The sequence below is a fragment of the Cydia strobilella genome, chromosome 12 (assembly GCF_947568885.1).
Source record: "Cydia strobilella chromosome 12, ilCydStro3.1, whole genome shotgun sequence".
Classification (NCBI taxonomy): domain Eukaryota; kingdom Metazoa; phylum Arthropoda; class Insecta; order Lepidoptera; family Tortricidae; genus Cydia; species Cydia strobilella.
In genome coordinates this window covers 13717668-14270295 of record NC_086052.1, presented here as the reverse complement: position 1 = coordinate 14270295, position 552628 = coordinate 13717668, and the positions used below count along the sequence as shown (strand labels likewise).

Sequence of the window (552628 nt, the reverse complement as noted above, 5' to 3'; positions counted from 1 at the left end):
TTTCTACGCGGAATAAGAAACAAACAACAAAATAAGTATTGTTTAAAGTAACATGCCATACCAAAGAGCCTATACCTACAATTTAAATGTTTGCGGCTTGCGTCCGTTCTACATCTTTTGTGCCGTGCGCTACGTAGTGTTATATACATCTTCTTTGTGTGCGCTGTTTACGCCACGTTGAGCAGCCTATTCGGAAAAAAACTGGGAAAGTATTATACTTATATTTTTCCGGGCTCAAACAGACCCACGTATTACTTTCAAATTTATTTTTAAATTTCAAAACCGACTATGAGTAAGTAAGTAGTTTGTCAAAGGACTGTCTCATTTCAAACATAAACAGAGAGAATCATACTATCTTTGTCTTACACTAGTACTAGCACCCAAAAGAAAAGGATGAGTATAGTTTTTTTTTAATTCTTATTTACTAACAATTTGGTTGAGGTTTGATCAACTATATTATATTTTTTGGCACTGACCAATAGGGGGTATTACTGCAATGTTCTGCCACCAGAGTGCAGCAGTAGCCCGTTTAGTAAACCATAGAGTACCTAACTTATACATACTGTACTATGGATGGTATAGAAAGGATGCCAATCTCTTATGGCAGAATTGTTGCAAAAGTGACCGCTTTCAGCTTTAAATAATAGTTCCTAATCTCTCCGGTGGCGCTAGTTAGGCTCTGGGACCATATAATGATATAAGGCAACAAATAACCCGACCAAATTACGTAGGTTGTTTTTGGTAGTATTTCGGTGTATGGTGGCGCCGCCTAATTACTGTTTTTTGATGGACACTTTTCATACATAGAGATTTGGCTCCTTTATATAGTCTCCATGTACTGTACCTTGAACAGCTGTTTTTTGACAGGTTTTCAGAGATAATAAAATAATTATGACATTGTTGCTGTGCACCGGTACCAAGGCGGTTTGTTTGCAGAGAACCTACCGGGAAACGCGAATCCGAAATTTCGCTATCTGCCTCTTTATCGCTCGAATATGCAAGTGATAGAGATGTTAGATAACGATATTTCGAATTTCTTGTTTTGTGATAGACCCTCAGATTGGGGTAGTGGCGCCCCCTGCGCAGAGTTTCGCGTTGGTTTCGCGTAATATTCCCTATTTTGCCTATACCTACGATAAAATAATTATGGTTTTCGAACGGAATCGTCAACTGTCAGCAAGCTGTCAATGTCAAAACATCCAAAATCCAAAGTCAAGCGTTTACAAAGCTTAGCATATTATAGTTCCTCAGCTTTTTCGATAAAATATGATTTTTTGTGGAGAGAATACGTGATTTCTAACTATAAAAATAGCTACAATAATAATATATTTGTGTTCTGATTTTACAACAAGAAAAATCTCATATCGATTGTTTATTTATTGTTCAGGGGTTTAAACGTTTGTATATATGCGCTGCGTTATGTTTTGACGGAAGCGCTCCTCGTACATGCGCTATTGGCATTGTAGCATGATTGATTTTTATCCCGATTTCACTCTGAAGTTCCCAGCTGTTTAGCTGCAATATCTGCATTGCGCCTGCCTGAACTGAATGCACTTGTAAAAGAGTTTTCCGGGAACCAGGTCCCTGGATTTCAGTCATTATGTCGACCGCCGTAGACGAAAGGTGTGTATTGTTTGAGAAATCGTCTTATTGAATTCTGTGTTCGAAAACATTGATTTTACGCGTTTTTCGTTGTGATTTCAGGGTTACAGATGAAGTCGAGGCTTTGGAAGCTATTTTAATGGATGATGTGGTAATTAAGAGGGTGGATGACGTGCCACATACGATTGAAACAGTTGTGCATCCGTCAACAGGAGATGACACCGACCAACAGTATGTTTGTGTGACCCTGGAGGTCAAACTGACTCCAGATTACCCCGACAGCAGCCCCGACGTGACGCTGCGCAACCCTCGAGGCCTAGATGATGTTCTGCTGAATACAATTAATTCACAAATCAAAGAAAAGTTGGATGATTGCCTGGGGCAGCCTGTTGTCTTTGAGCTTATTGAGGTAAAAATTGTTTTCTGAAAATATCTTAATTAATATGGTATGTTCATGTTAACTCTTGCCCATGTTCCAAAAGTTATCACAGTTCTACAGCAGTAGACTAATTTTGTAAGAAATGTTGCTTGGCGAATTTTTATATTTATCTGTCTCTCTAATAACCTTTGACTCTATATTTATGGGTGTTAGCTGTGTTGACAGAAACTCTGATTTACTTCAGTACCTGTAGCAACTTTATAATAATTAATTATATTACACCTGTGTGTTCAATGTAGCAATGAGGTTTAAGTAGTTAAATGCTGGAAGGCCTTAGTACCTAAAATTGTTTTATAAAAATATTCACATAGGTATTAAATTTTTATAAATTCTAGAATTTGATTTATAGGTATTTATAATGTTTTGGTTTCTAATTCTGATTTTTCTTTTATATATTTTATCTTTGACAACCTTTCTTATCAATACAGACTTGTTAATGTTCCATTTCGTCAATCCCTCGTTTTTGCTACAATAAGTTCTAGGTATATCCATCACAATCAATGTACTCATGTAATTTCTCGATAATGTAATATTTTCAATGAATATGTTGCAAATGCACATCTATATTTTTAATTTGCAACAAATTCCAGCTAATCCGTGAGAACTTAACGGAGAGCAACCTTCCAAGTGGTCAGTGCGTGATCTGCCTGTACGACTTCATCGAAGGGGATGTGTTCATCAAGACCCAGTGCTACCACTACTTCCACAGCCACTGCCTGGCCAGCCACCTCATCGCTGGCCGGAAATATTACCAGGAGGAGCTGGAAAAGCTGCCCAATTGGCAGCAGATGCAGACTCCACCTTATCAGGTATCTTGCCTTATTCCTTTATAGAGATTTAGCAAATATCAATTGTGTAACAAATCCTTTAGTTAAATGATGTTCATTTCTTTAAAATTAAGACTATTTGATATTTAAGTATGAGTCACACTTATAAAATGTATGTACTACATATACCTACATATACCAGCTCTATAAGATTTTGTAAATAAATTTAGGTAGTTTACTAAATAATGTTGTCATCTATTTGCATATTTTACCACCAAAGTCAATAAGGTTTTATCTATTCCACTTCACTAAATGCAGTAATAGTAGAATATCATATAAAATTCATACAAAGGTTAACTTTTGCCTTCAAGAAATCTCTTCTAGTCAAACTTTGAGCAGTATTGACTATAGATTTTGAGATATTATTATTATGTTTTAAAATGTTCCATTCCATATGATAAACTCAGTTTAATAAATGTTTTCCTTTCCAAAATAACATTACCAAAATGTTTACAGCAAACTTGCCCAGTCTGTCGCTGTGCAGTGTCTTGTGATGTGGAGACGCTGAAGAAAGCCCCGGCACCAGTGGAATCTATCACTGCCCCACCATTCTGCCTCACTGCTGAATTAAAGGTACATTCATTATAACTGTATGTTTAATTATCACAGGTTTTTGTATTAATAACTTCATTCTTGTGACAGGCTCTGCAATTAAAGATGGCGGCGTTGCTGGCCGCGCAGACCGCCAAGGGAGGCGTCGTGGGCGACGGCCCGGGCGGCCCGCCGCCGCTCACCATCACCAGCCCCACTAACAGCGACAATGTACGTCCCTTCTAATTATTATAAATGTCAAAATTTGTATGATTGCTTGTTTGGGCACTCTAAATCAAGGATTTACCCAGCCCGCGAGCCTGCTAAACCGGCCCGTGAAAAGAGCCAAAGAAAACCAAGATCCTAGCTATGTTCCTTAGGTCAAAAATACTAGCGATCCCTGCTTTAAATCATGCAAAGCTGACCAGATTTCAATTAATGATGTTTGGTGATTAATGATGTTAAACATTCTTCTTTCAGGAGGCCAGCAACGGTTCAGCGAGCGCCGCTCCAGACGTGAAGCCCGCGTCGCCCGGCGCACAGAACGGCCACGGCAACGCCTCGCACTCCGAGCCGACCTGTCGCCCGCCATACAGGTAACTACGATCTGCGGTTACTGCATCTAAAGATTCATGGAATAATCTGCGTAATCGTATAAATAGCTAGATGGAGTCAGACGGCACCATGTGTTTTGTGGACTGCATAATGTATGGAGCCGTACAGTGCTATATACATTAAATGTTAATTTCGAAGCACGAATTTCTCTTAGAATTTACATATCTAATACAATAAGTGCATTTTTACAAATATTAGCGAAGAACAAAATTCTCACCGGCTTGTCTAATATTAAGAAATTAAGCATCTTATCCTTGGTGTCGAAGAAACAAATAGTAGTTAAAATAATCTCTATAATATATAAACATTTCATCGTGTTGGTTTTAAACACAATTGAACCATAAGAAAAGAAATACGAAATAGCGGCTATTCTTTCCTGTTTTATCTCCGGTTTTTTGTCAGCCAAGCGATATATGTGTAGTTTAACTTATACAAATCACTCACGCGTGGCCACGGGCACAAAACGAGCCAAAATTATTATGACTTTCAATCATTATTTCCTAAAAAAAATCAAGTTTCCGAATGTGTTTGTATGTACCGATGGTATATACCGATGCGTTGTTGCAGGGGCTTCAACCGTCGCGGCAAGCCGGGCCGACGCGGGCGCGGGCGCGGCGCGCGGTGACCTCCGCCGCCCCGCCCCCCGCGCCGCCGCGCCCCCCGCGCCATCCGCGCCTAGCTACACCGCCCCGCAGCCCGACCCCACCGAGGCAAAATGCACTTTATCTGTTGTCCGGTAAGATTCACTTTCCTTTGCGAGTGTGACCTATCGAGCGTAAATAGTTCGTGTTCTGTGAGCACTGTCTGGGCGCCCGGTCTGCTGATGAGCGAATCGAAATATGATTTCTGTAAATGGTACCTTATTACCTCCGCCGTTAGTTATAATTTCCTTTGCGCAACTAACATAAACATATCGAACGATGCATCAAATAATAGTACTCATCTTAAAGACCACATAAATGTTTTCGTGTGGTCACAAATTAATTACAATTGTAACTGTATCATTGAAGAGTTCGGACGGTTTGGCTGTGATATAAACGCTTCCCGGGGTAGTGTTTGTGTGATTTTCGACTTTATTTTTAAAACATTAATGTTTAATTTGCATCAAGTTCGGTATAGTCAGCAGAATAAAGCCGATATCGAGTTTGCGGTCAAAAGTTTAGTATGCTCATTCAATAGAACGAGTGAACCACAGATTCATGTCAATTTTAACCTTGTTTCCAACGAATTACGGTTGTATTTTGATAGCACAGTAAGCAAATCGCATAGTGTTCGTCGATTATGTAGAATTATTTTTTACATAACCATAAACCAAAATTATCAGTACATAAAAAACACAACTGTAAACATATTGTCAAAAAGCTTAGTCATTAGTCAGTAAAATTAAACATACACGGGTTTTAAATGTAGTGTTTGCGGGTGTTTTGGTAAATGAACGCAAGAGTGAGACTGAAATGTACATAATTTGGACGGAGAGCGTAGACTCGAGTCACCTCTTAGGTGCTACATTTGCCAAATTGAGTGTTACATTCGTATTGCAATTAAAAATATCAGTGCCATTTGTTGCCAATACAGGGTCCCATTTTCCTCACACCGATTTTAAAAGTCGGCCCACGTACCTATCGAGACTGATTTATTATTGTTACCCACGTATATGTGTAAATGTTTTTATTGTTATACGTTTAGTGTTAACTCTCTGCTATTATCGTATTTGTACCAATATCCCTTCCGAGCAAAGCGTTGTGAGTATCATGAATTCATGATTTTAGGCATAGATATTTGACATATAGTTAACGCTATCTCTACTGAGCTCGTTCACTTACCTGTACTAACAATGGCATTCTGTTAAACAAAAGCCATTATTTCTTTTGTGTGAGCGCGTGGCCTTTGTGCCTGAGCATGTGGCCATTGTGTGTGAACCTCAGGCACAAAGGCCACGCGCTCGCACAAAAGAAATAATGGCTTTTGTTTAACAGAATGCCATTGTTAGTACAGGTAAGTGAACGAGCTCAGTAGAGATAGCGTCAGCTATACCTACTACGAGTCCAGTTGGGTAGCCTGGGGTTTAGCCAAGATGACACGGTAATTTTTTGCAATTAGTTGACATTTGACAACGATTCGGAATTTACCCAATTTACCCAAATACACCTTACTCAATGCCCACCTTTCCATGTCTCAAGGTCGGGGTCCTGAGGAAAACAGCCTTTCAGGGTCTCCCTACATATGAGGACGCGGAATCGGCAAAAGCCAATGGAAAAAACCTTTATGTCTGCGCAATAATAGCGAGAGACGTCGGCAGGCGCCGGCCGATGCGAGCCGAGCCGAATGAGGACTTTTTCGCTCTTATTGCGCAGACATAAAGGTTTTTTACGTCGTAGATATACAGGGTGATTCAGAAGACGTAAGCAAGATCAACACTGCGCATTTCGTAAATTACAAGCAACTGTTTCGTATCAGTATTAGTGAGATTAACGTTAATTTTTTAGTCGCGTTGAAAAAAAAAGTTGTTAGGTTATAAAATCAGAAAAACTGTGGTATATGTTTCAACTAAATACGACGGTGATCGATCAATCAACAGTTACTCGTGCAGGATTAGTCCTGCTCATGTCTCATGAATCACCCTGTATGTAGGGAGACCCTAACTGTTTGAACGCCACGCCTATCGTGTGCGGCGCGTCATTGTGAACCTTGTCGCAATGCAGTAAGGTTGATATTGGGCTGTAGCCGAGCGCGTCAATTGACGTCTTTAGCGGTCAAAGGTTTAAAGCACATAAAAAAAATCCTTCAAACATATTCGTTTAATGTAGAAATCAACTTAAGTATGAAGAAAACGCACATTTTTTTTATTTCAACTTTTTTCTGTAAGAAGCTTCTATTCATCCCGTTCTTTAGCAATACGAAGTAAGGTTCAATTTGACAAATGAAATGATTAAACGTTCAATTTAAGTGATGGAAATTAAGGATGCATTTATCGACGCAATAAATACATGATTACATGACAGACGCCTGTACAGATACATAGAAAGAGACATGCCATTATCGCGTCAATTACCTCGTATGAAGATACACCCGGTGGAATTATCTGATGTTAAATGATCAATCAATAATCAAGTATCTAAGTGATAATCGAAATCATTTGCTTTTCTATTTATAACGTACCTGCTTAATGCATTGTCATAGGTCGAGTTTTTTAATGTTTTTTTAAAGGCAACTTTTTATGACATGACTATATTACGAACTGTTAAGAGCTTGTCCACAATAGGGTATTTGACTGTATTTAAAATAAATTATTTCACACCATGCATGAAATAAATCACCAGATAATTATTAGAAAAACAAAGACAGTTATTTTTAAACCCAAATTATATCAGTATAATTTGGGTTTAAAAATAACTGCATAAATCGTATAGAAATATAAAAATATAAAAAGTAGGTGAGTTGACCGTGACGTCATTGTGTAATCCATACTATAATATTATAATCTAGCTTTTGCCCGCGACTTCGTCTGCGTGGAATTCGTAATTTGGGTACCTTAATTCTTAAACAAATCTGCTTTTTAATACATCCTTTTTTCACCCCCAAATTGGTCTACACTATACATTTCCACCCCATTTTTTACACCCTTAAGGGATGATTTCGGGGATAAAATTATTCTATATCCTTTCCCACAGCTCAAACTATCCCCATACCAAGTTTCATCTAAATCGGTTCAGCGGTTATTGATTCCCCATACAAATTTCCACCCCCCTTTTCACGCCCTTGAGGGGTGAGTTCTGGGATAAAAAGTATCCTATGTCCTTCCCCGGGACTCAAACTATCTGTATACCAAATTTCAACTTAATCGGTTTAGCGGTTTAAGCGTGAAGAGGTAACACACAGACCGACAGACAGACTTTCGCATTTATAATATTAGTATGGATGCGAAAGTCTGTCTGTCTGTCTTTCTGTGTGTTCCCTCTTCACGCTTAAACCGCTGAATCGATTTAGATGAAATTTGGCATAGAGATAGGTTGAGTCCCTGAGAAGGACAAAGGATAGTTTTTATCCCGAAAATCATCCCTTAAGAAAGTAAAAAGCGGGGTGGAATTGAGATAATTAATGAAGTGCCTGCTAATTTGTGTGCATAATATGCTCAAATTGAATGATTGCTATGAGAATTTTCCCAGGCGCTATACTTACTTTAGCTGCTGTTACTAAGTCCACGCAGACGAAGTCGCGGGCAAAAGCTAGTGTTTCATATAATTTCCATATTAGCAAATCGTTTTGAATGTTCTTAAAAAGAAACTGAGTTGACTAGTAGGAGAATACCCTATTGTAACTTTTGCGTCACTTTCAAGAATGTTTAATTTTGTTTTACATGACATTAGTTCAACAAGAAAACATGAATCGTCATACCTAATGCGTATCATGTTTAGGCTTCTCTAGATGGGTGAATAAAAAAAATACATACCTACGTGTAGTTAAGGGAATCTGTGATTAGTCTCGACTCTTGAGTTCATTGATTCTATGGTTTTACGAAAATTAACGATGTGAATTGTATTGTACTTAATTCATACCTACATATTAATGCTTGTAACTTAAATAGAAACTGCTTAATTGTCGTAACACCATGAAATCAATTAACTTAACACTTTACATATTAATACTAAACACAGGTCCTTAAGTATTATTTTTTTTTGCATTTCATCCAGATGTCATTCTAAATGTCAAACTGTCTTATAAACGAAACGGACACACAACGTAAACTACTCACGTAAATATAAGCATAAGTACCTCAAACCGACAAAACCTTGTGGAGTCATACCTGACTCCACAACTCTGCACAGACATTGCAGTGACGGAGTGTGCCGGTGCCTGTGGTCATAGTCGTGCGCCCATGAGGAACAGAACATACGCAAAAACAACCTACGTAATTTGGTCGGGTTCATTGTTGCTCACCAAGCTTTGGTGGGGAACAACAAAACGTCTACCGTTTTGACGCGTCACAGGACTTTTTGGTAGTAGGCAAAAATGACAAGTGAGACTAACGAGGACAATTACTTTATAAGCTACTCCCATTAATAATTCTATAAGACCATCCCGATTGGTCATATCCCCCCTCCGTTCTTGTCTTCTCCATAATTATACTTCCTTCAAGCAGAAACATGACGTTCCTCACTTTGTCACTACACAGTCGGTGCAGAGTTAGTTTAGCCGAACTTAAAACCTTATAGCTTAAGCATATTTTAAGTTTTCGGTGGGGCGGCACAACGTAGTTATAATTTCTCGATGTACTCGTAGCGTAAGGCACGTTTCTGTGACGCATCCTAGTCAGGACCTAGGTCTAGGTAGTAATGTAACATTCGTGTCAAAGTTTGGCCAACTTATTGCAAAAGAATTAGTCTGGAAACATTATAAAATGTATTTAAAAATATACATCAGATTTTTCAACTTGAGTAAAAAACTTGCACAATTTAAAGCTGTAAAAGAGTATGTAAAGGTTCACTTTTCTTTTCTTGTTCTTCAATTGATTGGAAGAAATGAGAGCATTTTTAATGTCACGCTGGCGTAATGTTATCAATGTGTGAAAAGTGGGCAAATCCATTCTAATAGCAACTTTATTACCTACGGGTCCTAATTTGAACATTTGAAAATATAGGTACCTAAACTACACTAAGTACTTTGTACTAAATACCTGTTTACCTAAACTTACATTTAGTTAAATGTTGTCTTTATCTACTATTTTACAGTTTATTAAATTAACAGAAATCTGCGACAAGTTGACCAAATACGTAAGTTTTATAGCTAGAGAATTAAGATTTTATAGCTAGCTATAATTTTGCGTTATATAAGTTTTCAGTCAAGCTTTGTTCTTAGCTTTTCTTTTTAGAAATCGTCACTTCTTTTAGTCTACCATAAACTTAGTTTTGTTATAATTTTTTTTGAATTAATAAAATAAATAAAATAAAATGTTCTCTTGGAGTGGTTAATACAGGCGAGTAATCATATATATTTATTACGTAATTTTAAATATGTAAGTAGGTATATAACGGAACAAAGTAGGGAAATTCTGATGTGTGTTAATTATATTTAGTGTATGAAGAGTGTAGGAGGGTATATTTGTTTAATAAATTGATTGAAAATCATTTAAAAATATTTATATTTGCAGTTTTATGAAAACCTGAATCGTATGAAAGTAATGTATTTATTAATTCTATTATACGATTAGGATCCATTTAAAATATTTTTGTATATAAATTATACGTTATTGACGTATAATTTATACACGTATTTACTGAAAAGTGTACTTCAGTAAACGAGCAGCTAAAGCTTAATTTTAGTTAATGTAAAATATACTCGTATATGAAACGGGCTCACACGAGGGGACGCCCACGATCGCGCAAAGTGGAGAAAGGCTAGTAGGAAAGCGGACCCTGGCAAGGGCCGGGATAAGGCTAAGTAGAAGAAGGAGACTCGTATATGAAACCAGTCGCTCCGATATTCTGTATGTACTGAATCGGTTGCGAGAGTTTTCGTTTTCGAGAGTAAGTAGAGTATGTATACAAACGTAATTTAATATCGAGAAAAGAGCTTGTAGACGGTCTTCTCCACATTGACCTTACAACTGTTTCGGGTTGCAATAAATCACAGGTTTATATTTTGTAGCTGCTTGTTTGTAAACATTAGGGTTTTAGATACCTAGTAACAATATGTTAGGTATCTTCTACACAACTTGCTTGAAATGAAATGAAAAAGTTAAGATATTTTATTAAGGTTGTGATATGTTTGCTCTAGCACATACTCAATAGTATAAGTTCAAGACGGGTAAGTATGGCTGCCTTCACATTAGGGCTTATTTATACATTGATTAGTGAATATTTCGAGTTCATACATTTGCCACTTAACGCAAGTATTAGCAAGCTAGCAATTAGCAAATGTACAGACTCGCAATAAACACTAATCAATGTTTTACCAAGCCTAATCTGAAGGCCAGCCACACTTATCCGTATGCCATACTTATCCGTATTGACCCTACCTTGCTCTGTAATTTGCTTAAGGTGTAGTGTAAAACATAAAACAAAAGTTTTGAATATCGGTTTAATAACGACTGAACAATCAAGACAACAAATACATAAGAAGCTCGTTTTTAAAACGTATAAGAAGAACTTTATTTTAATCTTATGATTTGAAAGCAATAAATTAAGTGACACTGATGTCACAGTTGAGTAAACACGTGTCATTTGTTCGGGTATAAGTTGCCATTTTATACCAGCTGATATTTTAGACGTTTATATGTAGATAAGTGCTTTATATAAGTAGTTATAGATTATTGCATTATGCATTCCTTGCCATGAATTTTTCTACAATTTTTAGTGTCACTTGTCACAAGAACGGGAAATGAAATAACTATTAATTTTAATGAGAATAGTACTAATTTTAATTTTCATTGATATATTTTTATCAAAAATATAACCGACCGTAGCCACCGTAATCACCATTTCAGATTTCAGATAATTTATTAATAAATGTTTGCAGCCAAATATAAATTTTAGGAAAACTTTCCTAATGTTGGAAAAAATATATACATTGAACGGAATTAAAATGGCTAACGTAGAACAAAGAACTTTCTTGTAGAAAATAATAAAAACATCAGTAGGTAAGGCGAAGATTATTATTTGCAATAAACCGAATTATTTTATTAGGTAAGTATGTTTTATGTAAAATTTGTGGTAGGTTTATTAAATTATTATCTAACTTCCAACATATGTTAGTGTACAGTCGCCATCAGTTGTATCGGAGCGGCCAAGTTGAAAATATCTAAACGTCTTGATATGGAGCCTGTTCAGATATTTATGAACACCTTGGCCGCTCCGATATATCTGATGGTGACTGTAGTAAAGGCAATTATTTTATATTATCTTTTTGAGGAGAACAGGAAAGATTTAAGAGTTGGTATTTATTTATATCTTTATTTATCACCATTTGTTATTGACTTATCTCAACTATAGCTTTATACTAGATTAATCAAATTAATGTAATTAATGGTAAACAATATTTGACTCTATGTATATAAACGATACATATATATCTGCCATTTTCATACAAATAGAGCAACTAAATGCACAAAATCTGTTTACAAATCACTTAATACCATTGCTACTTATCTAAAAGAAGTTTCATGTAAATTCGAAGCGCTGACATATAATGCCAGTAATAGTATATGATTATTACGTATATTATTCCGGGTTTAAATATATAGAGTTAAAATATTAAAATATATCACGATAATTGTAATGATCGTTGTTGCGAGTTGCGTCTACCCTCGGTACACTTTGGTACCAAATATGCATTTTACCTTATTCCAATATTGCGAGGTAAAAAGTGTACGGATACATATTTATTAATGTGTCTTGTTGTCGCATGTTGTTGGGTGCGGTGCGCCTACCGACTCGTACCTCTAACTATTGGCTCTGAAGAGCCTTCATAAATTTATTCATGTGTCCATGCAATTTTGCAGCTCGCTGTACATAGGTACACATAACTATTTGTATTTGTCAGTGTCATTTCTATAAACACACAACAAGTTGTGTCAAGAAACATTTGTATGTTTAGTAATGCAGAGATAACTAACCCCTGTATAGAAATTTGTTCGTAGAAGGGGCAATTATCTCTGCAACTGACTATACGTAGTAGAGATTTACTTTTAAAATTCGCGTCCTTTTGGGCATGGGCACCTACGCGCTACGCTCACATCAAAAATAATCTTTCGGACGGAATGCACACAAATATATAACAACAGTTCATACAACAATTGTGTGTGTTACGTCAATAAGGTTTAAAAAATTAGACTTAGTTACAAGTATGTACCTAAGTATAATTTGTAAATTATAGGAGCCAGTAGTTCAGACCTAGAATAATGACATTTTGTAACAATTTATCTTATCTTAGATAGATATTAATAAATAAACTCCTACCAAAGACTTTGGCGTTTCAATGTGAACTTACCAAATAGACCCAGATACATATCTACCATCGCCTACACGGTTTACTTATAAGTCAAAATCTTCGAAGGTTGTCAACTGATACAGAGATAGAGGAAGCTAAACTGAAGTGAGTCATTAATACAATAATAATAAATAAAACAATTTCGCTTTCATTTTTTCTGATCGACGGTACTTATAGCACTAATATACCTAGTGGCTTAGATAAGATTTATGGGATTTATAGGCAATATAAAGTATGATCAATAAGGCAAATTCAACTTCGAACTATCACTATTAACAAAGATAGATATAACTCCGTAATAGATGGATACAGTCTAAGGAAAAACCGTAACCACAGTAAATTCACTGCCATCTATCGACACACTTTAAAACTAAAAATGAAGATTTATAAAAATACGATAAAATGTATTTAAATATGTATAATTTTTTTTTATTTGCATTAATTATTTTTATGATTTTCACGCATGTTCTTTCACTGATATGCGTTAAAATTGTTAAATAAATAATAAATAAAAATCATTTAATTCGGACGATAGTACAATCCATATTTTGTTAGTTACAATTATACTTAAATTACTATGTTAGTACCTAAACTAAGATGTTGGGAGGTCCAGTGCCTAATAAGTGCACTGTCCCATCTCCCTGCCACGACGGTCAGGAGACTGTGGCGGCTGTCGCGCACCCTTCGGAGCGTCGCGGCGCAGCGCTTGCGCAGCGTCGCGTGGAAACCATCCACATGCGCGTCGGCGAACATGCCCGACGCGCTGCAGAATCGCGGCAGACGCAACAGTACCCTGAACGCGTCGTTGTACTGTACACGCATGGCATTCATAGGACGCTGCGTGTACCTCGTCCAGAGGCTGCAGGCGTACAGCGAAGTACAGTACGCTCGAAAAAGTGTTATTTTAACTTGCGCTGTACACCCGCTGAACCTACGGGCGATCATATTAGCCCTAATAGCTAATGCCCTACGTTCGCGTTCAATGTCCGCGTCGTCACGCAAATCGTCGGTGATCAAGTGCCCAAGATATTTGAATGAATATACCCTCCTCAGCTGCTCGCCATTCAAACGAATGGGTGGGACGTATGATGGGCACCTGCTCCCCGCCTTGAAAACCATGTACTCACTTTTCGCGACATTATATCGTAAGTTATGTTTTTGGGCATAAGACTCGCACTTCTCAATTAGTATTCTTATACCGCCGACCGATGGGCTCAGCAGTACCATGTCATCGGCATAACTTATGTTATTAAAGCACACCCTATCTACATGACAACCGACATGAGTACTGCTGAGCTCACCGATCAGGGCATCCATATACAGATTGAACAGCTTGGGGGAGGTCAACCCCCCCTGCCTTACCCCGCACTCGAGTCCGTACTCGTCGGACATCACGTCACCCCAACGCACACTATTCCTCTGGCCAGAGTACCAACACCTAAATATGCGTGTGAGTTCTCGAGGAAATTGCACTTCGTCAAGTTTTTTCCAAAGTAAATTGTAATTAACGAGATCGAAGGCTTTACTAAGGTCTAAAAAACACGCATATATAGGTGTTTTCCTACACGTATAGTACTCAACAGCCTGCTTCAAACAAATAATAGCACTTTCGGTAGATAAGCCGGCACGGAAGCCGAACTGCGCGTCGTGCAATTTTAAGTACCTATCTAATTGTACGTTGAGCAGGCCGTCGAGCACCCTCGCTGCAATAGTTGCCAGAGAAATAGGCCTATAGTTGGCACTGTCTGAAATGTCACCCGTCTTATTTTTGACAATAGGTATTACAATTGTTTTTGTCATAAGTGGCGGTAGGTAAGAGTGACATATACATAGGTTGTAAAACATCGCTAGTACTCGAGGCAGGTGGGGACCGGCACACTGCAAGTGCTCGATGCTCAAGTGGTCGTGACCGGGTGATTTACCCTTTTTCATACCTTTTATTATTTTATTTACGTCGCTAGCACTGAACCTGGTCTGCGACTCCCCGTCCACTCCGCCAGCATCGAGCACCTGCTGCGGCTCGGCCTCGCCGACGGCGGTGGAAGAGCACTTCACATTGAACTGTTCCATAAACACGTTAGCAACACACTTAGGATCCGAGATACCGTTAACACTCACAGACAGACCAGGCCTAGATTCCATTCTTTTCGTGCATTTCCAAAAGTTTCTAAAATCGTTATTTTTATGGTGAGTGGCAAGCAAATCCATTTTTATCTGTTCTTGATGCTTCTGAAACCACCTTAGTCTCGATTTAAATACTTTTCGACTGTGACACATAGCATCAAAAACAGACCCCACCCTGGGCTTGCCATACCAGACCCACTCCTGGAATCTAGCCCTCGCCTCTCTGTGCGCATCGCTGATATGCTTATTCCATCCTATTACCTTCTTTTTAACCCTGCCTTGTCCGCTCGTGACGGCCTTACTGTATGAAGAAGCTTCACATAGCGAGGATGTTATTTTGAGGTACAGATTGTCAAGTATCCTGCAATGCTCAAGGTTGTCCCTACAGTATCCGTCACAGCAGTCGGAAAGCTCAGAAAAAAGCTCAGTTAAATAACAAACGAAACCGTCAACGCCATCTATACGACAGTAGGCCAAAGCTAGTAGCGCCCTCTGAATGAGAATCAAATTTTCTTGATTTTCGAGGCACGTTTTTTCCTTAGACTGTATCCATCTATTACGGAGTTATATCTATCTTTGCTATTAACCATAATATTGATTTAAAGCAGAATCTGGTAAGTGGTGAAAGATCTCGACTATTATATTTTTGAATATCTCCCACCAGGCGACGCCGCGGGTACAACTAGCTAGTCTGAGATAAAAAAGTAGGAGAATGAGTCCAACCTAGTCCTTTGAAGAGACCAGTAAGTTCAAATTTGTTTTACGAAGGTTAGTTGGGATGGGATGAGTGCTATGGGACATTTCCTACCATACTGGGAAAAGTGCAGTCACGGTTAAAAGTCACACTTGCAACCGTCCAATAGGTGCAGTTACCCCATGGGCGGACACAGCTTAAACTTAGATAGTGCTACAAATAAGCAGAAGTTCCAGCGCCATGCGAAATATAATGAAACCGAGATCTCACTTAAATTTTAAAACTGACGCCATTTAGAACTTTTACGAACAAGTTTTTTATTACATTTCTTAATTTTTACCCGATACTGTAAGATCCATTCTTTATTGCGGTTATTTCATGTTAAAAACAATATAACTGGCAATTTGTTTTACAACGTATGAAACGACCATCTCAGCATTAAACGTCAACAGTAAGTACAGGAATTGTTCTTGAACCAACCATATAAGCGCAATTCACATGCAAATTGCTTCAACTCTTCTATCGGGAGAACAAGGCCAAACTTTTATTCCTATCGTTTAAACCGGCAGTATAAAATTGAGCTCTGGTTACAGAGAATTATTATACATGGAAGGTTACATTTAGACTGGTTTGTGAGTAGTTCGGTAAGCAGTAGGAAGCACAAGGTTGAAGGAGCCATATTTGGTGTAGATTTGCTAAATCACAGCCGTTCTGAATCATGGTTTGTTCCGGTTGTTTATTTTGTATTACTTCCGTATCTTTAATCAGCTTAATTTTCTATAATATTTTTTCAAATATGTCAAGTTGAACATTGTTAATATTTAAGAACGCCGATATAATTTATTTCTGACAGTTTGAGCAGGTTGCTATCGGATTTAAACTTGCTAGAAATACCTTTATTATTTCCAACTTTTAGCAGTTTTTAACTATTGTTTATGCTTAAAAAGGAAACCAAAATCATCGCGAAAACATTTTAAGGAACTAGGAGAACTGTGGGTGGATTCATTTGTAAATTAAGCGCTTCTGCACGTATCTCAGAAGCCGGTTTAGCTCGGGTAGATAACTGATTGTATCATCAAGCTGGCCATTTCTCCCGTTATGGAGGCATTGTGTTTACGCGTATGACCGGTTCTGAATCGGGTCAAGGCACGGCACACTCCCTGGCCCTTTATTAAGTACCGAATGCAAGCGTTCGACTCTTACTCCAGTTCAAGAGTGACCTCCAGATTAAAAATAAATGTTCTTTTAATAAGATCACTAATATTCTACTTTGCTCAAGGTATGAAACCGTCGGTCTCCAGAGGGAATAAGTCCTGGCGACGTGCGTAGCCTCTCTTGAACCTGTGTATAAATAAACCTGCTCAAATACAAGATATGGAAAATTGGATAATCTTTTCAGCTATGTCTGATCAAGGCCATGAAGACGTATGTGTCACTCGTCTCACTGATGAGATGAAACTATAGCAGCTAGACTAGCAGGGCCTCGTACGGGCATGGAATATATATAGACGACGCAAGTGAATTCCATTCCTTAAAGGGGCCCACTGACTATCAGTCCGCCGGACGATATAGGCCTGTCAGTTGTTCGGAACTGTCAAATTTTTGTTCTAACTGACAGCCGATATACCGTCCGGGGGACTGATAATCAGTGGGCCCCTTTACGAATAGCAGCAGTTTTCTCAAACCGTTAGCAGCGCGACATTACTGGCTTACTGCATTGCTGCCCGGATCGATGTTGCTGCCCGGTTTTTAACATTTGCAGCAGTAATGCAATGCTCGTGTAGTCTGAATCCCAACGGTACCTTAACCCTAGTGAAGGGATTAATTGACAAGTACATGAATGTCGTTCTCTACGGGATTTGACTAAATTATGCGTTTAGTTGCAAAGGCTATCGAGCTATCGCATCTGCCCATTGTTTCCGATATAGAAACCTACCTATATGAAAAGCTTTTTCAGATTATCCGACACGTTATCAGATGCGACATTGACAATTCGACATATCGTACACCCCGTTTTCGATAATATTTAACCGACTTAAAAAAAGGAGGAAGGATTACCCGTATATGTTTTTGTAAGTTGAACCGATTTGAAAAACTATGATTATATACCTACCTAGACTATTTTTTTATTTGAAAAAGTATGTACCTATAGTTCCAATTTTGTTCAATTTTTTCCGGATTCATGAGAAATTGAGGGAGCTCCTCAAATCTTATAGGCATACATAAGTATAGCGATTTTTGAATTTTCGTCGTGTAAACCAAGCATTTGATAGCGTGCATTTATAAAATGCCCCCCTAGTATCGGCTCCAATATCGTTATCGTATCGCAAAGTGTGAATGGACTCTTTAGCTGCGCCGGCCGCTGCTGACTCAGCCCGGCCGATATGGTGAAAACGTTCGACGCACTTAGGATGAGTAATGTGGAATACAATGTATCGATACCATGCAGATGCTGTTTGTAATATTAAGCAGTAATTTTGTCTATCAGAAAACCAAACAATCATAATTACAACTTGGATACCTACCATATTAAGTATATGTGGCCATTGTGAAATATGTATTAGCATGTTGTTTTTTTTTTTATTAAGCCAAAGTTAGGATATTTTGTTGGTTAATTTCATGCGAGCGCTGGGCTTCGAAGCAACATTTATAGACCTGTACCGCTGGCTATATTTTGACCCCTAGGTTATAAAAATATTAAAGTCAATTCTGTTTTCGCTTATGAATACTTTGTTAAGATGTAAATCTTACATTTTGTTTTGTGTCATATATATAATTTGCTTTTCTAGTAATTTGTTATTTTGTGGTAATTATTTTTTATTTTGAATTATTTTGGAGAAAAAAATATTCGAGAGAAAACATGTAACTGTTTTGCATTTAGGATAGTGTTTTTAGTGTGAAAACATAGTTTGTGTCAATTACGTCCACTGCAATCTGATACTATGTCATAATATTCTAAATGACACAAAAAAAAATTAGAGTTAAAAAAAATTACTTAGGTCGAATTTAATCGTTTAAATAGGTCCATTAAATGATTTTGTGTCTTATTAAGGCATAGCTTCATAAGATATTTGATGATTTTGTTGTAACAGGCTGTCACCGTTACAAAAGAATATTAAAGATATTAGAGTTTACATCTTATTAATTTGAAATGCGGGATAAATAAGATGTATGAATTTGTGTCACTTGCATCCACTGCATAAACAAATATTACAAAAATATTATTTGCGTTCAAACGAAGCTAGCGGGCGGTCTGAATGGGCAACGGAGGCCGTGCAGGGTGGGGCCGCGGCGTGACCTTGCCGTACGCAACGCAAGTTTACTTCGCCTGTGCGCCAAATTAACGCAACTTATTCAAAGAAGTTACGCAAACAACACAACAACAAGCAACAAGCAAGCAAAGAATGCGTCGAATTATCTTTTACCTATTTAAAACTCATAGATATTGTACAATGTCACCATTATGCAAAAGAACTGTAAGTACATGTTTGATTTGCGAGCGAGCTGGCAACATTGCGCAGGGAAATCTTAAAAATATCGCGTTTACGTGAACGCCACATACATTTGTGACAGTGATAGGGAAAAGGTACCACTAAAGTAAAATTTGGTTATTAATACCCTGACTTTCTTTCATTCTTTGATAAAAAAAATTGCTATTTATGCAACAAGTGCGGAAATCATCTTTACGCACGTGTATCATACAATGTTTTACTATGCATTGTGCGAGTAAATAAAAAAACATATCATGGCAAATAAGTTTAATTATTAAAAGGAGTGTTTTAAATCGACACGAGTTGCGAATTACCTATTCGCACGTGTATCGTACGTTTTACAGTACATATGGAGGGCCATATGTTGTAAGTTTAAAGGGTTAAACTTTCGACATATGCACGGTAAGTGCTCTTTTCCGCACTAGTGCGAGAAAGTAGCACCATATGTACTGTAAAAAAAAATTGAAAACAAAAAGCACTAGTGCGGAAAAGCAGTACTTTCCGCACGATATGGCTCCGTAGGAAACGCACTTTTCGAGCACATGCATTGTAAAAAAATATATAGGACTGTATCTCCTAAACCATGCGTCGTAGCGCAAAAATAATAAAATTTTCGTTCCCCTTTATGTAACCCAAAAGTAATACATGAAAAATACAATGAAAAAAAAGAAACAAAATCTTTATAGGGCTGTATCTCCTAAACCGTGCGTCGTAGCGCAAAAATAAACGTTTCGGTCCCGTTTATGTAACCATTAATTTATATTTAAAAAAAACGCAATAAAAAAAAACTAAAAAAAAACTTTACAGGGCTGTATCTCCTAAACCGTCGTAGCGCAAAAATAATCAAATTTTCGTTCCCCTTTATGGAACCCCAAACTAATACGCAAAATTTAAAAAAAAAATCATTATAGGGCTGTATTTCTTAAACCATGCGTCGTAGCGCAAAAATAATTTTAAAAAAACCCCTTTAAGAAACCCGTAATTAATACTTAAAAAAAAAACAAAAAAAACCAGGAAAAAACTTTATAGAGCTGTATCTCCTAAACCGTGCGTGGTACCGCAAAAACAATAAAATTTTCGTTCCCCTTTATGCAACCCATAATTTATATTTAAAAAAACGCAAAATTTAAAAAAAAAATCTATAGCGTGTATCTCCTAAACCATGCGTCGTAGCGCAAAAATAATAAAATTTTCGTTCCCCTTTATGAAGCCCCAAAATAATATACAAAAACACAAGAAAAAGAAAGAAAAAAATAATAACAAAAAACTTTGTAGGGCTGTATCTCCTAAACCGTGCATCGTAGCGCAAAAATAATCAATATCCGTTCCCCTTTAAGAAGCCCCTAATTAAGATTTAAAAACGCAAAAAAGAAAAAGAGAAAAAAATCATTTTAGGGCTGTATCTCCTAAACCGTGCGTCGTAGCGCAAAAATAATAAAATTTTCGTTCCCTATTATGAAACCCCAAAGTAATAACAAAAAACGCAATGACAAAAAAAAGAAAAAAAAACAACAAAAAAAACTTTAGGGATGTATCTCCTAAACCGTGCATGGTAGCGAAAAATAATCAAATTTTCATTCCCCTTAAGAAGCCCTTAATTAAGCTTTAAAAACGTAAAAAAGAAAAAGAAAAAAATCTATATAGGGCTGTATCTCCTAAACCGTGCGTCGTAGCGCAAAAATAATCAACTTTTCGGTCCCCTTTATGTAACCATTAATTTATACAAAAAAAACGCAAAAAAAAGAGTTTTTTTTATAGGGCTTGATCTCCTAAACCATGCGTCGTAGCGCAAAAATAATTAAATTTTCGTTCCCCTTTATTCAACCCTTAATTTATATTTAATAAAAAAACGCTTTCACTAAACTGCTGTAACTCGGAAACTTAGAATCCACAAAGGGGACTTTACTAAATTATGACACATATTAAAGCCTGACCAGTAATATATGATCATTGTCAAGAGGGCGCTGTTCATTCTCACGTATAGGGTGACAGTTCAGTATAGTATGAAAAAATATTGTATTTAATGAACATCATCATCAATGTAATTAATGTTGCTTGCCACGCTTAAACATAACAAAAATCACAATAAATTGCGTCTTAAAATAAACTTAAAAAGTCTACTAAAAATCGAAACAAAAGTAATTTTTAAGTCGCTGATGTGACATTCTCAATCAAAAGGTAGGTACCACTTTGTCGTTTACCATAAAGACGAAATTTGATTATATCTTTATACAAATAACCTGTCAGAGAAAGTGGTACCTTTTGATTAGGAACGTCACAAATGTTGGTCAGTATGAGGAGTGCAGCCTACAGTTTATTTTTAATTATATTTATAGACAATGTAATTATGCCTCCAAATGAAATAAATACACTGTATCGCAAAACTAAGTGGCGAGACAGCTCATAATGCTATCTCTTGGTTGGTCTTAACAAGGGTAAAGGAGATAGTATTAAGATCTCAGTCGCCAGCTGATATTGCGGCAACATAACAAAAATCACAATAAATTGCGTCTTAAAATAAACTTAAAAAGTCTACTAAAAATCGAAACAAAAGTAATTTTTAAGTCGCTGATGTGACATTCTCAATCAAAAGGTAGGTACCACTTTGTCGTTTACCATAAAGACGAAATTTGATTATATCTTTATACAAATAACCTGTCAGAGAAAGTGGTACCTTTTGATTAGGAACGTCACAAATGTTGGTCAGTATGAGGAGTGCAGCCTACAGTTTATTTTTAATTATATTTATAGACAATGTAATTATGCCTCCAAATGAAATAAATACACTGTATCGCAAAACTAAGTGGCGAGACAGCTCATAATGCTATCTCTTGGTTGGTCTTAACAAGGGTAAAGGAGATAGTATTAAGATCTCAGTCGCCAGCTGATATTGCGGCAAGTATAATAAGCACCCCACCCGCGTAGGTACCCTTCCCCGCGCACGCCCTTCTTGCTCAATTGAGTTTTATTTTGCCAGATAGTAAAAAAACCGTGGATCAAAATGACCCAAATTATGAATGATGTCTCAATGTGGTATTATAATATTGTAGACGTAAACTTAATGATATGAATTTTTTTTTGTGGCAGATACAGGGTGTTAATTAGAAAAAAATTTTTTTTAAATAAAAGCGGTGGATGAATTTGACACAGATTTGTTTGAATAACATATAACAATGTTCTGTAAAGTACAACACTTCACTTACCGACTCTAATATTTTTTTAGGCGTTTTAGGATCAATATTAGGTATTTATTAAATGCCATTATAGCCGTGGATGAAAATGACACAAAATGCGTGTGTACGTCGGAAGCCACTTTGCCTTTACAGGGAAACAAAGAATTTCGTCTCTAATATTTTTTTTACAGAATGCTGATTGAAAAAAGAAATACCTAAATTTCTACCTAAGCAAATACCTAGGATGACACAAAATATTATTTTTAGGTTTAGTATATGGTCTGGAAACTATATATAAAAAATAAGCAACATTAATATTCTTATAACCTCAGAAGTTATTGGTACAGGTCTATTTAAGGACGTACCGGGTTAAACGCGAAACTGAGAGATTCGATTAATTTTACGATAATGATAACAGAAGAACCATAAGACTCTTATCATGTTAAGCAAATGGCGCGTCAGACTTGCTACACAGAATAAGTAATAGTACTATACCACTACCGTACAGAATAGAAACTTCCTACAAAACCGAAGTTTGACCACAAGTTTGACAGCGATTCAGGGACGAATCATGATGTCCGTTTCTTATGTCCTACTATCCCTTTCGTCTATTTAGGGTTGTCAAAATTCAGGTCATTATCTTATCTGTGGTCGTACACACAAAGGGACGTCAAGTTTTGCCAACCCTAATAATTGCTCGGAGCAATGCTGAGCCGAACAGAGCTGAGAATGTCCAAAAGAAGGAGTTTTGCCCCCTACTTGTTAGCGTTTATGCCATAAAAATGATAAATTAGAGATTAATCATAGGTGTCATGTTTATCATCGTGTAAACCAATTGTTTATTGGCATTGCTATACAATACATTAACAAGATAAAGAAATAACGATAAATATCTCTATTCATCGTTACGTAAAGAATAGTACACGACGAGCAACTCAAGTCTTAAATGACAATTACGTTTATGGATAGTTAGTGCAACAAAAAATGCCCACATCCTGGCTTAAAGTGGTCCAAATTACGGCGATTGGGAGTATCTACTTCAATTGGTAGAGCCAGATTATTCCGTTTAATATACAAACACGGACGAGATGAAGAGATCAATTAAGATAGGGAGTTAAGGAATAAGGCGAAATACGAATAGCCATTTTGTGAAGGACATGTGAGCTGTCATCACATATAAGTGTCTAAGTATTTGTACATGTTCTGTAGGTATTTCTTTATATTCGTATTAATTGTGGAGTGTGTGTATTAACCGTTGGTCCTTAAATAAATTAAATAAATAAATATTTTTTAGGAATTTACTGCATTACCGATCTATTGTCTATGTTTAATCGATTAGGTGCTTTTTTAACTTATGTTGTATGTATGTATGTTATTTTGTTAGTGTGGGTCAAATCTTGGAAGCTAAGTTTGACCCACTTAGTGATTTCCGATTGAGCTGAAATTTTGGATACATATGTGAATCGGATAACACTAATGCAATATTATGATGATATGGAGCTATCATAAAACAACGTAAACTAAATTGTGTTTGGGGGTTGTTAGAATTATCTCGATGACTATTAGTTGCCTGTGGATAGAAAAGTACAATCAGCGATAAAAGCTTGTAGGTACCAATAATGAAATGTTTGCCAAAAACTTATTATTTCCTACTGCAGAAAAAGCAGACCAATTTTTCTCTGGCTTGCCTAACTCACGACTCTCATAAAGTCATAAGTTTCTTTAAACTTACCACCACACCACTGGCTACTCAGATCAGTTTGACAATAATCTGTTCGTTTAGCAAAGTTTGCTCTTTAACTGTACTGTCGATTGTCCACGGGCAAGCTTACAAAGTATGCCGGATCCTCTAGGGATATACAAGCCACAACTCATATCGGTCAGTCAAGCAAGTTACTACGACCATTTCCTTTCTCTTATCGCCAGTACAGTACAGTAACTGTGACATGCCAGTTTGCCAGTATGCCAGTTCAGTACGCACTACGGACGCGCGAGTGACGCACGCATTCTACACATTAGAATTCACGAATACACTCCCGTCTATTGTTTTTCGACGATTGAATTCAAGAAATTTACGATCGTCTTTTGTCTCTGAATAAATTTGAATTGTCGGTTCTATTGTAATGTGCGTGTGATTTGAGGAAATGTCGGCGCTATTGAAGAACGTTACGAACTGCATTTGGCACGCGTTCGATTCGTTGCAGAATAAGGATTTGGTGCATAAGTCGAAGCTAAAGGTGAGCTGTTTGTTTATGTTAAAGTTATGTTTACATGCATATGCATGTTTCTGATTTTGCTTGCTATTATTATTATGCTTACTATTACATATCTACGAAAGTAGAGAAATCAGATAAGATTGTGTTGAATTTGGTTTCAGTGTGATAATATTTTCTTGTTTTGTTGTATTCATGCAAAATGTTTTTGTTTAGTTTTTTCAACCATAGATACTGAGATAAAAAAAACTAACTTTCGTTTAAAATAATCAAGCGTGAATTTAGAGTTTATATAGGTAAGTTGTACCTTCATTAGTAATTCCAAAATTAAATAGGTATTTACCTAAAATAGCCGCGCTCTTGACTAGTCACTATTTAATAGAAACACATCAAAAGTACGATAGTTGAAAAACACTTGGGGAAGGAAACAGATAATCAAATTGTTAGCCGGTTTTTCTATGACTCAATCTATCACGCACTAACTTTGTGTTCTCAAATATAGTTTTAAGCTCAAGCAAGCTCGGTTCTCCATACAAACGTAGTTACGCTCTCATTTTAAAACGACTAGCTAGATTGCTCTGAAACTTTGTACTTACAATAGAATAAGTATATCTATGCCTGTAATTAGTTTAAGATACCATAGTTTAAAAATTACAGCCAATTTAAGTTTTTCATACAAAACTTGTTTTTGCTCTATTTCGTTTGTTTTATAAGCTAGAGCTATATCAACTAATTACAGGCATAGATATACCTCATGGTATTGTATGTGCAAAGTTTAATTACAATCCAACACGTAGTTTTAAAATGAGAACGAAACTCTGTTTGTATGGGAAGGTGAAATTCGGCCGAGCTTGCCGGGGACTTGTTAACACCCTGAGAACACTTTATAGAAAGAAAAAAACACACAACACTCAGTACTGACAAACAAAACACAAACACCGATATACTCATGTAATATGACTATGTTATGTTCAAAGTTATGATCCGAAAACTACGCACACCACTTCGAAGAAAATCTCACAATGGAGTTATTTACGTATTAACTGTATTAAAGCGTCTACAGACCTTGCAACAATATTAGACAATTACTGGCTAATTAGGGACAACGAGTTCAAACGATCGATCAAATACCGCAATGTGCCTGTACTCACATGCGATTTGGTGATGTTTGGAGAGGTCATTATCACTGTAAGTAGTCAATTGTATCAGTAGGTAGCCAGGCCAATCAACGACGGGATGACTATGAGCCGACGATGCATGGTGATCAAATCGCTGTAATACCGAGTTCTGTATAATTACTTAAAAACACAACACAACAAACACAATAAAGACAATACAATACAATACACAAGACATAAGACTTAAAATGCAATATAATATAGGTAAGTAGTTGTTAGGTAGACCTAAACAGTAAGTAGATTTCCTAGGAGGATGAATTGTTAAAAATGGTCTGCACACTAATCTATTGTTCCTGAAACAGAACTCTACGTCTGGAAATTTTGAACATTCCGTCCACGAAGCGTTGCTACTACTGCTGAATATGAGGATCTGCTGAATTCGGACCGAAATTCCCTAAAAATTATAAGTATGAATTTTTTCAAATAATTTTTAGGCCTCAGACCCTAATCGATAAACAAAAGCCAAACCTTTTCTTAAAATTTAACAAATCACAGCGAAATTTCAAAGCGTCAAGCCACTCACAGCTCTATGCAAAATATACACAAAAGTCACGCAAACAACAAACATTCTTCCCTTAACGAGGTCAATTGGGGTGTAAAGGTGAGTCTGGTAGACATAGTGTGGTGACGTCATATTGTCACTCCAGTCAGACTGAGGGAAAGGTTGTCTTTTAGGTCGCTTCATGTTCTATTTACTTAGTGTTATGAGACTTATGAGTCGGCATCTACCTACAATAAAAAAATAGTTTTTCTGTTTAGTTAATCCATGCTACTAGTATATGTACATATAGTTACACTTACCTTACAAGGTTATAGATTCCAGAAAATTTTAACAATGTTACATGTTTCGTACGTAAAATTGATCTTTGTGTGCTTCATAACGTGTACGATAACTTTGCACTGACTTGGCAGTAACAATGCATACAAATACATATCCCATAGGAGTGCCATACTTTACGTAAGTATTACTTGGCAGGAAATCTTGGTGTGGGTCGACTCTGTCTAATTTCGGACCTAATTCAATTTGTAGACATTTTGAGTCTTTTTTTATATTAAAATGTAGGTAATAATAACATACCTACGAACTGGGCTGCCTGATTTTGAACGGACAACTTATTATCCATATTTGGACACCAAAGTCCATGTTCACACTTTAAAAGGCATTTTCCGGTAATTTAAAATGTTATTAACTTTACAATCTTACGTAGTACGCTGCGTAAGCGAAGCGAACTACTCGCGAACGCGAAGCGAAGCGGTGCGGCGGGCCTGCGGCGTTCGCGTTCACAACATATGGCCGACGTAGGACTTGTATAGATATCAAAGGATTGATTCACCCCGCGCCGCATCGCTTTTCGTTCGTCTACGTAATACGTTGCGTTATTGAAATTGTACATAAACTGGCAGTTAAATACGAATAATTAGTCCAATTTCCATATCGACCGAGAAATGTACATAAAAGTGCTAATTGACCAAAATTACCTTTATTATCACTGTACAGTCTGTACGCAGTACTTTCACTAGAAGTATTCGCCATAAGCACACAAAAAGCTCAGTAGAGCTTTTAAAGCCCGTGTGAGCATAAAAGTACCGTTGCGCTCTTACAAAGGTGTTACACTACTTACAGAGTTCCTATGCACAGTGCATTTTAGTAAAAGCTCTCTCTCTTTGAAATGCACTCGTAGCAGCGAGATTTTGTATGAAGGTAGGTAGGTGGATATGAAATGTATCGATTAAAGGATCAACTAGGAAAATGGAAGACGAAATATTTTTGGAGACGGTATTCTGCTATTAGGAATGTTTAGGTAATTTACTACCTTTATTATAGCATAACTAAATAGTAGATGAGTACAATAATACGGACTGCAATCAATCAAGGACTAACAAAGATATTTATGTTATTAATTACAGCTTTACACACACACACACACACACACGCACGCACGCACGCACGCACGCACGAACGCACGCACGCACGCACGCACGCACGCACGCACGCACGCACGCACACACACACACACACACATAGAAATCACTAACTAATGAAGAAAACTGATCCGTAGCAGTCGCTTTCATAAAAACCGGCCAAGTGCGAGTCGGACTCGCCCACGGAGGGTTCCGTACAAATTTAACTTTTTTTAACAAATGACAAATATTAAAACAAGACGAGATGGCTTTTAAGATAAAACCAGTTAAGGAAAAACTGTTAACATATTAACTTTACACTTGTTTAAAATGTCACTTCATCAATTTAACTTTTTTTAACAAATGATAAATATTAAAACAAGACGAGATGGCTTTTAAGATAAAACCAGTTAAGGAAAAACTGTTAACATATTAACTTTACACTTGTTTAAAATGTCACTTCATCTAATGTAGGAAAATAGTCGCGCAGTAGGTAGCAATTGGTAAACTACAATATTTGCTGATCTGAATTTATAGACGTTTGTCAACGGTGTCAACATTATCTACAGTACCGGCCAATAATATATCACCTCCATGTTTTTACAGTATAACTTTTTTATATTTGAGAGTGACTTCCACCTCACTGCTTTAGATAGTCTAGTAGTGTAGTAGTATTATTTTGAACGGGCGATGAGAAAAATTGGTCTCGTTTGGTTTTTCCATAGTGGGTTTTTTTTTAAATGTATTGTGTAACTTCATTTTTTTAACAGTTTTTTTAAGTAATATGCTGAGTATCCTATAGGGTATTTGACTGTATTTAAAATAAATTATTTTACACCATGCATGAAATAAAGCACCAGAAGATTAATAGAGAAACGTAGACAGCAGTTATTTTTACACAATTTCTATTTTTAAACCCGTATGAAACTATAAAGAGTAGGTAATTTGATTGTGACGTCACATGCTAGTGTTTCATATAAATTCCATAGTAGCAAAATCGTTTTGACAGTTCGAAAAAAGAAAGTGATTTGACTGGTAGTCAAATACCCTATTGTAATTCACAGTATTTCATTGTAGTATTATTCATCATATATTTGTATAAAATTACAAGTAAAATATGCAATCTACAAACTAACCTATATTGTTTACTCTATACAAGCTCATTACAAAAACACTCAAACGTGATATATTATTGGCCGGTATACTGTATTTACTTATCTAATATAATCTTTGCTTACATACTTTACCTAGTTTTATTTGTTTTAGATATAGGCATAAATATCTTATTCTTATTTGTTTAAAATAAGATTAGAAAGTGTAGGTCGATGTAGCAGGTATCTGTAATAATGATTGACTGGGTTAATATATAAAAAGTACTGTAGGGCTAAGATGGTCGGCTCTTTATCATTTGTCACCATGCCTGTCACGTCCTAACAAATATGTAAGTGCGAAAGTGACGTATGGCATGGCAGGTGATAAAAATGAGACCATGATATCGCTGCTGGGGCCCATTTCTCAAACGGTATTTTTTTTTTTTTTTTTTTTTATTATAAACTGATCGGCGATTGGCCCTAGTCACACCTGATGGAAAGTGAAGACAGGGCCTAAGATGGAGCTCACCGGTTCAGTAACAGCCTATTCACTCTTGTTTTAAAGAGACCGAGGTCATATTGATCAGGGAATACAGATGGCGGGAGCGCATTCCATTCCTTAGCCGTCCGTAATTTTATTAGACTAACATTGTTAGTGTTGCCATATCAACCCATACAATTTGACGGTCCGTGGGCTAATAATATTAGTCTAATACCGTTCTAGAAATGGGCCCCTGTAGGTATGCTGTTATAGCATATGTAAAAAAAGCGTGTAGAGCGTCAATTTGCAAATTATATCACCGCAACGTAGGTATACAACTCCTGATGTAGTTTTGGCTCAAATTATTTGCTTGTAACATTTGATTTGATTTCCCGTGTTTTACTAAGACAAAGAAAACTACAACCTATACCATGTATATAAGTATTGTACGTACAATATCGCTGTCTTTCGCTGTCAATATAATTGTTAGCGCATAAGGAATTAATTATCAACATATTCATATGAAATCACGTCCGCTAATAAGGCTTGCTCGCTAAAAGTCAGGGTATAAATTACAATGGAAATGTCGCAAGGCGGTGTCGCTCGCGCCGTTGCCGTGTACGGCGGCGGTACCACCCGACACTCGCAGCTCGGTCATAAAACTGCGGCGCGCAAAGAAGGTTCAGCACGAAGGTGCTTGCAGGCGGCGTGTAGGTATAATTTTGTACCTAAATCTGGCTTTTGTGAAGGAGTGAATTTTCTGTACGGTAGTACTATTAGTTATTCTGTGGTACCATATTCCCGTATGACGCCAACCCCGTAGGGTTGTCTACTACTTCCATTTAGGACCCATCACACAGATGATGTATTTCTGTTGCCGCTATAACAACAAATACTAAAAAAAAAAAAATAATATTTAGGCCCCCCTAAATGATAAATATTTAGGGGGGCTCCCATACAACAAACGTGATTTTTTATGCCGCTTTTATAGATAATGGTACGGAACCCTTTGTACGCGAGTCCGACTCGCACTTGGCCGGTTTTTACCCCTTGGGTACGGAACCCTAAAAACTGATTGGAAAAAATCATCTAGTTTTCGTGTCCTCGTATTATCTTAATTCGTACGTTTTTACTTACGCTAAATATTTTTTCAATTATAAAACGGTTGCACTATGATTATATACCTACTTAAATAGTATAAATATCCGACCATGTAAGGGCATGTTGGAAACAGCACAGAACAAATAATGCGCATTTAAAGTAGTGTTTGCATATATATGATAAATGTTAATTTAACTCGAACCGGATGTCTTGGCGCCTATGCCGCAAATTAGTATGCCTTAGATTCCTAAAATACTGTAGGTACACTACACGTACTTGGTTAATAAAGTCATGCTTCAAACAAAGGATAGAGGAAGTCGCTATTAAATTGAAACGTAAGGGAACGTAAATTCACGAAATAGTATATTGTTAACCAAGGCATGAAAGGCACCCATTTCTGTCGAGGTAGTTTGACGCTCGAACGCAGTAAGGCGCCAATAGTCCGAGAACAAAATGGTGCTTTACACCCGAGTAACACTACCTACTTTTCATTTCGAATACGAGGAAAGTAAAATACATGTGCATTAAAAAAAATACGGCTAAAATAATTTTCTCTGCAGGCGCTGCTTATAAAATATAAGACAAATAACCTACTTCGGATTTACTAGAGACCGTCTGTGCTAATACTGCACCGAGCAGGGATAAAGTATGGCAGTGTCACTCATAACGTCATATTTTCATAGAAAATTGACGTTTAGGTATGGTGGCAGTTCCACGCTATGTCGCATACCAAGGGGCCGATTTTTGAATTTCGTAATGTATTTCGTTCAATAATATCCCCACTACCAGGCGTTTAATTTAGATTCTACTAATAGAATTGAAAACGAGTGGTCAATAGTTACCACTAGATTCCCAATTTCTATTGCTCGTATTTCAAAATTTAGCATTTCGTCGTTTTCCACCGATTATCGAGAGACGATATCGAGCGATCGAAATTCAAAAATCGCGCCCCTGGTCGGTGCAAAGTTACCTTAGACAGACTAGGTACCTTACAACATTAATTACTAGATTATTATACGTAATAGTGACTGTTAGTTTATTGCGTGCTTACCTATTAGATGGATAATATTACTGGTAAAACAGTAGGATATTAATATCTACCACAATCAATAATATGTTAAGTACAATCGCTTATTATACCAACGGACGCGCCGGACGTGTAATATTACCCACGATATAACCTAACATCGGCATAGTTTTTGCTGAGCTACCGACAGGTATAACCTATTAGGTTTAATAAACAGGTATGACCCAACCCATTGCCAAAAAAATGGAAGGACCGACCTCAGTCTATTAGTATTCTGTGCTCAAGGCTGACAAATGTCATCAAGGTTTTTTTTATTTAATTTAATCTAGATAAAAGATACTGTACTATTGTGTGCCCTTACAAAGTGTCATGAACTGGCTATCTAAAATGTAACACCTTATTATGTACATGACAATGCAATATTGAATAAATGACTAAATATAAATCAGATCTTGTAACCTCATTGAGTTTGGGCTGATTAGAATCGTCTCTATGCCTGAATGTCTTGATAGGTATTTAAAAAAAGTTAAAGATAAAATATTGTACCATAAACAAAGTTTTAATCAGAACGTGTAAGTGATTTTATCTAAATATTGTTCCGAACCGAGCGAGTCTCTACATTATTGCGCCAATAGCCTTGAAAATGGTTCTTCAACGTTATTTACGTAAAAGCCTAGTCAGGTCGGTCTACAATGTATCCAGCATACCTACACATAGAGCACGAAAGTACTAAACATACTCGGTGGCTGACCATAAATGCACAACACAAATATTTAGAAATATGGTTACCTACCTACAATTACTGTTGAACACATGTATGAGAGTGGTGCATAAGTAGAAGGTTTATACGGTTTCTAATTTCGTTGGAGGTCATAGATGACCTAAGTTTAAATGGGTACTTGATATATGTGTCTATAATATAATGCTAACCACACCTACAACAATAAAGAGTCGAGTTGTAGAGATAAAGCTTACTATAAGTATCACAAGTAATTTTCATAATAGTATCGAGTTAGTGTGGGCGATAGGTCATTCCTCGCTGATTCACCGTCTGACTGTTTTGTTTTGGTACCTACACATATTATAGTATAATATTCTACCTTATTCTGTGTTGATAGAGTTATTATTCTATTAACGGGCTAACCGAGAAGTGTTAAGACTAAACGTAGGCGAAATAATTGATTACTATAGACACAATGTTTACCGATAATTTACCAAGGCTATCCTAGGTAATTATATATTATATATCGTAACTAATCGTACCGTCACAGTCTATAAAACAACAGTACTACGAGTAACCCAGTCTATAAGTACTATACTGTTGCACTGTTATTTAAAATAATGGTCTAGGCACATAGTTATTAGGTACTCGTTATATTTTATTTTGCATGTAGGTACAGCGAGCTTCAAAGTTACATCGACAATACAATTGGACACGGTATGAATATACCCACCTAATTCTATACTTTTGCAGCTAGGTGTAAAGTCAGCTGTCTGCGACGTTCGACTTATTGATATCTGCTACTAATCTCTTATTTCTAGTACTAGTTTTTCTTGTAAGGCTATAGAGAAAAATGGACATTTTTAATGTTTATAAGGGCTCTCATTAATTTTAGATACCAAATTTATAAACTGAAGGCTTTTAAAACTGATAAACTTACAAGTACCTACTGTTATATAATATGTATTAAGGAAATACTTCTAACAGATCTCTACATCTGCCTGAGTTAAATATGTGCATGTTAACATGTTATGCCTGTTGAATCAATTTGGCACTAGAGCTAAATTGGCTCGTTTGCTATTACTATTTATTATCAATTGATCGTTCTATTTGAAACTTAAAATAGCTGGCTATTACTGCCGCTTTTTTATTTAAAAAGCTCTTTGGAAAGGCCTCATAAACGAAAAGGGCGCGATGGAAACATTCGGCGGAAACGAGGTCATTTATTGCTCAGTTGGTAAGAGAGGCTAAATTTTCCTTAAAATTGAATCACACAAGTTTACTTACATCCACCCAAGTCAGCACTGTGGATCTAAAGGGACGTGGATGTCTCCTGGGGTGTCTCAAAAGGTTTAAATAAAAAAAGTGACTGAGATAGCAAAAGCACATAGTTTGTTCAAAACATTCCCATGACAACACAAGACGATATTCATATTTACGATCACATGTAACCATTGTAGGCAAGTCTTTTTATGTTTTTAACCGCGCCTTATTAACCTAACACTCATTATTAAAGCACGTTACCTTCCTACGACTCTGTCGCCATGATGGATCACGTACGAGTATAGCGTCGACTTACTCACTTAGTTGCTCATTACTCTAAGATAAAGTAATATAATACGAGGTGGTTTGGGGGTCGAGGTAAAGGCACTGCTACACTGATAGCGAAGCCATTGCTAGACATAGCGTAAACACCCCAAGAATCGACATGTTAAGACCCAATATTCGACACCTTGCTGTCAACTTTATTACTATGACATTATGATTGAAAATGTTGATTATTGGAGCTGTGTCGGGTACTGGAGCCTCTACGTTAGGTACTTGATATACCTAAGCTCAAAGAAATGTTGTCTTTTAATTTACTCGTTGGTCTTATGTATCAAACAGCTACAGATAAACCTGAACCTTGAAATTGTCAGGAATCATCTTAGGATCCTTGGATTCGTGTTAGAAAGGGTCCTTTTAAATTAATTAATTAATTAGGATGTAAATTAAATAGGCAACCCTATAGTGATTTGAGTTTTTCTTTCGGAAAACAACTTTTGATGAAGTGGAACTGCTGATAAACCCCCTTATTCATAAAACTTTACAGGCCTAAATTGCCTACATTAATACAAACAATCACCAAACGATTAAGTAATAGCTCATCGAGGCTTGCAGCGCATTTATGAATAACCGTAACGCCATAATATAGTAATTTATTTTAATACAAAGACGCACTTAAGTACTACTATTTTTTGAAGTCGGTGTTATTTTTGTCAAAAGCTTTTTTTATGTATAAAGTGTACGACAAGCTTAACCCTTTGAAAGTCAACACTGCCAGTGCGTGCCTCCGACTCATTACCTACCTCCGATAATCGGCACTTCGGAGAAGCCCCTCCAAATATTACTCAACTCGAGAACTAAAGTGGTTTTTATAAGGATGTTTTAGCCCTTACACCGGCAAGTTAACCCATAGGCATAGGATATAGCCTACGAGAAATTACTACCGTACCGTATAGTACCGTTACCGTAGAGAAACACTACAGTTTACTCTACGGTTAAATTAATCATAATTTTATGCTAGAGACTTGAGAACTGATGGGTTTGGATGTCGAAATTTGTGTGTACTTAAATAGAATTGTAGTTCAATCTGGCATGATTTTATCAACAAGACTAAAATTGTTTTTGTTTGGTAAACTTTCGGTCTGAAAACACAAAATAATTAATATCGAACGAACCATTATTATGAGCGTTTTACGTTTTGTTATCTGTCAAAAGCTACTTAATCCATCCAAGTTCAAATTACTTTCCCCACTAGTGGATAAAATGCGTTTTTTCCGCTTGTTTTAAGGGATAAAAGACGGCTTTCCGAGCTAGTGAGGGGAAAAGAAAATTGTTCTATTAACTAACAACTTGCTCGCGTTAGGTGCTCACTGCGAACATCGGCACACTTCTCGACTTATACGGGGTGGAGAAAGGACTCGATCACTTCAAGTCGTCTGCGGAGCTAACCTTCGACGAGTTCAAACACTATCTACAGCATGAGGTGTTCAGCAGCTTGCCCAAGACCACCACGCTTCAGGTCGTCAGGGAATACGAGACGAAGATTAGTGAGGTGGGTTGGTTTAGTGTCTGAATGAATATCTTTGCACTTGCACAACGAAGCTCCCTAAAATATATGACATACTCCCATGATTTTACAAATAAGATAGTGTCATATACATATAGCTATTGCGCGTTGCGTTTAGAGGTGACGAATTAGGTAGGTATATTATTTTAAATCTCATTGATATCAATGTGAAAATCACTGTACGAAACTGTTACGTTGGATCATGTGATTAAAACGCTTCATTTTTGAATCTTGATCTATTGTGAAAATATAAGGCGATATATTCATCATAACCCAGATACTTATACCTACATACTACCTATCAATGTCGAATGGAAAATTGATACAAAAAAGTCCTTTTTATTAACTGGAGTTTTTTTTGGGCAATCTGTTCCTGGTGTGCTGGCTGGTGTGCCGCAAGCACCACCTGAGCCGCGATAAGTTTTTTTGGGCAATCTGTTCCAGGTGTGCTGGCTGGTGTGCCGCAAGCACCACCTGAGCCGCGATAAGCCGGTGTTCGACGATGAATCTATCTTCAAGCTGTTCCGCATCTTCTGCCTGCTGGCCGACTTAGTGCAGGACGCTGATGCAGCTGACCGTTATGTGGTAAGGACTACTTTTTATGTATTAGCAGCAACTGTCATGCATATTGTAAAGTTTTAAACGCAAAATCGTCTTATATTTGCGTCGCTGGAAATGCTACAGCAGATCAGTATATCTATTTACCTACTATACATATGGAGTAAATAGACATCAATAGGTACTACTATCAATATTACTAACAGGCTCGACGCAATTTGTAATTTAAGAGCGAGTTCCATTCACAAATCTAGCATGATAAAGAAGTAATGATACCAGGGACCGATGCCGCGCCGACCCCTTTTAAAGGACGAATTAAGAAGATTTATTACTAACAAGTATTAGACTTGTATAACAATTTATTCCCGCAAGAGAAGTAAGAGAAAGCTTCAATATCTTTTGTTGTCGATGCATATCCCACCCAGTTTGCCCTAGAAAACTTAAAGGTTATCCTCATTAAGTTAATCATAACATAAATTACAATCAATACCAACCTATCATTAAAAGCGCACATAATTTTAATGCTAAAAAGGTTGCCCATGTTTGTGTGGACCTCCCGGGACTCGTGACGTCATGCATATCAAATGTCCACACGTTAATCAGACTTGCTTATGAAAGTCCATATGGACACCATATGCGGCTTGAGAAATGTCGTTGACATTTACACCAATCAACGAGATAATAAATATAATTATCTTTATAACTGATATTGTAGTTAATTAACTTATTGCAGTAATAATTTGGTAATAATAGTAGGTATGTATTTTTAACAACAGTTCTTTTATGTAGATGCGAAAATAAATAGTACCTAACCTTAGTTTCAGATACGGGTTAGAGGGGCTTTGTTACTAAGTATTAGCAGATAGGTTTCCTATTTTAGCTGTCACTCATTGGGTGCAGTAGAAAATTACGTATTTTTTTTATTACCACGACAGTAATTCTCTCTAAAGTCAAATCTTTCAGATTAGGTAAAATGAATTAATAAGAGTTAAAATAGAAGGATGACTAAACACTTCTATGATTATCCGTGCGTCGTCTCGCATAGCTCCTATATGAACATTTATGGAGTTAACGTACGGTTATCAGAATTATAACAGTCGGGACTGTTAGTATAGTTTTCTCGATATAGGTAAGATCTACCAAAATAATGCTAAAATTTTTGTAGTTTTGTTTGCAACATTCCGGTTGTCCTGACCTTAGAGCATTTTGTTTCTATAGTTCAAGTTCACTCTTTACTGACACTTCCTAAGGTACGACAACGCACTTTTCCATTAGGTATGGTATTAGGCATTAGGTATTCCTGATCATACACCACCTCCCAAAACCTTCTGTACGGATATGATAGTCGGACTTTTCTACATCCCAGGGTGCATGATAATTTCAGTCTCTGTCTCTTTCAATCGCGCAGAACCTATTAAAATTTTACAACCTGTCTCATGCTTTTATATACTTCTTCAGGTAGTTCTCCAACCATCAGAAGCCGGCATCGTTGCCGAACAGCTCGTCCACTGCCTCGGCCTCCGATGGGATGCTGCCGACTGGGAGGCGCTGGGGGTCTCCATCGGGCATTTCAAGTGGTCCGCCTTCCTAGCAGTCCTGGAGGCCAAGTACTGCTGCGAGCAGCTGCACGCGGCCGCTCTGGTCGAGGCCGTGGATGAAATATATGATGTGTTTATTGAAGATATTATCAAGAAGGTACGAGTATTAAAACTCTTGTAAATAGGCATATTCTGTGGCTTAACGTCACATAGCTTGGCTTGACGTTGCCATTAGACAGTTTTTTTTTCTTTTTTTTTGTGTAGAATTTAAGAAGCTTAAATTTTTCCCTAGACCACAATATCGTAGAGTGCGTATATTCAGAGTAAAAGGAAAAATTCTCCAGGCTGATACACATTTTCCAAGACGGCGGCGATTCCTCGAGATATTAAATGCTGTGTATTTGACAAAGGGACTTTTTATTAACACACATACACATACCAAACTAGTTTGATTGTACTATTAAAACGGATTATCGGATTACGTTTAGACACCTAGAATTTACTAATTCCATCCACTAATAGTATCTTATTAAACCACTTATTGATTCCTCTTCGTAATTTTTCAGGGCTACCTCTTCAAGCGCGGGTACCTGCTGCCAACCATGCGCGAATACTGGTGCGTGTTACAACCCTGCGCACTCACGTACTACAAGAGCTCGGCGCAAAAGGAACAATGTGGTAAGTATCCTTTAACTTAGCAGGCAGCAATGTCATCGGGTTGATTCCATATGTTGCAACCATAATGAAGGGAGATGTACGAGTATATGTTTAATAAATTAATGAAGCCTTCAGATGCCGCTCCGTTGAAGAATTTAAGAGTGATAGCTACACTACACCCAAACACATAACAATCACAAGCAATTGTGATGAAGAATATTTATCATCTGCCCCGTTTGGAAAGTTCCCTTTCATATGTCAGCCTAGTCGCGTCGACCGAAAATCGCTTTTACCACTCTACGGATATTAACTTTCATATGGTGACCCACAGGTCGCATCGCTATCGACGAGTATTGTTCAGTAGAGGCGGCAGCGGGCGAGGGCAAGATTCAACGCTTCCAGCTGGTCACACCCGAACGCACGTTCGAATTTGGCACTCAGGACCATAAGTGAGTAACTCCTAAAACCTCTACGATAATACAGCCTCATCCAATAGTTATGATAACATTGGTGATTCCGATTGATTTCCTGAGCCTTAAGCCCTACACGGCTGACAATCAAGCTTCGACGGTCCACGGTCACCCTGACATTGGTCGGGGCGCGATACAATTTTATTTTCGACAATTTTACTACTCGGTCGGAAACCAAAGGTCACAGTAGTCGGAAGCTAAAATAAACCCAGTGTCCTAGCCACAACACTGTCCCGTGACTACCCTCAAAAATGGAGGGCGAAAAGACCGCTTTTCAATTTTTTCATCTTCATAATTTGCAAACGCAAGTAATTTGTAAGCGCTCAAAGTTTAGTACCGATAGGTACATATATTAATATTGCTATCAATCACTTCAGGAGTCGTCTCCAATGGGTATCAGCGCTAAAGCAGGCGGCGGCAGTGTCGGGCGGGGCGGAGGGGTACCAGCGGCGGGCGCGCGCGGGGCGGCGCGGGGCGGGCGCGCGGAGAGAGCGCGAGGCGCGCGAGGCTCGGGCGCGGCTGCAGCATGAGGTGCGCGCGCGGCTCGCGGCTGAAGCTCAGGCGCAGGTAACAACCGTGGGTAACTCGGTTACATTAGGCCAGTCCAGACGGGAACTATTTTTCACAGGTGGTGCAGACGCAAATGCCAATTTGGCTCGCCGATTTCGATCGCCGATTATGACCGATATAATCGATTAAATGGAGGTGCGGACGCAAGAATACCAATTTGTGATGCTAGTATTGACGCCAATTTTTTTTTTATGAAATCGGACGATTTGATCAACCCGTCTGAATTGGCCTATAGGTAACGACGGAGACGGGCGGAAGGAGGCGCGGAGCGTTAATGTTGTGAACTTATTATGCAGTGAACCTACGTTGAAGTGTGCAGTTAATAAAAATAGTCGTGAAATTCGTTTAATCATTCTTTAGTGAACACCCGGCAATCCATCGTAGTTATTTGTAAAGTCCAACTATCACTTTACTAAAAGCAACTTCCGAACAAAGTCGTGATTTACGAACACACTTTTGACGTCATCATCATAGATTTGATAGAAGACATTAAAAAAAAACGAAGGACTGTAATAGGTCTTGCTATAAATAGGTGCCTATTTGTTCATGGCATGTACTGTCAACATTTGTTTGCAGGAGTTAGCAGAATTAGCACAACAGGACAACAAGAAATTGGAAGAGTTGAAATTAACGCAAACAGAACTCGAACGGCTTCTTCAGGAAGAGACCCAGGCGAAAAGAGATGAAGAAATCGTACGAGCTCTTCAAGCTAGGTAAACAGAGTAATATAAAAAGTACTAAAACAGGTCTAGTGATTTGTTCACTCTGGCCGGGTAAACAGAAGGTTAAAGAATTCAGTTCAATCTTTTTCTGATGTTCTCAATCTGTTTTATATCAAAAATTATAATTGAACTTTCCAGAGTTTTAGCTGAAGAGTGGGAGAGAAGAGAAGAACTAGAAAGACTCCAAGAAGAGCAGAATAGAATGCTGGAAGAAGAACGCCTAAAACGCAAGCAATTTGAAATACTGCAGGCAGAAAAAGAAGCGCAATACAGAGGTTAGATAAATAATGTACCACATGATGTCTCATCCATAAAAATACTTACTTTAGCTTGAGATTAACAACACTCCACAACCACAAAGTGTGTGTGTTTTATAGATTAAATTAGAGGCAAAGGGCTCCCTTCGGTCCTGTTAGTTGTTTTTTTTTCTCACCATTTAATTCTTCCCGACATCACTGTTTCGATCCATCTTATTTTTTTAATTCCGGTAGCCATGCATAGTTTTTAGTGTCCCGTGGATCCCTCGCGGTATACATTTTGGCCCACAATTCCGTTTCCAATTTACAGACATGCCCAATCTCACTTTAGCTTAGAAGCCTACATACTATAATGATTAATATTTCATATATATATAGAAGCAGAAAAACGTCTAAAAGAGCTGGAGGAGGAGAAACGAAGACTCGACCAGGAGCTGAAAGCGGCTCAGCAGAAGATATCCAAGACTGATCACACTGCAAAAGCTCTTCATGTTCAACTCAGAGTAAGAACTTATTTTAGCCTTTACCAGCGAGTTCAAGTGAGATGGAGTGAGCACCATACAATGTAGCTGGCAATTAACCAAGGCTATTAGTATGAAATTTTCCAATACACTACTTGGCATCATTTCAGTTTATTCCGTACATGTGCCTTACATCTACAGGCCCTTTTTTTACTAAACTGTAATCGACAATCTAACTAAAGACCAGGCAAACTAATGGTTATGATTCTTTTATAACTTTGTATCAATAGCCAATAAAGTTGAGAACATACGGCGCCTAAAAGGAAATGGAAAAGATGTGAGGAAGAACATGTCCAAACTAGATGCAAAAGTTGCTCATGAAGCATTCCACGAATTTGTTCCTAACAAACTTTTTTCGTTCAAAAGTTTACCGTGTAAGCCGAAAAGGCCGATGTCTAAATGTTCAAAATCATAACGACGTAAACTCACGTCATTTACACAGAGTATTGCTTGTGCCTAAATGCTTTTATCTTTGTAATGTAGAGAACGGCTTAGCACTACAAAATTGATGGCTAACTTTACACATTGTTGTGTCCCTTTACCCCAAAGAAAATTTCCGTTGATGATGAGGATGACGAAGTGATATATGATCTCTTTTGGTTACAGGACTTGAAACCAGCAGTATTACGAAGTTGTGATAGATCTCGTCGAGCCGTATCGTTCATGCCCACCACCAAGAGCTCATCCGACACTCTTATCGACGTCAGGGCTATACACTGCAAGATCTTCGACGATGAGGACAATTTATGATCTGATTAAACAGTGGTTAGAGTATTATTATAATATTTAAAGTAAGAAATGTAACAATTATGCATTTTACTTCGCTAAAACTAAGTTTTGTTTCTCTTATTTTGAGAAGGTACCTATTGTATGTGTATGGAAAATATAGGCAACTTGTAATCTGAGCTTTATAATATCTACACAGTAGCAAAACTTTGATTTTTAGATACTTATAGATTAAATTCGATATATTTATTTCTAATTGGAAACTATGTGTTATTTTTACTTAAAAATAGCACAAATTCTCAATAAGATCGTCAAATGTATTATAAAATAATAAGCAACAAACAATAAATAAGATAATCATAAAATAAAATCAATAAGAATGTCAACAAAAAGATAAAAAAATTTAAAAAATAAAGATAACATTAAAAATTTAAATGTCCTAAAATTGACTTAGGTAGTTAAAGTACCTACCTATATAAGTCAGCCAATTATTTGGTTAAATAAATTTAAATGTTTTTATTTATATTGCATTTATTATTTTAATAACCATAATATAAGAAATAACCTATAAGCGTATATTAATCATGTAAATTACAGTCTAAACAGTAATATATAAGTTGATCATTATACTGATACATAATCAAAAATTAAAAAGTAATTTTAAATCACGCTCAAAATTAAACTAACAACAATCATCGAAAAACCAAGTCAGTTTAAAATCTACCTACCTTCTCACTGTGTATCGTTCCTTTACCATTACCTTAATGATACTGTGTACCTAATTGGTATAACTACATACCATACCACAAAACCACAAACCAAGGTTATACTTACCAAAGCTTCTATAAATATAATAATACGTTGCAAGTCTAGACCCAAAATAGAAAGTTATTGTTCCGCTTGCCCCTCTGCAGGAGCTTCTCCCCCTTCTTTCCCTTTATTAGCTTTGGCTTCTAATTTGGCAGCTTTGGCTGCTGCCTTTGCTTCAGCCTTCTCTTTTTGCGCCTGTTTTTTCGCAGCTGCAGCTGCTTTCTTAGCTTCAAGTTCTGCTTTTCTTTCAGCTGCTTCTCTCTCTGCTTCCATTTTTCTCTTTAACTTCAACAACTGGAATTCAAACGTATTGACGTTAAAATTATACGCAATCATTTTCATCAATTTGTTGCATTTTTTTAGGTTTTAAAATTTCATTTAAAATGTCCCTTGTTCCTGTACATTTTCAAGTTTTATAAAATATACGAAACCAACCAAGCAACGAAGTTACCAAACAGGATCTTCCTGACGTGTCCTGAATTTCTGACATACGGACGGAAATTCTTAAATTGTGGAAAGAAGAATATTACCTTCTTCTTCTCTGCTCGGTTCTTCAGAGTATCCCGCCATGCGGTCTGTATGACCCTCGCGGCGTGCTCGATGATGAACTTGTTCAGCTTCTCGGTCATCTCCTGGTGGTATTCGGCTTCTCTCTCCGCCATCAGTGGCTCGAACTCTTTGTTTTGCTCTTCTAATTTAATCTGCGGAGATAATGGCATTGTTCGCTGCAAAGGGTCTATAGAGAACATCGTAAATCGAAATTTTGCTGCCTCACTATCGTTGTTGCATATTCGAGTGTTAGAGGGACAGATAATGAGATTTCAATTTTCGATGTTCGCGGCTATGGAAATAAGCCTTAATATAAACTGATTACGGATTGATTGTTTGAATTTCCCATGTTGGTGCTTTTCAGAAAAAGGTGGCCAGCCAGGCTAGAGTTCTAGTTCTTCGTATTACCTAGCCAAATTCATAAAACCATATCAGAAAATACATATTAAGGAGCTATTCATTCCTTTGAATCAATAATAGTTTCATTCCATTCCCGACTGTTAGCAGCGACCGAAATTCCGCCATACTACAAATTTAAAATCCTAATGGTAGAAAAAGGCTCAATTTGAAATTTCCGAAAAAATAAAGCGACCGCACGGCGATACTTTGGATGCATACTCCAGGTTGGACCGTGTGCCTTAATTAACCTATTCGACGCCGTGTCAAACACAAAAGCTGTCACTCGGACGCCACGTCACCGAAGTGTCAAAACTGAAATTGAACTTTATGCACATGCTCTGTGCTATGTTGCTCTGTGGTCTGTGAAGGATTAATCGGCCTTTGGCGTTGGACCTGCGGTGCCGATATATCGGTCATTGGCGTCCAAAAGGTTAAAATTGTTCAATTTCGAATGCTCAAAATTTTATTTATTTATTTATTTTAAGCTTTATTGCACAAGAACAAGTACAAAAGGCGGACTTAATGCCTTGAGGCATTCTCTACCAGTCAACCACTGGGCCAAACAGAAATTAGTTAAGGTGGGTGCAGTGAGATGCGAAAAAAATTTTTTCTAAATATAAATTCTAATACTAACGCCAATATACAAACTAGTAATATTTATATACTATAATACCTTTATAAACTACATTAAAAAAACAATATAAATACATATACAAATTTATTATATAATATACATAAATATATTTTTGCATGTGCGGGGTAGGGGGGAGGGGGGGTCCCACTAGACAGTATCTAGCAGGTGCTTGTAGAGCATTCGTTTGAAAGTCAGCTTGTTTGGGGCTTGTCCAATTTTTATATTATAGTAAAGTATTTTAGTCATCAGAAATGGCAATTCAACCCCTCATAGCCCTATATACTAAAAGTTAACAAGAGGCATAGTCAATTACCGTTAGGCTTTCGATCTGTTCGACCTCGTCTTCATGCATCTTGTTCAGCTCATCCAGCTCTTCTTGCTTAGCAGACATCTCCGCGTCGTATTTCTGCAGCCAAGACTGCAGCTGAGTTTCGCATTTCCTTCTGAAATTGTTAAAGCAGATAAAGATAGTTTATTATTCAAGTAGGCATATTACAATGCGCTTATGAACGTCAAACAAAGCTACGCCGGCTCTAACCCTACACCTCTGCCCCGAGAAGATTTTAATAAGCAGAAATAGTAAGAAATTTTTACTGTATCAGGAGTTCACTTTATCTAACTTCACTTCGCACTATATAACTTTCTGCTTTCTCAGAGCTAAGAAACCAGGAAATCGTTGTGGGTAAAAAGTTTCATACATTACATAAAGAAAGCCGTTATCTAAATCTACTGAAGGCATTTAAAGCACTGCCGTTTTTTTCTGTAGCTGAAATCTGAGAGCGCCGTAAACCATATGACAATTTAACTTCTTTAGGTCGTCCATTCTAAGCAGCAGCAGCAAAAATACTCCAAGAAATTATAGAAACAATGATAACAATCCGATTTCATAGTTTTATTTAATGATAAGAAGTCAGAAAACTATTATACCTCCTCACACCAAGAACAGTCATGGTTAGGATTAGGTTCTTTGGTGCCGGTACAACCCATTTTTTATTGGAACTTCTTAATATTACAACAGAAGTGAAGTGTATTCAGGTTTACAGAATTTCGAGAACCTAAGTCTGAAATACCTACTGAGTACTGACTTTATGAAGTTATCCCCCTCTATACCCCTCTCGCGTCAAAATGATGCCAATGTTGGTCTCTAATGACAGCTCCTCCAAGTGTTTTTTGGTTGGCTTAATAAAAAAAATATTTAAAAATATATATGTACCTATTTTACTGTATTTTTATTACATAAATTAATGTGGCAAACTATCAAAAACTGTCTACAAACATTTTAGGTACGTGACATACATAAATTACATTAACATATGCAAATAAACTGTCATAGTATAGGGATCATTCGATGCGCGAAGTTGAGTAATTTCGGAATTACCCGCAGAACTTCCGGAATACACCCTGTGTAGGTCTGATGTGAAGTTCTTACCTACGATCTCGCAGTTGCTTTTCAGCCATAAGACTGTGGTGGAGCAAGGCCTGATAAGCATCTTGGCTCTCGACCTCTTCCTCCTTCAGCATCTGGTACTTGACCACATGAGCTCGAGTGGACAGCACCATTTGGCGTTCAGAATCAAGACTGCAAGGGTTTTTAGGACTTTTATGCTAAGTATAATATCATTTTAAGGTCCGTAGTACTAGTTACTTCAATGTTAGGATGATGTATCGGCCCTAAGTCAGTCTCTTGGCTGCAAGGTTTGAATCAAGATATAAGTAAGGGTTAAAGAATTTTAATACCACGTTGGTGACAAACAAGCATATGGTTCGCCTTATGGAAAGCAGTCACCGCAGCTTATGGACGCCTGCGACCCCAGAAGTGTCATATGCGCGTTGTCTACTATTTAGACCTTTACACTTCTTTCCCTCCCCGAGGAAAGCACTTAGCTACTTTAAAAAATAACCTAACGGTGTCTCCAATTCTACCTGTTGATTTTAATCGGTAAAAGACTTGTAAGGTTTAAGAAAAAATCGTGCTACGAATTTGATACCATTGGCAGGGGGGCCTATCGCGAAAACCGAAATTTGCAAATTGCGGGGATCTTTCTCTTTTACTCCAATGAACGCGTAATTAGAGTGACAGAGAAAGATGCCCGCTTCGATTTTCGCGGCCCTGATGTAATGTGAACTTCGGAGTCCGTACATTCTGTGTTAACTCTAGTTAAAACTTTACGTTTGAAAGTACAGTTAACATACTACAAAACAAGAGGCCTATTCAGATTCAAAAACTTGTTACGGTTTTGATCTTATTTTGATTCGACCTTGAAAATCGCTCACGATGATCGGTGCACGCGATATGAAGCGAAAATCGTGTATGAGATGCGCGAACAATCACCAAATCAATCGCCACGGTCGAAACCAGTACAAAACTATAACCAATTCTTATATGTCGGCGGCGGATCGTAAAATACCGCCGATTGTAAAATCAGGCCGATCGTGAAGTTCTTGTGTAATGTTTTGACGGTATCGATAGTCACATTAAACCAATAGATAGGTAGGATAGGTCCGTTAGGATGCTTCAGACGCCCGAAGGGCAAACTGTCCAGAAATAGGAGCCCCGCGTAGCGTCCGTCGACTCAGGGAACGAGACGATTTTGACGATACAGGATATGCGTAGGAATTTCTTGATCTGCCGCCGACATATATGTATACGAGTATGTACAATCGAGGACATTCCCGGTGAATCACCTTAAGGGCAAAAATCGTTTAAACGTCTCGAAGACGGTCAGGCGATATCATAAAAGTGATGACCAATAGCATGGCACTTAAAAATGTGGGTGTCGAAAAAGTTTATTGCCGTCCATTGTTTTTGTGACGGCCGGCATTTGCAACTAAGATAAGAAATCCAAAATGCATCCTAATTGGTTATCTTTATGGGCGAAGCAGCCTAAACAACAACAACTAACACACTGTGTCCTTTATTACCTATTGTTTGTCTCATTTATTACCTGTTTTTTACCCTTTTAAAGAATCCTAAATGCATCGTAATTGGTTACTCTATGGGAGGCGGAGTTTAGCTCGCTCGTAAGGATCGAAGTAATTTTTTTCTGAAGTGGTTCACCGGTAATGTCCCCGATTGTACCACACCCAGGGCACAATTTTTCTTTAGACTTTTTGACTTTGAGCTATTTATGTTAAAGTTTAGCGTACATTTGCTTTTTCCTCTTGATAATCGCCTTATGGTCGCTAAGGGCGAGGTCTTGCTTCAGCTGCGCTATCAATTCCGTTTTTTGTCGCATTATCTGCTCGTGATCCACCTTCTCCTCGTCAAGGCATTTTTGGTCTTCTACATTGACATTAAAACACTTTTTATTGATAAAAACCGAAGTAAAATCAACTAGGTATACATGTAATATTATTAGGTGAGAAACTTGGCTAAAGTAAAGCCCTACTTGCCTGCTATTGCAAATACATTACATTAATAATGACACTTATCCTTGTTAAATATTCATAAGTGGACAAGAAGCCAAATTCATAAATATTTCAACTTTCAAACATGGAACGTATTTCCGTACACCTACCATACAGGAGTGTTAACAAAGATTTCTACCTATACCTATTGTGCAATATAATAACCGCTATTTATTTATCCCTGTCTCCTATCGTACGGGAACGAAACAAGGTGTCATAATCAACTAACCTCCAATCTTCTCCAGACACTCGTTGTTACTTTTCTCAAGCTTCCTCGTGTTTATTATCGCAGAGATCTCCTCTGCAGCCGTAGTTTTCATCTGCACCACCATCAGGTCCCGGAACTCCTCTAACTTTTGCAGATATTTAAATCCAACGGAGGGGCATTTGACCTAGATCATTGTAGTCTAGTAAGGGGTCACCCATTAATTACATCACACTCAGACCCCCCCCCCCCCCACCTCTCCACCAAAAAGATAGGTCGTTAATTGGGACCGTGCACGACGACAGCGCCACGTGGTTGTAACTATAGACGTATTTTGTCAAAACTATTAAGCGAGAAGTAAGTAAATCGTAATAATTTCAGTGAAAACTACTGAACGGATTTTTATGCGGTTTTCACCTATGAATAGAGTGATTCTTGAGGAAGGTTAACGTATAATTTGTTAAGGTTTTGTGTAGTGGTTGAAATATGACGATATTTGCTAATGAAGTCACAAAAAATCACGCTGGCTAAGAGCTTTAATCGAAAAAGCTGCCCAATCCGTTTGAGATATACCTAACAACACAATGTAGGTATGGTGAAAAAATTTCTCTTTCATTTGTCTACAAAAAAGCCCGCGATGGTGTATGTATATCTTTTAGGATAACTTACTATACCCATCCTTGTCTTCTGCAAAAATATGCTAATTTCATCATAATATGTGATATTTGCAAAGCTATTTACCCGGATACAATATGAATAATTATAAAATAAAATACGTTAGTTATATTAAGCATTTCATACAGATTAAGTGCAATGGTCCTTTACACCATACAATTATAATTAATGTCTCAGGAGTAATCGTAAATTAAAGTTCCATTTCGAGCCATATAACTTGTATGAAATGTTAGACGCTAACATCCGTTAGGTAGTTGCCAATTTTTACCACCACGCTGCGATCGCTTTACTTACCCCCACCATGCACTTCGCACGGTGCCAATCTTTACTTTTGATATCGTTGCCCGGCATTCGAAGTTACCTTAATGCACCTTACCAATGCAATGCATATTTTAGTACCGGAGTTACGGAGTCATCTTTGCGTAAAAAAATTGTCTGTTCAAAATTTTTTTTATACAACAAAAACAACAATACTTAAAAATATACTTACATTTATATTATTTATATCTTCGTAATATGACACATGCATCGGCTCTTTGCTATTTCTGGTTAAAAAGTCTTTCCTCAACTGCGAAATTGGAACGCGGATAAATTAAATTGCCAACAATAAAAATTGACTGGGGCTCTATTGATTCCCATAAAGTTTTAAGTAATAATGTATTGTTTGTACCCATTTTCGTTAGTCATAATTTGTTTGGTTCAGACACGCGTAACTTTTCAGGATTGCCATAAAACAAACCTAACCACCTATCTATAGGATAACCTTACGAAAATCCTGAAAGTTAACGGTTTCAGCTTTAGGACTAATGATAATATGACAAGCAATACATTATGACTTAAAACTTTATGTCAAGCAAAGGGACCCCAAATTAGCTATTTTAAGCTTTGTAATGGCCAATCGAAATGTTTATTGCAGGTGCTCTTCAGTATTGTGCTTTCGATAAAGAAGTATATGTATAATATTACCTATTGCCAAATATGGTGTATTCTCACAAAGCAAAACGAAATAAAAAAAACCGGCCAAGTGCGAGTCGGACTCGCGTTCCAAGGGTTCCGTACATTTAAACAATGTATTTTTTATGTGAAACGTGAGTGAAATGTTTTAAAAAAAACCCGTAGGGGTCGGATCAAAAACTAAGTAATTAAGTCCGACTCACGCTTGACTGCAATTTCTAATAGGTTTTCCTGTAATTTATAATAATTATTTAATTATTTAATTTATTTATTTAGGTAACGATCTATTTTGTGTATTTTTTTCAAAATTTTAGACCCAGTAGTTTCGGAGATAAAGGGGGGGGAATGGTAATTTTCATCCTATTTTCTTGAATAACTTCTAAATTGTTTATCCTAAAATTATAAAAAAAAATGTTTGAGATTCTCACAATGAGCTCTTTCATTTGATATATAACACGATTAGTTTGAAAAACTTTATTTTTAAATTTTCTCATTTACCCCCCAAAAGTGGCCCCTAAGTCTAAAATTCATTAGTTTACGTACATGTCCGTCTTTGGGTCACAAACTTTCATATGTATACCAAATTTCAACTTAATTGGTCCAGTAGTTTCGGAGAAAATAGGCTATGACAGACGGACAGACAGACAGACAGACGCACCAGTGATCCTATAAGGGTTCCGTTTTTTTCCTTTTGAGGTACGGAATCCAAGTTCGAATTAAAAAAAATATTACTGAAAAATACCAAGTAAATACTTGGTATTTTGTTCTGAAAACTTTAATTCGAGATATTACCACATCACTTTACTCTCTAATAATGGGCTAGGAATAGGCAGGTTAATGTACGAAATTCTTCAAACATAGCGTCTTTATACTTTAGTAGGATTACTTTTTACCTGTTCCGTGATCCTTTCAACGTGCGGTTTTAGCACTGGGTAACTGCATAGAGTGTACATCATGAAACATAAGTCAGGATTGACACGGTGTTTCAATGATAAATCTCCCTGAAATTATATAAAAAAGCATTTAATTCCTAACGGAAAACCTATGGGCTCATAAGTCATTTTTACGAGTTTTTGTTTCTTCACCCGTTTTTTCGTTATTTGTGCTAAGGCCAAATATTTTAAGCCAAATTCATGTTAGGTACACAGTTTCCAGTAAAACGAGAATCGACCGGCTTTCGCTTCCTCAATTTTTCATACCCCAAGTAGCAGTGACGTCAGCGACGTCATAATGACGTAACAATGACGTCATTATTACGCCATAAAGACGCCGCTGACGTCATAGTGACGTATAAATGCTACCTGGGACATTTGATAGAGCAGAACTCGTCGATTATTAGCTCAGATTTCCATTGAGATAACAAGGTCAAAAAAAAACTGTTTAATGTAAGGTAATGTTTTATAACACTTTATTTATTAAGTTTGCAATCCTGATTCATTTAGTAGAAAATTACCTGGATAAAGATCTAGATCGTCATAATTGCTTGAAAATTGCTGCTATCTTCAAAAGTAGATAGACTGCGGAAACAGAAGAGTCGTGAAATGTATTGGGCCCAATACATTTCACGATTTTTCTCTTTCCAAACAGACTAGCAAATTAGACTGGATTTGACACTGCGCGTTGCAATTATTTGTTATTTATTATAGTAGTTTAACCTCTTTGCCGCCACGTCAATGAAGTAATAAAGTATTATCAACGCCCAGCCACAAATTGCACGTAAAAAACCCGTATAACATATCAAGTCGTGGCATGTGGGGCACGAAATGTACTGACTTTATATCAAATCAATGGCGGCGAAAATGTTAAAAAAGTATCATAAAGAGGGTACACCTATGATATAGTATTTTAACTGATCCTAACCGCCAGGATATCTTCCGCGGCTGCCATATTCATTAAACTCTCAGAATACAGCGGCTTCTCGTACTGATAAAGTGCAGAAGTAACGACGTCCAAGTGTTTCTTCGTCAAAATTTTGCGCAGGATATTGTCATTCATCAAGGTGTTAATACAAATGGCCAACTCCGTCTGGTACACCAACTTGTCCAAGGACTTTGTAATACGGTCCGTTTGGATGTTGCATTCCATGTCTATCGGAGAAGACCCTGGAAACGAAAGTAACTGCTTAGTGAGAGGTTACACACAGGTACAACCAGCTACAAAACTGCATGGAAACTTTAAAAATAAATTCCTTTATAAACTTTGCAGCTCGCTATACAAGTAAATACTTGACATATAATCATGAATGTTTGCGGGAAAGGTAAATAGGCAGAAATGATGCAAAATTTCTACTGTCTCCGGTACATTTTTATAATATTCTTCAAAATCACGTGTTTAAGGCGGTTCCCTGAGCCAGAAGGCGAAAAATCTCCTTATATGATCATGTTTTTCTAAGAGGCGTTGATATTCGTAGACGTGGAAAAAATATATGTAGTTCTTGACTATATTATCTTTAACAACATAGCTTCCGATACACGAATTATGACACTTCACTCGATACAATTAATTCCCAAAGTAACCTCTAACTCGGACTTTTAATCCAACGTTCGAACCGGACCTTTCCTTAGGAGGATCTCACCTTATACTTGAATGCCGATAAAGCTAATTTTACTCCCCTATAATCATGTTACCTTGGACAAGTATAAAGAAAGATACCGTAAGAACTGTTTAAAGTACCTACACCTTTACCAGGATGTTGCTCAGTCCAGCTTCAACATTAGATTTAAACGCTATACTTAATACAGAGCTCGAAAATTGCAATTATATTTTGAACGCACGCTATACCTACTAAAGCCAGCAGTCTCGTAAGTCAAATTTCGTCAGTTTTATGTAAATTATTAATTAAATTTAGTAATATTAAAGGTAACCTACCATCGTCTCTCTCAGGTTCATCTTTGGTCCCCGCGTGGTCAGAAGCATTACTGCTGCCAGTTTTAGTGGAGCTGTCGGATGTATACTCCGACAGGGATGAAGCAGATGGTTCGGCCATTTTAGTTGATAAAAAGCTTCTTTTTAATAATAAAGTGGATTTCAATTAATGTTTAATAGTCATAAAATTCTCGAAAGCAGAACATAAACGTCAATGAAAAAATTAAAGGGATTAATTGTGAAAGATGACAAGTCTGTCAATATGACATGATATTATATTACACTTACACTCGTATCAAACCTCACATCAAGTAATTAATGAGTTCCCACCTAAAGTATTTTTAGCAAATATCACTACCCTAGAATACAATACTCACTAGGATCACTACCAAATCACTACTTTCAACTTTCAAGCCATCACCTCAACTTCAACACCATTAGTCCGCCGGTCATCCAGCGTTCGCCCACAGATTTACATTAATAGTAAGCGCCATTGTATCAGTGCGTTCGCCATATACAAAATATCACTCACACGTTAACATCATGGCTCCAAAAGCACTATTATTAAGCACATTCTATAAAATATAAACACAATATTACCATAAGCGTGCACTAAAAATCCTCATCTGAGTTACAAAAACGCATGGTATTTTCGCAACTAAGTGGAAAATTACAATGCTCTTTTGGGACAAATTGGGATTTCGTATTTATTCCGCTTAGCTAACCCCTCTTCTAATTTAACAAATTTTATAAAAATCTGACAAAAATATAGATAACAAATAAAAAAATCCCATTCAAATGTGAAATATCTGCCACAACTTTATTGGTATGCTTTACCCTTGTATGATGTATTTTTCCTTTGTACAATAAATAAACAAAAGTTTCATAAATGAATAAAAATCGTATATTATTTATATCATATTATATGTATTTTTTAAGACATATTAAACAACATAAAGTTATGCAAGAGACAAAAAGAAGTAAGTATACTCTATCATTATGTAAATATGAAATATAAACAACAATAAACATAAAATGAATAAAAAATAGCAAACCTCAAAAAATACTACAAATATTTGTTCATACAAAAATAACATAAAAAAGGTCTATAGGGCCAGACCAAGATAACTCTGCAACGATTTTACACCTTACTTGCACATACAGTGCGTTAATTTATACGTAATAATTTCATAGAAATTTGACGTTTAAAATAACACTTGCACAGTCTGTCGTATTAAAATCGCTGTAGAGTTATCTTGGTTTGACTCTAGAACCCAGTTAATAATCTTCATAATATTATGTGATCAAACCCAACACGAGAAATAAAATAATCGAAACTAGGCCACCTCTATCGTTCTGGCTGAATTTATTTTTGTCCTTCTCAATCTTCCTGTCCTTCTTTATCTTTGTTAGTTTTAGCTTCTAGTTTGGCAGCTTTAGCTGCTGCTTTAGCTTCAGCCTTCTCTTTTGCTCTTTGCTTCTTCTCTAGCAGCGCTTGCTTCTTGGCTTCTATTTCTGCTTTCCTAGCCGCCGCTTCTTTCTCCGCTTCCATTTTTCTCCTTAACTTTGTCAACTGAAATTTAATTAAAAAGATAGCGTTACAGGTTGGTTTGTGTCATGTCGTTAGATAGGTCTTTCATAGCCTTATGGATATCTTAAATACTGTTTTTTGATAAAATTAATACCTATTAATTTTCCTACTAAAGCAAATAATTTATTATGAATTCAATATATTTTCGCCGCACTTTTGTTTTTTGACAGGCAGTCTTGTACATTCTAGGCCTGTAATATTTTCGGAAATAATCTCTCCAAAAGCGATTCAGGGTCACGAAGGCAGAAAGTAGAAACAGCATTACCTGTTTCTTTTCATCACGGTTTTTTAACGTCGTACGCCAAGCATACTGAATAACCCTCGCGGCGTGCTCGACGATGAAGTTGTCCAACTTGGCGGTCATCTCTTGATGGTATTCACCATCTTTCTCCTCCATTAGCGGGAAGAATTCCTCGTTCTGTTTCTCTAACTTGAGCTGTGACGAAAATATATATTTTTTTATCTGTGCAAACTAAAAAACTCACCATGCGAAATTGTAATTTAGCAAAAATTTTAAACACCAATTGTTGCTGTTTGTTTCAAAGGTTTTATCTACATAATGTGGTATAAGAAGAATCTCTACTAATATATTAAATGCGAAAGTAACTGTCCGTTACCTCTTCACGCTTAAAGGCGCTAAACCGATTTCGATGAAATTTGGTATGGAATATTTTTTATCATTAATATCACCATTGTTTATCACAAAGTCGTGGGTAGAAGCTAGTTACTAATACATGCTGCACAATTGACAATACTTATCCACAAACGCAAAGGAGCCTCGTCTGCCAACAAACCACTGTGTGGTTTGGCAGAAGAAAATATGTATTTAGTTGTAAGTAAGATCTTTGAATAAACGTTTATTTATTTTTATTTATTTTATTTTTTTTACTTAAAAATGATGACTTCTGTCTCATACGGCCAAGTTAATAAATTTGCAGCAGGTTTATGTTTATTTCGGTGTTTGGTACTTGTAATTCTCAATTATGAACTGAATTCTTAAGGTATAGATAACTAAACATCCATTAGCCGCTCATATGTCAAAACTTGCAAAGATAAATTCAATTTTGATTTGTCAAAATAGAATGGAAATAACTTTTTATAGGCCCCTGAGCCACTAGAGGATACACCGCAAGGACGAGAACCTAAGTTATACAGAAATGTGAAGTGACAAGAACTACCTTCAATTCCTTGCATTTCTCAACCTCGTCGTCGCACTGCTGAGTGATCTCGTCCAGCTCTTCCTGCTTAGCCGACATTTCTAAGTCGTATTTCTGCACCCACGACTGCAACTGCGTTTCCACTTTCCTTCTGAAATTCATTAAACACCTATATAGGCCTGAGTGGACGCTCGAGTTAGGTTAGCACTGCAGTGCAGCAGGGTGGGGCGTGCGGCGTGCATGTTAAACAAAAGCAAACGTATAGGAGCGGCCTTAGTGCACGCTGCTCAAATCACTTGTGAGCCCGACGCCACGCTGCACGCCCCGCCAAACACTCGAAATGAGGTATCTATTACCCTTTTTGAGGTAGCACACGAGGCGATCTTTTGCAGCAGATGAGGGCAAGTCACGAACTGCTTTTCCAGCAGTAGACGTACAGTTTTATATCTAAATAATGTCATTTAGCTATCATTGCGTACCTACACTTGTACCTACTTACATGTAAGTACTCACTATACATGTATAGACGCGAACGAGACGCACGGGCCAATGAAAACAAAATGACATCATTGTGATGTCAAAATGTAAGTTTGAATTGTTCTCCTGTTGTCTGATACGGTGATGATTTAATACCTGCGATCTCGTTGTTGTTTTTCAGCCGTCATATTGTTACCGAGTGATCTGCCGTAAAGCTCCTGGCTCTCGACCTCTTCCTCTTTGAGCATTTGGTACTTGACCTTGTGGGCTCGCGTAGCCAGTACCATTTGACGTTCAGAATCCAGGCTGAAAAAGTTGAAAATTTGGAAGCTTAGGATCCACCCCCTACTAGCATCTTCCCAGCGTCGGCGTCTACTTAAAGGACGACTCACGTTAGACCGGGCCGTGACCGGGCCGGAGCTTCCGGCGCTTCGTTTTCTATATAAAGCATCACGCGTGATCACCTGTCATGTCATAGAAAAGTAAGCGCCGGAAGCTCCGGCCCGGACACGTCCCGGTCTAATGTGAGTCATCCTTAACTCTATGGCTGCTGCTGGACGCAACGTTGGCGCGACTGCGCAGCGACACCATTTTCCATAGCACTGACTAGACGCCGACGCTTAAAAGGCGCTAGTATTGGGTGGCAATAAATCCATTTTTATAATAATAATATCCAAAATATTATAAAATCAAATACTGGCTATTGAAAATATACTTTGTGTTCCGTTTTGCAGGTAGTAGGTACCTACTCTAAAAGTAGGATCCCAACCAGCAATTGATTTTTATATATAAATGACTAAGTATTTTCTGTGAGAAGACTCGTAAAGTGTTATAGGAGGTAGTGTAATGTAATATAAAACCTTGTGAACGTACGTAAAGGATCTAGATTCTTATTAGATTAGATTATGCAGCTATTGCAGTCCGAGTGAACACTAATAACTCGTTCTTCTTCTTCCTCGCGTTATCCCGGCATTTTACCACGGCTCCTGGGAGCCTGGGTCCGCTTGACAACTAATCCTAAGAATCGACGTAGGCACTAGTTTTTACGAAAGCGACTGCCATCTGACCTTTCAACCCAGAGAGGCCTTGTTAGGATCAGTCCGGTTTCCTCACGATGTTTTCCTTCACCGAAAAGCGACTGGTAAATATCAAATGATATTTCGTACATAAGTTCCGAAAAACTCATTGGTACGAGCCGGGGTTACTAATAACTCGTTAATATTGCTTAAACAACCGATGTGGACCTAGTGTGGAATTATATAATGCAGCTTTGTGCTACTTGGGTCTGTAGCCATCGAAACAAGAAGAAAATATTTTTTTTATGCTCAGAAAAATGGGGTGTTAATGTATGAAGCGGGTTGAATGAAAGTGATACGTTAGAGTTTTACTTTCTGTAATATAGGTAAATAATTATACTTAAAGAAACGCATGACATCGCGGATAGGTTCAGATTCATTCTTGTAATACATGAACAATCCTAATGCTAACGGAAAACGGCGAGAAACGCCGTTGATTATCGCGATAGTCCCAGTGTGGCCGTATGTCGAATTAACGAGTTTCCCGGCGTTTCCCGTTAGTGTGGCCCCGGCATAACGGTTATTTCCTTGTGCTCCTGTAAATACAAGTAACCCGAGGGATATACTGGGGACGTTACACTTTCCAAGTATTTTTTTTAATATTTTCAGTACTTGCAAATGCAGATTCGGTTCATAATGAATTTATCGTCTTATTTCCATTCTGTTATTTAACTCTCGATTCCATAAATAACGGTAACTTAATTATTCAGTGAAAGAAACCTCAAGAAATACTACAAGTTTCTGCTTAGTCATGTTTGTAAAATACACATGTGCTTTAATTTCCTCGTTAGTTTTAACTTGTTGTTTAAGTTGGTAAAAACTACTCTATACTACTACTAGTACAAGGTACTAAGTATTCAACCCAATATAATTGATGAAATTACGGAACCGGAATATTATAGTTTTTACAGACTATGTATAGTTATGTATTTATTTGTTCTATACGAAATCCTACATTAAATCGTACGAAAATATATTGTGTCTTACATCTGTTTTTTCCTCACAATGGAAGATTTTTGCTGGTTGGCTTGTAGCTCTTGTTTTAGCACAGTTATTACTTCCATTTTATGTCGGATTTGCTTTTCGAGCTCAAGTTTTTCTTCCTGAAGGCACTTATTGTCCTCTAAATTAACAATAATTATAATATAAAATTACATACGGAGACGTAGAAGTTCAAACATAAAATTATAAGTAGGTACAAATATTATACATATAGTAAAAGTTGTTCAGTTTGACTTACATAGTCAACCCTCAGAGTATGGTCAGATATAATAAAATCACTCTGGATACCTCGACTATTAAGGGGCCCACTGACTATCAGTCCGCCGGACAATATCGGCCTGTCAGTTAGAACAAAAATTTGACAGTTCCGAACAACTGACAGGCTGATATCGTCCGGCAGACTGATAGTCAGTGGGCTCCTTTATATTCTTTGATACCTTCCGTAAGGACGAGAAACGAGGTTACACAGAAATTTGAAGCACTGCCTTCAATTCTTTAACGTCATCGTCATACAAATAAAGTTGAGATTCGCTGATTTGGAACCCCAGAGCTGTATGTAAAGTATAAATACCAGTAGACAGAAGAACTAGTACTTATTACCTATTGATTTTTACCACTAAATACCTCTTCGGATAGTCCGGATTAGCAAGTACTTACGTACTGTATGTAATTTCATGATTCCATGATTACAACCATCTTTTAACTAGTTTAAACCATCCCTCTCAAAGTTAGGATTCCATAGAATTATTTACCTGCGATTTTCTTAAGACACTCGTGGTTGCTTTTTTCAAGCTTCCTGGTGCATATCATCGCTGAGATCTCTTCTGCCGCCGTAGTTTTCATTCTCTGCACCATCAGCTCGCGGAACTCCTCCAACTTTAGCAGATGATTCAAACCGGGCGAGGATTTTAAACTCTAGAAAATGAAACCGCTTTATGGATTTCAACAAATGATTTACTTCAACTGACCTATAAAGCTGCTTTCAATTGGCAGCTGTCCAAAGTCAACCAAAGCGAGTACCAATTGACAATCTTCTGGCGCTAAATTGTGCTAAAACTGGCTTTTCACAATATAGGTAAAACAATATTTACCCTGTTTTAGCTAACTAGGTAATTAATAAGTTTGTAAAGATTATTTTATTTTCTTTATTGGGGAAAAAAAGAGAAACAGGCCAATAACAATACACAGATAAGATTATAAAATTTAATGATAAAATAAGCATGCATCCTAACACAATTCCCACTAGGAGTTAGACATTAATTTTAGGACAGCATTGTAATCGGAACTTAAACAGATATCCTTACTTATACTAAAACTAGATGAACAAGATGCCTACCACCACCCTGCCTGCTACTAGGTATTATTTACAAGAATAGTACTACTAGGTATATTAGGAATTTACCTACTTATAGAAGGTAATTTGTACAAACAATATTAATATATAAAAAAGTAGCATACATGCTACTTTTTTGTATATTGTTTTGTGTATGCAATTAGGTACCTGGTTTGTGCTGCATAAAGTATCTCTTTTCATCTGAAAATTACGAATCAATTTTATCAATTCACGTCCAGGAGCCCGATTTAGATTAAACGACTCGTTACGTTTTTAACTGGTTTTGATACGACCTTAACGATCGACTGACGATTGGCGTGCATCTCACGCACGTTATTCACTTCATATCGCATGCACCAATCAGCGTGAGTGATCTTCAAGGTCGCACAAAAAAAAATATTAAAATTTTGAAAACAATTTAATTGATGATTTCAAAATTTGATATCATCATCATCATCATCATGTCAGCCGATAGACGTCCACTGCTGGACATAGCCCTCCCCAAGGCTCGCCACTCCGATCCAATCAAAATTTGATATAATTCTATAAAATTTATAAATAATCCACACAAGTGCAATGATTGTTAAAATTCACAAGTACGTGTTTAAAACGCACGGAGCAGCCGAACGCATTAAGTAAAATAAACGGAGACTAACGTTTTCTACAAGTCTTTCCACGTGAGGCTTCAACGCTGGATAGCTGCACAGAGTACACATCAAGTAACTTAAGTCAGGATTCACACGGTTCGTCAATGACATGTCTCCCTGAAATTACATTTCATCGTTAGAAATAAACCACTTTCACTTAAAAGCATCATCATCAAGTCTTTGATAGCTTTGCCCGTCCTTTATTGGTTTGTGTAGCTACTTTGTATTCCATTTTAATTTTATTTACACGGCTATTGCAACGAATTACGAGTATCTACCATATTGGTGTATCTATGGTGACCAAAGAAGTCACGGAGTTTACCAAAGGGGTATTTCTATCTGCATTAAATTTACTAGAACAAGGCCGCGCCCAGCTAGAAGAAAGTTAGGTGGCAAGGATGCTATGCTCTTTGGCAAACTCATTTTAAATTTAACCTACCTTGTTTTAATAAGTTTTTTCTGTTTTGTACATTTATTTTGCTAATTGTAATAGAAGATAATATAAAAATGTGGAGTTTAAGTTTAACTCGTGCTTACCGCTTCTATATCTCCAATAGCAATCATATTCATACAACTGTTAGACGAAAAAGGATCGTCGTACTGCAAAATAATGAACTCAACGTCGTCTAAATCTCTAGACGTCAAAATATCGGCCAAAATTTTGTCGCGCATCAAGGCAGGAATGCAGAGCGCTAGTTTTGTCTGGTACACCAACTTGTCCAGACACTTTGTGATGCGCTCTGTTTGGATGTTGCATTCCATGTCCATCGGGGACGAATCTAAAAAGAAACAAGCATTTGATAGAAAATTACGAAAATTATTATACTAAACATGAACCAAAGGCCCTGTCCTGGCTGGGCAGTAAGTACTCTGTGTGACATTAAGATTTATTATTAGTTCATTTATTCCGCCGGCCATTTTCTGGTATCTGCAAGATAGGGAAAGGAGAGTCAGACCATCAAGGACAGGAAAACACCATAAACCTTTCTTTGTCCCTCTCAACAGAATATGTGTTTAAAAATAGAAAATTTAAAGATGTATTTAACCCTTGCAGACACCTACTCGATTAGTAAGGAACTAGGGATTCGCCGCGCTCGCGCACCTGTGTTACAATCAGAAGTAAATACATGTCCGGACAAGACAGGAAAGGGTCTAATTACTGTAGATACTTTGGTGAATGTTGCTAAACGGTATTATATCAACCAAAGAACCTCCCGAGGCGAGCTCATTGCTCTTTTGAGCCATTACCAAATTTAATTGTTAGCTGATCAGCTGGGTATATGACCATTAATGCAGGCACCTACCTCCAACTTTCTCATGTTCTACTTGCGCGGTAGATCGCGAAGCATTGCTGCTGCTGATGCTGCTTGTTCCAGTATTCTCAGATGGACTTTCGGATAAAGAGCAGGATTGCAATGATTCACTCATTATGAGGTACGTTCAAGAAGATTTTCAAAAGGATATAATTAAAGAAAATTCGTATAAAAAATAAATATATATATATAAATATAAAACAACAAAAATAAAATAAAAACTTCAAAAGCAAAATAAAAATGTCAGTGTCAGTGTAGTAAAACTAAAGAATGACAAGATTTGTCAATTTATGGCAATTAAAAAATACATCACACACAGAGGCAGTGGTACTCTTGACATAATTATTTATTCAAGAAAGTCGGCAAATTTATTTTATGTTTGTCTTGAATACAACCGAGAAAAGCACTAAGATATCCCTCTCGTATACCTACATAGAAATATGAACAATTATGAAACTGAAAAGAACACATAAATCATCACTTTTTTACAGCCGTTTGTTTAGTTTTTGGATGAGCAACGCTTTTTAGCTGCTTCTTTGTTTTAAGCTTATTATCGTTTGTTTGAGGCTTTTTTATTTTAGGGTTCTTTTCATTACTTTGCGATTCGTTTATTTCAGGACGGTCAACAGTTTTAACGCGTTTGTTTAATTTCTTGGGCGTATTCTTTTTTCGCAACTTTTCAGCTTCTTCTTTTTCCATTCTCTTTTGTTGTTTTTGTAATTTCCAAAGCTGTAAATATCACTTCTATTAAGTAAACAGACACACAATGTGTTTAATTAGCGTTCCTATAACCATTTTCGATCTTCCCTATTAGACCGTTTTCGTGCCATGATATGCATGGCAACCAAAGTTACCCGATTTGAGTATGTTTTTCTAACTTGCTTGACAGATATGGAAAACGCACAGGATTTATTATGAACTTTGAGTTCACATTTTCAAAACAAGCATTTAAAAAAAATGTAGTTAACAGGAAACTTCACTTATTTATAACTACTTGTATTGTAATGTCTACTTGTATTTTTGTACTCTAATATAGTTTGCTTAGAACTTTTATGAACCACCAATAAATAAATATAAACCGCCAAAGGAAAAAGAAAACAAGTTATAAAAAAATATCGTTTATTACATTCTTTGAGATTACGCTTTCTTCTTTCCCTTTTTACCTTTTCCTTTCTGCAGCATGTAACAAATTAATTAATGTAATATAAAGAAAGCGTTAGGTACAACCAGCAACATAAGTGTTTAAGCGGGTGGGGTGTTCAAAGTAATATCCACAAGCTTGTGTTCAATTAATAACAAAGATTTTTTTCAGATTACTTTCGACACTTAGCCCACTCAACAAGACGTACGTACACCTTACATACATACTACTACTTCACTGGCTCAGTGACCCAAAAAGGATCTTGGCCTCTGACACAAGAGAGCGCCACACCCCTATATATACTTACATTTATATATAATTTTAACCATTAATGTTTATTTCAGATCTCTCTTACTTTAATGATAAATTAACACATTGAGTGCCAGGAACCCGCACGGCGGGAGCTCTGTTCATAGTCGCTTTCCTCTACAAAGCGGGAAAACACTAGAATCAGCTACGCGTGTATCGCTACGAAAAGGTTGGTAGTGAATGCGTAAAAGAAAGACATTCTCACAGATATTTACTGCATATTACATTACCTTCTTTCTTTCAGTTCTGTTAAGAAGGATTTTGCGCCAAGCGGACTGAATGACCCGCGCAGCATGTTCTAGAAGGAACTTCTCCATTTTCTCCTTCATCTCTCTGTGGTACTCTTCTTCTCTCTCCGCCATCAGAGGAATGTACTCTACATTTTGGATTTTTAGTTTCTCCTGAACAAGAGAAAATGATTAGGTAATTATTATAAAAACATAAAACCCGACTGCATAATAAAAAATAAATTGAAAATTGAAAACGACTTTTTAGTGTTAGTTACACATATTTTTAAAATGGTATTTTCACTAGCTTTCATTTGATATCCTAGTGTTAGTTACACATATTTTAGAAATGCTATGGTACCGTAAAATGGGGTGAGTAGGGTTCGCTGAGAGAGTTGGGTAATGAATGGGGAGAGAAGGGATGAAAGGGGGTGAGATGGGATTTTAAGGCTACTGCTACAAAAATAATGTATTCCAATTTAAAATGGAGCTATTGTGATACTCATAATAAAAAAAAATCGATTCAATAATCTTCCGAAATCACCATTGTATGAAATCCCATCTCACCCCAATTACAAGGGACTACGGGGTGAGGTGGAATTTCCTGTTTATCGTCAAAGTTATTAAATGGAACTACCCAAAATAAAATAAAAACTAAAATACAAACGTCCGGAACACTTATTATATACACCATTCAGTTTGCATATGTAAAAATAAAATGTTATCGAGGTTTGAATGTCAGTTTTGCGCCTACTCACCCCATTTTACGGTACGGAAAAATAACTAAATAAATAACCGTAACTATATTCTGTTACCGATTGGAGCAAAATAAACACAAAAACCGGACAAGTGCAAGTCGGACTCGCCCACCGAGGGTTCCGTACTTTTTAGTATTTGTTGTTGTAGCGGCCTGTTTAATGAAGACTACGCTGTCTAGGTAGGTACACTCATACACTGTTACTACCTACTAATTATTGGTTACCTCTAGCTCCCGACACCCACGCACTTCATCATCGTACTTCTGCTGAAAATCGTCGAGTTCAACCTGCTTGTCCGTCATCTCCAGGTCGTACTTCTTGATCCAGGAGATCAATTGTGTCTCCACTTTCAACCTTGAGATTTATAAACATTCACTTACGTATTGGGCGTTGAATAGGATAATAATTCTGTTTAGAACAGAATGTTATTCAAAATTTCATTAATATCTATTCTAATATGACTTATGTTGAATTTTGAGTTTTAGTCAGAGTTCCGAATACAAAGCTTGCGTACACTTAAGTGTAAAATCACATTAAAGGGTTAAAGAGAGTGTGCGTGTTTGTTTTGTTGTGGTTAGACCCTAAATAATATATAGCCTCGTGCAACAAAGTAGTTTTGTTATTTAGTTAAATTTTTAAACAAATGAAATTCAACCCAACTAACAACACAACTACCTATAGATAGATTCAAACTTCGTAAGAAATAAATTTGGATAGTGAGCGGTAGAAAGGGTCTGAGGCTGGCCGCGGACTAGACGCGCTCGCCGAATATTTGATTTTATGATGCATCAACCAACCTGCGAGCTCTCAGTTTCTTCTCTTCTTGCACATGGGTTGCCAGCAAGGTTTTGTAGACGCGCGTCGTCTCTGCTTGCTCGTCTTGCAAGATGTTTTTCTTCACGGCGTGCACGCGACTCTCAAGCACCATTTGACGTTCGGAATCCAAACTGAAAAAAGTTATATGAACTAATAAAACCAGTGAAAACTGGATGAAATCCAAACACAAGGCACAAGCCAAGAGTGGCATCAATGTGGAAACATCTATACTTAATGAAAGAGACAAAAGCAAAAATGTTTAACAGAAATGGGTACATTTAGAAAAGTATAAGTAACTATCCTCTACTGCTTGGCTACTTATTTATATATAGGTCATACATTTTCTTTTTGATATCCTTTGAAGCTTCAGCCTGTATCTCCTCAAGCTCGTCTTGTAGCGACTTAATCTTCTGTCTTTTCTCTTCCATCGCCGCCTCAAACGCTTCTTTTTCAGCCTCCAATGCTTCAGATTTTTCTGCAAACGGTCGGAGTTAAGGTATTTTAAGGACACTGTTCAAGCAATTGCATTTTACTTTTTATTTCTCATGTTCTGAGTGGGTCATTGTTGTTCTACAAGTGCAGAAAGTGATACATTTCTGCACTAGAGCATTTTACATTTCAAGTACCTTTTTTATAATTTTTTGACGATAAGCAATTAAAATTTGGTTTCTAATGGATTTGTTGGACAGATTCCATTTCCGATATTTAACTCCCCATTCCATAAATAACGATACTTTTACCTAAATTGTTAATTGAAAGTAACCCTAAGAAGTACTATATATGTAAGTTAATAGGTAGACCTGTTTTTTAATATTTCATAAATATTACCTTTAATGTTCGCTATTAGTTTCGCATTCTGCGCCTCAAGTTTCTTAGTTTTAAACTTGGCTGCAAGCTCTTCGGCCGCTGTTGTGGACAGCTGCCTCACCATCAATTCTCGGAACTGCTCCAACGTCTCCAAGTAGTCCAGGGATGGCGGCATTACACCATCCTGTCGTGATGTTACATGTGTAAAATTAGAACAATAGAAGCACTTGGGCTTTCACATAGGCCTAGTAGAAGGTTAAAGGCCCAAGAAGAGAGCTGGCTAGACGATGCGAGAGATGACATGATTGTGTGACAATGATCTCGCAAAATAATATGCCGAAGAACGTGCAAAGTAGGGGACAAAATATCGATCATAAGTAGAACATTTATTTTTAAATAAATAATAGTTATTTGTTATACAAGGGTGCAAAGTTGTATTTTACCCGCGAGTGTGGAATTGAAACACGAGCAAGCGAAAGGATTCTATAGTTGAACCACGAGCGAAGCGAGTGGTTCTAAAATAGAATCCTGAGCGTAGCAAGTGTTTCAACACACGAGAAGTAAAATACATTTGCACCCGTGTGTAACACAAAACTTTTCACCTCACTATAGCGAGGAAAGTGCAACATCCACAGGCGTTAGATCATCTTCATCACTGAAATCACTCATTTTTTTACGTGAGAAGTTTTTAAGTAAAAATTTTGTTGACAATGTTGACATTTCTGACGTATGAAATGTCAATGACATGGAGACTGTATAAAGGAGCCAAATCTCCATGTATGAAAAGTGTCCATCAAAAAACAGTAATTAGGCGGCGCCACCATACACCGAAATACTACCAAAAACAACCTACGTAATTTGGTCGGGTTATTTGTTGCCTTATATGCATGGAGACTGTATATCTTATATGGTTCATGTTATACTCATGTCCCAGAGCCTAACTAGCGCCACCGGAGAGATTAGGAACTATTATTTAAAGCTTAACGCGGTCACTTTTACAACAATTCTGCCATAAGAGATTGCGATCCTTTCTATACCATCCATAGTCAATGATGCGTTTTGAAATTGCATTTACTCAACTTGTGCGTTCAGAATTATATTTAACATCATTATTAAAAAACAAACGTTTCTTATGGAACTTTAAGGTTTATGACATAAAATCATTAAATAAAGCTAAATTTGGTATTTCTTATTAGATTCTCCAACCATTTGTTTAATGATAACTAATATCAAACGAATCATTATTATGAGCGTTTTACGTTTTGTTATCTGTCAAGCTACTTAAACACGCTCCATCCAAGGTCAAATTACTTTCCCCACTAGTGGATAAAATGCGTTTTTCCCCGCTTGTTTTAAAGGATAAAAGACAACTTTCCGAGCTAGTGAGGGGAAAATAAATAAATATTAGGGGACATCTTACACAGATCAACCTAGCCCTAACAATTTCTTGTTGGACTATAACTAGGCGACGATATACATACTTATATAGATAAATACATACTTGTATACATAGAAAACACCCATGACTCAGAAACAAATATTTATGTTAATCACACAAATAAATGCCCTTACCGGGATTCGACCCCAGGACCATCGGCTTCACAGGCAGGGTACTACCCACTAGGCCAGACCGGTCGTCAAATAAATAAAAAATGTGTATATTTGCACATATACTTACAGCATTCATTTTAATCATTTGAAAAATATCGCACATTTTAAAAGTAGGTATTGCTTTTGCGTGTGTTGTGTTCGTGTCTTTAGGTATTTAAAAGAATGTCAACAAACCACACCTAGGTATTTTATTGGGTAAAAAATATCTTCAGGTCAATTAATTTAACTCGATGTGCCAAAACTTACAGAATTTTTACTACGATTATATCTATCTTTGCTACGATATATTACTTACTCAACGTAACAACGAAGCTGCTATCGTGCTATTTTGTTCATAAGAATAAATCGAAATGATTTGATTAATCAATAGTAATTTAGTTTTGTAATATTTGCTATAACTTCGCCCTAGTAAAGAACCTAAAACGAGATCGAAAAGCCATTTGAGGGTAGATGAAAACATTACACGATTAAATGAAATAGGTTAAAACCAGAACGATGAAGGAACTGATCCGGGCAGTTTTCTATTTGGTTGGTTAACAGGTTTTCAAGTACCCAAAAAGCTAAAAACACATTATTTACATTTATTTAACTACCTAAAGATACAGACCATAATAGAGGAAACTCTGATAGTAGAGTGCGTATAGATGGCGTTAGTAGTAAGGAATGGCATTAAAAGAAATAATCCACCATAGTTACCTGACAATCAAGTTTCATCTGAAACAAAACAAATTATTAATATTTATTAGCATAAAAAGTTGGAATCGATAAAAAATATTTAAATATAGTCATATCGCTAAATTCGCTAAGTACCTTTTCTACCATTTCTTCAACTTTAGGTTTCAGTGCAGGGTAGCTGAACATAATGTACATAAGGTGACCTAATTCAGGATTTAACCGGTTTTTCAGTGTACTTGCTCCCTGAAAAAAATGATTTATTTATAAAAAGTAAAAAACAGACATAAGTGTCTGTTTTTATAATGATTTATTTATAAAGAGTAAAAAAACAGACACTTATTAGTTAGTGCCTACGGACTAGTCATCATGAGTCAATTTGATGGAAAAATTATCAATGGAGGATTTTATAGTATCCCAAAGTGCAAAAGCACAAAACTACGTCGACATGGTTATGTCAAAATCATAAATTAACCTTTTCGACGCCACGTCAGCGTCACTGAAGTGTCAAAACTGAAATTGAACTTTATGCACATGCACGTAGGTCTATGTTGCTCTGTGGTCTGTGACCGATTAATCCGTCTATCCACTCTATCCGTCATAGGCGTCCAAAAGGTTAAGTATAATTGTAACTTCCGGGAACATAATTTTTGTACCTATTGTGTGTACGATCCACCTATAAAACTTACACTTTTGATGTCCTCCAAAGCCTCCATATTCAAGAAGCTATTAGAAAATAGCGGCTTATCGTACTGCTCAAATATGAAGACCAGGTCGTCCATGTTCTGGCTGGAGAGGATGGAGCTGAGGGTGTGGAACTCCTTCACCAGGTTCGGGAGGCAGATGGCCAGTTTGGTCTTGTACACGCACTCGTCTAAGATCTTCGTGATGCGCTCGGTTTGGATCAGAGCTTCTAAGTCCACGGGGGAAAGAGCTGGAATATAGTCACATAATAGGAATGTTATCTGCATTTAATAGTACATTACGATACAAGTGCGAAAAGTAGGAAATTCGCAACGAGTGGCGATAAATTAAAAAACGACCGAAGGGTGTTTTAAATCGACACGAGTTGCGAATAACCTATTCGCACGTGGATCATACAACGTTTTACAGTACATATGGCTCTTTAAATTTTCGACATATGTACGTAAAGTGCTAATAACCTCACTAGGGCGGTTTTGGCTGACTAAACCCCTTCAATTTGACCAATAACCATATTTGTTTATTATTGATTTATAGTTAAGTATTATTGGTTATATATGAGCGAAGTGCGCGACGGGGATAATACATATCTACAACTCCTACAAGCGACGACAACGCTCGCAGGGGGCTTAGCCAAGATGACAAAATGATTGATAATCGTAACTTAGATAATGTATGGAAATCGTCACGTGACTTTTCGTAGTTAACATGTTTTCTTTTCGTTTGTCAGTGTACGATTGTGATTTTGGCTAGGCCCCCAGGCCAAGTGCAAGGGCAAGAGCAGGGTAGGGCAGAGCGAGTGACTAAAAATACGTGAGTGAAACCGCTAAGTTAGCTAAGCCCCCAGGGCAGTTATGCATATAATGAATAGGTGTAGGTACATATAACTTACACTCTTCCATAGTCGGATCGAAGTCATCCCTGGCGCTGGGGTAGCCGTCGCTAAATGCAGACCCGCTGGAGAGTGAAGTCAGCGATGTGGGGGTGGCGGTGGAGGTGGACTGACCTGACTGAATCTCCATCTACAGACACATTGCAAGAAAAGCCAGGGATCGATTAATAAGGCCGCTTTTCCCACTGACGTCCAGTTTTTTAAGGGATCCAGTTTTCTGTAGTATGCGTGCAGTATCCCGCAAACAGAATGCTCGTGTGAACGTTACTATATGTGGTATTTTTTATAAAAAGGAACCTTATTGTCGATGGCGCTTACGCCATTGTTAACGATGCTCCGATATAAAAACAATGCCGCGCGACGCTGTGCGGCGTTAGCGCCATTGACAATAAGGTCCCTTTTATTAGAAAATGCCCCATATTAGCACGTATACTACAAAAACGGAATCCTGCAGAAAACCGTATCCCGTAAATAACTGGACGTCAGTGGGAAAGAGCTCAAACATGAATAAACTTTAAAAAATAAAGAACAGATTTCACGAAACAGTTGACTGTGATATATGGACATGGCCAGACAGACATACGAACATTACCAAACTACAAGGGATCTGTGTGCCATTTTGGAAAATAAATGCCACTTTGGTAAAATGTAAGTACGTGGACTTTAGCCAGTCTTCTCCGAGACCACGAGGACAACGCCGTCCTCGAAACGTCGGAGGTAAATTTTAAACTTATTTTACGCGATTAAGTCCCGTCGTTGTAAACAATAAAGACCAAATAGAACATTAGTACCTATACTTATGTATAAGTACTTAATTACGACTTTAAGGATGACTCACGTTAGACCGGGCCGTGACCGGGCCGGAGCTTCCGGCGCTGACTTTTCTATGACATGACAGGTGATCACGTGATGCTTTCTATAGAAAACGAAGTGCCGGAAGCTCCGGCTCGGTCACGGCCCGGTCTAACGTGAGTCATCCTTTAAGTTATGGACCAAAGTTATGTTATGGGCGACCTACCTATAGTTTTACGGTATGCAGTTTAATTTACATTTATTTAAATTAATATAATCTTCAAAGTATCACAAAGCCTATTTAAGTTAGTTAATACTAAGTGACATAAGTAGCGTAATTATCTATTTAAGGTACAGAGATTTTATTACCTTCTTAATTAAATATCAGTTACGCTCGTTCAAAATCTTCCAGTCTCCTAAAATCCCCACTAAAGTTACCTAATCGGTAAACTATAGCCAATTCATAAAAAACACTTGTCACTGATAATGATAAGGTATTTTAATAAAGATTTTGGATTCTGTGTTAATCAATAAGTTGATGTCGCGTCCTTAGCAACCGATAACAGATGATCGTAATTTGCGTTCATAACAACGGATAGTGCGTTGTTATAGAAATAAGTAAATAACAATGTAGTGCATAGGTTAATTGTTGGTTGCCAGTAATCTATTACAGTACTAAGTAGTACATTGGACATATTGAGTCAGTTATACTATACAGTGTGTCTATCTGAATAATCCTAATACTACTTTGTTTAACTAAGTGGGTAAGATATTCTTGGCATAACTATCGAAACTCCTAAATTTATTAGTAGATAATGTAGGCAGTACCTATTTCTTAGTAGAAATGTGAATTAATTAAAGATTTCTACGAATTGAGAACTTCTTCCTTATTTGAAGTCGGTTAAAAATATCTCATTGTAATAAGTTTCCATCTCGATTGTATTCGTTCTTTTTCCATATATACTTATAGCAATGAAATATAACAAATAAATCATACGAACTACGCGTTGATAATCGTGGGTGCGGTTTCCTGCATAATGATTAAAATACATAATATACTTTTTTAGGGTTCCGTACCCAAGACTGTCACTGTCACTACCACTGTCCGTCTGTATCTCATGAACCGTGATAGCTAGACAGTTGAAATTTTCACAGATGATGTATTTCTGTTGTCGCTATAACACAAAATACTAAAAAGTACGGAACCCTCGGTGGGCGAGTCTGACTCGCTCTTGTCCGGTTTTTTCACACTTTATGATCGTACACAATGGTTCTAATTTGCAGTAAGGGCACGAGTTCTAATAAATCAAAATGCCGAAGAAAGGGAAGGTGAACAAGCTCGCGCGCATGTCCGACGAAGAACGTGCACGCTATCTACAGCATCGCGCCGATATAGAAGAGGAGGCGCGTAGACGCAAGCGTGATCTTATCGCACTCTTCATTAAGGTAAGAAAGGATTAGGATGCATGTCTGACGAAGAACGCGCGAGCGCGCTATCTGCAGCATCACGCCAATATAAAAGAGGAGGCGCGTAGAAGCAAAGCCGCGAACTTTTTCTCTGATATTTTTTGACATGGAAAAAGATGTAAACCACGTACCAAAGGAAAAAATTACGAATTACTTAAAACTCTAAAGGGTAGCTGCCGAACATTTGACCAAACACAGTGTCTAAATGCGATGCTGCAAATAGCGGGCTCGCGCGTTCTACATTTTCAGGTCGCGATTTATATTACTATGATCAGTATTAAGTATAATTATGGAATAATTAATAGACATTCTAAATTTTCAGAACAAACTCGACAAGGAGCAAGCATTCAGTCGTACGAACACCGCGAAATTGAATCAGGCATGGCGGTACATTCTCCGTCGCGTAAAATGCAAGCAAATGGCTCTAGAGATACAGGTAAGCTAGAGTGGCATTTTATCTACAATACTATTCTACCAGCTAGGTGAAGATGAAATATAAATAAAATAGGTAGAATTTGCGAAAATCCCGAATGGCTTTTATTGTATTGCGGAATGTATCAAAAAATCTCGCCCTAAAAACTTAGCCGGCAGATAGGAATAACTTCACTTGTGATTTTAATATCGTGTATTTATCATGATTTTAATTGGTTGTCAATAACTTAGTGAGAATGTTAGGTTATAATTTAATTTCCTCCTTAAAGCAACCAACAGTAGAAAAATATGTAACATTATTCTCTAAAAAAGGTAACCTCCTACCAACATTTAGTTGTAGGTAGACGACCCTAAGAAGTTGACACTGTTGACAGTTGATTGTTCGATATAGAGGGTGGATGGAAAAAGGACAGACATCCGACTTAAAAAGAGTTCAGTCGTGTCAGGGGTTCGAATCCTAACGGTCGATTGTAAAAAAATAACACTTTACTGATCATAATATAACAGTGCATCATTAAACATCGTTTTATTCGTGTTATTCCTTTATACATTCCAATAAAAAGTGTGGCAGCGTATCAAATATCAGTGAAGGGACTGTTATAAAAAATCTTTGAACTCTTTGATACATCAGGATTCGCGTGCACATCACAATCCAGGTAGAGAAGCTCCTTTATACAAATTATCACTTTAAAATGGATTTTAGGGCGCCATGAGCAGTTTCAACTTCATGGTGGAGCGCAAGGATCGGCTGCTGGCGTCGCTGTCGAGGGCAGTAGAAGACTCGGACGAGCAGCATCGCCGCGCTTTTCAGGCCCACACCGAGACCCTCAGCTACTTCCTAAGTAAGCTCCGAACCATACTCTTAATTATAGCCACTAATACTCAGAAAGTGACGTACTCCGCCCGAACCAAATTATCGGCGGCTGTTTTGTATTTTCATTAGTTACGTCAACATATTACCTATTATGATGTCACGTCAACCGATTGTGATTCATATATACCTATATTAAATAAAATTTGCCTTTTATGATTCTGATAGATTCGTAATTAAGGACATAGGGGCGATGATACATAGATATTTGCGTTAAATCCACAAAATATTTCCAAGGTTAAACTTTAAGGAAAGGATAAAAATAATTGGAGAATTTCCTCTAGTTCGTTAATAATAACTTTTAACTACAGACATAGGCTCGCAACGTCTCGACAAGCTGCAAACAGAATATGAGCACCAGAAGAACAGTCTTCTGGACAGTTGGGACAAAGAGGAAGGAGACAAAATTGACAGCCAAGAGCAGGCGGAGACCAAACTGATTCTTATTACGTATATCCAGGACAGGGACTTCCAGGCCGATAAGAAAGAGAAGGAACTGAAAAGCGCGACTGCTAAAAATGATGCACGACTAGAAGTGAGTAAGGGAAACTTAAATATCGGTGTTGAACCTACCTTAACATGTGGCATAAGTACTTTGCTCCATAATTATTTTATTGAAGTAGGTTGTAGTAGTTGATATATCCCCCATGAGCAGATAATTTTTAGGGTTCCGTAGCCAAATGGCAAAAAACGGAACCCTTATGGATTCGTCATGTCTGTCTGTCTGTCCGTCCGTATGTCATGCCACGTTGAAACTTGGTAAGTAGATGTATTCTGTGAACCGCATTAAGATTTTCACACAAAAATCTATACATATAATAAAGCGGAAGAGGGTCGAAAGTCTGTACATGGAAGATATTCGAAAAAAAATAGGCTGGGGATACTTAGAATCGATAACAGAACATATTCCAACAGTTTTTAGAATCTTTGTCTGTTTATCTGTTTGTCTGTTTATCTGTTTGTCTGTTTATCTGTTTATCTGTTTGTCTGTTTATTTGACCGCGCTACAAATGAAAACGGCTGAACGGATTTTGATGCAAACTTTACTAATCTGTCGAAAAAATCCACGGCCAGGTTATAGGCTATAAAAATTTGAGAAATTTTACCCCTAAGGGGGTTAAAAAGGGGATGAAAGTTTGTATGAAGTTCAAGATTTATTTTGAGCTAGCAATTTGAAACTTCGTAAGAATTAAGATATATTATTGAAATACAAGAAAACTAATTTCAGCGTTTTTGAAAATTCATCCCCTAAGGAGGTGAAATAGAGGTTGAAAATTTGTATGGAGTTCAATTTTTTTTTTGGGTGCGTTACTTGAAACTTTGTATAATGGGCATATTATTATAATACAGGAAAAGTGATTTTAGCGTTTTCAAGAATTCGTCCCCTAACAGGGTTAAAAGGGGGTTGTAAGTTTGAATCCATTACAAATGCTTTGAAACTTCTTAGAAAGGTATGATAGACGATTACAAAAAAACTAATTTTGACGTTTTTGGAAATTTAACCCCTCAGGGGGTTAAAAAGGGGATGAAAGTTTGTCTTGGGGTGCAAATTTTATTTTAAGCCAGGAACTTAAAACTTCTCAAAACGTCAATTATATTAAAAAGCACGAAAATTTTATTCAGCGTTTTTAAAAATTCATCCCCCATGGTGGTGAAAAAGGGGTTAAAAACTTTATCTTGATAACTATATCATTTTAGCTACTAGGCCAAGTTAGGTATCGTTTTTGTATAAATCGGGTATGCCGAATTCGTTTATGATATCAAAATGACACCATTCCCGAGTGAAAACACAAAAAATATTAAAAAAAAAAATTAATTTCTCTTTACGCTTATACCGCTAAACCGATTTAGATAAAATTTGGTATAGAGATAGTTTGAGTCCCGTGGAAGAACATAGGGTAGTTTTTATCCAAAATAATTGGAGACTGCGTTTGCATGGAGAAGCGGCCGTGCCCTTTCCTCTTAATAATGGTCACGAAGGTGGGTACTTTAAAAAAAAACATTTTTCAGTAAATGTCAAACGATTTGGGACTTATACGCGTTACCATGCCTTCCCGAAAAAAATCGAATCTTTCGCGAAAGTCTCGCAATGCATTGCGGCCACAAGGGGCACGGTCTCATGAGTCTGAGAAAAGCCACGGTGAGAGACTCAGTGGCGCTCTAGCCAGGCAGGTCGCTTCGCTTTCGGCTGAAACGGCAAGCCAGCGCGAGTCTCGATTGTGATCCCAAATACATCGTACGCAATACATATTAAGGCGCAGATCCTGACGGAGTGTGGCGCCGGAGAAGCCGTGTTCATCCTGCGTATCCCCCTCATTCCGAGCAACTTCCCGTTCCGCTTCAAGCGCCTACAGGTGGGTAAGCCTCTGCTTCGCTATGACCATCAACAAGTAGTAGGGGCAGACGCTACGCAGTTGCATTTCCCACTCCGAAAACAAAAAAAGGGGCGTCATGCTTAGACTGATTTGACTGGAGGACCGATTTGGATGACATGATTTTGATGGGAACACCCAAATATTCCGAAATACGTTTTTCCGATTTTTATAACCACGACTTTCATAATCCCGATTATTTATAAGTCCGAAATATCAAAATTACGATTTTTAAAAACACGATGGAATAAAATCACGAATGTGCTATTTCCGAAAACTTTAAATCCGATTGTCACTTGACAGAAAGCTTATAGTTCCGATTTTACACTTTTCCGAAAATATTTTTTTTCCGAATTCCTAAATTCCGAAAAATCATTGTCCGATCGGAAATAAAATAATTCGGTATTCAGAAATTCGGTTTATTACAAGATCGGAAAAATTAAGTCCGTGATATTCAAATGAAGACTCACGTTTTAGTAATTATTACGGGTGCCTGTCGTGCCGCGTCATGTTAAATTCGGCATAAAATATTTTTGGCATAAAAATTCGGCATAAATAAATTAGACAGAACTGCGAACCCGAACTGTTGCTAGAAGTGGGTAAGTGGGTTAGGTTAGGTTAGAACTGCGACCCCCAAGAAAACGAACTGTTGCCAGAAGTGGGTTTGGTTAGGTTAGAACTGCGACCCCCAAGAAAACGAACTGTTGCCAAAAAAGTGGAAATTTAAAAATTGGGATATTTAAAATAGGAATCACGTTAATTCGGAATAAGGGCAATTCCGAATTCGTGATTTTGAAAATCGTAAATGTTAAATTCGGTGTTTGCCACCATCGGAATTGTTATAGTCGGAATTATGTAGTTCGGAATTTACAAAATTCGGCTTTTTGGGTTTTCGGAAATATACATCTTCGTGATTTTCATCATTCGTAATTATGACAGTCGGAATTTTGATGGGTCGAGCATTTAAAAATCGGAATGATACAATTCGACATTCTAAAATTCGGAATAAAATCTTTCGGAAATATGTAGTGTACCCGATTTGGATAGGTACAGTCAAGGACGTAAAAATACAAAAAAGGTACTGTATCGGTCGATATACACCTACTACTCTATGCCGTTTAAATCACGTCAAATATTTGAATAAGGGCAAAAAAAAAACATTTTGGAGTGTAATTTTATTTAGTGGTAGCAAAGAGGATATAATATTATAGAGCGGTACTGTCATAGTAAATTTTGTAACCACAGTAAATTCACTGCCATCTATCGACACACTTTAAAACTAAACATGAAGATTTATAAAAATACGATAAAATGTATTTAAATATGGATAAATGATTTTTTTATTTGCATTAATTATTTTTATTATTTTGACCCATGTTCTTTCACTGATATGCGTTAAAATTGTTAAATAATAACTAACGAAACCGTTAACGCCCTCTATATCGACACACTTTAAAACTAAACATGAAGATTTATAAAAATACGATAAAATGTATTTAAATATGGATAAATGATTTTTTTATTTGCAATAATTATTTTTATTATTTTGACCCATGTTCTTTCACTGATATGCGTTAAAATTGTTAAATAATAACTAACGAAACCGTTAACGCCCTCTATACGAGAGTAGGCAAAAGGTAGTAGCGACATCTGATCGAGAATTAAATTTTCGTGATTTTCGAGGCACGTTTTTTCCTTAGACTGTATCCATCTATTACGGAGTTATATCTATCTTTGGTGGTAGGTACCTAATTGTAAAATATTTTATCTGGACTACAGTCCTCTAGCGTATCCATCTGTCAACTTTACTTTAAGTTCCGTCTCCAGGGGACAGGGAGATAAATTAGGGGTGAATTAGCCGCTTACTGACACAGACCGAATTCCACGCAGGCGAAGCCGCGGGCACAGCTAGTAGAAAAATAAAACAATAAATTTTGGGGGTTCCCCATACTTAGAACTGAAACTCAAAAAAAATTTTTATCATCAAACTTATACGTGTGGGGTATCTATGGATAGGTCTTCAAAAATGATATTGAGGTTTCTAATATCACTTTTTTCTAACTGAATAGTTTGCGCGAGAGACACTTCCAAAGTGGTAAAATGTGTCCCCCCCGCCCTGTAACTTTTAAAATAAGAGAATGATAAAACTAAAAAAAATATATGATGTACATTACCATGCAAACTTCCACCGAAAATTAGTTTGAACGAGATCTAAGTAGTTTTTTTTAATACGTCATAAATCGTAAACCGCAATTTACCTTTCATTCGATCAACTCAAATACATATAAAAGTGGGGCTCCCATACAACAGACGTAATTTTTTTGCTTTTTTTGCGTAATGGTATGGAACCCTTAGCGCGCGAGTCCGACTCGCAAGTGGCCGGTTTTTTAATTTTTTAAATGCCGGGATAACGCGAGAAAGATGATGATGAGGTATGTTGATATATACTTATGCCGATTTAAATTAGACATTCACTACTATCATATTGTAACACTTAAATGAAGTACATATATAATAATAAATTAATAATACATAGAGGCAGGACGTTAGCCGCGTAAGCTGAAGACGCAGGTTCGATTCCCGCCTCGACCACCGGTGGACTTGGTCACTTTTTCTTTAGTGTATGATATTTATTTCAGTTTATAAGTTATACTTAATAAAGTTTTTATTAATTGCCGATAGGAAAACAGTAAATTATTATTTAGCCTAAAAATATTTATATTAGGTATATTTCTAATTCTATAAAATATGTATTTACCGCGACATAATAATCAATGACGCATATGTGAACTGAAATAAATATCATATACGATGGAAAAAATGACCAAAGCCTCCAGTGTCGAGCTGGAAACGAACCAGCGTACCCCGTTTACCGGACAGGTGCCTGAACCGCTCGGCTATCCGGCCACGGTGGCATGGGTCGAAATTTCCAAGTATATGACAATTCCCGAAGGCTTGTGGCGCCCCCTGCAGCTCTGGACACTGGAGGCTTTGGTCATTTTTTTCCATCGTATATGATATTTATTTCAGTTTATAGTTTAAATAGTAGTGTGTCTACTTGAAAAACCACAAATTAAAATATTTTCATAGAAAATAATTTAATTTGTTCTTAGAGGACGCATATGTGGTTTATATAACTGATTAAAATAATTTTATAAAGCGTAAATGGATAAACAGACAACAACTTAATAAGGAATTACTAAAAATAACGTCCAATTCCATTAATTAAATAAATATATTTTAATTCGTAATAAGTAGATATAAATAATTAATAAAATTATTATAATTGAATATCATAACTAAGTAATAAATAAGTATTATTCCAGTGTATTCTCTGTAACTTTTTAACCGACTTCAAAAAAGGAGGTCACAAAACGGAGGTCACGACCCTCAATATTGAGGAATACGACGCAAGGAAGAGGAGGATAAGTAAATAGTGATAGGGTTAATTTGTACAAAAATTAGGTAAGTAACGTCAAAAAAACAAGCTTTGCAATGATTACACTGTGTATTAAACCCATAATAAAATTGACAAGGATCAAAATCACATTCAAAAGAATAAAATATTAGTAGGTATGACACACAAAAACGGTTAACATTATACAGCATGTGTTCAGTACTTTATTTTAAAGTCATCTTTCCAATCATCGCAGTTCGCTCGGCCCTTCTCCGATAAACACATCATTAGGTTCTTTGAAAATTCACACTTGTCGTCTGTGTTTTCTAAAAAGAAAGAAAAAATGCTTTCAAAATCAGCTAGAAAATAATTATAATTACAATGTAATAAGGTACATTTTTAATAAATAATTCGGACTAATATAGATCCAGGATTGTAGAAAATGTACTTAAATAAAAAAGAGAAATCTGAAAATAACATTGTTTTAATTTCTAATATAATTTGATTCACATAGGACTATTGAGAAATGTAAAAAAACTCCGTACCATTATAAAGTATCTGGAAGCACTCATCTATAGATTCTTGTAGGAAATCTTTTAAATCTTCATTCTTCACGTTTTTTGTAATCGCATGTGTCACGAGGTATCTATCAGGCATGCCGTTGTCACCAGTCTGAAATAAATATAGTCGTTATTATTAGGACCATTTTTTTATTTGTTGTGTTTTTCGTTAGATTATTAAAAAAAAATGGATAGAGTTCCCTATTCTGTAGGTACAACATAAGCACAATTACACCGTATGTCCCATTGATCCTCCTCTAGGTGACAAATTCGTAACTCTACGAAAAATTACATACATTTTTTGTCCCAAATTGGGAGTTCGTAGGTATTTATTCCGCTCAAAATGAGCAGGGTCTTCTAAATTAAATTATATCAAAATCTGACATCTGACAAAAAGTTTTAATATTATAAAATCTCATACTGAGGAAATCCCATAGCGGTAAATATGAAATTTGAATTTCCTTATGCATTCAAGTATACCTATGCGAAAAGGAATGTTTAATGGATAATGTAAAAGCTAATGTCGGATCGACATTTGTGTCGGCATCCTCGATTTTGTTTTTTGGCGAGCTTTAGGACCAAATCTCGGAACCAGTCGTTATCATGGCTCGTGAGTTTCACAGCCCTTTCCAATGAATCCCGGCTCGTCGCGATAGCAGGCAATAGGTACTGGGCACGGTATTGGTTTAACGTAAAAATAAGCATAAACATACCTGCATACCTACTCCAAACCTTATCTTGGCGAAACCAGTATTCAAAACAAAATTTGAATCTACTTAAAACAACAAAATCAAAATGATAAGCAAAAATAACAATATTTAACCATTTCTAATTCCTCGAGGAAGCAATGCAGCACGCATCCTTTCGTGTCACTATCCCTGCTGGAGTTGTTCTCGCTGGAGTTCCTCTCATCGTTGCCATCTCCGGCCCGCGAGGAGTTGGGGTTGTACTGGCTCCGGTACCCAGTGTTCTTGCTAGGACGCTCGCGCCGGTATCTCTGGGAAATCTGCGTGGCACGGTACGGATTAAAACGGTCCTAAAACACGAAGAATACATATATTTCATAGGTACATACTTATAGAGATTCACGTTATTTACTTTGATTCGTTCTTAAATACGTACATTTCCATATTCTTGACTGTGGAAATCTTCCCTGCCGTTGATCATATCATCTCGCCTATACCTGTCGTCACGCCCCATCCATTCGTCTCTACCATTTCTATCATTTTGACCATCCATCCTATCACCTCGTCCACCCATCCTATCATTCCTTCCGTCACTCTGATAGTGCCTACCGCTACTTCTCTCATCGCTATCCATTCTGTCCCTATTTCCCATGCGATCTCTGCTTCCCATTCTATCGGTTCTACCCCTGTCGTAACTTCCATCATCGTCTCTATCATGATCATGTCTGTCAACTCGACTACCCGTTCTGTCTTCTCTACTCGAATGGTCGTCTCTCATGTCCCAGTGGTTTTGATTTTTCTTCCTCGACTCTCTCCAGTCCTGGTTAGAATGTCTGCTGTCACTGGAGTTTCTTCCCTCATTTCTTCTTAAGCAGTTCATATATATCCTTTTCAGTTCATCTTCTTTGGGACCTCCATCCGATCGGCAGTTGAGGGCCTGTTTGTACAACAAGAAGTACCTATCAATAAGCAATATGTTACTAACGATACTTATCTTGTATTAGATGATAATAAGGATCATTACGAAATGTTTTTAAAATAAAGTTGGAACTACTCACAAAACAATGCACGATCAAAACACAAAATATGACAAAGCAACATTTTAAAAGCCGCATCTTCACGCGACTGCACCATCCACAATGGTGGCGGTGGTCACGCACCATCCTATTATAACGAGCTCCACGCATCACTAAGTCTCTGCACAACGGGTTACAAACAGCACCCAAATAACTTAATTATCTAATGGACTATGCGGGATATGGACGTAAAGAGTTACGGAATAACTTTCATACAGGAATTTTATATACCTACTTAACAATGTAAGTTTCTATGGTAAATAGGTATATGTACGTAGGAGTTTTATGAACAATAACTGTACAGATGTTTAATCTATTTGAAGAATTATAATACGGTGGTAGATACTTTTGCCGTGTATTTGTTTTCATGCTCTGAAAGAGGGTCATTGTTGTTCTAAAAGGTGTGCAGAAAATGATACGTGTCTGCACTAGAGCATTTTACGTTCGACGTATGTTTTTTTTTTTTTATTGAGTTTAAATGGATTTGTTATACAATTTCCATTCTGATATTTGACTCTCCATTCCATAAATAGTTAACTGAAGGTACCCTTAAAAAAGACTACCTATAAAAAATTATACTTGGTCATGTTTAAAAAAAAACACGCATTTTACTTTCCTCGTATTCGAAATGAAAAGTAGAGTGTTTAACTCGGGTGAAAGGCATCATTTCAGCCTCGGACTCAGAAATGAGTGCCTTTCATCCCTTGGTTAACAATCTACTATTACTTGGTACTTTTGATGCTGACTTTACTTACCTAATTTCTAACGTTAAGAACTCATTATGGTTAGCTTAAATATTTCTTAAATTTAGGCCCTAAGCCCGGCTGATTGATTGGACAAGGTATATATTTTTCACCTCAGCAGCACGAACAAGCCTACTTTCGTCACTCCAGGGAGTGAAACAATGTAGCTTTTTAATTTAGTGAAGGCCATGAACTTCATACTTTTATAACATTTTTTTTATGGTACGGTAAGGTGAGTTCGGCAAAGTTACGGACATCGGGTAAGATCGTATGATTCAAATTTCCGCCTATTGTGGGGTATTTTTTTAATGCTGGTAAGATGATGCGATGCGCCATTTTGTTCCGCACCCCTCTTCAGTCCGCACTTGTTGCTCTGACAGACTAGACGCGTGTTTTGTGCCGTTAAGTAGAAAAGTTCAAAAAATTTGATTTCATTTTCCATCCGGATATACCCTCCGCTAGTTTTTTTGGAATAACTGGTAAGTTTAAGCGTTATTTGTTTCTTTTACAGATTGCATGTTATTTTTATTAAATTTGTGACAAATCTGTATATTTGGAATTCTGATACGATGCCTGTAGGCCAAGATCCGGTCTTACCCGAAGTGGTAAAAGATCGGATGCAAATCATCCGATCTTAAATTCTCAGGAATGCTCAAACTTTATACGTGTCACCACGATGCTTGATTAAATTTCTCTAACAGACATATATAGTGGTGTTTTTTTTTTACATAACCGCAAATTACAATCTAAGTGTCTAATATTGCACACTTAAGTAGGTAACTGATCTCTTTATGAATAAATAATTATAAATATTTTTATTTACCTGCTGTAATTATGAAGAGGTAGGTTTATTTGTTTGTTGATTATTATTATTATTTTAATAATGTTAAAGAAATATAATGGTTTCTTGAAATATTATTGTTGTGTTGATTAATCAATTCTTACTTGGTTTAAAATGTGTGCTTATCAAAGCGAATTGGCCTGTTTGTAAGATCGAGAGATGTTTTCTCACACGAAATCATACTCGTAGTTATGTGAGATGGCGTTGGAAAGTTTATTAAGTACCTATAGACTGATATGACTGCAATTGATTAAGTTTTGGTCGTATTAATTCCTCCACTTTCATATTATTTTATCCTTATTATTATTTTATTTTCCAAATATGCAAGTTTACAGTTCTAAACCAAAGCACTTACATACTACAATAAATCATATTATTAAATTACATTATATTACATTATATTAATTTACATGTCAAACTATAATTTAAATCATTTCTTAAACTACCAATTGTACTCAGTCATATGATTAAATTACATTATAAATAATTCAAATTGCACATTAAACCTTATTCCTAAAATTATCAAGTATATATAAATCACTCATCTTATAAATCAATCATATTAAAATTACACATGTATAAATCAAATCAAATTAAAATTAATTTTAATTGCCCACCTATATTGCGTTACAATTGCCAAGACACAGCCCAACACGTCTCACGAAAACACCTATACTATCGTGGAATATATCTGTATCAGCAACCTGCGCGTACAATTTGTTCAGCAGCAAAAGTGCTCTCCGCGTGGGAGCATTACCACCCCGTCGAGTGCGCGCAACGCTCCTCGCAAACGGGTGCGGGCGTCGCCGCGGTTCCACTGCTGCGCCACCTCCGCGCCTCAGAACGGGGACGTGCAATCCTATCTGCCCTAGCACACTCGGATTGTCAACTCTATTATTTAGAAGCTGATAGTAGTGCACTATGAGCAACAACTTCCTTCTCAATTCCAGAGTGTCCAATCCGACCATAGCCGTAACAAATAGTGACGGATACATATAGGGGTAGTACCCATATTTACGCCTGTATATAAACCTAGCAAATTTGCGCTGTATTTTCTCTATACTTAGGATATATTTTGCTTCGTGGGGATCCCAAACTATAGCGCCAAATTCCAGTCTGCTGCGAACGTATGCATTGTAAAGCCTTATGGCAACATTCGGATTAGGAAACTGGTATGCCATCCTCATGATAAATCCGAGTGTTTTGCTCGACTTCAAACATGTGGTAGTGATATGTTGCCGGAAGTTAAGTTCCCTATCAAGCGTTAGTCCAAGGTCACGAATTTCTGTGACGCGCTCCAACGGGATACCATGCAGAGTGTACGGTGCATTTATCGGCTTGCGGATTCGGTTAAAGGTGATAGTTTTACATTTGGAGACATTAAAATGTAATTTATTAACTTCACTCCATTTAGCCACCGCATCTATATCCCGCTGCAGCGCCTCACAGTCGCTTATTTCGCCGACACCCAGGAAGAGTTTGAGGTCGTCTGCAAACAATAAACACTTGGCAGTGGTTACAACTTCCGGCAAGTCATTTATCATGATTATGAATTGCATCGGACCTAGGGTGCTTCCTTGGCTCACTCCAGATCGGGTGAAATACGCCTTCGACTCGCATCCAGCAACCTTGACCACCTGACACCGATCCCTTAAGTAATTTGCGAAGAATTTAAGAAGCTTTGGCGAGAAACCTAATGAAGCACACTTCTGCAAGAGGATGTCGTTATCAACAAGGTCAAACGCCTTCTTAAAATCAAAATATTCGGCGTCAACCTGGTGGCCCGCATCCATTTCTGCGGAGACATAGTCGACAAAAACTGTCTGGTTGGTGGAAGTCGAGCGTCCCCTACGGAACCCGTGCTGGCCGTCAGCAAGCTGGGTGGAAATCTGATGGCTAATTTGACAGTCTATCATCGATTCAAAAAGCTTGCCAAAGACAGACAGGACTGCTATGGGTCTATACGTTTCTACTTCCGTATTACTTGAACCACTCTTAGGTACAGGAGTGACTCTAGATTTCTTCCATACGCCAGGATAGACTGCACATTTCAACGCTAGGTTGTAAATATGCAAGAGCGGATCCTCTAAAGCGGATATGCAGTCCTTTGCGAGATATGGAGGAATGCCATCAAGACCTGTTGCACTGCGCGGCTTAAGTCGCTTAACAGCCTTTCGCAATCCTACGGCGTCCACAATATCTACAGTGACTCGTGCCGCCTGAGACTCTGCATTACTCACCACCTGCATTGCTTCCGCCTCGTCGAGTTGCGGCTCGTCATTATGGAATACCGAGCTAAAGTAGTCAGCAAAAGCATTTGCGGCTCTTTGTCCCGACACCCTCTCACCCTTATAGGTAAATTCGGTCGTCTGATTCCTATTCTTTCGCTTGCTCTTTACATAATTCCAGAACCTCGATGGATCTTCTGTAATGTCCTTCTCAAGGTTTCGGAGGTATTGCTGGTGGGCATTGTCGATGAGGAATTTAACACGGCTTCTATAGTAGCGGTACAGTTCTCGATTGAAATCCATCCCAATTTCTTTAAATTTTCGAAAATGAAAATGTTTGTTTTGTATATTGTGGATTATTTCCGGCGTGTACCATGATGGGTATACATAGCGCTTAGGGGCCGACTTCTTCTTCAGTGGTACACAGTTACTAATACATTCGTTTAGCTTTGCGTAAAACAATTCAGTAGCTGCATCCACACATTGTGTACTGAGAACCTCACTCCAGTCTATATTTGCTATGCTCGAATATAGTGCCCTAAAATCAGCCTTACGAAAATTCCATGGTGGATTCTCGATAGCACTTACTGGTAGGGGAGGGGATGGCAGTTGTTCGTACTTGCCACGACGCAGTGCTAATGTTGCCTCGAGTGGCGGATGATATGCGTCTGGGGGCACCAGGGCATCCACTTCTCCCGTCACACTCACATTTTGCGGTCCAAGCCCGGTCAGTACCAGGTCTAAGACTCCGCCATGATCATTAGCTATGTTATTATGCTGATACAAATTCCCAAATTCTAAAAAGGACTGAAACTGTGTCTTGACAGCTGCACTGCAAGAGTTTAAATTAAAGTCACCTACAATTAGTATATCTAAATCAGAATATTTACACATTATATTTTCCAGACAATTTAAAACCTGCAAATATTGGTCATCTTTATAATTAGACGGCAAATATATATATTTCCTATTTTATCACCCTCTTTCAACCTACCACGCTTAAGGTGTCAATGAACCTACGTGGTTCATTGACCCACATGGGTTCATTGACCCCACACCTAAAAGTTTGACAACCATAATTTCTTGAAAATTGAGCGCATGGTGTAAGATCGGACGGAAAAAATGCAAAAAAAAAAGAAATGGGTCGGATATGATAGCCCGAATTACTGCTAGGCCAATTCTTCTATATATGAATCGGTGAGTAAAACCGGTTATTTTGCAATGGTAAACTTTATGGTACCGGCAATAGGGCCGAACTTATAGGCCCGTCCGTTCTTACACCACCAGGTAAAAAAAGAATGCTGTCATATTATTTTGTTTCCTATATTTAAACACTCATTACACGCTCACTATGACGTTTAGAAAGATAATAAAATTCAATTATATAGAGCATTTCATTATTATCAATTCTGTACTTAAATCTTGTCCGTACCCTATCCAAAAGCTGAGAAAAAAAATAAAAAACAACATCATCTGAATCCACCTAAAATCGTCCGAAACTTAGCCGAACTCACCTTACCGTATCGTACATATTATAATACTTTTTTCCCCTCACTAGCTCGGAAAGTTGTCGTTTATCCTTCAATACAAGCGGGGAAAAACGCGTTTTATCCACTAGTGGGGAAAGTAATTTGACCTTGGATGGAGCGTGTTTAAGTAGCTTGACAGATAACAAAACGTAAAACGCTCATGATAATGGTTCGTTCGATATTAATTATCATTAAATAAATGGTTTGAGAATCTAATAAAAAAATACCAAATTTAGCTTTATTTAATGATCTTAAGTCATAAACCTTAAAATTCCATAAGAAACGTTTGTTTTTTTTATAATGATGTTAAATATAATTCTGAACGCACAAGTTGAGTCGATGCAATTTCAAAACGCATCGTTGACATTTCATACATCAGAAATGTCAACATTGTCAACAATTTTTTTTACTTATAACCTTTTCTCACCGACTCGCGTAAAAATACACAACTTCCACAGTTTTTTGTTATAATATCGTAAAGAAATGAGTGATTCCAGTGATGAAGATGATCTAACGCCTGTGGATGTTGCACTTTCCTCGCTATAGTGAGGTGAAAAGTTTTGTGTTACACACGGGCGCAAATGTATTTTACTTCTCGTGTGTTGAATCACTCGCTACGCTCAGGATTCTATTTTAGAACCACTCGCTTCGCTCGTGGTTCACCTATAGAATCCTTTCGCTTGCTCGTATTTCAATTCTACACTCGCGGGTAAAATACAACTTTGCACCCTTGTATAACAAATAACTATTTTCTGTTTATTCTGTGTAATTCGAAATACATTTTAACCTTTAATATGTTCTCACTACTGAGGTGAAAAATTATGTGTGCAACACTAGAGCAAAGTTATTTTACATCTCGTGTTTTTGAGTCCCTCGCTACGCTCAAGATTCTACCTTAGAATCTTTCGCTTTCTCGGGACTCAAAATAAACACTCGCAAGAAAAACCAACTTTCCTCTCTTGTTGCACAAATAACTATTGCACCTCAGCAGCTCGAACAAGCCTACTTTCGTCACTCCCTGGAGTGAAGAAAGTGCGACTTTCCTCACTCCAGGGAGTGAAACAAAGTAGTTTTTTAATTTAGTGAAGGCTATGAACTGCCACTTCATACTTTTATTACAATTTTTTTTTTCGTTTCTCTGTATTATTCTGTGTAATTCGAAATACATTTCTACCTTTAATATGTTCTCACTACTGAGGTGAAAAATTAAGTGTGCAACACGAGAGCAAAGTTATCTACATCTCGTGTTCTTGAGCCCCTCGCTACGCTCCAGATTCTTCGCTTTCTCGGGACTCAAAATAAACACTCGCAAGAAAAACCAACTTTCCTCTCTTGTTGCACAAATAACTAAAGATGGACGCACGAAACGAATAACCTCATTGGACGCCGCAGTGGGCTATATTATACGCCCATTTTAATTTTTAACAAGCAGAATAACGTCTGTGAACGATGCAATTAAGCTTAGAAGTATGGACGGCTTAGAACTAAAAGTGGAAAAATTACTGTCTTGGGTGGGACATGAACTTACGGCCTCTGGATCGATCTGGACAGCGCTGGAGTATCTATCCAGAGGCCGTGAGTTCAAGTCCCTTTCTATAATCATTCATTTGTAGAGGTCTGGAGGAAAAAGACATGCTGCGGCTGCGCCAACCCCAAGTGATGGGAAAACGGCAAGCGAATGAATAAACTTCCTTCTCTAGTCTCAGAGAACGAGAATCCTCCTTAAATCGGACTTTTGTTTATGAACAATCTGTGCACCATTTGATATCGCTAGCATGTCACGCACAATGGCCATGTCACCGAACATCTGTCACGGCTGTCACGCTGTCAGATGTCATCGTCAGAGCGGAAGCGTGCGGGCTAATCACCGGATGCTGGTCATGACCAATCGAAAATTGCAAATGAATCGCCATCATATGCTTGACGTGCTGTGGCGCCATGGTTTGAAAAATTATGTAAAATATTATAGGTAGGTATAGTCAGCAATGTCAGCATCAATGGTAGCGGATGTAACAATGCGCCAAAAGTATCTGCCACCCTCTAATACTTCTCCAAATAGAGATATATATGTATCTACAGGTTCGCGCTCAAAGTATCTGTAACAGTAATTGTTTTTCGTATAGAGACATACTTATCTCTTTTTTGTTAAGTTATGAGAGAACTACTAGGTACTTTTAAAGTTGACTGCATGTATGTACATACCTAGGTATAATTGACTGAACATTTGACCGTACCTAGCCATTGTCCACGTAATACTTGTCAACTATTTAATGCTAAGATGGTAGGCACGTCGCTATTAAAAAAATACAATACAGCACCTACCAATACGTGAATTGGGTACTAATCATAATCATTTATTTGTCGCAAAACTCGCAAACCATGGTATTACAGATGTTATTATTTAAAATTAAATAAGTACAGTCATGGACTGGTAGGGTAAAAGGTGTCGCGGGATAGGTATTTCAAAAAGAGTAGGCGTTTTAAAATACCACGTTTTGGTAACCCTTTTCCAGGCATAGTGGGCACGATTTATCGACCATCACATGCGCGCCAATAGAATTGCGATTTGAATTAGATTACACTTTCGGGAATTGTAACTTGTCTTCAAATGAACCATCAAAGCTGGAGTGAATATCTCCAGAATTGTTTAATTAATCGCTCCGAATGTACAAGAAAATTTTCCTCCCGAGAAGATTAAATTATCTTGAACCACTTGAGTTAGCTGTGGCCTGTGAGTTAGCAACATAAAGCCATACAAATATTGCTTTGCCGCCCGAAATAATTAAATAAATAATAAATAAAAGTAATTTATCCTTACACACCATAGTAAAATGTATGATTATTATTATTATTAAATAAATATTATAGGACATTTTTAAACAAATTGACTAAGCCCCACGATAAGCTCAAGAAGGCTTTGTGTTGTGGGTACTCAGACAACGATATATATAATATGTAAATACTTAAATACATAGAAAACAACCATAACTCATGGTTATATATGTAGGTATAATAATTATATAGTAAGTAGGTACTAATTTCTATAAGGTTTTTTTATCAAACACGATCGTATTTCTCCGCATTTATAATATTTATTTCACGCTGTATGTATGTTTCTAGCACGAAGAAGAGATGAGAAGCCTCTGCCGACCAAAGAAGCTGCAAATAGAGATGTACTGGAACAAACTCCGAGACGTGTACAACTCTTATTTGGAGAGGTTCAACCCAATCATGAGCCACTACAATATCCTGAGAGAGAAGGATGACTTCTACCAGCAGGATATCGCTAAGAATGAGATACAAATACAACTATCATCGGTAAGAGATGGTCGGTTTAGAACATAACTGAAGGTTAAGTAATTAGCATTGTTCATACCTACTAAAAATGCTACGTTGCAAAAGACAAAAGTTCACTCTATGTACATATATATATATATGTACATAGTTTGTCAAAGGACTGTCTCATTTCAAAAAAAGACAGGGAGAATCATACTATCTTTGTCTTACACTAGTACTAGCACCCAAAAGAAAAGGATGAGTAGGTATACTTTTGTTTTATTCTTATTTACTGACAATTTGGTTTGACCAACTATATATAATAGTTTGTCAAAGGACTGTCTCATTTCAAACATAGACAGAGAGAATCATATTATCTTTGTCTTACACTAGTACTAGCACTCAAAAAAAAAGGTATGAGTCTATTGATACCACGGATTTAGATTATGATTGATACCCATATATATAGCATAGTTGTAAACATATAATTATCCTCGTTATTGGGATTCTCTACCTAATACGAGTAGTTACCTAAAAGCGTTAAGTACCAATTTACCATCCAATATATAGTCAGCAACAAAGAATTTGTGACTAATAAAGATGTGTCGAGATATTAGAGGCTTGTGTAGTACATGTACTAAAATCAAAGACACGATTCCCTCCACTGTACTAGACCGAACTATTCCCTAATGATTCTGCTCTTAGTACGTTTTAGTACACTACACGCGAACGAAACAGAATGGGAGCGAGGACCGAGGAGTGACAATGACAGCAAAGCGATCCGACTCATCCGACCGAACTAAAACTAAACGTCGACTCTCTCTGTATACTAACTACTGTACTAAAAGACCGAACTAGTAGTTGCTAGATTGTTCTAGTTGGGAGCGATCTTTTCAGTGAACGAGCATGCACAACTCTACGTGATACCTATATTTGTCGACTGGCTGTCACAAACTATATAGGTACCTAACATGATTTCAGGAACTGATCTTAACTTTGCAAAAGGAATGGGAAAAGTCTACAAACACTATGGCCGCGAAGCTAAAAAAAATGTTAGCGCACAAAGAGGACTTAGCGAGAAAGTACTGGCAGATGAAGAGAGACGCAAAGATAGAACGGAGCAGGACGGAAGAATACCTGGCAACGATGGTGGATGCCAGTCAAGACGCCACAAAAGTGCGAGTTCTTAACCTACTTTATTTATTTCCGCATAGGCACATGCCAAGGTTCCATCAAGAGAGGGACAAGATGGTTTAGTTGTATCTGTTAAATTTTGGCTGCTACATTTTTTCATATGTATGTATATCTGGCTCTAAAGGCATTTCTCGTGAAATTTTGTGAGCAGATTCGATAATTATCGATAATTTCAACTTTCTTGATTATACTTTTTCGGTGGCAAACAAGCATACGACCCGCCTGGTGGTAAGCAGTCACCGTATCCTTTATGGATTGCAACTCCGAGGTAGATATATATTACATGCGCGTTGCGACCCTAACACTCCGCACCCTCGTTGAACTCTGGCATTTACTTACAAGGTAGAAGTTACCTAATATTATAGGTACTTATTTACTCTTTGAGTCAGACCCAAGTCCAATTACTTTCAAACTGTTTTATGTTTAACCTAATAACAATAAACTTTTTTCATTTTCCATAACCTTCTGGGCTTAGTTACTGACATTAATTACAGCGCCTCGAAGATGTAAAAGAGAAGTTGGATAAAATAACGCAAATGGCAGAGATATGCCGCAAGTACGAGGTCGAGGGAGACAACGATGTGATGCAGAGCGAGGGAGGCGGGGAGATGCTGGAGTTTGAGAACTTGGACGGCGCTATGATCGTAAGTTACTAATCTTTAGCCTCTAAAATATTAACGCAGATGGCAGAAATATGCCGCAAGTACGAGCCTACGAGGTCGAAGGAGACAACGGTGTGATGCAGAGCGAGGGAGGAGGGGAGATGCTGGAGTTTGAGAACTTGGACGGCGCTATGATTGTAAGTTACTAATCTTTTGCCTCTAAAATATTAACGCAGATGACAGAAATATGCCGCAAGTACGAGGTCGAAGGAGACAACGATGTGATGCAGAGCGAGGGAGGAGGATCAAATGTCTATATGTGACCCATTTTCTCAAAGCCACAAAAGCAAAAGCAAGCAATTTGTGCAAAAGTCACAAATGATGGTCAAAGTCTGGCATCGCCACTTTACTGAGCAAACGGTCTATCACAAATGGCAACACATCGTGACGTCACTGTGTCACTTTGCTTAGAAGCCGTCCCGATGTATGGAAAACAAGGAAATTGCGATTTTGTCGGTGAAATGTTGCGTTAATGTATATGTGGTATTTTCTATAAAAATGGACCTTATTGTCGATGGCGCTTACGCCAATATTAACGATGCTCCGATAAAAATACAATGCCGCGAGACGCTGTGCGGCGTAAGCGCCATCGACAATAGAAAATACCTCATATTGTTGCTATACAATATTTTTTTAAATATAATGTAAGAAATCGAATGGTATCGTTATTTAGTTAACTTTGTAAACTTCGGGCCTAAAAATATTTTACAACTAAAACAATATCAATTTCACTATGCTTCGTATATCGTCAAGAATGTCCGTGTGCGTGAAAACATGTATGAAATTGCTTATCTTGTTTTAGAACGAATACAAGGAATACAGCAAGATGGATAAATTGATACTAAAAATGAACAAAGTGAAAGTACAGACCCTTTGTCTACGAGCCGAGAAAAACAAACTGGCCAACGAGAACGTGCAGCTCAAGCATTACATAAAGAGGTTCCTAACGGAGCTGGCCCTTAAGGGAACAAAGGCTAGGCCGCTTAGTGTATCACTGCCGTCGAAGACGCAGAAGCTTGCTGGGAAAGCCTTGTAAGTATCATAAGTACTCGTAGTTTAACCAAGTGGCTTATCTCACGAAAGTTGGTTGACCATTATTGGGTTCAAATCGCAAGATCGCGCCGAATACCGAGTTGAGATTTTTGGCATGGCTATCGTGGTCATCGCTTTTAGTTCCCAACTAGCACTACGAAACAGGCTAATATCAACTCTCTCTCTCTCTCTCTCTCTTCCTAGCTATAGATTCCACATCCTGGCAGGACCCTTTTCTTTTCTTTTTTAGGTGCCTCTAATCCTCGACATGGTCTTCGGATACCGTGCATCAGCCTTGTTATTTTGCACTACGTAAATACTTACCTACTATTTGTCTTTCAATTTTGTTTTGAGCTGGCTTCTCGATGCGGTAGCCCATCGGCCAGCGGGGGTGGAAAGTAGCAGACCCAATTTCAGGTGGTCTGGTTTTGCGTGACCATACCATCGCCTACTCTTTCATAATAGAATATACCTGTTCTTATGTCGTCGTACTCGTCGTATTGTATCTCTTTTTGTATTAGTGTGTGTAAACTATGTGTAATTTATTTTTCACCTCAGCAGCTCGAACAAGCCTACTTTCGTCACTCCCTGGAGTGAGGAAAGTGCGACTTTCCTCACTCCAGGGAGTGAAACGATGTAGCTTTTTAATTTAGTGAAGGCCTTGTACTTTTTAACATTTTTTTTATGGTATGGTACGGTACGGTACGGTCCGGTCCGGTACGGTACGGTACGGTCCGGTCCGGTCCGATCCGGTCCGGTCCCGTATCGTACATATTATAATACTTTTTTTTTCTGTTTATTCTGTGTAATTCGAAATACATTTTAACCTTTAATATGTTCTCACTACTGAGGTGAAAAATTATGTGTGCAACACGAGAGCAAAGTTATTTTACATCTCGTGTTTTTGAGTCTTTCGCTTTCTCGGGTTTCAAAATAAACACTCGCAAGAAAAACCAACTTTCCTCTCTTGTTGCACAAATAACTATTTCGCCATATTTTATGTCTCTTTCCTTTAGTTGCTTTCTTTTTGTCTGTTACCTTCCGTGATTCGCAGTTGATGGTCTCATCGGAAGATCAGCGCTGGAAGTCGCCAGCAGCATGCTGAGATGGGGCCATTTCGTGACACTTTATTTTCACTATATGTTCTATTAATGTATGTCTATTGTCTGTGTTTACGAATAAAAACTATTCTATTCTATTCTATTCTATTCTATCTACATCCATATCGAAAATACGACAGTATATGATACTAATTATGCCCAATATTGCAGAAACCGTCCAGTAACATGCGTAGAAGGAGCCCTCTCGAACGTGGTCCTTCACGAGAAACGGATGAAGTTAGAGGCCCGGAAACAGAAGGAGTGCGCCATGCGGTCGTACCCCCGCGTCCAGTGCTGGATAGACAATGCTTATTAACGTTATTAACCACACCAGACCGGCTAGCATGAGTTGCGGTCTCGCGCGCGTCTCCCTTATATAAACCTTTATATTAAGTTAATTAATATCAAAGCTGCAATCAGTATATTACATTTAAAGGAGTTTATTTATGTAGTTAAGGTACCTCAATTATTATGCTTATTAAATTAAATAATCATTTATTTCGGAATTTAAATTTTCATATTGAATTAGTAGCTTATTACTAAAATATTTAACCTATTAGTAATACTATTAATTCTCCTACTTATATTAAATCGTTTTTTCCTGCTAGATTAGAATTTCAATACAATTACTACTTGTATCTGTGAGAAATTGCGAGGTAACTGCAATACAATGGCCTAAGTGTTAATGTCACACAAACCCAGCCACCGCCATACAATCGAGTATATTGACATCAACTTCTCTATAGCTTCTACTAAGAGGTTACTATTCAGATTTGCACCGAACTGTATAATGTGTGTGAGTAGGTATATTTGTGTTGTGTCCACCCTAGCATCAAAACTACCAAGCTGATTTTGGTGGCTGAGGTGTCTATTGATTAGTTTGTATTTATGTTGCTTAATATTTTATAAGGCAGAGGGAATATACCTACATGATTTTGAACTTTTTTTCAAAGTGATAGGGTTCAATATTTTGCATAATTTCTGACACCCTTATGCCTTATAAACCAGGGACCGGACAACCCTTTCCGCGATAAAACCCTTTCAATGGGCGACACTTAAACACGGCTAACACATTGAAAGACTTTCCCTTTTGAACTGCAAGCCCATTCATACCCTTACCTTTGGCTAACCCTTACCGAAAAGCTAACCAAAAATAAGGCTAGCTCTTAATAAGGGTTACCCTTATCTTTAAGCGCTTTTTATAAAGGTTTCCCTTTGCGTGAAAGAGACAGGATTAGTATAAATCTATGGTAGTGTATGTCTTCCTTTACGTCTTCCTTTAGGAAGACATATACATAGACCACAACCTCATTGCCTATGTAGAACAATACACATATCTTGGACAAGTGATATCACCTCAAAACTTGACACAACAAGAAGTAGACACTAGAATCGGGAACTCATGGAAAAGATATTGGTCTTTAAAGGAAATAGTGAAGAACAACCAAATACCAACAAACATTAAGTCCAAAGTATTTAACACTTGTATCCTTCCCTGCCTTACATATGGATGTCAAACTTGGGCCCTAACTGTCAAGGAGAGGAAAGCTCTCCAAGTCTGCCAAAATAGTATGGAAAGAAGCATGTTGAATATAAAACTTAGAGATAGAATAAAACTGGAGGACATTAGAAAGAGAACAAAAATAATCGACGTAAACCACACTATGAAAAAACTAAAATGGAAGTGGACCGGCCACATGCTCCGAGACAAAAGAGAAAAATGGTCAAAAGACATCACAACATGGTACCCAAGAGACGGAAAAAGGGATGATGGAAGACAAAAAATGAGATGGGAAGACGAGTTCAGGCAGGTGGCTGGAGCCTTCTGGAGAAGACAGGCTCTGGACAGGGACTCGTGGAGGAATATGGGAGAGGCCTATGCCAAGGGCAACCAGACAAGACGTCTGCGGAGAAAGGCTAGCAGTAAGTAAGTAAGCAGTAAGCAGTATGGTAGTGTATGAAAAGGAAAGAAAATACGTGCCTAGTCAAAGAACGCCGCCGTCGTCGCCGTCGACGATCGCTCGGATTTGAAGTAATGTGTGCTTTATGAACAAGGTAGACGACTTAAATTAGCACGATTATATGCTAAAAGGGAAGCCCTTTATAAGGCTAACCCTTATAAGCAATATGCAAGGTGTTGGTGAGTGGATGATAAGGGTTTTGTAAGGGTATTTGGGCTACCGATTACTCAAATGTGGTAGCTTTATATAAGGGTTTTTAAAAGCAAAACAAAGGGTTTCGTCTTGCAAAGGGTATGGTGAGTTAAGCCTTATGCAATACCCTTATAAAACCCCAATAATGGATAGCGGGCCGGTCCCTGTTATAAACAGCTTATAAATGGTTAAAACTGTAGCCACATGTTTTGCTTGTTTATTATGCATTAATTATTCAACTTGAAACTGACAATGCAGTCTGAGATGATTTTAAAGTAGGTAATACTTGTAATATAATATGATCTTAGACCCAAAAATTTAACATCCAGATTAAACATTAGACATTTCAGCTTACAAAAGATTAACCCTTCTATATTTAGGATGTGGGGGCAAGCAGGGTGATGTTTCACTTCCTTCAGCCTCATTTTAGAACTTTATAATTGTGGTGAATCAAACACAGTGGCATAGCTAAGCGTGAGCCAAGGGGGGCCTCGCGCAAGGCCCCTTCAGGCACAGTGAAAGAAAAGGGGCCCGCAGATGCGATTTTGCCCACGGCTAGATTAGTTCACGCTACGCCACTGATCAAACATCAGTGATGTAGCGTGAGCTAAACTAGCTGTGAGCGAAGTCGCATCAGTGAGGCCATGTTCTTTCAATGTGTATTCCCATAGGCAAGGGGATGCTTTACACACACCTAGCTATGCCACTGTCATACATCTACATTTGGCAAGCCAGAGCTTATACAGCCAGTGGCAGATTTACAATACAAACATTGAATAAGATAAAAAAACATCGTATTTTACCCCTGGTGGCAACCAAATCACCAATTACTGCTAATTATGGTGTAATAACATTAAAGGGAATGGTTTTAACAGTTCCAAAAATACGAAATGTTTTATATGATTTTTATTCTTGAAACGTATAGTATAACAAACTTACATGATAAAATATCCAATAAAGCCACGATCATTCCATTGGCATTACACCATTTAACCCATTTGATCCTTCATCCCCAAGGTTCCAGGGATCATCCAGGGCTGCTAACAATCTCGCCAAGCCTTTGTGTCCTTCAACATCAACATTTTTGGTCATTTCTTGATTAAAAGGCACATATTCATCGCATAGTATGCTCTTCCCTTGAGACACGCCAAATATCTCATACCAGCCTTCCAAAGGCTCGTCTAAGGGCTTCCTCAGCTTGATAAGTACTTCTTGGTCATCGACGGTCTTGATGTAGAAGCCCTCGCTCGCTGATACTCTAGTAATTTTGCCCCAAATCGCCACTTTCGCGCCATTTCTTTGTGTGAGATTGCCGGCAGTCACGTATGGAACAAACTCGTCGTTGTCTGGGTACTGGTTATCTTCGAAATCGTCGTGATCGCCCATTTTCTTTTCAGTGTTAATATAAGACAGGAGACAGTGTTTTAGGATAATAATTTGAGATAAAGTGCAAAATTATCACACAAAAGTTGGTTACTTATTTTTTAGTTATTACTTTGACAGAAGAACAGAGTAGTCCAAGAGCTGTCTCTGTGGGAACGTTCAGAAATAATAAATCTAAATATTATACGCTCAGAATAATGACTTTAGTCATTATTCTGAGATTATACGTACGGCGATCAAAAAATATATATATTTCGAGTACGTATTATTCAAAAATTAAATTTAAATTCGTCATAACCATGCTACCTTATAATAAATTATAACCGTCAGAAACTAAAAACTTAAGTAAATTTGGAGTACGCAATGCTACGTGATTGTTCCTAAACGTAAAGGGCCCTCCCGGCTTCGCGCCGTGATTCGCGCATGAGTGTGGAGAGCCCTTAATACTACAAACAGCAGTACCACCACAGAATAACTAATAGTACTACCGTGTACCACAGATTATATAATAGTACAGAAACAGAATTAGAAAATATACTAGATCTATGAACAGAATAAACGTTTAATTTTAAATCTAATAAGATAAATATAAAAGCAAGAGTAATCTTGACATATAATTGGTCAAGCAAATCTTGTCAGTAGAAAAAGGCGCGAAATTCATATTTTCTATGAGACGATATCCCTTCCCGCCTACATTTTTTAAATTTGCCGCCTTTTTCTACTGACAAGATTTGCTTGACCAAGTATAACCGCGAGTTTTATAGATCTGCGAAATAGACTACACTCGCGTTCGCGGCTTCAAGCCAGATTATGATTCAAGCCGGATTCAAACACTTCGCGCCGCGATTCGCGCACGAGTATAGAGCGGATTTATACTTTTACTGACAGCTACAAAGAAAATAAAAAGTTCAAATCTGGAGTTCATGATTGTGATATTCTTTTTTTTTTCAGTCTTCCATTCTTCATGTTAACTAAATGTGGTTGTGTAGTGTAATTAATTTATTTATGACTATACCAGAAAGAAACTAAAATAAAAATGTGCAATCAATAAGCAAATAATTTGTCGCATTTCGGTACCTTTTTAAAATTATACGTATAAATTAATTATTTCTTTATATTTACACGTTTACAGACAGTTTTACACCTTTATTATAGTTTACAGTGCTTAATACCTACCTAGATATGATAAAATGTGTGCCGGTGGTTCGCAACCTTTCTTCTTATAAAGATAAGTAATTTCATTTCATTTCATTTAGGTTATATATGAGTTATACCCTTATACCATGGTTATACTCATACATAACCTAAGGATGGTAAAGTTTGTCAAAGGACTGTCTCATTTCAAACAAACAAGTACCAGCACCCAAAAGAAAAGGATGAGTGTAGTTTTTTTGTTCTTATTTACTACCAATTTGGTTTGCTCAACTATAGGTACATTACACCTATCCAATTTCTTTGTCCAATGCATAAACATAGTATTATACAAGTAGTTATAGACGCGCCACCTAGCGACCGGGGGTAAGAGAAAGATAGACCTGTACCAATAACTTCTGAGGTTATAAGAATATTAATGTTGCTTATTTTTTATATATAGTTTCCAGACCATATACTAAACCTAAAAATAATATTTTGTGTCATCCTAGGTATTTGCTTAGGTAGAAATTTAGGTATTTCTTTTTTCAATCAGCATTCTGTAAAAAAAATATTCGAGACGAAATTCTTTGTTTCCCTGTAAAGGCAAAGTGGCTTCCGACGTACACACGCATTTTGTGTCATTTTCATCCACGGCTATAATGGCATTTAATAAATACCTAATATTGATCCTAAAACGCCTAAAAAAATATTAGAGTCGATAAGTGAAGTGTTGTACTTTACAGAACATTGTTATATGTTATTCAAACAAATCTGTGTCAAATTCATCCACCGCTTTTATTTAAAAAAAATTTTTTTCTAATTAACACCCTGTATCTGCCACAAAAAAAAATTCATATTATTAAGTTTACGTCTACAATATTATAATACCACATTGAGACATCATTCATAATTTGGGTCATTTTGATCCACGGTTTTTTTACTATCTGGCAAAATAAAACTCAATTGAGCAAGAAGGGCGTGCGCGGGGAAGGGTACCTACGCGGGTGGGGTGCTCATTATACTTGCCGCAATATCAGCTGGCGACTGAGATCTTAATACTATCTCCTTTACCCTTGTTAAGACCAACCAAGAGTGAAAGAGATGGCATTATGAGCTGTCTCGCCACTTAGTTTTGCGATACAGTGTATTTATTTCATTCGGAGGCATAATTACATTGTCTTATCAATCTTACCGTAGTAGGTATATAAATATAATTAAAAATAAACTGTAGGCTGCACTCCTCATACTGACCAACATTTGTGACGTTCCTAATCAAAAGGTACCAATTTCTCTGACAGGTTATTTGTATAAAGATATAATCAAATTTCGTCTTTATGGTAAACGACAAAGTGGTACCTACCTTTTGATTGAGAATGTCAAATCAGCGACTTAAAAAATACTTTTGTTTCGATTTTTAGTAGACTTTTTAAGTTTATTTTAAGACGCAATTTATTGCGATTTTTGTTATGTTTAAGCGTGGCAAGCAACATTAATTACAATGATGATGATGTTCATTAAATACAATATTTTTTCATACTATACTGAACTGTCACCCTATACATGAGAATGAACAGCGCCCTCTTGACAATGATCATATATTACTGGTCAGGCTTTAATATGTGTCATAATTTAGTAGTCCCCTTTGTGGATTCTAAGTTTCCGAGTTACAGCAGTTTAGTGAAAGCGTTTTTTTTTTAATATAAATTAAGGGTTGAATAAAGAGGAAAGAAAATTTGATTATTTTTGCGCTACGACGTACGGTTTAGTAGATACAGCCCTATAAAGTTTTTTTTATTGTTTTTTTTCTTTTTTACATTGTGTTTTTTGTATATTACTTTGGGGTTTTATAAAGGGGAACGAAAATTTAATTATTTTTGCCCTACGACGCATGGTTTAGGAGATCAAGCCCTATAAAAAAAAAACTCTTTTTTTTTTGCGTTTTTTTGTGTATAAATTAATGGTTATATAAAGGGGACCGAAAAGTTGATTATTTTTGCGCTACGACGCACGGTTTAGGAGATACAGCCCTATATAGATTTTTTTCTTTTTCTTTTTTAGGTTTTTAAATCTTAATTAAGGGCTTCTTAAGGGGAACGAAAATTTGATTATTTTTGCGCTACGATGCACGGTTTAGGAGATACAGCCCTATAAAGTTTTTTTGTTATTATTTTTTTCTTTTTTTTTTCTTGTGTTTTTGTATATTATTTTGGGGCTCCATAAAGGGGAAAGAAAATTTTATTATTTTTGCGCTACGACGCATGGTTTAGGAGATACAGCCCTATAAAGATTTTTTTTTTAAATTTTGCGTTTTTTTAAATATAAATTATGGGTTGCATAAAGGGGAACGAAAATTTTATTGTTTTTGCGGTACCACGCACGGTTTAGGAGATACAGCTCTATAAAGTTTTTTTTCCTGTTTTTTTTTGTTTTTTTTTAAGTATTATTATATATTATATAATTACGGGTTTCTTAAAGGGTTTTTTTTTATTATTATTGCGCTACGATGCACGGTTTAGGAGATGCAACCCTATAAAGATTATTTTTGTTGTTTTTTTTTTCATTGTGTTTTTTGTATATTATTTTGGGGTTCCGTAAAGGGGAACGAAAATTTTGTTATTTTTGCGCTACCACGCACGGTTTAGGAGATATAGCTCTATAAAGATTTTTTCCTGTTTTTTTTTTTGTTTTTTTTTTAAAGTATTAATTAAGGGTTTCTTAAAGGGGAACGAAAAATTGATTATTTTTGCGCTACGATGCACGATTTAGGAGATGCAGCCCTATAAAGTTTTTTTTTTGTTTTTTTTTTTTTTTATTGTGTTTTTTGTATATTACTTTGGGGTTCCGTAAAGGGGAACGAAAATTTTATTATTTTTGCGCTACGACGCACGGTTTAGGAGATACAGCCCTAAAATGATTTTTTCCCTCTTATTCTTTTTTGCGTTTTTCAATCTTAATTAGGGGTTTCTTAAAGGGGTTTTTTTAATTATTTTTGCGCTACGACGCATGGTTTAAGAGATACAGCCCTATAATGTTTTTTTTTTAAATTTTGCGTTTTTTTTTAAATATAAATTATGGGTTGCATAAAGGGGAACAAAAATTTTATTATTTTTGCGCTACGACGCATGGTTTAGGAGATACAGCCCTATAAGGATTTTGTTTTTAAATTTTGCGTTTTTTTTTAAATATAAATTATGGGTTGCATAAAGGGGAACAAAAATTTTATTATTTTTGCGCTACGACGCATGGTTTAGGAGATACAGCCCTATAAAGATTTTGTTTTTAAATTTTGCGTTTTTTTTTAAATATAAATTATGGGTTGCATAAAGGAGAACGAAAATTTTATTGTTTTTGCGGTACCACGCACGGTTTAGGAGATACAGCTCTATAAAGTTTTTTTTCCTGGTTTTTTTTGTTTTTTTTTTAAGTATTAATTACGGGTTTTTTAAAGGGTTTTTTTTTATTATTTTTGCGCTACCACGCACGGTTTAGGAGATATAGCTGTATAAAGATTTTTTCCTGTTTTTTTTTTGTTTTTTTTTTAAGTATTAATTAAGGGTTTCTTAAAGGGGAACGAAAAATTGATTATTTTTGCGCTTCGATGCACGATTTAGGAGATGCAGCCCTATAAATATTTTTTTTTTTCATTGTGTTTTTTGTATATTACTTTGGGGTTCCGTAAAGGGGAACGAAAATTTTATTATTTTTGCGCTACGACGCACGGTTTAGGAGATACAGCCCTAAAATGATGTTTTCCCTCTTTTTCTTTTTTGCGTTTTTCAATCTTAATTAGGGGTTTCTTAAAGGGGTTTTTTTTAATTTTTTTTGCGCTACGATGCACGGTGTAGGAGATACAGCCCTATAAAGTTTTTTTATTTTTTTTCTTTTTTTTCATTGTGTTTTTAGTATATTACTTTGGGGCTTCATAAAGGGGAACGAAATTTTTATTATTTTTGCGCTACGACGCATGGTTTAAGAGATACAGCCCTATAATGATTTTTTTTGCGTTTTTTTTTAAATATAAATTATGGGTTGCATAAAGGGGAACGAAACTTGTATTATTTTTGCGCCACCACGCACGGTTTAGGAGATATTATATCTATATATATAGCTATAATAGCTCTATAAAGTTTTTTCCTGGTTTTTTTTAAAGTTTCAATTAAGGGTTTCTTAAGGGGAACGAAAATTTGATTATTTTTGTGCTACGATGCACGGTTTAGGAGATGCAGCCCTATAAAGATTTTTTTGTTGTTTTTTTTTTCATTGTGTTTTTTGTATATTACTTTGGGGTTCCGTATAGGGGAACGAAAGTTTTGTTATTTTTGCGCTACCACGCACGGTTTAGGAGATATAGCTCTATAAAGATTTTTTCCTGTTTTTTTTTTTTTTTAGTATTAATTAAGGGTTTCTTAAAGGGGAACGAAAAATTGATTATTTTTGCGCTACGATGCACGATTTAGATGTAGCCCTATAAAGATTTTTTTTTGTTTTTTTTTCATTGTGTTTTTTGTATATTAGTTTGGGGTTCCATAAAGGGGAACGAAAATTTGATTATTTTTGCGCTACGATGGTTTAGGAGATACTAGACCTGTACCAATAACTTCTGAGGTTATAAGAATATTAATGTTGCTTATTTTTTATATATAGTTTCCAGACCATATACTAAACCTAAAAATAATATTTTGTGTCATCCTAGGTATTTGCTTAGGTAGAAATTTAGGTATTTCTTTTTTCAATCAGCATTCTGTAAAAAAAATATTAGAGACGAAATTCTTTGTTTCCCTGTAAAGGCAAAGTGGCTTCCGACGTACACACGCATTTTGTGTCATTTTCATCCACGGCTATAATGGCATTTAATAAATACCTAATATTGATCATAAAACGCCTAAAAAAATATTAGAGTCGGTAAGTGAAGTGTTGTACTTTACAGAACATTGTTATATGTTATTCAAACAAATCTGTGTCAAATTCATCCACCGCTTTTATTTAAAAAAATTTTTTTTCTAATTAACACCCTGTATCTGCCACAAAAAAAAATTCATATTATTAAGTTTACGTCTACAATATTATAATACCACATTGAGACATCATTCATAATTTGGGTCATTTTGATCCACGGTTTTTTTACTATCTGGCAAAATAAAACTCAATTGAGCAAGAAGGGCATGCGCGGGGAAGGGTACCTACGCGGGTGGGGTGCTTATTATACTTGCCGCAATATCAGCTGGCGACTGAGATCTTAATACTATCTATCTCCTTTACCCTTGTTAAGACCAACCAAGAGATGGCATTATGAGCTGTCTCGCCACTTAGTTTTGCGATACAGTGTATTTATTTCATTCGGAGGCATAATTACATTGTCTTATCAATCTTACCGTAGTAGGTATATAAATATAATTAAAAATAAACTGTAGGCTGCACTCCTCATACTGACCAACATTTGTGACGTTCCTAATCAAAAGGTACCACTTTCTCTGACAGGTTATTTGTATAAAGATATAATCAAATTTCGTCTTTATGGTAAACGACAAAGTGGTACCTTTTGATTGAGAATGTCACATCAGCGACTTAAAAATTACTTTTGTTTCAATTTTTAGTAGATTTTTAAGTTTATTTTAAGACGCAATTTATTGTGGTTTTTGTTATGTTTAAGCGTGGCAAGCAACATTAATTACATTGATGATGATGTTCATTAAATACAATATTTTTCATACTATACTGAACTGTCACCCTATACATGAGAATGAACAGCGCCCTCTTGACAATGATCATATATTACTGGTCAGGCTTTAATATGTGTCATAATTTAGTAAAGTCCCCTTTGTGGATTCTAAGTTTCCGAGTTACAGCAGTTTAGTGAAAGCGTTTTTTTTTAAATATAAATTAAGGGTTGAATAAAGAGGAAAGAAAATTTGATTATTTTTGCGCTACGACGCACGGTTTAGGAGATACAGCCCTATAAAGTTTTTTTATTTTTTTTTTCCTTTTTCCTTTTTTACATTGTGTTTTTTGTATATTACTTTAGGGTTTCATAAAGGGGAACGAAAATTTAATTATTTTTGCGCTACGACGCACGGTTTAGGAGATACAGCCCTATATAGATTTTTTTCTTTTTCTTTTTTACGTTTTTAAATCTTAATTAAGGGCTTCTTAAGGGGAACGAAAATTTGATTATTTTTCGCTACCATGCACGGTTTAGGAGATACATCCCTAAAGTTTTTTTTGTTGTTTTTTTTTCATTTTTTTTGTCATTGCGTTTTTTGTTATTACTTTGGGGTTTCATAAAAGGGAACGAAAATTTTATTATTTTTGCGCTACGACGCACGGTTTAGGAGATACAGCCCTAAAATGATTTTTTTCTCTTTTTCTTTTTTGCGTTTTTAAATCTTAATTAGGGGCTTCTTAAAGGGGAACGGATATTGATTATTTTTGCGCTACGATGCACGGTTTAGGAGATACAGCCCTATAAAGTTTTTTGTTATTATTTTTTTCTTTCTTTTTCTTGTGTTTTTGTATATTATTTTGGGGCTTCATAAAGGGGAACGAAAATTTTATTATTTTTGCGCTACGACGCATGGTTTAGGACAGGGGTCGGCAACCTTTTAGCAGCCAAGGGCCACATAGCAGTTAACGAAATTGACGCGGGCCGCACTTTGCTAATATCTATGACTTTATCAGGTATTGTCGTTTGTCAAAATTACATACAAAATAGCCAGGGAGGCTCGCGGGCCGCAAGTGAGAGGTTCGCGGGCCACATGCGGCCCGCGGGCCGCCTGTTGCCGACCCCTGGTTTAGGAGATACAGCCCTATAGTTTTTTTTTTAATTTTGCGTTTTTTTAAATATAAATTATGGGTTGCATAAAGGGGAACGAAAATTTTATTGTTTTTGTGGTACGGTACCACGCACGGTTTAGGAGATACAGCTCTATAAAGTTTTTTTTCCTGGTTTTTTTTTGTTTTTTTTTTAAGTATTAATTACGGGTTTCTTAAAGGGGTTTTTTAAATTATTTTTGCGCTACGACGCATGGTTTAGGAGATACAGCCCTATAAATATTTTTTATTGTTTTTTTTTTCTTTTTTACATTGTGTTTTTTGTATATTACTTTGGGGTTTCATAAAGGAGAACGAAAATTTTATTATTTTTGCGCTACGACGCATGGTTTAGGAGATACAGCCCTATAAAGATTTTTTTTTTAAATTTTGCGTTTTTTTAAATATAAATTATGGGTTGCATAAAGGGGAACGTAAATTTTATTGTTTTTGCGGTACCACGCACGGTTTAGGAGATACAGCTCTATAAAGTTTTTTTTCCTGTTTTTTTTTTTAAGTATTAATTACGGGTTTCTTAAAGGGGTTTTTTAAATTATTTTTGCGCTACGACGCATGGTTTAAGAGATACAGCCCTATAATGTTTTTTTTTTAAATTTTGCGTTTTTTTTTAATATAAATGATGGGTTGCATAAAGGGGAACGAAAATTTTATTGTTTTTGCGCCACCACGCACGGTTTAGGAGATATTATATCTATATATATAGCTATAATAGCTCTATAAAGTTTTTTTTCCTGGTTTTTTTTTTAAGTTTTAATTAAGGGTTTCTTAAAGGGGAACGAAAATTTGATTATTTTTGTGCTACGATGCACGGTTTAGGAGATGCAGCCCTATAAAGATTTTTTTTGTTGTTTTTTTTTCATTGTGTTTTTTGTATATTAGTTTGGGGTTCCACAAAGGGGAACGAAAATTTGATTATTTTTGCGCTACGACGGTTTAGGAGATACAGCCCTATAAAGTTTTTTTTGTTTTTTTTTTCATTGTGTTTTTTGTATATTACTTTGGGGTTCCGTAAAGGGGGACGAAAATTTTATTATTTTTGCGCTACGACGCACGGTTTAGGAGATACAGCCCTAAAATGATTTTTTTTCCTCTTTTTCTTTTTTGCGTTTTTCAATCTTAATTAGGGGTTTCTTAAAGGGGTTTTTTAATTATTTTTGCGCTACGATGCACGGTGTAGGAGATACAGCCCTATAAAGTTTTTTTGTTATTTTTTCTTTTTTTTCATTGTGTTTTTAGTATATTACTTTGGGGCTTCATAAAGGGGAACGAAATTTTTATTATTTTTGCGCTACGACGCATGGTTTAAGAGATACAGCCCTATAATGATTTTTTTTTAAATTGCGTTTTTTTTTTTAAATATAAATTATGGGTTGCATAAAGAGGAACGAAACTTTTATTATTTTTGCGCCACCACGCACGGTTTAGGAGATATTATATCTATATATATAGCTATAATAGCTCTATAAAGTTTTTTTCCTGGTTTTTTTAAAGTTTTAATTAAGGGTTTCTTAAGGGGAACGAAAATTTGATTATTTTTGTGCTACGATGCACGGTTTAGGAGATGCAGCCCTATAAAGATTTTTTTGTTGTTTTTTTTTTCATTGTGTTTTTTGTATATTACTTTGGGGTTCCGTATAGGGGAACGAAAATTTTGTTATTTTTGCGCTACCACGCACGGTTTAGGAGATATAGCTCTATAAAGATTTTTTCCTGTTTTTTTTTGTTTTTTTTTTTTAAGTATTAATTAAGGGTTTCTTAAAGGGGAACGAAAAATTGATTATTTTTGCGCTACGATGCACGATTTAGGAGATGCAGCCCTATAAAGATTTTTTTTTGTCTTTTTTTTTTCATGGTGTTTTTTGTATATTAGTTTGGGGTTCCATAAAGGGGAACTAAAATTTGATTATTTTTGCGCTACGACGGTTTAGGAGATACAGCCCTATAAAGTTTTTTTTGTTTTTTTTTATTGCGTTTTTTTTTTAAATATAAATTAATGGTTACATAAACGGGACCGAAACGTTTATTTTTGCGCTACGACAACGGTTTAGGAGATACAGCCCTATAAAGATTTTTTCCTCTTTTTTTTCTTTTTTGCGTTTTTAAATCTTAATTAGGGGCTTCTTAAAGGGGAGCGAAAATTTGAATATTTTTGCGCTACGATACACGATATAGGAGATACAGCTAATACAGCCCTATAAAGATTTTGTTTCTTTTTTTTCATTGTATTTTTCATGTATTACTTTTGGGTTACATAAAGGGGAACGAAAATTTTATTATTTTTGCGCTACGACGCATGGTTTAGGAGATACAGTCCTATATATTTTTTTACAATGCATGTGCTCGAAAAGTGCGTTTCCTACGGAGCCATATCGTGCGGAAAGTACTGCTTTTCCGCACTAGTGCTTTTTGTTTTCAATTTTTTTTTACAGAACATATGGTGCTACTTTCTCGCACTAGTGCGGAAAAGAGCACTTACCGTGCATATGTCGAAAGTTTAAAGGGCCATATGTACTGTAAAACGTACGATACACGTGCGAATAGGTAATTCGCAACTCGTGTCGATTTAAAACACTCCTTTTAATAATTAAACTTATTTGCCATGATATGTTTTTTTATTTACTCGCACAATGCATAGTAAAACATTGTATGATACACGTGCGTAAAGATGATTTCCGCACTTGTTGCATAAATAGCAATTTTTTTTATCAAAGAATGAAAGAAAGTCACGGTATTAATAACCAAATTTTACTTTAGTGGTACCTTTTCCCTATCACTGTCACAAATGTATGTGGCGTTCACGTAAACGCGATATTTTTAAGATTTCCCTGCGCAATGTTGCCAGCTCGCTCGCAAATCAAACATGTACTTACAGTTCTTTTGCATAATGGTGACATTGTACAATATCTATGAGTTTTAAATAGGTAAAAGATAATTCGACGCATTCTTTGCTTGCTTGTTGCTTGTTGTTGTGTTGTTTGCGTAACTTCTTTGAATAAGTTGCGTTAATTTGGCGCACAGGCGAAGTAAACATGCGTTGCGTACGGCAAGGTCACGCCGCGGCCCCACCCTGCACGGCCTCCGTTGCCCATTCAGACCGCCCGCTAGCTTCGTTTGAACGCAAATAATATTTTTGTAATATTTGTTTATGCAGTGGATGCAAGTGACACAAATTTATACATCTTATTTATCCCGCATTTCAAATTAATAAGATGTAAACTCTAATATCTTTAATATTCTTTTGTAACGGTGACAGCCTGTTACAACAAAATCATCAAATATCTCATGAAGCTATGCCTTAATAAGACACAAAATCATTTAATGGACCTATTTAAACGATTAAATTCGACCTAAGTATTTTTTTTTAACTCTAATTTTTTTTTGTGTCATTTAGACATAGTATCAGATTGCAGTGGACGTAATTGACACAAACTATGTTTTCACACTAAAAACACTATCCTAAATGCAACACAGTTACATGTTTTCTCTCGAATATTTTTTTCTCCAAAATAATTCAAAATAAAAAATAATTACCACAAAATAACAAATTACTAGAAAAGCAAATTATATATATGACACAAAACAAAATTTTACATCTTAACAAAGTATTCATAAGCGAAAACAGAATTGACTTTAATATTTTTATAACCTAGGGGTCAAAATATAGCCAGCGGTACAGGTCTATGAGGAAAAATTACAAAGTGCAAAAATACCCACATACTAAAATAATGAAACAATCATAGACTACAAACTTTAAGGCTGGTTGTACATGCAAAATCGGTTCATAAGGCTAGTTATACACTATAATTATTTTTCAAGTAAAGATATATATATATACGCGATAAAAACTATGCCGGCTCCAACCCTACACCACGGACCCGAGAAGATTTAATTCCCTCCTAAATTGTAGGAGGGTATCCCAATATGGGACCGGCAACAAACTCGGCGGGACACATCTTTTCAAAACATCAGAATGTCCAGCATCATCCAACACTAAGGTCTCACAGTCTATGTCTCGCTTGCTCCTTTATCAGGTGGACTACAGGATCCCAAGCTGGTGGTAGAGAAAAGCCATCTTCCCTATTAAAGTTTGGATATTTCTTAATCTCAATGGCCTCGCGCAGCATTCTGGGTATGTAACGCTTCTCCTTGGCAAGAACCAGAGGCTTATCAAACTTGATTGAGTGATTGGCTTTATCCATGACATGCTCACAGACAGCAGACCTAGGTCGACGGTGCTTGACATCAGCTATGTGTTCCTTCACCCGAGTGGAAATGCTCCGTTTCGTCTGCCCGACATATGATAGGCCACACTCACAGTCCAGCCTGTACACTCCTATATATATATATCTTTACTTGAAAAATAATTATAGTGTATAACTAGCCTTATGAACCGATTTTGCATGTACAACCAGCCTTAAAGTTTGTAGTCTATGATTGTTTCATTATTTTAGTATGTGGGTATTTTTGCACTTTGTAATTTTTCCTCAGTCACCCGTTGACCACGAACGCTGTAAAGAGTTCGAAACGTCGGGATGTATTATAAATTCAATATACGCGATATAATCCGTTTTCATAGTTTTATTTCATGAGTAACTATCGCGGTAACCGAAGACAATATTATATATTAATTATTTTGATTTTCGCTAGAATTGTAAGTACCTATCTGTTAGCATTTTGTGCCCTATCAGGGTGTCATGTACCAACTACCTGTAACTAACATCTTTTGTAATGCACATGACATGTAATGTTGAATAAATATAAATAAATAAATTTCGGTATTTCGCCATCGCCGCCTACCTATAATGCCACCCGGTCGGTGATAAGGACAAAGCATGGCACTATTTTCTCTTTCCTCTTATAGGAATCGCAATAAGACTATCTTTCTCTATCAAGCTCTTGGTCCAATGTGTATTGCGTGAATTGCGTCCATATACAGAATGATCAATCTAAATGGGTCAGTATGGAGAAGTCAGAAACTGAGAGATAGCCATTAGATAGCTAAATCTGTTCTTTAGGAACCATGGCGTCGAATTTAGATTTATTAATAATGACTTAATGACATTCACACATTTTTTTTAACTCTCATACATAACCGGGAATCGAACCTGGTCAATATTCTTTATGTAATCGCGAGTAGTATTTGTTTGATCCTGAAATTTGAATAAAAAATTTAAAATATTGAATGCCATTATCATCTTCCTCGCGTTGTCGGGAAACTAGGCCTTATAGGAATTAGTCCGGTTTCCTCACGATGTTTTCCTTCACCGAAAAGCGACTGGTAAATATCAAAGATATTTCGTACACAAAAAAAAACGGTTTTTTTTCACAGCTTCAAGGGACTGATGTAGACCTGAGTACATATAATATAGTTTTAATTTCAACGCGATACCTCCATGCACGTTCTCGTGATAAAAGGTCTTGACAGACAGACAGACGGACGGACGCACGGACAACAAAGTGATCTTATAAGGTTTCCGTTTTTTCCTTTTGAGTACGGAACCCTAAAAATGCATCAAAACCAATGCTCCCTATTTTGTTACTTAATACTTACTCCTAATAATGGAAAGACAAAAGTGCATCAGAGAAATAGAGAAACAATATATAGAACTGATAGAATATTTTAGCAGCATTCACTGTAGGTAGTCTGCATAATATGGCCTTAAAATGATGTTCAAGCGTAAGCGTACTTATCAAGTATTTTCAAAAGGGTGCTTGCTGACTTGCATAGAATAGGCCGCACAATCACTGTACACACACAGGTCGAAAAACCTGAGGGCGCAAAAAAAACAAATAATCCTCTAAGAAGCCAGTTTATTGTTCAATTTCAAGTCGCCATGGTCGCTATAGTATTTTTTCTCTTGATCGTCAACATCACTTGCATCCGTTTCAGAGTCTAGGATTTTTCTTCTGCTGGTTCTATTTCTGCTGTTTGAGCGCGTACTATCAGTATTGGTGGAGTCAACCGGCTGCCATTTTCGTATTAAGTCATGTTCAATGCCGAACCTGCAATTTTAAATACTCAATTTAAATGCAAAGCTGCTATTTTTGGTAATCAGAACATAGCGTAGTCTTGATTTAGCCGCGTTTTAACCGTGGTCCCACTGCTTTGAACCACAGTGGGTCCACGGGTTTTTTTTTACCCGTTGTCCCACCGTTCCCAGTTCCCACTGTGGGTCAAAGCAGTGGGACCACGGTTAAAACGCGGATTTAGCTTTAGCCTATGTTTTATTATAATTATCTACTACAATTAAAATTTACAAATGATTTTGGTAAGAATAAGTTTTTGGCAAAAATTTCATTTTTGGTACAAGCTTTTATCGCTGCTTGTACTTTTTTTCCACAGGCAACTAATACTCATCGAGACAATTTAAAAAACCCCAAACACAATTAGGTTGCGTTGTTTTATCACAGAGTTCCTATGACCACCTCCTGTCTTCATCATCAAATCAGCTCGATGGTACCATAATATTACATTGTCACCCGACTTACATGCGTATGTAAATTTTCAGCTTCATCGGAAACCGGGAAGATGGGTAAATTAATTACGTTACATAGTTACATACAGGTCGACCTAATTAAAAGCTTGTTAAAAAATACCTTTTACTGAGTTGGATGATAATACTCCTCTTGCAAATGAATATTATAAAGATGAACAGTCCAGTGAGCGCGTTAAAGATGTCTGGAGCGTACCACCACACGGAGTCCTTTTCGATGAAGGCACTTACTACTTCCAGAATCCAGTTGAGGCCCATAACGAGTGATAGTTTAAGGTAGATGCCAAATCTATGGAATATAAACCATTTTTTTTATTTCACATCTTGTGCAGTTGATATACTGTATAACAATCGATACATACCTATGCCATTTTAAAATTCCTAGTAATAACAATTAAATGCGAAAGTAACTCTCTCTACATCTGTTAAGTACCTACCTCTTCACGCTTAAACCGCTGAACCGATTTAAATGAAATTTGATCTCCATATCAAATTTCATCTAAATCGGTTCATAGGTTTAATCGTGAAGAGGTAACACACAGACAGACAGACAGACTTTCGCGTTTATAATATTAGTAAGGATTAACTATAATAATGATGCCCCTACGTTTGACTATTTTAGGTTTTTTTAACACGAAAAACAAACTCCATACAATTTGTAAAAGCTCCTAACTCTTATATTAATAGTCTTCTAACGAAGGGGCAAAGCGCCGGTGGTTATCAAATTCCGTTAAAATTATTTTCCAAAATATTAATATCCAGAGAGAAAATGGGGACAACGTTAAGTATGGACAAGCGGTTATGTTACGTCGTCCCCTTTCCTCTTAAATACTGAAGAGGTTGCTGAAGAGGCGATTCACATTTTTCAAATATTAGTAAGCGTGAGGCCCACAGGAATCCTATTACTGGCTAACGTCTCCCGAGCGTCGTCGTCTACTACCTATCAACTCTGGCTGCTGCTTGTCGCAACGTTGGCGAAACTGCGCAGACGCCATTTTCCATAGATGCCGATTGCCGACCCTCAATAGACGCTAGTGTGGGGGTGTACAACGTACCTGGTCTCATCCTTCTTGTGTCTCCTGCTGTTGCCAGTGTTGTGCTGAGTCACGCCATGCTTGATGCGCCATATGTTGTACGCGGTCATCAGGAACAACATAATGTTGACGCAGGTCGTGATTGAAATCGGACAGTACAAGTACAACAGAAGTTCTTGCCCTGCAAACACGTTAGAATTTTATTTTTAAATTATACATAACAAAGAAACGCTAGTATATTCACATTCAGATACATTTCATGAACATAAGTTTAATTTAGACGACTGGTCTGGCCTAGCGGGTAGCTGGGTAGTGACCCTGCCTGTGAAGCCGATGGTCCTGGGTTCGAATCCCGGTAAGGGCATATTTGTGTGATGAGCACCATGAATCTAGTATAACTTGATCGGGCATGAGGGGTGGGGGAAATGACCGAACGGGATAGTCTATTATTAAACATATAAAGATGGAGTTCGCATAATTTAACTATGTATTTGGCTTGACACTGACTTCAAGCAAACAGTGCAGTGCAGTTGGTAATGCATACAGGATAATGTTTTATTTTATCCTTGTGCGTTTTTATTAAAGTTGTTTATAGTATTGTTAATTTGTCGATTATTGATGCGAGTAATAGAATCCATATTGAACATTCCAATTGCAGTGCCATAGGGGTCCAATTATAAATCTGTTCAGTTAAAATCTCCGCTCAAATAAAATAAAAATAAAAAGCAATACAAAATTTAAGAACAAGATACAATTTGTGCTCGTTGACACTTATTATTATCCGTAATCCGCTCCTTTCTATTGTTACGACTAACCCATTTACCTATTTCTATAATGACCTATTCATTAAAATTAGTAAACCTTTGTTAAATTGGTCCCTTCAAAGTGACAGATAAGAACAAACGATTATACAGGGCTTGTTGGAATTGACAAGCGTTTAGGAATAACACCATAACATGAAGTATTCATTTAATTGTACCTTCGATTAAACACTTTTGGTTCATATAGTTGGGTTTAACGAAATTCGGCAGATGAGTTAAGTCTTGGTTCTCGACAATGATCATAAAGAAGATGAGCAGCAGCGGCGCGCCCCAGCCGTACAGGCTGTACCATCCGAACTTCACCAGGATGCCGCGCCGGTGGATCTGACGCATCTTACGGAAACCCCTGTAACATAAACATATCTGCTTAAATAACATTTAAATCTCAAGACAAAATTAGTCGGCGGCATTGTAGGACAAATTAACGTAAACTGCAAAAATTTACAACTTGGATTTACATTATATAAAAATCATAAAAGCCGATTAGTTTTCTCTAATTTCAACGTAAGCACGTTTTTACTGTAAATAAATACAGTAAATATCTTATGAAGTGTTGGTGAAGATGTGACTGCAGCGATAGCTTTTTGTTTTACAAGGGGGCAAAGCTGTTGTGTAACCGCGTGTGTGTTGTGTTGTGTGTCGTGCTAATTTTGATACCCGAGCAAGCGAAACAGTCCAAAATTGAACCACGAGCGTAGCGAGTGTAGCGAAAAGTGGAATCGTTTCATTCAAAGCACGCGGGTTAAACAATTGTTGCCCCCGAGTGAAACAAATTTTTTTCATCACATCAACCCGAAGAAAACATTAACTCTAAGATATCAAACAAAATCAAACCAACTTTGGGAACAAATCAAATTATTTTATTAAATATTTTGAATTGACAAATCAAACCAAATCAAATCAAAATGAACGTCATTAAATATTTATCATTCAAAATCATCATTTAAAAGTCAATCAATTCTACCAGCCAACATAAGGGAATAACTAAAAATTTGCATCTGATTACTTTGCCCCACATGTAGGTAAAGTGCAACTTTCTCATCGGTTTTTGAACAATCAAGAGAGCCTTTATACTAGCTGGTATGGTGAAAATAATTTTATTAGTGATTGACGACATAAACATTGATTACTTACTTATATCATATCCGTCTGTACAATGGGGAATGCTTCGAAGAACTTTTTGAATTGGTGCCACCGTCTCAATTTTATCACCGCACCTCCCGCCAAAGGAGCAAGGCTCATCCTCACTTCTTAGATACGTGGCACACCAAGAATAAGCGGGCATCCCGTTCGTTTCTTCCCAGAACGTGCAGAATGTGCAATAACTTGCCTCCTGACGTATTTCCTTTGCGCTACGACATGGGGTTCATCAAGAAGCGGGTATTTAGGGTTCTCAAGGGTTGGCAACGCTTAAGTAGCTCCTGTGATGTTGCTTATGTCCATGTGTGATGTTGCGACGATGACCGCTTCCCATCAGGCGACTCGTCTACTCGTTTGCTATCACATAAAAAAAAGCTTACCTCACTTACCTCATTGACCACCAGATGTCGAAGGACATGACATTCATCCAAGTAAAACTCGCCACCACGGTATAATGCACTAGAAGGCCTAAAACAGATAAGTACATGTTTTAACGTGATGAAGACCTACAATCAAGTTATTAATCATTGTGCTGTTCTTTTGACTGCTTTTCCGACTCAGAATCATAAGGACTATGAGTCAGTTTTGTGACAATTACCTAATACAAACTGTACCTATGTGAAAAGAAAATGCGTCACAAAATATGTAGCATAATTTTTTTAAAGCTTTTTTCGTACTCGTGTAAATAAATAAATAAATAACTAATAATTTATTTTTAAACTGACGCATTTTTTACTTTTGATTACTGATTTGGGTAGATTAATAGCGTTAAAAGAAAAGTAATTTCTTGTTTCTTTTTTATTATCTTTAATTCAATAAAAAAACCGGTGGATTTTATGTGCCCACTGCCCGTTACCAGCAAAGGTGCTACGTGGTACATACATGGCCACTGCCTTGTTATCCATACATAGTTTTAAGGGTAAGTCACGTGCACGTCCCATTTAAGAGCTTATTACACTATCCTAATTTAGTGACTAACAAGAGGGACGCCGCTATACGTGAGAAACGATAGGATGTATCTCTTATCGCGTCTCACGTATAGCGGCGTCCCTCTAGTCACTATTTAGCAAAGTGTAATAAGCCCTTTACACTTGCGTCACAAAATGTACTAACTTATTCCAGCACTTGCTTGGCTCGCGCGGATGTCTTAGCCCGTAACTGGGCCCGTAAGATTAACCGTTGAATAAATATTCAATTTAAAAACCAAAGAAAAATATATTACTTTTATACTATAAGGGTTAATTCATAGTAATAAATCTTACCCTTAAATGTCATGTAAACTTCCTGCAGGGCAGTGGCCATTTAGAAACCACTTATTGAACGTGCCCCAAACGGGCAGAGGGTTCATACGAACCACAAACTTTTCGAGCGAATATTTACAATAACTAAGGTAAATTATAGTAAGTCATAATCCCAAACCCATCTATTATATCTAGTAATCTACCAAAATAATACAACACAAAATGCTTTTTTTGGCGTAGCGAAATTTTATAGCGGGAGAAACGTACAAAAATTGCCATTTGTGGTCGAAATTGACACCTTCCTCCCATTTTTTTACGTTAAAAAAAAAACATTTGTTAAGTGGTACCTATTGATACACTACCTGGTTAGGGTGAATTGCTCTGGATTGGCAATATAGGTTAGATCGCCAAAGCATAATTAAATAACCAACCAATTTACGTAATGTTTGCCTTATTAATCATACCTATCCATACGCACGTAGCCTTTGGTATCAACTGGTAATTCATAAGAAAAATCTGCAAGGCCCTGGTCAAGAACGTTGCGATGAGAGAAGACACGTAAGTCATCATCATCAAGCCCGCCAGGTTGCGCAGCTCCGGCAGCACCACGTAGACCGCCAGCACCAGCAGCAGAAACACGCATGAGACGAGCATGGCTGCATCATAGTCAATATTAGGGAAATGCTGCAGATTAGTGATGGAAGGATTGCATGATGATAGTATAGGTAGAGACCAAAACTAAAAAAAAATTGTAGCATAATATTGTTTTCGGTTACCGCAATAGTTCCTCGTGAAATAAAACTATGGCAACGGATCATATCGTACTTGCATATGAATTTAAAATTGAATGGTGTGGACATTAGAGTAAAATAGTGTTATTTAAAAATAGTGGTAGTGTATAACTAGCCTTATGAACCTACTTTGCAAATTTATAGGGTTTGATTCATTATTTTTTGTATTTAGGTAGTTTTGCATATTGTAATTTTGATAGAGGTAAATATAATATATTTTTTCCTCAGTCACCCATTGACTACGAAAGCTGTAAAAGAGTTGGAAACGTAGGGATGTATTATAATATTTATAATTCATTATACGCGATATAATGAATTATATTCGGTCGGAGTGGCGAGCCTTGGGGGAGGCCTATGTCCAGTAGTGGACGTCTATCGGCTGACATGATGATGATGATGATGATGATACGCGATATAATCCATATCCATAGATTTATTTTTTGTAGCAAACAAAATATCGTGCCTTAAGGAGCCAAGGCGTAGAATCTGTTACAAACACACTGCACATTCATCAAACGACATACAGAGCTTTTCCGATCTCGAGCCCTATAGTGTCTGGTAGATAACTAATGAAATCTTAAAACTAGAGTCCCTAGAACATTTATTCAACGGGCTCCATGCGGGTCGCATGTGTTGTGTTAATACTTAACAATACGATGTTAACAGTAGGTACTCATCCAACTTACCACTGGCAGTTAATGTACTTTTGTCAAATGTTTTTTCTTCTTTCCCATCTGACCGCATTCTGATTACCAACTCAGGCTTCGAGATTTTGCCATCGGCATCTAAGCCGATCTGGTGCTCGATGCAAAAATCACCCGGTGAAAAGTCGACGTACCATTGGGTCAAATAATTTAGACGTCGTATAACTGCACCACCGCTCTACAAAACAAAACATGACACTTTCAGATATGATTTCAAGAAAATATGGTGAACAAACTTCGGTGCAACACAATTTTTTTTTTCGCCACGCCAGCTCGAGGAATAAAATATTACTAATCTAATCCAAGTTATTGATTCAATACTTACAATGTTATTCGGAATGGTCACTTAAACTTACATCCTACTAGATAACCTCAGGAAACCACTCAAAATCAAATTCTTTTGTGCCTACCCCTAGAGGATAAAATGCAATTTTGCGCACTGATTTCTTAAAGTAAAAAAAGTGTATTTTCAAGTGGATGCGGTAAAATCGTTATTTGTTTTACAAGGGAGCAAGTTGTTGCATAACCCCTCGTGCCCGATTGATACCCGATTATAAGAAATAATATACCAAAATTTTGAGTGGATCTTGAATATTGCGAGGGTTTCAAGGCATGAACACAAACAATTTCACAACATCAACGCGAGAAAAGCATTACCAGTACCAAAGATAGATATAACTCCGTAATAGATGGATACATTGGATACAGAGTCTAAGAAAAAAACGTGCCTCTAAAATCACGAAAATTTGATTCTCGATCAGATGGCGCCACTACCTTTGGCCTACTCTCGTATAGAGGGCGTTGACGGTTTCATTTGTTATTTAACAATTTTAACGCATATCCGTGAAAGAACATGAATCAAAATCATATAAAAATAATGCAAATAAAAAAAATCATTTATCCATATTTAAATATATTTTATCGTATTTTTATAAATCTTCACTTTCAGTTTTAAAGTGTGTCGATAGATGGCAGTGAATTTACTGTGGTTACAAAATTTACTATGACAGTACCGCTCTATCCTATTGTATCCTCTTTGCCAGTACACACAAACATTACAAATCAAATCCAAATTATTGCTATTCAATATATTAGAAGAGATCGCTTACAGCGATAAGATCGCCTGTTGCTACCGTTATTTACCTTTATTTAGTTTATACAGGCATTGTCATGTGTAGTCCTATTTTGAACCTGAACCTGATTACTAGCGTGCCGCATATGTTTTTATTATTATTTATCATTTATTGCAGACAACATTGGTCCATATACATAATAAGCATAACACAATAAGACAACAGTTACAATTATAATAACAATTAAAATAAAATTATGTTAAAATTAATAATAAATAAATCTTGACATTTCTGGGAACTCTTTCCGGTCTGGGTCCCCACGATACGCAGGCTGTGCTTAGTGTGGGGATCACTGTAACTTTTATATGTGTACAAATTGACTTTTTGGCAAATAAATAGATTTTGTATTTTTGTATGACACACACAGATAACAGATGTTATTGAATTTTTCTTCTTGTGGTGCAATAAAGTGTATTTATTTATTTATATTATTATTGTATTATTCATTAATTTACAAGTCCACCCTACCAGCCTACATGAGCAAACGACTCAATATTCACATTAAATTACTTTGCGACTCTTGTGGATAAAATGTTACTTAACTAACCACTTTTCAAGAAACTGGTATGGTAAATAATAGTTATTTACGATACCTGTGCGGAAAAGAGGAAATTCGAAACGAGTGGTGATAAATTAAAACACGACCGCAGGGAGTGTTTTAAATCGACACGAGTTGCGAATTACCTATCCGCACGTGTATCGTACAACGTTTTACAGTACATATGGCCATTTAAATTTTCGACATATGCACGAAAAGTGCTCTTTTACGCACTAGTGCGAGAAAGTAGCACCATATGTACTGTAAAATATATTTTCGCATTCTTTATTTAAAAAAAATGCTTTAGTTTGAATTAATATAAAATACTCGTACCTAAGTAATAAAAGTACTTATGTATTACAAAAGTAAAAAATAAGAACCGAAAAACACTTGATTCTAACACTTCAAAATAAAATATTAAAATTCACTTACTCACCCCGAAAATATAAACTTTATGGGTTGGTTTCGGAAACGCTTCTTCTATATCTATAGAACATACGTAATTGACAAGGAAACCATCGTTGTAGATTATTGTAAAATTGTCCAGTTTTAATGTAGACTCACGTATGTATTTTTTGACATCATTTTCATAAAATACAACATCAGAATAGTCATTTAGCTGAGTAAAGTTGTATAAACTTGTTACATTTGCGCCGTCTAAGCACGAATATGATTCAGTGGATTCATCATATGCTAAAATTTGATTTACCGGACAGCATTTGGCTATGCACGGTAATTTATCATTGCATGACTCAGTAATATTAATTTCTTTATTAATATCATTTGCATATTTATAGTCCGAAGCACAAAGATTATCATCTCCTCGTACAATGTATAAAACTGTGCACAAATACGCAACGGCTGCTAACATCGCAGAATTAATCCGGTCTGATGAGTATTGATCCTCTCTAATTACTTGTACGAGTTGAACTGACACATTTATCATAAAGCAAATAAGTTTTCCTTCCCCGTTAATACAATTTAATATAAATAGGAATTATAAATACCACCTTAACAAAACGCACAACTTGAATACGGAAAAATCATGGATTCTCGGATATACAGGAAATCCTGAATTGTAACGTATGTAATGATATATAAAATAAGAATTTACATCATCATCATAATTATTTATTTATTTAAACTTTATTGCAAAATATAAAAAATAAATAATGTACAAATGGCGGTTTTATTAACCAACTTCAAAAAAGAAGACAGTTGAAATAAAACTATGAAAACGGATTATATCGCGTATATTGAATTTATAATACATCCCGACGTTTCGAACTCTTTACAGCGTTCGTGGTCAACGGGTGACCCATGAGTAACTATCGCGGTAACCGAAGACAATATAAAGAAGACAGTTGTCAATCTAGTGATCCTGGGTTGCAATTTGCAATTAATAATTATAATAATTAAATAGTCTGGCAGCTGTCACAAAGACAGACCAGCAAAAAATATCAGTTGAAAAAAAAGAATGCCAAAAGTACGAGAAAAGTCCCGACGTTGTCTTATATATAAAAGGCGGGTCCTGTAATATCATTAGGAATAAACATTTCGCACAAATTATCTGACAAGAATTTTGTCTGTAATAGACTCATTCAGCTCGTGTCGGGAGGTCTATGCTATAACAAATTTAAAATGTCAATAGTTATAATTAAGTTGCACAAATTACCACCACGATGCGAACGCGAGTCTTGTATGCTAAGAGAATAAAACGTGTCAGATTAATTAAAGATTTATATCTGCTCTGCTTTGTATTTAATATCATTGTATTACGGCGTCTAGTGCTCCATGTCGCTGCTGTCAGTTTGATTGCTGGCGTGCGCGTAGGCGGCGCGCGAGTCGTGCGTACGCGCGCGCACGTACTCTACAAACTTGTTGTTGATCGAGAGCCTTTATGGAAACAAAAACTGTAATTAGCCAAAATAAAAATGGGTTAATTAAAATCAGTAGGAACAATCGTTACCACAGCTGTAATATGAATGTGAATAAATTAGAAATACAATTCCCACCAAAAACATTGTCATGTAAAATGATGCCATGTCGAAACCATAAGGCTCGCACTGTCAACAATTATCAGATTTCTTGTAGAGCCAAGCTTTTAACTCTACAAGCCCTAACTTCACAAACTCTACACCTTATAGTCAAAATATGTGGCTAGGCCGCTGTATAAGTCTGTCTACACATGAAATTGGTCCTTCGAACCGGATTCTTCTGACCAATTTTATGTGTGAGACAATATTAAATGAAGGGGCCCTGGTCCTGACCGTGTCTCCACATGAAAACAACTCACTGCAACTCTTAATAAATTTATATTATCTCCACAAAAACTAATACATATTTTCCATCTTGACAACTCAAATCCCTTCTCCTGTTTTATTCACATGTTTCTACCATAGACAAAAGTATAACAAAAAAACCTAAAGAGTTTTAATAACTTGTGTTCGGTTATGAACAGCCGTTTCGCTACCGTCACATGTACGTATAAGGTGACAAATTGATACCCAATTCATTATTTTTTATTATACAATAGTTCTTGTAGTAACGAGACGGCCAAGCCACATAATTTGACTAAGGTGTAGAGTTTGTGAAGTTAGGGCTTGTAGAGTTAGAAGCTTGGCTCTACAAGAGATCTGATAACCTTTTGACAGTGCGAGCCTTATGTTTCGTCTTGGCAACATTTTACATGAAAATATTTTTGGTGGGATTTCACTTCTTTTTGTAAGTTGCTTATGACAATCTTCCATCCCCTAATTTAAAGGGTTGGGGGTAATTTACTATTAAAAATCCTGAAATACGTATCTGGTGGCATCTCTGGTGGCGTCTCTAGTGACAATCTGCTTTTTACTGATTCCCCATACAAACTTCAACCCCCTTTTCCCCCTATCCCTCTTTTCCACCCCCTTACGGGGTGATTTTAGGGTTGAAAACGATTCTATATCATTCCCCATAACAAAAACTATCTAGATACCAAATTTCAACTAATACAGTCCACCGGTTATTAATTTCCCATACAAAATTTCACTACTAATGAAATCATATCCCGAGAATTTAGTTCATCTGGTATAATCCAAACCCAAGTTATGAGGGTTCAAAAAAACGACGAAGCGCGTCGGGAAAAGCACTCCCTTGCGCTCCGCTTTGCTCGTCTCGGCGGGGGCACTACCGGGGCCCCAGATTTACTGGTGTGACGGATATAGTCAGAGGCACTTGTAGCGGTGCCTTACTTTCGTAAAACACAGTAAAAGAAAATTCTTCTTTGACGACCTGTCTGGCCTAGTGGGTAGTGACTTTCTGCCTGCGAAGCCGATGGTCCTGGGTTCGAATTCCGGTAAGGGCATTTATTTGTGTGATGAGCACGGATATTTGTTCCTGAGTCATGAGTGTTTTCTAATATGTATATAAGTATGTATTTATCTAGTTACGTATGTATATCGTCGCCAGTACTCATAGTACAAGCTTTGCTTAGTTTGGGGCTAGGTCGATCTGTGTAAGATTGTCCTCAAATATTTATTTATTTATTCTTGCTTTCTAGAGGTCGAGACTCCTGTGTTTAAACATAATTCATCAACATTCTAATTCGACATTTTTTCAGAGCCTGATGGGCGGAATATGCATTAGATTTAGTTGTTGCGCTTATATAATTCAGTATGTAAGCGCATCATCATAATCATTGCTAAATTTCATGCGAAATTCAAAATTTGCATTAAATTAATTTGAACTTAAATCTAATCACTGATAAAGAATAACAGGAGAGCGCGTGTGGTGAAAAAATGTTTACCTGTCGCATAACCGAAGAAAGATTTTCTTTTTGCAAGCGAATAACAAGAAAATGAATAGTCCGATGAGAGCGTTATAGAGGTCCGAGATGAGCCACACCGTGGACTCGGTGTGAACCAGGTTGCCGATCACTTCCAGGATCCACGACACGCCCATCAGAAGTGACAGCCTCAAGTACACCCAAAACCTGAAAAATTAGTAGATTGTGTCACAAGGGAGCAAAATTACATATTTACGGCGAGGGCGTACATTGAATCTATAACGAAGCGAAGGATTCTATTTTAGAATCCTGAGCTTAGTGAGGAATTTAAGTGTTAACGCCCAAGGTAGTAATAATTTTGCTACCATGTGACACATACTATTTTACACATCACCTATAAGGAAATTGTTATGTTCCAAAATATCATTTAACCTAAAAAAATTGTATGCAAAAAAGAAAAAAAAAACATGTCCTAGAACAGAAAAGTGCCACTTTGATCTCTCGTAGCAGGGAAGAAAAGTGCCACTTTGATCCCTCCTAGCGGGGAAGAAAAAGCCCTTTTTCGAATAGGTGATGTGAAAAATTTACTTTTCTTCAAAATCCTAAAATCCTAAATGGACTACCTACTGTGGTAGCCACGTTCACCCTACTACCCTGTAGTTTTGCTAATTCGAGTTGTTAGCTTACGTAATAGGCGAGTATTTAAATAGAATCCTGAGGGTAACAAGGGACTGAAAATCGCGAGACATAAATACACATTACTGAGATGTGTAGCACATTTTTCTCCTTTGTTATTTATGTATAATGTACAAAGACTATCTAAGTACATACACTATCTAAACACTCACTCATCACTCTGCCTAGAGTAATAAAAACGAATCATTTTCTGTTAGGTTAACACGTTCGCGGACGCTCAGTCACACCAGTTGGACACCTAAATTTTGTATGGAGATTTTGGGACTGTTATAGCATTCCCGTCACTACAGACCTATCAATTAGGTTGCTATATGACGCGTTATTCTATGCAAGTCGAATGCTATGCAATCCGCGTCAATATGAAGTATATTTTTTATATGCTATGTGACAACAAATGCTATACAATTCGGATGCATAAGCATGTCTGTCACATGACGTAGTCAAGATGTAATTCTATGTGACACCGCATTTATTTCAGATCTTTAGAATCCATAGATTTACTTTTAATTACTTACAAGTAAAAAATGCTCAGTTCATCATTATTTACTTTTTCCACTAATTTTGCAGGTGACAAAATTGATGAATTTATATCTTCTCTGCAGGGGTCGCTGGTTCTTTTGATTTGCCTACGGTTTGATTTACATTACATTCAATTAAGAACACTCAAAAACCTAAACCGAAATGTTGTGGAACTGAATAAGTGTACAGAAAAGAAATCCAATTATTACAATTAACACTTACGGCCACTTGCACCATTTACTAACCCAAGGTTAACCGGTTATACCTGGAGTTACCATGGTTACCAGTACAGTTTGACACTGGGTTAGTGGGATGGTGCAAGTGGCGCTTACAAGCAAAAATCTGGGAGCACCGCGAAGCTCGGTAGGAAACCGCTAAAAAAAAACATAGGTGTTGCTTTTCCACGGAGGTTTATAATTTTTTTGGCAGTTTTTTGAATAATGAAGCATCCCGATCTAATAAAGTGATTTACATATAAACCTGTATTCGTTATTCTGGTTGTTCGCACTATCCTTGTATTTGTCGATGCCTCGTTTGATTTCCCAGATGTTGTAAGCGGACATCACAAACAGGATTAGGTTGACGCAGATCAGAACGAAAATTGGTATGCTGACGTACAGCAAGTGAGTATCCCCTGAAAAACATTTTACATTCAATATGTAGTAAAGTAACCCGTTTGATTATATTGCTGTCCTGTCCGCCCATGATGCCGGCGGTCAATGACACCAAAGACCTATGTAATGTATGTAACTCTGTATAAGATGAATAGTCTAAGAAAAAAACGTGCCTCGGAGAACAAGAAAAATTTATTCTCGGCTAGGTGGCGGTGACGGTTTCGTTTGTTATTTAACAATTTTAACACATATTAGTGAAAGAACATGGGTCAAAATCATATAAAAATAATAAATACAAACAAATAAATCATTTATCCATATATATATTCACTTTTTGGTATTTTGATACATATTCATTTTTTGTTTTAATCGTGTGTCCATAGATGGCTGTAAATTTACTGTGACTACAAAATTTACTGGGACGGTAATCCTCTATCCTATATATTCTCCTTGATGACACTATGCAAGCGTACACAAATATCCGATAATCCGATAATCCGCATGCGATAGAGATAGGAGTAGGCGGGTCAGTGTACGAAAATCTTCGCGTTAAGCGTCTTTTCTTTACTAGTAAGTAGTACGGCTCTCAGTCTAAGTAAATGTTGGCCCCAGGCAGTACAAAACATGGCACTTATATAATTAATAATATAAGAAATAAATAAGTTTTTGGCAAAAACTTCATTTTTGGTACAAGCTTTTATCGCTGCCTGTAGTGCCTGTACTTTTCTTACCACAGGCAACTAATACTCCTCAAGACCATTTTAAAAACCCCAAACACAATTGCAACAACAGGTTGCGTTGTTTCATCACAGAGTTCTTAAGGCCACCTCCTGTCTCCATCATCAGATCAGCTGGATGGTACCATAATATTGCATTGTCACCCGAAAAATCATGTACCTACGCAATGTATGCAAATTTTCAGCTCAATCGGAAATCAGTAAGATGGGTCTTTAGCTTCCAAGATTTAACCCATATATACTAACTAACTAAGGGCCACTTGCACCATTTACTAACTCGGGGTTAACCGGTTAAACTTGGAGTTACCATGGTTACCAGTACAATTTGTCACTGGGTTAATGGTTTAATCGGTTAACCCCGGGTTAGTGGGATGGTGCAAGTGGCGCTAACACACCAACGTACATAACTAACAGGGCAAGTTAAATAAAAGTTTGTAAGAATAATTACGATCAAAGTAGCACATGCTGAACAGGTGCGGTTGCACGAAGTTAGGCATGTGGCTGAGGTCGAGTTGGTCAACAATGATGACGAAAAGCGTGGCCAGCACGGGCAGGCCCCATGCGTACGCGCAGTACCAACGGAACTTGTACATAATGCCGCGACGATGTGTCTTTGATTTACGGACACGTCTGAAAACAAGTACTAATTTAAGTTTACCACCAATAATATATGTAGTTGTTGTTGTAATTTGAGTGTACATACCGAAAAAAGGCAAAATATAGCGAAGATAACTAAATATATATGTACCTATTTATTTAGTTCGCAATATTTTAGATACGGAAATCTTGGTAAAAAATACAAGTCACGTAATACAATTAATAATACACTGTATAAAATAGATACTGTTAATTAATATTAAACATTTTCAAATTTATTTTATTAGATACCTATACAAACAAATATGGCATACCTAAAGGTCCACCAGATGTCAAAAGACATAACATTCATCCAGCAGAAAGTCGATATCGTCATATAATGGAATATTATTGCTGAAACAAAAAAAAAAAGAAAAACATTAACCCTGGTAGATCGAGCCTCTCGACACCCAATTGTTGTTCCTAACCTACCTAGCTACCTATGAAGCTTTAAGTACTTATTCAGATGCAAAATTATACAACAACGAATTAGGCATGGCATTTTGAATAAGCACAAGATTAAGCTTTTCAACGAAAAAACTTTCTTCGTAAAAAACATACTTAATGCAACACAGCCATTCGTCAGCAACACTTCGCTCTCGTTTCCGAAAACGTGTATGATTCTGATGAAGAAGAAGGCGAAGTATGTCGCCATGCAGGCCATCAGTATCAAACCGGCAAGGTTGCGCAGATCCGGCAGCAGCGCGTACACCGCCAGCACCAGCAGCAGGAACACGCAAGACACCAGCAGTCCTGGAACATGACAGAGTTCATTGATACGAGTATCACAAATGCTTTCATGACTGATTTGACACGGTGGTGGTATGCCACAGAACGTTACAGTAGGTTATTCCTTACGTGTAAGTAATACCTTATAATAGAATACGAATCAGAGGCCCAGCCGCGAAAAACTTAAATCGTTATTTACCACTTCTCTTTCTCTCACTCGAATATGCAAGAGCGAGTTGATGACATCAATAGTTATTTGTGCAACAAGAGAGGAAAGTTGATTTTTCTTGCGAGCGATACTATAATTGAAAATTCTAAGTTAGAATCTTGAGCGTAGCGAGGGACTCAAAAACACGAGATGTAAAATAACTTTGCTCTCATGTTGCACACATATTTTTTCACCAAAATGTATTTCGAATTACACAGAATAATACAGAAAAAAAAAATTGTAATAAAAAGATGAAGTGGCAGTTCATGGCCTTCACTAAATAAATAAAAAACCGGCCAAGTGCGAGTCGGACTCGCGCACGAAGGGTTCCGCACCATTACGGATAAAAACAGCAAAAAAGTCACGTTTGTTGTATGGGAGCCCCATTTAAATATTTATATTATTCTGTTTTTACCCGACTGCCAAAGGAGGAGGGTAATGTTTTTCGAGTGTATGTATGTATGTATGTCTGTTTCTTTGTGGCCTCCTGTAGCCTAAACGGCTTGATGGATTTTGATGTATGAGGTATCGTTAGATTCGTCTTGATCACGGGAGTGTCATAGGAATTATAGGATACATTTTATTCCGAAAATCCTACGGGATACAGAGATAATATTTTCTTTACTTTCACTTTGAAAGAATTTGATGTATGAGGTATCATTAGATTCGTCTTGATCACGGGAGTAGCATAGGATTTTACCCCGAAATTCCTACAGGAACATGTTAATTCTTCGTAAACGCAAGCAAGCCACGCGTCAGCAAATAACTTGTTCTGCAACTCCCGCGCACCTCTCGCGTAGCGGTCTGGTAGCGGGCAAAGAAGGGCGTGGCTTGCCTTGTGGCGCGCGGTGCGGTACGGAGGGGGATATTCTCGAGTCTACAACCCGAACGCGGGCACGCGCGCATGATGAGGGCACACGTCGGTGACGGTCGACTTTTCTAAGTGATTTTTTTCGATACTTCCTCGTCCGAAGCGAAAATTATAAAGTAATAACTTGTTCTTTTTTTCAACTAAAAAGTTATAAATAAATAAAAATTATTATAAAAAAAACAAAAAATCCGACTGCACACTAAAAAGAGGAAAACAAGCCCCACAAGAAATATTGTTAAATCAAATGCTAAAACCAAGCTATGGAATACCGTTTAAACAATATAAAATGCACTATGAAATGTGCATGTAATCGATAGTTAAATAAATAAAAACTTATTCTAAATACTAACTAAATATAATTTATAATGTTGATGGTAAGTATCGCAGGCGGAGACCAACTTGACCGCCACCAACGAAAATACCTACCTTGACTATAAGTAACCCTGTGTTGGTCCCCGCTAAGCTTAATTCCTGTTTGTGGTACCTAACTAAAAGTTACTAATTTATTAAATGGCAATACCGTAAGCACTGGTTAGCGCTCGCCGGTTCGTAGGCGGTGGTTCAGAAGGCCGTGCGAGACAGACCAACAGAGTGGGCGTCGTGGATTCGAGCTTGCCCTCGTCCATAGTCACCTCGTTCTCGATACAAAACTCGCCTGGCTCGAACATGGACCATTGATGCCAGTAGTTCCGACGCCGCATAGTCCATTTGCCATTCTGAAAAACAACTTCAAATCAACAAGGACAAATTTCAAAAACCCCCTACAATTTCAGTTTATAATTCAAAATCCTAATCAGATTTTAGTTAATTCATTCGGAAGTTTCGGGACTATGGTAATGGGACTGTCTCAGCAGGCCAGCACGTACGCGGCATTACCTACAGTGCGATAACAACACAGACATCTTATCTATGTTTTGAATAATCGTTATCGAGTAACGAGTACCTACTTATAGGTAGACTGTAGACTTCGACTGCCGAATGTCAAATTTTATAAATCGATTGAGTGGTTTATAAGCGTAAACAGACAGACACATTTACTTTCGCATTTATAATATTAAAATAATTAATATGTATATAAAATATATGTACTCATCTTAGGCAATATATAGAATAACTAGGCAGTGTAAAATAAAGGCATTCGTATTAAAAAACCGGACAAGTGCGAGTCGGACTAGCCCATACAGGGTTTCGTACTTTTTAGTATTTGTTGTTATATCGGCAACAGAAATACATCATATGTGAAAATTTCAACTATCGAGCTATCACGGTTCATCCGGTCAGCCTGGTGGCAGACAGACGGACAGCGGAGTCTTAGTAATAGGGTCCCGTTTTTACCCTTACAGTACGGAACCCTACAATCGATACATACGAACGGTATGATTTTATTTTAAATTAGTGGGAAAAATATCACTCATCTTACCTCTAAAAGATAGGTATCACTGATGCTATTAGACGAAAAACATTGATCACCATTAGTGAAATTAGCGACATAAATGAGATTAAAGTCACGTACACGCTTATACGTTTTCATTATTTTACTTTGGATATCTTTATTATAAACACTGGTATCAGAGTAATCATCAGGGTTTCGAACACCATCTCCAGCTAATTTATGAATATCGACACATTCACGGATTTCGTTATCGTCTTCATCATAGGAAACGCGCATGATTTGTTTCTGAGGACAACATTTTAATAAACAATCACTAGATTTGCAGGTCTGACTTGAAGTCGCGATACTTTCTTGTGGACACCATAGGCCTAAGGCTAACCATAGGAGCAAAGGTTTGCCGGCCATGGTGGATAAGCCTGGCACACGCGCGGTCAACACTCACACTTAAATATTATTAATGACACTTATAAATCAGGAACTAGTGCAAAGGAGGTAAATGATTAAGGGGGTGTTACCGTTTAACCGGGTCAACTAATGAACCCTTATAGTTTTTCCATGTCCGTCCTCGGCTTAGCTCACTGACCGTTAATGCTAGAAAGATAATAAAATTTAAGTGAAATTAAAGCTTAGTAAAAACATGGTTACCACACCAGCTCAACTGATGAGAAATTTGCTTTATCTACAAGAGAAGCAAAGTAATTTAATGCAAAATTTAAATTATTTTCTCATGTTCGCTAGTAGAATTGACTTTTATGTGATAATTTTGAATGATAAATATTTAATTGGATTCGATTTGTAATGTTTTAAAGATAGTTTTTCCTCGCGTAGGTGTGCTGAAATTTTTTGTATTTCACTCGGTAGCAACTTGAAACCCTCGCTACGCTCAAAATTCCACCGCTCTTTCGAACCGCTTCGCTTCCTCGGGGATCAAGCACGAGGGGTGGGTTAAACAACAACGTTGCTCCCGTTAATATTAATGTGATCGGTTAACACAATATGGATTTTGAATTCTGAATTTAACAATTTTTATTTTATTTATTTATTTAATCCGTTTCTTAGTAAAAAGACGCAAACGTGCTGCAACAGTAAAGGAAAAAAAACTGGAGTCGGACTCGCCCACCAAGGGTTCCGTACAAATGTAACTTATTTCTTATTTTATTTACCTATATATATATTTATTTAGTTTTTGAATTTTTTTCCCTGTAGGTACTTGTAGTCTAATAAGACGATATTATACTCGCCAAATTCTAGGTCAACGGGATACTTACGCTATAAATTTTGATTCCCTTGAGTGTCGAAACGAAATATATGTTTTTTGCGGCATAAACGGCCGTATCTTTTTTTACGTTTATTACTTAGAAGTTTTTTTTCACAGCTTCAAGGGACCGCAGACCTGAGTATATGTTTTAAATTTCAACTGGGTACCTTCACGCGTTCCCGAGATAAAGGGTCTTGACAGACAGACGTCCGTCTGTCTGACGGACAACAAAGTGATATAGCATAAGGGTTCCGTTTTTTTTCCTTTTGAGGTACGGAATCCTAAAAAGAAAGAGGAAGGTAAGGGAAGGAAGGAGGCTAATCTCATTTATTGCTCACTAGCTTTTGTCCGCGACTTCGTCTGCGTGGACTTAGTAACAGCAGCTAAAGTAAATATAGCGCCTGGAAAAATTCTCATAGCAATTATTCAATTTGAGCATATTATGCACACAAATTAGCAGGCACTTCATTAATTATCTCAATTCCACCCCGCTTTTTACTTTTTTAAGGGATGATTTTCGGTATAAAAACTATCCTATGTCCTTCTCAGGGACTCAACTTACCTCTGCCTCTATCCTCATGCCAAATTTCATCTAAATCGATTAAGCGGTTTAAGCGTGAAGAGGGAACACACAGACAGACAGACTTTCGCATTTATAATATTAGTATGGATTTACAATTGTATACTGTGGTGTTCAGGAATAAGTAGGCAGATGCTCTGGCAACACTATTAGTCAGTGACGGACGGCCCGGACGGGCATGGCGGCCGGCTGTGTTTACGGGGGCACTGTATGGAGCATAGACCTAGCATTACATAGATCAGCGATACGCGTGCGCCCGTGAGGGACAAAACATACGCAATGCAATAAACCATACTAAATTTACTCTGGGGAATAAAGAAAAAGTGAGACTGACAAGGACAAACAATAACAGCGCTTTCTCTGCTACTCCTACTGAAAGATACATCAGACTATCCCGTGCGGTCATTTCCCCCCACCCCTCATGACCGATCCAGTTATACTAGATTCATGGTATGGAGATAAATAAATTGTTTTATTTACTTACAAACAATATAATTATCCCAAGAGTAATTAGATTGATGATGAAAGTATAAACATCACATATACCTAAAAACGGGTATACGGGTTATACCTAAAAATATATGTATTTCTTTTCTATCAATACGAGTAAGAGTGAGACGCTTTCGGCAGTAACCACACACAATGGCATGCTGAAACATTCAGCAGTTTTTATTTTTACTGGTGTATAAAATCTGTCTTACCCTTAATAGGCATCGTCATTAACGCCAAGTCACAGTATGATTAATAATTATTATTGTAGCTACTTATTAAATTCAAGTAAACGATGTATTAACACTTTCTTGTGTAAAATTACTCATGTAGTAAAGATAAGATAAAGATAGTTTATTATTCAAGTGGGCATAATATAACAATGCGCTTATGAATGTCACATAAAGCTACACCGGCTCTGACCATACACCTCTGCCTAGAGATTTAAATCCCCCCTCAATTGGAGGAGGGTATCCCAATATGGGACCGGCAACATGCATTACGAGTAAATAAGAAAAAATACAATTTTAATTAATATAGAATTCATGAAATTACATACAGTAGGTAATTTTCTTTATAGAAATTTGATTTAAAAATATATATGTAAGTAACATCAAATCATACTTTACGTAACTCTTTCAGAAAACATCAAATTCTTACAAAAGGAAAATACCCTTGAATGAGACTAGTTCTAACATAGAGGACAAAGGATCGTCATGTGTAGTTGGATAAATAAAAAACATTCATTACGAAATTATTCAATTTATTATCCTTATTAGAAAAACGTCTACAAGTCAACATCATTCGTCCACATCACATTTCAACCGGTATTAGAAACTATTATGGTATATTTAGGACCAAATACTTGTTAAATGATACAATAATGTGTGTTTTTTTTTTCAGATAAATTCACTATTAGCTGTTTATTATACCACAAATACCGACATGTTCTTTTGTTGCATCCTAGGAGTAGTTAATATGGGGTATTTGCAGTTCAACTGCACAAATATTTTTCAATTCGTTACATACACTAAAAACAAGTTACCCCTACCCTACGTACAGTCGTCATCCAGATATCTGGCCTTTGCCGCTCAGATATATATCTGAGCGGCTAAGGCGCTCACAAATATCTGAACACGCCTCTATGAGGGCTAACGCGTATGAATTCGCCGCTAGGGGCGCTAGTGTAGATGGTGGTCTTTTCCATAGTTCGAAATGTCAAATGTCACTTGTCACTTCAATGAGTGACAGCTGTTCTTTAGTCTTTTGGACCACCATCAACAGAGGCGCCAACTGGTGAGCAAAAAAACGATAGCCCTCATTGTCAAGGCGTTAAGAGTTCGTATTGATATTTTTGAGTACCTCGGCTGCGCAGATATATCTGATGGCGACTGTACCAACGTCTACACCGTTAACTGACTTCGCGAAGTCGTCAATTCAAGTTTGCTCAACATTTTAATAAGTCATCAGCATCAATTTACTATTGTTGCCAACAGATAATACGGATGAGTTACAATCCTCCTAAGACCCAGGGTCATTTTATGAGTATAGAATTTGTAACCTTCATAAATTCCATTATAGTTCAAAATTCGATTTGATTCTGTCCTTTTAAAAGGAACTCGAGACTTGGGAGGATATATTTGGACACTGGTTATTGTGTTTGAAGCCGACTGTAACATGTATTGAGATGACTTGAATACAAATTCTTAACCTGTTGGACGCCAATGACCGATACGCACCGTACAGCTTTTGTATTTGACACGGCGTTGAAAAGGTTAAAAGCATCTCAAACGTTGATGCGGCTCGGTCAATTACAATAGACAGAAACATATCACTGTCTAGTTTTTTAAAACCTTTTCCTCGCCATTGACTTGATATAAAGTCAGTACATTTCGCCACGACTTGATATGTTGTACGGGTTGTTTACGTGCAATATGTGGCTTGGCGCTGTTGGCACATATTACTTCATTGGTAGGTAGTTGTAGTGTGGGGGGGGGGGGTGTAAGTTAGGCGTAGTGGTCCTCGCGGTCGGCGGCGAGCACGGGCGCGGCTTGGTCCTCCATGGCGGCGAAGTTCATGAAGTGCGCCGGCCGGTGCACCTCGTGGTAGAACTCGCGAGGGTTGCCCAGCTGCACGCCGTACTTCATGTTGGGCTCGTGTCGCACGCCTGCCGGGAAACGTTCATCGTTATACCAACTATTATGTTTTTTTTTTTAAGATGTCCAATTTGTTGGAAGAGCTTTTAAGTAACATTCGGACACCTTAGAAAACATTAAATTGCACGCGTAAAGGGTGAACGGGGACCCAACGTGTGGATATTAAGTATAAAATACCCTGAAAAGAATTACAGAATGAGATTGCGACTGAAAAATAACAAAAGCGATCGAGTGTAACTGATTTCCTAAGCTTTGTTTTTATAATAAAATAAATGTTATCTAGAAACAATTCATGGGGTAAATAGCTAATACAATAAACAATTCATAGCTTATCAATTTGAGCGGTTTTCCGTCTTTTTACGTGTTTAGCAGCATAAGGGATATGATGTAAGAAATAATAAAGCAGTGTATTTATCCTGTTGTTATTGATTTTAAATTTAATAATAAAATAATAACCTAGAAGAATATCAATTGGTGAACTTCGTTGCCCGACTAATAAGTAGAAAAAGTTATATTACCTACTGTAGCTTTTTCTATTGGCAAAAATTAATAATTACAGTTTTCTAAAACAAATTCAGTTACATCCAAAGATTTCAAAAGTAAATATATGTAGGAAATTATATGCCGTTCATATAATTCCGAGCGAACATGCGCACAAACGGGATTAGTGCATCGACGAACTGGCCCACTTCGTAGTGCCCATAAGGGCCCGTCTTCGCGAAGCAATAGAATATATCGTCGCTGGAAAGCAATAATGCACTACAATTTTATTGCAATTAACCGTAATCCAGCTCCAGTTGCTTTCCAGCGACGATATAAGTCATCGGTTACAATCTTGGTGTATATGATTTTCCTCACTGTTCCATTTGGATGAAACACTGTCTTTTGACGCGCACTCACCCATGAAGTTGTAGTTCCAGCTGCCCTGCGAAGGCACCATGAAGTAGCCGAGGAAGCGGTCGGAGAGCAGCATCTGCACGCGCTCGTAGTGGCTGGGCAGGTAGCCCTTGGGGTTGTTGCCGCGGTCCGTGTTGCGCGCGCCCCACTCGTAGCCCGACGGCGTCAGCTTGTACGCCGTGAGCGAGCACGAGCCGGGCGTGAACGAGCACGTTATGATGATGGTCTTCTCGCCGTCCCAGGAAGGGTTTTCTGACATTACTTTGGCGTGTGTCGTGATGTCCTATGAAATAAACGGCCGTTTTAATTTCGAAATCATTGACGTTTCACATGGCGCACGTGAAGTTTTAGACAACTAATTGTATTGCTGCTCAGGGTTTTGTAAATGTATTGCTGCTCGTTTTTGTTGAATAATAATATTATCCCCTTGGGCTGTAGGTGACCGTTCCGGGCTGTCAGATTTAAAGTTGACATTCCAACAGCCAACTATTAAATCTTCTAACTAGGTAATCTCAGCCTGCGTGATTAGTATAATATCATTCTTTATAGCACGAAACCTACATGGTCAGTTACAAACCTTTACAATACTTATTTCGACTACAAAATTTTACCGCATCTATGATTTAGAATCACAATTCACATGCTTACATTTGTGGAGTAATTGCAAATCCAAAAAAACAAATCATATCAAAGTGATGTGTGCGAAAGATTCCAAATTATTATTTATTTATTAAATAATTGAAATATTATTAATCGCGGGACTTTACAAGTCGGAAACTTTATTATGAAATCATTTAAGGATAATGTGGTATTTAAAAGAACTGGGACCGGGTAATGCATTGGGAAATTAATCACCGCAAGCTACTAATAATTAAAATATGTTTACCTCGCGGGGTATTTACAATATTTTACAGGGTTTTGATAATGCATTCCTGGCAAAAGAATGAGTCAGATGTACTTCACTTATAAGTCATACGAAATTAAAACCATTAACTTGACACCTAAGCACAAAGTTCAAATTCCACCACTCAATAAGCCTCAAATTATGATGCTGAACCATTTCCAAAGAATGATACAGAAAACTTCTGTTTAAATACATTGTGGATTGCGTCTCACTCTCTCATTAAGCAAAATGTGAGACGCAAATACACATCGGAACAAGATATTGGACAGAAGTCTTTGGCGGTGCGGGTTTGGTGTCCGTCGGCGTCGGCGCGTCGGCGCGTCGGCATATCGGCTTGGTGTGCGGGTAGACGGGGTACAGAGTGTACAGAGTGTACAGAGTGTACAGAGTGGAGGCTGAAGTTACCTGCGGCGAGAGCTGCGGCAGCTCGTTGGGCTGCGTGTGCATCCAGCCCAGCGGCTGCAGGTGCGCCAGCTGCGGGTGCTTCGGCAGCTGCCGAGGGAGGTGCACCTGCGGGCATACACGCATACACTATACTATACTGGAACTAAGAGCAACTCATCGAAAAACTTACTGTTTCTAAGTAAAACTAATTTTATAAATAGATGTAATAAAGTTTTTTTATGCATCTTGATCTGCCCCTTGCCCCTGCCCTTGAACGCCCCGCAAAAGATGCTGTTTGCGAAATAGGCGCTAACTCCTCGTGTGCATTACTTCGTCCGGTACACACGCTTATAGATGATTTGTAGAATTCAACTCATCAGTACAGGTATTTTATTAAAAAAATTGAATTAAAAAAAATAGAAAATAATCGTTTGTGTCATAGATCTTACCTGCTGATGTGTGCCCCATTGTGGAGGCAGCACAGCGCAGTGCACCTCACGGACCATGGGGTTGTCGGGGGGTGACGTCCCGTATAGATAGCACGCGATCTGAGGAAATTTATAGTGTTTACCAAAATCCATTAGCTTATTTATTTAAAATTATTACATAATGACGAAAATCAAGCCCTTATTGTGTTCTAAACACTAACAAATTGTAGGAGTTTCTTTTTTTATCGCTACTTATAAAACTTCGCATACCTGTGTTAGTGAAAATCTTCTACCCATATATCCATCTAAATACACTACAAATAATAAGTGTCGCAGATATGGGCAACCTAAATTTAACTGAATTTTAACTACAACATGCTCGCGAGACTACATACCCGAGAAAATATTTAAATAAATGAGAAAATCACCTGTGCTCTCAAATCAGAGATAGTCACGAATTTCTTGAGCAAATTCTTAGGAAGGATGTATGTGTATCCACTCTCCTTGATGTCATCGGAGCTAACGTAAATGTGATTCGTGCGGAGATGCAGGTTCGTTGCAGAGATGGCTCGTACACGCCATTCTGTCTTTGAGCTGAAACGAAATAGAAGTTCAACACATGTGCACGGAATAAGTGATATTTCGTCGAGGTGTTTTATAATACGTAGGGCGTAAAGCGACGCATCAATCGTTGTAGATCACTACAGGCGGCAGATATTCAGTAGGTCTATACCAAAAACAAAGACCTTGAGCAAGGTTTAGCGTGGTAGCTATACGTTTTCCTGACTCGACGACAAATATACTGCAATTGAGGCCGTACTATGGACGCAATGAAAGAATAATAAGCCCATCTTTTTCTATAGAGCGATGTAAAATGCAAGGCTCGGAACCGGTTTTTTCTTAATACAAAAAATACCGGTACACTTACGTTCTTTTTCGTTCTTTGGTTTATTATTTAATTTTAATGGGTCAATCTAATAATACGAAGTTGTTACCTAAATACATGATTCAGTCCTACGTAAAGAGCATAAAATAATTACAAATATTGGGCTAATTTCGGGTTTTTCAAAAAAACCGGTTCCGAGCCCTGCTGCTGAAAATGTGCCGTTTGCATGATGGTGTCGTTATCCCGTCGATAACCGCCGAGAGTCTGCCGTGAATACTTACTAAATTTACTGATGATGGTGGTCAACCTTACTAAAAAAAGTTTTCCTCCGTAATTCGGCGTCCAGCAGTAGGTATAGTAGATCTAATAATAAGTGAACTTTTCAGCTTGGACTGGTGGAATGAAAAAACTGTTAAGCTCAACTATTGCTCTCAGCTAACTTAAAGTATCGTAAAGGGAGCCTTTAGTAAGTGTATAGTACAAGGCACACAGCACACACCTGAAGGTCTGCGACTCGTAGTTGCTGGTGGTGGAGGTGATGATCTCGTCGCCGTGCTTGTTGACGGTGCGCGTGGTGGTGGCGGTGAGCTGGCTCTGCTCCTTGCTCTGCTTCTCGATCTCGGCGATCTGCTGGCGCTGCGCGGACGGCGCGGAGATCTCCATGCCGAGGATGATGTCGCGGATCTCGGACTGTGTCAGCGAGGCCACGTTTACACTGGAAATAAACGTTGGTTACGTGTGGATATAACATTTGTTCTCTATCTATATCTCGTTTCTTAAGCATCCAGATACAGGTAGAAGTGTGCACTTGCGTCGCATTCGTTAGATCTTCAGGGTACCTTTGTTATTATTCTGTTGTAAGGATTCAACGAAAAGTCAAAACGAAATACAAAAATTTAAGATAAAGTAAGAAAACTGCAAACTGCGGGCTTAGCATGGTCGCATTTTTATCGCCTGTCACGTTCTAACAAGTATGTAACTGCGAAAGTGACAGGCATAGTGACAGGCGATAAAAATGCAACCATGCTGCCACCGCTGGTGTCAGTGTCGTGTTACAGTGTGACGATAATTTTTTGTCCTTGTTTAACAATAATTGAATTTCATCTAGTAGATATTCGTATTTTGAGTGAAGAGCATTTCCCAGCTTCCACCTTTGTGCACTGCGTGTTCACGTGCAGCGCACGATGGATCAGGATCTGACGGCTGAATATTGCCTTTTATTGCGTGTATAAGCTTTGTGCTCACTTGTTCTTCTTGCCGTAGTCGGCCAGGATGAGGTCCTTGAGCTGCACCTCGACCTTGATCCAGTCGTCGTCGGCGAGCGTGGGCCAGATGTGGTGCGGCTCCGTGAGCGTGCTCTTGTCCGGCTTCAGCAGCACCTTGGTGCGCTCCGTGTTCACGTGCAGCGCGCGCAGGATCAGGATCAAACGGCTGAACGCCTGTACGAATTACAACATATTATAGACACGCAATTTTTAATGGGCCGCTCCGCAATGTCTTAGCGCTGACAGAAAATTTGCCAGCGCGAGCTTGTAAAGTCTTAGACCCGTTTCCCCACGAAACTATATCATGTAAACTCAGGAAAACTATTAGCTTACCATACATATTCGTATTATATTTGTACAATTTGATCAGATTGAATTGTGTTGTGTAATTTGGAAAGGATTATGAATTGAAAGTCACGCAAGACTGTTATATTTATGACGCTATTTAATACATTTATGTTCGAACCTCAAATAGTTTTGGGGCTTTTCAGCCCAAGTCAATTAAATACATTTAAAATTGCAGATTTTTACAAAATAATCCATAATATATAACTATTGGAAATAGTTACAGTGTTTGTTTGAATTGCTGGGCGGTATTTACTATTTAACTACAGTCACGAAGGCGTTCGACTCTTCATCATATTTATACCTAAACTCATGTACGCATTTTAAATAAACTGATTCAAATTTGTGATAATCTTATTTTGTTATTTATTGTGGTTTTATAATAACTGTTTCCTTATTTTCCACCATATCCAATTTCATTTTAAAATGTTAACTTTATTTGAGTTAAAATGTAGGTTTTTTATGTCTAACTTATTCAATGCGTAATATAATTAATAAAAAAAGTTAATGTAATAACCGTGTAGGAGGAGATGGTCTTGAGCCAGTCGTCGTACAGGTTGAAGAGCACCATCTGGGGCTCCGTGGCCTTGAGGATGAGGTCCCCGAACTTCTCCACCTTGAGGCACGCCTGGAACGGCAGCTGCAGCTCCGAGCCCTTGATCACGATGTTGGGGAAGTCCAGCAAGTGGACCTGACCAAAGAGAATCTCGATAAATAAGCGAAATAACAGTTAACTTTATGAAATATTGTCTGCCCCTAATGCAGATGACAACAGCGGTGGCAGCATGGTTCCATTTTTATCGCCTGCCACTATATATGGCTGTCACTTTCGCACTTACATACTTGTTAGAACCTGACAGGCATAGTGACTGGTGATAAAAATGCGACCGTGCTACGGCCGCAGGAAATAATTATACAGTTTTTACTATATCTTTGTTTTTTACATAACTAGCTTAAGCTTATAATATCAACATACTACATATATAGGAATTGGTTAATAATAAATTACTGCCTTCTCAGGCGACTATAATACTATATCAAATAAATATAGCATGTGCGAGTAACAAACCTCAAGAGGATCCAACATTCCTTTCCTGGTGACAATGATCTGTTTGGGCTGCTCCTCCACTGGCAGCGAACGAATCAGAGCCGCTACTTCTTCGGCGGTTTTCCATTTCGCGAGCTATATGGACATAAACAATAGTGAATACACGGACGGTATAGTATAGTTAGCAAAATAAAGAGGTGTTCCCATGACATTAAAATTCACGGAGCGTTACTTGCCGTGCCCACAGCGCCAAGGACAACTATAGGTGTTATGGCGGACGCTGTCAAAGTAAGCTTTCTCACACTTTCAAGTAAGGTTTACATTTGCTACCTTGCGCCCGGGAGCTTGGCGTTTGAGTGATGTTTGTGTTTATGAGATAAAGCGTTTGTTAAATATTGGAACGGGGAGCACAGACAAACGCAAGGCAGCCATTTATGAACTAATATATTTCCGAGAATGACGGTGGACGCAGCCACCGTTTGCATGCACTTACAACTACCCTTTTAAATGCATAACATCTCTCCCTTATAAGATCAGAACACACATTCAAAATAAACATTAAAAGAAAACCTTATAATTTCATTTAAAGTTCCAAAGGTTAAAAGCTTTCGTGGTCATGTCGCCGAGGACGAGAACGTAGGCAGGATGGCCGAGTGCAAAATATGAGGAAACCCTAGTAGTTTGAGTGTTACCTGTCCGAGACGTTTCTGTCCGGCCCACACGCTGGTGTGGATGATCTTGAGGAACAGCTGCCCGGTGCGGGGATTAAAGATGAAGATGGCGCCGTTGATGGGCTTCGTGGTCAAGTTGCCCTCGAACGTCTTGTGGATCGTCACGCGGTACACGTTGGTGTCGTCCACGAACCTATATATTAGTAATCTTCTTGTTAGAAATCGAATCTGCGATATTCATGTATGTTACTCTACAGGCTTCAGGTAATATGTTAAATCCATATTGTACATATGTATTTTTAAGCCTCACATGAATGCTCCTTTATCAAATAACGTTATCCCTATCATAGTTTAACAGCACTGCAGTATCACCGAAACTTTACTGTCATTAGACTGAGTGCCGTGTTCTCATAGAATTATCCCAAACTGAAACTCATCAAATCGCAAACACAAGTGCCATATTAAGGCGCATGTATGTTCGTGAGTTGTGGAATGCTCTTAGAATTTTGAAGAAAATCATCAGCAAAAATGTGCCACGACCTAAAGAGAACTTCACTATGGCCTGTATTACTTATTTTTTAGTTAGTTACCAAATGATCTGGTTGGAGAAGAGCTCGCCGTAGTTCTGGCTGGAGAGGTAGGGCTCGGTGGGCTCGGAGGAGTAGAGCTGCAGCGCCTTGCGGATGCGCTCGCGGAGCACGTACAGCGCGGGGTTGGCCTTCATGATCTTGGCCATGGCCTGCTGGATCAGCGGCTTGCAGCCAGGGAACCAGTTGCCGTAAGCGCTGGGGAATTTGGTGCAGGTTAGTAAAGCGGATCAATCAAGAGATTTATTGGACAGCCTAAAAATAAAATTTAGTCTTATTGGTGTGGCTAACGGGCTTCGACTAGAGAATAAGAATAATGTAATAAGAATTCACGTGAGCGAAGCAGCCTGCTCTGTGCAAACTCAAAATAGTCCACAAAAGTTCCGTCAGTTTACACACCGCAAACTTGCAAAATTATCTTGTAAACGGAGCGTCACCTGTGCAAGTTGTAGGCCAGGTCGATGGCGATGAGCAGGCCGGTGGGCGAGGGGTAGATGGACATGTTGTCGGTGGTGTAGTCCAGGAACTTGGCGCGCGCATAGCGCTCGATGTCGTGCGAGTCGTAGTCGCCCCAGCGCAGCTGGATGTCCAGCCAGTACTTCTGCGTGGTCGTGTTGTCCATGGTGTCTCTGAGGGATAATTAGAATCAATAAGGATCATTTTGGAGGAAAAAATAAGATCAACTCAAGGTGAACTTCCCAAGGCTGAGTAATCAATAGATATCTGCACAAAAATGCTTGTCATCCTGGCCTCTCTACATTAAACTTTCTCAGACATCGTTCGAGTATTTCATATCGAAAATAAATACGCAAAGCGCTCTGGCTCTCTTCACAGTACATCACTTGCTTCACGTGAGTACTCGTAAAGAATGCGGCACGCAACGCAACCACGTAGAGAGCCGGAGAAGAGTGCATACGCTTCTGATATGGCCTAGCCTTTAGTCCGTATGTACCGAGAGGGAAATTAACCCTAAACTTACTTGGTATCAGCGAGAAGCGATGGCCGGGACACGTTCCACTTGTAGGCGGAGAACAGCAGAATGTCGGCGCACGATGAGTTCATCTTATAAGATTTACGAGGATGGATGGTTTCCTTTTGGACAGTCTCAATTTCCAGCGCGTCGAGCTCTTGATCGAATACCTAATGAAAAGAAAGCATTGTTTTACATTTCTAAATAATCTTATTGTAGTTATGAGGCCTAAAATATCATATACGAAACAATAAGATAATAAATCAAATCCAGATGGTAATACAACGGTGGTATGTAGGACTTACTTGACACAAGTCCATGACGATCGACTCGTGGACTTTCTGCCACAAGTGAGCTCTGAAGATCTGGATCAGCGAAATCTTGAGCGTCGGAATCTTGCCGTGCATGAAAATACCGGTCAAATCCAGTTGCACCTGTCACCCAAAATACTTCGTTAAAACTGTATATAATTAATTACATGGAAAAAAAGTTTGTGATGTTCTCTGATCAGATAGCGTATTGTCAGACGGGCAGAGCGACGGTACGAGCGATCAGCGCGTCCGCCGTCTCGGACCGCCCCCAGAGCACAGGGACTCTCTGGTTTCAGGACCCCTACGCGATTCATCATATAAAAATCTCAACTTTCAAGATTACAGTAACTTAAACCTTGGGTAGAAGACACGAAGGTTGATATTGGGTTGTATCCGCTCGCGTCACTCGATGTCTTTAGGTTTAATATCAAAGTGAGTATTTATATTTAAGTTTAACTGGAAGCATTTTCTGTTTCTAATAAGTAAATAAGTCAAGTAGCTGAGACGAGTTACGACTTGGATAGACTGTTAGATTTACATTTTGGTCCTTATTCTGCAAGAAAACAAGAAGATTTGAGGAGAATAGTGTGGGATTGCCGCCGGGACAGTAACCTGCAGCTCCAACTTCAGGGAACTGAACTGAATGAACGCGACACGTGATCCACAGCCCGCCTGCTTCCGGCCGGGCGTCCTTACGAGGCAAGTTTGTAATATTATTTCGGAAACAACTGCAGATAAATATGTATTGTATACAGACGGGTTTCCGCAATTCGACGACTAGCGCCTATTTTTATATTTTGCGTAACGACATACAGATATGTTAAACACTATGTTTACCTGGAAACCGACGTAGACGTTAGCTCGGTTGATGGTGGGGGACCACCAGAGCGTGAAGCGACGGTTGGGGATCTGGTTCAAACCGGAACGCTGGGCATTCGTCAGCTTCTTGTACTTCATCGACTCTTCGAACCCTGATGCCTTCTCCCTGTGTAGAAGCAACTTGAGTTATAATATAAAACATAAGTTTTGGGAGGATACTCTTTAGTGTCGGTTGCCAAGCCGACATTCAAACATAATTTTGCGGGTTAGAACCCCAGCTCGTACCAAGTACCAATAAGTTGTTCGGTATTATGTACAAAACAAGTGTTGTTTGGAAACATCATGAGGAAACCAGACTATTCCCAATGAGGCCGTTTTCTTCGGGGTTGGAAGATCAGATTGCCGTCACTTACTCAAAAACTAGTGCCTATGCCATTCTTGAGATTAGGTTGGTAATTTAAAGTTAAATCTTCATATAGTGCACTTTTCCATCTGCTGCCAATACGTTCGCCCATTTATCGCGTGTGCGCGTGACAAAAGCAAAACGCACGTAGGTCATAAGCGAAAATATCTATAATAATTCCTGTCTACAGCAGGTACCAGTCCCGTTCGTCTGCCATTACTGTTTTCACGGAATATCCAAAACAAAAGACGGGTAGTGCTAATATGGTTTCGATAAGTAAACATGTCTCACCAGAAGAGACCCTCCCACGTGGGAAAGTATGTGCCCTTGAAGAGCGTGTGCTCGAGGATGCCCTCGACGCCGCCGAGCGCCTGGATCATGTCGGTGCGGTAGTTGTTCAGGTTCCACAGCTTGCCGTCGTGGCGCTGGTGCGTCCACCAGAAGGGATTCTGTTTCAGGACCTGTACAAAACAACTTACTTATTGTTTGCCAAATGCTAATGCTTTAAGCATCTGAAGACAACAGCCGTTTTGCTCCGGCAAGCATGTAACACATTTCATACAATCTGGCCTGCGAAAAAGAAAGTTTCGATGTGGCCCTCGGGTCAAAAAGTTTGGACTTTGGACACTGCTGCAATACAACATGATAACAAGGCCCTACTTCTTCTTTTTTAGTCAACAATTTTTAAGTAACATCTTATATAAAATCTATTATAAACATCAAAAATACATTGTTATAATTTATATGGGCCCTTTGAAGCTGTTCTCACCTGGTACTGTTTGAATTCAGTTCGGATTCTCCAGCCCTTATCATAGGCGAGCGTGTGGCGATCTTTCTGGAAGAGTGTGTTGATACGAGGAATACCTCTGTCCCACGAATCTTCCAAGTCTTCTAGCGTCAGTCGTCTACGGAAAGTAATTTAAAAGTTATATATAATATAAATATCGCAAAACATTGTATGTACATAACATATTCGCTACGTGCATGACTATGGCGCCGCCTCTTGTGGCCGTGGGATATATTGCTCATTTGACCGTAGGAAGGTGCCAAATAGTATGAAGATATCATATGAAAGTGAATATTTTCACCACGTCGTGCGCTGGCGTCGCTTGTATTTCCCCCACCACCAACGTCGCACATAGCCAACAGAATTCTAAGCTTAGGGAACTGAACGCGCGACTATTTTTTACACTAATACAGTACATTATCGCGATCGGGAATCGAAGCTGGTGGGTGAGTTATACGTTACAGAGAGAGCACTTATATTATTATAATGATTGACGTAACTAACCGGTTTTGAGCGTTGGCCTCCTGCCGCTTGAGCGCGTACTCGGCCCACACGCGCTGCGAGTCCACGAACTCGGCCTCCCACGGCTGGATGTAGCGGTACAAGTTAGGGATCAGTTGATTATTATATTGACGTAACTAACCGGTTTTGAGCGTTGGCCTCCTGCCGCTTGAGCGCGTACTCGGCCCACACGCGCTGCGAGTCCACGAACTCGGCCTCCCACGGCTGGATGTAGCGGTACAAGTTAGGGATCAGTTGATTATTATATTGACGTAACTAACCGGTTTTGAGCGTTGGCCTCCTGCCGCTTGAACGCGTACTCGGCCCACACGCGCTGCGAGTCCACGAACTCGGCCTCCCACGGCTGGATGTAGCGGTACAAGTTAGGGATCAGTTGATTATTATATTGACGTAACTAACCGGTTTTGAGCGTTGGCCTCCTGCCGCTTGAGCGCGTACTCGGCCCACACGCGCTGCGAGTCCACGAACTCGGCCTCCCACGGCTGGATGTAGCGGTACAAGTTAGGGATCAGTTGATTATTATATTGACGTAACTAACCGGTTTTGAGCGTTGGCCTCCTGCCGCTTGAGCGCGTACTCGGCCCACACGCGCTGCGAGTCCACGAACTCGGCCTCCCACGGCTGGATGTAGCGGTACAAGTTAGGGATCAGTTGATTATTATATTGACGTAACTAACCGGTTTTGAGCGTTGGCCTCCTGCCGCTTGAGCGCGTACTCGGCCCACACGCGCTGCGAGTCCACGAACTCGGCCTCCCACGGCTGGATGTAGCGGTACAAGTTAGGGATCAGTTGATTATTATATTGACGTAACTAACCGGTTTTGAGCGTTGGCCTCCTGCCGCTTGAGCGCGTACTCGGCCCACACGCGCTGCGAGTCCACGAACTCGGCCTCCCACGGCTGGATGTAGCGGTACAAGTTAGGGATCAGTTGATTATTATATTGACGTAACTAACCGGTTTTGAGCGTTGGCCTCCTGCCGCTTGAGCGCGTACTCGGCCCACACGCGCTGCGAGTCCACGAACTCGGCCTCCCACGGCTGGATGTAGCGGTACAAGTTAGGGATCAGTTGATTATTATATTGACGTAACTAACCGGTTTTGAGCGTTGGCCTCCTGCCGCTTGAGCGCGTACTCGGCCCACACGCGCTGCGAGTCCACGAACTCGGCCTCCCACGGCTGGATGTAGCGGTACAAGTTAGGGATCAGTTGATTATTATATTGACGTAACTAACCGGTTTTGAGCGTTGGCCTCCTGCCGCTTGAACGCGTACTCGGCCCACACGCGCTGCGAGTCCACGAACTCGGCCTCCCACGGCTGGATGTAGCGGTACAAGTTAGGGATCAGTTGATTATTATATTGACGTAACTAACCGGTTTTGAGCGTTGGCCTCCTGCCGCTTGAGCGCGTACTCGGCCCACACGCGCTGCGAGTCCACGAGCTCGGCCTCCCACGGCTGGATGTAGCGGTACAAGTTAGGGATCTGTTGATTATTATATTGACGTAACTAACCGGTTTTGAGCGTTGGCCTCCTGCCGCTTGAGCGCGTACTCGGCCCACACGCGCTGCGAGTCCACGAACTCGGCCTCCCACGGCTGGATGTAGCGGTACAAGTTAGGGATCAGTTGATTATTATATTGACGTAACTAACCGGTTTTGAGCGTTGGCCTCCTGCCGCTTGAGCGCGTACTCGGCCCACACGCGCTGCGAGTCCACGAACTCGGCCTCCCACGGCTGGATGTAGCGGTACAAGTTAGGGATCAGTTGATTATTATATTGACGTAACTAACCGGTTTTGAGCGTTGGCCTCCTGCCGCTTGAGCGCGTACTCGGCCCACACGCGCTGCGAGTCCACGAACTCGGCCTCCCACGGCTGGATGTAGCGGTACAAGTTAGGGATCAGTTGATTATTATATTGACGTAACTAACCGGTTTTGAGCGTTGGCCTCCTGCCGCTTGAGCGCGTACTCGGCCCACACGCGCTGCGAGTCCACGAACTCGGCCTCCCACGGCTGGATGTAGCGGTACAAGTTAGGGATCAGTTGATTATTATATTGACGTAACTAACCGGTTTTGAGCGTTGGCCTCCTGCCGCTTGAGCGCGTACTCGGCCCACACGCGCTGCGAGTCCACGAACTCGGCCTCCCACGGCTGGATGTAGCGGTACAAGTTAGGGATCAGTTGATTATTATATTGACGTAACTAACCGGTTTTGAGCGTTGGCCTCCTGCCGCTTGAGCGCGTACTCGGCCCACACGCGCTGCGAGTCCACGAACTCGGCCTCCCACGGCTGGATGTAGCGGTACAAGTTAGGGATCAGTTGATTATTATATTGACGTAACTAACCGGTTTTGAGCGTTGGCCTCCTGCCGCTTGAACGCGTACTCGGCCCACACGCGCTGCGAGTCCACGAACTCGGCCTCCCACGGCTGGATGTAGCGGTACAAGTTAGGGATCAGTTGATTATTATATTGACGTAACTAACCGGTTTTGAGCGTTGGCCTCCTGCCGCTTGAGCGCGTACTCGGCCCACACGCGCTGCGAGTCCACGAGCTCGGCCTCCCACGGCTGGATGTAGCGGTACAAGTTAGGGATCTGTTGATTATTATATTGACGTAACTAACCGGTTTTGAGCGTTGGCCTCCTGCCGCTTGAGCGCGTACTCGGCCCACACGCGCTGCGAGTCCACGAACTCGGCCTCCCACGGCTGGATGTAGCGGTACAAGTTAGGGATCAGTTGATTATTATATTGACGTAACTAACCGGTTTTGAGCGTTGGCCTCCTGCCGCTTGAACGCGTACTCGGCCCACACGCGCTGCGAGTCCACGAACTCGGCCTCCCACGGCTGGATGTAGCGGTACAAGTTAGGGATCAGTTGATTATTATATTGACGTAACTAACCGGTTTTGAGCGTTGGCCTCCTGCCGCTTAAGCGCGTACTCGGCCCACACGCGCTGCGAGTCCACGAACTCGGCCTCCCACGGCTGGATGTAGCGGTACAAGTTAGGGATCAGTTGATTATTATATTGACGTAACTAACCGGTTTTGAGCGTTGGCCTCCTGCCGCTTGAGCGCGTACTCGGCCCACACGCGCTGCGAGTCCACGAACTCGGCCTCCCACGGCTGGATGTAGCGGTACAAGTTAGGGATCAGTTGATCCTCGTCGTGGGACATGCCTGAGCGGAAGTGGGTGATGCCCACGTCAGTTTGCTTTGACCAACGAAGGTCGGACTGTGAACAAAATTAACATTGGAATAGATTGTTTTGCTTTTTAGGGTTCCGTACCCAAAGGATAAAAACGGGACCCTATTACTAAGACTCCGCTGTCCGTCTGTCTGTCTGTCACCAGGCTGTATTTTATGAACCGTGATAGCAGATAGACAGTTGAAACTTTGACAGATGATGTATTTCTGTTGCCGCTATAACAACAAATATTAAAAAGTACGGAACGCGAGTTTGCGGTGCGCGAGTCCGACTCGCACTTGGATGGGTTTTCTATTTAACATGACCCAATCTACTAGGGAGCAGTTAAGTCTTGTGTTCCAGTTTGTGTAGTCCCAAACTTTAATTTGGGACCCCTCTCTCTGAAATGTTCAAAATGCAATAACATCAAAATTTCTAGTAGTTGCCAAGTTGAAACGTTCGCAGTTGATTATTTCGCATACATTCACAAGATAACAAGAAAAGACATGTATTGTGTGCATGGATAATACAAAAATCAAGCCCAAGACATAAACCAGCTACGACGCGCACAAGGTATCACACTTTGTCGGTTGTATAAGGCAGAACTCCATAGAAAAAAAATATTGCAAGTGTCTATACTATAGGGAGCGTGCATAAACTGTAGGGGGCAGCACAGGAGACGTCAGATCTTTGGCGTAAGTGTGTAGTTTATGCTTCCAAAGTAGCCCACAAGATGGCAGCACTTGCTTTGGCGTGAAGTGTCAATGTACATGTGATGTACATGTTTATGGTTCCGATTCAGGCCACAAGATGGCAGACCCTCCAACGCGCACGGTCCCTATACGGATAACCGAAATGGGGCACCTTATTTTGAGTGAAAACGTCCCATGTTTAAATACAGATGGAAACAATAGGTAGGAGTTACGACTTTTGAATACAACCTGCATTTTAATGTGTAAAAATACTAAAAATCTCACCTGTGGAATCAAAACGTGTCCCATAGACAACATGCCGAGCCCGCCCAGCTCCTTGGGCGTGTAGAACACGACGGGCGGGAAGCGCGAGGGCATTTTGGAGTTGAGCCCGATCTTGATGCGCGTCTGAATCTTGTTCTCGCATTTCACCAGCAGGTCCAGGAGCTCCTGCGTGTTGACCACGGCTTCGCGGAAGTACGTCATCAGACCTGAGAACAAATTACATTATCACACTAAAATTATTGAATTTGGTTTTTACGCGTATTATAAATGATATAATCTCATGGAACCCACATACCTTGATATTTTAGTTTTCTTTATTTATTTATTTGAAATAGTATCATTTGACGTTTTACCAATCGCTTTTCGATGAAGGAAGGTAAGGAAACCGGACTCTACTATCAGATGGCAGTCGATTTCGTAAAACTAGTGCCCATGCCAAATCTACGGATTAGGTTGCCGAACGGACCTCAAGCTCCCCAAGTGAGCCGTGGTGAAAATGTCAGGACATCGCTAGTTTTAAATTTAAAGAGTGGCTGATGAGCCCAGACTGCCAAGCACTCGGTATGCAAAAAACCCTTACCAATAAGAGCCGTGTTCCATTTATTGACAATCTTCGTGAAAGTAGTGGAGCCAGAGGCCATGAGGATCTGACGGACTCTGTTATGGAACCGCGCTAGCGACTCATCATCGACGCGAAGGTAGCACTGCGCTGTACGTTCCTTCGTAACCTCATTCTGAAGATTCCACACGCCGTCGCGATGCGATAGCTCTTCGTTTTGACTACGGCACTGCGAACGAAATAAGACTTCATTAGTAAAGGAGTAGAAGCTATGCTGGGGTGTGATTTTAATGGTAAGATCAGATAGCGTATTGTCAGACGGGCAGAGCGACGGTACGAGCGATCAGCGCGTCCGCCGTCTCGGACCGCCCCCAGAGCACAGGGACTCTCTGGTTTCAGGACCCCTACGCGATTCATCATATGAAAATGTGCTTTATTTAGTACACAATCAGGTTTTATTTATCACTTAGTATACATTTTAACTTACTTTAGGCAGTATCCTGCACTCAAATCCAGCCATGTTGAACAGCAAATTGGGGTTGTCCTTTGAGTAAACTGAGACAAAGCTGTTCTCCCATTGGATGGTGGTCACTGAGCGGGGCAGGCGATTCTTTATGTCCCAGAACACTGCTCTGCCACTGTTGACAATAAATGAGGATTAGAGAGAAGGAAATGTATCCTAAGATCAAAATAATAAACGTTACCGTTAAATACTTTGACAACCTTGATAAAAGAGTGAAAGTTTAATACATGTTTAAAAATCCTGAATATTGGTTGACGTTTCCTCACTTCAGTTTTATTTTTAGATGTCCCATAAAAACATTCGTACCATCGACCGATATCATCGTAGGACGAAATCAAGCCTGAGGTATTGGTCTCCGGTTAACGCCGTACGCTGCAGCAACATTCGTGTAGAACGTTACGCTGTGCTGTGAACATTCCATAAAGTTGGACGCCACATGTAGCAACCGGTTGACAAGTCCTAAGTTAAAATACAAAAAAAAAAACTAAATATAACAAAAAAACCGGCCAAGTGCGAGTCGGACTCGCGCACGAAGGGTTCCGTACCATTACGGAAAAAAACAGCAAAAAAATCACGTTTGTTGTATGGAAGCCCCATTTAAATATTTATATTATTCTGTTTTTAGTATTTGTTGTTATAGCGGCAACAGATAGCGGCAAATAAAATAAAATAAAATAAACAGAAATACACCATCTGTGAAAATTTCAACTGTCTAGCTATCACGGTTCATGAGACAGCCTGGTGACAGACGGACAGCGGAGTCTTAGTAATAGTCTTAGTTGGGTACGGAACCCTAAAAATGAGTTACAGGTTGACGTCGTGTTTCATGAGCCGCATGCGCGCGTCGCGCGGCCAGCACTTCTTGTTGTTGTAGCCGACAATGTTCTCGTTGTTCGGGTCAGGGTGCTCGGTCAGATATCTCTGGATCAGGTCGCGAGCTTCTTCTGCTGTGAACCTGTACGAAACAATCATTTAATTAATAACATCACGCCAGTTTCTCAAAGGAAAGGCATAGATGTACTATTTTAATTTGTAGATGTTTCTAACTGACATAATAACAATATTAACAAAATCAGTTAGAATATAAGACCAGATTCATTTGATATCGTGGTGGGAGTCTACGTGAAATTTTCCTTATTCGACTATAATCAATTCTACGACTCGTAATTATCTTTATACTTAGAAATTTGTAATTTAATTCAAAAGAAGTATAATTGACATTTTAACATATCAGATTTATCAAACGTTTATTTATGAATAACGCAATAAGGTCTTACAAAGAACAGCCTCTGAACTATACACATTTGAACAAACCTGAAGTAAATGTGGATCCTGTCGACATATCGGCAGTAAAGCCTGATCGGGTGCGCCGTCTCCGTCTGTCGGTCCTGGAACGACAGGAAGTCGTTCGGCAGCTGCGGCGGGCCGGCCATCTCACTTGAACGCTGCAGACCCAGCACCAGCAAGTCGAGTACCAGCCCGTAATACTGCACGATGAACGACGCGAACTGCAGCCCTCGGATTATACCGTAGGAATTCGTGTGGTTCATATCCTGAGAAAGAAAAGCTAGTTAATATACGAAAATGTAGATATAAGTGTTTTGTTGTTGATAGTATGGTCAGATAGCGTATTGTCAGACGGGCAGAGCGACGGTACGGGCGATCAGCGCGTCCGCCGTCTCGGACCGCCCCCAGAGCACAGGGACTCTCTGGTTTCAGGACCCCTACGCGATTCATCATATAAAAATATACTATTTGTAAAAGAAAACGAGTAAGTTTCGTTTGAGGATTTGCTAATAAAATAGAGGTAAAAAACATACTGCAATGAATGTCTCAAAAATTACGTTCCTTACTTGCAGACGAACATATAATACCTACGCGCAAAACTTAATTGGATACAACATGTTAATTGGCTTGATTGGTACTTAGTCACTTTTGTCCATAGAAATATGAATATAAGGAGAAGTGGTATGACAGCTGGGCGCGTGTCTCTATTTTCTGATCAAAATTATCAGAAAGCAAGAACGCATTGTCATTTGATGACAGCCGTTGCGGTGTAAACACGAAAGCAAAATGCCGGTTTGCGCTGTAATTACGTGCTAAAATCGCAGTACCACTGTAAATTTAAATAATTATGGAGTTACTTATCACAGGTAAGACTAATAACAATCTATTTGTGTAATAAAAACGGCAAAAAACTATAAAATACGTTGTCCATTGCCGGACATTCGAAAGTCATCCATTGCTTGTTGTATGTACTTTCTTCATTGATGTTTTCAAAGCTAACACGCAATGGACAATGAACATGTGAATTATGACATTAGTCTCAATATTGAAGTAGTATGTCAAAATATTAGCAGTGAAGTAAGCGCTAGAGCCTCTGAATAATGACTAAAGCATAGAAGTAGGGCAAAAATGCTTCGCAAATATGTATACCCGTACTTTACTTCCTTACGAATTAGATAATGTGTCGAAAAGAGATGCATATATGCTTGTTATTTCTCATTTACGTACGGTGTCATAAGTTTGATAATTTGTTAGGGATGTAACTGAGTCGACTTTTTATATCGATAAATTTTGCATAAGTTTATGTGCCGTGTAAAAGAATAATCACGAAATTGGCAAATTGATAATAGTCTGGCTAATGAAAGTTGAACCTGAAAAAACGCGGCAATTTCAAGAAATCTGTAGCAGGCGGCTCGTTGAATACAAGGATTGCATAACTTTTATACTTTTTATAATTTTCATATTCTAAAAATCATTAAAAAGTATAAAAATTATGCAATCCTTGGAATCAAAGAGCCGCCTGATATGAGGATTAATGCATGTACCTAATATAGCTTTTATCTCATCTGCAGTCTACCACTCAGAACCGTCTAACTATACCTCTCGTTTTTTTATCATTAGAAAGAAGGCGAGCGATCTTAACGTGTCGTTTTATCGAAAAACACTTTAAAAATAAGTCACAACAAATATAATATACGATAATTTACATACTTTTGCTTTCATAAGTAAAATATTGCTATATTTATAAAAAAACTTGTCAATAAAAAGACACATGGAAATGGTTTACCGTTTTTTCTAATGCTAAAAGACTAAGTATAGTTTCTAGTCATGTACAGTCAGCTGCAGAGAAAAGGCACCCCCCCCCCCCCCCCTGCATACAAAGTTCTGTAAATTAGTATGGACGTGGGGTACCTTTTCTCTGCAGCTGACTGTACCAAATAGGAAATGAAAAAAAAACATTCGTGTAATATATTTTTTTTATTTAATAATAGGGAATATTACGCGAAACTCGGCGTAGGTGGCGCCACTATCACAATCTGAGGGTCTATCGCGAAACAAGAAAATCGAACTTTCGTTATCTAACATCTCTGTCACTCTTGCGTATTCGAGCGATAAAGAGGCAGCTAGATAACGAAATTTCGGATTCGAGTTTTCCGGTAGGTCCCCTGAAAACTTGTCAAAAACCTGTTATAGGTACAGTATAAATAAGTTACTCTACGGTGCACTAAAAAAGCTAGTGCTGCACTCTGGTGGCAGAACATTGCAGTAATATCCCCTATTCCTCGTCCTTTGGAAATCTAAAATAAAAAGTTGAGTTTTGTGACCAACAATATTAATAAAAGGAACATTCATCAATGATCATTAATGTCTTTTTTATTAGGGTTCCGTACCCAAAGGGTAAAAACGGGACCCTATTACTAATACTTCGCTGTCCGTCTGTCTGTCACCAGGCTGTATCTTATGAACCGTGATAGCTAGACAGTTGAAATTTTCACAGATGATGTATTTCTGCTGCCGCTATAACAACAAATACTAAAAAGTACGGTCCCCTTGGTGCGCGCGTCCGACCCGCACTTGACCGGTTTTTAGTATTAAACTATAGTCTGGCAAACACAATCTGTCAGTAAGTAAGAACAAAGAAAACTATAGGTACAGTCGAAGGCAAAAATATCGATCCAGACAAATGGCTTAAAAATATGTGAACACGATTTTATTGTCTGAGCGTACACATATTTTTGAGACTTTGGGAATGTATATATATTTATGCCCTTGACTGTACTCATCAATTAAAATGAGACAGTCCTGGGCCAAACTATAAGAAAGCTGTAAATGTCGATAGGTTATTGATCTGAGGTCGATACATCACTATGCCAAAAATATAACCTTTCATACTTAGCAGAAAAGTTCGAAAATTTATGCAAAAATCTATATAGACTTGAATGCAAGTAATTAAACAATATATCGATTTCTATGTTTAGGGTCAGGTCCTATAAATTAATTTCTTCAAAATTGAACAAAACTCACCGATTAAAGGTTATCGGTTCGTGCGTATTTTCTTTTCTTCCTGTATGCGATTTACAGCCCTCGATCACACAAGACATTATCACAAAGGGAACTTCAAACCATTACAAATAAAAACTCAACACGTTTTCCAACAATCTTTAAGGAATAGCAAAAATATAATTAAAATAAACCAAGATGACCGCTGAAACATCCCGAAATATTTCAACTAAAATAATACGACTATGTCAAGTTGTTACAGTTGACACTTACCTGTGAAATAACGAACTTATATTTTATTTGGCTGGATTATATTATAGAACCACATAGGACCATTTGACATTTCCCTCAGTACATCTTATGACAATACTGAAAAAAACGAAAGAACTTGCCGATTGTTGTCTCACTCACTCATAGAAAAAAAAAAATAACGTGTTGTGAATACGATATCTTTTACCAAGCTTTTATTTTTGCCCGGCTTCTTTGCTTTAGTCATTATTCTGAGGCTAGAGCTGGGACTCAGTCGATGTTCTTAATCGTATCGTATCGATATTTCAATGTACATAGTTGCATATTTAGGTAATGAGTATGCATACGAATCAAGCCGTATCAGTAATTGTTTTCAAATCAATTGACATATTATTTCTACATATATATCTGTTGTATCTGTAAAAACACGCATAAAGTTTCATGCTTTCTGTTGAATGAGGCCAAGGTTGGGCAAAAATTAGTTTGATTGAACCTGAGATTTAAAATAGAAACGTTGTTCTTAATACGTTATTCAATACAAATTCATCATGAGCTTGCCAGTGGCGTAAAATACCCAAAAAAATCTGAGTGACTGGGAAACCTGAGGGCGTACCGCGAACTCCGAAGTTTGCAAATTGCGGACTCATTCTCTTTTACTCCAATTAGGGCGTAATTAGAGTGACAGTACTGGCGCCATCTGTAAAAGTCTACGACCAGCCAACTCGATTGCCTATTTCGCTTACTTAACATACGGTCTTTTAAAGATTGGTGCGGTGGCTTAGTAAATTAAAGAATCTTGTTGGCACAGAACCCTAAAAACGTCTGAATATATCGTAAGGTACACAGTATAGATTATTTTAAACTATGTAAGGAGCGTACCTACGTTGAAAAATAATCCAATATAATTCATTCGTTCATAGTAATCATGAATCTAGTATAACTGGATCGGTCATGAGGGGTGGGGGAAAATGACCGAACGGGATAGTCTTATGTATCTTTCAGTAGGAGTAGCAGAGAAAGCGCTGTTATTGTTTGTCCTTGTCATAGTTTCACTTTTCCACCGCTGCCACAACCGAGGTTGTGGCAAACAAATAAGTACGTGACATGTCATGTTTGTTCGTTGCTTGTTTAATTATCGTTGTTTTGTATGAAATTGTGCTTTCTCTTATGAAATATAGTGATGGTTAGCGTTTTGAATGCTTGAACTTTGATAAAATACTGGTGAATTGTTCTGTAATCGTAATAAATAGCCGCTCTGAGCAAAAATATGAGATCATAACCTTTCACACGTAAGTACGGTATTTTACACCTTCCTCTTAACGCAATATGTGAGAATAACATCGTAAAATTACGTTACACTCAAAGCAATGTAGAATCAAACGATTTCAATAAAAATATCACAATTATTTACGCAAATTAACAAAACATTATTTGTAAAATTATCCGCCCAAATTACGTAGGTAGGTAGGAGTCTGAGGTCAGCCATTTTTAAACTTCTTCTTAATTTAGCTGCATAACAATCATGTTAGGGATACCAGATGAAAATATCATAATTTTATGGGTAATTTTGACCTCGAAGTTTTTTCGTACTTCTAATTCCAAAAAACAAATGTTGTGAAGATTAAATGTGGTGTACATTAATTGGTGTGATTGCGATTTGTGATTTCTTTAAATTAGAACCCATAATACATTTTATTTTACGTTTTATTTACTAAACATGTTTAGTTTTGTACCACCTGCGAGGAGGTATTTCATTGTTTATACGCCTAAAAAGGTCGGCCCATTGACATTTTATTTAACAATTTTTTAATACCGTCAAACAAGCTAACTTTTCCTCCAGGGTAATCGCCCCAACGTGATATCAAATATTGGGGTAATTTTTACCAATATGGTATCCCCACGTTTATGACGTCATCTATGTCTATCCCTTACGGGCGCACGCGTATAGCTGGTCTATGTAATGCTAGGTCTATGATAGTAATTTATCGATATAGCATTATTTGTTCTTGCCCATCTCTATTGAGTGAATGAATGGACGAATGAGTAGTTTGAATGCCTGTCTAAATGCCGTCGAAAGCAAAATGCCACATGTGTTAAGAATATCGTATGATGATATGACTTTTTAACTTAAGAAGGTACAAACACACTCTCAGAAGATTAGGATGACATTTTTATTGTGTAATTACAATCAATCTAGCGCGTGTGTGTACCAACCAGAGCGCAAGATCGCACGTTTAAGTACACTGTCTATGTGTGAGTAGGCCTTATGCGTACAATATTGTAAATGTAGTTGAAATGCACACGTTTAGCTGCGGCGACATCGGTCCCGATACTAACTGACGATGACAGCGGATCTATAGATATCTATGCTTTTGTCATTGTCGATATAGCCGTGGTATAATTAACTAACATAAATCCAATTACAATTTTACCTATATTTACTCCTACTCCTGCCAATGAGTACCGCTTACCTTGTAGTTAATGACCACGTTGTTCTTAGCAGTCATGTAGTCAGCGATGTTGTGGTCCACGATAAGACGGAGCAGACGATTGAGCAGCGTCAAGTCGATCTTCTCGTACAGTTTCTCGAAGCGGGACTCTAGGAGCACGTTGCATTCACCTTCGCCCACTTCCCACACGTCTTGGAGGTTGTTGATGCCTAAAATGCAAGGTTGTGTCAGAATTTCGATATTTTTCATCCAAATAGCATAAACAGATACATAAGTCAACTTTTGCAAGCTAATGAACACAAGACACGCAAAGTACAGTAATTACAAAAAAATATACATGGATATTTAGCATGTCCTCAGGACATTGTCCTGCCTTATTAACTGACTTCTGGCTGCCTGAAGTATATAATGTTGATGATAATGATGATATAAACAGTTTCATCCCTTGAAGTGGCAGGAACCGCCTCGCGGACAATTAACGTTATTTAAATTTCGAATTTGATTAATTAAAATAAAATCGCGATTCCTTCAACTCAAAAATGACGTATGCCACTTGAAAGGTTTGAACTATTTAAAGAAAAAAATAAACGATCATTTTTTATTTTATCATTTTGTGGCACATATTTTCCAAAAGCATAAGGCGTCTTCTTATCTTGATGCTGTTGATAGTGCAACCAACCAAAGTGAGGTTTGTAACAAGGGGATGGTACAACCATGATCTCCTTTGCCACAACACACACTTTGGGCAATCGCTTATATCTTCGTTCTTCGTGCTTCTGTCTCTTCTGCTGATAGAAATAGAGTGTAATAAATAGCTATGTGTTAAGAATATATTACACGTTTTCTTTTACCCTTTGATTGCCAAGCGTCCTACACAGTTTTTGTGCCCCAGACCTGCGACTGTTCATACAATGTATAAAATTTTAGAAACACCTACTCCATGAGACGTCTTTGGCGCTCAAAGGTTTAATAGATGTTTAGGTAAATTTATTTCACTAATAACAACAATACAATATAAGTAATCTAAACAATACTAAAAATGGACAAAGATCTTGCAATGAGAGAGGTAACAAAACTGCAAAGAAGTAAGGAAAATGTCAGAGCCATTATTAAGCTTCATGTCTAAACACGACTTTTTGTATGTATTGCACTATTCGCACTTGAACTCTCTTCACAGTGAGATACACCAAGCATTATGCAATAATGATCAAACGAATAAATAACTGCAGTAATACAGGTTGACTTAAACGTCAATTGAATGACTGACCCTGGCACCACTTGTAGACGAGCAGCGGCGAGGGCTCGGTGTCGGCGGGCTTGACCCAGGGCGGCAGCAGGCGCCGCTTGTCCGCCTCGTACCACAGGTACTGGTCCAGGTACGCGTCCGTGATCTTCTCCAGGGGCTCCACGTCGTACACCGGCACCAGGTGGGAGTACAGGTCCATGAACTCGATGCCCACCTGTAGAATGTTAATAGATTAATATTGTTGACATATGAAGATTCATTTCCCGATAGCATCCTAAACAGGAACTGCAGCAAACAAAAATTGTAGTTACTGGTTATTACAAAGTAAGTGTCATCATTAAAGTGAGTGGCATCTTACCTTCTAACCTAACCGAAAGGCTCAACTGGGTTTGGGATTTGTCCAGTTTCCTAAAGACGATGTTTTAAGGTTCGCTTAAGTCCCGTAATATTAATGTGTTACAGAACACAAACCTGTTAGAGACTGTGCGGAAAGAGTAGTAAAATGTATGGGATCCAATACATTCTACGACTCTTCTCTTTCCGCACAGACTCTTTAACGTACAAGAATGAATATCGTCACGTTTATTTACATAAAAGATATATACAGTGGTACTACTAAACTAAATCAATAACTAGCTTAAATCTAAAATAGGCCCTGGAGGCATTGTACCAAGGATGCTGGCGGTATTTCCTCGCTGTATCGCAATGCTGATACGTTGTGCGAGGAAGCCGCCAGCACTTCGGTGACCAGTTACATCAACCAGACTCTTCGCGATTTCTGCAAACAACTTGTGCACGCTGGGACCCCATGGACCTAGAGTATCAACTCCAAATGGGACAATATGGTACTTTCTACAGAGGCTCTTATATTAACACAAAGTTATGGATAAATTTCAATAGTTGTGCAACTACACTACAATGTCGAGATCAAATCCAGCTAAAAGAAACACATCTATGCTATTAAACGACACTAAAAAGTAAAACATACCTCTCTGAAAGTCCTCTGCGTCAACAAATGACGCTTGATTCTTGATAGCGCCTCGTGAGGATTATCGTACGCCTGCTCAATGAGCCCCAGTTCCTCTCTCTGGCTCTGATTGAGCCTGGACTTCACACTGTAGGCCTCCTTAAGTCGCTCAAGGGCGAGGATAAGCAGCTTCGTGTCGTGCTTGTATGACAGTGGAGGGAACGGAATGGGCGCGAAGCGACGGGACTCCAGCCAGTGGACTGTGGTTGTGTAGATCGCTACGGCTTCTTCGGGAGAGATGTACGGACCGTCCTGGGAGAAAATTTTTTTTTATTGCTGGTTAACTTAGATATTTAACCAGAAATGGCTGTTGCGCAGCGAATAAACTCGCATCGCTAAAAACTGAGTATTTTACAAGGCAGCTTAGTGCTAAAGACATGTATTTCGTTTCAACTTTCATCTGACATTTTTCTAGAAAACAATCACCGCGCTCGTACACCAATCGGCCTTTATCCTACTACACAGAGTAAGTAATAATTTACCTTGAGATAGTTGTGTTGTCTCTCCTGCTCAGCCTTGAGGTACAACCTGGTGAGTCGTCCTAGGTTCTTCTTGCACACTGTCTTGTCGACGGTGGCGCCGCGGCGGATACGCTCGCGATTATAGTGGGCCGTGTTCGTCCACCAGTCGGCCTTCATTTTCACGTAGCGGAGTATCATGTTCTCGATCGGCGTTGGCAGTCCCGGGACCTATAGAAGACATTATCTAAATTGTGATAATAATAATGATATTTTTTTAGGAAATGGAATGAATTTACTTAGCGTTGCAACGGATGAAACGCCAGTAGCCGAGTTGCATTTTTGCCAATAAATACATACAAAAGCTATCACTATGAGTATGACTGAGCTCATGTGCTATGATTCCGCTTTCAGTTACAATAAAACCACCGTTACATGCCGGATGTGCATTATTGTCAAGCAATGTGTATCATGAGAATCATGAATATTCTCAATTTGTAAATTTTTACATCACTTCTTGATGTCTCTATGTGCACTTTTTGAAGAGCCAATATGTATCATGAGGACAAGAGACTGACAGATAATTAAAATATCAACTAACCTTCCAAGGAATATTGGCTTTCCAGCACCTCCAAGCTTCAGACAGATGCTGCAAGATAGTCCTGGCCTTGTTCTGTTTGATGCCCTCAGGCATCATATCGACGATGTCGTGCATCACGGACGCTCGCAGCTCGAGGTCGAAGTGAGACTCGACGCGCTGCTTCGTCACAGTCTTTGCAACTCCTGCATCATTTGATTAGGTTAGTCAAATTAGGAAGTAAGGCTTGAAAAGATTTAGAAAAAAATACAAATTATAGGATTGTATACTAATACATTATCATTTCAGACAAGAGATGCCAACCACTAGGCAAAACCGCTAGGCCCGCTGGTAACTTGTTATACCAGCTGCTGTCAGCAAATGGGACTATTTTTGTTAAGAAGAACCATTTGTGTTACAAACATTTTATGAAACAGATCTGAGGAAGCGCGGTATTACGAAAATCTGGTCTTAATTGAGGTATCATTGGGTAAGGATAGCGTAAATTGGACAGTGAGTAACGCAAGACCGGTTTGTTACGAAAATCAACATCGTCAACGATTGTCGTTGTTCGTCAATGATTTTGACCAGAAATGGTACATTTAAACTTTGTCTACCTTTGGAGTGTCGTCCTTCGAACTGCCTGGACAGCAAGTTTCCGAGCCAGCGCTCCAGCAGCGGCGTGATTCCTCTCATGAAGAACAGCCACACGCGCCAGCCAGGCGCCCAGATGCCGCAGCCGGGGCCCTTCGATACCGGACCCTATATTTAAACAGAAAATATATTTAAGAAAACAGATGGGTTAAATTTGCTAACATTTGTTACACTTTGTGGTACCACTCTACCACTTAAGCTATTTAATGATATAGCTGTTGCTGTAAAATTAAATTTTTATAAGATGTTTTCTTTGCCCGATTCGGACGTCTAACTACACATGTATAGGTTAATTCATAAGTGGCGCGAGATTTGTACTGAACTAAACTTTCAAAATTCTCATGACTCAACACTTGATTTTAAACACTGGTTATGGCCAAGAATATTTGTGTATTGGGCAATGGTACTGTGGTACACATAAAGAAACTCCTTAAAACAAAGAAGTTGAAATTTTTAACAGCACATACCGTGTTGAATCTGTAGTAGATGAGATGCTTCAGATCCTTGCACATCCTGATCTGCCTCATGAGCTTGTACTTGTATCTGTACATGCCGGTGAGCTGGCCGACGTGTGCGAAGATGTACTGCAGACCATCGGACAGTTGGAACGAGTCCACATTGTTCAGGCGGTACTGGACGTGGGAGTCCACAATGAGCTTCGTGAGACGTAGGATTTCGCGGCACAAATGGAATGCTGTGGAGTTTTTGCTAAATAAGACAGGGTATGGCTAAGATGCTGACTTCTGATGCATAATGTGCTTCGTGGCGTTTGAACCCTTTAGCCTTGTTCAGACATGTATAATTTAAAACCACATTACGATATTTACGATAGTTCAATGTGTTGTAAATTTTGTGAGAAAAAGAGTTACGTTTTATCGTCACTTCAAAATTGGTTCGTTAAAAGTGTTTCACGTCAATCGTGCAAATGCTCGGTGAGTTTTATGATGGAAATCTGGATCGTTGAATTGATCTAATAATAAAAGGTATAAGGATAAAAAAACGTATCAAACGGTTTTCAAAATTAGGTTCTCTGTATGGCAGAAAAAGAAATAAAAACTTTTTGTACGGCAATTACAAACTGTAACAAGCACGACTAAATTTTGCAGTTGTATAAATAAGAGATGATATATCCAGCAATATTTGATCAAAAATATTGTAACATTCTAAGAACCTTTCTAACACATGAGACTTCTGAGGTTGAAGAACTTACCATTGCCGAAACGCGACTTCTTTCTTTCTTTGGTGGTCAGCGTTTTCACAGGCTTCAAGTTGAAGTTGTAGTCCAAATGCAAGTAGTTGAGGTTCTTGCGATGGATGAGCAGGTTGAGCATGTTGTAGCCTTGGCGGCACACCTGGAGTCCAGCTTCAACCCAGTCCAAGGTTGTTGTTTGGAAGAATTTCGTTGATTTGAAGGAACGAAACAGATACCTAAAAGAAAATATCGTTTTCTAAATCTTCTTTTCTAAATAAATGCAGACACATTGGTAAAACAGTACTTGAGGCTTTGAATGATGATTACAGTTAGTAAGTAGATCCAAATCATTTATATTTCAAACAAAGTTATCCTTTCATATGTCATAGCATTTCCCGGAATCTTACCACACTTAGGGTTATTTAGCTTGGAATAGGTGTCACTCCAAGATGATAGTAGTTAAATATTTAATTTCAGAGTAGATAAGTACTAAATTGAGTAATTGTAATTACAATAGGGAATATTACGCGAAACTCTGCGTAGGCCACTACCACAATCTGAGGGTCTATCGCGAAACAAGAAAATTTCTTTATCTAACATCTCTGTCACTCTTGCATATTCGAGCGATAAAGAGGCAGATAGCGAATTTTCGGATTCGCGTTTCCCGGTAGGTCCTCTGTAAGCAAACCGCCTTGATGCATTAATGTCATATTTTATTATCTCTGAAAACTTGTCAAAAACCTGTTAAAGGTACAGTATGTATAAGTTACTCTATGGTTTACTATAAAGGCTAGTCCTGCACTCTGGTGGCAGAACATTGCAGTAATATCTCCTATTACATTCAAAGAAGCTATACCTACTTAACTATAACAATAGTGTCCTTACCTCTTTTTCTGTGGCTTTGGTGGCCTGTGCTTCAATGAATTCAGCACATAGTACTTCAGAAGTTTCTGGTATGATACCCTGACCTTCACAGGCTGGCCTGGTGGGCAATGTTCCTTGTACCATGTCTTTACTATTGGTACGTCGATGGCGCGACGTGTGCGTCCTGGGAAGAAAGTTAATTAAAATAGTACATAACATCAGATTGAAATAAATAAATAAATAATTTTTGTCTTTATGCTTGCTATAATTTTAGTATAACTGGATCCGTCAGGGCCATGTTAATGAGTAATGAAGGCTTCAAATACAGCTTATATTTTTTTAATCGTTAGATTTGTGGAACAAAAGCTGTGCTGAATACTTGATTTTGCAAATTGGTGCTTCATATCAATATAAGCAGTTTTTGAACTTTCTAAAATAAATAATCCTTACCTGATCTCATGTTGAATGGCCTAGGAGCCCACAGCAGAGCTATGCCATTTGCAGTATTATCAGTGTACAGAGCTGTCTCCTGCAAGAATGGAGTTACTTCCTCAGGCAACACAAACTCCTCTTCCTCTGGAACAGGGTCCAAAGACTTCACCGAGTGCCGATGGGAAATTGGGTTGATCAGAGGATCAAAGTAGAAGGCTGGCAGGTCGGGATCCTCTGTTTTAATGTATATCACATTGGGTGTGTGGTACCTAAAAATTTTGAGGATGTCAATGTCTGAAAGTGGATGTGAAGTGCATTAATTTGACTTCTTTCATTTATTTATTCAAGGAAATGAAAGTTGAGACTCAAAATATATTTTTTTTATTAAAGATGCTGCCACACTTTTCTTTAAAATAAACTATGTAGATAAAATTGAATAACATACAATTTGGAAATAAATAAAATATTATAAATATCAACTTTCATTAGTCAACAATAGTTGTTACTTACCATGAAAGCTGAACAAAATGTGGCAGATTGTTGTATAGATAAGGGAAAGCAATCCTGTACTCAGTCCTAATTGGTTGTCTAATAATGATTTTATTGATATCATTGAACTCATTCCAATCTTCATCTCCGGCAGAATTGTCTTTCACCAAAGGCTCAAATTTAGGACCTCCAGGAATAGCCATGTTCAAGGCTTTAGCTGTGAAGAAGCTCTTTGAATCGAACAGGTAGAAGTAATTGTCATCTACCAAGTCTGTTAACAACTGGTTTGCCAATCTGTAGAGTGTGGCCATCTGTGGTAGTGTCAGGTTCCACCGTCTGTATGTAGACCCATTTACATGCCTAGTTCCTAGAAGTGGCTTGTGGTCATAAAACCAGGATGCAACAGCTCCGTCTTCTTCAGCGTCAAGCTCAATTTGAATGGGCTCTAAGGGTTCCACATCCAATATATTATCAGCATAATCTAGAGGAGGTTCCTCATCATCAAAAGGTGGGAACCTCATTCTCTTGAAGTGCCTACGGTCACGCTTTTCTCTACGCATCATGATCCACATTGTGCCCCATTGAGCAATGTATACAGGCTCAATAACCCATGGGATTTCATTCACGAAGGTGATTGCACCTGTGATGTGGTACAAGACTTTTACGTCTCTGATTTGTTCCCAAGGCATTGGCATGTTTTCTAGCAGCTTCATAACTGCATGAGGCATGTATTTGAGGGCTCCTAGATATACACGCTTGTCATGACGGTATTTGCGACTAGTCATGTCACCATGGTCCCTGATGATTTTCCTAATGTGCTCAGGTGGCATGTCTTCTTTCTGAGCATCCACAAAGCCGAATTTGCGCTTTTCGGCAAAACGCTTTGACTGTAGTTGAAGCCATTTTTGTGCTGCAATATGACATCAATAATGTAAAATAAATAAAAGCGATTGAATTAGTTAATTTAAAAACCACCAATTAACATGAATATTGTATGGAGTATGGAGGTTGTATCCAAAACAATAGATTCAAATCCTTAAACAGAATGTTTGCAATTACAGCATTTTCCATGGCATCTAGTTTGGAAAATTATATCCATTGCCTTTAAATAATGTCACCCCAAAGGAAATAGTCTTGGCAAATTACTTAATGGCAAAACCTTGTGAACGGGGACAGTTTCATGCTAAAACAAAGCAGGACACAGTATATTATAATTAGTTGTGTATACAGACACAGATTAAATAATAGTACTACCGTATACAGTATAAGTATATGTAAATTAAATTTAAACAGCATACATACTTATTTCTAAAATAACCTAAAAAATTAAAATAATAGCTGACAAAAATTACGATGAGCTTAACGCCAGAAATGACACAACCGCAAATGGCGTAAATGTATTAGGAGGGTTGGACCTAAATAGGGAACCAGCCAAGCCATTGATTGCTCGATACAAGTGTACTTGCCTTTTTCTTTTATTTTCTCTTCTGGAATATGGTGCGGCTTCGGAGGCTGAGATGGTGGCACCGGTGGCGCAGCAGCAGCGGCCGCAGCGTGCGCCTGCAGGGCGGCTTGCTGCGCAGCTGCCAGCTGCTGCTGGGCCATCATGGTGGCCCATGGGTTGGGCCCCAGCAGATAAGGCGGCAGCGACATGGCTGACCGCCTTCTAAAACAAAAAACAATCCACTCACATGGCGCACAAAATGCTACGCGTCGCTATAAACAAGCGTGACAAAAAACTCATAAATCACTTGCGTAACTATACAAGAAATAACTTACACTTTATTTCACTTATACAACAATCCAACTACAATGTTCGTGAAGCATATTTCACGATCAAAAAACAAAATAAAACAACGCCGCAAACGGATAATTACTCGGCGGTTGCGGCCATTTGCATTTTGCAAAATATATTTTTTTAATTTAATAGTGTTGCCATGTTAAACCGATCCCGATCGATTCCGTAACAAGTGCGTCCACACCATCCACACCAAGCCCACACTTCCTCGCATGCGGCGCATATAAATAAACTGGTTTGTCAAAGGACTGTCTCATTTCAAACATAGACAGAGAGAATCATACTATCTTTGTCTTACACTAGTACTAGCACCTAAAAGAAAAGGATGACTATTTTTTTTTTGTTCTTATTTAATGACAACTTAGTTTGACCAACTATACTTGCATCATTCTAGGGATCCTTGATAAAGTTCACCTTTAGCTAGACTGCTAGACACTTTCTGATAAATTACTCCTACATTTTTCTTGGGATAATTTTAAGTAGCCAAGAGTCCCAGATTCATGCATTTTTTGATTATTTGACGAATCCCACCACGCTAGATGAGGCTGTAACACAGTGAAATTCCTAAATTCCGCTTTTAAGAATCTTCTGGGGCATACACACCATATAATTGTACAAATTCCGGATCGGTCGAGCGACAAATCCGACTTCTTATCGCGAGTGATTGTGACGTATTCTGGTCTTCTATTGTAAAGCCTGACCAGAAATCATGCGCCATGTTGCGGAATTTCATTGGAACCATATTGGAACTAATTTCTTACACTGGCAATAAATTTAATGATAGGTTGTCACTGTGCATAGACCTAGCATTACATAGATGCGGCCTACCGCGTGCGCCCGTAAGGGATAGACATAGATGACGTCATAAACGTGGGGATACCATATTGGTAAAAATTACCCCAATATTTGATATCACGTTGGGGCGATTACCCTGCCGGGCTATGATGCTTTGTCACCATTTCATTTATCATTGTATAAGTGAAAAGACGGCATATCTGATAAGTGATTTAATTCGGTATAAAGTCGCGAGGATAACGTATAAGTGACAAATGATAGCGATGAGGTTTTGAAAAATCAATTTTAAGCTCGATGACTTAAGGTGTATTTTAAAGAATAGATTGTTAAATCACATTCTACCACTTATCCATGTACAAATGACATAGACAGTTATAAATTATCCATGGTTTGAGCTTTTGAAAAATCAATTCTAAACAAGTTTACTTAAAGTGTATTTTAATGAATATTTGGCTAAATGACATCCTATCACTTATCTATGTACATGTGATATTGATAGTTAAAAATTATCCATGGTGTAAGCTTTTGAAAAATAAACTCTAATTGAGTTTATTTAAGGCGTTTATTAAAGTAAAACTTTTATACCGTCGCCTCAAATTTAACCGTCTTTAGCATGTCGCATTACAGCAGTAGTACAATTCTACTTTAATCATATAATATATATATGTAAAAAGGTTCTTTTAAAATGGAAATATGCAATGTAAGAATTTTGTGCTACGGTTTGAAATTGTGTTACGATTACGACCCTATCGAATTCATTGTTTACCGATGTCCCCGAAGGCGCCTGTAAAAAACTAGGCCTACCCATTGGAGTGCCGGCTTTCGCCTGTCGTAAGGCCCCTTTTGTTTCGACGCCCTGTCTGAGGCCTAGCGCTCCGGCTCCGACCAAGTCCCCGCTGCCGCCGCTAGTCGCGACGGTGCACCGTGCACCACACATCGAGAGAGTATCGACTCTGCAGTATCGTGCCAGACGTTAATTGTGAATTGTTTAGTTATACATAATTATATACTGTGGTTTGTGTTTGTTATTTGATATAAGTTTCTCATTTACTATGTTACTATTTTATGGTGTTAGATGCAATGAGTTCTCTGTCTGAGTCGTCGTGCCCCTTACTGTCTTGACTCGTCGCGAGTGTTCACATCCCGAGGTCTTAAGTCGCATATTACTCGTAAACACAAAGATGTTCCCCACCTTATGCCTCCGCAACCCGCCGGCGAGGCCTCTATTCGCTTTAATATCACACCACCAGCTCCAGCTTCACAAACACATAGCTGTAGCCTAGACCAACTTGTTTCATTAAGGGTCAGTGCGAGTTTTCCCCACATTCCAAATGGGGCGAGGAGTATCGCCGCTAGTAACTGATGTAGTATCATTGATAATTGCATTACAATTAATGGATTGAACGAATGGTTCGCCCTCCTATCTTTTTCCTACAGAGCCCTACGAACGCCTGTATCAGAAGAAGCAGGATTTCTTACCGCCATGCCATTTTAAATGCGTCTATCTTTCTCAAACATGCATGAATTAGGTATTTTATTTAGTAACTAGCTTTTCCATGTGACTCTGATCCTATTAGCAGATGCTTTTAGGGGTAAAAGCTATCCTATATGTTCATCTTATGAATGATACTTTTTGTTCCGCCATGTAAACAGTAATCTTCATTTAAGAGTCCCGGGCAAGCTCGGCCGAATTTCACCTTCCCATACAAGCGGAGTTTCGTTCTCATTTTAAAACTACGTGTTGGATTTTAATGAAACCTTGCATATACGATAACATGAGGTATATCTAGGTCTGTAATTAGTTTATATAGCTCTCGTAAACGTAAACGAAATAGAGCAAAAACAAGTTTTCTATAAAAAACTTATATTCGCTGTATTTTTTTACTATGGTATCTGAAGCTACATAAACTAATTAAAGCCGGGCTAGCACATGTTTGGCGCGAGAGTATCTCGTCACGACATAAAATACCCGACCCCCTTTAATTCATACAGAAAGACGGGTAGTCTATCTCGCGGCGAGATACTGTCGCGTCAATCATTAGGTAAGGGAAATTAGCTAAAATTACGGCATAATTAATGGAAGACTTTTTTAAATTGGAATATGTACGTTATGGACCGAAGTTATTTTTCATCAACCCTGCCCATCCCTCCCTCCTCTGCGTCACCCCCCCACCGGGCCCGGGCCCGTAACCCGGTTTTTCTCAATTTTTAAGGAAACCGTTCAAGATACAGAAAAAGTGTGTAGGAACGAAGTGATCCTTAATAAATTTGCTATTAATCTCTTATACACACCACAGTGCTATCACTTATAGTTTTTGTGCAATCTGTCACCAAAGATGCAAATTTTTTAGCATTTAACGTTTTTTTCTTTTTTAAGATAACTTTTCTCAAAAAATACTCACGATACCGCCCAATTTTGTTTTATTTTAGTTGTAATTTTTGGTTGTAATTTGTAGTTGTAATTTTTAATTGTCATTTTATTATTAAATTATAAATTTAAGTAAATAGTTAATATGTTCTTTAAAACGAAGTATTATTTATTATTAAACTCCTTCATTTGACGATTTTATGCCATTTTGAAAATACATCCTCGTCAAACATATTCAAAGTCAGCGAATATCCTTATTAACCACTTGTCTGTATGAAACGGACCCTAACCGAAATTCATACCTAAAGCACAACCCACAATTTTCGACCACCACATACATATGAAAAGTAATGAGCGAAAAAGATATAGATAGTTGGATTTTGCTGTTAGGACACTCTTTACGAATGGGAAACGTAAACATTTCAAAAGTTCCCTACGTGTGTCCAATGTATATGGTTCCGTGGTTACTTTTTAGGTTTCCGTACCCAAAGTGTAAAAACGGGACTCTATTACTAAGAATCTACTGTCCGTCTGTCTGTCACCAGGCTGTATCTCATAAACCATGATGACAACACGTGCGTTTGTTTTTTAAGAAATTCAGCACCTGAATAGATATTCAGGTCAATTTGGTATAAATTCAGATATTCTTTGTCAAATAAACTGGTCGGAATGTCTATCCTATCTATTCATAAACTTTGTCTTAAACTGAAACTGAAAAGTCCAGACTCAAGGTTTGTCAGAGAGCAATGGAACGCAGCATGCTGGATGTTCGTAGAACCGACCAACCGAGCATATTACATATAAACACCGCACTGCGATCCAAAACCGGTATTGTGGATGTGGGCATGAAGGTCGCAAAGCTATAAGTGGGCTAAATGGGGCTGGCCAGGGCACGTTGGCCGAATTAACGAACTAGCCACATACTGGATCCCACAGGATGGACCTCGGAGCAGAGGAAGACCAAAATAGAGATGGCAGGATACTTATTTAGAAAAGAAGTGGGAGTGTGTATTGGACAATTTGGATAGGACTAAATAGCGGTGAGAGGGAAGGCCTTTGCCGAGCAGTGGAACACTCTTATATATGTATAGGCTAGTAAAAAAACACACAAAATAGTTGACATAGACAATAAAATAAGTCCGATTGGTCTAAATTAATTCCGTGACCATAAGTGCTGAATATCTGAAAAAAAGGCATAGAGCATGTCGGGCCATGCTCATTGTAGTTCTCCGTAGTTACCCGTCCGTCACAATAGGCTGCCTTGAATGGAGCCTATTAGTAAGTAACAACATAACATAACAGGCAAAAGGGAGTAGGTGCATACCTTCGCAACGCTTTGTACATTGGTACGTCTTTTTACTCAGAAGGGAAGTTTTAGCGATAAGTCAAAAACGACTTTTCATTGAATGTCTTTCTACAGCTCTACATTCACGATATTTTTTTTTGTTTTGAACCCATGGTTCAAATGATACATAAGTCTAGGTATTTAACTCCAAAAACTGGTATATTTCACAATTTATATTCCACAAGTCTTTTTCGCTAATCTTAGCAGAACAAACGAAAGATGTACTATCCTCACAAAAAGACCTTAAACCAAACTTCACGGTAGAATATGATGGAACTTGCATTAATTCTAACTTAAGATCACATCAATGTACCATATTCTGACAAATAAATACTTTTCATTTCATTTCAAATCCCCTTTTAGTATTCAAGTCCATGTGTTTCCACTTATCGTGCCCAGTGAGCACTACGATAAATTAATCAAAGGCTAGCCGTCAAAAATCGACTATATGTCTAATTATCCAACAATCGTAGCCATTTACCGGCTATTGCTGTCAAAGTGGACAAAAGTGTATAAAAATGTATAAATTTGGACAAGTGTCATATATATCATTTAACTTATCCACTTATCATCAAATTTTAAGGTGGAGATTTAGACAAATGACATATTATCCAACGACCATGTTATGCAGTATATCATTTACCGGCTATCGTTGTCAAAAGTGGATAAGACGTCAAAACTGGATAAAATGTCAGTTTTATCATCATTTATACAGCTATATCATTTATACAGTCGAGCATCATAGCCCAGCTGGAGGCAAAGTTGGACGGTATTAAAATTGTTGAATAAAATGTCAATGGGCCGTTCTTTTTAGGCGTATGAACAATGAAATACCTCCTATAATTCGCGCAGGTGGTACAAAACTAAACATGTTTAGTAAATAAAACGTAAAATAAAATGTATTATGAGTTTTAATTTTATGAAATCACAAAATCACAATCACATTATTCACACCAATTAATGTACACCACATTTAATCTTCACAACATTTGTTTATTTTATTTTTTGGAATTAGAAATACGAAAAAACTTCGAGGTCAAAATTACCCATAAAATTATGATACTTTCATCTGGTATCCCTAACATGATTGTTATGCAGCTAAATTAAGAAGAAGATTAAAACCGGCTGACCTCAGACTCGTCCGAGTAGCTGACATATTATCACAAACAACCTACGTAATTTGGGCGGATAATTTTACAAATAATGTTTTGTTAATTTGCGTAAATAATTGTTAAATTTTTATTGAAATCGTTTGATTCTAAATTGCTTTGAGTGTAACGTAATTTTACGATGTTATTCTCACATATTGCGTTAAGAGGAAGGTGTAAAATACCGTACTTACGTGTGAAATTTTTGCTCAGAGCGGCTATTAAAGCCGATTACAGAACAATTCACCATTATTTTATCAATTCAAAACGCTAACCATCACTATGTTTTATAAGAGAAAGCACAATTTCATAGAAAACAACAATAATTAAACAAGCAACGAACAAGCATGACATGTTACGTACTTATTTGTTTGCCACAATTTCGGTTGTGGCAGCGGTGGAAAAGTGAAACTATGACAAAGACAAATAGTAATATATTGCTCTCTATCACTACTACTGAAAGATACATAAGACTATCCCGTTCGGTCATTTCACCCCACCCATCATGACCGATCCATGTTATACTAGATTCATGTCACTGTGTCAGTGTCATTGTGGCGGTTTTCTTGAATAATGCTTAAGTGTTGAATATTAAATAATAAATGACAAAAATGCCCAAAACTATACATAGTCAGGAACGGAACATTGTTAATAATGTAAATAATAATCTGCTGGAAAAGAACAGTTCGGGAAATTAAACTATATCGCTACGAAACATTTCCAAATCAACATCAGAGCTGACGTGTAAACAAATCAAAATGTCATTATAGTCTGGTTATTACGACTTAGTTATTGTAGTGTTATGTTATACAAGCGAGGAAACACAGTAACAAAAATGAGTAAGTTTGAAAAATATTTAATATGGGCTTTGGAGACGATCAATCTTGTTGATTTGACAATGTAGCAGAACCTATGTAAGGTTACGGAATATATACCTACCTAGTAACATGACCATCATCATCATTTTGGTGATCCAATCTTGGATGTAGGCCTCTTCCCTTGAATAGAGTAACATGATAGACGAAATAATTTTTCAGCTACAGAGCTGAGCTGAGCTGATGGTGTGGCTAATAGTAGTCACCAGTAGTAACAGTCACCAGTAGTAAATAAATGGGTTCTGATTTTGATTACGGCGAATAAAATATGTAAGTCCTCAGAATAATGACTAAAGCATAGAAGTCAGGCAAAAATGCTTCGCAAATATGTATACCCGTACTTTACTTCCTTACGAATTAGATAATGTGCCGAAAAGAGATGCATATAAGCTTGTTATTTCTCATTTACGTACGGTGTCATAAGTTTGATAATTTGCTAGGGATGTAACTGTGTCGACTTTTTATATCGATAAATTATGCATAAGTTTATGTGCCGTGTAAAAGAATAATCACGAAATTGGCAAATTGATAATAGTCTGGCTAATGAAAGTTGAACCTGAAAAAACGCGGCAATTTCAAGAAATCTGTAGCAGGCGGCTCAATGAAATGGAATGCGTGGAATACAAGGATTGCATAACTTTTATACTTTTTATAATTTTCATATTCTAAAAATCATTAAAAAGTATAAAAATTATGCAATCCCTAGAATCAAAGAGCCGCCTGATATGAGGATTAATGCATGTACCTAATATAGCTTTTATCTCATTTGCAGTCTACCACTCAGAACCGTCTAACTATACCTCTCGTTTTTTTATCATTAGAAAGAAGGCGAGCGATCTTAACGTGTCGTTTTATCGAAAAACACTTTGAAAATAAGTCACAACAAATATAATATACGATCATTTACATACTTTTGCTTTCATAAGTAAAATATTGCTATATTTATAAAAAAACTTGTCAATAAAAAGACACGTGGAAATGGTTTACCGTTTTTTCTAATGCTAAAAGACTAAGTATAGTTTCTAGTCATGTACAGTCAGCTGCAGAGAAAAGGCACCCCCCTGCATACAAAGTTCTGTAAATTAGTATGGACGTGGGGTACCTTTTCTCTGCAGCTGACTGTACCAAATATGAAATGAAAAAAAAAACGTTCGTGTAATATATTTTTTTTATTTAATAATAGGGAATATTACGCGAAACTCGGCGTAGGTGGCGCCACTATCACAATCTGAGGGTCTATCGCGAAACAAGAAAATCGAACTTTCGTTATCTAACATCTCTGTCACTCTTGCGTTTCCGAGCGATAAAGAGGCAGCTAGATAACGAAATTTCGGATTCGAGTTTTCCGGTAGGTCCCCTAGTTAATTAATTAACTTACATACAAACATAAATATTTAAAATACATAATTGTCTTTTGTCAATAACCAATAATTAACTACTGCTTAAAGGTCTCGTTTAACTTGCCCCGTAAACAAGTCTGGCAGTCATGAGTCGAACAAAAAATATACCCTCATATATTCCTATTACTAACCAATTAAATCTAAACCTTACGTTAAGACCATTAGGGTCGATTCTTAGTTTCATTCTTGTATTTAATTTTAGTTCACATGAAAATGCAATTGCTTATTGTTAAACATTATCATAAGTGCTTGCTTATTGCGTTATTTGTAAATAATTACTTTAAGTTAGCTATTTATAAGTTGTCTTATAAGTGAAATTTCTGTAATTTCTTAGACAATAAATTTCTTTAAACCGAAAACCTGTTAAAGGTACAGTATGAATAAGTTACTCTACGGTGCACTAAAAAAGCTAGTGCTGCACTCTGGTGGCAGAACATTGCAGTAATATCCCCTATTCCTCGTCCTTTGGAAATCTGAAATAAAAAGTTGAGTTTTGTGACCAACAATATTAATAAAAGGAACATTCATCAATGATCATTAATGTCTTTTTTATTAGGGTTCCGTACCCAAAGGGTAAAAACGGGACCCTATTACTAATACTTCGCTGTCCGTCTGTCTGTCACCAGGCTGTATCTCATGAACCGTGATAGCTAGACAGTTGAAATTTTCACAGATGATGTATTTCTGTTGCCGCTATAACAACAAATACTAAAAAGTACGGTCCCCTTGGTGCGCGCGTCCGACCCGCACTTGACCGGTTTTTAGTATTAAACTATAGTCTGGCAAACACAATCTGTCAGTAAGTAAGAACAAAGAAAACTATAGGTACAGTCGAAGGCAAAAATATCGATCCAGACAAATGGCTTAAAAATATGTGAACACGATTTTATTGTCTGAGCGTACACATATTTTTAAGACTTTGGGAATGTATATATATTTATGCCCTTGACTGTACTCATCAATTAAAATGAGACAGTCCTGGGCCAAACTATAAGAAAGCTGTAAATGTCGATGGGTTATTGATCTGAGGTCGATACATCACTATGCCAAAAATATAACCTTTCATACTTAGCAGAAAAGTTCGAAAATATATGCAAAAATCTATATAGACTTGAATGCAAGTAATAATTACATAAACAACATATCGATTTCTATGTTTAGGGTCAGGTCCTTTAAATTAATTTCTTCAAAATTGAACAAAACTCACCGATTAAAGGTTATTCGGTTCGTGCGTATTTTCTTTTCTTCCTGTATGCGATTTACAGCCCTCGATCACACAAGACATTATCACAAAGGGAACTTCAAACCATTACAAATAAAAACTCAGCACGTTTTCCAACAATCTTTCAGGAATAGCAACAATATAATTAAAATAAACCAACATGACCGCTGAAACATCCCGAAATATTTCAACTAAAATAATACGACTATGTCAAGTTGTTACAGTTGTCACCTACCTGTGAAATAACGAACATATATTTTATTTGGCTGGATTATATTATAGAACCACATAGGACCATTTGACATTTCCCTCAGTTTATCTTATGACAATACTGAAAAAAAACGAAAGAACTTGCGGATTGTTGTCTCACTCACTCATAGACAAAAAGTAATAACGTGTTGTGAATACGATATCTTTTACCAAGCTTTTATTTTTGCCCGGCTTCTTTGCTTTAGTCATTATTCTGAGTGTAAGTCAAACGAGTTGCCAATCCACATTGTTCAGACTATACTGAACTGTTGCCATATAAATGAGAATAATAGCGCCCTCTTGACAATGATCATATATTCCTGGTCAGGTTTATTTACATACAAGATATATACAGTTTATATTCTTATTTTATTTATATTTTGTTTAGAACCTTGTCACCTTAAAAAGTTGAATACACTATCTATTTAACTAACTTAGCGGTTACAGTTACGTGTTTTTAGTCACTCGCGCGACATGTTTCGGAGAGCCTAGGTCTCCATTTTCAAGCACTAACAGTGCCTGAGTGAGTAGCGGTCACGACGGATGGGCGTCACGTACCTACGTACGTACTATCTATTAATGTTAATTTTCCCTGTAAATATATTTGTGCTCTGTTTTAACAAGTGTTTCTGTGAATAGCGTGACCATTACATCTGGCGACAGTGACAGGACACGAACCTGCAATCTTCGGTGATGTTACTTCTACATAATTTTTAAGAAAAAAAAACCGACCAATGGGGGATGCCGTTGAAAGATTACTTATTGTTGATGGTGCACTCTTAGATTCCAGACAATGAAATGAAAAAGACAGCATCGTTTGCCTTATTATGTAGAAAAGGAGGTAAAACCACCCACTTTTCTAGTAGCAGTAAGGGTCGCAGTTCTAACCTAACCCAATGTTCTGATAGCATTTCGTTACTGTAAGGGTCACAGTTCTAACCTAACCTAACCCACTTTTTAGTAGCATTTCCGGGTCCGGGTCTGGGTTCGGTTCCGAGCCTGGGTCCGTGTCCGGCTGTCCGGGTTCAAGTTTGGGCCCGAGTTCGGTCTGGGTCCGGGTCCGAGTCGGGGTCCGGGTTCGGTCCGTGTCCGAGTTGGAGTCCATGTCCAGACCCGGGTCCGAGTCCGAGTCCGAGTCCGGGTCCAAGTTTGGGTCTGGGTCCATAACGAAGACAACAAATCGCCAAACGTAAACTATCAGTCATTAAAGAGTTCCATTCTGATCATCGTCAGCAGTTCCACTTCATCAAATGTCCACTTTTTAAAATAGAAATGCCGGGTTTGTTGATGAAAATACAAAAATCACTACTATATGTAGGCCTTTTACATTTGAGGAGTTCCCTCGATTCCTCATGGATCCCATCATCAGAACTCGAGCTTGACAAAAATGTGTCTTGAAAACCTAACTTACTTAACAAACATAACGAAGAGGACAAATCGCCAAACGTGAACTATTATGCGTCATTTAAGAGTTCCGTTCTGATCATCATCAGCAGTTCTACTTCACCATCGTTCGCAGACGTTTTATTCATAGGCCTGTAAAAAATTAATAAATACTGTATTTTATCAAATTTTTTAACAGGTAGACACGTTTGCGAGCGATACTCCAAAGTTTTTCCGCAAAGGTACCCCCGGCTATAGTTTTCCACTCATCTACTCGAAGGTTAGCTGGAAGAAATCCCTTATAGGGATAAGTTCGCCTTTGTACTTCCATTACTATAATTTATTTTTGTAAACCTGTTTTGTGTACAATAAAGTGATTACTACTACTACTACTACTACTACTACTACTACTACTACTACTACTACTACTACTACTACTACTACTACTACTACTACTACTACTACTACTACTACTACTACTACTACTACTACTACTACTACTACTACTACTACTACTACTACTACTACTACTACTACTACTACTACTACCCCCTTTGCTGTTCAGCTGAATTTTCAGCTAACCAATTTTTGCGGATCAGTTAAATTGTAATCCAAAATGAAATAATCCGCTTACCCACTGACTGCTTAACAAAATTTGATTAATGGTGGATCGCTTACTGCCCATCAAAAAATCAATTTGCCAACCAAATCAATTTAGAGCAGCTCATTATGACATTAATTGCGAACTGATTTTGAAACCTTAAGTTGCTGATCAAATACACATTTTGGCTGATCAAATATATATTTTTGTTCATCAAGATAGGAATATTTTGCAGATCGATTAAATAATATAAATAACACCCATTTTCAAGTCTACTATTTAAAAAAATGTTCGCTCCCGATGCAAACTTTATTCATACGAACTTTTCAAAAGCGGTGAAATCAGTTTTCGTCTATTTTTATATACTTAATGCCCTTTTACCAAGTAATAAAATATACATATAAAAGACGATCGTGAGCTATTTATCTTTGTAAGAGTGCACTGATGTGCTTGGGTCGGTAACTAAAATTTCATTTACTTAAAGGTCAAAAACAAACGTAAAATTACAAAGGTTATCGTTTATTTACATACTTGTCTTACCACTAATCATCTCTGAATTCTGGTGGTGGAGTAAGCACTAAGTCATCTAAACTAACAATTCCATTATCTAATTCCATATTAATTTCATTCACTGTCTCAGTCATTAATTCATCATCTGTTGACATTTCACTCGCATCACTGATTGAGTCCCCTTGAAAAGTGTTGGAACATTCTATTACTTGAGTTACCGCATCGGCAAGAACTGAATCAGTAAACGCAGAATCATCAGATCTTCCCGAATTACACAATTCGTTTGTTTTATCATTATCACCATCAATCATATCAGTCACGAAATTTGAGTCATCATAATTGCTGACAATTACGTTTGTGTGTATCGGGCTATCTAAATGATCATTCATTTCATTTTCTGCAGCTAATGCTTCGTCTTCAAAATCCTCAGCTGACAGGTCAGGAATTGGATTTATGTTGTCATGGTTAATCATGGTATTCAAGAGTCCGGTTGAAGATGTAATACCAGCGTCGTTTCCAAGATCTTGCGCCATAGTATTTTCATTTTCTTCGTTATCTGCTTTGTCATTCTCAACAGCGTGTGTTAAAGCATTTTGACGAGATCTGTTAGATATAAAATGATTTTGTATTGGAATTACCGCATTGCTGGATGAATAAGAATTCTTACTGAGCACAGCTTCGTTCGATGATTCTTGTCTTGTAGGTATCGATGATCTGTTAGCAATAGAATCATTATTATTTTCTTTACTAAGTCTGTCTGCTTTTAGCCTTTCTATTAAAAGGGGGTTGTCTTCTTTGAACTTATTATTTAGGTCATTGATGATATTATCATTATTCGGGTGACGCCTAGATTGTTTTCTTAATTCAGCATTAAATTCGTATAACAGTCTCTCATCAGTTTTGGCCTCAGCATTTGTGTCTTGAGGCTGAAATTATAACAGATTTAGGGAAGCGTGGGGGAATGGGTGCGAGCGGGTAATGAGAGCGGTGTCAATATAGACTTACTTAATGATAGTATATGTAATTCAGGAGTGTCAGGAATCCTTCGCCAGGGCTTGCCTCCCCGCAACCCCTTAGTTCCCCGCGATTAGTTGCAAGAGACGAATGTTTGTTTTTGGCTCCGCGGTTATAAAAAATATATAAATTTTATCATTGTTGATAAGGATTAAAATATATAGATTCTGCTTTGTATTTACACGAAATATATGGCTAAGTCTATTTAATCTTCAGCGCTACTTTTGAAATAGCAACTGCGAATCATATATATTTTCTTTTTTTTGCACGGGGGTGATATGCGGCTACTGAGAGCCTTCATAGTACCATAGCAGAATTAGTTTAATTTAGCTCCTATTACCCCAACGCAGTTTATAATTGTTTTCTTATATATTTGACATTATTTACCTTTTTAAATGCCACGAAAGATAGACCTTAAAACGACAAAAGCTTTTTAGACAGTAGAAACTGTAGAAAATGTAATTTAAAACTATTTAAGATAAAATTTGTTCTTTGGCTCTGATTACCCGGAGTGCGGGGTAATGGGAGCGAATTCAATTTTTTTGTTTTTCGTGTCTAAACGATGATGATGTTTTTATTTCTGTGTTTTTTTCTCTGATTATGGATAGCCAGATAAGCAACGCTTTCGTTCATAATTAAACCATTTTTTAATTACAACAAATATAAAAGTTATTAATAAATATCCTTAGTAGGCTCCAATTCCCCCACGCTCCCCTACTTAGGTAAGTACTTAGAGATTACTTTTAGTTAATGGTATAATATAGATAGCATTATAGTTGGGCAAGCCAATTCCGTCAGTATGCATAGAGGCGTGAAAATTAAAAAATGAAGGCGTGAAGGGGTTGTCTTCCCATAAAAAAAATTAATACCTCGTCTTTCTCTACTGACAAAGTGGGTTTGCCAGGGTATATTATTCTCGTTTGCACATACCTTTCTGCTTGCATTTATAAGTTCTGCAAGCTCCCAAGCCAATTTGACAGTACCTTCAGGCAAGTTTGTTTTCGCCGCCAGAGACAAGCCATAATTTTCTATGGTAGTGACACCAGGATTTATTTTATGTTCGTAGATTAAACGTTTCTCGGTCATTTGCGAGCTAGTTGTCTGCGTTGGCGAACTTGTTATTTCTTCTTTTACTTCAGTGTGAAGGCTAAAAATAGTCCTTATACACATTTCTTTTCTATGTAAGATATTTCATTGCTTTCAATATTAGGTACTTTTTTGTGAACTTACTTGACCACATTGAAATACAGGTCCTGTAGCCTTGTCAGATACATGAAATGTGTTGTAAAGAAAGTGAAGGCATCACTTGCAAGTAATTCTTCACATATAGCCCAAGCTATACTCGTTCCTTCCTCAGTTGATGTTCCTCTGAAATTTATGTTATTTATAGGTAATTTATTTCTCAATTGATTTTTATTTAATTTATTTATATTTACAAAAGTATCTGACCTACAAAGTTCGTCAATTATCACCAAACTTGATGTCGTCAAACCTTTCAAAATATGTTGCGTTTCCTTCATCTGAAATCCGAGAACTGGTAACATTAGTAAATAACATAATTTCTCGTTTCTACCGTGAGCAACTGAGCAATTAAATGTTCTTGGGCTTGCTTATGTTGAATTTAGCATTAAACTATGCCCCGATTCAGAAGAAAATGAAATCCCAGAAGTGTATTTTATTTATTACCTCAACGACATAAGTAGAAGCATTCATTTCAACACTATCGTTGAAGCCCATTCGTGAGAAGACACGGTCACAGATTCTGAGTACTGCGTTAGTTGCTGGCAAGAAGCAACCCAGCTGAAACAATGACAAATCTGTGTCATAAGTAGTCATAACATAAAAATATAGAAAAAACAAAATCATTCAAAAAAAACGTTTTTCTTGTAGGTATATGTTCAGTTGCACCCTTGCACCTATTTCCACAGATTATTTCTTTCAGTAAGTAAGTACTCCTGTTTAGTGACAGAGGGATGGATAGAGTTCTTTACATTGTGCTTCTGTTAGTTGCAGGGGTTAACTTTGGTTTTTTTTGGTGCTTTTTTTAGTAAAGTTGACTGGAAGTTAAGTTAAGAAGAAAGTGATAAGTTCGCCTTTGTTGTATTTAATTCTCTTTGTAACTATGTTTCTTGTATTTGTTTTTCTATGTATAGGTACAATACAAGAACATACATACATACTTTTAAAGCAATAAATCAGACTAAATTATGTTTAACTTAGTAAATACGTATAAAAAATCGAACCTGCGCCATAATTTGTAACACAGCAATCTGTTTTATGTAAATGCTTTTGCCGCCCATATTCGGACCAGTGATTATAGTGAAATTCTGTTCAGGACTGGCGTACTGAAATATATGAAGCCATCTTAAATCCGTTCCTATTAATAATATGAAAAATACAACACCTATAGGCATATAGAATCGAAATGACCTGTAAACCGATTTATATATGCTCATAACTAAAGTCTGTCAAACAACTTTGTCAGTAGAAAGAGGCGCGAAATTCAAATTTTCTATGGACCGGTAACCGTTCGCGCCTATTTTTTTTTAATTTGCCGCTTTTTTCTATTGTCTGAAATGGCTTGACAGACTATATTAGTACATACTTTATTAGAATAACTACAATTACGAAGACAAACAGGAAGTCCTATACGACCTAACCTAACCGCTTGTGACATCCCCTATTAAATGACTAGACCAGATTATATGTATGAGTATGGGACTAGATTTTCAAGGTTACAAGGTTTCTTACGATATCATTAGGGACGGGCATGGTTTGCGTATTGTAGTCCAGAAGTGGATGTATGCTATTCCGAATGTCCAGGTAATCGCTAAAATCCGGTCGAATGTAGGACCCCACTGTGCTTGCCTAGAAAACAGTGATGTAAGAAGTGAACAGTGAAGGTCTGGCCACCTTAGAATAGAGCTAGAATTACAAGTAACAAGTAAAGGTGTAAAACTTAAGTAAGATATCATACTTGAGCCATGGCCAGAAGAATATCCAACTCTGCAACATTTTCGCACAGAGTATAAAGACTAGCCATAAATGGTCGTAGGTCTTTTAGCAGGCTCCCAATCACACTAAAACATAAGAAAAATGGCACATCGAGTCTAAGTCATTGTTCGTAGGTTTATGATTATGACCTTATATTATAAGATATAAAAAAAGAAAGTGGGGAAAGTTACATGTTGCTCATTTTCTGTATTTCATTTAGAGACTCTTTAGCTTGCTGATCAAGAACCACCAACTCTTCTGTAGTCATAGAAATCCTGCTACCATTGTTTTGGACCTGCAAAATTCGGAAGTTTTAACAACTACTTACATACCATATCATATTTTACTTGGATTTGAATTTTCTATTTAGAAAATAAAATAAAAACCTGAATAAAAATCGGAGGCAAGTCTTCAACGTTGAAAGTCCTTCTGTTTTTGGGAGCGATTGTCAACACTATGTGGAATCCCTTCATCATATTCTGATTTAGCCTTAACGCCAAGTCGTATGATTCTCCCAACTGCTCTACTATCTTCTGTATGTCGTCTATAAGTTCCGAGTAAGTTCTTCGGGCTACGTCTGTGACGTCAATAATGTCTTTATTTGTTTAAAGTTTACATTTGTGATAGTAAACAAAAAAGTCAATTAACGGCATAGGTAGGTACACTTTTTTATCTGTCAAAGCAGATAAGAATATATACTTGAGGTCAAAGGAAAGATCAAGCAGTAGTTAAAATTACTGGTGATTTACCTAAAAGTCCATTGATGTCTGGCTTCACAGCAAAGCAGCGCTGCAGACTACCCATAGCGCCTTTCTCTAAATGCGCATCGTCTTGGATTACGTTCTTGATTCTTTCTGCTATTTCATTGTAGTGTGGGTTTTCAAAATCCTGGTGATAAAGTGAAAATTGAAAAACATTAAAACAAGATCTCGTGACTCCCCTCATGTGATTCCCCTCTTGTATGGGTAGATCCCCCTAATATAATAACTATGAGAGTAACTGCCAGTTGCACCATCCGCACTTGACAGACTGATCAACGTCAACCGGCGCGTCGCGGTTGTTTACTATGATACTTTCCATACAATAAAATTTAACGAAGTTTGGTGCAACCGACCCTAACTCTGTTTATGTCTGTCTGTTTCCGCTTCACGCTTAAACCAATTTAGATTAAATTTGGTATGGAAATACTTTGAGTCCCGGGAAAGGGCAAGAATAGTTTTGTCACGAATTTCCACTCTACGCAGATGAAGTCACGGGCACAAGCTAGAAATTGTTTTTAGAGTTACCAATTTCATTCTCTTAAGCCTTCCACTATCCGCAGGCTGGAGAGCTTCAACCAGCTTTGGTACCATTTCCATTGTAGTCTTTAGTAGCAAAGTTTGGTTCAACTGCGCCTCCCCCATTATGTCCATGTTTTGATTTTGCTGCTCAACGCATAGTAACAATATCCTATCAATGTCCGATAATTTCTTGAGCACGTCCTAAAATATCGTATGTTCAGTGAGTCATAAAAATAAGATATGAATTTATTCGTGTATCAAACGTTGTTTACGAAAACTGTGGATTGAGTGTTTTCTTAGAAATTGTTATTGGAAATTTGGCAAGCCCACTTGAATAAAATCGCATTCCCCTCAGGTGTGGAAAATACATTTATAAGTAAAGTAGGTAGGTAGTTGATATCAGAATTTCACCTTTATCCTTGTATTGTTGTAGGGTTGTAGTTTGAAAATTGTTGGGGCCCGAGGGGCCTTTCCATTTCCACAACTGAAGGGCAATTAAATCATTTTTGGTTCTTGAGTTGTGAACATGTACAGATAACATCATATATTATGTTTAACTTACAATTATGCACCTATTAACCCTTTGTAATAAGGCGAAAAACACATTTTTGACGTTGACTTATAGCTGGCACACCGTAAAAGGGCCTCAAAAAGGTAGACTTTTGCTAAGGTACTCCTGAGTCCTAGGTAATTTTAGATTGAGAGATATATATTGGATGAGGGCAGTAAGGATTATTTGATGTACTTAGATCTTTCGTGGAAGCCATATTGTTCAAAGATTGATATCATATACATCTAATGATATTTTATTACCTGTAATCCGATCATTAACCCCGCTTCATTCTCCATCAAGTCCTGGACAGCGTCTAGTCTATTCTCAATAATTTCCTTATTGCACGAGGGCTGCAGTATAGCGGCTCTTAACGCCCTGATCCCACCGATGGTGTATGTCGGTCCTAATACGCCTAAGAGACAGCAAGTTGCGCCAGCAGAGGAAACTAATGGCTGGACTAGCTCTAGTTGCGTTGCTGTTCCAACATCTAATAAAGAAATATAAATAAAGGGTTTTCCAGGAGGACAAAGTTCAAAGTTCAAACTGTTTTTATTTGTGAGTATATGACAAATTGTATTAAGCTTCGAAACAAATTAAAATTGTATTGGGTACGGTCTTGTGGTAGCTCAGATGGCAGAGCACTGTACTAATGATCCAGTGGTCGTGTCGTGGGTTCATTATGGTTCAAGTCCTACCCAAGACAGATAATTTTTCCACTTTTAATTTGTTTCTAAGCTTAATAGCATCGTTCGCAGACCATTCTGTTTGATACAAAATTAATTAAGACAAATTGTATCTTAAAAGGAAGGCAAAATAAAACAGTGATTGATTATTTTTAAAGACGCTTGTCTTATATAGTGTCATGGAAAGTTAATTTGGAGCCAGCCGTACCAATGATCATAGTATTTTCAGAAGAATGATAGACGATCTTCAGTGACTCCCTCGCAAAAACTATGCACTGGATGTATTCCACATACTTAAGAACTGCAGCCGCCGCTGTTAAAGCGTAGTGCCTAAAAAATAAATAAATATTAAATTCATGAGTCCAAATACGTAGAACGAAATGCTAGATGTCTTTATGTCTTCTATATGACAGTAATCTCCATATTAGAAATGTGAAATCTAGTTATAACCGAATGAGTCTGAAGTCTACTGGTTTTTGATTCTAACAATCACCACCACGCCACTGAATAGCTTGGCGTAGACTTCAGACTCATTCGGTTATAACTAGATTTCACATTTTCATCGAAGAGGACCATGCAAAAAAACTTTTAAGCCTCATGCGAGCCTATACAAACCTAAAATCTAAGCCTACAATCCGAGTTGTCTAGATTTCTCCAAATACGTTCATCCTACCGACTGCGCCAATGTAAATAAGATGATGTTTTATTAGAAAGTTATCTTTATTATGTTCAACCCTGTGGCTAGGGTTGCCACCCATACTATAATCATAGAGTAACTTATACTACAGCGGTACTGTCATAGTAAATTTTGTAACCCCAGTAAATTCACTGCCATCTGTCGAGACACTTTAAAACTAAAAATAAATATTTATAAAAATACGATAGAATGTATTTAAATATGGATAAATGATTTTTTTTATTTGCATTAATTATTTTTATGATTTTGACCCATGTTCTTTCACTGATATGCGTTAAAATTATAAATAACAAACGAAACCGTCAACGCCCTCTATACGAGTGTAGGCCAAACTAGTGGCGCCCTCTGATCGAGAATCAAATTTTCGTGATTTTCGAGGCACGTTTTTTCCTTAGACTGTATCCATCTATTACGGAGTTATATCTATCTTTGCTATAATATATAGTATCGTACTATATTTTAGTCCCTTGTACTATATATTATACAAAAACAATATAGTATGAAAAATACTATATTTTTATCACTCAAGAATGGGGTATACAAATGTCACCGATATCGCATCGTATGCGACTTGGATTTTTAATTCGCCTCAAATCGGCGTCCTGTTTGTTTCAAATTTCCCAGTAAATACTATATTTTTTCAATATTTTGACAAAAATACTATCTGTATAGAAAAAAGGTGGCAACCCTACCTGTGGCTATCCATGAAGCCATCTTGACCTCAAGTGGTGTTGCCATAGTCTCTTATTAATTACCCTCTTACAGTAGAGATTAAGTAAAACCAATCACGCTTGCATAATCATAATGCTGAACACCGAAAGATAATTTCATCATAAATTATTGGTCCCTTATCCATTGATACAGTATTACCAAGGGTTTACCGACAACATCATAAAAGCAAAAATCGTTATCTGCTTCTCTATCGCTCGAATATACAAGAGCCATAGCGAGGCCGTAGAACGCTTCTACCTTGAAAACACTTTAAAACCATACTCACTTATGCACAACCTGAAGATACACAGCGCTGTACTGCGGCGCGCACAATGTCTGTATATGCTGTCGACCAGCACCAGCATTAAAATGTTTTCGCTGCACCGTAGTCAAGTTCAACGCAGGGTATTGGTCCCGTATAAGCTGATATAGTTGGTTAGGCTGCACGCCTTCGCAGAATGTGTTGGGGACTATTATCTGTAGATTGGTATCTTTATAGCCTTTAGGTAACGTCAATGGCAATTTTTAAAGCCGGCAACAGAAACTGGTACTGTAAAATTCACCCAACTAATTTTAAAACCCAGTTTAGCTACTTTACTGACTCGGATCAGATTCGGTAATCTTATTTTGAATTTGAAACTAAGTAATTCAATTGGCATAGGAATCGTAGCTTATCATACGGAATCAACAATAGCTTGAGGGAAGGATTTTTGTTCGGGTTTTGAGTTATGGTTAACTATGCCATTATGGTGCTTAAACCCATGCTTGTCCAGCCTCGGCAAGCATTATAAAGCACATGCCTACATCCAATCTCATCACTCATCTAAGATTGAATTTCTATCTCATAAATAGCTAACATATTAAGTACCTACCTATACCTACTCGATTCCTATTATAAGGGAGGGAAGCATTGGTCATCTTGTAGGGTTTTAAGTACCTATTGTCTTCATATGATATTTCAAGGTAAATATACGGTATTCAATTAATAACATGCGGGTATCGATTAAACATAATCATACCCAGTTGTAGATAAACTAAAACAATTCAGTTTGACTCCATTTGTCTTTTACGTTCGGTTTGGTATATTATCATTAGATAATGTTTAGTTCTATTTTGAAAATAATGAGAATTATTTACAGGGTTCGCGACAAAGACTTTACCACTTACTTCAATAGGATTAAAGTAGTTAATCTTGGTCATGGTGTGAGTGTACAAGAGTGAGTCGCTGAACTGACACAGCACCAAGTTGGGGTGTCTCAAGTCCACCGCTGCCATCCCTATCTCACCTCGCGCCATACCTCTACCTTCCGATATTGCTGTAATTGAAAATAACTAATAATAATAAAGGAACTAACTACGCGGGTTCAGCCACCCCAGGGCCGGCAAACTGCATTTGGCTCTTCGGAGATATGATTGTGGCTCTTCACGCAACCCTAAAAAACACTTTGTATTCTTAGACCACTTAATAAAACATCATTTGCGGCTCTTCGAGCCGCCTTAAACGGAGGGTCATTTACTGCGGCTTACTCTTTTTCTCAAGTTTGCCGAGCCCTGAGCCACCTAAGGAGCATTTTAGCGAGCGCCTCTCTTTCCTAATACCTATTTAGCGGCAGCCTATCTGATATACCAAATTCCCAATACGCGGTCAAAACTTTTAGGGCTTCATCGTTTACCAGTTGTGCACCCTATAGACACTCTCCTTACATCACAGACTTCCACAATCAATCTAATGTCATAATTCATAACCTTTAAAGGTTCTAATCGGTAACAAATAATTATAAAACCGAAAATATACTTCCATAATCGGCTTTTAGGTCACCCTTTTCTACACTGCAAAAAGAAAATGTCTTTTTTTGTTTGTGTTGAGTTGAGCATTATCAAAATTGCTTAGTCATTATCAAGGTTTATAAACCAAAAAGTTAATGTTTAATTAGTCCAGTCTTATATAACTCTAGAATCTATCGATAGCTTACCTAAAATGACGCTTGCTTCTACGGCAGTACTGGATGATCGAGCTGATCTTGTGCCGCTGTATCCACCTGATAATAAAAATAAAAATCATCATCAACATTCCTACCGTAAACAATACGTCGGCTGGTACGGCGTTCCTTCCATGGATAAAAGGGAATTAATACATATAATTATACGAACTACTTTATAACTTTTTCTAATCCTCTGCTCCAGAAAGTTAAGTGACCAAGTCCTCCAACGGCCGAGGTATCCTTATTCAAGTATACAGAGTATACTTCGAATGAGGATACCTCGAGTCTCGAGTATCCTTATTTAAAGTAGCACGAGTGGCAAACACAAATCAAAATATTCTATACAAATAATTTGATTTGTTCCCTAGTTGTTGCTATGATTAGCTTCATTTGCTTATCGATTGTAAAATCTTTGTCATAGCGGGGTTATTCCGCGCGGGGTTATCACTTTAGCAACCTTTCTGTGATAGGTATAAATCTGACCATCTAGCATGAGTTGCGCAGGATGTATGGAGTCGCGCGCGAGAAATCATGTGTCGGTCGACTCTTCGCTATGAGACCGTTCGCTGAAACGACTATCGGGACAATATTAGTCGAATCAACATCCCACATGGCGGGTAATCTCGTGAGCCAAGTCTAGGTACTTACTGGACTTGTACTTCTCGGCTTTCAAGAGATTCTCATCATGGGGGATGGTCATGTCTGACTTTCGTTGCGATCGATCTATTATCACAATGTCAGGCTTATTGGCTACAATAGTCCTGTCAGTGATGATATATCGATCCCAATAGAGCGTGGCACAACAAATATTCTCGAGAACTGGCGCAGGTAAATACTTGTAGTACGGTACTTCGCGGTCCATAAGGCCCCGTATAGAAGAGCAAGTTGCTGGTGAATAACTGGCTACGAGATTATGTCTGTGCAAGTACTCGCCGTTAGCAAGATGGTTCTCATGCCGGAAATGATATGCCTGAGTGACTCTCCGGGATGGCGGCATGCCCGACAAATGTCGACCGTACCGTACTTCAGACTTCAGGTTACATTTCCGATACATGTTCGTCATCATAACTTCGTCCGCAATTGCACAGGCAAAACTCTCGGTTTCTCCGAAGAGGTCCCCGAATCGTAACCAGTTCACCGATGCGAGCAGGTCTACGTCGGGTCCCATGAGGGCCTTGTAGAACCACCCGTGTACCTTCTTGCTCTCCCATATCGTCTTACGGTCCGCTGTGCTCTGTACCACAGGTTTGCGCCAGTTCTCGTTTGCTAAGGAGAGCGGCGTGAGGTTCTTGTCCACTGCCACCACATCATGATATGATATTTCACCTCTGCTACTACTGCTGATGTATCGCAAAGCCTGTGGTCTGTTTCTGGGGGTGCAGAAGTCAGAGTCGGCAGCCGCTGAATCGCTGGCGAGTATTCTGACTCTAACTTTGTCACTGGATGATGACTCTGGTTTTGTGGAACTTGAAGTAGGCAATAGTCTGTGTGATAAGAAAAACCCATGTTTTAAGGCGAAAAGGGGGAAATAGCTCAGAATGACTTAACGGTACGAAGAAAACCTACAGTCTGTAGCGGCACTAATAACTTGTACCCACGGATGAATTTGCACATCAGATACGTGAGGGATGTGACGGAGTTAATGCTGCTCTGTGTATATACTATAATAGATAGATAGATCATAGATAGATAAATCATTTAATTGCCGGCTGCAAAAACACACTATATAAATTTACAAGACGAATGCAGCTAAGTAAAAACATTTTTAAATCAAGACTTAAGAGGTTGCTATTGTTTACAACGCATGACTAATTGAGTAGTTTGAATAATTAAAAATGTAAGAATAAATATACAGATAGGTTAATATTATAAATGCGAGTAACTCTTTTACTGGCTGTTTGTCTGTAACCTCTTCACGCTTCTTCTTCTTTTCGTGTCGTGGTTCCATTTTTATACGCTTAAACCGCTGAACCGATTTAGATGAAATTTGGTATGGAGATATACTTATTTTGAAGCCCGAGAAAGTTCTTTCTCGTTAGGATTGTTTTTATCGATCATCTTCACCCCACGCAGGCGACGTCGTGGGTAGAAGCACGTAGAAGCTAGTACCTAAATATTTCAACTCTGTATGTATTAGGTATACCTAATATTCCTAACGTTTTTTATATGATAACTACTTCAAGAATACTTTTTAAATGGTAATATAGAAAAAGCAGATCATAAAATTCACAAACAAACAGTCTTTAGTTAGATTAATGATGAAATTGAACCTAACGCAACATAATTGTTTGTTTTCTCTGACCTCGGCTGCATCACTAGGCAGACGAATGATCGGGATGATGTAAGTAACACGAGTGGTCATTCGCCGATAGCGAGTGCGGCTTTGACTGTAGGCTTATTGACATTTTTATTCCAGTGTTCTAATTATGGATACTTAAGAGTCCACGGCAAGCTCGTCCGAATTTCACAATACGGAGTCTGTAATTAAGTTTATATAGCTCCAGTTTATATTTAAAACAATTGAATTAGAGCAAAAAAATGTTTTGCATGAAAAACTTAAATTCGCTGTATTTTTTAACTATGTTATCTGAAGCTACATAAACTAATTACAGACCTAGATATACGGGATATACTTTATCCTATTGTAAGTACAAAGTTTCAGAGCAAACTAGCTACTCGTTTTAAAATGTGAGCGTAACTACGTTTGTATGGAGAATCGAGCTTGCCGGGGACCCTTAAACAAAGCAAAATAAATAAGGTGAATTGTTGTAACTTCGAAAGCGAGGTAATTTTGAAAATGGCACATAACTATAAAACCAGAACAATTTCATACTTTAGCACCACTAACGCTACTGCGATGCAATGCTTACCAAGGCATCTTGCTTACTTTGCTACAGTACAAATTACTTCTTGCCATTTTCAAAATTATCCCGCCCCACATTTGAAGTTACCCCAAAGCACGTACCTTACCCAAACAAAGGAATTATTATACAGGGTAAGTATCTCGTTCATTATGGATCAAACGAAGGCTAATCATAGAAAACCTTAGAGTTTTAAAAAAGTTACCGATTAGCTCCATAAGCCATAACTATCAGGGGCCCATTTCTCGAAAGGTATTAGACTAAAATTATTAATCCACGAACTGTCAAATCGTATGAGTTTCCATACCATCACACTAATAATATTAGTCTAATATTGTTCGAAAAATGGGCACCTGAACAGAAGGCCTACCGCTAACATCGAAAAATCGCAAATCATTATCTGCCTCTATCTCTCTTGCATATTCGAGAGACACTCAATTTTCAGTCAAATCTGGTTAGCAAATATATATTACAGATTTTGGGCTTCTCACCTTTTTTTAAGGATATAGTCGACTTACATTCATACTTTATGAAGTAATCATCAAGTTACATAAGTTACCAACTGTCAATTTAACATAAAATCCGAAATTATCAATTTACGCTTAACGTAGGTACATGGGGGTCAAATGGGTAGCTCTTAGGATCCTTTATCATTAGCCTTAGTTTGATCCATATTGAACTTGAAATTTTGTCATAATTTATAAAAACATCAATTTTGAAACATAATGATATACCTACATTACATATCAGGGATGTTGCGAATATTCGCATCCGCATCCGCAACCGCGGAACTTCCTGCATCTGCGGATGCGGATGTGGAACAGGTAGGTACAGGAATTTCTTAGCGGCGGCGTAAGTGCTAGGTAATTTCGTCATTAGCCAATAGGAATCTCGTTTCGATTTTGTGATTCGTCGATCGAGCTCTTTAGCCTATGACGGACAGCGACAAGAAGTGAATAATTTGTTTTATTCGGACTAGTATAGTAATGCGATTGTGGGGTACCTATATTCTTGTTCAAATACTAAACTTTCCCTTTTTTTTAAATAAAAATGACTAAAGTGTAATATTTGACGTTTTTTATGTGCCTAATCTCGACCTCCGCATCCGCGGATGTGAGCCTTTAAAAATCCGCATCCGCGGATGTCAAAAAATCGGCATCCGCAGCATCCCTGCTACATATACCGTGTATAGGTATTAAGTAGTAGTGAGTCTTACTTGCGCTTTAAACTTTTTGGAGGTTCCAATGGAGGTCCCATGGAAAATTTCTTTGATTTTGATGTGCTGTCCTCATTATTACTGTTAAACTGGTAACGAGGGGCACTATTCTGAATTGAAGCTTTAACAGGTAATAATGACGAGCTTCCCCGAATTCCTGAAATGGAAATGTATACGTGTATAACTAAATTAACCACATGAATAATTCAAAATAGGTATTCGAAAATAAAAATCAGACCTCGAGAAAATTCTTTTCGCACGAGCTCATTTTTTTGTTTCGATGACTTTCTGTTAGAAATTAAAATATTTGTTTCCCGGACCACATTCATTTTACATGCGTGGCAGAAGTTTACTTTTTAATTTGAAAGCTTTTTCATTTGGCGCTCTTTGTGTCCAAATTAAGTGTCTGGCATAGGCCACTTCTTTCGAAATAGTTTGGAATTTAAAAATTGTTTCTGTTACTATTTTCAATATTTTATATTAAATGTACATATTCTTAGAAACTGAAGTTTAATGATATAAAATATTTTATCAAGAATCTCTAGTTAGAGCTTTGACTGTTACAGGCAATTAAAATATACGACCTTAGATTGGACCTCAGTTTTCTAGGCTGGGGTACGTTCACAGAATTGTATTTTTGTTTTCCAAACGCTGCACTGCAATCATATTATACTACTCTTTGACTGCAATACAACATTTTAGAACACTGGCTTCAATGAATTTTACAATAAATACGTAAGCCTGTAATTACATCTACAAAATTTTATAAAATCATTCCTTGCAGCTTGTAAATGAACCTATGAACCTACTCTCCATAAAAAAATAGGACAGCTAAAGTTTAGGTAAAAAACGCACCTGGTAACGTCAAATAATATATCCGTCTATTCCGTCTGTCACTGTCACTTCACACCACAGAGAGTTGTGAGCGGCCGTAATGTCCTAATGTCCGTATTTTGAAAACCAATTTCCAAAGTAAAATTATTAATGAAAAGTGTTTTCCAGCTTCCTATTTAGTACTTACATCAAATTGTGAAACCATAAGGAAAAGGTACGTGCCCTGTCATAAGTTTAACGCTTCTAATTCAATTTTTATTGGGTTTGATAACATAACCTTGAGCTGAATCCAATTCTTTTAGCTTTATTATCGTAAATCTATCCCTAAATCACCGTTAATTACTCATTTTGCATCTCATTTTAATATAGAATCGATGAAATATAAGAATCTAAATAAATTTGCCGATATTCGTCAAATTTTTAGACAGTATGATTCAGCGCAAATATAAACATGTACGTAGAGAGTAATTGTGCCGCAAGGTTATCCTACAAATATTATTAACCTGTCAATTATCAACGAGAACATGTACCTGTTTATTCAAAAGTACCTATGATTTTATTTTACAAAGGATGTAGATAAAGATAAGATAAATACATGTTTTTCATAGATCATTGTTTGTTGCATACTTTTCCATAAAAACACGCACATATTGATTCCCAACCTGTACCTACGTCTTATTTTTTAGGGTTCCGTACCCAAAGGGTCAAAAACGAGACACTATTACTAAGACTCCACTGTCCATCTGTCCGTCTGTCTGTCTGTCACCAGGCTGTATCTCATAAACCGTGATAGCTAGACAGTTGAAATTTTCGCAGATGATGTATTTCTGTTGCTGCTACAACAACAAATACTAAAAACAGAATAAAATTATTATTTAAGTGGGGCTCGTAACAAACGTGATTTTTTTGCTGTTTTTTTTGCGTAATGGTACGGAACCCTTCGTGCGCGAGTCCGACTCGCACTTTTCCGGGTTTCTTTAATATTGTGTTTTGGTGATAAGTGATCAAATTTGCAAGTCATATGAGCTAAGGTATTCTTAATCAAAGTTCTGAAATCTGCTTCAAACCAGTTTAAGATAATTCTTTGCATGGGTGAAGATAATACTGTGTGCATACAATGGGCTGTTATACAAAACTGGTTTAAACTGAATTATAATTTCCACTGTTTACCTATATAAATTATTAATCGCACTTAAACTATCGTGAGACATATTTCAAAATATTTATCAGTACGGTTTTTACTCACTATTATTTTTAGTCGCTTTTGGCGAAATAATAGTGAGTAAAAACCGTACTGATAAATATTTATATAAATTATTGTTGAAACTGGTTTTTATATCACTGGTTTTTTTTGGTGGTTATATATTAGCTCTTGTTTCACTAATTCCTAAAAATATATGGGGCCTCCTTATAAGAAAGTACATTTATATAACGCCACAACATATAAATAATATAAAAGGCTAATAAATTTTTATATCAATTTACTTTTTGTGTTATTTTCAGTTTGATTAGTGTTATACATATATTTTTTACCAGATTTGTTCAGCCTGTTGAGTTCCACCAGGGCTTGAACGGGAGGTCTATCTTAAAAGTCAGTTGCATATATGTAAAAACATAACAGTAGGCCTACATTAAATTGCCGATGAAGTTATTAATAATGTATAATTAAAGTAATTAAAGATCCATCAGATAATGTCTATTTCCGTTAGTAAATTGTCGTACTGCTTTCATCATTCCTTGACCCTGTTATTGAGCATGTACGTTCGATGTTAATAATGTTATCAATAAATAAATTATTGATAACGGTTACAGTACCCCCCGCCAGCTTTGATACATAGGGAACTCCTTGGAGAAAAATATACTAATACGTATTGATTTGTGTTTGTTGTTGCTACACCCTAAACACGCGATTCTTGTCATAATAACATTCATTTATTTATTTTTCCTTAACAACAATAATCTCGCTTATCATCGACTCAACTCACGCGCTTATCGTTTTTGCGCTCGACGCAATTCGCAAAACAAGTGCTGCCACAAATATTCCATACGCTTCTATCGCGAGTGAGCGAGACAACTCTCGTTTCCGCGCCCTTACTTTTACGCGAGTCGTGTCTGGCACACTGTCTTTCAATGGAAGTTGTGGGACAGACGTCATTCATAGTACGTAGCTCTCAGAGAGTAGTTCTGTAGCTCGCATCACCAGCTTATCTTGGAGAGGCATGTGGATATAAGGCGATAACGGAAGACTGGGTGCACTGTATGATATCACACTTGGCGGAGGCGTGTTCGCGGTATCCCCGACTGTATTTGTTTTATTGGTCTGACCTTTACGGCAATATATTAACTGTGTAACGACTCCGTTCATTTGCGTCAGAAACTTTGAAGATTCGACATGGCACTTTACAGGTTCGTGTTTATTTTTATTAGGAATGCATGGCTTGACTATTTGTGCCATTTTCAACCAAAAGGGTACTTATTGTCGCTTGTCAGTAAGGCGCTATTTCCATGTAGCTTCAATTAGAAATCAACCTTATCAACAAGCGACAATGTGGTACCTTTTGGTTGAAAACGTCACATTTATTTACCTATATGTATTTATACCTTCAACATTAAAACATAATCGTAATTACAAAATAAATATTTGATATTTATTTACTAGTCGCTCGTTGGTGAAGGAAACAATCATGTGGAATCCTTCTCACATCTTTAAAGTAGTTCAAAGGTGTGTTTGAATTGAAGACTGAAATTTCCTTTTCGCTAGCGTGGGTTCTATAACACTGATGCAATGTGCTCAGTTGTGGGGGTACTGATGACACCTAAAGTTAAATTGATATGACATAGTCAGTATTGAGGCAAATATGGCCAATTTATCACTGAACAAACAAATTGACGTTATTAACCACAATTGATTGATTGGACCAATATAAAGTGGTGAACCACATTTTGCACATGGTCATTAACCATACAGACTGGTCGTGTGCAAACAGCATAGGTATAAAGTATGGATGGGTTTTCTAATTGTGTTCTTAGTTTACCATATATATGTGTACCGTACGTACCGTACGTATAAGTATCGTGTTACGTGTAAGCAAATTATCGGATTTATCGGCGTAAACTTATAAATTGCATCATGATATACAATACATTAATACAATAGTCATTAACTTATTAATTGTTACCCAATTAGAGTTAACAACCCAATATTTAGTTGGCACTGAAAATAATTAATCAATGCCTTAAAATAATAACAAAAAAACCGGTCAAGTGCGAGTTCGTTTAACTCGCGCACCGAGGGTTCCGTACAAACTTTAAATTTTCTCATGTAACTATAGGTATAATGACGAAAGACTTGACCAGAAGCACAATTGTAATGGCTAAGCATAATTGTTTACAGCGCCATCTATCGGCAAATTGACTAACTAATTTGCGCGACCTGTATGTATGTTGGTTTTTCAGGGATAATTCTTTATCATGTGAACCGATTTCAACAATTTTTCATTTATTTGACATAAGGTGTTTATGGTGTAATCTCATAGAAATTTCAATTATAATAAATACCCGCAAAGGGGCTTCAATTGCAAATTAAATTAGTAAAGGTTATTTGATAATTAAAAAAAAAGATTTCTAGATAGGATATTTTTCCTGTAATATGTATGAAAATGTTATTATTATGTAAAAATTTCATAATTTTTCGTTGGTAAACTTCGTGGATAGAGGGGAGTTCACATTTTCCTTTATAACTCATAAATAATCCTTTGTAATGTTCAATTTGAGCTTCTTCAAATGATATCCCACTTGACCTGGTAACTAGAGTTTGAAAATTTGCCCCCCTATTTAAATTGGGTATTTTCCATAATTAATAAAAATAATTAAACAAAATCGTTTTGTACCTTTTTGGTACGGAACCCCAAAAATAGAGTTCCCACTATTGCAGGTACCTATGGGTACTTTACCCAAGGGTCATTTACCCTGATCTAAAAATTAAATGTGATTGACCTTTAAATTGTTCCTATTCTTTATTTGTAATAATGCAAAAACCAATGTAATAAGGCAATGAGGTGAAATTCCATTCCATTGAGGTGAAAAAGATTCTTTTTAGAGCATTCTGTACTACCTTTTACACTGCAAGTCTGTGGGCGTGCTATACGCAAAAACAGTACAACGCTCTTCGTATACAATATAACAACGCCTTCAGGATGCTGATGGGACTACCTCGTTTTTGTAGTGCGTCGGGGATGTTCGCGGAGGCCAGGGTAGACTGTTTTTACGCTACAATGAGGAAACGCTGCACATCCCTGGTGCGCAGAGTGCGGGCTAGTTCCAGCGGCATCTTGAGGGCGTTTGCGGAGAGGTTTGATTGCCAGTACTTGAATCACTGTCAGATGATTCACGTGCTGGTGTCCAAGCCTTCCTAAGGCTCGACCGGGCATTATTATTTAGGTTAGATTTTAAGTAATATTTATGATTTTATTAATTAATTTAATTTTAATGTTAATTTTAACTGCTATAATTTTATAATTTTATTATTTAATGTAATGTCCCAATGTAATGTGATATGATCCTAAGTTGGTCGAAATAAATGATTTTATTTATTTATTTATTTAATGAAAAACTATTAATAAGTTTATTTTAAACAAAATAAAAAACAAACAACTTACAACCCTTTAGCAAACCAGACAGTATACTTAGCGTAATAGTTCGTCCTGTATTCTGAAAATCTCTTATTTTGACCACTTCCACAGCATCAAGAACAACCTGCAGCTGGCGACCCTGAAGACCCTCTCCCTGGTCTCCATCAGCGTCATGTCCCCCCAGCAGAGCGTTCAGGAGCTGTTCCGTACTGCTGACTGCGTCTGCTTCGACGTTGACTCCACCGTCATCAGGGATGAAGGCATCGATGAGCTGGCGAGGTTCTGCGGGAAAGGCGAAGAAGTTAAGAGACTGTAAGTTGTTTTCTTTGGTTTTCATTAGCAGCGTGCCCGGTGTACGGTTCAGAACAAACGCCTGGCTTCCGTACTTGGCGGCTTCAAAGGAATCTGAATCTTCCATATGGTACTTAAATTCCATATTTAATAGGCAGCTGTTACGGTTACGGGGAGCACACTATGTGTATTTCGTCGTGAAAGGCATCATTGGCAGAGTTTGTAGACTTGGTGCGGTTCTACGTCAAAGCAGGGGTAATTAGAAATACTATATATATTCGTGTACTATATGGTCTCTCTTTTGCATTATGTACTCGGTATGACTTAGCAGATCGCGAAGTTATATGGAAGGCTGTATACCTGTGCTTGAATGTTAAATAAACATGGGTTTCTCAAGTTACGTATAAGCAATTTCTATGTATTTTCCGTTTTATTGACTTGCCATTTACCCCAGGCCCAATGTATTTTCGATGTTGTAAGTGTAGGTCAAATTTTGGCAATGAGTCAAACTGGTTGCAAATGTTGCAATGAGACCTTTTTTTTTGACGGAGTGGGAATGCACTTACGCACGGTGTGTGGGACTCGCCGCTCCTTTTCCCTCTCTTGGCGAGAGGGGGGGAGAATTTGGCCCTATCCACTAAACCCACTCCGGCGTTTCACCCTCTTTGCCGTTCGTGAGGGTGCACTGGGATCGATAACATTCCACCACGGCGCCCTCCAGCAGCCCCGGCTTATCGCCAATGCACCCTCACAATGGAGGGAGGATCAGAAACGCTTGGTCCTTCCCAACATACAATGCGGGTTCGGCACTCGCTGGCCCTCCTAGGGCTCGAGGCAAGCATATGCTCTCCGCCCTCGACCCTGCCGCCTGCGTCGGAGGGGAAGCGCGTCAGCAGCCGCTTCTCGCTCCCTCTCCGGCTCCTATTTTTCTGACATGACCTCCTCGCAGAAGGAGGCCACCGCTTCCCAGTTCCTCTCGCTACACACCATTGCCGCTATTATGCTGTGTAGCGAGAGGTCCGCCACCCCCGTTGCCCTGAGAGCAGCTCTTTCCACGGCCCAGCGAGTGCACACCTCCAGAGTGTGCTGGGCCGTGTCGTCCGCCGCGCCACATTCATGGCACTGAGGCCCCGGCTCCCTCCGTATCTTGTATTGGAATGGCCCAGACCCTCGTGGAGGTTACCCGACCTAGCGCCCCGTTGCAATGAGACCTTACTGGTTCGGTTGTAGGACCATATCTTGCATTTATAGAATTAAACTAAGATACCATATTGAATTGGGTCTCTTATTCCAGCAAAATTGCATTTGCAGCAAAACCTTTTAGAATTGTATGTCTTTTAGGCTCTGCTTGTTTCATATAATTTCATTTTGGATGTTTTTAAAAGCTTTGAAAATTGAAATTTTCTCTTACTCCACTCCAGCTAGCTATTCGATTCGAGTTACTTTTTCGGAATAATTTTCTTAGTCCAAATGAAATAAAAATTGTATGTTTCAAATTGTATTTCTTTTCAGGACGGCCGAGGCTATGGGTGGCAGCATGACGTTTCAGGAAGCCCTGAAGAAAAGATTAGACATCATCAGACCGTCCGTTAGCCAAATCAGAGAGTTCATTGACACATTCCCTAACCACCTCACACCTGGAGTATCGTAAGTTTTTTTTTATATACCAATTTTACCAAGTTTTAACCTAAGTACTAGTCAATTGAATTTGAACCTTAAGATTTGGAATTACGGTAGTTTTAAGTTTATCTTTGATACCGCGGGCAAACGTGTTTATTCATAAAAAAAGTAGCTAAAAATTGCAAGAATGATATTTTGGACAGTTATAAATAAAGATTTAAAAATTGTATAATGAAGTAATTTAAGAGATAAATCATAAAATCATATCATTAAATGAAAATTTCAAACTAATAAAAATAGTGTGTACCAGTCAGAAGGTGACCTGGAAAGTACCGTCGGGTGGCAAACAAATTTTAGCTAATAAATACATGACGTGACTTAAAAAAAAACATGTTGTCATGCTAACTAACACCTCAGTTGTTGTTTTCATTTCATTGTGACTTAGTAACACACTTACTTATATAATATTGTCTTCGGTTACCGCGATAGTTACTCATGAAATAAAACTACTACTACTGTTTTTTTTTTTTTTTTTTTTTTTTTTTTTTTTTTTTTTTTTTTTTTTTTTTTTATCGTGTATATATATATATCTTTACTTGAAAAATAATTATAGTGTATAACTAGCCTTATGAACCGATTTTGCATGTACAACCAGCCTTAAAGTTTGTAGTCTATGATTGTTCATTATTTTAGTATGTGGGTATTTTTGCATTTTGTAATTTTTCCTCAGTCACCCGTTGACCACGAACGCTGTAAAGAGTTCGAAACGTCGGGATGAATTATAAATTCAATATACGCGATATAATCCGTTTTCATAGTTTTATTACACTTACTTATACATAAACATAAGCCAGCATACGTCATTTGAAAAGTATCTAAGTATAAATATTGTTTTATATTCGGCAACAAAAGGTTTAAAAGTTTAGTTTAGTATAACGGGAAACCAAGTTTTAAAGGTCAACATTACCAAAAATAAGAATTTAGACTGCACTCGATTAAAATAAATGTTTATTTGTCACTCTTTCACAGATTTCACGTACAATTTCTATGTACAGTCGCCATCAGATATATCGGAGCAGCCAAGGTGTTCACAATATCTGAACACGCACTCTAACGCCCAGACAATAGAGTCGTGTTCAGATATTTGTGAGCGCCTTAGCCGCTCCGATATATCTCATGGCGACTGTACAATACAAAATAAAATAGGTATTGGTTTTTTAGTTTTTCTTTTCTCACTTTACATTTACTCGTATCTTTAATGTAGGCAACGATTGTGCGTTATTCTAATCGCTTACACAATGGGTTAATCATAAGGCTCATAAGAACCAATATTAATGTTTTCTCATAAGACATACTGGTTACGATTCTCGAGCTCGCAAACTAGACTCGTACGCGCTTGCAATGGGAATACGGCCAGGTCAAGAGTTGAAACCCATTTATATAAAACCGACTCAAACTTCATACTTGTCACGAAATTATCATCCGACCCAGGCTAAAGTATAATATAATCAGCTCTATAACCGGTGCCGCTTGTAAAGATATCCAGTTCATTCCGCATTATCGAGTTGTTTACCGACCTTCTTATGTATATTGTGGCTATTTCTTCTTTAAACTTCCTTTTTGTTGTAGTATGTTTTAGTAACCAGTTATCTAGCTTTGGTCTATGCCATATGAGATAGATATTTACTTTCCAGTCGTAATAGAAAATGAACAAGCGAAGGCGTAAAATGATTGCTTGTCTATATTAATATAATTATTAATATAGACAAGCATATAATATATAAAGTAGAATTACGACACAGAAATAAATATACAATAGAAGACGCAAATGCATCTACTTCGCGTGTCCGAACCCCGACCAAGCGTCGAGGTTGACCGTCGCTCTTTACAGTCCACGCGCGTCAGTTGTTGCAGCTGGACGTCCGTGAAAACTTAAAAAATGCTTCGTTGCATGATAATCAACTGCAACAGCCCAAAAATTGCGAGCACCCAAAGGCAAGAACATATTTCCTATCACAGATAAGTAATTTTAGAATTATATTATGCGTAAATTTTGTATGAAAAAGTCGCTTGGCTTCAATACAAATCGTGGTATTTGCGTCATCTAGCGTATATATTAAATCTGTGAGTTAACTATTTTATTTACTTGTCGCCTAGGTATAAAAGCTTGACATAAGGAATAAATTTAATATAATATACTAAAACACCACCAATCAGCACTAGCGAAGTCAATTGTCATTATCTAGTTCGGGTCTTTACGACGTCCCACCAAAAAAAACCCGGATATGTTTTATGCCTTATCCGAAATACTACACCATCTTATCAAATCTTAGGGACTTAAACCAAACAGACAATGGATTATTAATTATTATCGGCGGTATCGAAAGTAAATGAGCGGTATTTTCTAGATGTTTATCATTAAATAAGCAATAATTAACTAACAACGCACAGTCCGATCAAAACAGGATCTTGAAATTTAAAACATATTTCCTTCAAATGTTGTAAAACTTCACAAAGAAAGGATTTTCTTAAATTCAATCCTTAAGAGGGTGAAAATGGGGCTGAAATATTTTAAAGACAAAGGCTTGATGTAAATCTGATTAAATAACTAATGTACATTGCATGTGTTTGAATTGGTTGTATAACTTTGCAGGCAACTAGTCAAGACACTACAGGAGCGCGGCGTGCAGGTTTACCTCGTGTCTGGTGGCTTCAGGTGTCTCATCGAGCCAGTTGCTGCCCAGCTAAATATACCTAAAGGCAACGTCTTCGCCAATAGACTTAAATTCTACTTTAATGGTAAGTCTCTTTCATAATAGGTCTTTCTTAGCAAGGATAAATAGAGATGGGAAAAATATCATCTGTAACTGCTGTAACTACTTATTGCCATTTCATAAAAACAGACGGTTGGTTTTTCACTCGATAACTGTAATCATAACATTAAATCATTTTACGGTTTAGACTCACTTGTTTTAGTCACTCGCGCGACATGTTTCGGAGAGCCTAGGTCTCCTTTCTCAAGCACTAATACAGGGGCAGTACGCAATACACGGTCGTCGTGAACGCTGCTCGCACTATTATGTTAGTATGTCTCACAACAGTTTAAATTCGATTACTGTCATCATAGTTTAGAAATCGATCTGTTTCCTATCGACACTGTATAAAGAAAAGTACGAGCTAAGTCCGGAGCTTGTTTGCATGTTACAGCGCTCTGTCTACTTCTTTAAGATAGTATGCATAACCAATAGATATATAATTTTCTAATTAAATAAGCAGAACTAAAACGGTTTTTTTAGACTTACAACAAAATAAGTAATTTCTTTAATAGTATTTTAATCGGTTGCAATATGCACGTGCTTGTACAAGCAAAACTAGCTTAACACCCCTGCATACATTTTTATATGCAGGAGTGCTAAGCTAATAGTTTTACTGACTATACATAGCGCTTGAACTTAATACCATTTCAAACAATACTATAACTACCAGATAAAGATGCAATCTTTTAAGGTTTTTGACTGATAAAAATCCATATTCATGCAATCACTGTAAACAAAGCGCACTCATTTAATCATGACGCATGCTTTCAAGTCCCATCTTTACTATTAATTGACAATTTGTAAACCATATTGCAAAGACATACGGTCCTTCGATGGAGAGTTAAGTTGTTATGTATGAGATGTGGAATAACACGACGAATTAGGTCAACTGATATCGTCAATGAAATTAAGTATAATAATGGATGAATAATCGATTCCAGCAATATCGTAAATTTTCAAGTAGGTATCCACTTATAAAATTAAATATTCATACATTTATTAAATATGGATTTGAAAATAATAGTTTCAGTTAAAGCATTAGAACAAATCTTGTTCCAAATGAAGTTTTAAATTACCGAGGTAATGCGTTTTAATACAAAAAGGAACTATTTTTATTACAAATGATTTCTCACTCAAACTAATACTTGATATCTTGTTCCTAGTAGCAACAATGGATTAAAAGCGCCGCGCAAATAAATCAGATAACGATGAAATCGTAAAACGAAGAAATATCTCTTTGACGCATTAAAGGATACAAACAAGTTGTTTTTATGCGCCGATCTTGTTTTGACATTCGCATTACGAGCTAAACGATAAATTACATTCTTAGGAAAAAGGTATCACTCGTTATAACGTCAATAAGGACGATTAATTATTGAATATTTACTTTCTTATTGACAACAGACAAAATAGCACTAATTTGCTTGAGACCGACACGTTTTCTTCCGACATAAGTTGTGGGCAGGATGTAATTTCTCATGTAGGTTGACCGTTAAGGTAACTGAAGTGGTTTTTCCTTGCGCTCTCTAAACGCTAAATTGATCTGGTTAGTACTATTTACTTGATTGATGTTGTGCTGTTCTAGAGACCATACTCATTGCTCAGGTAGAAATGTGAAGTAATTTGTAATGGCAGGTTTCAGAGTTTGAAGGAGTTAGGACTGCTAGGAGTCTCTCTGTCTTAACATTTTTCTTTATAACCTCATAATATAATACATGCATACAACTGTTACAGCGAAAAATAATGAATAATTACGGTTAATAATTGAAATATAATGCGTTAATTTTGAACTCTTATTTCAATGGACGTTCCTTATTGTTATTTTTGCTTCCAATATCATTTAAAAATCCATACTAGTTAGGTGGATGATATTAAAATTTCCCACTGTTGCTACACAGATAAGATATCTGCGAAATCTGATGTAACTAGTTAGTTGTTATAGGCCTGTTGCTATCGTGAGCCGCGCCCCCCGTGACTTGTTTTTCTACCGTGTGACGTCTCTAGCGCGCTATTTTAATAGTGTCGTCCATTTGCTGTATTAAGACTTATGTATCAGTCATTGGTCCTGGCAAGATGTACAGACAGCAGAACTAGCTTCGCACTAGATGTGTTAAATATTTTATTTCCATGAGAATAAATGTTATTATCGATATAAAACTAAGCCAATGCTAGTTTGATTGGCTTATTTATTGTTTGTTTCACGGCACGCCATTGACCAATACAGTAACATTTTGATTACCTACTTCATACCTCGTATTCTAATATTACATGTATGAAACATTCCGACGTATTACGTCCTTGCTTTCCTCCAAAAGTCAATATCGTTACTCAGGCAATAACGTCTCGTAACCTCTTACCAATAAGGTTTAAATTAAATCGTTATTGCAGTGTGTGTCTTTAACCCTTGCCCTTTTATTGGCGTCACTCATACATAGATGTTTGTGCTACTTTACAAGTATCTTCAGAGTTATTACGTTGTATTTTTTTTCTTGGGTCAGTAAACTTGTTTGTGTTGTACCTAATCCGAAGACAACACAAAAGCTTATTATTAAAGCTGCTTCTCTTGCGATTATTTTCCCTATAATATCACAGCTTTAATCAGTAGCTTAATTTCGTTACATTACTTCAGTATCTTAACAATCAGTAGCTTAATTTCGTTATATTACTTATCATTTAAAAGTGAGAAATTTTTATGGATATCAGTTCTAAATATTAATTCACCTTGGGCTCATTTTACAAAACTAAATGTTACAATTTTAAAAGTACGCTTTTCGCTATGGGTTAAGCGCGTGTCGAAAGCCTTTTTACGCCTGTAAACTTGTAAAAGTTACATGTTTGTAAAATAGGTTTTTGCAAGCAGTTAGGCCTTTTACCAACCCGACATATGTATGTTACTCGTAATTCACGTTTTAATTAGTGACCCAAACGTGACATGTTAAAGGTGGGGTTATCAATGGTCTAGTTCAACCGGTAGTGATAATTAGAAACTGCACACGTTCACAATAAGTGTATTTATCTTGAATGAATGACATGTTATGTGGACACATGTGGCGTATATCCTAAGTACATATCGCTTCAAGGACAGCCAATGTGACATATCTAAGTAGTTTGTGATAGTGATGCATTGAAAAAACATTAGCACCAATGACGTAATCTTAATATTGGCTTGCTCTCCCAGGGGTCTCATATCAGTACAGAAATTACAATAAGTATAGGTACATCAGTGTCATTACTGTCTGGGCCAAATGTATAATTAGTTAAATTAGCCTTACTTTTTCCTCAACATTAGTACCCTTGTCGACTGTTATCTCCATAGTACTGCACTGTTATCTATCACGAGATACGCGCGTGCCACTGATGATGACTCAAGGGAGTGTGCGTGAACTGTAGGGGGCAGCACTTGCTTAGTGACGTTTACGTAAAAATCTAAACTTGAGATTAACATTAACACTTTAGTATTAATGTCAAGTTTACATTTTTTTTAGTCGATATGGTGTAGATTCTCCAACTGCTATTGATGGACAATTGTCAAATCTACTGTAATGTTGTTTTAGAAACACTATTCCGGTATCACGTTTTGTTAAAATAAAATAAATATCTCTAGTCCTAATAAGTAGTCCAGTACATTTTGGACTACATTACTCTCAATAGTCCTTATATCCCCGTGGATATAAAGATATAGCAGTACACCCAAACAAGGTATACTGTTTACTATTAGCAGGCGTGTCTCACTCCGCGATTTCGTCGCCTCGCTACAAGTACCTGCGGCCGCCTCAATTTTGAGGTTTGGCCATAGTAATTGCCGCACACCGCTATGGAACGGACGCCTGCACGCGCTTGCGCCGCCTTGCGCGGAGTAGTCGCGTTTTGTTAGAGAGTGAATTTTCTGTACCTAGTACTATATATAATCTGTGCTCTTAGTCCATAGACAATTATTTACAATATTTTTCTTCTTGTTCCAGGAGAATACGCAGGCTTCGATGAGACCGAGCCTACCTCCCGATCAGGCGGCAAAGGACTCGTGATCAGAAGACTCAAGGAACAGTTCGGCTACCAGAGGGTGATCATGATCGGTGATGGCGCCACTGACGCTGAGGCGAGCCCGCCCGCTGATGGTTTTATTGGTTAGTAAAATGATTATATAATACTAAGCCACTTTGGACCTTATCACAGTTACATATGATTTAATATTAATTGAGGGATTCCATATGTTTATATTCTACTTTAAGTGGCTCAGAATCAAAAATTGTTACACATTAAAAACTTTTAATTGAAGAACTTTATAAATGTGAAATTTTGGCCTTGATAAATAAATAAATATTATAGGACAGTTGTAACACAGAATCAACCTAGTTCCACAGTAAGCTCAGTGAGGCTTGTGTTGTGGGTACTAGACGACGTTATATATAATATACACTTATATACATAGAACATCCGTAACTGATATGATTAAATACAAATCATTTATTACACTATGAAACTTTGATTTTTTTTAATAATCGTAATATTCGTTCTCTTCTTGCGTTCTTGCATTTTGAGCTGACTTGGCGAAATAAATTTAATTTTATGTATTTTTCATTTGTTTTTGTACTTTTGAAAATTGATAACTTGTCGTTGCGTTGAAATTCCAACTCCTTATTGTTTTTTTGTTTCTTATAATTTTTTTTGTATACATTTGACGATGTTTTTATGAATTTCTGCTATTTTTAGAAAAAAATATCATGTAATTTTCAATCAGAAATAAATGTAATCTAATATAATTTAATATATTTATTATCTGTTTTATGTTGTAGAAATATTGTATTGCTAAGCCAACTAAAATTTACTAACCCTTATATTTTTATTTGCAGGTTTTGGCGGCAATGTCCTAAGGGAGGAGGTCAGAAAGAGGGCGTCCTGGTACGTCACAGACTTCCAAGAACTCATCGCCTCTCTCACGCTGCAAACGAAATGAACACCACAAATATAGGCCAATTTGCGTAATGAAAATTGTACTTTAGTTCTTCGAGCTAGAGGCCTTTTTAGAATGTCATTTTTAGATTCAAGTTCTCACTAAGTAATATCGTACTGAACCAGTATTAGGTATTTAAATTATAGAAGCATATAGGCCTATAATAGACGCAAACCAAACTGACAACCGGGTTCGTAAATCTTCTCAGTCACACTCGCGTGGTCGTAGGTACAGTGAGAGAGATAGTAATATGACCCCGGTTGTCAGTGGTTTGCGTATACTATAGTATTTTTATATGGTCCAAAAATGAGTTTATAGAATATTACTATGCTTGTTTTTTGCTCTGGTTCTGATTGTAATGACTAAATTTAGACATGTTTATTAAACACTTTACTAAATTACTAGTAAAGTCTCGTTATATTTATTGGGTGAGTATGACATTACTGTTTCAGTATTGACCCACAGCATTTTGATAGCTCGGCCTCTGTTAAAGGATTTGCCACACTGGATGCGTTCTGCGGGCAGCGGTCAGGTCAAACTTCAACTTCAAAGGTTGTTCATACTGACCGCTGACCGCAGCGCGCGTCCAGTGTGGCAAATCCTTTAGAGCTGATTTCGATTGTGACGTAATAAAAAAAAAAGTGTGATGGTATTTTGAGTACAAAGAGTTGAATGCTTTATTTTTAGATCAATATTTAAGGGACTTAGTCCCGTTCGATGTTTTGTACAGATATGATATATTAATTAAATTAAATTAGGTTAATACTTGTAAATAATTATTTAGGTTAATTCATGGTGCTTCCATAAAAGTATCAGATGTTATAACGTTATTAATAAGAATAATATTTTAAAATTTGTATATTCATAGCTATTTTGAATTGGTTAATAATTTAGTACCTTTTCTTTCAAGGAGAAGTGATTTAATTTTTATAGCTTAACATTGCATGTTATATTGTTATTGTGACTTATTTATTTATTTACTCAGATTTTAACATGGTTGCCTGCTGCAGATATGCAGTTCGTTACGTAAACTAAATGACTACCTGTAACGTATACGTTTAATGGATAATGGCAAAATATGGCTGTGTACTTCAGAATTAAAAGATATGTTGAGTTTACGCTTTGTATGATTTATATTTCCAACCCAATTATTTATAATTTAAACCCTAATAATATGACGGCGTGCAATTTATTTCGTCTAATTTACTTAGTAGTTGCAGCGAGCGAAGATGTAAAACACAATGACACTGGTAAAACTATTATCAAATGCTTTCATTCAGTTCAACCCTTTGATGACCAAGGACGTCTAAAGGTATAACGTGTCTATGGCACCAACAACGACTAAGTTTCATAGTGTTGTCCAAACTTAGAGCATGTCCAAACAACTTCATGCTTTCATGTATGGAAGGTAGAGGTAAGGAAATGAATCTTCATATATCAAAAAGTGAACGTAAAAAATAGTCAATAGGCGGCGCCACCATACACTGAAGTACCTAGACCATACACCTAGTATTTATATATAGGTGCACCCGTGCGACCGTGAGGGACAGAACATACGCAATGCGACAAAATTAAAAACACGTTTTAACATTACTGACAACATACCAGAAACAACCTACGTAATTTGGTCGGGTTATTTGCTGCCCCTCCCCATTTCATCTCTACATTATTATACCTCTATGGTTCATGTCATAGATAGAGTCTCCTAATATTACAATACTCTTTAGTCTCAGCAAAGAGGATATAATAAGAGAGAGCGGTACTGTCATAGTAAATTTTGTAACCCCAGTAAATTCACTGCCATCTATCGACACACCCTAAAACTAAAAATGAAGATTTATAAAAATACGATAAAATGTATTTAAATATGGATAAATGATGTTCTTTCACTGATATGCGTTAAAATTGTTAAATAACAAACGAAACCGTCAACGCCATCTATACGACAGTAGGCCAAAGCTAGTAGCGCCCTCTGATCGAGAATCAAATTTTCTTGATTTTCGAGGCACGTTTTTTCCTTAGACTGTATCCATCTATTACGGAGTTATATCTATCTTTGGTCTCAGAGCCTACCTAGCGCCACCGGAGAGATTAGGAACTATTATTTAAAGCTGAAAGCGGTCACTTTTGCAGCAACTCTGCCATGAGAGATTGGCATCCTTTCTATACCATCCATATTTTCATGGACAACTAACGGACAGCTTTCTTTCTTATCAAACCGCAGCAAAGTTAGCATAGACGGACTCAGCGTGCATGAACTGTAGACGGCAGCACAGAAGCCCCCTAATAATTAGGGCGAAGCATTATGTCATGTCAAGGTCCGTTTTTAAATTTAAGACACTAGATGGCAGACCCTACTGTGCGAAATACAGCCACCGTGAAGAGTACTGCTTAGAACCGTGAACGAACAGTCTCTATAATGCCTGATTTTTCAATCTTTGTGCATTACTCAGGCATTACTGCAATGATCTGCCACCAGAGTGCAGGACTAGCCTTTTTAGTAAACCATAGTTTATACGTTTATACTGTACCTTTAACAGGTTTTTGACAAGTTTTCAGAGATAATAAAATATGATGTTGATGCATCAAGGCGGTTTGCTTACAAAGGACCTACCGGAAAACGCGAATCCGAAAATTCGTCTGCCTCTTTATCGCTTGAATATGCAAGAGTGACAGAGATGTTAGATAAAAAAATTAGTTACGCAGAGTTTCGTGTAATAACCTTCATGCTTTCAAGTATGCTTACCATGAAGGTTAGGCACTGTGATCGACTATAGAAATTCCTTCAAGGTAGAAAAATAAGCGTAGGTAATGTCGTCTGACGTTTTGAAAGAGAGTAAAATCGGTTAGGGATATTTATTTTCTTGAATTTTAAATGAATTTATGATTTATTTTATGTAAATTACATTGCGTCAAGTACCTCTAAAGTTAAATAAAGTGTCACAAAATGCGAACTGCCGTACATAAATCAAGTAGGGATATGAGTTTTTTTTTTGTACCTATACTTTTCGTTACAGCATGTCCAATTTCTAAGAGCCCGGTTGCCATAAATTTACTATGGCTAACTGGCTCTTAGAAAAGCGTACAGACAGACTATACCATCAAGCGTAAGTCGATTAAATTTCCTTCTAAATAAGTCACCTGTATCATAGTCTACCGATTAGGCTATTTTATTTAGCCAGGCGCATTAAATTCATACTTTAGATCCTAGGAGTAGCATTCCGTGTCGTTTTTTGGCCCAACCCAACCATGACACTATTAAATAGGTAGGTACTTGTTTTATAAGAGGGAAAAGTTGTTGGTTAACCTCTCGTGCTAATATTGATACTCAAGCAAGCGAAAGATCCAAAAATGTAACCACGAGCGTAGCGATTGCTTGGAAACGGAATCTTCATCGTTGTCGACAAAATATTTAACTACCCAAACACGAGGAAAATATTAACGGTGCATTACAAATCAAATTATTACGTACAAGTTATGACACATTTATCATTCAAAATCATCACTTAAGACTCTTAAAAGTTAATTCTACCAGCCAACATGAGGAAACAACTCAAAATTTGCCTCAGATTACTTTGCCACTTGTGGATAAAATGCACCTTTCTCATTCGTTTTTGAAGAATAAAGAGAGCGTTAGCTCTCATTGTTTTAATCGTAGCTTTTTGTGGTAGTAAATTATAGTATGTAGTTGTTTGTCGGTCGGCCACTGCTGTGGTTGGTAGGGTAGTTTAAGTAGGTACCATATTCGGATGATGTTGCTGATCATTCCACATTTCCATTAGGTATATTAGGTAAATGGCGTCTTTAATACTTATGTAGTTGTCCGGCCAGGAACTATGACGCCATATCCTGTTGGAGAAATTAGAAATGGCACCTATCCAAATCATTTATCAACTCTGCTAGAGGACCGTCATTGTTTGTGGCAGCAACATATATGGGCTATTTTATCTAAAGTTGTGCACTAAGTACATATTTTTTTTAAATGCTAAATACATTTAATTGGACATTCGAGGACATATAGTAAATGTTTTTTATTTTTATTTTTTTAATAGTAGCTGCATGACAAAGTATTAGATTTGTCTAGGAGCTTGCGGCACAGAATAAATAATAGTAGTCGGTTCCCTAACATAAGTATCCAGTTTTCTATACAATTAGTATGGCAACTTGGTTACTTAAGTTGGGGCACCGACCGTACTACCGTACAGAAAGGAAACTTCCTACAAAACCGAAGTTTGACAGCGGTTCGGGGTCGAATCATGCTGTTCCTTTCTAATGTATGGCACTATCGGCTATTTAGGGTTGTCAAAATTCAAGTCATTATCTTATCTGTGGGTGTGCACGCAAAGGGACGTCAAGTTGTGCCAACCCTAATAATTGCTCGGAGCAATGCTGAGCCGAACGGAGCCGAGTTTGGCCGATGCTAGGAGTTTCGCACGCCTGCTTGCCTCCTCTCGCTTTTCTCTTGAACGAAAATATTTATCAGAAGTCCTTTGATTATATAATACGGTATATATTCCTGACTTCTGAATTTGCATAACTTTGCATCTTTCGTGACACTTGGAACTGAACAAACAAAGAAATAAACAACGCCTTCACTTCACAACAAACGTAGTCCACAAGACGTAACAAATAAAACATTTTGAATAAAATATTGGCGCCCCAAATACCCGAAATAGAGTGACCTGCTGTGCCCTGTTGACGATACCGAAATAATATACAAATTAGGGCGAACACCCACTCTTTAGTTTTATTTAAGATTTTAATCAGCCGATCCATTGGTAGGTATTTTTGCTAGGTGCCTCTATGCCTATAGAAACCATGCGTGTTGCAGGCTCTCCTACCTTCTGGTATACCTATATCGAAAACGTAAGCTTGAAATTAAGACCTTTCTAGGGACTCAAATTCAAAATAGCTATTTATGCAACAAATGCGGAAATCATCTTTACGCACGCAATTTTTTTACGATAAGCAATTGAAATTTGAGTTTAAATGGATTTGTTATACAATTTCCATTCTGATATTTGACTCTCCATTAGATCTCCAAATAACGATACTTTTGCCTAAATTGTTAACTGAAAGTACCCTTAAGAAATACTATAAAAATTTATACTTGGTCATGTTTAAAAAAAAACACCTGCATTTTACTTTCCTCGTATTCGAAATGAAAAGTAGAGTGTTTAACTCGGGTGAAAGGCATCATTTCAGCCTCGGGCTAAAATACCTCGGCAGAAATGAGTGCCTTTCATCCCTTGGTTAACAATCTACTATTGCACAACATGCGGGTGTTTGCCAGCATGCTAAACCATACATAACGAAACGCATATAGTTAATCAAGAGCAAAAGTAATCAGTCTTTCATGTGGCTTGGAGTTTTCAGTTGCAGTGATTGCTTTGTTCTATTGCCTATACGATTTAGATATTCAAATTAAATTAAAAGACCCATTACTTACTTTCCCGCATAAAAAAAAATGTTATTTTTGCCGTGTACACTTTGTAGACAAATTTAATATTTAAAAAAAACCGGCCAAGTGCGAGTCGGACTCGCGCACGAAGGGTTCCGTTACATTACGCAAAGAACGGCAAAAAAATCACGTTTGATGTATAGAATTATATTTTTAGTATTTGTTAATTTATAGCGGCAACAGAAATACATCATCTCTGAAAGTTTCAACTGTACAGCAGATACAGCCTGGTGGCAGACAGACAGACAAACGAAAAGTGGAGTCTTAGTAATAGGGTCCCGTTTTACCCTTTGGGTACGGAACCCTAATATGTAACCATGTTTGGTAGGTATGATAAAATTATCTGATCTACCAAGCCTGCGCGTAATTTATCAAATTTATCTTACCAGTTAAAAAGATACCTACACTACGCAGAGAGAGCACTGAGCAATCGTTGAAATCAGCCCTTATCAAACAATCTGATCCAATCAAGACATATCACCGGAAACATGCGCTCACATGCGTGAACCGTCGTATTTTGAACTTTCAACTCTAAAAATACATCGTTTGTGACCCCGTGCGTCGCTCGCGCAGTCGTGCCGGCTTCTGAAAGGTCAAACCACGCTGAATATGCCGTGTCGAATAAATTACGATAAATATCGATTTAATTTATCGATATGATTAACGGGTCAAACTTTTGAAAGTGTCGCATGTTTCCGTGGTGTGTGTTTCGTTTGGTGTTTTCAGTGAGTTCGCATTGGATGAAAACAATGGTGTAAAGTGTTTAAGCGGTACGCATAGAATTGTATTTCTAATGGTCTTATCAGACGTAATCATCATTCTATTGTGGAGAGGTATATAGGTACGTCAAGCCGCTTGTAATGAGTTCCTTAACTGTTTAGTTCCGAATACTACTGAAAACATCGGGTTTGTCCTTTACATGTCAACTGTAGTCCTGTACATACTTATTACTACCTATTGAAGTCGTGATAATAGGTTATAGATATTAATTCTATGGCTACATTTAGGTATACAGGTGTTTTTAGTCACCTGCAATAATCGCGATATTCACCCCGTAAAATATTGCAGGTGACTAAATAAACAACCTGTAAGTATATATCTATAAGTTCTACAATCAATTTATTAGTCAATTTGTGTAAAAATGTCCCACTCATTATATTTATTTATTTATTTACAATTTGTAATTATTTGTCTATCAACTGCCGGCGCATTGAAATTTACTTACTTGAATACTTTTACTTACCCCTACTTTTTATAGACATTTTCGAAGTTGATAGTTTGTGAAGCAAGTCTACGAGTATACCTACTTATTAGCTTAGGATATTGTATTTAAACCTACAAAATGTATGCCGCTTAAGAACCGTTTCAGTACTTAAACACAGAACAAAACCTTAGAAACTTTCTATGATTACTTTTGACCTCTTGTCTGTGCATGATAATGATCGTAACTAAAGTTTGTCAAAGGACTGTCTCATTTCAAACATAGACAGAGAGAATCATAGTATCTTTGTCTTACACTAGTACTAGGGCCCAAAACAAAGGGATGAGTATAATCTTCCTGGTTGTTACTGACAATACTGACTCACAAATTGGTTTGACCAACTATAATTTGTTTTTTCGAGAACGATTTTTTCTGCTCTATACAGCACAACCGAGGTTTGAGCCCATATTTGACCACCATACTGACAGGTTAACTGTAATTTAACTTTAGTAATATCGATATCTAAATAATGTATACTATTTTAGTAAGAAAATACATTGCAAATGAATATTTTTTTAATTTAAATCAAATTATACACAATGAATATAAAACGTATTAAATATTATAGTCATTCTTTCTTTGGTGTGTAGTTTCTAATACAAATACTGAATACACCGACCTGGTACCGACCGTCATGCTAAATTAATCAAAACATATTTCTTTTAATCTTCTCAATGTCTAGGTAAGTTAGGTAGTTTCTTCACGGCGCTTTCATCTCGGTTACATGATTTCCTCATATGTATATTCTTTTGGTTTTGGTGTCTTAATGCTATACGGAGTTAATATCTTTCACATTTCTCACACGCGAAAGCAGCCGATCTATTAAATATCGCCTCACTGGCCAAGCTACATCATTTCTGACATAAGGCAATTCGTGCCTATGTCTCAAGTTTCGTAGCAAGTAACTTTCTTTATCGATTTCTGTTTTTCTCAGGTCACTCAATGACCTAGTGTCGTAGCTTATCGATGGAGCCGTGGAAGTTGTGCTACTACGGATAGTAGTAGTTGGTTCAGGTAGCACCGGTACTGGTGGTGGAACCATTAAAGGGTAAGGATATGGCACAAACACTAAATTTCCAGGACTCAGTCCTGGCTGCTCGGCGTGGTTAGTTTCCGGCTGATCTTCATTGCTATCGCAATTTTCATCTTTCGTGTGCTTTTTGGAACGTCGGCGGGAATGTTTTGAAGAGTGCCTGATATACTTTTTGTTTGATGATTCCAGTTCGGCTGAACCTGGTTGGACTTCGTACCGCGTTTTCTGTTTGCGTTTGTTGTCAGCGCGATAAGAGTAAGGGGACTGTTCATAGTCGTATTCTTGGGACCGTCTTGAGTCGTCTATCTCACTGCTACCACTGTCACTGTGTCGGTGCTGCAAGCTTAGGCCAGGGGCGACTATGAAAAATATCTGCAAACAAATAGATTATTCAGTGACTGTTAAAAATTAGTACCTACATAGATTAGATACCTACAGGATTCAACAAAATTTTAACAATTGTATGATAGAGATGCGCTTTTATTTACATCCTTAATATCCTTATTATTCTAATAATGATGTAAATATATGAGTACTACAGCCTCTTAAAATAAAAATAAACTGAGTAGGTATAGGTACTTAAATGATACATATTATTCGAATTAGATATTATACATAATTTAATATTTATCACAAAAAAAGGGAATTACGGGAGCTCAATATAGTTATTTATTTTCAATTACGATTCGAGTCGACTACGAAGAGATGTATTCACTTTTTCACTTTACTGCATTGTAATAAAGTGAAAAATTAGATACATCTCTTTGTAGTCGACTGTACCTACCTATACATAGTATAGCAGTAGCAAAATCATTAAAAAAAATTGAAATAAGTAATTATGTTTAAAGCTGCATAATGAGAAATACATACCACTGTCACTTTCATATTGATGTTTTCTATACGATTTAATTTTAAATTTACTCTTTTCCTTTTTATTTGAATATTTACTTTTAGTGCCAACCAGTTCGCATGACGGCGTTTCTTTCTTTGAAATTGTAATCGTAGTACAAGTGGCTTCAACTCATTACCATTGTTTCACGGGTTACCTAAGTCTGAAAAGAAAAATAGTACCTAGGCGCAACGCAAGCACTGTTACGGCAACCATTGTTGCGTTGTTCTATAACACTGAATAGGGTTGGTTACTGTAGCACTAGAAGCTGTATGGCTAAATCGTATAATACCGAGGCCATTTATGACAACTTTGCGTAAACCTCATCGAAAAGTATGACTACTTACCCGTAAAATGAAAAGCTTCTTTTAATTATATTTTTGGGTTATGTTAGATAAGTGCAGTCAAACAAATAGAATCATGTTAAAAATCAGTCTCAATTCATATTTTCTAATATAAACTTTACATCTATTTTTGTATAGTATGTAAGTCATTGAAAATTTAAGATACTTAGATTGATTTCGTGCTTGATACAAGTGCGATAAATAGGAAATTCGTAACTAGTGGCGATAAATTAAAACACGACCGAAAGGAGTGTTTTAAATCGACACGAGTGACGAATTACCTATTCGCACATGTATCGTACAACGTTTTACAGTGCATATGGCCCTTTCGACATAGTTGCGAAATGTGCTAATTATCGCACTAGTGCAGTAAAGTCCCCATATGTACTCTAAATAATAATATCATTTCTAAATGCAACGCTGCTCTAACATCACAAGACGACAATTGTTACTGTAATCAGCCTTAAATCACTCGAAATTTCATGGATTAACCATCCACTCTTGAATGTATATCTCCCTCCCCTCATTCCAAATCTGAACTCTAACGACTCACTTACAATGTTCAGTTTCCTCGCTCAACTCCCGCACATGCGGGGGCGCCGGGCCGAAGGTGGCTGGGTCATGACCTCAAGGAGTCTGCTCCTGAAATACACTAGACATGGAGCAACGCCAAATCCACTACAGAGTACAGAGCATGTATTATTAACACTAAAAATAATACAGGCTTAACTGCCTTTATTTATCATAGAGTCTATTCGCCTTTTTCTAATAAGTGTTATTTTAAGATACTCGAAAGAATAATGTCATATGCGTCTTCAGGATAGATAAAACATATTGCTCTATTGTTTTGGCGGCCCGATATAGATTTTCGCGCCAATTGGGTTGTAGTAAGAAAAAGTTATTTAGGGATTCGTAACAATGTATAAGTAGTGGCGTAGAAAAATATAGGAACTTGACGAAATTATATTGGTACTGCCAAAGATAGATATAACTCTGTAATAGATGGATACAGTCTAAGGAAAAAAACGTGCCACGAAAATCAAGAAAATTTGTTTCGCAAACAGATGGCGCCAGTAACATTGGCCTACTCTCGGATAGATGGCGTTGACGGTTTCGTTTGTTATTTAAGAATTTTAACGCATATCAGTAAAATAACATGGGTCATAATCATATAAAAATAAAATAAAACTATGAAAACGGATTATATCGCGTATATTGAATTTATAATACATCCCGACGTTTCAATATACGCGATATAATCCGTTTTCATAGTTTTATTTCATGAGTAACTATCGCGGTAACCGAAGACAACATCATATAAAAACATTTATCCATATATAAATACATTTTATGGTATTTTTATACATCTTCTTTTTTAGTTTTAATCGTATGTCGATAGATGGCAGTGATTTTGCTGTAGCTTCAAAATTTACTATGACTGTACCGCTCTATCCTATTATATCCTCTTTGGTACTATAGGTTTAAAACTATAGGTTTTCCTGTTTTCTTACTATTGTTGGTACAGACTTGTAGGTACAGAAAAAGGCAAGAAGTACTTAAATTGAACCTGGAAATAATAACTTAGTCAATACAACATTGCGTATTGAAAATATTTTCTCATGTGAATTTTTTGCCGAGACGGGAGCGTAACAACTAAATGCCTGAATAGATTAAGTCGCCATTAAACTAAAGATTTTTACAATGCTACACAAAGGTATTTATTTTGGGGAAACTTGGACCTATAAATTATGATTTATGAACCTAGGTACAAAGTATGGCTGATAAATGTAGTCATTTTAGTTTTAGACTATTAGCGACGGTGTTCTGTTTCTGACAGCAGTTTCAATAAAATAATTTAGATCTATTGTAAATTCTATTTATTATAAATAAATAAAATAATTTTATTTCGGATATAAATTCTAATAAGTATGCAATTTATAATTTGCATTATAAGTAGGTATGCAATTTTATGATTTATGCCAATGTCCCATGATTTAGTTTCCTGTATCAAAGGCAAATGTCGTACACTTATATTGAGACTATATTCCTCGTATGATCGTATTCAGTTCGTTCAGTATGGTGCGGACGCAGGGCGACAGGTCACGACCTCGCGCGACGGAATTAGCCCAAAGCAGGTGCCTGCCAACTGCCGAGCTCGTTGCTATAGTTATTTGTCAAGCTAGTTATATATTTTGGGTTATTTTATTACTGTTAATTCATATTTCGTTAAAATACGAGGGATTGTAAAAGTCAAACACTTCAGATGATTTTTCATGGTTTTATGATATAATAATAGGTATTTTGATTTAAAATTATATGCAAACTGTACTGAAATTGAAAATCATCACTATCAACTTTACTAACATAACACCTACAATTTACGCCGGGCAAAATAGGTATACAATCACCAATAACACGTATGTTTTCTATTTATAGAATTTTATAAATATCTAATCAAGTTTAAATCATAGAGAAATACATAGTGATATAAGTAAGGAAGTGTCATACATCAGTTTTCCAACAAAAACGCGAGTTATTTTCATAGCCGACACCTAGCGTCAAATAGCGAATTTATCAGTAGGTACTGCTAGTTGACAATAGATGTCACGACGAACGAAAAGTCTAATGCTCAACATTTTTTAGCTAATATTATAATCGGATTAACCGGAACACTATATTTTTTTTTTTTTTTTTTTATAATATAAGGCAAACGAGCAGACGGATCACCTGACGGTAAGCGATCACCGCCGCCCATCAACACCCGCAACACCAAAGGGGCGTGCGTTGCCGGCCTTTAAGATGGGAGTATTTTCAACTCCTTAATCTGCTTGTAATATTAGTTGTAAATTGTTTTAGCAATACTTAAATTTTTCATCAGTCGCGATACTCGTGACATCTAGTGTTATGTAGTGGTACTAATAAATCCACTACTTGACGCTAGATGCCGACTATGAAAGGGCGTTTTGGTAAGAAAACTGATGTATGCACTCTATGATTTAAATATAACTTTTTTTTAAAATATACTTATCAAGTTATACATCGACACTACCTACCTATCGAAATAAGTGGCTACCTATCATTAATTATTACGAACGGAGCCAAATACAACGAATATCCGCATAAAACTGTTTGCCTATGTTAGACAGACACTCGTATTGGCCTGATCAAATGTGGCACATACCTATCACCTAAAGGAAAAGAACCAAGCCCTCTAGTGCAAAGTATATTAGGGCATTAGTGCCCGATACCGGATCCCCTAGTCATTGGCTATTTACTTATCACGATCTGAAAAATGACAACTTCACCGTTGATGACGCAAACTTCACAATAAATCTTTATGTGCACTTTTCGCGCGTTTTCCTTTGTCCGCCGCTATCCTGCTTTCCGGACGATAAATGCAGTAACTTTGTACTAGTTACAGGTAACCTACTGCCTTCTTCCATTGCCCTTACACTATCGCTGTTATCGCCTTATCAGAAGTCACGATGCCGTGACCGGTCGTGTGTCTGACAGCGGATAACCATTCGTTCAACGAATAACGAAAATTAATAATGTCTTATTTAATTTATAGGAATTCAATTCGAGATGATTAGCTAGTAGCTAGGCCCCTGGTTTCCGTTTGTTAGGTATCGTACACTGCGTATAACATCGCGTTGTATACATGGGAAAACAGCAAGATTTCGTACAATTTCAACCGGATATCAATGTCTTAGTGGAATTTCGTTGTCGAAGCATTTTCTATCACGGTTTAGGTAGATAAATAAATAGATATACTTATTGGAACTAATCATTCATTGTCAGCACCAAAATAATTGGTCAAAGATTTCCTAGGGTAATTCCAGGATAGATGCCCCATTTTTATAAATAGCTTCATAACTCAATAATTCATCATTTTATAGCAATGTGTCCTATACGTATGATAACTATGGTCCTTAACCTATTATTTTACTTTAATTATTTTTATATAAATTGCACAGGTTTGGTATGCCCTTTGAAATCAAACAAGCTAAATTGAAAGTTTTATCAGTCTTTTACATTCATTATTTTGAAAACGTCGTCATGTTCTAGGCGGTATTCCAGATGTTCTGGTTATATCGTTGACTAATTTATTTCTCTTCTTCATTTTCTCAAAGGCTGCTTGCATACTTTCTTCAGACTAGGCGATGCTACGCGGGACAACACCCCGTTTCCTCTTATATTTACGAGGTATTTTGCCCCTTTGCTACATAACATTTCTTTAAAAAGTTTGAAACAGTTGAGGATAAAGGCCCCTGGGGATGCTCTTGGGGATGGATGGGGATGATCAAAAATCGGGGCAACTATACTTTTTGCAGAGGATAGGTGCATTTTTCAATAAAAAATTAAGTTATATAAAATCAGAATAAATTCCCGGTTCTCGCCATACAAACTCAGTACCGGAAGCAAACCCTACAAGTAACACTGTGTATATGCAGCTTAAGCTTGAGTGCACCCAAACCAATTGATAATAAAAAACGGGAATAATAAGCGAGTCAAAAGTTATTCAAAAACAAATACTTATCTTATTATTTCTTTGTAGTTTTTTACTTACTTACTTATGAATATTATTTTGACGCTCTTCGAACTCTTCGAAGCCTTGCCGCGGAATGATTTGTCACTCAGTACTCACTGACGAAACTCGTGCGTTCGCGCTCTTGTTAACAGGGGCCCTGAGGCTTGCAGGGGGAGCCCTTGCTATTATGTAGTGGAATTTTAGTCCCACAGTTCTGCTACTAGTATAAATTAAAATCGAGGCATCTATCCCACTGGGGCATCTATTTTGGAATTACCCTACAATCACTATCACTCACTACATAGTATAAAACAAAGTCGCTTTCCGCTCTGTATGTATGTCGGTCCCTATGTATGCTTAGATCTTTAAAACTAGGCAACGGATTTTGATGCGGTTTTTTTTATAGATAGAGTGATTCAACAGGAAGGAATGTATAATTTGTAAAGGTTTTGTGTAAATTAGTTGAACTACCCGTGCGAATCCGGGGCGGGTCGCTAGTTAAGATTAAATTGAATTAAACTTAAGGCAACAATAATTTAAAAACAATTCAATAATATTCAATAATTTTTATAGGACCACTCGTGCGTCTGTCTGTCTGTCCGTCTGTCACAGTCTATTTTCTCCGAAACTACTGGACCAATTAAGTTGAAATTTGGCATACATATGTAAGTTTGTGACCGAAAGACGGATATGTAACGTAAACAAATTAATTTTAAACATGGGGGCCACTTTTGGGGGGTAAATGAGAAACATAAAAAATAAAGTTTTATAAACTATATCGTGTTACATATCAAATAAAAGAGCTCATTGTGAGAATCTCAAATATATTTTTTTATAATTTTAGGATAAACAGTTTAGAAGTTATGCAAGAAAATAAGCAAAAAATGACCCCCCCCCCCTTATCTCCGAAAGTACTGGGTCTAAAATTTAAAAAAAAAATACACAAAATAGCTCTTTACCTATAGATCACAAGAAGACCTATTAGAAATGTGCAGTCAAGCGTGAGTCGGACTTAAATATTTCGTGTTTGATCCAACCCCTACGGGTTTTTTAAAGACATTTCACGCACGGTTCACATAAAAAATACATTGTTTAAATTGTGTAATGTACGGAACCCTTGGAACGCGAATCCGACTCGCACTTGGCCGGTTTTTAATTCAAGCAATTACTAGACAATGGCCAACTGATTTGGAGTATTTGGATAGCCTAGCCTGGCGACCTAGCCAAGGTAACAATCGCTATCGCTTCGCCATCGAATCGCTTTGTGTCTCTCTATCACTCTTCCATATTAGTGTGACAGTGACAGTTGCGTTTCGTTCGCTACGGAGCGTTAGCGTTGTCATGTTGTCTACGGGGCCTGATTTTGCAGGATCAACAATCGGTCGTATTTTTAAAGATTCACACCGCAATACTAAAGTAATTTTGAACTGCTCAACTGGTGACACGGTTTAACTCAACAACTTTAATTACCCTGTTATTTTAGCATTACCCATGTTTGTATGATGATGTAGGTCTGTCGTTTGTCGACCCGTCAAATAACTTGTTGTGACGAGGCACTAAACATTGCGGTTTAGTGCAAAATAACTAATGAATAAAACTAATGAACTGGCTGTCACAGAACATATTCATTTGCAAAACGTATGTATAGTTTTATGATTAACCTCTTAGCGCCACTTGCACCATATCACTAACTCGGGGTTAAGCGATTAAACCGTTAACCCAGTCTCAAATTGCACTACTATTTCGGTCTGTCTCAGTACAAAAAGTACTGAGGTTGACTGAAGTAGCATGACAAATACGAACGTTTCCGACAAAATACGATGGCAAAATATTTTTCCCCTCACTAGCTCGGAAAGTTGTCTTTTAACCTTCAAAACAAGCGGGGAAAAACGCGTTTTATCCACTAGTGGGGAAAGTAATTTGACCTTGGATGGAGCGTGTTTAAGTAGCTTGACAGATAACAAAACGTAAAACGCTCATGATAATGGTTCGTTCGATATTAATTATCATTAAATAAATGGTTTGAGAATCTACTAAAAAATATCAAATTTAGCTTTATTTAATGATTTTAAGTCATAAACCTTAAAATTCCATAAGAAACGTTTGTTTTTTTATAATGATGTTAAATATAATTCTGAACGCACAAGTTCTTCTTCTTCTTCTTTTAAAATTATGGCTTCAGCCCAGTGGGACTATTTCGCCAGTATCAAGGTATTGAGAGGTTTACAAACGACAAAAATTGTACGGTTGTACAAGACAGTGTACGGTGATTTGTTAGCTCTTGTAAATCGATAACTAGTCTTTACAAGAAGCACGTGGACTACCGGCCGTTGACTCCAAGATGGTGGTTAAACGCGCTTCAAAATTAATTCTCCATTCACTGCACACTACCACATTAGTTTACTGTATAATAAGCTATCGATATTACACTTTAAACAATATTAATAAGCAAAAAACAAAGTAATTATTCACGATGCTAACTATCAAGATGGCGCTCGAACCGGAAGTCCGAACGCACAAGTTGAGTCGATGCAATTTCAAAACGCATCGTTGACATTTCATACGTCAGAAATGTCAACATTGTCAACAAAAATTTTACTTAATAACTTCTCACGTAAAAATACAGAATTTCCAGAGTTTTTTGTTATAATATCGTAAAAAAATTAGTGATTCCAGTTGATGAAGATGATCTAACGCCTGTGGATGTTGCACTTTCCTCGCTATAGTGAGGGGAAAAGTTTTGTGTTACACACGGGTGCAAATGTATTTTACTTCTCGTATGTTAAAACACTTTCAATTCCACACTCGCGGGTAAAATACAACTTTGCACCCTTGTATAACAAATAACTATTGCACTACATCTGTAATCCAACATCCACAATACTTTTCTATGAGTGCTTAATTATATGTCACCTGTCATGTTTGTGTTACCTATCGTTTTTCCCGACGTAAATTTTTGAAGCTGCTGTTACCTATTGACATAACCAAAGCCTTTGGCAGCAAGTTGAGTTTAAAGCACTTTCTGTTTAGTCTGTCATAATCATAATGTAATTGACTGGTGGGCCCGTCCTACAGTTCAGCGGTGACATCGTTTCACTCTAGTGCCGCAGAAGGTTAAGAGCCCGTTATCGGCTCTTATCAGACGGCTACGTACCCAGGTGCCGCCCCATTTGCTCGTTTGACCTGACACCTCAGTTATCAGTTGCTTGCTGTGATAACAACGCGCTGTCACAGTGTACCTGTTGATTTTTAACCCTTTTACCTATTATTTTTTTATTTTAAATTTAATAAAAAGTGCTTCGCGGCAGTTGGTAAGGACTTCAATTGTTAACGATAATTGCATCATATTCATTAAGCTTGCATCGACATATCAATATCTAACTCTACTCGATTTTTTTTGTCTGTTTATTACATTTCATTTCATTCCATATTATCTAATACCTACATTTGTTTTATTTGTTGCATCGATATGTTGGACAAATAATCAACTTTACTTTAGCACATAGGTGCATTTAAAATTCTTCAAGGCTTAGGTCATTAAAGATCAAACTTGTACCAAAGTTTCTATCATATTCTTTTATTTTATTCAATTGCTAATGGCATTATTTACATCCGAGCAGTATTTCTGTTGATTGATATCATGGCCCTGCAATGTTTTATGAGGTATGCTAACATAAAATCGAAATGATAAATTAAAACCCACCGTTACTGAGTACGCGCGTTTTATTGTAATTGTCACTTCATAGTCTCACAATGGAAGATATATCTTAATACTCTGACCTAAACTTGAAGATAGATCGTTGGAACGATTTCTGTAAAAGCAAATCATTGTTTTATTTGTTTGTCGACTATCGATCATGGCGAAACGTACTGTATGAAGTAAACATCTATTTGTGAGTAATGCGTTATCTGTTGGTACAACACTTGCGCTGTCAATGTGTGATGTCTCTAAACAGCGACTTTGATTGACATTTGCTTAACCTTAGATGTAGATATTGATAAAAAATAACCATATAAAAAGTATACTATATTTGATTATAATTGATTGCGTTATAGATAGCTATTAAAATACTTGGAAAACAGCTATTTGTGCAACAAGAGAGGAAAGTTGGTTTTTCTTGCGAGTGTTTATTTTGAGTCCCGAGAAAGCGAAAGATTCTATAATTGAACTTTGCTTCACTCCCTGGAGTGACGAAAGTAGGCTTGTTCGAGCTGCTGAGGTGAAAAAGTTGTTTCCTCAAGTGCTGGTAGGAAGTGATGATTTTGAATTAATATTAAATAATTGCAACTACGATTTGGATTAGATTTGCGATGTTTACAGCTAGATTTTTCCTCGAGTGTGATGACAAGTTTTGTGTTAACTTGATAAAAAGTATGTTTATGTATGCCTTGAAACTCCACACATTATCTAACACACACAGTTAGTTAACATTCCACTTTTAGAATCGCTCGCTATGCTCGTGGTTCAATTATGGATTACTTCGCTTGCTCGGGTCCCAATATTATTACTAGGGGTAGATAACAACTTTGCTCCTTTGTTAAACAAATAACTATTTTTTGATATGTAATATTTACCAACATTTACGATTTTTTGAGCTATTAATTAACCCTTCGTACCTATGCCAAAAATTTGGTACTGAATTAATAACTTTGAAACTGTAAATTACAGTCTAAATTGCGTGGTACGTATACGGGACAAGGCATTCGAACGGTTAAGCTAATTTACTTATAGTTTAATTGCTTATTACAGATTAATTACGTGAATCCGAACTTTTAAACAATGTCTGAAAGTGTATTAGAATCCAATAATAAACAAGACGGCAAAATTGACGCTAAAGACTATTACAATACTAGTGCTAACTGTGATGTCAGTGATGGTGATGATAAAATAGTGGTAAAAGTGGAAAGTGATGATGGTGACGTGAAGGCTGTGAGTCAGAGGGAGAATCGGCTGACGAACATTATCGAGCAGCTGAGGAACCAGAGCGAGATGAAAGGTAAGTTAACGCATTCACTGCCGGCAACCCGCCAGGCGGGTGCTCAGTCCGTAGTCGATTTTCGCTACATGCGGGTTTCCACATGTAATCGGCTACGCTCGTAGCACGTAGCACTCGCAGACACTAAAAGTGTTAAACTAATTTCTTGTCAAAACTAAGAAGTGTTGGGAAGCGCCGCTTGCAACCCATACTATCAGATCACATTGCCTACCATCCAGATCTACAAAGCTTTACAGTCGCCATCAGATATACCGGATATGATGGCAACTGTACGTAGCTGTCATTTTAAAGCGTAAGCGCGAAGGTATAAGACGCCTTAACGTGTAAGTAGCAAGGAATTCTGGTATATTCCTATTTACCAGAAAACGGCTCGAAGCACAGGTGCGCAATGCGCATCACGTGTGTCATGCATTTTTAAAGAATTAAATGGAACTGAACGTTAATAAAAGTTGAAGATGATATGATACTAATTTATTTTTAAACTTAGTGAGTTTTTTTAGAACCAATATACCGGGGTTCGTGTAGTTATTGACATTGAATTCGATTTAGATGAATATGTACCACTTAAATTTTTTCACTGCACCCTCCTTGATGCATTGTTGTTCGGCCATATCTTGGTTGACTGGTAGAGAATGCCTAAAGTCGAATAAAAGGTAGGTACCTCATTGTTATTATTACCCCCGGCTCGTACCAATGAGTTTTTCGGAACTTATGTAAGGAATATCATTTGATATTTATACCAGTCGCTTTTCGGTGAAGGAAAACATCGTGAGGAAACCGGACTAATCCTAACAAGGCCTAGTTTTCCCCTCTGGGTTGGAAGGTCAGATGGCAATCGCTTTCGTAAAAAATAGTGCCTACGCCAATTCTTAGGATTAGTTGTCAAGCGGACCCGAGGCTCCCATGAGCCGTGGCAAAATGCCGGGATAACGCGAGGAAGATGATGACCTCATTGTTATTATTCTAGTAACATAAATGGGTACCTATTTGAGTTACTTCTTTCCAGCTTGATGTGTATTTTATGAAAAATACATATTTGCGTGCACCGAACTCGTCTCAGTGGGAAATAGGCGAAATAGCCCTAAAGTGTAACGCCACATGCAACCGTTCGAGCAGATATTTTCCATGTCGTTCTAATCCTTTGCTCATACGTTAGGTTAGGAATGTTTGGATTAGGATTTAAGATTAGTTGAAATCAGAGACGTTAATGTTCTATAGATTTTTTGTTTTATTTATAACATAAACATATACCGGACGTCCCACGACTTTGCCACATGGAGGGGAAGTACTTTAAACACTGTAGATAGCAAATTTTACTTAAAGAAGACTTCATTTTTATTTTTAAATCAATACGAACTGCTTTCAAAGAATTTTAATAACAAAACTTCCGTGAGACACAGACAATATTAACATGTCGAGCGTTTTTCGACTTAAAATACGTGAATGACCCGTTTTAATATGCTTTCAAAGAATTTTAAATAATCGCCTATCTGAACCGGGAGCGTATCGAACCCGCTAAATATGGTAACAAAAAACCTGCAATTTTAATGTACTGATCGAAACCCTCAATCGTAAGAATTTGTCTTCTAAATAACATAGCATCTTAAATTAAAAAAAAAACAGGAATTTTTACATTTAATACAATCATATCAGTACAATTACACTTTTTTTCCCAAAGTGTAACGTTTTCACGTCACGCTAAATCAATAGGTAGGTAGGTTAGGTTCGTTACGTAGTTTCAAATGCCCGAAGGCCCAAAAATATTTTTTATAATTTTGCCTTCGGCATTTTACAAATGGCGTCGTCATTTTACAAACGTGAAAATGTTTGTAAATTGACGATGTCGTTTGAAAACAGCGGATTCTTACAAAATGCCTAAGACATATATATGACTAGTCACGATAACATAACATTATTAATTTAATAATCCCCCACCGCATTGATACTGATGCATGGATTTCATTTACAAAACATCTAAGAACCACCGCTAAAAAACTTGCTTTCAAATAAAAAAAAACCAAATCGGTACACCCGTTTAAGCGCTACCGTGCCACAGTCAGTCACATCACACGCAAATAGCGGTCAAACTTATAACATAATACCCCTCTTTTTGCGTCGTCGCGTCGGCATCGTGATATCTTCAAATATTATGAAGGGTCTTTACAAGAATATTTGAACTATTGCGCACACATCTTACTCCCGATCCCGTTACCGAAACGTCAGAGTCAACAAAGCATACGTAAAGCTCTAGCCAAGCCCCTTGAACCGTATCCTACCTTTGCTCGATGTTATCACACGCATGCAAATCGTTCAGTAGATTTATAAAAGTAATTACGGCGAGACAAAAGGGCACGCGCGCAATTAGGTGCTCTTGCGCACCGACGCCTTGCTATGGCTTCCCATAGCTTGCCATACAATCGCTTTAGGAAACCACAGTACCTATATAGTATGGGCTGACGAGCCTGGACATTTACTTTTCTCGATAGAAATTGGGGGGGCTAACAAAGTAGGCTGGAATATATGTTACGCATTGTTCGCCGCAGTTTACTTTGTTACGACCCGCCACTAAGGATTAGGTTAATTTTATGATCGGTCATTTCCGAATACATTATGGTGTCAAAAACGGCACTTTCTGACACAAACCTTTAAGTACCTCTTTAGCTTCTTTCGACACATTAAAAATAGGGGTGCGCCAAAGTTCACATAAAATTGCGACTTCGATTATTGGAAGTTCGAAAATGTTTGTTATATAATTTTATATCATAATGATCATTACTTATAACTTGTCTTTGCGCATAACTATCGTAACACCAAATCATTCATGTTAATAATGTCAATCATAATAAATATCTGTAATACTTATGTTAATTTTCATATATTCTTTTAATATAACGATTTTAAAAAATAACTTTTTATATCATATTTATTTGTTAACATAACGATTTTAAGTAATAAAATTTTATATAATTTTTTTTTAAACTTTACCTGGTTTTATTTATAAACTGTCAGGTATCTTGCATCCACACCACATTCAACTAGCTATCAAAAAAGAAATACAGTCCCAGGGTCGGGATAGGTACGACGACGAGCGAAGCGAGGAGGAGTGTTAGGTTTCTTGTGTTCCACAGAGCGAAAAAAGGAGCCCCGCGAAGCGGGGCTTCGTCGACTCCTTGGCGGGCCGAAATAGCTTAATAGGCTAGGTATGTACTACGAAAAATCGCTGTGTACGTTCCAATACACCCATACTTTATATGTTATGCTTTCAAATACTTATACAATTTAAGTTTATAATTAATAAGTTTATTATAAAAACCATTATGAGTCGTGACGAATAGTTGGAAATGACATTATGTTGTTAAAAAATCTGCCTACAGATAATTATGAGCAATGATTTTGGTAATACAAATTTATATACAACAAATTTGTACGCAAAAAAATTATGACAAATGATTATTATGATCAAAAAGCGTTATTATTAAAAATAATATGACAAGTAATGTTATGTGAGCCAATATGGACCCTAAAAATAGTTATAAAAATACTTACTTATACAATATTTCGTCCCCTACTTTCCATAAAATTAGGGAGTTTCAGTCCCTCATACGGACTACTTATTTTTATTTAGTAACTGTCAACTTTCGTTTTTATGCGTCGTTAGTAGGTACTTGTACTTAGACTAAACCGTACAACTAAACCGTGATTGGTATAGGTTCAACTTTTCTGCATTATAATATTGTAGCCCATAGTACTCGTAAATATAAAGCGAAGTCTTACGAAAAAAGAGACCTTAAGCCCTTCCACGTATTCTAAACGTTCAACGCGTCTGGCCAACTTTATTGTCACACGTGCAAATAGAGTATTTAGAAGCAAGTTCGCAGTTCGGTCTAACCAGCCATATTAGGGCTCATGACAGACGACGTCCATAATGTTTATTTCCGGTCGCCGTCATTGAAAGCGATGAGGAGGACTATATAAATAATACTCCTATACAGTATTACGGATTTGAGTAACTATTTAATTTCCAACTTTTTTAAATTAGCCATGTTATTTGATTAATTTCTTAGGGATTTAGGTCCCATATCCCGATTTCGTCAAAAGCGTTTGCTCAGCAAGCATTGTGAACGTCTAACGTCTTAAATCTTCGGTAACAATGGTGCGATCGTTGATACACTCGCGCGATCACGATGTTTCTGCTCTGAATTAGTTTGTTTGAGAGGAAATGCTTGTTTTAGAAATTGTTTAGCTATAAGCGCATCTTGGTATTTAGACTATTTAGCACCCAAGAGATTATATTTATATCCATTATAAATATTAGAATAGAGGGTACTCGGGTGATAGCCAAAGGATTATGTGTAACGGTGTATTCCTGATTTTATAAAGAACCTGAATATTTGAGAGGATTCGGTCTAGTTTTCCAGATTTCTTTTCACATGACTTAGTGTAAAGCGCCTTTTATTATCTCGCTATTTCGTCATTCGTCTGCGCTGTTATGTCATTTATATAGTTAACATACATCAAAATGAAAGAAAGAAAAGGACACCTGCACCTGCAATGCTTATCCCAAATAATGTAGTGGCTCTGTGGGCTGTAAACTTCTTTTTTTCTTTCCCTTTAAGTCTATAAACCTACGAGTAAATCTTTATGCACATAGCCTCTATTTAGATTTAGGTATGCCAGGTGAACATAAACACTAAGGCGTAGAATCGTCTCTTTAACGAGCTAGGGGTTAATGGGCGGCGCGTGTCGGTTGCAGTTTCACTGCGCACGCGCTGCCCAAGCCTACAGCACGAATTACACCGTTCTTACCTTAGGGTTATGGCCCACATTAGCTTGAAAGGGCAACCGTAGCCTAGAATCCGGTAGTGTGGATTAGTGGACAATAAAAATGATATGGAATTAAGTGTATAGGGAAGAATGGGATGCAGAAATGGGTTCAATGTAAACGTGTTAGCGGCAAGAGCTTTAATGTGCTTTTTTAAGTGAATAGCTTAGTTGGACATTGACTACGTGCGAAGGGCATGGTGGAACTCAGCGACATGGTGAAAATGAGAGCTTTCGTAAGTTTAAATTTTCTTACTCTTAGCAGACGTGCGTTTCTGTGTTTTACCCTTCTAACGTTAGTACCGAACGTCTACTCTACCATTTAACTGAGCCGGATGACAAGACGTTAATATGGTCAAGACTTGCTGTATGGAGCTGACTTGTATAATAATTTAATAAGTAAAAATATAAAACATAAACATGTTTTATATTAAAGGAAAAAATGGAAAAAGTTACACTTCCGGCAGGTTAATATATAGGTAAAACTTGGAGTATCGCTCGCAGACGTATCTGCATGTTAAAAAATTGATAAACTTGTTTTAGTCCCAAAATTAAACTAACTTTTACTATAAAATAATTATGGTTTTTTTTTTACCAACAGCCTGAGTTATTACTTATTATTTAACTATAATTTAAATTAAATTAAAGTCAAAATTAAAATGACAATTAACTATTAACAATTAAATCTATGAATACAAATAATCTTATGTCTTGTAGCTGTCATATTAGCACCACTGTCTCCAAAAAAATCTATGCATTCTAGATTCCATATTTGTAATTGTTTTTTGTAAATTTTGGTTTTGTATTGCTTGTAAAAATTGACACGTAGAAGTGCCCCTGTGGCCTATTTGCTGAATAAATGTTTGATGTTGAATAGTAAATGCATTCAATAAGAACATAATAAAAATATAATGATGTAAAATAAATGCACACACATTTTTCCTGTAATTAAACGGCTATCTTGTGTCCATAGGCAAGTCGTAAAAGTCCACTCACACACAACAGCGGACATTATCGCAATCAAAGATAACGATATTATTTGACATTCAGTTCAGGCGTGCAGTACTTCAAACAGTGACGTCATAATCAATCTATGTGTAGTGCATTCTTAGTGAACTTATTTCACCCTTTTGAGTTGGAGTTAAAGTAATTTTTTTTTTTTTTTTTTTTTTTTTTTTTTTTTTATTATAAACTGATCGGCGATTGGCCCTAGTCACACCTGATGGAAAGTGAAGACAGGGCCTACGATGGAGCTCACCGGTTCAGTAACAGCCTATTCACTCTTGTTTTAAAGAGACCGAGGTCATATTGATCAGGGAATACAGATGGCGGGAGCGCATTCCATTCCTAATATTCCAATATTTCGAAGAACATCTCAATAATAGGTTTACTTTTAATGCGAGCGTAAAGAATATACTTATTGGCAAATAGTTATTATAAAATGGTTTTAAGTAAGTGTTTTTTATAATGAGGCAATACACACTTGACACACTTTTAACCATTCATGCTAGTTTTGAAATGAAATGTGTATTTTTTGTTCATTTGCAGTCATAGACGCATTACTTACATATGAATAAAATACAGTCAAAGCCAAATTAAAAAGTTTAAATTAGGCGTGCTATCGATTGGCAGCAGTGAAATAATATACCTACATTAACAATTAGGCCAGATATAAAGAACATTAATTTTAATGGAAAATGATGATAATGGTGATATCCTGAGTGAATTATTTCGTTCGCTCATCCAGAGACCAAGATTTTTCGTACACGTAAGTTTTCATGTCAAGTGCTACGTCAAGTATGGAGTCTATAGGTTTATGTAAGCATTCTTACTGACAAGTTTGTGCAAACTGTGTGTTAGCGTCTTCTTCTCTATCGAATATCAGCTGTAAAACGTTGTTATTTCCCAAACACCGCGATAGTCAGCAGTCCGTCAATCAGATATAATTAACATGTACAACTCCGCCAGATAACGAGTATTTAACTAATGAATTAATAAATCGGCGCCGAGATTCCAAACTTCCGACACGATAGCGTTAATCAGAGTGCGCCAATTTATGCGCCGGCGCGGCGTCGCTGAAATACGGCAAATGGTAGTCAACTACGACCACACCGCATCCTCGAAAAAAATACTGATTTCTTTACTCCCACTCAAACAAATATAAACTGTAACATATTTTAGTAAAGGTTCAAATTAGATTGGCAGGGGTGCGGTGGATATATTGTATTGGAAGTGAAGTGGATTTAGAGAGCATGCTCAGTGATCTATAGATGGCGCGCGGAGCACGGTCCAATCTGAACGCGCGATGTAATGGTGGCATAGAGTAAGATTGTTACAGAAGTTTCAGCAATGAAATAGAAGCGTGAACAGCACCTGGGAGCCTGGCCAAGATGGCTTCTGTAATACATTATTTAAGTTTCGATTGGCGTTCTCTACCAACCATTGTCATCTTAGCTAGGCCCCCAGTTGCCATAAACGCGTTTATAAAAAAAAAGTTACTACGAATTGTACGAATGGTCAAGTACGGCTACAATTTAGTGTTGTAAATTATTAATATAATTATTTTCTGTAAGTACCTTTTTATGCGTTTTTAAAAGAAATACTTAGTACCTACACTATTAATGATACTATAACGGCCGGTTGCACCAAACCGACTGGAATCGAATAATCGTAATTTTTATTGTATCGGAAGTCTTATAGTTCTCTACGTCTGAGTTAGAGTGTATAATTAAGGGGTTTAAAAAAAGGGCCGGCCAAGTGCGAGTCGGACTGGCGCACGAAGGGTTCCGTACCATTACGAAAAAAAAAACAGCAAAAAATCACGTTTATTGTACGGGAGCCCCATTTAAATATTAATATTATTCCTTTTTTACTATTTGTTGTTATAGCGGCAACAGATCTATCACGGTTCATGAGATACAGCCTGGTGACAGACAGACAGACAGACGGACAGACGGACAGCGGAGTCTTAGTAATAGGGTCCCGTTTTTACCCTTTGGGTGCGGAACCCTAAAAAGTAAAGATTTGGGTACCTGAATACCATAATATACAAAACAAACAAATATTTGAGCTACTGTTTGCTTCAGATCAGCCTGGTATTTATTTTCCTAGTGTCCAAAGTCTCAACGAGTTCTTATCTTGACGAATATACTTAGTGTGAATCTACATGAATCACTGTGTTATCACTGTTATCAGAGGTATATAGCGTCTGGGTTTTGATTATATCAAGATAACTTGCGTTACTTCGTAAATATCTATCCGTGAATGTAAATCCGTGAATGTACATGTGTTAATAGAATTTTTATTATAATTTAATTGTAAAATATTATGGTACGTGATTATACGATTCAATGGGAGTGAGTTTAACTTGGTGGTATGTACTGTCAACAGCCTCGACTCGTACCAATGAGTTTCTCTACAAAGTTGTGTACGAAATATCATTAAATTAAATATTTACCAATCGGTTTTCGGACAAGGAAAACGGGTCTATTCTACACCGAGACGAACAGGATAGTCTTTGCGAAATACAATCTTAAAACCGATAATGACCTAAACTTTTTTACACATTAACAAACGTACCTACTTCTTTCAGATGAAGTTTTCTTTAGTGTCAATTTCCAAAATTTATCATACATATATTTGTATTCTGTTTAGTTAAATCGGAACTAATAAGAATAAAGCAAAGCACGGACGTAGAGTAATAAGTGGTCCATTCTACACCGTTACAAATGGGATAGTCTTTGCGCGAGGTCGCGTGCGCCGGCGCCGTTAGCGGCCGCTAGAAATTTATAATGATCGATATTCGCCGCGAATGGACCTTGCTCCGGTTATGCGCGAACGCGGGTCGCCGTGTTTTCATGTTGGTAAACAATTATACATATTTTGTATTTTATCCCGATTCGGTGAATCTTGATAGTTACGCGACTTAATCGGCTTATTTAAACTTACTCGTATTATCAATCGGAATAATGTTTTTTAACACATCTACGAGTATAAATTGGACTTCATGTCACTTGTCAGTTCATGTGTAAAATCTTGCAATTAGATATAAGCCTTCTTCTAATCTAATAGCCGTATCGATATAATTAAACCTTTTAAGTATGTATGTAATAATGACAGTACAATATTTGATGTCATCGAGCTGAGCTGATCTGATGATGGAGGAAGAAGACAGATAGTGGAACTCTTCGGTGGCTATACTAGTAGACCCTCAACATTGGGCTCAGGTGTTTTTTCTATGAGTACAATTATTTGGGGACTGCGTTAGGTATCTTAGGTTACTATAAACAAAGAGAATATATAGAATAGAGTGGTACTGTCATAGTAAATTTTGTAGTCACAGTAAATTTACCGCCATCTATCGACACACGATTAAAACTAAAAATAAAAATATCAAAAAATGTATATATATATATATATACTCATGGATAAATTATTTTTTATTTGTATTTATTATTTTTATATGAGTTTGACCCATGTTCTTTCACTGATATGTGTTAAAATTGTTAAATAACAAACGAAACCGTCAACGCTATCGAAACGAGAATAGGCCAAAGGTATTGGTGGTAGCGCCATCTGTGCGAAAATCAAATTTTCTTGATTTCCGAGGCATGTTTTTTTCTTAGACTGTAGTCATCTTAAATACGGAGTTACATAGGTCTTTGCTATAAATAATTATGTACCTACCTTTTGAAATGAAATTTTAGAAAATTTATTATATATTTAAATGCGACTTGAAATAATGTGATGCAAAATCCTAATATCGTTTATTCTTCCATTAAACCTTTTTTCAAAGGATACTAAAGTTTAATACAAACATTCACGATCTTTGCTGTTTATTAGATGTCGGTAGGCAGTTCTTTGATAGTGGAGACCGGGTTGGTTCGTTCTTTCTATTGTTTTAAGGCCGCTACCCGCAGTGGCCTGGTAGCTAGGCATGGTCGAAGTGGGCCGCCGCCCACGGCCTCGCGCTCCAAGGGGGGCCTCTCGCGAGGCTCCCGGGCACAGTGAAAGAAAAGGGCCTCGCAGATGCGATTTCGCCCACGGCTAGACTAGTTCACGCTACGCCACTGGCTACCCGATCTCCTGGTCAAGTCTAGAGACATACCGTAAGAATATCGTAAACAACCACTTTAGTGTGTTATTATTATTAGTGTCATTGACACTGCATCCCGTTAACGTAACAAAAGATAAACACTTTCGCTTCAGTAATTAAAGTAAGCTAATGGCTGCCGTCTTTAACATAATGACTAGCTATTAATTTGACCACTTTGCGATCAGTACATAGAACTGAAATGATAGTGTTTTTTTTTATTGCTGAAATTATGTAACTTTTTATGAACAAGTAGATTAGAAGTTAGCATGTAATAATAGTATTAAGCAAACGCGGATCGGACCGCTCTCGCCAACTATTACATAAACCCTAGAGGTTTCCAATAGTGGCATGGCATGCTTGAAAACTTTTATATTAATATTTAGTGAATAAATAAATAAATAAAAAGTTAATGTTTCAGATCAACACCAAAGTTACGTCCTACTTTGGTGTTATGTATTACAAAAAAAAACTTTTAGGTAAGTATAGCTCGCTAATTTTAGTCCTATTTTTAGAAGTCCCTAAGTTAACTACGAGTAGGAATATCTATAAGATAAATTGAATTCATTTAACTAAATATAACGAAGATAGGTTATTCATAAGTCGCTTATCCGTTTAATTTTTAATAAAATAAAGGATTAAAATACCACAGTAACAAATCACCGTAACATCTAGATTTCCCCCGGCGTCACTCGCACCTCGCGCAAATTTGCAAGTGCGTAGCGCAAGAAAGCGTGACTACAGTCGTTACAATTAAAGATGTAGCGATCTAGATAAGCGGGTGGCCCGTGCAGACAATAGGCTAAAGTCTAACTATCTGCCCTTGTGCATTGTTTAAACAGAGGGGGCAATGATCTGGGTAGTGAGCACTTGTAATTAAAAGTCTGTACTATTATACAAATGTTTCATTTGGGGTAAGGCAAAAGCTTTTTAAAATTCAATTTAAAAAATCTTATAAAATTATTGTTGTAAAATAAATTTCCATTTATTTATGGAATTATGTAATTGTCCGAAAAAAATATTGATTGTCATAACGCGACCTCGATTTTGTGAAAAATAATGATAATTTCTACAAAAACGTGATTGTGTCTACCTCTACCTACATGATAAAAGCATTTGTCTGTTACAAACGATATTAGAGTAAATAAAGAAATGGGAAAAATACGTAGTAAAAGTACCTACTGTGTAAAAATCGCAAGTGTAGGTAAGTTATCCACTAAAAATGAGAGTTCATTCGTTTCTCTACGATATACGGTTATTTATTATAACGTGACATTTTTTTATTTTATTTACAAGTATCATACTTACTATATGAAAAACAAACAATCCAGATCCCAAACGTACACGAAACTGCCACTGCGATACCATTAGAGAAGCACTAATAAGCCAGCACTTCCATTCCAATTCATCAAAAGATTGATTGATCACGTGTGATGCGAAGCTGTGTGCAGCAATTAGATCTAAGCGGATCTCAGAGCGAAAAAACAGCGGTCAACGACTCAACATGCTCCCATTCCTACATTATGACCTACCCTCATAACCGTACACCCAGTTAGCTGCAGAGATGTAGCGTAACAATTATTAATTGCGAATTAACATACGAGATGGCGTAAAAAGCAAAGATCGATGCACACGACCGCCCGCTAGAGTAACCAACCGACCGTTGAGGAATGTGGATGAAATATAGTTAGTGGTCAGGTTTTAATTAATTTTGCTTCGGTGAAAATGCGAATCTGGAGTGAGTTATGATACGGGAGCTGGGGCGGTGGGGCATAGAATGTTGTGGACTTTTGGAGGGGTTTAGAAAGTAAATTTTAGGTATAAATCTAGAGTCGTCCTGATTGAGTAAAATGTTGAGTGAAGTCAAATTCACGCTACATTTTTAAAGAAAAAGACACACCAGACACAAAACTTTTTTCAATGATTTCTGAAGATTCAGGAGCATTATTTGTGCTGTTTAACTATTACTATATGCTATATGTACCTAGGTACTTACATAATATGACAGCAAATGAGTTTTTGGCCTGAATTATTTCATGTCCTTAGGAAGGCTAAATCAACATGAATAGAATTTACCACCTTTTTGGCTCACTTAAGGCCGTTTCATCGGTTTGCCGCTATCAATGTCACATTTCGCAAGAAAGAGCGGGAAAGATCATGCGCGACAAGTGTCAATTTTGATCGAATTTTGTCGATTTTTATTTATTTTAAAAACGTTACCTTACAATATCGAACTTCGAAAGCTATGAAATTACTATTTAAGTTAAGACTGTTTTTTTTGTTCTTTTTTTGTTTATAGTATCACATAATAAATAACCGAGTAAAGTTAGACTAAAAGTCCGAGTTAGAGGTTACTTTGAGAATTAATTGTATCGAGTGAAGTGTCATAATTCGTGTATCGGAAGCTATGTAATTAAAGATAATATAGTCAAAAACTATATATATTTTTTCTACGTCTACGAATATTAACGCCTCTTAGAAAAACATGATCATATAAGGAGATTTTTCGCCTTCTAGCTCAGGGAACCGCCTTAAAGGACGCGATTGACTTAAGCAAGAGTGAATAGGCTGTTACTGAACCGGTGAGCTCCATCTTAGGCCCTGTCTTCACTTTCTATCAGGTGTGACTAGGCCAATCGCCAATCAGTTTAAATAATAATAATTAAAAAAAAAGTCAATTTACTAAATTTATTACAATTACTTAGCTAGTTTTACTGATGCCAGTTCTGATATTAATTTAAAAAAAAACTTAAATATAAAAATATCCAACCTTTAAGCGAGGATTAGACTATCAAGAACTTGCATGCAATTTACGTTACGATGCTGACTACTAAGGTAAACTGCATTCAAAATATTTATCAGATACCGTAATGTAATGAAAATTTGCATGCAAGTTCTTACTATTCTAAACCTCGCTTTACTATTAACTCCCATTTATTTTCAAAAATTATTACATGAAACTAACATATCATACGTTTCCACAAGACATTTCCTCTTTACATTAAATCCACATCAGTTTGTGCGGGCAGCCGGAAGAGCATAGAGCCTCCGCCTAGACCCTTGACAGAAAACAATTACCTTCCTTTCATACCCACTTGCCCTTCAAATTACATTAAGACGCAAGTACCCACATTCGTACAGAACTTTTTAAACGACTTAACACCTTATTACTTTTAAATACAGTTGAATATTTTTTACGTAATTAAGGTAAAGAGTTTAAAATACGTCGTTTTAGAATAAGCAGGGCAGTGCTAGCGGCTCGATTGTACCCAATTATATGAGCTAACTGGGGATAGGTTACAGAGCGTTGCAATTAAAGGATATAGATCATAGTAGATCAAGATAAACTGGACAATGCAATGCAAGGATCAGTTGACGTATGACTCGTATGAGAGAAGACGTACTCGTATAGTTTTGCCCACCCCGCCCCGTAGTTTAAAAAGCTTAACGGATTACAGCGAAGCGAATGAGGTGTCATTAAATTTGTCTTACATTTCGTTTTAATACTGCGTATGAGTTTCTTACATGTATTTTGTATTACAATTGGTTGGGTTGACTTGAAGAAGTTATTTGTTTTACAAGGGGGTACGACCAAGCGCAAGATTCCATAATTAAACTACGAGCGTAGCGAGTGATTCTAAAATTGAATCTTGAGCGTTGCGATGGTTTCAAGGCACGTGGGTTTAACAAACTTTGCTGCCGAGTGACACACAACATTTTTTACCACACCAATGTAAGAAAAATACTAGCTATAAAATGAATCCAAATGAATGTTATTGAATATTTATCATAAGTAATCAAAAACATCAATTTATTTATTTATTTACAATTTAAATCAGGCAACAGGGCCCATATTACAAATACCTTACAGACTAACCTACTAATAGGGAATATTACGCGAAACTGCGTAGGTGGCGGCAGTACTACAATCTGAGGGTCTATCGCGAAACAAGAAAATCGAAATTTCGTTATGTGACATCTCTGTCACTCTTGCATATTCGAGCGATAAAGTGGCAGATAGCGAAATTTCGGATTCGCGTTTCCCGGTAGGCCCTCTGTAAACAAACCGCCTTGATGCATCAATGTCATATTTTATTATCTCTGAAAACTTGTCAAAAACTTGTTAAAGGTACAGTATGTATAAGTTACTCTATCGTTTACTAAAAAGGCTAGTGCTGCATTCTGGTGGCAGAACATTGCAGTAATATCCCCTATTAAAAGTCCATTATACCTGCCACCGATCTGGAGTGGTGAAAAATGCTTTAGTGAGTAGTTGTTTTTCTATAGTGTAGCAAATTATGTATGTACATACTTATGTAACTTTACACCTCGATACGCCTTTTTATTCCTTTTGCGTTTTCCAACTGACACTAAACATCTTTAGCGTATGGCAAGTTGGCAACAATGCATATTTGCATTTTAACCTAAAGTGCCTAAAGCGAGGTTCAGACTAGCAAGAATTTGCATGCAATTTTCATTACATTGCGATATCTGATCAAACTTTTGAATGCAGTTTACCTCAGTAGTCGGCAATGTTACGTAAATTACATGCAAGTTCTTGCTAGTCTAAACATAGCTTTAGGTTAATTTGACATATCTTTGTCACAAATTGGCAAATTAAAGTTGAAACGCATGAGTTACAGAACCCTTAGGACGCGAGTTCAACTAGCACTTGGACGGGTTTTTTGGAGGTTTATGTGGATCTTGTTATATTATATTTTTGCTTCTTTTGTTCCCAATGGCAATCAATTTTGCAAAATTGTTGACGCAAGACAAATTAAAGTTGGAAACCCATGATACAGACAGATGAAAGTGCAGTGAGAGCACGGGAGTGGTATGATGTTGATGGTACTACAGATGATGGTAAGAATGTGCCACAATGTGGTAGGCAGGTAATTAAAGCAGTGTCACAGCGTGGATGTGTCCCGGCTACCGGCGCGGGCGCGGCTAATATTTTATCTGCGCGGTCTTCATTGCGATCGCGAGCGGGAAAAGTTTTATCGATATTTCTTCATTTTACTATAGAACAAAGCTAAAAAAAATCGATCGATTCAGAAGTAGCCTAATAGGAGAAATTTATTTATTTATTTAACCTTATTGCACAAAACAAAATCTTACAGTACAAAAGGCGGACTTAATGCTATGAGGCATTCTCTACCAGTCAACCTGAGATTGTGGGCGGTGCTACTTTAATAACAAAAACAATATAATATAATAACATACCATACACACATACCTACATACATATAAATATACATACTTATATTACTTATAATATAAATAAAGACAAACATATAGAGCTTGTACATACATTATGAATCTTCCAGAAATGTCTCCCCCTTACAGAAGACTACACACATAAAACATTGCTACCTACTGTATAGGTAGGTAGTGATTCTAATTAGCCTGCATTTGACCCTTAACCTGTAAACACAGTCGACCAAATATACTTACTTAAAAGGGTGAGCGACAGCAATGGAAATTTATGTTAAATGTAAAGTCATTTGTACTAGTGATAAGTACCTATTACATCGAATTACAGAACATATCAAATAATTATACCTACACGAAATAAGTTTGTATCAAACGTAGTGTAATGCACCCTTTTGCTAGGTAACTACAATCTACATAATAATGGCAGTTACTGATTGTTAATAGATTATAGGTAGTTAACTGACCGGTCTACTTTACTGCCAAATAAAAAGTCGATATCGACATTTTTCATAACAACTCGCGTCCACCACTAAAACAAGTGAAAGAGGCGTGCGCTGGTTGTTCTCATTAATCTTTCATTTCTACGTTATATTATTAGAGGAACGGGTTTGCACGGATGCTGGGGGGTTGGAGGGGTAGCCCAGAGCAGGGAGGGGGGAGTGAACCTTCGTGAACCCTGGTAGCACCTGCCACGTCCGGTTCGGAGGCTCGTTACGATTTACTTCTTAGCTTCAGGTCAACAGGGATGTTGTATCTAAGCTGTTTTAGTTTTAACTGGAGTATCAATCATATCGTACCTATCATACCTAATCGCAGAGTTGTAGGTGTCAGTTATTAGAGTTAGACCAAGATAAGTGCAGCGATTTTGATAGTCCAGTTAGACTGTGCAAGTGTTATTTCAAAACGTCAAACTTCTACGGAATTATGACGTATAAATAACATTTGCCCAGTCTGTGTTATCTTAATCGTTGCAGATTTATTTTGGTCTAACTCTACGCTGTTACCTATTATGCATCAGTCCGTAACGCACCACCATCAGGCGAGCAGCAAATAACATTGTTTACAGCAGCCGAGCCGTGGCAAAAACAGAGTAGGTATTACCACGAAACTGTTTGGCTTGGCTTTCTAAAGAGGATAGGGGACGATAAATTCTCCATACAAACGTAGACCTCATTTACCTCCCTAAATATTGACATAATGGAAAATATTTTTATGCAATTTGATGTATTTTAATCATAGCTATACCCGACCGTTTCATTTTATTCGATTTTTACTTTATTATAAGAGTTAGGGGCTTTTAAAAATTTGTATGAAACCTGTTCTTCGCTCCTAACTCTTATAATAAATAAATAAATAAAACAAACGTTCGGGCATAGCTATGATTAAAATACATCAAATTGTGTAAAAATATTTTTAATAGTGTTAATTACGGAGAGGAAAATGAGGAATACGTTTGTATGAAAAACCGGTTTCGAGGCGGTCATCCCCTTTCGTCTTAATGTGAACCGCTAAGTAATGCTAATTAAATTTGCATCCGTCCATCATCTGTATGATCTACTCGAGGGTATCTCTAAAGCAATAGTTACTGAACTTTCCTGCAATGCATTGAGCTTCATCGGTTCTGCTCACGTAAGACTAGTCTAGGGTTAATCACTGACATCTCTCTCTTCCAAGCTATATATATTATTCCACATGGTGATGGGGTCAGCTGACATCCATGACATTCAATCATTGACCAGTCTGTAAAAAATCTCTCAATCTCATTGACATCGAAACATTTTCAAGCCCGATCACATCCCAATCTATCGTATCATGTAAGTCTCGTACACACTATTAAATCGCACGTAACACACTTCGAGTACATTTATTGGCCCGAGACATTTGTAGCTGCTTTAATTAAAAATAATTTGTAAAGGTGACTGTCCGTTTCCAACCGCAGCTGCACTGCTGCTCCGACACTACTGCGGCGGCCCAAACGCGTCGGTGTTATTGTCAATTTCCATAGTAAAATGAATGACGATATCGACTGCACGTAATATGGTGATTTTAACGTTTTCCCGACCGCAGCTGCACTACTACTCCGACACGTCGGTGTTATTGTCAATTTCCATAGTAAAATGAATGACGAGACCGACTGCACGTAGCATGGCCATTTTTGCGTATTTAGTGTATTATTGCAACTGCGGCTGCAGACCGCACGTCAAATCTGTCACCTGCACTGAATTGTCTTTGATCACAGATATTAGTAGTTTTAAGCAAAGAGGATATAACCACTACGTTCTAAGGAGTTATTACACCCACGGATAAACAACCCCGATGGTACCGTCGCCATATATCGCAGATATATCGGGGCGGCCAAGGAGCTCACAGATATCTGAACACGCCTTTATTGTCAAGGCGCTAGAGTGCATGTTCAGATATATTTAGCACCTCGGTCGCTCCGACATATCTGATGGCGACTGTAGTACTACTGTAAACTTTTTTGCTAATCTATATTGAGCCATACGAGTATCACAGAGCCAGTTAGGAAACTAGAATGATAGGTCCCAAAAAGAGAGTGTCAAATTCGGAAGTTAACTATAGTCTGGCAAACCCTTCGAGCAACACCGGCTTCCGACACGTCGGAAGGGAGGAGCCCAAGCGATATCTTACCGTACAAATCGTTCTGCCATTTTTTGCGGGGGAAAACGTGCACACAGTCGCACTTCTCACTCACTACTTGCAAAATCCAATCTCTAATTAGGATTGTTAATTTTTTTTTAATGTTCTATTTCGAAAACCATTTCGAGATATTAGGTTTTTAAACAGTTTCCGACATTTGCTGCGATATAATAATCGAGGATTCAAGATATTTCAACAAACCTTTGACCTTCTCGCGAGGCTGAATATAATAATGTCATCGTATAGTAAAAGTTATCGAACCATAGTAAATAAATCCGTCACTCACGTAATTGTCAAAGATGTCATTGTCATCAATTGTCATAATAAAAAAATTCAGTTAAACCGCTAGTTTCTTACGATTTGATTTATAATTTTTAATACCTAAACAGTAGATTTTGATTGCTTAATATATCAAAAACCTTGTTTCCACTTGTGGGAATGATTTACAAAAATTATAGTCCGCGAAGACCTACGTGAAAGACGGTGTTGTCGTGAAGTAAATGTGGAATGGAATACTTCAAGTGTTACACACAATATTGCTGTGAGGATCACGTCGATGTAAGTATAAAATTAATATTATTTTACTACGAATATTTAAAAGTCCATTTTGGTGGTCGGGTCACTATTACCTATTTATTTTCTGTGATGATGTGGCCAGAATATCTAAAGACAAACCGTTTAACACAGCTTGTCCGCTACTAGCTCCGTTTTACTGATTTGAAGTTAAATTCAACAAACAGACATACATATATGTAACTTGCAAGCAATAAATCATATACATACAAAAATACATAGTTATATTCAAAATACAACATGAAACTGAAAAGATAATTTCTAATTTCCAGGTACCTACAAGTTGCAGTTCAAGGCTCAAGCTGCTGATATCACGATCATGGCGGACAAAACTAAAGTTAATAAAGAGTTGTGAAAAATAAAACATGTCTTATTTTTTACTTTTTTATTAATTTACGAAAAACCTGTTTCCCAAAAAAGTGTATACATTATATGTTCAACATGTTCTGCACGTAAGGTTGACATTGAGGGCTTTGTTTAGTAGCATTCAGTTGAAGTTGATTTAGGTTCTACTCTTGTTGATCCAGAAAATAATTGTATAGTTTATTATTAAATCTATGCCCACGCCCAGGCACTATTCTTGCTATAACTTTACATTCTCCGCCTTCTCTAGAAATTTGTACATTATATACATCCAATAAAACTAAGGTATATAACTTAAGGCAGATTTGTGGAATCAGCTTTCACAAATTTAGCGTATTTTGAGATTATTGATTTAGGGATTCAAATAATACGACGATATTATTTATAGATTCATTAAATAAACTGTTCTTTTATTTTTTCGTAGTTTTGCGAGGATAGCTATATAGAGAGGCAAATAGAATACCGAATATCCGGCAAAGTGGCCAAATACCGAATAGTTGCCGAATATTCCTGGCAACTGTAATTGTATTGTAATATATCATATTATATAATGTCGTTTATGATGACAATTTCTCATTTTGTCATTGCAAAGCCATTCCTGAGCTAAATAAAAGAAGCAATCATTTATTTTTATTACAAGGGGCAAAGATGTTATTTAATACCTCATGGTAACATATTGATATCCAAACATACGAAACGATACAAAATTGAACCACGAGAGAAGCGAATGGTTTAAAATTTAGAATATTGACAGTTGCGGAGGTCTCAAGGCATGAGGGTTAAACAAACTGTGTTACAGTGCAACACGTAATTCTTCACACCAACACGAGGAAACCATTTATTATTCAAATTAATTTATTAAAAGTTCTTTCTATCGGCCAAGGCGAGGGAAATATCTTTCTTCATAAAGGATTTCTTGTCTCGCCCGTCAAGTTTTATATGGATGGTGCGGTCATATCATAGAGTGCCGTCGCCCATTCACACCTGCAACTGGACAATATGAAGTGTAAATTACAAATTATTTTATTCATCATACTTCACTGTTTGGTACCTAAGGAAAGTAAAATTGGCTTAATATTGATACTTAGAAAGATAAATCTGTAATATTTTGCTAACACCGAACGACTGCCTGCCCACCATTGGATAATTTTATTCTTACGTGTCGCATCGTCATCTCCAGAACCCACGAATCACTTTGCAGAAATCAATAAAAGGCCTGCTAAAAGAGCCTACCTGGCATGGTTTTGAGGGGACGTTTATTACAGACTTCTAAATCCAGCCGCACGTTTCTGACGGCCGAGTACCTATACGTGATGCAGGTGGATCAAGTGCGCACTCCCCCCGTATATATCACGAACTCCATGAGTCCCGTTTCCGTCGGATTGCTGTGTGCGGTGGTCACGCATTTAGGCAAGAGGATGGGGAAGAAAATTTCACATTGTGAACTTACCTTAATGTCAAGAATAATTTTTCCTCTGCATTAATTTTATTTGAGTAATTTGATTGTATTTCGTCAATTATTAAGTCTCATTCAATGTTGAATTGCTTTTCATTTAATCGGCAATATTATCTGAATAAAGGATCACCATTAAATATCAGATTTTTTATTAATATTGCGTAGCTGCCTTCGTCGGACTCTGACTATTGTAGAAAGGCAAACTGGTCTTCTTTTTCATGTAGCATGTAGCATTATCGTCACTCGCTTCTTCACGTAAAAAATACAAAAGTAAATTAGTATTTTATTTGTACGTATGACATTATATGACTTGACATTGACAAGCCATCAACGAACGCTGTCGCGACTGCACGCCGCAACAGCCGCAGTCGTGCTGCTACAGTAGTGCGGCACCGCGTAACGTCGCAACTGCAGTGCAGCGGCAGTTACAATTGGACAGTCACCTTTATGTACACTGCGGTCAGGCGCTCCTTAATCGGCAAGGGCTATTGGTTTCAAATTTATCTCCTTGGGATGCTATTGCTATCGAATATCGAGTATTTGCTTCACGCTAAACAATATAAGGGACCACTGTGGAACTTAACGCAGTATAAATATAATATAGGACTTTATATTCTAAAATAGGTCTTACTTGAACTCTTAGGTATTAATTAGTCCCTTTAATGTTTATTGTTAAAATAATTTTACAATTAAAAAACCGGAAGGTTTCTGGATTTTGCCCATGCTATCACATCGTACAGTCACCCGCAAAAATATGTGTTACAAACCGAAGAGTAGTGACAGTCTGATCGTTGTGCTTAAAGTTCATGGAGCCCAACCCAAGTCAGGTAAATAAAAGCGCGAATTCTGCTGCTGATATCACTCGGTAGTCCACAAACTCGTTATACGTTTGACGACGTACCACCAATTTGAAGTAATAGTATATGTATATACTCGTATCGTTGCTCAGCACACAAATATGAACAGAAGTCTCACTTAAACTTTTCGCATTTTACGCGGGGTGGGGCCGCGTAAAATGAGAAAATTGTAAGTGAGACTTCTGTTCATATTTGTGTGCTAAGGGTCTCTATTGTTTCCCATAAAGTTTTAAGTCATAATATTGTATTGTTTTTTCGCATTTTCGTTAGTCATAATTTGGTTTTTCTCAGAAACGGGTAACTTTTCAGGATTGCCATAAAACAAACCTAACCTATCTATAGTATAACCTTACTAAAATCCTGAGAAGTTAACGGTTTCAGAATTATGACTAATGATCATCTGATTAATCTGACAATCATTACATTATGACTTTCAATAATTATGTCAATACAAACAAAGGTACCCCGGGGGCCTGTGTGAGCTGTAAGCGGGTTTCATTTCTCTTCCTTGAACCTAATGTTCTAAGTGTGAATTGGTTCTATGAGGCGAGTGCTTGGCATTTAATAAGAATGAAAACCCCCTTCTGAAAAACGTAGTAAATGGGCGTCAGGCCGTACAAGGAAGCGCGGTTTCTTATTCGGTTGCGGTTCTTGCGGCAGTCTTTATGTCTTCACTAGTGACGGTCAGTCTGTAGATGTGTACGTGTGAACATTTTTTTAGGAATCAGGATAGAAGTTTTTATCACACTTGTTCAGAAAAGGCGTTATTCTGCACAGACGGACATGGAATAATAGCCGATATTAAGGTATGTAGGTACTCCGTATCCTTAAGACGATTCGTGCAAACGAAGTCGATATTTTTTTAACCGGGTAATATTGAAAAATACTAACATAAAATATTTTAGGTTTAATCATTAATTGGTGGTTATATGGCTAGGCTGATTTTTTAAAATTTCTTTTTTATTCTTTTAGAATAGAAAGCGAGTTCCGTGGGGGTGGTTTTCCACCAGATGGCTCATATGTCATATCCCTTTGTACGAGTAACATGGAAATAAATTATCGTACCTAGACAAATAATGTGTGTCTGTGTAAGTGTATCGTATTTATTGTTTCTAAGCTCCAAAGCAATGTGTCGGCACATACACGCGCCACGCAACAAGGTTTACCCATATATCAAAACGCGTCCCGTTTATCTCCTTCCAACAATCGAAGTAGGAAATTAAATTCTTCCAATAAGCAGTAACCTTACGATTCAACTAATTATATTTTAGCCCTAATGCCCATCAGAATAGAGTTGAAAGTTTTGTTACGGGTTGTGACCGGGGTTACCATAAATCAGAGCGGCTAATAATCTGCGCAATTGATTTACTTCATTGTAAACAATTTGCGGGTAGCGTCGAGTGTTGTTGGCCAGTGGGCATTGTGGTAAGGTGTCTGTAGGGGCTGCATGATGTAAGGAATACATGGATTAGTCTCGGAACATATACGTCAACTGCTTCAACATTGCCTATCCATGCAAAACATTGCCTGGCTTGATAAACAGTGGTACTCTACCAAATCGCTGTCTAGGATTCTTAATAATGGGAAGAGGGTGACCATTAAGAGGAATACGACATACACAGCTATTTGATAGAAAATCACTGTTTTTTGGAAGCCAGGCAGTACCTATATGATATGCTAGATAGGCATGTCGAAGCAGTTGACAGTACACGTCATTATTAGGTCATTTCGAACGTTCTAATAGTTACCTACATGTATCACACTTTAAATAAAAATATTACTCGGTCCATAAGGGTTAAATTTGACAAAATCACTTCTTATTGCATGAGCAAATCGAATAGTTGAGAAACTTTTAAACTTCAGTAGTTTTAAAAATGGTGGGAGCAAATTAGTCGACTATAATTATAAAAAATATTGAGATGTAGTAAAACTTGTGAAATATTAATGGCGTTATTCATTAATACGATACTAGCCTCAATTAGCTTATGAATCGTTTGTATAAATCTGTATTTTGACTTAAGTATGTGTTTGTACGAAAGGGATAAAACATAAATTACTTAATTGAGGCTAATAAAGTTATGAATAAAGGGGGTAAGAGTTTCCAAAAACCTGGAATAGTTGTCTTAAACTTCTAGGAAAAATCACCGGACATGTAATAAGCTCGCCTTTTGAAAAGCTCACCTTAGAAAATTTTAAGGAATTTCCGAGATCTTTCCATGTGAAAAGTTTCGCAATTTTCCTGAAGCCATTCACATGCGAAACCATTTCACTTGTTGACCAGAAGTGAAGAGTCCAATTTTTCCCTGGCAGTGTGGTGCCCCTAGGCGTGGTGTTGAGTCACCAATTACCGGGTGTGAGGCGTCGGTATTAATTGCATGCATGTTTTATGCGCGACGGGCAGTGGGCTGCAGTTCGGCCACGGTCCATATTATACTGTTTTATATTACTATTGGAACATATATCTAAGGTCAACCTACCTGGGTAAATGCAACTATGGGGCTAATGCGTCTATTTAAGTTATTTAATTAACAACGTGAATTACCAGATCTCCCGTCATAGAGGGCGTTCTGACCATCCGTATTCGAGAAATAACGAACAGACCGGGTTCCCGTATTCTGGTATCCCGGTTGACCTTAATCATTTTTTGTTGCAATTTATAACTACTTTGATTTAATTTGTGGTGCAGAGTAAGTTTGTGTTAAGTGATGGAATTGAATGTATGTAGTAGTTTTTAAGGTATTTAATTATTTTTGGACATGTTTAAATTATGGATGTATTTACTGTTGATATTTATAATCTTTTAAAATACTGATATTTATTACTAACAATTACAATTCTTGGTTACTACTTTGATATCAAGTTGATCTTATAGAGTCGTATAATTTAATACTACTAAGAAGTGACCTTATTGTAGGTCCATTTGTCATTGCGTTGCCAAGTTAGATAATTGACCGATTGATTCGTAACCATTAATATCTAATAATTGGTAGTTTAAATTCTACATAAAGAATGACTCGTTGTTTTTGCCCGTGAGTGCAAGGATTCATGTCATACTCGAGTGTGTGGGTGGGTATTTTTCGTATCAACACACAAAATAACAGACTATTTATTAAAGTAAAAAGAGATTACGCATTTTTATTAAATTATTATTTAAAAAAACTAATTTAAAAAGAGGCTAAAATTACGAGCCGATAAATTACAACAATAGTTGTAAATCTTCGCTTCACCTGCTTCATATTTTAAAGTTATTGCAGCGAAAGTACTGTCCGTCTTTTACATAGATATGAATTTAACAGTCCATGCAAATAATAAAATAACTCAAGCTGAAATTAAGAAAATAGAGCGCGTTACATCATGATGTGGTATATTTAGATGTTTTACGATTGGATTCTGAAATCAGGATTTTGGTTTGGGAACGCAACAACAACCCCCCCCCCCCCCCCACATCAGAAATCGGCAGGTATTCGTATTTCAACAATAACAGACGATCAAATTTAAAAAGTGGAAACACTGCGAGGGTTTCAATGCAGGAGGGTTAAACAAATTTTGCCACCGAGTGAAACACAATTTTTCACCACACCAACGCGAGGAAAATACTAATTGCGATACATTAAATACAAACGAACGCTATTAAATATTTATCAAAATCATCACTCACCAATTCCACCTTCAGTCAATTCCTCCAGCCAACATGGCCAACAACTCAAAATTAGCATCAAATTACTTTGTCACTCTTGTGGACAAAATGCTACTTTCTTATCAGTTTTTGCAGAAGAGAGCCTTTACGAGCTGGTGTGGTGAAAAATTTGATATTTATTTCTTCATCAACGTACGTTCGAGCGAGATGCATGGATGAAATAACAAATCGATTTATCGATCAAACAAATTGATTTGTAAGTTTGAGTCAGCCTCCTGCCCGTCTATGGCCGCCGACCGGCACTGCACCCTAAGAAAACCTTATTATACTCGTAACTACTAACTTTCGGCCAAATTTTATGTAGGTTTAAACATTATCCACTTCTTATTATCTAATTTCCTCTAACATCAATACTTAAATCGTTTATTATTTCCTACACGTACAGAATGCAATCACCGTTACAAAACTTGCAAAGTGCAATAAAATGTAAAATCATGTTCTGTGAACATTGAGCAGAATAAAACTCAGCGAACCACGGCCGCACGCGCCTGTGGAGAAAAAGTTCAGATAATGTATGTAGATAACATAGCACCTGTAAAACAATAGAAAATACACTCTTTAAAACCCCTGCTCAATTCTAAATCTAAGACATATTGATTTAAGGTTCACTTTATGATGGTTTATTTAAATAACTTGGTATGTTTTGGAGCTGAAGGTGTGAATATGACCCCAGTGATAGGAAAAAGTGGCGCGTGCTTATGCTTGGTAATTATGAGGGATCTTGAGATAGTTATTAATGAAAGAATGAATCGAAGCGAGTCATTTAACAATAATGTTGGTTATTAATGTGCACACTTTTTTTTAAAATGTAAAACGTACCTACTTACGTTTGACCTTACTTTTTTAATCTATCCTATCTATTTTATGGGGGACGCCTAAAGGAAACTTAGTTTTGATGATAAAAGATTTAACAATATTATCATAACGATGGCTCACACAGAAAGATAATTTTTTCTCCAAAATGAACATTGTACGACTGTTTTTTCGTCACTGCATTTTTTGGAATAATCTGTAAACAATAAACATAGTTAGGTATAATTCGGTTTTTTATTCCGTAGACTAAAATGACATTTCATGTGATACTAAGAAATGTCATGTCTTACACATGAAACGTCATTTTAGTCTACGGAATAAAAAAACAGACCTTACCTATGTATAATTTCACTTCAAAAAATGTATACTACCTATACGTATGTATGGTTTTCCATTTTGGGCAAAAACAACCCCGTAGGGTGTATACAGTATGGTACACTGAGCAAGTGAGCATGGTCTGACAAATACAAAAAGTCACATGAAAGAAGCGCAATAAAAACCTTGCTTGTTTGTTTTTACTTACTACGAGACTCATACGACTCATACGAGAGTGTAAAGTTTCATACAACTAATGCGTAAAGGGCACCGTTTTCTTATAAAAAGGGTTATTAAAGCCCGGAAAGTCGTCGATAAATTATAGATTTCTTCCGGAAACGCCGACCACCTCTCCAAAGAAATTACTTATCGAAGAAAAAAACATTGCCCATCAATGATTTCAACCTCTTCCGGTACACTCGGCTCAAAAAACGGCCGCAAAAAGCAGATGGATCGCAAACGGAGCGCGTGCGCGGCGCGTGCCGTATAGTCAATTACAGTTCACCTTTATTACATACTCGTTACAGCGATAGAATGCGCAGTCGACTGTATCGCCGGGTCAACGGGGTTTTGCTTGCTGGGGGAGGGTTTGTTGAGACGTTTTTTAGAGTTCCGTGTGAATAGGCTTTGTTATGAAGAGGTCCGATCACAGTGCAAAATGATCGTGGCGATTGGATTTCTTTTACGAAAACCCGACCTATCTTTAAATAAAACTTTGACACCTTCAGGATACCTACCGTGTTATCGTGTATTAGAACTATTGCAAGGGTTGGACACGGGGTAAAAATGTCCAAAAATTAAAGAGACATTGGGGATCGAAGTGGCCGTATCAGTCTCGGGTGTATGTGGATTTCCATTAGAGAAGGGTCCTTATGCTTCATGTGCATACCTATCCTGAATGCACATAAAGTATAAGGACCCTTCTCTAATGGAAATCCACATATATTTCGCGATTTCGTGGTTGGTCCCATAGTAAAAGTTGCTCAGTATAATCCCAAAACTTCCCTGGCAACGGGAATGCACTTATTTTTTAGCCGCCGTGTATACTCCTAATATATAACACAAGTAACAAGTTACACAAGGCTTATACGCAATTAGGCAACATGCGTCCTTCAATTACGCGGATCTTTAAGCCCTGTCCAGCCCTTTTTTTTTAAATCTACATGTAACCAACATTTGGCATTTGTAGGTTTTTATTAATATGATATGTACCTATTGAACTACTAAAATAATGATACAACCGATTGTGAAATTTAGATGCAATTTAAAGATGTTGCTATCTTATTACCGGAACCCTCTATAATCTCGAAACGGAAGCGCGTACTGTATCGAAACTTACTTATTATCCTAGACTATGATTAGCCGTTGACAAAAAAATGACAGTGCACCGGACGGTGACCCGTGCCGGGGGCGTCGCATCCGGTGCCTTACCCGGCTAATGGCGGGCCTGCCACCGTAATCAGTGTAGGGTGGTAGATCAGGGTATAATTAGCTTAAGGAACAGGGGTCATGTGGGTGACAGGTATTGGTGCGTGACTTCTATGGCATTTAAGTTAACAGTCTTCCGTATTTGTCTTACGAAGGAATTTGTATAAGATATACCTTAATCGGTATAGGGTTGGTTATGTTTAATCGCATAGTACACATTCAGTTATTCTTAGAATTGCGATGTCATGAATTGGCGGTTTACGTAAGCTATGAATTACTAGGCCATTTTTAGAGCACATTCATGTTTTATGCTGGTATGCAGCATAACATCATACGTCGCCTCAGATGGTGGAATAATCCTTAGAAACATTTTGCATCTAAATTGGACCGACATAAATACTTTAACAACCGTGGTTATTGAAATAATAAAGAAAAAATCATTCCAGGGACAGTGTTTTGTAAACTTTCTTTTGGTGAGCATAAGTATCTTTGATTTGTTTTCACACTTGTATCCCTTTAGATAGTCTAGATTCGAAAATCCTGGGGGCCTATCCAATATGACAATCGTTTGCAGAAAACGAAAACGCTATCATTTCTAATTATTTACGTTTATCTTAGCACTTCGTTTTGTTTTCTGCAAACGATTGTTGTCTTGGTTGGGCCCCCATGTTATGGCTTTTGCCGCTCTAAGTATTTGCAAGCGAAAATTACAAATCACAACCTGATTAAATACATCTTAGCAACTTTCAATATAAACATAAACAGTCAAACACGTCTCGATTAGCATGCCGCAGCTAACAATCTCTTTGCCCTGTCAACATCTTCATTTTCATTACACAAATTATTCCTACGCTACGTTGTGCCTAACACTCCGACTCCGTACGGTTAACTGACTATGACGAATGGCGGTTTGATTTGGCTTATAAAGCTTAAGTGTTTCATTTGTGAATTTGGTTATTGTTTCAGTTGCTTTCTATTCTTTTTACTAGTTTTGTGTTGGGATAGATTATGATTTTATAGAAAGAAACAAAAATTTCTTCTTAAATTTGCACAATTTAAATACTAATTATGAATGTTTAGTCTGAATGTGCTATTGTATTGTGTTGTGTTATTTTCAACTATATAAACAAGTTCAAGACAGTATGATATAGTGAGTAGTTGCCTCCATATTGTCCCACAGGAAGACTGCACTTGCACAAAACACAGTCCTTTATAGCAATTACGCGCGCAATTTGCGTAAGTGCATATATCACGGGGACGGAAAAATATGCGTTTTCCATTTGGTTTCGCATTCATATTAGCGGTATCGTAAAGATATTATTTAGTTTAGAATATTAGATTTTACCGGTTGTATATACCTACGGACGGAAGTTATTATTAAACTAAAACTTTTCTACCTTGTCGTTAACTTGTGTTGTGTTCTAATTGATATTTTCGGGCAGTCTACAGAAGCTCAGAAAACTTTCACATTCATAAAATACTTGTATGGTTAATCAGAATGGTGAGCAAATAATGTTTTTTAAAACTCAGTAACATAGCGGAAGGTTACACAGCATTTCCTAAAACTACTTAATAGTTAAGTTATTTATATAATTTAGTGTGACTAGGTTCTTAAAAACACAAATCAAAAATTATTTAATACAATAATTTAATTTGTTCCCTAGTTGTATCATGCTTGGTATAGTTAAGTAATTACAAACTTTATCTGTGGTCCATTTGTTCATGCTCATGGCAAAAGGATGAATATAACAAAGTTTAAAATTATTTACAAAATGTATTGCTCGTAGAAATACAATACTGTAACAATCCAACACACACTAGGACATGCATCTCAAACTTAACCTGCATACGAAAGAGACCGCGCGTTCGGGCCTTTGTCACAGGACCCAATAAAGCTGGATTCAAACTATCCGCTATTTTATTGCCCGCGAGTGTAACCTCTAATCCTCACTCCAACACAGCCCGATAGTGAGGACTATCGTTAACAATGTCCGACAAGGGCCGTAGATATGTGAGTAGAAGTCGCATGTCCCACGATTTGTATTAAAATGTAATTTGTCAATATTTGAGAAACGCGTTGTATGTGCCGAAGATTAAGGACGATTTAATTTTACATTAAAGTAAAAACGTACTGGTCGATGTAAATATATTTATATGTTTATTACATTAGATACCAGTGACCCGCCCCGTCTTAGCACGGATAGCAAAAGCGGTATTTTTTCCGACATCATTAGCAAACATCGTCATATTTCAACCAATTTACACAAAACCTTAAAAAATTATACACCTGAACCTTTCTCAAGAATCACTCTATTGATAGATGAAAACCGCATGAAAATCCGTTCTGTAGTTTTCGAGTTTATCCCGAACATACAGACAGAGACACGGCGGGGGACTTTTTTTATAAGGTGTAGGATATAATTAGCGAGACATTAAATATAAAAACTTTTATAAAAAAAGATAAACCGACTTCAAAAAGGATGAAATAAAATATTATCCTTTTTAGGGTTCCGTGTTTAAGTATATGCGTTACCAACTGATATTTTTGAAGTCGGTGCCAAGCCAAATTTTAAACCATATATTCATAATGATTTTGGTGCAATTCGATAAAGATACATAGATATAGAAGTGTCCTACGAGGGCGATCTCGTTGCGAACGCGAACGCCTTGGGCCAGCCGCGCCGTGCCGCGTCGCTTCGCTTCGCGTTCGCGAGTGTTCGCCTATGTAAGACGCAGCGTACACGACGACAATAAACGAACTTTCTGTACACCTCAGAACAGAACACACGGTTGAACCTTCTTGGCGCAGTTCGTACCATGCTTGTCGGCACGTTAGTGTAAATCTAATACGTTTTGTCGTCGTATTTTTTTAAAGAGCATTTCTTACTAATTCTTGAACAGTCATAGCACGCAAGTGTGGGATTGGGACTGTCGCTTATCCAGAGGACTACATTTCAAAATATAAAACAATTCAAGGAACCTTCATGCAAAATTTCAGCTAAAGCGGTTCAGTTGTTTAGCCATGAAAAGGTAACAAAGAGGCAGACATAATTGCTTTCACGTTTATAATATTTGTACAGTTGTAATGGGATTTATAGACAAAGCTGATTATTTTTGACTGGTATTGTTACTACTTGGAGTACTTGGCTTGGCACCGACTTCAAAAATATCAGTTGGTAACGCATATACTTAAACACGGAACCCTAAAAAGGATAATATTTTATTTCATCCTTTTTGAAGTCGGTTTATCTTTTTTTTTATAAAAGTTTTTATTTTTCAATTTTTCGTTTTAAAACATTGTTAAGAGCGTGACGCATGAATGAAAAACATAATGATGTTTAACTGTAAATTCGTAAACTTTATTAAATAATCAGAATTTTCCTCGAGTCCGTCTGGGAAATCATTCCTGTCACTAAATCCATTCTCCGCCCCGCCACTGACCCAATCCCTCAAACCCGGTGATCACTCAACCTCACAGCACATCAACCCCTGATCACTGAACCCCTCGACCCTAAACCACCAACCCTTCAACCGCCATTCCCCGACCCCTAACCCCAGACCCTTTAACTTCTAACCCTAACCCCCGATCCCTTAACTCCCAACCCCACAGTCCCCGACCCATCAACTCACCTCCCCTCAACCCCCAACCTCAAACCCCCCAAACACTAATATCCTCTACCTTCACCTCTCAGTCTCTTTGGTTGTTTCCAACACTACCTACATCAAAAATCATAATACACGTACGAGGGAAGTTACCACGAGTTTGACATTGATATATTCGCTATCGTGTGCGTAACTTACTGTTTATGCATCTCGCTCGTACTAGCATATTAGTGTACAAAGTAAGTTACGAAGAATATTTAGTGTCAAACTCGTGGTTAGGCTACAGTTGCACTACATCAAATTGGTGGTTTTGGGGAGGAAATGCTTGAGTTACTTTAGAAAACACCGAAATTACCACACACGTGCCTTTAAAAATTGAGGAGTTCCCTCAATTCCTCACGGATTCCATCATCAGATCAAAACCAAAAATATTACGAAAACACCTTGGAGAGGTAACTTCTTTCAAACAGAAAAAGAATAACTCAAATCGGATCATGGGTGCCGGAGTAATTGCTGAAATCATTATCATCAAAACAATCATCATCATCAGCTCCACTTCATCAAATTGGTAGTTTTCGAGAAAAAATGCTCAATTTGCTTAAGAAAACGACCAAATCACCATACATGTGCCTTTAAAAATTGAGGAGTTCCCTCAATTCCTCATGGATCCCATCATCAGAACAGCACCAGATTAATGTGGGACCACCTTGGAGGTAGTTCCTTTCAAACAAAAAAAGAATTGTTCAAGTCGGACCACGGGTCTCGGAGTATTCGCTGAACATCCTACAATAAAAAAATCATCATCACTATCTTCAAAACAATCATCATCATCAGGTGCAATTCATCAAATTGGTCGTTTTCGAGAGAAAATGCTAAAGTTGCTTATGAAAACACCCAAATCACCATACATGTGCCTTTAAAAATTGAGGAGTTCCCTCAATTCCTCAGGGATCCCATCATTAGATCAGAACCAGATTAATATGGGACCAACTTGGAAGTAGCTCCTTTCGAACAAAAAAAGAATTACTCAAATCGGACCACGGGTCTCGGAATAATCGGTGAACATACATAAAAAAAAAAAAAAAAAACATAGCCACAACCGAATACAGAACCTCCTCCTTCTATGAAATTGAAGTCGGTTAAAAATTCAGTCTGCACTGTCACATAAATATAATACAGTCATAATAGGATTAAATAGCGTCCATAGGCTACGGTGACTGCTTACCATCAGGCGGGCCGTATGCTTGTTTGCCACCGACGTGGTATAAAAAAATAATAATAATAATAGGTATTTATCGGATGGAACAGAATAAGGGACTTTTATGCAAACGGGAAGTTATTTAGCCTACGTACTTGATTTTTTACTTGTTTATTACAGTTAACCGTTTATGAGGTACAGTTTATTAAAAATTAGTGCAAAAATCTGTGTGTATCAACCCTGGCAAGTAGATCCGATTTATACATGACATGTATCAATTTAAAATATAAATAACTTTGTAGGGTTGTCACTGATATAAAAATATTTCATTTTAATGATTTTGTTTTACTTTATATAATCCAGCTTTACGATTATAATAACTCGATTGTATTTAGATCACTTAGATAACACTATCCTTTCAGCACAGTCTCAAGAAATGTTCCACCCTGTAATTGAAAACTTTTTTTTTTTGGTAGATGGTCCACTTGTATTTACTTATTAAATACAAGTTATATTATGCTTTCAAATATACCCCTGTTGCGTCTCTTTTTATCTACTTAATACCATAGAGTAATACTAGAGCGGTACTGTCATAGTAAATTTTATAACCCCAGTAAATTCACTGTCATCTGTCGACACACTTTAAAACTAAAAATGAAGATTTATAAAAATACGATAAAATGTATTTAAATATAGATAAATGATTTTTTTTATTTGCATTAATTATTTTTATGATTTTGACCCATGTTCTTTCACTGATATTCTTTCACTGATATGCGTTAAAATTGTTAAATAACAAACGAAACCGTCAACGCCATCTATTCGACTGTAGGCCAAAACTAGAAGCGCCCTCTGAACGAGAATCAAATTTTCTTGATTTTCGAGGCACGTTTTTTCCTTAGACTGTATCTATCTATTACGGAGTTATATCTATCTTTGTTAATACTAATACGACTAAACCACATGGACCATAATGCTTTTGCGTGGTCTACCCAAATTTGTCTGCGCCCCGACACGTATTTACGAGTGTGTCGGACGGAATGGGCAACGCTCGTGAGAACAGCCCAGCCTGATTTTCTCAAGACAACTGATTACTGTTTGTTTGCGAATGTTTGAGCAAACATTATGTCATGTAAGCGTAAGATGTTGTCTTTACATGCGGCTTGTTAAACTTTGACTCGGAGGTTGACGGGATGTTTTTGACGCGATTCACGATGTTACTTGCAATGATTGTATTCGGAGTGAAAAGGCAGTTTTAATACTAGCTTCACATAGGTACCCATACAAATTGTTCTTCAGTTCGTAGTCAATATCGAGAGTCATAATGGGGTTCATAATGGAACGCGACTTTCTAAAAGGAGGATTTTGGGAAGTTGGCTAAAAATTAAGCTTGCCTACCAGACCATAAAAACATTATAATAAGAAAACGGCCTCCTAGCCTAGTTGTGACCCTGCCTACATAGCGAGAGGTCCCGTGTTCCAATCCCATTATCCCATTAAGAGCATTTATTTGTGAGTTTATCATGAATATTTGTTGCTTTTGCTAGGTACAGCTCTAAGAAAAAAAAAGCGAAACTAGCTCATGGTTACATGTTCCAATCACTAACAGTATAGCATGCGGTCTATCTACTGAGCTCGTTCACTTACCTGTACTGACAATGGCATTCTGTTAAACAAAAGCCATTATTTCTTTTGTGCCTGAGCGCGTGGCCTTTGTGCCTGATCGCGTGGCTATTGTGTGGGAGCCTCAGGCACAAAGGCCATGCGCTCAGGCACAAAAGACATAATGGATTTTGTTTAACATAATGCCATTGTTAGTACGCAAGTGAACGAGCTCAGTAGAGATAGCGTTAACTATACCTACAACTACTGACTGTTAAAATCATAACCATTTTTATTGCCTTGACCCTGGTCAAATAAAAAGTACCTAAGATTTGTCGCAGTAGACTTGAACCCTTTTTTACCACGGCACTTATTAGCAGTATCTACCTACCGGTGGTTTATGGTTCCGTGGCCGCGCGCTCTCCCATGACGTTTGGGCGGGAATAATAAGGCTATGAAGTCGTTACGACGGACAAGCCTATTTGTACTTTTGGTAACTAAAAGCTGTAGTTTTGTTTTCAATTACGAAACTACTTGACTATGGTAATGAGATGCTACTGGAATGGGTGATGTTTATTTGAAACATAGATTTTCAACACCAGCCTGACGGGCTACAGAGCAAGGTCGCTACACAAGGTAGCAATTTTAAGAGGAAAGGGGACGACCGCTTCCCCATACGAATATAATAATAAATAAATCGAAAAAAAAGTCAAACGAACGGGCATAGGTATTAGTAAATTTTTTTTTTTAATACCACGTCGGTGGCAAACAAGCATACGGCCTATAGATGCCTGCAACACCACAGATATTACATGCGCGTTGCCGACGCTTTAAAAACCTGTACACTCCTTTTTTGATGAACTCCATACTGTGGCCCCTCGGGAAAACCTCGGCAGGGAGCTCATTCCACAGCCGAAGCGTCCGCGGGAGGAAATTCCTCTTAAACCGCACAGTACGCCACAATTTAGGTTCTAGGTAGTGAGGATGAACACCCCGCCGACGGCGAGCGTAGCGAGCGTGATAGAAAGCGGCCGTTGGCATCATGTCAAACAATTCGTCAGAGCATCAGCCCATTGTATAAGCGGTAGAACACACACAAGGAGGCAGTCTCTCCTTAGACTTAAAGGGTTCAATACCGCTTGTTTGGGATCGTCGACGATTCGTACTACATCCTACTACATCACAACACCCCATAATCACCCCTATAATTATTTTTAGGGTTCTGTACCTCAAAAGGAAAAAAACGGAACCCTTATAGGATCACTCGTGCGTCTGTCTGTCTGTCTGTCCGTCTGTCACAGCCTATTTTCTGTACTGGGCCAATTAAGTTGAAATGTGACGTAAACAAACGAATTTTAAACACTTTTGGGGGATAAATGAGAAAATTAAAAAATTTTGTTTTTCAAACTAAATCGTGTTACATATGAAATGAAAGAGCTCATTGTGAGAATCTTAAATATTTTTTTCAAATAATTTTATGATAAACAGTTTAGAAGTTATTCAAGAAAATAGGCAAAAAATGACCATTCCCCCCCTCCTTTATCTCCGAAACTTTTGGCTCAAAAAATTTGAAAAAAATGCACAAAATAGATCTTTATCTATAGATCACAGGAAAACCTATTAGAAATGTGCAGTCAAGCGTGAGTCGTACTTAATTACTTAGTTTTTGATCCGACCCCTAAGGATTTTTTAAAAACATTTCTGATAAAAAATACATTGTCTAAATTGTGTAATGTACGGAACCCTTGGAACGCGAGTCCGACTCGCACTTGGCCGGTTTGTTGTATTTAGATATTTCTATTTTCATGAGTACACGTCGTCAACGTGTAAGATTTTTAAGAGAATTTACGGGATATACTTAAAGTACGGGAGAACCTTTTTGTGGTGAGTTATCTATAAGTACTTACCAAGTTGAAGTGATATGTGCTATCCAACATTCAACTATGAGAAAAATTACTGTCACGGTGGAAGTGTCTCGAACTTTTACCGACTTGTAGGTATTATAGATTTGGCGCAGCACGCATCCCTAAAAATAAAAAATAAAAAGAATATGTGTACTAGTCTAAGTGCATTTTATGTTTGACGATGATTTCAGTAAACAAGTGTCATTCACCATAAATAGAGTGGAGTCGCATATCCATCGCGTACAGGTAAGGTTGTACTCGCATCCGTCACGGGTCGCGTGCCGCGCCGTAAGTAGCTCGCCGCCGTTTCTCCATTCAGACTGTTTCCATTGACCGCTGGCATAATAGAACAGTTTAATAGAGTTCTTGTACCTATTAAGTGAAATTTTTTGTGAAGTGAAGACGACCGAACGAATGGCGTTTTTATTTTTACCTGTAAAACAGGTGAAAGTGAGATTATTTTGCTCACGGTTTTTTTTTATTCTTATTATAATCATTAATCACAGGCTGTCCCATTTCATTAAAGTATTTATGTGTAGACCAATTCTCTTTCTAATAAAAAAATTCTGAAATCTGAGTCTGTCACGTGTACTTGACAGAATGAAACCAACCAACCCAAATCAACCTCTACTTATTTATTTTGTCCTTCCTTGGCAGACTACCAGCTTAGCTTCTAGTTGACCATTTTAAGTCGTCCGGGGTCGATTATATGCAAGCTCACGATTATACTAATGTTATAAGCTATTTTGTTGCATCAGTCAATCACGCATAATGGACGTCACGGTGTACTTAGGTTACCTACTACATTTAATGGCATACACTTGCACTTGCCGCGTATTGCATCGTACGCGTTCTCCAATTGAAGTGTAGTGGCATTTAATCTTTATCGCCTGTCGCTATGCCTGTCACGTTCTAACAAGTATGTAAGTGCGAAAGTGACAGGAATAGTGACAGGTGATAAAAATGCAACCATGCTGACTTGCTGACACCGCAGGAATTAATTTATGGCTTGCTATCACGGTGTAGCTGCAAAATTTTATGGACACATTATGAACAGAATTCATTCAAAAAGTGGCTTGCGCTTTTGCAGTTACATACATACAGTTGCAGTTACATATTTAATAAAAAATTAATAGTATTTTAAAACTAATTTTATATACCTAGACTCCTTAACTCAAAAAATCTTTTTAATTTAAGATTAGTAGTTAAGTTTGTAAATATGCATGCTTTTTACGAAATAAACAGTTTTTTTACGTACATATATATGTTGGCACAATAGTCCCTTGGAACAGTAGTGGGCAAGATATTTGAGCGGTTGCTGCAGCCCAGACTGCTACAGACTTTAAGAATAGACGACGCGCAATTTGGTTTCCGTCCCGGTCTCTCGACCGATTCCGCGATCGTAAGCCTGAAACATGCTGTGGACCATTACGTAAGTAATAATACATCGGTCTACGCATGCTTTCTCGACCTTAGCCGTGCATTTGACCTTGTGAATTATGAAATTCTGTGGGGTAAAATGCGTGGCTCGGGAGTACCTGAGGACCTGGTACGCGTCTTCGAGTACTGGTACGGAAACCAATCCAACTGTGTGAAATGGGGCGACACGACATCTAATAGTTATATATTAGAATGCGGGGTACGCCAGGGTGGACTCACTTCTCCGAACCTCTTTAACCTTTACGTCAATGAGTTGATGGGGAGGCTGAGGAGCACTGGAGTCGGTGGTCACGTGGGTGACGTCTGTATTAACAGTCTCAGCTACGCTGACGACATGGTGCTGCTCAGCCCCTCCATTAAGGGTCTGAGAAAGCTGGTTTCAGTCTGTGAAAATTATGTAAATTCTCACGGGCTGATTTACAATGTAGCCAAGACAGAACTGATGATTTTTAAGGCAGGAAGAGGTCCGGATAACATACCGGAAGTGAAACAGAATGGAGAGAAGCTGCGTATTGTGCAGCGGTTCAAATATCTTGGCCATATACTGACGGATGACATGAGAGACGACTGTGACATGGAACGAGAGAGAAGAGCTCTGGCTGTCCGTGGCAACATGATAGCCCGTAGGTTTGCCGGGTGTAGCAGGGGGGTCAAATGTACATTATTTAATGCATATTGTCTCTCTTTCTACACTTGTCAACTGTGGGTTAGGTACAGCAGGAAAACGTACAGCGCCATCCGTGTGCAGTATAATAATATATTCCGGACACTGATGGGGCTTTCGCGTTCCTGCAGTGCCTCCACCATGTTCGCGGAAGCCAGAATCCCTGACTTCTTCGCAGTGGTACGCGCGCGTATTGCTTCTTTTTGGGAGGGGATGCGCCGCTCGCAAAACACCATCCTTATGTCGGTGTATCGCAACATTAGTTGTCATATGTTTAGGCACTGGCTTTCCGTGCACCAAAACGGGAACAAAAAATAGTGTAATACTATTTTAATTGTTTAACTTTTATTTTAAGTGTTTTGTTTTTAGTTAAGTATTCCTTTTGGCATTGTAACTTTTAAATTGTATGTTGATATGGGTGTACAACTGTACGTGTTGCCTGAAATAAAACTTTATTTATTTATTATTATTTAATAGACGTGATTGCCTTAGGACAGTGGACACACGCTATAAGAGGCAGTTAAGTCGCCGTGCGGTGTAAACGGCGGAAGCGTGGGACGCAGGCGTGGACAGCCCTCCGTCATTTGCGCGCCTCGCGGACGCATTGCATGGCAATGGTGAACAGAACTGTAAGGGCTAATAATTTTCCTGGCCATTTTCCGCAAGTCGACATTCATTTTGCGTCAAAATGGGTAGCGCTACTCTAGCTACCCCAGCTTCTTCACAAAGCTTAGCAAGACGTTAAAGTTTGTTTACCGCTTCATTTAGAGTGTGTGGATAACTGGATAATCTGACAGGATCAGCTTTCTTATTTATGTACTTTCACTTTATTTATAGCATATTTCGGGTTCAGGAACAATGCAAAATTGATATCATTCACAACTGAGTAACTCCGACCCATCTAACTTCCTCCTTGACCTTTCCCTTTTGCTGGGTCCAGGTATTTCTAGATTTCAATGAACCTGAAAGTTCCTGATGGTATTCAATAAGTGATTACCTAATTAGGACATCTCTTCACCTGTCCATGTCATCTCAACCTGCTTTTTCTCCTCTCCTACACAAAGGGCTCTGCGAACGTATCGCATCTGGCCACTCAGCACCTCCAACAAACCATCTTGATGTCTGTTATTTGCATACTTAGTATATATACCAAACTAAAGGCCTAATGCAGCCAGTAAAATTAAGATACGTTACTCTAAAAACTAATAAACTTCCATAAAAACTCAATAGCCAATAAGTTTCCGTTGGAGTGTGAAAAATGTGCGTACGCAGCTTGCAGTTCTAATTTCAAATTCAAATCAGCGAACCACCGCGGAGCGTTATCTGGCCATATGTATTCCTATAAATAGCACGAGCGCGAGAAACTCTTGTCAGCCAGCATATTGTTACCCCAAGACCTGTAAACACACGACCTGTAACAAATACTGGTTTACCCGAGGCTTCTGACTAACCCGACGTACGGTAAGCGATGCGAATACCGACCTTTCTTACCCCCGATAATTTAAATGACCTATGTATATTTAAACTCCAGTGTACTTACTGCCTTTTTAAACCGACTGCACTTCTCCATAAATGCATGGATACGTTATGCGTTTAGTAGCGTGCCGTCTTGTACACACATTGTAGATAACCGTATTTTATCATTTACATAATTATCTCTCATTTTAATCTTATGGAGTTATGATTTTAGCGGAAGCTTGCTGTTTCATGTTTACGAAGAAGGTTTTATGCTTATAAAACATAATCTTGTGTCTGTTTGTAAGTACCTGTGTTATTTTTAAATAAATAAAATATTTGGGGTCAAACTCACACAAATCTTACTTACCCCAAACTGAACAAATTATGGGTACTAGGAGACGATATATATACTTATTTATAAAGCTAAATAGCCCTTACCGAAATTCGACCCCGGGACCCGGGGCCTTCTTAGGCGGGGTCACAATCACAACCGAATAGGTTAGGAGGCTGTTCCAGTTTTTAATGTCGGAGATATTTTACGAGTAAACATTGTAAGAGTTTCATTGGTTTGGTACGCTAGACAACAGTTTGCATACCTTACGGTTTTTATAGCAACATTTCAATACTTTTGCAATTCCAGCAAGCTTGGCAACTATTAGAATTGCAAACATCTCTTCCTTATATGGGTAGTACGAGACGGTAGCAAAGTACCAATTTGGCTTGTTTAAAATATTCTGGTTAGTTACATTGCCACTAATTGCTTTGTAATTTATACACTTGTTGGTTTTGGACAGCAAAATTAGGTAGGCTTAAGGAAATTGATCTATCGGAATGTACCATTGATGATGAGCACGACCATGAGAGAATGCCTCCGCGCCAACCCGTTATACCAACCTACCAAGCATTTCACCAGGAATATCACCTTTTTTTAACGCGTAACGCAAAAAGAGGGATGTTATTAGTTTGACCGCTATGTGTGTGTGTCTGTTGCCACTCGCCCCGTAGCTCTTAAACGGGTTTAACCGATTTTGATGCGATTTTTTTAAGTGAGAGCATAGTTTTCTAGCGGTGGTTCTTAGATATGTTTTAATAAAAACCGATTCAATGCGTTGGATTTTTGTAATATATATTTTATTAAGAGCTGTAATTTTAATTGCTGAGAATTAACCTGCCATAGTCGATTTTTGGGCTAAATTCTTCATGGAACGCTCAATTTTTTTTTCACTTTTTTTAGATTAATAATTAATTTTTTATGAGATCGCAGGAAAATCCTGGATGAGTTCGTGGTGTAAAAATGAAATTTTCCACTGCTTGCATGGTTGTTAAAATATTCATAGTATAGTTAGGAACAGTCAGCATCAATAGTAGCGTATAAAACAAACGTGCCAAAAGTATCTGCCACCCTCGAATACTTTTTTAAATAGAGATTGCAGTTGCAGCACTCTTTTCTAAACAGAGCCGCAACTGTTTATATACATCTATTTTTGTTAGTAGTCTGATACGCGTAGTTCGTTTCCTTAAAATCTCATATATCGATGGTTACAATAACAGGTTAAAAATGTGTATTAGAATTTTAGAATGCTAAAAATGACCTATGGCTTTAGGGCGTATATACAAGCAATATTAGCTTAGAAAACAAGATATCTAGTATCTAGTCCAGTTTGCCAGGCGGAGCGGCCGCGGTCAGCGCGCGCGTGTCGGACTGCTCTAGTCATAAGTTTTTCCAGCGCGACCCGAGGCGCAGAGCGTTCCGCGAGCTACCTCGATCGCACAGAGCTAAGAAGATAATAGTGAGATGAGCATTTTTCTATATAGCAAAATAATACTAGAGGTAGTTTAGGAGACAGTAATTAAGTTTGCGCGGTAACTTCTGATCGCATTGTGTGTTGGCGCGGCGGCTAACGTGCGACCCGTGATGCGGACGATAATCTGTCAGCATGCCTAACATAACCTTCAGCGCAGCGCAAGCGAGCCGCAATGACAATATGATAAAAAAATCATTATCCGACGACCGGTCTCTGGGTAGTGACCCTGCCTGTGAAGCCGATGGTCCTAGGTTCGAATCTCGGTAAGGGCATTTATTATATATTATATATATCGCTGTCTGAGTACCCATAACACAAGCCTCCTTGGGCTTACCGTGGGACTTAGTCAATCTGTGTAAGAATGTCCTATAATATTTTTAATATTTTTTTATTATTATCAAATAATAATAAGATTTTACAAATCGAATGCTCTTCTCGTTCTCAGGTAGTTTAGGTTAGAGCAAAGATAAAAGTTCACGTTCAGTCTATCAGTTTGCGCGGTAAGAGATACTTAGGTTGGTTGGATCACTTGTTTAGTCTGCGTTTGTCCTATACCTAGCTGAGACAAATGTAACGACAATTATCTAAAATTATGATTAATGTAAAGATATTTAAATATAGACATAATTTACACAAGTACACAAAAAAAATTACGCCCTTATTCGTCGTCAGTCAGTTCGTCAGTCGCCGGGTTAAATAAACAGTAGGTACGTTAATTAAGAACTTGCGTGCGTGATACGAAATTGACTAATCAGATTATGACCTTGACTTAAAATAAAAGGTTCGAATGCTTAGCACGATTCTTTGTCGACCATTTAATATCCCATTGGTTATGAAGATTAGGACGTTGCTGGGTCTATGAAATCCTATCCTTTAATAGAACAAAGTTCGATATTAATGATGACATTGCTACACTGTCATTGCAAATGCCATGCAGAGTTAGCTTGGTCCGACTCTAGTCTAAAATAGTTATTTGTTTTACAAAGGGGCAAAGTTGTTGTTTAACCTCTCCTCCTAATATTTATTGATACCCGAGCAAGCGTAAGATTCCAAAATTTAACTACGAGCGTAGCGAATCTTTCGAGAAGTGGAATCACGTGGAGTGCGAGGGTTTCAAGCCACGAGGGTTAAAGAAATTTTGCAACCGAGTGAAACACAATATTTTTCACCACATGACCACACCAACGCAAAGAAAATATTAATTGTAAAATATCAAACAAAATCAAACCAAATCAATTCAAAATCGATGTTACTAAATATTTATCATTCAAAATCATCATTTAAAAGGCAATTCTACCAACGAACATAAAATGCAACTTTCTCATTAGTTTATGAACAATCAAGAGGGCCTATACCAGCTGGCGTGGTGAAAAATATTTTTCATTCCTCTTGCTCTAAAAGAGGATCATTGTTGTTCTAAAAGGTGTGCAGAAAATGATACGTGTCTGCACTAGAGCATTTTACGTTCGAAGTATGACTTTTTTTTTAATTTTTACGATAAGCAATTGAAATTTCAGTTTAAATGGATTTGTTATACAATTTCCATTCTGATATTTGACTCCCCATTCCATAAATAACGATACTTTTGCCTGAATTGTTAATTGAAAATACCCTCAAGAAATACTATAAAAAACACACATGAATTTTACTTTCCTCGTATTCGAAATGAAAAGTAGAGTGTTAACTCGGGTGAAAGGCATAATTTCTGCCTCGGACTATTGGCGCTCTCACTGCGTTCGGGCGCCAAAATACCTCGGCAGAGATGAGTGCCTTTCATCCCTTGGTTAACAATCTACTATACCAGCTCCACGGCTAGAGCTAGGTCGTAGCTCGTTGAGAAGAAAGCGCAGCGCTGGGCGTCGGCGCGTGCGCGTGTTTTTGCGCCGATGAATATTTATCGACCGCCATTAGCGGCGTCTGGATTGATGCCCGCGTTCATGGCAAAAACAATGCTACCGTACACCACATACTTTGTACGGGACTTATTTCATTTGCATTAATATGGTTAAGTAGGTAAAAAACTTAAGCGGTGCCCATATACCTCTATCTATATCTGTGTATGTAGTCTGCACGAGGTTGTGTAATAAGATGATCTGAAGTTTAGTCGTGAGAACAGATATACATCATCTGTGAAAATTTCAACTGCCTAGCTATCACGGTTCATGATATACAGCCTGGTGACAGATGGACAGACGGACAGACGGACGGACAGACAGACAGACGGACAGAGGAGTCTTAAAATAAACAATAAAAATGATATTATTATCACAGACAAATGATTTTCTAAAAGAATTCTGCGTGGTTTAATTAGAGCGCCTTTTTCTTAACTTAGTTATTTACTTAATTGTTACATCATTATGAATCTAAATGTCCAAAAAATGCCACTGGATTGTTTTTACCTAGGAGAGGAAACTAAACCTACCTATTTATTTCAGATTCTTTTGTGTTATACTTCACCATAAACCTATAAACCTCAAATGATTATTCCATTCAAAAGTCGAACCAACTGTCTCCGGTTTGAAAGTCTCACACCTGAACCATTCAGCTCAGCTAAAATGTACAGTTGCATATCGCTAATCGAGCTCAGACAGATTATATGAAACGATAACCTACAAATGTATAACAGAATTACCATTTGTCGGCATTCGTACTAATTTTATCCCATCATTCGAGTTAGATGGCTATAACGTAGAGTTAAATTCCTCTATAGCTGATTCCTAGTTCGCGTTTTATTATACATCGCATATTCAATGCTAAATGAAACAATTGTTCCAACCGTGCACATAAAACGACTATCAATGAATATTGAACTCGCGCTCATACGAAAACACCTAATCTATTCAAGTGGCTAGTTGTAGGGGTCGCGACACGAGCGACAAGGACAAACGCTATTAAAAACCTGCGATAAAAAAGGACAGAGTGCCCGAGGTTATAAGTCGAGCGATATGTCATAACCTGTTCGAATGAAACAACAATAGGTTCGAAGACACGGGACCGAAAGGGAGGGAGTTGATAATGACGTGAGGGGTTAAAAGTCAAGCAAAGTGTCGTGGCCTGTGCAAGTAGGATAGGTATAGTAATGTGTTGAGTGTCGGTAAAGGACGAACGCATGGGGGTCAAAAGACGAGCGGCGGCAACCCTGACCTCAAGACCGTGGGCCGTACTTGGGGTTTTAAATGTATATAAAATATTTAAAATGCACGCGTGTAATATAGAGAGGATTGTTCGTGGTTTTCAATGGGATAGCTCTGTCGAAGCGTTAGTTCCTGCGCTGTTAAATACATGGTGTATTGTTTCATTTCTTATGGCCCTGAGTTATTCTAGCGTCAGGCCGCGAGTCTGGAATGGACATTGACTTTATTATTCTATCCATATTAAATATATACAGAAATATCATTGTTTCAAATTTTTATTTTTATTTTATTGGTATTCAGGATAACAACAGCCGTAAATATAACTAAGACATATTAATGCTTACCTACATAAAATACGGCCAATAGCATCATCCATTGAATTACATTATGTGTAACGATTAAAAATAACAAAACAACGTAATTGTACAATACACACAAATGCTCGATACGCTAGAAGTTCATACTTACCGGTTTTTTGCTTGGTAGGGTAGTCTTAAAAATGACGTTTTACTCTACGTGGTTAAGTAGTAAATAGGAGGATGACCCGATACTTTTCTGTGACTTATTTATTTAACAAAAAGTTGATGGTGTTTTTGAGCAGTACCAGTACAAGAGTATAGGTAACAAACACTAATCCCTGTCTTTGGCAGAGAAGTGCAAACTTGAGAAAACCATAACTTAGTGGTCCTAAAAAATGAGACATGGTTGATTGGCTTGTCAAGCTGTAAAGCTATATTAAGAGGAATATTTTTTTTAATTTACAAAAGCTATAATGCCAGCCTCAAAATTCCTTCTGGAATTAAGTCCGCCATTTGTATTTTTTTTTGATTGGTGCGATAAAAGTTTAAATAAAAATAAATAGGTAAATAAATATATAAAGTAGAACCAATAAATTGATTCTACAAAAAATAAAATACCAAAAAAAAAAAACGGTGAAGCCGTCCCTGATCCCGTTGCACTAATGAATCGGGACAAGCGACACAATTAAACAGTTCGCGACAAATGCTCGTCCCATGTTTCCGAACGGTCATAGCGCTATGAAAACGCGTCACCCGCCTGAATGGACAAATTAAATAGTTTCTTTTGAATTTCGAGTGTAGAGCGGATTCTGTAATCAAATCGAAAATAATAAAAAAGCGCGCGAATGTTTTTAAAGTGACGTTTTAAACTGGCGCGGGAAATTGTGCCAGTGTATTTTTTTTCTATTAGTGATTTTGTGGTTTGAGTAATTAAGGTTATTTCGTATTAAGAACGCGCGCGAGTTGCGCGAAACAGGTTCTTGAAATTGACGTTTCCGTGGTGTTACCAGTGTATTTAGTGAATTGACATTTATGTGTAGAAAAATGTTTAATGCAGAATACCATTTTTCTAGCAAGCTTCTGGATCTATTGACTAAAGGTAAACAATTAAACGCTTTAGGATGTTGCTATATTGTAAATATAACAACTTCGTTGCTTGTAGGTATATTTTTAGTACTTTCGTGCGGGAAAGAATGATACGATTAAAAAAATCTAGAAGTAAACAAACTTAGTATAGTGTATTTTTTGTAGTGTATAATATACAGGGTGAAATTTTAGCCACCGACCATACTCTGCGTAGTGACTTAATAGGTCATACTGAACAAATTTTATCATGTGAATCAACGGCATCACATCAGCCGGAATGTATGAAACAGTCAATTTGTCGTTTTTATTTATTTAACCTTTATTGTACAAAGGCGGACTTAATGCCATTAGGCATTCTATACCAGTCAACCTTTAGGTAAAGCAGAGAGATCGGCTTTTCAACGAAGAAGGGATCTTTGTGCTTCAGGTGCAATAATATATGTGATGGAAAGCCACATTTTTTTTGAGGTTGGCATTGTTCCCATAATAAAGGTTGTTCAGTATGACCTATAAAGTCACTACGCAGAGTATGGCTGGTGGGTACAATTTTACCCTGTATTTAGTAGGATTTTTTATAATTATAACCTTCCGTAAAGATCGGGCTATTTTTGCATTAGTCAGTGATGCGTGGAAGAAAGAGAGGGGGGCATTTGCTCAGCAGCGGGACACTGTACACACGCTATCAAATAAATAAATAATAAAGTACAAACTACACATTACATTTTTGGTAATGTTATGTTGACTACCAAATATAAAGTACATTACACATCATCAGCTCAATTACTTACAATCCGGTCAGTGAAGACCGCGTGCCGACCTTTTGCAAAGTTCACGACAATTATTTCAGCGTTTTCAACGCGTTTATGGATCTTCCCTGATAAGATAATAACACAATGACACATACGCATTTATCTTTGCATCTTTGCCGTCTGTAGGCGACGAGATACGCCAAATGAGTGAATATGGAAAGGACAAGTCGGCAGGCTTTTATGTTCGCATATACTATGCAATCTTCAAGGAGAGACCAAACGTCTATTCGTTCCGTGAGTGACTGTGGCGCCACCCTGGCGGGCATGGGAGTAGACGTTAGCTATTTGACAGTTGACAGAGCTGTCAAATAGTTTAAAGATGTGTCGTCCCATGAGGTCTTCCGGTTCGAACGCCATCTTGATAGTAGCCTCGTGATTAATTCCTTTGTTTTTTGCTCATAAATATTGTTTAATGTGTAATATCGATAGCTTTATAATACAGTAATCTAATGTGGGAGTGTGCAGTGAATGGAGAATTAATCTCAAAGCGTGTTTAACCACCATTTTGGAGTCAACGGCCGGTAGTCCACGTGCTTCTCGTAAAATCTAGCTATCGGTTTTATGAGACAACTACAACAACCACCGAACAACGTCGTGCTCTAAGAGCATTTGGTATTTCTACCTCTAACCGTGTCTGGCTAGAGCCCTAGAGGCCCATAATTTTATTGTTTACCGTATACTGGCTATTGCCGATGGCCGATATGTTTTAATCAAGAAGTATTAATTAGATCCCACGTGGATCCCACTTTGACGCTGGCGAAATCATCGACAGTATCGATGGAGCCACTACCTGAAAAATTGAATTGAATTGAATTGTCGTCCCATGAAATTTGGATTAATACCACGTTCCTTGTCGTCGCCGTTGCTTATATTTCCGCTACAACTCACATCGCATGTGGAAATGACAAGTGTACCAAAGAAAAGTAATGTCGATTCCGCTTCGCCATAAAGGCTTTTTTGCTTTGGCATCTATTATAAACTTGGGCTAGTATCAACGATGACAATTTTACATCGGCAAACACTTAACGAAAAGAAAAAATGTATCGAGATGACAAATGCTACGAAAGGTCACGTGACTAAATAGACATTTACATTATTTATTTTATTTATTTCTATCAACGATTGTCGTAATCTTGGCTTGGCCCACAGCTTACTGTACAGAATTCGTCTAGCGGCAACCAAAATCGATAGTAAAATTAATTTAATTGGTCTGCTTGATGCTGTTTTAGTAAGCTGTTGTGGTGTGGGCACGTGTCTCGGGTATCAGAAGACAGAGCGGCGAAGCGCATCTTCTTTTCAGAACTCCAGAATGAAGCGTAAAAGTGGTGGCCAGTACTTACGACATAAGGATGTTCTGAAAAGACATATGAAGAGATGCAAACTAGAGCCCTCTGACTGGGAGAGGAAGGCAGCGCAGCGGCCCGAATGGCGTCGCCTCATTCATGATAGAGTCAGCGATTTTGAGACAGAACGCCGCAGTGAGCTCGACAGAAAACGAGATGAGCTTAAGGCTCGGCCAACCTCAATTCCCTACAACTATGTAGGTCACTGTAGGTGGTGCGCTGACATGCCCAAAATGTGCTCGAGTATTTAGCAAGAAGATAGGGTACGTGAGCCACCTAAGGGCGCACCATGCAGAGAGTGGATCAGCTACACTCTAATAACGCGAATTATAAATTGCCTACTCCAGAGCACATAGTTGCTGTGGCCGAAATCGGTTGGGAGAGCATCATCATTAGTAAAACTTAAAGGTACATTGGACTTTGTATGTGTTCTGTATTCCAAAGAGCCAGTGACATATCAAGTTATACTTTATTATGTCACTGGCTATGCATCGCACTATGTTATAATATATATTGTTTGTTGACAGGTAGCGGTCAGCGAGAACTCCCGGTCGCCCCCAGTAACGGTGAGTGACTTCTAACAGCTTAACTGACCATTTATAGACTTTACGTCGTTGAAATACAGTTCAAAATAGTCAGTCACATGTTTCGACGATGATACAGTCCACGTCAAATATATTTGCGTTTTTGCCTTACGCTTGCGATGCAGGATATTATTGTGAACTTGGACAGTTACATGCTGTACTCTGTTATTTTTTGAAATATAAATATTGTAACTCGCTGGAAAACTTTAATTATTGGCTAATAAATCTTTCAGGCTAGCATTTTTACAGCGCTCATTTCAGTTAATACTAATAAACCGAATAATTTATATGCAAAAAAACATCTTAAGTAAATAGCATTAAAAACTTGTATGGAAATTACCATCAAACATTTATTCAGCAAATAGGCCACAGGGGAACTTTTACATGTCAAATTTTTACAAGCAATAAAAATAATCAGAAATTACAAAAAGTTATTAGTTTGCTTTGGTATCGACTGTAGATTGCTTGAACTTCTTTATTAATTTCTAGCGAGTTTAGGCGTGATGACTTGATGAGTCAGTAGCAGAAGTTGGTAGCTAAGGGGGTATGTTTTAAGATACCATTCGGATTCAGACTACACCAGCATTACTTGTAGCAGTATTGCACGGCATTGCTGCTGCGAATATCAAAATCGATGTTGCTGCCCGGATTTTTGAAAACTACTTTAGTATTGCAGTTATATCCTTCCATGTTTCTACCATATCCTTCATAGGAGCCTTAGGGCACGGTGGCACCTAGCGACATCCACCGTGTGTGTTACACTTTTTAAAGCAACCTGCAACTTATATATTTTTTATTTATTTTATTTTTTTTTTTTTATTTAAATTACCTTCTCACTCTAGCAGACAGCTCCTTGCAGAATTGCAAGCAGGACATTTTAGCAACTTATGCTGACTGACTGTACCCAAACGAAGCTTTGTGTGAAACAATGCCGAACCATTTAAAATGATTTATATCCACACTAAATCATGGATCTGACCGACTCGGCTACCTGTATCGTATTTTATATAAACCGAGTCAATATTCATTGTATACCCGCAGTACATAATATACGTTCGATACGATGCACAATAGCGTCCAGCGTGACACCACAATGAGACCTTTCACCCAGTTGCCCGCGTCTCCCGACCAATGAATATTTATTTTAATACCAGAGACTGATAAATAATGATGATAGCATAGTAGGTAAGTATATTATCATACATACACTGAATTTTATTCTACCTGCTTAACCGTCAAGGTCTTCTCAACACTCTTTGTTTTGTTCATGATACTTACGAGTATTTCAGGAAGTGTTCAGTGTGTGTATTCGTGTATTTTCGAAAATAAATGTTTACATGAAGAAAGAACTAAGTTATTTTCGAAATTACCCTACATTCTATGGCATTCAGGATTACTTAAATACAGTTTACCTATTAGGAACTTAAACTCGACATAAAATAAATACAAGTACCCCACCTATCCTTTATATCACTGATACTGTGAAAACAGCAAAATGTATCCACTAGTTTTAAAATTGATCCACTATGCACTATTGTTTTCTTGACAGTAACTTGTAGAAATGAGTTAAGTCTCGCAGTAACTTATCCTGCTGATGAGTGTAAAGGTCTCAAAATGTTAATGTTATGGGTTTGTAGCTTTTTTAATTATGGGATTGTATTTTTACTGGTAAAGATCTGACTGCTAGAGCAATACAATACAGTAGTTACACATACTAATTAATTGCTCTATTCTATGCCGTCTACAACAAACTCTTAAATCTTAATTACGAATATTACCAGTCTGTTTGCTTTACTCATCCGTGGTAGTGCTACCCTTTTCGTACACAACGGCGAATATTTCTTGTGATCCCATGACGCTTATATGCCTTTATACAAACGTGAGTGAAGCTTATTCTGGATTACGATCGCTTTCTCCAAAACGGGTCAGAGTTTGAAAAAACAATGTATTGCGAGCGGTCAAATTCAAGTTTTGAATAGGTCTTCTTCTTCAGTCGGTCCCTCAATGTTGAGGATCGTGACATCATGTCCTTCTGATGAAGATCAGGTTCGTCCATAGGCTTCTATTTATCATTACAGGGCTTACAAGCTTTACAAAATATGTATTTATTATTTTAATTTGTCAAAAACCTGGTAAAAACATTTCGCAAGACCCACGGGGGCTGTAATTAAAGCTTGTGTCAAAATCAAAGTTTACCTAAGTAGAGCAAAAAAAATTAAAGCTTTTGACACGGGAAAGCTTATCTCACCACATTTGTCACGAAAAATGACACGCCTTTGGTTAAACAAAATTACAGATTAATTTTTAAAATATATCGCCAACATGCATTTTATGAATATGATATAAGTTCGTTTACTGGTAGTAGGTAGTAGTAATAAACACGTAATAAAAGTAAACACTTAGGACAAGGTAAGTAAAAAGGCTAACTTATCCCTTTAAGATATCTCTTCCAATTACACCTTTTTGAACCTTAATCTGGCAAAATGAAATAAATAACATATAAATGCGTTAAATGACTTAAATGATCTGCCACTTACGAGTACGTGCAGTGGTGCAAAAAGAAAGGTCCCCGCGGGCGCCTTTCTCGAGATGAAAAGCGACTGATTGCCGACTGATTGCGGCCATTCCTGCTCCAGATTTCGGAAAGTGTATCAGATGTATGTAAGTATCTACTTACTCAGCCGTACGTATGTAGTGCTATGTTCCTGATAATGAGTATTAAGGTTTCCAATCCTTCCAAGGATGAATCCTTGTAAGCTTGTAGGGTCGGCAACGCGCGTGTTACTCCACTAATTGCAAGCACCCGTAGGCTGCGGTGGCTGCTTAACATCAGGCGAGCTGCAAACTTGTTTACCAAAAAATGTAATACAGACAGCGGCAGAAGTAGATAATCAGATAAGGTATAGTTATTTAAATACATCTGACACAACCTTATTCCTAATAGGTTTCTTACAGTGTTTGATATAATGTAATTTTACGTTTTTTTTTGTTTCATTTCAATAGAAGAAGTAGGGGAATAAAATTATTATTGTATTTTTTTTTATGTTAACGTATGACCTTACAGTTGCTAGCTTAAAAATTTTCGAACATCCATCAACGCTTAAAGAAACAAAAGTTTACCAAAGAAAATTATCTACATAGGCTGCTTAAACTTCATCGTTATTTTGTCAACCCTTGTTTTAAGAAAAGTACTAGAAGGAGATTCGTGCTTCGTCAAAAGGTGTAAAAAGTCGCGTGAAAATATATTTCTGTCTAGCGTAGATTTAAGTAAGTACCTATTTAATTCAATTCTGTCAATCTTCAACACGATTCTCTTCAATAATTTAAAGGGGCTGACTATCAGTCCGCCGGACGATATCGACCTGTCAGTTAGAACAAAAATTTGACAGTTCCGAACAACTGACAGGCCGATATCGTCCGGCGGACTGATAGTCAGTGGGCCCCTTAAGTAATACATCCATCAGTGTCTGCTTGAAAATTTGTCATTACATAATACAAATTGGGTTTATGTTATTATACGTTTTGAAAGCCGGTAACTCCCGGTCACGGAACTCTTGAAATTAAATAAGCAATAAAGTAAAACAGAAACAAGTTCGGCAGCCAAAAAAAGTGCTCTGATTTTTGAACTCTGCAGTTCCGACGTCGAACCGGATTGCGTATGTGTTTCATACTCGTAATGGTCGACTGGATTCATGTGTATCGACATGTCGTATCCACAATGGCTTATGTAGGCCGAGATCTGATCTTACTTATGCCCTTTTAGATTTGTGAAGATGTTGTCGGGGCGTTTTGTCCCGGCTACCGGCGCTTCGAAGAAACTTCGATGATAATGATCCGAGATCCGATATCTAAAAATAATGAACTTTCGTTTACTGTAATATATTATTTACTGTTACTTTTCAAAAAGTAAAGCTTTAAATTGACATTCTATCAATGTCTTACTAAAATACTGTTTAATGTGAAAACAAGGCCACTACTCAAGAAGTTTAAAGACAACTATATTTTAATCGCAGTTTCGTGAAATTTAGTATAAAACTAATTTTCCCAAAATTGAAATTAAGTTACATCGGTTTATCAGGATTGAAAGCCATTTCCATAGCCGTGAGTGCAAATACACGTACAAAAGTTATTGCCTAAAGAATATAACAGGATGCCGTGAGGATATATATATTAAAAAGTCTTATGACTTAGACTTCTAAGCGTCTGGATCGCAAGCTAAAACAGCCTACCGGTCATGCGGGATACAGGTCACTTCGTTCCATCTGATAGGGTTGAATGATGTGTGCTTGTTTTATTTGTAAAAAAACTGCACAGGAAACTATAATGCTACGTTTGCAGTGGAGAAAAGATATCGAGCGCTTTGAGTTAAATTCAGCGCAAAGGTTAATTTAGAGATATATTTATATTTATGATTTTAGCTGATTTTTATAAGCTTTTATTTAAGTTTACATGTTCGTATATGTAATTAACTTCTAAATAATCTTGTAAACCATTTTTTAACCACTTCCTATTATCCGATTAGGCTGAAATTTTGCATACATATACAAATTGGATGACAATCCAATATTATGATGACATGGAGCTGATCTGATGATGGAGACAGGAGTTGGCAATGGGAACTCTGTGATAAAATAACGCAACCTAATTGTGTTTGGGGATTTTAGAATTGTCTCGGTGAGTATGCATGTGGAAAGAAAAGTACAGTCAGCGATAAAAGCTTAGTACCAAATATGATATTTTTGCAAAAACATATTCTGTTAGCAATAAAATCCACCACAAATTTCGTTATTAATAATTTAATTAATGTAAAGACCTGGGTTTCTATCCATTTTCTAATTAATAGTTGAGTTCAATCAATAGTTAAACTGCACCGGTTTATTAAAGAAAAATTAAAGTATTTGTGTTAAATATTTCGATATAATTGTTACAGATGTTATTTCACAAATTAAATAGTGACCCAAGATAGGGATCGAACCTGCTGCGTCTCCGACATATACATAGTTCTGTCTTTAACCCTTAGACTACCAAACCAGTCTCCTAATTTCCTAAGCATGAGACATTTGTGCGACCTAAAGAAAAAATACATGTTGAATTTTGGTTTCTTATCTGATAGTTTGTTTTCATTAGACACGCTGAAAACCTAGCTCCAATTCTCACATTACCCTAATACACGCTCTGCAATGCTATCTCCCTTGCCCATCGTCCGCGGAACCCATTTAAGCGGTTCTCACACCATTGACACGATGAATCGCCCCCATTACCCGACAAGAACATTGTACAAGTAAACTATAAGGTTAACTATGCCCAAAAGTAGTAGTAGATATGCCATACAATTTGTATGGAACGGCTGGCAGGCAGCAGTTACCAGCCCGCCGATCAAGATAGTGCCACGGCTGCCGCGGCGCGAGTGGCTCGATTTTATCTTACGCACAAATATATACCTCGGCTGCGCGCTACAGCGCAAGCGCCGATTGATGGACCAATGAGAACAATGAGATTTAGGGAATTACTGGCCGCTGTTTGAATTGTATGAGCTTAGCGAGATTACTATCTAGTCTTAGCTCCTAGCTCTTATATCTTTGATGGTAAATAAAGGGTAAGAAAATATCTTCCACCAGTCGAGACAGGTCCTTAAGTTATTAGGTACTTTATACTTTATGGTCAGCGTTGGTTATTATAAACTGTATGATAAAATTTTCATTTTAATAAAATTTTATGATCCTACTAGTCTTTCCGCGTATTAGTATGCGTAGGATTCGTTCTTCGCACTCCCACACACTCTAATCTCTATTGAGCTCCTCTTCTTCCTCTGCTGAAACACTCACCCACCCACCCATTCTGCTGAAATAGATAAATTGTACATCTATACCAAATCGTATTTCAACGACAACTTCAGCAATAAAAAAAGGTCAAAAGCTCAAATGATATTAAATTAATTTAACATGAATGAAGTATATTGTAAAAAATACAGTTCTCAGCAAACAGTTGAGCCATCGTGAACTTTGGATAGCAAACTGGCCTTTACCACTGCTCATTCTTGTTTTCCATGGATTATTTCTACCAGAATATAAATTAGCCTTATGCTTTTTATAATCACGGTTTATCTTTATCTCCGTCCCGATTAAAACGGACCGTTACGTTATGACATTAATCTGGAATATTGTTTGCGAGCCCTTGCCGACCTGTACTGTTAATTTTAGTTATAAATCATGGCCTTTCCCCGAAGTTGCGCGGGCGGCGCGACCGGTTCGACTCCCGCGCAGCCTCATTTAAACTGTAGCACATTCCAGCGGCGACCCCGTATGTGTAGTGCAGGTCAATATTTTAATATTCCGAACTGTATGTATTTTTAACGTATTTAGTTCCTAGTTATTTAATACAAGTTGACACGGAATCTTTTTTGCAAGCTTGCAACTTGTAAAACAAGCTCAAATAAGTAAATAAGGTAATAAAAACATTGTCATTGTGGACTAAAACTATGAAAACCGATTATATCGCGTATATTGATTTTATAATACATCCCGACTACAGTGTTTCATAGTTTCATGTGTTTTCATAGTTTTATTTCATGGTAACCGAAGACAATATTAATTGTTATTGTGCTTAAATTTATTAATTCCCGCTATCTAAAGGTTCTCTAGAAGAGATGATTTTTAGCGATAAGACTGTCTGTGTCTCTACATCAGTTGGTGAATTTTATGTACTTATTTTTGTTTTTTGTTTTGAGGTCATCATCATCATCATCATATCAGCCTTCTATCGCCCACTGCTGAGCATAGGCCTCTCTTCGAGTTTTGAGGTGTACATTAAGAAGTAATTGTATTGTATTGCGCTTTTATTATCAAATTAAATGTTTTTGTGAGAAGTGATGATTATAGCAAAAGTAAATAACCATGCGAAACGGCTGAACCTGAAATGCCTATGCTAAAAAAGAAAGTGAAAAGTAATATTGCCATAATATATCTTTTCTCAAAATATACAAAGGGTGTTTGCTAGACAACTAACGAAATAAATATCTAAGATATCATTATGCAATTTTGAGAAATGTAAGACAATTTATTCACGGTAATGAAGAAATTTCAATTCAATTCCCCGTCGTCGTCGTCAAAGTTGAGAGAAGCACCGAAATGCTACTTACTATACTTTTAAAATATTTCATGACATTAATATTAATATTGAAATATTGGTGCACACTATAGATGCAAGGAGAGCGCGTAAGTGCAGGTCCCCTTTTATCTCCGGCCGCCCGATACTGCGCATGTCATTCTATATGCGCCTGCGATCAATATACGCTTTTGGAGAAATTGACGTTTCGCACGAAGCCTTGATGATTGTATTTATGACTGAATCATAAACTAAACCTGAAAGTAATATTGTTTTGTTTTATTTATTTATTATCGTAAAACGTAATGTACTAAAGGGTCGATTATATGCTGAATAAATGAAATCAAATAATTTTTCTAGAAGTTAAAAAAGCTCTATTAAAAATTTCTAAAGCTCTATTAAGCTTTTTCTTATAGGCTAAAGCTTAGCCTCATGGCAATGAAATTGGGCAGAGGTAATGTGGATAAATTGGGTCATTTTTGTAAACCGAACTGAAAATTAAATTACGGATTATTTTACTTTAGGCACTTTATTTGTATAAAATTAATTATCAATTAATATCTTACGAAAATCGTGGTATTTAGGATAGGTTCTGTTTTGGAACTACCATGGTTACCCGTACAATTTGGCACTGGGTGAACGGTTTAACCGCTTAACTCCGGGTTAGTGGGATGGTGCAAGTGGCGCTTAGTAGGTAACGATAGCACGATCATATGTGTCCTCTTAAATTATGGGTATATAAATTACACTTACAAACACAAATTTAACTTTTAAATTAAAGTAGAAAGCTAAATACGGAACAAATAAACGATTTACTGCTTTGTTAATAAATACGTAAGCGTGCTTTATTTCGGCGTATCTTAATTACTTGAACTTTTGCTTTAGCGATAGCGTTAAATATTAAGTTAATTAAAGGCACATTACTTGCTTACAGCCACTGTTTATTTAGGGTTCTGCGAATCAAGTGACTTATTTTGGTGTCGACTGGTATTATGGCGCATATTTTCATCGAAAAGTTCGGGGATAATATAGGTACAGTCATTATCAAATATATATAGACGGCCAGAGTGGCCAAATATATCGGAACACATCCTTATTTCTACGGTAACAAAGGTGTGTTACTAAATATTCACTGTCTATTTGATGATGGCTAGGTATACTTGGGATCATATTCAAGTTATTTTAACTTCATAATATAATAAATGTAACTTGATTATCTATCAGTGGCGGAGTACCCATAGAATTCGATACCCATCAGCTTTCTTAATTTGAAAACTGTGAGCTCCTTATTCTACAGGTCTTCACGTATAAATCCGGTTTCACTGTTAGGTATGTACTAATCAATATTAGAATAGAAAAACCTTCAAACCTTCAAATAAAGAGCGTACTCCCATCTTAAATGCCGTCAACGCACTTACAACCCTTCTGGTGTTGCTATAACATAAAAAAAACTCAAATTCTTCATAAACCTATCGGCTATAGCCGATAGTAAAATAGTTGTTGTCCCTGGGTTTCTACAACTAGATAAAAAAATATGACAGTACATTTCATTTACCAACTTCGCTGTTTTACCAAATATACGTACATAACCGACACTTTCGAAACCGATCAGAATAAGTTCATAAGGTTACGTGAGAGTTAACATTGTGGGAGACAGCTTAATTTGGGCTTGATAATCACGCACGTAGGTATTGCCCATAACCACAGTGGCCCTTAAACATGTGCGTTCATTTTAATAACTAGCCTTATGAAAATGTAATTAAGTTTAAATTTGCGTGACTTATGTGACTTTTCGCTTGGGACCGGGTATGAATTGACAAGTTCCTTCCTTTCATGAAGTAACGTGTGGGAAAATGTCTGTAATTTTTTATCGATTACATTAACAATTTATTGCCACGATGTCACTGATTCTTTTGCAAGGGTTTGGGATAAAATAAGTCTTGCTGCGTTATATTATTTACGTTTACAGGAATTCAAGTCAGATTATCAGACTGTGATAATATCGAATTTGTTAAATAATGGTACAGATGGAGAATACGCAACTAACAATAAATGTAAATAAATCAATTATGATTCAAACATAATAAAATTCTTAACTCGCCTCTTAGCCTATCCGTTTGACTTGACACTGCCTTCAAGGCTGGTGGTCCTGGGTTCGGTTTATTTGTGTATTTAGTAGGCAGAAATACTATTTCTTTATGAGTTATGGATGTAATGGGACGACGAAGTTCGGCCGCATTCAGTGGTGCATCACCCAGTAACGGCAGTAACATTAGATTTTTTATGATATAGAAGGCAAACGCGCAGAAAAATCGCCTGATGGTAAGCGATTACCGTCGCCCATGGACACCCGCAACACCAGAAGGGTTTTAAGTGCGTTGCCGGCTTTAAAAGTCTTATTATTTTTAATTACTTTTATGTTTTATCTTTGATACTTTAACTGTATTCTAATTTTAAGTTTTTGACATGTAAATTGGTTTTATGAATAAAATGATTATAATTATGATTATCAGTCCGGAAATACGACTGGTTCATTCCACAGTTTAGCTTAGTTTAGTGTTAAGCTTAAATATATAAAAAGTAAGAAAAATATATTTACCCAAGGGTCCCAAGGTCCCCTTTCGAAATCTAAAACTTGAATGATTTGGCCCGTGAGAGAAATATAAACAAAAAGTGAAAATAGGCTTTTATATTGTAAGTACAAAACCGCTCCTGTAATATGAATAACAGATCACTTATCTATAAGACAGACCATACAATGATATCTCGTGATCACCGTGGTCACACGTTAGTACTCCGTACAAATTTAGGTACTATGAGAGCAAAGCAGGTTTTATGTAAGTATATCGGCCTCTACAAATATCATCAATAATATACCATCGGTTGCAAGTGTTCCAGCTAAGTGACTAACCTACTTTTCCTGTGAATGTAAAGTTTATGTAATAAATCAATTATGATTCAAAAATAATAAAATTCTTAACTCGCCTCTTAGCCTATCCGTTTGACTTGACACTGCCTTCAAGGCTGGTGGTCCTGGTAAACTTTTTTTATGATGCTGATCTATCTGCAAGCGATACTATATTTATTCACTAAAGGAAATATGGAAAAATATGCCGCTTCGGGCAAGACGCGAACTTGCGACCTTTTGGGAGAATTGGGAGACCAGTGCAATCGCTCCCGAAAATCGATAGGTGGATAATTTGATATCGCTAATCGCCTCTTTAAACAAAAGGAAGTAATGGGAAAATGGCACGCTTCTGGTAAGATTCGGTAGCTCAGTTGGTTAAGAGCGATTAAACCGGTGTTCCGAAAGGTCGCAAGTTCGAATCTTGCCCGAAGCGGCAAAATTTTCCATAATGGAGTATTTTTTTTTAGTATCGGTTGCAGACGGATCTGCTTGATAATAAAAAGTATACCAGACTCCGCCTTATAAAGAAAACAATTTTTAAATTTTTCTTGTAATTTAAAAATTCGGAGTATGGTAGAGAGTCTGCGGTATGAATATTCATACTTATATCTTGCTGGAACAATGGCGCGGTGCCGATGCCGGAGTCGTTCCGGGTGACGGTTCACGCTGCACCGACAAACTTATTGGAACTGCAAGCGACATGTTCAGGCTGTAGTTTCATACTTTTGGAATAACATATGAAACGGTCTTGTAGTTCAAATAATATAGCAGAGAAACGAAAATTGTTTATTCTTTTGTGTTACCATTTTAGGATGTCTTTTTATGTCGCTGTCGCGTAAGATCTACGCTATAGGCTATAGGTTTCTTAATACCACGTCGGTTATTTAGAACTCGTAATGTCTATTGACCTATGTCTGTCTGTTACCTGCTCACACAAAAACCGCTGAACCGATTCAGATGAAATTTGGTATGGAGATAGTTTGAGGGCCGGGGAAGGACATAGGGTAATTTTTATGAATCATCATTATCATTCTACGCAGACGAAGTCGCGGGCAGAAGCTAATATAATATATTTTATTACGATCCTTTCTTTGGTACAGTTCACTACATTATAATCTCGGGAAACTGACCGCTATGAGGCATTGGAGTTCTCTCCCATTAAGGCGATAGTCGCTTTACGCCGCAGAAACAAAGCTACGAGCGAGTGACTGGTGCATGTCAATTATCCAATAGCTCATAATAACAGTTTTCTTGCTTTCTTAACAGGGTTTCCACTACTACAAAAGTATAAGTAATAAAATTATTGTTGTAAATATGAATTACTTACTCCGGCAAAGAAGCCTAATTTTCCCTTTGACTTTGTAGGGAAACGTGCATGCTTCTGCGGTCTGCCTGCGTGCTCCTATTTCTGGGAATCTACGAAATTTCAGCTCAATCGGACATTGGGAATTGGTTCAAAGTTTGCAAGATTTGATCTAAAGATCATAATTCATTCATTTTGGTGAATATTAGCGATGTCGCGGTGAAGATAGGTATATGTACGAATATGTGTTGAAGTCCCCTCCAATCTGTTAGTTGTAAATCCTGTAATAATAAGATCATACTCAAAGACTCTTTTAAAAATATATGACATAGGTTCTGTTACGGCATAAATAATATTATCCCATATATTGAAAACACAGCTTCTTTTTAACATATTGAAATTATTTATAGTTTTTTAGTACAGTAATGTTTGAGAACTTTTGCTTGCTTGCTTTGCATATTAATATTTAATTGACGTTTCAGCAACCCTACAGTCCAGGCTAGCCGTGGGCGAGGAACGACAAACCTTTGTCGAAATTACGACCGGTACCAGTCCACCAGTACCGGTACCCCGGGGAATAAGGTAGCTTGTCCGAACCAAGATTTAAGGACCTTTAAAATTATTTATTGTCAGCATTTTGTTGTATCGCGGTTTCTATTACAGTGGGTTGGCTTTGAATTGTTTTTAGTGGTCACGCTTGTGAGCGGTTTGTTCATGACAATGGATAGATTAAGTTCGTGTATTTTGTGTACACATTAGGTTTAACATGCTCATATACAGTTAGCTTCAAAGTTATCTTCACAAAACAAAAAATCTTATTGTGTGATATTATGGGGCGGACCTCTTAGTAACCTAATAGGTATAGTTAGGGTTTGCAATCCGGATCCGAAATGTATGAAATTATCCGGATCTGGATCCGGATCCGCGGATCGTGTACAATTGTTGCCTTGGCTAGGCCCTCTGGTATATTCCTGAATTCGGATTTCTTATATCTAGCTTTGATTCCTCTCGTGAGGTTCAAGAAACTCCTGTGCTCAGCAGCTGTAGATGATGGTTTGAGAAAACATGAAAATACTTTTAAAAAGATGGATTTTGGGAACAGCAATCCCTTTCAAAAAAATCTTATCTAAATGTAGACTTAAAACAGTCCAGGTTGAAGTACCATTGGGCCCTTTAAATTTGATAATGTGTCTTCTTAATCTTATCATGCGAGAAAGACTTAATTAGTGCTTTCACTATTTAATTATAAGGAACAATCAATATGAGAAAGATAGGTGATAGCAGCAACATCAATAAATCCGCGATTGATCCAACCCATGCCTCTAAAGATATTTCGTTCTCACAACAATTTAGATTACAGTCGTGACCTTACGTTTATTTATATTAACAGCCCTTTCTTATGAGCCGGGGGTATAATTAGCTACCGATTGGGGCCGGATAGTTGTTTTATTGACGCATATAATTTTTCAATTAACCTTGCGTTGTGTTAGGAGGTTCAATTAGGCTGGCATGCGCGAGCGCTGCCGATTGGGCGGCCCGGCCAGGTGCAACCGCCAAGGGTATGGCTGCGAGAAAGTTAAGTACGCAAGAAAATAATAAGATTCCACTACATATTTGGAAAACAACAATATACAATACGAATCTTCTTTATTGCTCACCAATATCAAAAGAAACATGACACAAATTAATTAAAATATGGTTGCCAACAGGCGGTTTTATCGTTAAAGAGAGACCAACGAACTTGTCAGTTGTCTGTTGTCCGCAATAAAAACGTTTTTATGAAACGTTATGTGTGCCCACAAATAATTTATTTGTTATTCTCGTGTATATTTGCGAATAAATCAATGATTTTAAACTAACAGTGGAACTAAAATTTGAGATGGATCACAAGCTAAATTCTACACGAGGCTGACGTCTCCCTGATATCTCATTGAGAGGAGTTTTGTGTGGGATTTAGACGTCAGCTTGCTATTTCATGAAACGTAAATGACAGTGACAATTTTAACAGTGTATTTCTGTTGCCGATAACATCAAACACACATGATGATTTTTCGTGATGCACACTTGATGATTTCTTCTCTTCTTGCTGTTGTTGTCTGTACATGTTCGTACTTGTGTTGTGATCGTCACGAATAAATATATTTTATCTTTTATCTTTATCTTTAAATAATAATAGAATATCTTTAATTTAAGGAGTGCCCAAAGAAATATCTATTATTGTTGTATTTTTCCATTGTATAAAGGTTCGGAACTGGACGCGCATTTGGTCGTTATTGTGTACAGAAATATTTGGTATAAGAGAAATTACACGCATTCTATTTCCCTTCACTGGGGTAAATATAGTTCAACCACCATAAACTTTCGTCCACCCATACTCCGACCCACACAGAAGCGGCGAGATTAGATTTTCTAATGGTCAACCAAGTTCACCGCTCTCGGGTCGGCCAACCCTACCCAATCTAGAACACACCCACCTCTACACCTAACTAGGGTGCTACCAGCTCCTAGATTTAACCAGGTTACACTAAGTTGCGGATACATTGCGGTCACTGATAGCCGGACTTAAAAAGTCAGCCATTTTCTTGGTGGCAAAGACTATCGCGCTCCAGTTAATGGCCTTGTTTGCTTTAGGGCCGGTTGGACTGTAATAGGACACTAGGCGATTTAGACATGGGTATAAAGTTTAAGGGATTTGTTTAGTTAGAGTTATAGTTTATGAATGAGATCTTAAATTGACAAATAAAAAACTTTCGTGCTCACACATTATAGGGCAAAAATAGTAAGCAAATAATTAAAATGTTGTGCATTTAAATTAAGGAAATATCTGGTCGAATAACGTTCGTTCGTTCATCTGGTCTGCTAAGTTGCTCATGTAATTCATGTATTAGTAATGATTAGTAATAATTATCTGTGTGTGGAAAAAGTCGGAATAAAAAAATATTTTCCGTAGACTGAAATCTAGCCGATCGATATTTCGTCTGCATTATGTCCATATTATCCAATTTCATTGGAATATAATAAATAATAAAACGTGAAACAAACTAAAAAAAAATCAATCAAAATCCTTTCAGTTAGACGCAGGACGATAATTGTTTTATCTTTCTGCACTAGTTTCCAAGTCAATCATGGCACATTGTCATTTCGATTACATTGTAAATGACGGCAGCCTAACAAAGAGTATTATGTCATATGACGCTAGCTGCTAACTAAACGTATGACGGCCGATGTGCATCTATGCAGTCATTCGCCTTGTTGATCTTATGTGGGCGATCATTCCTGAACATGTAGGCAATGTATTTAAAATGTGTACTTACATCTTAATGGCGACATTGGTCGAATTTTAAAAGCGGGATTTTCTTTACGAATCGATGTTAGTTTGACATTCATAAACCTGAATTGAAAAAAAGAGATATTTCTGTTTTTTGGCGAAAAAGATTAAGAAAACTACTAATATACGAATTTCATTTGCATAATTTATTTTTGAAGCAAATCGAAGTAGGAGCTGCCTCAAAACCATGTTGATGTGGATAATTGAACGCCATTGTCACAACCTGAAATAAACCGCCATGTTATAATTTTTTAATCTTTTTTAGATTAATTAACCAAGGCTGAAAGCCAATATATATTACTATCCTCGTATTCGAAATGAAAAGTAAAGTATTCAGTATTCACCTCGGTCTGAAGCACCCATTTCTAACTTGAACTATCGGTGAACTTAAAAATATGTCGTTAGAAATGGATCCCTTGCATTGCATCCCTTGGTTAAAAATCTATATACATACTTACTAACCCATAATATTTCTTACAATAATTGTAAGAAATATTATTCTAAATCGGATTACAGTAAGCCAGAATTTGTACCCTATCGCTGTTGTTGCCTGATTTAAATAATTAACGGATGCATTATGTCAAGTCGATGACTGGTCAGGTTCAGGTCATTTCACCTAGGCGTTTCCCAGTATTAGCTATAAAACCATCTATGAGACGTACGACCATTAGAACGTGTTTCTAGCGACCAAACAAGGGTCGCCGGCGCAGTCCAGGCGAAATAAGGTGATCCCGGCTAGTCTCCGACCAAGATATGAAACTCGAAAACTAGTCGAGAAAACTGACACAAATAATTATGTAACTGTAAATATTACAGTTCTCGCAGTAAAAATGTACATGGTCATTGCGTACGGTACGGAGTATAAATCTGAAAAAAGTTTAGTGTTAACAAAGAGGATATATCTATCTTTGGTATTAAGGCCAGAGCACACCGGCAGTGTGTGCGTCACATCTACGCACACTCATCAGATGTGCACAGGCATTTTTTTTAATAGTAATATGATTCTAATTAACATTTGACTTTTATTGAAATTTATTATTGTTTCAGAAATTTGTCATTGACGCTCAAATAGTACATTACTACAGAGGCCGGGAAGTAAGGGGTTGCCGGCCGAATGCATATATATGCCGGATAGTTATGAGGCCGACAACCCCTTTTCACGCCGATGTATGTATAGTGCTTTTCTCAAACATGCAATGAAATAAATAAAGAAATCTCCACGAAATCAAAGTTTTAATTCTAAAGAAACTACAAGTAAACTAGGCACAAAATATAACTACCACCTGTACCTATCTTTATCACACGTGTCGTATATTTTAAACATGTAGTTAATCAATTTATTACACAAATGTTCATAGGTATATTTATGTATCTTTGATTTTTCGCCTTGCATCCTTCTGACTGTAGTTTTAGCCACATAACTAAAATTACATCGTTTTTTATGTTGATAATATGCTTTACATACATCGTTGCCTTAAACATGGAGTATAATTAACAGGTATTCATTTAATATTTTCGTCGGAACTCATATTAAATAACACAATAAACAACGCACAATAAATCCAATAAAATAGAATTACAGATACACAATAAAAAATGTTCAACTTTACCTCCAAAACGATTAAAAAAACACCAACGCGTGTTTGAGTAGACATTTTTACCGCTAATATTTAAATGAAATATAGTTTGTCAAAGGACTGTCTCATTTCAAACATAGACAGAGATAATCATACTATCTTTGTCTTACACTGGTACTAGCACCCAAAAGAAAAGGATGAGTATAGTTTTTTGTTCTTATTTACTGACAAACTGGTTTGACCAACTATATTTTAAATCTGCATTTGAAGGTAAATTTGCAATTCAATATTATTGGAATTTGTTAATAATGTTTTATTTATGAAATAAAACTATGAAAACGGATTATATCGCGTATATTGAATTTATAATTCATCCCGACGTTTCGAACTCTTTACAGCGTTCGTGGTCAACGGGTGACTGAGGAAAAATTACAAAATGCAAAAATACCCACATACTAAAATAATGAACAATCATAGACTACAAACTTTAAGGCTGGTTGTACATGCAAAATCGGTTCATAAGGCTAGTTATATACTATAATTATTTTTCAAGTACAGATATATATTATATACGCGATAAAAAAAAAAAAAAAAAAAAAAAAAAAAAAAAAAAAAAAAAAAAAAAAAAAAAAAGTTTTATTTATATATTTTTTGTAAATTCCATACAAATAAAACTGCAAAATATATTAATTATCGTTTATTGTTTTCTTTTAAGGGGTATTGGCAGAATGTCATTCGGAACCATAAGCAAATATTGGTTATAGTTTTTTTTTGGCTGAATGCCATGATGCTGTGTCACAAATATATGTGAAATGGAAATTAAAAAAGAGCCACTTCCCGGCCTAGGCCTGCAACTTTGTATGAAATTTCATTACAGGCCCCTCGTCTAGCCGCGCCGGAGTCGTGATACTTCCCAGCCTAATATAAAGAACGTAATATCAATATTACATAGCATGTTTGAGAAAATTATAATACGTACTTATACTTAACATCTATTTAATTACTTTTTATCTGAATAAAAAAATACATAATTATGGGACAATATTACACAAATTAACCCGGTCCAATTGTAATTTCGTTCAGATTTTTGTTGTGGGTACTAAACGACGATTAGTACATTATGATACAAAAGTGCGAAAAATACGAAATCCGCAACGAGTGCCGAAACTGCCGATTAATTAAAACACGACTGAAGGGAGTGTTTTAAATCGGCACGAGTTGTGAATTACCTATTTGCACATATATCGTACAACGTTTTACAGTACATATGAACCTTTAAATTTTCGTCATAGTCACGTAATGCGCCAATTATTGCACTAGTGCGGTAAAGTAGCACCATATGTACTGTAAAATTGATGATGCATAGGTATATACTTAAATACATAGAAAATAACCATAACAATATAGCCAGCATGCTGGCATTGCTGGCTATATTGTTATGGTCAACCATGTCTTTTTATTAAGTACATACATAAGTTCTGGACGACTGGTCTGGCCTAGTGGGTAGTGACCCTGCCTGTGAAGCCGATGGTCCTGGGTTCGAATCCCGGTAAGCACAGATATTTGTTCCTGAGTCATGGGTGTTTTCTATGTATTTAAGTATTTATATGTTATATATATCGTTGCCTGAGTACCCATAACACAAGCCTCCTTGGACTTACCGTGGGACTTAGTCAATCTGTGTAAGAATGTAGTATAATATTTATTTATTTATTTTATTTATTTATTTAAGTTATTAAAATATAGTTCGGCTGTGTATGTACATTGTGAAAATCATACTGCCCTTTGACACATCTGTTTTCTTCATTTGATCGTTAATAAAAAAATTGATAAACACTTTAGTGGTCAAATTGAGCAGTTATCACAGTTCAACGCGGTCGACATCTAATGGCATCGGACTGAGCACTTTACTTTTTCCCCATTGCAGCTACTTGGACTTTCTTCCCGCGTCATTATGGACAATTACATCCAAACCTCATAACGAGTCGTAATAGCCCCCCAATTAACACCCGGACAGAGCGATGTTCATCTCCTCATAAACAACTGACGATAGGGCTGAAGTACGACTGTGTTAGCCAGTATCTTAACTTCTGACTTCGACACGATTTTTGCGAAGAACCTTTAGAAGGGAGACCAAGCCTTCACAGAATCAAGCCCGGTCAGTTTTCCCTAACGTTATAAATCCCTATCCCTACTATAGGTTTCAGAATGTATTATTACATTTCCAAATATAGCTAGCACTTGCGATTCATGTGTAAACTTTAAGTTAGGAGTAAGCTGAGATATGGTAATAAGAATCTACATGTATTATAAAGTTTATTTTTAAAAATATGTATTGCAAATCTTTACAAGCTGTTCTAAATAATTAAGCACGTTATGGCCGCCATGACAGTAAACATTTACAGACCACTCAAAACTATCTTGCTGTACCTATATAAGTATATGTACCTAATACAAAACCAATAATTGTAAGTACACAATCTAGTTTTATAAAAGGAATCTGTTAGATATAAATATGAGTAGATACTTTAGTTAGAATAGAAACTAACCTTTACATTTTCAAACTAACTATATGTACCTCACGCGGAGAACGTTTATCCCTATAACAGTTATTTTTTATATGGAGTAGCAGTTTTTATATGGAGCAACAAGATCTACTCTGGTGTTTATTAATTTATTTATTGAATAAAATAATATCATACCTTCAGACTCCCAGCGCAGTCATCTTACAGAATCAGCTCATCCACCTTAAGTTACATGTTTAAAAGTTACATGAGCCTTTTTAGCTGTTTTTGGCATCAGCAACACGCACCAATCAATCTTTGGTGTTGAAATTGAAATGAGAAGTCAGTGTACTGGTTCTACCATGTTTGTGATTGGGTCTCGATCCGCTACCGATCGCAATTACCGATAGTACGGCAATTTCGTGAGATAATAAGCTGATGTCGAACGAGTCTTGTGTATTGACGTGGTAAAATTGTGCTTTTTGAATAGGGCTCTAAATTCAATACAAATGATGGTTAAAAATAGTGAAGAAAGATTGTGAGACCTTTATTATCTCCGGTTGCTAGCAACGATTGTCTTTTGTAATAATTTTCATTTGGCTCTTTATAAGTAAATACAGTTTCTATACTTTCTATGTTCTTTCTAAAATTGGAATCCAAAGATTGGTAAGAGAAAAAAAGGCAAACCAAAAACAAGATGGGAAAAAGACCTAATAGAAACAATAGGAAAAAACTGGAAAGAAATGGCATTAATTTTGTTTAGACGCTTTTGGTATCCTTAAAATTAAGCCTTGTACAGTCAGCATCAAATATATAATGACGGCCAAAGTAGCCAAATATATCGTAACACGCCTTTTTCACCATAGGAATAATGATGTGTACGATATATTTGGCCAGTGAGTGAGTTTTGTGGAGTTCAAATATAATGACTTATGAACTGAAGACAATAGACATGACTTCTAAATCATTTTTGAATTGTACCTACAAGTGCAACAATATGGGTGCACTCATCATACTCAAAAATGTTGTATATGTATGTTGTATGCACCCATATTTTTACACTTGACTGTACTTTAAAAACTGTCATTTTATTGCCATCGTCATCACCATCATGCCTACGCGAATAACAATTTTCCCCTTTTCTTCAGTTGGGTAACTATTAAACACATATATATAACACACTAGTTTGCCCGCGACTTCGTCTGCGTGGAATTAGCGACAGCAGCTAAAGTAAGTGCAGCGCCTGGATAAAGCCTAATGGCAATATATGTATGTATGTATGTCACTTTATTACACATAAACAAGGCAATCATTCAATTTGAGCATACCTCAAAAGGAAAAAACAGAACCCTTATAGGATCACTTGTGCGTCTGTCTCTCTGTCTGTCCGTCTGTCACAGCCTATTTTCTCCGAAACTACTGAACCAATTAAGTTGAAATTTGGTACACATATGTAAGTTTGTGACCCAAAGACGGACATGTAACGTAAATAAATGAATTTTAAACATGGTGCCACTTTTGGGGAATAAATAAGAAACTTAAAAAAAAAAAACAAATTATATTTATCTTGTTACATATCAAATGAAAGAGCTCATTGTGAGAATTTCAAATTATACAATTTATATACATATTTGTTTCATAGATTAGATTCGATGACCCCCCCCCCCTTTATCTCCGAAACTACAAAATAGTTCTTTACCTATATAGATGGCAGGAAAATCTATTAGAAATGTGCAGTCAAGCGTGAGTCAGACTTAATTACTTAGTTTTTGATCCGACCTTTACGGATTTTTTAAAGACATTTCACTCACAATTTACAAATACATTATATTGTCTTCGGTTACCGCGATAGTTACTCATGAAATAAAACTATGAAAACGGATATTTTGCATGTACAACCAGCCTTAAAGTTTGTAGTCTATGATTGTTCATTATTTTAGTATGTGGGTATTTTTGCATTTTGTTTTTTTTTTCCTCAGTCACCCGTTGACCACGAACGCTGTAAAGAGTTCGAAACGTCGGGATGTATTATAAATTCAATATACGCGATATAATCCGTTTTCATAGTTTTATTACAAATACATTGTTAAAAATTGTGCTGCTACTACTGTTTAAAACCTTATTTAATGAAAATTGTTCCCGGAGTCTTTATTCAGACGTTTGACTCCCTTTGAGTTGCGCTTAAAAATACTCAATAAAGGACTTCCTTCTTCCTCGTTTCCTTCTGACTGAGGGTCGCGACCTCACGAGGTCGTTATCTTGCACACCAAAGCTCTCCATTCTGCACAATTTACCGCCTTCCTAATAATAGGCGCCTCTGTAGATCCCTGGCAGGAATTCTTAACCACCATTTTTTTATAGGGGGAATGCTTTCGGCATACCACCCAGGCGCAGGGACGGGCCTGGGATGGTTATGTGGGACTCCCATACAGGCTAATGGGACCCATGGTTTACCCACTAAACCCCCTCTGTTGCCGCCTCACTGTTATACGGCGAGGTCCCAGGAACGCCGAAGTACTCTTCCGCAACCTCGCCAGCGGCCGTCCGGACTCGGACCCAACTCTTGGGGAATTCTTTACCACTATCCAACAACCATGTCAACTATAATGCGCTAAAAGACGCATAATAGAGGACTCAACTCGAGACTTAAAAGACTCAGAACTTTTTTAGCGCAAAGTCTCGTCGAGTCGAGTTCCCACCAACTCTAGTCCGAACTTCTATCCACCACGCCCGAGCTTTCATTACTAGCTGTCGTTTTGTTCTATTTCTGATATGTAGCCTTTTTAGGGTTCCTTACCTCAAAAGGAAAAAAATAGAACCCTTATAGGATCACTTTGTTATCCGTCCGTCTGTCCGTCTGTCTGTCAAGACCCTTTATCTCGGGAACTGGTAGAGGTATCGAGTTGAAATTTAAACCATATACTCAGGTCTACGGTCCCTTGACGCTGTGAAAAAATCTAAGTTAATGTAAAAAAAAGATACGGCCGTTTATGCCGCAAAAAACGAATACAATTTCGATACTCTCAAGGGAATCAAAATTGATAGGGTACTTCCCGGTGACCTAGAACTACGAAATGTGGCAAGTAATATCGTCTTACACTAGAAATACAGGAAAAAATCTGAAAACTAAATTTGTAAAAAATTAAATAAAATAAATAACGGAAAAGTGCGAGTCGGACTCACCCACCGAGGGTTCCGTACTTTTTAGTATTTGTTGTTATAGCGGCAACAGAAATACATCATATGTGAAAATTTCAACTCTAGCTATCACGGTTCATGAGATACAGCCTGGTGACAGACAGACGGACGGACAGAGAAGTCTTCGTAATAGGGTCCCTTTGGATACGGAACCCTAAAAATTAGTTAAATTTGTACGGAACCCTCGGTGGGCGAGTCCGACTCGCACCTGACCAGTTTTTTGTTCTTCTCATTGCTTCTTGGCTACCGGAAATTGCCATGTGCTTTTATTTTTATTTACGTATTGATGTTACGATAAGTAATTACTACCATATATTGTTATTTAGAGAATGCTATTATTAAATTCGCAGTGGTATGGCAAGAGCGGAAATGGCTTGATGGCGAAATTTGAAATTAGGTCTTTGAGTTCGAAATTATCAGTAGCAGGCCAATTCGAACGTACACTGACATCGGAATGACATCTAAATGATGTCTAGTGGATTTATCGAGCCGCACGATAACTAAATGACATCATTCTGATGTTAATGTTCGAATTGGCCTGTAGGTCTTTTGACCTACCTGAGTATTCAATATTTTTATTGAAAGTCGTATTCGTGACACTCAGTGACGTTGCGTTGAAAGAACTTGACTCCTATTGTCTTGCCCAATATCTCTTCCCGACATATAACATCTCTATAAAGAAAAATGTGGTTGTCTGTAAAGTCGGTTTACGGACGATAATTTTGCGTGATAATGATAACGTCATAAGGAAACATTAATGAAAAATTCTATACTTTTAGTTACCATGGAGATCTGTCCACAACGTTTCCATGGAAATCTGTACATAACGTGACACTTTTTCGTGCATGCCACCGGTGTTCATCGATTTATAAGACTTTATCACGTCAAGAATTCAAAAATATGTCTATTTGTCAAGGTTGCCTGGTGAAAATTTTCACGTGCTGTACAAGTACAGTATTAAATATATATTTTATAAGTAGGTGGGTGGGTACCTTCCTGATCCTTTGACGGAAAAGTGAAAAAATTTAAAATATAAACAGATAATTAATACAAACGCCCATTCACGACTGTTATTTTCTGTTCATTCATTATTAACACGACATTTAACACAATGATTCAGGGATCAGATACCGGTATTTTTTGTATGGGAACGAAAACGGTATTTTTTCGATCTTTGTTAATTATTTCATTTCTAATTAGGCAATCTAATAATACGAAGTCGTTACCTAAAAACACAACTGAGTCCTACATTTCGAGAATAAAATAATTCTAAATAAATAAATAAATAAATATTATAGGACATTCTTACACAGATTATATGGAATATATGGTTATTTCGAAGTTTTTTCAAAAAACTGGTTCCAACCCCTGCAATGATTAGTATTTTAACTTAAAATGTTACAGCCACTAATAATAATTAACCCCATTCATAACATCAAGCCTCAGATCAATAGATTATTTCATTCATCCACGAAACAATTCATCACGCTCCGTGATGAACTCTGGCCTAAACAATTTAGTTTAAATTAAAAATATCACGTTTCAAACCGTTATTCGATAACTGCAGGTTGTATGCACAGGCAGCACAGGACTTGGTCTATGGTGAAGCAAAACAATAGTTTGTTTGTTAAACTTTCTACCCCAATTCTGATAAAAAGCTTATTTAAGACGAAAAGTGGAGGACCCGCGCGAAATCGCCTTTTCATATTGGATATTAAAAATTGACATGTAAAAGTGCCCCTGTGGCCTATTTGCTGAATAAATGTTTGATGTTTGATTGAAAATATTTTGACAAAATTTATTGTAAGTATTTCAACCACAGATACCTCTGTATGTAGTGGTACGTTGGTTTATTTTTTCGAATTTTAAATTATTATAATAGTTAGGAGCATTTAAAAATTTGTATGAAATCGGTTTTTAGCTCCTAATTTTTACAATAATCAAAAAATCGAATAAAGTCAAACGTAGGGGCATACATCAAATTATGTAAAAATATTTTCCATAATGTCCATGTCCAGGGAGGAAAATGGGAACTACGTTTATATGGAGAAACGGCCGTTTCCTTTTCTCTTAATATACTGCTGAGATATGCCAATAATGTATAGTGGAAAATAAATAAAAACTTACTTATTAATTACACGACTAGAAATGAGTTCAGTAAATACAAGTTTATTAAATTTACTTTACTTCAAATCATTGAGAAATAAGTAAGCTTAGAATTCTTACTCTACATTAGTTCTTTTAAATAATAATTAGAGGTATGGGAGGTATGGTAAAACGTATTATTAATACTCACTTAAAACTTATTATAAATTAATTTTTATCTTTGTATTGAGTGAGCACTCTTACCTTATGGACGTTTATGATCAATTGTAGAGGAGGGAGAGGAGTGTTAGGGTCGGCAACGCGCGTGTAATATCTCCGGTGTTGCAGGCGTTCATAGGCTACGGTAACTGCTTACCATCAGGCGGGCCGTATGCTTGATTGCCATCGACGTGGTATAAAAAAAATTGTAAGTATCGCCGCGTGAAACATCTTGTATCTTATAAAATGCAAGTTGTATGTCTACAAAATTCATAATAGTATTGCAATAGCGCTCGTGCTGTAGTATCGTAGTATTAAAAGCACATTTATTACCGGAGCTTAGAGCTAAATCAGGGAGCTTAAAATGGCGCTTAAGTAATTACTGTTGAATAAAATATATTTAATGTTCATATTATAAGGACAGTAATTATTAGTAAACCAGAATAAATCAATATATTGACAGCAATTTTGCACGCATTATTGGCACGTTGGAAATATATATCGATAAGAACAGATATGATAAACTTGCTAAATCTTAAATATCTATGTGACTACCCGTAAATATGAGTTTTAGCTTATCGGTAAAACAATGTTCTATCGAGGAATAATAAAATATAATTTGGGTGTCAGCGATTCCATCTACTTACTAGACCGCAAATAGGTGAAACTTCTTATGATTGAATTAGTGGCATTGCTTCTCCATTTTTCTGCGCGTGTCGAATAGAAAGAAATCTAATAGGAATATTATCAATTTTGTAGGGTAACATCCTATAATTTCTCTGAAGTGTCTCAGGACTCATTATGCTCATCTCATACTAAGTTTATAAAACATTAGCAACTTTAAAATTTGGCAAGCTTCAATATAGTTATTTTAAAACCTTGGTATATTTATCAACTCCTCATGGTATTGGAGTCCATACTGTCTATCGGCGACGGTAATCGCTTACCATTAGGCGTTAGGCGATTCGTCTGCTCGTTTGTCTCATATAAAAAGAGGTTTATTCCTATAACCTATAATAAAATTAAACTTACTTGAACAAAACCACAAGCAATTATTAAGTTTACTATTTGTTAAAACTTCAACTACGTGCTATAACAGTTTACATTTATATTAACCCCTTACCAGGCTGACATTTCAAAAATGACAGTCGAATGTCAGTCTTACTCATCGAAAATAGAATGGGGTGAAAGAGTGGGAAATATATATCCCTTAGCCTGGTGAAGGGTTAAACTGGATTTATATCACAAATAATCTGCATTATGGAAACAGAACCGGACTTAATCAAGTAAAAACGTGTTCTACTTATTCTAGTATCATAAACCATTAGGTCGGTAAATAAATCAAGTCGCAAAAGCAGCATGTTAGTGGCTCCGCAAAGTAACCGGCGCGGCGCACGCGCCGCTCCCGCCATCTTGTTAATCTAGTGCCGTTGATCGCGGAAAAGCGCGCCAACCTTCAACGACCTTCGCTCTCCGACCGCTCAAATCGACCCGAAATGGACCATGCGTACACGCTGTTATCAACCCTATCTCTAACGAAAAAGGAAATTTATCGCTTGAAAACGCACCAGCCTCTTACAACATTTACCACAAATTTTGGTAACCTGCCCCGTGTATTCGTAGACTAGGTATTCTAAATTCAAATACTTGATCTATAAATCCTTCGTCGGTTAGTTTATTGTACTGCTTTGTCATTAAAGTCAGAAATCATTTTATAATGACAATAATAGTTTTACATGCCCTTAATTAGCACATTGCTACGTTTGTTTTGAATTCTGATAACTAATTAACAAGTTATCAAGCTTTATGTATAATCATTGACCAAGTGTTAATTTAATTTACCAGCAAATTACTAAAACTATCTTAATACCGTTTTGCCAGCCCTGATCACGCGCATCCCACGCTAAATTCAAGGTCATGCGCAATCTCGTTGCCATACCTAAGCAGTGGTGCATCTATGCTCGGCTATTATAATAACCTCCGCCCCACTATCTCTCGCCTCCCATAAATCGCCGGCGGCTGTACGTATCATCACGACTTAATGTGTCATTCTGAGTGCGGACACGAGTCCAACACTCGGACGTACCAGTTTAAATACCAGTCTGTGATTATGCAAAGTTATAACTAACTCCAAGTAACGATTTATACTGGTGCTCCTGAGCGTCGAACCCCGCTACGCTCGACTAGCAAAGTAAATACAGGACCTGCTACGGGAGCTTACCGGCACATTTTTCATCGCTACTTCCTGCTTCAAGATTTACTAGCCTCGAGATAAGACATCTGCACCAATATTAAACTGTGGCATCTCAAACTGTACCGAAAGGGACGCAAGTATCGCGATCATAGTTTGTCTCTGTCGTTTAATTTAAAGCTAACTGAGGGGTTAAATGTCGGTGGCTGCGTTGGGCTTTGGGCTTCGACGCGGTTGGACACTAATTGTTCGCCAGGTGACTTATCTTTCTTGTTGTAAACATTAAACAATGTTAAGTTAGACTACGAGTAGTTAGAGGCAACGGATTGCAGGATACTAAAACGGGTAAGCGAAGCAAGTTAAACTGGCAAAGTTTCCAACCGCATATACATATGAACGGTGATTTCAGTGCCTACAATTTCAATACCAAACAATGGTAGATTCCCATTTGTCTCCGAACCTCGTGACTGTCGCCAAACATGAGGCGGAGACAGATGGGAATGATTCATATGAATGCACCTATTCCCATCTGTGACCCGCGGGGACTAAAATAATTGGTACTTAATAAAAAAAATTGTGTATATCTATCGCTACCAAATTATCGCATTTTTTTAGTATAGTAGTTTAGATGTAGCTACATGGCATATATTGCACGTATTAAATTCACCTTACACTTCCAAAAAACAAATCTGCATAAATACTTGGTCCTCATTGGAATAAATAAAATGAATTTGCATATACCTAAAAGTTGTATGTACACAAATTATTAATATTTTCGATAGATTTACAAAAATTATTAAGTAACCAAAGGCTTTTAATAGGGCATCGTTAAATTCCATCCACATTAAAACAATTTCTAAACAAAGTCGCCGTCCGTGGGAAGGCTGGCCGTTTACCATATTAACATAAGTCCCGCGGAATACTGCGGGTTGCTGGGCGATAAGCGAAATAGCTTCGATATGCGCAAGTAGCAGAGAAGATAAGATATTTTTTTAATAATGTGATTTAAAAAAATACTAAGGTCAATGCGGCCAAATTTGTCTGCCGGAAATTCCGTAGTTCCATGAGCGCTTTTTTCAAACTACAATAGTAAAAGCCTGACCAGTAATATATGATCATTGTCAAGAGGGCGCTGATATTCTCATGTATCCCTATACACCTCTGGAGCTGCAAGCGTCCCTAGGCTACGGTGACTGCTTACCATCAGGCGGGACGTATGCTGGTTTGCCACCGATGTGGTATAAAAAATCGATATAGTATAAAAAAATAGTTCCAGTGAAATTCCGCAACATGACGCGTGTCCGCGTGATCATATATTCCTGGTCAGGTTTTACACGTTTGTTAACTTCATCGACAAAGCGGCGATTGCTTTTAGTTTCAGCAGTCAAATCAGATGAGCTTTATTTAATTTAATTTAATTTTTTATTACGGTTCACCAACAGTGGCCACAACAACTTATATACTAACACACTTGCGTAGGTACTATTAAATTATGATTAAAAACCCGCTCCTGATAAATTTTCCATAATATAGTACATATTTACATCCACATTCGTTGTTCCACAACAGGTCACAGCGATGAGGCGATAGCGATATGCGCGCAATTGTCGCATCGCCCGCGCCCGCGCACCCATTGTGCCAGAACACGGCCTTAATTGCGGACCTGAATAAATTAAAACGAGAATGTTATCCTATACGGTGTGTGAGGGAGCTACGAAGTGGTGGACTGGACGGTGGGAAATATGCTTTTAATATTATGAAGATATAATTTAGTAAGGCAGCTACTTATGATATAGTCAGAGTAGGTACCTATGTAATTTTCTGGCAACATTTTCAATACAAACTGTGACCGCCAACTGTCCTTTATTTCCACAGTCATTTATTATCCATCGTGACGATTGTAACAAATTCTAATACGTCATATTAAATGAAAGCATATACTTAAGAAAGACTAGCGCTGATATAAAACGAATTCATTTGAATAGGTACAAAAATAATAAGTATCATTATCAACATCACCATAGCTGATAAAAAATCTAACTCATATTTTGTTAAGCTACGCTCGTAGCTTTGCGCCGTAGCCCGTAGCAGGTTAATATTGATATGTAAAAAAAAATGTTCGTAGAAACGTTGTACTAGCGCAGAAATGCAGTCATTCATTACTCTTGATCATTGAATAGGCAAATAAGTTATCAATTTAATAGGTGATACATGAGTTTAAGCCGTAAAATTAGTTAAATGTTAGTATGTCCCACGAGGGTTAAATTTAAATTAAATTTAAATAGTTACTTCCATTTACTTTATAGTTTGTTTTTTTGATCGGTAAAAAAATTTAAACCCATAGACAATCCGATCATAAATTGGGATGTGTCTGAATTGTCTGAAACGGCCTTAACGTATACGCACCTTAAAAAAAAATGAAATTGTTTTTTTTTTTTAACATTTATGGCCAGGATGCGAGTCCTTAAAGCCAAAGTGAAATTGAATGAATGAATGTAATGTAATGATAATATTTTAAAATTTTTTTCGTCATTTATATTGATTTATTAACAAATATTTACGTTAATTCCAGTTTATTTCATACATTTAAATATTAAATGCAAGTATTTTTTTTAAATAATGCAATGCAATTGACATTTAATTTCGATAATACTTGGTCTGAAAATGCGGAAGCTAATATGAGAGCTTTTATCTGAACAATATGGCATATAAGCCGTGTCCAATAAGTCCGAATACAGTACAAATATTGCATAAAATAAATGTACGAATAGTTACTACCATTAAAATTATATTTTATGGCACACTGATATACTTAATAAATTTACAACAAATGTTTTGGTTAACAAATGTTGTTTTCAACAAGCCTTTAACTTTTTTTACCAGCCTCAAACGCTTCTCGAATGAATCACATGCAGCACGACGCACCATTTCCATTGGCATTTCATCCCAAATACGCTAACTTTTTTGAAATGATTCAGGTTAATGATTTTGTAATAATGTAGTTTCGAAAGCATGTACGACCATACAAAATAATCTAATACGTTAAAGTTTGGAGAACTGGGTGGCCATTCATGTTTCTGCAAAAAATCTATCAAATTAGCCTGACACCAAGCTGGAACAGCATTTGCCGTGTGTGAAGGAGCTCCGTCTTGTTGGAACACATAATATTCATTTCCAAACATACATTTTAAATTTTGGGCAACAATCTTCCCTCTTAAAGATCCACCTTCAACGTGAACATACTTTTTTACTTAAAATAAGAATTTGATGGCCTGTAATCCAATCCGATCCAATCCAATGGTCTTTAGAGCCAAGGTAAAAAGATGTGTATTCGGATGTGTATATTTTCCACCCTAGGGTGGGAAATGCCATTTTCCACCCGGCTATCAGCCCATGAAAGGTGAACTTTTCGAATAGGTGAGATGAAAAATTATTAAATATTAATATTATTATGGACATCTAAGAGATAATCCTAGAATAATCTTCGTAGCTCGCCTTCATCTTGCGCACCATACTCCGCCGCCTGTTCCGGGCGTTGTTTGTTAATTGAAATGCGTGTAAATTCGCCAGGGTTATGAAATAGCCTTATTATCCAATGTTAACTCCGTACACCATTAAATGCCCATTGTAAGATAATGCAGCTCTCGTGTTGCAATCTATTCATTACAGTATCTGGCTTACCCCCTTTGGGTGACTTTATTAAATAACCGAATGGAAATGCTATTGTTTAATAATGCGGTTTGTAGGTATGTAAGTAAATACTTAAATAGGGTTGTTTAGGTATTTAAGGAATGTGAATGTACAAGTTTTACTGGTTTTCAAATCGAATTATGCATATTTTCAGAGCCGTTTCATTATTTCAACATTTAATTGCTTGTCAAATACGCATTCTTAGCTGTCGCTCCAGTTTTGGCATTGCAAACCACATAGGTAGCCTCAGAAACCGAAGATAGACGTAACTTACGTAACTAGAAGAATATATTTTTACATATTAATGAGGCTTCAATTTCATTAAAAAAAAGCTAATTTAATAAAATATAGAGAGAAACCGTCAACATTACCCGTTTGAAAACTGCAAATATATAGGTATCTACTAAACTATCAGTATTTTCTACTGTACCAACAGTACTTACAACTTGTGATGTACTTAAACAAGGTTAGGCTGTTTACTTTCTTTTAACTTAGTTAATTAAGTCTGATGTTTTATGGGGCGACATATTCGTTTACTCGAAAAAACCCATTTAATAATGAATTTAAAAAAAACTTGAGATTCGTCATACTGGGTATAACGCGCACCGAAATCGTATGTAACTAATTAATCTCATAGGACCTAAATAAATGGTCGCGCACTGTGCGGTTTAAAAGGAATTTCTTGAAGAACTTCCATAGCCTGAGCTGTCGAGGTTTTTCTCGAGGGGCTACAATATGAGGTACTTATTGTATTTGCCTATTTAAAAAAAAACATGCCATACAATTAAATAAATAAATATGGGGTGCTTCAAAATGTTAATTAGGTACACCCAAGATTCTCGGTAATGCGAAATCTCTGCTTAGTTGCTAACTCCACTCGCATTTTATGTAGCCACATTCTAATAACCTAGAAACTCCGCAATCGCTCTTGTCTTTTCAAACATCAAAAGAACAAAAGAGTCAATCAACTTCGAGCAATCCCAAGGAGTTGATAATCAATCTAGTTTTACGTCTGATTAGGTGCAAATTACAATACAAATAGAAGAGTCACGACCTAAAATTTTAATTAAAATTCTATCTTAACAACCAAAAACAAAACTCTCCAAAATCAACTCTAAATAACTAGTGTTAAGGTTAGTTAGTAAACTTTTACTTTCGACGTTTTTCCATGTACACTGTTTTTTCCTTAAAAGGTCGTAGAGAAGTTTAAACGCGTGAGTGATTAAGGTTTTTATTGACCACACGTTAAAGTTTAATTAGCTTTTCCGACAATGTTAGTTACGACTTACTTGTTCGCGGAATAAAGACTTATTTGCACTTACGTCAAGGTGACAGAACGTTAATACGTATTGTAATAATGCTAAACATCCGTGACCTTACGCTGTACAAAGTTCATAATGGCTTAGTGCAAATGGCACGATTGTAGACCACAGGAAGATAATGTAGTCTGTAGCCATTGTAGTTGCAACTGGTATGCAGCATGCAGCACACACTGCACGCCGGCACCGATTACATGCTGACTGGGCAGTGTCCAGACCTGTGGGTTTTAGTCCACCTGCACCAGCCTTGTGCAGCAAGTAGTTTTTGTACTCAATTGCTGTTTGATAACAGCACAAACCATTTTACCATTTACCTACTAAGGAATGTTCTCTCTTAAGTAAAACGACCGTAAGGATATTTCTGTTAAAGTCCTCTGTGAGGTTTTAGCTCCTGTACCTAAGCAAGTTTGATTAGGTACCCAATGTAGGCACCTATTTGAAAGTTTAATCAATCTTGTTAACTTAGATCTTGTCTTTTGTTTTAAACTTCAAGGTCAAGATAAATATACCCTTTGCACTTAATTGCCACTGCTTCCGATCGCGACGTTTATAAAACATTTAACAAAAGAAATGAATGTCTTAAAGGATAATACATCTTCCAGTGCAGCCCTAAAAGAAGTACAAAACTAATAAGTTGCGGGGGCACAACAGGTAGGCAGCACACAAGCGCGAGTGACATGTGACCGCACGTCTACACACAGCACATACACCGACAACCTGTGGACGGCACTCACACATACGCATACCGGTAATAATAAATCTGTCCAACACGAATAAAATGGTTCACCCACACACCCGCGCCGGTTCACCTGGGTAACCTCCACACGAGTTCAGGTCGTATACGAGTTCACTTGACACCAACACAGCGGCGTTTTCACCTGTTGAGCGGCGAGGTGTGCGTGTGGATGTGACTCAGTGTTGTTCATGTTCAGTCGGCCCGTCTGTTTGGCGAGCTGAGGTTGTGTTGGATTGCGTTTTCAGCCACTCGGACCGACCCACGTGCGCATGCTTAACTGCGTTGCTGATAAGTGCCTGACTTTTGACTGCCGATAACATTGTCCGCGTCGAAACGACCAATCAAACAAAAGGGAAAAACGCTGCATTCTAACGCACTTTTTTGCGCTATTGACATTGATTGATAACGGACAGGACAGTGTATGTGGACAGTGGAAAGTGATCTATTGGTGGCTACGGGACGTTTTTGTTTTACCGACAAACTGAGGAATATAACAGCAGCGGAGGAATCGCTCTGGAAATACCTAAAAGGTAAGATTTCTCAAGAGCTGTTTTTCCAATAAGAATTCGGTCCAAGTACAATAATTGGCAAAGTAGGTATTACCTGACAAAGTAGGTATTACCTGACAAAGTAGGTATTACCTGACAAAGTAGGTATTACCTGACAAAGTAGGTATTACCTGACAAAGTAGGTATTACCTGACAAAGTATGTTGTATAATAATCATGCAGACTATTTTTATAACGAGAATTATTACTTTCAATTAAGGTCTACTTTTGCTAATATATTTTGCGGGCAACTGGTTCGCAATTAAATTACCTCAATAAATAATATTATATTTATGTTATGATCGTTGTTGTAATATCGGGTCTATACTCAATTACTCACGTAAGTATAATTATTATTAAATGGAAAATGTTGCAAATATTATGAAAGGTGGATATTTGACTAAGTTCACTAAGTCATAGTGAATTTAAGATCTTAACCACTAAGGGAGAAGAAAAACCATTATACTATTAATAACATTTTAAGGTTTTTGCTGCACCCACAATATAGACGATGACGGATGATGGCAACGAAGGTGCCAACGAAAATATAACATTTGCGATTAGGTATCAAAAAAGAAAACATGCACTTAGATGACACTGTATAAAAACTAGAAACTATAAAATAAAGTAACGCATAAGGATTAATTTTCAATCAGCTGATGTCTATAGCTAATAGGTATGAGTACCTACCTACTACCTATTAGATAGGAAGGTAGATTAAATGTTTAGTCCTACCCCTATGCAACAGAAGAACTATTAAGTACTTAAGTACTCCAAGTCAGCATCAGTAGTAGCACTAGTAGCGTACCTATAACCATAGAGTAACTTATACTAGAGCGGTACTGTCATAGTAATTTTTTTAACCCCAGTAAATTCACTGCCATCTGTCGACACACTTTAAAACTAAAAATGAAGATTTATAAAAATACGATAGAATGTATTTAAATATAGATAAATAATGTTTTTTATTTGCATTAATTATTTTTATGATTTTGACCCATGTTCTTTCACTGATATGCGTTAAAATTGTTAAATAACAAACGAAACCGTCAACGCCATCTATACGACTGTAGGCCAAAACTAGTAGCGCCCTCTGAACGAGAATCAAATTTTCGTGATTTTCGAGGCACGTTTTTTCCTTAGACTGTATCCATCTATTACGGAGTTATATCTATCTTTGCTATAACACAACGCGCCAAAAACCTATCTGCCACGACTGCCACCTTCGATTACTGTTCCAAATAGAAATAGGTACCTATATCTCGATATTTCGCTTTGCAGTATCTGCAACAGTTGAAGTGTTCTACGAGTATATTACTCTATAGAAATATCTAGGCATACTAAGGGGCCCACTGACTATCAGTCCGCCGGACGATATCGACCTGTCAGTTGTTCGGAACTGTCAAATTTTTGTTCTAACTGACAGGCCGATATCGTCCGGCGGACGGATAGTCAGTGGGCCCCTTTATCTTTTTGTCAAATTTTCAGAGAATTGTAGGCTCTTTTTTGACGCATAGTCTGATATCTACTTTTGACGCTGACTGTACTGTGATGATATGTTTTTAATTGTAAACTATGTAATTGAAAACCTCATTATTAAAAATACAATGGTCAACATGACAAAGTTACTTGTGTGTAGCAAAATTCCCTAGGAGCAATTTTATTGAAGACGGCAATTCAATAACAGCATTAACAATTAATACTAGCAATACCTAAGCCCAGGTACCTTCCTACCTAGGTAAACCTATTCATTAGGCCAGCGGTTCTCGAACTTTTTTGGTGACGGAACCCTTTTAGAAAGCGAAATATTTACTTGACGGAGCCCCAAATTAAAAAAAAATCGTTCGTCGCCATTGAGCTGTGGACCAGACATAGAAGAGCTGGTTTTTATTTTTTTCTCGCGGAGCTCCTACAGAGGCTTTGCGGAGCCCTAGGTATTGTAGGACAGACAGGCGGACAGCGGAGTCTTAGTAATAGGGTCCCGTTTTTACCCTTTGGGTGCGGAACCCTAAAAAGTAGGTACGTTTGGTATATTTATTTATTTTATTTGCAGTGGCCGATCGAAGTTTCGGTTTCGGCAAGTTACGACATAAAAATCATGTTTCGGCCGTAGGTTCGGTTTTTGCAAAAAAACAGCCTAACCTTTTAGCCGCGCCGAACTGTACTTTCGGTAGTTCGGCCGTCTCGGTCTCGGCATATAACTCATGTTTAGGCCGAAGGTTAGCAACGCCGCATCTTCAGTTACGGTTTCGGCAAAAAATCCGGTTTCGGCCGGACACTATTTATTTGCCAACTCCATTAAAAGTCCCATGACATGAAACATCAATATGTGTCGCAAACTCGCAAGTCGCAATTTAAGATAACCTCAAAATAATTATATTTTAAACATTCCAATTATTGCTAGCTCAAAAATAAATGAATCTTCTGTTCCTGTAATAAAAAAGAAACCGGCCAAGTGCGAGTTTTTAGTATTTGTTGTTATAGCGGCAACAGGAATTCATATGTGAAAATTTCAACTGTCTAGCTATCACGGTTCATGAGATACTGCCTGGTGAGTGGTGACAGACAGACGGACAGCGGAGTCTTAGTAATAGGGTCCCGTTTTTACCCTTTGAGTACGGAACCCTAAAAAATTGAAGGAAAGGAAGACATTGGGATTCTTCTTTTTCTTAAAATTTTCAGGAACAGGTGATACAAGATACTTTTGATTTTCTTTGGCGTTGCTGTTGATATTATTTTGACTAAAAATTTATTTGCATTGTCTTTTGTGCCTTCGTCGTTGGGCTAAATACCTACCTAATTGTATTATCAGCCATAAATTTTTAAATCTCAACATTTAATATTAACAATCAAATGAAGATTATTTTTTAAGTTATTAGGCGTGTCCTCAGTGTAAAAAATAGGTACTGATGAAAATAGGCCCTCACCACCGACGAATAAGGTATGAAACTAATTTCTTCTTTGTAATGCGGGCTGTACACACTCGTCGAGAGACCCCGAGACAGGCCGAGAACGAGTGTGTACATGTATGCTGCTCCCTACTCGTCTTGCTCTTCCTTGTCTCGTCTCCATCTCGTCTCGCACTTCTCCGATTGGATCGGAGCGGTGGCGAGACTCGGCGGCAGGCTCTCGACGAGTGTGTACAGCCGACATTACACTATCGCTTCCACAAAGAATAACTAATATCCATACCGATTACAAGTAATTGATGTTAATTGGCCACTTGGCCACATTATATTATTTATACTACCTACATATGTCATGAGGCTGACGTCTGCGTGTGAACAAAACCAATTAGGTAGATTTTTATTCATAACGAATAAAAATTGACCTAATTGGTGGTTAACAATATCTTAGAAACAGATGTTTGATTGTTGATTTGTTGCTAATAAATAGGTAGGTCTGTAGCCGCGTCTCGCGGGAATTGGCTATTATCAAATTTATGAAATCCACATGAAATCACTATTCTTGAAAGATTTAACTTCAAATTGAGACCTAGCCATTTTCAAGCACTAACGTTGCATGTGAAGTTAGATCTTTCAAAAAGCTCTCCGAAACATGTCGCGCGAAAATGCTTTGACAGTAGTACTTATTATAACATAAGAATAGGGTACTAAATACTAAAATCTGCGTAAGATTCAATCGTCAAGAAAGGAGCGAGGGCTGAGGTGACGAAAGATAGAGGAGAATAACACAAAAACATGTTGTGCCGACCCCACATATCGTGGGATAAGGGCAGGAGGAAGAAGAAATTCAATCGTCTATTAGGGTTCCGTAGCCAAATCGCAGAAAACGGAACCCTTATAGATTCGTCATGTCCGTCTGTCTGTCTGTCCGTCCGTATGTCACAGCCACTTTTCTCTGAAACTATAAGAACTATATACTGTTGAAACTTGGTAAGTAGATGTATTCTGTGAACCGCATTAAGATTTTCACACAAATATAAAAACAAAACAATAAATTTCGGGGGTTCCCCATACTTGGAACTGAAACTCAATTTTTTTTTTCATCAAACCCATACGTGTGGGGTATCTATGGATAGGTCTTCAAAAATGATATTGAGGTTTCTAATATGATTTTTTTCTAAACTGAATTTGCGCGAGAGACACTTCCAAAGTGGTAAAATGTGTCCCCCCCCCTGTAATTTCTAAAATAAGAGAATGATAAAACTGAAAAAAATATATGATGTACAGATCTAGTAAGTAGTTTTTTTTTTTAATACGTCATAAATCGTAAACGGCAATTTACCTTTCACTCACGTTTCACATAAAAATACATTGTAAAAATTATGTAATGTACGAAACCCTCGGTGCGCGAGTCCGACTCGCACTTGGCCGGTTTTATTTATTTATTTATTGACCGAGTGAAGTGAAGGTCTTCATTTCAGCTTGGGCAAAAATGCTTTCATATGTCCTGTTTTTCTCTTTTATACATTACTTGTTTTTTAAATGTTGAACAATAAAATATATTAACTAATAATGAATGTAACCTTTAAAATGAAAAACAATAGCACAAGGAACCAGTAACCACGGAAGTGGCTCATTGGGAGGCTAGTCGCGGCGTTGACTAGGGGCGCCATCATTGTCACTGCCGTTAGGATATTTCCTTCTCTAATTAAAAGTTACCCTGAAATATTAATAAATGCGAGTGGGAGTCGGACTCGCGCACGAAGGGTTCCGTACCATTACGCAAAAAACGGCGAAAAAAATTACGTTTGTTGTATGGGATAACGTAAATATTTATTTTGTTCTGTTTTTAGTATTTGTTGTTATAGCGGCAACAGAAATAAGTCATCTGTGAAAATTTCAACTGTCTAGCTATCACGGTTGATGAGATAAAGCCTGGTGACAGGCGGACAGACAGACAGCGGAGTCTTAGTAATAGGGTCCCGTTTTTTACCCTTTGGGTACGGAACCCTAATAGTTATTAAATTTACGATACAAGTGCGGAAAAGAGGAAATCCGAAACGAGTGGCGATAAATTAAAACACGACCGCAGGGAGTGTTTTAAATCGACACGAGTTGCGAATTACCTGTTCGCACGTGTATCGTACAACGTTTTACAGTACATCATTATAGCCCTTTAAACTTTCGACATATTCACGAAAAGTGCTCTCTTACGCACTAGTGCGAGAAAGTAGCACCATATGTACTGTAAAAATCATTATAATATCATGTTATATAACATATTTAAATCTCAACGGCATCGGCATGTACTGGCATGGGACCTGCATGATCCTACAGCGAACTGCATAAGTGCATAGCCACATTATGAATGAATTCATTAATAAAGTGATCATGAAATTTTGCGGCTGCACGGCTGGGTGTACGTAAGGTAAAAGGGAGATTGAGTACATGATTTATCTATACAAATTCAATTTAAGGCTTCTAAATTATAAAAAAAAAATCTATATTTTGTCAGCTAAAAAAAAGAAAACTTAAAACATTTCAATAATATCTTAAGTATTTAATTAGGTACAAAAGAACTGTATCCCGCAAGAATTTTACTTTCCTTTTGGGACTGTTTAGAAACCTTCTACCTACTTACAGGCACCTACTTACAGGGCACCTAAACGCGTCACAATTTTGGCGACATTGAATTTAGATTGTATGATTCATACGTAACTTGTAGCACCAGAAAATTGCTTCTAGTTGAACCAAAACGAATTAGTATTAACATCGCCAAGACACTAGGTCATATATAGCGTAAAAACTGCCCAGTTGCTAGCAATAAACATTGATTATCGTGAGTTATAGTTTGCCCTGAAGCGGTTCGTTAAACGCGTCAACGGGCCAGGATGTCATAAATATCTATCATATGCCTTCCGAGATGAAGTAGTCAGTGGGGGTAATATGTTTTATTTAGTACTTTGCTTAGATTAAATAACGATTTAGGGCGCCTCGCGCCCGCGATTCTGCACCAATACCGCGCCGCCAAGTGAGGAAGCGGGCTTAATTTGCAAGAGCCCAAAGGAAATATGATAGTTTTATGACTTATATGTATCTAAAAAGGTAAAGTTTGCGTAAAAGTACAACATGAATAGAGTCTGACCAAACTAACTGCGTTTTGGGGCATTTGCATTGACAAAGCGTGGAAAGGTCATCTTTATCGTCAAATATCTACGAAAATATGACGTATTTAATGACACTTCCTCACTTTGATCTATTTAACTAGGTGCAAAGTTACCTAAGACGTACTCTAAAAGTGTTTATTTTGCATACACCTACATTTATGCCAATAATAGAACGGATTATACACGGCTGTCAGGAGCACGTGGCGACCCTACGCAGCCCCTGATAAATATTCAGTGACATGGCGGGTCACCGAATTCTATACTATCGGATGTGGGTTGTCTGTAGGCGTTACAGGGACAGGCTCTTGTCCTGAATGTATGTATGATGTATGTCGCATGGTGAACATAACAGGGTTTATTTGAAGCAGTTTTGGTGTCGTCATATTGTCGACATTGCTACATTGTTAAGAGGAAAGGGGATGATTGATTCTCCATACAAACGTAGTCCTCATTTTCCTCCCTGGATATTGACATTATGGAAAATATTTTTACAGAATTTTATGTATTATAGTCATAGCTTTGATATTTTTTATTTTTTTTAATCAGCCTCCGATGAACGATGCTGGAGGTCTTGGGATCGAATCCCGGTAAGGGAAGTCCTAAAAGTGCTTTTAATGCGTGAAATGTAGATATAGATATGCACAGAATGTTCTTTTAACCCGAAATTTCGAAATAAGATCAGCTTTATACTGCAGTGACGAAGCAGCGAATGGAGTATAAAAAAATGTTCAACTTATAAAATAAACGCAAAAATGTAATAAAACCATTATGTACATCGTCCTATACAAAGTCATAGGCTAATATGCCAAATGAAACCTTTTTAAAGGCTTCCTAGCCTAGTCGGTGGTAACCCTGCCTACGAAGCGCCCCGGGTTCGAATCCAGCAGTGGCATCATGGTTCCATTTTTATCGCCTGTCACTATGCCTGTCTTATCTTATTGTTTTCGGGGGCCCTTGCGGATACACTTCGACCCATAGGAACTTTCGCATTTACATACTTGTTAGAACGTGACAGGCATGGTGACAGGTGATAAAAATGCGACCGTGCTACCGCCGCTGGTAAGGGCATTCATTTGTGTATATATCACAAATATTTTCACTAGACTTATATTGACCGGGATATAGACCGTGATTACCTTTTGTATTATTTATGAGCTCCCGATATTTCGAAAAGGTAATCACGGTCTATATCCCGGTCAATATAAGTCTAGTGAAACTAACCGTGAATCATTCAAAACACAAATATTTTGTTCTCGAGTTATGAATGTTTTCTATCTTTATAAGTATTTATATATGCCTACCTATACATTATACATGTATTTATCGGCGTCTAGTACCAACAACACAGGCCTTATTGAGCTTACTGTGGGACTAGGTCGATCTGAGTAAAATTCAACTAGGGAACAAATCAAATTATTCTATGAAATATTTTTGATTTGTGTATTTTAAGTAATATATAAATTATAAACTGAAATAAATAACATACATTTAAAAAAACTGACGGGTGGTCTAGTGGTCAGGACGGTAGCCGCGTAAGATAAAGACGCGGGTTCGATTCCCGCTTGGCCACCGGTGGACTGTGTAAAATTGTCCTATAATATTAATTAAGACCAACCTGCGTCACAATGAGCTATTGTAGCAATGCAATAGACGCACGAACATTTGACAAATGCGTTTAGAAGTGGAACTCCCCGTTTAAAGTAAAACTTTATGTTTGTATTACAAACCCTTACAATTTCATCTCAGTTGCACAATGATCTTGCAACAGAGATTCTGTAACAGTGTAAGCATAATATTTTAATTCCTCGCGCATTGTGCGCAATGTCAACACAAACAGTGAATGGTGGGTTCAAACCGCGGTGTAGGGTTTCAACCGCAAGCACTGGTGTTACGGACCTGTGTTAGTTTATACTCTATCTATACTAAAGGTGACATGTATGTACACTCTAATAGGACTTATATTATATATAAAATACCATTTTATCTACACTTCCTGAACCTTATTGCAATGAGATAAGATAATAGATTTTTGCGTACTTACTTCCAGTTTATATGTATACTTGCATATTCTTAAGTATTGTGGACACTTGGCATCTGAGGTGTAACCTGGCTAACCTATCTATTGTTTGTTTCTCGAACAGTTACTTATACCTTTTTATACCTACCCTATTTCTAAAATAACAGTCAGTTTTAATCTGTTCAACCGATGTGCCATTTCAATACGTAACCAAAACATATTAATGAATATTGTATTGTATTAAAAGACAGATGAGAGATCTTTTGGACAATCGAAGTAATCGAACTGTTTTGAAGTATCCGGGTTTTATGCGTTTATCACACTGAGGCGAATTCACACGTCGCTAACTACACGTACAGGGTGTTTTTGACCACCACCCTTATAATTTTGTTAATAAACGAACCAAAAGAATCTAGCAGGTCAAACGGGTACCCTCCTCCTCGCGTTATTAAGTCGAAAAGTGAATACACGTCGCGCGCTCTGCCAGTAAAGGCGGTGCAGTCGGTGCTCTGTGAAGAAGATCCTCTAAAATTGGATCGAAACATCTTGAGCGTTTTTTCGACAACAATACGTGAGTAACCCGTTGAAAACAATTTTAATAATCAACAAATCTGAAACGGACATAACCGCCAAGAAGTCGCAGTCTTGTCTAATTTAGCAATCCGGCGTAGTTAGTAATAGACCGCTAGTCATTAAGCGAAACGTTTATAGTCTTGTTAGCTTCTTTCTGCAAATTACTGCAATTTATCGCCAACTCTTCCTTCCGTTTGGTTAACCAACCTGTAATCAAGGGATTTCACTTTGTCCTAATTGATTCATGTTTTAAGGAATCTGACGTCTGATTTTTTTTAAATGTGATAAGATTAAAATAATAATAATAAAAAAAAATCATTTTAGTACCAAATTCTAATTTTAATCCTGCCTAGACAGCTAGATAAACTAGATAAGCTAGATAAACCGTTGCCCGCGGTGATTCCGGTCCGATTCGACTTTCAACCATTCAAGGAAAGAGCGTATTTCCATCTTTATTCCGACAACGCATTTGCAAACCCTTTCGGTGGGTGTCCAAAATTGTATAACCATCTGTATCGTGTGCTTATTTGCCTTCTATATCATATAAAAAGTATCAGCTATTTACCACCACCGCCGCCACCTAATATGAAAACGGTTCATTGCAATTTGCATTCATACGAGTAGCATAGGGTAAAGTCCCAAAATCTCAGATTGTCCTTGATCAATTTCGATCTTGACAAAATAAATTCTGACCTTTAAAAATAAATAGCCTTGACATATCCTTCCAACACAGTCCTTCTATCTCTAGGTTATGCTGATAAAATTCTCACTCATCATTTCATAGTCCTTGAATATTTGAGATGATAACTGTCAGAGGATATTCAATTTCAAATCAAAACAATAACGTTGTTTATTTTGTTGAGGTCATGGATTGGATGCATACAGTCGAAGACAGATCTTTCTGAACCTTATTCACTCGGGATAAGGTGCACAAAAGGTTACTGAGTGTGTCTCCAAGTGTACCAGGAAACCGAGCCATGTGTAGCCTAACTGTTGTTGTCAAAAGGACGTAAGTGGGTATTTAGTTTGAATGAGTGATGTGTCGTTTTGGCGGTAAGTGGGTATAGTGCGTTCTCACCGATGGATCACGTCGCGGCGTGCGGTGTCGCGGTCGCGCCGCCGCCCGGTCGCGACCTCGCCAATAGGGTTGGTGCTGTTGCCGGTGGGAAAATTTGATTTGATTTGAATTTATTGTAATTATAATTAATATTATTAATTCTTAGTCCTCTATCCATGACACTAATTACTTAAATGTAATTTATGCCATTTTCAATTTCAACAGAGCTGCATTTCTTTAGTCGTTCGTTCTCAAAATAAAATAAATTCAGCCATAGTTCTTACACAATGATTAAAATTTCAACTGACATTTTTACTATGATGGGAGTGATGGACCATTGGCCTTCGGAGGATAAATACAGTCACAATAATATATCCATCAATAAGATCGAGCAATAGTTTATAATGTGACCTTGTACCTAACTGTGCGAAATAATGATATTAAATTGTCAAATTGGTAAGTGGGTATCATAATAATAACATTATCTTGTTCAATGTTGGTCGCATAAATGCAGGGTTTCATTTTTGAAAAATTAACAAAATATCGTTAAATAATGATATTTAATTAATAAGTGACGACGTATTCTTATCGATGTACATTGGTTGGAAATTTGATTTTTTCATATTTCGACCATAGCCTGACCTCCACTCCAGTACGGCCTTGTTGATGGAGTATTTATTTACCACCTCATTATCATAAATTATATTTTCAAGAGTCTCTTACATCTATGTATGATGTCTCATAAATCAGGTGCCAATGTAAAATTGTTCGCGCAAGTAGGGATTCATTTTAAAATACATGTATTTGTGATGTGTACCTATATCACATTTTAACTAGCTCCATTACAGCAAAAAAATGCATTTATTTCAGACGAATAAAAGTGTCCATAGTTTGTTAGTACCAAAAAATACTTAAAATAATACTTAAATAACTATATTAGTACCTAAACCTAAGTTAAGCGAGGACCAGTGCCTGATTAGGCCATTTATATATTATACTCGCACACTATGCTACAAGGATTTAAACCTAGTATCATCAGCTTCGTAATACTCGACGATAAGTACTTTTGAAAAATATTTTTGCAAAGAATACTTATATACGTATGATATGCATTCTTGCAAACCTGCATTCAAATTATGTAGGTGGTGAAAAATGTGTGGTCTCATGTTGTCAACCCTGCGGGCGACCGCGCCGCTCCGCGTCCGACCGCGCGGAACGACCGGCAAAAAACCGATCGGTCATATCGAATTACCGAGCTCTGCTCTTTTCAGACGTTAGCCCTTTTTGCTCCGAGACAAAAGATTTCAGACTTAGGTGATGCTGATAGAAAAACTTTTGATAGGTATTAGTAGCTGCTTGCGAGTTGCGAGACGGACGGATGGTCCCTAGGATGGCCTCTAATTTTAATTAAAGTACCATATGTACTTTATTTAAAAACCTACAAATTACAAGACTCAATACTTTTACTTAAACGCAGTTACATATTTGTTTGTTTACTGTTTTAGAATTTGTCTTGAAAATATGTTTGATTTACGTAAATCTTGTAAGTTGTAGGTAATAGGTAATTACCTCGACTAACTAGCGCTCAGACAAGTCCATCTAATATCCGTCAAACATTACTACGGCGTCTACATAAGATCAAACAAAACTTTAATAACCCTAATCAAATACAATAAACGACGTATCAATCACTAATAAATCACTCCATTAAAACACTCGTTTTTTCTCTCCATAGCTTTCCGCTGACATGTACTAGGCAATGCGCAGGCGACTAAGGTTATGCGGATGCGGGGCGCGTGCGTGGACTGCAGAGCAGGGCCCGAGGTCGCGCCGGACGACCTGAGGAATGCTATGTGGACGATAACGTATTCTGTCTGGGTGTATATGGGAACGGTTTCTATTGGTGCCTTTGTAGTATTATTAGGCATATTGTGAATTAGTAGATTTTCAATGTCAACAAGGAAAAAAATGTCGCCTTTTAGTTATGGTAATAGGTTACATGGACGCAACCCATTTTGCTCGAACAGTTTTACCGTAATGTATACAAATCGGGACAAAGAGCAATGTCAATTAATAATCTCTGTCCATAACTTGTTTCCTTCTATCTTCAGCAACTGCGTTGAAGACCGATTTGCATCCCTTTTTACGGGCATTATGGCTCTTCTACACGATGGCTCAGCGCTGGACCAGCGAGATGGCCATATGATGGTTATGGTTCCTCTACACGATGGCCCAGCCCTGGACTAGCTAGATGGCCATGCGATGGTTGAGAGCACGCACTATGGAATGGGCCACTTGTAGATGCGTATGCACCCTCGATGGCCCACTACCATTGATGTGCGGACGAAAAAACGATACCATGGCCATCCCATCGCCATCCCGCCGCGCCATAAAAGCCATCCAACATCTACCCTCTCTACACGCTGGCCCATCATATTGGGCCAGTATGATGGCCCATCGTGTAGAGGAGCTATTAAATTTTGCACTATTTTGGAGACCATCGTCACGCGCGTAATGCGCGAGGCATAATTGGCTTTGCTGGCTACAGCTTACACTACACACTACACACACACACACACTACACACTACATAATCTATATAAGCGTAAATGTTGCTACGACGGCTACGTGTACCATGTGTGTTGCCTCTACCATAATTCAACTATTTAATAGTAGGTATTGAAGATGAATGACGTTAGCACAATTGAACCCCGGAACGCAACAGGTTGCAACCTCACAAAAAACGTTACCAAGAAGGACAAACAGTTCGAGTTCGTGCTGCATTGGTTCCACAGCACTTTTATCAGAAGCACGGCCATCGTGACCGCCGATTGGACTCACCTGTGACTTCCCAAAGTCAGGTGCAGGTCGTGGATACTCTATTAGTTGTGCTATCACAGGCCAAGTTGATGGAACCAGTCTAGTGCATCCTTGAGATCAGTAACAACTGGGCGTAATCGAGGAGTTACTTATACTGGTTTGCCTTTGTCAAATCGGCGTCCTCTTCTTAGAATGACACCACAGGTCACGTGCGTCGCGGGTCGTCACGAAGCGTCGCGTCATCGCGACAAGTGTCGCGTTTGCCGGTTTTTGTCGGGTGAAAAGTGACGATTCGACGCGGCTACAGGTGGAGGTCGGAGACTGCGTCTTTTATTTTGGATTTCTCTTTCGCTCCAGTGTGCTCTGTGAACTGGTTCTAATCGAGATTCTGTAAAAAGCTGCGCGGTCAAGTGGAAATGATGGAACGCTGGAGGTCCCGTATTTTTTAATATTTTTTATCCCGCATACCTTATTCATTAATCCTATATAAGGTATCGTCACGAGGTCACGACGTAGGTATTTTTTGTACACAAAAGTTAAAATTACTTATAACTTATAATTTAAATAAGTATAGTTTCATTTATGTACCTAAAGGAAAGATATACATTTCTAAACAAATACCTAATGAAATGATAACAATGAAGGGTTTTCAGAAAAAATGGTACCATTTACTTTTATTCGAAAAACCATCAACTTTTGGGTTATTATAATCACGACTACTATTGAATGAGATATAAAGAAAAAAAAGTGTCCCCAGTTTTTCATACAAATTTTGGGTGTCAGTTTTGTAACGGTCCATACAGAATGTATGTGAAAATGCGTTACAAAACTGTCATTATTATGGGGACATATGTTTTTTCTTTTTAAATCAATAGTCCTCGTGATTCTGAGTAGAAATAAATAATTCTAAAGTAATAGATTTTCAAAAAAAAAGTAAATGGTAGGTACACTTTTAAGTGAAAATGCCCTGAAACACAGATTTATGAAAGCAAAATCAACTTAGAAAACAGTAAAGCCTCCTTGACATCTTACTCTTACACATTTGCTAAGCTTCCTACGGGTATTTGAATATTTTCATTTGTATTTTACACGCGGAACCTTAAAAATGTACGCGTTGGAGTTTAGTTACAGTTCAGTGAGCGGACTCCGACTCATAAATTCTTAACACATTATCAACGGTCTGTAAAATCAACGACGATCTTATCCTTACATTAAGTTTGTTATTTTGTCAAAACTGGTAATTGAAAAATATTCTATGCCGTCTATTAACTACTCCTCTGTGGCGAGGCCCAAATTGGGCATCTGTCGTTAAGCAATTCTAAAATTAAATTTTTGAGAAGCCACAGAGGAAAGGATAAAAAAAAATACGTCAGACATAATTTGGATATGTATATGCTTGCGGCGTTTTGATCCTTGCTTTTCCTGGTACTTCTTCGTTTAGCACACAAGTCGCGCGACTTTATACATCAAGTATCACTTGATTTACCTAAGGGATAGTCTCGTCTCGATAAGTCGTGCTAGACGTACTACTTTGGTCTTCGGTGCTGTTTAAAGGTCATTAATATTATCAAACTCCGATCTGTTTAAATAAAAAATAACCAATTCAACAATATATATAAAACAAAACCGACATTAGTGTTACAAATATAGCTACTACATTAAAACAAATTACTTTTGCCACGACTTCCTTTATCCCGTGAAAAAATTTACAAATTATTAGTGGTACAGAATTGTCACTGACGGTCGTCGAACACTGATTGCGTTTTCGTGTTATTCAGCTGATCTGAAAGCATTGCGGTTGGTCACTCGAATTACCTATATCAATGGTTTCTTTACGAACATTGTTTATCGCCGATTCGAAACATAAACGCCGTCTTTATGGTCAGGTCGAGAAAAACCGGAGCGAAAGTTAAAAGCAATCAAATCAGTGATTGGCAGAACTCGAACCGAAGGCTGAAAGATTCCAAAAATCGGTGATAAACACATCCAATTGAGATTTCTGGAGCACTTGCGTCACGAGTCACGACCGCGTGGTAATTTTAATGTATACTTTATTGTTTTTCGAATGATCCTTTTCTTTTAAATTAATGCCGCTATATGAAATAAACTCATGTTTCATATAATGACAGGTTGGAACATAACAACCTCTTATTTTTTGGGTTTTGCACTAGATTGCAATTAAATAAAGTACTTGAGAAAAGTCTGTGACCGACGGTCATACAATAAAGGTTGTCTGAAAAGAGATGGCTCTTGAGCGATAAGACCGCCTGTTGTGTACCATATGTACTATAATATTATGCTTAATTTGAATGTTTTGTTCTTTTTGATATAGGTGAGCAATAAATAATATTTGCATTGTGTACTTACTGTAATATTCTTGTCCTTTTAACTTTATTATGATGAGCATTGTTATGAGAACATCTGCTACGATTGTTTTTGCAATAAAATAGTTATTTATATGAAATTTACATTTATATTTCTGATGTTACATTTTTTACGATTTAGATACTTTGATATATTAAGGAAAAGCCACTGACAAGATCATAAAAAACGCATAAGTATAAATACTGTTATGATTTTGTATAAAAGTTGCCACCATTTTGCATTTTATTTCATGCGCGTGATTCGTTTTAATGTAAATGTTAGTGATAATTATCATTGTTGATTATTGTGGAGCAAACTATAATTGATTAGCACGATATCACGATATGTTAATTGTGCAACAAGTTATCAATTGTGTTTGCAGTTTTATATTTCTTTGTTTAATAAATGTTGGTCAGAAGTCAGAAGTAATGTTCAAGGTGAATCTAACAAGTCTGTTGATCTGGATTTAGAACATTTATAAAATAACAAGCGAATTGTTATAAAAAACTAGCCTCTATCTGTGACTTCCTCCGTTTATCGTACCCCTTTTTCTCTAGTAATCGTGAATTAAATTTGCAACCAAATAGGCGATATATGATAGCATCCATCTGTGTCATCATCAAATTTCATTGAAATAGCCTAGTTTTCTTTTTCCACGTTAAAAAATCTTTAGTAATACTGGTTTGTACTTTGTACTACCTTAAACATATTTCTTACCTAAATCCACTTCATTGGAACCAAGGTTGCTCTCAAACTCAGATCATACCGGTAAACATCCACTTCTACAAATTGCCTCCAACAACACGTAACAGTCAATATATCATTGTCTTCACAAGCTTTGTAAACATGAAAACGTTGCTAGCGCAGGCCGCGTATTTGGTAGTAATGCTTAGCGAGTATTGGCGAATCGAATTCAGCGGTGTCAGCATGGTTGCATTTTTATCACCTGTCACTATGCCTGTCACTTTCGCACTTATGTACTTGTTAGAACGTGACAGGCATGGCGACAGGCAATAAAAATGCTACCGTGCTAAGCCCGCAGGTGTGCGTATGCGTATCATATGGTCAGAAGCATAAGAAAAAGTATCTAAATTTGAAATTTATAACATAAATTAAAGTTCTAAAAGTATAGGACCTACGTGATTAAAAGACTCGAGTCATTTTAGTCGAACCTTATTTCGGGTCTTTTTTTAATTAAAACATGTTTCAAATGTGCCATGACTCAAAATGTCATATACCTAATACGGATTCTGTTATTACTAATATAACATAAATTATATAATCTGTCTTAATAAGGATTTGTTTATCTATAATAGGAGCTAGTTAAACCAAATAGTAAAGTAAGTATATAATAGAGTTAATCTATTGACTGTGTAAAGTGACAGCGTTTTGAAATTTGTCTTTTCTAGAAATTCGTCAAGTCTCTACACTAGACTCGAGTCTTTTATTTATTTATTTTTAAAGAACAAACTTTTATTAATAAAAATTCCATAATAAAATTGAGTAGTGTCTTAAATGTAAGGACCTCAAGGATGCGCGACTGTAACTGCGACCTCCATCAACAACTATGTCAGGCGTGTCTCACTCCGCGATTTCGTCGCGTCGCTACAAGTACCTGCGGCTGCCTCAATTTTGAGGTTTTCAGTGAATCTTCTGTACCTAGTACTATTACATATTATATTCTGTGGCTATGTACAAACATGCGAGCGCATTATAGGTACTAAGTTGGTTGTTCGACTTGCCTGCGTTCTGTAAGCAATCACAATAGCACCCCAGTAGAAAGTATTTAAAAAGCGCAATTTCACGGGACCTGCATGTTCGCCCAATTCTATTGTGACGTGTAATGGCCGCAATTACACACGAGCGACATGCGCTTGTCTACGGGTTTCGAAACGGTCCACTTTGATCCCGATCACGCAAACTTTGACATCAAGGAGACAAAAGACAGGTTTTAACAATTGCAGCCGGGTCTCTTTTCTGTAATGATTTCTGGGAGCTGGCAAAGTTAATATAAAAGCCTGATTTACTCTTGTAGTTTCTGTTAAGTATATAATTTGGAAGAATTATCGAACGACTGAAAAGTCACCAATAAATCACCAGTCACCGGGTACAGTTCTGGGTCATCAATTGATTTTAATTTTATATAACACTTTCATAGAATACGAGTACAAAGAACTTCCCTTTAAAAAAAATGTATCCTATTGTTGTTGTATTTTTTTTTTTATGTAAGAGGTGTCAAAGTAAACAACCCCTTACAATGTTCTTCTAGAAAGTACATGACTAGGCTAGCCTAAATATCAGTAAGTAAACCAAATACCACTTGTTTTTATATGTAACAATTCATACTGTCCACAAATGGGTTGAAATTTCAACCAGGAAATTGAAACGCAGCACGGCGACCTAAAAACGCTGTTTTGTGCAACGCAAGCAAATGTCCACTTAGGAATTCCAGTGGCAGCAACTGACACGTACGCCGACCTCGATGTGACCCGCGGGTAAACGACCTGACATGTAATTGTAGAGCAATATCAACTATGTATTAAGGCCGCTTTCCTAACCCTAGGAAGGTCGTTACATAAAGATTTTCATTGACGGCTAGGCCTACAATGTACTATGTAGTGGATGTGTTGATGCGTCGGGTTGGATACTAAAGGTGACTGTCCGTTTGTAACTGCCGCTGCACTGCAGTTGCGACGTTACGCGGTGCCGCATTACTGTAGCAGCACGACTGCGGCTGTTGCGGCGTGCAGTCCCGACAGCGTTCGTTGATGGCTTGTCAATGTCAAGTCATATAATGTCATACGTACAAATAAAATACTAATTTAGTTTTGTATTTTTTACGTGAAGAAGCGAGTGACGATAATGCTACATGCTACATGAAAAAGAAGACCAGTTTGCCTTTCTACAATAGTCAGAGTCCGACGAAGGCAGCTACGCAATATTAATAAAAAATCTGATATTTAATGGTGATCCTTTATTCAGATAATATTGCCGATTAAATGAAAAGCAATTCAACATTGAATGAGACTTAATAATTGACGAAATACAATCAAATTACTCAAATAAAATTAATGCAGAGGAAAAATTATTCTTAACATTAAGGTAATTTCACAATGTGAAATTTTCTTCCCCATCCTCTTGCCTAAATGCGTGACCACCGCACACAGCAATCCGACGGAAACGGGACTCATGGAGTCGTGATATATACGGGGGGAGTGCGCACTTGATCCACCTGCATCACGTATAGGTACTCGGCCGTCAGAAACGTGCGGCTGGATTTAGAAGTCTGTAATAAACGTCCCCTCAAAACCATGCCAGGTAGGCTCTTTTAGCAGGCCTTTTATTGATTTCTGCAAAGTGATTCGTGGGTTCTGGAGATGACGATGCGACACGTAAGAATAAAATTATCCAATGGTGGGCAGGCAGTCGTTCGGTGTTAGCAAAATATTACAGATTTATCTTTCTAAGTATCCATATTAAGCCAATTTTACTTTCCTTAGGTACCAAACAGTGAAGTATGATGAATAAAATAATTTGTAATTTACACTTCATATTGTCCAGTTGCAGGTGTGAATGGGCGACGGCACTCTATGATATGACCGCACCATCCATATAAAACTTGACGGGCGAGACAAGAAATCCTTTATGAAGAAAGATATTTCCCTCGCCTTGGCCGATAGAAAGAACTTTTAATAAATTAATTTGAATAATAAATGGTTTCCTCGTGTTGGTGTGAAGAATTACGTGTTGCACTGTAACACAGTTTGTTTAACCCTCATGCCTTGAGACCTCCGCAACTGTCAATATTCTAAATTTTAAACCATTCGCTTCTCTCGTGGTTCAATTTTGTATCGTTTCGTATGTTTGGATATCAATATGTTACCATGAGGTATTAAATAACATCTTTGCCCCTTGTAATAAAAATAAATGATTGCTTCTTTTATTTAGCTCAGGAATGGCTTTGCAATGACAAAATGAGAAATTGTCACCATAAACGACATTATATAATATGATATATTACAATACAATTACAGTTGCCAGGAATATTCGGCAACTATTCGGTATTTGGCCACTTTGCCGGATATTCGGTATTCTATTTGCCTCTCTATCGCTCGTGCCCTGTCGAGCTTATAGATCCTCGCAAAACTACGAAAAAATAAAAGAACAGTTTATTTAATGAATCTATAAATAATATCGTCGTATTATTTGAATCCCTAAATCTATAATCTCAAAATACGCTAAATTTGTGAAAGCTGATTCCACAAATCTGCCTTAAGTTATATACCTTAGTTTTATTGGATGTATATAATGTACAAATTTCTAGAGAAGGCGGAGAATGTAAAGTTATAGCAAGAATAGTGCCTGGGCGTGGGCATAGATTTAATAATAAACTATACAATTATTTTCTGGATCAACAAGAGTAGAACCTAAATCAACTTCAACTGAATGCTACTAAACAAAGCCCTCAATGTCAACCTTACGTGCAGAACATGTTGAACATATAATGTATACACTTTTTTGGGAAACAGGTTTTTCGTAAATTAATAAAAAAGTAAAAAATAAGACATGTTTTATTTTTCACAACTCTTTATTAACTTTAGTTTTGTCCGCCATGATCGTGATATCAGCAGCTTGAGCCTTGAACTGCAACTTGTAGGTACCTGGAAATTAGAAATTATCTTTTCAGTTTCATGTTGTATTTTAAATATAACTATGTATTTTTGTATGTATATGATTTATTGCTTGCAAGATGGTTATAAGTTACATATATGTATGTCTGTTTGTTGAATTTAACTTCAAATCAGTAAAACGGAGCTAGTAGCGGACAAGCTGTGTTAAACGGTTTGTCTTTAGATATTCTGGCCACATCATCACAGAAAATAAATAGGTAATAGTGACCCGACCACCAAAATGGACTTTTAAATATTCGTAGTAAAATAATATTAATTTTATACTTACATCGACGTGATCCTCACAGCAATATTGTGTGTAACACTTGAAGTATTCCATTCCACATTTACTTCACGACAACACCGTCTTTCACGTAGGTCTTCGCGGACTATAATTTTTGTAAATCATTCCCACAAGTGGAAACAAGGTTTTTGATATATTAAGCAATCAAAATCTACTGTTTAGGTATTAAAAATTATAAATCAAATCGTAAGAAACTAGCGGTTTAACTGAATTTTTTTATTATGACAATTGATGACAATGACATCTTTGACAATTACGTGAGTGACGGATTTATTTACTATGGTTCGATAACTTTTACTATACGATGACATTATTATATTCAGCCTCGCGAGAAGGTCAAACTAAGGTCATCAGTATATTTGTTGAAATATCTTCAATCCTCGATTATTATATCGCAGCAAATGTCGGAAACTGTTTAAAAACCTAATATCTCGAAATGGTTTTCGAAATAGAACATTTAAAAAAAATGAACAATCCTAATTAGAGATTGGATTTTGCAAGTAGTGAGTGAGAAGTGCGACTGTGTGCACGTTTTCCCCCGCAAAAAATGGCAGAACGATTTGTACGGTAAGATATCGCTTGGGCTCCTCCCTTCCGACGTGTCGGAAGCCGGTGTTGCTCGAAGGGTTTGCCAGACTATAGTTAACTTCCGAATTTGACACTCTCTTTTTCGGACCTATCATTCTAGTTTCCTAACTGGCTCTGTGATACTCGTATGGCTCAATATAGATTAGCAAAAAAGTTTACAGTAGTACTACAGTCGCCATCAGATATGTCGGAGCGACCGAGGTGCTAAATATATCTGAACATGCACTCTAGCGCCTTGACAATAAAGGCGTGTTCAGATATTTGTGAGCTCCTTGGCCGCCCCGATATATCTGCGATATATGGCGACGGTACCATCGGGGTTGTTTATCCGTGGGTGTAATAACTCCTTAGAACGTAGTGGTTATATCCTCTTTGCTTAAAACTACTAATATCTGTGATCAAAGACAATTCAGTGCAGGTGACAGATTTGACGTGCGGTCTGCAGCCGCAGTTGCAATAATACACCAAATACGCAAAAATGGCCATGCTACGTGCAGTCGGTCTCGTCATTCATTTTACTATGGAAATTGACAATAACACCGACGTGTCGGAGCAGTAGTGCAGCTGCGGTCGGGAAAACGTTAAAATCACCATATTACGTGCAGTCGATATCGTCATTCATTTTACTATGGAAATTGACAATAACACCGACGCGTTTGGGCCGCCGCAGTAGTGTCGGAGCAGCAGTGCAGCTGCGGTTGGAAACGGACAGTCACCTTAAGTCTAATAGTACATCATCATCCAGTAATAGTGTACGCGCGTTTTCTCTATTTACGAGTTTTTAGTTAGCGCTTAGTTTAGTTTATTTATTTCATAATGATAAATTACAATATAAATTATTCTTACACTAATCTATATGAATTTATATTATGATCGTCAATTATTTGGCATGCAAACATATAATTATAAAATGTCAACACTGATAAATGAAAAACACAAATTATGAAAAACTAACAATTATAAGTTAAAACGTATCGGAAAATTACCGTCAAATTAAAACTAAATAAATAATGGAATACATGTCAAACAAAAAAGTTATCTCGTAATGATCGTCATACTAAAACTAAGAGCAGTAATAATTAAGAACTAATTGTCAAGGTCTTAAGGATTAGAAATACATTTACAATCTGAAATCTATTGGGTTAAATTAAAGTAGGTACTCAATAGCTCATATCCACAATTATGCGAAATTGTTTAATTAGTCTATCTATACGTTGAGGTTTCCGTGAATTTTCAGCCGAGAGAGAATGATTTAATTTCTAAAGCTTGGATTCGGAATTTCAATTCAATGTTTTTATTTCTATATTTTTTAATTGTCTATTTAACCTTCAAAGGGAAATCCTGTTTCAACCTTCCTATCTATACATATAGATAATAATTGTACATTTTGACTTTGCAATTAATCCAAGTTACTAATTAAATTCTTAACCTCTACCGGCCAGCATGCATGTTAATAATATCATGATTTGTTAAACGGAAGCCATTAGACACAGGACGCATAAAATGGCTTTATTTGGCACTTAGGCGTTTCTAGTTTAAAGCTGGCCATACACAGAGTACGCCAGCGCAGTTTTGCCTGTACAGTTCAACTGCACAGTCGAAGCTAGATGCGTAGCCAACGTGCAATCGGTTACGCTCCGTAGCGAAAGGCCGGGGCGCGTAGCCAACGTACCAATCGCGTCGCGCGTGTTGCGTTTCGTTCGCTAGGCCCTAGCGAACGAAACGCAACAGTCACTGTCGCACTGTTAACAATTGGCACGTTGGCTACGCGCCCCGGCCTAGCCAAGGTGACAATCGCTTTGTGTCTCTCTGTCACTTCCATATTAGTGTGACAGTGACAGTTGCGTTTCGTTCGCTACATAGCGATAGCGATTGGCATTTTGTCTACGGGGCCTGCGGGCTAAGCACGGTCGCATTTTTATCGCCTGTCACCATGCCTGTCACGCTTTAACAAGTATGTAAGTGCGAAAGTGACAGGCATAGTGACAGGCGATAAAAATGCGACAATGCTGCCACCGCTGGTTAGAAAACTGCACAGTCGAATGCTACATACGCTTATACGTTTTACTTGTGCAAAACTGCGCAGGCATATTACCCTAGTGTGTATAGTCAGCTTAAGATACTAGTTTCTGCGATGCATGCGGGGACTGCAGGAGACTGGACGTTTATGGTGGCGGGAATTATATTATGCTGCATATTATAATTAATTTTTAACTTTAATCGTCATTAGTTCTTAGTTTATGAGGTATTAAATGAGGCGACGATGCCTTCGTGATTCGTGTTGGCGTTGTATGGCTGCGTTATTTTTGTTAATGATGTTATAGAAAGAGATGTTAAAACGAGTATGTAAGCATTATCAAAAACATCGTCATGCTTCTTTCTTTTTGATGTTACAAATATTTAACATTCTTGTTAAAATTAAGTCTTATCAGCTGTTTGTTTAAGTTAGTAGTGATGAAGAGTCATACACTTATAATTTTTCTTTGAGGTGAAAATCTGTAATGTCGCCGGGCCTTTGTCGCAGGTGTTGCTTCTGTCGAGGACTTTTGTAAGTGATCGAAACATATCGAAAGTCTATCTATGACTACACGAATGACCTTTTATAAAATATTTTAACAATCAATCTGATTCTTTTTAAGAGCTCATACGAGTGGTCTAACAAAGTAAGTACCGTAGCTAGGTAACTTTAGTCCACAACTTAAACTATGGTCCAAATTTAGGTTCCAGTAAAATATGTATAAGTATTTTTTAAATTATGTTGAGTATATGTATAATATAGAAAGAGCATTACTGTATCTAAGCTCCAAAATATATGTAACGAGTACAAATCATAAAGGCTCGTTAAGAATCAACGTTAAAAACTGAACCATAGTTGTACTTAAGGACTATAGTTACCTGATTTTACGGTACTTACGTATTTAGTAATTAGTAAACCTTCAAGTACATATGTCCATACGCAGCCCAAAACCACTTCCGCGTACATTATCGCCTAGCCATTCAACTTTGAACACGTCCGAGCAATACAAACTCACTAGCGACGCCATTATCCCATTGTGATAGGTATTGAGTGAAATCCTCACATTCCGTGAGTTGCGTGCTCTGTTTACCGATGGCGAATACCGCTTGTGACCTTAGCAAGGCAATGCTACAACATAGAATACCATTAGGTATTAAACAAGCCGGCGATTTTCGCCTCTTTGGTAGGTAAACAAAAAATAAATCTCATGCGAAATGTTACCTGGGCGTTTTCTAAAATAAATATTGAAAACCTGATTCTCACAGATCCTGGTGTTTTTGGGTTCTTTCAACTCTGAATCACTAGCACCTATGGTCCTATGGTGGTATGGTTAACCTATGGTCTCATGGTCTGTGGTTGTGGTAATAAGGATCCTGACCGAATTTTTAGTCACCATTTTGCATATTTTCTAGAACGATTTTTTTCGGCTCTATAAAACAAATGAGGTTTGAGCCCACGATTTTTGACCACCACACACATATAAAAGGTTAAGTGTATGTACCTATGTAAGAAGTTACCTACAATATTAGTTTATAATTGAAACAAAATTACTGACTTAGCAAGTCCTAAAATTTATAACTAATAACTAAACAAACATACGCAATTTACACTTGTAGGTACCTACACGAAATAGCGACCATGGACTGAACCAACAAGGCGCTAAAACTCTATGGCCCTCGGTATAATACACTTCTGTCATGATAGGTAATTAATAGCGTGACGAAAGTGCTTTGTGCGGTGACCTTGCCGAGAGGTCAAAATGTGACAAAACTGCTTCGTGTCAAGTTGACACCGTCAACACACGAAAGTGCCGAGTCAAGGAGTAAGGTGAGGTGAGCGTTTTATTATAACTAGGACGTAATTCAGGTACTGTCGACAGAATCAACGTAAACTATACTATACCTACTTGTAAACTGTATGCTTTGTATAATAAATTAATATGCCTATATTAACTTATATTGACCGGGATATAAATTAACCGTGATTACCTTTTGTATTATTAATTTATGTATTATTTATATAAGTCTAGTGAAACTAACCGTGAATCATTCAAAACTCTAATGCCTATATATATATATATAATATAAACCATTTATTACAGGCAAAGCCCATAAAAGTGTTAGTATTAGGTACATGTACAAAGCATAACTTACAAGACTATTGTTAATATTTATTAAGTAGTACAGAACTAAGTCATAGAAGAATGTGATAAAGATTCGATTGATTATATTATACAATCAGCCTGTTGGTATTTTAGTTTTAGAATTTGCACAGACTGAAAAGACGGGAAAGACAAAATACACAACACTGTTTTTGATTTTATTTACTAATATAGTCATAATTAGGTACATATAGCATAATGTACCTACTTAGTTTTTTTTTTTTTTTTTTTCACAATATGTACTGATTATCTCATCTAACTTTTCATTTCCATCATGGGCCCTGTGAGACAATAGTTCTATGTTCTTATTAATATTTAGATAATAGTGCATTATTTCACTTTTAATTAAGTTTATATATGTATGTATAATCTAAATTCTATGTGATACATAACTTTGTTACAGGTATGTACAAAACACTGGATGCCTACATGCCCTACATATACGCGCAAGTTGACCTTACTCAATTATTACTTAGTTTATTATTTAATGCGGAAGACGGAAAATCAACTAGGCCTAATACGAGTATTCTAGGTAATAAGGCATTTAATTACATAATTTCATGGCCTGTACAAACGTTATAAAATCACTGTCTGTGATATGTTTATTATGCGTATAAGTTTAGATTTACACACACAATTGTTATTCACGGCCAAAGAAGTCGGGTCATATGACGTTTTGAGACCGGAGGGGCACAAACATACTGAATAATTATTATTATTTTTATAGCAAAAACTTAACCTTTGTACATATGTACATTATAAACAAACAATAATGCCAAATAAAAAGATTGAGGATATTTTCACAATTTCTAACACATCATACCTTTATGATTGGTAACCGCAAATACAAATTAAGTAGAGCCACAATTCAATTAAGAACTCATTGACACTCATTCAACAAACACCAGAGCAGTATTAGCGATTTAATTTTAAATGTCTTTTAAGTTTGAATGCACTCGACATCCATTTGGTAGCCGAACTAAATTCTCTTAGTGTTTATATTCAGCCATCGTCGTCAAGATGGCCGGGGGACGTTATTATAATAGTGAATACGACAACAATACATAAAACTTCTACTAAGTATGCTTCATATTCTAACAGAAAGGATCGTTTCTCACCGGACGGCTGGGCTATCAATGCTATCATACTAATTACAATTATACTTAAGTTAAGAGCCATAGTGAATCGTGCTGGTATGGTACCAAAATAAGGTTAATTCATGTTTAATTATTTTTGTTTGCAATTAGTGGGTTTTCATTGGCACCTGACGATATTTTTATGTACGACTAGGTATGAAAGGCTCTCAAAACTCTAAGAACATTCCCAGTAAAACAGCTACCACATTTCTCAAACATCTCACTGAGGCCTCTAGACTAGAGGTTAAGCGCTCATATTGTCTTCCTCGATGTCAAAACACGACTGTCATTGTACAGTGTCATTTGCTACGCCAATTTCTCACGTCTGGAAGCACAATGCGTCGTTCGTATGTGTAATCAGTTTTTGTGGCTCCGACCTGACTGACACTGGCGACCTTACGATGTCATTTGACGGTATAAATAAATTGTTTGTTAATATAATTTCCAGGTATGTACGTTGGCCGGTTAAGTTAGCTAAAGGTTGTGTTGGTGTCAAGCTTGGACAATGTCAGTTACAGGATAACACTTTTCCTTTTTCTTTTAGATATTTAAAGATACAGGTGGATAAGCAGTAGAAGTACATAGTTTGGACTTATCTTTCGATTCCGTCTAATCTCTTCTACTAACGTTCAAATGAGATATTGTATAAAAGAATAACCTAAACTATTTCTGTATTTTATAACAACGTTAACAACAATTTTACAAGCACACCAACTAAATACGATTAGTATATTCGTGAAAACAATAGAATACGTAAACCGCTTCTCTAGTATGCTTAATGCGTTATATTATACCTAACCAGTAATTGTACTCTGTCTACTTGCCCTACTATGCTTCGTGCTAATAAGAAATAAATAGAGTAATTACGGCAGAGTAACTAATAGGTACCTATATTAGTAGACTAATAGAACATCGGAACTCCGTGGTAGTATATAAGACTTCATACGCCTATTACGTTCGAACAGGGTAGCATCGTCGTCAACAGAGTTAGCTGGCCATTCGTAACCCGTATTGCAACAAAATAGAGTCTATCAGTGGCCAGTTAAGAGCGTTGCTGTTACAGTAATGCACTTATTACAAAGCCTCCATTGTGTCACTGCACGACCTGAGCCTTCGACCTTGCTTTTGCCAAGGCCGCATTACAGTCAATATTTGTGCCACTGAGCCTGTGACAAGAGTAATTACACTTATAAGGGCATTAGACTGTAGGTACATATTGTGTTGTCAAATAGAAGTCGACGAGTCTCGAGTTAAGTAGAAACCAAAAATTTTGAGAATACGAACTAATTTATAAACTGAAATAAATGTCATATACTAAGAAAAAATGACCAATACTACTAACATTAACACTTACACACACACTTAACACTAATACTTCTAACAGTACGAACTAATTTGTCGGAATGGATAATTCGACTTTTGTTCTTTCTCCCTGGCTATGGCTACTTTTGTGGTAAGTGGTAATATTACAGGAGAAATATTCTGCAATCGTTCCCAAAGAGTGGTTGTAGAATATAGTTTATTATTGGACGGAGATTTCGCAACGTCATCAGGAGCTATTGTAAAATCAAATTAAAGTGCACTCCTTGATGAAAACGAAATTGACAAGCGTTAGCAGCTTAATAGAGCTCAAAATCGAAATCACGACGTACCTATAATACGCTGCAATTAGGTACTATAACAGTTCAAAGTACGTTTATTCAACGATCAACACGCGAATTGAACAAGCGATATACATTACGATACAAAAACAAAAACATAATGAAATTACAAGCATGATTTAACAAAAAAAGAACGCACCCGATTAAAAATACCAGGCTGATCGCAACAACAATTGTCGATCATCGTTCTAAAACGCGTTGAATTTTCCGATTTCCACTCGACCTCCGAGTCGAAACAATCGCTCTTATCACCTGACCCCTTTAACGACTTTACGATACAAAGCATAAGGGCCCAACTACTTTAATACATTTGCTCGAATTGAACTCTAGGGCAAAGGCCGTAGGTCGCCATTCGAACGTGACTGTATTACAATTTTTTTCCACTGTTATCGCTGTGTGTTCATGTTTTAGGCATTTTGGTGCGTTCGTTTGTAATGTAGTAGCGTTGTATATTTAACCGTACCTATTGAGTTATGCAGTGTATTTTTGGATACTTTTATGACGTTTGCAGTAAGTAGGTAATCACATTTATGAAACCTTGTGATTTTATCCATAATGAATCTGGGTTATGTTAATTTTTCAATTCTGAAAAGTGCTGATAAAATACAATGATTAATGTAAGTAGGTATCTCCTTTAAGATCAGTTTAATTCTACGGCGTGAGTTTAATTTATTTAATGTTAATTATATGAGTGTATTGTTTTACTTTTATTTGGCGATTGATTGACTATTATTGATTACTATAAATCACCTGTGTTATAGACCAATTTATCTTTCTAATTTAAGCAAAAACACTTCGTTTGATGCCATAACACAGAAAAGAATATATATTTTACGTCGATTTGGTGAGACTACTCTATTAAGGCGCGCTCTTAACACAAATTAAGATATACAATAGGCAATTTCTAGATATCTTTTAAAAACCGAATAAAAGCAAGTGTCAATGTTCGTCTTGAATGAATTTAGATAAGAATATTAGCATTGTTTATGTGTACGGAGGTTGGAGGTGTGAAATGTTTCGGGTGGTCCAAGCGAACGACTCTAATTGGTCTGGTATCGTTGTTGGTTTTACAGTTTGATACAGTTCTTGCTTGATGACTTGTTTTAGTGTTGGAATGGGCAGTGAACTTTTCTTTGACCAGATACAATAACTATACAACCTTGTCGCAGTTAACAGCGAACCAATGAATTGACACCTTTATGACGTGTTGGTTGCACTGTTAGTCCGATGTCTATGTCCAGTTCGTTACATTTTTAAATAAGCTATTTTGTTAAGCATATACATGAAACTATAATTGTTTTTTTTTTCTGTCTTGGAACCCCAAAATTCTTCACAGATTTTTACGTCTTGAGAGATTCCTCTCAGTTAGGAGCGTTCAAATACAATATTGTTTCTGTTCTCACTTTACTTGTATTAATCTAATCTAAACGCAAGTAGGTAATATACACATGGTATAGTCAAGTAAACACCCACTTGGATACTTACATAATTTTAAGACTTATTGTTTTCATTATCTAACAATAACATTAGTCTTTACACTAGTTTTAACATTAAATCCTAGTCCTTTCTTTCTCACCAAAGACTTCTGCTACGCTTCTGCTTATCTCTTAGCCCACTGTTGGGCACGAGCCATGCGTGGGGTGCGTAGGCGACCGAATAAACAAGTCCGTCTGTAACGAAGCTCGTAAATTGATCTGGGATGGTTCGTGGAACCGTGGGCAAGGTTCAACGTCTTCATTGTCACCGGTTAGGGCCCAGCGGGGCCGGACTACTGATCTGGTTTTGGAATGATTAATGTGCAATGTACAAAAAAAATATTTCACAACATATTTTTGGTATCTCGTGCTCAGAACAGTTTTATCACTTTTCAGACATTAAAAATGTCCTTGTATAGATCGATAATGCTGACGAGATTAAAAACAAAAACACCAACTACAGTTAGGTCTGCGACGAAAAGCGTATTGTACAAAAGTGACGCAAATCGACTAATGTTTAAGAGTGGAGAACTCGTGACATCGACATTGATATGCCACAAAAGTAACATATTTATATTTTGTAATTTACCTATCATCCGTTTATGTCTTCGACTAGCAAAATTTAAAACATCATGTTAAAATTACCTACATAAGAATATCTCCAGCAACTGTAATTTAATTATTTCAGCGTAATACATATGCGTTAATATTAATTTTGCAGTAACATAGGTAATGAAAGACTTCCCGCTGATATAATCGAGCCTTACATGGGTTGATACAACATAAATTCTAAATTAATTAAAGCGCTAAATAAAACAGAGTATATATCTATACTAGCATCAAATTAAATTCCGGCAAGAAAAATATGTCTGTCAATTATACAAAATTTTTACTTAGCAAAATTATTTAGTTTCAAAGTATTTCTACTAGTAGCCACTTACCTGACCAATACGTGTATACGGAACCTTAAATCTAAGAATATAACTTGTCAGCTGACTTGAACGAGCCCTGGAGGTCCAAATAACAGGTGTGGCCGTCACCAGTGTAGGTGGCGTGTGTGTTCGTGTAGTGTGATTTTCTGGTACAAGCCTAAAGTGTTATTGCTATAGATGAAGATGTTTTGATATGAGCAAACATAACCAACAGTTATCCGACGACAGGTCGTATAAGAGCGGTATAAAAGCAATCGGGTGGTAAAAAACTGGTCGTAAATATTGCGCCATTGATGGTTTTAGACTTTCGTCTCATAGTGTTATACAATTGTATTGTTGTGTGAATGACTGAACAATGATAACATGATCCAACTTAAAAAAAGCATGTACACACACAGAGAGATAACTTTGTCATTATAGTGTTGTATTTTATTTTCAATAGGCATAGCTAGTATGAAAGAATCTTGAGTATATTCAGTAGGAAGCCGGTGAAGCTACAATTAAATTTTAGACAAAACAAACAAAGAGAAGCACTAGGTACAATAAAAACATAGAACTCGTTTTTACCAGGGCACTTTAATGAAATTAACGTACGCCATTTTAAAAGCTACTCCAAATTTAACCATTAGAAAACTTAAGTAGACACGTACAAAACATTGGTTAACAACAGTTTTTGTGTAAACCTCAACAAGATATCTGACCCTACAGGTTAAGGCCGCTGACCACTCAGGCCTGGCATATTTACGACGATGAATAAATATAACTGCTAGTTAGTTACATAACTGACGTGCGTCTTGACATGCTGCATCCAACCTGTCCTGCATACGTGTATGTTATGGAATTTGTGCGATTTTCGTAATAATAAAGTGCAGAGGGCCTATCGTGAGCACCTAAGTTCGCAAATTGCAGGCATCTTTCTCTTTTACTCTAATTCAGGCGTAATAAGAGTATAATGTAATGTGGTACGTCCCACAATAAAAAAAGGAAAAAATATTAACATTTGACAGAGAAAGGTTTGCGAACTTCGGTGTTCGCGGTAGAACCTCAGATTCTCTCGCATGCTACTACTGCCTCGGTGCCAAGGGTCCGCTTTCCGACTATTCCTCATCGACTTTGCTCGATGTTTGGCAACCTCCTTTGTAAGACGTTTTTGACAAGACGTATCTTTAGTCCTTCACAATAGCCATCCAACACATTTCGGGGGAAAGCCTTATTGGAACTGATTTACCGGCAAGTATTTTATTTAGCTGCTGTACGAGTATTCTCTTATCCAAATGATTGTAGTCGATTATACATATTTCATCTGCCATTAAAGGTTTGTTACAAGATGGTATGTGGGTTTATTAAGCTAATAAAGGACTAGCTAGGGAATATAAAGTATACTAATTTAGTAGCAGTCAGCAGATTGTTCTGGTGTGCATAGTTAGGGCAAATGTTGTTAGAAGTACTTATAGAATTAAGAAGGACTAATTAGGTTAGTTCACTGGAATCAAGGAATTTTCCTTTTCTTCTAGTGTTTTCCCAGTGCAAATTCATTTGTATACAGCTCAAATATAGAAGTATTCTACAAATTATTTTTTGTAAAATTCGTTAGTTAATTATCTATTAACGCTCCCGCTCATCCCGTGCGCGCGCGACCTTCGCCCGCGGGTCGCGCGGGTCACGCGCACGCGGAGCGTTTTCCTTCTGTGCGCTGCGAAACCAGTTGGCGATCAGTTCACGGCCAGGCGCTAGTGCTATTTACCTAGATGCTAGGAAAAGCAAGCTAGCTTATGTTCCACAAGTAAACGTGATATAACTGATATAATACTCGTATTCGATGTTCAGAATCGAGCGTTTTTTTTTCAGAACACTTGTTTTATTCAGCGGGAATGACATCGAATTATAGCGGTTTACTCTTAAAATTACATATATAATAAATCACTTCAAATACAACATCGAGACTAGCCCGCTACATGGAAACACAAGTTCTTAGAATACCAGTCGGATCCCAATCACAAATGGATTAAAAGTCTTCAAAATGTCGGTTTTGCGCCATCATAATTCCCCATCAAAGCGTGATTCTGTATAATTGTGGGTAAATACTCGGCACTTAGCTGCGCAAACACGGCGAGTGATCGCTGCCAATACCTGATGATAGGCGCGAGTGCGACTAACAACGGATTGAACACTTTTAAGTATAAAAAAAATGTAATACCGAACTTTATGCAAGGTCTTCATTTTGTTTGGGGTGTATATTTCACGGAACTCGATGCTAGTATTCCGTGGATACCCTAGATGTTTAACGTGGTATGATCAACGTTAGTTACAAGCCAATTTCCGTTTCATTGTCACAAGAATGTGATAACACATGTGATTGATTCGAATAACTACCCAAACTCGTTCCGAGTTGACAGTTCTGTTTATCTCATATCTCTTCTTCTCTTTCGGCAGCGTGTAGTAACGTCTAAGTACACTAGTTATCGACTTACTAGAATAGGTAATCTTTACTACATATTAATGACAAAAGAAAACAACAACAAATAAACAATCCGTGAAGATATATCAAAAGTCAAACTAGTACACACAACACAAATCAAGAACCTGGACTGGCCAAAACCGGACTCATCCTCACAGTTGAGTGTACTAGCAATAGTTAGCTACACATGACATGACCCGCACTGCCATGTCATCGTTTCCATCAGCCAATCAGCTTGGCAAATGGCCAACCATTTAACGACCATGCCCGTCACTGCCTGCGTGCGCGTGAGCAAGCTAGGAATATTGATTGCGTAGGAACTTGTCCGGGGGGCGAATGATAAAATAAGGTTCAACCTCATACTTATATTGAAGAATATTGACAAATTTTAAATTCATAGATACATTACGACATGACACATTCATACATTGTTAAAAATATACATAGTGCAGCAATCGATGATGCCAAAACCAATGCTTATGCAGATGTAATGTTTGCGACAAACATTAGTTAAAACCTATGAATCGGCTGTCAATAAGGGTTATTTCTAACTGCATAATTACGCAAAATCCGGGAATCCGGGATTCGGGGAAATCCTGAAGAAAGGCCAGGTCAGGAGCACCCTAAACCGGCGAGCGTGTATGAGGAATGTTATGAAAGTGAAGGAAGCGAAAGAGGTATGTCAGGATCGTAGCAAGTGGAAATCCGTGGTCTCTGCCTACCCCTCCGGGAAATAGGCGTGATTATATGTATGTATGTATGTATAATTACGCCAGAACAATGTTCATATTATTAGTAACCGATGAAGTAGCGTATTTTGTTTGAGAATTATATAAATCGCGTCGAAATTCGAATACAATAAAAGGTCTTACAATAAAATGTAATAGAGGAAAACAGTTCTTTACCTTACCTCAAAGTGTAAACATTAGCTAGGTATATGGTGTCGAAAAAAAAACAAATTTTAAGCACTTGTGGACAAGTTTTTTTTTAGCATGCCGAGATTCTATTACAAGAAAATTGTTCGCAAGTCAAACACACACCAAAGATATACAGTCTAATGAAAAAACGTGCCTCGAAAATCACGAAAATTTGGTTCTCGATCAGATGGCGCCACTACCTTTGGCCTACTCTCCTATAGAGGGCGTTGACGGTTTCGTTTGTTATCTAACAATTTTAACGCATATTAGTGAAAGAACATGGGTCAAAATCATATAAAAATAATTAATGCAAATAAAAACAAAAACATTTATCCATATTTAAATACATTTTATCTTATTTTTTTAAATCTTCATTTTTAGTTTTAAACTGTGTCGATAGATGGCAGTGAATTTACTGTGGTTACAAAATTTACTATGACAGTGCCGCTCTATCCTATTATATCCTCTCTGCACAGACAGAAGACAACTGTGATAATAAGTACCCGTAAATATTTATAAACACTGCCGCTGTCATTAACGCATAATACGTCGAAGCTGTTTAAACTCGTATATGCAACACGGCTTAATGCACTTTTTATGGTTAAATAAATTTTCCTTGACGCCTAGTTATACCCGATTGACCTTTCATTTAGGGTCGAAGATACGACTGACCAGAACCTCTTGAGCTATATTTGTTTGACTAGATGTTTAATCTAGGGGTTAAAGCTTGTTGGTCGAGATATGTTATGATGTGATGGTCACGGCAGGGTGTCTAGGTGCTAAGTACCTATGTCGCCATGAGGACGACATACTGTTTGGTTTATTGTTAGCGAGTGAACTTGACGCATGACATGTAAACACGACAGATATTTATTGCTGGTTTGACGTAAATGTTTCGTGGATGAACAATATAAACGTTGTTCCGCCCACTGTTTAATGACAATTGTGTGAAGTACATTCACTAAGATCGGGTTTACCTTTATGACATATAAGTTTCTATATATGTAAGTAAATACGCACCTACAGCTCACGCACGAATTCCCTCAGTCCCCCAATTCACGGACTTCATCGCGAACTGTTCTTAAGTTAAACGAACACGCTTTTTCCATGAAATCCGTCTTTTGTTCATATTTTTTTTTTATAAATAAATAAATATTATAGGACATTCTTACACAGATTGACTAAGTCCCACGGTAAGCCCAAGGAGGCTTGTGTTATGGGTACTCAGACAGCGATATATATAATATATAAATACTTAAATACATAGAAAACAACTATGACTCAGGAACAAATATCTGTGCTCATTACACGAATAAATGCCCTTACCGGGATTCGAACCCAGGAGCATCGGCTTCACAGGCAGGGTCACTACCCACTAGGCCAGACCGGTCGTCGAAATTGAGATCACGCTTATACCCACCTACCTCTACGGGATGTACCCAGAATCCTATTTCGACCTAAATTCAACATGTTGGTATTGAAATTATGTCAGTAACATAATTGGCGTTTGTAGCTTAATTTACTACACCTGTTTTTACATATACTATACTGATAAAACTTAAAAATCAACTCATGTCGCGAGGCTCTACAAATTCTACAGTTCCAAACGCTGCGTGAAATTCAGCCTATACTTAGGTACGCCTTGTGTCGTCCACATTCAAGGTTTTTTTCTCCATGTCAGCCGTAGCCGAAAGAGTTAGCATTATAAAGGCTACCGATACACAATGGGGGCTCTAAGATAACGCTCAATACTTATAGGGATGTTGAGTATGTTGACTTTATATAAGGTAAATTATGTTACACCATGTAGGCATGTACTTAATAAAAAACTAGAAAATTATTATTTTACACAATAAAAAAATGATAAAAAAACTTAATGCACCTCCCCGAGTCCCCGGCAAGCACGGCCGAATTTCACCTTCCCATACAAACGGAGTTTCGTTCTCATTTTAAAACTACGTGTTGGATTGTATTATTATTGGGAGCCTATAGTGTCCCACTGCTGAGCAGTCTCCCTCCACCTTTTGCAGTCTTCCCGATCCTGAGCAGTCTCTGGCCTTCCCATTTTTTTCTTTTTCAGGATAGTTCTGAAAAAGCCTGCGCCATTTTAGTGCAAGACTGTCGTGCGTCAAGTGCTCTTTATTCATATCGCTCTTTGTCTCTATGCTAATGCCGCGGTCACCGACGCGACCTCTCGCCCGCAAGGTCGCTTGTAGGACGCGCGCTCTCGGACCGGCCCGGCGAATTAACATGAAAACACACCGAAATGTGCAGGCCGTTTTGAACCTTAATGGTTCGGCGGTTGGTCGATGGTTATGTAAGTGGACTGATTTTTAGATTGATCTAAGATGGAATCTATGAGATACTTGGCTATATTGTCTGTACAATTCTGGACATGGTCTCTACATGTGATCAAAAAATCATGGAAAGTTGAAAGAAATTATCTATGTATTTACAATTCTACAACCACCAGTGAACGTAAAAAGCATAGGAAGTTAGCTTGAAACAATTGTCAATGTAAAATGGGGCAAAAACACGACATACGCATGCTGTGCCCTCAAAGTTGAGTTCTTTAACGCATAATTTTCTAATGCATCCCTTTTTCGCATAAGTATATGTACGTAGAAGTGCTCCTTTTCTATTTTTACCTATGTACTTAGGTAATCTGCATAAGACTCTTCTTTGTCTATGGTAAAACAAACAGGATCATCGATAATAAGTATAATAACCGTAATTGATAACGTGAACAAAAGGCGCGGGCTGGCGTCGAACCTTGGCCCGACCTCCGCGCATCCTCGCTCCACATGCTTTGTCCGTTCCGGTTCACGCATCTTTGTCGCTAATGTGTTGCTTCATATCTTGAGAGCGGGTTGAAGTGGTCAATTGTTATGTTATATAACCTGTTAGGTATCTAGTAAACTGGTTTACCTACTGAAAGCCCCGAAATCCGGGAAAGCTTACGTAACATGGAGACGTTTTTTCATTGTAATAGCAGGTTATGAATTTATTATGGATACAATTTGGTAGTTTCAAAAGTGACTGAAGAAATGTCACTTTTGACACTGACAGATCATCATAACCTGTTTTATACAATCAGAATACGCCTCATTCTTTTTAAATTTAATTCACGCCTCTGTCGATACAAAATATGATATAATACCAAAACTTGCTTATCATTTTACTGCCTTCTTTTATAAAAAAAAGTTTGTATTGAAATAAAAAAATCACGTCAAGCAGATTAGTTCTACAAAGATGAAAAAAAAAACAATAATTTAACAATATAAGCGATATGTCTCACGATAGTTTAAATTCGATTAAATTCGATAAGCGATAATATCAGTTTTTTTATCAATTATTTATTCTGAAATTGTATCTTTTTTGAGATGTACAATATAAAGTATTCTATCTAATTATCTATCTAATATATTAAGAATACTGGCCAAAATTGAGAGAAAGTCGTAAAATAATATAATCTATTAAATTAGGATTAGGTATTAATGCAAATTGAAATCGTGGTGATCATTGCGCAAGAAGACGCAACCAACAAACACAATAAACAATCATCTACGCAACTTAGCCTATAAATATAAATTCTAACAGACCCTATTATGACCCACGCTATGTTTACTAGGCTCTGACTTTGATATTATCCGGTTGGAAGGACCAGTTTAGTAGCACCGTTATGCATGATAACTTATGGATCTAGAATGGCTCCCGGAAGCGATCTGATGTAAAAGCAAAGAAAAGCGGAAGCCGAGATTTCGGCAAGTCGCTACTATTATAGCATTTTCTATCTAGCTTTAATGATATTTAATATGCGTAAACGCATCCAGAAGAAAAACGGTATAACTATATTTGAACTACATACAGGCGTTATCTTTTTATACCAGCATGATGATTATTGTAACTTTCTATACACCGACACCCGATCATATCAAGTTATCATGTCAATAGATGTACTTGTTTATGTGTTAATTAACGTGAAATAAATGAATTATTAGGTTCCGAATTTTGTTCAAACTATCGATCATTGTTGGAATTGTTATTTCTTAATTCATCACAAAATTTCACGTTCTATTGTTGAGCGATGAAGACTCGCGTCAAATTAATGATAGAGCGGTTGATATCATTATTAATTGGGTTAAAAATATCATTAGGGTTGGGTTGGCTGTCATTGTTTTGTTGTTAACCGGCATCAATCAAGCGTGATGGGTGATTTTGTGCGTAAGCAGTTTTTTGATTGAGATGTAATTAGCCGTAATATGAACAAGTGCATTTCTTTCTTTACCTTTGTACAGTTAGCATCAATATAATGTAAGAATGCCTTGTAATATTTATAAATACTAGCGGATGAAACAACGCTCCTAAAGTATCTCCCATTCTGGAATTATTTTCCAAATACAGGTATATCTCTACAGTTCGCATTCTAAGGTATCTGCCACTGCCTAGTAGTTGTACATAGATACATTATGTATGTATTTTTGTAAATACAATGGTAAATACTTTCGACGCGTAGTCTGATCCGTTACTTTTAATGCTGACTGTACCTAAGCATAGTTGAAATTAGTGTACAAGACAAGGGTACATTGGCGATTGTCCATAAGGTGTTTCTGCCAAATTGGTAGCGGAAATTAGATTTCGTCCTTATCAACAAGAAGATACAATAGGTCAAATTTATAAAATAAAGCTTAATTTAGGAATTAGGATGTACCATGAAGGCTTGATTAAATCAACGAGGTCTGTAGTCCATTACTCAATGTTTTTAGGGTTCCGTATCTCAAAAGGAAAAAACGGAACCCTTATAGGATCACTCGTGCGTTTGTCTGTCTGTCCGTCTGTCACAGCCTATTTTCTCCGAAAGCACTAGACCAATTAAGTTGAAATTTGGTACACATATGTAAGATTGTGACCCAAAGACGGACATGTAACGTAAACAAATTAATTTTAAACATGGGGGCCACTTTTGGGGGGGTAAATGAGAAAATTCAAAAATAAAGTTTTTGAAACTATCGTGTTACATATTAAAGGAAACGCTCATTGTGAGAATCACAAATATATTTTTTATATAATTTTACGATAAACAGTTGAGAAGTTATTCAAGAAAATAGGCAAAAAATTACCACCCCCCCCCCCCCCCTTATCTCCGAAACTACTGAAAATTTCGAAAAAAATACACAAAATAGATCTACCTATAGATGACAGGAAAACCTATTAGAAATGTGCAGTCAAGCGTGAGTCGGACTTATTACTTAGTTGTTGATCCGACCCCTACGGGTTTTTTAAAGACATTTCACGCACGTTTCACATAAAAAATACATTGTTTAAATTGTGTAATGTACGGAACCCTTGGAACGCGAGTCCGACGCGCACTTGGCCGGTTTTTTTTATCTAGAAAGGTCGCGTAGATCCTAGATAAACCATGAGCAAAACATTAGGTTTATCAAATAGTGATAAGTTTGACGTCCAGTTCGATTTTCTAATTGTATGGTGGTTTAAACTGTTTAAAGCATTTAAGGGATTGGATAAATACGAAAATCTAACCTATTTAGTATCTTATTGTCACGTCCTCGTTACACTTTATTATTTTTCAATTAAAACAACAACTATGACTGCACACTGCACCGCTGTGTGGTCTAAGTTATAAGCAGCATGATTAACACAATATGTCCCTGCGCGCGATCTACATAAATCATATCATTACGCTTTTGATCTCACCGCTTACCTTCGACCCGATCATTAATTTGAAACCTACAACGTTTGAGTTTCAACATTAATGAATTACTGTAAAGCAACTACATGTAACGTAAACTTGATGTATGATTAGCCTAGAGACTCGCCCGGGCTGTATTAACTAAGATTACCTCGCCCCTCGCTTCACGACTACTTTTAGAAGTTTGAGGGGGAAGTATTTGATAGACCAGAGGTCTATGGTTATGATAGTAGTGGCAACCACTTGTGAGGGCCTATTAGTGATGTAACATTAGCTCAATGTTTTATGTAGGATTAATGGAAACGATGGCAGGGTTATGAGCTAAAGATGTTCTATTAGTTATGTTAATGGTCAATTGGTGTCCGATTGAAAATTGTTTAATCTTCCTATGCATTGTTCAAGCATGTCCTTTGAAGACGATAAAGCTCTATATAAAGATCTATATTGGAAAGTTACCAAAAAGTTAGAAAGACTCTAGGGAATTTCAGGAAAAATTCACAGGAATCAAAGGAAACTTCAAATTAGAAAAAGGAAAATTACGATCACATTCGATTCCGTTACACATATAAATTTTGAAAATTTTCCAAGTGAACATTCGCACTTTTGGAAACTTTCCAAGAAATTAAAAAGTTTTAGGTACATTCGGGGAAATTTCATAGGAAACAAAGGAAAACTCATAAGTCATTGCCGTTATTCTGAGCAGTTTAACCCCCTTATTCATAAACGTCTACTAAAGTTGACAAGCCGCTAATAATTGTTTGTCCCTTTCCATCATACCAATACGTCGGAAAAGGAAAAACGATTATTAGCGGCTTGTCAAATTTAGTAGACGTTTATGAATAAGGGGGTAAGACTATATAAAGTATATAATACGCAAAGTAATTTACGGACAATAAAACATCGATGCATACGGTTCGGACTATTTCCCCGCTCTATCACGGCGTAGTGCCGCGTTCTCATTCATTCATAACTTTATGTCAATCCGGTACACGACCGTTATTGAGCCATGCTCTATTCCCATCTGAGTATTAATAGTAACCATTATAAGTAGACCTAGAACTTTTGCTAGCAAAAACAAGAGACTGACAAAATGATATATGTATCATACATAACTCATCATTCGCTTGCCCTTGTCCCATTCACTTGGGGTCGGCGCAGCATGTCTTTTTCTTCCATACATCTCTGTCACCCGTCATCTCATCATTCACTTGCGTTAGTTTCATATTATCTTTCACACAGTCCATCCACCTTTTCCTCGGTTTTCCTCTCCTCGTACTTCCCTCCACATTCATTCTTAATACCTTTCTTGACACATGACTTTCATCCCTCCGCATCACATGCCCGTACCATGCTAGGCGATTTACCCTTACTTTTTCTGTTATGGGTGCAACTTTCAGGCTTCCTCTTATATACTCATTCCTTATCCTATCCATTCTCGTCACGCCACACATCCACCTTAACATTCTCATCTCCGCTACATGCAATCTCTTTTCATCCCTCACCTTTAGGGCCCAACACTCTGATCCATACATGACGACAGGTCTTATGATCGTTTTATAAATTTTACCCTTCAACCGAAGGGGCATACGGGCGTCACAAATGGTTCCCGTAACCTGTCGCCATTTCATCCATCCTGTGCTAATCCGGTTTTTCACGTCACGGTCAATATCGCCATCGCACTGTAGGAGCGAACCGAGGTACTTGAAGTCGGAGCAGACCGGCAATGTAACGCTATCGAGTTCTATGGCAGCAAAACTGGAGAGACCGCCAAAATCGCAGAACATGTGTTCTGTTTTAGATCTGCTGATCTTTAGGCCAACATTCTCCAATTTTTGCCGCCATTTCTCAAGTCTGCTCTGCACCTCTAGTTCGTTTTCACCTACAAGCACAATGTCATCAGCAAACAGCATACACCAAGGTGCCTCCTCCTGTATGTCCGACGACAGAGCGTCCATAACAAGCAGGAAGAGGTAAGGGCTTAAAGCCGATCCCTGGTGCAAGCCTACTGTGACACTGAACCTGTCGGTGGTGCCAGCGGCTGACCGGACGCGTGTACAACATCGGTTGTACATTGACCGGATTAGCTCCACATACTTCCCAGGCACGCATTTCTCTCTCATACATAACTGTTATCGATATATACCTCAACTCTATAGAGAAAATATCTACCGCGAAATAGTAGCAGCCTATCTTCTTTAATATACTTTAGGGTACCTTCTATATACAATAGTTTTCGTTTTCATAGACAGGTAATATAAATAGGAGAAATATGTATGTCGATTTGCATTTCATTTATATTCTTGTAAAATTTCGGCTAGTGAACTTATCATAATTTACTTTTATATTTTTAACTTTGACTTTTTGATTTTGTCAATCTTGTTTTTGCTAGAAAACGTTCTGGGTCTAATTATAAGCAACTTATTTGCCCATAGTTGTAATGGATCTCGAAGTCTATATCGAAGGCTATAGTGGTTTAATTGAAGCGTTTTCTCGTAAGTGTTGGGAAGAACGGTCCTGTATCAGCTTCATCGATTTTATATCGTTATTTACAATATCGATTATCGATCGCGTGCTTCAGCAGACCTTTAACGAATTCATTTAATATCCTAGAGCAAGACAGTATTCTGTGATGTCAATAGTTCAATCAAATGAAGTTATACGAGTACTTACGGTGCCAGAGTTCTAATGAATTAATGTATTACCTAATACTAGTAAATGTATTTCATATTTAAAATTAGGTAGGTACATCGGACTCTATGCCAGTTTGTCGTTGTGTATGTAAGACATTTATCGGCTCTAATTTCTTTGTATTACAATTTCTAACTACAAAAACGTATATGTTACTTGAATGTTCATGTCAAATTTCATGTTTTCAGAATGTCGTTTTAAAACGATGATCGTAACTTCGATTGTTTGTCGGCGGCTAGGTTCGTGTTACTTTTAAAACTATTTTTTCAAGTCGGTCAGAAAGACAAGCAATAAAGACAGGACGCGAGCGACACAGATGTCGAGGGTGGTCCGGCCCGCGGGTAATTGGTACCGCTTTCTACGATATACAGTACGGTGCGGAAAACTGACGCTTATCTTTCTTTATACGGCAGAAAGTGCAGAAGATACCACCCAATAATATTGTTGTTTAATAAGCTTTTTAAACATTTTCGTATTCTACCAATTTGACACTGAACCACGAAAAGCAACACAAAAAGAAGAAAATAAAGTTTATCTAGCCAACAACAAAACCTGCCAAGTGCGTGTCAGGCACATTATTTTCGACTACCGAAGCGATTACTTTAAAAAGTGTTCACTTCATCAAAATACTTTTTTACAAACCTTAAAATTTCATTCACATTATACCTCTATACCTTTTTATTAAGTGGCTGTAGCATACGGACAGACGGATATGACAAACCTACGATTCCGATATTGCCATTTATGATAGAGTCAATTTTACAAAAAGGGCCTTTGCCCAGCAGCATGATGAGCTATGTATCAAAAAAACCGGACAACTGCGAGTCGGACACGCCCACCGAGGGTTCCGTACTTTTTAGTATTTGTTGATTTGTTGTTTTAGCGGCAACAGAAATACATCAAATCTGTGAAAATGTCTATCTATAACTGTCAATATCACGGTTCATGAGATACAGCCTGTTGACAGACAGACGGACAGCGGAGTAATAAGGTCCCGTTTTTACCCTTTGGGTACGGAACCCTAAAAAGCACGGCAATCATGAAAAAAAAATCTGGAGCTGAAATCTTAAATCTTTAGTCCGCATCGCATTCGCAACCTGTAAAAGCTCTCGTGCACTCGGCGTGCTTTAATGGACGCTGAAAAAAGGCTCATTTGTGGCAATTGAAGAGTGCAGCCGAACGATCTCGGACGCACGACCGCGACACCTGGCTACATGCCGCCGGCATGGCGGACTGTGGCTGGTGAGACAGTAAGAACATTTTGTAAATCTCACTTATTTTTACCCCGTTTTACTAGCCCCCCTTTTAAAGAAAAATTACCAATTGACCTTTTTTTTTCTTGTCCATTGTGCATACCTATGGGAACTTAGAATAATATTTAGTTTATCTTCTACGGATACATTTCGTACAGTTTCCGATGTAAACTACTTACGACAATACACGTTTCATCAATTTATGTATAGGTACAAATGATGAGTGTTTTAGAAAAATGATGGGTAGTTTACGGTTATTGACCGAAGCGTGGCGAAGGTCTACGTTTTGACACGGGCAATTTGCTTTCGTATGTCCGGATGTTCTCCTCTACAGGTCGCAATTCTCAATTGATTCTCGTGGAATTTTGTGTCAAGATTCTATGGTTAAATACATTTTTTTTGTCCATCCTGTTTTAGGTTTTTTTTTTATAATGGCGGATTTGTAATAGCTCGCGCCTAAACAAATAGTCGTATCGATATCATAAGAGTTTTTACTTTTTGAGACATGTTTACAGAGTAAATGGCAAAAAATGCAGAAAATTTGAGAATATTAAGTAACCAAATTTCGTCAGCTTAGCTAAGAGCTATCATGGCGCAATTTGCAAACATTCGCTTTGAAGTAGGGAGGTCCCTGGTTCGATCCCCAGTAATTGTATGCTGGAACGTAATATATTTTTTTCCTAAAATTCCGTATTGTTGATTGATTAATTTTTACAAGCTTTTATTTAACTAGCCCTAAAAAATATGTTTTATTTTCTATTTAGATTTTCTAAATTATTATGAACGGTAAATAATTCTAATATACATTTATTCAGCTTTAAGCTATGATCGCGAGGTCACCGACCCACTAGTTATTTATATTTATTTATACTTTATTGCACATAAAATAATACAAATGGTGGACTTAATTTACAAACTGTTGTACTGTTGTATTAAATCTACTGCGGAGTAAGTGCTGCGCGTGCACCGAGCACGCCTAGCGGCCATTTGAAATTGGAGCGCCCGGCCGCCATTTAAATTTGACCATTGTCACGAATCTAACCGGCGGTTTCTATAGGTGCAAACGGTAGCTGGCAGGTCGGCAGGTGGCGTAAATGACCGGTATTAGTGTAATGACAGTTTCATTGCTATTGTCTTTTGTTTTAGTTAATTATGTGTGTGACATCAGGTCAGGTGTAAGATAGACTCTTTGAGTTCTCACTGTGGTTTGTAACTTAAATCATAAATCATTTATTTGCTTGAAAAGGACTTGCAGGTAAAGAGGTCAAATTCTTAGATTTTGGGTATCGTTATTAAAAATATAAACATAAGATATAAAGTAGGTAGCCAACATACATAGGTGTATACTTTTTTATGTGTTCAGCTCAACCATTTAACGCATGTTTGATAACCATTTACACAACAGAAGGCAAATCGTAGGAAACGAGACGATACCAAATCGATATTAAACTAGCAGAATTTTCCAAAAAAATCGATCCAAATATAATCGAGTATTAACCCGACGGCCTCCGAGCCGTGTCATTGATTTCTACGCTGCTCCGAATTTTCCGCACCCACTTGTATTTGAGAGAAAAACGAACACAAGAAACCCACTTATATCTATTTTTTCTTCATTGATCTGCAGGCGTATTACGGATTACGGATGGCTTTATCCACGTGACAAAAGACCCGCCATTGAAAGTGACGGACACCGTTTTATCACGCTGTCACGTAGACAAGAACGACCATTCCGTACTGATTAATTAAACGTTTTATTGACGAGCTTTTGAATTTCTAATGCCAAGTGGTCTCTTGACTGTACCAGGTAAAAAGTAAGTGCTTAAGTGTTAGTATTTTATGAATTTTCTAAACGTTCATTTTTATATTCCATTAGATTCACGTTTTACTAGGGTCATTGATGCCAAATGTCTCAAGTTTCTCTCATCATAATTTATTACTATGGTTTAATTGTCGAATCATAGTTTTATAGCCATTTGTACCTACAGGAAATCTAGAGGTCACCAATAACAGTTTTCCGAAATGACAATAATAGTAGTTATATTATTATTCCCACAATACGAGTATTCTACAGAAATTCAGTACGTACCTACATGAATATCTGTAGCCAATCGTTTTATTGTTGTAGTTTACCTTTACCTATCAGATGTTTAGTTTAGAGTTAATTGAGTTCTAGAGAATAATGAGTGACTATAGTCTGGTCAATCATTTTTATTAAAAATAAAGATGACATTTAAAATTTCTATAAGTGATCAACCTTCCGCGCTTACATGATGGATTTACGCTTACTTATAAGCAAACCTCTCTTTTGGCCAATTTAAAGTTACAATTTTGTATATAAATTAGTAAATACTGAACACATCTGTGGATTTTAACACGTTCCAACTATAAAACTCCCGTGAGACTCAAACATATTAGATTATTTTAAACCGGGTCACTCACGTATTATTAAGTCGAACAACACACATCCTCGCTCGACATGTCCTCGTAAATTGGACCGAAACATTTCGAGCTATTCGACTTAATAATACGTGAGTGACCCGGTTTAAAATAATCTAATATGTTTAACACGTTCCATTGATAAGTGTAAAAGACTTCTGTTACACAACTTTTATTCAAAGTTTTTGCTGCATGTTTTTGCCATTCATTCGTACTTGGACCGAATTCATTGTAAGTAGTTTTTAATGTATATCTGGCGTGTGCGTTTTTGTTGACTGGTATAGGAGACAAGTAAATAATAATAACCGTCAAAGTACACAAGTACAGAAGTAGTGTAACAATGAAGGTAGCTTCAATAATCTCTTCTGTATATTAGTATGAATTTTCTCAAATGATTTTTGCGCCTCACACCCTAATCTGTTAAACTAAAACCTTTGTTTCTTTTTGTTCAGCGGTTACCAATGCTCTGCTGTTCTATGCCCGAACTCTCTTTTTTACGAGATTCTTTATAAATACAAGAATTATGAGGCACGCGACTTTTTGTCGAAATTGACAGTTTTTATTATTTCGTTTGTCTCTGTTAGTATTGAATGCGAATTATATATGGGAGTTTTTAAAACATTACATTTACGTGTGTTAATTTGTAATGCGTAGCGGTTTTTCAACTAAAACAGATATACAATTCTAAGTGATAAGAATAGCATGAAAAACATTGTCATGTTTTATATCTTCTATGTTGTACGTAAATTTTATGCTGAAGTGAAACAAACAGGTGTTCAACTTAGCGTACCAAATCTATAAAATGGTAGCACGTAGCTGGAATTAAACAACGCACGGGAAAAAAATTAAAGAACAACCCCAAGGATATAATCTAATTCACCCCGCCCCTGGTGATCCATGTTGATCTACTGATGTATATCTAAGTCATAGATGTATACGGTGGAATATCTAAGTCCCCGAGTTCCCCCATGTAAAGTTAATTATTTTGACCATAATTATGTCTATAGGGCTCATTCCAGTGGGCCCCGCTAGAATATAGTCCTCTTTTTTTTTTTACTAGCCTTATTTAGTGTCCCACTGCTGGGCAAAGGCCTCCCCTCGTTTCCTCCACTCGACCCTGTCGTTTGTAGTGTCCCGCCAATCCGGATAAAATGCGTCTAAGTCGTCCCGCCATCTCCTTTTCGGCCTGCCTGCACCCCGGCCAGCACCATCTATGGTGTTCCGTGGGTCCCACTCGGTAACCATTTTGGCCCACCTTTCAGGGTGCATGCGGCAGACATGCCCAGCCCAGTCCCACTTAAGCTTAGTCAACTCTTTTTAGCAAATTTTATAATCGGACCTATGGTTTAATTTGATCACTTATATCATTTGGTCATTAATATGCCTATGATTCAGTTTCACTCTCGCAAAAGGCAAGTTCGGTTAGGCCCGCTCGCTCTATCGTGGGGATCTAATTTGATCCAAAAATATTCAATTTGCCTCGCTCGTAGAACGCGGGAATCCATTTTGTCTAGCTCATGGATCCATAGGGTAGTTTCAGGGTAGGGTAGGGTAGGGTAGGTCAGTTTGCCCCGCTAGCTCATGGGGATCTATTTTGACCAGCTCCTGTATCCATAGGGTAGCGATGTCGCGGCCCGCGCCCGCGTGATGCTCGCCCCGCTCGCGCCGCGTCGAGAACTGGACGCCGAAACGCCGGTCGTCTGGCCTGCATGGTGCTACTCAGGTAATTTTGAGGAACGAACACTGTTATCACACTGGTGCGGATACGGTGTGTGACTAAGACAGCGCTTTGTACGTAAATAGCGATGTTTCGCTTGCATGAGCGGTGAATTAATCTGCATTCGATATAGAAACCGCCTTAAGGAATTTAATATCTGTGTCACGTGACTCACGTACCTTTCTGTAACAAAATTGATAATTTCCTTTAGTTTTCATAAACACATTTTAAGTACAAAATAACATATGAAAAGCGCTACACTGATTGATAATTGAGCGATGAAGCCCAATAAAAATTAAAAACTGACTATATTTCCTCTTCATATAAAATATATTTATCATAAAAAGTTAATAATTAAACCAACTACTTACAATTCAGATATCATCATTACCCGATGCGAGTATCTTCAGCTAATCGTATAAACAACTGGTAATTCAAGTTTACATTAACGCGGAAAGCCATACCTCACACAATATCGTGACAGCTGGGTCGTCAGACCATCCATTAGTTTGGTGCAGACGAGTCCAGTTTTCATGTAAACCATTATAAGGAGACCCCTAGACCATCAATTTCGATTGTCAAATTCACATCCCTCTAGGTATATGTTAACTATTTTGATTCAAGCGATTGCCAATCGCCACTATCCCCACTATACCCACACAGGTGGCATTGCACAGACACCCATACACACAAGTGCAAGTTGCGGAAAATTTCCAAAAAGTTGAAAAAGTTCTCGGAATTTTAGGAAAATTTTACAGGAAACAAAGGAAACGGTCATTTTGGGAATGGAAAATGTCATTTCCCTCGAAAAATTATGAGAAGTTTCGAAATTTTGCAATTTAGGATACATTCCGATTCTTTTTTACTGTAGGTACATTAATAACGGATTTTTATTGTATGTGCGCGTGACCTTGAGATCCGCGACAAGGTAATCTGCAGCGGTATCATGGTCGCGTTTTTATCACCTATCATGTCATGCGTCACTTTCGCACTTGTTAATATAAAGAGCCTGCAATCTTAGCCCTTCTGAGAGCGGTGCGCCTGAGCACCCGTCTCGGTAAGCCTTCGTAACGACAACCAAGACCTTTCATTAGACGGTAGCATACCGAATAGTTAATTCCTCAATCACTCTACCCTAAAGCGTTAGGGCAAAACGAATCAATAGCCTCCTAGGGAAGGTTGAGTTTAAGTGCACGCTTAATACGAGTTTATAAAAGCAGATATACAAGTGAAAAAGTGGTAGGCAATCAAGTGAAACTGGTAGTTAGCGAAGCCTAACTAAGCCAGTTTATCTTCGCGCAGTGGGTGGCTTGAGTGGCAGGTGCACATTTCCATACATCTTCCTTGCGCTCGCGCCTTGGCACGACTTCGGAAGTCTTTGGGTTTCGTTTACTCTTGAGCTTTTGGTAATTTTGTTAAAGTAGCATATACTCTGACCACACTAACTTTGCACAAACTTGGCAGTAAGAATGCATACAGTATGACAATAAGCTCCATACTTGACGTAGCATTTGGCATGAACATTGAGCGTGGTCCAGCTCTAGGAAGGTTGCCACTGCCTCAGTGGATTCAGTACATATTTGAAGCAAAGCTCCGCTTAGTTCACACTGAATCTTACCCCATTTTGATAAAACAAAATTCCTTTAATAAACTATTTTGACAACTTATTACCACTGTGAGAAATAATATAACTAAGTGTAAGGTCTGAGTGGACGCTCCGAGTTGGGCGTGCAGCGGGGCGACGCGTGCGGCGTGCACGTTAAACAAATGCAAACGTATAGGAGCGGCTTTAATAGTGCACGCTGCTCAAATCACTTGTGAGCCCGACGCCACGCTGCACGCCCCGCCGAACGCTCCGCTTCGAGCGACTACTCAGGCCTTACAGTGTTCAGGTCCCCCTGTTATGAAACGATTCGTTAGTTTTACTGCTCTATAAAAAATCTCGTTCATCATTTCTTAAAAGCGTGCTCGGGTAATATTGAACTTGACCGGCACGACATACGTGTAGAGTACAGAAGCGTGAAGACGTCAATAATTGGACAATTAAGTACTGTAAAAGCCTACTTGGAATTTAAAAATATGACATTTATTTGATATTTGTTCTTCTCGCACCGATAAGTGCATTGAGATCAATATCATGTCTTCAGTCTAAGTGCGCTGAATCAATGTAACTGTTCCACCGCCGACGACGCGACGAAATCGCTAAGTGACGAGGACGAGTAGCGATAACTGAGTTTTGCACTTTGCGGGCGAATAAACATAATAGGGTACTGTAAATATATGCTACAACTTCGCATACTTTGCTGCGAGAAATGTGACGAGAAAATATTCCTTATCCCTAGCCAGTGATAAGCTTTATCGCCGCTCGTCTGAAAGGTGCCTAATAAGAAGAGAATTTTAAATGCTGCCTAAGTATAATAATTTTCACAATTAACTAGATCCTATTTAGGCAATGCCCGTTTATTGGGAATAACTGGTACAAAACCTGTTACACTTTTGTGAGAATCACCCACAAACATTTACGCGCACCAATTCGTTATTTGCCCGATTTTTTGTTCAATTGAGCTCGCATTGAAGCGTTAGGCGAGGCACTAGCCACTTAGTGCGAGGGGTCACACGACTAACAGTTTCAATCGTTTTAGTAGCATTTTAGCTGTTTAGCTCTTATTAGGGTTCCGTACCCAAAGGGTAAAAACGGGACCCTATTACTAAGACTCCACTGTCCGTGTGTCACCAGGCTGTATCTCATAAACCGTAATAGCCAGGCAGTTGAAATATTCACAGATCATGTATTTCTGTTGCCGCTATAATAATAAATAATAAAAAGTACGGAACCCTCGGCCGACTCGCACTTGTCCGGTTTTTTATTGATCAATTTCGGTGAATTACCTATCACATATATATACATCTACGACTTGATAGGTTTTAGCGTTGCTGAAATAAATCAATAAGTAAATTAACAGTTTTAGAAAGTAAGAAATCCATAAATTATTAATAAATTTATACGGACACCATAAAAGCCAATAAAAACATATTTTACACAGAAACAAAGATAGGATAACTATATAATACCTACATAGTTCTAGTACAGTGGAATCCATTTATTATGACTTATACTGACCAACCGCTTACTATGACGTGGGTAAAGGTAATTACTGTGCGAAGTTTGGTTTTCATATAAAATTCTTTGTGACAAAGTCATATAAGGTGACTTCGCTTTGACAAATCGCTTATTATGACCTATAAAATCTTCATCAAATTTATATTTGAACGAAATATTTTTTATTCGGATGTTTCTTACCGTTATATTATGTTACAAATGCATTTCCGTTAATAAATTATCATTTAATTGCTTAAAATAATAAATAAATAGTACAAAAAATTGCCCACGAAAAGCTAGTGAGCGAAACGCGAGAAACGTCACGTGACGTCACGCGTTCGACAGAATAGTTCACATAAGTGTCATTACTAGTAGCAAACGTCATCGTCAGTTGGACCGTCCAACGTGTGACGTCATCACGCTCTGTCGAATTCGCGCCAAAAATTACAAGGTTAATAAAACTCATCTCTCACAAAGGAATATGAGATTAATTTGAAAAGTTAACAAAAACAAGAAGTTAATTAACTATGCTTTACATGACGTCCGCTTAGTATGACGTGTTAGTCACTTTCCTTCGATGTTATTATAATATGCGGTCTACTGCACTATTTATGCAGGAAAAGATTTTTTGCAATTATTGAAAATCGAGTCTTAAAAAATCTGTGTACATAATTATGTGAATTTTCACTCGCATAAGTCATTCCGATATAGTGACAGGCATAGCCTAGTGTGGGGCCACAGGATAATATCTAATGTTATTAAGGTTTTTTCTTTTAAATAAATATTCTTATTCTTATATTTACTGTTCTAATGGCATTTGTCGATAATCGATTGTCATCGTAGCTATGGCTATATATCTGCAGCTGAGTGTACTATTCAAATCGATTCACGAAAGCGTTACCTTAGTCCGTCATGCGAATATAAATATCCTGTCAGACTTCACTCCGATGTCGCGTGGGTGATACATCGACAAGAAGAAAGTGTGTTCCCATTGCCTGCGCAAACGCAAGTGAGTCCAGTTCTCGTACAATCCAGTGCATAGTGAGATTCGTGAGCTAGAGGAACTGAAATAAGGAGTTATAAGACCGAGCGAGTGTAAAGCGTTTCCGTTGTAGCGTAAGCAAAAATGCTTCAGTATGTTCTGCTATCCGTGACCGCCTGTTTTTTGTGATGTGTGATATTTTGTGCGCAGGTTATGGATTATTTGTTGATTCAGTTTTTGATAGTTTTTCAAAATGGCGGAGTTATGGGTACCTATGTATGGATGTTTGAAGGTAGACCCCTCACAGTTCACAGACCCAATATTAACGTACGTAATACACGTAATTTTTCTAAACGTTCCGACTCGCCCCTGCTCGATGAGCGATTGGAATCACGACTGGTCTACGTCCTGATATAAATAGTGAGTGGCGGTGTCCATACAAGATACAACTTCCTATTGTTCATAGCATACCAAATAAAAGAAGCTTAAGAAACATTTTTTTGCCTCATTATATTTTCGCCAGTATGACATGGGTCATACTTTGATCATATTTTGATACATATAACTCCATATCCTCTAGAGTTTATCTTTCATCATACAGATAGGAACCAACATTTAGCGCTAATTTGTGATAATCCAGATACTACTAAACGTATAGCGCCGTACTATCTACTCCAGTTGTCGAATGTGCGGCAACAGCAATTATTTTGTACTACATTACGCGTCTTAGTATAATTCTTTGTCTGTAGCTCTATTCGGAAGCTGTTTGGATCGATCAATTTACCAATGCCATATTCCCAGGCAATCGCAGATAGTACCTATACACAATTAATTTGACTTTAAAATTAAAATCCGTCGTGTGGACCAGCTTTATCCCATCGAATCACATCAGCGTGGCCACGACGCAATCCTGATTTACGAACTCGCGTTTGACAACTAGCTAACTTCTTTAACATTGAAGCGTCGTAACTTCACATTTACAATATTAAAAATAGAATCTTATCTCGTTCCAATAAAGTTTAAAATAGTAAATGGCTTGATGGTGATAGGTTCGTATCTTTTTGGGAATGTGCCGTTCCATATTTATGAAGTGGTGCGGCTGTAGCAGTGTGTGTGCTGTGCACGATTTACTGATAGGCTGCTTTTGTGTTGATGAGTTGATGGAGTCCTGATTACGTTTGTAAAGAATCATCAAAATAAAATAAAATATAATATAATTACAGTTTTTCTGCGTTTTGTATCGGTGAATTTCTTTCTGAGTAAGAAACTTCACTCTTTTGTCACAGAAACATAAACCACTTTGCCTACAATTCCTCAAATATTCACATTTGTACGGTACAAAAGTTTTCCAATGCGTGAAAATTTCCTTTTAAATTTCTTTGTATATATCCTTTGATATGGTATTGTGTTTTTTTATAATTGCATTGGACCAATGAATAGAAACTTAGAGGTGCGACTCGGAACCCGTCGCTTACAGACATTTAGCCACTTGTTACCGTTCATGTATAATTGATGTTTCCTGCATTTTCATCTCATACATACATTGATACTTTTTCACCATTGAATGGAAAAGAAAACATCAGCATGTCCACTGCGTTGAATGGACTAAGGCGGTAGGCGGTATACCATGAGACTTGATTTTTTCTATAACAGGTTCTTATTTTTTTCTATTTATTTCTTACAACTTTCATATTTTATTATTTTCTGATAGACTTTATAAATGAAAAAGATTTCAATCAGTGTACTTTATAATTTTGAAATCTCCAAAATTTGAATTCGTTATGTATGTTATGGACACCCAGCTGCAAAAGTGCATGGCCATATTATGTATCAATCCCATTCATAATGTGTCCATGTAATTTTATTAACGTACCACTAGATTTTTGATATCGAAAATCTAGTGGTACGTTACTGTCAATAGTGTCAATGTGTCATGTTTTTGAACGAAAGAAAGAAAATACACTTATTTAACGCCACAACATAGTTCATAAAGACAAAAGCCATGCAGACATAAAAAACATTGGACGCTTAAATAGGATCCTTAAAATCCCCACTCAGCATAATGCAGCGGCAATCCATGGTCACAGAATAAGTAATAGTATTATCACACAGAACGGCCACACACCGCCCCGCCCCGACTCGAATTTCCTCGCCCCGCGACAGCCGTTTGACGGCCGTTTGCCGGCCGCTCAGTACTATTTTTAAACAACTTACACTATGACGCATGACGCGTGTACAGACGTGCCGTTCACACATATAAACGCAAGTGATTTATGATGTATAGCGTGTCCGCCCTGTGCCGTGGTGCTGGTTTTCAGTGAAGACCTGACCTAAAACTGTGGTTTTTGAATAGAAAGCCAAGTAAGTATGACTAGTTGGTTACATAATGGGCTGGAACCATCGTCCTCGTATAATAATGCAGTCTATTACTGGTCTAACGAAGGCAGACACGGCAGGGCTCATTTGAATGCGACCTCAAGTTCTATTCGACATTTAAAATCTCAACTTAATCGGTTATATAGGTATCGGTATTTCTTAGTCTCTCGAAAAATGTACTGTCAGCAAAACTATTAGCTTAGAACCCTTGTGTACAAATATGTATGCAGGGGTGCTAAGCTAACAGTTTTGCTGACTGTACATGCGTGCGGTCGAGATGCGTGGTCCGTCTAAGCTAACTGCACGGACTTTGACGTGGCAAAGTGTGGACAAGTGCCATAAAACATCATATTTTTCATAAAAATTGACGTTTATGGAGACACTCCCACACTTTGTTATTGCAAAATCTGTGCAGAGTTCGCTTGATCCGACTCTGGATATCAAAACATATCGATAAACAATTAAGTTTCGGTGTGTACGCCACACATATGCTCTTGTGGCACGGACGTGGACCGACTGGGACACCATGGATTATCTTGTCAAAAAAGTGCCGGCCGTTTTTCAAGACATGCGTCGCTTAATGACATAATCCGTCGGTCTCTTGCCACCATCAATGTACCCGCTCTTCTTGAGCCGACTGGTATTATCAGAGATGATGGCAAGAGGCCCGATGGGATGTCCTTGGTTCCTTGGAGCTTGGGACGGATGTTGGTGTGGGATGCTACCTGCGTAGACACACTGGCACCGTCCCACCTCCAACGGACTAATGTAAAAGCGGGCGGAGCGGCGGAAAGCGCCGAAATTTTAAAACGTAATAAATATAAGAGCCTCGGTAGAGAGTATCATTTCGTTCCATTTGGAGTTGAAACTCTAGGTCCATGGGGTCCCAGCGCACATAAGTTGTTTGCAGAAATCGCGAAGCGTCTGGTTGACGTAACTGGTGACCGAAGAGCTGGCGGCTTTCTCGCACAACGTATCAGCATTGCGATACAGCGGGGAAATGCCGCCAGCATCCTTGGTACAATGCCCCAAGGGCCTATTTTAGATTTAAGCTAGTTATTAATTTCGTTTACGTAGTAGCACTGTATATATCTTGTATGTAAATAAATTTGTGAAATATTAAGTTAAGGTTTTTAAAGTTCGAATTGACTTCCAGCTTCGCTATTAATACATAGCTCAATTAACATTGTATTTGTACTTGTAATTTTACGGGATATCTTGGTGTGCTATTTATGAACTTGTTAAGACGATAGCACTGCAAGATTAGAGCAACGAGCATGGGTCACTTTGTATGTAATTGTGCAAAAAGTTTGTATTGCTTTAGAGTGTAGTTATCGGTGTCGCAGTTGCTCGATACTTAGACCGAACGAACTATTTCAAAGTGTTATGTACTAGTATTAATTTCAGTACGCACTTTGTATGGGTAATATCTTTACCGCATCGAAAGACCCTCCTCATAACTTTTCGCACTATTCCGAGACTATTACCATTAATCGAACTTAAACTATCGTGAGACATATTTCAAAATATTTAGAATCAGTACGGTTTTTACTCACTTATATTACCATTAACAAGTATACTCCTACTTAACACAAATCGATAAAAAGTTTATATGTTCAAAAGATGTTCAATATGAAAATAAATCTTCGTGCCTAATGTGACACGAAACAAAATTCTTCAAAGATTATTCCTTGAAAACAAAAAAACTTATCGGGATTTTTTTTCACTTTGTTACCGGATATACAACAACTAACATTAAGTGGGGGATAATGCATAATTGTAGTTTTTATATTGATTTTTTACACGTTTTAATCAAGGGCAAATGTCATAATCATATAAAAATTTACTCGGAAATTAGACTATTATATTAACGAGGGCAGACTCCAAGCAAAACCTTAAAAGGTTAAAGTTGGCTCAATATAAAAATCACGAAAACATGTAAAATGTTCATTTATTTTCAATTGTATATCGGTACCCTGCATAACATAGAGGTGTATAATTTTATTATAAAATAGCTAATGAAGTAATGATATAGCCCAGAGGGATATGACTAGCAAAATTTTATTCATAAGTATACTTTTATCCACGCGGGATCGCCAAAACTTCCGTCACAAGTTTTACGCTGCGCGCCATATCTTTTGTTCCTTTAATTTCCTGGCTTTACGCCCCCTCTTAAGGAACAGATATTTAAATGGTATAACAATATCTGTTAGCGTAAATCTTCGTCCGATTAGCATGAAGCGTGGGTGGCGCCACGCCTTCTGTTATTTATTATTTATCCAACGACATTATTGACATTATGGTTGACTTTGTAGTTTTGTCGTAACACAACGGAATACTATGTTAACTGGTAATAATACTTAATTGTATACTGTTGAATAGTTGTTGAAAAGGCTATATATAGTTTGTCAAAGGACTGCCTCATTTCAAACATAAACAGAGAGAATCATACTATCTTTGTCTTACCCAAAAGAAAAGGATGAGAATAGTTTTTTTTGTTCTTATTTACGGACAATTTGGTTTGACCAACTATATCTCTTCATAAAATGATTGTTATCATTCAAATTGCGAACGCGAACTCACCAGCTGTGGATGGAACTCCCTGCCGAGAGGTTGTCTCGAGTCTCAATGGACTACAGTGTGGGGTTCTACACAAAAGGAGTGAACAGGTATAAAAGGGTTGGTGATGCGCATGTGACACCTTGAAAACTTGAGTTGCAAGCTCCGTAGACTACGGTTTTATGTTTTACCATCAGACCGTATGTTTTGCCGTAAGTCAACTTAGTTACTACTGATTTGGCATATAAAAACTATCTAAAGAATGTTCGCAACCATGAATCTTTGGGGTCTAGAAACTCTAAAATAAACACGACTAAAATGTGTGATGGCGGTATGGCGCCTAGAAAAAACGCAGAAAAACCCAACTGCGGCTGCGGATGGGAAAATGTTAGATGTACCGACTTAACGGGCAAAAACGTCGTCTCTATTTACGGCCTAAAGGCCTTATTGAAGGACAAAAACGGCGATTTGTAGGAAAATCTGTTCCATATAGATTAATTTCTTTAAGTGACCACTTTTTGCGGAGGAAGGAAGGAGTAATTCAAAGTTAACGCACTTTTGCACTAGTATATTCTATTTCTAAGAAGTTTTACTCTTAAGGAAAAACAAGGAATTCATTAGCTCAAGGAAAACAGTAGCTCGTCCATAATATTATCCGCTATGAGCAGTAAGTATAGTAAGGCAAAGGCTCTTTTGATTGTTCAAAAACTGATGAGAAAGTTGCATTTTATCCACATGTGGGGCAAAGTAATCGAATACCTATTAACCCTAAATTTTAAATATTTCTATTAAATAATTAATTAAATAGAAATCGTGCGTTCTATCCTCAGTAAAAAAATACTGTATCCAAAAAAATACAAAGTGAGGTTATAATGACACAAAAATGTGTGCATTATTAGATACAGAGGGATTTATTTACCTATATGTCATGAAATCATAAATTCACAAATTGGCATGCAGAGGCGCACCAACGCACTATCTGACTTTTTTTGTTAACAAAATAAATAACATATATTTTATTATTCATATAGCTAAGACGAGCTAAATCACTCCCCATTTTTAAGGCTCAGCTCAAAATCCACTATCTGTCCCTTCCTCAAACTCGTTAATTATTAGATTCTGTCTGTCTATCTGTATTGTGTGATATGTTTATGTATGTATGTATGAATATATATATATATATATATATTTATTGTATATATTACATTTATGCATGTATTGATATTGTTATATATTTAGTTGTGCTGATATTTTTTTTTTCCTGTACTCGTTCTCCATTTATTTTTGCTACCCTTATACATATTTCTTCCTTGCGCTAATTTCTACTACCTGAAGGTTGTCTGGAAGAGATCGCTTTTAAGCGATAAGACCGCCTGTTGCTGCTTAGTTTTTTATGTTAATTTGCTGTATTTAATCATGTTTCATTGTGCACAATAAAGAATATTATTATTATTATTATTATTATTATTATTATTCTTTATTTGAGAATAACTAAAAAGAGAATAACAAGAATAACTTCATAAACAATGTCGTATTGGCTATTGTGTCGCTAAAATAACCCTAATAACCTCAAGTGAACCCGATCATATATTATAGTCACTACGCACGCGATTTCTACCTTTTTTCATGTAAAATGACGTATCTACCGCTAAAACGTACCAATATATGGCCATTTTATAAGAACATATAAGTTTTTTTTTACTTTGTAAAGTTTACGCTTTCGTGAGCAATACTAAGCATCGTTTGCAATCACTTTTTTTTTATATAATTACCGACAAATGGCGATTAATAAGTATAAGTGATCAGTAATTTGATCACACGTATTATGTCATTACTAGAAGTACATCTGTCATTAAAAACTTATGTCATGAAAAAATGGAGTATCGTCCGTCGGTTGATTTTCTTTTATTTTGAATTATACAACACATTAAGTAGTAATTTATTAAGGGTCGGTTGCACCAAACTGCTTATCATCGTTAAAGAGCTCGCTAAATTTTATTGTATGAGTTTCATAGTAAACCGCCGCGGCGCGCCGGACCGCCGGGTGACGTTGATCAGTCTATCAAGTGCGGATGGTGCAACTAGCACTTAATCATTAGCTGTAGCAATTGCGTACGAATGGATATAGTCATTTCTATCGGGAATCTTGACTTTAACGAGGATAAAAGAAATTAAACACCATAATAGAGGAAAACAGCCTTTTACCTAACAGTTTATTAAGTCCATTTCAAATTTATTTAATTAAAAATGGCGTATAGAAGACTGATTACTATAAAAATGAGTCATGGATTCCAGCATTAAGTGACGTTCATCCATTTTAAACGATACCGATTTACAGAAGCGAGTTTCCACCGACTTTTTTGTCGATAAAAAACCAGTCTTCGATTTTCCAAGTGAGAAACGATTTTATCGATATTTGCCAATGCAATTGCACCGGCGAGATAACTGTAACGATTATTAGGGCGCGCTCTAGGCGTTTTGTTTTTAGTCGCATACCGATCATCGAGTCGAATAACTAGATTAATCGATAACGGTATCGATTTGGATTTATATTTTGTAGAAGTAATAAACAAGATTGAGTTGGTGTTAATATACGCTACCAGATTAGTTTATTATAATAGAAGGCCAATAATACTTGAAATTATTACTAGCTATAAATATAATATTAGAGTACATTTTATTAAATTAACCATTAGACTAAATTTTGTTGAGTTATGTTTTCTATGTTTATCATTATTCAAACGTTTTGAAATGTTGAGTTTCACTTTTAATTTCACAAACTTGACTAACAATATACCAAATTTCTTGCGGTTTTTACACTATTGTACCTATCCAGAATGGATTTGTTCAATTACTTTTATTATTAGTAAAGAGTCACACGTTTAGTAAAGACTTGCATAGAAGTGTTTACTTCTTTCTCTAGTTTCTTTGTAATACAATGTCAACTTATAATTAATAATGGTTGGCGGACTGACGCATCCGCAATATATGACATAAAAACAGATAAATAACAACGATAGTGGCCTTAAACACAGATGTATTGTGCATCGATGGCCGCCCCGATTACGTCGGATGCATTCAATTAGATAATTCGCGCTTTCACCTAGATAAGTGCTACTAGCCGAAAACATGTAATTACTCTAATTATCGTCCGATCGAGATATCTTAATTGCGTTACTATTGAAGGCTTCGCTGGGGTTCCGTGAGGGTCTGTCCCCTTTACATTGGTGTTAGGTAATAAATTAATAAATCGTGAAGTGATAGAGACATTTAGTGGTATTTTAAACATCTTAGCAAAGATATAATGCATGTAACTCCGTATTAGATAAGTAAAGTCTAAGGAAAAAACGAGCCTCGGAAAATTAGAAAAATTTACGCTCGAATAGATGGCGCCATACCTTTGGCCTATACTCGTGTAGATGGCGTCACCGTTTGATATTTAACAATTTTAACACATTAGTGAAAGAACATGGGTCAAATTATATGTATTCGTGTGTGTTTATGTGTGTGTGTGTGTGTGTGTGTGTTGTGTGTGTATGTTGTAGTATATACATATGCCGTTTTAAAAATAATAAAATATAATAAATAATTTATCCATATATGTATGTATATAAATGTAAATAATTTTTTTGATATTTTTATACATTTTCATTTTTAGTTTCAATCCTGTGTCGATAGATGGCAGTAAATTTACTGTGACTACAGAATTTACTATGACAATAACCCTCTATACACTCTATTCTCTTTGATGTATGTTTGAACATTCTCTTAGTAAGGACGTCATTGTTTTTGTAATAATTGGGTTATTTGTTCAAATGTATTGGTGTTGGTGCCAAGTATAATATATTTTTTTAAAGTTTTATTTATATACCCAATAATTTGAACAAGTTAGCAGGTATTTTGTTATGCAACACCTACAAAATAAAAAATCTTCCATGCAGCTTTTTTCTTCTTTAATAGAAACATACCCTAATTTTTGATATAAAATCATTCAATAAAAATATTTGAATTGTGTATTGTGTGCAACCTGTACTAAATAACTTGACACTGTGACCATTAAACTAAATCCAAGACGAAGCTACGAGGGTTCGAAAATACGGCGAAACGTGCCGAGAAAAGATATGCACTGCCTTTTGTCCTTTGTCTCGTCTTGGCGGGGGCACGGCCGTGCCCCCAGATATGTATACTAGTGTCCTAAATGTAAAAAGCTCTGAAATGTTTGCATCTTACTGTTTTGGTGTCGTACAAAGTTACTTATATGTGGATATCTCCTTTATCGTCGCTTAAATTCTGAACAGTGTACACTGTTCACGTTTGGAAACTTTCCTCAACTAATTCAGATGTGCAAGTTGCGAAAAGTTTCTAAATGTTCTCGGAAATTTCAGGATAATTACACAGGAAATAAAAACAACTTAATTTTGAAAATATGAAATTTAGATTCCCATACAAAATATGACAAGTTCCCAAAGTTTTACGATGTGGAAATTGCGCTATTTTGGAAGGTTCCCGACGACACATCAGGGGCAATAGTTTGCGCTACGAGAACGAAACCCTATCTGTCTCTCTATCACTTCCATATTAGTGCGATAGAGAGCCAGATACCGTTTTGTTGTCGTAGTGTAAACGATTGTCATTTTGGCTAAGCCCCAGTACTGCTACGGATCCCAAACCGCGTAGAACACTTCTCGCTCTTGACCTGTCTGCCGTCCGTCGACCATCAAACCCGGTAGTCCGATAATGAGGGCAAAGACTTCAATATTTCGACACCATTAACTTACAATACGCGTAATTTATCATCGATAATAAGCCGGGCCTCAATTACGTATTAAACCTTTATAAGGTAGAGGAAATATATTTCCCACCTGATTTTGAACTTTATTTTAAAGTGATAGGGTCCAATTTTGCATAATTCCTGACACCCTTATGCCTTATAAAGGGTTAACGTCAGGGCATCTGAGGAAGGAACTGAAGGCCCGACGAGAATAAGGTGACGCATATTTTTTTTATTTTCGTCATCAACAGCAAATATTGATATAAAAGTTTATGATTAAAGGTTACTCTTGACGTAGGTACTTAATTGAAAGTATGTTCCTATGTTTTTCGACATCCTGTGGACAGTAAACCATTTTATTAGAGTCAAAGGTTACTGGTTTATAGAGTTAAAGGCTATTGACGGTACTAAAGAGGAAAGCTAGAGAGTATGAAACTTTTCAAATTATAGGTACTCGAAATTCTAATAATAAAACAATCGGTCCTAAAAGTTTATTATTCATGCACTTTATTATTTTATCTAAAGCGATTATTAGTATCACTTTAATTTGCTTTAACTTGGTGTAAATGATTAGGTACATACCTACTTATGTCGAAGATTTCACTGACAGCATTTAAAAAAAAACTGGTTCAAAATCCACGAGGTCGCAAACTTCGCAATATGAAAATGAAGAAATTATCGGCAACGAGAGCTGCACGTATCGATAAAAATGCATTTATATCGACATTTATGTATCAGGCCAATGGTCGGCGTAAATTTGCGCGGTAATGGCTTGGCCCGTATGGCTTTATTAGCGGTAGTGAGGTGCGGACGGTGCGGTGTTCATAAAATATCGATTCTTACTCAGCAGCTTGTAAATTAATGGATGCTTTATAGTAACATTGGGTCCTAAATCATCATCATCATAATTTAAGAGCTCTTGTCGGTGGAGTATGCGCCAGTTTTCTCGGTCCTCGGCCAGGCTCTTTAGGTCCCTGTAAGGGTCCTAAATATGGGTCATTAAATTTTTACATTCAATACATGTAGATTTATTTACTCCCTGTGTTAGTAACCAGTTTGTTAATAACTTTGATGTGTGGTTATTTAAATATTCCTTAATACGTTTTAAAAGATAAAAACTTTAAAGTTTTTTTTACATAATTTTTAATAGATTTTTTTTAGTAATGTACCTATGGATTTCGTCGCATAAGGGCTGCAATGAACAGCCATAATATTTACTAAAAAATATCGCTCATATATTATATGTCGAGTTCTATTGTCTATTTATTTGTCAATTCTTTCCAATAAATAATTTAGATAAGGTATGTAAATTATCGATATCGACATTTACTCGTTCACTCCATCTTTTTAGCGCGGAACTTTCATTTAGGTACGTATTTGTAGTACTTAAAAAGTTACATATAAGTATTTACAAAATGCCTGTGCGCAGGCCTTTGAACTTCATGATCATGACACCGTAAAGTTAATACTTTTATGTGACTTTATAATAAAACTTTTTCTTTTTACCCCTGTTCGTTGACTCTTAACTTTACAGTTTACTTAATAACATCTTCGTATGTACTTTACTCAAGGTTGTTTTGGTAAAAGTACGGACTAATATTCTGGTTTTTTTACACTTTAAAAATTTTAAATTTAGCGTGTTTAGTGGCTTAAAACTGCAATTAATATCAAATATTGACGTGTCGTAGAACGGGTTTATCATAACAGGATTTTCGGTTTTAATTCTAGAAATTCGTTTCCTAAGCTAGATTGACTATGACCGTATTAGGTGACGGTTAGATAGTATTTTTTAAATTGTAAAATTGGATCATACCAGATTGCAAAGCGTTGCCAAACCGTGATAAGTTTGCGAAACAAACGGCGATAGAAAGGTATAATTTAGTGTAATAACAGTTGAGCATGTGTTCACGAAAATGTACGAATGTCGTGAGAGTATTTGTCACACTGTTATAAATTACATGCATTTTGATGATGGCTAAGTAGAACGTACCTACAGGCAGCGATGTCTCCATTGTTTTCGTTAAGACTAGGTTCATGTTCTTCTCTCACTCTCACTCAGCTCAGCGTAAACGTGAGCGAGATGGATTTGCGTTCTCGGGACCGCGGATATGTTTTTGAATTTTCCTTTGTTGTAAGTTTTAACAAAACAAAAGTATTCGATGTGTTTCCTCAAAAAGAAATTTGCGCATTTTTAGAAGCAATTTTCATATTTTTAAAACCTTTTGTGCATAAAATTGTTACAAATTTTTAAAATACGTTTTGGACCCATGCTCGTGATTTTATTCTATCGAGCGAAAGTCAAAAAATCAGGATTCGAATCGATGAAGTCACTAGAGGAAACCCAAAAGATTTCTAAATAAATTTTAGCAACCGTATTGTGAATTGTGATCTAAAAAAGCGTTAGGTACGATTTTTCAAAAACTCCGCTCTCTGAACCTACGGCACCTTAAGGACGGACTTAAGGTGTACAGTCGTAAATGTTTGAGGCCCTACCGCGTTAAATTAAATTTTTCATTTTTCATTTTTCTGTATATATATATATCGCTGTATATATAGAGAGTAGACCGTCGCGTAGCTTAGGGTAGGCCCTCTGAACGTTATTATATTATAATGCACGGTCAGATATGTTTGAGTATGCTTTATAGTAAGTATTAAGATTTAAGTCCCGCGTTTATACGCGATTAAGTCCCGTTAAAGTACCTAAATAATAATGTGTGAAAATCGTAAAAGTTTAAATCAGTGGTATCGTTTTAGATTTTACGCCTCCGATAAAGAGGTTTCAGCTATCTCTAAACCAACGTTTGAATATATGTAATACTAATATTGTGTCTAATTTAATAATAACAACTTTGCTTATGTCTTGAAATGCAAAACCGGGACAAGCTTTCATACTACCACGAGTCACACGATTTTTTTTAACATATGTATGTATTATAGCGTTTCGCTACGTTATAATATCTCTTTAAGTTTATACACTATCTCATTAACACAATTTAACGATCCTTTCTAAATCGTAAAGTCACAGCACAAATAAACAGAAAGCCCATTTAGACAACAAAGTCTCATTTTATTGATATTATATTTTACATACCAATTGCCTAAAGCCTATTTAGTATGCTACAAACGACAACTCATGAAACGCAATCGTGTGAGATTGATGTCCGAGGAAATGTAAGAATCACGTTAAGCTATGTCCACATTTGCGCCGGGTTAGCCACGCGTTATTAGGGTCGCGCCAGACACGCGCGGCGATCAGCGATGATATATCGACGGGTTGAGATGGGAATTTTGTATCTTTTAGCATGTTGCCGCTTAAAATGATTACGTGTTTCGCTAAACAAACGATATGATATCGCATGGCACATCTTTGATACAAAATACTTTAAATTATGCGGAGACCCTTAGCGAGTTATGGTGCAGACAAGTGTGCCGAATTACAAGACCTTAAGAAAATCTGAAGGAACATATCGAGTTTGTTCGGTTATAAGATCGATTTACATGACCCTTGGGTTATTAAAACTTAATCTGTTTTAGCAGGCGTATTGTAAAGGGTTTTACTCTAATGTCGTTATTTTTTGGGTTTACAAATAAGGATTTAAAATAAAATAAAATAAAATAAAATATTGGTCAATAGTGTTGCTTGATTTTTTTCTACTACTTAAAAGGAGACAAATTTGAGTAATATTCAATATGAGCCTATCGAAGTATGTCATTTGAACAAATTGATACATCATTAGCTCCACTTTATGCAGGTAGCTGTAACATTGCATGTCATAGAATGGGTGGTTATTTTGACTAATTGGGCCAGATCACGCGTCATGTATTATTCAAATTGATTTTCATGTATTTGTGTCAATAAAATCAACATTTAGCGTTTAAAATGACTTGTTGATGTTGAATGTGTAATTGATTCTGTATTAACATCGAATTTTCTTGCAGTCAGTTTGACAGCGGAAATTTGTTACAGTTGACGACTAATGATTAGTTTATTGTAGGGAAATGTACGATTGCGAAATTATACATTGATACTAGTAATGGTAATGTGATAAGTGATAACCAATTAAAAGAAGAAGCAGAGTAATACGGCGAACATATCCAATTAATTTATATTTCGCTGTTGTCTCTATGCTGCATATATTGAGGACATATCTAAATAGTCAGTCTAGCGCATACTCGTAGACGTAGTTTATTTACCCAAAGAGGCAAAGCATAATAGCATTTTCTCCGCAAATTCCGATGCGACATGTCTTGCGATGCGCGAATAATCGGCTAATTCCGACTGACACGTGTGTACGCGCCTTTATCGTAGGCGACTGGAACTCTCTTAAATCAAAATAGGTGTCAAAACATTTCAATAAAATGCATGTTTTGTTATTGCCATTGGCTGTGTACGAATCCAATTATTACATGGTCAGTGATCACTGTTAGTTCGCGACAGTATGTTTAATTATTTTGCCGAATGAGTGCTAAATACAAATACTGTTAATCCGGGACTACCCGTCCCTCTTTGATTAATACAGTTATAGTACAGACATCATGTCATTCCGCTGAAAACCAGGTTCCTCCATAGGGTTCTTTTTCTGTACCTCGCCAAGCGCATGACCTCGTGCAGTTTTAAACTTTTAATTGCATAGGTGCCGTAATTTGAGCCGTACCCAAAGGGTAAAAAGTAATAGGGACCCGCTCTATTACTACACTGTCCATCTGTCCGTCTGTGACGCCGACGCTCGGGAGATGCTAGTGTGGGGTGGCACATTTCACTGGCTAACCCGAAAATTTGACTCCCCAGCGCTCGCGCAGCCATTCGCTGGTAGCAATTGGTCGTGTTTCGGCAACGGTCACAAATGACTATCATTAGCCAGTTATTTGGGAGCTTTGTCTCGGCCCCAACTCGTTATAGTCGCGTGTTAAGAAATAAGGCTGCGGACAGACTGGCAACCATCATTTATTTATATGGCATATATATTGAGGGCTACTTCTTCAATAAACAACAGACTTAGGGTCGGTTACACCAAACTGTTTGTCATCGTTAAAGTTCGCAAAATTTTATTGTATGGAGTTTCATAGTAAACTGCCGCGGCGCGCCGGGTGACGTTAATCAGTCTGTCAAATGCGGATGGTGCAACTGGCACTTAGAGCCATTGTTTATACGTATTATTTTACAAAAACTTTGCGAGATCGCAAGTTTCAAGTTTAAATAACGAACGCTACAGCTTCTGTTTATCAATCAAAGAAGGTTTATTTGTTTGTTTGTTTGTTTATTTGTTTGTTTATTAGGATCACCAACAGAAGATACAATTTACATACTAGTATTAACTTACAAAAAGGGCACATTTTTTATTGATCCCCCACTTACAGGCAATCACAGCATGCATTATTATATTAATTTAAACATTAAGTCAACAGTAACACCTAGAAAAAGACTTAGTATACATTACAAAAATCTAGAATAAGTATATAATACCAATTAACAAGACACCTAATAGTTGATATTAACAATAACTAAGGTAAGTTAGCCGAGCTAGCTGAGGTTGTCAACAGACAATAATGTGTTTTTAAATAAGGTTTGAAACATTTGGATATATTTTTTTAAATAGATACCTAATGCCTTGAGGGCCGTGAGGCTCTTAATGCATGATCCAGACCATAGAGAAATATAAGTAAGGAAAGAGTGGTAACTCCATACATCAGTTTTCTTACCAAAACGCGAGTTATTTCGTTTTCGACATCTAGCGTCAAGTAGCGGCATTTATCAGTACTGCAAGTTAACAATAGATGTCGCGAAGAACGAATAGTCTATTGCTCAACAATTTTCAACTAATATTATAACCGGATTAACCGGAACTCTATTTTCAATTCCTTCTGCTTATAATATACTTAGTTGTAAATTGTTTTAGCAGTACATTTTTGACGCTAGATGTCGACTGCGAAATAACTCGCCTTTTTGCTAAGAAAACTCATGTAAGTATGTAGTTACCACTTTCCTTACTTATACTCTTATTTCTCTATCATCCAGACAGACAAAATAAACGGCGCTCAACTCTATTTCCTTTGCAGGTGCACTATTCGTTTGTTAACTTGTATTTCACGTGTAAGAATGAGAACAAGAATTCGTTTATTAGTACCCAATAAGTGTTTACATCTTAACTTATGTCTAAAAGATCTGTGTGTGCTGAAGCTGTCATGTGTGATGTGTGTCGGTGTGCACCAAGCTCTACCCTAATAACGTAGAGGAGATTTGCTTCGGCGCAAGCTGTTGAGACACTTCATTTCGCCCATTTTCTTAATTTTATGATATTTTATAACGACGCCATTGTTATAAAACAAAGAGTGTAAAAGTGGCGTAACGTACGAGGTTTCAGGTCCAATTAGACTGAAATTTATGAAAAGTGTTTGAATCGACTTTTTCTTTTACACAGTATCAAACAGTCGAATTACAGATTGTAAAAATATTACTTTTTTTCCTATGAAATGGATTTGATAATAATCTCAGTGCACGTCAATCGCATTTATAATATTTTTTTCTTCTCCAGCACTCTTATTAACTAGATTAAATGACTGCCAGTGAGATCGAAATCAACTTCATAAGAAGCGCGGCGAGCGGGGCCCCGGCGCAGTGTTCTTATTATTAGGATCCTAACAGCAGTGTTCTTAGGGATATTCATACAATATTATGCAACTGTTTTTTTTTAATTAGGACTAGGAGTTTTAGGTAAAGATCTACAAATAATTATTTACTTTTATTTTATAGGTGTTTGCTGCTGGCTTACAAAAAATATTGTGTGCAACGGTAGGTACATAATTGGGTCTTAAAATTCTCGGGCCTGTCTTTACAAAACTCAACATCGTTTCGTTTTGTAACTTCGGCCCTTTAATTTTAAGAACCCTTATTATGTACCTGTTGCACAAAATACTAGTATTGATGCGCGAAGCGTGCTCTTATAGTTTAACATAACAATTGAGTTTATTGATATAGGAACTCCTTACCTGTCATCAAAGATACATTGTTTTTTTTTATATGGCTTTGCCCTCATGTGGGTTTTGGCAGGAGGGATTTTGCTAATGACAAAGTTTTATGACGTACCACGCACGATACGAATGTTCGTTAAATAATTTTGATTTTGTAAAAGGAATTGTGCCAAAGGCGCAAAGGCTTCGGTGGCTCGGCCATCTGGAGCGAATGGGAGACGATCGGGCGGTGAAAAGAGCGTTTGAGGGAAAACCGACAGCACGCCGCCCGGTCGGGCGACCTAGGTACCGATGGGCGGATGTGGTGGACGCTGATCTGCGCGAGCTCCAGGTCCAAGACTGGCGAGAACTGCACAGGACCGGGATCAGTGGCGAACTGTCGTGTTGGAGGCCAAGACACACTTTGGGTAAAAGGAATTGTGCTGGGAACCTAAAACAAAAACATTGATTGTTATGTACATCACAGACAACACAGGACATTATGTACAGTTTATTAGAAGAAGCATGCCAACATAAGGAGAAAAATAAGAAATGGACAATACATGATCACAAGTACCAGAAAGTGTAGAGCCGTTAAAGTTTTATAATATTTTTTTATATGTGTTTTAGAAGAATACCAGTGATGGGAGGATCCATAGATACATTGATTGAGTAAGATGCGGAAAATCTAAGGCAATTTCGTGCTTCGAATTTGACAGGTAAACGAGATGGCGCTGTACAGCTCCATACATTTTACGGTAACTGAGTGTCAAAATTTGACATTTCACAATTCACCGCAAAACATATGGCGCGTCACAGCACCATCTGTTTTGAACGTCAAACTAAGGGGCACGTTTTTTACTTAGACTTTACCTCTCTATTACAATCAATTCTCTTCACTGTCATTAAGCTTTGCTCCTTAATATCCGATGTCTGAATATAACTGTAAGCGGGTTATAGAGAAATATTTAGGTCCACTTAGTTAACCAAGGAAGTCCCCCAATAGACTCCATAGTTGCGTAACAATTCCTATTACGCTGCACTTGCTTCATCGCTGCAGTAAACGCATTTCCATGCTACAAGACAAGTCACCTACAAAGGCCACAAAGCACCGCCATTTGCATATTATCTGGCTACCAATTAGTTATACAATAACCGTGTTAATTGGCCAGTGATTCTCAACTTTATTTCCTTCTCACATTATTCTCACATTATTATATAAGCATATTCTACAGATTTTCAACGGAGTTAACAACGCGTATACACTCCATGAAGTCACAAAACGTCTATATAGCTACGGTTAAATACCTTACCGCTAACCACAGCTGGCTTGTTTGGTGCCGCCGTCGTGTAAAAAAGTTTCAAGTATCAAAATAAAACCGGCCAAGTGCGAGTCGGGCTCGCGCACGAAGGGTTCCGTACCATTGCGCAAAAAAACGGCAAAAAAAATCACGTTTGTTGTATGGGAGCCCCACTTAAATATTTATTTTATTCTGTTTTTAGTATTTGTTGTTATAGCGGCAACAGAAATACATCATCTGTGAAAATGTCAACTGTCTAGCTATCACGGTTCATGAGATACAGCCTGGTGACAGACAGACAGACGGACAGCGGAGTCTTAGTAATAGGGTCCCGTTTTTACCCTTTGGGTACGGAACCCTAAAAATTATACTTACTTCGTTTTTTAGCATTAGAAAAAGGGTAAACAATCTCTACGTGTCTTTTTATTGAAAAACACTTGAAAAATAAGTCACAGCAATATGCAACAATTTAGCTAGGTATTATAATGATCATTAACATTATTTGGGTCTCATAAGTAAAAAAAAAAACACGTCAAGATTTAAACAATCTTGACGTATTTTTTTCTGAGGCTAAAAAACGAAGTATAAAAGTTTGTCAATATTTCTTAAATGCATAATAAATATTGACAAACTTTTAATTTCAAATAAATTAATAATAAGTATGATGTTTAAATTTTATATTCGTTTTCGACCTATACTTTTTCGCCATGGTTCACCGTTTGGGAACCACAAGCCACAGGCACAGGTTGTACAAATTTACATCAGTCCCCTATTGTGCACATTATATTGCCATCGTTATGTGTTTCAATCGGCATTCATTTTGATTTCGGTTTTAATTGGTAATACTAAACGGTTGAATTTCTAATCGTACGGTGTTTTTTTGATTTTAATGCCATGTTGAAAAGGTTTAATTGCTGCGGATTTTTATCGAATAATAAAAATGTCCTGATCCGTTGTTCCTTACATCATGATCACAATGATTATCAACAGCGCTCGAAATATTAAGGCGAGCCACATAATAAATAATAGTATTTGGTACAGAAGATTCACTCTCTAACAAAACGCGTCTATTACGACATATATGACCGCTAGGTGGCGGAGCAGGCGTCCGTTAGTACGTTTCCGTGAAAATACGATAGAAAATAATTATGCACTACATCTGTACCTACTCAGCAAGTAAATATTTGCCATTTTTACACTTTACTACATTAAACCTACATAATTACAATGTACAAGATTGCCTGTCGAATATCAAGTCCGCTAACCTTACGTTTGGGTACATTCAAGCGGCCTTTAGCGACCATTATGAAGCTCAAAAGTGATTACGTTTTTTCGCTTGTAGGCTGCCTCTTTCGCACTCTTGTAAATTTTATATACTTCCATTTCGCATACTTCAAATATTTTTAAGCATAAGTATCATTCTAGATATCTGTACTATATTAAACCATGTACGCCATTAAAACCTCCCTCTTGACGAGGCAGGCACGAGTTACTTGACAGTTGCACTGCATCTAACAAACTAACCTCACAATTTCCATATCCCGTATAAATCACGGGAAGTTAGTTGCGCGGGGGCAATCGGCGATCTAGGGTGCGATTCCCAACGCTTTTCGATGTCCTATGTACAGTAACACTCTTTAATTGACCATGAGTAGAAATTTATTGTTTCGACCTTTGGTACATCGAACATCAAACATTTATTCAGCAAATAGGCCACATGGGCACTTTTATATGTCAAATTTTTACAAACAATAAAAATAACCAAAAATTACAAATATAGAATCAATGAATCGCCTCAGAAAAGCCAGTATGTGATGTGCGAAGTGCGTAAGGGATCTAAATCTAAAGGAGATTGATAGCGCTAAACGTCGAATAAATGTGAACTTTAATGGGAATTATATTATTTATACTGCAAGAGGCAGATTGAAAAAATCTTGATAATTATAAAAAATATTATCCTCGAGCCACGACTTCAGTCTACTTTTAAAGCTTTGGGCGGATGCTGCATTTCGTACTGTGCTTGGCAACCGATTATACACGGAAGGTCCTAGGTAGTATACTGATCTTTCCGTTTTGGCGAGTTTGTGTAACACCTGTGATTCCTGTGAAAGCTGATGCGTGTATATCACTGCGCTGGTTTCTTTACGGATAATATTAATTGTTATTAGTTATATATGTTTGTCAAGTCTGTATTAAAGCTGTGTACTGAAGGAGCACATATCACTCATCCATACTATCCATACTAATCCATACTAATATTATAAATGCGAAAGTCTGTCTGTCTGTCTGTCTGTCTGTCTGTCTGTCTGTGTGTGTGTTACCTCTTCACGCTTAAACCGCTGAACCGATTTAATTGAAATTTGGTATACAGATAGTTTGAGTCCCGGGGAAGGACATAGATACTTTTTATCCCAGAACTCACCCCTCAAGGAGTGAAAAGGGGGGTGGAAATTTGTATGGGGAATCAATAACCGCTGAACCGATTTAGATGAAACTTGGTATGGGGATAGTTTGAGCTGTGGGAAAGGATATAGAATAACTTTCATCCCCGAAATTATCCCTTAATGTATAAGTGGAAATGTATAGTGTGGACCAATTTGGGGTTGAAAAAGGGATGGATTAAAAAGCAGATTTGTTTAAGAGTAAAGGCGCCCACTTACTATCAGTCCGCCGGACGATATCGGCCTGTTAGTTGTACGGAACTGTCAAATTTTTGTTCTAACTGACAGGTCGATATCGTCCGGCGGACTGATAGTCAGTGGGCCCCTTTAAGGTACCCAAATTACTAATTCCACGCAGACGAAGTCGCGGGCAAAAGTTAGTTAATAATAAAAGTATCTCAATCACTAATACATGGTGCACCGAAGCTCGGTTAGCGACGGGAACCCGGGATCTGCACGATGTAACCTTGCGCCGCAGTACCGGAAGCGGCCGACAACGTCACATCAACTGGACAGCAACACCTGTCTGAGTAAACGCATTTACATGCACCAGTATCTAGTAACTAGACGCTAGAATGTCGCTGGCGCGGTTGAAAATACTTCTTTTTTTTTATTAATGAACTTTAACGGCCTCCTAACCTAGTCGGCGTTGACCCTGCCTACGAAGCTGTAGGTCCCGGGTTCGAATCCTGGTAAGGGCATTTATATTTGTTCCAGGTTATGAATGTTTTCTTTTTATTTTAAGTACATATTTGTAACATTTTCAACCAAAAGGGTACTTATTGTCGGTTGTCATTTGTCAATAAGGCGCTATTTTCGTATAGCTACAAGTACATGCGCGGCAGTGGCGTCCGTTTAGTGGTTTTGGGACAAATTTAAGACTAGTCCAATTTTTTCCCACATTTTGCACATGAAGACGCAGAAACAATTAGAAGCTATTCAACAAAAACGATTCTTTCAAATGTATTACTTGTTCTGGTGTATAAAATAACATTTACAGAAGTATAACTATAAGAAATGTAACTATAACAGATAATACACAATATTTATTTATATCATTTTATAACTTACGAATAGGTATACTGTTCAGATACTTTTATTAAAGACTGGCATTACCTTAAGTAATATGCAATACAATGTTACCCCCTTAATCATAAAACTTAGTAAACCTCTGTAAAATATCAAAATGACGCATAGATAGGGACAAATTACCATCATGGCTTGTAAGATTGATTTCACAGACGTTTATGAATAACACCTCTGTAAGTTAACTATGTCACACAATGGTAACATAAATTCAATATTTATTTTATTAATAACATTTTCCAACATCACAATAAGTCAGCTCCTTACTCAGCAACAAGCCCTTCCTTATACTCAGTGACAGCAATAACAATTTGCACGCAATAAATGCGCACAATTAAATGCGTAAATAAGGGGATACCCCTATCCCGAACGCCAACCGAGCAGTGAGGAGCCAAATGACAGGTAAACCACTATAAGAGTGATCTCTGAGTAAGCATACGTATTACGGATCTCGAAGTCATTATTATAGTAGTTCAGTCTTGCAGTAATGGGAATATATACAAGTTGGCGAACGCTCGCATAATTTTGCGGCAACAATAAGAACGGGGCTCTTACTGCTAAACCAAGGAAAATTATTTTTATTTGTATCGCTTTACGTATTTGAAATTGTTACAGGCTGTGTTGAAAACTATGTTTTCCCGGGTATTTCAGAATTGATTTGTTTTATTTTTGACTTCACTTACCTACCGTAATTGCGGATAGACCAAAAAAACATATGTAGTGTTTGGTATGTGTTCTAAACGCGAAAATTTAGTCTTATTTTACATGTGATTTTCGGCACCTAGTTTAAGTTTGTCTACTCAAGTTCAACTTCTATAGACAAAATCAAAACAGATCAGTTTATTCTAAATATGCAAACAATCTTTATCTATAGCGCACTTTGTTCTATTCTCCCCCTTTCTTTATCCAAATCTAATTTAGCCCTATACGTAACGTAACTATTTAACAGACATAATATTATAAGATTATGAATAGTTCTACTAAAGTATTACCTAACGCAAACACACTATATGTAGACTAAACAATCATTAACAAAATAATTTCGCTCATATCTCAATCTAATTACTCACTATATTTCCTTCTTAGTGCTTTACAAGATAGTCAATCAAAATCATTATTATGGGCTTTCTATGCGTTAAATAATAATGATATTGCATTACCGTGACGTTTCCGTCTTAACGCCGGGCGGCGAGTTTCATTAGATCTTACTGCACTTGGTCAATAATAATATTATTACGCATTCATATTGGTCTTACTTTTCTAATGAGGGTTGCCACTTACATTGGGTGTAATTTAGTATGGGTTTTTTTATTTAATTTTAAAGGGAAATGTACCGAATAACGCAGTGTGAATAAGACTAAGAGACCAACAAATCAGTCTAAGCGAAAAATAGGAACCATTCTGTAATAGCTTAACACACAAGTAAGACTGTAAAAGATATACTTTTGAACGTGAATTTTAGAAATTTACTATCTATATTTGGAAAAGTTATCTGGGATGTCAGATACTTTTGGCGCGTTGTTTCATCCGCTACTACCCAGGTAGCAAAATGACGTCAAATGATGTCAGCGACGTCATAATGACGTAATAATGCCGTCATTATGACGTCGCTGACGTCATTTTACGTCATTTTGCTACCTGGGTATAGATGCTGACTGTTCACTAGACAACGGTCCATTTGCCTTTTTCCATCAATGTAATGCAATCATAAACAAATAATAGTTATCGAAATGATTGCTACCATTTAATCAATACCGCAATAATATTAACGCATTTGAAATCGTAACAACAGTGGCTAGGGTTGTCACAAAGTAAATAATTAGATCCGCGGCACCGGAGGCACGTCTCACGAAGATACCCATCGGACACGACACACCTGACGGTCTTATTGCCTGGATTGTTTGAAACCTGTACCTGCAGGTTAACATTAGACCTGATTTGATAAAACTGGTGTAGACTATAATACAGTACACATATTAAGAGATAGCGATTCTATAATAAGATGAAAGACTCGGTAAAATGCCATTGTTACAAATATAAACTAATAGACACAATTGCAAGATTATGCAACTCTCAGAAAATTATTGGTTTAATAATAAAAAAACTCAAATATTTAAAAACATACCTATACATTATCCTACTGCAGGAAAAAGACCTTAGATTTCCACTCGTCACGGTTCAAAATTTAAATCGAAGGGATTAATTTCTTAGAATAATGCTTATAAATTGGATAGGGTTGTCACTAACTTAATATTACTGCTGAAAGAAGAATCGTCTAGAATTGCTTTGTTTTAAGGGGCCCTCTTAACTATCAGTCCGCCGGACGATATCGGCCTGTCAGTTGTTCGGAACTGTTAAATTTTTGTTCTAACTGACAGGCCGATATCGTCCGGCGGACTAATAGTCAGTGAGCCCCTTTAATCTTGACCATACTCTAAACAAATTTTACTACGTAATTACTACTTAAAGTAGCTATAGGGTGTTAAATTTCAAACATTACCTAATTAACTAATCACCGTTATTAAAGTATTGGATATATTTCTCTTGAAAGAAATACTAATGAACTTTAAATATATGTACATAAGATTTATAATGCCATGATGTACTCATCTTTGTAGATAGGATTGAGAGCATGATAAACCAATATTTTATGCGCTTGATCCTGGGACGCGCTCGCCGCGGGACCAAGTAAAGTTCGAGACCAAAAGGTCATATAGACGTCAGGATCGTGATGCTTATAAGACTATTTGTTTAGAGTAGCAGGGCAACGCACCTGCGGTAGCGGCCTACCAAACGAACAAACTAAAAATACGTTATTAACACTGCTACTTTTATTTTTAAATGCGATAGCCCGAAGCTAAAGGTTATGACAGGGACGGACTTGGGTGACGCAGGCTGTTACTATTAAAAAAAACAGGTACATATATCATGTAAAGATTTTAAATGGAAAGTCTAAGAAGGAAGAAATTTATGCGCCTACTCTACTCGTATAAATACGACACATGTTTTCAAAAACCTAACCTTTTTTGAGTTTCTTACTTAAGTATTTAATTTTAGTCATTATTATTCACAAAATGTACCTAACGTTTGATATGACATGTTTTCGAAAAGTGTAGGCTTTTTACGAATATCATTAAACACAAGCATTAGATGAAATGTACCATTATGCAAGACGTAAAACATTTAAAAAGCTTCCTAAACGAGTAAACGAGCATAACGACAGTTTCATCAGCTTGACTAAGCTTTAGTAACTCACTTTACTTGATTCCATGAGTAAAATAGATTTCATAAGCGACGATTTAGTGAAATGCTGTAAGCATTTTCTGTACAATAAAATAGAATATACATAATTTATTCATAAGCACAAACACAGAAGGGAAAATGATTTTACACTACAGTGCACCAGTAATTTATTTTTCACCTCAGCAGCTCGAACAAGCCTACTTTCGTCACTCCCTGCAGCGAGGAAAGTGCGACTTTCCTCACTCCAGGGAGTGAAACAATGTAGCTTTTTAATTTAGTGAAGGCCATGAACTTCATACTACGGTACGGTACGGTACGGTCCGGTACGGTACGGTACGGTACGGTACGGTACGGTACGGTACGGTACGGTACGGTACGGTACGGTACGGTCCGGTCCGGTCCGGTCCGGTCCGGTCTCGTCTCGTCTCGTATCGTATCGTATCTTATCGTATCGTACATATTATAATACTTTTTTTTCTGTTTATTCTGTGTAATTCGAAATACATTTTAACCTTTAATATGTTCTCACTACTGAGGTGAAAAGTTATGTGTGCAACACGAGAGCAAAGTTATTTTACATCTCGTGTTTTTAAGTCCCTCGCTACGCTCAAGATTCTACCTTAGAATCACTCGCTTCGCTCGTGATTCAATTATAGAGTCTTTCGCTTTCTCGGGACTCAAAATAAACACTCGCAAGAAAAACCAACTTTCCTCTCTTGTTGCACAAATAACTATTTAATGTGCAAAACTTTCAAGTTGGTAAACAAGACCGGACCAAGTGAGTTTTTAAATGTTGATATCAACTTTAGTCAGTATTTCTCCAAGACCAAGAGGAAAATGCCGTTCTCGAAACGTCGGAGGTCATTTTAAAGCTAAAGTATACGCAATGAAGTCCCTTTAAAGTTAATAATGATGTGTGAAAATCGTGAAGTGCACCCGTAAGCCAGGAGTACAACAATGCTACCCCCAAGTCCCTGCCTGTCACATCTTTCGGCATCTGGCCTCGGAGGCTGCGATCCCCGATAGCGCGGGTCACTGTCCCCGCACGCACACCGCGGCGCTGCGCACACGCACACGCACGAAACTGGAGCGGTGGCGTAATCAGTGTAATTACACGCTGTGCTTAAATGTGAATGAATTTGATACTTGCAGTGCACTTTTACTAGCGAAAGCTCAATGATTCTAGGCAACATGCAAGTTCCGTTGAAAATATTTTGAACGGATGAAGGATTTGAGTTAGCGAACACATTCCTAACTGAAACGGCTGTGTATTCAGTGCAATTACTTGCACTGCACTTTTACAAGCGATATATTCTACAAATTAGAGAGATTTTAACAGATGAAGCTTAAAGTTAGGAACTTAGGAACTACGAAACTGAAGTAGTGCGTAATCGAAATATGAATGAATTTAATACTTGATTTAATACTTAAAGCTTGATACTTTTTCTGTGATACCCACGAGAAAGAACATTTTACAACAACAAATTATATTTTCTCTTGCTACACACATAAATCTTCATCATAATTTTAAAAACCAATACATCGAAAATTAATATCTCGTTAAATTTCGTATTCGTATTCGTTTTTCGTTTATTGCAGTCATATACAATTAATTATGTCTAGGACTTATTACTATAGTACATGAACCCGGATAGGGTGAAGCAATTTACTAATTATATCTAACACATAATTTACACTATTTATTTATTATTTTATTTATTTTATTTTCTTTACGGGTGAAGCGACATGCAAAAACGTTTTGCTGTTTCTATAAGTTTTCACCGCACCGTCAACAAAATAGGTATTTTCAAAGGAAAATGCTGCCTGCATCGCTTTATTTCATTAAAAAAAAACTAGACTGGAATGTGAAGCTCTTCACCTCGCAAACGGCTTCTTATGGTGGCGCAGGCTAAGAGCCTAAGGGCAAAGCCTGGTACTAACAGCAAGTACAACGACGCTTCTAACTGACCGGCGATGGACCTTAGGTCTTTGTTATAAGGTCTACAGAGAACCAGTTAATTGTGGATAAAGCTTTCACGGGACATTAGCAATAACAAACAACCTGCAGCGTGCATATGCATTATGTTTTAGAATAAGATTCCACGTTATCTAAAGGTTATAACCGACTTCACCGTTTGGCACACTAGTTCATGGAATATTAACTTTTATTGCCATCAAATGTAATCAAAACGTTTTTTTTATTTCTTTACATGCAGCATCTGTTTTTGCTTTATTAATCCACGTAACTATACAATCTATACATGCTTACTGAAACCAAACAGTTACTTAGTATACCAAACTAAAATAAAACAAGTGATTAACCCTTAAAATCGATGTCAAAGCGGCGGTGCAAAACAGCAATTTTACAAATTCGACTTTTTGCCTCGCAAAAGTTTACATTGTAACTTAATACGAGAATCTCCATTGCGTTTATTGTTTTTTTATCGAAACTCCAAATGACTATATTTGAAACCGCATGAGACCGTCATTTCGTCAATAAACACTATCATAACGCCGATGACTTGGAGCAGGTCTTCTTTGATTTTTGCTTTAATGGCACTTGAAATAAAATGTCACAATATGACATGGGATTATGACTGTGTAAGTTTTATTTTTTTTGTAAATGTAGGTATTATTCGTCGCACGCGACTGAGGTTATTATATAATCAGATATCAACAGCTCTTTGGACAATAATTTCTTATAACATTTTACTTTCAGAAAGGAATGTTTTTTTTATTTGTTGTATAGTTTTATATAGTTTGTCGTAAGTCGATTCGTAGCAAGTATTGATTGCAGATATAAATCTTCTTTCATTTTGCTTAGTTCTTTTATAATATACATACCTATTCATATGGACTTTCTACAAGTCTTAGTTGTTCCTATTTGATTATCTTTTCCAGCACTATGTCGCTATCATTATTGAATAGTTATTCTTAAACCTCAAGTTACAAAGAACATTAGTACGGAACAGACCTTATTCAGTCCCATTTTAATCACTGTCTGACATAGCCAGTCATCAGTAGAATGTCATAGATCAAAACTTTAGGTACGGTCAGAAAAAACAGTATGCGTAGGCACAGAAGTATGACGGGCGTTGAAAAAAAAAACTAATGTCGATTTAGGTATGTGTCGATTTCGTGACTGACACTTCAGGCTAAATAGTCGGGTGGATATGTTTTGGTGTCAATTAAAGACTGTACTTGTCAAAAGTATATAGAAACTCATTTATTTATTTATTTGTTATGAAGAAAATGTACAGTGTTGCGAGCAACGCGGATAATATTTGATATAATTTTAATTTTATTTTGCATGGGTTTCTCCTCACTATTTACTCAAGTAACAATGTTTGGTTATCGTGTATTGACCAATTCGTTTCGAGTCTAATACGATACGCCTTCCTTCAGGCTTTACAGTATTTAGGAAGAGACCTACTATGTAAGTACTTTCTATTCAGAGGGCCTACCGCGAACACATCTTTCTATTTTACTCCAATTAAGGTGTAATTAGAGTGACAGAGATAGTTGCTCGAAATTTACAAAGTAGCCCAGGGACACATGTAATAAACAATTTAAAGGACAATGTATCATTCATTTCAACTTGTTATTATTTCAAACTGATCATTGTCTAAAACTAAATCGTTAATATGGTGACCCTAGCCATAAGTAATCTGAGATTTTTTACATCGCTCTATTTCACCTCTGTGGCGACGTGGCGAGGTCGCGCAGGTGACAAAAACCGTCGCCGACGAAACGTCATGTTTATATATTATGTACTTTATATCGCTTATCGATGATATAATTGAGTCATATGTTTTTGTATTGTGTTGACAAAAAACTAGTTCTACGTGCTAGGTACATTTAAACAAGAATTTGACTTTCTTTTACTCTGGTTTTTATTTTGAACTATGCGTGTGTCAACTATCTAATTTATTCACATTTATGAACGGATTAAGACAGTGACTTGTCAAAGAATTTTATAAAATCTGAATATACATACATATATTTTATTAATTGTCAATAAATAATCATTTTCTTTTGGCTTTTAAATTTAAAGTCAGGTTTCCTTCTTTCTATTAGTCGAGCCTTCCACTTCATAAAATATAAACAGAACCGACGAAGATAGAAATATAAGAAACACGGCTATCAGTTCTTCAATTTTTATCTCCATTCTTGTCTGCCGGATTTGAAAAAAATGAATACTTATTTTTTATGATTTTTCTAAACGTCTAAAAAAACACTTTTTCGTAACTCGATTGCTGTGAAGAATCTTACTTATACGAATACTATATATTTGGGTTCGTATTTGACGTCTCTTAAAACTGTTCAGAGATTTTAATTTTAAACTAATTAACACAGAAGTTATGGCCAGAAAACCAGTTATGGCCAGAAAACCAAATATCCCGAAGACTTTGAACTTTGAAGTAAAGATGGGATACTATATTGCTTAAAGCCGTTGCTGTTAATATGATAAGCTACAAAAAGATTAGAAAACTAAGGGATTCAGATCGAAGGTCATTGGCGCCAGGGAGCCCCTTAAAGCTTCTGTGGTCAAAATGCCACGACAACGCGGAAGCCGTAAGGGCGTATCAGTCCACTCATTTCTCACTGATCCGACCTTTGCCGGACCGACGTAACCGGTTGGTCGCATGTCGCGTATTCACTGTATCAAATAAAAATAATAAATGCCTTCCTGTTTCGTATTGATCTTGTTTTAATATTCCGGGTTGTAGGTGGTTTGATATATTTTGAAGGTGTTCATTATCATTTTCCAATTATGTAGTGACAGCAGATTAACAAGTGCAAGCGATCAACGTACATACTAACAAAACACGATGTTTAAGTGCTATTAAATTTTATTTATTACCTAGAATAGGTAGACATATCTAATGGTTAAATTTAAAACTTAGAACACAACTAGCATTTCTAAATACCTAGGGATTTGTGTGATAAGCACAAATATATTCCTGATTTGTGTGAGTTATCTAATAGATGTATCTCACTTTTTATTATTCTGCATGTACACACCTATATGTATGTATGTTATTGCTTATTTAGTGTATCCTGATACATATTAGTACAAGCTATGCTTAGTTTGGAATTAACTCCATCTATGTAAGATTTTAGTTAGTTACTTACATAATATGTTTTGGCAAAGACGCAACCTACACTAACATATATACAAATTTAAATTTGCTAGTTATCACACCGAACCATAACATTTCCGTACATTACACACATTCTGACCTTTAGAAGAGACAATAACACTTAACAGTTTTAATTAGAATACATGAGCACGACATTAGTGTAATGCATTAATCAAAACTGGTTCCGCGACAGCGTATCGATCAATGGGCCCAGTTTAGGTATGTGTCACACCCACCGTAATTAGATGGATAGCTGTGTATAATGTCAAATGTCAAGTAAATGTCATTGCGATGGAAAAAATGCGCTCTGATTCTTGCCCTGGGCTATAGATAAGTGGGTTTTAAAATAATGTTTTATTTTTTCTGAATTATTACAACGAGATGATGTCACACCCAAATAAAGGCACAATCACAAGGTCAAATGACAAACAAATGTCATTGCGATGGATTAATATGTGCTCTGATTCTTGCCTTAGGCTGTGCCGGGTATCTGAAGATAACAGTCAGATCTGAAAATTAGTTTTTATACTCACCTATGTTATTAGAAAAATAAATTAATTTTACAGCTTCTTGGAATTAGATGGATAGCTGTGTATAATGTCAAATGTCAATTAAATGTCATGGCGGATGAATAATAATGCGCTCTGATTCTTGCAACGTGTTGCGGTCATATGGCTATACTTCGTTTCTTTTAGCATTACAAAGAACTTCGCAGAAGTAAGCTTGTGGTTCCAAATCGAGCACTTTTTGTGGGAAAATGTATGATAAAAAACAAATTAATGCCATTATAATTAAATTAATCGAAGTCATGGTTCCTAAGAACAGATGTCGCTATCTCTCATAGTTTCTGACTTATCCCTACTGACCCATTTGGATTGATCATCCTGTATAAGTAGTAGGCCTATATTATAAACACTTAAATATGTCACCACTCGTTACCCTTATTTAAACATTATAAACCAATGATGTAAAATATGTACCATAAAACCTTTATGTTCGATTTCCAAACTGTAACGCAACTGGACCAGATATTCATCTGATGGTCGTTAAACGGGTATAAAAATAAATCGAAAATACATTAAAACCAATCGTAAACAAACTTGACGCAAGTATACTTTAAAGCTATAATCAAAGTTATTATTTGCAATTACCTATTATGTTATTAAGTAATAAGTAATAACTAACATTATGTATGTAAATGGTCGAAATCGAAGTAGGAAGTATCTGTAATTAGGGTTTCGTACCCAAAGGGTAATAGCGGGACGGGACCCTATTACTAAGACTTCACTGTCCGACTGTCCGTCTGTCTGTCACCAGGCTATATCTCATGAACCGTGATAGCTAGACAGTTGAAATTTTCACAGATCATGTATTTCTGTTGCCGCTATAACAACAAATACTAAAAACAATAAAATAAATATTTAAATGGGGCTCCCATACAACAAACGGGATTTTTTTGCCGTTTTTTGCGTAATGGTGAGTCCGACTCGTACTTGGCCGGTTTTTTTTATGCTCTTGAGTATATAAATAAAATTCCTTCTAGTGATATATGAGTGGTACGAAAATATTGCTAGTATCGATACATAATATTACAAGCCCTTATACGAACATATTAAAATCTTGATATACCGCGATTCACTTTTGTGTTAACTCCACCTACTGAGTGATACGACACCTATTGTACACTTTTGACAGTGCTTCATTAGGATACAATGTGAATTAGATCTAATCTGCTTTATTTAGATGGCGCATCTGCCTTAAGCGCTTACATGCCTTCAATTGAATCAAAACGCTATTACAGACCCATTGCAAGACAAGTGTCCACGTTGATAAAGCGTTAGAAGGTCAAATGCCATCTTTCCTAACAAAAAAGGCCTATGATTCGTGAAACTTTAATAACATACGCTCTTTTCATTATAGTGCGCTAAAGTTGCGCACAGTTCTATTATTTTCATGGCTTATCGAGCGCTGGTCTCGAGAAAACTAGTAATGTTGACCTCGAGGTACATAATAACGATGTAGTGTCGGAGCCACGTATTCTGCTTCGCCTAAAGCGAATGCTCGGAATACGATGGGATTCAGGGCTGCCATTCCAAACGCTAGCAGTTTGATTACTCGGGTAAACCATTATAATGTTCCAAATACGGATAAGTTGTCATAGATCTCAAGGTGTAATGGTTAGCCTAAGAAATCGAAATGCGCAACGAGAATAGGCGCAGGCGCGTGCGCTGCGTCCGAGCAGGAAGTGGCGCGATTTCTCCGCGCCGATAAATAACCGCGGGTAGTTCTAATTCCGAGCGCCATATTTACGCGCGGGTCGCGACAGCGCGTGGGCGGTGACGTAGAGTAGCTAGTGCACCGCGCATTCCGCAAGCCTTGTGTAAAGCCTGAACGCTGGTAAACCATTTTCACATTGACGTAAGGTCTAAATAGCCAGTATATGCTGCCGTATTAGTCTGTAATCCTGCTACCGGTGAGTTATTTAGCTTAGACCAAAGGTGTATAAGCGTATATCACTATTAGGCCCATATAAAGATCGTTTACATTAAACTGACAATACATTCATGCCAGAGATTGAGATTAGTGCTAGGCTAAGGTTGCTGGGGTATTTCATTTATCCACTGCTGCTGCTGGCATTCATATGTACAGTCGCCATCAGATATATCGGAGCGGCTCAGGCGCTCACAATATCTGAACACGCCTCTATTGTCAGGGCGTTAGAGTGCGTGTTCAGATATTGTGAACACGTTGTCCGCTCAGATATATCTGATGGCGACTGTACATCAAAAGATCCCTTTCATCGTTTTTGGACCACGAAAAAAAAGGTTTTTTGGACTGGAATAACCAAATAGTTTCACATTTCTAAATATCATTCCTAACCTGTACCACTTGTTATATACGACGCTTATTGTGAGCTGAAATCCATGGATAAGTTATAGTTTAGAAAAGCGACGCGGCGACAAGCGTGCAATTGGCTTCATAAATTGTAGGACCCAGGACCCCTCTGTATTATCCCCTACTCTGCACTTCAGAGCCTTTATCTAATAGACAGGTCCAGCTATTTTAGAATCAAGTGCTAAATTATTATGGAATCATGTTAAATTTCATGGGAGAGATCATTTTGTCATGTAATTCTACTTTCGCTGTATGCAACGGTACGACACGCGCGTTGTACATATAAAGTACAAGCCTTGTTGCTGTGACGAGATGTAAAACTTTGGACTATCACAAGTTTAGGTCTTGCTAACGATAGTACTAATCCGGTATAAGTACCTACATAAAGTGTTTGAATAAATTTTAAAACAATTCAGTGTTACAGTTATCTGACTTATCTGACAGAATAATTTTATTAGCAAAATATTATGTAAACTTCATTATGACAAGAATTTATAACATACAATAAACACTGAAAACTAAATGTCACAATGCTTTAATTAGTGGAAGTTCAATGCTTGATTCATAGCAAGTAATAAAAAAATGTATTGCACGAATCAAGTCAAATATAGTCATCGCAAAATTGTAAACAGTAGTAGATACTAATTCAATCACACATATTCTCAGTTTCGCATTACTACGTGTTCGCTGTGGACTATAAGGAAATCCGTAGGCACCGGCGTTCTTTGTCTAGAGAAAAAAATACAAGTACTTTTAGCTATTGCCTTATGTAAATGCACCATTATGGATGGCTCTCTGTGGGCAAGTTTAACTCTCCCCAGCCCGTAGTGGAGATAACAATCGAAAGGCGAGTAAATGCAGCGATTTCGAATGCAAAGTGACAACATAGATATCGGACGGTAAAGTTATTATGTTGCCGGTAACCGACGCTGTGGTAAATACCCCGTGTCGACGTTTACTGGTGAAGTAGGATGCTTTAAGTTATGGGAAAATTAGGTGTAGTTAATGTTGCAAATTCGCGAGCGGAATTGTCCTCAACAACTGCTAGCATGCCCCGCTACAAAGATTAAGACCAAATTGCGCGCGTCGTCTTAAAATAGACTAATATAAGTTGGATTAAATATTTTACCTGATTTAGTCTGTTTTTTTTTTGTATTCTCCCTCATCGACTTTCAACAATTTTTTTTGGTCAAAATTGCTCAGAAATGGTTACATAAAAATAGCATTAAAGACAAACTGCAAATCACAGTTCGTAATCGAGTCTCACTGCACTGACACTGCTGTAAGACTATCGTTTTCATTGGTCATTCGAGCCCGTGTCACAGTGTCAAATTTACGAATTGAATGTCATAAAAAACAAACAAATTAAATATCTAACACTGTTTTTCATATTATGTATATATTTTTAGAAACTACGTAAAAATTGAAATGTGGAGTAATAAATTTGCATTATTACTCCCCCCCCCCATTTTTTAAGTAATATATTTATTCATTTATTTCATATTTCATTTATTGCACAGTCATGATACTCATGATACATAATAAGGTGTTACAAATAGTTAGTAAATTCATGACACCCTGTTAGGGCGCAACAACAATGTTTAGCTTACTATCTAATACCTATTAAAACATTTCATTATAATATATCTACCGTAATTCGTCTAAAGAAATAAAAAATAAGAATAATAATAATAATCATCGAATAATAACATTGTAAAAGTGATAAAAGATAAAAAAAAATAACATTCCATAAATTCCGATTTTGGCAATTGTAAAAGTAAAAGTAAAATAAAAAAATAAAATTAATCATAAAAAAAAAAATTCAATGTCACAATAAATAAATTAATAATGTGTTAATTATTATAAGTATTTGCGCTATTTTAATTCGTCAACTTTCCATCATTTAAAAATTCCTCAATTGAGTAATAGCATTTGTGAATTAACATATCTTTTAATTTCGTTTTAAATCATTTGTGACTTGGTTCAAGTTTGATAGTGTCCGCAATTTTATTGAAAATTGAAATACAATTATATTGTGGCCCATTTTTGAAGATAGCCAAGTTAGATTTTGGTAGGAGTAATTTGTTTTTATATTGGCTTCTAGTTTTTGATGTTTCCGGTTTTATCGGGAATAGATCTGGGTGTTTTCGAACAAAAAGGGCCGCTTCCATTATAAATATTGAAGGCAGCGTTAACAAATTAAGTTTAATAAAATGGGAGCGGCAGCTATTAGGAATGTGAATATTTGCTAATATGCGGATACACTTCTTCTGCATGATGAAAAGTTGGCAAGAGTCTACGCTACTAATACTTAAATTATCTAAATTTTCTTTAAATTTGCAAAAGATTTTTCATCCACTTGCACTGACATTGCATTTGCTACTGAGATCGGAGCATTTATTATCTAATTCCCCACCCACCCACCATCAAACTTGGTGTTGGGAAGTACTTCCTTTCGACAGAAGAGGTCAGACCTCTCATCAGATAATTACAGACAGAAGCTTGCATGTAAACTTAATTTTTCGCAACATCTTAACACATACCACATCTTTCATCTCCTGCGTATACATATATCACTTGCACCATTACTCTATTTGTACCGCGTCGCGATAAAAATCAGCTACCGTGGACGAGAGTGGGCGGCGACAGATCGATTTATTGCAAGCTGAACACACGCTCATATCTGCTATCTTATGTGTGATTTACACAAGCAAGAATAATTGTGTACTGTGAACAAAGATGTTACTAATAACTATTTTGGTGAAATTCTATCAGTTCAGTTCAAGGGGTAGCTCCAGCCAGCAAATCCTGCTGCAAGGGCTAGGAAGATGAGATTAGGAGGGGGAAGCAATGTTGAGGCAAAATAGCACTGCAAGCTCGCATGACTGCTGATTTAGCCTGCGATAGCGGCAGCAAGTCGGTGGAGTATGCTATTGGTAATTTGTTTATTTATTAATATGCTGTAGCCCTGTAGGTGACTTGTTCATCAGTTAACCACCCTTTTTTCGAGCGCCCATATCTCGCAACTTTTCAATTAATATAAATTATTGCGAACATCAATCGATAGACTATTTAATTGGCTACAAATTTGCATTCAAGAAATTGAAATTTTCCTTAGTGCTTTAAAAAAAATGAATTTGGATAATAGTGTCCGTCCTATAGGACAGTATTAACCAGGGGGGTGTTCTAGAGTTAACTGATGAACACCCGACCCTAATCAGTTATGTTCATCTAGTCCTTGAATATGAAATGACTAAGAGGTACATAAATATTAAACATGTTTTTCTGTATGGCCAGAATATGCATAATAAATAGCTGCTTGATAATGATCAACAAATTTTCACACCTGCCACTATCACTATTATAACCTACTTTGAATCCATTTTTTCTGTATTATCACTGTTTATGCATGTTAACAACGGGATTAAAGTAGGTATAACAAGCTTCAACTCTCTTAAGCACTGACACAGAACAAATTACGCTATTCGCATAAAGTCGAGACACGTTAATTGCATTAAGTGAAATTATCAAGTCATTATTAAAATGGCCGCTGCATTTCCAAGTAGCGTTGAAAAAAGAGACAAAAGCGGAGTTTCACTTATCTGGAGCAAACTGCCCGCTGCCCGGTGAAAGGTGTTCGATAGTATCGCTCAGGGCGCGCTTGGTGGCAGCGGCGGGAGCGGGAGCGGGTTTTGAGCTGAAATGTCCTAATTAATAATGTCATGTACCTACCTATGATTTGGTTCGAATGTTTAACCTGTCCATTAGGTACTGTTGCGCAGTACGGTCCAAATGTAGAAAATTTAGGAAACCCGGATTTGGCCAGGTTAAGTCCTCGTACAAAAAAACCTTTTTAATCCGTTCCTATCTTATGTACATAACAAATTTCATAAACAAAATATTGAACGGATTGACTGGAAAAGTACGTCCACCTTTCATAAGACCACACCCATACTAGCACTAGTACTTACCGTGTAGGTGTGTATTAAATGTGTTGTGTTCCTGGATGTTGAGTAAGATTTCCAGTGCCCCCAAGGATGAATCCTTGTAACTCTTTAGAGTCGGCAACGCGCGTGTAACTCCAATTGCGTTGCAAGCACCCATAACACAGAAAACCGCCTGGATTTGAGGTGGTTGCTCTGTGGCCCATAAGCTGCGGTAGCTGCCCAACATCAGGCAGACAGCTTGCTTGTTTACCCCTATTAAGGTATATTAAAAATAATTGACTGACTTAGTTGCGGTTTTCTGAAAAGGATTTAAATACACAATCTAGATTGTTCTAGATCGTCAGCAGGTTCTTTAGATAGGTTGAACGCGAAGCTCAGATTGTATTAAGCTTGTTAATTAACTTTGCGTATAAAAAACAAAAAAAAACTGAGTATTGTAAACACGTCTTTTGTTAAAGTAATTAAACGATTATGTATTTTATAAAGAGCAGTCTACATTAATACATGGCTTCAAGAATCGCTCCCTCTTCAGCCTACAAACTCGTCCAAACCCTATCCCCAGCCTGTCTTATGTTTATATGCCGCTATTGTACTTATTTAGCTCCTTTACACTATGGCAGCAATTGAGTTGATTACAAAAATAAATATTCAGTGCTGACGTTTTCTCTTAGAGAAGATAATAATGAATAATTACAGGTTATTAGAGTTCAATATAGAGAGGTACTTTCTTTTGTTTACTCAGCAACTCAGCGGATATATTTTAACCCGAAAGTGATCAAGTTCCCGATCGGCTACCGAATCCTAAGACTTATCAGTTGGGAACTTGGGGGATTAGGCTTCTAATATAAAATTTGTAAAACTCAACCACACTGAATAGTTAAAGCCTCAAACGTGCGTAAATAGTCCTTAACTGATCGACAAAACAAGTTTCCTATCTGTGGTAGGTAATGTAAAGGCAACAACACACGATTGCTCAACAATGGGTCGTAGGCGAACCCGATGGTGAGAATTTATTGGCCCGAGCATCGTGTAAGGATGGCTTAAAAAGCTGACAGTGTGAAGTGGGCTGAATGGGATGGTCCGCTCTTATTGATCGTGTAGGAATGACCTGGCTTTTATGTTAACTTACGCATGCAGAGTTATGTAAATGTTTCAGCATCTACATAAGTGGTTGTAAAATATAAGTATGTTATGTATGTCATGTCCCTTTTATTATTCATGACATAAAAATTTACCTGTTATATATCTGAAAAAAAAAAACTCCATATTGCGAGCGATGTACAAAATACTTCGGTGTTCACGAACAACGACGTAGATTAATTTCATTAATGTTTAAATTAGAATTTTTACATGGGTAGGTACATATTTATGTAAGTTTTTAGGGTTTATCTAGACGTGAAATGAAAGCATCAATGTTTAACTGTCTACACGTAGTACACGTTAATATATTCGACCGTTCATTGCAATCCTCTAACCTCTCCTATTTAGCTTCTCACGGTCAGTCCAAATATAAATTAATCTCTAATTGGTTAGATCCTATCTCTTGCGTCACTCCGACCAAATGTCGTCCCGGCATAAAAATGTCAAAGCCACTGACATTTGGGCACATAATCCGGAGCGGGAAAGTGATCGGTTGACGTTTAGACCTTTAGCCAGATATTTCGTGTGAGATCTCGGCCAGTTAGCGACGCAACCACTTTCATGTTTACGGTAGCCATTACTGTGACCTCTATGATAAGTATAATTATGAGGCTTTAATTTTAGTTATGAAACGCCCGAGTGTTTTTAACTTTGTAGTATTATTATGTATTTATTCAATTACTAAACATTCATACAATATTACAATTACAGTAGGTAGCAATTGTAAGTAGTAATGACTTTACTGTACACAAGGTTCACTAACAATTTACAGAAATTGAGGTACAAAGGCGAACTTATCCCTATAAGGGTTCTCTTCTAGCTAACAATGTTGTATTTTAATAATTTCAACTTGAGCATTCTGCACATGGACAGTGATTCCTGGACATGGACAGTAATGTTGCTAAGTATGTACATAATGTTTTGAAGAAGTTTATACAAAAATTCATACTTTATGAATTATTATAACATCATAATATGAATTGTGAATTGAACGTGAATTTTGTTTCTCTTAAATTATTATTTTTAAAGTAGATTTTTTATTGTTCACGTATTAATGAGCCCTTCGATAACTCAGCTGGTCCTAGGTTTCCTAGCGTATTAAAAACTTTGGACAGGCATTGCAATCAACCAATATGAGATAGCCACTAACCTTGAGCACACGCCGATGATTTTCGGGGATCCTAGTCCTTCTTCAGCTAGCTAACACTTCCAGGGCCTCGAGAGGTCGTCACACACGTCTTGTTCACTGATTGTTCGCAAACACCACCGAAATACCGAATTTTGGAAATATTAACACACAGAGGAACATGCGTTGCAGGCCGCGCCCGAGCCGAAGTGATTGACAGTCCGAGGTGTTGAATCTACCTCCGAATTTGCTCCGAAACGGCATACCCTCATATTAAAAATATTACAATGCCCAAACATTTATGTAGGTAGCTAGGTTTATGTGAGTAAGTTTCCGCTTCCAGAAGATTGTTGTTATCAAATCATTCGTACCACTTTTCGTACAAAGTAACCATCCATATTTCTTAAATTAGTGTTAGTTTGACTGTGATTTTTGTCTAATTAGCTACTTAACACGAAGTTAATTTTGAGCACCTAAATTAACTCAGTCCCCATTGTTGTAAGATTAAGTATAATTGAGTTGTAAATACCGAGTACAATACTCGTATCCTTGAAGCCTACCAATAAAGACTCAATTATTAAGGAGAAATTCCGCTTTGTTACCTCAGAAGGCCTCACAATGGTTTGCCTTAGAAATGACATCAAACTGTTACCTTTAAGATTTATATGCAGGTCATAACAGCATTGAATGCATTCAGTGACAGGGAAGGGATTCGTTTCCAGAATGATGGACATATTACGAACGCGGTAGCTTTATGACCGCTTTCCTGATATTCAACGTAATATCTGTATCGTAATCGTAGGTCCTGGGTGCGAATATCAGTAAATGTATTTGTGTTTGTTGCATGCACGTTCTTGAGTTATAAAATGGTTAAATGATTTTAGAAACACCCTTATACTTACTAATTGTACCTAAACTAACTTTGTGACTACAGCCGGGCAAATGTCGTCAAGCATAATAATAGCTTAGTCGATCGGTTAAGAGCTACTTTTCAATGGCAGCTCGCGATAGAGTTGAAAGATTATAGGACGAGTGACACTTGAGGTCGATGGCCCATGATTTATCATGAGATATTGGAGATAACATGTCAAACGGCTTCGATCTCGATAAGGGACGTTGCGGCATTTTTATTAGCAGCTCTAGGAAAGTTTTATGGTGGCATGTATTGCTACTATGTAAGTAGACATGAGTGCAAATTACTGACATTTTATGGAGTAAATGGCCCGGTCGATTTTTTATTTGTTGTCGAATTTTTTTACAAAGATTTCGATAAAAAATCATGGATAGATAGTTCTCTATTCTGTACTCTACAATATAAGCGCAATTCACCGTGTGCCCTAAAAATCATACGGTTTATCATAAAAATATATAGGTTTTTTTGGAACAAGTTGTGATTTCGTGTTCATTCCGCCAAATTTTATGATACTATTCTCTTCCCAATCAACTTTATTTGTAAATAATTCAAAACGTATACATAATTTGATGTCGTTGTTGTTGTTGATTTCACACACATTTATATGTGCTTTTTTGTAACAATTCGTTTTTTTATTTGTTTACAGGTAAACTTCGCTCTACCTTAATCGCAAGAATACCATAACTTCGTAAGTTTTCAAACAATAAACTTTATTGTTTTTTTATTCCTTGTAAATTGTAACAATTTAAGGAACATCCTAAACTACATCCATAGTTGTAATTCTGAAAAGAGCAGTCAATATATTTATATTCCTTTATAATGAAAACTTAACATCCTTGAGGTAAATACCAAGAAACATTATATGTACCTATTATCTTAACTGAAAGCCATAAACGTTCACAAATAAATCTATTAGGAGAACGTGCACATACAAGTATGTATAGGTAGGTATATTTGACGCCGAACTAGAATAGCCGAGCTTAAATATGTCAAGTTACGATATGCGTATGCTTTAACAAGTGTCTCATCCTATAAAGTTATGTGTCTCTATGTGCGTGGGCAGAATAATAAAGACATATCTCGCGCTTAGCATACATGTAGTAAATACCTTAAAAACTCATTACATTTGGTACCTTAATGTTATTGCAATAAGGCATGTTATTGGATGAGCTATTAAATGTATTTAGTTGTGCGCCAGATTTTTCGCTTTGTCGTGGCGTCTGCTTGGATACTTCGAAGTTATTGAAAAGTGTATAAGGTCATATATGTCTATATTATAATAGCTTGAGTCATGATGCTTGTTATTCCTGTTCTATTCAAAAGATTAGTATGAAATCATAATCGCTGTGTGTTAGGTTTTTTATAAAAAGGTTTTATGACTATATAATTAATATTTTAGTTCAAATGTATACCTTTGTGATGTACTGATTTGTGATGTCTGCGCCGGTCCGTCACCGTCAACGCAAGCTCCTGGTGACACTTCTCGGTACGGAGTGAAACATGTCAAGCGTTTTTCGACTTATAATACGTGAGTGACCCGTTATTAATATATTTAATATGTACTGTCAGAACTAGCATTATTCATTAATACTCTTTGTATGTCGTTGTAAAAAGGCATATTAGGGTGCTAACAAATTAGTTACCGATATATTAAGATTTACTTTACCTACATTAAAACAATTAACTTCAAATAGAAATTAAGAAAAAAATTCATATCATTTTTATGTTTTTATTTACCGAACAAAAAATATGTTATAATTATATCTAAAAATAATCATTATGTGCATTTAACTGATAAGATGCTTAACACTTTCTGTCATGTCAACAATTGTTTGTCATAAATGTCATTATCAACGTGTCATTTGATTTATCAACGTGAAGTGGCCAGTTAAGTGTTAGGTAAAAAGAGGTGCTAGAATCTTGACCATGAGGTCTCATTTAATTATCTCATTAACAGGGTGTTTTTACGTAGCAAATTTGTTTTCCAATGTTCTCAAAAAAAACATAATAAAACCTATAATGTTCCATACTTAAATATACTCCAGGAACCGAGTATTATCAGCTGTAAAAATATTGGTAACTAATTTGTTAGCACCTTATATAAACTAATTAATAAAAGTAAGGAATATGACTTCATTTACTTTATGACATAGATATATTTCACATCCAAATTAGAAAATATGTGTACACACGTTTACACTTTCTTCTTGACTTTAAATGTTAAGTTATCATATATTTTAAAATAATAAAATAGCTATTTATGTGATTATATGTTTTTCTAAGCCATTCTGAGGCAGTTAACTTTTACCTGCAACTAAGTATCGACCACGCAATACAGACAATTTGCTTGTTACGCGATTGACAATAAAATCATTAGACGTAATAATGATGTCGACACGTGATGACGATCAAATTGCCTTATAAAAAGAGAAATGCTTACTTAAGTTGTAAAAAACCACTCGAAACGGCTACCACGGGGTTATTTTTCTGCGTAATATATATGCCGTTTCTGCATTTAAAACCCGTTCAACGTCTTCTGTTCTGTCAATGGTTAAACCTCGCCGTGCCCTTGTTATGATGTGTGTCACACTTGTTTAGACGAATTTTATTATTTGATCGATAAAAAAGGAAAATTTGTCAGTAAGTATTTATTTCTTAAAAGATTTTTCAACTTTATTAAACTTAAACACATAGGTATAATTCTGCCTATACACGACCCACTGCTGAACACACCTCTCAAATTAGTTTCCTAAATTGTGTTAATAACAACTTTTGCTAACCAAGCTCAATGTAGCTAAAGGTAAACACAGAACGAGAACATTTGTAAACAACCTAGCGAGCCTGGACGTCTCGAGATGCCAAAACATTGCCGAATCGCGCACAACAAACAAACAGTGTGAGGTAACGTGACACAACAATGCGGCACAGTTTGCAAACAACGCTGATATGTCAATAGATCTGGAGCTGGTGCTGGGCAGTATGTGAATTATGTGAAAATCTTAGGTTTTGCTGCCTAGATAGTTTGAGCACTGTATCCCTGAAATCAACTGACACAGCTTAAATCAAAGACATTTCAGTACACTAATATAGCTATGTATATCTCCTGTAATCACCTGTGATTAATTAATCTCTCATCATCTTCCTGGCGTTGTACCGGCTTTTTCCCCGCCTCATGGGACCTCCCAAGAATTGGTGTGGCGACTGCCATCTGACCTTCCAACCCAGAGGGGAAACTAGGCCTTATTGGGATTAGTCCGGTTTCCTCACGATATTTTCCTGTCGAAAAGCGACTGGTAAATATCAAATGATATATCGTACATAACTTCCGAAAAACTCATTGATACGAACAGGGGTTTGAACACTTTGAACTCGCCACCTACGGGTTGAAAGTCGCACGTCCGTACCGCTAGGCTACCAACGCTTCTTGTAGTACCGAATGTGATAACTAATTCAAATTCCAATATTTTAAAAACCTGTTAACACTAGTATATTTATGTGTGTGTGTTTCCAGGGCATGTCTGTTTTTTTTAATGAATTAAAACATTTATTCACCCAAAACAATAAAAATGTGCACACTACATTAAAATTAAAATACAGAATTTGAGAAAAACTTAAAAAATAATATAGTTTCATGTAAAAAAATCAGCAACGCAGGCTTCGTTAGGTGGCTACAAATGCAAATCAGCAACATGCTTCGTCCCAAAACTATTTGAGTGCATCAAATGTACTGTACCTAGGAAATAAGTATACCTGCAGAGGTTACGCCCTGGCCAGTGAAGCCTGCAGGACGCAACTCTTCCCACTATGAGCCGCAGGGGCTGTCCAAAATGCTTCTCCATTATTTTTGAGGGCATTCCTTAACTATTTGAGTGCATCAACTGTACCGCGCCTAGTAAATTAGTGTACCTGCAGAGGTTACGCCCTGGCCAGTGAAGCCTGCAGGACGTAACTCTTCCTAGTATGAGCCGGGGCTGTCCAAAATACTTTGCCATTATTTTAGAGCCCATGTCTTAACTATTTGAGTGCATAAACTGTACCGCACCTAGTAAATTAGTGTATCTGCAGAGGGTACACCCTGGCCGGTGAAGCCTACAGAACGCAACTCTTACTAGTATGAGCAGGGGCTGGGGGGTTATGAAAAAGTAATGTTAGTCCCATTAACTCGGATTTTTAAAAATAGGGACAACGATTTGTTATGGATATTATCTGTAATTGTCAAAACTAACGTTAATTCATTACAGCCTTTGTTCTTATCGAAGACTAATAAGCTTTAACTTCAAGTATAAACTTTGCCATTGTACACAGTACAATAAACAACCTGTTTTGCCATAGTCTTCACAAACATTAATTTCACATGTGACAACCCTAACCGAGGCACCCGTTCGCCGGCCATTGTGTGTAAGAACATTTGTTCAATTGTTTCGTTACATACAATATGTGATTTAGCCGATACTTAGCTTTGCCTACTCCTTTGCCACGACTGATATTTTAAAGCTTGCCGAGCTCTCGGTTTCCCACTAGAAGTTAGAGTGGGACCAAGCCAACTGCATGGCATTTGCAAATTTTAAAATGATCGAAGATTTATATTATTATAATATTTATGAATTGTTTTAATAATGCTACATCAAAATTTGTTATTCTTTCAAAATATCACCGACCGAGCATACATTATACATACATATCGTAGACACTTGATTTATACCTTAACATACCTACATCTGAAAATGCCTGTCTCATCATATTACTATGCCTCTCACATAGAGTGATGGTTCCTATGACAGTTCATTTATGTTTTTTTTTTTTCGTATGGCTTTTTGTGTTACTCTACTTCAGAGATTTACAGTTTTTAGATATTGTACCGCTTCCTTGGTTAAGGTGGTGAAGTCCTCCACCTGCCCATGGTATCTGGTTAGAGGACAATCAAATACCGTGTGGTGTACGGTCTGCTCGGGTGCTCCACACCTGCATACTGGTGACTCGCACCAGTTCCATTTGTGCCATAAGTAAGCACAGTTCCAAACTCCGGTCCTTATCCGATCTGAATTCAGATTCCCAGGAGTCCAATACCATTTCCCATCCAGTTCCCATTTTTGTTTGATAATTTGTTTGTTGCTTAGTCATTTTTTGGAAATTTTGCACATAAATTTATTTAGAAATGTTACACTTAAGTAATAAAAATACGGTAAAAACACATATGTAAATATTTTTAGTTATATTTTAATTTAAGCCCAACCTAAAGAGACTTGAAGGAACTGTCATAGCATTAGGGAACATTCGACGCGAGAGGTAAAAGGGATATGTAAAGGCTACATTTACACTGGTTTTCTAAAGCAAGTTATTTGTAAGGTAAGGGAATATATAGCCAGGTATGGAAATGAGCTTCCTATTCTGTATCAGCTAGGCACAATGGGATAAGCTAAGCTAGGCTATATTTGTGCATGGCTGTGCTACATACATAGGTGTTACTCACTAAGTCTCTTAAAGCCCATAACACTTAATGGAAAAACTGGCTTTATTAATTCAAACAAATGCATATTAAGTAATTATGTTTAAAACTTATCATAAAATATAATCCATTATTAAAATAAAAATCGAATTAAAACAAATTTCTCAAGTGCAAAATCAAATTTAAAGAGGCAAATTAGATATTTTTAATTATAAAAAAAACATTGCATTTAAAGATTAACCAACTGTATCCATTGCACAAACCACTGCTACAACTACATAGGTAGTTTAGGTACATGCAAAAATTATTGTATATTATGTTACGTTCAAGTAAAATACTTTGAGGTTCTATTGAAACTGGCAAGAGAAATCGAAATGTAATGAATGATTCCTATGAATATTTATTCCACATACCTTGATCTTCAGTTAACTTTTCAGAAACATTAATTAATTAAAATGAGGAACTATTCAAATTTAATAATACGTTATACACGTTATTTAATAAAATATTATTCAAAGGACAGCGGTAAAACAACTCCAATTCAATTAATAACCCATATCCGTCGGAATCTACGCAAGTTCGCACAAATTATGCAACTAACTGCTTCCACATACTATAAAATAGTCTGTGATACTACAGATTACTTACTTATTCGATGAAACATGTAAGACGATTCGCTTTCCTCACGGATTGCGCACACAATCTACACGTAGTTAACACACGAATTCATGGACTGATGAAGCAAGAGGCAGTCCACTACGTCTCGCGGGTCGCGGGGCCGTAGGGTCTTATCAGGGGCTCACTTCACTTCATCGGTATTCGAACTAACCGGATTGAGAACCTCCTCCTTTTGAAATCTTGGAGTCGGTTAAAAAGCGCCCGTGTGTGATGACCTTGAGCTTTCGTATGTTATTCACAATCAGTATTAGTGAGGTCTATGTTCTCGTTACAATAAAATGGTCTTTAGAGACGCCATTTTGCATAGAAATTGCAGAGAGGAGCAAAAACATGCTCACCTCAAAGCTAAATTGATTACGGAAACCTCGATTAAATATTATACTCGTACATAACTGTGTAAATTGTGTAATAATTTATCTAGATGACTTTGAATGCGATAATTCTCATTTTCAATTACGTAACTCAAGTGAATTCAGAAAAGCTAATTATGACACCAAATTTATTTCAATAACAGTGCGTAAGTGTATTAGTATTAGTCATACTCGGACCAATTTTTTTTTTGTTAGATTTGGATAAAATTTGGCTGGTTTTAAGAGGTTCTCTCATTCTGGGCGGAATAAATACGAAATCCCAATTTGGGTCAAAAAAAATTATGTAATTTCAAAGAAAGAAATAAAGGATTTTTCAAATTAGACAAACAACTCAAATAACCAATTTTTGTGAAACCAAGGAACATACATTTAAAAACCTTGTAAAAGTTTGAGTGAGTAAATTAAAGTACGAGTATATTTAGGTCGCTTACCCACGCCCTTAACCCTTTTACAGTCTTTCCATTCCATCTTAAAATATTAAACGTCTTAAGAACATTAAAACTAAAAGAACAAAGCACCCACGCCCATAAATATAAGTTATTCAGGTAAACGTGAACGCCCAGGGCTACCGAAGGCCACCTTAACGAGGATCAGGCAATCTGTAATGAACAGTTCAACGCCCGCCTGACATTTGACATGCGAATGTCAAGGTGCGTAAGCGTTTCCGAGACTGCTTTTTAGTGTACCGCGCTGGTGACGAAAAAACATCTCGTTGAAAGGTTCGATGCAACTGAATGTACTGCTGAAATGGCACACTTTATATATAATTTTATGGTATACCTAAGTTAAACAATCCTGGGAAATTTAGAGTTGCTCAATCACGAAACAACGATTGAGTCACTGGATGAAAATGTTTGGCACGCAGATTCAGAACCTATAATAAAACTATCCCGTGATTCATAGCCTGAGAAAGTTAAAAGTTAATTAGCAACACTTTTATTATGCAAACTCTATACAATAGTGTTAACATGATGTAAAAATCGTTTTGTACGGTTAACTGACATCTTACATACCTACCAATTTTTTTAAATATACTTTATGAAACTGTGGAATCAAAAAGGATGTCCTACTACTCCTACCAACCAGACTCGTTAGAATCGTAATCGTAACCAGAATCGTTAGATGCGTAAGGCGTAATGAAGGCTTGAAGCCTAACCATGATTTATTTGGACAAAAATACTTCTGAAAGGCCCTGAATTACATAGTGTTAATATAAAAGTACAGTTTGTTCGTACGGAACACGTAATCAAGGTTGCCCTGCCCGCTTTTTAATGCGAAGATTTTTCCGCGAGCATTCGAGATAGCAAAGGGTAACGCGTCCTGCCATTTTATACTTATTCACTTTAACGTGACTTGAGGCTTTTTGTAATGCTACTTGCCCCGTTTTAAATTGTAATATAAGACGGAATAATAACATCGACATTTGCAGTTACGTTCGATTTCAGTCTTATCAGGAAATATTTACTTGATAAGTGTTACATATAAGTATATTATTTTATGTATCTCCTGTTGTTAAAGCAGTTAGTTCTTTTAGGTATAATATCCTCAATACAAATAGTATTTTCAAAAATGCGGTAAATATGTCCTTGCGACCATAAACAGGTGATTGACTTTCATATCTTTCTGGTTTCGTCTCACTAAGACTTATTGAGAAAGTAAGTAAGTTCACTCATGCTTTGAGTTACTTATTTTTTTCCTCACTCCGCATGGAAATTTCTATTTTGCTACTTATGTATTCAAGTCTTTAGAAGTTGCTCGCATAATTGACATAGGCTTAGAAATTTGATTTAGTTCGGAACTGTACCCAATCACTAAAGGACCCTAAAACAATATTTACAGTTCCACGCCATTACACTGGCCTGTTATTTACGACACCAATCAAAACGAACAAAAATCGCATTTACCGAATTATGTACGCTCATAAAATCATACGTAAAATATCTGGCAGTTTCTTTAAATAGCCATTAAGAAATAACATTTTTGGTATGAAGCCGTTAAAATTCCATTTTCAAATCCTACGCGCTGTCACACGCTGTTTCAGGCTAATCTCCAAAATAATACAACGTCAAATCGCGTATTTTGTTTTGCCATTCTACCTATACCTAATTTTAGTGTCCTAAGATTAAGATTTATTACAATATCTTTGTTTTTTAACTTAGAACATTTCAGTTTCGAACTAATGTTGCAAGGCACAACGCACGCACGCACGTGGGCGCGTGACATTTGCCCTGAGATCTTCATATTTTACCAAGCACCTCGCCGCTTACTAACTAGTTAAGCGTGAGCTCTGATTACACATAGTTGTTAGAAATCTTAAAGCCACATTTTATGCTGGTTACCTTGACTTACGCAGTGAGCGATGTATTACAGAGTTGGTGCAACTATGACGTCAACCAGTGAATCACAGCAATCAACATAAGCTTTTCGGTTGACCTCTTGAGCTTGACTTTGAAAGGTCATGTGAATCGATAAGGTTAAAACCTGTTTGTTTTTTATTTTCGTTAATCGTTTAGGTGTTATTAAATTTGCTACCCAATCAGTTATCTTGTCTGGTTCAAGTGACGTTGAATATTTTGGTGATGTGAGTGCAAATTGAATTCACTACTGAACATACCTATATACATATATGATCGTGCTCGTGTTCAATTATATACCCTTATTTTAAAAAAAACTAGTCAAGTCACCAACAATAATATGAATATATGCAGGGTCCGAATACCGGTATATTTTTCATACAAATTAACCGGTATTCAATTTCGGCATCGCGGTTGTTTATGCATATTTTTGCACTTAAGGCCGTTCCATCGGTTTGCCGCTGTCTCTGTCACATTTCGCAAGAAAGAACGTGAAAGATCATGCGCGCCAAGTGTCAATTTTAATCGAATTTTGTCGATTTTTATTTATTTTAAAAACGTTACCCTACAATATCGAAATTCAAAAGCTATGAAATTACTATTTAAGTTAAGATTGTTTTTTCTTCTTTTTTTGTTTATAGTATCACATAATAAATAACCGAGTAAAGTTGGATTAAAAGTCCGAGTTAGAGGTTACTTTGGGAATTAATTGTATCGAGCGAAGTGTCATAATTCGTGTATCGGAAGCTATGATATTAAAGATAATATAGTCAAGAACTACATATGTTTTTTCCACGTCTACGAATATCAACCTCTCTTAGAAAAACAGGATCATATAAGGAGATTTTTCGCGTTCTGGCTCAGGGAACCGCCTTAATTTAAGCAAATGTGATCAATCATTATGCTTACCTAAATACTGTTCTATAATATCAAAGAAATATTGTGAATGCTGAGATATTTTGATTTTTAGTTATAGCGGTAACGGTCCCTGAATATATGAAATTATCTGGTTTGGTTTATAAGTATTTATGTATGTCATCTTCATCTATCATTGATGAATTTTAACATTTTTAACGGGAGATTATCCCATTAGGTACACAAAAGTACTAAGGTCCCAAAATTCATATAAAAGGGGGGTAATGAGATTATTTTAAGTTTGTTTTTATCTTAAAGAAAATGTGTAGGTACCTATCAGACCAATTACAAAAAGAATCGCTGCCGTAATAATTGACGAGGTAAAATTGTTCCCAAATTAATACAGTTCTGTGACTCAAAACTTTGTGTTACCCACGTTTGTTCAAAGAACAGTAAATTGAAAATAAGGTATCAGAACAATCCGTACCTATTGAGGAAACCTGATGAGGTCATATGACACATAACCGTGGGTCGAAAGGTGACACAGTGTGTTGGCGAGAACATTAAAGGAAACGTGCTCGTTGCAATGGGCTGGAACGCAATTCCGCAATGTTTGTTAACAACTTGTAACATTATATTGTCATGGATCTACCTATCAACACTAAGTGATGTATCTGGATATCTTTTTATTTATTTATTTGCGTAGTACATTCATATCCTGTGGTAACCCTTGCCTATTTTTAGGATCTATATATATAGGTATAAAATTAGGATGTATACACGGTGGCTAAAGTGCATTCCCGTTGCCAGGGAGGCTTTAGGATCAACTTTTACTATGGGACCAACCACGAAATCGCGAAAAAAATGTACCCTCCATAGAAAATGGACCAGCCAAAATGTATGAAACAGGCAATATTTTTTTTTCGCGATTTCGGGGTTGGTTCCATAGTAAAAGTTGCTTAGTATAATCCCAAAACCTCCCTGGCAACGGGAATGCACTTGTTGTTAGCCACCGTGTTTACATCCTTAGTTTATACCAAAAATATTGCTTATTTAAGATTAACTAGTTTGTGCATTTATTATAAATTACGATACTTACATACATGAATTGTAAAATATAATAAGTTGTATTATAACCGGTAAAATAATTTCGCCTTACAATGCAACGCAGTATTAACGACTGCGTATATTTTTTATTTTAGCTCTCTCAGTTTGAAACTAACTCCATCCATGATTTTCCCCTAAAATGTATTATCCAATTCGCAATGTTCAATCACGTAAGGTCACCGGCGGTGTCACCTCTACTAAGATTAGCAGAATAATCATTCATGCACATCGCGGTGTTAGCGCGCGCCGTGTTCGCGTCTCGTCTAATAAGGCCTGCTGACCCGCGCCCACGTATCATGGTCTAAACTTTTAACAATTCGTAAACCTTTTGCAGATATAAGGCCCACTGAAGATTAATTAAGAGTATGTTAGTATCTTAGTGTCTTATTGGGAGAGAAAATTATTTTAATTTATTTTGTATTTTTTAGGATGTTAATGTTTGACGATCATGATAAGAAGATAAGCATAATTTTGACATTGATGCAAATTTATAGTGTAATTTTTATCCTGAAATAAGTAAATCTAAAATCTAAATCTATCCTAGTTCTGTGCATGTTTTAGTAAAATTAAATGGATAGTTGTTTTCGCTTGCGGTGGACGCTATTTTGGCGAGTCCAATCCAAACGTCCTGACGCTCAATAGTTGTATTTCTTCTGATTAGGATAACTTACTTACTTAATTTAATTTACGCGATTAAGTCCCGTTGCAGTGAATAGGCAATAATGAGTAAAAATCATGAAAGTTTAAATCAGTGTAGTGCAAAAAGAAGGTCAAAGGTTTCCAGTATTTTGTCAAATATAATTATAACGTTTTTGGAGTTTTTATTCAGTATTAGAAGTTAAAAGTTTGTAGATTTACAATAGCCCGTTAGGCCATACAAAAGTCGATATATGTGTAATGTATACCTCTAACTTACTTTGAATGTGGATAAGTACTTGTATAACCGCATTAATTATGGCTTACGCGGACGTAATTTTACGCCTTAATGAAATCTCTAATAGATAGCACAAACCCAATAGATTGATTATAGGATCGTTCGCACAATCTCATATCTTTCTAATATGCATTTAACACGTTATTCCATCAAGTTATTAACCCATTTCTAAATATTGGTATATAAAAATTAATAGATATTACTTTAGATGCTCCGAATAGCGGTTTTGGCCGAATATCGAATACCGAATATTCGGTTCTCTCTCGGCCGAAGTGCCGAATATTCGGCATGATATGCGAACATTTTGAGTCACAATTATTATTACAAAGCACAATGTTTGTTAAGGTATATTTTTTGTTGAACATAATTAATGAATGTAGTTAGTCAATCAAATCAGACTCATGAAAAAAATTAAATATTTTGTAATCAACAAATGCTCAAAAAAGGGTCTTCGTATTTAACAACTTTCCAATAGTACATTTTAATTATTAAATATACCTAGGTTTTGGTTATATTATTTATTGTGTAATTTTTCTTTTTAGGTAGGTGCAACAGATATTCGGTATTCGGCCGAACAGTAGACAAGATCGGCCGAATACCGAATATTCGGCAAAGTTGACGAATAGTCCGAATACAGAATAGTTGCCGAATATTCGCGGCATCTCACCGTTCTTACAGCAGAGATAAATCTATATACATCTGCCACGGCAAAATTGCACAAATCAATGATAACCTCCTATTCATGATCAATGATCTCTAGAAAAATGTTACCCTATTCATCGTAAAACATAAATAGAATATTTTTTATTGTGAATCTCAAAAAAAAGAGACAATTTCAGTAAAATATCCCCAATTCATTCAATTGTTTCACTATTGTTGCTGTTATGTGATCTAATTGACCTTTGAAACTGTGGCAATTTTTGCGCAATAAAGAATATATATTTATTATCATAATCCCTTCACCCTAACCTGGAGTCCATAAATTTCACGGTGTCGAAACGGAAGCACTTTGCCGAGCTAAAGGTCGGCGTCCACTTCATTTGTGACCTTTAGCTTATCTGGCCAATAATGGCGCAAATCCGCTCACTATAATGCTATTATGCATAATATATGCTAATTCGTTACGTTTTGGCTAAGTAATGACAGTAACACGAGATAAATAAGAAAAATAATTGACGTCTTGAATATTTAGCAACGGTCTTATTCTGTACTCTACTCGTACATGTATTTGTATGTCATATTATAGTACAGTCGCCATCAGATATATCGGAGCGGCCGAGATGCTCAAAAATATCTGAACATGCACTTAACGCCTTGACAAAAGAGGCGTGTTCAGATATTTGTGAGCACCTTGGCCGCTCCGATATATCTGATGGCGACTGTACATAATATGTACTATATACAGAATGACCTTAGCCATTGGACAAACCCTGAAATTCCACGTAGGGTTACTTCTTAGGAATGCTCTAACGTCAATATTTTTTTAATTAGAACAAAATAAAATAAAAAAAATTAAACAAAAATTAATTCCAATGATCGACAACAATAAGAAACATACTGTATTAATCATTGGCAGTGTTTTTGACAACTTGTTCGAAAATGTGCGGCAATAATGACATTTGTCAAAAGTCAGAATCTTATTAATGACATAAATATAAAAGATAATCAATAAGGTCGAAGAAGGTTTCATACTATTTATTACCTCAATAGCTATTAACATATACAGGCTGTTTTAAAGTAAAAAAATCGTAATTGGTTATTTCTTCGTAACCGCTACACCGGTTGTTATGATACTTGGTATACTGATTCTAAATACCCTTATGCATATGTACATTTCGGCTTTGTCCAATGGCTAAGGACACCCTGCATACTTAAGTAAAAGGAATTGGTTTCTTAGCGATGGCAAAATAAATAAAAAACATATGTGCCTTTGTAGCCTATTTGTTAAATTAGTGTGAGTTAATCTGTCGCTAAAAATAAATACAGAGCAAAACCGGTACTAAAAGAAACAGTCTATACTGACTTAATGTGTTTTCATGCTGCTTTATTAGTCAATTAATAAACAACAATTTCGTATTTTTCCAAAAGACGCTTCATTTTGCAGAAAAACATATGATAAGGTCAAATGTTTGTATTTAGGTAAAAAATGTCTGCGCTAAGTCAAATGCAAAAGGTGACACGGGCAACTCGGGTGACTCGGGTCACGCTCACGCTATCTACCCATGAATATGAATATTATATGTCAGGTACAGTAGTAAGTACTTTAAATTCATTTATTCTTAAGCAAACCTGATCGTAACTTAGCGATGCTACGTATTATAAAGGCGGTATTTACTTTACGAGTATAATTTATAACATTGAATTTATTATTGGATTAATGTTGGAAAATATGTCGTAATTTGCCAATATGAATAGCAAATGTAGTGAGACTTGCATTACATAACTCTGAGAAGTAAATAACATGGTCTAGGCGTTTTCCGCTAATATTAAAGACAAACCTTGACACTGGGGGCGTTGGTTGCTTTTTCAGTCATAGGTATTAGGTATATATTTATTTTAGTTTATAGTTCAAAATAATATCGTTTTAAGACGAAGTATCATGTAGGAAATCTATTTTATCCCGATCGTATTAGGTTTAATTATTTGAACAACAGACCTACAATCAATTAATTAACTTTTATATCCATTTCCGATCATTAGTATCTAGAGCTGACCGTTGGAATGACTACAGGCCCATAAACCTAATTGCATTAGAAACGGTAATCAGGTCATAAATTGGCTCTTAAATCTCACTCAGTGAGACGTATTTATAAATATAAACGCCGCGCCGCGAGCGATTTATTTTTTTGTTAACTAGTACAGTCAGACCCGTCATCACAAATCTAAACAACTGCAACCGTGGAATTTGTTAAACAAACACTTTTTAAACTAGGCTTATTTGATAAAAATAAAAAAGGTTTTTAAACACAACTTACACAACTCCAAGGAATGATATCATAACATAACAATTCTATTTTCCCCTCACTAGCTCGGAAAGTTGTCGTTTATCCTTCAATACAAGCGGGGAAAAACGCGTTTTATCCACTAGTGGGGAAAGTAATTTGACCTTGGATGGAGCGTGTTTAAGTAGCTTGACAGATAATAAAACGTAAAACGCTCATGATAATGGTTCGTTCGATATTAATTATCATTAAATAAATGGTTTCAGAATCTAATAAAAAATACCAAATTTAGCTTTATTTAATGATTTTAAGTCATAAACCTTAAAATTCCATAAGAAACGTTTGTTTTTTATTTTATAATGATGTTAAATATAAATTTGAACGCACAAGTTGAGTCGATGCAATTTCAAAACGCATCGTTGACATTTCATACATCAGAAATGACAACATTGTCAACAATTTTTTTACTTAAAACCTTTTCTTTCCGACTTGCGTAAAAATACACAACTTCCAGAGTTTTCTGTTATAATATCGTAAAGAAATGAGTGATTCCAGTGATGAAGATGATCTAACGCCTGTGGATGTTGCACTTTCCTCGCTATAGTGCGGTGAAAAGTTTTGTGTTACACACGGGCGCAAATGTATTTTACTTCTCGTGTGTTGAAACACTCGCTACGCTCAGGATTCTATTTTAGAACCACTCGCTTCGCTCGTGGTTCACCTATAGAATCCTTTCGCTTGCTCGTGTTTCAATTCTACACTCGCGGGTAAAATACAACTTTGCACCCTTGTATAACAAATAACTATTATTGTACACTTAAAAGAAAACTGTACAAATCATAAACTTAAAATAGAGGTAACAGAGATTTATACATATACTTTTTATTATCGGTAAAGTGAATTAAATTCACTTCTAAGAAAAAACGGGCTGCTCGGTCGGTGTTATAATATGTTTTACTTTTTATCCTCTTACTAATTATTTCCATCTTATTTGTTTCAGGTAAGTTACATGACTTAACAGCAACCGCATTCGTCCATTTAAATCGGAAAGGTTTGAATGACTCATCCACTCATAAAACGTTTTTCTTTTTTTCTTGCACATCTGCGCACGACATTAGAGATCAAATTGTGGAAATTGACTTTATTATGAAGTGAAAAAAATATTTGACAAAAAAAATGTGTTTGCAATGTTTAATCGGGCAAATCCCGAATGATGGTCTGCTATTTCTGCCCCACGCTATTTGTTTTCGTTTAACTTTTGTACAAACGGTTAGGTACTCATTTTACTATGGTCAAATATACAGTCAAGAATTGAAAAGAAAGAGTTTGCCTTGGTACAATACATTAATTAACTCACACCTACACTTTCACACGATTAAATTACGTGCTAAGACGAATACTTTGATCATTCCTTGTTATTTTTAAACTATGTCTAATTGTTTTCAGTAATACCCGTGTCAATCATTTTTCTTTACGTCTTGCAATATTATTTAATTGAGGACAATATGCCGATGGTCGGCTCAAGATCGCAAGCAAACCGTTGGAAGGCAGCTAATTAAATATGAATTGAGACGAAATTTGCGCCTGGCTCGCGGTCCATTTATGCCGCAAAAAACGTATATTTCGACACTCTCAAGGGAATCAAATATATAGGGTACTTCCCGGTACCTAGAACTATGAAATTAGGCAAATAATATCGTCTTTCACTACAAATACAGGAAATAATCTCAAAAGTATAAAATGTGTAAAAAAAAATTGTAAAATTTGTGCGGAACCTTCGGTGGGCGAGTCCGACTCGCACTTGTCCGGTTTTTTCTTCCCGATGCACTCCGAATGCCAAAAACGCACCGGACCGTTTCCTGGTCGAAATGTCACGCGCATTCCACCGCGCCTAGCGCACGCACCCCACGCGCCGACCTTCTCAATGCTAATCGCTGCGTATGCGCACAGTAGAACCTTTACAGCAGTATGACAAATACAAGATATTTTTAGGTTACGTGAGTTACGTCAGGAGTTTATTTCAAGACAAAAAATTAAAATACCCACGGGTATTACAAAAAATACAGGTATACAAATTTTTGTCATGAAATGAAGTAAAGGGGGCATGGAAATATTGTTACTTAAACTTGCTTCATAAAGCATAAATATAACTCGGTGTTACTTAGCTTTACGAACGAGTATTAACGTCGAGGCGCAAATAGGTAATACGAATTCAGTCAGAAATCCTATACATTAAAAAATCCTTCTTTACTGAATAAAAATAACATCTTCAGTCATTTAGTTCTACTTAAGCTTGAAGAAAATATATTTACATATATAAACAACTTATTCATTTACCACGAAGTTTATACTCGTAGCTACACATTTATACAAAATTAATAATCGTGTGTTATATACCATTAAAGGACAAATACAACGGACCTGCTGAAGATTTCAAAAATCTGACGAAGAATACGAGTTCATATCTGCATAATTGTAAATTTTGGATTCTTAATGTAATGTATTTTTTAACCAGTGTGTAACCGTTATACGATAAAAAATACTTGTAATATTAATTTCACAACATGAACTACTGTTTCTAAATCGTTGACTGCGCCAGCACTGACAATACAACTTTATAATATAGCCGCTACGCACCGTATTGGGCGTACGCGGGATTTCTCAAATGAACTAACAATTGTGTTGCTTTGAATAATATGTGCTGGCTTAGGTCTCAACAATGCTGTTGTTGTCAGGTTGCTTGTTTAAACGAATCTCTGAACAGTGTAAGCAATTGTGTACATTAAGTTACCGTACAAAATAAAGTGTGAATCGTTGTGCTTTACACTACCTAATTACGTAATTACGGAATTTTTTTTGAAGTAAAACTTCTTTAGGTGCGACTACAGGGTAACTCAGATTTTTTTTCTGACGGAAGTAATGTAGTGACACACGAACGACACACATCAAAGTGCCAACATAGCGATAAACGTCAAAGATGTTTTACTTCAATCGCGCGTAAAGATTACACGCGCTAACTTTTTCAATATTATATTTAATTATTTATACAAGTAGACCACCCACCTAGTCACCCTAGTTTTACTGTATTGTAGTCTCTCCTGTTTAAAAGCATTAGTGTGATTAAGAATCATACCTACCTAAAACGAATCAAAGTAATATCCACGGTATTTTCAAAATATACTGTGAATTGTTTTAGTTATTATTGTTACATAAGTACTTGTCATACGTACCTATGCTATGCCAGCTTTAAAAACGAACTCTGCAACTTGCGTCCTCTCGAAATGTGACATGGATTATAAAAAGATCACATGCCATCGTGAGTGGCGTACGGCTTGACTTCTCTCGATATTAATCTCAGTAAAACTTTAATGGGCCCTGAATTTGACAATATTTGGAGAGGTACAAACATTTTTACATATTTTGACAGCTGTTTAATACACTGACAATAATTTATATAAGTTTAATGTACCGTATAAATTATTTCGGGTACATTTGTAATAAACATGTTGGTGTGAAAATATTTGTATTAGTTTTTTATGGTGGTGTAAATGTCGTGTGATGGTGATTATCTTCGTGTAACCCTGTTTACATAATGCGTAGAGTGCGCGGGGAATTTACGAGTGAAGAAAATGTTTTTGAATAAAGATAAATTATGAAAATATATGTATTTAGATACTTAGGTTAGGTTAGTTACGTAGATACTTCACTTGTAACTACTCGATTTCATATTGTTTGTAATGTAAGGGTTTACATTATCCATTATCCCTATATTATCCATTTTTCGTGTGTCTTATTTCGAATAAGGAGCAGACTCTTATAAGTAGTTTCTGCATTGAAAAGTACAATTGATTTAAAGTCTGTTTGCTCGGCATCCGCTCCATAATGAGTAGCTTCGACGTATGCGATACGTGAGTGACCCGTTTTAAAATATTTTTTCTACTCCAGCACTCTTATTAAATACGCCAGTGACGCAATATGACTGCCAGTGAGATCGAAAATAATCGAAATCAACTTCATAAGAAGTGCTGCGCGCGGGGCTCCGGCGCAGTGTTCTTAGGATCCTAACAGCAGTGTTCTTACTGCATCTGTTGTTTTTTTTTAGTTCTGACTTCTAGGCAAAAATCTACAAACAATTATTTACTTTGATTTTGTTTATAATTTTTGCTGTTTGCTGATTGTGTGCAACGGTAGGGTACATAATTAGGTCTTAAAATTCTCGGGCCTGTCTTTACAAAACTCAACTTCGTTTCGTTTTGTAACTTCGACCCTTAAATTTTAAGAACTCTTAGTATGTACCTGTTGCACAAAATACTAAAATATGTCTGTGTCTCACGGAAGTTTGGTTATTAAAACTACAGTTATTTTCAGAAACTGAGCTGTTGACCTCGAGCATAATTTAAAACTGAATAAGTGTATGGCTCCGCCATTTTGAAGAAAATCCAAAAAACTAAATAGTTGCGACCTGTAGAGAAGAACATCCGGGCATACGAAAGCATTTTTGCCCAAGCTGAAACGGAGAATTTCGCGAACGCTCGGTCAATTAGAATTCAATAAATCAAGATTTATGAAGGACTAACTACCTACAAAATCTACATAAATGCAATAATATGTCATAAATGCTACCTACATGAAACTAGCTATTAATTGCGGTATAAAGTAAGAGCAGGCGCAAATATAATAATTTGCCTCAATGGCAGGAAATTCATAAAAAGATGCGCTGTTTCTTAATTGACTTGTTACGTGTCGATATAATAAAGATTGTATTCCATGAATACAATAATACAGGGTTGAATCAGAGACGGATTAAAAAGAAACATATTGCGACCAAATATGTACTATGTAACATGAACCAGGGACTGTAGAGGTTGATTTATAAGAGCTGGTGCGATTTTTTTACCGAATTATCCTAATTCTCATATATAATCCGCGCCAGCTTTCGCGAATCAACCTATACTTTTCTTTAGGCAGTAATTACTTAACAAGGTACAACTCAATAAGCGAGGATGCGTTGTGCTTGCAAAGATCCTCTGAGCATCTTCGACCTTCGACATTAGACCCCTTGTTGCATTGCTTGTAACCGAACTCACACAGATACTAGAACAAGTAAGAGTACCTAAGTAAATACACTTAAAAAATTACCTATCTTTCGTTGTTGTTTTTTCGAATAACTACAAGTTGGATTTTACGAAAAAAAAAACATGACAATCGTACATCGACAAACGCCGATCTAAAGGGGCCCACTGACTATCAGTCCACTGGACGATATCGGCCTGTCAGTTGGAACAAAAATTTGACAGTTCCGAACATTTGACAGCCCGATATCGTCCGGCGGACTGATAGTCAGTGGGCCCCTTAAAAGTAAAATGTATCGGAATGACAGATGCAACTAAATGTCACGTGATCATTTCCATACATTATTTCAGTTTTGATTTGCGTTTTCTTTCAACGTATGTCACTTAAAATACCGTAAAAAAATCAGACCTACGCTTCTGTCCATAGATTAGTTTAGGTGGTGGTGGTGGTGTTTAATACCTTATTGTATCATCAGAAAAATGTATATTTCAATTCGAGTTTGCTAACATACATATGTTAACAGATACCATATCCATATCCTTTTATTCTTTAAACAATTAAACATACTAAATGAATTTAAAAAAATACCATAATTATATCAAAGTTATACAAACAGTAAATAAATCCGAAACTGGTCACGATGGAATTATAAATTAACGCTAATAGTACACCGGGCGTTAAATATATTACACAAACAATGTTATTCACTTCTTTATTACTTAGAAAATACGGTCGAATATATTTTGAAGCACTAGTTGCGATAAATTCGTCGCCGAGGGTAAACAACTAGCGCGGTTAATAAAGTGGGTGTCAAAAGTTGGATTGTCAACTTTAATTACTAGTTTTTGGTACAAATAATGTTGAGTTAACAAGAATGTATGCTTTTAAGCAGAAATGAGTACCTAGGAATGCAAATTTGAACTTTTGGGTCTATTAAGGAACTTAGTTCATACAGGTTATTTTTTGTGAAAAAAAAAACATGGATATACATGTATTTTTGTCGGTGTATTTTTTAACACATTATACTCATACTCATTTATTTATAATAATATTACACGTTACAATTTGATTTACATAATATATTCAATTCATTAAAATAATCATTCATTAAAGTCAAATAAAACAATATAAAAATAATGAACACATTTCAAATATCCAATAATAATTAAATATACGAAATATAAAATTAAATTACGATTAAATCATTCTGACATGTCATAAAAAGCATTTGTAGTCAACCATTGATGAATACTTATAGTGTTTGAATGCAAAATGGTATATATTGTGCGTTTCATGAGGAAACTATGGTTTTTGGTATTTATTGTGTATTATTTATTCACTTTTGTTTTATATGATATGCCTTCTCGCGCATGAGTAGGCCTGCGCCCAGCAGTGGGACGTAATATAGGCGCAATTATAATTATTTTATATAAAAAATTTAAAACAAAATTACAAGCTATGATCAAATACAGAAATAAATATCTGAAAAAGTGTTAATACGCTATAAACTTTTCCTTATGTGCATATTTTTTTCTATGTATAATGATAGGTGCATATTGCCCCCAGGTTATACTAACGAATCTGCGTCTACGTTTTTGGCGAACTATATGTATATTTAATTAAACAGGTTTTATGTATTTTATACATACACGCTTTTAGGTTATAAACTTTGAAACGGGCTATAGTATAACCTATTATTATTCGTAAGAAGGTAAACAATTATAAATTATCATCAGTACGTATACAACAGTTTTTGCCCTATGACGGTCTTCCCTGCAATACATTTTATATGCCGGTTCTCTCCACATTCAACTTACGGCATACATCTAAACTACTGTGTGATTATTGTAACTGTTTACTATATTACTTATGATTTATACTATTAACAGTCAAACTCAGTAAGTACTATATCCTTTATTACAGAGTATTATATATATTCTAATTATCGTACAACTATTATTAAAACATAATCAAACCAATTACGAGCCCTGCAAACGAACCTTAAAAAAACAATCGTCCCGTTACCACTACCTGTGTTTTTTGTCAAAGGTCTGATAACTTCAGTGCGCGAGCGCAAGCCGTACCGATCGCGCGTCTGTGCGTCCGCGCACGTTCCACTACGTCACCGGTTTCCCCTACGTTACTATTCTATTACGTGACTTCTTTAAAAAGTGTGTGTTTTTGTGAGTGTTAATGACATGTATATGAAAATGTATATAAAGTCGGAAAGGTTCTATCAGGAGGCTTTGAAGGAGGAGCGGTGCTTCTCCGATTACGACGAGGACGATGATCGTGAGTTAAATATTTGTCATAAAAATAATATTTGTGATTTCTTTGGTAACGGTTAGGTTAGGTTCGTCTGGTGTAAAAGTATCGAGTTTCATTTATTTTATTAAAGTAAAATTACGTAGACGGTAACAAAACCTAAATATTTATTTGTAGTTACAAATCGCTTTATTACAAATAGTTTACAAATATTTATCCAATAGTTATAGTTAATCGCGTTTTTCATGAGGATAACATAATTTAATTAAAAAGAAAATAATCATTATTTAATAAATGCGGCGATAAGTATTTTTATAGTTTTAATGGCTTCATATTTCTCTAATAACCACATAAACATCATTGTTTAAATTACTTTATAAAATTCCTCCAGGTTATTAAATTAAATCTCTTATATTTTACACGAATTGCATGCTTAATGTTTAACCTACCTCGATGACATAACAAATCACGTAATAATTTAAAACTACCTTCATTTATTACTGTTTACTTGTTTGACATTAAATATTACATAAATAGGGTGATAACTGAGGTATTACCTACATTATGTTATGGCGCTGCATTGTGCGCGTTGATGTCTTTTGTACGCGCCGCCGTCGGGTGAGCGAAGAAATGAATGAAAATTATATTCACATTTATTGTGGCTTGTTTACAGTATTATAAGCAATTGTGTTTCAAATTATGTAAATAAAACTGGCTGTTAAATGGAAGTTTACTTTGCATTTAGGTTATTTTCACGCTCTGAGGCGTTCGAGATTATTTACATGTAATAAAACCACCTTGAAAGCGTTTTTTCGTATCTTAACCCTATGAAATAATGAATTTAAGTATTCAAATGTTAACTTTAATAATCTAGTTATATTGTCAGTTTTATGGTGTTATTCGTTGTATAAAATATGTATGTATTCGTTTTGGAAGGGCAAACGTTATTTTCAGTTCAAAGGGTCACCTTTGATAATAAATAATAAATAAATAAATAATTTCTGTCTCACCCGCTTAATTTAGTTTCTTCCGCTAAAAAACAAATGTTTTTTTTTTCAGAATTTTCAATTACGTTTTAAGGGTCGCTACTGAATTTAGAAAATTTTGACCCTTCATACCACTTTTGTTTAATTTTTATTTTCTTTCTTTCAGACAGAGAGAGTTACTTTCGCATTTATTATATTATTAGGGATTATTAGCATGCTGGAGGTGCTATAATCTTGCTCACAATATCACTATTCTTGCAATATCAACCCTGACCATCTCTAAATATTCATTTACGTTACACTACCTGAAATGACTCAAATTAAACATAAACAAAAAACATCCCAAGCTGCGACTGTTTTTTGCAACAAAATTACTTTTATTTTTAAACCAGGTAAAGGTGAAGGTAATCCTTCGAAGTAGAAGTAACCCTTCGGCGGGTTCAAAGGGACGGATGGTCATTGAAAGAAATGGCGATAGACATCACAATGGGTTTTTTCGAAAGGGCCTAGTGCTTGGAAGAGTTAAAGATTAGCTTTGTTTGCAAGCAACGTTAAATAGGCTTTGCGGTCGTAATTTACTGGTTTTAATTTGAGATTTCTGTGAGTTAAGGGCAAGATAATTAAGTAGGTAGTTATAGACTTTTTAGGAATCGATTTTTACAAATTGAACTCATTTTGATATCAACTCTTGTTAATTTAGCTCATTCTTTTAGGTACTTATATTTGTGATGCGCCGTGAGTAAGTTAAAATAAAAATATATTTGCTAAATGCCGCCTCAGGTTTCACATAAATACGAGTAAATTAAATACACACTAATGCTGTAATACGTTCGTGTTATCAAAGAACATTTGAACACTTCCTGAAATGTTGTCACACTTGTCATATCATAACGACAGGTGTGGACGCTGTGGACAACCTTGTGGGCTTCTTTGTTTGCCCAACGAATAATATAAAGGTATCTTGCTGTAGGCATGTACTGTACAATATTTATTTAGAAACATATGGCTGATATTGTTTTGACCGTTACACAACATTATGTTATCTACCAGTAAATAAAACTTAAGCCCATATTTTCAGAAAGTGACCCTCGCTACTAAGCTGGAGGTTTCCAGGTTCGAATAAAAAAAAACCATTTATGACGTTTTCAATCAAAAGGTACCACATTGTCGCTTACCATAAGGACGAAAATACCTTGTATCTTTATACGAAAAACCTGTCAGATGCGTCCTTATGGCAAGCGACAATGTGGTACCTTTTTCTTGAAAACGACACATTTAGTGTGTATAATCACGTATATTTGTTTATTTTTTTATGTATTTATTTATGTTTTATATTATCGCCTAGTAAGTACTCATAATACAAGCTTTGTCGAGTCTAGGTCGATTAGTGTAAATTGTCCCCAAATATTTATTTATATTAAACATAAATAGCATAATAAAACTCATTCACGTCAGATATCGTCAAATTCCTGAGTGAAAATTAATAGGGTTTTTGTAAGTATACCTACTAGGTATAAAATAAACATTCACTTTATTGTTTTAGCACCTTCCAGCCCATCGTTGAGCTCTCTCCTTTCAGATAAAGTAATCCGTTGTTTCCCTTCACTCGAACGTTTGCAAGGTCGTCTGTTCAAACAAAGAACCCTCCTTTACGAAGGTGGTCATTTAAGGGCAGGGATTATGCAGGTACAGGTACAGGGTGGCTGTTGTAGGTGCACTTACCTGTTTGACAAATCTTTTATAATAATAAGTAATAAATAATCTGTATGGGTCTTAAGATATTTACTTTGTTATAGGAAAAGATCTACTCTAATCTTATTTTAATCTACTTTAGTATGAATCTAGACAAATTAAAGTTAACGTTTATTGAGAAATAAAAGTAAATATTTTAGTTATTTCCAAGTTTTCATTAAGGGGCTCCCTAACCCCAATGACCTCGATCTGAATCCCTTAGTTTTCTAAATTTTTTTATAGCTTGTCATATTATCAGCAACAGCTTCAAGTAATATAGTATCCCATATTTACTTGAAAGTTCATTGTCTTCGAGATATTTGGCATCAAAGTTGAACAATTTCAGGCCAAAAAACTGGTTTTCTGGCCATAACTTTTGTGTTAATTAGTTTAAAATTAAAATCTCTGACACGTTTATCGAGACGTCAAAGACGAACCCAAATACGTATGTAGATTTCGTATATGTAAGATCCTTCACAGTAATCAAGATACGAAAAAAGTGGTTTTTTTAGACACGACAGAGATACGACTCAAATCTTGTCAAAATCAATGAAAACCGCGGGTAGCCAGTAGAGCCATGGTAGAGCCCGTGTATAATTATAAGCTAACTGCATCGACTTGAATTAAACAAAGTGAAAGAGTGTCGTTATAAACGGCATATTTTTATAGAAATTTCACACACACTGTCATTGCAAATGCCATGCAGAGTTAGCCTGGTCCGAGTCTAGGTACTTTTGCTGCAGTTAAATATGAAACGGATAACATTTGTACACTTTTGACTGGCAAATCAATTTATCATATTGTTGTCAGCTTGTCACGTACATGACTCAGACTCGCTTGCCTACAGAATTAAATTATACGAGTTTAAACGATACAAATACGTTGACAATTGAAATGCTACAGAAATAAAAAATGAAATTTTCTCTATGCGGACCTTTTACCCTGTCCAAACGTGACCGAGTACTTGCACCATAAACTACAAGTATCAAAGGATTAACATCCTTATGGGCCTTTAGTTTGAGCCCCTTTATTCTTTGCAGGGTATAATTGGAAATTTCTGCAGTGCAACCAAAATTCCGGGAAAGGACATACCTGACCGTTAAAAAAAATACAGGTACCTGACCTGTTTAGAATAGTCAGGAAATCGCGACAATAGGCCGACTATTGTGGCTGGAGATTCAATGCACTTCGACAGGGTGCAATTGTATGGTATTGAAATGTTAGGAGTGCAGTGGGCTGCATGGGGCCATTAACTGTAGTTACTTGGGTGCCCTAGAGTTGAATGTCGGTAAAAACTGGGCAACGCGTCTTTTTTGCTTCTAGAGCAAATCGTGTTGCCAGCAATCACAGCATTAGCTAATAATATCACGAGGCGTTGTTTTACGAAACACTTTTCACGTACATACATACAATACAACCACAAACTACTTGTTGTATTTTCATATACCTATAAGTATGTCGGGGATGGAGAACCTTCTAGATGCCCTGGTTAATCACCAAGAAGACCAGAAAAAATCTCAAATAACCATTCCATACACCTTAATTTTTTGCAATTAATGAAATTGTATGTGTGTACATATGTGTTCTTTAATATTGCCGCCATATTAAAGACAAATTCTCATAGAATGTGTGTGGTAGCGGATTGTACGAGTGCACTGGGGTGTGCTGGGTTGTGCGTTTAAATGGCAATTTGTCTTCAGATTCTGTTCAACTACCTCTTACCACTTGGTACATTGGTTTTGAATGAGTTCGGTAAAAAGTGGGTAATTCTAAAGCACATTTTTTTCTATACTTCTGGGGAAAGTCCTGTGAAATGAATTCAAATGAATTCTTAGTTCGTGAAGCTTTTATATATTTAATATTATTTAGGTCATATTTGTATCAAATATTCCCTAGTATAGGTATAAAAAGTTTATCACTACCTATTTATGTTGCTATAGAACCTAAAATTCGCAAGCTCTCGCAGGCATCTAGGTACATGTGTCTCCCCAATTTATTACAATTAAATACTTAGCTACCTACGACAGGCGACTTTCAACAGCTTTTAGCGTGGTTTTAAAGTTTTATTTTATAATGCGTCCCCATATCATATGTCAACAATATAACTTCCTAAATTTATACCTACTATCTGTCTCGTTGAGTCAGAATACAAAGGTTACACCTATAAACGGCCTTGAACGCGTATATATAATTCAGACACGTAATATTATATTGGCCGGAGCTATAAATATCCAATCTATAACCAACAGAGACTTTGACGACAATTGAAGAACCAATCAAGTCAGAAAGGTCTTTAGTCCAAGAGTCGAGAGTCCAAGTCGAAACTATGTAATGTATCAAAGGCTCAAAATTATTTTCGTTGTCATGTTTTTGCCCCAAAAAATGTGACGGAGTGGAGCTTTTTGTAAGAGATGAAATTTAGTTTTTAATTTTACTCATGTAAAATATAATCTACAGCACAAAGACATGCGATGGCATTCGACTTTTTTTATTTCTTTGATAGAAGACGACAATACAACCATGGCAGAGTGGTCTGAAACAAGAAAACGAAAATAATTTTGACCCCAAATTACAGACTATGTATAGCTTCGTTATTGAAATGAGCAGATTGTAATAATTATTATTTTTACGCCTAAAAACTGTATTAGATATTTTCAATCTGGAAATATCCACTGCTAAGCTCACATTTCGCCGTTATGAATGCAAACGTGTATACTTATCTTTGACGCCTACTGCGCATTTTTTCACAAACAGGACCGAGAACGTTAAATCGTAAGACCTTAGGCCAAAATCAAATAAAAAAAAATAGGTCATTTAAGATAGACATTACACACTAAGCGCCACTTGCACCATCCCACTCATCCAGGGGTTAACAGATTAAACCTAGAGTTACCATGGTTACCAGTTACAATTTGACACTGGGTTAACGGTTTATCCGATGAACCCCGGGTTAGTGGGATGGTGCAAGTGGCGCTAAGAAAATTTGTAATGAATAGTCCCTGGTAAAAGAATAGACAAACTGAGAACTTCAATGATAAACTGTTTTATTATCTATCCTAAAACAGAACAGGTTTATCAAAAGCAACCGATAGTCGTCAATCCGTTCCACTCCACGGTGAACCGTAGATTGTGAAAAATTCGCGGAGTTCAAGCTCAAGGCCTGGGTCAGGGGTGGCGCGGGTCGTGCGACGCTCATGCTAATGCTGACTCACCGGCTAAAGGTTGCGCACCCCTGACTTTCGGCTCAACGGTTGATTGTTGTGAGAAAAACAATTTTAAGTATGTTTATTTTAGGTCAGATACCTAAAGTCTAATTATAATTCTTTTGTCGCAGTACAAACATTTTGTACTGAAAATTACTTATGAATGCGAAACTAACTGTCTGTTTGCCTCTTCATGTTTAAATCGCTGAACCGATTGACAATAAATTTTGCTATGGAGATAGGCCCGGGGGTCCTATGTCCTTGCATAGGATAGTTTTTATCAATCATCATCATCATTCCACACAGCAGACAAAGTTGCTGTCAGAAGCTAGTTATACATAACCACACAAGCTCTGCAGTTCACTCTAAGTACTTATTTTAATGGTGGCAATTCATCACATGTCAACCGATGTCATTGGCAGGCCGTAACTTTTAAATAATCTGAATGCATTAATTTACACTAACTTAGGTGTGATATGATAAATATCATGACATCACGGTTGTATCACGAGACGTGTCTAAAAATAATCTAGAATTGCACACCAGCATCGATGAACTACTATTTGACTCACCATGAGTTTTACGCGGCCTCATACGCTAGCGACAAGCGACTGCGTCAACTCCAACGCAGTGCATCTCGCTTGTACCAATGTCAGTACGAGAGAGATGCATTGTGAGTTAGTTTACGTTGTAATACCAAAAAGTCTCCTCACGTGTGAAAGTCAAAAACCGATATTGGCAAATTTACCCTGTGCAAAATTGCAGGGTGTAAAAGCCAGATAGGAAAAGAAATGGATACAGAACTCAAATGCTAATGAAATCGTAAAAACGGACAGTTACATTAACAATAAGTCACATTGACATTGGTTTACATTTTATTAATATCAATACGTTCTTGGCACTTATTGGAGATTGACTTACGATATTTGATGTCGTTTCAATAACGTTCAACGATTTTAATATACATTTTATTCAGTTAAACTGAAATGACTACCCCACACATTTTTCAGAAAGTAATAGCTAGTATAAACAGAAATACAATACACACCTATACTATAGCTAGCATACTTAATTGTCTACCGTTCATTTTATTTATTTCCTTAAATTGCCTTAAAATCAAGGTTGTCCCGCCAAGAAAAAGGCATACAGTTCTTTGGAATTTAAATCTATTATTATCTAATGACAATTCCTTTAAAAACACATGTTTTTAGAATTTACTGCAATAGATTCCATATTAAGGTATTTAATTACGTAGATATACTTAATAAATGGTCTAAGAGATTTAATTTTCATAATCGTACGGTTATTTTTATAACTAATATTTTAATGAATCTTAATATCCGAGTACCTAGCTTACAATTTAATTACATATTTGTTTTGTTAAATTTACGTGATTCGCTTACTGCTTACTGCTGTATATTATTGTCTGCTATATAAATTTCAATATGTATAAGGTCAATGTGGAGAAGACCGTCACAGGTAATCATAATCATAATCATAATCTTTATTGTCTGTGAGAAATGGGTACATTGCACAGTAATTACTAATGTAACAATTTTATGTGGACTCACCAAGACTCTACCTTTACAGGTGTACAAACAAACATTTCCTATGCTACTCTTACATGAATGATGTCAAGCATTAATATTAATACAACCATAAATCATAATCAAAAATCTTACCTAATACATCATGCAGTAACAGAATGAAATAAAATAAAATAATATAAAATCGAAGTCAAACACAATAAAATCCCATTAAATCATTATTTCATTATTTAAAAATTCACTAATACTATAAAAACATCTCTGTATTAACCAAACATGTACTTGTGATTTAAATATATTCAAATTATTATTCTTAAAAATGTCAGGTAATTTATTATAAATACGAATGCACATAATATAAAAGTTTCTCGAGGAAAGTGCCAAATTAACAGAAGGTCTATGTAACGTAAACTTATACTGTGTTCTTGTCGCGCGGGGACCCATTGTTTGGAATTCCACAAACAAGTATTTATATTTGTGTACGAAAACACACACTTCAAAAATGTACATACTAGGGAAAGTGAGTATGTTGTTTTCTATAAAATAAGAGCGACATGAGCCCATATAGTGTAAGGCAAATATGGCTCTGATACAACGCTTCTGTGTTATAAATATTGCGTCTTTGTCAATACAGTTTCCCCAAACTACAAGTCCATATCGCAAGAGAGAATTTACGTAGCCATTATAAGCGAGTAGCGCTGCTTGGGTCGAAACCGTTTGGCTAATTCGTCTTAGTGCAAAAATAAAACTATTTAGTTTGGATCGCACATTAGCAGCATGGTCCGTCCAAGTACAGTGGCTGTCAATTGTTATGCCTAAAAACCTTGTATTTTGCACTTCTTTTACAGGCTCATTATTTAAAGTTATATGCAGTTTCTGTGTGTTGCCTCTTGCTGTACTGAACTGGATATAAGTACTCTTATTTACATTTATTTTTAAGTTATTTCGTTTTAACCATTCTACTGTGCTTATTAGTGCTCTGTTTAAGTCATCGTTATAAGTTGACAAATTTTCGCATTTTACAATAATAGATGTGTCATCTGCGTACAGTAGACAATCATGATTGGGCAAGCATTTTGGTAAATCGTTTATATACAATAAGAATAACAAAGGTCCCAAAATACTGCCTTGCGGTACTCCATAATTATTATACATTAAAGATGACATGTAAGAATTTAGAGTTTTAGATTTTTGGCAATATTTTAGGGTCTCGACACATTGATTTCTGTCACTGAGGTATGTCTTAATCCAATCAAGAGCTGGCCCACGTATACCGTATCTGTATGTCGGTAGGTCGTCACATACGTAGTCGCTTAGCTAAGACACAGAAAGGCTTCACTCCTTCTGCTCTACCAACCTTCTGTAAGTGAAGTAACTATGATTACAAACGCACGAGTTAGAAACGACGAAAGAGCTTGTAGCCACTATTACCTGATAGACGGTTTTCTCCACATTTACCTCACACTAAAAATCTGACTTTAAATCATTTTACGGTTTTGACTCACTTGTTTTAGTCACTCGGAATTCGATAAATTCGAAAAATCTGACTATTTGGTTTGGCTGGCCGTATATTATTCAAGCTTAATATGCCTTGGCCCGCCGGCCCGCAGCCGCCGCAGCAGATGGTAATGCAGGTTAATTGCAGATTCACCGGCGACCGCCGACCTCCGCACAATGCCCGACCCCACCGGAATCTTAACACGCCATTCAACAATTCGCAGCCTCTGCTTTTTTTCATTCGACTGCTTTATCGTTTGTTTAAGTATCGATGGGTTCTAGAATTTAAAAGAGGTTCGTGTACGGCATTTTAATTTAAAACAACATTGCCTTTAGAAAGGCGTATTGTAACTGTGGGATCAATTTCCAAGTCACGGGAGGCCAAGAGGTGAATTTTTATGGTTGTGTCCTCGGCGCTCTTTATTCATTTGTCGTATGATTTCTATTTGCATTTTACGACTACAAAAGATAAGTAACTTTCAAGAGCTAAAGTTAAAATTTGTGACAGACAGGACGACGTCTGGAGCTATGATTTGATAGAGCTACTCCACTAAGTAAGATTCTAAAATGTGTGTAAAGGTACCGAAAGTTTAGGGCTAAGAGAAGAGCCTAAAATTATATTAATGTAGTATGACAGAATCATTCATTACTTACTTAACCAAATGCTAACCATTTAAAACTTAAAAATAAATGAAGTGAAAAAAATCAGTGTCTCGGGCGAGACGAGACTTCATTTATTAGGGTTCCGTACCCAAAGGGTAAAAACGGAACCCTAATACTAAGACTCCGCTGTCCGTCTTGTCTGTCACCAGTCCGTATCTCATGAACCGTGGTAGCTAGACAGTTGAAATTTTCACAGATGATGTATTTCTGTTGCCGTTATAACTACAAAATACTAAAAACAGAATAAAATAAATATTTAAGTGGGGCTCCTATACAACAAACGTGATTTTTTTGCCGTTTTTTGCGTAATGGTACGAAACCCTTCGTGCGCGAGTCCGACTCGCATTTGGCCGGTTTTTTTTTAAGCTTTGTGATATCGTCTGCAGACGTTTCTGCTTAATACAAAATTATTTTATTAAACTTTGTCCACAAAAGTACATCTTTTGTTATAAACATGGCTGACCCATAATCCGTACGATCCATCTGTCTGGCGAAAGTCGCCGATACATTTAATTAGTTTACACCTGTCAATATTTACTATACTGCCAGATCTGACCTTAAAACCAATTCATCTCACGTTATAAATGATATAGAATTAATATTATGATAATTAGGCATGAATTCGACGTTTTGTTTCTTACATATAACGTGGGAACGATTTAAATTAATAGGTATATTCTTGTAAATGCAAAAACGGTAGTTTTATTTTGCCAATATTAAGCTGAATTAAATTATTTGGGAGAACAATAAATAAGAAGATGGTGATTAAGCCTAATGTGTTTGTATGTTATATATGTACCTATATAAATCTGCTATTTATGTATTCGTTTCCGTTAATATATTCTAACGCTAACATGCTACATTTTGAATCATTTTACGGTTTAGACACTTGTTTTAGTCACTCGCGCGACATGTTTCGGAGTGAGCCTAAACCGTAAAATGATTCAATGTTAGTATGTCTCACAACAGTTTAAATTCGATTATGCTACATTTTATTGGTTGTTGACATCTTATTTACTTATGACCATCATTAATTTTATTTTAGATAAGTAACTGATAATATAAACGAACAAGGCACAAGGACTCGAGGAGATATATAATAAAAGGTATTAAAATTTGTCTAATAAAACCTGACAAGTCTTTTATAAAAACCATGGTCGTGAATTAACGTCATTAATTCATAATATAAACTATTGAAAAATTTTACACACGAGAATACGGGATTGTTATGTCATTTTGGGGTTCTTGCTAAATTGGAAATTCTATAGCGTAAGTATTGAACAATCAATTTAGCTAGGATCCTAAATGGCGCAACAATCGCGGAGCGTGATGGTACATAAGGTGGATATGTAAGACTTTACCAGAAAATAACACCTTAAATACTCGTTAATAAATGTACTTAGGTACTTCAGTTTCCCAGGCTGTCTAACAGCACGGTATAATATACGTAAGTACCTAAACAATTGAGCACTTATTTGTAGAAAAGAAAGCTGTAAATATAAATTAGGGTAGCTAAATCAAAAGTACCTAGTATCTACCTGTTTCATAACATCGTATAGTATAGAGGCTAACGTATACTAACGTCATGGAACCTTGAACTTAATTCACACTTATAAATGACGGAGAGTTTGCATAACCGCTTAGCGCAATTAAACTAACAAACACAAATAAAGAACTGTCACGGTTCAGGCTAAAGTTTACCGTAAAACTAAAGCAAAAAAGTTCAATTTTGAGAGATCGGTTTATCTTTCAATTGTCTTAACTCAGAGCAATAATGACCTAAGTATGTAATTAACAGTGACGTATTGATGGTAACTCATCTGAGACAATACCTACATTACATTGTTTAAAAACAATGAATATCTTTTAAAATTGCTCGTACGATTCTAAATAAGTCCGTTTTGACAAAGTTGTATGAAGTACCGTTATTTACGTTACACTAGAAGTTATTCTTATAGATTAGTTACTGTAGGTGTAGGAAGTGGCCCTGCCATTTCAAATTTTAAGATGGACTGGACTAATATTGTCTTCGGTTTCCGCGATAGTTACTCATGAAATAAAACAAATTCAATATACGCGATATAATCCGTGTTTCATAATTTTATTTCATGGACTGGACTAATTTTCCTGTGTTTTTCCACTCATCATTCGTCAAATTAGTTGTCCTATACTTTCAGAACACATACTGCTCTCCTAAGCTAGAAGGCGGCATCTCAAGTTCATTGAAAATGGAACTTTCAGATTAAGTAAATTACATGTTTGCATTCAATTTGCATTTGAATTCTGCTCTTCAGCTTAGCACGGCAGTCATTCTTTAACTATACGTCCTTTTCGAACCAAGCGCACCACCACCACAATCGTCAAATCACGTCCCAAACCTGTCGTCATCCTCTGAAGACTCGTCGAGAGGTCGCTAAGAGGTCGTGAAGAGGTGACCCCTCACAATGTTTTCCTACCGAACAAACGCTTGGACCGGAGTGACCTGTGTATTTCTTCGAAGTGTTAACTGTTCAACGTTTTATACAAACACGAGACGATATTATGTTATGGGTTTATGTACTTACTGACCCATCTGGTTCTCCGGTTTTGGAAATGCGTTTGGTGGGTACCCTGGACACAATACGTACAGTCTGAAAAATATTTGGTGATTACTGCAAACGAGCATGTCCTCGCAAATAATTGCGCTGGTGAATGATGTATGTATTTTGTATATATTATACCGCTCTGTTGCCAGCTTCCTTCCAATTTTTTTAGTTTTTTGTTTCCATACTAGTTTTGACAATAATATTGAAGGCTTTAAATTTGTCAATTGAACTGCACTACCTTGTAGCAGAGGACTCCTTGACGAATTCAAAATGCATTGCAAAATAAGCCATACGGTATGATAATGGCCTTAAATTCGCATGTTATCCCAGTACAGTCAGACAAATCCCAGCCCGCTCGCCATATGGCCGCGCGCGCACCTGTTGTTGACCCAGCGCGGGCGCACAAATAGTTGTTGTTTGCGCTCACCTGCGGTAACGACTAACGACGCGCTTGTTAGGTTGTTTTTTTAAGCTCTAGGGACTGATTTGAAGACCGGAGGCCTGGCTTATGGTCAGTTCTGGATAGCTGTTGGTTGGTGGCTATAAGGCTTCGATATAAGTGATTACCGAGGTTTTACTTTTTGCTATCAATGTAGGAGAAACAGGATTATATTTTAATATCAACAGTATTTTTTATTCGTTTGAATGCAACAGTCACATATATAGTGATAGCTTGTTGGGTTTGTTTTTTTAAGCTCTAAAGGAGTGATTTGAAGCCTTGAAGGCCTGACTTATGGTCAATGTTCACGTTGATATCTGTTGGCCTGGTAAGGCTTCTATAAAAGTGATAATCGATCGAAGTTTTACTTTTTTGCGTCAATATAGAAGCCTTCTACATGCTACATGTGCAATACTCTTTATCACACACCTAAATTAAAGGAAACGATAGGTATGTTGGCATCAAAACTTAAAAGCAGAGGTAACACAATCGGCGGTCTGTCAGACAACCTTTGGGTAGCGAAGTATACATAACGTTCTTGTCAGTGCAATAGTGATATTTAGTGATAAGAATAATTAATAATTAAGATATGTACTTATTTACATTCATTGAATAACTTAATATTTCCTTTTAATTTGAAATCTTACTTAGAATTGCTAACCACGTAAGGATTGCGATAAAAAGATAGCAATAGGTACTCAATGTTCATAGTAATGAACTTTGACTAGCATGTTAAACTATGCAACTTGTAGTTATTAGTTGCCGCTTCCATGAGATTTGCATGTTGTTTTGACTTTGACTGCATATGTGAGAGAAAAGCATAATCAGAATATTTAGATACGCAGCGGCTTTTAGAGATAACTGAAAATAACCGTAAATATGCAGCCCTAAGGCCTAAGGGCACTTTTCCACTACAGATGTGCATGTGCAACGAACCACTGCCGATGGGCGAGGTTGAATCTAAGCTACAAAACTGTATTACCGTTTCTACTAAATATTACTCTGTTCCAGCTCGCACACATCCGTGTAAAATTGTTTCTATCTCTAAAAAAATAATTGTTTAGAAAATTAATAAGCAGGTTACAGCGTATCTAATTTCCTGTTTATTTTCGAGGCGAATACAAATTATTAAATTATAGGTATAATTGTCGTGTGTTATCATAAAAATAAAAGATCGTTGTTCTCTATGTTATATCTCTAACATAGTTTCGCCGTTCCTAAGATCTCCGTTTATACTAGAGGCAATATTCTCAAGACTTCTATAGGAAACGTTCTCAATTTCGTATGAGAAACTCTTCTTCCATTCAAAATTGAGAACGTTCTCTAGAACAGCACAACTCTAATCTCTACGTAGCTAAGCTCCCTAGAGCAAAAAATGCCTTCATACAACTTTAAAATCCAAGATCCAGCCATCACTGCGACATTCCCGGTCACATTCTCTTGCACAACATGTCCCCGGGTCGGGAATTAAATGATTTTGTCATAAGGAAGCGATTACGAGCACAATTTGCAAGCAGGGCTTGGGCAAATGCGAGATTTATGGCTTGGACTGAAGTAATGCCCGTGCCCGACTGTCAACCCTGGGTAATAGATATAGAATAAGTATTGTAGACAGTTCATGATTGGGATAAGTACGTCGAAGTATTGTATTAGCTACAAGTCAGTCACCCATTTCACAACCTATAATTAATAATTTAAATTAGTTGGTATGAGTATCAGAAGAGTGCAAACCTCAATCTAATGATTTAAATTGAATACTTATCTAATGATAAGTATTCAATTTAAATTCAGTAAATGCCATACGATAAATCAATTTAAATGTATGTAGGTATATGATTGTAGAAATTGTCGATTTCGACATTCTTGGCTACCTAATCTTTGATAAATTACTAATTGTTTACTTAAAATTTACAAGTGTGTACATAAAATATAACAAAATGTTCTTCAGTTACAAAAATACAATTGAATAATTTTCTTAGGAGCTGACTTTCTAGAGTATTTCACTCCGCAATCTCCTGGGGGGTCACCCGCCCACGCAGCACAAACAGCGTGTGTTGACTGCGCGGTGCGCGTACGCCTGTCCTGTGCTAATTATAGAAACGTCGTATCTCCCATACAAACCCCTATAACATACGACATTCTGTGCTTCGCGGGCAGGTGTTCTACGCTAATTACAGAAACGTCGTATATTCCATACACGTCTTTATAATTTACGATATTTTGTGATTCACAGGCAGGTTCTAATCCACCCAACATGACTGGCAGTTGACAGAGATAGTTAGAAATGCCTTGTTGACTGACCAGTTAAGTTTCAGGTTTTCGTGGTTTGTAAACGTTTATAAAAACATAAGTCATTCCGGTCATAGACAAAGGTTGCCAACCTTAAATATTGTTCAGTACGCTTATTGTATTGACAAGCACGTGATTTTTGTAGGTACAAAATAAGTATATAGGTGATAGATATATCGTAAACATAAGAAATAAATCAGATCAGATATATTATTACACATATTTATTATTTAGTGACGAGGGCCTTCTTTTGTAGGTATAGGTACCTATATCAAATGGAAGTATTTTTTTCCTCTGCTTGAATTACCAAATCTTAGGCATATATTCTACTTTTGACATAATGTAAAAATAAATTATGTCGCGGAAAAAAACATACTCTAATATTTATTCATCAATGACCTTTAAATCGTAACCCCTACGACATTCGGTGTAGCACTCGGTCACAAAAGAAGAAAAGAGAGGGAAAATACAAGCAGCTTCAATCTTTGTTGACTGATCGTCTCTCGGAAGAGGTCGGCCTGGGGTCTCGGTAATCGATTTGTTTTTAAATCGATTTCAAACAAACGTCTTGTTTGCGGCCAGTCTGAAGTCATTTGGTTTGGTTTACTTTTAAGTAGAGGTCTTGTTTTGTTTTATGATGTGTTTTTTTTTATAAGTCATAGGGTAACCTGTCCTAATACGGACAAGTATTTTTCATAGTACTTACGTATTAAATTATATGTATTAAGGAGGGTAGCTGGTGTTACAACGGGTTACCTTATCTTGTTTAAAGCTTGAGTCAATCTTCTATAACGTCGATTAGTCGAGGTCGTATTTGTGTGAAATGTATGTAAGTAAGTAAATATTCTTGCTAAATGAATACAAATATATATATTATGTACACCATGTATAGCCAGCTGTAAAATTGTATGGGTACATTATAAAAGAATTAATTCTTATAGTGACCAATTTACCATAAATATTGCGGCTGTGGGCGTACTTAAATAAAATTAAATCCAAAAAATAGTAGTACGGTCCTACCCAAATTAGGTATTAGTTCTACCTTGGGCCTTGTCAATTAGAGTCATACCAAGAAAAATCTGCAGAGGTTTTGACAGCACACGCAGTGCAGAATAAAATTATGACGTATAAATAAAATCTGCTGCTGTCAAAGTGTCTGCAGACATTTCTTCGTCTAACTATTTATGTCTTTCCATATTTTCGTACAGCATTGTAATTCACCTAGGTCATTCATCGATCGCCTATACAGGTACGGTACGGTACCGTCAATATGTGGCCCTCTGGCCATTCAAGTCAGGCGCCTACGAACGGTACCCTGTTTGACGATGCCCGTGACCTGTAAGGAATTAAGTTAAAAGCAGGGGCGAGCTAAATTAGAGGATATTAAACTCGTTAGACTATATATTGAGTGTTTGTACATACAGCCTACCCAAAAGAACCCTACCTACCAATAAACTAACCTAAAACTAAAATGTGATTATTATTTAACAGATATTATTTTCGCCTTTCATTGAATTACTATTAAATGAACAGAAAACTTTTTTTATAAATATTATTTTAATAGAAATATAAATTTAAAATTGTAGATTTCCTGGTGACGGATGTATCTATTTACGACTATTTACTTATCAGATATTTTAGATAAGTAGTGTCAAGAGGCAGGTAACGCAGTTGATTATACAACGAACGTGGCAACTAGTATAAGTCATGAACAGTCAAAGTTGTGTTTATAGAAATTAGTTTGTAAATTTACGAGTTGTTGCGAATTAAGTACCAGTTACGTTTCAACCTATTTAATACTTACTCAATTAGGTATAGTAAGAAATCATCAGGATAAAGTCCGACTGAAGCTAATTCTGCACTGATTTGAAAAACAACATAGCGTGGAAGCGCCATCGCCACTAACTATAAACTTCAAGTTCTAATGATTATATGATTTTAGCTTGCACTTTGCCGCTGCTAGGTTGCTTCGCTTACATTAAAATATCTATAGGTAATTCATTAAGGAAGTTCTATTAATATGACTCATAACCTACAAATAAATATACTCAGTGTCTTGTGACTTACACAATCAATGCCATACAAAGGTTCAGTCAGGGTATTAGAAAACAATGTGGATGTAAAACCGCGTTGTAATGCACTGTTAAACCTAGGGTTACTTGAGCGCTTACTTTGAAACTGACGGTTAAATTTTACTGTTGATTGTAAAAGCTAAATTATATGGGAATAAATTATAATTATGAAGTCTTTTAAAATAGGTGTGTTTGTATTTGATCAAACATATAAGTTGCACCGCGAGTCATCGCTTGTCATTCAAAAGAACGAATTATTGGTTTCCTACATACCTTTTAACAATCGGTTCCTAGCCTATACGGTCGAGTCGAAGTGATAACGGTACGCATTTCCTCTCATTAAAATGTCAGGTGACCCGAACGCTTTCGGCCGACATCGGTCATCAACTCATCATCGACGCTGATAACTTCCGTCAACAAATATGTGATTTACAAATTTAGAACGCCAAGTTATGTTTGCTGTTCAACGTGGCGCCACCTGCGTTACCTACCTTGAAACTAATATTACGCTATTTTGTCCGCAAGAATTGATAATCTTGTAAAAAAGTTACTTGGTTTTTAAGAACGCGTTTTGCCATTGGAACATTAGTACCATTAGCGGATTGCAAAATTCTTAGCCAAATGAAATATTTTTCAACCACAATTTATTTTCGAACCATAAGAGGTAAATCAGGATTTATGGCATTTTTAGCTACGCCTACAATTTGAGACACTTTATTGTAAGTATATTTAAAACACAATTTATCAAATCGAACATAACTATTAGTCACATACTATAATCTGATATAGTTAAGTACATCCAAATGACCATATCAAATACTCGTCCTATAGAACTTATAAAAGATGGTCCGTTTTCACGTAGGCGATAACCCACAAAGCGATATTATTATACTTGTATAATGTCTCCGAAAATGTCATTTTGACATAATTTCTCCATAACATATACACGGTTATCAATATATGACGGTTATGACGTTATTCTATGGTTGGTCATTCAACATTGTAGTCAAAGTCACTTAGTTTTTAATAGTCCAGTTTCATAACAGAAATGAAATGGGTTTGGTTGCACGGTAGCGTATTATATTATATTATGTCATTAATTTTTATCGAATTTAAACTGTTGTGAGACATACTAACATTAAACAAACATACATACTTACATTAACATTTAACATTAGCATTACTAGGCTCTCCGAAACATGTCGCGCGAGTGACTAAAACAAGTGAGTCTAAACCGTAAAATGATTTAATATTAATTTTTATGTTAATATTATTTCATTTTAATAAATGTATGAGATGACACATTAAGATTTGACTACTATTTTATTATCTTAACTATTTTTTTATAAAACATATTTGCATTCGATAATGTTCAGTACTTTACTTAAATAAAGATATTTATTTATTTAATTTATTTCACCGGGAAATATACGTATTCACGCGCTTTTCTAAGTAGTAATGAAATTTCTTATTTAATTTTTTTTGATAAAATATTTTCTTGTATTGATATTGGTGCTCGCTAGGAATACTTTAGACATGTGTATCTGTATTTTCTTCTTATCATGTAGTAGCTGATTCGTTGTAAACATCGCAACAAAGGCAGCCGCCATAAAAGGCTCCATCAATTCCTAGTTAGTCTGACAAGCGAGATAGATCGCACTATACATCATAAGGCCTGTCAATTCTTCGGTACTAATTTATCTAAAAATTTAAATAACATGACTATTGTACCGATTACAAGCATAAACACAATATGAAGAAATATTCAGCTGACGATTATAGTACCTACTTCACGGCTATCATAGCAACTGTTAATTTATTTTGTGAGATAACATAATAAATAAACTTGCGGCAAGTCATGTAATATACTATAAAAACGCGATATCATTTGATATATCGTGACAATACCTGACACACCATAAATGGTGACATATAGCGTCGCTTGCGAATGTTTCTTAAAAAAAATGGTTTACAAGAAAGTTCCTAAATACTCCAAACTTTTGAAAGTTTAACCTTTCGTATGCTCCTGTCAAAAAATTGTTATTTAAATAGCAATCTAGACAACTTCATGTTTAAGTTGAATATATATGGAGCAGATCTGCTCCTAAGCATACCAAAGGTTAAACTTCAAATTATATTGACAACTACTACTGTTTCTTTTCAAAACGTTATTATTTAAATTAGAATTAAGTGTATTAAGTACATTGAGTTCATATGTTATGTTCTTGATCATAAACATAACTAGAACTAATTGCTTTTAAATTGATTAACCAAAATCCAGTTCGTAAGTGTATGACATTTAAAACGTACCTATTTAGTAGACACTACAAAATTACAAATGCACTGAAGGAAAAAAACGGCTTATACATAATTGTGTCGCTACACAATTATGTACAAGCTCAGCTCAGATGGATGTACTCGAGTTTGAAGTTAAGCGACTCAATTGACGATAACTAATGTATGTTATCATTTGTAGATACATTTATGTTGAAATGGATAATAAAGCAACGACATTCGTCTATATTTACCTCTTTTCTTGTATGTGGCTGTACCACCTATTTTATCGAGCAGAGCATAGTGTCAAACGCATCAATGTTGCTGGTTTACACCTGTAAAAATTGTAACTTGTACTTTTACGAGTATAAAATGAGGTTATAATCATTTTATTAAGTATACTTATCAGCAACTATTTATGTTTGCCACAATTTATGAACAATGAAGGCAAGGTGAGGTGGGCAATAAAAATAAAATTGGCATCGTAGAGGAAGTGTCGGTTCTGGTATCGCAGCCATTTATTAATTAGGACTTTAATGTCAATTCTGGTTTGTACAATGTAATGTCATGGTCATACATAAAAAAATACTTGTAATGGTAACGTATCGTGCGTATGTTTGAGTTTCGTTGGAACTAGTATGTCACTATTTAGATTTACGGCAGAATTTAGTACCTATCCCTACTTATTTAATAAAAGCGTTAAGTAACTATATGTATATCTGTTTGAAACCTATTTTCATGAAAATTATCATTTTATGCTACATGCAGGCGAAGTCGCGGCTAGTATCGTCATATATTCCCTTTTCATTGTTTGAGCTAATTTAAGGCCTAAACACACCGCAGCACTCAATATCCATAATGCGTTGCGAACATGCGATTATCTAGAAACCGCAACGCTACACAAGCTAAATACCTAGATAGCCAGGGCCAGGGCGCCACGCATACAGTGTGCGGTGTGCGTTAACCTTTAACTGCACCTCTACCTATTCACACATCAAATAATATATGCACGTTGACCGTTAAGACAAATTTGTAGACCCCAAATAGTTATCACACTCGACGAATTCTCCAGGTTAATTGTGCTTAATTCAAAGGCATTTCCAAGCGTGAATACCAAATTAAATGTTTACTCAATTATCAATTTCATATCACAGATTACGGTATATAAAGGCGCCGCAAACCGTTCAAAAATGGCGTTTAAGAACTTTTACTTTTTTCTTAGATTTTAAGTTAAAAGCTACTATGGATTATGGCCAATGGTCTGAAACAGACTACCTGCCATAAAATCCGCATGTTAGTACGTATTAGTATAAGCAGTGGCAGATTTGCCCTAGGGCCCAGTAAGCCCTAGAGCGGCAAGTCTATATGATGGGTGCTGAGAAAGGGGCGGCTAGTAGTTACTAGAGGGCCTGGGGTCTAGGGCGGCCAAGACTGCAAATCCACCACTGTTCGTATAAGATGCGAACTGTATATATAATATAGGCAATATTATGCTTAAGCGCGCCACTACAACGCCGGTACTACAACAACCCTGAAACTCAAGTTGATATTTGGTACCTATTACGAGCGCACAAATTGTCACTTTGGACGCAATGTAAATGAGCGATCACGTTTCATATACTTTATAAGTACAATACGAACGAACGCCGAAATGGTACGCGTAAGTTGTTCTTAAATACACCATCTAGTGAAGTGATCTGTCTGAAATCTCCAAGCTGTCGCCATTTGTCACTATCGTGGCAGACATGCGCCGTTTGACAAATTTCACGCGCACCGACTTATCTGCGAACCGATCCGCAAATAATTTAAATGTGTACGCGAAATGTAAGAATCTTTATTTCTGATAACAGGGATTCAGTTTTGGAAATCTTCTTTATCTTTTAACATTTACGAAATCAACGAGTATTGAAATAAACAGGATTTTCGTAATTCGTGTACCTAATTAGTCAATCGTGATCTAAAGTGAAAAAAATGGAAGAAATGTATGATGTACAGTGAGGTTCGAAATTGCATGGAGAAATTATGAATGGAATTCATTAATAATTTCTCCATGCAATTTCGAACCTCACTACCATGCCATTTAGAGTCCTAGCTAAATTGGTTGTGCAATACTTGCGCTATGGAATGTCCAATTTAGCTACAATCCTAAATGGCTCAACAAACACGGAGCGTGACTACATCGATTATTGATAATTTTGAACTAGAAAACTCAATAGTGCCTAAATTTATTTAAAATTTACTCCATATCCACTTAAATACTAGAGACTATTAGTTTTTGTCTAGAAATGGTTAAAAATCTAAAAAATATGCGTTTCGGGCAACAATCTTCTTCATTTAATTGACTACTATCAATAGGATGTTTAAATACCTGCGGTGAACCATCACTTTCTTACAAGAAAATTATAATATCGAAAAATTAAAACTCATGTCACATATTCGACTTCGATCTGTACCTAATACATATTTGAGATTTATTAATACCTACAAATTTACTAAGGCAAAACTACCTAAAAGCTTCCAATAACATCACCATTTTTATAATCCGTTTTATCTTCCACTCCCTTCGTGCCTAGACTCGTTACTCATAATTATCAGAGAAAGTTATTTTGAGGTTATGTTACTTTAGAATCAAATAATGCCGCGAAAGATCACGACCCGCTAGATAGCATCGCGGCTCTTTTGACGCGGACGATTCTTTCGGCAATCTCACCGCCATCTGGCGGATTAATGTGCGTGACAGTTGTCGCGTGATAAAGTCGCCTGGAGAACTGACCCCGGTATGCAGTTTGTGGTACTTCAGTAAGGATTTAGCTAGTCAGTATTAAAAAATGTAAAGGCATAATTGAGTCGTGAAACATTAGGTTTTCATTCAGCTCTTGCTTTGTGATGTGAGTTAGGTGTTCTAAAAAAGCAAGCTTATATTTTTTAAATTTTTATCTATCTGCGTTATAATGATCAATACGATGTATGCAACCAGCTTTTTTTGAGTGAATTTCTAATTGACTAGGTACTGACTGTGTTTTGTTTTGTCCTCAGGTGAAGGAGGGGGCGGCGGGGCGCGGCGCTGCGCGCGCGATGCGGCGTCGCCCGCGCACGCGCACGCGCCCGCGCCGGCGCCGCCGCACGTCAAGATCGAGCGGCTCAGCCCCCACGACTCCACCGCCTCCAGGTAACTGCCTCTCTAGACCAATAGTAATAAGTACCTAGTCTCTTTTGTCAGATAAAGAAGAGACCTGCTCAGGCGACTCATCAAGAGCCCCCCGACTCCACAACCTTCAGGTAAATACTCATACTCACATATCAAACCTCCACCAAAATACTCTGAGACACTATATCTAGCAGATAGTTTGAAAATTAAGGAGCGTGTTGCTCAGGCAGTATCAATTCGCGTGAGTTAAAAAGGTCAGAGGATAGGCCACAAGAAACTTCAACGTATAAAGGAGGTGCAACAGAACCAAAACTGGGAATCAGAACCCTTTTCAGTGAAAGAATTATGAGAATGTTTGTCAAGTTCAAGTTCTTTAATACTTGTGTAGTTTATTTAGTATATACCTATATTATACATATACTTACTGAATAACACTCATAATGTAATGTGGCTTTGAATAAAATAACCAAGCTTTACCTTCCATTTCTATGGAGCATAAAACGATATCTACGAGTATCTAGACGGGTGTTGTAACGCTGCGCCGGACCTAAGGCCAATTAGGATTGTACGCCTACGGAAACTCCATGCGATATGTGTAAGTTTGTAACTTTGTAAGCACTACGTGTGTAGGCCCATAAGATACCCTCGATACCCTATTATGACGCTAATAAAGGTTTCCACTGAGTGAAATGATAATATAAACCTAAGATACTTGCAGTATGCATAGATGGCGATTTAGTTCACAAGTCACAGTTATAAGCGCAGAGTTTCCAAAGTAGCATTTTCACCACAGACTAAACTGTAACAACTGCAGTAAAGGGTCAGCACGATTTAAATACGTTGATAAATATACCGTTTACACAGAAAAGTGTACCTATGACAAAAACGCAATACACATTTCCAGTATACCCCGGCCTCGCAGATTATGCACCGTTTTGGCATTGACAATACAAACTGAAATAAATGTCATAAACTAAGAAAAAGTGACCGAGGCCTCCAGTGCCCTAGGCTGGAATCGAACCAGCGTCCTCTGCTATCGCGGCAAGTGCCCGTGTGTTGATTGCCGGCGCCATCTCTCTCGATATCACCTGAGATGATCCAGTTAAATAGAAGGTCGAACCATACTGTTCTACCTTGATGGCCAGGGGGCGACATAAGCCTTCAGTAAAGAGTGCATATACTTGGAAAAATTTGATCTATGCCGCTGTGGCCCGGTGGCCGAATGGCACAGGCACCTGCCGCGATAGCAGAGGACGCTGGTTCGATTCCAGCCTGGATCACTGGAGGCCTTGGTCACTTTTTCATAGTATATGACATTTATTTCAGTTTATAATTTGTAAGTAGTGTTTCTACTTAAAATAAAAACAAATTAAAATATTTTCTGAAAATAATTTAATTTGTTCTAATACTTCTAATAGTATTAACAATACATATATCATAAGAGCGCCAGGTACTAGACGTATCCCTTGGCCAATAAAACGTAGCGTGCTCACACTCTATTGCTGAAAGGTCCTTTAGTCATCTGGTTTTGGAAAGATTGGGGCTAAAAGCTTCTGTTGTCGACAGATCCCGCAGCGTGACGCCGTCAACGTCGTCATACCCGGGCACGCCGCCTGAGCGCGGCAGCCCGCACGCTCCGCCGCCGCACCCGCCGCGCAACTACTCGGACATCATGCGCTCCCTCGCCGCGCGGTATAACAGCCCGCCTAACGAGTGAGTACCACCACAGATCTTGCACTACTAGGCGCCTATTTCACCAGACAAGTGACTTCTGACACTGACAATTTTACACAAAATTTCCGGGTCTTTAATGGTACGTTACATAGCGTTGGACTAGCAATGTAAGCAATGTACGGTGATTTGTCATTATCAATTGTCTAAGTGGTGAAACAGGGGTCAGGAGAGCGCCTAACGAGAAAGTGTATCTATCAGAAAGTACATCCTTTATTGGTGTCATAACTCTTCGTGTACGGTTCGGTGGGGTGGCGACAAGCGGCAAAGGGCCGATACAGCGTGCACTGAGGCCGCTTGCAGAGGTTAGCATTTGTTTAGTGTGAACGCCGCACCGCGCAGCTCCGCTCAAGCGTCTACTCAGTTTGCACACTTCTTGTAGTCAATACAACAAGTCACAACCAAGTTTAACCAGCCTATCTATAGATGGGCAGGATATACAATGTGTTGACGAATATACCTATCGAGCTTCTGGTCCATGAAGGCGTTAATGAAGGGCAACCTTCCACTGGCACTAAAACACAAACGTGGTCATTAACAGTAGCCCAAAAGTCCCGACTCAAGATTTGCCAGCGACCAATGGAGCGCAGCATACTCGGAGTCCGTAGAACCGATCGGATAAGGCGCTCCAAAACTGGTATCGCAGATGTGGGTGCGAAGGCCGCCAAGCTAAAGTGGGATTGGGCGGGACACATCTGTCGCATGCACCCAGACAGATGGGCCAAAATAGTGACCGAATGGGCACGACAGATCACACGAGGCAGAGACAGGCCAAAAAGGAGATGGCGAGACGACCGGACTCTTTTTATAGCGACTGACGAGTGGCGGAAGACAGGGGAGGCCTTTGCCCAGCACTGCAGTGGGACACAATATAGGCTATTCAAAAATAAAAATTTTAAAGGCGCATTTTCTTCGGATACTTACCTACAATACAAAACATACACGAGAGTGTACTATCAAGCACAACACAACTAAGATTTAGAATTTTAGACCTAGCTATGCAGCAGCCTTAGTTAAGTCTTATAATACATCAACCATTGCTAAATAGCAGGCCATAGAGTAATAAAAAAATAAAATCTCCGTATTGACAGGCTAAACTGGTCAATTCTGGTCTGGTTTGTGCATTGTAATTTGTAATCCAATAATGTAACATCAACTTCCGACAACAGTTGTGTTACGACATCCTGCGCAAAGGATGTGAACTAGTCTGGATTCAGCGAGTAGAGACCGCTAACGGTGCTAACACAGTATAGGCAAATTGACAGTAAGCTATAGTCGACATTTTAATAATTCTCATGAAGTCACGTCTACATTAAATTCACGGACACGATGACTTCCCTTTGGTGTATTTGTAGCAGTGTACCTATGTATCCTTATTTGTGCTATACTTTCGACTCGCATACACATATACATTTGTACAGTCGCCATCAGATATATCAGAGCGGGCAAGGTGCTCACATATTTCTGAACACGCACTAATGCCTTAACAATAGAGAAGTGTTCAGATATTTGTGAGCACCTTGGCCGCGCCGATATATCTGACGTCGACTGTACCTTTAACGGAACTTGGAATACTTTACATGAATAAATACTGGACAATCCTACACAAATCAATCTAGTATCACAGGAAACTCAATATATAATAGATGGATATAAATATGTACATAGAAACATCCATAACTCGTCGGGAACGAATATCCGTGATAAACAGAGAAAAAAAACCAAAAAAAAAAAAAAACAATAAATTTAGAGTTTTGAATGATTCACGGTTAGTTTCACTAGACTTATATTGACCGGGATATAGACCGTGATTACCTTTTGTATTATACAAAAAATACAAAAGGTAATCACGGTCTATATCCCGGTCAATATAAGTCTAACAATAAATTTATTCTAATCTTAATAGCACCGATCGCAGACGTTTCTGCTTGTTAAAAATTAATTTAGAAAAATAAATGCCCGTAGCGGGATTCAAACCGGGGACCTCTAGGCTTCGAAAACAGCTTCACTCCCAAACTAGGCTAGAAGGCCGTTTGTACAATATAAATCTTCTCTAGTCTACAGCCAACCACAATTATTCTAAGCTAATAGCTAGCTTACTGTTATTAAAATGTCTCGAAGAATTATCTCGAGGACCGGATGAAACGAATAAATGTAACTCGTAAAACGTTTACGATTTACGCAAAATGTGTCTCAATCAATAACGCCTGCCTTAATAAATACAGTTCACATATTAAATATACAATTAATTCGAACGTATTTTATTTTTCAAAACCGTACCTAATGTTAAAATATCTGAAATCTTAACTGAATGAATGCATTAATTATGCGGCGGCACTTCAAACCACTTTTCTGTAATGCGTCATTTTAACATTATTTTAACAGGTAGCACTAAAACCCTAATACAAGTAATTAGGAGACAAATATGTGTGATATCTTTTCTGTGTATAAAACATCAATAAGTTAAAAGGCTTATGTGAAGTTTTATAATGCACTTACCGATACGCACATTGTGATAATGGCTCGTGCCGTTTTTAATACGTGAGTCACGCCTACGAAATTCAGAAGTTAAAAGAGAATTTAAATTGATTGGTTTTGTTTTCTTTCCATTTATTCATACTTACTCATAAAAAAACTCAGATTGAAATACGATATTTTTTATTACCCATTATTTTGGTATGTTGGTATAGGTACATATTAAGTAACAAGTGTAATAACAACAAATTAAGTTAGTAGGTACAACAGTAGAAAGGTCCAAGTTATTAAGCCGTTCGTAACTGAGATAAAACTATACATAACGGACATTAATAAATTTATCTAGGTATTAATAAAGAAAGGAAACACTCGATCATTTTAAGCCAGCCACTTCCTATGTACTCTAGACATTTCACACGGCATGTCACAACACTACGACGGTTCACCGACCGACTAGTGATGCCCCAGCCAATTAGCATATTAATCGATTCGATAACTTACGTTTAGTCGACAAATTTACATGATTCGTGAGAACCGATGGTCACCACGTGAACTTATGTTATATTAATGAATTGCTCATGTTTCGGGGTTCGCTGACCTCTGTCAATATTAATTATTATGAATCAATAAGTTATCGTGTCTGTATCAGTCAAGAATGCGGAATGCAAGTAATTTGTCGTTTGAATTCTGTTTTAATATCATTAGGAGTTAGGACGAATATAATCAGTTAATGTTAATATTTAAATTTGGCAAAATGTATTCACAGTATTGTTTATGGTAGTTCTGTGTTATAATGACCACAAATTTGCTTATTGAGAGCTATGTTTAGAAATATTCTGTCACTAAAATAACTATTTCAACACATTCGCGTTAGTCAAACTATAGATAATAGTTATAATCGTTCTTCCTTGTACAGATAATTAAGCACCAGGCACAGGTCACGCTATCCAAGTCATTGAACTTAGCCCCTCGAGTGACAGGTGACGATCATTCCAACAACAAAAATACTAAATATATTTTAATTCCCCAGCTACTTCCACCGTATGAACGGCTTCGGCGCGGAGCGTGCGCCGGCGCAGGAGGCGACGGACGCGCCGCTCGGTGGGCTGTTCACAAAGATGGCGAAGCAGCAGGGCGGCCCGCCGCGGCTGCCCGCCTTCCCCGTCATGCTCGACATGAGCTCCACTAAGGTACGTCACTATTCATGTGTCACCTCACAACTAGGACAGTGTCGTTATTGTAACACAAAAAAAGTAGATTTTCCCATTGGTTCAACTGATTAGATATTATTTATCCAATGACCTACCTTCAAAATTTTTAAATATACGGCTGCTTTCATAAATTCCTTTACGTGGTTAAGATCTTGTCTAGGAGAATTCATGGAAGATGTCCCGAGACCTACTAAAGCTTTGCCCATGAAGATATTTACGTATGATGTACCATGAACAAATGACGTACTATGAACATACGTATTTACGTATATAAAAGAAAAACGTCTAGAAAATTGCTTTGAGTAAGAGAAAATTGTCATAGATACCTATACTTTTCGAGGTATGTAATAAAATTGCACCAAGTAGGTACATATAATACGCCTCTTGCCAATCCCACAAAAACGATAACTCGCTTGGTGTTCGATCCGAAAACAAATTAGCTCAGCTATGATTTACCATCGTAGGTTCACCCTCATTATTAAGTAAATTGAAATCTGACTAGTATTATTTTTATTCCAGTTTTACCCAAAACAAAATTTGAAAAAATAAACTACCTAGTATTGAGGCTCAACCAAAGTATTGACATAATCATCCCAATTAAGTACAAAAAACCGGCCAAGTGCGAGTCGGACTCGCGTTTCAAGGGTTCCGTACATTACACAATTTAAACAATGTATTTTTTGTGTCTTTAAAAAACCCGTAGGGGTCGGATCAAAAGCTAAGTAATTAAGTCCGACTCACGCTTGACTGCACATTTCTAATAGGTTTTCCGGTGATCTATACGTAAAGATCTATTTTGTGTATTTTTTCAAAATTTTTGACCCAGTAGTTTCGGAGATAAAGGGGGGGGGGGAATGGTTATTTTTTGCCTATTTTCTTGAATAACTTCTAAACTATCTATCTTAAAATTATAAAAAAATATATTTGAGATTCTCACAATGAGCTCTTTCATTTGATATATAACACGATATAGTTTGTCAAACTTTATTTTTTAATTTTCTCATTTACCCCCCAAAAGTGGCCCCCGTGTTTAAAATTAATATGTTTACGTTACATGTCCATCTTTGGGTCACAAACTTACATATGTGTACCAAGTTTCAACTAAATTGGTCCAGTAGTTTCGGAGAAAATAGGCTGTGACAGACGGACAGACAGACAGACAGACGCACGAGTGATCCTATAAGGGTTCCGTTTTTTCCTTTTGAGGTACGGAACCCTAAAAAGTATCTTGTTCAAATTGCGTTTCAGAAGAAAACGCATCGCGTGCGTAGTTAGCGGTTAGAGACAGGATGTCGATGATCTAAGCAAACAATCAGTTCAGTTGCCCTCTATTATATTAGATTTGACAAGACATTTGATATACCAGTACTACAGCACTACTAACATCCCAATGATGTCACATAACTGCCTTTACCTTCTTTGTTCGCTGGGACTGTACAAAAGCGAGGCAAATCATTTTTTATCGTAAAAATAATCAAAAATACTCGCAACGTTATTAGGTAATCCTCGTTACTTAAGAAGCCACTGCCCCTATGAAATAATTTACGGTCAGCTGAGTTTTCATTTCAAAGCACGATTTGAATTCATATTAATTATTATATGCCCGTACTCACTGACCTTCCTGTCTTAATTGCTGTTTTACCCGGTATCATAGTTCACGGCTGTGATTAAAATGTCTCGAGGGATCGTAAAATTCATAAGGCTCTATCACGCCTAGCATCTAGAGGCGAGCGCTCGTTTATGTTAATTTGAAGCTCTTTAAAATCATAATGCGCGGCGGGTAGCACGCTTCCTTTCCAGCAATAATGAAGGCAATTAAATCTGATAAGGCTCATGACCTTTACACTTCCTTGGAGTGCAGATAACGTGGAAAGAGTGTTAATTGCGAGGGGTTTAGGCTCGCGGCGCGCGCGCCGGTAGGGTAATGGCAGCGCCCCGCCCCTGCGCGCGCGCCGCCGACTCGCTCGCTCGACTCTCCACTGTAAAAGGAACTGGAGCTGCACTAATTGGCGGTGGCACGCGCCGAGCGCCCGCGACACGCTAGTGATGTACTGATGGGATGTGAAATCAAACCGCCGCTCGACTTTTAAATTAGATGACTTTTTACACACGAGTGCAGTGAGCACGCGGATATTGCAGCGTTAAAATTGTTACAGTTATGACTGACTTTCTAATAAAAAAGCGTAATGACACAAAATGGGCGTTATTATATTTGTCTCAATCGTCAGCGTGTCTGTATGACACGAGCGGATTACTTGAGTTGGAGATACTTTATTACTGGGTAATGATGATATCGCTCACATGTTGCAATGAGGGCTACAATAAAGCTGTTTTCTGAGGCAATTAGCCGTAGCATCGGGGTTGCGTCACGATCTTCCGCTGCTGATTCAAATTAGCTTGAACAATCAATTAAGCTGCATTCTATTATGGTCACGGGGGATCGCCCACAGCGTTGGTCGGTAACAAACGATTACTTTCAGTTACTTACTCATGCAGATCCTCGATAGCTTGGGCAAAGTGAAATGTCCCGTTTGCTTCATCAAATTGATGTCGTATTCTAACAAACGTGTTCATCTTTAAAAGGCAACGGGTAAGGGTAAATAAATCTCGCCATCTGTTTCTCAGCCGGCGCACGCGTTCATTTCACGCCGCGCGCGTCTGAATTTTATATGAAATTAGAACGCATGAGCCTTTTTAGTGAGCAATTAAAAAAGATAGATTGCAATTTGACCCGCGGGTAGCTAGCGTGACGGGTGGGTACGTTATTATGATGAATGCTCGCGCTCTCGATCAGATAATGGCTCACCTTTTATGTTTGCTCAGAGCTCAACGGCTCAGTGCCGTATGCCATCTGACCAGCCGAGCACTCAACGATGGATCAAACCGAGGTCGACGACACTCATTGTCTTAATTTATCAAATTAAAGAAAGTCGAGTTTCGCTACCTGCTTTTTGTAGGCAATTATGAAACGACTTTATCAGGCTTTGAAAGACAGTTGCCGGTTCAAAATAAATCATAGTTAGCATTGCAGCGTAACAAACTACCTGTCATTAAGTATGCTTTGAGAAAATTAGCAACACATTTTAGCTACTCGTTTTGCTTAGACATAATTTATATCTTCTCATTTGAATTTGGTCTTGAAATACAAACAATAAGAGTTGCATGTACTTGATTTATTCTCTGGCCTATTAATGTTTTGTTTTATTATTAACGTAAAGTTTTCACAGATTATTATCGGTAGTTTGAAGCACTTTCCCAACCCTAATTTACATAAAATAGTCCCGCCCTAACGTCGACAATGTTCCCCAGACGCTGCTAGCGATATCCCGAGTGGGTCGCGGAGGGCGCTCGAGACGCAAGCGCGCCGGGACAGCACCGGAGCACTCGCCGCTGGATCTGTCGGCGGCGGGCGAGAGCGCAGCCAAGCGCGCGAGGCTCTCCGCTAGCCCGAGCACTAGGAGCGACAGCGGCGAGAGGGACCCGGTGTCTAATGATGGTGAGATACTATTCTAATATTACATAATACTGTTCCCGAGTGGGTCGTAGAACACTTGAGACGCAAGCGCGCCGGGACAGCACCGGAGCACTCGCCGCTGGATCTGTCGGCGGCGGGCGAGAGCGCAGCCAAGCGCGCGAGGCTCTCCGCTAGCCCGAGCACTAGGAGCGACAGCGGCGAGAGGGACCCGGTGTCTAATGATGGTGAGATACTATTCTAATATTACATAATACTGTTCCCGAGTGGGTCGTAGAACGCTTGAGACGCAAGCGCGCCGGGACAGCACTGGATCTTTCTGCGGCGGACGAGAGCATGGCAAAGCGCGAGAGAGACCCGGTATTTAATTACAGTTTAGATATACCTCTAACATTAGGTACGTACACAGTCGTACACTGTATGTGTAGGTATGCATAATAGTATGTATACACAAATAAATAGTTACAGAGGACGCTCAAGCTGAAATCATCCAAATGGACAAACACCTATATTGAGTTGTGCTACGAGTATTTGCGCACATTGTGTCAAAATTCACTGTATGATCAGTTGGCTCATGATAACAGCAGTTATCGACATGATAATAACGTCCTCTCTATATATAATGACGATATCACGTCACTTCATTTTGCAGATTTTAAATATACGAGTAGATCTACCGATATATATGTAGAAACTAAATATAGAACTAGGTACTTACTTAGAAGAAATATTAAAGTAGAGATTAATATCAAGTGCTGTTGCATAAGGATATTACTTGTTCTCTTATTTCCATTTTAACATACATACGACCGTATTATCATTAATAGAGTTCAAACTGCAATACGAGCAAAATAAAATAATAAGCACTTTTGATAACGTTTGACAAGTTATGACATACGTTGATTATTAGATTTCACATTGGCAAAGTGGTTATTAGAAAAACGTTATTGTCAGCAATACTTCTTGATAAACGATCTAAACATCATACGTGTACCACATACAGCACTATCAGTAAACCTTTTCCACATTGAAATAAGGTCTACAAAACTGTGTTACTAAAACTTGAAACTTGTTATGTACCTATTACAGTTTCAATCATAATTAGTGTTCTAAAAATTATTGCTACATTGTTTAAAAAAAAAGAATGTAAGATTAACAAAGGCCTTGCGCTATTACCGGTTACTCATTTTAGATTTCACTGATATACTTACTCGTAAATTTAATTGTAGTTAACTAGATAACCAGAAGCAAATTACTACTGAAAGTTGTTTTAAACCAACTGAGATCCTATCTAGGTATTACGTTTCAGACGCAAGCTGACAAAAATCTAGAAACAGCTTATACTGACTCTAATATCCTAGAACCTAGACATTCAAACGTACATTCTCGTATGGCTTCGTTTTTTATAGTAATATTTAGACGACAAAAAAAAAACATTACAATAAATATTAGATACGAGTATCACATTAAAATATTGTTAACATTGGCGGTGGATCTTCTTGCTGTATAACTTTTCTTATTATACTATTTGTCCACTGTATGTTATTTTATGTCTCTCTTCTTTTGTCTGTTATACCTGTCATGCCGTCTCACTTGATGGTCTCATCGGAAAATCAGCGCTGGAAGTTGCTAGCAACATGCTGAGATGTGGACATTTCGTGGCACTTTATTCTTTCTATTTTTTTTTTGTTATATGTAAATTGTCTCGTTTGTGTTTACGAACAAAAATATGTCTATTTCTAAAACTACTTCAGATACCCACGCGTACGAAAATAAGAGTACCTTTACCTAAACCACATGACAAGAAGAGCTGCTTATAGTCTGTTAAACGAACTAATAAAGGGTTGAGTTTATTCAAAGGTAATAAAGACAATTTTTTACTTATTCCAAATATTTCCTTAATCCAGTTTAGCCGACTTGGATCTTAGTAAGTAATGGTTATCTTTGAACAAACCGCTTAACATTCCTAAATGATTCACCGATCAAAATTTCGAACCAATATTTCTTTCACATTTAGGAGGCAATCCACTAAATGCACCAGTCAATTAGTCTAAATACTCGACGGCGTTTTTGAAAAGCAATTATGTTTCAATATCTTTAATTGCCGCTACCGAAAACTAAATGTCTTCGCGTTGAAATTAATTACTATGAAATACGGGTCCGATCTTATGATGAGTTTTGGTGGGTAATTTGGTAAATGGATAATCGTTATTTTCTTTTTACTTATATTGGACTGGCCCGCTTGGTATTTACGCGTACGGGTCCGTTCCAAGTTCCAATTACGATGTTATAATTTCATGTCAAAAAAAAAAATATTTTTTTTTTTTCAAATAATCTCCTTTTTATGAATCAATGAATATCACTTGACAGGATTAAAATTAGTTACGTTGAGTTACGATTTTAAGCCTATAGGAAGGTACATACTAGTTATAGTTATCATAACAACGCAAGTTTAATCTTTACTGATCAATTACGTATATCGTCCGAAATTACAAGCCTTTTAGAGTTTACCTATTCAAGATCATATTACAAGGTTTACTTTTACATATTGTAAGGTTAACTTTTGTTTAGGACCACTGTCCCGATTCTAGAAGGTTTATGGAACAATGTGATTTTATGCAGCTTGCCCGGCTGGGTTCAAATGGGTTTTAAATTCTTCATTTTTCATTATTAAATTTTTCATTTCCGTACCTAATAGGTAAAAAGGACCCCTTATAGTGCGACTGTCCGTCCGTCTCTGTCACATTGCTAAATATCTAGAGAACTACTAACGCTATTGATTTGAAATTTGGAATAAGTATTGCACAGGCTAACCCACACGCATTGAAATTGTTATTTTTTGCACAGAGCGAGGCGAGGCACGAGACTGCTTATGTGCGGAGGCCCGCGCGCGCCTGTCGGCGTGGACGGTCGACGACGTCTGCGAGTTTGTCACGTCCATCGACATCTGCGCAGAATACACAGCGGTAAGTTCACCTCACTATAACAAAGAAACAAATTAAGACTGCATATAGTGCATATATTCCCCGAATGCCGTTTCGATATCTATTACTAATGCGCAAAAAAACCCGCTCTTACTTCAAATTTAATGTAGATACAGTACCTGGCGATAAATATTGCACGTCGGTGTTTGTTAGACAATTGGCTGTTTACGACGATTTCCGAACACTGGCGACCGTCCATCAATCATCCTATTTATTCATTGTCGTTTCATATGAAGTAAATACTGCACTTTATGGACTTTATTAGTTTACGTCAAATCGACGTGTAAACTTTATTTTAAATATGACATCTTATGACAAACGTCACATACATAGGTAGTATGTGATAACGCTCTACGAAGCCGAAATTAGCCGAATCTCTTTCTAAAGACAGATGTCCAATATTTATCGCCGGGTATGCTATAAAACAACTGGAGTGATATGTAACTTCGTCTATCTTGAAAACATATTTAGCCAAACAAAGTTCACCGGTAATCTAGTGACATAGCCACTTTTTGGAAGTGGTTTGTCGTTCTTATTTGCCTCTTATTGTATATTTATTACATGACAATAAAATGTTATGATTAAATAAATGTTAATCGCGAGAACATATATAAGAAATTAAAACAGTCAATACATTTAAAACGCCAACACTATCATTGAAACCCATAACTTTTTATGAAAATTGAAATATACAAAAGCACAATCTCCTGCATCCGCGCTTAGATTTTCTAACAATTGCAGTATTTGTTCTATCGGCCAGGTGCATCAACTCTCGTTTGCAAAGTAACGGACCGAACCTTAGTGCTAGTATAAACTAGTTCTTACGCCCTGCCTGACCCCAACCTGATATCTATACGCATCAATAAATTTCACAAATTCAATTTAACGGTTAAGTCGCGCTCTATTTCCTATAATTTGTTTTATATTCAGGAAATTGCCGGTGTGTAGAGTTCGTCATGACGCTGACTAGTGTAGTGTCGTAAATATTACATTGATGCTGCCTGTACACCAATTAAAGTCATTAAGTCATATGTGAAGGAGAAATTAGGCGATGGCATGTACCAGTCATAAAGACACAACATAATATAATATAATATTTTAAACATACCGAATTTACTGATTAATTTGAATTAGGATTTCACTCCAACTTTTTAACCTTTAGGTAGTGGTAGTTTAGGTAGTAATTAAAATTATTGCTACTATTCTACAAATAATTGTACATAAGACTACAATTTTAAAGAGTAAATAGGTGTGTCTGCAATACCTACACAGGACTTTACCCATCAAACATGATATTAAAAGCTACATTAAGATTTCGTTTTCTGTAATACGAAAAACTGTATGTTTCTGTATGTTTTGTAGCTGTTGGTACTCCTTAAATAATAAAATAAAATACATTTTTAATTCGGAACTTTTAGAAGTCGTATTTTTTTTTGCCTGAGTTACTAGCGCTCCACTGTTATCCAAGACATGTAGCTCTGTAGGCCATGAGAATACACAATATATGGACGGAAGCCGATCAGCCCAATTATGCGCCGACACTAACAGCACACCGAACTAACCGTTGTTAGACTTTACTGCCTTGCGATAAGGCTCAAGAATGAAAAAAACCGGCCAAGTGCGAGTCGGACTCACACACGAAGGGTTCCGTACCATTAACTATAAAAACGGTCACCCATCCAAGTACTGACCCCGCCCGACGTTGCTTAACTTCGGTCAAAAATCACGTTTGTTGAATGGGAGCCCCACTTAAATCTCTTTTTTATTCTGTTTTTAGTATTTGTTGTTATAGCGGCAACCGAAATACATCATCTGTGAAAATTTCAGTTGTCTATCACAGATCACGAGATACAGCCTGGTGACAGACAGACAGACGGACAGCGGAGTCTTAGTAATAGGGTCCCGTTTTTACCCTTTGGGTACGGAACCCTAAAAATGAAGAAGAATGTTATTGCTAACCTGTCGTATAATATGCCACGAATAAACTATTTCTATTTTAAGAATGATGAGCTACTTGTGTCAACGATATACGTGAAATGAGTAACATCGATTAAAGCTACGAGAACAAATCGGTGGTCTCATCACCATTATCGACTTTCCTACCGCACATTACGCTTGATTAAAAAATCTAACTGCGTCGATAATTGTACATCCGCCAGATTTGTTTATGGTAGCAGTTTAGTATTACTTACATACTAAAGATAATCTCAAATCATGATCTTTGATTATTAACAGGCTTAACAGCAGCTTGTGGTTAACATAGTAGTTATCGTTAAATAGTCATCGTTCTGATTACCATGTTATGAGCAGGCATCGTAAACTGCGAGCGAAATCCATTGAAGTACTAGGGTTGTTGTCAAGTCAGAGTACGTCATTTCAATGGATTTCGCTCGCAGTTTACGATGCCTGGTTATGAGTAAAATGTGAAAATAAACTTTTTTTTTACTATAGGTTCACAACGTTTTTACCTTCACGTTAAGAAAGAAAATGGTCAAGAATTATTAAAAGACGATCTCATTGACACATCTAACAACACTCGACACGGGGCAATCTAACAATGCGTAGTTATAGTTACCGCCGCGGCATTCAACTAAGCTCAAACATTATGCACCAAACACAGAAAAATAGACTTTACTACGTTATTGACAAGATTATAAATGAAATGAGTTATAATCGTGATAAGAGGCAGATGTGATTGCTGTACACAATGAAGACATCAGTCGGGTTCGTCACTCGCAATCACGATTGCCGCTAGTAATCATTCAGTTTCTACACCTCGTGGTTACGCCAGTGTGCCCCGACACCTGTGTTAAGGCGTCGTGTATGGGTACTTTTTGTCTTTAATCTAGTAGATACAAAAAATATAGGCTATTGTTATGAATTCATTCTCTATTTCTTTTATTTTTTTGCTCTTTTAATTGGCCAGCGGATTTATATAATATGCTTAGTATAAATTTGTTCTTATGTCTGTCTGTTATACTAATTTAACAACTCTGTTTCGCCAACTTATAAATTTTCGTGTGATATTAACAATTTGCCATATACAGTCTGGGTTCATAAGTAAAACCCATCCCTATAAATCTTCGTTACTTGTCGACTGTGTGTCAATGTCATATTCTGTCGGTGAAATAGTGGCCATTCACTCAGTAATTCGTTATTAATTCTTCTTTCTTTTGAATGAAAAACGCCAAACTATTGTTTTTTATCATGCCGATTCTTTTTGAGGAAGGACTAGTAAGTATTTTGTTACGAGTGAAACTCAAGTAAACCCTCGATGTTTTCCAAGCGCTGTTAGGTTAAACTATCATTTCAATAGATATGCTTCAGAAGATACATTTGCTGTATGCGTCGCCTTAACGCGTAGGTGTAGTGTATAAACCCATCGTCTTACATTAGTAGATTAGAGCTAGAACATTGAGCGATCATTCACACACGGTATGTATGACACTGATATATATCTGGACTTTGATTAATTTTAATATAGCCGCGTATGGGAGCGTATATCAGTGATACATGAGTGCAAAAACTAATTAACACTGGAGCTCTGAATTAATTACGAAAACACCTTTTACTTTTAAGTGAAAATAACATTTTTAAATGTCAGCTACTTTATGTTATTAATGCAGCGTTATTATATCGCTCAGCGTAGTAAAAATATATAATTAATAAGTATAACCTGTAAAATGTAACTGTATGTTGGTACAGTTAAGATTAACGGGGAACTACTTTTGCTAATAAGCGATTTCTTTCTGACAACTATCTTGAAAATGCATCATTCCGAAAAACAATACAAATAGACTTATCGTCAGAGATGTTATATATAAAAGCTATGTTTTAGATATTTATAACTTAGGTTCAGTAATCAAAATAACAAATGAGCCTATGAAATATTTAAATGAATATATTTGAATAAGTATGAACGAAACTGATCCCCGCATAGTGAACGTCAAATCATCAAACGAACTTACGGCATGCCACAGCATAAAATCGTGCCAATAATAACTGCTGCTGATCTGCCTATATTTTAGCATTGCTATTGACTTTACATTAGCATGGATGGTTTATTTGGCGTTTGCTATTGAGATACAGCCGCTACAATTTTCTAGGTCTAGGTTGTACACAAATTGTACGATTTTATGCGGTCTGTGGCGTTTGCACCGTTATTACGTATTAAGTTAGATATTTTGAATAGTTGTGGGACTCGTGGGTAATATTTTATCGCTGACCTGACGTCACATAATTTTGATGCAGACTAAGACTAGGTAGTAGGTACGCTGGTTGCGATATATCTATGGCGATTTACATACCCACTACTAGAGCTAAATATTTAATGTCCTCAACTTTCGGGAACAGAAAGACGAACGATATAAGATTAGAAATAGGGTTTGATTAGCACACTTCCGGTGGGGACCACTAAAAACTATTTTACAAAATCTCAAACCGTTTACAATTTATTTGCGTCTGAGGTTGAATTGATTGTTATACCCCAACATACAAGATCGATCTGACCACTACTATTAGTATAATAAAATCTTGTTTAATAAATTATTAGTACACACCTATACATCTCTTTATACTGCTAATTATAAATCTACTAAAACAAGTGAGATAAATTCCCGACAACACGACGTATACATGCGACCAGTGACAAGGTAATCACCGCGACTAGCTTACGACTGACGACTAACGACTGACGGACAGACAACGCTCACTACGCTCTTTACCACGCTAATGGGGCATTTTAAAGGGCCTATTGCCAATTAATGGATGCCCTGGACCGACTGTCAAAGTAATTTTTTTCAATAACATTCCATGGCTAGTTTCGGTGAGATGATGGGAGAAAAATCTAGTACTACCTTTTCTAGCGAAGCGTAAGCCATCTTTGTAAAACATGTTAGTAATTATCGTTCGACATGCAGAAACGCACAGCTATTTGTCTTTACAATGTTAAATAAATATTTTTTTGCGACAACTCATAACAGTCTTAGACGCATTGTCTAATGTCTAAACTATATCAACTGGTTATGGTTATTTGATAATTTCGTATAGTATGTAACTTGTTTCAAGATAGAAATTGAGATAAACAATAAGGATTCATACATTGTTTCATCATATATAGGTCCAACAAATTAACTTTTATGACAAATTATGTTTTTTCATGAACAGCATATAAACCTTTATTGTACGAATTGTGATGTCGCTTGACAAGACAATAAAATTTGTGTTCCATGTTTAAATTATATTCAAATTAACTACATAACGATAAAGTTGTTAACACCTCAATATTGACAGTTTTAATTACAATTGCATAAATGTCACGATTAATAAATACAATATAGGTGGAGTTATTATAAGGCAGTATTCATACAATAAAAACGGGTACTTTTTATTAATAAGTTAATTTTTTTTGTGAATAGAATATAATATATCCTACATCAATTTTAATAAATACCTAGCTCATAAAGATGCCCTATGGTTATAGAACCACAATAGCTAAGCCATTAAACACAGGTGAAGCAACTAGACAAATGCTTGTGTCCAAAACGGCACCGCGTCAAAGCACGACGCCGCGAAACATACCATTTGTACCCCATGAACATGATACTTGCACAACACCATGGAGCTAGTGGAGAGAGTACCAGCAGGCTGTACTTATTAACACGATTCCTTATTCCATATTGCACAAATATTTAAGTAGCCCGGGTTAATAGTTGCTAGTACAAAACAAACTGTAAACATTCTTTTACACATGAATTAATAAGAACAAGTGAATGAAGTTGAACATACCTGTGGATACACTCTTGAACATACAATAAAGTTATTCGGTTGAGGGCTAATGATGTTCAGTTGCACTGAAAAAGGTTATGACAGTGCGCAAAGGCGAGTGAATATGAAGAATCTGAAATCTTTAGTGCAGTGGGCTGAAGAAAATGTAGACAGTAGAAAAATTACAGCGATCAACATTTCGTCTTAATTTCTTTGATACTATTCTCATATTTACTATTTATATATGCTTGACGATCATGATAAGAAGATAAGCATAATTTTGACATTGATGCAAATTTATAGTGCAATTTTTATCCTGATATAAATAAATCTAAATCTATCTGTAATCCTAATACGGACGTAATAAAAGCCTAAGATCTAAGATTTCCAAAAATATGGCTATACAGCGGTATAGCCATACCAAGTTATGCCCAACTGCAGTGGAGCCGTGTCTGCGCATGCATTACGCGACGTGAAGCAAGCACACGTGGGAAAAGAGATTAAAATATCTATAATATTTGTATCGGTTGTTCAATATTTGCACGAGATGCATGCGAATTTCAGATTCATAGTTGGTACCTAATTCGGAGGTTATAAGGGTACATTTATGGTTAAGATTTTTGATAGTGTCAAATATAAATGCACCAATTTATCTATGAATGTAGGCATTCTGTATTGTTACAAAATGCACACGTAAAATACTATCAATTTGTAAAATACAAACGGCAATCAAATCCAAAGAGCGATAGCTAATTTTTTTCTTAAACCAGCATATCTAAAAGGAATGTAGTTCTGAATAGCCCCTAAAAGGATGATACCTCATCATTTACCAACTGCTACACCAGTGGGCGACTTGCCCTACAACCGCATCAACCAGAAATGTCGTAACCGCAACCGCAGTCTCTTAACATAAGCCTTTACGTATAAACTAGGCAGTACAGTAGTCAGATCGGATTACCAAAGATTTATTGCTAACGAAGGTGTCGTTCTGAATTCCGTGGCAATTAATTGTGTCCTAGATAATAATTTTCAGTTAACCAGACAAATGATTTATGCAACACCTACGTAAAGGTTACTGGATTTAAGGGTTCTGTTGAACTATTCAAATTGGAACTATGAAAAAATCTACATCTGTCACTTTAAAAATTTTTTTTTTTTGTCTACGATTTTTTAAATAGTTTGTTAAAGTACCTACCTTCTCATAGTTAAAGACAGATGCGCTGTACTCGTACTAAAATGTTTCGTAACATCTCTAAATATCGTCTTCTTTGTTTTAATTATTGTTCTTTTCATTTTTGCCACATACCTAGTATAACAACGTTCGTTATTTAAACTTGCATAATATTGAATGAAAATAATGAAGCTCCTGCCTTCGTACTGTAAGTTCTATTCCTAGTATTATTTTAAGTGCTAGCGGCCTAAGCTAAGACCCACAGAATGACCTAACACCATCAATTCATAATCTAGTTTCCAAACCATCAAAATTCGTCAAATCGAAAACAGCATAACCAACAATTGAAAACGTTCCTCCGGTGATCTGTTAGCATTAGAACATTACCGCTTCCTCAAACCCGAAATAGCCTAAGTAACTAGGATTTCTACGATAGCGGCTATTTGGGCTTGTAAAGGTCGGTTTAGGAACGTTCTCCATACTTCAAAAGTGATTTATTAGTTTCGAGCGTATGTTTATAATGGAGCCCATCGCTCCGTCTGCATTGTGCATTAAACCCGTACCCGTATTAGCCGTTTGCGCAACTTTTCGTGCTTCCACGTACAATCACACCTTTTGCACGCTTATTCTGTAACTGAGCCATATTTTACACCTTTGAATAACCCCTGATTAATCCATTTCTACTCCGTTAGACTAAGGAAACAACTGTACTTTTGTAAATGAAGTGCGCCTGAAATAAAGCTTTTATTTTAAACTGAAACTTGTTGCATTATTATATTTATACATTTTATATTAATGGAAAAAATGGAAAAGTTACGCTTCCGGCAGGACTTGAATCCACAACCTCCGCAATGTGTGGGTTTGCAAGGTTCTGGTAGGCTTCCGTAGCTCAATTAGTTTAGAGCAAACGCAAGGATTGCGGAGGTTGCGGATTCAAGTCCTGCCGGAAGCGTAACTGGCTAGTTTTTCCTTTAATATATAATTTGGAGTATCGCACGCAGAATGCTTGTTAAATAATTGGTTTAATATTTATAATTTGTGTAGGTATAATACAGGCATTACATTACTAATTAATATGAGTAAACATAGTAGTTACTATGTTTACTGTGCAGTAGCTGCACAGTCTTTCCATATTATTAAATCGGTTTCCTACCTTTTACTTTTTTGGATAAAAAAATAACTAAAAGTGTCGGTTATTGGGTCCTGTCGGTCATTGGTTCCACTCCCACTACGTTACTGGGATACCTGTCTAAAGTAATAATACCATTTTTAGCTGTTAGTGTTTGATTTTCAAAAACTGAACATGTGTACATTTAAAACTAAACTTAAATATCTCTGAATGTTACTTGATCCTTAAATCGCTTCTGGAATACAGCCATCGTCCATTGTTGTGTAAATCCGGTAGACGTGCGATATAAAAGCTGATTATTGGCAATCCGTGTGACAAAGGATATTTAGAAACCGTTTCACGCCGTTCTGTGGCACTTTATAAGACGGATTACTAAAATAAGGTCATGCTCGTAAGTCCTAACGAAGACCCGCGAAGTGCCTGTTAGAAGACCTTATTTACATTTTCATAAGGCTTACGAGTGGCCAGCTATCCGTGTTTATAAGTGTTAATTTTAATCCAAATACGTGTGTGTATAAAAAAGTTCCGTTATAGACAGCGCACAACTTAACGTATTAAAGGTAGGACCTTAGAATTTGAAACAAATTCAGTCGAACGAACTTCATGTTCCTAATCTTGTTACCGTTTAGTTACGTCGGTAATTCAGACATTCAACAAGCGATATTACTAAATGTTTACACAATTTGTACATAAGATTTGCTTGTTAGAAAATTGCATCGAATATACCGCGTATAATTGTAAATTGATTTTATACTGTAGGTACTTATTAAAATAACCTGTCAGTATCAGTAGAATAAATAAACTATACCTACTCATCCCTTTTTCGGGTTACAAGAAGAGGAAAAGAAAATGACAGTATGATTATCTCTGCCTATGCTCCACTGACAAACGACTCTAGATTGCCAAATTACTCGTATATTTCCAAAGTTGTCCCTCACATCGAACAGCTGTTGCGACACGCCGCGTCACGGCGTCGCGTCACGCGTCACGCGCGCACGAGTCCTGGTGACAATGCACAATTAGGAGTAAGTGCATCTGGGACGCCATCGGAGGCTGCCAACTTGACTATAATATATATAAAGACGTACTTACGTTGCATAAGTGACACAGTTTAACGCGTTTTAGATTACTGCTTAACTATAATATATCTTAGGTACGAAGTTTTTTGTGTAGGTAAAATACCTACAGTGCAAACAAGAAGGAATGATGAAAAAATCTTTAAACTATGGCTTCGACGGACGATGGATGAGAAGATATGGTTTACAAAGGATGAAAGGATGAATTTTCGTAGCCCGAAAACATGTACGAGGCGACGGCAATTTAGGAATGATTTATCCAAAGCCAGACTAAATTCAAACAACCTAAAACAGAAAAACATTACTCTACAGGCTTTTTCAGTCGAGTTTTAGTTATACAAATTGGAACTAGATGTCATATAATTAACCTTGACCGAAGTCGTATTTCTAAGGTAATGTCCCAACGTTATTGACAGTTCGACCATGTGCGACTTTGGCAGCGATATTGCAAAATTCCAAAGAAATTTTAAACATATATATATATATAGTTTTAAATCTAGCGGTCACTATTTTGCCAAAAATATCACTGATTTATCCTATCATGGACAAACCTATGCAAATGGGGATTCCGAGCTAAATGCATAGATGTAAATCTATTGGTATTTCGATGCATTGATCTCAAGTATATGTGCTTCTTATAAAAGCAAGCTTGCGTCAACTACTTAAAGTTTAAATTTGTCAATTTTTCATTAAGAATGATACGAGATTTAAGTAATATGAACGGGGAAACCATTGCTAGTTTTATAGGTCGTTTACACTAGATCTGAGTCAGATATCGCACAGGCAAACATGACATGTTGACTCGGAATTCCCAAATCTATTCCCATTTAGATGGAAGATCGTATCGATACCGATTCAGTGAATGGGCGATTTTGTAGTAGGGAAATTATGCACATGAATTTTAACCTACGTTTATTTGTAACTCACTCATTTAGTGGTCGCTTTTGTGGATTTCGCTTTCGCTTGTATCGTTCACGAGTTGATTTATTGTTGTAGTAATAGGTTGCACATCCAGGACACCCATTCTCTAATGTCTTATGAGCTCATTTCACAATTGTGTGTCTTCATATGAATCCACTCCACAATTAAATGTAAACGAAAGCACTCGGTCACGGCGCGGGTAAATGCCGAACGCGGGCGTTCTCTGCAATTGAAATCTCTTTATCATCAAAACGTCCATATTAACTTTAAATATCACCTCAAAAACAAACAATGTACGCCCACGTCATCACCCCGAGCCATACACGACTTACATAGCAAAGCCTCAACTATTGTTAAACTTACTGCAAACTTACAATCGCAATTAATAAAATAAAGTACCTTGCAATTTTCTACCTTATTTTCTTTTAACTACCATCGATTGAGGACTCATCAAACGGCAAAATTACAACGGTTCTCGTAGAGATGTAATTACTATAATGACCAAGTTATCGTGACCACTCAGACACATTGTTATGATTTTAGTCATGGAATCGAAAACGGTCACGGGTCACCATGCGTGTGAGACGCTCCAGTTGCGCAAAACGATTTCGATTTCACTCGATTGTCGTTAGAAATTACGAGCGACCACGAAAATTTACGATCAGCTTTCGGATCCAGATTTGTATCAACTTAGATAACCAGAGGGCTACTACATGTATATGCAAATCCAGTCGTTAGTTAGTATCGAGACCCGTTCTATTTTTGAACCGCAATAAATTTTGTTACAAACCCTGAACTTCGTCGTTTCAAGTAATTAATATATTGCACTTAATTTTAATAAGGTCTTAACTATTCGTTTCGTAATACTGATATGACAAATTATTTCATTCAAATTAGTTTTACCATCCGAAACTACGTTATTAACGGTAGATATTTATTTTTAATTTCTGCCATTTATTACTAGTCGCCAGATGAGCCGGTGATAATTTGGGATTCGAGTACACTTGTTGTTGACGTAACACAATGCACATTAATAAGGTTAATAGATGTGGTAGCTTTCAAATTTTGGTATCATCCGATCGGCACGAAATGGATTCCGTCCGACATTGATTTACTACATTCGATTTGCATAATTGAGTGATTTGGTAACAATGCGTTTATTCCACATTTGCGTTTTCTAAACGCGTTCGTAGTTTTAACTAGCACTTGTTTTAGCCATGGCTCATCTCGGCCACGCTAATGATGCTTTAGATTTATTACGTTTGTTCTAGTGAATTAAGCGTAAATGAACGTAGTTTTGTGCAGTTTTTTTATTACGCGTTTCATCATTAATGATGCCCCAACTTCGCATCAGGTGGCAGCTTTCTCTGAGATCATTTAACCGGTATTTGACACTTGAAATAATGATGACATTAAGCCACATCACAGTTGTGAAACAAGAGCAATGAGCTGATTAATTTAAAAATAACTTACGGATCGTAAAAAGCCGAGAAAATTAGGCCTCTCGCATCACGAGTTTTCACATCAAGAGCAAATTATAATTGCGTCATTACTAAATAATATGATTTAGTAGCTACTTATTCAAGTAATAATTATTACCTATACTGTTATACTGATCCTCAAACGACTTATTCTTGCCAGTTCCACCTCGCAAATTACTAGGCATATCCTAAATCAGCTAGGATTTACAGCACACATCATTCCTAACAATCCGTAGCGTACCTTAACCACTGTCTTTAACGAGCGATATAGACGTCCAGAACGACCTTCGACCTCAATCAGAGCAACCGGCTTTACTGCTACTTATTCACTTGTTTAATTGATCTTTGCTCAGTGTGTTTGTTAATTTACTGTCCACTAAACCAAACGGGTCTTAAGAGCGACGTAATGTCCAGATAGATTAAAGTGTTTTAATGCCAATAAATGGGACGGTGATTTAGTTTGCAGAGCTGATTTGAAACAGGGTACCTATAGAAATCAAGGGTGAAAAATGCAAGATACTCAACTATATTTCAGTATAGGTAGTTTTATGTTGACTTTCTTATGTTGTGAACTTTCTTATGTTGTTGTTATATTTTATTATTGTATCAATTCTACTGCGGATGGTGTACAGAGACAAACCTTACTGGTTTAACGGTACTTTTGTAATTAAGTTGTATATTATGTGTATTGACCTAAATAAATAAAAATATAACTTTCAGTTACACATTTATGTATACCTAACTTTTACCCGCGTCTTCGTCTGCGTGGAATGATGATGATGATGATTGGTCTAAACTATCCTATGTCCTTTTTCAGGCCTCAAACTATCTCCATACCAAATTTCATCTAAATTGGTTCAACGCTTTAAGCGTGAAAAGTTCACAGACAGACAGAGGTACTTTCGCATTTGTAATATTATACATAGTTGGGATTAAGTATGAGTAACTCAACAAATTCAAGAATATTTTGTGTCAATTAGAAAAAAAACAAATGATTTGCAACTAAAATGTTAGTACTTTCTAAATGTATGAAACTATCTTTAACCAAAGTATAAAAGCACGCCGTAGTCTATACTTATATATCCTCCAACTCAATTAATTGAAACCGAATCGCCACCGCGGATTCGAATAAAGAATATCCGCCCAGATGGACATAACGAAACGCAAACGTGTGTGTCCAGATGGATGGATAAGCGTGCCCGCTAATAGGAAAGCGGACCACCAATAACGACGGCCTGCAATAACTAAACGCGGTATTGCAACGTTTCTGAACGTATTAGATCTGTGATTTATAAATGGTACTTCCATTTTATGATAGCCTGGTTGATCGACTACACGTTTCATAGAAAAGCTTCAGAACTTTTTACTTGGCATTTTGAGTAAGAGCGAATATCTCAACAAGAAAATATGAGCAAAGTTATGTTTATATCACAAATCCGTATTACAAAAACTCAATGAGCAACATAAAATAATAATTTAATGTTAAAACACGCACGTTTTTAATCATAATAAAAGTAAATTATAATTGCCGAGCTATATTTTAAAACAAAGAGAAACTTGCCTGAGAAGTCATTAATTTTACACATTTAATTCAATTTCCCTGCAATTGAATCTGACGTCTCATAAATGCGAGACCCCCCAGCTTTGTAAGGGAATTAAGCACATATAAACTTGTGGAATACGATTATAAGACAGGTAATAAGCCTTATATTATAATTTCCATAAGGAACAACTTGCAATAAGTACGCACTTGTTTACTATCTAGGTAGCAAGTAATGACAATTGTGCCTCTTCAGTTTTCCTAGCACTTTACTTAATACAATGTAACTTTATTGTCATTTAAGCATTTGCAGTGATTTGTTATTTTATGTTAAACATATTATTGCTTGTGTATGTTTTACGTAATTTCGGTCGGATATTTGATTAAGACAAAGTTTTAACACGGTAACTTTCAATTATTATTACTGATAATTAGATTTTTAAAATATTGCAGTAAATAATGCCATGTAATCAGAAAGACTTTCAGGTAGTTATTTCGAACTTTAGTTGGTCCTGATATTTTTTACTAGTGTACAAAGCGATTAAATAAACATCCCTTATCGCAATCCTTATAAATAATGAACACAGTAGTAATTTCATAACTAGGTAATCATCGGACCCGTATCGCTGAAAAACGATTGCATCCAAACCAGATACTCCGCGTATGATGAAAAATTCGAACTTTAGTTGGTCCTGATCGTTTTACTAGTGTACAAAACGATTAAATAAACATCCCCTATCATAAACCGTATAAATAATGAACACAGTAGTAATTTCATAACTAGTTAATCATCGGGTCCGTATCGCTGAAAAACGATCGCATCCAGACAACCAGATACTACGTGTATGATGAAAGCAAGTTAATTAAAGGGTCAGACTGCGAATGATAACGATCGCCGATACTGTACACTGCTTCGCTAAACGGTCATACGTGCATTGGGAACAAGGAGGCTCTTAGTACCTTTTAGTTGAGTCTGTAGTCTAGTCCTAGGAGTATCGAATACTAGTCTTTACGCGGCAATAAGTTGTCTATCTTTTAATTGACTGTGGATGGTAGTAAACTAGTGGAAGATAATTCTACTTCGAGATAATTCTTAAGGTATGTTAAATTTTTCATTTAGAAGCTCGTATGCCGGAGAAAATGTAGCAACATACGGAAAAAAATTAGCAACCTACCTAACTTTCAATATTACCGATAAACAAGATATTAAAAGTCTATAATGACAACGTTAAAAATTTCATCTACGACTATTTTGCTACTATATACCGAATTTGTTTATAATATCGACTGCGAGATACATACTTAAATATGAATAGGATTTTTTTTATTTCTTTACCTGTAGAACATTGTTAAATTCACAAGTTAAAAGATATAACAGTGGTCCGAAAGCAGCTCGCAGAATGGGAAATAATTTACGCACATGCTAGTTACGCCGGGGGTATTAATTATTGATAAACACCGGCCGATAAATTACTCCGCGCGTGTTAAATAAACTGAGTATTTACGGGCCGCCGGCCACTGTTGTTATTAGCTGGTGACAGACGAAAATCATTGCACTACCAGTCTAGGTATAACCAAAGACAATTAAGTACATACATAGTGTAAGGTGTACGCAAATAAAAAACGCAAATCGATGTACAGTTTAGCCGTTTGGTACACGCATACTAGAGGTCAAAATAACATTTTTGACCCGTAGCAGTAGCAGTTTTGATAATTTCGCTACTTGATGCTAGATGTCGACTACGAAAATAATAGTCGTTTTGGTAACAAAACTGATGTATGGAGTGAGCACTCTATGTCTACTTAATTCTTTTTGGTATAACATATATAATACTGGGTAGGACCTAATCTAGTAGGGTTAATGTTAAAAGTTATTTCGGCGTGACTTTAATTGAATATACTGTAATAATGAAATAATTTAATATTTTGCAGTTGAAATTTTCTGTTGATAACAAAACGCTCCTGTGATTCACGCGTTGAACTCTTTTGCTTAAGATCACTCGAGCTGCGCAAGCAAAGGATGAAAATAAAAGTTTGAAGAGCAAATGCCATTAATTGTATAAGCCTAAATAGTACATTTTATTTTACAGTCCTATTTACTATCCAGCAGTCTTTCAAATTGGGGGGACTAAGGAAATTTTCATCCAATCCCAAAATCTTAATGATCTTCACTATCTAATCTATGTACGAAAGCTAATCAATACATTACCCGTTAATGAAACCACAACAAAACGAACCGAACGGACGCGAGGGCATTTAATTTACCTTTACGTTGGCAGCATTTAATTTAGTTCGGCTGCACTGCATTTAAATAGAGACGTCCAGATGCTCCGATACGGACCGGGAGCCTGATGTTATCTGTGCTCAAACCCTCGTTCCTTGGCTGGCCTATGCTCGATGGTCATAGAGGAAATCGCTTTCTTTTTTTATATTTATCGGTAACTACAGTGTGTCAGTTTTGTAACTTTAAATTCCAGTTTTAATCGCACTGTTCGATTTTACAACGCCTTTTTTATGATATCAACATTATGAACCGAATTATGTAATTTAATAACCACCGAGTTTGATGACTTAAAAACCAATGTAGACATTTTTTAGAAGCTTAGCGTAGTGATTTAGAAATGTAACATTTAAGCCTCAAGGAATAAAAATACGGTAAACACATTTCTTAATTTTTTTTTAAATTAATCTCAAGCAAATGAGACTTGAAGGAACTAGGAATAGGGACTATCATTCGACGCGAGAGGTATAAAATATGTAGCCCCGACCATTTTTATAACTACTGTTTATTTTTTGCCTTTAAGTTTTGTAACAGGCAATAACAAAAATTTATGTCATTTTTTTTTACCTTTACAAACCGCTACGTTGCGTGTCTTATATGTCATGTGCAGTAAATAGCCAATCACACGCGTCATACAGAAATGGGATTCTTGGGTGATTGCTCATAATTTTCTAAATCGCCCCCGATGTCCCGTCACGTAGCCGGGTCCTTCGGAATCGATTTAAAGTAATCCGTATCAAATCTAGTCGATACTCGGGTATTGAGACGATTTTACCAATATATTTCTCAATTTAGACAGTATTAGAAATCAATCTTACAAATAACGATTTTTCTAATTTAACAATTTTGTTTCTTACATAAGATCTGAGTCAAGTTACTCACTTAGTTTTAACAACCTAATACACTCATTGAAATGTGGGAATAAGCATAGCATTGTGCTTACTATAAGTCATTCATATCGTCTAAAGATTTCAATGTTTTATAAAAATTATTTCACCCCCATATTTCAATTCTGAACTAACTTTTGTTACGAACATCCTCTCACATCACACATCCAATCCAAGTCGTCAGCCGAACCGGTTCAGTAATCTGCTACAGAATCGACCAATTAAGAGAACCAATTAATGTGTAGGAAAACTAAAAGAGAAATCAATAGGAAAAGCTCGGTTGTGCCAAATTGCGCCATTTCACGCCACTCGCGTACCAATCAGTCCGAGCGGTTCACACACAGCGCACAGCACAGCGCGAGCGCGGACAGCAGTGCTAATGTAAATTTTTGCACGTGTCAATTTATTCAATTTATTTACGATACAAGTGCGGAAAAGAGGAAATTCGAAACGAGTGGCGATAAATTAAAACACGACCGCAGGGAGTCGACACGAGTTGCGAATTACCTATTCGCACGTGTATCGTACAACGTTTTTACAGTACATATGGCCCTTTAAACTTTTGACATATGCACGAAAAGTGCTCTTTTACGCACTAGTGCGAGAAAGTAGCACCATATGTACTGTAATAGTACATTATTGTCGAGGCTCGGAAGTAGCTACTTGCTGGCTGAGGATTCGTTTTAAACGGACGACCTTGGGAGTCCGTTTAATTGAATCCGAAGCCAGCAAGTAGACATCCAGCCGAGTCATATATAGTGCTTTTCTCAAAAATGGCGCAATAAATACAAATATAATAGAAATATTTTACAGAAGCAACGTTCTTATGTATATATTTTCACAGAAAAAAGTAAAAAGATTTGCTTTGCCGCCGTTTTATTTTTTTAATTAAAAATAGAAGTGTATTTTTCTGCTGAAAGTACACCAACCTATTTGAGACACCTAAATAGTCGCGGTACCAACATTATAATAATAAGTACTGATCATCTGTTTGGCTGTTTAATGGACCTATGCCTTCATTTGATATGGCCACTTCAACTTTTAAAAAGTTTGGAACTGGACAAATAATGGAATTTGTATGCAACATTGCAGTCCTGAAATCGAGACTGCAATGTTTTTAACTTTTCATTTCTCATGCTCTGAAAGAGAGTCATTGTTGTTCTAAAAGGTGCGCAGAAAATGATACGTGTCTGCACTAGAGCATTTCACGTTCGAAGTACGATTTTTTTAATTTTGTTACGATACGCAATTGAAATTTGAGTTTAAATGGATTTGTTATAAAATTTCCATTTTGATGTTTGACTCTCCATTCCATAAATAACGATACTTTTGCCTGAATTGTTAATTGAAAGTACCCTCAAGAAATACTATAAAAATGTATACTTAACCATGTTTTTAACAAAATACATGCATTTTACTTTCCTCGTATTCGAAATGAAAAGTAGAGTGTTTAACTCGGGTGAAAGGCATCATTTCTGCCTCGGACTATTGGCGCTCTCACTGCGTTCGACCGTCAAAATACCTCGGCAGAATTGAGTGCCTTTCATCCCTTGGTTAACAATCTACTATTTCAATTTTTTGACTGACCTTAAACTACGCACTTCGCGAACTACTTTTTAACCGGCAACCTCGACTTTGCCGTCCATTTTTGAGAAAAATTATTTTCATTGTCTTGTTTCTTACCACTCTGTCACGCTTTGTGACTTGTGTATGAGAAAATGTAAAAAAAAACTAATTTCATCTCGTACAAAAAGGGTTCACTCGGTCACATGTTTTGGGGACCAAATACAAGACAACTAAAATAATTTTGACTCAACCATCTAGAATGTATACATAAATATGTTTGGTTGCGTAATGCATTTTTGTGTCTACGGGGTGTGTGTACTACTGTGTACATACAAATGAAACTCTGTTAACCAAACTGAAAAGAGAATGGGATAACGTGTACGTGTACCTAGGCTAACTAAGAAACCGTAATACTTCTTGAAACAACGTTTGAAAAAGAAAAATGTCAAAATGATACAATACAATACTCTTTATTGCACACCTCACATAGTTTACAATAAACTCACAGAATGATTTACTTACTTCAGATTATAATTAATATTGGAAATTATTTTTGCCTTTATATATCGACATAGCCAAAGGCGTATTCCCGTTGAACTTTTACTCAAAAAGTTCTTTATATATTTTCTTCAGCGTACTGCGGATGTGTGAATTCAGGCAACTTCAATATTTGTCGATATTAGGTAAGGTTTATTTATGTGATTAGGTCATAAATGCCTACCTTATACTTACAATGTTATCTACTATTAAGTGACCGATACAGTTACTTTACTGTTAAATACAGACCATTGTTTCCTATGCACGAATTCGTGCTCACAAATTGCGCTACTGCACAAACGAGTATATTGCGCCGGCTCAGCTCAAACGGACGCGCAGGCGCGTGCTGGCATAATGGCCGGCAATCTGGCAGATGGCCACGGGATGGCCCGCCAATGGCCAGTAATCGCGACCACTGCCGGTCATCTAGGTAATGGCTGCGGTAATCAGTGGACCAGTTTGCGACCTTTCAATCGCCTAGGAATGTCAACTTGACGTCGCGTCGCCCGCGGTCCGGCCGTAGCACCGATACACTCGTTATTAAACAGAACAATAAAACCTTATGTGCACGCACTAAGGTTCATTTTCCTGTGAGTGTGCTGTGGGTGCTGGCTAGTCGCGCCTTTAATCCAGTAATGATCGCACTCTCTTGTAGGTCTCAATTTATGATGTTTACTGTTTACCCCGGCCACACGCTCAATCACATTTAATGATGCGAAATAAAAGGTCTTACCTAGATATATATCCTGCAGTCTCCATGCAAGCCAACAGTATAATGACGCTAACCTTTATAGCTCAACTGTAAGATCTACTGTCTCCTGAATGTATAATACCACCAAACTCTTCATTCGCCGATTACCTAAGTTATCTATAGGACTTTGAAATACTTAAATCCATTTAGTAAGGTGCATAGGGGTTAACTTCGAAAGCGGGGTAATTTTAAAAATGGAAATCTGTAGCAATAGTACACAAGATGCCTTGATAGGCGTGTTGCTAAAGTATGAAGTGCTTCTGATTTTATAGACATTTGCCATTTTCAAATTACTCCGCTTTCGGAGTTACCCCAAGGCACCTTACATAGTATTTGTTATTACTACCTGTAAGAGAAATGCGTTCGTGAACATAAAATAGAAGTGCTCCGAGACCTCTCGATTAACCCTTATAAAAGTGCCATTAAATGGAAGCTTGCATTAAATGTAATGTCGGGCTTTTATCTTACGTCTCCTTCCCCCAACAGATTTCACTTCGTTTCACTTCTAATCGAGTACTCCAGTTAAATAATCACTTGATCGCACCTCGATGCCTTTTATTATTACAACCTATCTGCCTAAGAACAGTAAGAACTTATTCAAGTGCCAACATAAGCATTTCAGAGCAAATGGTTTGTTCATTACTTGGCCAAGGAATTGGCACAAATACACAAAAAGCTTGCCTTAGGACGCAATAAACGCTAAACTAGCGTTTAGCGATTTAGGCATTTTTTACCCGCTTAAAGCGAAATGCATTTCTATGAATTATAAGCTTGTAGATTAGTATTCAAAAGGGCGTACTTTTTTAAAATAAAATAAGGACACATCTTACTGACTTATTTTTTATTCTGAAAACTTCATGAGCAATAAAGAATGACAGGTTAAAATTTAGGTACTCTTCACCAAGCGGTGGTGGCAGAGTTGAAGCGGTGGTGGCCGAGTTGAAGCGGTGGTGGCCGATCCGGAGGTCGCGGGTTCAAATCCTGGCTCGTACCAATGAGGTTTTCGGAACTTATTTACGAAATATCATTTTATATTTACCACTAGCTTTTCGGTGAAGGAAAACATCGTAAGAAAAACTGCATATATCTGCGAAGAAACTCAAAGGTTTATGTGAAGTCCCCAATCCGCATTGATAGCGTGGGGACTATAGCCCAAGCCCTCTCGCGCATGATAGGAGGCCTGTGCCCACCAGTGGGACGTATATAGGCTGAAATTATACTCTTCACCAAAGCATCCGCCAATTTCTGAACGCACTATAAAATTAAGACCACCATAGTCAGTGACAGTATAATTAAGGACTCGGTCCACGTCAGCTGTCGGTCTCGTGTGTCGGCGATGCGGACGACGTCGCGGTGTTCCACTCACGATCACTACGTTACCATTGTTTTTAGAACTTTCGCTTATCTATATTTGTTTGTAGTTAGTGTCAATCTGATCTAGGTATAATATAATTTATTCCCTTCCTTCTCATCCTTCTTAATTAAAGAACCACGTAATCATATTATATTATATTATGGGACAAATAGACCTAGTCCCACAGTAAGCTCAATAAGGGATATGTTGTGACAATCTTGTACTTTTGGTCTCATACTTCTTTATTAATCCAAACAACAGTATTATGAGCCGGTTTGACATAAGTTTGTATCAGCTGAGCATTGTAAAATAAAAGCCGGCCAAGTGCGAGTCGGACTCGCGCACGAAGGGTTCCGTACCATTACGCAAAAAAATCACGTTTGTTGTACTGCCCCACTTAAATATTTATTTTATTCTGTTTTTAGTATTTGTTGTTATAGCGGCAACAGGAATACATGGACCGTGGAGTCTTAGTAATAGGGTCCCGTTTTTACCCTTTGGGTACGCAACCCTACAAATTATATACCCACTTGTAATTTACATAATAAACTTGCTTGCCAGTGTCATTTGTGAAATGTACCAGATTATCCTTAAAAGGCGCAAGTGATTTGACTGGTCTAGATTAGTACTGTATTGATGGTGCCTGTCAGTTACCGCGGGCTATGATCCCAGTTCTGGGCTGATTGCTCTGGTACTGATCTCTTTAGCATCACGACAATGCCTTCTTAGTTCTAAATCATTTGTAAATTTGACTTTGATAAAACTAATAATAATAGATCACAAATAGCAGCAGCAATCTTCTTATAAGGTGTATTCGGGGCATTTCGGAAATAGAGTAATCCCGAAAATCACTTTTTAGTGTTTTTCCTTTCGGTAATATCGTGTAATTCGGGTATTATTATACACCTTTACTCGCTTTAATCTTTATTTTCCGACTTTATCTTTCGACAAGAATAGAGTGCAATATAAATGCATGTAAAGATGAATTTTTAAGATGTGCCAATGTTACTTTTGAGCTCTTTCTACAATTCGACCAACTTTAAAATTTTCACCCATCTCTATATCGTAGGGTGTTAAAAATATTTTAATTTTACTTGCCCATAGGTACAATAATCGTATAAGGTTAAGAAACAAAACTAATAAATAAAATCAAAACATAAACAACTCAAACACGACTTCTCACGTGACATAAAATCGACATCAAACAACTTTCGACGTACCATGGTACCCATGCATTACTTAACTTGTCGCTTCATTTAAATTCACTTCATTGCTGATCGAAAATAGCGTATCCACCCTCTATGTTATTTGCATATACACTTTGGTTACTTCTAGTTTAATTTTCAGCCTTATCGTAATAATTATAGTCTATCTAACAAGATCATGTTTAATATTAAACGGCGTGTTATAGTGTTATTATTTATATTAAAGCAGAAAATCAAAAGTACCTATAGGACCTACCGATCAATCACAAACTGGAAGTAATTTACCTGTACGATCAGTCCATGTATTCTCATTGATAGCGCGTCCGCGCGATGATTCAAGTTTTGCCAAAACAGTGTAACTTGACCCGGGGTCCGTAAAACGATGTATAATCAGAGAATTCTCTTATACTGGTTATTTGTAGCTAACAGTTCGGACACGTTCAAGAAGCTTTTGAAATATCTCCAGGTCTGCGACTCTGAAGATATCCAGTGCATTTCTAATATGATCTAAGTGCCGGATGTTTATTAGTTCATGTTCCCTTTTCCAGCAAGGATCAAGTCTTGCATTTCTAGCTTAATTATTTCAGATTGCCGGCTGTCACTGTCCACGTCCGAACGCCAATTTGATATAATAATCTCGCCGTCGGATTAGCATATATGAATTGTTTATCCCGTAACAGACATGACGGTAATTTGTGGGTATAATAGGCGGTTACAGTTGTTACACGGTAGCGGTTATTTCTTAGTCTAGTTTTGTAGGCGAATTACGCAGATTTGAGTTTTTAAGCTACGCATATTACATAGAAATTAATCGAGTTTTATTACGTAATGACTTTGGTTGTTAAATATGCAAAATAAGAAAAAAATCATGCACAGAAAAGTTGGAGTTAAAAACCCTTCCTACTCAATTGTAGATACAATTACAATGTATGTGTAAACCTAAAATATCTTATAAATAGGTAATGATAATAAAATGTTCATTTTATTCAAGATAAGTAATCGGTAAAATGTACCTACAAGATGGTTTAAAATATTCATCTAATGGAAGATTAGAAATCACAAAAATGTGGTAATAAAATACAGATAGGCAATAGATACTTAGATACTAGATAGTCTGGATGCAGATTGGATTGGATCCTCTATCACAAGCGCTAAAGTTATAACCCCTGCACCGGCGCAAGAGTCTGATATCTGTAACATTTTCTATGACTAGCAATGCAGATACCTCCCAAGACGACGCTCTCATAACTATAACAGTTACGGCACAGTGCACAGGTGACTGCAGTAAGGTGCTATACAAAAATGTCACATCACAAAGAATACGTTTGTACAAGTTTGCGATTTTATTCGACTAAATGAATGAAGGGTAGTGTTTATTGAGAGTGAATATTTACGTTTGTATGTGTATTTCATTAATTAGATTTAAGTGAGCCAACGCTACTACTTGTCAAAACTAAAACTAATTAAGATACATTAATAATATAATTAGCTGACGTATCCAAAGCGCTGAACTCTTTCTATAATGGCTCCGCAGCTGGATTAGACGGTTTGCGCCCACAACATCTCAAAGAACTCACTTCACAATCTGCGGGTAATAATGGAATTAGATTATTAGAGTCCTTAACCGACATGTGCAATTTCTTATTAAAGGGTATGCTTAACCTCCAAGTAAGGCCCTACCTATATGGCGCAAATTTATGTGCGTTATTAAAGAAGGATGGTGGCATAAGGCCCATAGCGGTGGGTACTGTTATCCGACGTCTCACTGCCAAATTGTGCTGTTACGCTGTAAGGGATGATATATCAAAATACCTGCAGCCAAAGCAGATTGGATTTGGGACAGCTAGAGGTTGTGAGGCAGCAATTCATGCCACTCGGTCTTTTGTTTTAAAAAATGAAAACACAGACAACGCACTCATCAAAATTGACCTTAAAAACGCATTCAACTGTGTCGAAAGAGACAGCATATTAAAGGAGGTCCTCGACCTGGCACCACGTCTCTACCCTTTTTTATATCAGTGCTATTCTGATGCCACTAATCTTTACTTTAAAGATAATACAGTGTTGTCCCAAATCGGAGCCCAACAGGGCGATCCTTTAGGGCCTCTGCTCTTTTGCTTGGCCATACATAAGTCCATCATTACATTAAATTCTCCGCTCAATGTATGGTACCTTGACGACGGAGTCATCGGCGGAAGACCCGAGGCAATAATCGAAGACCTGAAGAACCTCATACCCGCTTTCAAAGAACTTGGGCTAGAAGTAAATCCCACGAAGTGCGAGCTCTTCTCCTGTGGGTCAATGTCTGAATCCTCCTCTTTGGCTCTGCAATCATTCTTGCCGGGAATCAAAAGAGTTGACAAAGCAGCTCTCTCTCTATTAGGTGCGCCCATCTTCCCCGAGGGTGTTCGTGCCGCCCTTCGAACTAAAAAGGATGCTCTTGTGGCAGCTCGGAACCACTTGACCAATCTTTCATCTCACGTGTCTATGACACTACTACGTCATTGCTTCGCCACACCCCGGATGACCTACATCTTAAGGACATCTCCCTCATGGCTATTCCCTGAAACAGCAAAAGAAATAGATCAAGAGTTGAAGTCGACCCTACAACTCATTCTAAACGTCGATCTAACCGACATACAGTGGATCCAGGCGACCCTTCCCATACGATATGGCGGCCTTGGAATTCGTCGCGTCGAAGACATAGGACTCATTGCCTTTTTAGCATCTGTGAATGGAACTGTGGATCTTGTCACTCGAATATTAGCTCTTAATGGTGGCAACTCCCCGGTTCCATTTATCTCAGAAGCCATGGCAAAGTGGTCCACATCTACGCCGGGCGACGCACGGCCTGACGACCCCGCCGTACAAAGACAATGGGACGACATCTGGAGCAGAGGTGTGTATAACTCGTTGATTTCTGGCGCCTCGGGTGTCGATCTCGCGCGCCTTAAAGCTCTTGCACAGCCAGAGTCAGGGGCCTGGATGCATGCACTGCCCTCACCCCAGCTTGGTACATTGCTAGATAACGACTCCTTAAGAATAGCAGTGGCACTCCGATTGGGGACCAGTGTGTGCGAGGCTCATCGCTGCAGATGCGGAGCAATGGTAGAAGCCAACGGACACCATGGTTTGAGCTGCCAAAGGTGCGCGGGGCGATTTCCTAGGCACCAATCCATCAACGAGTTAATACGAAGGGCAATGGTGTCGGCTAGCGTGCCATGCATATTGGAGCCCCCTGGCTTGAGCCGTACGGACGGGAAAAGGCCGGACGGACTGACCTTGATTCCATGGCGGAGGGGGCGTTGTCTCTTATGGGACGCGACTTGTGTAAGCACCTTTGCCGCGTCCCACCTGAGGCAAACCTCACGGTGTGCTGGCTCGGCGGCGGAATCCGCCGCTAAGCTAAAGCACACCAAATACTCCGCCCTGGAATCAAGCTATGACTTCGTGCCGGTGGCAATAGAAACCGCGGGGCCCTGGGGCTCTGAGGCTCGGCGTCTGATTGGTGAACTGGGGAGGCGTCTACGGGAGAGGGGCTGCGACCCCCGCTCTGGATCGTACCTGGTTCAACAGATCTCAATTGCAGTGCAGCGAGGGAATGCTGCAGGCATCATGGGGACTTTTGAGCCGGGTACGATGCAGGGTGGAGGCGCATATTAGACCTTTAGTTTATTAGTTTTAGATTATTAGTTTTAATTATTGTTTGTAAATGGATTATATTGGTTAAATAGATACATGATACATATACCTAGCTACTAGGCACATACAATAATAACAAAAATATTAAGGAGACTCAATAGTGTCAAAAACTGAAAAGGGAATAATTGAAAATACCTATGTGAAAAGTCGCGAAACTTTAATTTTTATTGTCGTCGTAATGTGTATGGCAGATGGGATTTCATTTCTTTAAACGCTAAAGCTACTGAAATGGTAGACTACCTACTTACTTAATCTTTATTTTAATATAGTTAATTTAAGTAATAAAAAAAAAAACAAAAACTAATATTAGCGTTGCCATACTGTTTAATATCGTACAAACAAACTGGACTGTCCAAGATTACGGACTTTTAACCCTCAGATGACAGTGTTCCAGTCGATATCATTTCACGGTTTCGTAGTTTCGCAATTTATAATCAATATTTTACGTTGATGTGAATAGCGCAATATTACATTTAATAAAATACGTAGTCACTCTCTTACTAAATAATAGGTAATACATAAGAAAAACGTGGCAAACATCAGTGTAACGTGTAACCTACAACATTCTGTGATTCTTAAGAATAGTTATTTTGTCTCTTGTTATAATTTTAACAAATGGACGATAAATAGATTCTATTGATACAGTATGATTAATGTTCCCTCTTTGCCAGTACAAACCTGGAAGCTCTTGAAAAATCTAGTACTTTTAATATAACTAGAAATACTAACCAAATTCTACAATGGCGTATGTGAGTTTCAGATAAAAGGCACATATAACCTTATGATTCTGAAGCACACACCTGTAAAACAGAGTTGCACCGCCGTTGGCGCGCACGCGTCGGCTGCGCGCGCCGATGCGCAAACCCCCGCTTTACTTACAAAAAGCTTATGTCGATAAGATATTAATGACGCCTAGGTTGTTTTAGATTTAAAGGTTAGATTAGGCCTCAATAAACATGGTCGCCACTTTACGCTGGACGGTGGGCGAAATTGATGATAGTGGTCGGTAAACGTATGAAACTAAATAAAGCTATGTGTCCGTTAAACAAAATAAATGTTGCTACTTCAAGCATAATTACTTACTTACTTACTTCGCTGGCTCAGCGACCCGAAGTGGATCTTGGCCTCCGATACTAGGTTTCTCCATTCGTTCCTATCCTGTGCGATCCGACGCCATTCAGCCGCCTGGATGTCACATAGATCCTTCCTCCTTCCTTCTGGACCTCATCGATCCACCGGTACCTAGGCCTTCCGACCGGACGTCTCCCAGTTGGTCGCCCCAGATAAGCTCTCTTGGCCGCACGATCCTCTCCCATCCTCTCCACGTGGCCGAGCCAGCGAAGCCGAGCAGCCTTGCTCTCGCCGATGATGTTGGGCTCGCCCACCAGTTCTTACACCTCCAGGTTCTTCCTAACTCTCCAAGAGCCATCCTCCCGTCTTGTAGGGCCTAAGATCCTTCTAAAGATCTTCCTCTCTGCCACCAAGAGCATGTTTTCCTCCTTCAAGGTCAACGTCCATGCTTCGCATCCATATACCAAGATCGGTCTTATCACGGTCTTGTAAACTCTAATCTTGGTTCTCCTGCTGATGAGCTTGGACGTTAATATTTTGTGAAGGGCTGCTGAACATCTTAGGGCATTCTGGATACGGATGTCGATTTCGTCTTCTCTCTGATTGGTTGGTTGGTTCAAGCATAATTAAAAAAGCAAAATTTATTAAAAAATAATCGTAACAAAACCATTGAACCTACACACCGCTAGACAACCACTGTAGCAGTGTTGCATTTCATCAATATCAATGCCAACCTTTACAACTGATTTAATTTTCCAAACTATTGATTTCGAAAATGTTTCGTTTCGAACATATATTTCCTTCCTGAAAGATTGAATAAAATAGTACAAAAACATTTTTACCCACACTTGTATGATGTACACAGTAATAAAATGTAACAATCAAAGTAAGTAGCAATCGTGAAAACTTTATGGAAATTGGTTAATGAATAGAACTTGACCCAAATTAAAAATCATGTTAAACATATTACAAACGCCAGTAAGTCTTATAGATCATCAATGGCGAACACCATTTCGAGTATCTATAACGGCACAATGCCCTCAGGACGCCAGTGCGTAGCTTGTTGCAGCCCCGAGCTTTAATCGATGCTAAATTAAACAGCCAGCCTACTTTATAAGTGTAGGGTCGGGTCGGGAATGGTGACTCAGTCGGATGCACTGACTCGCAACTATATTTTTATTGACTAAAACTACGTAGAAAATGTTATACAAACGTTAGTAAACCATAGTCTACGAGAACATTGGCCATCAATGGCGAACACCAATACTTTATAGTAAAGTGTGTCCGCTAAATCCTTTGATCTTGGTCTACTTTTTAAGAAAATAATTACGCGGCTTTTTTTCTTTGCTTTAAATATCCTAATTATTAAAATGTTTAGGCTTTCTTGCACATCCAGTTTGCATACTTCAATTTCAATCAATCGGATTTTTACGCCAAATAGTCTACTATACAGATCCAACCGTACATCCGATATAATTAGGGGCCTTGTGAGAAGGGAAATGTTATTAATTTACCTAAAACGGCATTATGGTAGGAAATTGGCCACTAATTGCATTGCTGGCGTTTGTAATATTAATTATACAAAACTTGACTGACTTCTTTATAACACCAATTAAAAGGAAGAGGATAAACTAACATTTATTGCTATAACATTCGATTAAACCTCATAAAAGAAGTATAGATAAACAGTGAACAGTCGTGTGAATGACACGGGAGTCAATAAATTAGCTTTCTTTTCCCGCAGATTATAAGTAACCGCAGCTTCCGAAGATAATTAATAATCCGGTTCTATAACGACACTTGAAGTCAACTTTTAAAAATTTATTGTGATAGGGTTCTTTTGATAGACTGGTGTTAACTCTATCAGACCATGGAGCCTCTTTATGCCCCCTATCATGATCGTGTTAAATATTTGCAACATGTCGTTGAGTTTAACCACATTGTTTTATCACTTTTTCTTTAGTATATGACATTTATTTCAGTTCATAATTTATAAATACCTAGTAGTATATTAGTGTGTAGGTACATACTACTTAAAAAACACAAATCATAATATTTAATAAAAAATATTTATTTATTTCAACGTTCTCCTACAGTTAAAAACGTAAAGATTCGCAAGGCAAAATCATTTTTTACGTTTTTCCGTTTACAACATGAACATATAACATTACTGTATGATACAGGTATACAGAAGACGATATTCTTATAGCAAACTCGGAATCAAAATGTTTGTATTTATAATATATAAATATATATATACATATATATATATATATATATACTACATGCCTTATGCTTTGACTGAAATTCTGATTAAGATGTAGGCTAGTGAACACATATTTTGCCCTAAAGGTTATGCAGTTTATATTAAGTAGGTTTAATTATGGTTTGGTCACCCACACCACACATGTTTGACAGTTTTGGGTCCGCACGTCCCGTGAGACTCAGATATCGGTTAATTTAAATCCATTAGCGGGTCAAAGAAAAAGTCGTTCGTTATCTAAACATCGTGAAATGTCATGATCATGACGTCATTAATGATTTCGTTAAGAGCCCGAACATCGAACGAGAACTCGTAAACTTTAATGTCGTCAAGACAAATCGTTTTATTGCATTGGTATCTTATCTTTTCTAATTGGGCGGTAATATTTAGTATGTACCACGTATGTACTTAGTGTTTTTTAATAAATCGGCTTATCAACTGTTTAATATGTACATCTTTTGACAAGTCAAAACTTTAGACAAACAGTGCAAGTCAGCTTGAATGTATCCAGAAATGACTGCTTTTCTTGCAAATTCATCCTAGTGGGTGTTAATAGTCATTACATACAAGTTTCCGTTCCGCCCTTCCGTATTTCATGCCCTTATAGGAAAATATTCACGATATTAAACAATGCAATGCAGCAATGCAACAAAGCAATTATACAAAGCAATGTGTATCTAACTACATGCAATTGCCAATCCTAACAAACGCTTTTAAAAAACTAAAATCTCCAATTTACTTGTCATGTCATAGATGTGGACGATTGTGCCGTTCAGGGATCGGGTTATTTAGCCACGAGCGACGCTGTCGCTAGATAACACAACTCATGGATGCTGTTTAAATCATCTGTAAAGATGGACAAGGCCTAATGATGATCATGCATGCAATAGTTTTACTGTGCTTAAGGAATAATACTCATAGCAGATTAAATTTAAAACTATTCAATGCATCCACACATACAACTGCCTCAAACTGGAATACCACAAAAAACTTGACAACAATACATCAATACAAGATCTAGTTTGTCTAAGGAGTGGGCGCGCCGTGGGCCGCCAACTATACCATTACAAACTTACCAATACTGCCGCCAGGGTCACTGGCGTCAAACACTACCTAGAGCTTTGTATGTTTAATAACTGTACCAGATAAGTTTGTATTTATCCAGATAATGTTTTGAATAATGAGCCGTAGGAGTCGCCGAGTCCACCCGAAAATAACCGAAAGGTCGTTCGGGCTAAATGTCAAAGTAGGTATGCGAGGTTAGGCCAGTGCCGCGAGCTATCGATCGTCGATTGTTTATCGATAAGTATTCTTCACTAATAATATGCTAATGGTAGTACTTACCGACTTTTGTTTGCCAGTGGCGAATTTTGACTATTTAATTGGCGTGCCCATTGCATATTAGTTTTGCATAATGTGTACAGTTAAATTACAATTACAATTAAATGCTAGCTTAAGCAATCGTAAATGTCATGTTAGCCAAGAATTGTCTATTTATATTAATAACACTCCTTATGTACGTATGCAAAAGTCCAGAAAACTTTATTTGGAACCTATATAAAGTTTCGCATCTTCTCAAAATCAGTGTATTAATTACAGTTCATTTTCCGCATTCCAGTTCTAAACTCCGTCAACAATTATATAGGTTTTATCTAAATAACAGTGAAGAAAATAGGCGTCATTGTATGATTTGTGTACCTAACCCATGGGTTAGGTACACAAATCATATAATGACGCCAATTTTACATTACCTTCATGTAAATTTCATGAAATGTTTTTTTTTGTACACAAATTGTGAGTTCTCTGGAAAGGGCTCAAGTCTCTACAAAAGACTTCGTTTGAAAAACTGAGCCATTTTAAAGCAGAATACTCAAATAACTGAATTAAGATTCAGAACAACACGACCCGATCAAGTCTAAAAAGTGCGATTGCTTCAATCTCTCCTTATGAAAACCCCGTAAGAAACTGGCTACTGGTCAGATATCACACACACGCTCTTTGAAATGACGTTCGCGTGTTCGCATGTGGTTGCTCCGGATTTTACCCGGCTTGAGTGCCAACTAAAAGTTGTCAACACTAGTTGACATTTGCGTCAAGTCCAGTGAAGCAGGTTAGGCTAGACCAATTACCTGCACCGTGTATTTCATTCCGCCTATGAATATGTATTATGATTTCACAATAACTCTCGTTTAAATAAATGACATTTAGTCAGGCGACAGTTTGGCGAAATAATAAATAAATAAAATAAATATAAATAAATAAAAATAAAAATAAAAAAGCCATTTATTCCTTAATATCGTTACAATATTATAAGAGAAATATCGAATTAATAGTGTATGCATAACTTATACTTTATATTTTAAATTTTTATATTTTTATATTTTAAGTTTGGCGAAATATGTGTAGATAAAACATAAAATATATTGAATCCTTGTTAAAATTAAAATGTATTTCATAATTAAGAAGCTACAGCTACATCTGGCCGAATAAGTAGTAGCCCTCACAACTTTAAGCATAACTGATTGAGAAATAAATGATCATCTAAAAAAAGGCAGGTCACTATGAAGCCTTAGGCCCCGTCATCATGGATATTTTTTTAGAACTAAAAAGCATTAAATTCAAAGCAGATGTAATCCAATTTCAACCTTGGCTCTGCATATGAGTGAATATTATTTTAATAATGATTTTCTTTTGTTTTACAATACAATACAATACAATACAATCATTTATTAATAAAATTAAAATGTTATAACAAAATGTGACATCTATCAACTATACAAAGGTCGTATCTCATTCGATTGTGTTATTGAAAACCATCCTTAAAGATAATTCGCTGAAGTTCATATTTGTATCACAGAAAAGTATGCGATTAGGTGCGTAATGTCCGTTCGTGTTTGAATGAACTTTTTCCAGCATTAAGCGGAGATTGTATATTTACTTTATGAATCTCGTATATTATCCGATAATTTAAAAATAAGTCTTAAACATATGTAGTGAACGTTCACATTTACTTAGAAGATTGAATACGTATTCTGAATTAAGTTTTTTCTCTCAATAAGCGTAAGATCAGAGTTAGGCGCGTGCGCATAATGGAGACAGGTGCAGCGGCAGATGTGTGATTATGCAAACGGAATGTTCTTTAGTATAATGTTACTGTAATTGCACTTTGGCTGCTCAGATTGTTGTTGAGTACCTGTAATAACAGCTGGTATTTTAATATTTTTAATACAGACTTGTTCTGATACTCACTTCTTTGCCCCCTTATGACTGAGGGTGGAGCTAAATCATAAAGGTATCGTATATATCATATGACAAAGTCAAAATTCATGTGGGCTACTTTGATTATATGGAACCACAAGCATTCACTTAGTAGAAATTTATATTCAGGCTATACTCAGACAGTAAGATGTTATTTTTGAAGTGTTGCTGGTCTGAACTCATAATATGCCTACTAAAGAATAAAAATATTGTTAGCATACAACCTACCTATAATCATTTTATATTTTGATACGTTTCGTAGCTTGCAACTCTCTGAACAAGATAAAAGAAAATAATATTTCAATAGTCGACAATGAAGTAGTCACATAAGCTTGTAAGTGACCTTTACTCACTGACAGACAATTTCCTCTCCTTTATTCGGCGCACGCGCGTCCATAAAACAAATTAATCAAACTATTACCGTAACATATAAAGAAACGCTATAGATACAGACATCTTGAAGCAACAAAAGCTTGTTAGCAAACAATACGAAAACGTCCACAGAAATACATATAGTTTTAAACTGCTTTCTTGCCTTAAAATGTATTCCGAATGGCAGAGTTTCATACGTCTATACATAAAACTTTTGGCTCTTACACTGGTTGCTGTCAGACTTCCGTTCCACATTCCTTGCTTCAGCACAATCAAACAAACGAAAACGGCCGGCCTGAAATCGACAAAAAGAATTCTCCAAATAGCATTGAATGCTCCAAATTACAAAAAGCAATCAAAGACGCTTGTGCCGTAATGATAATGACCCGCGGCAATCCGATATAAGATATGAAAGAGGCTATTCACAAAGCGGCAGGCCTGTAGATAATCTATTTGGTGTAACCTCACGACCTCCCGGCCGGCGGTCGATATAACAATATAATTAAAGAGAGATCGCTCTGATCGTATCAGGGTTGCCGATAGGACGACGTATGATGCCTAGGATGCTTATTTTAGGTGCCGTTAACTGGGATTTATTAGATAACTGTTAGCTGCTGGAAACGTTCTTCGGTTTTTGAGCACGAAACATTATGAACTTTCCAGTTAGTATAGCCAGAGACGTAGGATGTAAAACGGGGACTCAAAATCACGTACGAGTGTAGCCGCTCAAAAACGTTATGTTAAACTTATACCTATTGCGTAATAATTGTACCTATTTATAGAATCACCGTGCTTGATTCTTAGAAACTCTTAGGAAACCAATACTCCTTTTAACTATTTACATAACAATACAGTAAAATATATAATTATATAAAAAATCAACCTCGAATTATTACTTTCAGTGTGTGCGTGATTTGTAAAACAAAATAGCAAGTGGTAAGACCAGTGAAAAACGGTTTCTAGATTTTTTCAATAAAAATATATCGTACTCTATATGCAGGTTCACAATGGCTCGTTTTCTAACACTTCATCATATATAAATGCATGAACGTTAATCGTTTCCTGACAGCCCTGATCCGGATGCGCGGAGGCAAAGGAAACGAACATGATTGTTGCCTCTAACATGTAATCGATGTCATTATCCATCGGCGTGCGCCGCATCTAGAGTGGGGCGAAGAGTTCTACTGGCGTAAATAAACACATATGTGGACAACACTTTAAGGATTGTTTTTTGTATTTGCATCGTGAATATCATGATAATGATTTCCAGATAAATATAACACAAATAGCTAAAGATAGAGCAAAGTGGAAATGGTTGAAGGAGATCTGCGCCATAATGTTCTAAGAAGAACACACAACCAAGGCAGAACAACACATATTTGGATTTAGAATTTTAGGCAGCGTTAGTTAAGCTCTTTTACCGATAAGACAAATACATACATACATCTAACTCGCCTTAATACTAATATAAACAACGTAACGGTATCTCCTATACCTCGATAACTATTAATAGATAGGTGCTAAAGCAAACCGCCTCTAATCATCTCACTTACTACCAATTCGTGCCTCAAAATTCAAATCCCCTTTTGAAAAAGGAATATTTATCGTTTTAAAATCAGAACGCTGGCTACACTTCATTTGGCCGGACAACACAAAGCGGGCGGTGTCACGATAAAATCGGATCGGTGGTTGTAGCGGCCAGAGGATAGATTTATACACTTTATACACCGTTTTAGCCGCTAACATGATTTGCTGCTAATATTTTGTAAAAAAATTAGGATTGTAAATAAATAAACAACAATGGAAAATTTTGCTCTCTGTTCATAAATAGGTATTCTGATTATTCTGACGAAAGTATAATATTATTAATATCGTTGTAGAATTCATTTCTAAAGTAGATATCTTAAAATCGACAAAATGGACGAACTAAAATTTTCTCGTACACCAATTCCAAATCAATTCGACCTAGTTATATTCAGTCAAAACTAGACTATCCTAGGCTAAACTAGCATAACGGGCTAAGCTAACTTAGTCTGGGAAAAACTGGTTTGGTCTAGGGCAAGTACTACAGTAGGGCAATGCCTGAAATCGGATTTTACCTATATCATATCATATGTATATGCACCAAGATCTCTTATAAACAAAACATACTTACCATTATTGTAACAAAAGTATCAACTCGTTAGCGAATTGCGTAGTCAAATACGATAAATTCCTACTGACGCTAATGTGTAGTAAGACAAGAGTACATGAGAATAAACAATACATAACAACACAAACAAACGCACGAGATACCTTGTCTTACACCGAGATAGGGCCGTAATAGGGTAACCATTCGTTACGTAGGTATATTGTCCTGAGCAGTTTTGTCATTTCTATGAAACAGTTGATTTCTAATTTGTTCTTCTTCTGATAAAATCAGTTTTCTTTGTTTATATTACGGTAAATAGATTGCCCACTAAAGGAAGAATATACCCACATTACATGACCCTTTGTACTTCAGTTATTGCTATTTAGTATTTATTTATTTATTTATTATTATTTGGAGATCCAACAGCTGTTAACATGTCTATAGGTTTTATAAATATGATACAAAAAGCCAATTACAGGTTCTCACCAGTAGCTACATATTAACAAAAACAATTGGTGGTTAGCACTATTGCACGATTCCTACATTTACACGCCAAAGCTATAGTAAACTCATAATTCGAAATTAACTAAAGAAGATACACAAAGAAAAAGAAAAAATACAGGACAATGAAATTTCAATAAGGCATGCTCACCTAAAGAACTCCTCCGTCAGGAATCCTGTGCGGCGTATCCAGGATACGCCGCACAGTTTGGATGTCGCTGTTGAAAATATCAATCTAGCAAAGAAAAACTTAGATAACCTTGTATTATATAGGTTATAGGTGCTTTTGACCCCACTAGGAAATTGCAAAATAAAAGAAGGTGTACGTAGTACTTTTACAAATCTTATCTAAAAACACAAGTAAAAAGTCTTCAGGAAATCAAAACCAACAAGATCTCGTTGCAAAAAGGACGTAATTGCGCACTTACGCGGGTGCAAATTTCTAATACCAGCAAACATGTTTACAGAATATCGGATTTCGTTTCCAATTCCCTTTAAAGTCTCAACATAAATCGCGAGTTAGTATAAATTCCCGAACATTGTGACCAGTGCTCCAATTTCACTAAATACTAATGAACGAACCCAATGCAAGGTGGCCACATCCGCCTCCCTTATACGGGCGCGCCACTGGACCAGTTATCGGATGAAAGCACGGCTAATAGCTATGGTGCTATTAAATCTACTACAGTAGGGCTACTTAGTGCCATCGATTATCTTAGGCTGAAGACTACGATAGGCTTAAGTTGTACATAAACATATTCAACGGTATTCTGATATCTTATGAATTTCAAAGTTCGAAATTAGAAAAACAAATTACCAGGCTGGCTGTGCGGGCTTGTATTATTAAATACATACTTTTATAGGGACATTACGCTAGTTTTCTTCCAGCTCTATTTTTCGGCCACTTGGACGAAATTTAAATATAAAGCTACATTGTTACACAAATTTGGACTTATTGCAATCTTTAATGTCTAAACAATATATCTAACTAACAAAAAAATTTATTTTGAAAGTAGCAAATTAAGAATGAAATATCGTATTTGCTAATCCGTCAAGTGGACGAAAACTAGAGCATGGACGAAAACTAGCGCATTGACCCTATGATTCTTCTTGTAACTTAGGCTAAGTTACTTAGCCAACACTTTAACACAGAGTAGCTAGTGAATTTTGAAATACAAATATATAATTAAATAAATACCGTTAAATGTGCCTAAATTTTCTCCCCACTCGGATGTGCTCCACCAGTTTTTATATATGAAAACGATATTACCTATAATTTAAATTTAAATTAATTTCCGAATTTTGGCGCAATTTTACTAATTTCACAAAAAAAAATGAATACAACAAAAAATGCAAATAGAAATTCTAATAAATAAATACAATCTGATCGCCAATAATACCAAATAATACCAGTACCAAATAGAATACCAATTATTTTACAATTTATTATCATAAACTGTTGCATACTGGATAAATCTTACTACTATCCACTAATGCGTTTACTGGATCGCACGGCACTAACATTTCACGAGTATTTTCTACGCCACTTACAAGTATTTCCATCTTACAAGGTACTTATACTAATACTAAGTACTTATCCGAGTATGCCGGCGTGTTAACAAATTTTACACCAATGCGGTTGCTACTGTAACATCATTTGATCACGCTCAGCTTGTAGCATAATTTTCCAGTATTCTATAGATGTGAAATGGTAGCTTTAGTAAATAATACAATTAACATAAGTAGCATTTCATGTAAAATGTAAATCAAACATGATGTAAATTGTATCTAATGATACTAAAGCGATTGATAAAATATCTACATTGGTTGTGTATACACGGTGTAACATAAGGAAACCGAATAATTTTAACAGCGTATTCCTGATCATATTTAAAGATTAAATTGTCCTATAAACTTTTCTGTAACCCGCCTAGTTTCAGTTAATACCAATTAAAAAAAAAACAAGTTTTTATTGTCACACGTGCAAAACGCATTTTTGATGGCGATGTTGTCACTATGGCACGTAGATTAAGTATCCTTATTGATAGATGTCAAAAAGTGACAAGTAACACTTTGTAAAAACTAGGTTTTACGAAAAACAAAGTAAAAATCCATTTTAAGTGACAAGTATACCAATTCACTTTTTATGTACAAAATAAACATTTAAAAAATCTTAAAAAAAAAAAAATTTTTTTTTTTCGCGAATTTGACCTAAACTTGTTAAATTTTTTCCTTCGTTTGGCCTCAGAAAAGCTTGGTTAAAATATTTGTTTCCTCGTGAACACCTTGTATAAATGATCAGTTCTAAATTCTAATACATTTACATAATAATAAATAAGTATATTTGATGTTAATTGTAAGCTTGAACTTTAGAAAAATAGATACTTTGTCCGTAGTAAGTACTTTGTTCGTATTTGAATATATCAACGTCTAAATGGAGCGACAAGGTGACTCGGTAAGGGCGGCGTCAGACATGATAAGTTTCAATCAATACATTGTGATACTTCCTCTCAAGGTTCATACGTTGCCCTTTCAAAACTCTTTAAGTATAATTTCATATTATCAAATAGTAGTATAATATTATTTAACGGTGGTATCGTAATGATTAACCTTTCATATGTGTGTGGTGGTAAAAAATCGTGGGTTTAACTATCTATTGTGCGTCATCATCATCTTCCTCGCGTTATCCCGGCATTTTGCCACAGCTCATGGGAGCCTGGGGCCCGCTTGACAACTAGGTAATCCTAAGAATTGACGTAGGCACTAGTTTTTACAAAAGCGACTGCCATCTGACCTTCCAACCCAGAGGGGGAACTAGGCCTTGTTAGGATTAGTCCGGTTTCCTCACAATGTTATCCTTCACCGAAAAGCGATTGGTAAATAAATATCAAATAATATTTCGTACATAAGTTCCGAAAAACTCATTGGTACGAAGCCGAGGTTTGAACCCGCGACCTCCGGATTGAAAGTCGCACGCTCTTACCGCTAGGCCACCAGCGCTGGCACTCTGTTGTGCTGTAGGTATAGAGCAGAAAAAAATCATTCTCGAAAAAAATGCAAATAGATGACTAAACATTCAGTCGGGATCCTTATCATACCCTTATCTAACCCCGGCTACTTATAATAATTTTCTCGGTTTTTTTAATACTACGTCGGTGGCAAACAAGCAGACGGCCCTCCTGATGGTAAGCAGTTTCCGTAGCCTATGGACGCCTGCAACTCCAGATGTGTAACATGCGCGTTGCCGACCCTAACACTCCGCACCCTCGTTGAGCTCTAACTATAGGTATAGGTATGTAACTCATTTCCTCGTTAGTTTCATGTTTCATACCTTGATTAGTGATCTTTAAAATAGATAAGTGTTTCCCTTACGGCAAGAAACAAATTAGCACTATAACACAAAGCATAAAATTGTAATTGAACACAATTTAATAGCAACCATCTACTATATGTTGAATTGTAATATTAAAGTAATTGGAAACATTACAATAAATTATATATAGTAACGGTTTTCCAAATTGCAGGAAAAAGGAAACTACGTATTGAAAGCCATAACAGACGTTCTCATAATTACACTAATAATCTAATGTACCTTACGAAGCATTGCATGGTAGATCACTACATATTCCCTATGTATGCTTAGATACTACGCAACGGATTTTGATGCGGTTTTTTTAAATAGATAGTGATTCAAGAGGAAGGTTTATATGTATAATACATCAGCAATAAACCCGTGCGATGCCGGAGCGGTTCGCTAATATAAATACAAGATGATATATTCACTGGTGCTACATATGCATAATATGTAGCATATAATATGACCTGACCAAACTTTTCGTCACTCATTATAGTCACCGTAAACTGTCGATACAAACAATCTTTTACTCCAGAAGCCAAATATATCATACCCAATAATTTTCCCTCGCATTAGACTGAACTTAGCAATATTTTTATACTTGCATGAAATAGAGCTATTACTAATAATCCTAAAACATTATAATGCACACCTTCCTTTGCGACAGGAAACCGAGCCGTAAAAAGAGCTATCTCGTGAAAGCAATGATAGATAATAAAGGTAGTAAGCGGTAATATATCTAAGCGTCCGTGGCGCACTTTCTTCCAGGGCTGGCACGCGACCGCTACTCGTGCGCAGCTAGTGATGGGATACGCCGGGTTCATGTCGATATCGATAAACGCGATACTAAGCGAAGGAGTTAAGCGAGCGTTATGAACGAAAAATAACCTTAGTCTACCCCTTTTTGAAAAGAAAAATGAGAAACTCTAAGAACAAATTAAATTATTTTCTATGAAAGGCTTTGGTCATTTTTTCCTTCGTATATGATATTTATTTCAGTTTAAAAATGAGAAAGTTCGAAAGAATGCTGATAAATTCCAGTAGCTTTACCACGACTGCCTTAAGTGTCAAACTGACATATTCGCTAACGTCTGCGTAAATTACTTTCTATACATCTCGCTCGCATTAATATGCGATGTCAGTCTCAAACTGGTGTTAGGCATACAGTTCTTAGGTTTATTCTGTTTCTTAACATAATTTAACACTAATTTGTAACTACAATATTATTTTACAAATAATGCTTCACTTATACCACAATTTTTTTTACTTTATGTTTATAATACACGTACACAAAAAAATTGCTCCAAAAATAAGAAGTAAAATATCGATACCAGCAAACAGCAAGCACGCCCCTCTACCGAGTTTACAAGTGGCACGAGCCGCGATAGTATCTATTCCGCCGATGATACAACTAGATTGTTTCACCAGAGCCTGGGTATCTATAGCACATCTATATTACCGCTGTAGCTATAAAGGCTGTTAGACGGAGCGACTTGCACTTGTAGGGCGCTGGGGAAATTGATACTGCCTTTCATCCATAGATCAATGGAGTAGCCGAAAGGTTGAAAAGGATATTAGACGCACGACGAATATAAATAAATGGATCCACGCATAAATATTGAAAATATTCTTCTGTTAGAACAATAGATGTAATCGAATAAAGCGTGACATTGGCCAATAATGAGATGAAAATGTGTTTTGGTCTACCGTTGTAACTGCACTGCAAATGGATACTGTAGCTTTGAACGATGACTATTTTTAATTACAGACATAAACAACAAAATCAGGACAATAAAGAATAACTCAACTCAGACTTGAGAAAATGAATTTGAGTACACATACTTACGTTAAGTGTCTAAATATTTTTTCAGTGTACTATTAAGTATATGTGCTTACGCGTTCGTTTAACGATTTATCTGGTAACGAAATAACTGTCATTTTCTGGAAATCCTACTGTGTTGTGATACTTATAGCTGGCGAGCCGTCTACATACTTGCCTACTAATGTTGTGTTTGGTTTATATTTGGCTTGGCTTTAGGAAGAGTCATTGAAATGAGCTTATAATAGAATGCAAGGAATCATAGATTTTGATTAGGCACACCAGAGATACCAGGATTATTATCCTCTACTCTACCTACTTTTTCCCGCCATCGACAACAACTGAACAATCAAACGGTTGTCTTCATCGATAGCTGATCTTCAAAAGCCTTGACCTTCTAAATCACTACCCGCACCTGTCGTTACCGTTTGAGCCCGAGTCAACATGCACGTAGCCGCACGCCCACGTACGACGTACGCTCGCACCTGGTGAGCCGTCTACACACTTGTCCACTAATGCTGTGTTTGGTTTGTATTCGGCTTAGCTCTAGGGCCTATGTACACTGCTTTTTTTTCTAAGCACCGTAACGCGCGTTTGTATAGATACATACGTCTAAAGACGATGTTGATGACGGTAAAGCGCGCGTCAATGGCCCGTTAAAAATACGCGATGTGCATAGACCCTTAGGAGGAGTCATGGGGATGTTTTTACAAGATTTCGTTTCTAAATTCGCATTGACTATTATTTAATAGTTTCTTATTTATTTGAATTTCATTGCGCATTCCAAGTCATTATGTTTCAGTGGGCTGGAGATTGATTATATGAATTATATCTCTCTTTGAATTGGTAGAAGAAATATGCTTTTAATGACTAAAAAATATGCTTTTAATGACTAAAAAATTAAATAATAGCAGCATTATTGAAGCCGAATGAAATTCTTTGACATAACATAACACAAGAATCGGAAGAAGTCGTAATAAAACTCAATTTTGACTGTATTTTATAGCTTTCCGACATTCTTGATTCATAATTGTTGGATAACTTTACAACACAATTCATACAAAGTATATCCATAATATTAAGCCTTGATTTATTCTTACAAAGAAAGTGTAATATATAACAAAGTAATCTCGTCATCTTTCTCTTAAAATCATAATTATAAAATCGGCTGAAATGCTGGAACAACACTTAAAAGCACTTAAAGAACAGCAACGCTTAGCAATAAACGCGTGCTAACCGAGCTTTAACTAACGGTCAGTGTTTGGTTAACGGTGACTACTGGCCTTCGGTAATTAACTCTGTGAACCTTTGCACTGGCAGGTGTGGCGGAATTTAGGAAGCATAACTTGTTTTGTCCCAATTTAACACGTTGTGACGTCATATCACTACATAGTATAAAACAAACGGCGCGATTCGGGAAATGAATTAGATATTCGCTAGTTATGAAATAGTAAAGATATGTTACGTTCCACGGCAAAAGGTACCTTATTATATTAATTGGAGCGGCGTTTATAACAGCGTAAGCGCCAACCGTCATAAGGTACCTTTACCCGTGGGACGTCACATGTCTTTACTATTTCATATCTAGTGAATCTCTCGAAAGTCGCTTCCTGCTGTCTGAATAGATGTCTGTCCCTATGTATGTTAGATCTTTAAAACCAGGTACGCAACTGATTTTGATGCGGTTTGCACGGGTGCAATGCTGATGTTTACGGACGGAAAAAAACAAAATACAAAAGAAACAAGGCGTAAAACTTTAACGCTTTCTTATTTTGCATATATTTGATATGTATAATTAAAGAATTTCTTTTTATGAATGAGGAAGCACATTTATATTAGCTATCGCTGATTCAATTCTCGCAAGAAGTGTGAATTCTGCATAATAAACAGAAAATTACACAGAACATACCATTACACAAATCTCTCAGCTAACTAATTACCTTCTGTAAAAAAATATCGCAATTCCCGCATACTCTATCCATTGTACGAATAAGCACATGTTATACCGATACAAAACAGTAACCGAGCCGCATTGCTGAAACATTGTTACAGACCGTAAACAACCAGAGCAAAAAGACCTGCATCTCATTCGAATACCAACGTAACTACGGGTCTCAGTTAACCAGCTTAAAGCGCGCGGGCATCAGCGACTGGGCGTTTTCAATTTGCCTGCGCTCGGCAGCGTTCGTTGCCACTCGGGTGCTTAAGCCCCGCCCACCTGCGCAGGCGCGTGGCGCTATCTCTATCGCTCTTAGCGCCACTCGCTCAGTCTGTCTCTACACGCCGTAGCTAACGCCTGCCACTCCCACAAAACGTTAGGCTATTTTCCAATTACTGAGCTTTTTGCTCTTACGCCGATGCCCGGAGATAAGCTTTCTCGTTACAGAATGAGTCGGTGTTGCAGTCGGACCAACAAAAGGTTTGACAGTAATGTTATGACGCTACTTATGTTGTTGAAAATCGATAACCTTGTTTAGAGAAACCCACTTGCGAGGTTAAGTTTATTTGGAGTTTAAATTACGTTTGGTTTCCTGGTAACTGATCTTATCTTATTTATCGTCAAAAAACGTTTCAACTATGTCTGCTCAAAGCCAAAGAAAATAACAGCCAAGTGCGAGTGGGACACACAATTTTTATAATGTATTTTCTTTATTCAAATTCACGCTTTACTACTTTTTATATTTTTTATGACAATGAGCATGATGTTCGTGCAATTATATAATTAAGTACATCTAGGTACCATCAATAGCTAGTAGCTATACAAACATTATGCAAGATATCGACTTATTTCCATCTAAAACTTTAATAGAGACCACGAAGTAAAAGTTAGAAAGTCGAACAATGGAACAAAACGACAATTGTTAAAAAACCCAAGTCTCATGACCCCTTACCTCTTACTTTTAAAAAGAAAAAGAGTTGAGAAATGGCGATGGTCTGAGACATAATTACGAACAGCAGCAGCGCATCGTCAGCTAAATATAAGCCCAGTCTCTTGCTTTAAAATTAATAGCAATCTTTATGGTGTAATGCTGCGCTAGTGAGGTCAGGAATTTGATTATCGATATCGATATGCCGGTATGCTCAAGGGCGCAACTTGAAAGTCCGACAATTATATTTTAGACGTTTTAAAGTGTCGCCTTTAATATACCTATTTTTAGCTATAGCCGACCAACTGTAAATATGTTATGATGCATTTACTTAATAGTTATAATTAAATTGATAAAGATAGTGTAAGTGCTAGTAAAATCACAGAAATCATAGACAGGTAATTTAAAAGTTATATTCATAATAACTTTACTCCTAGATGTAACTCCGTAAGGCATATTATTTATGTGAGCATAAATTGATTAACTTTCTCCGTCGCCTCTTGTAAATGTAAAGATATTTTGCCTTGCAAATTCTCAATTCAAAGTTTCTAACCTGCCTATCTAACTCCAATCCGACGCGTAAATCCCGGGCCAAGATAACCCGACATTAGCTTCGGCCTTACTAAACCCATTTACAGCATTTATTGAACTAGCACCCGATCGATAAACGCCATAATTCCCGGCTGTCACAATTTATCGAGTGCACATCACTAGCCGGGAGCAAAGGTTCCACTGAGGGCGCAAGCATCAATTTACTCGGTAGCAGCCGCGGGCGCCGGCCGCCCCTGTCATTAACCCCCCCCCCCTCCCTCCCTCCCCCGCATGCCCCTGCATGGCCCCTGGCAACTTTAACCTTTTTTGCTCCCAACCTGTTCGCAGGATGCTGCTGTGACTATACAGGCAATTTAAAGATCATGGCCATAGGCCATACGCGGTATCTCGAGCCTGTTAACTATGGTACGTAAATATAACGTGGGCCGGTTGTATTTAAAGTTATCGCTTCGAGTCAGGGCTGCATTGTGCGGTGTACAATGAGGAGTAAGGAATTACGGTTAATTGAATGTTGTTATTGGTATTAAATTCTTATTTCTTGGTAAATTTATTCCAACTGTTAATATCCATAAGAAATGTTGTGCATATCTAACCTAGCCTACCTCTAACAATTACGGCTTCCTGTACCCGTACCACGAGTTGACACTTGACGTTTACGTTGGTGAATGCACTGATGTATCAAATAATTGGTGCGATAGAGAGGAAATGCGATCGAGTTTCCGTACTGTTTAATATTGAAACTATTGAAAGTGAGGTATCTATCGGAAGTATATTTAACATATACAAAGTAAATCATCCCTAAATTACTAAATTAGTGTACAGTCATAATGATTTATAAAACAGATTTTTCAATTCGTATGTACAGTAAGCTGCAGAGATAAGTGATCCCCCTGCATACAAATGTCTAATTATGCAGGGGGGGGGGGTCAAGTAAGATTCGGTCGGAACTTATGTATATACATAATCTACTTTTTAAAGTAAGTAAGTAAATCCTGATTTCTTGCAACTACTTAATATTAAGACTATAAGTAATGAGCAGTTATTTTTGTTTTCGTGCTATTTTAAGGCATAGGCGTCATAAGGCGTTAAAATATAAGTAATATCTTCTGAATACCACCGTTAGTAATACCGTTGTATACCGAAGTACAATAAAAACAGCAATAAGTATCATCATTGCAAATCACTCACAAAAACCGGGCAACCATTTTTAAACTTGACCGCCATTATCTCTGAGGCTTCTTCGATGCGACCCTTAAAAGGAATACAAATAAAACTGGTCCGGATTCCTCTAACCTGTAATTTGACCCCCACTTAAACAATTTTCTCAAATATCATTCCGTTTCATTTGGTTCAGCCCTGACCCGCGGGCGCGCATTAGTCCCGAAACGATTCCAAAGGTAACCCCCATTAAATAAAATATGCCCCCTAACCACGGCTGAAGGTCGTCGGGGTCAGCCCGACCCTTTGTTCCTTTCTAAGAAATGTGTATCGGTAAGTATGCTCATGTGGTGGAGATTTTAGTGGGTGCACTTTTTATTTGTCTACATTTCATCCAAAATCTTGATAGCTGATAGCAGAGATTTGTCGTTTCGCTGCACACGAGACTTGAATTTCTGATTTCTAACGTGTATTAAAATTACTTTTACTTGAGTACATGTACTTCTTTCTTACTAAGTATTTTTCTAATCTAGCCTAGATGCCTTTTCCATTAGGGTATCTCGGTAATAAGAACATAAACTCACTGGCTGGCAGGGATAAGGCTAATGCTTTAAAAAGAGCAAAATGTATCGCAAATTGACCTGTCCTTCAGCGCTGCGCGGGCGCAGCCGCCGACCTGTCGCCGCTAATAATTCCGTTCCCATGCTAGCGAGCGCCGGTAGCTATCTCACTTTAATTATTCATAGACTTTTTATGCCCTATCGCTTTTTACCGCTCGGCCGAAGCCTTATAAAAATTAAAAAACAAAATCGAACGCTCCGGCGCAATTTAAAAAAGGAATACGTCGGATGACACGGATCGAACTGAACTCTGGGCAAATGTCGCGCGGTAAAAAGTGGTCAAGCGTGGTGGAGCGAGGGGTGAGGTGAGGCTGCGCTGGGAGGGGGGGCAGGACGTCACGTAGGCGGCGCGGTTTTTGTCAACGTTCCCGCCGAGATGACGGGTCGCGGCGTCCAGCGACCCGCCTCGCCTCCGCCGCAGCTTCTTGATACTTTGACAAGTCACTAACTTATCTTACGACAACTCCATATACAACATTCTGCTGAGACTGATACTTAGAATAGAAGGAAAACGTTGGCAAAATGTGAATGAACTGTCATCAGAGAAGCGAACTGTTGTATACCTAAGAATCTCTCAAATCTCTGTAACTGCAGATATATATATATATGTAGGGAATTATGAATTATATTAACTGACTTAATCTGACCGATTCTACAATTAATAAAAGTGCAATTTTTCCTTTTGTTATAAAATTCAGAATTTATCTACCTACTCGTACATCTGAAAGTAATGAAAAAAGCCACTATATTATTCCAGGCAAATGAAAAAGTGTTCCTCTCCCGCATTGCAAGACGCATGCACGCATCTCATGCATTTTGCCCGAAGTCTTTCCTACGAAGGGTATAATACAGGGTATATAAGTATCAATTAATAATATAACCGCAAGTGCCAAGACCCCGCGGGGACGCGTGACAACGCGACAGGTGCAGGACTACTAATAATACGTACAGCTTCTTGTGAATGGCTACTTTTGTATTCGTATTCGCGATGCACGTAGTCTAAGATACGGCATATATGGTCGACCTTCACCCATACGTCTGACGGATGAAACTTACATTTTATGAAAGAAAATATGTTCCTGAACATAAATAAATAGGGTTGCCTAAAGAAATATGGTCAAGGCTATTTTTAATAAATTTTTAAAAATATTTTTTTTTCTTCAAATTTCACCGATTTTTCTGACGAACGAAATAAGTTCCAATGGAAAGTATACAACTTGTACAACATGAATAAATTAGGTTTCCTATGTTTTTCCGGTCACTATTATGAGGTTGCCGTGTTTAAACGGGTGAGTTAAAATCGATAATTGCACCTATCTCTCTGACGCTTGAATTATATATCAAAATAATGGTAATTTTATTGCGAATACAATGGTATAGGGTTGCCTGCAAAAATCCGGTCACAAATAAGGGTTGCCAGGCTTTAAAAGAAAATAAGAAGGAAAGACTTTTAGCGATAACTCAAAAACGGCTTAACTGATCACGATTGTTTTAACTATTTTCGAATGTGTTTATTAATATTATTTAATAATATTCGAATGTGTTTATAAATCGGTGAAATTTTAAGAAAAAAAATATTTTCAAAAATTTATTTAAAATAGCCTTGACCATATTTCTTTAGGCAACCCTATTTATTTATGTTCAGGAACATATTTTCTTTCATAAAATATAAGTTTCATCCGTCAGACGTATGGGTGAAGGTCGACCATATATAACGTATCTCCTACTATAACGTTCGCAAAAATACTTACAATGGCTTTTTGGGTGAGTTTGATAACAGTTGGTATCTAATCTAATAGGCAGAGATCGGAAAGGGTGTACTATTTTATGAACGATAATTTTTTTATCGTATCACATGGCTGATGTAGCCAAGTTAGAATAAATAGCTACATAAGCTAAGGGTCGGATCCCCGGGTTGACACCGCTTATGCCAATAATGAAACCGATTTTTTTTTATGCCTGAACCTAAAATTATTCCGAAAATATATTTGTAAAGTTAATATTAGGTATACGGCTCAATCTTTAACTCATAAGTTGAAAAGCGCTTAAAGATTGGCGAATTTATCTAAAGTTGATTTTGCATCATTCAAGAGCGGCTTGTAAAGACATAGAACTTTTTGTTGTACATTTCACGCGTAGGTACACAAATACATTTATTTATGTTGTCTGTACAAATAGGCTCCCCGTTTTCATCAAACCGTTTAATTGCCTCTATAATGGTCCCCATAATAATTAAACTACCAAATACGAAACAAACAGCCGTGGAATTTCTTTGTCGCATCATGACGACTTTTTGCGTATAAACGGCTTTTTAAGCGGCAAATTATCTACTGCACTCTGCTCGACGGTTTCCCATTGAACTATTAAAGGTTTTTAAGACGTAGGTAGTATCAGAGCAAAAACTTCCATAAAACACTGCGTTCCTTTTTTACTTGTTCTCCATGTATACGTATACAATCTGTCACATACGTTTTTATAACCAATAAACGTAAAATCCGACTTTCGTGTACGCTGTCATATGCGCAAGGGTACAATTAAAGCATTTTTAGCATAATATATTCTCAATCTCACTTAATGGCGCCATCTTTTAAGATTTTTAAATCTTTTCTAAGAGCCCAAAATGCTTTACTTATGCTTTAAATCTACTTTTTGTGTCTAGCTGCGGTCAGTCAAGTCCAATTTTACATTTTGAAATTATAAATAGCAGTAGGATGGCAGTTATCATACGCAAATAACTAAAATATAAAAATTGTATTTAATGTGATCAGCAACAATACGGTTTTCGCGGCATTGTATGGGGCTGTCAGTCTTCTTTATTTATAAGGTAAGCAATCTTGACGTGTTTGAAGAATAAGTCACAGCAAATGTTATAATTGTAAATCATATACGATATTTTACATTATTTTGCTTTCATAAGTAATATAAACTAATTTTTAAAAAGCGTTTTTCAATGAAAAGACACGTCGAGATTGTTTACCTTTTTTGTAATACTAAAAAAACGAACTATGTATAGACTCTGGTAATATACCGACGCGCTCTGTTGTAGTTGAATTCCGATGCTACTCGTAATTCCGATAGCCGTGTGACTCCATGCGCCTATACGATCTTGCTTACTGTTCAATAAACCTTTTGTTTAAGTTTTAGTGAACTTCCTAACGAACGTAAAGTACAGTAAAGTTTTAGTATAAATGCTGTACAGAACTAACACTTACCGATAATAAGTATGTACAGAATTAAATATGATATTTAATGAACATGCTTAGTTTAGAAAGCTTTAAGCTATTCTGACCAAGTATTCTATTATTAGGTTACCGTACGAAAAACGTCTGTCCGTCACATTTCTAAATATCTCGAGAACTACGTAAGCTATCGATTCGAAATTTGAAATAATTTGAACAAAGCTAACCCAGACACATTGAAAGTGTTATTTTTTTCTAACTACTTATGGAAAATTTCCATTATGAAGAGGGGGCACAATTTCAGTCTAGTTACTAGGTCAAATGGGGTATCATTTGAAAAAGCTCAAATTGAACATTACCAAAAATTTTTTTTTCATAGTGAACTGACAACATGTTTCATTAAAATCGACATTATTATTTCGACATTAGATATAGGTATCAAAGAGGATATTATATTATAGAGCGGTACTGTCATAGTAAATTTTGTAACCACAGTAAATTCACTGCCATCTATCGACACCCTTTAAAACTAAAAATGAAGATTTATAAAAATACGATAAAATGTATGTATTAAATATGGATAAATTATTTTTTTATTTGCATTAATTGTTTTTATGGTTTTGCCCCATGTTCTTTCACTGATATGCGTTAAAATTGTTAAATAACAAACGAAACCGCCAACGCCCTCTATACGAGAGTAGGCCAAAGGTAGGGGCGCCATCTGATCGAGAGTCAAATTTTCGTGATTTTCGAGGCACGTTTTTTCCTTAGACTGTATCCATCTATTACAGAGTTATATCTATCTTTGTAGGTACTAATGCTTTTTCTGATCACCATGTTTTAAGAAATATGTATACCCATAGGTATTTTACACAAACTTTAATTTGGGCCATAGTTGTAACTTGTGGACTAAAGTTAACTGAATTAACGGTACACATTTTATTTCACCGTAAAAGGTGTGTAAAAGTTTACTAGTAATAAGGTGCCTATGCGTTTTTATTCTGAAAATTCCAAAGTTGGCACTAACAAGTTTAGTGGTCTTAACTTAAGCCGTAAAAGAAATGATCCTTGCGTTTCTCAGTAACTAGCCCTAATAGCTATTTTTTTTCTCTAAATTCCGTCTAGATTTCCCACCGGACCAGGCACCGGAGCTCCACTTTCCCACTTTGTTAATTGCTGCCACTTAGCCTTAGCTCACGTCACTTTGACCCGCTTCATAATTGCTATGCAGAAAAAACTATTTTGTAAATTGTAGGCCATGCCCGTTTTAATCCAAATTTCATGTCTCTGTAATTATATTAATTAAGGAATTTCTTTTTTCTGAGAGCCATTTTTTTTTAAACCAATATCGATTTTGTGGGAATTTAATAATAGCTTTTGTCATTAAACCGTCTTCAATTAAAACGATTTTAGTAACAAAAAGTACTGCAGCTGAACATAGTTTTTAGAAAAATCTACTACTTTCAATTAATCATCTTTCACTTATCGTTTTTATTATTGTTATAATATTATTTTATTGAAAGCTTCCTAATACATAAATACTGGTTAATTGCACTTCTATTGGCTATATTGAAGTATGTGGTTTTATTGAACAGACGCCACCAAACCGGTAACCCGAGCTCAATAATGCATGTAGGGCCGTCATTGCTGTCTTGTCGCCGATCGATTATCGGTATTAATAGGTAAATTACCGAATATGAAACACCTGCTGTCGCTATACAACTTGATACTTATTACCGGATTCATCATCATCATGTCAGCCGATAGACGTCCACTGCTGGACATAGGCCTCCCCCAAGGCACGCCACTCCGACCGATCCAATGCCGCTCGCAACCACCGAATTCTCGCGACCTTCACCAGGTCGTCGCTCCATCTTGTTGGAGGCCTACCGGCAGTTCGTCTTCCGGTACGCGGACGCCACTCCAGAACCTTCCGGCCCCACCGGCCATCAGTTCTGCGAGCAATGTGCCCCGCCCACTGCCACTTAAGGTTTGCAATTCTGCGAGCTATGTCGGTGACCCTAGTTCTACTGCGGATATCATCATTTCTGACTCTATCACGCAGAGAAACCCCGAGCATAGCTCTCTCCATTGCCCTTTGCATGACCTTGAGCCTTCTTATAAGGCCCATTGTTAGCGCCCACGTCTCAGATTACCGGATTAGTGCGATGATAAATTGATAATTCATGTCGTGTCTTCATCATTTAGAACGATTTGTTTGATCTAACACGGGCATAAATATAGTTTCTAAGTAAGAAATATAACCACGTGACTGTGTCAAAGTTATATACATATAGATCGAGTTCACAAACATATTTACAAGCCAACGTCCCAAAAATATATACGCATCTAAGACACTGAGAATAAGGTCGTGTAACTGACTGTACACTGACTCGTACACCACTGGTGTTAGTGTCTCAAGTTTTATTTTCTTCGTCATTGGCTTTAGATTATACCTACCTGTCCGACTATCGAGAGACCTCTAGCGTCCCAAGGTCCTTAATACTAGTACTAATTGCCCCCAATGAAATTAAAATAATTATTTAATGATTCAATTTTTAAACCGAAATAAATTCAATTCTATTTTTAAATTTGACTGTCATTTTTTCTTGTATGGTAGGCCGCTAGAGTATGGATGGTATAGAAAGGATCGCAATCTCTTATGGCAGAATTGTTGCAAAAGTGACCAGCTTTCAGCTGTAAATAATAGTTCCAAATTTCTCCGGTGGCACTAGGTAGGCTCTGAGACCAAAGAGTATTGTAATATATAGGAGACTCTATGACATGAACCATAAAGGTATAATAATGTAGAGATGAGGGGGGGGGGCAGCAAATAATCCGACCAAATTACGTAGGTTGTTTCTGGTATGTTGTCAGGAATGTTAAAACGTGTCGCATTGCGTATGTTCTGTCACGGTCGCACGGGTGCACATCTATATCAAATACTAGGTGTATGGTCTAGGTACTTCAGTGTATGGTGGCGCCGCCTATTTACTGTTTTTTATGGTCACTTTTTGATACATGAAGATTCATTTCCTTACCTCTACCTTCCATACGCTAGAGGTTAATTTAGTTCATTTGTTTTCTAGCAAATACTTACGCCGCTTTATCTTTATTTACAGAACTTTCGCGAGCAGAGAATCGACGGAGCCGGCCTTCCCCTCCTGACCGAAGACCACCTAACAGGCATGCTGCAGATGAAGCTGGGGCCGGCGCTCAAGCTCAAAGCCGTCCTGGCGAGGAGGCTCGAGCCGTGCGCGAGCTGCCAGGCACAGGCCCAAGCCAGTCCCACCAGTGTCAGGATAAACGGGGCAGCCCTAAAGGCGGAGCCTAGGAGCAACACCACTAGCCCTAGTTAGGGTTGAAATAGTATTAATTTTCTTTTTTTTAATCATGTCGTGTTTCGTGTTTCCATCCAGCTAGGTTCTGAGCGCGTTTATGGTGCAGTCATATGTGGATTCTAATGGTGTTTTAAATTAAAATCACGTTAGAAATATCGATGTTTGTAAAAACAAATTGTCGTGTATTTTTGACATTGAATGCGCTCGTAAACATGATTTTAAAACATTTTTTTAATATAACAGAATAATCAATGTCATTTATAATAATTGAATATTTTTATATAGTATCAAGAGCAATGAAAACGGGTACGGGCGTGAATGAATACCCTTTTTCATTTGTTTTGAACATATCGAACACGAACCATGCCTGCACTAGCTAATAATACGACTCCTAAGTCATCGAGTCCACGTTTCAGTCTTCCTGTATTTGTATATGTAGATTTTGCATTTAGTTAATTATTACATTTAGGTGTACACTTAGCTTAATCTATGTAAATATAGATCGTGTATTGCCGTCCAAAATGACTTAATAAATAATTTTGTGAAGTATATTTTTTGTCTAAATACTTCGACGACCTTAAATAGTAAAATTCGGTGCTAAGACCCTGAGGGAATATAAAAACAGTAAAAGCTGTTTAAAAATGTATATAATTTCCGTTTGTAAAAATTGTTACTTATATATTTTGAGGCTACTATAATCTACATCTATACAGGGTCACAAAGATATACTGTATATACATACATAGTTTGTAAAGATGTATAATTACGTCACTGTATCATAGCATTTAATACACCTGAAAAAAGCTCAGTATATTGATACCGACTACAGTAATATTACTTAGTACATAATACGATTGTGTAATTTAGTATAAATAAAACCTTTTTTCAGCCCGCATAATATTTGCCTGTATAAAAGATGTAAATAGTTACGTTCCACTTGTGACTAGTTTTCAGTTCTATTTGACTGTAGAGATAAATACAATGTAACGAGTAGGTTTTTACCTGTGGTAATCTCCTTAATTGCCAAAATAGTATATGTTCTGCGACATATAGACAATACGTATGTATACATACAATATGTTAGAGTAACGTGATGGACAAGCGAGAAAAAACTTTTCTTTGAAAGGCACGATATAATTTTTCTATAACATTATACAGTACGTCTTCCAACATATAAATCACCTAACAATAGTAAATAGTACTGAAATCATAATAATCTTAGCATAATCGCAACACATACGATTTAAAAAATATTTAAGGTGCTATTTTGGTGATAAAAATCTTTGCTCGTGCCTTAAAATAGTCTTCCTAAAATGAAAATATATTCAGATGTTAAAGTATTACGGTTCTACGCTTTAAATCAGTTAATACAATAATACTTAATTATAGATAATAATTGAAAATATAAATAGGTGATGTTATTTTAGCATTATATTCAAGAATCAGTGCTTTTATTATGTAACTAACGTATAATAACGGATAATAGGACCAGTGACTTACGAATGAATGATTATGTGTGTATTATTTTTTTGTTTCATGTGATTTAAGAGATGACAGTAGTGTAGATATTGAATAGAGTCACGTCCTGATTCGAACTTTAAGATACATCAAAAGTTTGCTAAAAATACGATATGGATCGGATATGTCAGTGTCAAAAGTTACGTTTTTATTTGAAGAATCGTCAGTTTTAATACTGACATATCCAATTCATATCGTATCTTTAGCAAAATTTTAACGTATCTTAAAGTTTGAATCAGGCCGTTAGTTGGCTTGTTTCATTAAATAGATTGCTTAACAATCTATTAATGAGAAAAATCAGATAATTCAATTTATTCGAATCTAATGAGTTCCAAGCGTGACACGAGTCCATTTTTCCAAAAATTTAGTAATTATCACGGCGAAGCTTTACAAGTGGATTTCTCTGTCATTGAATTTAGTTTTAATATTTTAAAACCACGTCCATCTTTTTAGGGTTATTTACTATAAAACTACATTATTGACAGTGAAATGGGCTTTGATACTAAAAGATAGACTAAACTTTGTAAGCTTACATCTTCTATTTCCAAATTGCCGGTAGCATCAAAGCGCCATGTGGGTATAGGACATTTTCGCGAAAACGCATAAATGAAACTATTAATATAGAAAAATTTGGTACTTCATCTTTTCATACTTACTATTCATATAGCGTTATTTTACTACCGACTGAATCATAAAACTTAGTCTATTTTGTTTCCGAAGTTACTAAATAATATTAATCAGTAAGTGAATCAATGTCTATTTTTCCTAATGCTTTCCAGAAGTCTAAAGTGGAATAATACAATTTTGCTACGAGAATTAGAGCTACGAAACGTTAGCTACAAATGCTACGCCGTAGTTCACTCGTGTATAAATTGTGCTTACAATAAAATTAAGGATTCCGTTTAATTAAGGACCGTATTTCTATGTCCATAATATATTTTGAAATCCCGGGACTCGTGTCGCAGGAGACGATGTGTATTTACATCACTATCTTCTTCTAAATAGCATCGTTAAAGCAAGACAGCTAGTGTTAATATTTACCTACACTGCCGTTCGAAATAGCAATGCTACATTGAAAACATATTGAATGCGTCTTTGAATGGCGGTACAGTGTCTGATAACTCAAAGACTTGTCTTATGTTATTATTAGAATAATTATGTTTAACAAGGTATTAGTCACTTGTTTCTTCGCATTGTACTTAGTTTATGAATGTGCTTGTTTATCTGTTTACGGACATTTGGGTCCGATTTTATGTGGAAAGAATTAAAATGATGAATATTGAGATATGTATGTTGTTTTATTCTTATTTTCCTGCAAAACAATATACTTACACTTAGTTTACTGTCTTAAAATTAATTTGAACATAAACTTAGAAAATTATAGAGAGGTTTTACGTACCTTAAGTCTAAGTATAATATAAAAATAATATGATATTTAAATCACTAGCGATTATCACTATCACTATATGTATGTTAATAGTATTAATACCTATACAAAATATTTTGCAATACATATGGTGCTACTTTACCGCACTAGTGCGATAATTAGCACATTACGCAACTATGTCGAAAATTTAAAGGACCATGTGTACTGCAAAACGTTGTACGATACATGTGCGAATAGGATTCGCAACTCGGTCGTGTTTTAATTTATCGCCACTCATTGCGAATTTCCTATTTTTCGCACTTGTATCGTGTTGTACTATTAAATACAAGGGTGAATTAACTTTTTAGTGTCACACGTTGCCATGGTTACAGATGCAGTGAACAATCCCTTGCTATCGTATTTTCTCGGCAACGTTCGTATTTGTCATGCTACTTCAGTCAACCTCAGTATTTTTTGCACTGAGACAGACTGAAATAGCATAACACGGTTTCCGTGAAAATACTATGGTAAAGGATTAGGTATTCACTACGTCTGATTATTTTATGGCACATATTTAAATTTACTAAACATGCATTTTGTGATAACATATTGCATAGTAGGAAATGGACATAAGTAAGGATATTATGTAAGAGTAGAGCCCCATGTCTAAATCCTGGTAGTACAATCAGCTTTTATTAACTCATTCAGCGCTTTTTGACGACCGGTCTGGCCTAGTGGGTATTGACCCTGCCTGTAAAGCCGATGGTCCTGGGTTCAAATCCCGGTAAGGGCATTTATTTGTGTGATGAGCACAGATATTTGTTCCTGAGTCATGGATATTTTCTATGTATTTAAGTATTTGTATAAGTATTATATATATCGTTGTCTAGTACCCACAACACAAGCCTTCTTGAGCTTACCGCGATACCGTGGCACTTAAGTCAATTTGTGTAAGAATGTCCCTATAATAGTTATTTATATTTATTCCGCGCTAATCACGACACGTCGTTTTGCCTCTACAAAGCATTTTCGCTACGACGTAGCGGTACGGCTGTAGCTCAGCGGTGAATGTGTTAAGTATAACCAGACTCGGCGACCCTTGAACGGTCATCCTTCGAGCGATTTTTGCTATTCACTTTTTCAGAATGGCGATGAGTTTCCTTAAGACTTAACACATTCAGTGCCAGCGCGAGCTATCCGCTACGAGCGTAGTTGATAACACGAACAGACAACCCGCTCGCTGTAAATGTGTTAACTGGTATTTTACACCATTTTACAATGATGTCAAGTATTACGTTTGAATTGATTCATTTAAACAACCTGCCTAACCATTTGCATTTTTAAATGACGAGAATGTTCGGCCAGGTTATAGTTTGTGTATTCGGATAGGTACCCAATTCCGTATCACTTCCATTCCAAATGTAATTCCGAAAATCATCACATCAGAGTCCATTTTGGGAATTACCTGATATTAGAGTTCAATATTTTACCCGAATACACTGGTATGATTGCAGCCTCAATCGTCCCCCTTCTTATCAACGAGTTCGAAGTTTCTCTCGAGCTGGTGCGCGCGCTTGACGCGGTACTCCATCAGCTCGATGGTGGTGTAGCCGGCGAAGCCCAGGAGTAGGAAGCATACGAGGACGTATAGCCTGGAAATTAGGGTAAAGTTGGTTAGTTTTTCTTGTGTAATCAATCATTAATAATAATAACTTTGACCACCAGTCATCAACCGACGTGCGCGGCTACAGCCAAATATCGTGCATTCGGACGAGGATCACGCGTTCATAGGGTTAAAAATCTTCAATTTTTAATGCTTTTAGGAAGCCATCTATCTAAGGAAGAGCAATACCTACAACCTATTGAAGAAATGTTGATAATTAAGTAATTATATTAGTTTTTGCAGCTATGGGCTTAACACAATCTGTGCATTTCTTCACGCTAAGGATCCTCCATACTACGTAGAATCAAATCCAAATCCAGCTTTGATAAAATACTTTCCTTTACATTTTTTGTCATGCTTGTTGGTTTGGCACAGTACCCCGACACACTATGTTACTGTACTATAAAAAAAACTGATTTTATACCTCCTTCAGATTATAACACAGCAAAGTTTCTCGGAAGCTCTTAGTGATCGAAGTTGGCTAGGAGTACTCATCATTATTTACAATTTATTAATTCAACCAATTCAATTGTTGAATTGATTGGATTGCATTATTACGATATAACTTTACTCTTATTTCTGTTAACTAAATTAGTTTAATAGTGACCCAAGGTTCCGTTCTATTTAGTTTAGTGTATCGTTATTATAGGTTGTGCCTACTTCTTAGCTTTTAATTATTAGACATTGTTAGTTATAGTTAGTAAGTTGCTCAATTAATATTTGTAAATATTCGAAGTCCGTACCTCGTTCTTACGCAAAGATATGGCGCCGTGGCATAGGATAGAACACTGCCGGTGGCCTCCCAAAGCCTGAAGTTGGAATACGCGGCTTCTTCATTGCCAGGGAACAATATTCCAGACAGAGCTGCGGATCAGAAACACATTAAATTAAGGTTAGTCATTTGGAATATCTGCCTAATGTTTTGATAGCATAATCATAAAAAAGATTGTAGTAGACAAGTCGCGTCTTTGTATCACTAGTATAAAAAAAACCTTACGGTATGTGTGTATTTGGGATAATATGCACACAATAACATTATGCAAAAAAATAGCATAATGAGATATTGATCTAGATAATAGCCGCGTAAAACTTACTATTACTCTAAAGAGAAGAGCATAGGTATTCAAATGTGTCAGATAACTTCTTACCATTGACCTGCACAAGCCACACAGCATCTGCAGTGCCCCATATAGCAGCCAGGAGGTAGAACACCAGCCAGTTATCAGGGTCCGGGCGCCAGAGAATCAACGCAGTCAGCAGAACGATGTTTAGCAACTAAAAGGTGAGCAACCATTTTTAATTAATGAGAACTTCGCCAATACGAAAGTTTTAACCCTCCTTTTGTTGGAAAAACTCAAATCGTCATCGCCAGAACTTGTGATTATTAGGGGTAGTTGTGAAGTCTACGTGGGAGGCTTAAGGATGACTCACGTTAGACCGGGCCGTGACCGGGCCGGAGCTTACGGCGCTTCATTTTCTATGGAAACCATCACGTGATCACCTGTCATGTCATAGAAAAGTAAGCGCCGGAAGCTTCGGCCCGGTCACGGCCCGGTCTAATGTGAGTCATCCTTTATGCTATAAAAGAAAGGAGCCTACCAAAGCAGTGACCATGACGGGGTACCGTCCGGTCAACTTGACGACGGCGCCGGCGACGGGCGCCGCAAGCGCATTGAACACGCCGAAGCAGATAATCACGTAGCCAATGTTGTTGATGCCGTATGCGCAGCCGACGAATGCCTGCAAACATGAACGGTTCATTACGTAGGTACCTAAGTAAATTTGAAGTGGAAGTAAGTAGTTAGCACCTCGAACTCTTAGAGATTCAAGTCCGACTTTGATTTAAACGATGGCCAATCGAAAACCTATTAAATTAATGTGTGTAATTCAAATATCTATGCATATGCCCAATATGCCTATCACTATATGCCTATCATTGAACAAAAGAGTTGTAGGTTAAAAGGCTAATGTTATTAAATTTGCACAATTCATGCTCGATCTATCTTATAAAATAGCAGTAATAAAATTTGCGCTCGGTTTGTGTGAATAATTTAGATAACATTATGAATCAGTGTGACAAATAGACAGTCATGGAACCGTAAAGGTCACTGCGAATCGGAAACTGCCGGCAGACAATAGTTTGCGGATGGGGCTTAAAATACAGACTTAACAGAGTAGTTATATAGTAAATTTGGCTTATCTTCTTGGAGTGAGTCCGTAACATCATTTCATTTTTATAGCGACGTATTTAATTTTTATATACAGGGATATAGCAGCGGACATGCTTCGTCGTTTATACAATGGAATGTGAGATTTTTCACTATTTAAATATTTTTATCTAATTTCAGTTAGGTACCTCGTGATTTTGTTGGACAACATAGGAAACTATACAGTTTTCATAATTACATAACACCATTGCAAATAAGAAACAAATATTCTTACTTTGTCAAAAAAAAATATAAAATCGCTAATTGCTATAAGCTTGTGTGGAGGCGACAGAGCGTGAGGTATATTAGTGCCACTTGTACTCACGGGAAAGTCGGAGCATAGTGGATGTATTTATATTTATGCCCAAATATTACCCAATAATCAGCCGATGAATCACCACAATTTACATTTACAATTAAAAACATTTTACCCAGTACCCAGTTCAGAGCAAAGAATTATTGATTTAACGTAATTTCACGCAGCCATTTTTGTTTCCTGGTTCGGCATTCCAGAAAAGTGCCAGGTACGTGACGGTAATTCTTTATCACTTCTGTTAAAGCTTAAGAAGTCGATATTTGACATGATAACATTTGATCACTAGAAGCTTTTAATTCAACGGTAGATTATAATACGATTTGTGCAGGTTATTAAGATAGCTGCAGCGATTGATAATAAATATTATATATATAATTGATTGTGTATTATCAATCGCTGGATAGCTGCCATACGCGTTACGTCCCCGACAAAGTAGAGCTTTTTGTGGAATGTCCCTCATGTAGAGGCGGCCACTGTCCCTCTCATACCCACATTGGTGTATCGGGGACTCTATCTACGATGCTCTCGTGCTGTATCTACCTGCGTGAAGTCTGCAGCCATGAACGCCTGCTCAGCACCGATGTAGCCGATGACGGGCAGTAAAAGCAGCTGGTACCGGTGCCGCAGTTGCTTGAGCGTCACCGCTAGAAGCTTCAGACCAGACTTGCCTTCACACGATCTTTTGGTGCTATACCTGTTAATAAAAACTACGGGGTAGAATCATTTTGGCCACTAGTTTTAGTTACTGAATAACTTAATTTGTAACTGGTAAAGTATACCTATATTTCTAGTCAAGATAAAAGCTATTGGGGGTATAGCTCCAACGGAGTATTACACTTATCTGATTACTACTACTACTACATTTATCTGATTTATCTCTTATAGCTATAAACCCTTTGACCGCCAAAGACGTCAAATGACGCTCGCGGCTACAATGCAATATCAAGACGCGCCGGACACGAAGGCAGGGCATTCAAAGGGTTAATACCTAATAAAGTGAATCCCCGTTCGCTAAAAGGCTTGCAACATTACTGTTAGTGGAGGTGCAAACATACATAGGAAGAGGTGTCCGCTTTCTATCAGGCGGGCCGTAGACATATAAATAAGGTATTGCTAACCTTTTAAGAGAGTCCACGCCAAAAGCGACTAAGATGACGGCGAACGCCATACACGCCAGGTACACGCCAGATATCACTTGGATCTTTAGAGGCGACGGTGGTTGAAGGTTCGCGTTCCCCTGAAAAAATGGAGAAATTGCTTACTAGACCGGTATGGGTTCGGGCCGAGGCGTCCGACATCGACATACAAAACGACGATAGATATACAAAACGAAGTTTCGGCCTTGAACCCGGAGCGTTCTAGAGGGGTCATTAGCTTAAATTTATATTTCTATGGTCATTAGTAACTAATGAAGAAAATAAAGTAAAGTACATATAGTATTTCTGTACCTGACCTGCTAGCATGAGTTGCGACAACTATTAAGGAGCAAAAGACGGAACATCGCATAGAAGCTATCTGCTTCATTGTCGGCACATTTGGGACCTGACTCAGCAGACATACCCCCCAATGTGAGTTAATTTACTTACATGAGCCTCACTGCCGCTACAGAAGTTGACTCCACAGGTAGACCCGAAGTCCACTTTGGGAGAAGTGATGTTGCCGACCAATGCTGCTGCGGTCGGCGCTATGGTTTCGTTGGTGTATGAAACCACCTCACCAAGCGATGATGACAAAACTGTTGAAAAATTAAATAAAGTACAAAATGGCTCAAAACTTAAGGAGTGTCCCAGTGTCTATATGTAAAAATACCATGTCAGAAAAATCACGTTTTAAGTATCACTTTTGTCCTGAAGTCGACCTTACACACTGACAGTTATTTTGGATTTGACGCATTTATAATTTAATTTTGCTTGATAGTTCAGGTAGCAAAACCATATACTTATTTATAGAATACGATATATTTACTTTACAAAATTAAATAGTCCAACTGTATCTTAAAATAACCAAGGTCGCGAATGAAACAACACTTTCTCAGAAGCATTTCCGCGAAGGCAGTAAATCGGCCGCGACAAAAAAGGCAGATATATATACCATAAAGTTCTTTGAACAAATAACTTTCCAAGTTACTAGATATTTGTAAATTTTCTTGATATTAATAAATTTATAGCCTATAGCCAGTTGGTGGTTGGTCTGCCCATGGAGCAGGAGATCCCGGGTTCAAATTCGAATCAGATGTCCCCTAAACAAAATAATAAAAATAACAAAGTATAGCAAGTTTTCAATTCAGATTATGAGTCATAAAAATAATATAATATCATACCTAGTCGTGATTAAATTGACCTCAAGCTTACTTAAGCTCCCATTGCACTTAACTAGCAAAAAATATTATAAAATAATAAGAACATGTTCTAAAGCATACCTGTTACACATAAGTAAATAGGTGAGTAACGTACGCGTATAGGTACTAAGTATTTGGCGGAGACGAGCGAATAATAAAAACAATACATTAGCAAACATAAGTGTGCTTCCCGTCATAGTTGTAAATGGCACCACAATAGAGAGGGTAAGGTGATTTGACCTCTACCTTAGCCTCTATAATATACTAAACGTCCGGAAACAACCTAATTAAAATTAATGAAGGTAAGTATTATGTTGTACAAACTATTCCTTAGGCCTTTCGATTTTGTATGCCATATGTATATACTGACAGTTTTTATATTTTAAAGCAGCGATCAATATTGAGGTGTACAAGAAAAATCAGGGCATGATTAGTGAAAAATATAGGTATTGATCGGTACATGATCATGCCACCTACAATAACGAGGAACGCTACGCTACTATGTATGGGGATTTCCAGTCTATACTTGTATACTAAATATTTGTACTGCTATATTTAGTAAACAATGTTAATACACTATAACACTTAACTGCAATCAGAATGGCGCTATTCAATTAAATAGTTAAATAATGATTCGTTAATGACAACTGGTTTAATAAGTAACACCGATGAATGCATGTAAAAATATAGCTGGCCAAGTTGAGAGTCACCGACACCATTCTCTGTCGTACGTCGAGGTCAAATTACGGAATCGTGGTTGCCTTCCAGAATCGGGAATGAATATGCGTAAGTATTATCTTGTAGATTGGGAAGAGGGAGGGGAGAGTAGGGGGAAGTTTTACTGGTTTGTTCAGGACATCCCCCCCACCCACCCCCGTACAAAAATGTAATAAAATTCAAAAACTGACTTTTATGCCTCACCGCGCGTGGAAATATGAGTATTTTCTTAGCATTCCAATGGTATCGTACACAATGGCAGAACTAAAATCTATACAAATTAATAGACTTATCATAATTTAGCCATGAATAGGTAACTGAATTATATAATTTGTTTAAATACCGTTTGGTATTTTTTTCCTTAATTTACTCTATGTATTTATTTATACTGTTTGGAAATGCGTCATTGTTTTTGTAATAACTCCGATGTTAAATTTTACCTACATTGGTCGCACATTGCTTTGTTGTATAAAAAACAACAAAAATTTGTTCACTCCACCTCAGTAAATTAATAAATTGAGATAGATGGCACCGTCATCGTGCGGTCTTAGGGTTTATGACGCTAGCCACGAATGCTATAGATTCCCGTTTGAATCCGTTTGAAAGCCTGGTCACTTTTCCAGAAGGTATATTTTGTATAACATGTTATCTTACCATGGATAAGAGCAGTTGGAAAACCAGTTTGAATTTGAAACTTTGCGCCAGAATACTAAAAACAAGTGCATACATTTTTAATGGCTGTTACGCGTGGGGAGGCAGTGTTAGTTTATATCTTACTGGCTGAAGAGATGAGGTTTCCCCAGATCTGAGCCATCTGGTAGAACATGAAGAAGAGCCCGAAGAATCGAACCACCAGCACGTCTGCTGGCACTCCCGATAGCCGTGAATAGGGCTCAGCTACCTGTACAGAAGAACGCACAAGCTTCTAACTAAAGTCAAAGTAATATCAATTTGGGAACATAAAAGGTCAAGTAATTTATTTAATGCTTTTTGTAAACAGAACACACACATGCTTGGCATGGCTTTAGCTAAGTTTTTTACCTAATATACAGGAAGGTCACACCAGACGACAAAAGATATAGCTAATGTCCGACAGTCCGAATCCCACCATCATGCCAGCTGGTTCCATGCCAGCGTGTAGAGCCGCAGGTAGAACTACGCCGTACTGTAGATCGGCGTAGTGCTACCTGCGGCTCTACATGTCCTCTAGGAAGTATGTTGAGCTGTACTTACCACCGACAAGTAGGTGCACTTGGCACACCATAGTGGCCCACCGCCGAAGCCGACCATCATGCCTGCTGGTACCAGGGTGTACAGACGGGGGTAGAACTGCGCCGCTATGAATGGCATGTACGCTAGGAAGGACAGGGTCACTGTCCATTTGCAGCCCAGCCATCTGAAGAGAAATAATTCTGCTTATTGCCTGTTCATTTATTAGCAAACACTCCTAAATTCAATGATCTGGTTCAAAGGACCAATACTTCAGGTTCTAACAGGGTTATCATTTTGTTAAAGTAACCATATTAGTCATTCTAAGAATAAATAAATTAATGTATAAATGAATTAATGGCCTCTCAAATTAACTAAAAACTCCTGAAATCGAATGGAAAAACCTTCCTCACATGTTTAAAAATGCGTAAAACGATTATCATAATAAACCGCAGGAGAAAGCATCCTCTTCTTTCTATCGAGCAGTCTCAATTTACGTTTACTTTTACTACGTTTACGTTTACTAACGTTTGCTTTATTGCGTCGTTTATCTCGTTGACCCCGACTACTATATGCCTACTGTACCTTCATTTCAGTTGACCTCTCGGTAATTTCAATTTAATTTACATCCTCTCTGTATACCCTCCTATGACTGTAATACAAGACCGCACCAAAATGACAGTAATTTGAAAACAAACGACACTAATGACAGACACAGTAGGAACTTCATTTCGGTCGTTAAGACTTTGATAAGTGCTTAATGTGACGTCATATCATACAATATTCTAAATCACTAACGGTGCTAATAGAGTTATAAAGCGACAGGCTGTAAAAGACCCGAGCATTCCATGACTTTAATTTCTTTATTTTTCGGATGCCCCATTGTAGATACCAGTCCTGAACCTTACTGCTGCGAGATAAGGTCTAAAAATAGTCAATATAGATGTTGCGTTTATAAGTAAATACTAGGAAATGATTGTAACATAATGTCACCAGCACTTCCCATATAATCTACAGTTCTTGCGTGATAGCCAAAACTGCAGTTACCAAACAATTGTCGGACAGTATCGGCCTTGCGATCTTAGATACGGATAGAATGTACGAAATATTAGCCTTGCTAACTAGTATGTTTTAATTAACTTTAAACGTGTCCAATTATTGAATAATGATTCTAAATGAGTGCGGCTTGTCAATGGACTCAATGGCAACTGATTATATTCTGAAATGTGTGCCAGTCTTTGACATTAATAGACTGTTTAATGGAGGAAAATAAAATAAGTGTCTAAATTATCGGTTGTGGCATTCGTACTTAAAAAACAGGAATAATTGTCTAAATAATATGTAAAACCATATTAATGTAATTAGAGTTAAGTAAATTAATGCAAACAAGATTTTAATAGTTGATAAATTGGAATCTCACCACAACCACAGCTGGCAATAATATATTCGACAATGTCAGCGAAATAATATATAGCCGTTACCGGCCCAGGGTAAATGTCCCAGCGCCGGCAACGGCATCACTGTTCACGGAGCTCTGCACATTCGCCGCGCCATGGAACGTGGTGAACTGCACCATGAAAGCGAACCCCAGCATGAAGATGTTGTGATTGAACAATCCTCGCCTACGCTAAATTGTCCGTAACCGTAATTAAGGAATCTCACCTGATAACCACAGCAGGCAGCAGTATATTCGACAATATCAACGAAAAATATATAGCAGCCAGGGTAAATGCTCCAGCGCCTGCGTCACTGTTCACGGAGCTCTGCAAATTGGCCGCGCCATGGAACGCGGTGAACTGCACCATGAACGCGAACCCAAGCACGAAGATGTTGCGGTTGATGCGCCATTTCTCATTTACGCCGAATACCACGTCTGTCGGCATTTTGGCCTAGAACATGGAGGCTTAGTCAGTAGAATTTTGTCAACAAATATTATCTAATTTCTTATCTCTAGACTAACAACTAACAATATTTAGTAACAATGGGCATCGGACTACAATAAGAGTAAAAAATTTATATCTATTAATTAAACAAACAGAAACCAAACATATGAAAACAAGTTTAGTTATTTGGTACTTTTAACTACTTTTTTCTCAAAACTAAGAAATGGAGGAAGTTTGACGCCTCCAAACTACGTCATACAGTAGAATCGTATTAATATTTTTAAAACGTCTCTGATTTGACTTAGTTATCTTACCATGTATATCTTACCACTCGGACGCATATGTCTACTGTTAACAAAAATTCTGCATATTCAAACAAGATCATCAAGCGTGCTCTAAAAATAGTAAATTCAACTGTGTCAATTCAAAACACTAGTTTTGCTCATGTTAAAGACCGGCCCTCGTTGGAAATTATTTGTTTTCGATTTCATACCTATTGTATTAATAGTTATAAATATTCCAATAGGAAGGTAGGTATATCTACTTGAAGTCTCCTTGTTGCCGCCTTCGCGTACTTTAATCTGCCTACACTTATTTGTGTTTTTTAAAGTAGTCACACTACTATATATAAATTAAAAACTGTAATAGATGTCATATATTAAAGAAAAAGTGACGAAGCCCTCCAGTGGTGAAGGCCGGATTCGAACCGGCGTCTTTAGCTATCGCGGCTAACGTCATGAACCCCTAGGCCACCCCGCCACGGCGGTGCCCGTCCGAATTTCTCGACTATATGCCATCTTAGTAAGACTGACTGACTGTTTTTTCTTTAATATATGACATCTATTACAGTTTTTAATTTATACATATATAGTAGTGTGACTACTTAAAAAAACACAAATCAAAATATTTAATAAAATAATTGTATTTGTTCTCAAACTTGTTCATAGATGGCAGCACCAGTCTCTCTCGCTACAACGTAAATCCGTAAGGAGTTCGTTTAGGAGGTGCAAGCGCGCACTGCTTGCCCTTAGAGCTGGTCAAAGACACCTAGTCTTACTAAGATGGCATATAGTCGAGAAATCGGACGGGCACCGCCGTGGCGGGGTGGCCTAGGGGTTCATGGCGTTAGCCGCGATAGCTAAAGACGCCGGTTCGAATCCGGCCTTCACCACTGGAGGGCTTCGTCACTTTTTCTTTAATATATGACATCTATTACAGTTTTTAATAACTACTAGTATTAGAAAGATGAAGCCACTGAACTTACAACTTAAAATGCCATTTGTTTGTTTGGTTTAAGGTCTAATCCTTCCGGACATGTTACGAGCATGACACTAAATATGACTACAGATACAGTTACATTACAATAGCGAACGCAGTCGTGCCGTTCTCTACCCTCAAGGATATATAACGTTACACGATCTAGGACCAGTTTACAGAACTGTTTCGTATCACAGAATGCGTCTACAAATAAAAGACAAACGGCGATATCGACTCATATTTAACGATGTTTACTGAGCACTTTACGCACTAAAATCCACACCTTTTGCGTGTTTTAAAACTGCTCACATGAACATTTTTTGTTAAATATTTATTTTAATAAAATTAATAGTTCGTGGTCCCTTTTGCTTGACGCAGGGTCACCTATGTACTTACAAAGCTATAGCGATAACTCCATATGTATACTAAACTCGTATATATAATACTATTATTTAGATTCAAGTCTCGTGTTTTCGATTTCCGTTTACTTATTGCTGACGCCAAACATCATCAAACTTAATGTATCTATTTCTAATCAATTCACGAAACATAAAGCTTGCCATTTTAATATTGACATAAAAAAAACTTAAGCTTAGTTAACATTTGAATATTTTATTTGCTTGTATAATGTACCTACATGTAGAGAATGAATGAGAGCTTATTTGACATTGATGGTTATTTTATACGTGTTATTTAATATTAAGTACTTATTTACAGTATCAGTAGATGTTTCATTTTAACCTTATAAAAAAAATCGGACATAAATCCATAGTTGTTAGTTACATATTACATTAATTTATAAAATAGTGTTTGAAATACCGGGATAATTTTAGCTTGAATTAATATATTTTGAGTGCAAATATAATTTTCAAGACATAGGAGAAAACAAGGGTTCTACAGTTTTCATACATTTTTAATGCCGTTCATTCCGTTTCCGTCATACAAAGTCTATAAGAATGTAATGGATAGAAAATATGGGACATTATTCTTTTATAAAAGTAGGTATAGATGGAGCTCGAGATTCTAAAAATCATAAATTTCATAAAATGGAGTGGACAATTCACCTGCATATAATGACAAAAACTTCAGTAGATATAGGTCCAGAAATCATAACTACTTATTTATCGCAGAACTTTAGGTTAAGATCAAGTTCAAAATCAATTACAGGCGTGCATCAGCTATAAATGCTTTTTTATCAACTATGTTGATCTTAGAATACTTATTTAATTGTAACTAACTAACTATAGAAGTATAGACACATACACAGACCACTTTATAAAGCGATTACGATGATCGATATTCTTTCTTTTGTGATATAAAACGCTACCAACTCAGATGCACCCTACACCAACATTATGCTAGTTTTAAGGTCATATCTATGGGCCACTAGTTGCCTGAAATAAAGATTTTCATTTCATTTCATTTCATTAAGGTGCGTCGCGGGCGTCGCGACGCGACCGAATTTAGCGAATGCGAGTGCGCATGAGTGATAATTTTTTTTAGATGCATCCTTCCTGTGGAAATCATAAAACAAACGGACTTTAAAGCCCAATACTTCTTACTTTATCCTTATAGGAATGATAAAAGTGTTAAAACCTTCTAGTTCTTAAAAGTTACATGATAAAAGTCTAAGAAAAATGTATCCAAATCGTTAACTTTTGTAATGTTTACAGAAAAGACGCCGGTTTTCCCGGACGTTTTTGACCCGCATACTAAGTAATTTACGGCATATGTAAGTAATTTACTGTAGATTGAGTGCTACATGCGAGACTTGCGTGAGCTAAATAAATACGCTGAAGAAAATATGCTCATGAGTAGGTACACGCAGCGCCTTCCCTAGACCTGGGCCCTGGGCGCACTTCAACATCAACACCACATTTACCCCTAGAACCCCTAGAAACCTAGAACCCCTAGAACTAAATTCATGTTCATTTTGTAATTGACAGGAGTACTGTAAACATAGACGCACGCAGCTGAAATAAGCGGTTTCCCGCTTATACTGAAATAGTATGAGCGCCTATACGTGATAACCGCGAGTCGTCTTATATGCTCCATCTATTAAGTGATCTGTGGTAACACGATTCATTCTAATTAAATTTACATAAGGACTTGTCATAATCCACTCCTGCCTAGGTGCATTTTTTATATGAGCATTACAATAGGAATTTTGTCTCGGAAGAAAAAGCAAATTTTACGTGTTAGTGTATAAGATCTTCTTCTTTTTAAACTTGTATGGTGCTGTTTGTAGATTTTTACAATAAACGTTTTCTATTCTATTCTATTCTATTCTATTCAAATAAATAAGTTACAAAACTTTTCAATTTCCTAGTAAAACTTGTGACAGCCGTACAACTGGCGTTAATGACGCAGTGCCAGTTTTCGGCATCCATATGTTCGCGGCACACCCGTATGAATTTGATGGCAGGTAACCTATTAAACTAGTCTAAATGATGTCCGATCAATCGATTCAACAGGAAAAAACGACCTCATAGTTCGATCGCTCGGACTACAAGGAAATATATTGTCCCATTAATTCGATAATCGGACTACGAGAACTTTAGAGTTCGACCAATCGAACCATCAGAAAATAAAAAAATTGCTGGCTCGATCGATCGGATAAGCCGATCGGACTACGTGGCCTACCTAAGGGCTTTTGCAACGCTCTAGTATATGAATGATGACTTTTGCAACGACTGCCCTAGTGATTCCAATAGTTGACAGCACCAGGAATTAATTAAAACTAAAGGCTGCATCTATTAGGGCAGTGTCAAGCAGTTCGCAACGAGATCGCCCACGTTTGACACTTTACCTATAAAAGGATTGATTCACCCCGCGCCGCATCGATTCGCTTCGCGTTCGCGTGTTGTTCGCCTACGTAGTGTAGTGCGCTGCGTATATAACACTAAACGTGACAGCCACTAGCAACAATTTGCATATTATAAGCGCGAGCGCCTACATTACTAGTACGTGCAAAACGAAATAATAATAATAATCTAACCTTGAAAATCAACAAGCTCCGGTGTCGCGGATAAGGTCCAAACTAGTTTTTATGTTGCTGGATTCGTCGATCTATGAACCTCAAAACAAAAACCGCCGTTTTAACTTTGGATTAACGAATCTAGCAATGTAAAATCTATTATATTCAAAAAGTACTTTTAAATACAAAATACAGTAGGTACACAGCGGCCCCCTTTTTTAAAATATCTATCGTTAAATTTAAATAACCATAATTATTTAGCAGTGGCGCTAGTGAGCATGTTGATGGGCTCTTAATTTAATCGTTTGAAATGTACAGTTGGTCAAACCAAATTGTCAGTAAATAAGAACAAAAAAAACTAAACATCCTTTTATTTTGGGTGCTAGTACTAGTGTAAGACAAAGATAGTATGATTCTCTCTGTCTATGTTTGAAATGAGACAGAGTGTTAGATAGAGTGCTCACTCCATACATAGATAAAAGCTTATTTATAATAAGTTATAACTGTTATAAGCGAGCATTGCAAAAACTTTTATTTGCAACTAGCTGTGCCCGCGGCTCCGCCCGCGTGGAATCTCCATACAAATTTTCAACCTTTTTTTCACCACCTTAGGGGATGAATTTTCAAAAACGCTGAAATTAGTTTTCTTGTATTTCAATAATATATCTTTTTACGAAATTTCAAATTGCTAGCCTAAAATAAATCTTGAACCCTATACAAATTTTCATCCCCTTTTTAACCCCGTTAGGGGTGAAATTTCTCAAATTTTTATAGCCTATAACCTGGCCGTGGATTTTTTCGACAGATTAGTAAAGTTTGCATCAAAATCCGTTCAGCCGTTTTCACGTGATGCGCGGTCAAATAAACAGACAAACAGATAAACAGATAAACAGACAAACAGACAAAAATTCTAAAAACTGTTGGAACGTGTTCTGTTATCGATTCTAAGTATCCCCAGCCAACTTTTTTTCAAATATCTTCCATGTACAGACTTTCGACCCTCTTCCGCTTTATTATATGTATAGATACAACCATAAGTATTCAGCGAATTTAAAACTTTTTTTAATACAACGTCGATTTGCTATCGAGCACATAATTATGCAGAGTCCATTAAGCATATGGCCCGCCTGATGGTAAGCGGTCACCGAAGCCCATGAACACCTGCATCTCCAGGGGTGTTACATGCGCGTTGCCGACTCTTAATGATCCTCTACACTTCTTTTTTATAAGAACGTCATATAGTAGTCCCTCGAGAAAACCTAGGTACCTATGCGTAACATTTAATCATTAAGTATGTATATTCATTTTACCAACATAGTATTTAAGTTGTAACAAAACGATATCGGGCCTTGAAACCTTCGCAACGCTCGTTTGCACTTTTCGACCATCACTCGCTACGCTCGTGGTTTGATATTGGTATTATTCGCTCCCTCGGGTATCATTGGGTAATATTGCTTAGCTTTGCCCCCTTGTAAAAAAAATAACTATTATCGGCCGAACAACTTAAATATGCCAACTTAGCCGTCCTCGGCAACAGCTTGCCCTTAACTGCAGATCAATTGTATTATTCCTAGTTAATTAAATAAGGAATAAATTAGCAGAAACTATATTTATACCTATAGATACACTTTGATTTCCTGCATTGTGTTCATATCTATTTCTTCATAGGTTAGATACCTTATGATTTTGAAAGTATTACAACATTGTAATACTTTCAAACTACAACATTGTAATACTTTGTATTGGTGTGAAGGGAACATCCCCTTCACACCAATGAACATCCTTTGGTTATTTCTAAACTATAAAGTTATAATGCCTGATTTTATCATACCGTGGTCGGTATGAGTAAATAATTATGAGCGAATAAAGGATGACTCACGTTAGACCGGGCCGTGTCCGGGCCGGAGCTTCCGGCGCTTACTTTTCTATGACATGACAGGTGATCACGTGATGCTTTCCATAGAAAACGAAGCGCCGGAAGCTCCGGCCCGGACACAGCCCGGTCTAACGTGAGTCGTCCTTAATTCGACTGTACTCTGTCGATTTTTCTTGATTTTATCGGTAGGTATAGGTATATGTAGGTATTATATGAAAACAGGCAGGTAACTATTTTTTTTTAAATTATTTATTAGTAACGAATTATAAGAATTATATATGAAGTGTTAGGTTATTTAAACCCTGGACAAGAGGAATACATCAGTTCAATCGTTATACTGTCATCTTCGCCCCGGTCAAAATGGACTACCTACGTTCCTGACCTTACGAGTAGGTAATAGGATATGTATCTATGTATAGCTATAAATTATGTATCAAATCAATATCAAGTTTTTTCTCTGCTGTTTGTACTGTAAAATGCTGTAGGTACATAATAAGCGCATATAATGAGCTGATACCAATGCAACGCCCGCACCAAATATTAGCATCGCTGCGTTCTGATGCAGCGATAGGCGTAAATTACGCGAAATTAGCGTGTACAATCAGCGTCAGAAGTAGCTAAGCGGGTAAGGTGGTCAAAATGACCTGCACACGGTCTTATTCTCTTAACAATAAAATAGTGTTTCATTTTGAACACCTCGCCCGCTCAGCAACTTTTGCTGTTGACTGTACTGTACATTGTACTACTGTTAACGGGTATTACTGTGCAATGACGTATTAGGTCATTATAGTTTTCCCATGGCGCCTACTTAAGGTGTTTACTTATTTGTAATTGAGTAATGTGGTAATATTGTTAGTCATACTCGCAGCTAGATATTGTTTATTAAACTATTTTATGATTAGTTAGAATGATATTATTTGGTTTTTTTTTTTGTTTATTCCATTAGGAAAGGTTTTTATTGAACAGGAGAGATATAATTAGAATGTGGTATTTTATATACATACTTTAATTATACAATTTGCTGTTATCCATTAATTTCATTTTAGCAAATACATATTCAATCAGTGGGGGAAATAATATCAACTCTCTAACGGGTCTTATAACGAAATAAAATCTTGGTTAGTTATTACAAGTAGGTACCAAAACCTTATCAGGGCTCGTCCAGAAATTATGTGATGAAATTTGGATCGTCCAGAAATCTTCTTCTTCTTCCTCGCGTTATCCCGGCATTTTGCCACGGCTAATATGAGCCTGGGGTCCGTTTGACAACTAATCCCAAGAATTGACGTAGGCACTAGTTTTTACGAAAGCGACTGCCATCTGATCTTCCAACTAGAGGGGAAACTAGGCCTTAGTAGGATTAATTCGGGTTCGGGCGATGTTTTCTTTCACCGATAAGCGACTGGTAAATATCAAATAATATTTCGTACATAAGTTTCGAAAAACTCGTTGGTATTGGTCGTCCAGAAATCAATTTTGTGTTTGTAACCTAATTTCAGTCAATTAATAAATTCGTAATATAGGTACACATTTTGTGATTATTTTTTCACAAAAGTCGACTTCGTGCTCGTGAACTGGTTTTCTTAAATAAGCAAAGTTCAAGGACGAAGTTTAAGAGCATCCAATCTAAGCATTTACCCAATTGTGTTGACTATCAATACTCTTAAAACAAGGTTTTGTTTTACTTGCAAAAATAAGTGTATTTAAACACTGCTAAGGCTACATGCGTAATACGTATGGCCACTCATGTTTGATGGCTACCTACTATTGTCTTGCACGTCTTAAGCCTTGACAACAGATCATGTTCAGATATTTATGATTACTTTCGCTCTAATATAGATAATGGCCAATTTATCAATCACGATAAGTAGTGTAAAGTAACCTTAAAAAAAATTATGCACATGTAATAATATAGCCTAACCACATATTTTATTTTACTAACTACGACAAATCAAAACACTCCCTGCACGTTTAAAATCCGTCAAACTGGATTTGGGTTGTAAGTAGTGTCAAAGAAAGAAACCCAAACATACCTAAATGTAGTACCGTAACTCAGGTAAAGGATGACTCACGCTAGACCGGGCCGTGACCGGGCCGGAGCTTCCGGCGCTTACATTTCTATGACATGACACGTGATCACGTGATGCTTTCCATAGAAAACGAAGCGCCGGAACGGAAGCTCCGGCCCGGTCACGGCCCGGTCTAACGTGAGTCATCCTTAACTGTAGACCTATAATACAACTATGGTCCAGTTTTTACGAGCCTTTTTGATTTGTAGACATAATTTGAAAAATACTTATATACATAATATTGTCTTCGGTTACCGCGATAGTTACTCATGAATAAAAACTATAAAAACGGAAAATTAATATACGCGATATAATCCGTTTTCATAGTTTTATTTCATACTTATATACATATTTTACTGGAACTAGAATTTGGACCATAGTTGTAAGACTTGTAAGTTGTGGACTAAAGTTACCTGAGTTTACGGTACCTACTCGAAAAACATGACCCACCCTTAACTTCGTCACTTGTATATCCAATACAGTCAGCTGCAGAAAAAGCTGCCCACCTTACATTAGAATTGGTACCCCTGCGTCAGGTAACACTACAACTGACTGTAACTGACTATGGCCGTAACTGTACCTATACTGACACATGTCCGATTTTATAACTGGCGTACGATTATTCTGTGGTCAACTGTCAAATATAACCTTATCTATTAACAATAGGGCAATTGTGCATATGACTGGATAATATAAAAGAGGATATAATAGGATAGAGCGGTACTGTCATAGTAAATTTTGTAACCACAGATAATTTGATAATATTGATAGACAGAACAACAATGACATCAATTTAAAAAAAAAACAAGTGCAAGTCGAACACACGCACCGAGGGTTCCGTACAAATTTAACTTATTTTATTTTCAATAAAGTCAAGTGTAAGTTAGTCAAAAGTCAAGCCTACAAATATTTGGAAGCTAGCGTACCTACGTGAAGAAGAAAAACATGCAAAATAGTACACACGTAGGGTGTGTACTATTTTGCATGTTTTTCTTGTTTCGGTATTAATTTTTAAATGTCACTTACCAAACCAATTAAATAAACACGTATTTTCGCTTAATTTCACTCTTTTTCACGTTCACTAAAGGATAACTAATAAAGGTTTCTAGAACTGAATTTATTTTAAAAAAAATCGGAATGAATGCACATGTTCACGATTTAACTTTTAAATATGTAAAAACATGGCGCGAATAAAAGTATTGTTCGTAAAAATTGTAAATTATTTTAAATTGGCCCGCTTTGTTGACCGATTTATAAGATTGGTCTAGCCCTGCGTTCGCTCTGGCCGCCAATGTAGGATTGTGCGTATGCTGCGTTGTTATTTGTGATCGACCGGGTGAATGGTGATGATAATAGTGATTGCTATTTAGGCTGTAGAGATCTTATAATTTATTTTTAAACATTAACTATTCTTTATGATGATTTTTCATTAAAAAATATCGAATTAATAGTTACTTAATTTCAACGTGATTACGTAGAGAGGTACATTTATAGGAACTGACATGCAGACGAAATTTTCAAACTTGCGAAAACTTCCACGTAGAAAAATTTGGGGAAACTTCACACGGTTTTTTATGGGGAATTAAGTTTCCAATTCCAACATTAAAACTTAATTTATTTATTGTGTAATTTCCGAGAATATGCAATTATTTGGAAACCTCCCGCTATTTATATATAGGTAATGTAATGACATTATCATTTAGATTAGAGCATTAGTGGCCAAGCGGTAAGTCTGCGGCTCCCAAACTGAAGGTCGTGAATTCAAAACCTGACTCGTACTAACGAGAAATGAGTTTCATTTGGTATTTACTAGTTATTATTCGGTGAGAGGAAAACATTATTGCTGAGGATATCGAACTAATCATTGGGATTAGAAGGCCTTGTTTCCCTTTTGGGTCGAAAGGTCAGATGGCCATCGCGTAAATTAAAACTAGCGCCTGCGCCAAACTTTGAGATCTTCTTTAGAATGACAACGCTAAAATGAAACGACGGTACGTCATTTACCGTATAACAATGTGCACGGGTAGGTTGATAGGTAGGCGTAGGTTATTAACATGATCAACAACAGAAATTTTAAACTACATAAACCATTAAATTCCTATTATCTTTATCATGATTTTATCGTACAAAATGTATCTAAGGAAAATTTAAATAAATAAAATATAATCATTTTCGCTTTTAGGTAACTGTAACATAATTAGCATGTTTCGTATGGACCCGGCATAAATTTTAATGACGTCATTACTAGGAAGGAAGGCTTTTTCACCTCAGCAGCTCGAACAAGCCTACTTTCGTCACTCCCTGGAGTGAGGAAAGTGCGACTTTCCTCACTCCAGGGAGTGAAACAATGTAGCTTTTTAATTTCGTGAAGGCCATGAACTTCATACTTTTATTACATTTTTTTTATGGTATGGTACGGTACGGTACGGTACGGTCCGGTCCGGTCCGGTCCGGTCTGGTCCGGTCTCGTCTCGTCTCGTATCGTACATATTATAATACTTTTTTTTCTGTTTATTCTGTGTAATTCGAAATACATTTTAACCTTTAATATGTTCTCACTACTGAGGTGAAAAATTATGTGTGCAACACGAGAGCAAAGTTATTTTACATCTCGTGTTTTTGAGTCCCTCGCTACGCTCAAGATTCTACCTTAGAATCTTTCGCTTTCTCGGGACTCAAAATAAACACTCGCAAGGAAAACCAACTTTCCTCTCTTGTTGCACAAATAACTATAAGGAAATGTCTCTAGTGGTGTTAAGTCGAGTCCAGAGGTAACATAAGCAACAACAGAAAGATAGTGTTGGTTATCAGATCCAGACCGCAGACGTACCTACACATGATAGTATTTTATAAAACCGTGATATAATAGAGAGCTTTTCAGTCGAGTACCGTGTTTAAGCAACGAAGCTTGCTGAGTTGCTTAAGTTAAGGTACGAGATTGAAAAGCTTGATTATATTACTATTGTATACAATACTTTTTCTACCAGACAAAAAAATTATACTTTCAACTAGTAGAATGATATAGGTAAACAAACCAAAAGTATACAGCTAAGATACACGATTTTTTGCCTTTTAGAATAACTCGTTACTCCATGTCACACCCCTCCCAAGACAGACACTTTGACTACCTACCTACAAGAAACGAAGACATTCTTTAACCCTTAAATGCATAATGATGTATATATGCATCGTATATTTGATGGTCCGTGGCTCAATATGCAGCTATCCAAAATCACATTTATTACTTTTATACAGCATGACACATCTATTTCAATTTATTAAAAAGTTATACAAAAAATCATGCATTTAAGGGTTAAAAACATACCTACCTACTTACTTTTAAATCTGTTATTATATTTTATTCTTTGTATCTTTTAACCAGGAAAACAGAAAATAAAGTGGAAATTATCCAACGTAGTTAAATGAATCATTTTCTTTTTGCGACAAGTTTATGGTATAATAAAAACATTAAGTAAATAGTCACCACATCGCGGTCAACCAATCAAAAGAAAAGTAGGTATTCTTTACCATCGTAGTTATTTTCCTTTTACATAGAAATAGCACAGATGCTCTTTCGTAATTTGCCTTACACTGAATGCAGGCACCAGGGCGTGTATACTCGTAGGCCTCGCATTTTAGTTTAGACGGCCCCCTAACCTAGTCGGCCTACGAAGCAGCAGGTCCCGGGTTCAAACCCTGGTAAGGGCAATTATTTTTTTGTTCATTACATATATCGTGGGCTCATGATGGCCTCCCCTTACAGTGTAATACCGTGTAAAGTACTTACCGTGTAAATTAAAACAAAACACTATTATTATATTAACTTTATTTTTATATCACAAAACAAATAGTATCACTGTACCTTAGTATAATGTAATTCGTATATCACTGGTAAACTTAATAGAACACATTAAATGTTTAAAATTAATAACTATTAATTATATAAAACTTTTTTAATATAAGCTATAAAAAATATTTTTTAAATAAATTCACATAGATCTAAAAATAATAAATGGATCACAGATATTGGAAAAGTATGCTTATGTAAGTAGATATAAACCTTTAGTATATGTATCTGTTAAAATCTTACATTTTGCATCTTTGAAAATATTTTTAGGGAAAGGTGTGAAATAGATAATCTAAATAGCAGCTTATGAAAAATGAAGAAAATATATAAGTTGGTTGTAGTAGGACCATGGATGGTATTAGACCCTTGCCCTAACTAACCTTATAAAAAAAATATAACAATCAATAACACATAGATACTTTAAAATACTGTATCGCCCGCAATACGTGTACCTACGCACAATTAACATGGATTAATTATTTAATTAACATAAATCTATTTACAATATCACTTAACTTCAGCAACTACCTAACCTCTAAATTCATGGGTCCACATGAGGGCTTGCTTTTGGGCCGCTGAAAATATCGGGAGAGCCAAAGGACATACAATCCTTGGCCATTATTATTCCTTTTCGCAGGCTTCCTTTCCGGCCTGCGAAAAGGAAGCGTCATCGTCAGACCTGTAGGCCTGGCCATAGCACTCAGGTAAAAATGTTTGGAGACCCCTAATCGCGAGTCTTAAGTTTAAAGACAAATTTAACGCTAGATTACGAATCTTCCTACCAATTTTTTTTATTGTCAGTCAGCTCCATTTTCATTTTGAGGCCAGAGGCTTACCGCAGAACTCGATGAGTCGAGTCTCTTTTGAGTCTAATACATTACCATAAATTGTATGGATAGACAATGGATGTAAAAAAAAGCTTGTAAATATTTTGTATTTCCTTTTGAAAGCAATTCTCTAATAAAAAGTAGAAAAGACTAAAAATATTACAAATTAGAGCTTCGGCTCAATAAGGTTCTAAGGTCTCGAATCTTAAAGGTGAGAATGACAGAGGCTCGAATTTTTACACTACATCAATCAAAACCTCTCAATACTCTGAAAAGCAATATTATCACAACCCTTTTCACATCCGAATTCCTTCTCCTTTTCCACCAGCTTCTTCTGAATCCTCCTCTCTTTACGCTCCACGGTGAAGTAACCCGCTACTCCGACCACCATCATGACGAAGAGTAGCCAAGTCTTGGCGCTGGTTCGTAGGTAGGGTGATATGATGTAGGCGATGATGTAGCCTACGGACTCCCAGAGACGGAAATTGGAGAAGGCGGCTTCCTCGCGGCCGGGGAAGAGGATGCCGTAGTACGCTGGAAATATAGAGGTTGAATTTAAATATTAGTTTATAGATTGAATTTTACGTGATTTTAGACGCCCATATTATGTTAGGCCAAATGCATGCCATAGAGTAAGGAAGTTGAGCCAAACATAAATATGGGCGCTTGATCGTTAACCAGACACCAAGCCTTAGTAGCTGTGTTTAATGGCTCACCGTTAATCTGCATCATCCACACAGTCAGCCAGGCATGACATAGCTAGAGCCCGCCTGTTGTGAGCAGCCCAGTCTGGACGACTATTGCTCCGATAATCAGGGATATACAGCATTAGGCATCAACCGGACATCAAGGCCTTAGTTAGAAACTGAGCTCACCGTTGATCTGCACCATCCACACAGAGTCGGCCAGGCCCCACAGCACGGCGATCGCGTATATGACATAGCTAGAGCCCGCCTGCACTTGCCACGCGAGCAGTGTTGCCAGCAGCCCAGTGTGGACGATTGTCGCTCCAATAATCAAAGGTATGCGACCTGAAATCTGAAAACATGGGAGTCTTAGGCACTTCAAATATTCAGCAGATAAATAACGAATACTGAATCTCAGTGGTTAGAGATTCTTATGATACATGATAAGGCGTCATCTTTCTATATTTCGCCACACCACCTACCTAATGGTTAATTTTACCATATTGATAAATCTATGTATCATACACAGACACATAAAAGCACACACTCCAATGTGGTCTTGTACATAAATCATTTTGGTAGATAGTTCAGGAAGCCTCTTTACGCACTTATGATAGCTGAAATGGAGGATCATAATAATATCATCGCAAAACTCTTGAGGGTTGTATACCTTCATGCGCACTCTCGGCCCTGATCTTTGAACCAGGCGTTGTCGTTGGTTTCGTTATGGTTCGGCCTGATCCCACTCCAGGCCTCCACCCATAAAGTTCTGCCGCGAGCTTCTCCCAAATATAAGCAGCAACAAGTCGTGTCCTCTACATTTATAGGGCATTCAACTAAATGGCGCATTGATTTACCTTAGCCAAGTTTTTATCCAGTGACGACACAGCCTACAGCGTCCGACAATCCGAACACCATCATGACGAACCACCGTGCCTGTCCCGATGACTCGAATCGCATCGACTTACCTTAGCCAAGTATCCAGTGACTACGCAGCCTATAGCGTCCGAGAGTCCAAACACCATCATGACGAACCCTACCGTGCCCGTGCCGATGGCGCATGACACGAATGACTGCAAAAGTCAATTAAACAGTATTATTAAATAAATAAGAAATAGGTTATACAAGTATTCTATATTAGGCCAGATTTGCCTTCACCATCAGAGTCTAACCCATAGATATAGGAACTTACCTTTTCATATATCTATGGTCTAACCCTTATTGCGATGAAGCAAGGTTTAAAATCAACTGTAAGTAACTCACCGCAGTAAAGTCGGCGCCAAAGAACGCCTGCTGCATTCCTATGAAGATGTTAATGATGATAAGGAGCAGCTGGTTTGGCTCCACCAATAACCGGAGCGTGACGGCCAACAGTTCTAGGCCGGATTTGCCTTCGCCAGAACCGCTGCGACCGGTGTCGTATCTGATGTCAATAAGGATATTTGAAGATCCAGTTATGTTGGTTAAAAGAACTATTTAAACCACAATAAGTACGAAAGAACTAGAAGTCTAAAGTACTAAGCCCTGCAGTACAATTAACAGTCGAACCTACATCGAATACGAGACGATTACATTTAAGAACAGGTACTTAGAGTTATAAAAGCTTGGAAAGTCTTTATGACATGGGCACAAGGATTAATCTCGACTGGCCCGTGAGCAAAATTTTAAGTATACTTTAGATTGGTCAAATTTACTCACCTCTTCATAGAATCCACACCGACGGCAACAATTAATGCCGCCCCGGCCATGCACGCGAGATAAATACCTAGAAAATAAAATAAAACATGTTCACAAAACTCATTCAATCTGACTAACTAAACTTAAAAACTCTTAAATTTAGAGATGGGAAGACGATATTCTCCAGGTCGCTGGAGTAGGTAACCTAGAAGAGAGTAGCACAGGATAGAAACGACAGGAGAAGATCGGAGATGGCGTTTGCCTAACTGCATGGCTAAACAGAAAATCTTTCATCTCATGTTCTACTTTTAGAACATGAAGAACTTATTAATAAATAAATGATACAACTTGTTTAAACTGACCAGCGATGGTCTGTATCTTGGCTTGCGGCTGCGCTTGCAACACCTCCCCCGCGTCGGCGCTCGGCAGGAAGTTGGCTCCACACAGCACCGGGATCATCGTCTCGTTCACGGCTGTCACTGCTGCCGCATTATCTGACGATGATAGCACTGGAAACAAGGAAGTTAACAGGTCAAATACGGCGAAGATACGAGTAGGAAACGACGGGCTTGGTGTAGATGAGATTATTTCATGCGTATAACGCGCCAACCACAAACGTCAAGCCAAGCTCGCGTATTGGACGACTTCATTGCTGCACCCCATGAGCCAATCACGGCTCCGAATCGCAACGCGCTGCGCGTGAGCGACCGTATACAGATACGTTCCCGCCGCTCCCGCGCAGTCCGGCAACCGACGCGGTACAATTGATACACCTCAATCTAATATTTTGTTAATTCATAAAAGTAATCAGTGTTTAACTCTTAAGTTAACCAATTGTGTACTCTACCAGTGCAATACTTAGCAGAATACACTTTTAATCTGATATGTGTGTCTTTTCACTTTAAAATATAGCCTCGTCATCGAACCCCGAGCTAGCTGGCGCTACAAAATGGCTGCCCAAGTGTGAGGCTATAGTGAAAAAGTGAACATTTGTGCCGTGATTCGTTAAAATAAACAATATAGTGTAATAAAATGCCGCCTAAATCAAGGAGAAATCGACGTGTGTCGACGCCGACGCCAGATGACCTCGAGCCCGCTCGAGAAGGTTCTTTCACCAGAGATGACGTCGCGACGCTAGTGGAGTCGTTACAACGGTCGCAAACCAACGCCTTCAGGGAACTGCTGGAAAGCGTCATCACAACCTCTAGGCACCCGTCGTCGTCTACTACATCGACACCGTTTCCGCTTCCAGTAGAAGGAGGAAATTTCTCTCGCTGCAAAGCTGGAAATTCAGAGGAGTCCATCAAAGGTTTTATTGACGCCATTGAAGCCTACAAAGATTGTGCAAATATCTCGGACGATAACGCCATTCGAGGGTTATCTATGCTATTAACGCATTCAGCCGCAGATTGGTGGCAGGGCATAAAACCTGAGACAACTTCATGGGCCGAAGTAATTGACAGCTTGCGCCATACCTACGGCGACAATCGAGCTCCGCCGCGCATTTACCGCGACCTATTTGCTACACCTCAAGGCGACGAAAACACTCATATTTACGTCGCGAAGTGTCGAGCGCTGTTTTCAAAATTGCCGCGCAACGAGTTAACTGAGAAAACACAGTTAGACATGGTGTACGGACTTCTACACAAACGAATACGTAAACGTGTTAAGAGGGAAGAGTGCGCAACGTTTAAGATATTGTTACAAAAGGCGCGCGCTGTCGAAGAATCGTTGAACGAGAGTACGAACGATACAAAGGCCGCCGCTTCCAAGAACGTGAGCCACGCCTCGCCGAGTCGTCCCGTCGCCGTGTCAAAGCCGCCGCGCGCTACCGCGAGCGCGAGCGCCGCGCCGCCGCCCCGCGAGCCCCGCGCGCCTCCGCCGCGTCTTTCAGATGATAACAGTGATAATAACAATACCGCGTCCGCCGCGAAAAAGTCGTATAGTAAGAAGTGCGGGTATTGTAAACGTTACGGGCACGTAAAAGAAGAATGTAGAAAGTTAAGTAAAGACACTAGCACGTCTAACGATAATAATAATAGTAACGCATCAGATGTCAATGTTTTACGTTGTTATGGATGTGGTCAAATTGGTGTTATACGCGCAAATTGCGAAAAATGTAATGCTACATTCTGTACTGTCAACTGCAGCATGGATTCGTCCAATCCAGGGTTAAAGGGCACTGGTAAGCAGTCTAAGAAGCTCTCCCCGGTGAGTAGTTCTCTTAACACTATATCTAATGTTCAAAATGATAAGCTTGACGAGACCTTTTTGTCTCTCACTGATTTTCGACATGCACTTCCTGCAAATTTTTTTGGTGACGGTTTAGTAGCAAGGCCGGTGACGCCCCGCGCCGCCGACAGCTCCCAGGACGACCCCGTAGTTGTTCAACAATCGTGCACACTTTTTGCAAAGTCCTTTATTGATAACAGTGATAAGCAAGTAAATAGTTCCCATAGTAAGGAAATGTCATTTTGCACCGTGTCAAATAATATTAGTAACATCCCTGTGCTGCCAGAGCAGGTCATTGACGCCAAATCTAGGTTGACTACAGCTGTTTTTGGAACAGCTGATATCAGTATTAAGAATGGTCACAGTATAACTAACTACAGTATGTCATCTTTGGGTCACAGTATAGATAATTCCAGTATGTCAACCACACCTTGTGAGGGAATTCTATTTTCAGCTGTGAATTTTTCAGGGACAAACCAGAAGGTTGAGGACTCCACGGAGCCTGCACCTGGAGCCCAAATTGACCAGAATGACTCTAAGGACCCCGTGTTGGATTTATTTGACACTTATGAGGAATACACAAATAGACATCAGCGGCCAATTTTAGGGATTGGAATCCTGGACATGCAAGGTATTGCCTTAGTGGATACTAGTGCAAAGAGAAGCTTGGCAAGTCAGAAGCTCTACTCACTGTTACTTGAGAAAAAGCAACAGTTCTGCGAGAAGCAAATGAGAGTGAGATTCGCTGATGGTTTACCTCAAATTAGAAATGTGCTCAATATTACCTTAGATGTCAAAGTGAAGGATAGAGTAATACCTCAAGAGTTCCTGATCTTACCTGAAGCTGAAGAAAATGAAACTTTACTGGGAATCGATTTTCTAAAAGCATCTCGCCTCAACCTGGACTTTGATACCCATACTTGGTGTTTTCCTGGTGGTGAGAGGTATCCCATACAGTATGAATCTGACATGCCAACGCAATTGTCAATTGCTACAAGCAATATACTTCATGCTGAAGAAGGATCAATGCTCAGCGAAGGTGAAAAGATTAAATTAGCCAAAGTGTTAGAGAGAAATAGTGCAGTCTTCAGTCTAGGGGGAGCGCCCACTCCAATTGTTGAACATCATATTGACACTGGAGACCATGCACCTATATCTGTACCTCCATACCGGCTCACACCTGCAAAGAAGGAAATAATGAAAGCGGAGATTGAGAAGATGCTCCGGGAAGGGATAATAGAGGAATGTGAATCTGCTTGGACCTCACCGGCAGTTCTTGTCCCTAAGAAGAATAATACTGTCAGATTCTGTGCTGATTATAGAAAGCTGAATAGCATCACAAAGACAGATAACTATCCCTTACCCTTAATTGATGAGCTGCTGCAGTCGACCGGAAGACATTGCTACATAAGTACCATAGATCTGAGATCCGGATACTGGCAAGTAAGTGTGAATCCAGATGATCGAGATAAGACCTCGGTGATCACACCATTCGGTACCTACCGTTTTGTACGGATGCCATTCGGTTTAAAGAATGCACCTGCAACCTTCCAGCGGTTGATGGATAAATTCAAATCCGGTGCCAGCTTGCAAAATACTACAGTTCTAGCTTACCTGGACGATCTCCTGGTGATATCTGACAGTTTCGAGAAACACCTGCAAGACCTGCAACTTGTGTTTGACCGACTACGTCAGTTTGGCTTAAGAGCAAACCGAGAGAAATGTGTTTTTGCCTGCAAAGAGGTCAAGTACCTTGGACACCTCATCACCCCTGACGGTATAAAGCCAGATAATGGGAAAGTTGAAGCTATCTTAGCCATGAAGGAGCCTAATAACCTCAAGCATCTTCGGACATTTCTCCATACCTGCGCTTGGTTCAGAAAATTTGTTCCAAATTTCTCAGCGATAGCTCTGCCGCTCACCAAGCTTACCAAGAAAAATGAACCATGGAAATGGCATGACGAGCAACAACAGGCCTTTGCGGAGCTCAAAACCAGATTAACTTCTGCTCCAATCCTGGTGCAAGCGGACTACAGCAAACATTTTATTCTACGGACTGACTCAAGCAACTATGCTCTTGGAGCTTGCCTTATGCAAGGCGAAGGACATGATGAGCGTCCCATTGAGTATGCCAGCAGGCTGCTCACTCCGGCAGAACGCCGTTACAGTACAACTGAAAGAGAGTGTTTGGCTGTGATCTGGGCTGTTGAGAAGTACCGGCCCTATATTGATGGTCATACAGTTTTAGTGAAGACGGATCATCAGCCGTTGAAATGGCTGTTGACTCACAAGTCACCAAGTGGTCGCCTTATCCGGTGGGCACTTAAACTGCAAGGTTTTGACATCAAATATGAATATACACCTGGAAAGGCCAATGTCATAGCAGACACATTGAGTCGACCGGTCTGCGATGAAAACTCCAAAGAAGAATGTGGAGTCTGCTCTATTATTATTGATATTCCACAAGTTAACGCGACGGAACTACGAACTGCTCAGCTCAATGATCCAGAAGTCGCCAAGATTGTTCAAGACCTGGAAGACTCTGATCACATTAACTCAACCAGATGGCTAGAGAGAGGATATGTCATGGCCCAAGGGGTCCTCTACTATTACAATCCCAACTCTGAGTCGGAGGAAGCTCAGCTGGTAGTACCCAACTCTATGAAGGAGGCCGTCTTAAAAGAGTACCACGACGCCCCAACAGCTGGTCATCAGGGCGTAGAAAGGACTCTCGCACGCATTTGTCAAAAGTATTACTTCACAGGAATGCGCAAATACATCACGGAATATCTAAAACAATGTGAAGAATGCCAAGGCTACAAGATAAGTAACCAGAAGCCTATGGGACTACTACAGACCCCAGTGCTTAATCAAAGAGGAGAGGTGCTAGCTATAGACCTCTTTGGCCCTCTACCTGAAGGAGATAATGGGGAGAAATGGGTGCTGCTCATCGAGGATACAGCTACACGCTGGGTTGAGCTGATAGCCCTCAAGGACGCCACAGCAGAAGTCTGCGCTCCAGCCCTGATCGAGCAGTACTTCCTACGGTATGGATTCCCAAGAAGAGTCATTTCTGACAATGGAGTTCAGTTTGTCTCAGCTGTTATGCAGCAGACCATGTTCTTGTTAGGAATCAAACAGAATTTAATACCACTTTATCATCCTGAGGCCAACCCTGCAGAACGCAAGAATAGAGACCTCAAGACTCAACTCTCCATCCTAGTGAAGAACAATCATCGTGCGTGGCCCAAGTTCCTGCCAGCGATCAGGTTCTCGATGAATAGTGCTCTATGTGCCACCACTGGATGCAGTCCAGCGTACCTGATGTTCGCCCGGGAGTTGAGGACTCCGTTTGATGCCCAACGTGATTTAAAGGCCATCCTACAGAAAGAAAACTTTCTGCCACAAATCACACCTTACTTAAATAAGTTTCTTGAAAACTGGTATGTCTTAAAGGAGAGAGCTGAACGGCAGCAGGACAACAAGAAAAGCGACGCTGACCAGCACCGACGGCAGTCACCTCTGTTTTGCGTTAATGACCTAGTTCTGGTAGACACTCATTTGCTTAGTAACGCTTCTAAAGGTTTAACAAAGAAATTCATGCCAAAACGGGATGGTCCCTATCTCATTAGTAAAGTAATTAGTCCAACTTCTTATGTTATAGCTGACATACAAACCAATACCGACCTGGGTAAATACCATAGTTCTGATTTGACACCATTCACACCAGGTCAAGGTATTCCTTCGGTGCCTGTCCAACCACGGCGACTACGTGGTCGCCCTCGTAACTTAGCGCGAGATGATAATGTTACCAAGTCCCCAACGGGTCGTTCTGGGAACTTGGAGGGGGAGTGTATAACGCGCCAACCACAAACGTCAAGCCAAGCTCGCGTATTGGACGACTTCATTGCTGCACCCCATGAGCCAATCACGGCTCCGAATCGCAACGCGCTGCGCGTGAGCGACCGTATACAGATACGTTCCCGCCGCTCCCGCGCAGTCCGGCAACCGACGCGGTACAATTGATACACCTCAATCTAATATTTTGTTAATTCATAAAAGTAATCAGTGTTTAACTCTTAAGTTAACCAATTGTGTACTCTACCAGTGCAATACTTAGCAGAATACACTTTTAATCTGATATGTGTGTCTTTTCACTTTAAAATATAGCCTCGTCATCGAACCCCGAGCTAGCTGGCGCTACATGCGTCATTTCTTACATCTTCCATATGGAGGAAACGATTGCTTTAACTACTAATTAATACTATGCGCGATAATATTATTTATACATCTGCTTGGTTAGTAATAACGATCTCCAATCGTAATTGGGTATATGACAACGTTGACAACAACAATCAACGATGAAGATTTAATACTACTAGAGACAATAAAAATAATGATACGTTAATATGGCGGAATTTATGACGAGACTTAGGGATGACTCACGCCAGACCGGACCGGGTCCGGCGCTTCGTTTTCTATGGAAAGCACCACGTGATCACCGATCAGCCGTCATAGAAAATGACATGTCGGACGCCTCGGCTCGGGCCCGGCCCGGTCTAGCGTGATTAGACGACATTGAGTTGAGAACCAACTCAACACAACTAGCTCTAGAGAAACATTCACGATATACGAGGATTAATCTATTGAACATCTTGATACGAGTAATATGCTCTGATAAGTAGAACTTACCGAGCGAAGATATGAGGTTGCCCCACACCTGGTTCATCTGGAAGATCATATAGAACAGCCCTAGGAACCGCACCAGGAGCGCCTCGGCTGGTATATTGGATATTTTGCTGTGCACCTCTGACACCTGAAATAAAATATTACGCTTATGTTTATCACACATAATGGATAATCTGAATACAAATAAATATAGAATCATGCAGAGACAGTATAGTAATTATTGTTACTGGTACATAATGTACCTACTATGATATGATTACCTAATTATCTCTTATAATGTACTGTATTATACAGTACTAACTAACTAACTATATACAGTCTGTATATAGTAGCAAAACAAGAACAAAAGCCACATTTATAAATTAAATTGAATAGCTTCATTGAAATGACAAATAGGTTGTACATAGTGATCTAACACTTGATAAGACTTGATCACAAACTGGCCGATATATTAAACAATTTAATCAAATTGATTATGTACTTATGTGCCTTACTAATTGCACCAATTGCTAGATAACAAATTTGTGAATAATATAATATTTTCTCTTTATTATAAAACTGCGCTGCGTATTTTAGTTGTTTCCTAAAAAATTTCAATGAGCAAAGTAATAAGTAGGTATGTTTCGTTTAAGTAGTGCTGCTCGTATTTTGTAAGTCGTCAGCATTCAAATTAAAAACAACTATCAACACAAAGCGCTGATTCAATGACGTACAACAGAAATCTCAGTTCGGCATTAGCACACCACAGCGGCCCAACCTGAGCGCAGCTATCAACCCCGCTGGTATTACAAGAAATAACCAGTCTCGAGAGTGTCATGGTGTATAATCGATATGTGCAGTAAAATGGACATCGCTAGCTTACCACAGAGATCTAAGTGCACTTGGCGCACCACAGCGGCCCGCCGCCCAATCCCACCATCATTCCCGCGGGTATCATGGTGTAGAACCGACATGGGTAGTAAAATGGACATCGCTCACTTACCACAGAGATGTAAGTGCATTTAGCGCACCACAGTGGCCCGCCACCCAATCCCACCATCAGTCCAGCGGGTATCATGGTGTAGAATCGACATGGGTTGTAAAATGGACATCGCTCACTTACCACAGAGATGTAAGTGCATTTAGCGCACCACAGTGGCCCGCCACCCAATCCCACCATCAGTCCAGCGGGTATCATGGTGTAGAACCGCGGCCACAGCTGCGCCGCCATGTATGGCATGTACGTTATGAAGGACAGAGACATCGCCCACTTCGTGCCCATCCATCTGAAATTGAAAGATTATCAAAATGGTAATTTAAACATAGTTAAATGGGCTTGATGTCAGGTAATATCTTAATAGAAATCAGAAAATGACGTCTCGCGACTCGCGACGTTATTTCAATGACAGCATTTACTCGTTCTTTTTGTTGTTAAAATAACCATAAGCTCATTACCATCCAACATGACGATAGTTTTAAATAATACCTTCTCCTTGAATATAACTTATTTATTACAAACTCTTCTTCTAAATGAAAAATGTTAGTCCTCAAAAATGTGCTCTTTAATTTTGACCAGCGTCCAGCGTCACCATTTTCTAGCTAATACTTGGACGCCGCTCAACCAACCGGCAAGTAGGTATATTAATAATAAGGCCGTTATATCGACTACTAAAATATGGGTGCATGCTACTTGATAACAGATAAGTACATCAAGAAGATATGGGAGACAAGGAAGATAGCAAGTCAGGCGTATAAATACTTTATAGAACCCTGAACTCTGAAGATTAACTTCTTCACACTTAGATATTTGCCTTTTGTACTTTTCTTTTTATTATTAGAGAGATCCCACAAAAGCGTCTCTTGACCGTCGGCGTCTACTGCTCGACGCAACGTTGGCGCAACTGCGCAGCGACACCATTTTCCATAGCGTTGACTATAATATAGACGCCGACACACAAAAGACTCTAGTGTCTCTTACTTGATAACAGGCACGGGCAGGAAGATATTGGAGAAGATGAGGCCAGCGTACACGGCCGCCAGTGACGCGGTGCCCAGTCCCGCCTCGGCGTTGATCGAGCTCTGGAGATTGGCTGCCCCCTGTAATCATAACATCAACAATGCAATGCACAATGAGGTTTTCATTTGTTTTTCCTCTTCCAGAAAGTAGGTAAAGAATAGTTGGTGAAACAATTGACAACAATTTCGATTCAAGTCAGAACAAACGTCGGGGTAGCAAACCTAAATTAGGCTCCAGTATCCATAACTTTCCGGAATAGAAGAGCGTTCGTTTTTGTTTTGTTTTTGTTCTGTGTTGCACGTAGATTATATCGAAGTTGTTTCGAATTTTGAAAACAATGACGGCTGTTCAGATTATTTATTAGCTTAAGTAGTGATAGATATAATTACTAAGGTCGCGGCTTCGCGCCGTGATTCCGCGTAATTTATTAACTAAAAATAGTTAAACTTACTCCAAAGTAGTCAAATGTGTTTAAATCAATAGATTATAGCATAAATACCCACGACAAGTGTTATCTCAATAAACTGTTACCGTATAAGACCAAAAAGTGTTCTCTAAAATTATTTGGATTACCACAGTGACATTTTTTATAATAGTTTCAAAATAAAACGTCCTACCCCTGTGCATAAGTTTAGAACAGTGTTAGTATAAACATTTAGAAACTAGAAGTGATGGCAATTACTATTATAAATAAATAAAAACATTTAAATTACTTAACTGCCGCAAAAACGACACCACTTTCAAAAGTCAATGACCCCACAGCAAAACTCTCATAGTGCAAATAAACTGTGTTTTCTCAATAATATAGTGTCAGTGTATTATAATAACTTACATATTCTGTGACGGAACATAAATCCAAGAACATTAAAACATAAAAAAGCAAGCTGCTTATAAATTATAATATTCTGTTGGACGTTCAAAATTGAAATATGAAATGTAAACAAACCATAACCCAATAACATCATAGAAGACTCGACCAATCAGGTACCACTACCACAGATAAGATAATGTTAACACAGTGGTAGAACATACGCAAAGGAGTGTAAAATGACAACGCCATCTAGATTTTAATTCCGATAACACTCATAGCAAACTAACATCTGATAAGAAACATATATTTTTTCTTAGCCAATAGAACACAATTACAATAAAAATACGAGTTATTTAGTCCAAACAATACCAAAAGTTAATCGCAACAAAATGGGTCTGCCAGCGAAATGTAGACAATGTGACACGAGAATTTCGAGCAGACATTCCCTGGACTGCTCATCTTGTCAAGTAAGATACTGTTTAGACTGTTTGGAATGTATAGGAGTGAGTGGTAAACGTTACACATTAATGACTATGGATGATAAGAAAAAATGGAAGTGCCGGAAATGCTGCGAAAAATTGCTACCACAACTATCAAGTACTCCTTTGCCAAAACCTGGCACGTCAAAGCTGCCTCGCTTAACATTCCTACAGACGAAACGCAGCACCTCCAGACAACAACTGAAAGTACAGAAGCCCCACATTGACGACACGATTGTAACAAACTCATCCACGGAAAGCAATGCACTAAGTGAGTTAGGTGATACAAAGTCCTCTCTAGCTGACATAACAATAACGCCAAATAAGCCAGCCTCGAGTACAATTGTAGACTTGAACTTCTCACCAAACAATCCTCAGTTGATCACACCAAATGGACCAGCTCCTTCACAAACCACGCAGGCCCTCCAGGTGGAAGAATTCACAAAAATACTAGACGAACGACTGAACAATCACAGAATCTCAATAATAGCACAAATCAAGACAACTATCCAAAGTGAAATTAGTACAGCAATAGAGAAATTTAAAAAAGAAATGGTTCAGCGTACCGATGTTTTAGACCAAGAACAAACAATATTAAAAACAGACATAAATTTGATTACACAGAAAATAAAAACATTAGAAGCAGATAATAACAAACTACGCGATGAAATAAAAGACATAGAAAAGTCAATTAAAAATGATAAACATACTAACGAAACCTACCATAACGCTTGCAAGAAAATAGTTATTCACGGACTTGAAGAACAATGGGACGAAGCCGGGGAGCACATGGAAGAACGGTTAAGAAACATATTTAAGGAGATTATGAATATAGAAATTGTTGGGCACATAGAGGACCTATGCCGGCTCGGTAAGAGGGGTAACCAACGACCGCTGGTCATTGAGTTTTTGAGCAAAAAAATGACTAGATATATACTACAACATAGGAACTATTTTCGGCATTCTGGGCTGACAGTGACTGAATACTTAGATGATGTATCCCTTAAAATGAGACGAAAACTAATTCAAACTTTGAGAGAAGCTAGAAAAGCAGGACAACATGCAGTTATAAGAGACAATAAGCTAATAATCAATGGTAAAGTATTTAAACCTGAAACTGAACAAGAATGCACACAGCAAAAAACTGGTGAAGAAAACATTGCATCCCCTCAAAATACGACCCCTGGCCCTGTAGAATATACTACAGGGAACCACTCCTTTCGAAACTAATTTTCAGTTATTTGTACAGAATGTCCAAAGCCTAAAAAATAAAATCCATGTTATAGAAACTCTCCTTCAAGACCACCCATATCAAGTATTGTGCCTCACGGAAACATGGATTTCAGAACAACAAAAAGAGGCAGTGCAAGTAGAAGGATATGTGGCTGCAGCAAGCTACAATCGTCTTAATCACAAAGGTGGAGGAGTATTAATATTATTACAACAAGATATCCCGTACAAGGAGAGACCCGACTATGCAGACTTGTCAGTAGAATTAGTAATTGAATGCTGTGCAATAGAATTGAAATCTGATCTCATTATAATAACTATATATAGAGCAGACCGTGACACTGAGACCTTCTTTAATGTATTAAATCGGTTATTGTCTAAGCTAAAATCGAATTGCCATAAAAACATTATAATTACAGGAGATTTTAACATAAATAAATTTAGTAACTCCAATAATTATAATAGACTAGTAAACATGATGCTTGAATGTAACCTCCGTCAAATTGTAAATGAGCCTACTCGAGAGACTAGCACCAGTTCTACTTGCATAGACTTTTTGTTCACAAATAGTACCAATTACAAACTAACAGTCGAGGATAAAGGCATATCAGACCACAAATGCTTGCAATACGAACTCGAAGAAATGACACCCTTTGACAACAAAAACTCTTTCAAGTATATCCTAAAACGTAATTTCAATGCCGTAAATATAGCGTCATTTAAATGTGCACTCAGCCAAATTGATTGGAATAAGTTAATCAATAACTTCCAAACAACAAATAAAAACTATAATGAGTTTGAAAATACATTACAACAACTGTTAAACAAATATATACCTTATAAACACACCAGACAAAAACTAAAAAACAACAGCTGGCTTACAACTGGAATAAAAAAGTCGTGCAAGCACAAAAGGTTACTAAAAATATTAGTAAATCAATCAAACAGTATCATTTTAACAAAACATTACAAAATAATAACAAAAACACTTAAAAACTGTGTCAAGCAAGCCAAACGAATGAGGTATATAAAAGCCCTAGATAAATCTAAAAATAAGACAAAAACTATGTGGAATTGTATAAAAGAAATAACAGGGAAACATGCCTCAAAAAATCAGCCAAATAATATTAAACTAAGAGTATCTAATACTGACATAAATTGCCCTCAGCAAGTAGCTAATCATTTTAACGAATATTTTGCGTCAATAAGTGAACAACAAACCACTTCCATCGCAAGTGCAACCTGTTCAGTTAACTCTATATACATATATCCAGTTACAGAGCAAGAAGTGCGTAGTATTATCCTTAACCTACCTAATAAATTCAGCTGTGGCCATGATGAAATACCTTCTGTATTAATCAAAGCATGCGTAAACGAACTTACCGCACCCCTAACTAGGCTAGTTAACCAATCCCTAGATGAAAGTTGTTTTCCGGAAAGACTAAAAATAGCTAAAATTAGACCTGTGTATAAAAAATCGGGGGAAAAAGATAATACCAACCAATACAGGCCTATCGCAGTACTCCCCACTGTATCAAAAATATTCGAAAAATGTGTAGCAAACCGTGTATATAACTATCTAGAGAAATTTCAACTCATAAATAAAAACCAGTTTGGCTTTCGAAAAAACAGCTCAACAACACTTGCAGTTTATAACTATATACAAACGGTATTAGAGCATTTACGTGATAAAACCTATGGGGTTGGATTGTTACTAGACATGTCTAAGGCATATGACAGAGTATCACATCCCATCTTACTTCAAAAGCTAAATGACATAGGTATCCGTGGTCCAGCTCTGAACTGGTTAAAATCATATTTAAATAACAGAAAACAGTATGTCCAAATAGAATATTACAATCAACAATCGCGTCAGTTACAAACATACAAATCTAATTTAATATCCATTAACAATTCAATTCCACAGGGCAGCGTGCTCGGTTGTGTACTTTTTGTAATATATATTAATGACCTGCCAAAAATTACAGAACACAAGTGCGTAATGTTTGCCGATGATGTTTCACTACTCTTCAAAAGCCCCACGAGTAACGACGCCTATATAAATATAACCGAAACATACGTCACAATAGTAAACTGGCTAAAAGATCACAACCTTGTAATCAATAACAAAAAGTCTAAAATTATCCAGTTCAGACCACACCAAAAACGCGCCATAGACATAAGTTACATAGCAAAACAATTAAACATTGAAGAGGTATCGGATTGTTCGCTTTTGGGCATCACTATAGACACACATCTCGATTGGAAAAGACATATAGCAAGACTTAAAAATAAACTAGCTTCATTTATTTATGCCTTAAGTGTACTTAAGTCTAACACAAATGAATCATGTGCGCTTACAGCATATTATGGATATGCGCATTCCTTGTTACGATACGGAGTTTTATTGTGGGGACACAGTACTGACGCACATGATGCCTTTGTCATGCAGAAGAAATGCATACGCATAATCGTAAATATCAAACAAAGAACTAGTTGCAAACCACACTTTATTAGACTAGGAGTTTTAACCTTACCTTCAATTTGCATTTTAGAGTCAGCCATATTTGTTCGTAAAAATATTCATCTATTCGATTTCAGTACAAACCCCCGCCGTAATTTAGATCTAATTCTACCAGAACCAAAAATAGACATTTATAAAAAAGGCCCATACTACACGTCGATACAAATCTACAATCATATCCCCAGTTTTATCAAATCAGAAGAAAACAACAATACATTTGAAAAGAAATTAAAACAGCATTTATTAACAAAAGCATATTATACAATAACCGAATTTATGGAAGAAAGGAAATTATAGTCATAGGTCGTCCCACCTACCCCCTCCCCTACGTCCCCTATTGATCGATATGCTCGTAATACATATATATTATAATTATTGTTGTTACTAGTAATAATTTTGTGTTATATCATATACAAAGTTTATATACGTAGTTATAAGTTTGTAAAAGCCACTAGATATAGTTAAGTAACTGTAATTTAATTTAATTATCTGTATTTGCTACACCCTATTCAGGGTCCATGTGATACCATAAGAAATATGTAAATACTACCCAAAAATGTACCATGGAAGCAAGAAATAAATGAATACTGAATACTAGTGCACGAAAGTTGTGATACTTGTGTGTGATACTTACACTGTAAGCCGTGAAATGCAGCATGAACGCCACGCTGATGATAACAACATTCTTCACGATCCTCCACGTCTCTCCCGGCTTCGGCAACACTTCCTTGTCTCCCTTCTCCACCTTCTCCATGCTAGACTTCTTCACTTCGCACATTGCACTTCAGTTTATTACACTATAAAGTTTAGATTAGAATAGTTTCATTTTGAAATCAATGTTTTAAGAAAAACTTTGTTGTATACAAATTTAGTTTTATGTTTGTTCCTTTACCTGTAGCAATAAAGAAAAGTTAGATTTGTATTCGATTTGGTAGTTAACATTTATATTTCATGATAACTTCAACTAATACCTATACGGCAGACTGCTGAATAGTTATTGGTTTACTGGCAGCTATATAAATAATTACACCATTGTAACGAAAGCAAATTAACATAATTGTAACAGCTGGTGAATTTTCACTTTATGATTAATTAAATTTATGTTATATTAATTACTGATGTATAACTTTAGGTCGACTGCTATCTGGCGGACTGTCGCAACACGCTTTATATGTTAATTGTTGACTTATCCTATTAAAAATAGTATTAAAATTTGTAAATTTAGTAATCGAACGCACGACACAGTTAAGTATGACTTCATGATGACAAGTAATGTTTACCAAACATGTATTTATGTCGCTACCCACTGGTAATAAAAAATATTAGTAATATTACTTTTTACAGTGTAGGTACACATATACCCTAGTACTTTGTAGGAAAATTACTTTAGTCATATTTAACATATATAACATAAATCAAGCCCAAACATGATGGCCATCAAAATTTATAATAAAATCAGCGACGACATTAAATTGCAGACATCAGAAACGCTATTCAATAAGCAGTTAAAGGACTTTTTAATTAATAAGTGTTATTATACGCTTAAAGATTTTTTGGAAGATGAAATGTAATTCTTTTGTAGTTTAGTGTATTTATTGGACATGTCTCATTTTACAATTTTTAATTTAAGCTTGAAATTGACATTATATAGGTATCGATATTTTTGACATAAACTTACAATCGTTTTAAGCATGTACCTATATATTATTATTGTATAATTAATTTTAATTTTATAAATTTTGGTAAAATAAAATCAGTTATGGACTTTAGAAATAACTATATATTATATAATACAACTATGAAATTATTAAAAGTTAAATAAGACACTGTCAAATATATTGTACATATATAAATTAATCTTAAGATTTAAGATAATTGCCTTGCCCTACCAGGGCCCATGTGAAACTATTATATATGTAACACCTGTGTTGGTGGATGCAATAAATAAATATGAATATGAATATGTGTCGTGGTACTCGTGGTCACGTATTTTGCATCATTATATTCTTTATATAGTTCTATTCTTAAACCAAACAACACTATTATAATATCAATTGCTTTATTATTTTTATTTTATTTTGATCAAATTTAGATATTGAATTATTTATTTGAATTCAACAACTCCTCAAATCCAAAAACCGGCCAAGTGCGAGTCGGACTCGCGCACGATAGGTTCCGTACCATTACGCAAAAAACGGCAAAAAAAACACGTTTTTTTGTATGGGAGCCCCACTTAAATATTTATTTTATTCTGTTTTTAGTATTTGTTGTTATAGCGGCATCAGAAATACATCAACTGTCTAGCTATCACGGTTCATGAGATACAGTCTGGTGACAGACGGACAGACAGCGGAGTCTACTAAGACTAAATACTACACGGGACCCTATTACTAAAGAGCAAAAAAATCACGTTTGTTGTATGGGAGCCCCATTTAAATATTTATATTATTCTGTTTTTAGTATTGTTGTTATAGCGGCAACAGAAATACATCATCTGTAAAAATTTCAACTGTCTAGCTATCACGGTTCATGAGATACAGCCTGGTGACAGACAGACAGACAGACAGACAGACGAACAGACGGACAGCGGAGTCTTAGTAATAGGGTCCCGTTTTTACCCTTTGGGTACTGTTTGAGCGTTATATGTATTGTTTCAAGTTTTTATTGATACCTCAAACAGCTCGGTTTAGATTAAAAAAAAAGAAAACAAAATGGCTATTCTCAATAAAATCTCCATGTTTGCACGTTGAACCAGTTTTGTATCATTTTTTTGAATCCAATAAATTGTGCCGGCCCACGAGGTCGGACATGGTCCAATCGAACCGGAATTTAATAAAATCAGTGAAAGTTCACCAAGATCACAATGGAAGTCGACTCTTTCATAAAGTTACAACAAAATACAGAAGAGAAGATAGACAAGGCCGCTTCTAACCTCAAAAAATCGCCCAAGGCGCGGATCACCAGTACATATTTAGAAACGAGGTTAGAACTGTTAGATGGCTACTGGAAATCGTTCGAGAACAACCATCAAGCTATTTTGTTACAATCCGAAGATCTCAACATTACTTATTTCACAAGTGAGAGTTATGACAGAGTAGAAGAAAAATACATCGAATATAAATGTCAATTAAAAGAGGCCTTGGACAAAATCAAACCCCAATCAAACTTGCCGACAATGTTAACACCCACAGTTCACTCACACAATAATCCGCAAAATGAATCCAATGTATCCAGTGCAGTGAAACTACCAAGAATTATTATCCCAGTGTTTTCCGGCAAGTATGCAGAGTGGCCTACTTTTCATGACTTATTCGAATCTGTGATCAATAACAACCAAAGTTTAGCACCTGTGCAAAAGCTCCATTATTTGAAAGGTCATCTGACAGGTGAGGCAGAGCAATTAATACGACACACACCCATAACTGATGCAAATTATGAACAATGTTGGACCTTATTAAAGAAAAGGTACAGCAACACTCGCTACATCTCATCATGCATACTCAACCGATTAACAAGTCAAAAGACCTTATCCGCAGCATCTTCTTATGGAATCAAACAAATATTAGATACAACAAATGAATGTTTAAGTGCTCTCACCAACATGAATATTGACATTTCAACCTGGGATCTCATTATTATCCACCTGATCATACAGAAGCTTGACCAGGAATCCCGGAAACTATGGGAACACAAGATCAGTGAGAATGCAGACACACTACCAACCTTTAGTGAATTTTCAACGTTCCTGGAATCCAGATTCAGAGCATTAGAGTTCCTAGAGCCAAGTAACAAGAGAGAAATAAAACCAAAAGAAACAGATCGACCTAAAGTGTTCAGCGTTACTACATCAGCACCATCAGTGTCCTGTCCATGCTGTGCAGAGGCTCACTTGTTGTATCAATGTAAGCGGTTTAGCCAGGACTCCGTACAACAACGGCGGGACTTTGTCAAAAATAAGGCGTTGTGCTTCAATTGCTTCGGAGTAAAGCATTCTGCAACACAGTGTAAGCGAGATACATCATGTAGGCGCTGCGGCCGTCGTCACCACTCCCTGCTGCATCTGGACAGCGAGCATCCACCTTCAGCGCAGCCAAGCCGAGTCAGTGAAGGGGAAAAGATCCACAGCAAACAGCGTGAAGGCAGCCATGAGAAGTCAGAGCAGAAGGAACCTGTATCTAGCAATATTGTGGCTCATGCGGTTGAAGGTTCTAGTATGCCCAATAGTGAGGTAATGTTAACTACGGCATTAGTTAAGGTAGAAAATAAGGGAATATGTCATACACTTAGGGCATTTCTTGACCAGGGTGCACAATTATCATTTGTGACTGAGCGTACTGTACAATTACTCAAGTTACACAAGATACCTGCAAATGGTAGGGTTGATCCTTCAGGACTGGGCGGGGAGAAAATCCCATTGCCAAAACCAATTAAACACAAGGTTCAATTCAAAATACAATCCACTTGTAGCTCTTTTAGTTGTGTCGTTCAGGCATATGTGGTAAGTCAGGCAACTAATTCCATTCCTTCACAGAAAGTTGAGATTCGTGATTGGCCAGAGTTGAGGGAGTTAAAGATGGCAGATCCAGGATATGACACTCCAGGCCATGTAGACATGTTGCTGGGTGCTGAGGTGTATGGACAGACCCTGACAGATGGTATTGTACGGAATCCGACGTCCACCCTGACAGCACAAAACACCGCGTTGGGCTGGATCCTGTCAGGGAAAACACAAGTGAGTAACCATTCTAATAGCTTTATAACTGCACATATTCTGGATAGCTCCATTAATGACACTCTCCGTAAATTCTGGGAAATTGAAACTGATCAGCCTCGCACCTTGTTGTCTAAGGAGGACCAAGCGTGTGAGGAGCATTATGCATCCACTACAACTAGGGACAGTACCGGTCGCTATGTTGTTAGTCTTCCGTTCCGTGATGAGGATCCATTATGTCAATATGGGGATTCACGGAAAGTGGCTTTAAGGAGATTTCTCTCATTGGAGAAAAAGATGAATAGCAATCCACTCCTAAAGCAGGAATATACCAAAGTGATTAATGAATATTTATCACTAAATCACATGGAACTTATCCAAGACCAGCGGGAAACTGTGAAACCGGGTTGTGTGTACATGCCTTACCATGCCGTGATTCGCAGTGACAAATCCACAACCAAGTTTCGCATGGTTTTCGACTGCTCTTCTAAGGGTGTCAACGGCAGGTCTTTAAATGATGATCTCATGGTTGGTCCACGACTACAACCTGAACTGCGTCATATCATCATGAAATGGCGTATTTATCCAATTTGCTTTATAGCGGATATTATAAAAATGTACAGGCAGGTTAAAGTCGTGGACAAACACACTGATTTCCAACGCCTGCTATGGCGTGAGAGTTCTGATGACATTGTAAAGGATTACAGGATGTTACGTGTAACTTTCGGGGTCTCATCAGCTCCTTATCTTGCAGTCAAAAGTTTACAGCAAGTAGCTAAAGATGATGGTAAAGATTATCCATTGGCTGCAGAAAGGGTGCTGACAGATTTCTATATGGATGATTTCATGAGTGGGTGTGAGACTGAGGATGAAGCTATACAAATCTATTCGGAAATGGTCAGTTTGCTAAGTAAAGCTGGGTTTGAATTACAAAAATGGGCAAGCAATAGCCAAGAATTGATGGAAACAATTTACCCACACCCGGTTACTAGCTCTGATAAAGTCATAAAACTAGA

The 552628-nt window shown here is 37.2% G+C and overlaps 19 protein-coding genes across 19 annotated transcripts; 6 read left to right on the top strand and 13 right to left on the bottom strand.

Moving 5' to 3' along the window:
- The first annotated feature begins 1410 nt into the window (after positions 1-1410).
- LOC134746227 (E3 ubiquitin-protein ligase RNF25) lies at positions 1411-5770 on the top strand. Its single transcript, XM_063680554.1, has 7 exons — positions 1411-1623; positions 1705-2011; positions 2632-2850; positions 3325-3441; positions 3511-3630; positions 3880-3995; positions 4582-5770. Exons 1-7 carry the CDS (start codon positions 1601-1603, stop codon positions 4637-4639), a joined length of 960 nt encoding a protein of 319 aa, XP_063536624.1. The 5' UTR covers positions 1411-1600; the 3' UTR covers positions 4640-5770.
- Positions 5771-13541: 7771 nt separating this feature from the next.
- On the bottom strand, positions 13542-15141 carry LOC134745820 (uncharacterized). Its single transcript, XM_063679909.1, has 2 exons — positions 14953-15141; positions 13542-14418 (listed from the first exon to the last, which is right to left on the bottom strand). The coding sequence occupies exons 1-2, from the start codon at positions 15139-15141 to the stop codon at positions 13567-13569; spliced, it is 1041 nt and encodes a 346-aa protein (XP_063535979.1). The 3' UTR covers positions 13542-13566.
- Positions 15142-24515: 9374 nt separating this feature from the next.
- LOC134746248 (differentially expressed in FDCP 6 homolog) lies at positions 24516-41499 on the top strand. The gene is made up of 11 exons (XM_063680580.1): positions 24516-24718; positions 35104-35292; positions 35752-35892; positions 37324-37560; positions 37970-38081; positions 38392-38509; positions 38908-39097; positions 39677-39813; positions 39961-40097; positions 40458-40582; positions 41207-41499. Exons 1-11 carry the CDS (start codon positions 24626-24628, stop codon positions 41348-41350), a joined length of 1623 nt encoding a protein of 540 aa, XP_063536650.1. The 5' UTR covers positions 24516-24625; the 3' UTR covers positions 41351-41499.
- A 715-nt stretch (positions 41500-42214) lies between these two features.
- On the bottom strand, positions 42215-51946 carry LOC134745874 (uncharacterized abhydrolase domain-containing protein DDB_G0269086-like). The gene is made up of 9 exons (XM_063679969.1): positions 51829-51946; positions 50821-51062; positions 49854-49961; positions 47356-47518; positions 46866-47001; positions 45148-45297; positions 44032-44161; positions 42667-42837; positions 42215-42430 (listed from the first exon to the last, which is right to left on the bottom strand). Exons 1-9 carry the CDS (start codon positions 51944-51946, stop codon positions 42215-42217), a joined length of 1434 nt encoding a protein of 477 aa, XP_063536039.1.
- A 1239-nt stretch (positions 51947-53185) lies between these two features.
- On the bottom strand, positions 53186-60536 carry LOC134745873 (dynein regulatory complex protein 10-like). The gene is made up of 10 exons (XM_063679968.1): positions 60413-60536; positions 59646-59887; positions 59118-59225; positions 58630-58662; positions 57881-58043; positions 57114-57249; positions 55207-55356; positions 54595-54724; positions 53682-53852; positions 53186-53398 (listed from the first exon to the last, which is right to left on the bottom strand). The coding sequence occupies exons 1-10, from the start codon at positions 60534-60536 to the stop codon at positions 53207-53209; spliced, it is 1449 nt and encodes a 482-aa protein (XP_063536038.1). The 3' UTR covers positions 53186-53206.
- A 362-nt stretch (positions 60537-60898) lies between these two features.
- Positions 60899-68518, bottom strand: LOC134745872 (dynein regulatory complex protein 10-like). The gene is made up of 9 exons (XM_063679967.1): positions 68357-68518; positions 67452-67696; positions 66901-67008; positions 64501-64711; positions 64012-64147; positions 63654-63803; positions 63081-63210; positions 62102-62272; positions 60899-61150 (listed from the first exon to the last, which is right to left on the bottom strand). Exons 1-9 carry the CDS (start codon positions 68484-68486, stop codon positions 60899-60901), a joined length of 1533 nt encoding a protein of 510 aa, XP_063536037.1. The 5' UTR covers positions 68487-68518.
- Positions 68519-70454: 1936 nt separating this feature from the next.
- On the top strand, positions 70455-92930 carry LOC134745871 (dynein regulatory complex subunit 2). Its single transcript, XM_063679966.1, has 9 exons — positions 70455-70594; positions 70938-71051; positions 71751-71889; positions 72230-72453; positions 88471-88668; positions 89608-89802; positions 90315-90464; positions 91285-91514; positions 92786-92930. Exons 1-9 carry the CDS (start codon positions 70460-70462, stop codon positions 92928-92930), a joined length of 1530 nt encoding a protein of 509 aa, XP_063536036.1. The 5' UTR covers positions 70455-70459.
- Positions 77780-80113, bottom strand: LOC134746226 (uncharacterized protein DDB_G0284459). Its single transcript, XM_063680553.1, has 5 exons — positions 79992-80113; positions 79370-79870; positions 79071-79283; positions 78233-78359; positions 77780-78013 (listed from the first exon to the last, which is right to left on the bottom strand). Exons 1-5 carry the CDS (start codon positions 80094-80096, stop codon positions 77904-77906), a joined length of 1056 nt encoding a protein of 351 aa, XP_063536623.1. The 5' UTR covers positions 80097-80113; the 3' UTR covers positions 77780-77903.
- A 2728-nt stretch (positions 92931-95658) lies between the features above and the next one.
- Positions 95659-96267, bottom strand: LOC134745794 (uncharacterized). The gene has a single exon (XM_063679882.1). It carries the CDS (start codon positions 96151-96153, stop codon positions 95734-95736), a length of 420 nt encoding a protein of 139 aa, XP_063535952.1. The 5' UTR covers positions 96154-96267; the 3' UTR covers positions 95659-95733.
- A 13643-nt stretch (positions 96268-109910) lies between these two features.
- On the bottom strand, positions 109911-118920 carry LOC134746217 (G-protein coupled receptor Mth2-like). The gene is made up of 8 exons (XM_063680544.1): positions 118445-118920; positions 116320-116515; positions 115307-115498; positions 113991-114069; positions 112620-112807; positions 111662-111821; positions 110710-110895; positions 109911-110115 (listed from the first exon to the last, which is right to left on the bottom strand). The coding sequence occupies exons 1-8, from the start codon at positions 118877-118879 to the stop codon at positions 109911-109913; spliced, it is 1641 nt and encodes a 546-aa protein (XP_063536614.1). The 5' UTR covers positions 118880-118920.
- A 692-nt stretch (positions 118921-119612) lies between these two features.
- LOC134746219 (G-protein coupled receptor Mth2-like) lies at positions 119613-128615 on the bottom strand. The gene is made up of 8 exons (XM_063680546.1): positions 128202-128615; positions 127302-127497; positions 125535-125726; positions 125249-125327; positions 124786-124967; positions 123467-123620; positions 121793-121978; positions 119613-119904 (listed from the first exon to the last, which is right to left on the bottom strand). The coding sequence occupies exons 1-8, from the start codon at positions 128577-128579 to the stop codon at positions 119793-119795; spliced, it is 1479 nt and encodes a 492-aa protein (XP_063536616.1). The 5' UTR covers positions 128580-128615; the 3' UTR covers positions 119613-119792.
- A 3212-nt stretch (positions 128616-131827) lies between these two features.
- LOC134746222 (pre-mRNA-processing-splicing factor 8) lies at positions 131828-164964 on the bottom strand. The gene is made up of 36 exons (XM_063680548.1): positions 164831-164964; positions 164518-164717; positions 163073-163961; positions 162581-162831; positions 162152-162314; positions 161285-161502; positions 160542-160768; positions 160038-160182; positions 159445-159626; positions 158868-159074; positions 158347-158637; positions 157380-157572; positions 156134-156321; positions 150441-150679; positions 149935-150081; positions 149091-149241; positions 148625-148832; positions 148045-148250; positions 146925-147115; positions 143345-143480; positions 142867-143036; positions 142191-142338; positions 141348-141476; positions 141052-141212; positions 140510-140701; positions 140076-140270; positions 139507-139678; positions 138836-138949; positions 138284-138457; positions 137402-137595; positions 136656-136871; positions 135699-135864; positions 135292-135390; positions 134864-134968; positions 133558-133837; positions 131828-132668 (listed from the first exon to the last, which is right to left on the bottom strand). The coding sequence occupies exons 2-36, from the start codon at positions 164702-164704 to the stop codon at positions 132508-132510; spliced, it is 7095 nt and encodes a 2364-aa protein (XP_063536618.1). The 5' UTR covers positions 164705-164717; positions 164831-164964; the 3' UTR covers positions 131828-132507.
- An 11756-nt stretch (positions 164965-176720) lies between these two features.
- LOC134745870 (mutS protein homolog 4-like) lies at positions 176721-191917 on the bottom strand. The gene is made up of 20 exons (XM_063679965.1): positions 191914-191917; positions 190737-190920; positions 187986-188143; positions 186651-186716; positions 185845-185993; positions 184964-185154; positions 183478-183599; positions 182847-183073; positions 182040-182234; positions 181503-181641; positions 181140-181330; positions 180945-181048; positions 180737-180839; positions 180511-180627; positions 180003-180104; positions 179446-179559; positions 179209-179279; positions 178990-179127; positions 178690-178906; positions 176721-177671 (listed from the first exon to the last, which is right to left on the bottom strand). Exons 1-20 carry the CDS (start codon positions 191915-191917, stop codon positions 176778-176780), a joined length of 3486 nt encoding a protein of 1161 aa, XP_063536035.1. The 3' UTR covers positions 176721-176777.
- Positions 191918-193733: 1816 nt separating this feature from the next.
- On the top strand, positions 193734-206997 carry LOC134746216 (phosphoserine phosphatase). The gene is made up of 6 exons (XM_063680543.1): positions 193734-193976; positions 196313-196513; positions 198005-198139; positions 200766-200911; positions 204891-205052; positions 205779-206997. The coding sequence occupies exons 1-6, from the start codon at positions 193963-193965 to the stop codon at positions 205880-205882; spliced, it is 762 nt and encodes a 253-aa protein (XP_063536613.1). The 5' UTR covers positions 193734-193962; the 3' UTR covers positions 205883-206997.
- A 6313-nt stretch (positions 206998-213310) lies between these two features.
- Positions 213311-214634, bottom strand: LOC134745793 (uncharacterized). The gene is made up of 2 exons (XM_063679881.1): positions 214505-214634; positions 213311-214006 (listed from the first exon to the last, which is right to left on the bottom strand). Exons 1-2 carry the CDS (start codon positions 214517-214519, stop codon positions 213371-213373), a joined length of 651 nt encoding a protein of 216 aa, XP_063535951.1. The 5' UTR covers positions 214520-214634; the 3' UTR covers positions 213311-213370.
- A 9523-nt stretch (positions 214635-224157) lies between these two features.
- Positions 224158-272604, top strand: LOC134745869 (uncharacterized). The gene is made up of 2 exons (XM_063679963.1): positions 224158-224395; positions 272558-272604. The coding sequence occupies exons 1-2, from the start codon at positions 224179-224181 to the stop codon at positions 272602-272604; spliced, it is 264 nt and encodes an 87-aa protein (XP_063536033.1). The 5' UTR covers positions 224158-224178.
- Positions 272605-304950: 32346 nt separating this feature from the next.
- On the top strand, positions 304951-507312 carry LOC134746225 (uncharacterized). The gene is made up of 7 exons (XM_063680552.1): positions 304951-305306; positions 440669-440801; positions 442347-442493; positions 446017-446176; positions 449507-449693; positions 452517-452635; positions 504289-507312. The coding sequence occupies exons 1-7, from the start codon at positions 305198-305200 to the stop codon at positions 504523-504525; spliced, it is 1092 nt and encodes a 363-aa protein (XP_063536622.1). The 5' UTR covers positions 304951-305197; the 3' UTR covers positions 504526-507312.
- LOC134746220 (UNC93-like protein) lies at positions 505644-527133 on the bottom strand. The gene is made up of 11 exons (XM_063680547.1): positions 526930-527133; positions 517504-517730; positions 515866-516028; positions 515410-515533; positions 513164-513312; positions 512696-512814; positions 512118-512271; positions 510654-510794; positions 510203-510329; positions 509798-509918; positions 505644-509043 (listed from the first exon to the last, which is right to left on the bottom strand). The coding sequence occupies exons 2-11, from the start codon at positions 517722-517724 to the stop codon at positions 508908-508910; spliced, it is 1455 nt and encodes a 484-aa protein (XP_063536617.1). The 5' UTR covers positions 517725-517730; positions 526930-527133; the 3' UTR covers positions 505644-508907.
- Positions 527134-529920: 2787 nt separating this feature from the next.
- LOC134746215 (UNC93-like protein) lies at positions 529921-547798 on the bottom strand. The gene is made up of 10 exons (XM_063680542.1): positions 547536-547798; positions 541819-541937; positions 540964-541126; positions 539865-539988; positions 533303-533449; positions 532962-533028; positions 532527-532686; positions 532232-532336; positions 531453-531615; positions 529921-531111 (listed from the first exon to the last, which is right to left on the bottom strand). Exons 1-10 carry the CDS (start codon positions 547677-547679, stop codon positions 530828-530830), a joined length of 1476 nt encoding a protein of 491 aa, XP_063536612.1. The 5' UTR covers positions 547680-547798; the 3' UTR covers positions 529921-530827.
- Between the last annotated feature and the right edge of the window lie 4830 nt (positions 547799-552628).

Coding starts and splice junctions, on each gene's coding strand:
- LOC134746227 (XM_063680554.1), top strand. CDS start 1,601: ATGTCGACCGCCGTAGACGAAAG. Junction 1,624..1,704: donor TCGACCGCCGTAGACGAAAG/GTGTGTATTGTT, acceptor TTGTGATTTCAG/GGTTACAGATGAAGTCGAGG. Junction 2,012..2,631: donor TTGTCTTTGAGCTTATTGAG/GTAAAAATTGTT, acceptor AACAAATTCCAG/CTAATCCGTGAGAACTTAAC.
- LOC134745820 (XM_063679909.1), bottom strand. CDS start 15,141: ATGGAATCTAGGCCTGGTCTGTCTGTGAGTGTTAACGGTATCTCGGAT. Junction 14,419..14,952: donor CCAGGTTCAGTGCTAGCGAC/GTAAATAAAATA, acceptor TACTCTGGCCAG/AGGAATAGTGTGCGTTGGGG.
- LOC134746248 (XM_063680580.1), top strand. CDS start 24,626: ATGTCGGCGCTATTGAAGAACGTTACGAACTGCATTTGGCACGCGTTC. Junction 39,814..39,960: donor GTACGAGCTCTTCAAGCTAG/GTAAACAGAGTA, acceptor TGAACTTTCCAG/AGTTTTAGCTGAAGAGTGGG. Junction 40,583..41,206: donor CTCTTCATGTTCAACTCAGA/GTAAGAACTTAT, acceptor TTTTGGTTACAG/GACTTGAAACCAGCAGTATT.
- LOC134745874 (XM_063679969.1), bottom strand. CDS start 51,946: ATGGCCGAACCATCTGCTTCATCCCTGTCGGAGTATACATCCGACAGC. Junction 51,063..51,828: donor TGAACCTGAGAGAGACGATG/GTAGGTTACCTT, acceptor TTTCGTTTCCAG/GGTCTTCTCCGATAGACATG. Junction 47,519..49,853: donor TTGAAAGGATCACGGAACAG/GTAAAAAGTAAT, acceptor ACAATGATCTAG/GTCAAATGCCCCTCCGTTGG.
- LOC134745873 (XM_063679968.1), bottom strand. CDS start 60,536: ATGAGTGAATCATTGCAATCCTGCTCTTTATCCGAAAGTCCATCTGAG. Junction 57,250..57,880: donor GTGTCTTAAGAAAATCGCAG/GTAAATAATTCT, acceptor TTGTTAATTTAG/AGGACAATAAGTGCCTTCAG. Junction 53,853..54,594: donor AGAAATGCAAGGAATTGAAG/GTAGTTCTTGTC, acceptor TTTTCGTCACAG/CTCAAGTTAGAGAAACAGAA.
- LOC134745872 (XM_063679967.1), bottom strand. CDS start 68,486: ATGGAGATTCAGTCAGGTCAGTCCACCTCCACCGCCACCCCCACATCG. Junction 64,712..66,900: donor TTGAAGAAATGGTAGAAAAG/GTACTTAGCGAA, acceptor CCTATGTGAAAG/CCCAAGTGCTTCTATTGTTC. Junction 64,148..64,500: donor ACTAATAGCGAACATTAAAG/GTAATATTTATG, acceptor GACCGTTTGCAG/AAAAATCTGAAGCATTGGAG.
- LOC134745871 (XM_063679966.1), top strand. CDS start 70,460: ATGCCGAAGAAAGGGAAGGTGAACAAGCTCGCGCGCATGTCCGACGAA. Junction 71,890..72,229: donor GACCCTCAGCTACTTCCTAA/GTAAGCTCCGAA, acceptor TTTTAACTACAG/ACATAGGCTCGCAACGTCTC. Junction 89,803..90,314: donor CCAGTCAAGACGCCACAAAA/GTGCGAGTTCTT, acceptor CATTAATTACAG/CGCCTCGAAGATGTAAAAGA.
- LOC134746226 (XM_063680553.1), bottom strand. CDS start 80,096: ATGGTGCGTGACCACCGCCACCATTGTGGATGGTGCAGTCGCGTGAAG. Junction 79,284..79,369: donor ACAGTCAAGAATATGGAAAT/GTACGTATTTAA, acceptor TTCGTGTTTTAG/GACCGTTTTAATCCGTACCG. Junction 78,014..78,232: donor CTTCCAGATACTTTATAATG/GTACGGAGTTTT, acceptor CTTTCTTTTTAG/AAAACACAGACGACAAGTGT.
- LOC134745794 (XM_063679882.1), bottom strand. CDS start 96,153: ATGGGCGATCACGACGATTTCGAAGATAACCAGTACCCAGACAACGAC.
- LOC134746217 (XM_063680544.1), bottom strand. CDS start 118,879: ATGTTAGCAGCCGTTGCGTATTTGTGCACAGTTTTATACATTGTACGA. Junction 115,499..116,319: donor AAGTACATTAACTGCCAGTG/GTAAGTTGGATG, acceptor ACTATGATGCAG/CCATGCTCGTCTCATGCGTG. Junction 111,822..112,619: donor CCAAAAGTGTTTAATCGAAG/GTACAATTAAAT, acceptor ACGTGTTTGCAG/GGCAAGAACTTCTGTTGTAC.
- LOC134746219 (XM_063680546.1), bottom strand. CDS start 128,579: ATGGCCGGCAAACCTTTGCTCCTATGGTTAGCCTTAGGCCTATGGTGT. Junction 125,328..125,534: donor GAATGGCTGTGTTGCATTAA/GTATGTTTTTTA, acceptor TTTTTGTTTCAG/CAATAATATTCCATTATATG. Junction 123,621..124,785: donor CAGCATGTGCTACTTTGATC/GTAATTATTCTT, acceptor AATGTTTTTCAG/GGGATACTCACTTGCTGTAC.
- LOC134746222 (XM_063680548.1), bottom strand. CDS start 164,704: ATGTCGCTGCCGCCTTATCTGCTGGGGCCCAACCCATGGGCCACCATG. Junction 142,339..142,866: donor ACGTGGGAGGGTCTCTTCTG/GTGAGACATGTT, acceptor GCTTCTACACAG/GGAGAAGGCATCAGGGTTCG. Junction 135,391..135,698: donor TCTCTGATTTGAGAGCACAG/GTGATTTTCTCA, acceptor AAATTTCCTCAG/ATCGCGTGCTATCTATACGG.
- LOC134745870 (XM_063679965.1), bottom strand. Junction 179,128..179,208: donor ATAATTGACGAACTTTGTAG/GTCAGATACTTT, acceptor CATAAATTTCAG/AGGAACATCAACTGAGGAAG. Junction 178,907..178,989: donor CTGTATTTCAATGTGGTCAA/GTAAGTTCACAA, acceptor GACTATTTTTAG/CCTTCACACTGAAGTAAAAG.
- LOC134746216 (XM_063680543.1), top strand. Junction 198,140..200,765: donor CACCTCACACCTGGAGTATC/GTAAGTTTTTTT, acceptor ATAACTTTGCAG/GCAACTAGTCAAGACACTAC. Junction 200,912..204,890: donor ACTTAAATTCTACTTTAATG/GTAAGTCTCTTT, acceptor TTCTTGTTCCAG/GAGAATACGCAGGCTTCGAT.
- LOC134745869 (XM_063679963.1), top strand. CDS start 224,179: ATGTCTGAAAGTGTATTAGAATCCAATAATAAACAAGACGGCAAAATT. Junction 224,396..272,557: donor GAACCAGAGCGAGATGAAAG/GTAAGTTAACGC, acceptor GTTTGTTGACAG/GTAGCGGTCAGCGAGAACTC.
- LOC134746225 (XM_063680552.1), top strand. CDS start 305,198: ATGTGGACAGTGGAAAGTGATCTATTGGTGGCTACGGGACGTTTTTGT. Junction 440,802..442,346: donor CACGACTCCACCGCCTCCAG/GTAACTGCCTCT, acceptor TGTTGTCGACAG/ATCCCGCAGCGTGACGCCGT. Junction 446,177..449,506: donor TCGACATGAGCTCCACTAAG/GTACGTCACTAT, acceptor AATGTTCCCCAG/ACGCTGCTAGCGATATCCCG.
- LOC134746220 (XM_063680547.1), bottom strand. CDS start 517,724: ATGCCGACAGACGTGGTATTCGGCGTAAATGAGAAATGGCGCATCAAC. Junction 512,815..513,163: donor GTAGCGGCAGTGAGGCTCAT/GTAAGTAAATTA, acceptor CCATTTTTTCAG/GGGAACGCGAACCTTCAACC. Junction 509,044..509,797: donor TATCTTTGCGTAAGAACGAG/GTACGGACTTCG, acceptor CCTAATTTCCAG/GCTATACGTCCTCGTATGCT.
- LOC134746215 (XM_063680542.1), bottom strand. CDS start 547,679: ATGTGCGAAGTGAAGAAGTCTAGCATGGAGAAGGTGGAGAAGGGAGAC. Junction 541,938..547,535: donor TGCATTTCACGGCTTACAGT/GTAAGTATCACA, acceptor TTATGATTACAG/GGGGCAGCCAATCTCCAGAG. Junction 533,450..539,864: donor CAACCTCATATCTTCGCTCG/GTAAGTTCTACT, acceptor CCTTGTTTCCAG/TGCTATCATCGTCAGATAAT.